This window comes from Trachurus trachurus (assembly GCF_905171665.1).
Source record: "Trachurus trachurus genome assembly, chromosome: 14".
In the NCBI taxonomy this organism is placed as follows: domain Eukaryota; kingdom Metazoa; phylum Chordata; class Actinopteri; order Carangiformes; family Carangidae; genus Trachurus; species Trachurus trachurus.
Genome location: NC_139903.1, coordinates 21,852,249 through 22,352,520, shown reverse-complemented (window position 1 = coordinate 22,352,520; position 500,272 = coordinate 21,852,249). Strand labels below are relative to the sequence as shown.

The 500,272-nt window shown below is 41.0% G+C and overlaps 1 protein-coding gene across 1 annotated transcript; it reads left to right on the top strand.

Moving 5' to 3' along the window:
- The first annotated feature begins 115,292 nt into the window (after positions 1-115,292).
- cadm1a (cell adhesion molecule 1a) lies at positions 115,293-473,431 on the top strand. The gene is made up of 9 exons (XM_083986794.1): positions 115,293-115,548; positions 390,528-390,674; positions 403,892-404,044; positions 405,663-405,800; positions 412,255-412,413; positions 418,547-418,643; positions 424,363-424,535; positions 468,689-468,817; positions 473,264-473,431. Exons 1-9 carry the CDS (start codon positions 115,476-115,478, stop codon positions 473,380-473,382), a joined length of 1,188 nt encoding a protein of 395 aa, XP_083842920.1. The 5' UTR covers positions 115,293-115,475; the 3' UTR covers positions 473,383-473,431.
- The last annotated feature ends 26,841 nt before the right edge of the window (positions 473,432-500,272 follow it).

Below are 500,272 nucleotides of genomic sequence, written 5' to 3'. Positions count from 1 at the left end.
TGTTCACATTAACTAGTCAATATTTTTTTCTGGCTGCTGTTTGGTGCATAACAGGTGGTATATAATCAGTTTTGTAGCGTTTTAGCTGAAAACAGCTGCCTACTGCTGCTGAAAAATGAAGTTTAGTCTCCAGCCCAAATTCAACACAAAATTTGTCAAAACCAGTTACAGCTGTAAAAGAAAATACCACACAACTCTTTTTGTGTGCTTGTCTACTATAATGTGGTTGCAAACTGTTCTTCAGCTGACCATGTCTTGCAATCATACCAACTGCCAGCAATTTGCTCTCTTGGAAAAAACACTATTGGAAAAGAAATCTATACAATGTACTTGGCAGTCTGCAAAAAAATGTGCCATGATGGTAACATATGTCAGTGTCACCACAAACCTAGCTACTAATTAAAGAAAGGGACGCAGTGTTTCCCATTAATTATTACCCAGACTGAATTACATAGACTGCCATGGTCTAATTTGTCCCGCCACAGTTTCATAATGAACCCAAAATATTTTCTCACAACATGATGGTAAAGTTACAAGAGGAAGCAGTCAACCAGAGAAGAGTAGGCTACTGTCACTGTTAGCAGCTAACAGTACTTTAAGAAATACACTGGTGTGCACATCTCTCAGTAGGTACTCGGTTCAAGTGATTCAGAATGATCAAGCCTGACACCAGCCTCTCCTGAAGGCTGAAACTTCTTACAGTGCAGCCTTTTGAAAAGAAAGGTACAGCCTCACAGCCAGTATGGTTAGGTGAAATAATTAAAATCGACCCAACTCTACATTCTGCATGTTAGAGTTGCATAGACAGACTTAAAATACATCAAAAACTTATTTTGAAGCATTAAGTGGGTTGCACTCTGGACTGAACACAATCAAATTCAGCTGCTCAACGTAGGTTGCTGCTTTGCCATTTCCTGTCTGCCATTTGGCTCAGAGAAAACGCCTGAGAAGCTTGTTGTGGGAATGGCAAAATACAGCGAATTATACGTCAGTTTTAATCTCTTAGCAACCAGGAGCACCATTTCCATTCTTTGCATTTTGTAAGAAAACGTTCCCAGTTTCTACCACTGAAAGTGAACCGAGAGCAACATTTCAATACAAATATGAAAAGAGGTTGTTTTCCCAGTAGCAGTCATTCCTTCCCTCTCCACCAGTGTGCTCTTTCCTGCCCTGCACACCTGTGGCACCCTCCCTCATTAGCCGTCCCCACTGCCTGCCTTACCAGCTGCACCTCATTAACTCATTATCAGATCTGCCAGGTATAAAGCCATTGTTTAGAGCCCAAACCTGTGGTTGCTCTGAGAAGTCATATGCTCTCATAAACATTACTGCGCCATCATCAGAAGCTATGGTGCAATTCATTGTCAACAATGAATCTGCAGATAGACTCAGTGTCAGTGTTATGCATTTTATATGTGGCAATCAACTGTGAAAGTAGCCAGTACATAATGAAATATTAATTATAAAAAGGTCATGAATTTTGACTAGTTCAAATAAAAACACTCAGACAAAAATCTGAAACCGAGAACCTTGGGGCAAGTTTCTGTTGTGTCATGCAACACAGAGCATCATGTGTAGCGCTTGGTGTTCAGCTTTTTACACAGCTAGTTAATTCAGCATAGCATGTAGCTATAGGTTCAATGATATCAGTGGATATATTCCATAGTGTCAAACACTGACCCACAAGGCTTGAGAGGTATTTAAAAGCATAAGGTAGTCCCCTTAAGTTGGTGCTATCATGTATCCAACTCAGCTACTGGGATTCCAGTTTTAAAAAATAAAAATAAAACATCCGTGGAAATCTCAGTATCATCCATTTGTATGACTCTAAACTGTCAGCAAATACACTGGTTAGCAATGTTCATTCATTTTATGGTGGCTGCCTGCATCCATTTTTCATTGTCCTTTAGCCCTGTTTTTTGTCTACATACTCCTGAGAAAAATATATGCCTTGGGCCTATGGCAGTCACACTGCAGCTGGCCACAGCTGAACCTTACTGGGGTTTGACAGTTTTTGTTTTGCTGAGAACAGCTGGCTGCTGCTGGAAACAGGGTTTTAGGTTAAAGATTGTGATTGTTTTCCATTTAAAGAAAAAGTCGAATTACCTAGTTTAAAAATTGTATGTACTCCTCTCTCGTTGAAAAATCCAAATTCCTAATGCAGAACTCTTCCTTCAGCAGATGAAAATATCCCAACATCCAACCTGACCATACATCATCCTACACAGTGAAGGTCAAACATCTGGGGGAGGTAGTAACCAGAAGAACATTTGAGTGGAAAACTTCAGCTTTCTGAGTGATTATAGTTCCAAAGACCAGAAATAATACAAAGCTTTAAACATAGACATTTCAGTCATTTTGTGGGATAATATGGGTGAAACAAGAATTCCAAGCATTGCCTCAGTTTTACGTGGATTCTAGTATGAGGGGGCTTTAACCAATAAACATTGCTGATTCTTTTCACTGTGAGGTATAAACCTGTGCTGGAGCCCGGAGGAAATCCGGCTCATCATATGGGCACAGAGAGTCTCAAATCCACAGCCTAATTAGTGCACTTCCTCTGGAAATAGGACATCCTCTGCAGTGTGATACCAAAGTCTCCTTGAACTAAAAAGTGCACAGTTTATCTCTACTTTAAAAATCCCCCAAAGAAGACTCAAAACAGCTGTGGATTATTTCACACCATTATTTGCATTAGGTCTGTTAACATCAAAGAAGATGAAAAAATAATTAAACAATGCAAAGTCTTACATATAATGGGACACTAATGTTGCGTTCACATGGAGTCCGGTAAATGGCAGACGGTAAACAGCAAATGCCGCTGGACGGAACGGTAAAAACAAACAAACCGTCGGACGGCACGGCACAACGCGTCACCATGTTGCTGTGGCAACGTCAACACACTCACGCGTCAAGTTCGGTTGAGTTTACCGTCGCGGCAGACGGCAAAAGTTAAAATATTTGAACTCAGGACGGCATTGCCATTTGCCGTTGCCGGCAACAGTATTTTTTGCCGGCCTCCCCCAAGTTTTACCGTCGTTCTCTCGTCCACTAACATGGAGTCTGGCATGCCTTCTGCCGTTTACCGGACTCCATGTGAACGCAGCATAAACCATACCTGAGCCAGCCCAGATCAAAAGATTTTGGGGCTGAATCAAAGTTACTGTCCATGTCCTTAGGCTCTTGATACTGTGTCTTTTAGTCAGGTAAGGCCAATGACTCTGTGTGGAGATAGCAAACAAAATTTAACACTTAAAACATATTGGTGGCATTTGTAGCTTTTGAACAGCAAGGGTGTACAATCTAAAAGTGTGAAAAGATCTGGTTAACGAGGCATTGTCCAGGTGCTAGCAAAAATCTAATAGAACTAATCTGAGAGTTATTTCAATATTTAACAGAGAACCAGTGGAGTGAAGGACTGGTGATGTGACAACATGGTAGCAACAACAAGAGCCAAAAGAGCCACCACTGACTTGTGTCAGCATGGAGAAAGTTCCAGTCAGAGGGGAAATGCAATCAAGTTCACTTTGATTTTGGCAAGGGGTTTGACTGCTTGGCAGTATCAATAGTGAGGTCACATTAAAAAACAACAACAAGAAGATTCCTGGTAGCAGAGTTTAATTATGTACCATTAAGTGCCAGGAATATTCTCCTGAGATTTTTAGAAGAGAACCTGGTGAGTCACATATTTGATTTTTGTCAACCAACAAATACCTTCTTTATTAGCCCTATGAGCAAAACACAAGATACACATACCTAGAGTGACTATTTGACTTTATGCTATGTATTGTGTTTTTGTATTTTGTGTTCTTCTTACTTTTAGCTCTAATGACTGCACCAGATGTAGCAGTGTCCCATGTTCCATGTCCCTTTCTGAATGTGATGAATCACTGCCCAATCGTTTTAAAAATCCACCATTACAACCAGGAAAAAGATTATACAATTTAATTAGGAACATAACAATAGGAGCAATTACAAGTAACTGATGACATTTTAAAAGCTTATCACTGTGACACAATTAACACCTATTTAGTCAAAATGATGAAAGAACTCTAGAAGCACCCATAACAATGTTATGGCAGCTCTGTCATCTGATAGCAGTTCAAAAACATAGTCTGCTCCTCCTTGGGTGACCTGGATCATGTTTATAATGTAAACAAAGATGTTAGTCATCTAAAACTGTACACAATAAAGGATTTACATATTGATGATCAAGCCTCCTCATTTAGAGAAAATGTCACCAATTAGAGGAAATGCTCCCTGCCATAGCTGAGATTGAAAAGGTGGACTTGAGAACATGTCCTCATGAAGCACACACTGAGTTTTAACTTTACCTGCGAGCCAGTACGGCTCTACTAAATCAGTGTGCACTGTGGATAATGGTGATATGGCTCCAAAAAAAAAAAAAAAAAGATTTGTCTTTGTTGCAAAGATTAGAGAAGACATGGGGACCTAAAGCTGCAGCTGGATCAGGTCATCTAAGTGATTTAGCATCAGCTCTCAAAGGTATTCAGGGAGACATTTGGTGGATGTGCTTAACTGAGGAGTCAGTAGTGCATAGCTTCCAATTGTGGGATTATGGCCTGAAATGTTAAACTAATTATAGTAATATATAGTCATGGTTCAGCATACAAATGTTTTCAAGTTTCTCATAATGTGGCACACACACACACTTACTCTACATGGTTTCACACATGCTGAACAGGTGTCAATGTGGATGATGATACAGTATGTGCCAGGGATCATCATCCCTGGCACATGGGACCATCACTCATGTCACACCCAGCAGATTACAAATGGTCTCCTCTCTGCAGTATCTTTCAAGCCAGTGTTTTTCAAACCCCAAATTTTGCTTTTTGAAACCACTACTGAGTCAGGTTAGGTCAGATGTTGAAACAATGTATGATGGCTACCTACAATCAATTATAAGTCTTTTAATACCATCATTTAGTCTTCACTTTGCATAGATTACATCATATACAGCAGAAAATAAGTTAAAGGGATAGTTCAACATTTTTGCAAAATGGCCCATTGCCATAATCCCTGTAGTCATAGCAGATGGTTCGTTACCTTTAATTGTCGGTGTACGATATTTTTAGAACGGCCGAGCCGAGCTGCGAGCTACTCAGAGCTACAGTATGCTATGGAGACTAATGGGATTTCTTGGTTTCCATCATCAAACTCATTAAATACACAATCCAAAAAATCCAAAACGTTTTTGTGAACAAGTTGTGACCTGCACATTCACCACGCTATGAGATAATAACGGAACGTTACGAGACAGAGTTGTTTTCAAGGTAAATTCATGCAAAAGCTGACGTGCGTTCCTGTCAGGAGCAGTTTTCCGCCAAGCAGTCTCGAAAACAACTCTGTCTGGTAACGTAACGTTCCGTTATCATCTCATAACGTGGTGAATGTGCAGGTCACATCTTGTCCACAGCAGCGTATTGGAGTTGTTGGATTGTGTATTTGATTAGTTTGATGAGGGAAACCAAGAAATCCCATTAGCCTCCGTAGCGTAGCTCTGAGCAGCTCACAGCTCCAGTGTCTCCCGATCGATCGTCCGGGGGGGGGATCCGTATAAGTTTCATTTTTACCACGCAGTGCTGTTATGCATGCGCGCTTCTCTGTGCTGTGTGTGTGTGTGAGAGAGGATGCCACTACGGAGCAGCGCTATGCGGAGATGAATGAACGGAACGATTGTCCGACCGGGTGGGGGGGTATCGCTAGTATAGATTTTTTTTTTTTTTTGAAGACGTTAGCTTAGGCAGCAGCCCTTCGTTGTTAAGGCGGCCGCCTTAACAGGAAAGCGCTGCGGGAAACCCTGCAGCTCTGCTTGGCCGTTCTACAAAATAGCTCACACTGACAAATAAAGCTAACAAACCTACTCCTATGACTATAGGGATTATGGCAATGGGCCGATTTACCAAAATGTTGAATTATCCCTTTAAAATTTGGACAAATTAGTCTTCATTTGTGTAAAGTTGAGGTTAGTGATTAAAGCAGCCCATTGTGTTAAGCATGTAAGTGTTTCAAAGTTCACATTGAAGAATATTCTCTTTGCTCTTTAAATAATTTCATATATTTATTGTGTGCTTTCACACTCCTCAGAGGATAAGCCAGCTTCATGTTTGACACAAAAGAGCTTGCACTTAGTGCCACCATCGGAATAAAAAGGTGATGACCATTTTTTACCGTTTGAATGTTCAGTCTTAAAGAAACTACTTTTACTTATATTTAAAAAAACCTGTCTGTACTAATTTCTTATGTATTGCTGAGAGGTCAGATGTGCATGCACACTGCCTTTTCAGTCTGGAAAGGTTATTTAAAAAAAAAAAAAAACACACACACACACTGTACAAAGCTCACCAGCAGACACTGAAAAGTTTCTCCCCATGGGTGCCTTTCCCTGCCTGTTCCTGCAATTCTGAATAAGTGCCCTTTTAAAGTCTACCTTAGCATTTCTTTTTATCAAAGAGTTCACAACGGAAAGACAGATAACATCAAGAACAGAAGGATGCAACAAGCAGCAAAGGTTCTAGGCTCACAGACCCTGCACCCTGCCTTCGTGCCTGTACATACGGTAAAAAAAGGACTCCACCAGCATCCCTTTTACTAAAATAGACAATAGATGAGATGATACTGATTCTTTTCTCCTGTGCCATGTAAAACAAGGTAATATGAGATACAGAATGAAAACTAATTTCATATGCTTTTACCGTCACTACAACTGCACTGATGTGGTTCATCAATAATGACATCAAAAAAACTATGGTGTTAGAATCGTAATGCTAACAGCAAGAGACAACTGTATTATTGATTGACACACAGAAAAAAAGCTAATCCACAGGAGGTGAAAGGAGAGTTTCTATGTGAGCATGCTTGATTTGGTTAGAGGTGATTAATATATGCAAAAACTAAGATGGATAAAGAGGACTGTCGAGGAAAATAGAAGGCAAGTCTGGCACAGAGACGAGAACAAATCCAAGACTTACATATATGCAAGAAATGCTACTCTGCAACAGCACATTACAATGTAATTTACATAGTAGATGAATTCTCTGAGCCTTTAGTTTAAGCAATTTGAGAACACTGTGCTTACTAAGCAGAAACTGTAAGAGGCATCTGACAGATGTCCCCCTACTGTTAAAATGGGAAGATGACAATATAATGGGCCGGTAGTCTCAGATGGGGATGTTTTCTCATCTTTGTATAGTAGTTAAATACATAATCAATATGTATGAAGTTCATTATTGACTTGTTTGATATTGTTTAAACATCAAGAGTATGCCAGGCAAAACAAATAAGCAATCATATGATCCTCAAGGATCTTAGTGTTGGAGAGATGTTAGCAACCTCTGCCTTTGATGTCTCATTGGTAATAATTGCCTGGCTTCTTTGTCTCATTTGTTTCTTTTGCTTTGGAGTTTGTGTTTTCACAGACACTGTCATGAATAATCCAAACAGCTAAATGTTCTCATTTCTCCCTGTCCTTAGTCTCAAGCTGTATTGTGACAAGAGGTTTTGCAAAGAGAGCCACTGCTACCAACATCTTTATAATCTTTAAGGGAATATTATGACACTAAAATACTGTTTCTTCTTCTTCAGATAACGTCTTAACTATTGTATTTGTCATTTTGATTCTTATTGTAGAATGAATAGAACTGCATAGTATCTACACAATGCTGTCCTCATCCACATCCATTTTGTAGCACATTGTGGCTCTGCTTCTCAGTCTTTTATCACATTTGATCTTGAAATAAAGGACTCACTTTGTATGTGTTTCCGGAACTGTTATACTGTACTAAAAGACAATCTTAGCATTTCTTTTTATCCATAGTTGTGGTGGAAAGCTATTGTTTTACACCTGTGTTAAGTCACATGGATGATGCTCTCAGACACAATTGCTTTATCATCAGAAGCTTGGAGTACGATTCATCTAGTCTTGGTGGCTATGACGATCTCTGCAACAGTACAGCTGTACAATTAATACATTTGTGAAGCTGGCCTTTTCTTTTCAGTGATAATGTGGAAATGTTCAACAAAAATTCTAAGTGACAAAAGAGCCAAATGTTAAGTAAAGCTGACTGCCAAATATGTTGGCCGATATATTTGTACTTTCTCCAAGATTTGGAATCACACGGTCGCCTCACACAACTTGGGTTGCACTTGTTCTTCTGTAATATGACATAACACTGTAGGCATGCCTTCTGTCATCACACTGAATTCACGTTCCTGCTGTGTTCTGGTCAAACTTTACCAAAACTTTTAAGATTGAATCGTTTTATGTGCAGTTAATCCGTATTCCACTGTCAATTGTAAACACAAATGAAACGTCTGATGAACTGATCTCATTGTTTGTAGTTCATATAAAACGCACATTAAGTACTCAAATTAATCATCTTATCTGCCAATTGAGGGAAAAAACGTCCACACTGCCTACATCCACCAATGTTTTTTTGCATGCAAATACTGCCTTGTAACACCAATTGGAGCAGCTACATTTATTCGCATATATCCTCTCAGGGAAAGCGGGGCCATGTTGGCATTTTTCAGGTTGTGCAGTCTCAGTAATGTTAGTTTTGTTGATGGCATGTGGATACAAAGAGGAAAACATTGCTTTTCACTTGGACAAAAGAGAGGGCAAGGTTGTTAGACACAGTCAACACGGAAGCTTTGGTTCTCTCAGTTCTTCAAGGGTCGGCGCAGTAAAAACCATTTGCTGTTATGACACAAGTGAACATGTCAGAGTTAACCACAGTTTAATTAAAGGTGAAATCTCTATGCCAATTTACCTCCGAGATATTTTTTTTGGAATGCAGCACATTGACTAAAATGACCAGATTTCAGCCCAAAAAAAGTAGATATAAATACTGGCTCAAACATTTGTACAGCTGCTTTTTTAAGAGAATATTTTCACTGATGAATGTAGCTTTGGAAATGCGGGGATGTGTGTTTACAGTATACAAGTTCAAGTTCAGAAAGATTTAAAAAGAAAAAAAATGGGAAAAAAATTTGCAACCTAAGCCTTAGATGCAGAAACTGAAGAAGCATCAAACAACCGTGCAGCATGGCAGGCGAGTAAGTGATGAAATTCATAGTGTTGTTGATTCCATCCATGCTCACCCTGCAGCTTCCTCCAGAGCTGCAGGGGAATCACTGCCTGCAGCTGCAGCTTGTCAGCAGGCTGTCATGGAGGCTTAATGTGAGTCAGTATCTTACTGTGCCCAAACTTCAAAATAACCCCTCTCCTTCACTCCATCTCTGCCTCCGCCTGTTTTAGTTCCACTCCACCGAATGGCTGGCAGTCCCCTGGTCCAATGTGCCCTCTATCATGTAGGCACTGGGCCAAGATGCAGACACGTTGAGAGACGTCTCTCAAGGTACTGATCTGAGTCGGACTGACAAGGGCGTCCAGGTTATTTACAAGAAAAGATATTGCTATTCAGTTTCCTGGTGTCAGTCTCCATGGGACATTTATAGCTTTCTATGGCTGTGTTTACTTTCTCTTCAGGAGTTGATGGCAGCCCAGAGAGAAGGTTAAAGTATGTGTTCCTGTCTGCATGTCACTCTGTCTTAAGTGGTTAACTTGTGCCCTTGCTGTCAGAAAGTTACAGATTTGTTTCTCAGACTTCGTTTACATTTCACCTACTCCCCACAAAGACAGCAGGCTCTCACTGTCACAGGAAAAATTGTGATCGATGCCACTGTGTACACACTAATTTACTTTTTACTACTACTCACCAATTTAATTGATGAAATCTCAGCAACATCAACGGTAGTCAGAAGACACAAGGAACCCGAGCAGTCAGACGATCACAACAAACTTCCTGGTCTGACCTGGAAGAGAAAAATAAAGGCAAATGGAAAAATGACCTCTCAGACTTTTAGCTGTGTAAACATCAGCCACAGTTAAGACCATCTTCATCTTCCTGGTTCAACTTTTACCAGACTAACCATGATTGTATACAGATGTATCTCCAAGTAACATTTTGAAAATCTGTAAATTGTTAACAGCAGTCTAATGGATAAATGGCACTGAATTTAATTAAGTAATGGAGAAAAGTTTTGGTACAGTATTGAACAATTGATTTTTGCTGTTTTTCTTAATTTTTCTAAGCAAGTGGTTTCTAATTATTGACAATTTAGTTGGCAGTGGCACATGTTCCATTTGAGCTTGATTTAAACATATGATCACAGGACTATATCACAATACTGTTTGCTGCGTTGTCAAAATTTTTTTGAAAGGACATTTCTCAAACCAGGCTGTAATGACAGCGTTCGCCAGGGACTATTCTGCAGTGCCCTGTGGATGGCAATGGTCAAAGTCATCATTAAAGTATTTAATGACAGTCCTCAGGAAACCATTATCATTTGGGGAGTCATTCATTAAAAATTAATCTTTTCCTTCAACCCCTTATTATCCCCACCAAGGTTCATTATGGTGTTGGGTAGCACTGGGAGCTGGCCCAAACCTCAGCGTCTATTGGAAGGAGAGGGGCTGACCTGATGAGATATGAGATGCGCCTGTACAAACTGAAGAGAAGCTGAGGTCAGGACTTACGTTACCCATTTGCAACAAAGCTTTCTTCATTTTGGTGCTTAAAGAAAGGACCAAGGAGATCCAGCAATATGTCCTAACAGTAACATGGTTCTTCTCTTCATAAATGCTGTCCACTCCCTTTACGTTCTCTGTGGCTACTCATATGAAAAGGGAAAGCACAAACTGTATTAAAAAAAAAAATTAAAAAACAAGTTTTGATCCAGGTAGTTTGAACCCTCTGTCCTATTAATTTATGTTTTTCTATGGCAGCTACAGGTTAACATGTTCATAACTCTTAACATATTTCATATTATAACTAAAATCTTTCCTGTGGTTCAAATTAAGGCATATTCATTATTTAAGAATTAATAAAAAGAAGACATAGTTTAAGACTTCTAAAAATTGCTTTTTAAAACTGTATATGGCCAGTATTTGTTTTGCTCTACTCTGCAATAGTTTCTTGAAAAATGCTCATGTTCACCATCTCTACAGGGATGCTGGTGGAAACGGTGAGTGTTTTGATAACCAACAGGTATACTTGCCAAAACCCGAACAATGAAACCCCACTTTGAAAAAGATGACATCACCACTGAATCATTATTGTGATAACAGGCTTAAAGAAGAACTGTTGTCTTCAGATAATGACAGAAAAGATAATAAGGAGAAAAAAAAAAATCACCATCAAGATTAAAACAATTTGCTGTCGTGGTCTAGGCAACTACAGCTTGTTTTGACAAGTACAACTCCTTAGAAACAGACTATTTGTTCACTAATCAAATAACGTCTGAAATAGGAATGTGCTGATAGAAGCAGAGTGTGATTTCAACCTTTAAAAACTCTTGATCAGATAATGCGATTGCTGAATCACAGATTCTAAACACCTATTCTTCTGACTTATTGTAAAGAAATCCATGTGCACAAGACACAAGGCACAATATTATTTTCACATCTTAGGGCTGCAGTCACACAAGCATGGTTTACATTTCATTTTGCTAGACCGTTTGTTTTTCCAGGCTTATAACACCATTGGACCCCATTTGCAATATCTCAGCAAGATACAGGATTGAGAGAGACAATGGGGAGTATTGAGACTGTGGGAGTAAATATTGCAACGTTGGCTTGAATGTTTAAGGCACAATTTCCCTCTCACCATAAAGCAAAACGATAAGCAATGGCATCCAGTGAAAGAATTCGTAAACAAAAAACTATCAACTCTCAACTGTCTTCTACTTGAATTGAATTATTGAGTTGACAGCTGTGTCAGACATAAACTAATGAATCTTTCAAGTCTCAGTGATTCAGTTTTTGAAGTGATTACCACTGGATGCTCATCTCTGACTCCTCAGTGACACTGGTGACAAATACACCATTACTACAGGAGCTTTATGAATTTCATTTAGATAAGTGAGTTGTGCTTTTGTCTCCACTTGAATATTATTTTGCCGGTTCAAAAAGGGATCATTTCGGTCCACAAATGAATATTAACATTGTGTGCTGTGATACACTTCACCACCAATATTTTTGAAAATATGAGAATTTCATCCCAGCATTTCTCAGGAAGATGGTGCCCACAATGTCATCGGTGACTTCAATGTGCTTCGGAAATTGAATAAAAAGAGCAAGGCAACAAATGCTTGGAATCTGACTGAGAACCACTGCAGAACAAAGTCACGATTGACTGCACAGGGTGTTATCTGAAATACCTGGGTAGTAGGCTTGAATTGTATTAAAGGACAATTCCAGAAAAATTTAACCTGGAGTTATAGTTTCCTAATATTTTAGGTCTAAAAGAATGACTGAGATTTTCTTTGTGATTGCTCCTGTTATGCAGTAATTCTGTTTGTCACCGCATCGCCACAGCAGCGTATAATGGGAGCTGATGGATCTTAGGTTATCTTAGGCTATTATTAACATCAGATGGCTATAACATACACTGAGGGGTTTGTTTACTTCAAGAAAGCGGACATGTTTGTAAACGTAGCTGTAATACAAAGTCTCGCGCGAGTCAAGTTGACGCACTCAGTAAGTTTAGTCCTGTTTCCTTTATCAACAAAGGAATAATAACTCGGAGGCACATTGTTTTCGTTGGCGTTGTCTGTGAAAAAAATTGCGGTTTTGTGGGATATGAATAGCCTAACCAGCCCAAGATCCGTCAGCTCCCATTATACGCTGCTGTGGCGATGCAGGGACAGACAGAACTACTGCATAAAAGGAGCAATTAAAAAGAAAATATTCACATTCATTCTTTTAGACCTAAAATATTAGGAAACTACAGCCCCAGGTTGAATTTGTCTAGAAATGGCCTTTAATGTACATCAATATCTTATTGTGTTTGGACAAAAACATTTGTGGTCACCATTGGCAGTTTACCCCACCGGCATTAAACTTTTCCAATCAACTCTCCTCCATAAAGTTACAGATACAGCACCAGCCTTTACCTTCGTGCACTGTGAGGCTACCATTACAGAAGTTTCCTGTATAGCCTACAGTATGTGTTTTTTCTTACCTAATTACAAGAACTGATAAGTGTCAAACTGATGGTTTTCATGTAGGATTTTTTTGTTGTTCTTGTTGTTCTTAAACAAATCAATACCTCAACTGGTATGAAGGGTGGAGTGTCGTGACTGACAGAAGCAGCACAGGCAGGATGGTGCAGTAAAGTAGCTTAACTACAGACAGATGGATAAACAGACATGCGAGTTGCTGAGCAGGCAGTCAAACCAGCAGGAACAGACAACAGGTAACAAAACTCTGATAGCTGGTGTGAAAAAAGCACCAAAAAACAAGAAGCAGGTTTAGAAGAAGAAGAAGATTTACAGTACAGAGGAACTGTTGTTGACAGTGGCAGGTATAAATAGAAGCTTGGGTGACAAGGTTGAGGCTCCAGTGGGAGTGGGTCGAGAAGCACAGGTGCCTGAACAGAGAAAAAGAGGAGCAAATGGAAACAGGGACAGAAAGTCCAGGGCCATCTGGTGGAGATATGGAAAATATCAGGTCTGGGGAAATGATGAGACAAAACAGGGAGTTAAAGTTAAAAGGGAAACTGAGAAACTGGTTAGTCAAAATGAGAAAGTTGTGCACTACAAAAACACATTTCCTTTTCTCAATTAATACTTCACCATTGTGTAGGTAATTTCAAGCGACAATAAATAATGTCTGCATTTAACTGAAGATTTTGGTGCCTTTATTTTATCCCATTATTTCCTTCTTCTTTTTTTTTACACTGTCCTTTGTGTTGTTACCCCTTTAGTCTTTTTTTTTTTAATCATTTCAGTCAGTACCCTGTGCCAATCAAAATAACACAGATGCTCACTTCCAGTTTCTGTGCTGGTAGTTTACCTACAGAGTCCAGTGAGACAATATAAACATCAACTCTGAGCTGTTATTATTGTAACTGTTGATTTATCCTGCACATAAATAAACACCTCCTCTATCCCTAGCCTCACACTCACAGGGCCCCTCTCCTGCTGTAGCTTTTTGACTGGCACTAATGCAAATAAGAAATGACAACAGTCAAGAGAGGCAAGCCAGTCCTTCCCTTTCTCTCCCATTGTTTAGGCAGTGGAGCGTCACTATGTTGCAGGTCAAAGTTTAATCATATGAACTCTGTGTAATACAGAGGAGATGGGAGGAATTTGTGACAGGAACTGAGTGCATCTAACCTCTTTCTAATCATATGAAATGGGGGTGATTTTCACTGTGACAGTAGCCGTACAAGATTAATCTAAACAACCAGAGCCAGTATTAGGAGCTCCTTCGATAAGGTAAGAAAGGAGGAATTTTACTGCACAATGTTGTTGTTCTATTAGGAAAATGATTTAACTTCCATTTCTTGAATACCTGTCACATACAAATCACATCTGTGCCACATGCTTTCAGCAATTACAGCATCCTGTGTTGCTAGGCAGTAAACTGTGTAAAACAAATAAGAGAATAACGCAATCCCACTGATTCAATACTGTTCAATTTAGCAGATAACCAGTATTCCCCATTAGACTTGCAATTTGCAACTGAATCAATTGGACTAAATAAAATTGCCTTCAGCAGTTTGAGGGTATACTCAAGCTGATTTTCACTTTTTATAACTTTTTCCATTTCACCTTTTTTTTTTTTTTTTTTTTTTAGATAACCATTAGAAATGGGGGCTATGTGATTTAAAGGGTATACCAGATATGCATTCCTCAAGATTAGCCCATATTCTCCTTAAGTGACCCTCAAATGTAATTTAGACCACAGGAAAGATTAAACAGTAAGAACAAATAAGGAATAATTTATTTTCTAAATCAACTACAAAATAATCAAATTTATTTTTCTGCAAATTGATACTTAAGGGAAGATATGGAAATAAAACAGAGAGAAAAAAGAAAAAGAATAGAGGGTTAGGGTTGAGAAGATTAAGGAGGAATAGAAACACAAAGTTCTCAAATAAAATTACCACTCTAATATTTCATGAGAACATATCAGAACTTTATCATTTTTTTATACTTTGTGTTGTAATTATAGCCTACATTAATTGACAGTACATCAGCTAAATTCCTGACTGCTATTTAGTGAAATCTCCTCTAGGTGGTGGTGTAGGATAAGGAGTGGTCTGCCATTGCTCTGTATGCAATGAGAATTTAAAACATTTCTCTCTTTATCTTCTTTCTGAGGAAACCTCTTTTTTTTTTTAATATGGTATTATGTCTCTGGTATTATGCCCCACAGCTCTCCGTTACAACAGTGAGACAGTAAGTAGATAAATAATGTCCCTTTCAGGTGATAGAGCATTATTACATTTACCAAACATCCTTGCTGCCTTAGTTATCACAAAAGAAAAGCATAATGCTCTTCTGAAAAAGAATTCGTAGCAGCAGTCTACAGCTGTAATGGCCTCCAAAGTTCTGTTAACACAAGACTTTGCTACCTGGCTGCAGAGATTTTCTCCCACAGGGTCTCTGCAGGTTTCACCAGCTCAAATTTAAGACTTTTTAAGACCTTTTTAAGACCATTATGGATGAAATTTAAGACCTATCATGACAAATAAAAAACGTACAAAAGAAATGCGGAGTCACAAAACTAGAAATTGATTGCAATATATAAGTTGCGTGTTAGGCTTGTTTGTAGTTGAAAATACATTCAATAAAGCACAATGAAGTGTCGCAGGAGCATCTAAAGTAAACTATTTGGGGGCACAAAAAGAAATTGGGGAGTGAAATTAAAAATGTTTATGTAACACATTATTTATTTAATTCACTGGCAACCAACAGGCTGATGGCTTTAAACCTTGAATAATGTTAAGGGTCACACGTGACCCATTTTTACATTGGAGAACAGTAAAAACACCAACACTTCCCCTTTGGCCTGAAATGTGATGACTTCTAAATGTGACCCAGAATAGACAAACATGGAAATATTTCAACTTCTTTGATCAACAGACACGAGCCACAACCTGTTCTGTATTATGACCAACACAATACTTGACACATGAAGTAAATAAATTGGCTTTTGGTCACCCCTATATATTATGGTATTAAATAATGCTTGAATAAATGTGTACTACCGTATTTTCCGGACTATATGTCGCACCTGAGTATTAGTCGCATCTGCCTAAAAATATGTCATGAAGAGGAAAAAAACATATATAAGTCGCACCGGTTTATAAGTCGCATTTATTTTTCAAACATTTAATTAATAGCCGGGTGTCATATAATGACCAGGCTTTGTTTAAAGGCCGGCACCTATAGCGCGCGCTGCTGTTATGCATGCGCGTTTCTCTGTGGTGTGTAACCTATGTGTGTGTGAGGATGCGGAGATGAATGAAGGCGATCGTCCCAAGGGGGAGGGGGGGGGGTGGGGGGCGGCGGCGGTGGTGAATATCGCTCCTTTTTTTTTTTTTTTTTTTTTACACGTTAGTTTAGGCGGCAGCGCTGGAAACCCTGTGATCAGAAACTCTTTGTGGACTGTCTGTGAAGACGGACGGGAGTGAAGCCGACCTCTCCGGCTTGCACTGTCGGACCTGGCTCTCTGCTCCGTGTCCGGAGCCCAGTCGGGACCGGAGAAGAGACCGAAGACTGACCGCAGAATACGCTGTGAAAATACTCTGAATTGACGGAGTGAAGCGCTACGGCGCAACGGAGACAGGTCAGACAGCGCAGCGAGGAGAACAGCACATGAGGAAGATGAAGATGAGCCACTGAATGAGGAGGGATTTAGAAATAAAAGCCGTGGTTCCCTCTTGTGGTCATAGCGTAGGTTTTTTTTTAAAATATATAAGTCGCTTCTGAATATAGGTCGCATGGCCAGCCAAACTAGAAAAAAAACGCGACTTATAGTCCGGAAAATACGGTACATCTTTTTTATTTAAAAATGCTCGCCCATGCTGGGCATAAGAAAATTTAAGACCTGTCTAAAATTATTTAAGACTTGAACACAATAATTCAACAAATTTAAGACATTTTAAGGCCTAAAATTTAGATTTTCAAATTTTAGACTTTTTTAGACTTTTTAAGACCCCGCGGATACCCTGTCCCATTCAATCTCTGGAGCAGAGAGGTTGCCTACTGGTGGGCTATAAAGGCTGCATTGCAGTCTGCAGGCAAACTGTGTCTCACAGTTACTGCTTGTGGTCAAGATCACAATGTTTCCACATCAAAACTGACACAGGTGCATTCAATTGCAAACATATAGGCTAGGCCTTCATTTCCATCATCAGAATAACTTTCACTGCCAAGTACCATCTCACCCACATGGAATATGACTACAATAAACACAAAATCAATAAAGAGGGATAAAACACAAGAAGGAGGTATACAGTAAAATAAGCTGCTAAAATCACATACTGTTTTTGAAGGTTCATGAGATGTGAAATTACAGTACCACCAGGGCTGCCCTATCTCAGGGTAAAACAATTGCCACCCTCAAACCCTCAGCTCGTCCACAAGCTAGAAACAGTATTTAACCATAGAGTTAGCCTACCGGTACTTACTTTTGGAGAAGAAAAGCCATTTCCGAGTCCAGCTGGGGACCTCTGGCAGCTAGTGGGGTGCTCCATCCATCCCTCCATCATCCATAGGTTACTGCCGAGCTGTTGTGGTTCAACGGTCGCTGGGAATGGTGCATGGGACTTGTACCAGAGGAATGAATGACGCCGAAGGAGCAGGTGAAAACTTTTTCTGAAGTTTCTGGTGGAACATTTGAAGTAGTACTAGACATTAACACTCTTAACTCTGTCTGTGTTTGAGCCTATTTTGGAGCAACAACATGTTTCTTCAGTTAGCCTAATTAATCTCACCTGTGTCTGTTTCGCCGTTGACTTTACCGCGCGCGGCCGGTGTTGTGCCAGAATTTGATTGCTGCCAGAAACTGATTTCCGGTCCGCGGGAGCGGGAACAGTCAAGTTTCAAATACCGGCCAGCTACGCTAATGCTAACTGTCACATCGTACATCCATGCATCGTACCCGAGCGGGTTTGAGCTATGCGCTTGAGCCTGAGTCCAGCTCTTATCTGAATCTTTCGGATACACACCTAGCAGTGAGGGAAAGTAAATATGCTGGGGCCGCTGCCGTCAGCACACAGATCTCAGCTTGCCCCATAATACATCCATGGCTTGCCCTGATAGCGTGGCTCAGCGGCTAACACCATAGCTAACACTAGACTCTGGAAAAGAGAGTAACGACACGCATTGGTTGAATGGAAGCGCCTCCTGATGGAGGAATATGGGTATTGCAAAAGCGCCCAAGAACTGACATCTCTGCATTGTTGGTGAATGAGCAAGTGTGGTATTTTCAATAATTTAAGGACATTTATAGATCACCCATGTTAATAGCATCATTGAGGATCCTTTACAGATACATATTAACACATAGGAGAGTAAAAAAAAAAAAAAAAAAAAAAAAATAGTTGTCTACATTAATGTTTCAATCTACATTTTGTAATAAACAAATTATAAGTTTAATTTGATATGACCAAGACATCTAAAAACAAAAACACGGCCGTTTTCATCAATTTACAAGCAAGTGGGCAACACACATACATTGGAGTGAATGAATTTTCTGGGTGCTTTTGCAATACCCATATCCTGCCACTCGGGGCGCAAAACCCTTACCACGGGAGTCAATGGTGGTGTCCTTACTCTCTTTTCCAGTGCTCTAGCCGCCAGGGGGCGCTAGGGGGGCCTCAGAAACTGTGAGGAAAGATAAGAAAAAAAAGCAAAAAAAATTTTTTAATCATTGTTATAAAATATAATTTATAATAATATATTCCAAAATGTTATTTGCCATGCTCATCTTTCTGACTGCCTGCCAGTCAAAATATCATTCACGACCCCATAATCTTGTGTAGACCAGGGGTTTGGCCTGTTACCAAGCTGCTCTGCCCATGGCTCTGCTCAGCTAGCTAGCGCCAAATGGACAAAAAGTAGGGAGGTTAAGCCCAAAAAATAGGCCTTTGACTTCAAGTCATGATGCAAAGGTCCCCTTTGGCATGGAAGTACCTTAGGCTCATACAAATAAATCTATCCTAAGACACAAGTGAGATCACACTTTGTATCCAAAATAAACACGTTTTTAAAATGCCTTTTTTTAATTGAGAGTTTTGAAAAAAAAAAAAGATTCTGCAGCAGCGCTTCGGTAGGCGGGAACACAGATCGGCGATTAACGGGCAGTGGACAAACAGACCCCCGCCCCCCCCCCCCCCCCCGAGCTGTTCTCTATCACGCTCCCCATTTAGTCTACTTGCCAACAATGAGTACCCGGAAATGTTGAGTACCCCAAAGTTTTATGTTGGAAATATATAGTATGGGTCCCCAGTATTCAGAAACTGCCGGATGCTAACTTATATATATTGGGCAATTAGCACAATTGACATAATTAGCATAAATTTGCATAATTGCCTATATGGGCAATATTTCAACAAAATTGACTTGGCTGATCTGGGCAATATTGGAGTGGTTTTAGGGGTTATTGATGATGCTGAATCCATTTCTGACATTTTCAAAATTCAAAATGGCTGTCTAAACTGGAAGGGACCAGATTGAAATCCATCAAAATCGGCCCACTGGCGGTTAAAATCTGGTCACTTCCGGTTTAGACAGCCATTTTGAATTTTGGAAATGTCAGAAATGGATTCAGCATCATCAATAACCCCTAAAACCTCTCCAATATTGCCCAGATCAGCCAAGTCAATTTTGTTGAAATATTGCCCATATAGGCAATTATGCTAATTTATGCTAATTATGCCAGTTATGCTAATTGCCCAATATATATAAGTTAGCATCCGGCAGTTTCTGAATACTGGGGACCCATACTATATATTTCTAACATAAAACTTTGGGGTACTCAACATTTCCGGGTTCACAATGGGGCCCTATGGGCTGGCAAGTAGACTAATTGGACAGTGACCCTGCGTCGGACGGATTCATTTGCATAAAGTTGAGCTGCGGTCAACTTTTGGACGCGCCGCAACTGCTCGAACGGACGCGCCGCCTACCCAGAATGCTTTGCGGGCGCGTCATTAAAGGACAATTCCAGGCGAATTCAACTCGGGGGTGTATTTTCCTATCATTTTAGGTCTAAAAGAAGGAATCTGAAGATTTTCAGTTTAATTGCTCCTGTTTAGCGGTAGTTGCGTCTGTCCGCGCGTCGCCACGGCAGCAATGAATGGGAGTGGATGTAAGTTCCGCTGTTTAGGCTGTTTACAGCCCTCAAAGCCGCAATTTTTTTCCACAGACAGCGTCAGATGGCTACTCAAACATGCACCGAGAAGTTTATTTACTTCAAGCAAGCGACATGTTTGTAAAACTAGATCTAATTCAAAGTCTCCCGGAGTCTCGCGCGAGACCCAGTTGCCGTGCGCGGTGCATTCGGGCACAGTGGGAAAAGCTACCGTTTGTGTCATAAACACAGGAATATCAACTCTTTACTTGCTTCAAGTAAAAAAAACTTTTCGGCGCATGTTTGAGTAGCCACCTGACGCTGTCTGTGGAAAAAAATGTACACTTGAAGCAAGTAAAGAGTTGATATTCCTGTGTTTATGACACAAACGATAGCTCCCACTGCGCCTGAACACACCGCGCACTGCAACTTCGGGCTCGCGCGAGACTCCGGGAGACTTTGAATTAAATCTAGTTTTACAAACATGTCGGCTTGCTTGAAGTAAATAAACTTCTCGGTGCATGTTTGAGTCGCCATCTGACGCTGTCTGTGGAAAAACATTGCGGCTTTGAGGGCTGTAAAGCCTAAACAGCGGAACTTACATCCACTCCCATTCATTGCTGCCGTGGCGACGCAGGGACAGACGCAACTACCGCTAAACAGGAGCAATTAAACTGAAAATCTTCAGATTCCTTCTTTTAGACCTAAAATGGTAGGAAAATACACCCCCGAGTTGAATTCGCCTGGAATTGTCCTTTAACGGTTTGACGCGTACCATAGAAAATGAACAGGCAGCCGCATCGCGGCAGACGCAACGAACGCCAGTGGATCCCAGGCGTGAAGCGTCTGGAGCGGCGCGAATGAAGCGGCGCGTCTGAAGCGTCTGGAGCGGCACGAATAAAGATGAAAATATTGAACTTTTCAGGCGGCATCGCGCCGTGACATCCAATCAGCGACGAGTTCAAGCCGACGACGTCACTTCTCTGTACGGTTGTTTACACTCAGAACAATGTATATGAGCTGTGTGTGGGCACCGCTGCCGTCTTCTACACAGAGTGAACAAAAAAAAAAAAAACACACACACACACTCAGTGAACCCAGACACGACGGCGGGTGGTTTTCCGGTGTTTCTGAGACTTGTACAGCAAGTACAGTGCAGCAACGGTGGTGATATCAGCCACGATCGACGTGGAAAGAGAGCGGGTTGAGATCACCGGTTTTCAAATTAACGGGCGGAGCGTCTAGCGCGAATGACGCAAATGATCCAAAATGACCAAGCGGCGCAAATGAAGTGTCTGGCGCGATTGTATTCGCGTCTATCGCGTCCGGTGTGAACGCCACTTTAAAGTACGTAAGTGGAATATTTGTGTCAATATAAGTCTTAAATAGTTATATCTTCCGACGGCAATCACTTACATAGAGTGTTTGGTCCGAAACACGGGTCATTCAGTCACTCTGCTCTGCTGTAAGCCGAGGAGAAAACTTTTATTTTATTTCCTTGTATCCTACAAGCTTTATCCAATGAGGAGAGAGAACGGCATGAAGGGCTGTGTGTGCAGCCAAGGGATGCGCGTGAATGTGGTGACGTAGGGACAAGGACCAATAGATCCATGACGAGGGCGGGGGCTGCTACCTCAATCGGCTGACAAGAAGTTAGCCAAAACGGCCGGATCGCTTACTTCTGCTTTAAACCCTAAAACTCTAAAATTAAGCACTGTACAGAAATTAGTCTTTTTGCATGTTTTTATCAATACATTTCGAACACTTTATATTTTGAAACAAAACTCCAATTTCACTTTAAAGTTGAAAAGCGCAGCTTCTGTGGCTCTACGGCTGCCTTCATCAGGCTCAAACAGATATTATGCCACAGCTTACATGTGAGACAATAACACATATTTTTAACAGTGCCTCATGTATTGAACAGGGATATTTTGCCCAAAAATGACTTTATATTACAAGATTTGACCTCAACCAGTACTTTTTACCACTTGAAAAATGCGTAAAGGGGCATTACAATGTAAAAATCAGGCTATTTGGCCTGCCAAAAACTGATGCTAAATCTTGCTAAGTGATATAAAGTCATTTTGGGGCAGAAAAAAAGAAACCCTCTCGATGCCAAATATCTTTATTAGCATTTAATATGTTAGGGTGAAAATTGTCTTAACATTGAATGTTTGCCTTTTACTAACTGAAGTTGATATTGTGCCTTACTGATTAATAAATAAAACAGAACACCAATGTTTTACTGACTGATGAGATAAAGCTGAACCTGTGTCTCTACACTGGAGACTGCAAAGCTGCACACAGTTACCTCATCAGCACTGACACTGAACACATATTCTCCACCTTGACATTACTGATCAACACTGAATATATCTCACTGATGATTGTTTTATTAGACTGAGCACTTACTCATTTTACCAAATTAAACAAGTGTATCCTGCGTGGTGTGAAACATTTGCCTTTATGTACCTGTTTATGCATTCACTTTAAGTAGTAGGAAGTTTAGTCTCATGTTTTAACTAACCTATTGGGCCCTAGTTTGCTGGCGCAGCGCAGGTGGCGCAAGGTAGTGCAGCCGGTCTAATGCAAGTTTCGACCAGCGCAGCCTAGCGCAAAGTCAGATTGGGAGATTTGTAGATCGCGCTGCGCTGAGATAGGCGTGGCCGCGCAGCAGGGGGAGGCGTCACAGATTCAGCTTGGTGCAGTGGAAGTTTTGTGCGAAAATGTCTCGCCGAGGTTGCGCTGAAAGCTCGCCACCTCCAACCAGGTCTATTCTCAGCGCAGGGCGAAGCGCAGCAGGTGCAGTGGAAGTTTGACTGACTGACGTGCAGTGCACACACGTCACCAAGACCTCACAGGCAGATCTCCACAGTTCCAGACACATTTCAATGCAATAAATATCCACAATAACCACTATTTAATGCAACTAATGGAATCAACACGTGAATTTATATCTATATAGATTGTCCCGTCACATCTGACGTCAGATCAAAGCAGAGATCAAAGGCTGTCGGCGCGTAAAGGAAACTCCACCTGAATTAACACAGCAGGGACGAACTGGCACTGAAAAGCAGCTGTGGATGTCCCAAAAGCAGGACTGAGGGTGGACTGCATGTCGCTGCCGTGTTGAGATACCACTCTGCCCTTGTGATGATCGCTTTATTTATTTATTTACTTATTAATTCATTAGCGCATCAGGCAGCCGTAATGAAAAACAAAACACAAATCTTCATCTCTCTTAGTCCACCACAGCCTCGGTATCAGTATATAGCCTACTACAGTATGCATCTCTATCACAGAAAAAAAAGAGAAAAAAAGAGACGGACAGAGAGAGAGAGAGAGAGAGAGAGAGAGAGGAGGACAGAGAGAGAGAGAGAGAGAGAGAGAGAGCGTCCTTTACGCTGATTTCATCCGTTACGCATGGTGTTTGTTTATGTTGTGATTACACCTCTCATCTTGCTTCACAGGGTTTGAATAAATGTGAGTTTCTTTATTAGTTTATTAGTTGTTGTTTCTTTCATTGGGCAGGGGTTCTCAGTGTATCAGATCAAACCTGATTAAGGATATTTGTATTATTATTAGTAAACTCATTGTTGGTCACTATGAGCTCGGACCTCCGGGGAAACAGCTGTTTCCTCAGGGGAGAGGTTCGGCCTCTGGCGTCGCTGTCTCCTCCGTCCAGTCCAAGTATAAAATGACAAACTTGCAGCGCGCATCGCCCTCCGCGCAGTTAAAGGTGAGGAGAGGAGCTCATTTGATTGGTGAAGATCTGACTCGGCTGTGTCAAACCCACTCCACGCCTTTCTCTCCTCCTCCTGTCTCCCTCCCGCCCTCTCTCCTCCCTCTTCGCCGTTTGCGCCGGTGGGAGGGACGAGGGGAGGGGTTGCGCTGGTCTAAGTCTGACTGCGCGGCCCACCAATCTTGCGAAATGGACCTGGACCACACCCCGTTGGCGTGGCGAAGCTGCGCTGAGCTTAGACTTCGCTCGGTCTAAGAAACTAGGGCCCATTGTGTCTTATATTTTTGACTAACCCCCTGAGTTTAAAGCAAACCATATAGATTTGTGTTCAGCTTAATTCATAATGCAATGAGTACCAGTAACCTGTTTGATCATTCAGAGGCAAAGTTGAGAGCACACAGAGCCACAGTGAAATCAAAACATCTCCAAGGCCGAAGGGAGGAGAGGATGAGAGGCCTGTGGCCGGCTGAATGAAGCATTGTGAGGAAGAGTTTTAATGATCTGTATTATCTGCCCTGACCCCTCAGACACCTGGGTGGAAAGTTATGTCAGTGTAGGGAGGGTTTGTTGTGTTTCAGGCCCAGAGGTTCGTGTGCTGGGAAGATGGGACCAGCCTGTGCCAGCAAGAGGGCACCAACGAAGGGAGGGCTAAGTCTAAACCACAGCCACTCCCCACCTGTTTCTGACCAATAAGAGTTAATTACACACACATAGTGCAAAGTTATTAAAATTAATGTAACGCCTTTGTCTTGGCCAGATGCAAATTGCAGAAGACAGAGAATTCTCGCTCTCTTGGGATGGTGGTTGCAGCTAACTGCTTGCAGACTGCGATTTCCTGAACAGGAGAGTTTCTTGTATCTGATTCCTTTGATGATCCAATTTAATAAATAGTTAACCGGAACGTCGTTGTTTGTCCTCTCTTGGAATAAACGAACACGCAATGTCAGTTTTCCTGTTTTTTCAACCTGACAAATACAAGCCAGATATAAATCAACTATCCAACAATGATAGGCATATGGCTACTGGACATATAGGCTATCAAACACAGATAAAAATAACATCTTGATGATCATATTCAATACACTATTGTCATTATCGGATCATTATAGGCCCCCTAGTGATGCGATCATTCAATGATCACTTCAATACCACTTGATTGGCCTATGTTCTAAACAGCCGACATGCACCACCGCCAAATCTAAGAATATGTGTTATTGTCTTACATACAAGTTGTGGCATACTGGCTGTTTGAGCCTGATGAAGGCAGCCACAGAGCTACACAAGCTGCGCTTTTCAACTTTAACAGACTGTGCACACTCCCGCGGACCGGAAATCAGTTTTTGGCAACAATCAACTTCTGGCATTCTAAGCTACGGTACGAGACAGTTTTCATTTGTATGTGGTTGTGATTAGACTTAAGTAAATACGTATGTATTTATGAAAGCAATTTGATTTTTGCTAATAAAAAGCCAAATAAGTTACATACTGTCCCTTTAAAGGTCTAGAGGAGCAGCGAAGCAACAGTATAAGAAAGAATAGGCTACAGGCCAAAACAGAAATGAAATAGGAAATTGATTTGAATAGGCCTACTACATCAATAACTTTCTTAAAGGGACTATGAGGAGTTTCAGAAAGCAAAATGTTTTCACACTACATTTCCCATGAGCCTCCACGCACACGGTGAAATTCGTTGATGCAAGACAGACTAAAGCGAAAACATTTGCCAAGAATGCTTTCATTAATTAAGAACAAAAGTCGGAGGTTCAAAGACAATCAGATACCGTTGTAGTTCCGACCATAAACAATGCCAACTAAGAAAACGCCACCGGTCAAATTAACCAAAAAAAAAAACCCCAGAAGACAAGAATCACCAGCCATAATGCCAAATTTCCACTGCATGGGTCTCACACAGTGTCAGCTGGTCTGTGTCAGATCACCTGCTGAAGGAGAGAAGAGAACAAAACATACAAACTCAGAGCATACCAACACACCTACGAGACTTTACAAGAGACAAACATTTTACACACGAGTGACAGTCTACTCTAAGCACCAAAAATACCAAAGATAAAATCACAATAACAATTATGACCACAAAAATGATAACTGTACATACAAATACTTAATTACAGTATGTTGTTATGCCTTCATTGTGCATTCATTGCAGTGGCTTTGGTTTTGCACTAGGTGGAGCTGCAGTATAATTCTTTATGTTGCAGCTTCAAAGTCCCTGCACTGACTCTGAGGCACCTCAATTAAACAGGGGTGTCAGCTGTGTGAAATTGGTCTCTTTAAAAAAAAAAAAACAGATATTGAGTAGGTGGTTTGTGTTTGATCATTTGGATTTAATTCTGCAGTTAATGAGTCAATTATGTTTGCAATAGATACATCTTGCATCATCAGACTGATAATGTTGCCCACCATATGTGTTGTTGACTCATAGTTTTAGGTCATCCATTGTGAAATTAATTTGGACTGAGATTTCAGGGTTAGGGTTAGAGAAAATTAGAGTTGCACTTTGCTGAGTTAAGTGTGAAATTTGCTGATATCCTACTAAAAAGATTTCAGATGGGAAAAGAAACAGCTGTCAGACATTTAGACAGATTGGAGACACAGTGTCCCTTGTATCTGTCAATCAAACACAGACCTGGTTCTTCTGCTGAGAGGTCATGATGAAAGGTGAACTGCTGCTTCAGTCTCACGTTTTCTTTGTATTTCGCTGTACCTCCTGAGACCCAGGAAAAAAACGTTTTTTGATTTTGATTTTTTTTTACATAAATTAAAGCAGATATCAGTGGAATGTTTTTGTTAATATAAGTCCTAAATAGTCCTATTTTCCGTCAGCAATCACTTACATGAAGTATTTCAGCCTAAACACGAGTCTCTCCGTCACTCTGCTCTGCTGTAACCCGAGGAGAAAATTTTCCTTGTGGGATACAAGTGTTATCCAATGAGGAGAGAGAACGGCATGAAGGGCTGTGTGTGCAGCCAAGGGATGCGCGTGAATGTAGTGATGTAGCACGAGGACCAATTGATGCCTGACAAGGGCGGGGGCTGCTAACTCATGGTGCGTTCAAAGAAACTCGTACTTTGTGTTTTTCCTTCCTGTGAAGTCATACCAGTTCGATCTGGTACGAGTTCACGGGTCGGAAGTTACGAGTGGCCGTTATAGGGAACTTTCACAGACAACAGGATGGTAAAAACACGAGCTACGGGTTACCTGGAACGCTACCAAGTCGTAGTTGTGACTTGAAGCTGTAACTTACGGTTTCAAAAGCCTGCCTTGAACGCAGAATTAGCCGAAACGGCCGTGAAGCTGATATCTGCTTTAAGTGTTGGGATGGTAAAGAACAAATTGCAAAGAAAAAAATCTGAAATTTTTATTTTATTTTAATTTTATAACTTGTGCACTGTAGTGTACAACAGGACTATATTGTTCTCAAACGTGTAATATTTTGATGCTTATAATGTACATGGAAAGACTAGAATTATCATGTAAAATACAGTAATATATTATAAAAACTAATTATAGGGTTTTCATTCTTTTTCATCAACTACACTATTTATCTTTGTGATTTCATCATTCAAGATGGTATTCCATTGACCATTCAGACGTTTTAGAGCAAAAGACATACAGGTTGCATCTTATGCTATTTTGATTAATGCCTCAACAAAAGGCTTGTTGTCCATCCATGAACAGTTTTCATTGCTTAATCATTATTTAGAGTCAAGAACAAAATCAAGGTACCTGTTTTCTGGAGTATATTTCCATGGGCATTCATTTTGCACTGATTTAAAACCTCAAAACCCTATGTTTTGGTTTCGGCCCATAGAAACCAATGGTGCACCACGTCAGCTCTTTGTCTTGATCTCCCTCATCTGGCTCTTCCTCATCTGAACTTTTACACTCTCCTACAGGGTCATCATCTTACCATGGACTCTTATCCTCTGATAAATCAATTTCTGAATCCCCCTCAACTATTTAAGAATATAAGAATTTACTCAGCCTCTGTCAATGAGCTGTTCCCAAAGAAATGTGACGGAAACACAAGTACAGAGTCCCGATGTCCACTACAGTGTACATTAGTAAAATTTGCTTTTTTTCATATGAAAAGTAAACAATTCAGTTCTGAAAATTTACTTCAGTGTTGCTGAGATGTTTATTTATAATAAACAATCAACATATAGGACTCAAAATACTTTATTTTTAAAAGAAATGCACAGGAAGTTTGGAAGGTCACACCCCCCCACACAAGATATCATTGTAAAGGGCCAGTTGTCCTCTGTAGTGAACAACAGGACTTAATAAAGTGACATGTTTAGTATGAGAGAGATGGGTTTGAATATGATGTGCACTACAGTGTACAAAAATGCATTGCCGGGTCTCAGGAGGATCTTCCTTCGATTCTAACCAGTCTTCCTGTCTGGAGCTTGTTGTTCACCAGACATTGTGTTTGGAGTTCTGCCCATACAGTTCAGGTTGTGCCTCATCAGACCAGAAAATATTTTTCCTCACTTGCTCTCAGAGTCCTTTAAATGCCATTTGGCAAATACCAAGCAGCCTGTCAGATACCTTTTACTCAAAGTGGCTTCTGTCTAACCACTCTAAAAGGCCTGATTGATGGAGTGCTGCTGACATTGTCATCCTTCCTCGATCTCCTTAGATGAAGCTGTGTTAGAGTGACCATTGGCAGATTCCAGTTTTTGATCTTTGAATAATTTTGATGGACAAAAAAATCAATTTTATCAATTTGAAATTAAATCTGCAACATAGTAAAGTGTGCAAGAACCGAGGGGGTCTGAATATTTTATGAAGCTACCAGAAATAGCCTTATAGCATATGTACAACATCTGAAGATGGAAAAGAAAAAAAACTATGTGAAACACCAAAATACAGTCCACTAACTGGAGAAGGCACTAATGTAATCGTCCAAATGAGAGATGCTTGGCTAGAAGATCAATAGAGAAAAGACCCACAGTCTCCTCCTTGGAGACACAGACTGGAAGCTAAGATAAAAAGTTTGGTGAAGATGAGCTGCGCCTGTGCAGAATCAATCACTGCTGATTTTCTCATAACATGCACTGACTTGACTCGCTGTGCAGATATGAGCAATGATAGCATCAGCTGCAGTTTTCAGTCATATGCCCCTGTTGCTCTCCACTGACTGTAAGAGTTGAATGCATGATGGGAAATTACTTGCTGATGATACATAGTGCTCAGTGGCTGAGAACAGTAACAATACTGTAACTCTACAACTCTATCAAACATAGAGTAGCAGAGAATATTCATTTTGGAAAAGGTTGAAAATAATTTAAGCCAATGTGAAATCAGCATTCTCATACTCCCTCACACCGCATATATCATTTCCAAAAACTTAATATCAGTTTTATAATAATGTCTTGGGAATTTGCTTCCCTGAAATCTACATCTAGTAATAGGATACAATCTACTGTAATATACCCACATACAATCTTTAAAAGACAATATATGCATAGGACCTAGACTACATTGTGTCTTCTTGTCATTTGTCACGTATCTGTACATTATCAACACATCCAAGAACATTCACTGAGTAAGGTACCTGCAGGAGTTAAGAATTGCTTTTACAGTTACTGTAGGTGTCTCATTACATCTTCTGATACATGAGGTACCTGCAGTGGCTCACTAGCAAACCTGAAAGGTTACAATATCCAGTCAGAGTAAGAGACAGCCCAAGCTCAATCAATGTGTCTGTGAGCAAAGGAAGATACTTCAGGGTGTGAGTAAAGCAGAAAAGTGTGATACAATAATGAATGAACATCAGTGACTGATGTCTGCCTCCACAGACAAAAGCTACTCAGCTACAAGACAGCAAGTAAGACATGCAGGAATCAGCTCCTTACCTGTAGGAACCCCTTTTTGCTGAAATGCTTCTAGAACATTATTTATCAAGTTTATTCCAAACCCATGTCCTCCTATGGACCAGTGTTTGTCCATCTGTACTCCAGTTCCTGTGCTTGGAAGTTGATCATCTTCTATCAGGATCCATCAGGAACAATTTACCACGGTCCAATGAAATGGTTCAAAGGCACCACAAGACAGCATCTAGGGAATATCAACAGGAATCTACATGTAGGGGAGATTAACATCTAGATGATTTGATGATTTCCATCCCTAGAATGTGTCTGGATTTGCTCCTCTAATTAAACATGAAATATGAAATGACTCTTCCATATTTGCTGGGCATATGCTCTGTCCACATCCTATAAACTTATTTAAAGTAAGCCATCATACCATATATCTAAAACACTTTTTTTTTCTCCACAGTTTCCCCTGGTGACAGCAGCTTTGGTTGCCAGTTTAGCCATAAGTACCCAGCCATGTCATCTTGGAAGGAAGGGTCTTGTGCTGGATGTCTGTATTTAAGTAAAGAGATGTTTTCCTCCTCATCAGGTTGACAGCTCTACTCAACCGCTGCCTCCACCTTGATCTTCAATAACACCTCTGAATGACAGAGGATGAGTTGAAACAATCTTCCTGGCAATTTCACTAAGATGTTTGTTCCTTGGAGTAGGGCAGATTGTTAGGATCTTCCCTACAATCAGGTGAATCAGTCTTTGTTGTCCTGTTGGCTTCTCGTTTTTGAGCTTCCTTAGCAATCTCTGACCACGTTTTACTTCAGGAGATCTCAAAACTCAAGTGTTGGTCGTTGTCCATTGGAGTGTGTCAATGAGAATTTGAAGGTGCACTTGGGATTGAGGTAGAGAACAGAGAATTGTTTGCATTGTGTTCACCTGGAGAAGGACACACAAAAGTATACAAATATTGATGCTTCAATATTGATTATTATTAGCCATAAATGTGTGTTTACAACAGACACAATATTGTTAATAGAGATTAACTTGCTTTTCTAATGACCCTTCAAAAACCTTATTAAACATGGTCACGTCACAGAGCTGGACGGTGGAATTCTCTGTTTGGGCCTTCACAAGTACCAGCAATTAGTGTTTATCAGGGTATCACATCCCATTAATGGAAAACAGTTCTTTAAGGAGTACTCACTGTAGCATCCAACCTCTTGTTAAAGCCCCTATCTGTTAACTGCGTAGCATATAATGGCCACATAGATGTGGAGAAACTGGAGCAGCAGAAAGTGTGCTCAGTCCCAATGCATGTGCATTTCCTCTGGAGCTAAGGATTGTGGATCTTATTCAATCAATTTGTTTTTTAAACCCTGAGAGGTGAGAGGCTTTTGAATCATGCAAACTACGAGGGTGGCCGACACTAACGTGGCAGAACTACTCACGATGATGAATTGCATTCCTGTGTAAGAGTTTACATCTCTGCAGGCAGAAGGAATGGATGGGGTGGAATAGGAATCTAATATTTCCTTAATATTTTATAACACTAAGTAAAACCACAGAGGAACAACACATTATCATTAGTTTCAATGAGGAAATGTTGCTCTGCAGAAAAAAAGAAAAGAAATTTTTTTTTACCTGCCCTTGAACTTCCAGAAGTTCGAGGTAAATAAGTCCCTCATCACATCAATCAACCTCAGTCATCTTTTCGTAGTGCTTTGAAGTAACCTGCTGGTCGGCTTGTTAATCTCAGCCTGTCTCACAACTTCTTAAAGGAAAGATTGGTTATCGCTCTATTCCTGTTCTTCTTTCATCCCAGCATTCACACATAAAATTATTTTACACATATATCAAATGCACACACATACACATACATGCAGGTCGATCTTAACTGACTTCCTCACCCATGCAGGCTGCCAGGCCTCCCGTCCTGCTCCCTTGGGGTTAATTATGTTCACTTTACCAGCCGTGACTCACTTTCTATCTGCCTGAAAAGCTTGCAGACTACTACAAGCCCCGGCATCGCTGCTGTTATCGCTAACAAGTAGCCCCTCCATGCAGTCTCTGTTCACATGTGATATATCGCAGCCATGTCAAGGATGGCTAATTAAAACGACTGACTGTGCACAACCATAGCTGTGAAGCAGGTAGTGGAGTGGACCAGACACCATGAGGATGTTGCTGTGCTCGTGGTCAAACTCAGACTGACACATTCTCCTGCAATATGTTGTCTTGCTTTCGCTATCCACTTAGTGTGTGCGAGTGTGTCTCGAAATGAGTGCTTGCTGCCTGTCTCCTCTGTCTATTACAAAGTTAAGCATTGAGAATTGAGATTCCATGTTTTCTTTAGCCACCCCCCCGCAACCCTCCCTTCTTTGTTACCCCCCAATCCTGTCAGTATCCCCTCTTCCCTCATGACTGCGGTAGCACAGAAGTGTTATTCCACATCAATTATACAGGACATGCACCAGAAATTCAGTTCCATAACAGAAGCCATAGACAGATAGTCTTCTTTCTTCTTGAAAAATGCATTCCCTCTTATTTGAACCTCGGTTATAACCATTGATGTCTCCAGAATTCCATAATTACTTGACTCTCCAAAAAACTAACTCAAAAACTAATGATGGCACATCATTTCAGCACTCACGCTGCACTGAAACATGCCATTATAGAGTCACCCATAAACCATACAGTAAAACTGATTTTGGAAAACATCATCATTAGCTCAGAATGAGATTTGCCATGGGTCTTAGAACTCAACACACTGTAACATTACAGGAAATGGGAATGTCCTCACCAATCTGACAACACAATCAAGCAACACACAAAAATATAGCACAAATACAGAAAACATCAGCAAATACTGAATACCAAATTGCAATAACAGCATAAAAGACATCTGGTTGCTTTTCAGATGGAGCAGATGTAGGCTGTACTCTTGATAATATTTATCGCAGAGAGGCAGAAACCTTAAACAGATCACAGTGCTAAAGAGACAGAGAGTAGGGAGAAAGGATTCCAATTTAGGAAGTTTTAACACCAACAATAATAATGATAACAATACTGGTAATCATAACAATAACAACAATAACAACAGTGGTAGCAGCAGGATCATGGGAATGGTAGGTGCTATCACAAATCCAGTCTCTATAGACAGGCTGAATACCTGCAGAGAGCAACAGGAGGGGAGGAGGCAGACAGAGAGGCACACATGGGCACACCTTATATGCTTGAGGGAGCAAGGTAAACAAACAGAGTTAGAGAGATGCAGTGGTTTTCAGAAAGTTTACAGTAATCTCATCTGCAGCACAACATGAAGCATACTACGTGTCCTGGATTTACCCGATTCATCTAGATTGAACCCAAAAGCTTGAAATCATAAAAGAATAGGGAGCTAACTGAAGGTTAAGATGAGTTATAAGTTTGGTCCTCAAGGGAGTCAGGTAGTCTGATGTGTGGAAGAGGGGGGTTGGTCCAGGGAAAGTGGGCCCAATAGGACAGGGCTCTACAGCCTGTATATGTCTTTTGAACAGACGGGAATCCAAACTTATGAAAGCACACAGGAAATATGAGGTTTAAGAAGATTAGACAGGTATGGGGAAGCAAGGCCATTTGGAGAAGCAAGAAAACCTACCCACAACTGGCACAGTCATAGAGTCAAACACAAATACATGCATCCTCGCAGCACAGAAACTCAGATGACAGAAGACTCTTTTTACTCATGCACAGAATGAGCACATTTAAATGAAAGGCACCGTCTGTCTTTTAGGTAGTTCTCATGATACATTTGGCATTTGCTGATGAAGGCTGAACATGGATAAAGATTTTAAAAAAAAGAATAGAAAGAAAGAAAAAAAGGGTTGTTTATTAATTCAGTTTTTTAAATGTGGACAGCCAGGCTTTCACCTCTGATTACATACAGTATGTTCCCAGTGTGTATTGTTACCTTTACCTCAGTCCAGATTTGAACCTTTTCTTGTCTATTCTTGCAGTTGCACCTTCAGAAATGTTTTTGTCTCTTTGAGACTGTTGTAAATATAACAGCACTGCTTTTGCAAATACTGAGAGTGTGTGTTACTGGTTGGTGAGAATAAGTGAGACAGGTTTTACAGACACCCTCAGATAGCTGTCAGTTAAGTCCACAGTGGTCCATTCGGCTGATTCAGCAACACAATAGCTGCTGGCTGTAACCATCATAGTGACAGAGTGGCTCTAAAATTACTCTGACATCACAAAAAAAAACATCAGATACACTGGCATGGCCACACATTCATTATCAGTACCATGGGTAATTGTATTACATGGCTATCTCAACAACCAGTTTAGCCGTCCCGCTTCTTTATTTGGCACAAGATTCTATATCATTATGCCATTATACCATTGCTCAGTACATTTTGTAACCCAACATAAACTCCACACAAAAGAGGGTGATATAAGCACAAAAGTTGACATTGAGGTTGTGTCCCACCACCGGAGACAGCTGTTGCAGAGTGAATGAATGACAATGGATGTTGAATTTACAACATTTCTTCTAATCTGTTGTAACAACTTCTAATGCTAACGTGGGCTAGCCATAGCAAACATAAAAAGCTATTTAAGGGTGTACAGAAAAGAAAAATGAATTAGATTCCACTCTGGGTCATAAAATTTGTGTAACAACTCATCTATCAGACGATGTAGCCCAAACTTTATGCAAAATTCTATTTTCGAGTAAATCCAGGATGAAAGTGGGGTCGTTTTTTTTTTCGCATTGGATAATGCAGGCACACAAATTATGCGCCACGCTGCTCACGATTCATTAGCCACTGATATTGGATCCGTCATCCGTCAATCAAACATCTGAGACACACACACACACACACACACACACACCGAGCTCGGTCTCGCCCTAAACATTGTATATCCCGCCCACTCGATAACGACCAATCAAATTTGTTTTCCTTACTCGGGTAAACTCATGCAGCAACTCGTAGAAGGAGGCGCAACAAACAGGACAAACGGCCATTTCTGAACACCTTTAAATAATAACCAAAACAAGAAAATAATAACACTGTTTAAAGACTAGGACTAATTTTCTCATTTTATCATTACATATTAAATTCCATAACGCTTGAGCTAGACTGACTGGACCTTAGGTTTGTGCCCACAGGCTACTTATGACTTCCACAACAATCCGCCACTTAGGCCTACTCTTGTTGGGTATTTAAGGACAAGGCTCAAGGCTTGTGTTTTGCTCAAATTAGAGTAGAGATGATGAGGACACTGCGTATATCTCTGACAAATTAATGTTGTGGTGTGGTTAGTATGAAAATGCAGGATTTTCTAGTAATTAGTCCACAGAACAGACAGAACATTGATGCTGGACAATTCTGTAAAACCCACATGGATTGCGCCCAGTTATGATGTTGCAACACTGTCAGCTCAGTAATAAGGTAAAAAGGAAAGACTATTAGAGGATAATTCTATTAAATGATGTGTGGAAAAAAAAGTATTTTAAATGACATTGTAAACTAATCTGTGGCATTTCTTTGAAAGACAAAATTCCTTAAAACCTAAAGTGGTTGCTTTTTCTCCAAGGGGAACATAAAAGCTTGATAAGGTACAATGTAATATGAGAATTAAGAGCGTTTTCATTGCTTTTAGCTAATCTGCAGTTTTCCCAGTACTTAATCATTATTTCATGTTGAAAATATTAAGCTGAAACAAATATAAATCCTAGAAACAAATGTCAGTCAATGGTCTGTGCACTGCACCGTCCCCCTGAGGAACCTGTATTGCTATTTTCAGTCCTCATATACATTACATTGGCTACTAATAAATAAACAAAACTGTCTGTGATGCTTCACCCTCAGCCAGTATTGTGCAGATAAAATGTCCATAGAAAATTGTGCTGAATAATCCACTTTTTTCTTTTTTTTGCTGTCTCTCTTTGTGGGCTCACTATGTCCCAAACTTTCAGATTTTTGCAAACATAAATTTACATTGTAAGTACAACTTTTACCTGCAAATGTTATATTCTGTACAGTGTGTTGTCCTTGTCTTGCAGATGACTGCCAAACAACAGAGACACCAGCCCAGTATACCTCTATTCATTTGATAGGACCATCACTTTTCATCAATATGTTTCAGTGTAGCTCCCATTCTCAAGCTGATGAAATTCTTGTATGACAAGACTACATTCCCTGGTGGTTGCCAATAGCCTGAATTCATTTAAATATACAGTCAGTTTAACAATTGTTGTTTGTCAAACTTTATCTTTAACGTCCTTGTGGCTCTGAATGCTGTTATCTAGGGAAAGGGAAAACACATTATTCTCAAACATGGTCAAGGTAAAACCATCTCCCAGGAGCTTGATGTTTCTAAAGTTGTAAATATTTTTAAGAAGTTTGAGGTTCAGGGGAGTGCATCCAACCTCCCTTGACATGGCCACCATGGGGAAAATAAACATACTGACCGGACTGAAGAGAGGGATAGTTTAAGTGGTAGAGAAAGAAGCAAGGAAACACCACAAGACACAGGCTGACCTCCAAGATCAAGGTACAATGGTGTCTGGTTACACCATACACTTTCAGAATGAGAGTGGGGTCCATGTATGAGGACCCAGGAAGACCCCAATTTTTTCAGGGAAAACATGAAAAAACTGACTAGAGTTTGCTAAAAATGCATGTTGACAAGAGAATATCCCATGGAAACTGAGGAAACAAAGGGGACCTTTCTGGTTGAGATAACAGCACTATGTTCACTGAATAAAAAACTTAAAGGTCCTATATTTCACTCCTTTTCAGTGTTTTATCTAAAGAATGGACATCCCAAAAACTTTTTGATGTATTTTTACATCTCCTTTCTGGCACCTATCTCTGGAGCTCTATCAAAAATAGTGCATTTTTTATCCATTTCAATAATATTAATTAGCCCCTCTTCTGATTGGCTGACTGTTTTCTGAGTGACACATCGCCAGGTCAACCTACCAAAGCTTGGTAAAAAAAAAAAAAAAAAAAAATTAAGGCCAAACCCTGAATTCGAGATGGCAGGGGAAAACCAACCTGGAAAAAAAAGTGAAAACGCTGCACACTCAACTCCAAGTGCAGAACTTTTTTTCTTCTTCTTTTTAACGACATTTCGGCATACGGCCTTTGTCAAGTCTAACAGCAAGAGGAGTGGCTTATGGAGCCTTCTGTGTCCAGTGCGAACAGTGTGCATCTGATGCTAATATCTCAACAATCGAGGGCTAATACATAAACAAATTCCCTAAATACTTTACATTGATACATTTCCCTTTTATCTAAGTTGCCTGCTCCATCACCAACACCTCCAAAAGTTAACATGCAGTGTTCGATGATCATACATCACATATGCCTATTTATATATGCCTCACTGCACACCTTCTATTTCCTAACTGCACTTCCTCTTTTATAGGCCAGTGTATCAGACACTAGTCCGTACATTTCTCAATTTAGTCTTGTTACTGTTATTACTATTGTTGGTTTTAACAATCATTACTTCTAAAGCAAGCAAACACTTATTTCATATAACAAACCTCTGCCTTCTTAGTATGATTACATTGATTTTGAGATCCCAGGCCTCTTATAACAGCATGAACTGGACTTTTAGTCACTTGACACCAGCTTGTCAGATATTTCACATCCCAGTGCAAACTGGAAGCAAGCATCGGTCGCCTCGCCTCCACATTACTACTACTCCACAATAGTTCTGGTATATTTTATCAAAAGAAGTAAAAATATATAAATCAATAAAATGGATGAATAAAAAAACACCACTGTTCTGTATGAACATGCAGAAAACATCAGCTACATTCCATTTGGGATTACAGTTTGTGAAAGCTATAGATCTTACATGGAAAATCATAAACACATGTATTCAATACAATACAATATTAACCAGTGGTACATAAACCAACAAGCACAGTTGGTCTGTTCTGGTAGGCGTTTATTTCACAAATTAAAGTTTCATCCTCCAAAGATTACAAATGCTCACCACAAGTTTCAACACACTTATCAAGAGGAAACTTTGACCAAATGGTGAAGCTAGACAGAGGTCAGAGAAATCATCAGGAATTATCCACTGAGGACTGAGAACACCTACACTTCTCACAAGCCCTCCCCTCCCTCACTGTTGACTGAGAGTGCCCGCATCAAGTGTCAGCTCAGCTCACAACTTTACTTCCTTGTCAAAGCTTCACTATGTAAACCACAGAAATAATCAGATAAAGCTGTTGCAGATGCACTTGCTGAAATATTAACCTCTTCTACAAAGATCATATTATGCTACATTTTGCACTGAACTGTACAGAACTCACCTGTGATATAGGCATATGTTTAAAATAGCCGTAGTGACTGAAAATTATTCATAATCACCAGAACTCTCAGCTCTGCATTTGGTCCAAAAATCTGTATTTTTCTGTGGGTTCCATATAATTGAAGGTGACAATGGTGAGCAATTACACTATCCTTCCTTGCATGACATCTTTATTTGCATCTCACCAGGCTCTGAGTTATTTGCTAGTTCTTTCGACAAACCAGTGTCCTCTGAGGGAGGGCCTACTACTGACAGACATGGAGAAGCAACTGTTTTGGTATTTGTCCCTTCTATGCACAATTTCTCCTGACAAAGATGGAAAGAATTCTCTAATATGTTACCCCCATAGCTCCGAAATCTGCTCAGACTGTGGACTGTTGTTTTGCTGTGTTTCACCTTTGGTACTGTCATCCTAGGTCATAGAACGAGAGACCAGGACAGATGGCCGAACCAAACACCTGCCTTGTCTGTCTTTACAGCAACTTTCCTTTTCTAAACAGTCTCCATCAATGGCTTCCAGATGGTTCCTCTCTGTAACAAACACTCATCACGGCCTCAGAAACTTGTGGGTCACATTACTGACAGTGAGTTGTCTTTGTATAGCCTACAGTGTTGACCTCCTATTTAGTCAAAACTTTTGATCAAGTAAAATAGACCAAGATCCCAGGACACATCAGAAACAGTCAACCCTTCTGGGATCATTCAAATTACAAAGTCAGTATCTAAATTGAGGTTATCTTAAATTATACCCATGATGCCTCTTACTGTCAGTTCATAATATAATTTCATGTCCTCGGCTGTGAAGACTTTCTCTGGTGGGACTATAAATTACTGGCCTATGTCTACTTGCATTTTCCATTCCCCGACATCCAATAACTGCTCTTCCTTGTGCCTACTCACTAATAAATCTTTACTTGTTACTTGACTTGTTAACCATCACACAGGGAGCCAATTTGATACACAGAGCCCTTATTTGCAGCTAAGTATATTGTACTTGAACAAGAGTACCTTTGACACATTATGTATGAGCTTTTCTGAATTCATACAGTCTGTGGTGCCTGGCAGATGTGCATCGTTGCATTGCTGAAAACTGGGGGGTTTCTTTCTGTGAAGCTCCCTTCTTTAGACTTTTTAGTCCTATTTAATCATAACCTCACATGATGTCAGATTTTCTACACTGATTCTTTCTCACTGCTATTTTTAAAATTATTATTATTATTATTATTTAAGCAGTGTTGATTCCCAGTCCCTCCATTCCCAAGCCTAAAGCAATGTCACTCAGGGCTTCTGCCCACAGATCCCCCCCCCCCCCCCCCCCCCTGCCCTCCAGAACCTGTATGTCTTCTTCTTCTTCTTCTTCTTCTTCTTCTTCTTCTTCTTCTTCTTCTTCTTCTTCTTCTTCTTCTTCTTCTTCTTCTTACTAGCAGGAATTCTTACATGATGCAAGCTGTGTTTACTTACTTCTTGCTGGACTTCATCAAACTGACCTGACTGACCCCCTGAGAAGTATTGATCACCTCTGAGTCTTTGCATCCCTCTATCAGAAATCTCTTCTTAACCTGGTGTGTTCCTGAGCCCGAGGGGGCAATGCAACCACAGGCAAGGTCAAGTGCTGGACTGAAGGTGGAGAATGATGAGGGCATGTCTGGATTATCAACAGGGCACAGTAGGGCCTGTGAAGTATCCCCCACCGCACCTATGTGAACTCCCTGTTCATGTGTGAATAAAATGGAATTAAGAAGAACTTTGGCAGTGAGGGCGGACCATATGATGTGCTTGTCTTGGCCTTGAGCAGAAATACAGAAATAGAGTTTCCTGTTCTTCGTTGCCTTTAAGGTAAGCACTCATATCAAATGGTCAAAGGTTAGATTTTACATGTCAAAGTTCACCAAAGTTGTCGAAAGCTTTGTGTCTTTTTGGAGAAGAGGACACAAAAACAGCAGCAATGTGTCTGAGTTCTTGTGTTGATCTCAGAAATGAATAAAGTTGGTGTGCCATTTAGCTGACTTGGTAGAGCTGCTGCCCCATGTCATAAGTCATAATGTTACAGGTCTCATGTGTTATGTTTGTATTATGTATGTGCCCTGTTGGTGTCTTCTGTTTTCCCTCAGGTTCTCTGAAGTCCTGGTGCCACCTGGGATCACATGACCTCAGGTTTAAAAAGGGCAAGCCACACCTCCTCCTGTCTCTCTCTCACTCCTAACGGCTGCAGGCCATGCTGCAGCACTCCAGGCTGTTCATCCCTTTGCTTCGTTTTCTTATTGTTATCTCACCTAATAAACGTGTCTTGTACTCAGTTTTTGGTCCCACTGTTTTCATTGTATTGCTTCCCATGAGCCTGGGTTGTAACACATATTTAAATAAATAAACAGTAAGTTGATTAAAGCAACAGGTGTCCAGTTAAGTGTTGGCTTTAGCCTCTGCTTTTGACATCAGCTTCTCTGGCTTGTTCAGATAAAACCAGTCCACTCAGCCTCTTCGAAGTTTTTCACACACTGAACAGAATGAGCTCTGCAGTCACAAGAGGGACCAACAGTCAGAATACGGCAGAGGGGTGGCGAACACCTCACTGAAGGTGGAGGTTACAGCTTGATAGGTCCACTTGAGCATTTTAGCAATTAGCCTTTAGCCAGACCCATCATGCACCTGTTGACGCAACCTTGCAGGTGTGTTTGATTTGGGTCACACTGCATAATCACCAGCTGTTGCATTCAATCAGTGATTAATTAAAGTAGATGTACATGAGAAGAGGTAATGTTAATCTTAACCACGGCCCCATAATGACACCATTCTTTATTTTATTGCAGTTGTGCGTGTTTTGTATCATTAGTATTCACTAACTGCTGGGCCTGGTCCAGGTGTGAAATACCCACTGACTCTCGGTCAGTGAACGTAAACGTTTAAATGTGTTTTTGGACAGTGAGCTGAGAGCTTTATTTCCTCCCTGACATGGAGCTGTGCCCTCCAGCAGCTGCACACCATGATGCCATAGACTAGTGCCGACATGTTCAAGCATTTTTCTTTTTTCACTAAATATGTCGGTGCAGGTGCTGGAGGGAGGAAATATCACTAAACTTTGTATCGCCAGCAGCAGCTTCTCCTGTTGTGGCAGTTGACTTGGCTCCTTTCATCTGTTCCATTCTCACATACAGTATTTATCATCATTGTGTAACTTTACACTGTTGCAGCTTTTACCCAAAAGTGTACAAAAATGTCTTTATTGCAGAAACAGGAGGAATTCAAACTTGTTGCTTCTTCCTCTTCTTGATATTTTCCATCCGGTTTGCAAGATTACAGTTACATTAACAGTGAACTTTTTCATTTTTTTTCCCTCATATGTTTCCACAGCCAGTGCAAAACAATTGTGTCACTTTACAACAGGATCACAGGAGCGCTTCTGGTGTCCCTCAAACCACCAGTGCTCTTGCAAAGGGTAACAGATCAGAAAGAAAAAAGTGCAGGCACTCAAGTGGGTTTGAAAAAGTTAAAAATCCTTTATTTTTGTGGGTAAAATTTAAAAAAAACCTCAGCTTGCGCCTTTTGTCTTCATACACTCTGAGGAAGGTGTTTAAAAAAAAAAAAATTTACCCATTAAAATAAAAGGTTTTAACTTTTTCAAACCCACCTGAGTGCCTGCACTTTTTTCTTTCCAATTGTGTCACTTTGTTTCACCCCTTGAGTTGTTCCTTCATTCCTGCTTCGTGTCACATTGAAACATCAGTGTCTGTCAACACCCCCATTCACATCTGTTTTTTTTATTACGACTATTGTCTGCTGTGAGTGTACTTCACTGTATCATGTTGTTGTAGTGTGGACATGTTACATATTCAATATACTGAATTAGAGTGAGACTCACACACCTGTGGCTCATCCATTCATCAGTCGTCCTTCCTGCCTCAGATGCAACCACTGGCTCAAAGCTTAATGCTGTCCTCGTGATTTATTCAGACTCGACATCACGCAAATAGCAACAACTTGAAACTGATTTCAGATAGGGGTTACCTATTGCAGCAGCTAGAACTTTATAAATTGGACTTCATGTACTTTATCCCATGCTCTTGTATTAAATCTCCAGACATGTGCATTTCAGCGCTACAATTTCCACCACAGTGGAGACTGTTCCAAATTTAGCATCAGGCTTGTTCAGTGATGATTAGATTATGAATAGACAAAGAATAAATGTATGAGGAAGACAACACTCATCAGGCCCTATGAGGGATATTATTTGCATTTTATTTGTCCCTGAGAGACACTTTCTATAGCACTTGTGGAGTTGACATGGGCCTGAATAAATAGATGATGATAATGATGTACCCTATTAGTCCTCCTTGTTCAGATATATTGCACATTGAATTATATTCAATACCAGATGCTAAAGGTGGATGTCTGCTTCCACAAGCATTACGTGATGCTTCAATCTTGTTGTTCAGGAAAGTACATTTGGTCTTTTCTCACCAACCAAGATCATGTGGACGCAGTATTTGCACCTCAGTGAGCACCAGGTTGAATTTGCATATTTTAAAAGTGGCAATCAATAGCTTTTATAGGCAGTAGTTCCAATGCTTTTGTAATGATAATCACCCTAAGTGACAAATGTGGGTGGGTTTGTCACCATGGGGGCTTCACATGTCTCATTGAGAAAAAGTTATTTTCTTTGAAAATGAAAGTTGAGTGTGCAGGAAAAATAAGAAAAGAAGATTTCCATATAATTAGTGTGAAAAAAATTATGTGACAATTCCTTTTACTAACGCGATAAAACACTTCAAGGACTTGTTCTGAAGTCTGACTGAAATTCCTTTTCATATAGACTTTCCTTTGCGCTTATCCACACATTCTTATTTGGGTATCACATACTATAGGCATGAAGCAGGTTAGTACTGAGATGTGGGTCCAATGATGTTTGGAAGAACCCCATTAGGTTTAAAGTGTTTTTACAGTTGCAGAAGATATTGAAATTGATAGCTTTCTCCCATGAGTGAGACATGCCAATGTCAGTCATGCATTGAGGCCAAGGTATCTGCAAAAAGAGCTGATTCTTTTCCCCAGAGTTGGAATGGGGCCTGAGATGAATACATGTTGCAATTGGCTGTCGCTCAAATTCTCCAGTTGCAGGGAAAAGACTTTTTTCAGGATCTCAGAGTCAGTTTTCCTTTGCAGAATGTCAAAAGACCCAGCATGGATAATAATCCTCATATTACTTGGATGTGTAGAGAGGATAACTGGCAACAGCTCTGTTAGCTCCCTGACAGATGTGTCAGCCATAGTCAGATTTTCAGACTTTGCCATTCTCATATACTTGGTTATAGAGTCCCCAATCATAATAATGTCTGGCAGCTCAGGGGTGGAGTTAGCAGGGTTTCCTAGCCTTCAGGCTAGCAGTGGTTTTGGTTGGCCTCAGTGTTGTGTGATTAGCTCCCCCCCTGGTTCAGAGTTAGTATTATAACAAATTTTATTTGGAGTCAGTGGATTGTGCTTTGGTGCTCTTATCTGATTTATCTCTAAGGCCTGGTTGTAGGATAAGAGTTAGGGTTGGGTAAGGTTAGGATTTTAGAGGTCATGATTTTGCCCACCAATGTTTTTTGTCTTAGTTGCACCAGTCAAGAAGTCTAGACTGCCTGAGGACATCATTTTTCTTTCTGTCTGTCAGGGAATGGGTGGTGGTTGAGAGGGTTCCTGATGTGATTGTTGATGAACAGAGTATGGCTTAGCTGGTTTGCTCTTATTTGATTCCTGTCTAGGCCCTGGTTGTGGGGTTAGAGTTAGGGAGCGAGTGTTGTGCCAGTATGAGGTGTCAGGTGTCAGACTGCAGTTTATTAGCTTATTTTGCCAACACAATATTCTCATCTTGGTTTACAGCATACTTCCTTGTGAAGATATTGTGGAAACAGTTGAGTGTATCAAATGTAGTGTGCATGTCCATCAGTGAAGGTAGGCATCACAGGAATAAGTGGAGAAGGTGTCATGGCGGAGCGGTAGGGATTCATGGCAGTAATGAGGGAAGCCAGAAAATCCTTTTCACAAATATCCTAGAAATCCTGCTAAGTCCCTTTCTTTTGCAGGAGTGCATCCTTAAAGACCCCCTCCGATGGAAATCATGTTTTTTGTGCTTTTCACATGTTCCTGTGGCGTTTTCCTGATGTTAGAGGACATATCAGCAGAAAGGTAAGTGCAGTATTTCTGCCTTCAAATTGCTGTGAACCAACGGCAGACGCAAACTGGCAGTTTCAAGCAGACCCCAGGGCGGGGCAATAGTGCTTACAAGCTCCCGCCCCGCTCTGCATCTGGCTCTAAGGCCGCGTTCAGACTGCCAGGCAAAATCTGATCCAGATCATCACACACAGTGCTACTATAGCCATGATTGAAAGTTTGTTGTGACGCCTCCCCGATGGCATATGAACTCATGCAGGGTCGTGATCGGTCACGATCAATAATTGGTCGATGTGATACTGTTGTCAGTCTCCTGACCACAACACGGAAAGAATTCATACCACTGTGATTGTTCAATCTGTCATGGTGACCATCGTGAAATGCAAAAAAATCATCATGCAGTCTGAAGTCGGCCTTAGACTGATTGAACATCTAGAGCCAGAGCCTTTGAGACAGAAGGAGTCAGCACTTACCACCTTAATATCTCCTCTGGAACACTTAACTATAAAGGCAGCAACTTTTAAAATGCTCTCGACTTCAGAGATCAATATCTATGAGGTAATGGAGTTCTTGTTTCCCCATGAATCACAAATACATATGGAGAGAATAATTCCACACAAATTACATTTAGCAAAAAATATAAGCAAAATTCTCACTGACAGTTTCATTTATTTGTCCTACAGTATAGCCTATATAATTTGCAATAATACACACAACATCCAATAATGTGCCACAGAATCAGTTTGTATTTTGTGGTGTGCAGATCTCAACTTAAACATTTCCTGTACAAGTAGGTCAAATCTGAGCTTATGAGCCGCTCCGTCTCCATTCTGCTGATGAGCGTGTCAGCCTGTATGCATGCGGTGAGATACAACCTGTCTGGTTCAAAGAGAGCAAGGAACCTTGAAAGAACACCACCTGTAGTATGTGAAGATGATCAATAAATGGGAAGAGAGATGTCACAGCAAACATATCTAATACAAGTCAGAGGTATCGCGTGCAGTGTTTACCATCTTCTGTGCCGCTATAACAAGAGATATCTTTGTTGTATGTGGATGTAGGCTTAGCTTCTTTGTTGGATGTGTTTAGTACATGGAGTTAGTGATCCTGCTGCCATGGATTGAGCCAGTGTAAACAAGTTGCAAAGACAGGTGTGTGTCAGTGATAACACGCATACACACATGGATACAACACAGCTTTTAGTTTTTCTTGAAATAGTAAAAATCCTTTTCAGACCAGTGTTGCAAAGATATGTCATTTCATCCAATGGTTATGTTTAAAAATCAGCTCACCCAAACATATACATGTATAGCCCACCATAATGTTTGCGTCAGTGTTTATAATCTTCAGTTCCACGCTTTGTAATTTTTCCAATCAAACCAAATGCACATTACTGACTTTAATGTGAGTATTTGCATGCACTTCAGTTCCTCCATGTTGGAAATACAACAGTTTATTACACCATCACCCTCATTCCAGGGCACCATAACGTTGAGGACATTTGGCTTCACAGGTGTTTGTGATTACTCAGGTGTGTTTCATTGCTTCATTAGCAGCAACAGCAAGCATAAGAAGCCCTGGCTTTCGACTGTCTTTGGTTGCCATTGTTCTACATGAAGACATGAGCTGTGCTAATGAAAGTCAAAGAAGTCATTATGAAGCTGAAGAACAAGAATAAAACCATTAGTGACATTGGTCAGACTTCAGGATTACTTGAAGAATCAACAGTGTGGAATATCATTAAGAACAAAGAACACAGTGGTGGGCTCATTAATTGCAAGGGACTTCTTCTAGGCCAAGAAAAACCTCCACTGCTGATGATCCTCACTATAGTAAAGGAAAAACCTCAAATGTCTGTGTGACAGATCAGAAACAGTCTTCAGAGGGCTGGATTACAGTTTGTGGTAGAAGTGCCTGCAGACAAAAGGTCTTGAGGACAGATAGGACCAAGATTAACCTATATCACAGACATGGCAGGAGCAGAGTGAGGAGACGAAAAGGAGCTGCCCACAATTCAAAGCACACCTCATCAGTGAAACCTGACCTGGGCATGTATGACAGCCACAGGCACTGGCACACTTCACCCATTGATATAATGACTGCTGAAGGCAGCTGTACAATGAATTCTGAGGTGCAGGAACAAGTTAGACCCAGGACTGTTTTTAGATCAAACTGTATTTTTAATAAAAACAATTAAAATTATAGCTGCTGAAATGGTCGGGGCCGGGCAATTTTAGGCAATATTAGACAATTTGAATGTGAAAGTTCTCAAGCTGTTGCACATATGGTTGATTTGTTATGAATTTTCAAAGTTTTGAAATTTAGAGGCTTGCGGTAACGCCACCATCAGGACTATTGTCTTGGGTTTTCACACTCACATGGTGATGTCTATGAATCACACTGCAAGTAGTTGTTGCATGCATGAGATATGCAACAAATTACACATAAACATGAATGCTTGCTTTAATGTTCACACAATTGTCACATTTAATTAAACACTTTTAACATGGTGAAACCAAAATTCAAGCACATACTTTTGTACACATAGGTACATTGCTTTTGGGTATGAATGATTTGATTTGAAACATTGTAAACCATGGTTGGGAGGGGCATAAACATTGTCCCAAAGACCTTATAATGATGTATAAAACTGTGAAACAAAGATTAAACTTGCCATAACTATGCTAACTATGCATTGTATACATGACTGGCAATTATATCAGATGGTTAAAGGTTATAGGTGGAAGACATACGTCCTGTACTATAAGCATAATACAGCATGTTGATTGTGCCAAGCTGACAAAGATGCTTTAGCACTAACTACCATATCTTTAAATAATTCATGCTGATTCTTTGTGTGTGAGAATAAAAGTTAACAACTCTGAGCTAGCTAAAGATTCTCTCTCCCAGGTAGGAGCCATATAATGAAGGAAACAGCAGTGTACTGAGGTGAAAACAAGGCTATGCTTCCTGAGGAAAGCAGTGAGATAATGAACTCTGGAAAGGTGTGAGAATTTTTGACTAAGAACTACTCATCTTTTTTTTTTGCATCTAGCCATGCTGAACAGCTTTAATCCCCTACTGCCATACAGTAAATCTGTTAGCGTGCACATTGACATTTCAGCCTCCTTTAGTGCATCAGTGAAGAGGGATGGATACAAACAGCTTGGACTAATCCCAATACCCAGGACAACAAAAAATAATTAATTGTGCCTAATTTGCTGCTGTCTAAACAGAGATTGGATTTCGTTTAATGCTAAACAGGCCAGTCCGGGAAATAAACACATTCCTAATTTAAAATGCTCCCCAAAGTGTTTCTCTCTTTTCTCTCCGCTCTCCACAAGAAATATATGCAAATGACAGCATTTAGGTTTCATTCCCTGCACTGAGAGGAAATGGTGGAACATCCCCGTGAGGGTTTCAAGTCTTAAGCAAGCCTGCTTCATTCTTTCTTCAAAGCCCCATCCCTGAGCTACTGCACCCCTCATGAACTTGTTTGGAGGGCTGAGATGTTTGAGCAACTTATGAACTCTGTCACGGATCAGGCTGGACGGTGGCCTGAGCCTCACAATGTTTTCTCTTACATATTTTTTTTCTCTGTCTCTGTTCAGTCAAATGAGAAATTTGCGAGTAAAGCTGGTTGGATGCTGAGAGGCTCAACAAATGCTGCTGCTTCTTGTCTCAAAGTGGGTAAAAAGAAAAAAAGGTGAGAGCTTATGCTGAAACCTTCTGATCAATGTGAAATAAAGACAGACAGATGACTGACAGAAATAGAACATGGATGTCTGTCTTCAGTAGGATCCAGTTTATTTGCATCATTCTCAGATAGGTATATATCATGTAATTTGATTGGCACTTTAAATGGACTATTTTTTCCAGGATCCATTATGATGAAATGTCTCACCAAGAATAGTGGGAACACTGCCACTATAAAAACCATCAGAATGCAAATTGTAAGAAGTGCTACGAGTTACACATTTAAAGGGCCACTCCTCCAATACTAGGTGTGACGATCAATTAAGTAGTGATGGGGAGTGCTACTAAGAGGCCGTCCACACGTATACAGATTTTTTGAATCCGCAAAAGTATTTTATCTAGGGGTTTCAGATTTCCTTAATTTTGCGGGATCGGCCGATTCTTTTATGTGAAACCGATCTTATCTACCTCCGCAAAGGTCTGAAAGTCAGCCACTGTCTTCCTCTGCTCTGCCGTGAGAGAGGGCTGATTGACAGGCCCGCCCATCAGGTCATGTCTGCACCAGGGTTGGTGAATTTGATCAGCCCACAAGCCTCTGTGGCAGGTTAAAAAAAGAAAATCAATATCATGGACATGTATCTATATGGAATGACGGCGCTTGCAAGAGTGAGAGACAATTGTCCGAGTCACCATGTCAGCTGACTGTTTGGTGCGTGTGTGTGTGGCTGCGATGTTTCACTGCCGACTTCCAAGTAGGTAGCTATTGTTGTTGATGTCTGTGCTACCTGGAGCAACAACAACAGTTCTACTGAGAGCTGAGGCTTGAACTACGAAGCAGGATTTGAGATTATCGAGGTAACTTCAGGGTTAACTTTCTGTAGCCTACTACAACGGTGGTTCACTTCTTACATCTCCATGGTAGTATGTTCCAGATTGAGATCACCAGGTAGAAAAGTCATTCTGACATCCCACCATTTAGACATACCACCATTCCGACATACTACTATTCCGACATGCGAACGTCCCCCAAGGCTTTCAATATAAGGAAATGTGCATTACTCAACAGGTGACTCCCTTCTTTAAGACATGCTGATAGAGGAAAACCCGCATGGTTGCGCATAATTACGCAGCAGCGCGCAGACAGGGACTAGTCTGCCTGTCCAGCCTCTACCTGGTCTTTTTCCTAAAGGCAAAAATTGTCGGATTGATGGGACGTTTGATAGAAAATTAAGTGTTGCCATTTAGACAATTAGAGGCCTATGTCGGACTGGTGGGATGTCGGAATGAGGGTTGCCCCCCAGACACTGCGGCAGAATCGCGTCCGTTAAACCGATTGTTATATTTGCACGGCTCCCAGTCAGCGTTCAATCCACTTATAAAGTTTGGAGTTTAAATACAGTGGGGAACTACCCGTCTTTTTCTCTGTTTTTGGTGTTTATGCCAGCGTTACAGCGCCGCACCTGCTCGACACAGGCCTGGAGTATGTACTACAGCGTTTTGAGTCGTTTTCAGTGGATACGTGTGTACGTAGATATTGGAGATATTGGAGTTATGGAGATTATTTTCAAAACAAACAAGAAAAAGATCGTTTTGGATGAAGCTCCGCTCTCGTGTGGATAAGGTCTTAGCCTGTGGGAACAGTTGTATGATGTCTTCTGTGGCTCACCTTCACCTACTGTACTAAACTCTAATTCACTTGTAAAGGAGATACAGCTAGTTTTACACCTTACTTTCTATTCCAAATGTATTCAGCAGGCTAAGGCAGTAAGCTGTTCATGTACAGTGTCTGGAGGTGCCAGCAGAAAGTCAAACTTTCCTTCAGTATTAGGAGATCAAATGTCAAGCTGCCAGATTTTTCACAGAGATTTCTTGGTCACCATGAAACAGACCTTGTGATTAAATGAGATAAAAATACAGAATAAAACTATTTCATTTTGAAAAATGTGTTTCTCCAATCATGTTGGAACACAGCACATTTCCAATGGGCTCCCAGTCGAGCTGTTGCTAACATTTGCTCAGCTTCTTCCTCTGGTAACTTCATCTAGATGAACCAATGTATTGTTTTTTTTTCTTCATCCATTTAAAATATAGTTAAACAGTGTTTAAAAAAATAGTCTTATGGTACCATTTTTACCACTAATGGTAGACAACCACAAAGCTGCACACAAAGGGGATATGGTGCTACTGATAGGCAACCAAATGAAATGAACAGTGGTTCCCAAATCTCAAAAATCTTTGCAGCCCACCTCCACCCACATTAACAATACAGAGGCCAAATAATGCATTTTCAGAGCACTTTTTTAAAATCTTGATTATAATAATTTTCAATATTATTATATATATTCAAAATAAAGATGGCCATATCTGTAAAATGTTAGACTGCCTTAGTAGGGGGCGACCCCCATTCTAAAGGACCACCATTCTGAAGGTGTCAATCCCGGTGTTTTATTTTGAAGGGTCAGGGTTAGGGCCGGATTCTCTTGTGTTTCTTTGTTTGCCTTCTTGTCCGGCTTGATGCGATCGCTTGCTTCATCACCCATTAGCAGTAAAAAACTTAAAATGTATGTGTATTTTTTCCACAAATCCTGCCCCAAGTTCCTTTACTGTAACACAAGAAGTATTAGAAGTTCAAATCTGATTTTGAGGGAAGATTGACAGCCCTACACTGAACTCAGTGATTATTTTTTTTTTTAGGCTTTGAAAATAACTGGAAACATTTGACATGATGTCAGTACACAACTTAGAAAAGAAAAATCACACATTGTAGTCATTTTTTAGGCATTCTAATATGGAAAAGTTGCACATGATTGCTTTAAAGACAAGTCCTTCAGGCATGTCTCTTTACAAAGGGGTACAATACTCCAAAAAGCTTGAGAACCATTTGAAACACTCAGCGACTACTTTGTGTCAAAAATTGCCTACAGACAAAACAGATTAAGCATTAGAGCCTTTATGAACATGTAAGACTTTTTTTTTTTTTTTGCTGATGAAGCTTTAGGAGACTGTTGTAATACAGTCTATTCAAAACCCACTTGAATGTCACCTCTTACTTGTGAACTGCATGTAGAGTGGTGAAATTAGTGTTTGAGTGTGGCAAAAGTTCACAAGCCACAGATCGGCTCATTTAAATTCAGAACCCTGAACCTCACATCCACACACACACTCACAAATACTGTTTCTAATTGGTTAGTTTAACTGACTCCCCGAAGGGCAGTGTAGTGTCATAAAAGGTCCACAACTGGTCAAGCCCACACTACTTATTTCCATGTATCGCAATATTATATAAAGGCTTTTTGCAGATAGAGAGATTTAGGCCCATCCACACAGAAAAACGAACGCCAGGATAGTCAACGTGGTAGCTAATGGTAATCTGGATTATGCAACACTGCCAAGAAATGAACCATGGTTCAGCAGCTTCACTTTAATTTATTGCTACTGTGAGACTACTAGGCTATGTCTGAGGTAATAAAACCAACAGCTGTTCCAGAGGGATAGGTATTCTTATTGGATTTATACCCTTAATAAAGGGGAACCATATAGACCAAATGCTCCCCTTGGATTTGAGACATCTTCAAAGGCACCATTGTTTTGTGTCACAGAGAGTTATGGGTTCCTCCAAATATGCTTAGGTATTATTTATTTGATTTTCAAAACATGAGGGAAACATGTTTGTTTAGTGACAGGATTGTTTCCAACCCAGTGTGACATCGTAATGGCAGTGGTAGTGATTGGTATTCCATGTTTGTTTGCATTATACAGTAGGTTCCCGTTGAAACTTCCAGGTAGTGCTTCTTTTAGTTTCATTCCCCATCCTTCATGTTGTTTTCAACTGAACAAATAGCAACCATCCACTGTAAATAAAGATGGACATAGCCTCTCACCCATTGGTTTCTGTAGAGTGGGTTTGATGCTCATAGTGAGCTGTTCTGCCATTGCCAATTGGCCAGTTTTGCCAATACCTGACTAAAATGGCCTAAGAGGAAGGGCGTATATGTACAGTAACAGACACCTCATGGCATGCTGGTTTGTGGCAAGCAGACACTCTCCTCACTGTCACTCAGGGTTGCACACCCTTAATTATGCAGAATTTGAAGCCTCAATAAAATTTAAATGTGTCACATAAAAATTCACCCACAGTACAGTCATCACGAAGAAGCAAATTAACTGTAGAGACCAAAACTGTTTTTGTACCAGGTTGTAAACATGTGTATTTCTGTTCTCAAGTTGGGTACTTCAACACGGGAGTCTGGGGAATAACGCGCTTTTGGACCCAGCCTCAGGCGGCCATTTGAAGAGGTGCAGTTTTTGGTACTTCCATGTTGGCTTCATTTTTCAGCCTTGGAGGGTGACACTCAACAGCAACCTACAGTGTGAATACAAAACAGTATTTTCCTTTCTGTTAAACCTTGACATATATACAGTAACTGTAAGACTGTTTTCTTTTAGCTGTTTGGGTTATAATTTAGCTCACTAGCTAACTGAAGGAGGGTATTTCCATAGCGGTCTGTGCTAAGCTAAAAACTTTACAACTCATATGATCATACAGGATGTACTAATCCGAGTTATTGACAATAATAGATATTTGTGTTAGTACCTGTGATGTTACCTTTGATGAGAAAGGGTTGAAATACATCAACATTTGATCATCAATGATCTTGTTTCTGTTTCATAGCATTACAGTAGGTTGCATTTATTTTGACTTAAGGTAGCTGCATTACACAGACGTGTCCCCTGCTGCTGGACATTTGGACTGCCATTTGGTTTAATTTGAAATTTCCTGTCTCTGACAGTACGTGTATGTGTGTTTTTTCATGAATATTTTTTCTCCTTCCATTCTGTTTGCTCCCGATGACATTAGCATTACATTTCTCAAATAAAAACGAGGATGTGGAAACTCTGTGTGATCCCCTTCAAGCTCTGAAGGCACCAGCACCGGTTGACTGGGAATTTAGGTGCTTCTTACAGTAATTTGAGAATATTTTATATTTTATTGTCAGATGAAATAAATTAATATACACTGTTCCCATGAAAAGGAATTAATTTAAAGAGCAGAAAGGATTTTAGAAAGTTTTTTATATTTTTTTATGATTAGCAGTGATGAAACACCTTTCTAGGGGGTGTCTAGGGGAAGGCTAACAAAACAGTGTTGTGAGAAAATGAAGTTATGTTCCATGGGGATTAAGCTGACAGATAGCAAAGGTAAAGACTACCTTCCTTTCCAATCTGTCCGTGATATCAGGTTTGATCAGAAATAAGGCAGCAAAAGCCAAGTGCAGAAAAAGAAGAAGCTAGGACAGAGTCAAATACCAACCTGCCACTCAAGATCGAATAGATTTTTAGAGTCTGTAGTGCAAATAATACATTTATAAATGGAAAAACAGAAACTGGGAACAGTCCATCTTCAGAGGACAGGTTCTTTGAAGATGTGCAAGAAAAGTGTTATTGTTCTTTGTGTATCAGTGATACGCTCATGTGAAAGATGCACAGAGGGACACATGTTAACCAAGGGTGAAGGCAGAGGAAAATGACAACATGGTAACAGTGGGCTGTATTTTTTATTCGCCTGAAAAGAGGGAATGAGCTGAGAAAAAGTGACAGTGGCAGTAATTAGGAGAGTTAGTCATGCAAAGGCTGTTAAAGAAAAAGCCAACCCTTAATACTGGTTATGGAATAAAGGGAGCACAAAGATCAGGGAAGTGGATACATGCAGACCCCGTGAGAGAGTTTTAATACCGAGCCTCGTGTCACTTTGGATTTTAATTTTCAGGGATAACAAGGTAGGAAATTGTGGCTGTATTAAGATCAAAAGGAGAGTCTAGCCAAAGATATCGAGTCTCTGCACCTTCCTGTGATAACAGACAATTTACTTTATTGAAGCAGAGGGTGTGAGGGTAGGTTTTATGTGCTCAGGTAGTTTAGGTCCGAGCTGGAATCCAATATTGACTGACCATTTTCTGCTGATGCCCAAATGGTGGCAGCAATGTTACATTCTCAAGGCAGTTTAACTGCAGAGAAACAGTCAGGGGGCCTGGCACTGGTGGAGTCCTGAGCTGCGTTGCCTGTTATAGTAAAGCCTCAGCAGCATCTGTACATTAAATATTCATCGTGAGTACAGTAAGTGACATCACCATATTATTCATACAACCCATGAATACATATAGCAGGTTGACTGCTGTTATTTAGCTGGCAAAACATTTTCATCTGGAGCTTTTCTGTTGCAGCATGTTTGCCAACTGATACCCACAGATAGAGAGAAGAAGGAAACGTGACATGTTTTCAAGTGCACACACACACACACATACGGTCCATGCCTTTACGAGAAATACAGACCTCTTCAACCTGCTACACTGCAGAGCTTGGAGCTTCAGAGCCCCTATTAACACCCTGGTTATTATCAATCTCTTAAATCACTTTTAGGAATATGCACGGTGCTCTGTAAGCGCTATATCAACTCAATTAATGACGGTCTTAAAACTAGATTGTGAAAAGGGGCCTGTCATTGTAACAGGGCAGGACCATGCTGGAGGCTCGCTAGCTCACTTTGACTTGTTTATTTGCTATTTTCTTTCATTTTGACCCCAGTTATCTCTCTCTCTCTATCTCTCCTCTCTGCTCTATTGTGTGTGTGTTGTGACTCATATTACAGTATGTGCATCTTATTCTTCACCGTGTCAAACGTAATAATGGGATAATAGCAAATTTTGTAGTCTATTTTTTGTTTAGTTTGTTTTTTTTCCCTCAAACATCTTTCTAAATAATAGAAGCTTTACAATGTGCAAATACCCTTTCTCATGACCTTTCACCCACATCTCATGGTCTTCCTTGGCTGATGGGGCTTTTGTTGATCGAGTCAATTAATTAGCTTATTTGTTGTTGTGAAACTGGTTTGGTCATGGTGATGTTATTCTTAGATAGTAGAGAGAGAGACAGGAAATGGGAGGCAGAGAGGGGGGAATGACATGCAGGATAGGGCCACTCGATGCAGGATTCGAACCGGTGAGGACTATAGCCTCAACACATGGGGCGGGTGCTCTACCAACTGAGCTAAACACCACTTAGACCACCATTTAGATATACCACCATTCCAACATACCGCTATTCCGAGATGCCATCGTCCCATCATTCCGACAAGGCTTTCAATATAAGGAAATGTGTGTTACTCAACAGGTGACTCCCTCCTACTTATCTGGACTCTCTACTTCTGGACTCTATCTGGCCTGTCTAGCCTCTACCTGGTCTTTTTACTAAACTTAACCAACTCCTTTCATCAGTGCCTAAGCCCAACCAGTGCAAAATCTTTTGGGGAAAAAAATACGCTATTAAAGGAATTGTCGGAAAGGCAGGATACTTAAAAAAAGAAAAAAATACCATCATTCCGACCATAGGAGGCAATAATTGTTGGAATGATGGGACATTTGATAGAAAATTAAGTGTTGCGATTTAGACAATTAGAAGCCTACTGTATGTCGGACTGGTGGGATGGCGGAATGGCGGTTTCCCCCTGTTATATTCTTGATGCGTATACAGGTACGAATTATCTGTACAGATGCTGATGCAGCTGCACAAGAGGAATAGTCACTGGGTTACGGTTGGTTTTAATGGGAGTGTAACTATCAGGAATGCTACTGTATGAACACTGCTGTGCTGACGTGATGAAGCCCTGATACAAAGTGACTGGTAATAAAAGAGGTTGATGAAAATTTCAGATATGACTTTCTTTGACAAAGTACAATTTTTACTGGCGAGAGCTGGTAAAGACACAGCAGGTGGCTGAATGAAGCTCATATGTCCATACTTTATACTCTCGACAACCCATCGCTTACATTCACATTATTCACAATCAACTTATTTCTCTCTACTACAGTGCCAGAAACATAAAAGGCCATCTTTTATTACTAAAGTCCTCTTTTCTTCAGAGAGGCAGTGACTTCCAACATGTCCCTCTGTAGAGTTAGTTCCAAGAATAAAAGTTGCACTTAAAACGAATCAATTTCATAGCACACTAACTGAAAGAAACAACAAAATAAAAGCACTCATTACATGGTCATCCAGTCATGTGGTCTGCCTTATAAAGCATGACCGCGTGGTCTTCAGTTTGTTGGCAAAGAAAGAGAGACTGCTGCAGATCTAGATAAATGGACGCCAATGACGCCAACTCGCCAGTGGTCAGCCGTTTGAAGCAAATTGATCATAAGCCAAATGATCTCAGGCCGTCACCATGCGGTAGGCATGGAACTCCTTAGATGTGCGGGTGAATGGAGTAATAATTTAGCAACAGTTTAACAAGCAAGGAACTAAAGACATAACTTTTTATGGGTAAATATACACATAGTAAGGTTAGTTGCATTTTTGATATTATAAGACATGTTGAAGAGAGATGTACACAACTGGTATGAAATATACTGTATATGAGAGGCTGATATTTGGGCAGAGATTTATCTTGTTACACTCATTCTCCACATTTGTTGCAACTTAATGTGCTTTGCTTGACAGTTTATGAGGCAAACATTAAGAAAAATACAAATTCATTTAAATAATCAATACATTTTTTAGTTTTCATCCACAACAAGACGTGAGATTGTTTGTTTGTGAAAGAGGTTCTTTTTCCAACCTCTTAAATTACCTCTTATACAGTATAGTAGTAAGTAAATATCACAACTTGCCATGCATAGACAATGGACCTCAATTGTCATGGTTACCATAATAAGCATGGGACTGTACAGAAATACGGATTATTCATTGTCATGGTTACTAAAATGACGATAATGGCCTCTTTAGGTCAAGGCACGAATACAACTTCATAAGTTTGGCCACGATAGTACTTGGTTAGGTTTAGAAAATGATAATGATTTCACATGAACAAAGCTACTTTGCTGCATGAAGCTCCTGTGTTTGATTGACCATCCATCAATCCCAGCCACTTAGGTGGACTTGGGTGCTCTCTATACTGTAGTGTAGACCATATCCCTGCACTTCTCCCTCTGCTCCTGTCATAATTACTGTGGCCACTAGGCGTCGACTTAAAACAAAACATAACGTATAGGCAGGGGTGCACATAACTGGTACGTAGGTAGTGTACGCGTGCGCGACAAAAATGAGGAAAGCGTAAAGTGTCTCACCACGCGCCTTTGCGTACCTGGCAGTCCCTAAAAATAAAAAAGGACAGTGCTGTGCTCTCCAGGCAGCTCGAGCCATCAGAGGAAAGCTCTGCTCATCAATTGTCCTCTGAATAGATAGATGATCGGGTTGCCGATCGGCACAAGCCTAGTCACAGACCTATAATAATAATTTATAATAGCAATAATAATTTTGTTGATAGAGCACCTTTCAAAACAGGGTTACAATGTGCTAATCAATGAATATAATTAGAATACATTACAATAAAATAACATTAAAATACAGGACTAAAAACTAAAAAACTAAAAGAGTCACAACCAGGTATTTCTGGGTTTGTCATTTACTGAAGAGCAGTTAGACAGGAATGTTTTCTGATGTGTTTCTTCACTAAAATTAAAAGCTGATCGAACAAACATCTCTGACTCAAAGGAAGTTGCACTTTTCCAGGCATTTATGCACAGAGCCATATTTACACTTTTGATATGATGTGCACTGAAAGAAAATAATGAAACCTGGTTCCAGTTTCTAAATGCACTATATAGCAATTTTGTAATATTAATAAAGGAAAAGGTTTGACCTTGAGCGAGTACTCACCATTACAATAGCATTTATCACTGTTATTCTCGCACTCATAACTCACATTGCATTTGATTAATTGTTACATTCCAACCAGCACATTGTGCTACTGCATTGATTTCATTGCATTTGGTTTTGATAAAGAAAAAAAATGCTGCAGATACATGTTTGATCAAGAGGGTCAGAGAGGAACTCTTGTTTGTAGAACCCCAGTGATGGAGAGATCCCCTGATAGGCCAGCGTAGTTCAATAGCAAAGCAAGTGAAGCCACTCTTCAAACATGCTCTGCCTGACTGGATGTGTTGGAATCCCTGTGCTGTAGTTTTGCGGTCTGACAGATTGCTTTCTTTTCTACAGAGCAATTGATTTTCCTAAGTCTCTATCTGGTCTTCATTCCAGCTCTGCTTGAACTGAATGTTGAACTTGACAGTATTCACTCTTTCTGCAAGTTCAGAAACTGTTGTGTTGTGTCATGTTGACATCCAGAGCTATAAATATGTTGAACTATCACTGGATGGAGAGTAAAGTTAAGTTACAGTGTAGAAAGTTAATTTTAACCTCAGGGCACTTAACTTCAGTTATCTGAAGTTAGTAAAGTTGTTCGATGAATTGCCTTCTTTCCTAGCCACACAAATACAGTAAATATGAATAAATAATATAGCTAAATGAACACATACGTACACTAAAATAACCCCAACCTCTGTGTATATGACATGCAAATCAGTGACTTTACAGGCTGAAATACTGTAGAAACATCACACACACAAGAATATACAATCTAATGAGCACAGTTAAGGAGGTGTCCATTTACTTGCTTGCAGAGCTTTCAGCTGCCTCTCACTGTCTTCACCGCCTGATTGGAGCTGGCTCAGGTGGTAAACACAGGCTGTTTTAAACATCTGAGCGGCACATTGCTGCTGACAGTCTCGTAAATACAGCTCAAGATGTTCTGCTTTGGGACCGTGAAAGTCCTCCTCTGGTGGAGTAGTTTCGCTGATTTGCACTAACTTGCCGCCAACAGTGTTTAAACACTGCAATATGTGTGTTTGGTAAGAAGGAAAAACTTCCAGAATTGGGCAACAACACAGTGCTAAAGCAGTGAGTGAGAGACTGTATGGTCTCAGGCAAGGCTGCTGCATAATGGAAATTCAACTAGATGTTTATACAATCAATGACAGTATCTTTCCCTTCACAGTTAATATGGACTCATTTTGGAGGATATGAAGTTTCTTCAGGAAGGGAGACTATCTTTACACCTCAATGATCCACAGCTCTCTCTCTTTGTTTCTTCAGCTGATTATAGCTGATTTCTCTAATCAATCATGTTTTGCCACAGTCTCAATCAGCCCATCATGGGTGGGCATGGTTGGAAAAGATCAGTCCTGCCATTTTGGCCCAGACTGGCCCATCATGTTTGCTCATTTTTCTCACCTGGCTCATTAGCTTTGCAGACTCCAGTGTCACCAATACAGATACAATTGTATAACCCAATGGGATATGCCGATGGGCCAGCCCACGTCGGCCCACCGGGACAGTGGCCGGTATGCCAGATGGCCGGTCCAGCCTTGCAGCCAATCAAGTCATTTCTGCCAAACTTTAAATCTGTCTTCATATTGTCATGTCTGGTTAGGCTCCAGATCTCCTGCATGCTCTTCATTTCATCATCACCACCAGTGTCTGGACCCTGGGGCACAATCTGTAGTATATACAACAGTAGACATCTGGATAGCTGCCACCAGATAAAATAACGTTTTGGCTGATCTGACCCTATAAATTGAAAATTTGAGGAGGGTTCAGTAGCTAAAACCTGTTTTAGTCAGTAAATAAGCAAATAGTCTTTGGTCTTCTCATAGAAGCACTCTGTCTCCGTGGCTCTGTGGCTGTGTTCCTGCTCCTGGATGAAAGACACTGGACCTGAGTGGGGTCTTAGCTGTGTATAATGTTTTGTATAATATTTAACAACATACTGCAGTGGAGCAGAGCTGATCCACTCCCAGTCGTAATGAAAGATTATATTTCATTACAATACTTGTTTTTACTTCTCTCAGCAGAAGCTCTCTTGAAGTAATGAAGCAAAAATAGCAAGCAAAGTAGGATTTTAAAATTTAAAATAACCATCTTATTCCCTGCTGTACAAACATCATTTAATCTTTGGTCTGTTTTAACACTGTTAAGGATTAGGAAGTAGGAAAAAAAAACATGGAAACACTTAGCAGGAACATATGATGTGCAGACTGAAATTATTAATTTGCAAGATGTTGAAATGTCATTCACCATCAAAATCTCATTCATTTTAAGCAGCTCTTTATTTTCCTTGCTATTTCTGTTGACTGACTCGCCTTTAGCATCCCAACACATTGCATGGCAGACTTGCAGCTATGGACCGCATGGCTATTTGCAGGTGGCAGATAAACCAAGAGCCATAAATCAAACAGCAGTCTGTATACGTGGATATGAAAAGCCTTTTGCAGTGAATGACAATGGTTTCACTGTTAAAGCTAAAGAAAGAAATGAAAGTTAAATTACACTGAAATCCTGCACTCAGTTTGTTTTATATGAAAAAAAAGAAATTTAGCACTTTTCTCTTTCCATATAGTCCCCCCTCATTTTTACCTCAGGGTTATATTTTCATGAATTAGCATTTGCCAGTTTGGTGGTAAAGGCATTAAGTGAGCTGGAACGCAAGGGCATTAATTAAGCATTAAAGGCTTGACTTGTATAATAACAAGAATTTCCTGGTTTAGAGCAGCCATTCCTCTGTCTGTTATGCCAGTATCATGGATAACTGCAGACACTCAGGCCGCCACCACAACGATTCTCCTAATTAACGTAATTGGCGAAGTGATTATCATCACCTCATGAACACTTTGGTTAATATAATGATGGGTGTTTGAGCAGTGGTGGTTCCTAACTCTGAATTCGGGTAGTGTTCTTATATTCTCTGTCTCACTTCACTTCAGACATCAGGCTTTTTCAAAACGCAAGTCATTTAAGTCAGCCACGAGATCGAAATCATAATTTCAAAGTAAAATCCCACAGACGTCATCTTAAACATTCATAAGAGTCGTGACGAAACAGAATCCGAGCGCAGACGTGATGCCACATTCATGTCATATGGGATGCCTGATAGAGATCAGACTCCCATGTTATCAGCTTGTGACGGTTCACATGATCAAGATGATTGCATGATTATAGTTGGTCATGTGAGGGTGAAAAAATCTGTATTACGACAAGATAAGAGGATGTTCATGAAATTAAATTGAGCCAAAGTGCGGCATCTGTGGCACTTTGGTTCTTCCATGAGAGAATGCCAAGATTCCCAGGCATGATAACAACTTAGATCTCATTCTTACAATAACTGACATAAATGACATGAATACCCTAGCACACAATCCAATGTACACTGTGCATATTTGGCCATAATATTGTATGTTTCTGCAGATTAGCCTTGGTGATTTATGTGAGGCAGCTGAAATAGTTGGTAAAGATATGCAAAGATGCTCATTAGTTAATCTGGAGGAGGATGCAAACAGCAGTCTCCCATGCATACAGTGGGTTGAATGTGTTCTACACCCATGCACCATCCTGCCCTTCACACCCTTGCTCTCTGCTTCTCTAAATAAAAAAGAGACTTTTTCTAGCAGACATACTGAAAATAAATCATGATGTGTGGAAGAGTCCAACATGAATGTAATTCCTCGAATACTGTGCTGCAGAATGAGCTCTGTCTGTCAAAGGCACATATTATATCCATGAGCAATTAAACCTTGCAGACATTATGCCCTCATGAGATGCACAAGCTTGCTTTTACATGTATCATGCTCTCACAAACATAAGCATACATTATGAGTGATAAATACCAACAAAAGACAGCACATTTACTCACAATGATTTACAGCAACCTTGCCACTGCAGGCAAAATCTGCATGATGGATTGCTGATGGTCAGATCTGATTCTCTATCTGGTCTCCGCAGGAACCGCTCTCTCGCTGTTTCTGTCCCTCCCTTTGCCACCGTCCCCGGGGAGAAAGCATGGGTGTTTTTTCAAGCTTTGCCTTTGTTTACCTGGTTCTTTGTTCTGAGCTGTCACATTATCTCTCTAAGTGACGACAAAGCCTCCCTGTGGGCTCATAATGAGGAAGTAGCGGTGGCCCACAGCCTTGCTTCTCTACATTGGGGGGTATCACTGTATGTAAGGGCATGCCATTGTTCAAATGTAGGCTTTGGCACTTGACAGATTAGTTTTTTTTTATTCTAGCCTCTATGATAACTGTCTGCATTTATTTAAAAGAGAGTACATCTGTTTTTCTCTGCACAGGAACCAGCACTGGATCTCATCTGTGAGTGCAGACACATGGAATACAGTTATTGCTTATTATTGACAGACACTTTTTTTTTTTTTTTTTTTTACAATATCAATGAAATATGAAGGATTAGAAGGGTTAGGGGGTGAAAAAAAGTGAAAAACCCGAACCTATCAAACACTGTCCTGACATTAAAAAAGTTGAACTATCATGATTCTCTCCACATGAAATCGAAAGCAGAGCCCGGTAGAAATATTGACTTCCACCCCGTGGTGCTTTCACAGTGTTCCCATCTCAAAGCTAAAGTTCACACACAGACCCCTGTGATGTTCGTCTGTTCAATCAAATTTGTGAATATCAACAGATTTCTCAGAGCAGACGGGGCAGGATGAAATCTGAAAAGCTCTGATAAAATCAAGATATAAAAACCTGAGTAGCACATCCTGACAAACATGCTGCATCTATTAGGTGTAATTAGGTATGAAACAGCTGTAAATGAATGAATTCACCTCCCTGTGAAAACTCTTTTTATCGACACACATCCCTCAGTATACTGACTCTGTTGATCTGGATTATGTCATGAGACATTTATCTGCTTACATTTCAATTTCTACCTTTTATGCAGTTGAATATTTGGCCCATAAAGCCGTATCCTGACTCGTAGCTGTCCCTGTGACTTACTTGTTCTTACATTTTTATTGCTCTCCTGCCCCTGCAACAGATGTTTAGAAACATTTCACAGTAGAAGAGCTGCTCCAGAACCAGAGACCAGCTCGCATTTCTGATGTAATTAGCTTGTATGAGGACAGTTGAGTTGCCATGTTTAAAAAGACAACCCATTCTTTTCTCTCTGGAGACCGACACACTCATCTCTGTGAACACAGTTCTAACAATATAGGATGATTATAAATACATTCACTTCTTTTATCAGGATGATTCATCTAGCTGTTTAGCAAATCCCAGAGAGCTGTTGAATAGGTTGCCTAAGTGTTATTGTGCACAAATTACACCTGCACTGAAGGTCACTTCCGTCTGTACAGCTGCTTACATCTGAACCACTTCTGGTTTTCATTGGAATCCTTTGAATACCTCCTTAATTTGATTTTGTTTTGGATTCACTTTTTTTGATAACTTTTGAGGACATGATTAAATACAGAAGTTCTACATGTGTGTTCAAAATTAGGGTTGTACATTTTTCGGTAATTCCAGCAGGTGCTGGTGCTTGCCACTTGACAAGAGCTTCAGCTATTATTTCTTTTTTTTTAAACACATGTCCTGAAGGCTGCAGTGAATTATCTGAAAGTGAGGAGATGGGCTGGGTCTAGCTGGTTATATAAATGTGCAAACTTCAGCTGAAGATAAGATCCCATTTGATGCTGGACCAAAGACGTTCTGTAACAGGTGACAAATGGCATTTCTAAGGTTGATATTTGAAGAAAAACAATGGCTTATTACTACTGAATCTTAATTTCTATAGTCTTGGCCACTGGTTCTGTCTATTATGATAGCAATGTTTTGAAGATGTAAATGTAATGTGACAAGCTGCAGGTTTGGGTTAGGGCTAAACCCAACCTTAAACCCACCTTATTTTGAAGAGAAAACTAAGCAAAATGAATTAATCCAAAGATTAGATTTAAAATCTAGTTTCCTGGTTCACCTTCAGCCTCTGATTGAAGTGGTAGCTAATCTGGCTTGCTTGCAACCTTTTTTCACTGTCTGTGTTGAGACCCTGACAGGAAGTAGATCACCATGAGGAGCAGTCCTATGAATTATGTGCCTACAAAATGAAGGAAGATTCCCCCAGAGTCGAGACACTGGTGGTGGTGATGAGGAATGGAGCTTGAGGCTGCAAATGTCCTCATGAGAGGGAAACTTCTGATTGGATGGTCTGATTGGAGAGGGCCATGCATACACAGCTGAGAGGGTAAAGGGGTGGAGGTGGGTCATACAACTCCTAGTACTGAGATGATGGCCAAGTGACAGCAGAGGGAGAGAATACTTTTTTAAGTTTGACAGCTTGGAGGTGATTGGCTTATGGTGAGCGTGTCAGGCTGTGATTGGATGGAGACAGGAATGACTTAGTGGAGCTCAGAGATAGAGGGAACTGAGCTTGTGACTTAGAAAGCACAAGCAGATAGGCTTCCCATTTGAACTTTGGCTAAGCCTCATAAACCGCGGTTTTCCTTTGAGTCTTCAGGCCTGGTGTACAGTACGGACCACTGGGGACATCAAACATGCCTCGAGCTGCTATACTTTGTCAGAAATGCAACACAAGAATCCTGCACTGATAGAGCTGAATCCCTCAGTAATGATGACAAAAACTGCCTAGAGAGACATTTACAGAATATTCATGTGTTCTATTCTAGTCTGTTCATGCAAAAGTCCCTGTCATAAGTTGTGTTAAAACAGGATCTGTTATAATGATAATCAAACAAGGATTATAACTAAAAAAACAACAACTCCAAAAGCTTGCTCCGAAGATGTGCTGCAATGACAATGGAAACACTTGGTTTCTTTCCATTGCTACAGAATCATCTCAGAAAATTACTTGGCATTCACTGCTGTTAGGACTTATACATAGTCAACATTTTCAGATCCTATTCCTCCTCCTTCCTCAATCCTACAACAATGCTATGAGACTCCCTTTTTGCCCTTGAAGCTTCCAGACTACTTCTCTGCATCCACAGACCTGCAGGATGTTGCCATTGTTCCTCGCAGTCTCTCTTTAATAGCTCTACCCCCATTAGCTTTACTTTCATATCCATTTCTTCCCCCCACAGCGCATGAAACCTTGTTGACAGCATGGCAATAGACCTTTCAGTTTCCTATAATTAATGTTATGTTCCATCATTAAAAATGATCTGTAATAATAACTTAGTTAATTGGTCCACTGACAAACCATACTGAAATATAATGATATAATATAAGACTGTCTTTCTGGAAGAGAAACAGTTGATAGGTCATCTATCCAAGCACCACATTATGGCTGTTACTTCAAAGATACTTTCTATTGTCAAGTAACCTTAGTCAAGAACCTATGGTAGGAGTGAGGGAGAAATTTACGTGATACAGAATATTGATTAACGCTCTGTCAGTGTAAGTGTAAGGAGGTTGGGGTGGAAGGATGGGTCAACAGAAACTTTTATATTGTTATTTGTTTCCCATGTGAAGACAATGCCCAATATTACTCTTTTATTCATGACCATTTTATAACCTTTAGCATCGTAACCATGGCAATGAACCCCTTTTATGCATGTTTTTTTGTCCCTAAACCAAACCAAGCACCAACCACTCTGCAGCCTTAACCATGGTAAAATGTGGGATGCAATCTGATTGAGCTTTGACCCATGAAGTAGTGAGACTCGCCAATGTCCAGCTAATTTTGTGTTGAAGATTACACAGAACTGATCCTGTAGTTCTGCTGAGCTGACAATGCTGCTTTGTTGCGAGGCTACATACCAGGTGCCAGGATACTCCTGGCATCTGATAAGCCTTCATGGTTCATGATTCATATTTAACCTTCACATCAGTAGCCTGTAGTGATGCACCCATGCCCATGCAACCAATTGCTAGAGAGTCACTGTTGGTACAAACACAACCTAATGTGCCTAAGAAACTGTGGTTATATTTTTCTATTCTATTTCCTTCATGCCATTCTTAAGTCTTTCTGTTTGCCTAATTAATTTCAGAAATGAATTAACAATAGGCTTATGTATTAAAGGACGCTGTCTGTTATTGTACTGTAAAGACAAAACATATTTTGCCTGCTTGGATAAATCCAGTTAATGGCAGTGTCTAAACTGTGACTTGACAGAAAAGAAGAGTTTAATGGCTGAAATTGGCTGTTACACACCTGCTCATTTGTTCTAAGACTTGTACAATTGTGCATACACAATAAACACTGTCAGGAAAACACAGCTGGACAAGTTTAATATTTACATTCTGTCAGTTCTCAATTAGCTGTAACTGGTGTTACCAAGAACAATCTACATTTACTGTGAAACATTTTGTACTAGGGTGAGCTTAGTGGCCCCTCCTATGGCAGTGCAGAGCACTGTGCCCTGACATGTTGTTCAATGTTCTCATATGATTTCAATTTGATTCTGAACCTATACATGTATGTGACTGTGATGTCAGGGTAAGAGTCTGATGTGATGAGTCACAGTACTCACTTGTTTCTTGGAAGCGGCTAATTAGCAAAGTGAAGTTTTCCTGCTGATTTGCTTTAAGCGAAATTACTCATGATCTTCCCAGTTGGAAATACATTTTCTAATCATTCTCATACCTGCGTATTAATGGTATGAGAGGACCCGGAGCTCATCCAAGCATGCACTGAGTAAAAGACAGACAGCATGAATAAGTTGCTAGTTCTGATTGCAAGTCGAACACATAACACATGGAACGTTACGAGTTGTTTTTGAGGTAAATTCATGCCAAACCAAATAGCTTGCACTGACAATTAAAGGTAACAAACCTATACTCCTAATAGGGATTATGGCAATGGGCCAATTTGCCAAAATGTTGAACTATCCCTGTAAATTTCTGGAATGTTTCCATGTTCTAATTAATTCTTAAATCTAATATAATTATGGTTTGGTTTTGAACTTCTTCTTTTTTTACTTTATCAGTTTTCATTTTATTCTGTTGAATCCTTAACCCCAAGTGATACAAAGCTGCTACCTTGGTGTACAAATGGTCTATACAGAAACCCTGACTTGACTTGATTAGTCTTGACAAGTTTTTCAACATTTCACTTTCTCCACCATTTAACAAATTGACAAATGGATGACGAATACTCCCTGCTCACACCAGCATCTTGGTTGTGGCATCGTGACCAACACATTTTTTCATTAAGGTAATACACAAGCTTGAGACGCCACACTTGCCCAACAGTAAATGTTAATAAAGCTGTATATATGTGCATTTCAATTGGAAACCCTGATTCAAAATTCAGTGGAAGCAACATGACTCAAAGTGTGTGAAAGTTGCTTTGGCTCAGACTGATTATTCTTTACAGGCTTGACGCTTTGATCTTTTCACTTATCACATTATTGATATTAAACATATTCATACAGGACACGAGGGGTCAATGAATGACTTAATGTGTAGGAACAATGATGTGAATCACAGTCTATGACCCTGAGAGTCACCAGACTCTCATGTTTCTGCGAGCAGAAACACATTAGACATGTTAGACCACCAATATCCAAGCTGTCAAGCTTTATCCATGTAACTGTGTCTACTACAAATTACATTTATATACAGCAAAAATGTTTTTTTGGAACCATAATTGTGAACATGCATCACCAATCATAATATCTGTTTTTGTCATGAAACATCCCCTATAGTGACTACAGCATTACTAAACGTGTTTTTTCTTCTTCTCAATGCTCATGTTCCATGTTTAGACCCTCAGAGCTTGATTAAGGAGAGATGCTGTTCTGACTTAATTCAGGAAAAGTCAACCTCCTATGAATTATGCTTCCATTGATATACATCGCATTTAATTTGTTTAAAAATAATATTGCTTCTGAACATAATCCAACCAGAGATTATGTCTCCGACCAAATGTATTTGCTGTTGCAGTTAAGTTATATCAAAGGAGACAGAGTTGATGAATATGCTTTAGTTTTTTATATATACGTATATACTGTACTGTATATTTAAATATCTGCCACAACAACTTAGCCACAGATGTATTTATTGATTATTATCTAAATGTCACCTGTTTTACCATCAAAGTCTCTACACCCCATGGTACACCCACACACTTTGATAAGACTCCTCTATCTCAGGTCAAACTATGTTTCAGGCTCAACCTCTTTCTGCTGGTTCCTCAGCTTGAACAAAAGGATTAATACAAACAAGCAGCAGACAAACTGCTTTCGTCTTTCCAAAAAGGTTCATGTACTGTAATGATCAGTATCTGTACAAATAAGTCATTAAGAAGCACTATCACTACACTTGTTTGTGTGTGTCATTTTTGGCAGTTTCATTTCTTGAGACCTCTCCAGTCTCTGGGTGAGGAAGGCAGTGTAGCTGCTTCAGTGGAGAACCCTGCCACCAAACTGCTCCAATAATTTACTTCCATCTTATTTCTGGCTCTGTTTCTTATGTCATTAAATCTTTTCCTACACTAGACTGCTGTTTGAGTGGGGCCAGAGCAACCTTTCGTTGCCTCCTCCAAAGATAATTCACCATCATCTGACTCATTTTCTGTGCAATCACTTTCCCCTACCTCAGTTCTGCACTTTGGTGCGGCCCCATTCAAGGAAGAATGTAGAGATGTAACAGTCGAAAAAACCCTAAAACACACACAAACACACACACATGCACGCACACACACACACACACACACACACACACACACACACACTGGTTCGATCCCTGGACTGGCAGGATTAAACCTGGGTGGGAAAAGTGAAAGAGCAGCACTTATCTAAACCCCATCAACACCACTGTGGTGCCCTTAAGCAAGGCCCCTAACCCCAGCTGCTCCAGCGGAGCTGCTCAGTGGCCAGCAGTTCACACTGTGGTTGTAGTGGGCAGCTTCCAGGTGTGAATGTGTGTAGCTGTGTGAATGCAGTCTGTATGTTCATGTAAAAGAAATAACATCACACATCTTTTACACCTTTATGTTTAATTACCCTCACCCTCTCGCCGACAACTGGCAGATATATTGATGTGCAGCAATCATGGTCACGTGTTGTGATCATCATTTCCAGTGCCCATGGGCAGCACATGACACTCTGCTGTCAAAATTCACACACTACATCAGTGAGTATGCTATATATATTTGATGTGCTTGTGTTATGTGTGCACTGAGTCTCTGAACGTGAGAGTCATGATAAATTTGATAATAAAAAATAAATACACCTCACTACAAAGTAATGATATGATGTGTGCTGAGCATTAGAACATTAAATCAATATTTATGTACACCATTCAATTAAAGGGAGTTGTAAGAATATTAAAGACACCTATGGGTAAAGATATTGCTGAATTAATTAAGATATGCAATTCATAGTTCTTTATTGGCCCTGTGAGTTTAACAGTAAAACAGAGGTTTTGCCAGGAAATGGAAATTACCCAATGCACCCAGCATGAAAAGGCAAGCAGAATGAGATCCCTGAAACAATAATGTTTATTTTATTAGCTTTTTCATGTCATTAAAAGTAATTTCTCAGCAAAATTAATGTGTTGAATGCAGTATTTTCACATCGGTGTGATATTGTTATATTAATTTTGATAGTGCAGTAATTATTGTAAACAATGGGCCAATCACCGCCAGAAACAACAGCTTCAAAAGGACGGTCTAATTATTTTCAGAACAAAGAATTCCATCTTCGCTATTCCTGATCGCAAATCTTTGCAGACAAGGCAGCCCCACAATAAAGTTGGAAACGAAACTTTATTTCAGACGTGTCAGACCTCGAAAGACGAGTTCAGCCGAGGTTTGCGCCGCACAGATATCTTGTTTAACTTAAAGCTTTTAACCCCACCAAGAGACTCACCATGAATGTAAAGATGAAACTCTGTGCAAAGATGAATTGCAAATGATTCTACAAGTACCTGGTAATATATGTTTTGTGGCCTGCAGGCACTGACTGCTCATCAAAGATACAAGGCCTAAAGCACAGTTGTTATTGACGGATTGCATTTTTTGAGGAAAAGAAAAACACGCACACATCAAAGTGTGGTTAGAGAGTGAGGGCACTGACAGGAAAGAGTTGGGCGATCTTGACATTTTCAGATCGCCCTAATCACCCCCTAGGTGCCGATACACGATGTTATCTCGTGGAGGGGGGGCGGGGGGGTTGCTTTGCTTTGCTGCTTCGCTCACATCACATCAGCTGAGCCAAAGCACAATGGACGTGGCACTGCACAGCTGTGTCGTGTGTGTATTGCCCCCACAGCTACGACTCAGTTTAGGTACTTTTCCATTGCAGTACAGTACTTTATAGTTCCTCCTCAACATGGACGGGGTCATCACATCATCGCCACATCTTCTCGCTCTCTTTTTTCAATCCTCTCGTCAGCTCCAAACTCACTCGTCTGCACCGTGATTACGGACCATGGTGTGACATTCAACACAGCAGTCACTCGTGACGGAATAACAACAGTCTCAATACAGATCAGTGAGCGCTGCTACCGGTGTGTTTTTAAAATTAGCGGGTTTGATTCTCATGTTGGACTCGTGAAACATGCCCTCTGGCTGGATTTTCTGTTCGTGCCTGTACAAACATTGTGGCGCAAGATGGCAACACTCTCTATAGCAATACCCTTGCTATAAAAGAATAATTGTAAGGTTGCAAAATCCAAACAAGTTTTATTTACAGTAATAGTGATTATACACTTGTACAAATATATTCATGGCTCATGGGTAGTATATTCAGATTTTGCAAATAAACCTTGACAAATATTACAGACTGGGCCTTAAAGCAATTAACATCCATGCTCCACAGACTGTTTAAAAAATTCCGAGCAGACCCAGTTGATCCTGATTTTTTATGTCAATATGAAAGATTAAAAGATCTAAGTGAATTTGAAAGGAGGTTCATTGGATGCTAGCGTGAATAGGACCAATGACCAAAGTGACATCTGCATTTAGCTCTATGTGAAAGATGTCAGTAAATAGAGTTGACACATTAATGACCATGATGCACATGCATTAGGGCGACACATGAGTAAAAGAAGATAGACATTCCTCAGGTGGTTTAGATTGGCAAATGGCTGCGGTTATTGAATTAATACCTGCCAGGGCAAAAGTTCTTATATCTCTGCATTTCTTCACGTCTGGGTCATTCCAGCAAACTGTAGAAGTTTTTCAGGCGTGTTAAAAGTCCTTTAAAGGGATAGTTCAACATTTTTGAAAATTGGCCCATCGCCATGATCCCCCTAGTAATAGCAGTAGGTTCGTTACCTTTAATTGTTGGTCCAAGCTGCTTTTAGATCGGGGGAGAAGAATACCGAGCGGCGCAGCTACACTACGGAGGCTAATGGAATTTCTTGGTTTTGCTCATCAAACTCAGCAAATACACAACCAAAAAACTCAAAAACGCTGTGGTGGACAAGTTGTGACCTGCACATTTACCACGCTATGAGATAATAGCGGAAAGTTGAGAGAAGTGAAGCAAATACTCGGAACTACTTTCTTCAGTGAACCACTGGTCGGAGGGACACAGTGTGCGCACCTCAGCCAGTGCCGTAGTATACGGACGTATCTGCAGTAAACAGGCGCTTTTGAAATCACTCCGCCGAGCAGCCGTCTAGAGTGTAAAGTCCGACTTTGCCTCTAAAACAACTCCATCTCGCAACTTTCCGCTATTATCTCATAGCGTGGTGAATGTGCAGGTCACAACTTGTCCACCACAGCGTTTTTGAGTTTTTTGGTTGTGTATTTGCTGAGTTTGATGAGCAAAACCAAGAAATTCCATTAGCCTCCGTAGTGTAGCTGCGCCGCTCGGTATTCTTCTCCCCCGATCTAAAAGCAGCTTGGACCAACAATTAAAGGTAACGAACCTACTGCTATTACTAGGGGGATCATGGCGATGGGCCAATTTTCAAAAATGTTGAACTATCCCTTTAAGCGCCGTTAAGTGCGCTGCACGTCTCTCCTCTGGTGCACTCCTGACCTCTCCAGTACCTGGCTGCTCAGCTCTGGGACCGGGACTGAGAGACGTCACCGCTGCCTTCACTCCGTCTTTGATCCCTCTGGTCAGGGCGTTTAGACCCGAGTGTCCCACCTAAGCTCTGTGCCGTAGTTACACCTCCAGCTCAATGAATGACAGAAGGTATCTCAGTTACGTGTTACAGTGAGCTGCACCTGCTGCCCAACACTGATCAGAGCAGCTTGTTTGCCGAGGTTACTAGCAGCACGCAATTTGGCCCCTTATCTGGGATGTTAGTAGATCCAGCCTAAGAGTGTGGCACAGCCCTGAACTGACTTTGACGTCTGCAGTGAGGACAGAGCTAGATGGCAGCTTTTTCCAGGACAGTGCCCATCCGTAGTTCTCAAGGGGTCACTGCCTATGAAAATGATGTGATTCATGTGCTGTGTTCTTTGCATTCATCAGGACCCTCTCCCCAGCACTTCTTCACTTCCCTTCATCTCCACATTCCCCCTCTCAAACCTACCCTCTCCCCTAACCTATTCCTGTTGTTCACCTTTTCCTCATCTCCAGCCACCTCCCACACCTGAACCCGGCTCCCTCGTCACCCAAGCCACTATTTAAACCTCCCATTTCCACTGTTCTTTGTTGGATCATCTGCTTATATTCCTGTGGTTTTCCCCTGTGTTCCTGCTACCAGCGAGTATTATCCTCTTACCACTCTACCTGCCTGTGTTCCTGCCTTTCTGCTTGTCAACCCATCTGCCTGTAAGCCTTGTTTTTCATCATTAAAGTATCTTCTCTGAATCCGCCTGCCTTTGAGTCTGCGTTTGGGTCCTTTCTGCCTCTGCTGCTTTCATCAGCCGTGACAAAATGAGGGAATAGCTTTTGCAAAAATGGTGTTCATCCCTCCTCTATTTATGCCTAGGTGCACTGAAGCTACTCTGGAGGCACGTGGTGGCCCAGCTCTTTTATACATAATGTTGGTTTCTCCTTTGTCACCTGTCAGTAGCATTGCTGTCTATATTAAAGTACCTCCCACCCTTTTCACATGTGATTTCCATCTGCAGTTTGACTACAACTGAGTTCTTAGAATTCACCAAAGAAGTGGAGGGAGAGAGTGAGATATGAGACAGATATCAGTCATTCAAGAGGAAGTATGAAAGGGCCGTTATTAGTGACAAACACCGGGAGTCATCGCTCCATGCTCTTATCAACCCACATCCATATGTACAGTAGCAGCTGTTAACACCAAAAAACCTGCTATATGCTAATGCCTAGCAACAAATGGCAGTGACAAGCTCAGGAGCCTGATATTTCTTTGAGGAATTGGTGGAGACCAAACCGGAGCTACAAATATATGTATTCTTGTAGCTAATGGCTACAAAGGCAAATCCAAATGTTGCTCCAAGAATGGAAAATGGCCAATGAATCCCAGCTCCTCTAGGATCCCACAAACCCAACGTTTGCTTTGTGCTTTTGGTCAGTTTGTGTACATTTAATTAATTCTAACTTTGCTTGTGAATTTGCTCAACTAAAGCACAATATCAACTGACATGATAAGGGCTGTAAGGTGGACCCGGCTCTATTACCTATAACCCAGGCTCTGCATAGAGAATAGGCAGAACCAGGGATTCATGGTTCCAGCAGCTCATTTGTGCCTAAGGCCCCAAATGTTTGGCATCATATATAAAATTTTAAGTCGATAAGGTGGCAATACATCATATGTTGTTTGTTCTGCCACAGCAACGTGGCTGAAATATTAAGTGCGTGTAAAGTATCATTATTAAAAAATTCTACCCTGCTGATTAATTAATTTCTATGCATGTTTAAATCTACAGAGTGCAGCTGACATTCACTATTAATCTTAAAATTCACATTGCCTGTGTGGAACAGGTGTTGAATAAATAAATGAGAGGGTAAAGGAAAATAAAAGAGCAACACATGTAACAGTCACAGCCAATCTTACTAAAACCATCTCATGTCCAGTGTGGTTCAGAACTGCATTATTGTTCCTGTGAGTTCTCTGCATCGCATGGCATGGTGACCTCATGATTTATTAGAGTTGCCTGAAAATACGAACACAGCATCTGAAAATAGCATTGCAGAAATTAACATTTTTTTTATCGCCACCAGTAGCTTCTTGACAACACAGCGCACGGACAGTACGGCCTGTCCATTCAGAGGCACTTTGAAGTCATTTCCGTATGAGGCTACTGAATGAGAGGCATTCATAAATATAAATGCTTATTTTATCAAACTAATGCATATCAAACCAGTGTTATAGTCTGCTGTGCTATAACAAAGAGGGCTGACTTGTTCATTTCATTTTATGGGCACTCAGTTCAACAGCTGAAATTAAAAAATATCTTCACAGCAGCTATCCATGTGTCTCTTTTCAAACCACTCCCACCAGCAGTAAAACTCTCCTGAGAAATAGTTTTGTGAAGGTTGGATTTTATGGGGATCCTCTGTCACTCAACTAACTGTTTTTCCCCCTATATGTGTTGCCCTAAACAGCCTGGACCAGATGAGTCATTATTACACCATTTAGCAGGCAGCCAACAGTAAGAAACCCCAAGCTAAAAAAAGAAAGGGGGGGGGTTCTTTGCCTGAATACAAACATACCACCGGGATGAAATTTGAAGTAACGCAACATCAACCACAATTACATAATATGACTACAGCTATTTGATATTAGTGTGTGACTTGGAGGAAGAAGGCTGAAATGTCCTGAAATGTCCTTCCAAATGTACGTGCATGGATTCAGAGCAGCAGTGAATGCAAGTCCATTGTAAGAGCAGATTTGATGTTGATTGTTGTGTGGGTCACGGTCTAATTGTCATTGGTGGGACAGCCTATATATGGTAGGAACCTTTGGGGGCGCATCAGGTGTTTCCAACCGGAACAGGAAAAACAGTTTTTGACCGCTGTGCAGCATCACGGTGCTCCGTGCGGGTGTGTGTGTGAGATGTGTGATTTAAGCATAATGATGTCAAATAAATGGACTTGTTTGCATCTGAACACGAAAACAACTGGACTCTCATTCATCAGTCATGGTAAAGTAAAGCGCGTCAATTAGGTTTCCTGTTGAAATGCCTCAGTGGCTTAAAGCATTGGCTTAGCTTCTACAATCAAAGTCAAAAACTGTTGAATGGTCGACAACAATAACTGGAGTTTCAAGTTGGACTTTTGTCGCGTATTGGTGTTAAACGCGAAGAAAAAGTTTGAAGTTGGACTTTGCTGCGTCTGGTGGTGGTCGCGAGGAAAAGTGAGCCACGGCGCAGGCTTTGTGTGGCAATCGGCGCATCAGCTGAGAATCAGCTGAGCGTCAGCTGTTCACCTGCCGACTGGACACGCCGGTGAGGAGAGGACCGCGAGGAGGAGCGGGCGAGGAGACGCCGGTGGAGGCAGGATCGTGAGGAGCGAGTGAGCAGAGGCCAGTGAGGAGGCGTCGGGAGGACAAAGCCAGCCGGAGCGAGTGAGCAGAGGCCGGCGAGGAGGCGTCAGGAGGAGAGAGCCACGAGGAGGACGCCGGGAGGAGAGACGCCGGTGAGAACACCGAAAGAGCTTCACATGGCCACAGCCTGCAGAAATAGGTAAGGTAGCGCTACCACAAATAAAAGATGGCCATCTAAAACAAATACAAGTGTGCACACGTATGCGCGTAATTCCAATGCATTGGTTGCTGAAGTGGAAAAACATTTGACTGGGGTTGATTAGCATGTTGTGGACTGTCGGACTTTAAATGAGTGACTTGGGGACTAATGTGGAGGCATCGTCGGGTGTCTGTGCGCCAGTTGCTGCCGGCAAACTGGACTCCGTGGCCGCCGGCAGTAGCGACACACGGACAAGCCAACGAGTGGCCAAACTTTCCTTTAAGGGACTCGCAGACAAACTCGACCGACTACAAAATGCTAGAAAGAATAAACTAAACAAAGCAAGTGCTTTAAGGAAATCAATACAAGAGTCTATGCAAAGCATTAAAGTGTCTGAAGTAAAAAATGATCTACATGGGTTTATTGAACTGTGTGATGAAATAAGATGTTTGCATGATTCGTTGATGATTTTGTTGCCACAGGAGGAAAAAGAAAGGCATGAAACATGGTTCAAGGCTAAAATTATGCTTAATGATGAATTTGTTGATGAAGTTGAAATGTGGGTGAAATCAAATGAAAAACATGTGTCTGAAACTCATGGTGATAAAGGTGTTGAAAATGATGATATAAATCCAAACGACAGTGTTTCCAATGTGGGTAAAAATTCAAACAAAAGTGTCACAAGCCACAGGTCAAGCACTGCTTCCTCTGTAAAAATAAAAGCAACAGCAGAAAAAGCTGCAGTCATGGCTCGAATGGCAGCCTTAAAGGAACGTCATGCACTGGAGGAACAGGAGCAAAAAATAAAAAGGAAAAAGGAACAGCTCGACTTGGAGACACAACTTGCTGCATCTGATGCTATGTTGGCAGTTTTTCAAGACATGGATGGACAAAGGCTCTCTCAGGCACAAACGGATGGTATGAACTCTTATTTTGAAAGGGAAAAAAGGAAACTGGCACGACAAACACTCAACCCATTGGCCAAAGAGTATGAGCCTGGAGCCTGCAAAACACAAAAGCAAGTGGATTGGTCAATGCAACAAAATCAAAGGCACTCAATGAACATGCAAACAAAATACAACAAAAAAATGTCATCTGTGGAAACATCACAAGGTTTGCTGCATGATCAAACAACTGCTTGGGTGACGCAAAACAGGAGACAACACTTGAATCATGGACAAAATGATCAGACTCCACTTGGTGATATTGTGAGTATTATGTGCAAGCAAAATGAAATCACAGCCTCTTTGGTGAACCAACAACGCCTGCTTTCTCTGCCACCACGAGACATACCTGTCTTTGAGGGAGATCCCTTTCAATACAAAGCCTTCATAAAATCATTTGAACAAGGTGTGGAGGACAAAGCAAGTAAGGCTGACTGCTTGTACTACTTGGAACAGTTCACCAGAGGGCAACCAAGGGAACTGGTGCAAAGTTGTCAACATATGGATCCTGAACGTGGCTTCATTGTGGCTAAAGCTTTGCTGCAGGAACATTTTGGTAATGACTACAAGATTGCAAATGCATATATTGAAAGGGCGTTAACCTGGCCAGCAATAAAGTCAGAGGATGTTAAATCTTTGCAAGCCTATGGTCTGTTTCTACGTGGGTGCTGTAATGTGATGGAGGAGCTTCCTCATATGCAGGAAATGGACATGCCAAGTAATATGAAAACAGTGGTTTGCAAATTGCCATATAAATATCGTGAAAGGTGGAGAGCTGTTGCCCACGATATAATGGAAAAATACAATCAAAGGGCACATTTTGCTGATGTTGTTTCATTTTTGGAGAAGCAAGTGAGGATCCTTTCTGATCCAATTTTTGGAAACATTGAACCACCTGTACCCCAGAATGTAACTGCTCCAAAACCCTGTAACAAATTCAAAATGCAAACAAAGTCATTCAGAGGGAAAGAAAGTAGTTTTGCTACTACCGTTACGCCTGTCAGCTCATCTGAAGAAAATGCTCACACAAGCAATGCAAAGAGACAGGACCTTTTGTATTGTTCTTGCTGTTCACGTGCTCACCTCTTGGAGAAATGTCAACAGTTCCAACGTAAAAGGCACAGAGAAAAGATCCGGTTCATAAAGGAAAAGGGAATATGCTTTGGTTGTTTAAAGCTTGGACACATAAGCCGTGACTGTAAGAAACGCTTGGTCTGTGAGGTTTGTGATCAACAACATCCCACTGCACTCCATATCCCAAAGACCAATGTTGATTTGCAACGCACATGGGAACCACGTGAAGAAAATCCATCAACTTCTTCCCAGGTATGTGGACGTACAGGGGCCGGTACTGACCGTTGCATTCTCTCCATCGTCCCAGTGCAGGTCAAATCTACAAAAGGAAATGAAATAATTCAGACATATGCATTCTTGGATCCTGGGAGCACAGCAACATTTTGCTCTGAACACCTTATGCAGCGATTGAACATCACAGGAAAAAGAACAAATTTTCTTTTGAAAACGATGGGACAGGAAAAGGTTGTTCCCACTTTTGCTGTGTCTGGAATGGAGGTTGCAGATCTTGCAGGAAAAAGTTTTTATCCTTTGCCTGAAGTTCTCACCCAGAGGGAAATGCCAGTCACTCCAGACAACATTGTCACTGCTGCTGATTTGGAAAGGTGGCCTTATTTGTCCAAGGTTCACATCTCTTCCATAAAGGCCAACGTGGACCTATTGATAGGAACCAATGTTCCCAGGTTACTGGAACCATGGGAAGTGGTGAACAGTTGTGAATCCGGTCCATATGCTATAAGAACAGTATTGGGCTGGGTAATTAATGGGCCTCTAAATGGAAACTGCAGTAATGATGAAAAGAAGCTTTCCTCTGTTGTGGTGAATCGAATTTCAGTGTCTAATTTGGAAATCATGCTGAACAATCAGTATATGCATGATTTTAATGAACGGCCTTCAGAAGACAAAGAGATGTCTAGAGAAGACATAAAGTTTATGGAGATTATGGATTCCTCTGCAGTTCTACAGGAAGAGAGATACTGCCTGAAGTTGCCCTTCAAGAGACCGGATGCTCACCTGCCAAACAGCTTTAAAGTAGCAAAGCAAAGGATACTTGGACTCAGGAAAAGGTTTATGAGCAACCCAGAGTTTCACAGAGAATATTCAAGTTGTCTACATGATGTCATTGAGAAGGGCTATGCAGAAAATGTGCCTCTGGAACAGTCACAAGGCAGACCAGGAAAAGTGTGGTATATACCCCACCACGGGGTCCATCATCCTAAAAAGGGTTCTCTTCGAGTGGTGTTTGATGGTGGAGCCACGTACCAAGGCACATCATTGAACAATGAACTGTTGCAAGGGCCAAACCTTACCAGTTCACTGCTTGGAGTCCTCACTCGCTTCAGACAGGAACCTGTGGCATGTATGGGTGACATCCAGGCAATGTTTTATCAGGTGAAGGTGGCAGAAGAGGACAGAGACTTTCTGCGCTTTCTCTGGTGGCCGGAGGGAGACCTCAGTAAAGAACTGGCAGTCTACAGGATGACAGTGCACATGTTTGGGGCCGTGTCCTCACCCAGTTGCGCTAGCTACGCGCTAAGGAAAACTGCTGATGATAATAGATCTGATTTTCCTGCAGAAACTGTTCAAGCTGTTAAACAAAACTTTTACGTGGATGACTGTTTGCTGAGTTTGAGCTCTGAAGAGGCAGCAAAGAAACGAGTCAAAGAGCTCAGTGCTCTCTGTAAGAGAGGTGGATTTGTCTTGGAGAAGTGGGTGAGTAACAGCCGCTCAGTCCTGCAGAGCATTGCTGAAGATCAGAGGGCAAAGGATCTAAAAGAGCTGGACCTGGACAGAGACAAACTGCCCATTGAGAGAGCTTTGGGTCTGCTCTGGTGTGTCGAGTCAGACTCATTTAAGTTCAAGTTGGAGGTCAAACAGCAGTCTCTGACCCGACGAGGGATGTTGTCTACAACCAGCTCTGTATATGATCCTCTGGGTTTTTTGTCGCCAGTCACTCTGTCTGCTAAGATGTTACAGCAGGAGCTTTGCAGAAGAAATTGCGGATGGGATGATGCAATACCACCTGACATCTTGCAGCAATGGGAGGTGTGGTTACAGGAGGTCACACTATTGTCATCATTCAAAGCTGAACGCTGTTTAAAGCCGGAAAACTTTGGTGACCCCATAGCCAGCCAACTGCATCATTTTGCAGATGCCAGCAAAGATGGCTACGGCACTGTAAGTTACATCAGGCTTAAGAACTTCAGAGGTGAGCATCATGTTACATTCCTTTTGGGCAAAGCCAGAGTCACACCTTTAAAGGCTGTAACAATCCCAAGATTGGAATTGACCGCTGCCGTCCTAGCTGCCAGAGTGGATTCCATGCTAAAGGCCGAGCTTCAAATCCAGCTGGATGAGTCTGTGTTTTGGACGGACAGCACGTCAGTATTGAAGTACATCAGTAATGAAGATCGACGGTTCCACACGTTTGTGGCAAATAGAATCTCAGCCATACGAGAAATCTCAAGCCCTGCTCAATGGAGGCACATTGGCACCAAAGAAAATCCGGCCGATGCTGCATCGCGGGGGATGAAAGTGTCAGAGTTTCTAAAAAATCAAAGCTGGCTGGAGGGACCAAGCTTTCTCAGGAAGTCTGAGGCAGAGTGGCCAGTAAGTAATCATGATGTCAGGGTGGATTCTGATGATCCAGAGGTCAAGAAGGAGGCCTGTGTGAATGTCACTGTTCATGATGCACTGAATGCCACCGACCATCTCGTAAGTTACTTTTCATGTTGGAGAAGACTTAAAGTGGCAGTGGCTTGGTTCCTGAGGTTGAAAGGTCGTCTGTTTGACCTCAGTCATCAGCGAAAGGCCTCTGGACCACAGATTGGTCGTGTGGGAGGAAAAGAGGCTACTGTTAAGCAGCGCAGCAGTGTCCTGACACCACAGGATTTGGAGGAGGCTGAATTAGCTGTCGTTCGCTACTGTCAGCAGCAAAGGTTTGCAACTGAAATTTCCTCATTGATGTCTGAGAAGCGCACAGTCAGCAGACAAAGTTCCATCTACAAGTTGGATCCCATTTTGGAAAATGGACTGATAAGAGTGGGAGGGAGATTGAGCAAAGGAGCGATGCCGTCAGAGGAAAAACATCCCCTCATCCTTTCTAAGGAGCAGCATATCTCCAAGCTTCTTCTCAGGAACATGCACCAACTGCTGGGACACAGTGGGCGAAACCATACACTATCTACACTCAGGAGGAAGTACTGGATAACTAACGCCAATGCGGCTGTGAGGAAGATCATCTCCCAGTGCAGCTATTGCAGACGCCTTAATGGCAGGGCCATGGAACAGAAGATGGCGGATCTTCCTAAGGAGAGAATTGTCCCAGATCTGCCTCCGTTCACAAACGTCGGAGTTGATTATTTTGGACCTGTGGGGATAAAGAGAGGGAGAGCAACATGCAAGAGGTATGGAGTGTTGTTTACCTGTATGGCCAGCCGAGCAGTTCATCTAGAGGTGGCAAACTCCTTGGAAACAGACGCTTGCATTAATGCAATACGACGCTTTATCAGCAGGAGAGGTCAAGTCATTCACATCAGATCGGACAATGGAACAAATTTTATTGGAGCTGAGAGAGAACTACGTGAGGCTGTTGGTGAGCTGAATCATGAGCGCATTCAAGGAGCTTTAATTTCAGCAGGAGTGAAGTGGAGTTTCAATCCCCCAGCCGGGTCTCATCACGGCGGAGTTTGGGAGCGCATGATACGCATGGTCAGGCGTGTTCTCAACTCAGTGTTACACCAGCAGACACTTGATGATGACGGGCTTCACACAGTCATGTGTGAGGTTGAAGCTATTCTTAATGATCGTCCTATTACACAGCTGTCTGACGACCCAAATGACTTGGAAGCGCTCACTCCCAACCATCTTCTTCTTCTGAAAGGGAAACCAGCCTTACCACCAGGACTCTTCAAATCGTCTGACATGTATGTGAAGCGGCGCTGGAGACAAGCTCAGTACATTTCAGATTTGTTTTGGAAGCGTTGGATCCGGGAATATCTGCCCCTACTGCAAGAAAGACAGAAGTGGAATCAGAAGAAACAAAGTCTGGCTGTTGGAGATGTTGTTGTCATTATGGATCCCTCAGCCCCTCGTGGTTCCTGGCTTCTTGGAAAAGTGTTGGAGATTTTCCCTGATGCAAAAGGCATGGTGCGTTCAGTGAAGCTACAGACTAAAAATAGTGTTATCGTGAGACCTGTGACCAAACTTTGCCTGGTACAAGAAGTGTAAATTTTGCATTTTCAGATACTCATGTTCTGCTCTTATGAATATTGTCTGTATTGAATTGCCATGTCTGCCGGCCATGACAATTAGGGGCCGGAATGTAAGAGCAGATTTGATGTTGATTGTTGTGTGGGTCACGGTCTAATTGTCATTGGTGGGACAGCCTATATATGGTAGGAACCTTTGGGGGCGCATCAGGTGTTTCCAACCGGAACAGGAAAAACAGTTTTTGACCGCTGTGCAGCATCACGGTGCTCCGTGCGGGTGTGTGTGTGAGATGTGTGATTTAAGCATAATGATGTCAAATAAATGGACTTGTTTGCATCTGAACACGAAAACAACTGGACTCTCATTCATCAGTCAAGATAAAGTAAAGCGCGTCAATTAGGTTTCCTGTTGAAATGCCTCAGTGGCTTAAAGCATTGGCTTAGCTTCTACATCCATAGAAATGCATCTATTCATTAATCCTGTTCATTTTTTAAGTGTAGGAAAATATCAAACTCCTGGGAATCCTATTGATTTTACTTAGAAAGAAAAACAGAAAAAGGAAAAAGAAGACATTGTTAGAGACACCAAAGCTGTTCATGCATGTTTTCTGAGCCCAATCAAACTAAAGCGCAATTGTGAATTCTTATCATTATAGCCCATGGGGGAAGCTTGGATGGGTGGGGGTGCAGTCTTGGATGGTGCATGTATATTATCATACGCCTGTTAGCTCTCTAAGAATTGTAGATTACAATCATTTCAGATTGTAAGCATTTTGGATTTGAGAATAAATATGTGCAGCAAGAATAAGTGATTTGCTTCTGTGTTTCATGCTTTGGTCTACGGTTATATCATTACCAGCTACTAAAAATAAATGCAGAAAGTGAATATGTTGTGATATCTGTGTAGATAAGCAATAACTGGTGAGCCAGTTTAAGGACATATTTTGCTCATATTCTGCAGTGTTCACCATCGAGCGCAGCGATTTCTAAATGGAGCAGTCTCTCCTCTGTCTTTTCAAATTCTCTCTGCTGCATAATGTTATAGCAGAGATACGACAGCACAGCTCCATTTGCTTCTTCAGAGGGAACTACATCAGTCTTCTGTTGATGCCTCTGCAAGGATTAGAACTGAGGGAACAATTTCCCCAAAAGGACTCATGCTGTTTTCCCACAAGAAAGATAATGGATGCATGCAAAACGTCAGGAATATTTAATTCTTCCTGCAGACAACTGTGCTGTTTCCAAACAGCCACACAGCCAGTTGTGCTTGTAGCCTGGGACAGGTGGTGCTTCCTTTGGAGTTTGACTGCCACATCACTGAACTGAAGCACTTAGTGTAATCCTACCTTTTTTTTTTTTTTTTTTTTTTTTTTACTTTTTGTTGTTGTTTTTTCTGTCATACTCCTGTGAATTCAGTCTCACAAATGGATTTGTCCCACAGAGATCACTCCATGTAGACTCAGACTCAGGTGTTTCCAGTTTATTTCTCATCTCAGCATGATCAGTAAAGCCTGGAGATCAGCTGGCTCTAGCGTTTGTCTTATTGATCACTGAAGTACTGTTCTGAATAATATGACAATTAGTAGTTCAATGGCTGTAATTCTTAAAGGTTAACAAAGTATTTGAGAATGTAAAATATAAATATATCTATACATTCTTCTCAAAGGTGCTCTTCATGTTGCAGCAACATTGCAGTCAGTCATGGTTCTCCATTGCATAACTCCCTGCTGCTATCTCCCTGGAATGAGGGAGGGAGCCCCCTCTCGTTCTCTGCAGTAGCTTTGTTGCTCCAGGAACCAGCAACAGGCAGGAGTCAATCCAGACGCTGCAGCACAGGTGCTTTAAAGTTGTGAACAAACCCACCATGGCACCAAATCCCCTTCGCAGTGGGAGCTTCTTTCTGAGTGCTTTTCAGTCTTCACTTTGGGTGTTGGACTTCAAAATGCAGAAATCCTCATGAGGATCAAACTCACAACCTTAAACCTTTTAGGTAGTCCTCTAACATCATAGGTGTTCATTCAACTTCACACAACTTCCTCATTTCCCACAGCTGTTGAATGTTTACTTGTAAATTTACAGCCTTGTTATGAGCTATTATTTTAAATCTGTCCCCGAGCAGCCTCAAGATACTATGTCGGAACTGGCTCCGAATAGAACTGTGACATACCAACGCCGTACCCTAAAAAACCTGTGGCCCCAAAATGCCAGAGTTGTTTTATGATTTAATACAAGTTGTTTAAATAAGACTTGTTTCTATTACTTTCTGTTTCTAACCTAAACATAGTCTTCTTCTACCTGGTTCCTGCTGCGGGCACTGGCCATAACGTGATGTAAACAAAAATAAATCCACGTCATCATTTTCTTGTTTAGATGATTCATGTACTGTAATCCTTCTTCTTAGCCATTGCTAACACTAATCCACCGGCCAGTAGAACATATTTTCACTTGTTTAATTAATGTTATAATTTTGGAGTTTCCACTGTGCTTTGCAGAGCATACCTGTAACAACACGCTATGGCAACTCGATTGCTGTGACCGTCAATTGCCGGGTCCTCTCGGGTACTATACAGTACAACTCGGCCTTTCACTATCAGAGCCCCGAGCCCCGAGACAATTTCTCCCGGTTCCGACCTGAATGGACCCAAGAGCCGAGCCGGGTCGAGTTGGAACCTCAGGTTTTGGGCTGTCAGGTTTTTCCGAAGACCTCTACCATAGACACCACCACTGTAGGCTATGGAAGTTCCCTCTTTTATAAGTAGACAGGTCAGAATTTTAAGACAGGTTCACAGTTATTATAAAAGAAAACCTTACAATATAACCAATGTTAGCATTAACAGCTGTTATCTTACCAGTCCAGTGAACACAATGCCAGTTCAGTTTAACTTAAATCCCTCACTGGCCAAGAGCTGTCTCCAGTGGACTTCAGCACTGCTTTTGTTTGGCTTCTTCTTCTATCACTTCTCGTCTTCAACTGTAGTGTACATGCTTACCAGCTGGCTCCGGTCTAGTTGGTGTTTCTTGTTGTTCTCCAACACTGATTTACTGTGGTGTCAGCCCTGAACAGGTGGTGCTGCTCCACTTGTATTGTAAATGTCAAGATGGCTGAAACTCATAGCAAAACTGGTAATGAAGTAGTTAGCCATGCTGTCAGTAATGGTGTGCTGAAGCACATGGACATGTATGCACTCCATATGTGTTTTAGTAGGATTTAGTAGGAGCACCTTTGTACTTTATGAATAATGGTGTGAGCTTCCTGCAGCTCTGTAGAGAAGGACTGTCTCTTCTGTATGAATGCTAACTGTTAGCAAACTGATGAAACAGCTGAAACCCCACAAAGCAATCCAACCCACTAACAAGCACCAACTGAGCTCCTCTCTTAGAAACATGTCTTGGAAGGAAAGCCCCAGCAGCTGACTGCATGATGAGCTGCTGCCTTAATGCTGGCGCTAATTACACGCAGATTGCGAGCGCAAATTCAATGAAAGGACCTGTGAAAATCTGCCCTGCGCTTTCACATATGCAAAACTGGCCTCATGTGTAATGGAGATAGTACAGTACTGTGGGGAGCACACAGTAGCTACTGTACTATCTCTCTCTCTCTCTGCAGGTCAGCAGAACTGCAGTGCAGCATGCCAAATTGGGAGAAAAACTATGGGAGATAAGAAACATAAACATATGGGCTCAATCTTTGAAGCAGGTTGCTCCTCTAGATGCACCTCATGTAGTCATGTCACAGCAGGTGTTTGATGATTGACAACATGGAAAACTCTTTGAATCTAATGATTTAATCTACCTGTGGTACGCTCTCTACTTTGCACCAACATGCACCAACCTTCAACCTTTTACAATTCCACATGGATGTCATCCTGCCAGTCGTGTAGGGAGCTAGACTGCTGGCTCTTGAAATCACCACCCTGTCTTGTTGTCAACCTCGCTGAAAATGTCAACCTCCAGTTCAGCTTCCACAGAATGGGTGATGCAACAACACTTCTGGGCATTTGGACCACTCTTGACTAAATTGGGATTGTGAATTTTGACAGCGCTTGAGCTACGGCCGGTGACATTTCACAAGTCCGCAACAACAAGCATGGACAGATTGAGAGACCTTCTGCCTTGCTATCACATTCATAATGGAGCCCATCAATCCATTGTTACTGTATGCATTTGTAAATCTGCAAGTGAACTCGCAAGATGAAGGTGTCACAAGAAATTAATGTTTGCCCGTTACACTTCATTAATATCTGTGTGGAAATGTGTCCTCTAGATTTGAACCATTTAAACTATTAAAGAGCAGAGGGCAGCTTCACCACAGCACCCAAGGTCTAACTCTGTGCTGCTAGTGGCAATGGCAGGAGAGTTACTAAAGACTCAGCTTTTGTCGCTGCTCTAGCCAATGTTGGTGTTCTCTCACTGTTTGAGTTTGTTTAGCTCGAGCACATTTTGAATTGTATCAAATTATCCAAGGTCCATTCACACTGTCAGATCATCCTTGGGTCACTTTTCTTTGGAAATTAATTTATGCATTTCTTGTCGAGTTAGGTTTTGTGTAACTCTTCTTGCAGATGAACCTATAGATATGTAAAAGATAAAAGATTCTGCCTCTTTTTGAATCTGTAGCCTTTGGACATAAATGACATACCCAAACTGAGAAGTACTTGAATATCTCTACTATTGAATTATTTGGTGTGGGTACAACACATATTCCAAGCTTATGAATGACAGAGACAACCCCTGACCTGTTTGGGAGCTGCACTCTCAGTTGTTGCTCTGGGTTGCTATTCGCTTCCATCACAAGGTGTTTTCATATAGTAGATATGCTGTTTCCTTATTCATGCAGCACCATTAGTCTATGTCTTTATGAATATATCTGCTTGTATTAGGCTTCAGTTGACAATGACAAGAATCCGACCACCGCAAAATCTCTCTCTACATCACTGAAATATCTGTAATAATACATAAAATGAATGTCTTTTGGGGTGATTCCTACACAAATTAGTGGAGAATTTGTAAAAACTCCACTCTAGATCAACAAGATCTACACAGTACTCAGGTTCAAGGCCATATCTGAGGCCGCATTGCTAACCTGTGAGCCACTGTACCAGTGTCCTGTGTGATCCAGAAATGATTTACACTTGCACTCCTGCATAACACCCGACAACTTAATAGAAATTCTCCTCACAGTAACCCACACTTTAGCCTGTAGCTTTAAAGCCTCTCAATCCCACTGCTCTCTGAGGGTTAAAACACCTTGTACACCAGTGTAACAAATCACTGTTGATATTTATATTGTACATCTCACTTGATATTCAGTAACATAGAGTTGAATTTGTGAGAGTAATAGGGATGAGGGACTCCAGGATGGTGCAGTAATGCAGCAGTTACAACATTACGCACACAAATAATGGCTGTAGTCATTATGACTGCCGGTAACGTAATTTTTATTTTTTCCTCTGATGAATGTCTTTAAGGCCATAATTGCATTGGATGTAGTTATTAGGGTTATTATTTGAAGTAATTTCTATATAAATTACAACATGAACAGTCAAATCTGCAATCTACTTTAAAATGATCAGAAATGCAAAGTGAGAGTGAACTGAAAGACTTTCTGTTCTTCAGGCGGTCCACTAGCTCAATAAATCTAATATCAAACTTCTATTATTCTAATTTAATACTCTATTTGAATGGGACCTCAGGACATCCCATGATTTTTAATAACTGCAGAGATTGAGAGTGATATTAATGCTCTTTGAATTTTCCATATCTCTTCTGCAGTAAGTCAAAATTAAATGGACACTTTGCAAATGCTCAACCTGGATCCTTTTGTTCTAATGGGTCCATATTACATTTCAGAACTTAACAACTAAGCTGCTACCAAAAATGTGTTTTACAGTAAACAATCATTGGCTGGATTATCTTCAGGAGCAGTATTTATTTTTTATTTTTTTGGAATGAAGTGCTTCATTTCTATACAGCAGTGTATTCACATCCAGAGGCCCTTAGGTACTTAGTTGAGGTTGGAGAGAGATCATGGTTTTGGTTAAATCCATGTAAATAGTATAAACCCTTTTTCATTGTCAAGAAATACTGGCTCTACTGCCACTTTTATTTGCTGTAGCCAAGCTGCAACTCTTTATTTAGAAAAATGGCCTTGCTATTGGCTTGCAGTTTGGTATAGAATAATCAAATGACAGATACCAACATAATGAGGCAATGAGGACATAAACATCTGGTACAGTGTAATAATAACCTGTTCTTTTGTATTTAAATGAGTTAAATCATAAAACCAATCTACATCTACTATATATACAATCCGTATGCTCAGTGAGTTTATTTATGTCAACCTGCCTCCATAGGAACAGTGATTACATAACCTCAGAAAATGAAAAACTTACACATCATAGGTGTACTGTGGTATCCCTGCTTATTAGATACCTGTAGGAACTATTCCTGAAGAGATTAAGTTGAGAAATGCCAAGATACCAAAGAGAGAGAGACAGGATTAAAATAAGGGATAGACTTGGAAAAGTAGCTACGCTGGCAGGTGCTGAATGTGCGAATGTGTGTGTAAAGCACTATAATCTGTTTTCTTCTAGGTTCTTTCTTGGCCAGAAAAAAAATTGGACTGACAGTAGACAAAAAGTTCTGCTTTGTAGTGAGAGGCTGTCTCCTGGAACTCATAACAGTCACCGAACTCTTGAAGTCTCATTTTGAGTCTCTCCAATGTTTTTGCATTTCCGTCTATCCCAATAAGGACCTGCATGGAGACTGCACCCTGCCAAACTGCAGAGCATGTGGTTGATGTCAAGGAGACTTTCTTCAGAGGTCTTACTTATTGCTCCTGCCTCTCAAAAAGATTGAGTGGCTTTTCAATAAACTTTCACATTTCCCTGATGGTAAAGGACCAGAAAATTTTAGATTATTAAACCCAATCAATCAAAAAAAAAAAGAATAGAAAGGAAAGGAAAAAAGAAATAAAAACTAAAAATCAACATACAGTAGTTTGGTCACGATGAGAAGATTGCATTTGATGTAATTCTGACTTTTTGTCAAAATGTTACAATCGTGTGGTTTTCTTTTGCACTTTTCTGTATTCATGTATGGTTTCCTTGAATGTTAGAAAATTTGCTATTATATTATTGTTGTTTTTTTTTGCCAATAATCTCCTAATGATCTCTGTCTCAGTGTGCCACTGCTTGCCATGCATTTTTTTTTTATCTGCTGCGCACCACAATCAGACATTTGAAGTTCTTTTTTTTTTTTTTTGGCTTTCAGCAAATTACATTTCTCCCTATACAGCCTTTTTTTTTTTTTTTTGAAGATTTCCAGCCTGAAATGACAACACCAATGTTTTTTGTAATAAAACATGGTAAATTGAGTGTACTTCCCCAGTCTTATTGACCCCTCAAAGTGCTTTACACCAGCTACATTCACACATTTTAATTTCTACCACATGCACGCACTCACAGGCCAACGTTAAGTCAGGGGCAATTTTGGATTCAGTTTCGTGCCTTAGGATACTTCAACATGTGGACTGGAGAGCCAGGAATCAAACCACCAACCCTCTGATTAGTGGACGACCTGCTGTACCTCCTGAGGCACAGGCGCCATTATACTGCACTTATACTGTACCATGAGCTGGAAAACTAACATGTCACTGCAGCAGTGCATGTGCTTCTTCCTCTGAAGCTTTGGAATTACTTCTAACTTCCCTGCTCTGAGCATGAATCAGAGCTGTAGATTTGACTCTTGGACTTTCATTTCAATTCATTAAAAAAAAGGGGGGAAAAAAGGAGACTTGACTTCCTTGAGACTCGATTCCCCGTAGACTGACAGCAAAAACATTCAAGGCTCAAGATTTGATCTGGTAAACACTTTGGAGCAGGAAATAGAGAAATAAATAAATATGACAGCATAAGACCGGCCTTGAACAGACACACAGCTTGAATACTTAATTATTCAAATTGTGCATTCAAAGGAATTCCTCTAACATTGTGTCTACACAGAGCACATAGTGCACAAATGTGAGTGGCACATTAACAGGATGGTCTGTGTTGACAGCTTGGTTAAAAAAAAAAAAAAAAATCTTTATTACTGTTACAGATTCAGAGAAAATGGCTTCATTTAAACCACAACATTTTGACTTGAAAAACTTGACCTGGACTTTCTCTTTACAGCTTGAGACTCGACTTGAGACTTGGGAATCTGATGTGGACTTGGAAAGCTTGGTACACTTTATGATGTATTTCCTCACAGCTAAACCAATTGGCTCTACTCCATTCACACAGTATTCTCCTGTTTCTCTCCATTATCTATAGAGAGAAACATGAAACAGTCTCTCGGTTCTGGATCACATTAGTTAATCAACTAGGCCTTAAACATCCTCTCCTCTCGCACCAAACAATCACTGATCTCTATCTCCTTTCTCAGTTCAATTAGCTGCACCTGTAGCACTCAGCTTCCATCTGACTGATGCCTCCAGCATCCAGGCTCCATTTACAGTCAAAGTGATGATAGTCAAGAGGATTTTAAATATCATTCCCAAAATTATAGACACCAGTTTCTGGCTTTCTCTATAGATCACAATGGATCGACTGGAATATGACTACAAATGGTACTACAGTAGACCAAACAGTGTACAGAGAACGAATTTCTGTCATAAACCACTGCCATCGTACAGACAGCTCAAAAGTGAGACGGTAACAAGGGAAAGTCAGTCCAGAAGTTTCAATGTTTGAAAGTGGAGAGCAAGTCCTCCTCCTGAGGTATAGCTGTGGCCTTACCACAGTCCCGAATGCACAGTGTAATGACCACAGATAGGTTAGCCAGTGCAGCAAGCAGGGTCTGGCAAGCATGATGAAACCGGAGCAATGCCCTGCTTCCAGCATATGATCAATGACAAGAAAGTATCAGTATGTCAGCGAAGGACTGCACAGCATGCCAAAGGAGGACACGCGCTCCCAGAGGACCTTGCACAGGCCTGCACGATTCAGTCGAGACAGAAGAGGTTAACCACGCTCTGTTCCGCATAAGGAGACAACTCGCGGTGTCATTTGTCAAATTCATGTTCTCCTCCACTCTTCATGCGGTTAGCCCCCTTAGCGGTCGGACAATCTGGGTGTTATGGGGCTATATTTCCAGGGTGATGCACAAATGCGATGTTGAGACAGTTGCAGATATTGAGTTTCAAATAAATGTATCTCATGGTTTGTTTCATAGTGACAGTACAATTAACAGGATTAGATTCCACCTTTTAAAATCAAAAGGATATGTTCCACACAGACTTTATAGCTGCAGCTAATTTTCAACTCCTGTCCCTCGGCGGGCTTTTAAATTGATTATCCAATCTAAAATTAAATGACATAATCTGAAATGGATCCTCAATTTAAAGGACACAAATAAATGTTATCAAATTGCCTCTGTGACACAAAACCACATTGTTATCGCAAGTGCTGTTCCTTTCTTTTTCAGGATAAAGGTTTGTTTTGTCTGTTATACATTCAACATCTTTTTAGAAACATCATGACTGTCTGGCATAAAAAAGAAAGGAAAGAAATGTAATTCTTTTCTCTATAAGAAGGCAAAATGTTGATTCAAAAAAGCATGTGACCATGTACTGCTTTCTTTGATATTTATGAGGCAGTACCTCTCTTGAGTAGCTGTTTTCCTTTTCTATGATTTGATATTACTTTCTCAACAATAAAAAGAGAAACTACAAAAGATATAATGTTGGAGCCAAGTATTAATCTTTTATTTTTAATTATCCAACATCCAGAATTCACAGGAAAATCCCAATTTTGTAATCATTGTAGTAATTGGGATTGCAGGACCCTCCTCAAATTTAATTGATAAAAGGTCAACCCAAATAGGAAAACAACTAACCCTTTTACCAATAGTAAATCAGGGGTAGTCCAGGGTAAACAAATGAACTAATGAGCTGTAATTCCAAGGATACACTCTTAATAGTGTCACCAGGAGAGGCCAGACTGGGCCCGGCTAATTGGCACCGAAGTTCAAAGTTGCACAATAAAGGCAAGGCTCGGTAACATATGCAACAGTTAATAGGGTTTAGCATGAGAAATAACGGCGGTGGTGAGCTCATGAGGGGGGCAATTATGACAAAGCTGTGCACATCCTAGATAACCGTCCGCCTGACTCAATCTGGCTAAGCCCCTAGGGAGGTGGTTCGCAGCAGCTCCAGGGGCTGCAGAAACTAACAAGAGGAGGAGGATGGAGAGAACAATTCCACATAAACAAGCGTCTAACAAGCTCTGTGCACAACAATATTGAGCGTGTGTAATGTAAAGCCATCTGGAATACAGAGGAAACACACACTGCACCAAGGCATCTCCACATGCTGAACTCAGACACATAACACACACAAGCTTCACAGAAAAAACATGTTATATTTATATCCATTTGCATATATGGTCCATGTTGAAAATTATTTAAAAAATATTCAAATCAAGATCAGTTAGAACCAAAACAAGGAACAAAGGTGGGTAAATCCGCTTTAGCTTCTAAATCCGAGCTGAGATGACATCATAATGACATCATCAGCGGTTATTTTCAGTTATCACAAACTTGATGACAGACCCACTGTGAAGTAATGATTGGTTTATACTGTTTGTACACCAGTTTTTGCTCAGAATGACCGTGTGAGAATGAAATGTACTTATTCAAATGTCCTTGAATCTGCCAACAACTTCATTACAGTGTCTGCATATAAATGCCCATTGCAGAGGTTTCAAGTTAACATCTCGCCTGTCATCACACCCAACAAGAATGTTGAACACAAAGTCACATAATAATACCACATAATATACCTTAGTGGTAATGTGCATAATAGACCTTTTACACTGATGTTCTTTTGCAAGAAGCTTGCATACTTGCTCTGTCACAACTTGACATTACACAAATGAAGGTTTTAACGGGAGATTATACATAGTGAAATTGATGTGACACAGCTGCATAGTTTCACTGTGGACGACTCCTGACTCTGTTGGCCTTGTTGAATAAACAGTCAAATTGCTGACTGAAAATGAGAGGCCTTCTTGAATGTTTAAATGAAAATCCAAGGTATCATCTCTTATCTGTCTGCTGGGCTGCACGGCAAATATACCTCTCCCTCCTGCTCATGCAACATGATTGTCAGCTGTGTTTAGTACTTGGGGATAACAGTATAGTAAAGAAGTTCTCTGCGGATATAACTGTGTGAATTAGAGTCTCCATTCTTCCTCGTAACAAGTTACATCTCATTTTTTAAACAATCACAATTACTCCAAAGCTGTTCAAATAAGGTAAACATGTAGTTCAGCTAAAAATCCTGCATAGTTCCTCTTTAAAGTAGCAACTCCCCCGATCACAGGGGCCCAATTGTTAACTTTGTGGCCCAATTGTTAAAAAACACGTGCTAAAGTGTCCTCTTGGGAGCCAAAACGCATACTAAAGTGCCCTGTTCAGTGGCAAGGACACGCTGTTTGTGCCCTTTTTTTCTTTTTGCCCCTGCCCTTCAAAAAGTCTGTGCACGCCACTGGTTGTCAACATCCATTACAGCTTCTATACCGACCTTATTTGAGGAATCTGAGCTGTCATTCATGCTTTTGAAGTAATAATTCAGTAAAACTTAAAAGAAATGTATGTCCAAGTTTCTGTCACTTGCTAAGGGGACAATGGTGATTCATCAACTTGGCTGTTCATGGCAGCTGTGAAATGAAAGTTTTTTTCTTTTATGGAATAGTATTTGCGTTCTATACAATACATTTCTAATAGCTTCAGGCAAAATCATTTTATAAACCATTCATTCTTTTTATGTGTGTAAATGAACAAAAAAAAACAGCTACTTTGGCTGAGGATGGTAGAAAGAGTCCGCATACACTGTGCATGTATTTTGGTCAGGATCAACCCTGCTGAGTGAATGCAACATTTCTTTTTCTTTTCTTTTTTTTCACAAAGAGGGGACACCCATGGGAAAATGGCAGAGTCTGAAACCTGTATAATACGCTCTCTGTACAGTTTTGAATAAAATCAATGCTATAATGGTATTCTTTTATTTTCAGGAAATGAAGACAGGTTTTGGTGGATTGACAGGCTATTGTTTAAGTTAAGAGAAAACACACTGAATCCAAATCTCATCACACATGATTCAGAAAAAGAAAGAAGTAAGTTAGAGAATCTTTCTACCGAAGGAGATGAACACGACACTCTAATGTGTAAGCCTGACTTTGAATTAAGAAAAGCATAGAGCTCACGTTAAAATGCCTTTAAATTTAGTGCCAACCTCTCACTGCAACATCATCACTGGATTAAAGCACATTAAGGTTGTCCTACAAAATATGCTGTTAGGTGCTTCTATTTTTGACTGGGTTCTCGTGTATAATGGCGCTGAGTACATGGATGTGCAATTTATGTAAAAAACACATTAGCCTGTCAAATTACGTGAAATGTAATTTGTCTCCTATCAGCTTTTTCTTTTATCAGCTTCATTTGTTGTACAGAGAATATAATGCCTCAAGGGGACTTAGCCAAAGCTATACTGACAAGGACACACAGCATACGGTGTAGAGTAGTTAGGCCTATATGGCTTAGGCAACACTAAATAGGCATTCATTATAATCACATTAATCTAGTAAATTCAGTCTCTGGTATATTTGTAGGGTTTCAAAAAATATGGTGTTAAAGAGATGGATGGATCATGGCTTGGTTAGGTTTAGGTACAACAACTCATTGGTTAGGTTTGGGAAACAATTGTGATTTGGGTAAAAAAAAAAAGTGCTTCCTTAAATCATCTCTACTGTCATTTCAATAATGACAAAATGATCGCTCCTACTTTAACTCTTTCACTGCCAAAGACGAGTTATCTCGTCTTAGCGAATCCAAGCGTAGTCTGCCAAAGACGAGATAACTCGTCTTAGCGTTTTTTTAATGGCAACGCCATGTTGAATGTCTTGCCCTACTCCTCTGTGAAGATCAGACTTGTATCATCAAAATAAAGTGCAGAAAAACACATTTGGATTGAAAGATATAAAAAATATAGCGTGTTTTTCCCCCCTCACGGAGCAGAGCGGGTGTCTGACTGCAGCGGCGCCGCTCCGTGACACTCTGGCCGCCGGTGAGAGCTTAGGGGGCGGCGGCGGGGCTCATGGCGGCTCGGCAGCTCGTCGAAGCTCCGTGATACAAAGCACAAACGTTAGTAACAACAACCCCGTTGATCGCTTGTCGTTAGTCGTCAAGAGTGTTTGGAAAGTCGCCAGATTTTGCGAGAAATCACTCAGATAGCAGCTTGAAAATCCCGCGATCTAGTGTGGATGAGGAGCGGACGGCGCCGGCGAACATGAAGAGAGCTGAAGGTGGTGGGAGTGTCTGTTGTGAGCGTCAGCGTACTGTCTGTGGCTGGGAGTTCAGGGGGCACGTCAGCCAGAGCTGTAGGCTGTGTGTGTAGATGTGTGTGTGAGACAGAGAGAGTGAGACAGCTGCCCGCTGACCAGAGGAAGCTGGATCTGATGTAAAGTGCCGTGTTTCGGCTACAAAAACCTGTCGAACTGATCCGCACACGCGCGCACACACACACACACACACACACACGCACGCACACACACACACACACGTATGCACACGCACACGTCACGTAGGCTACGCACACACACTAAAAAAAAGGAAAGAAAAAGTTGTAACTCAAAGAAAAGAAGGAAAAAAGGCTGCAGTAGTGTGTGTCAGTAGCTAAATGTTTTGTCTTTTGTCATCAAAAGTCATTTGTCAGTGTTGATTTTGTTTTTGTTTACAAGAGAACAACTGTACAGATGCTGAGGCATCACTAAAGCAAAATATAAAGGAGCCAATTGTACTGGTTCACCTGAAAATGACAGCCGACACAAAAACCTCTTTTTCTCAAGATTTTGGTGCCAAAATGGCATTTTGGGCTAAACTAACCTATATTCAACCACCAATTCCACAAGACTGGAACAAGATAGAAACAAACAGTTTTTTTTTGCTGGAAAGTAGAGACCCTCATCTTTCCTTTGATGGGTTGAATGTGTATGTAGTAACAGTACATAATATATGGTGGGTCTACGGAAATCAGTCAAAAAGCTGGAAAATGCCTGGCAAGCTGGAGGAAGCTGCTGTGAGAACGGCTGGCAGTCAAAGAGTTAAATGGGAATCATAGCCTACTGCTTTTTCCTTTGTTCATACCATACCATGACTACTGCCTGACTCCACCTGATAACAAAATGTGCCTAACTTGCTGTAAAAGTGACCCATGGTCTTGTTCTTTTTTTCTGTAAGATTACGGTGGCCGTGAGGGGCCAGGACGCTGCAAACTCCACAACACAACACTTTAAGGAAAAACGCGTTGCAAATGTCACAACACAACACATTAAAGAAAAACGCGCTGCAAACTCCACAACACAACACATTAAGGAAAAACGCGCTGCAAACTCCACAACACAACACATTAAGAAAAACGCGTTGTAAACTCCACAACACAACACATTAAGAAAAATGCATTGCAAATGTCACAACACAACACATTAAGAAAAACGCGCTGTAAAGTCCACAACGCAACAGAAGTGTTTTCCAGGGGGACCATAATCAGAGATGGACCCACATCATGTTGCTGGTCTGAATGTTCAAACCAATCTGTATTAGGACCATAGAGGACGAGTTTTTTTCAAAGAGGTAAGTGTTCTTTTAACAGACTTGTCAATACCACAGTGGCTGTGCATCACTTTCAAGTGTCCCTTGGAAACACATCCGTTGTGTTGTGACATTTGCAGCGCGTTTTTCCTTAAAGTGTTGTGTTGTGGAGTTTGCAGCGTCCTGGCCCCTCACGGCCACCGTATAAGATGCTTCTATATGTCCTTTCTGAGGTTAGGGACAAGCAGTGTGGTTTTCAGGATGGGGGATAGTTTCACTATTGGCTTAAAATTAGAAACCTGCTGCCTGCTGGTCTGCACTGCCAAGTATACCTCTCCCTCCATCTCCTGCATCACAATTGGCAGCTGTTTTAAAAGTTGAGCTTAGTGGGGACACTTAAAAGATAAATTAAAAGGCTCACGTCCAAGTCATGAGTTGCTGATGTTAGGGTCAAATTAGTTGTTTTTTGGATTTGTCAAGTCATCACAATTATAACTTGAATTTGAGTTCAAGGTATTCTCTGGTAAAACGACTGGAAATAATTGCTCACAACCAAGTTCCTGGACTGCTATTGTTATTGTTGTTGAACTGCTGGCTTCAATTCGGATGAACTAGGTTTTAGATCCATACCCATTAGGGACTAAAAGAAGACCTCCTTGGCAGAGGTAGTAAACATTTTCACCTCTCGTGGAAATGTGGTGTTATATCAACCAGCTCATGAGCTCCAGCTGGTATCATGTAAGCCTTCAGTTAGCTGCCAGATACACTAAGACTTCTCATCCTTTTTTGTTATTCCACACAATTAGGCTATTGGCCTCAGTCCTTTCAAAACCTGGCAATGATACCTGCGTATAAACCCACCACTGTGTGCAATGAATATGAGTACACAGATGTGTAAGAGAGGCACACATACAGATTAAGTGGTATTACAGTACAAACTGACAATGTAATACTGTATTGTGCAGTTTGCTCTATGGGAAAACACAGCACCACTTGCGATGAGCCACATACATTGGGAAAAAAACCAAACCAAAACACTGACTGTAATTAATGGCAACAAGATAACAACATTGTTGCTTAATGTGGTGAGTTTTCCAGCCACCTGGCCTTTATTTTTTCCAGTGTGACCAGATATAAATCAGACTTCTAACCATGGTTGAATTAACACTCTAGAGGGCCCTGGGGAACAAATATGATGCAGAGCTCCATTGACTCCCTGTATGTAGAAAATTGTTTATGATTTTGATTACAGATATGCAGAAATCTACACAATGTAAATTTTGACACATGTCTCCTATAGATGTGGACTAATTGTGGATCAAATTACTAAAAATGTATTATCACAAGGGCTCCTCTTGACAGTCTGGGGCCGTGGAGCAGTCACCTCCCGTGCCTGGCTGCTCCAGCTGTGATGCCAAACTCAACTTGCTTCTGTTTCCGACTTCCTTCCACTCCAAAGTGCAGGGGACTGTAGCAGAGATATTGATATGCAAATGAGTATTTGATGTCATTTTGCAACTTTTAGTGCCTCTCTGAGAATCCAGTATATACTTTCATTCAAAGAAAGGAGGTAGCACCAGCAGCATGCTAATGGAAATCTGCATCTCCATCTCCATGATTCTCTATGTTGACTGCTGAAATGCTACAACCCATACATTCACCTCTGTAATCTCTGTCTCCCCTGGCACACATTATTAAGTGTCATTTTATTCGCAATGTCAGCTCCAGCGTTACATATGGAAAATGGGGGAAACATTTACTGGAACCTATTCCAAAGACAAGAACTGTCTGTTCAAAAGCACAGCTGCCAACTGACAGGCTGTCATGGTTGTGTGTTTCACCGTTCTCCAGAACTAGTACTCGAGGTGTACTGTATGGTTATTGAAGGGGACATCAGATGGTGAATTTCACTTTCTGGGATGCATGGTAATGTGGGAGTTAGTAACATAAACTGAGCATCTCCGTTTGATGTGTGACTCACTCCATTGTGCTTGATGCAAAGTTGTTAAACATTCAGGGGTAAACTCTCTTTCCAAGCTTCATTGCGTCTCTAGAGTGACAGAAAAACATACATGTATGATATGGACCTATAACACCTGAACACAGCACTTCCTGACATTGTCTTTCTCTGGTTTCTCTTCACCAGTTTGGCAACTTCACTTTGAGAACTAAAGTAAGACTGTTACAAATATGACAAGTACTGTAGTAAACTATGTTTCAGATTCAAACGCACAAATCTGCACAACCCCATGCTCAAACATGGAACAAGATCAAACCATGGAGATGATCTTTCTTCTGGAAGTTGTTTAACTTTCTCACAATCTAGGCACACACACACACACACAAAGACAAATCAGAGACTTTTAATTTAGTCTTCTTTGCATGTTTCAATAAAATAACACAAGAAACTAGTTCATCTCACGCAAGAATTTAATTCTAGCCCTTTGTCGAGTGAAGATGAGAAAAATCCAATTCGGAGCATTAGCGATCCATGTTGTCCTTGATTGCTCCCACTCCGCAGATAAAAGCTTGCACTTATTGATAAATCCTTCAGATTTCAGCCAACGTGATTTATTTTTTTTTAAGTTGTTTTGTTAATTTGAATCTCTGCAGAGTAATGCCCGAACGCCATGGAGATGAGAGAACATGGATACCCCACAATCAAAATGTAAATAAAACAATAAAAATTAAATAAACAGTATGTTGTGTTTACTTAAAATCAAACAATCCCTGTTTTGCACACAACTGCACAGTACCTAAGGCAAATCAATAAGAAAGCTGAGCGATTTCATTAAGTGAAGAGCCCTTGTGGTGACTTTGGAGCGCTGCACTGATCCAACAACCTGTCAGGGCCTTGTAGTCGATTACAGCAGGGATTTCAGAACATTATTATGGGTTCAGGGGTCAAATTGTACTCTCCTGATCCTGCCTGTTGGGACTTGCTTTAATCTGGAAGCAGTTTTGAGCTGATTGCATTCCTCCTCATTTATTTTGCACACCACATGAGATTTGGAGTGCTGAGTGGTGTCAGTGATGACAGAGCTGTTTATTAGACAGTTTTAAAAGGTGTGGATAACTATTGTTCAGCTTGTCTCAATGCATATCTTGAAAAGATTCACAGTGTTTAAAAAGGGCTATTTATGAAGATGTGTCTGGTCCATGAAATATACAATTAAGTAACGGTTTTGACAGAGTCGATCATTCTGATCAATATCAACACATTTTTCAATACTTACTGCATCATTGCCTGGGCTTATGCCCCATTTCAACATACCTGTACCTTAGGAGGTGGAGCTGGTTGTCCCCTAAACCAGGATGACCAGTGGTTTGATCCCTGGCTCCTGCTTTGCATGTCTAAGTGTCTTTGTGCAAGATACTGAATCCCAAACTGCCCTTGATGGCTGATCCATCAGCGCATGAGTGTATGTGTGTGTGTGAAGGAGTGATTGTGACATGTAATGTAAAGAGCTTTAAGTGGTTGAGAAGACCAGGGAAGAGCTATTGAAGTGCAGTCCATTTACCTTATAACACATATATCTCATATAAGTGAGAACCAAGTTCTGCAAACATTTAAAAAGTTCCTCAGTTCACTAGCCATGATCTAGCCATTTGTCACTAGTTTCATGATGCAAGATAAGATAAGAAAAACATTATTGTCTGTTTGTAAGGACATTTGTGTTGCACAGTAGCTCAACCACTGTTTTTGCTACATGCTACACACGCTGATCAGTCTGCACCTATAAATGCTTTTAAAAGTAGCAAAAATAACAATAAATGATAACAAATGAATGAACTACATCAACTTTCATGTTGAAATGTGGTTTGATAAAAAAAAAAAAAAGAAGAAGAAGTAGGTCCTAAGGTGTGATATGTAAGACAGACTTTTGGTCAAGACAGAAAGAGTTATAATCTGTACCTGGTTGATTTGACTTGCATTTGTGTCAAAATGGTGCTTAAAGGTCACATTTTATATGGTGAGATTTCCTTGTTAGGGCCATGGGGCAATTGTCACTGCACCAAGCTGAATCTGTCGACACCTCCCCCTGCTGCGCTGCCACACCCATCTCGCCGCACCTCAGCCTACCAAATTACCAAATTTGCTGCGCATGGTGTTGCGCCGGACAAAATTACCACTGCACCGGTTGCGCCACCCTGCATTGTGCCACAAAATTAGAGCCCAACATCTGAGCTGGCTTACTGATCTGTTACGAGAGCTCCAGAGAGAAGCCTGAGAGAGGAAATGTTAAACTACATTGAGTTTGTTTTCGCCTCTGAAATCCACAAAAAGCAATACTTAAAAGAAAACATGGGAAAAATAATATGGGACCTTTAAGTGTTAACCCTGATAATCCCTTTTCACCTCTGGAAACCAACATAATATTAAGTGATATCATTTTCATTTTGCACAGACAAAAAAGCAAACAAAAAAATGGCTCCATTATCTCTTCACCGAGTAAAACAATGCCAAGATGATGATGTGACACTGCATCAAGACTTTTCCAGTGCAGCTACAGTTCAGCTGTGGCAAACATCAAAGGCTGAGGTCATGCTCGAATGTCAGGCCCTCAGTATCAAAGAGTTATAACTTCTTTTTAGATTCAAAATTTTGCACCCACATTATCTGAGGGTGGATTTTTCTTTTAAGTGCCTCAGTTCAGTTGGCAGCAGGTGTGTCATCTGCAGTTACAGAGTTCGGGAGGGAAGCTACACACCACTAAACATTTAAAAAGACAAAAAGAGGCAGAATATCATTTCATGGCACTTATTCACCCCTGCTTTGCTCCTCATGAAGTTTGACAGACGTAAAAGGCTGCCCAATGATTCAATAGCACGTATCAAGTGCCATCATTTTCTTTTCAAACTAAAGCAAAGGAATATGTGCCTATAGTGATTTAATACAGTGATGATTTGAAGAAACGGTGTGAAAAAATGAAAACGAAGGTGAATATTAATGTGAAAAGGTGCCTGTAAAGAACTCACTGAACACCCATGCCCTTGCCAAATTTCTAACCATTCTGAGAAGGTTAAAGAGCTCACATCTGTCAATCAATACATGAACACGATTGTGGTCACAACCACTCCTCTCACTTGGGCTTCAAGCTAGCGTTAGCAAATGGAGAATGTCGGTATGACAGGCTCACTGGAGAGCAAGCTCCTGATTCCTGCATGAGCTGCGACAGCGAACACAACGAGGATGTGAGTGGAGTGCTGGGTGGAGAGTGTAAAAACACAGAGGGAGGAAAGAGATGGGGGGTCATGGTGGGTCTCATGGTGGCAATAGCTTGATTTTTAGGGCTTGTTGTAGCTTTAACCCTTGGATGCATGAGCAACCAATACCTACACTCTTCCATGAGTGGGGTCAAGGTATCAGGTATCAAAAAATGTCAAAATTCATTGTTTGTGTGTCCGTCTGTTGGATGAACAGAGAACATTCAGTAGATCTGGGGACCACTATCCACACATATGTAAACACACAAACATCTTCTCTCTTCTCTTCTCTCATCTCTCACTGTGTGTGCAGCAGGATCATTTGTCGGGCAAGGCCCTCAGTAATCCTAGCTGGCCTCCTATAGAGGCCATGATACTTCAGATGAGAAAACATAAAAAGGACAATGTTTGAATGGCACACAAAAATACTCTAGAAATCAATACGTAGCCATGAAGTAAATGTCTCTGCATTTATATGTAGGTAAACACACACACACACACACACACACACACCGTATACATACATCACATCAATAATCAATACGGCGCCGACCACATCGATTGTGACTGGTTGAAAAAATTCCAAACGGCTGATCACAGAATCATAGGCGGACCAGCCAGACCCTTCTTCTCTGGAGGAGGGTCTGGCGAGCGAGACTGACAGTCAATGTTGATAAGAATCAATGGTTCCTTGGAGATTCCATAGGAAATGCTTGGGGTCATTTTTGACCCCGCTTATGGAAGAGTGGGGTAGTGATACAAAAAATGCAATTTTTTAAATTAATGAAATCTTTTTTAAAAAATACAAATGGCCTCATGTCACAAACATGTTTTATGAGGAATACCTGGAATATGAAAATATAAATACTTTTAATTTCAAAGATTTTGAAGAATAACAACCCCTGGGGTCATTGTTGACCCCACTTATGCATCTAAGGGTTAATGCATTGTACTGAGGCGGAAAACGGAAAGATGTCTTCACAGTACAGTGCATTACTTGAAATGATCTCTATCTTTAGTGCTTAACTTCTATCGCCCCCTAGAGGATTTCTGTGTGGTTACAATGATACGGCCGGCACTTCAATATGGCGTATGGCCTGGTGTAACCCGCCCCTCCCCTCCCCACCGATACCGTTTGTCACTCTCTTTCTTTGCCAACAGACCTTCTGCCAAACGGGAAGGCTTTTTCTTTTTAGTAGGATCCACTTCTGAACCTCTTGGTCGCTTCTTCGGGTTCTCCGCGATGTTGCTTCTAGCAGTGCTTTCCTCCCTCCTCCCTTCTTGTTGTCAGGTAAAACCGAGTAGAACGCGTTATGCTGCGTTCCAGGCAGGCTTTTGAACCCGTAACTTACGACTTCAAGTCACGACTTACGACTTTGTAGCGTTCCAGGCAACCCGTAACTTGTGTTTTTCCGACCTGTTACCCGTGAAAGTGCACTATAACGGCCGTCAAACTCATAACTTCCAACCCGTGAACTTGTACCAGATAGAGCTGGAGTTCACTGAGGTCGGAAAAACACGAGTTACGGGTTGCCTGGAACGCACTGTGCGCCAGCGTGGGAATGTTGCCAAGACACCAAATACAAAAAGAGCAAATACTGAAAAATACCGCGAGGTGTTAGAGGAGCCGAACAGCTTAATCAGCGTTGTATCATCTCCTCTTGTAGTGGCTTGGGTGAAACAGATATTTACAGACACATAGAAGTTACACGCTATAGCTTTAATGGCTCTAGCTTCAATGTTTTACACTTTCACTTGTCAGTGCAGGAATGTGAGAAGAAATTGTTAAAGGCTTCATCATCAATTCAGTCCATACAGGGACAGTGAACAATTAAAAAAGCCTAGAAAAGGAAAATGGATGACTATACTGCCTCTGTTTATTTCTCCAAAACAATTAGAATTGAGTCACTGAAACAGGCAGACACAGCCTCCAACTAATGAAAACAGCTTATCACATCTGTTGTAAATGGTTGTTTGGGCTAATTATGTTGCCAAGAAGCTACATAACCTACTTAGCTAAACTACTGTGCACTTTCATATTCAGATTATTCATGAACATAATGGGGAAGGTGCACTTACTAGCTTTTTTTTTTTGGTCTGAAACCCACTCGTGCACAACTCAATTTTGACTCCAACCACCACTTAGAACATAAAAGATCAGCGACGAGGCCCCTCCCACACAGATCAGAGTGTTTCATCAACGGGCATGAGGAGGAGGATAGATAAGGCGAGATACAGCAGGTACAAAAGGAGTCCATGATGAGAATCTGCCCCCCACTTAAGACTGGGGAGGACACAGTGAAATAAAAGAGGACTGTAAGTAATGCATTAAATTGCACCTCTCCCATGCAGTATCTGACAATCATGAGCCTGATATCACCTAAATTACTGTACACAAGCAGAGACAATGGAGCTTCTGTCTGTATCAGACCAAGCCTGAGCTGATGTGGTCGTCTGGATCTGCTGCACACACATATATACAAATGCCTGAAGCCATGACAACATTGACCCCTATTCTCAAGATAACCATTATTGATACATTAGAATGAGTAATTTCAGCCTGATTATCTCATTATTGAGAAAACAGCCTTGTGTTGTCTGGAAACAACAGGTCACTAATCTTGTTATAATCACAAAACAAAAAGTCAATGTTGAGATAAAAGGATTAAAAAGGAAAATAATTGCAACCATCGTCATTCTTGTCTTTCATAATCCAGCCTCCTCTGCCATGATTATCAATTTTTTTTTAATTCTCACCTGAAAGTCTGCTCATCCTGTGTTTGAGCAGCATGAGGGACAATGAGCCAAAGCTACAAATGATTATCCCTAAATGTTACTGACCCAGGTTTTAATTAGGGATTTAATATAATTATAGAGCGTTGAACATTTTTGTTTTAGATCAACACAATGAGCTGAAAACCGGATTGAAATATTAAATAAATATTACCAAACAGGTTGTGAGCAACATGGTGTGAGTTCTAAAAATGCCAGTGCAGCGCAAGTGCACTTGCCATTGGAACAACAAGCACAGCTCTAATGGACAAATTTCAAACTTACCAGGTGCTCCAGTTTTACTTATTTTTATTCCATATCTTGTATTTTCTGTTTCAGTCTGCATTTTAGACTGAAAGATGTGTAAAAATACACTTTTTTAAGAGCAGCAAAATATAGTTCTTAACTTTTTTCATTAAGACCAATAAAATGATTAATCTTAGCGGTCACTATGTAACTATTAAAAAAATACAAAACAGATAAATTAATGAAATGAATACCATCAGATTTCACCTTCCACGTTACTTGGTGAAAGAATGAACGAACAGATGCATGAATGAATTGATGGGGTTGTGTTTTTTTTTTTTTTATCTCATTGAAAACAATACTGGTTTTAATTCAGTGCATCTTCTTCTTATCCCCCCTGAAAATCCAGACAATGAATCTAATCAAATTTCTAATCATGTCCCCTGTCAGTTCTTGCATCAAGAGCTCTGAGTTATGCCAACCCGAAATGGTTTAAAAAGCAGACAGAAATTATTTTAACAGAAGAAAGAGGTGTGCAGCTAAAACCTCTTTGGCAATTTTTTTTCTTTTTGGGGGATGGGGGTGGTGGTGATCGTGCCCTTTTTACCCTTTTCCCAAGAGTGTGTGCATGCAATTACTTGAAACACTGTGAAATCTCCACGAAAAACATAACCTACATATCACCCTGGATGAAACAAAGCCAAAGGATAAATTTTCATAAAAAGCCTAACTGAGCCTGAGGGATTCAACTCACATTTAGTTGACTACCATGAATAATTACCATGTAGAGAAAACAGCATTTGTGTATGTTTTCTTTCTTTCTTTCTTTTTTTAATTTAAATAATGTCTCTATGAGTTTAACATAATTTCTTTAAACATTAATATCAAGAAATTGATATATACACCCTACCTACCCCACCCCCAAAATAAACATCTACAAATAACTAAACAGAAGATAACAATACCACTTGCACTGGGCTTAGCGAAAATGTCTATTGAAGCTATGCTTTCAGTCATATCAGTAGGTACACTGGCATACAACATAATGATGAAGGAGGAGAGTGGTGGTGCTTTGAACACCATGAACTTCACACCACCCCTGGCTCTTTTCAGGGGGAGGTGACTATTGCTTGGCTTGTCAGCCTCCAATCCTGCCAAGCTCTCGACAGACCAAAGGTATGGACGGTTCACAAACAGAATTTTTAAATCTGGCCTGCATCAAAGCCCTGAATAGGAAATCACAATCAACTGGAGAGAATGTCAATGAACTGCATAATCCGCGGCTACTGGAGGAGACAACATTTAGAAGGTTTGGGAAAAACAAGGCTGTAATTTTTTAAGCATGATATGTCATGATGCTGAATGCAGTTTAATAAAGTAAATCAATTTCAAATATAGATTTCAAATCCTTTATCAACTACAGGATTAGATCAAAAACTAAATATGTTTTAAATAAAGGATACATCAAAATAAAATGTTCTTTTACAGCAGGCCCCATCTGGCTTCTCTTTAATTGTTAAAATTAAAATGCTCCCTCATTCTAAACAAAAACACTTATCTGAGTCATGCATTGAGGCGCTGAAGTGATAGACACGCTCTGGTTCAGGTGAGCCCTGAACCATCCCTTAGTTACGCTGCTAGGCCGCGGCCTCTGGGAGACTCCCCCGACACATCGCACACATCTCTCTTCTGTCTTCCTCTGTCTTCTCCTCTCTTTCTCTTCTTATATCACATGACTGCATGTCATTAACTGTGTGTCTCTCCCCTGTAGTCTGTACTTTTCCTCCCCGTCCTCATTCTGCAGGTGTCTCTGACGCCTGAGCTGCAGGATCCAGATCTGCCACTGCTACTCATTACTCATCATCATCATCATGGTGGGTTACTCTCTATAATATTGTAAGGTCTTGACCTTACTCTGTAAAGTGTATTGAGATAATGATTAGGAGCTATAGAACTAAAATTGAAAATAAAAATTGAATAGCAATAACAGTTTTTTTTGTCTAGAGAACTGAGATCTAATGAGAATATAAATCAGTTTCCAATAAATGAGGAAAAAGTGTTGGATTACAGGGTTATAAATGTGTACTGAGGCTTTGCCACAGCCTCTGCAGGAAGCCCATTTCTTCTTCTCAGTCTAATTCTTTCCTCCAGTTGGATCAATTACTTGTCCTGCAATCAATGAACTGCATTAACTCCTTGAATTATTGTTAATCTTCAGTTTTGGTTTATATTTTTGAGCAACAAATTTTGTATGTTTCACTCTACCACTCCCCTCTCTCCTCCTGTCTCACAGCAATGCCATTGCCAATGTTATAATTAGTTGTGCTGCGGTATGCCATTTACATAAAGGTACACAATTACCTGTTCTCTGTCAGATTAAACACACACTATAGACGCCTCTGTCTCAGCTTGCAGCTTCCAGATAATGCAGCTGCAATATCAACTTAAAAAAAAAACAAAAAAAAACAGTAGCTGTGCCTTCAGTGTGATTAAAGCCTATAATGCAAGTTTCCTCAAAAGCAAGTGCCAACTTAGACCCCCTCTTCAATGTTTGTGCTTAAAAATAAGCACAAACATGTTCTCCTGCTGCAAATTGTCAACAAATCTGTGTTGGGTAACTGACTCTTGTGTGGAAGATAATACAGTTGCCTGTGAAAATAGACCAGTAAAAATAGATTTTTGCATTCTGTGCAGCAGTGCTGCATCGCACCTTCACAAATGGAGCAGGCTCAGCGGAGCAGATTTTGTTGATCACAATGGCAGCATACCCCATTACTTTAAGTACTACAATCTACAATGCTGACAGCTGTAACAGGGTGCTATGTGCACCTTTGTGTGCGCTGGGTTACTTCAGTATAGGAAAGTATGAGAGTACTACTGTGGCTTGGAAACATCTTTTTTTCAGAGGTCTTTAGCTCTCACCATCTGTGCAAACCTAGACTTGCATTGAATTGCCTAATAGCCCCCTCACAACCTTTGTGTGGCAAAGCCCAAGGGACAGCATTACTGAACACTATTCACTAAACATAGATCTCTATCTGTCAGTACTTTAGTTTCAGCATTGGGTATGCAAATAATAAATTTGCTCGAACTAATCAATTGTTATTGTGTATAGATACAAAATAAATGATGGGAAAATGCAGCCTCTAGGGGGGCACAAGCCAGTGTCCTTTTTATGCCGGTCCCAAGCCCAGATAAAAGCAGAGGTTTGTGGCAGGAAGGGCATCCGATGTAAAACCTATGCCAAATTGAAGATGCGACTCTCAAGAGACAATGGGCCTCATTCACGAACCGTTCTTAAGAACAAATTTGTTCTTAACTCCTACTTACGAAGTTTTTACGAAGATTGTGGCATTCATGAATGTTTTCTTATCCAGAATTTGTTCTTAACTAAGAACAAAATCTACGAACAGTCAGGAGTATACTTACGCACTTTAAAGTGCTGAGACTTCTGCAATAATAACCGATTATAGCGTTTTCTTTTGTTCTGCAGTTGTATGATATTATATGATTTGAATAAGAATTATTTTCTTATCTTTTATGATGTTTTTAATAATATATTAATAATAATAATGACAAATCATTGCAGTTTCTTAAAAAAACATTATAGACACTTAATTCATATCAATTTTTTTTTTCTCTTTTTTTTTTTGGGGGGGGGGGGGGGGGGGGGGGGGGGTAAATGTGTTGTTTGTTGTTGTTGTGCGCAACATACAGCTGCCGATATGATTTTTTTCCCCTAATGGCGGGCTGCAACAGTGCACTTAATGTAAGTGTTCACACTACACACAACTGTTTTTTTTTAATATGTGATAATATGATGATATTTATGATGGCACACGTGAGAGTGTGGTCACTCTGATAACAACCAAAGAGCTGCATCCACTGCTGACGCTACTAAATATAACTAAATATAAATACAAAAATATAAACTAAATATAAGCCTTTTGTTTGTTTCTTTGTTTCATTTCTGCCGCAGTAGCGCCACTTCACTACTTAAGTTCTTTTAACGTTTGGAGTCTGGTGCTCCCTCCCAGATTTTCATTTGAGCATTTCAACTTTCTTTCTCACTTCATCTTCTCTGCTCAGTGCCTGTGGGTTCTGTGTGCACACGGCCCTGCAGTCTCATGCCCTTTTACGGGCATTGATGGGGCGGTTACCTATGCTAATCCTATGTTAATTAGACTCACCTGGCACACGCCCTCAATTTACGAGGAGATGGCATAAGAACACAGCTGCGAACAATTCTGAGGCTAACGAACGCGTTGATGAATCTGACGTAGGGTTTTCTTAAGGAACTTCTTAAGAACAAGTTAAGAAAGAATCTAAGAAGATTCTTAAGAAGATATTGGTGAATGAGGCCCATTAACCTTATACCGGATCAGTCGAAGCCCAGGTTAACAACAACCGCCATCAGTGCTGTAGTTCTACACAGGGTGCCGGTTGTCCTGTTTTTTTTTTGTGTGCTGTCTAACTGGACACTGCAAACTGAATTGCCCTATTTGGGATAAAAATAAAGTTGTTTGATTGGAAGTTGGACTACTATTTATAGGGTTAGATGGAGTCAGATGATTCGCTGTGGTGACCCCTTAGGGAACAACTGAAAGGAAAAGAAGAAGAAGTTATGTCTTTAGAACACCTTTCTCTTTCTGTCATCTCACTGCTCCCAACCTCCCCCATCACACCTTTTTTTTCAAGACGAGGCGGAGGGGAGAGAGGGGGTTTCTTTCTGCAAAACCATGTCATCGATCTCAATTCAAACCCCTGCTCATTATTTTGTGCTTAACCCCCATTTCCTCTCACCCATCAACCTCACACATCACCTTGTTCCTGGATGTTCATTTAACACCCCACCACCTGTCATTACCTCACTCAGAAATTCAAAACTGTGCATATACAATGGGGCACATTCTTTACAGGTGAAAGTAATTCTATTTATAAATGTGTGGGTTTGTAAACTGCCACATTTATCACAATGACTGTAAAATGTTGAGCGCAAAGAGCTTTGCAAGAAAGAAATGAACAGGTTTGATTTTTCAGATTTGGTATGAGAATAAGACTGTTACACATCTGAATGAGTGTTCACACTTCAAGTCTGAAGTGAGCATTGAGATGTGTGGCATGGATTGACACCCAGATTAAAGCTGTAATGTGATCTTCGTGATTGAATAACTATCACTCGCGTGTCAGAATATTACCACAAATAAAAATGTTACCTTTCATGGTTTCAAATTCAACCCACACCTCACTTTAAAGTGTGCCAGTGAAATCATCAAGGGCTCACATCATAAAATTTATCCACTCTCATCATCCATCATGTAATCCCTCTTGGCCTCAGATCACTGGACTGTGGTTACCTCACTGTCCAGAGAATCACAAAATCTGCAGCCGGCAGAGTGTTTTCCTTCTCCAGAATCAACCAGCCCCTCTTGCGATAAAGGGAGCAGTGACTGTGAAAACCTTCAAATTGAAACTCATAGCCTATCTATTCTCATTGTCACATGACCGAAATTAGCACCGTCTAGTTTTCTGGCAGCACTGTCTACTCCTACCTCAGATTAGACAGTTGCAATGCACAAACAGCTCCGGAGGAATCCAGTGCTACCTCGTCCATTCCTGATTCCTGCACCACCACACTCAGTCACTCTGCTATCTGTGTGACTGTCCATTTGGCTCACTGCTCACTTTATGTGCTGTTTCTAACTGGAAGTGGATCAAGGTCATGATGCTGGTGAGCCCTTCTCTGTACCAGTGTCCATTTCACCCTCTCCGTTCCATCGGCCATGTAGCTGACCTACCAGGGTCAGCTGTAGGGTTCTTCTTTAACTTGACTTGCTAAACGTTTCGTCTTTACCTGACTTGAGAGCAGTTGTGAGCAGTGAGGCCAGTAGGTGGCAATGTCACAGTTGGTCATGCCAAGCATTGATGTTCATCCAACTCTTTGATCTGCAGCAAGATATCCAGACAGCTACTTGTCAGGTTGCCATGGGATCTGGTATATATAGGCCCAAGTGGATGTATGTTATGATTGAGTCAAAGAGCTCATTAGCTACTTACTGATGAGATTAACAGGCTCTTTGTGTGCCCCATATTTGAACTGATAAATGAACTAATCAACTAATCTTTTATATATATTTTTAGATAGTTAGAAGCAATAATATAATAAAAAAAAGTATATACAGTAAAAACATTAAATATCATTTTTCAGCATTGACACATGGTCCTTGAGATGAGGCTGATAGCAGTAAATAGGCAGTATATTTCTCGTAAAGCATTTGATAAGCAGATGTTTGTGTGGTGGGGAGCAGCTTGTGCAAATCCAGCTTCTCTGGGGTTTTCAACCAGTACACAGTTTGAGCCTAAATTGCACTCGCCTGACTTAGCGGGGCCACCATCAGTCTGGAGAGGTACATTAGTCATCCCGTCCAGTAGCCTACAAAGCTCCATCCAGAATTTCCTCCCCACTGTAAACTAAAACAACCAGGCCATCTAATATCTGGGCCCCACAGTGGTCAGGCCCCTGCTAAATGACAGTATGCAGGTGTTGGCTCAGCTGACTACATATTCTTCCATGAATACCTTTTTAAAAAACAGATATAATTGCTTTTCTATTTATAAAACAAAATTGCTCTGTCATTGAGATCTTAATTTTGTATCTTTCTGGGGGTCTCTGTGCTTGGAATCACTATGATAATGTAAGTCTTGGCCAGTCATGATTTATGAATTTTGTTTGTCTTTACCTAAACAATGTATGTAGCTGAAAATCATACTAACCAAACTTCACTGTAATCTTTTCACCATTGTATACACTTCCATCTGAACATATTATTGGATCTAGTAACTGACTGAACTGAACTTAGACAACAGCTCCTACTATGGTCATGAAAAACCCAAAGCAAACCTTTGGTGATCCTGGGAATAAAAATTCCTTTGCAACAGGGGTATGCCCCAGAGGGAAAAGTCAACATAAACACAGAATGTAAAAGAATTCATGCTTATACTACAGTCTGTGTTTCAGTTCCACAGCAAGAGGAGGTTCAGTGGATTATATACTGTACATACAAGCGTTCAGTTACCTACAGTATCTACTGGTCATTAAGTTACATATCAAAACATGTTGTGAGACACAGTATGCTATGTCATCAACTCAAGAACACATATTAAGATTACGTATTAAAACATCATTAAGACTCACCCCCTGTGATGATAAATTCCCATTTGAGACAGCTTGTACAGTATATAATGTTGTTTTGATCTCTCAACTCCTTTTGGGACCAATCAGTCAAGAGTTGACTGTGAGATGCAGCAATAAAATGATATATAGGTTCATATACCGTCACTTCAAAACCAGATTAGTCTTGTGTTTATAGTTGGGTCGCGACTGCAATAAATAAGGCCACTAGGAACAAATTACTTAATTATATGGGTACATAAACTGAAAACACACTCTATTATTATCGTTTTTGGTCATTCTTCCAGTACATTTCCACAAAATATCTGTTTCACATCCTAATCTTGCATTCATTCTACATGCAACATACAGTACTAAGACGATTTGAGATGGATATACTCTCAATATCTGTTGATGTAAAATAAGCTCACCAAACAGTATCTTATTCAGAAAAATATCTGAAAAATGTGGGGAAGAATGTGATCTCAGTTGCTTTGACTATGTCATGACTATTGCTGACAGATGGACTGATTTGAGTATTTCTGAAAAGCCTCATCTCCTGGGATTTTCTCTAGTCTTTGGAGTTCATTGAGTATGGTGCAGAAAAGAAAACATCAAGAGCAGCGAGTAGCTCTGTGGAAAGAAACACACTATTGATGAGAAATGTCAGAGGACAATGGCCAGACTGGTTGGACGTAAACAACAAGGCTAAGGTAACTCAGATAACCACTCTTTACGACTGTGGTGGGTAGAACATGTTAAACCACGAGGCAGATGAGGTACAACAGCAGAAGACACATCAGACTTCACTCTTGTCAGCCAAGAACAGAAACCCGAGGCTGCAGTGGGAACAGTTTCATCACCACCAGACAGTTCAGGACTAGAAAAAACATAGCTTGGTTGGATGAATGATTTCTGCTGAGGCACGCAGATGGTAGGGTCAGAATTTGGCATCAATCCATGGACCTAAAGTTCCTTGTGCCAACAATCCAGTGTAGTGGTGGTAGTGTAATGGTGTGGGAAATGATTTCTTGGCATGTTTAATACAAATCAATCACCCAATGAATGCCACAGCTATCTGAATGTTTTTGCTGACCATGTGCATCCCTTTATGGCCACAATTTAACATCTTGCAATGGCTTCTGTCAGCAGGATAATGCACCATGTCACAAAACAAAAAGTCCTTGACCAACAGCTACAACTGTATAGCTGGTGGCAATAGCTGCTTGTTGGGTTACAGAAGCAAACTGGTACAAGCCAAAGGGTTAGAACAAGAAGGAACTTCATAAAGCCTTTGTTATAACTATCTTCTTATGGGAACAGAGAGGTCTTTGCACTGGTCATGCCAGCTATGACCTGCCTGATTTGACACTTTATGGTCTTGTGGGTGGGAAGTTGCAGAGACTGGGTGATTCCAAACAAGTTATGAGGCTGTGAGGATGAACTGTGAATGTCTCTTTCCTCAAGGTCTCCAACTCCCTCCTGCCCACTGGGTGCAGTGGGGGACAGGCAGTGCCAATGTGTCCATACAGGAGGCCCAGATGTGGAGGTCGTGTGACTGGCCACACTTGGAACAGAGACCAAGACTGTGTTAGGCCAGGGATTTTATTTTGCTATGAACCGACATAATACATATTAAAATATTTTTTACGTTGCACAATAGACTTTTATGTGCATCACACATTGCTCTTTGTATGTTATTGCTGTTATGGGAACAGCTTGGGTACATCCAAAATAGAGGTGCAGCTTGAATGTTTTTCTTCTGCATGCACCAGGGGGTACATGCTCCAGGGGTCAAGGAGCCTGAGCAGGCCATGTTTGAAAAGCTTTCATGGCAGCAACCAAAGAAGCTACTGGTGCACACCAGTAATGGAGGAAGCTGTTGAGCTGAAGAAAGACCCCTTACAGGGTTAGTTGGCTCAGGGGACTCCCAGCAGACACAGACAGTGACTGCAGCTTCTATGGGGACGAGAAGCTCCAACTGTCAGGGTATCACACTGCTCAGCCTCCGTTGAAAAGCTTATTTCTAGGTGCTGGTGTGCAAGCTGTTGCTGACTGAGTTCTAAGATTCAGGAAGAACAATGTTGTTAAGCCCTAGTTGTGGAAGAGTGGATTAGCTCTTTAAGGATGGTGGGAAGGTAATGGAAATTTGCCGTTTGTCTTGTTACCATGCTCCTGGGTTATTTTGTAGGACCTACTGTGGTTGTTTGGGATCAGGGGTTGCGGTGCCAGGGTTACATCCTGATTATGTTCAAGGTACGAGGTGGTGTGCTAAGTGTTCAGCATGGGGGTCTCAGGATGATGCATACAGATGCCTACTGTGCTGATTCAGAGCTGAATATAAAGTGCAGGGCTGAGAATCAGCCATCTGAAAAATCATTAGTTTACTTTATTCATGTTGGAAATGAGTCACTCTCATAAGTGAAGCTGTTGAAGTATCCCTGGGTCTTGTTCATGAATGGATCTAAGAGGAAACACAAAATTAACAGCAGATTGGTTCTAAATTATCAGTGATGTTCAAATGATGTGCAAGAGGGACCTTTCTTTCTTTTGACTCTCACCTATGTTCACAACACAAAAGATATTTAAATGTGTGTTCAGTCTATGTTATATGACATTAAATTGAATTTATGCAGGTTTGGATAAACACATCTCTTCCCAAGGTTGTAACCTATTTCAAACATGATGAATAAGCTCTATATTTATGTGTTAATTTTAATGGCACTCAGTGAAAAAGAACTGATTATGTTTACTAATTATCTTTTGTCTCTTTGTTCTATTTCTATTAATGTGGGCAGATATAGATCCATCACATCTGTGCACCACATCGCTTTGTGTTTGAAATTATAAAGGTTAAAATGATAAGAGTTCAAGATAAAAAGAATTCCATCATGTCTAGTTATGTTTAGATGCCACATCTGAGAGTAGCAGTGCCCTGCCTGTCTGGATGTTTCAACCAGTGGCCTAAGAACTCCATCTTTGTATTTCTAAATACACTTTAATGGATCAGATGTGTGTGTGTGATGTATTACCTGGACCGCTTCTCTTGTTGTGTGGATGTTTTAGTGATTTAGAAATGCCTCACCCTCTATATCAGCTTGGAAAATGTGCCTAGTATTTCATTTTTCATAAGTGAGAGTCATCATCACAGCTTGGGAACCCCATTATATTTCATAATGCTTTTTTTTTTTTTGCAAGGACTAAAAATTTGATATTTTCCCACTATTGGGAATTAACGTCTCATAGGTTCATCTTTTCAAAACCTGTAACTTGTTCTACTTCCTGTTTGACCAGCGAGGAAGTTTTGGATGTACTATAAAAGCAACAGAGACAAACTCTGTCATTTTGATGCACTGTTTGGTAGGCGACTGCAGATGGGACAGACAGCAAATGAAGAAGTGGCACTAATAGGCTATTGATTTTCTTCCGGGGAGTGAACAAGACCGGCACCACCAGACCAGCTCCATCCGCGTGACCAACTCTCCAGGTCGGCTGCCCCGGGGGAGGCATCGCTCTTTCTTTCTCTCCTCCTCCATCAAACCACATTGCTCCATGCATCAGAAGTGCAGGTGAAGAATCACCTGGCAGGGTGGTGGGTGGGGGCCTTTGGGAGTGTGTGTGTGTGTGTGTGTGTGTGTGTGTGTGGGGGGGGGGGGGGTATAAGATATAGCATAGTAGCCTAGAGAAAGGGGAATAATTAATCAGTGCAGAGTTTTGAAAATAGAACAAGAAAATGCTTTTAAAGTTTTATCAAAATGTGTCCCAGGACGTCCCCATCCATTGCACACTCACTACTACACTACACTACACACACGCACACACACACACAACATCCTCGCCACTCCTGCAGCACAACACAGCTTTAAATATACTAAGCGCGCTGCTGAGTTTTTTTCTCCCCTATTAGCTTCAAGTGAATTCAAAGAGGTGAAACACTAGAGATTTTTTATTAGTCGGAGCAGGATTTATCAAAACTGCGAATTAAACGAATATGATAAATAGTACCCTCCCTCCCTTGCATCTCATTAAGTGAGTCCCGTTGTAGCTGCTATAGGTGAAGCTGCCTCTCTCTGCCATACTGAAGCAGGTGTCCAACATGGCGAACGCTCGCAGTGGCTCTCTCGCGACTATTCTCTTTTTATTCTTGTTTCAAGCGGCTCTTCAAAAAGGTAGGACTTTTCCCTATATGTTAAGACGGAATACACACTTTGCTCTGTGCATTACATGTAGGCTATGTAGACGCCGGTGTGTGTGTGTGAATGTGTGTTTATCAGTGTGCTGGGGAGAAATGTTTTAACGTGCGCGGCAGAGCATTAGGATGGATGATGTTGTTCAGCAAGTAGGAAAAAGCTAACTGTCGGTAAAGTTGAGATAGTGAATGGTAAACGGCAGATTTATGTTTCTGCCCCGTGTGTGTTAACGGGCGTTACAGATACGCTGCCTGAGAATACATGAGTTTTGTCAGCTCACAATTGTAAATGGCTTTGTCACTACACAGCTGGCAACTCTTAAATGTTGCCAATTTCGGTTGTGTTAAAGCGGATAGTGTGGTTTTCTGTGGTCCACGGGGACACGGAGAGACACGGTGGACACGCTTAGGGAGATGTTTGTGTGGTCGGGCTGCTAACTTGGTTACTTTTGTGGCGTGTTGTTTCGAAACGGAGCCAGGACTGCTGTAAATCTCGGGAAACAGCGGTGCGTTAAATTGGAATGCAGCCCTGACAGCGTGCGGGTCGAGGAAACGCTACAGCGAACCCGCTTCAAGACTATGTAAATGTAACATGGCATTACAAAGTCGAAAATGTAGTAGAACATAACTGGGGAGCTACCGGCGAGACTGTGCCACTGTTTAAATTCGGCGCAAGGATAACACACCAGTAAGCAGTTATCCCTCATTAAACCTCAGTTTTTGAGAATCCGTCCGCCGCCACATTTCATTAGGAAGCCCTGAGAGACGCGGGCGAAGCCGTTGTAAAAGTTGAAATGTCAGTATTTAAAAGACTGCACGGTGTTCTGGATGTATGCCGAAGTGAAACACATTACACGCTCATTCGCGTCATGTGTCCAGTTGCCTTATGATACACATATTTACTCGGTGGTAGACGGGGAAAGATTAAATTGCGTGAGTTTCCAATTGCGCTCCGGGCGGTGTTTTCATAATATCGTGACTGGATATGCAGTAGCATCATTCAACATCAAAGGTTAGCAAGGGTGTAATAATGTGAGTCAGATGGTTTCAAGAAGCGGATAGGTTACACATGAAGAAATAATACAAAAAAAAAAAAGCTGGTGAGGGTGAAAACTGCGACACTATTTTTCTACGCGTTTGGCTCAGAAACAGCCTGGTGATGTTGTTGTGAGTGGTGTTGGTTGAGTTGGCGGGCTGCGGAACAAGCACACACGCTTATTTAGCACACCGAGACGGAATAAAGTGCCCCGTTACATATTGTCAGTGGTGCGCTCTTTGTTCAGCCGGGAACCGCTGAGAAATGCTCTTTCGTTTCGGGGGTTATTTATCTTTGCGCACTGATACGATAAGGACGTATAGAAATAGGGTCCTAGTCGGGGGGCAGTGCTGCACCCCCCCCCCTCCACGGCACGCACATGCTGCTAGACACTGGAGATGCTTTCAGTTAGCTTCCACAATTATATAACTGGTTAAACTACAGGTTTGAGATTGTTTTTATATATTTTTTCATCACTCTTGCTGCGCCGCCTCTTTCTCTTGTTGTAGCAGAGAAGTCGGCGCCGTCATGAACGATTGCAAACTTCAAGTTATTCAGTGCAAAGCTGCTCATCGCAAGAATATAAACCTTTTTTGTGCTGAGTTTGAGCTTCTAATGGTGAGAATGACAGGGAGGCAGATGTCGACGTTTGTCACATTGTGGATTATCCACCAGGCTTAATCCATTATAACGTTTTATCCATTAAAATGGACGCTCTGTCTGATAATGTTTTTTGTTGTTGTTTTTTTTGTTTCTTTCTTCGCCTTTATGCGTCAAGTCAGTTGAAGTGTCCTGTAAAGCATCGCAAACTAAACAAGGCTCTGCTGCTCTATGGACACTGGACAGTGCTTTACCTTGCATGGAAATGGCTCCACTGATTTTAAACAAAGCTCTGGGTGCTTGCACAAAGCATATCAATTATTCACCTCTAGCGCATAGTAGGCTCACATTGTGCTAAGCATTGCTTATTTGTATTTCCCTCCATACAAATAAATGGAAGTTGGTGCTATCAGGGTGAAAATTGCTGTGCAGTCAGGAGAGAAGGGAGCATTAATTAATTTCACCCCAACTGTAAGTTCCATTTTGGCAGACAGACTCGGCTCATACTGTCGTCAAATCACACAAGTGCTCCAAATTAAATGGATTTATGAGAAAGCATTCACAGTTCACTGCCTTTGACTGCCATCACTCTTGTTTCAGAGGGCTCAGGGTGGATATAGTGCACCTCCAGAGATAACGTTCATCCCTTGGAAATAAGGCAATAAGTGATGTGTGTTTTTTTTTTTTGTGTGTGTTAGTCTTTGGTACATGCAAATGACTCAAACAGGAAGTAGTAAATTATCATGCATAAGGTATGAGTTGTGCTCATTGTACTTCATCTGCACCTTTTTATTTAGTGAAAGAGAAATTGGTTGTGATGGCATTGACATGACAAGCTCTATTTTTAGGCCACAGAGGAATCAAAAGTCACGTTTCATTGTGGTAATTGGATACAAAAGAACATTATTATCTAGGTGTCAAGATAAATACACGAAGGAATGCTGTGGTATATTGCATTTATTTTTGTATCTTTATTTGGCGCCTATTAAAAATTGGCTTTGCTTGTGACATTGATGTGTTGCATTTAGACACTCTGCCTATTCTGTAATGAATTCTTGATTTATAGAGCTGCATGTTAAGTTTTTAATTAAACTTAATTTACTGTTGCTCTCTTAAACAGTGACGGCATTTTAATATTTAATGTTCAGTATATTGTTTGAGAAGATGGAAGAAATGAGTGATAATGATGCTGCTGTGAATTGATTTAAAATGCTACATATCCTGTGGTAAATTTACTCATGGTGGTATGTCATTTAGTCATCATCATACACTCACTCTGTGGTTTTGTATCGCAATATTTAGTAAGTGGAATACAGATTATGCACTTAGCGCACCGGAGGCGTGGCTCTTTACAGGTGTTATTACAGAGTGCTAGCACAGCATGGTCTGACCACAAGCTTGCTGAGACTTGAAATCTTGGTTGGGCAATCTATCAGGTATAGTGCGAAGCCTTCATATTTCTGATGTTATGTAATGGTATTCTAGTGCAGGTGAGAAAGTGTTTATGTGTGCGCCTGCAGGAAAAAAATGTTAACATGACATGACAGGTTGATAAATGTAGGTATGGTAAGTGTATAGATGACTTAAACATTGTCAGTTGTTTTTTTTTTTTTTAACATGCTTCCTATGCGTTTGGATGCTAGGATGCTGATTTATGTTTATTATCAATGTTTCATGTTGCATTGGATTAAAGCATCTCACATCTGTTGCATACAGATTTAGGCTTTGCCAGAGGAACCAACATATTTCTCACTGAAAGACATTATGAAACTTTATCTTGCTTGTCCTCTGCATGCAAATGATAGTCATGCTGTCCTCAGACAATGAACAGGAGTAAGTAGATCCCATTGGAACTTATTACTTTGTAGTGGCTCAGCATGTGTTGAGTTAATCCATCTGTTTTTTTCTGGCAGCGTTGTTGCACCAAAGCCTAAATTAACCCGTAGCTGGAAACATTTTGTACATTATTGGCTTGAGTTTACAGGCTGCACTGACATTCTTTGCAGCCTGAAGGTGATGACTGGATGGAGGATTATTCTAAACTCTGTCAATATCAGGGATGTCATGTGATATGAATTAGAAAAAAGCAATTTGACGGCAAATCTATGGTGGTGAACCTGGAGAAATATTTTTTTCAGTGTGCATTTTACCTTCAATATATAATAGATCTTTGATGCCATTGTTTTCATCCACCCCTTACCATGTGACAGCTCATTTAAGATCTGATCTCCACGCTTCTCCCTCGCCACCTTTGTGCTTGTTGTTGTGCTCTTCACTTGAGATTTGTTGTTGCCCTCAGAAACTGCATTCAATCTGGCCACAGTGTTTTTCAGGAAGTGACACTTTTCTATGAAGTCTCCACTCCATGGGGTCTTGAAGGCAAGAAAATGAGAAGCACGACTTTCAGCTGTAAACATCAGCTTTGTTTACCAGATATTGAGCAAGCTAGTCTCGTATCACTGTAGATAACAACCGCTTCACTTCTGATCTCAAGTAAAAATATTGTGCGTCCACATTTGAACAAAATGCATAGTAGCACTATCGAAAATACAGTGACTACTAGAGGTCGACCGATAGTGGATTTTTAAATTCCGATATAATAACGATAGTTTGGAGCAGGAAAAAGCCGATAGCCGATTAATCGGCCGATATCCCCCCCCCCCCCCCCCCCCCCCCACGAATTTTTTTTTTTATATATATATATATTAATTAATTTTTTTTAATTTAATTTTTTTTTTTTTTTTATAATAATATATAGCTATTAGCTAGTGTAAAACTAAAGGATGTGGGACACTAAATCATCCCTGGACCCTGTGAGTGACGAACAGCCGAACTCCACACGAGTTTGTTTACATCAGAACAGCTGTAGTGAGGACGTGACGCTGCAGGAGAGGAGACTGTAACTAAACAGGACAGGTTAGCTCGTGGTGTGGTTACGCCGTACATTAACAGGTGACTGTTTCACTACAATCAGCCTACTGTGTGGAAAACCCATAGACTGTAAAAAGAAAAACCACGCTGTAATGTTCGTGATCGAGTTGAACGAGTGTGTTTGGAGCTGACGGGAGGAGAGAAAAAAGAGAGCGAGACGCGCGAGACGCGCGAGACGCACGTAGCGGCCGTGATATGACGACACCGTCCCCGCGGAGGAGGAACTCGCTGTTATGGAACAGGACCTAGACCAAGTCGAGTAGAGCCCATAGAGCCCAACTTTGTAGTGTAAAGAGCCATTATTGTGCGTCTGCCCCAACTCTGAAGCTGTAGCGGCGCTCTCTCTTCCTTCTTCCTGTCGCTCTCTAGCTGTCCTTTCAAAATAAAAGCACAAAAAGCCGGAGGGGGGAAAAAAAAAAAAACACTGACTCGTGAGCTGGTGGCGGTGACATATTTAGCGTGGCAGCCGCCACCACATTATCTATGCAGGAACCCTTATATGATTAAGAGAAAATACTACAGTGTTCAGCCCCTCCACCTGCCGCCTCTCTCTTACGCACCGCACCTTCCCTCACCTGGGTCACTTCTCCGCTGCTGCTGCTGCTGCACTCGCCCTGTCTCTCTCTCTCCCCTGCTCTGTGTGTGTGTGAAGAGCAGCCCCGCCCCTCAGTGATCAGAGAGACAGAGAGCGGCAGGGAAGAAGCAGTTTATGGCGCTGTGGAAAAAACTGCAGCCATCGGCCACTATCGGAGCCAAGTTCCGCTGATTCCGATAGTTTGTAAAATGTCCTATCGGCGCCGATTAATCGGCCAAAACGATTAATCGGTCGACCTCTAGTGACTACACGGCATTCCCACATAAAATTGCATAAAATTTCAAGTGGCTAAAAGGATTTTTCAAATTAATTGTCCCATCGGGAGAAACATACCAATTTTGGTGCTTGTATTCTCACTTGAAAGACTATTACAGTTATCTGCTGTGCTAACAGTGTTGTTGACTGAAGGAGCTGATATGCAGCAGGCTTTATAATGTCATACCTGTTGTATAATTGATCAACATTTCCGTCATCTTTCCTGTGTGAAGCCCTGAAGCTGAAATTATTCTAATTAAGACTGACGCTAATACTTTTATTTACAAAATTCGTTTGATAAATAATGAAACTAAATCTTAAGAGTTCATTATCAAGTTGCTTGTTTTGTTAGATCATCACCCGAAACCTAACCACGATTTTTGGATCAACACTGAACGAGACCAGAGTGAAGCAGGAAATCCTTACATCACTGATTAGATTCAACCTGGACCGGTACTTCATTAAGTCGACATTCTATTAATAGCGTACTTATTAAATTAGTCATTTATGCCTCTCTTGGTAGTATAATGTGAAATGAAACAATTACACGTTGAGTATATTCATGCATTGCTTCATTTTAATAGGAAGTGCTTTAGTGCCATTGTCCAGTAGCTACTCCTGCCTGTTCAGAGATGGTTGTAGCATTAGCTGCCTGGAGAGTGCACCCTTATGAATGCCGTATGTGAACCAGTCCTGTTTTTGTTAATGAAATTGAGAGATTCATTCTCTTTTTCTTTTGAAACAGACCCTGCTTTATTCAGCATTTACTTTAGACCTCATTTAATCACTATTTTCTGCCACAAATCACAGTCATCTGATTTCTAAAGAGTCTCTGTTACATGACAGTTAGAATAGATGATGTATATTGTGTTAATGAGCTCTACTAGTGCTCATTTGGCTGCAGTTTTAGTGTCCTCTAATGATGGACGTGCTGCTTCCAGACAAATAACCAACTTAAAAGTTTATTTCCTTCCTTTGAAAACTGTTTGACATGGAAATTGCCACTTTCAATTTTTACCTTTAAGTGGCACAAAACATTGATGGACAGCTTGAGTTCCAAAGAGAACCTCTATCAGAGGGAGGCGAGCTGCGGTGCAGCGTGGTTTGGCTCGGAGTCAAGCCAGTAGGAGCCCTGCTGATGGAAAACAGGTGTGGGAATGGACTTGTTCTCCGTCTGTACCCCACAGCAGTCTCCCTACTTGTAATGAAGAACAATGGCTATGTTCCTGAAGGGAGGGGACCCCAAGTGACCCTCCCCCTGCCCCTCCTCCTCTGCCCCCCCAGTCTACAGTTAGTCTGCTGGCAGACCAACAGATGACGGGGCTGGGTTGCATCTGGCCTCTGTGCACTTAGTGTAATCAAAGAGAAAAAAAAGGTTTATGGCCTACTTGTTAGTGAGCCGCCGACTGATGGGATGTCAAGTAAGCATGCTCGGATTCCAAATCTCTTGGGGGTTGGTGGGGGGGAGGGGTTGCGCTGGTGGGCGTGGGCAGCAATCTGCTGTTGTGAAAGCAGCCCACTGACGGAGGTATCAAATTAGATGGTTCTGTTCTGTGGAACAAGTGAAATGAGTCAAATTCAGCAGACATTTGAATATTTATGATATTTACGTAACGGTGATGCACAAAAGGCCGCTGAGGTGAATGCAAATATTTTCTGAACATCACTCGTAGGAGTCCCGTCCGACTGAGTCCTCAAGCTCCTCGCACTGAAAACAAATGCTGACGAGCTTAAGAAATCAGAAAATCACTAGAGAAAGAGTGAGGATGAGAGTCTACGGAGCTGAAGCATTACAAGGCTGTGATGCATTTAGTCAGGGATTAAAGTGGAAATGTCATGTACACACTACTTTTTCACTTTATGTCACAACCAGCTTTACTTGCTAATTCCAGTTTAAAGGAGAGCACTACCAACATTACCACGAAAGATGTATTTAGTTGTTATGGTTGCTGCTACCCAGGCGGTGAAAACATTTGTACAATGTCTTTGCCTTGCCTCGGCCGGAAGGCCACAGATTTATAACAGACTGCCTGTGGGACATGGAGCTTTACCCATACTAAAGACTGAAAGTCTGGGTATCTCCGCCTGTACTCTCACTGAGTGTTGTGGTTTTTAGTTTCCCAAACCGAAGAAAAGAAACAAAGTGTTTTTTTTCTTTTCATGTACTAGTTTACGTGCACAAGATTCATTTCAGCTTAGTGGGAGGGTCTGCTGTCATTTATGGCCATATTTCTCTTTCATCAGCTTTCTCTTTTACTGTGTTTGTGTCTTAGCCCCTCCCCCCACACACACAGCAGAGACAGGTTGATAACTTGTTACGTTCAGTAGAAGCTTTGGCTTTCTAACAAATATTACATAATTGCCTCTAAAACCACAGACAGACAGACAGACAGACGTCTGACAGTCAGGCCAAGATATCAGGGTGGTGAGGATGCAAGCAGCTCTGCTGCTGATGGCAGGGAAGCCAGTCCCGAGAGCACCAGCAGTACTCCTGCTGTTACAGCTACAAAGAGAAGCCGACATCAGGGTAAAAAATTGGCATTTCATCGGCAGGCTGTCAACTGGAAACACGCTGTAGCATCTACAGAAAGATCCATCTTAACTGAAAAGTGTTTTCACTCTCTCACAGAGAAACAATGACACAGAAACTCTGGCCTTTTATTGTGAAGCACAAGAAGGAGACCTGGCAACATTAGGGCACAGCCTCGGGCAGGTGGATCTGCCTCGTGCATCTGACACATGGAATCTGTCCTGACCAAACACTGACAGCTGGGATAACACCCAAACAGACAGACAGACACACGGACACACAAACATACACACACAATCACATTTGAGGACAAGACTGGGTCAAAACCTAGTATAGCTGGACCACAGATGCTGCTCAGTATGGGAAATTGAGGGCGTGGTTGAAAACGCCTCTCTCCTCCTCTCTGTGCTCGCAGACAGTATTTTTAATAAAACTGAATTCCCAGTAAAGCTGCTCTCATTTACATGTTTTTCCGTGTCTGGTGTCAGACAACGGAACATGTTTAATACAGTGAGTGAAACATGGCCCACTAAGACTACATGTTAACCAGCACTCACTTCCAAGCCTTTTTTCAAGCTGCTGCTCTGCACTGCCGAAATCCTGATTTTATAACCACATACCGTATACTGCTGGCTGAATGCATGCTTGATTAAACTGTTTTGCAGTTGTTTGTAACAGTCCCCATGCCATAAATTCTTAATACTGGCCTGTATTTACATCAACAGCACAGAGAATCAGGTCCTTATTTGGAGCGGGGTTACATTGGAGACAGGGTTTTGTTTCCTCTTTCCATTGTTTCTTGGTTAATGCAAACAAATCCTCCATGTTTACCCGTTAACTCTACAGTCACGTCCTTCTTATTATCATACTTGGTTTCGTAGTTTTTTTTAAATTTTTTTTTATATGGAAATACTATTTCCACTTTGCTGCTAAAAGTCATGCCCAATGGGCATAATCCCTCCCTTTTTTGATAGCCTTTTAATGTGAAATGTGCAGGAAATGTTGAGTTTCATTAATGGTAGCAATAAAAGAAATGGGAGAGCGCAAGAGACTGGAAATAATAAGTGAATAAAACCAGTTATGCAGGCTCAAAAAGCATCAGAATGATCTTGAGTGATCGTAATGTTTATTATCCTTTTTAACACTCACTCGTTTAGGAATGATAATATCTTGATCAATAAATATCCTACTGTCAACAATAATGAAAGGTGTCAATCAAAGTGAATCTGAGTAAACAGTTGGACACTTTCATTGACACATATGTAATTTATCTATTTTTTCCAATATATTTCTGCGGCTCACTTCATGATTCAAATTGACCAGTAATTTCAGACATAATGCGTAGGGTCAGTCCAAGGACAATAGAGGACTTTTGACAGTAGGAAAATGGTGCTACGTCTAATACTTGCATGTGGTTGACTAATCAAATCTGAGATCCCCAGTGAGCCATTGTCAGTCACAGCAAGAAATGTTTTCCATTCCGGTTTTTGAATTTACAAAGGACAACAAGTGGCCTTTGATTGCTCCTTTCCTCCCAGTTTGAGGCCTTCATCATCTTTCTCCGCTTTGGAGTCACAGGGAGGCATCGCTTGCTGTAATTGGGCCCATTTTGCCTGCATTCATAGATACAATGCTGAGTTCAACAATGAATGAATAAGGAATCAATGCATATCATTTGTGCTTTCAACCAAATAAACAATACAGCTGGTGTTCCGTTGTAATCATCGGAGTGGAAATGAATGCCCTTCTGAATACAATACAGGTATGCATTAGCCATCGGAGCACAGTAGGCTTGAGTGATTTGGGTTCTCCCATCTTTCATTTTACATAACACTCCCGCTTGTATTACATTTCAGTGAATTTGCTCCTGATGAGACCCTTCAGGCTGTTACACTGTCTACCGTGGAACCAGGATCACGTCTCACCCGCTGTGCTCAGTTCCTGTCCTTTGTCTCATCCATTGTAACTCTGTCTTGACTTTTTGTGCGTCTTTATGTTAAAACAATAACTTGAAATGATAGGTGCACATTTAGTTTGTTTATCTCCCCAAATAAAAATAATCAGGACCTGGGAACAACAATATTTACTGTAAGTAGGACAAACCAATCCCTGCTTGCCATCAGCCTCTGATCTGACAGAGTTTGAATCCAGTTCACTGTGTGTGTCCTCTTGTGATTTTTTTTTTTTACTTTGGAGAAAGAAATGCACTTGCATACAAAGATATTGAGTATTTAAATACATAAAAGAAACTCACTGAGTCTTACAACTGAAGGAGGCAGTTTTTTCTTCTTACCATCACAGAGGTAAGCAGCCAAAGAAAAGCACTGATACATGGAGTTGTTCTAATATAACTACAGCGCAGAACATGCATAATTCAGCTGCCTTGTGTTGTGATCTGGTTTTACATCGTGACCATGAAATTTTTTTTTTTTTTTTTTTTTCCCTGGCCCTATCTCTAGCTCTCACGTCGCTGTGGGCACTCAGGGAGAAATCACATCCTGCGGGAGGTACTTCACCAAAGGGAGTGAAAGCAAAGTGCCTGCTCACCTTGCTCCCACACAACTTTATTGTATGGACAACACTTGGAACCCAAGGCCTCCTTGCCAGGTCGTGGCTCTTTGTTGTATGACCTCAGGGTTAGCTGTTATGCTCAGATTTTTGTCCATCCATCCATTACAATTTTTTTTTTTGTGTGTGGGCATTTTGATTTCACCAAGAGTTTTCCCATGCCCAGCTCTTAATAAGTAATGTTTGTACTTTTCATCCGAGTACCCACTGACAGTGGACCAAATCCAGTGTAGCCAAAAGAATCTGTGCTGTGTAGGAGGTGAAAGACTTTCAGTGAAATGTAGGACATCACTAACTGAACTTGAAATAACTGAGGCAGACCGAGACAAAATGTCTAGAGCTGACAGTGCAAGTGAAAAAAAATCATTAAAGAATAATGAAGTGAAGATGACAAATTGATGCTATCTGCCTGGTTTAAAAAAAAAAGAGAAGAGGACAGCAGTATGTTTATGTGTAATGGGTTTACCTGCTCCCCACAACCCCCCCCGCCCCCCACCTTACACGCTCAAGTTAAGCAGTGAATCCAACTTTAAATGAGCTAAAAGGTTCGGTTGGAACATCAATAAGCAGCTCTGTATTTTCTGGTTTACTCTGAGTTGTTTAAAACACCATGGGCAGGGTATGTGTCTCTGACTGAAAATAGAAATGAAAGGAAATGTTTGAACCTGGCCGGTTTTCCAAAGCGGTTCCTGCTGCTTTGAAGTGTGTAGTATTTGTTGGGCTTCACTTGGCTGTCAGATTAATACCTTCTCGACTGAAAATGAAAATGGGTGAAGGAGCAGTTAATCCGCATAAGAATATTTTTTTTGAGGATGAGAAGCCGCGAGTCTAGCAAACTGTCTGCGTATTGATTGGTTGTCTGGCGTTGCAGAGTTGACCTGACATCCCAGGATCATCTAAACTCTCTCTACGTTGCTGATTGCTGAGAGTCTTGTCTTATCTCAACATTTCTCCTTTGGGTTGTCGGTTATGATGACAGAATACCTGCAAAAATAGCAGCGTCTGTAAAGTTGAAAAAAGAGAAAAGTTTCCTTCAGAATCTGTGCATTTGAGGGGCTTCTGACCTTTTTCAAAGTGTTGCCTTGAGCAGCTGTGGCTGTTATCCATTCATAATTGATCGGTGATGAAATTGTGTTTACTGAAGAGGATGTAAATGTTGTCAGCCACACCTACGTGCAGAGCTTCGCAAGTGTTGATATATTAAAGCTAAAGTGTAATATTACGCAGTTATCAAAAGACATTTATATCCATCCGTATAAGCACATGAAGGGGCGCGACGCATGCAGCCAGGGAAAGAGAGGCGAGATTTGGCGAATTGTACAGCGGGGATTACGCCACATAATTTCTAGGGCTGCCCCCGACCAAAGATTTTGTTGGTCGACCAGTAGTCGTCACTTATGGCGATTAGTCGACTAATCGACCCCCCACCTTGAGGGGGGGAAAAAAATTAAAAAAAACAAAAAAAAAATTTTTTTTTTTTTTTTTTAATAATTTTTTTTTTTTTGTGCCCGCGGTCAGGTTGAGAATTAATTAATTAATGCTCGTGACTCCGGCCGTGTTGGGTCCGAGATTCAACAACAAGCCGGTCGTGTTTCACCGTTATTACCGGCAGAATGCCTGTTTATCACCAATAAACACAGTAGATGAGGAGGGTAAAAAGTTACTGAGCTCAGGCTGTGTGACGGGGGGGTGGGGGTCCGCGGCGTGGAGCGGTGCGGGCATAGTATATGTCTATGGGTGTGGGCATAGACTGTCTATGGGTGCGGGTCTCTGACTGCAGCGGGGACCATCATGGATCCGCTCCGTGACACTGACCGCCGGTGAGCGCTGTGGGACGGGACCGGGGCTCAGACAGCACCGCTAAGGTTGAAAACAGCGGTGATACGAGAGAGACTGCCGTGCCTTGTAAAAAAAAAAAAAAAAAAAAAGTGTCACGTAACGACTTCCTGTATCTGGCCCTTCAAAATAAAAGCCCCATAACCTTTCCTATACAGTTCAGTCATTGATGTTGGCTTAATTTTGACAAGACACGGCTCCAAATGTTTTTTTTTTTTTTCCTGCGACCAATCGACCAATGAAATTGTGGTCGGCTAATGATTTTTTGGTCGACCAGTGCTTGGTCGACTATTTGGGGGCAGCCCTAATAATTTCACACTTTTGCACTCGCTTGCACCAAAAGGTGATGGCGAATAGGCGAGTTCAAATCCTGTCTCGTGCCTCATATCTGAGCCAAGTGCAAAAATTGGCACACACCTCACCTCTCCCCCTAGTCTTTCCACTGACATACACAAAGCATATGAAGTATACCAAGGCCTTTATTTTGAAATTTAAATTCATCTTTCCAATTAGAAAGTGTGAAACTACATCAGCATGATCTTAAATCACCTCCAGAAGGTGTTTTCCTTTTAGTTCCTCAGTGCATGGCAGTGTTCATGATTCTATTTACAACAGGTACTGCAAGTATTTCCCCTCTAAGAAATAAGAAAATATTTGTATTTGAATTTCTCTGTAATTTATGGTTATAAGAAGATCTGACTTGACATTAGTTAAATAATTTACAAAGTTGCACCAGAGTCTACACCTCTTGTGATACATCATCACATTATCTTTTTAATACATTTTCAAACATGATTAACCACAAGCTGAATGGACCTGGTCAGTTTACATACAATGACTTATGCAGCTCATGATCTATGCTCGTGTCCTGTCACACCGGACTCTCAAGACGATGCGTTCGCTCACCGCTGCCTACATAACCGCTCAGGATGTCACTCCACATCCTCCGTGTCAACTCTGACCTGTGGAACAATGCCAGCGGAGGATAGCGTTTTTCTCGACATACATCATATTACCTCCCACACCAGAGCGATTGGCCTGTAATTGAAGCTTAGACAGCTCTATTAGTGCTTTTTGAAAGCCGTATAACAGTGTAATACTTCACATGGAAGGTCTTTTTTTCCCCCTCCCAGACATAAGCTTCTATTAAGTGAGACCAGCTCATGTACCAAGTTCATACTGAAAGTCCTAGGGAATCTGAAGACTGAATCTTAACAAGTAGACTACAGCTCAATAACTTAATGTCTTTTGAATTGATGTAAGACCAGATTTGACCAACTTTTGGGGCTCAGATAGTTCCTCCCTTTTTGACATTGTTTCACTGTTCATTAAAGGGATAGTTCAACATTTTGGCAAATTGGCCCATTGCCATAATCGCTATAGTCATAGCAGTAGGTTTGTTACCTTTAATTGTCGGTGTAAGCTATTTTTAGAACGGCGGAGCGAACCGGCAGGCAATTTCTTGGTTTCCCTCATCAAATACACAACCCAACAACTCCAAAACGCTGTCGTGGACAAGTTGTGAGCTGTACAATCACCACGCTATGAGATAATAACGGAACGTTACGAGACGGAGCCGTTTAAGAGGTAAATTCATGCAAAACCGCTGATGCGCGTTGCGTTCAGGGACAGTTTTTCAGCAAGCAGACTCTTTATTTACCTTGAAAACGGCTCTGTTTCGTAACGTTCCATTATTATCTCATAGCGTGGTGAATGTGCAGGTCACAACTTGTCCACGAAAGCGTTTTGGAGTCTTGGGATTTTGTATTTGATGAGTTTGATGAGGGAAACCAAGAAATTCCATTAGCCTCAATAGCGTAGCTCTGAGCAGCCTGCTGCTTCGCTCCGCCGTTCTAAAAATAGCTTACACCTACAAATAAAGGTAACGAACCTACTGCTAAGGCTATAGCGATTATGGCAATGGGCCAATTTGCCAAAATGTTGAACTATCCCTTTAACGTTGCTGTCTTGTCCTTCCCACGTAGTTACTGTATCACTCCACCTATGAATACCAGTTTAGTCGCCCACCTTCGACCACATCAGCAACATTCAGCAACCTTACTCTGTCGGTGCAACACCACTCCAGCATGGGTGCAGCCTGGCTACACGGGTGCCAGCTGTGAGGGTCAGGCCGAATAAAATCCATTCAGCAGTTTCAGCAGCTTTTTGATCCTTGACATCTAATCTTTATTTGTTGACGTGTGCCAATGTGTAACAATAGACTGGTGCACAGTTGCAATGCATCCAGGTGAATACAATTGCTGTATCTGTGTGACAGGGATGAATTAATTGGTTATCAGCTGGTGGTAAATGTTTTCCATCAGAAGTTTGAAAGAAAACAGCTTTTAATTTGTAAATACATTCTTTGATCAGTTGATCAGTTGATGGGGGGTGTGTGTGTATATATATATGTATATATATGTATATATATATATATATATATATATATATAGCTTTGTGTGAAGCAGCATATCAGACAGTAGAAATCGATTCATTGCATCCTCTGTCATCCACAGATGGTGCCCCTTCAATCTCCTCTCCATTTTGTCACGCTAATGTGCTGAAAGATGACAAGGGTGGGTCATTTCAGAGCAAAAATAGCGAAAGGCAGAGCGTAGCGGCCATGTCAGTTTGCCTTCTATTTTGTCACACTAATGTTTTGGGGAGGAAAAAATGACAACTGCGGTTCATTTCAGAGGAGAAATGACAAAGGTGGAAGCCTGTGACTACATGTCCAAGCGCTGCTGAATTTTCTTAAGATCTGATCTCCTCCTGTGATGGACCGCTGACCTCTCGGGTTGTTTCCTTGCCTTCGCGCCTTTTCCCAGTGCATGCTGGGAGAGGTTCCACCTAACGCCCTCAGATTGCTGCGGTAGGCTTTACAGATGTGTTGTATTTTCTGTAGTAAATTGTTCTACTCCTATTTCTTTTCAAACCTCCATTTTTTTCCTTGCCACTCAGAGTATCAGAAAATTCAAGTACTGACCTGTGGCTTTATTCTTCTTGATACTTTCTCATTAAACTAAAACTTCAGCCTCTTTTTATTCATTTGAAAGCTGATTTAACAGTTTAGAACATCTGTTTAAAATGAGTCTGAGGTTTTAGATGGTGAAACTTACAAATTGGCTCAAGCAGTTGCATCAAAAACGCTCATGGGCACATTTGCAGTTTGTCTATGTGATGGCTTTCTTAGCTTTACAGATTCTGTTTTGTTTCGACATCTTGGCGGATTGAACACTTGAACTGTAGCTCTTTCCCAAAGAGACTGCTCCAATCAAACCCCCAAAACCTCTTGATTCGGCCCTGACCTCAGTTTATGTAGCCGCCCAATATATTTTTTTTACTGAAATATGAGCTGCATAACACATTAATGAATGCTGATTAATTCATTTTGTCAGCTCTTATAAAATAGGCATGGACTGGCATCAAACTGGCAGTGGCATATTCATTCAAAATGCAGAACAATTCAGTGTTCCCCTAGAAATCCTGTGTGGATTCAAGACAGGTTCTCCTGACATGACTTTATGAATATAAAAAGAACCTCATACTCTGTTGGTCAACCAGAAGTCAAAACTTCGTTGTGTTGTCTACAAATTCTGATATTCCTCACTGGTCACATTAGTCAAATGGAGAACGCCTGCTATGCTGCACAGACTGAAGCTGCTGAGGCAAGAACCAGTGTTTTGCAAAAGCTGACGCAGCCTTTTCACGTATGATTTTGAGTTTGTGCCAGCACGTAATTTACCATGGCTTATAGACTGACAATGTGTTTCCCACTGAAATTAATGAGCGGTTGGAACAATTGGACTTTATTTAATGGAAGTATGGATCGAGGGGAGGCAGCTTAGGGGAATTAAAGAGGGGTAGCTTCGTCAGTGCTCTATATTTAGGCACTAAATGTTGACCTTCAACATTAGACTTTTAAAGGTGGCTGTCTAGGCAGATATACAGTGATCAGCCATAACATCAACACAGGTGACCGTCCTAAGTGTTGTGACCTGTTTTGGGAGTTGACACTAAACTTCTGTGGCTTCACAGAGAACACACAGATCACACTCAATATTAAAACCAGAGGATCCCACTTCAGGTAAAGATAAGGTTAATTTTTCAAATGTGTTTTTTATGGACAATTTTCCTGTAAGCTGACTTCCACACTTTCAAATCTATGAGTTAAAGCAGAAGTAAGCGGAATGTTTGTGTTAATATAAGTCTTAAATAGTTATATCTTCCGACAGCAATCACTTACAAAGAGTGTTTGGTCCGAAACACGGGTCTGTCAGTCACTCTGCTCTGCTGTAAGCCGAGGAGAAAACTTTCCTTGTATCCTACAACCTTTATCCAATGAGGAGAGAGAGAACGGCATAAAGGGGCGGTCCTCTCGTGTGTGCAGCCAAGGGATGCGCGTGAATGTGGTGACGTAGGGACGAGGGCGGGGACTGCTAACTCCATCGGCTGACCAGAAGTTAGCCAAAACGACCGGATCGCTTACTTCTGTTTTAATGTTGTAACCATTGAAAACTTTTTAAGGTTATCTTAAATTTTCTATTTATTTTGAAGATTCTAGGGTCTTAGCAGGACAGGTGTTGGAACACATGACCTTGCTCAGTATTACTAAAATCCTGCCCTGGTTCTACCAGGCTGTATCATATACTTAGACTATGAACTGATTTCAGTGTATTTCAGTTGTTTTTAAGTTTGGCTACTTCCAAGGTGATCTAATGACTAGTAAAAGCTTTAGTGTTTTTGTAGTAAACTTTTTATGTGTGTGGAGAGAGAACCTTGAAGTTTGAATGACTAGACTTTCGTGTTGTGGAAATAAAATAAAGAGTAGTGTGTCAGAAATATTAACTGAATGAAAAAAATTGTTTTTTAAACATTTTGTTTCGATTTTGTAGTTTCGGAGGAGGTTTGTGTTTCAGAAGCCTCGGTATAGCCCGGAGTGCTGTCCTGCTGTGGAAATAAAGACTGTCAGTGGCAGGACTTCATATGGTGAAAGTTAACTGTAAAAAGAGTTGGTGAGATGGAGTGATTATATTCACAGCAGTCAAATCAGGTTCAGATTTTCACATCAGCGGCTCTGACACGCCTCTGTGGTCACTGCGCTCCCGCTGATATCATATCTCAAAGTACTTCAGAGAGAAGATAACCAGTTAACAAAACACCACAAGGGCCAATAAAGGATGTTGACGTACAACAAAAGGCAAACAATTATTCAAACACAGTCTTCACAATGATCTTCCTTTTCATTTCCACAGAAAATTAATCACTGGCAATCAAATAATTAATTTTTTTTTTTACTTTTTTTCCCTTCAAATTGTTTGAAAACCAGCTAATTAAACAGACATTTGTAATTTATTTTTTGGCATCTTATAGACAAAAGAATCTGTAAATAAATAAATACCCTTGACTAATGTTTTGCAATTCCTCTATTGTGTGAATTATGTTGTTCTGACAGTATTCAAGAGGAGAGGCAGTAAAGGAAATATTTTAGAGTGTTATGAATTAAATATTACATTTTTAAAACTTTTATCATTCCATGACCAAACTGAATCCATCAAACTAACCATCTGACTTCACAACTGCTCTTGACTGTGTCAGTATCTTTTAAGTTTCTCGTCCTTCTGTATATTTTGATGATGGATGCCGGTATTCATACTCGAGAGGACGGATGACGGCGTAAATTGTTGTCCCTCTACCTCAGCTCAGTCCCACATTGCAGATTTCCTCCTGAAGTTTTTGTTTTATTGAAGTTCCTGCATGTATGGCAGTACAATCAGGCCCCCCTCAGAAACAAGGGGATTATGGGGCACGCTAGGGCTGGGCGATATGGACCAAAAGTCATATCCCGATATATTTTGTCTGAATATCGATATACGATATATATCCCGATATTTTTTTAAGTTAAAGCCAAATATGACAAGTCACAGGTAGTTTCTTCATCTGGTTCATGAATAAATGTTCAGTTGCTCAAATAACAAAATATAAACATAAATACTGCCTGAAAAGAGTACCTTTTTTTAAATCAAAGTAATGGAGTAATGGATTTTAGAAGGCGTGATTCCATAAGGCCTCTTCTAAGATCAATGTTAAAAGTTGGCTGGAAATTTGAAAATATTGTCATTATCATGTATACCATAATTTATTATAAGACATTTCTGTAACATAAACACCAGCTATAGCAGAGTCTTATAGAAAGGCACTCTTGAAATAAAAAAACTATCAATTGTCTGCACTAAAAACTAAAAAACAACAACTGCCTTGTGTCTCTGTTATTTCTCAGAGATTTTTTTTTTTTTAAACCTGGAGTCACGTGACGTGCCCCACGTCTTTTCCGGTCAGTCGTCATGGAAACGTCACGTGACACTCATGGACCCACGGTTTGGACCAGAGTGAAAACAAACGTGTGTAAACCATGGATGTATTATATTATCATAGATCCATGGGGTAAACGCGAACCTTACGAGCTGAATCTGGTGAAAGCACCGCGGCTCACAGAGGTCTGGAGCTCTGACGCTGCTGCAGGGGACGGCGTGCTAACGGCTAACGGCTAATAACAGCTAACGGCTAATAACAGCTAACGGCTAACAGCCGTGCTACAGCAGCTGACTGAGCCTCTAGAGCCGCGGCTCGGCTCGTTAACGGCAACGAGGTCGACGTGGACTCGGTGCGTTCCTTTGGTCAGCTGGTGAAGCAGCGGTCTGATAAGCATGAATAAAATAGTTAGAGGAGGGACGGAGCGGAGCACGGCGAGCAGTGCAGGGAGCTCCAGATCAGCAGCCTGAATGGAGCAAGGATCACAGCGCAAATTTGAACTATATCGATATATGCGATATGGTCAAATTCCATATCCCATTAAAAAATATATCGATATATTTTTTATATCGATATATCGCCCAGCCCTAGGGCACGCAGTCTTTGAGAATAATCAGTCAGGCCTGTGGAGAGGCAGCCTGGTAATTTCCCCCAACTTTCACTGCCATCGGAGCAACCGTGTTCCTGCATGGAATAAATAGTGCATCAGTTGGCTTCGCTTCTTCCTGCTGTTTTGAATACCTCTGTGTGCATGTGTATGCATCACCTGCAGCCATTAGTGACAGAAAGGTAGTGATGGGGACTAGAAGCCGTCGGAGCGGGTGCTTTTCATGTTATAGAAAGTTACAATGTATCTGATTTGAATAAATGGGGGAACATATGGTACAACATGCTAGAAGTGGCTGCCTTAGATAAAATGAAAATGAAATGTAAGTGACTACAAAAATAGAAAGGCAGATGTAGGCTATATGTTTTGGGTGAGGGTGCAGTCCCAGTGGTATTAACCTTTTCAGTATTCATAGTTATATAACACTGCTCGTTCCGTTTGGTATGCAAACGTTAATTCATGTGTGAAGCATATTCCTTGGCCGGCTTCTTTTAGAAACCGTCTTTTTTTTTTAAGGTTCCTCTTTATTTTTGGATCGTTCCCAGGGTGCCCTTTAGTCGGTACATTTAAAGAAAGATCAGATAGATTATGTGCGATCTGACCTCTCCGAACCTCCACTAACAGCTGCAAAAACCTCTGACCTCATGCGATCTGCTTATATGATGGCAAAATCTATTACAGAGCCACAGTCAAACATTCAGTGTGAAGTCCCACTGCTTCCATATTTAGATGCTTTGAGCAGCTTTGGATAACACATCCTGCTTTGTGCCCAATGACGATCGGGTCGTCCTCTCCACTCCCCAGGTTGAAATTAATCTATCGCTAATATGCTCCCTACCGTTGTGAGCTGATACTATTTTAAGGTCTGTTAGATGGTGCTGTGTCTCATCGCAATAATGCACTACAGACCTATCAGTTAAAAAGGAAAGTTCTTCATTAAATATGCATACATGTCTTATTGGTTAATATTTAACAGCCAAAAGGAGAAAGGGAAAAGAAAAGATGCTGGAGCAAATTTGTAGATTATTTGAAGTAAAAACCTTCCCTTTATGCAATATCCTACTGATTCTCTGTCAAACCATACAAAGTAAATACAGAAATATGTATACATTGCATCCATATGATTGCTGAACAAGTCATTTCAGCACCACAGGCACTAATGTGCTCCTGTAACAGCTGTCACTCTTCTGCAAAAGGCTTCCTGCAATATTTTTTAACCTGGCTGCAGGGATTTGTTTCCAATTCGACCACAAAAGCTTTGTAGAAGTCGGTCACTGATGTTGGGCGATAAGGCCCGGGCCTGCTGTCATCACTGCTCTAGTTCATCAGAGTGTTAGGTACAGCCGAGCCACACGGCTTAAAATATCCAAAATGTCCTTTTTGTTTTGCTGTTGCAGTGAGTGAAGATTTTGCTCAGCGGAAGCTTAAGGGGCCCAGACAATGATGAATGGTAAACCACTGCTAAACTGCTGTATGCTGACTGCTGTGTTGTCCATATGGTGTAGAAGATTTCAGGTCACACACATGTTATATTTTGTGATTCCAACTTTATGGACATTTTTCCTTTTGTGTAATTTTGTATTTAGCACCAACTTACTTAATATTGATCCCCATCAAGTGTAATGAGCTGCACTGCCTCAACTTAAATAGTTTTATAGTTGCCTTCTTTTCCATCCTCTCCTGAGATTTAAGAATTAATGAACCAAACTAAATCCTTGTAGATTTTTAAATAAACCTTTGCAAAGATGCTCATTTGGATTGCACTGACAAAACAAAAGGAGGGGAAGACCTCTGTGTGCGTCCTACACTGATGCCAAACAAAGCTGACCTTTTCTCCCAGTCACATAAAATTGCTCTCATTTGCCCAAGCAGCAAAATGAACCTCCTGCCTCCCTCTTTGCACTTAGCCTTCATCAAATATTCATCATTTCCAAGACATTGTGGCTTCATTCACACTATGGTAAACTTATCCCATCCGACAGAAATACAGCCTGAACTGTGATGCTTAGCACTTGCTTTTTTTTCTCCCCACTCAGCCCAAATGGAGTGCTATGTACACATTCATTAGCATGATGCTGCTCTCTCTCTCATCTAGTGTCTGCTTTCAGAATGCTACTTATGAGCCTATTAAAAGACATTAACTCAAGCTTGTAATTTAATGGAAGTAAAGTCTTCATGAGATAGGTGAGGAATAAAAAGCACAAAATAGTACTAGCAATAATCATAATTTAGATAAAATGCACCACATGCAGCTCAGAGACTTGGCGCATTCGCTTTGATTACAAAGCACTTTTTCCTATCGGGGAAATCTACATGACACTGAGTGAGGATGAACCCACTCCGTCTGTGTACACAAAAGTATTTGATGGCAACTGCAAGCATCCTCCCTAAACCCCCACTGTGGGAGGCCGTGTATGTGATATCGAACACGCTTCACAATACTGTGCAGAAGCAGCAGCGAATGGATTCCTCTGACATGGTTGTATTTTTGTGCTGCGCACCAGGCCTCGGCTCAGGCAGGATACAGCATCTCCACAGAGCAGTTGGAGTACCACACTGTTTCAAGAGATTAGAGGTTGGTCAGCCCGAGGAAACCAAATCGATGCGTCCTCTCAGGGAAAGGATTGACCACGCATTGATCCAGACCTAACGGGAGCCGGAGACGCGCCCAAAGCAGAAGGCCGATGATAACGCTATACCCACCTCACAGCTTGATTTCTAAATCGCGGGAAACCAAGGTGGTATTTATGTGCTCGTCGGAAGCGATCATTATGTGCGGTCTTGAACAAAATTACTCACAATGAGAAGCACAACAAAATGCAGCAGTGGCCTGCAGTGCGCGCCTCCTGCGAACCTTTGAAAAGGTGGAAAACCAGTGGCCATGAACACCGTGTCCCTGTTTAAAATAACACAATGCAGACCATGTGGTTGTGGAATTTTTCATTCTTCAATATCTGGTTGCATGATAGTCAAATGTCAGACTTAGATTAAGGCCGTACAGGTGAGATTGATCTGTAGAACGTGAATCTTAAACATTATAGTAGCAGCACTTTTTAATGAAAATTCAACATTTGTGGGCTTTATCAGGGGGTCGTAAGTGGGATTATAGAGTCACTTTGGCTTGTCGTATTCAGGTAGGTGATGAGGCTGCTGCACTTCCTGCAGATGTTTCACATTAAAAGCCTATCAGGAGAGTAGGCATAGATTGTGCCCTTTGTAGCCACTAGAAATGTTTTGTTTTAAAACACGTGCAAGTTTGATGAGTTTTATGAATATGGAAATAACACAGAATTAATTATTGAATGAAAACAATACTGCACTTAAAATACAAACTCAGAGGTGGAGTGAGGAGTGTATCATGGCTTCAGTGTATCACTGGCTTTAATGTTGTGGAAATGTACATCATCCAAAATGTATGAAAACAACAGGTAAATACAGAAGTTCAGTTTGCACAATTGGCACAAAAGGCAGTCAAAACCAAATGCAAATATGAGCAGATCAAAAACAAGAAATGAAAAAAATTCCATTCCATCTTTAGGTGTGAACATGGATCATGTTTGTGCACATACTCTGAAAATTGCAGTGTGTGTTTTTTTTAAAGGTAGGGAACAAATAATAGAAGAAAAAGATGGGGTGTATCCAAAGGTAATGCTCATTCCCATTCCCCTGTTGTCTGCCCCCACTGAGGGACTGAACTATATCCATCCCAAGGAATGAAAGGTGGATGTGGTGGTTGTCATAGCATACACTACACACTCAGTGGAATCTCATTTACCGCCCTTGACTTCTGTATTGATGACATCCACATGATGACGGTTTGTTTCCCCACTGAAAACCATGGATCTCATTGAATATATGGAGCAACTCTAAACACATTCTTCATTTCAGTCCTGTCTATGTTAAAACAGTCACAAAAAAACCTTTTTTTTTACTCGGTAGGTCCTACCACACTTTTACTTTAGTTTAATCACGTTTCACAGATCTGCTGCGACTGAAAAAACATCTTGATAGTGCGATGCTAGATTCCAGTGACTTATAAATAGTCAAGTATGGTACATGGGAAGGCCTACTTTGTCAGAAGCTGCAGTGTTTGTCTCAGTAAACAGAGAAACAAATGATGTGGGAAGTAAAAGAGAAATGTGAAAGGAGTGAGCACATCCCCAAATCTCCAAGGAAACAAAAGCCAACCAAACAACAACAAAACAACACTGTGCATGCGAAACAGGGTATCACAACCTATCCACCCGAAGATGAAACACGGACTTGAGGGTGAATGTGTAAGCTTTTGTTGGTTGTGTTTTTTTCCCCCCTAAAAGAATATTTTTTATGTTGCCCCATATTGTTAACAAGTAACTATGCAGCTGAAAGTGCAGCTTCTGCATGACCAACAGGTCAGTGTGTCACCCAACCTCCAGCAGCACCTACATACAAAGTATTTCTGTGAAGCAATTTGCATCCACTCAAAAATTGTTCACAAAGAAGATAAAAACTAAAAAAACAGAGTCACTGAATATGATCTAAGCTTCTTTAGAATCTGCTGTTATCAATCTTGGCAATAGGGAGAGACTTTCACTGCTCTCTAAGAAGAGCTGTGTTTCTAGGACTTCACTTCCTCCGTTGCTCCCATCATAATTACCGCAGCCTTTAGAGGTCACCTAGACTGGAGCTGTGATGGAGTAAATGCACCAGAATTCAATGAAATTCTTCACTGATCTAAGTTTTGACAGATACGCTCGGCTCCTAAAGAGAGAATATTGAAACTCTAAAGGTTTTCCAGTCGCTGCAACATTCCTGCCTCCTTTCACATTGTCTTTCCTCTCACTTCTCAGAGGCAATAAAGCTGCTCTTATTGGCTGTCTTTCTCAGGAGTGTAATCTCACCCAGGTTGAGCAGCATTTAATTGCTATTCGTATTCTCCTGTTATCTTCCATAGGAAGGAAGAATTTAAATGCCCGACAGACAAAATTAGGATTCTGTTATGTGGAAATTTATCCTGTAGTATAGCTGCTGCCCTCGTAATTAGCCCTGCCAATGACAACTGCAAGCTTATTGCAAAACAAACCCAAAGGCTGGATGCTATTGTGTGATGTGGATTGGATTGTTTTGGTCTGACACTTACCTATTCTCTTCGCAACCCGCATTATTACCGAGACTTTGAACGCCGACCTTGTCCACCGGTTCAAACATTGAAGACGGCAGTTCATTGAATTCAGCTCAATAGTTCCTCTACGGCCTGTCTCTGTCTGTTTAACAGAACCAATTAAACCCTTAATTCTCGCCGCAGCTCTGATCTAGCGATAATGACCGGGGAAGAATGGGAAGCATGCGTCTAATTTTTTTTGAGGTGAATCACGGGTACAAGTCAAGGGTGGCTTTTTCCAGCTTTTGAGGGTTTTTTTTCTCATTCAGTACGGGGAGAATCTGGGGCTGCAGAGTTTTGACGGGACCCTTTCTCATCTCCGTGGCTTTGTCGAGTCTAGTTCATTTCAGCCTATTCAGGTGGGTCGCATTGTGCGCTGCCTCTCTGCCCATGCATTTCATTTGCCAGGCCTTTTGTTTTGAATCCTGCCGGAGATGAACCGGAGGCACTGGGTTGGAGCTAAGGCAGGGATTAGGACCACTCGTTTCACGCTTTCCTGGAGGTGGGCTAACTTCGAAAATGTCAAGGAGGGTGAGGTGATACAGCTCTATTTGAGCCGTTGCTGTAGTCGCATCACAGCGGAGATGTGTAGTTGGGACCGACTAGATCATGCTTTATTCAGCATCTGTCACCCTTTTTTTTTTTATTTATTTATTTTTTTTTTACAATGTCTACACATTCATATACAAAGAATTGTTTTAAGACACTCAATCATGTCCTGAAATCATGCTAAAACCATGGGCCATTAATCTGCTGCTTTAACAACCTCCAGTCCTGTAGGAGGGATTTCCACCAGATTTTGCAGCTCGACCGCAGGGATTTGCTGCCGTTCAGCTGCAGGAACACCTGTGAGGTCGGCCGCTGATGGCCGATAAGAACTGGCTCACAGAGGGGCCGCAGTGGGCTTAGGTCAAGGCCAGTCGGTTTCTCTGTGTGGATGTGGCTTTGAGTGTAAGAAACTTTGTCATGTCTAAACAGGCCTTCTTCAAACATGGATTAAATCCACACAGCACAGTGGTAATATCTGTACCTGGTGGAAAATTGGTCATTAAAAACCATTAAGCCGTTAAAGTAACTCTCTCTACAAATTGCAGCCTTCCTTTAGCTTTCTAGTTTGAGAAAACTTCAGAAACTCAAAACCTTGCCTAATTTGCCCAGAAATCTATTTTGTCAAAAATTCAAAAATGAATAAATTTAACTGTCAGATATTCACAGACACTGCCTCCTCCCAAACCGGGCTCATCTGCTGAGTAGTTGTAGTTCTGAGCAAATATTCATTCAATTTCACATTCATCCACCATGTTGCATTTGCATCACCTTTTGTTTCCTTATTATCCCATTCTCTCCACCAGAAAAAAGAAATCCAAACAACAAATCAAAATAGGAGCCGAAAACTCTCATTTGTTAATCAAACTTGGGACAAGAGGTAATTAATTCCTTGGAATCAGTCAATTAATTTGCATAATAAGAGGTACCATAATTATGACTTCTGCTACTCAAGCCCAAAATTGTAATTAGAGATTTAGTCTGCATTACAGCAGAAAAGCCTGTTTTTTGGGAGCTGGTTCAGAGAGGAGATTGAGCTTCCGTAGCTCTGGGATGAAAACACTAGCAGAGCTGCATCAGAATAAAAGCTTTTCCTCCACAGCTCTCCTTTTGCTCGGCCCTGAGGGGAAGTGCTGGGAGGACTGATCTTCTAATCTGTAAAGAACCAAGACCTCAGCTTTCAGGGGCCCCCGACTCTCTCAAGTCAGCGAGGGCCCCCGCTCCTTGTCTTTTCTCCCCAGCTTATTTCTTTCCATTTCCATTTGCAAGGAAATCCATAATTTCTACAGTCCCTCCCGCTGCCGCGAAGAAACGGATGGAGCTGGAAGATGAAGGGTTGCATTAGTGTGTTGATATTAGCCCGCTGCTGCATGCTCATTCAGCTGTGGGGCCTTGAGAGCGCGGAGGGGAGGAAAAAAGGGAAATGCAAAACATAAAATGAAATACGGGAGGAAATGTCACTGGGTGTCTTTGGAGGACTGAGATCGATGCCAGCTAATCATCCACTTTACTTTGCTATATAAGGTCAATTAAAGGACTCCAGTCATTTGGAGGATATATGATGCTGTGTCACAAAGCAAACAACGGGGGCTTTCAGCCTTGTGTTGGTGCTCTCTACAGCATTATGAGGCATTCTTGGCCTTTACAGTACGTGTAGCATGGGGCTCGGGAGGTTTTTGCATATTTAGTAAGTGCAGGAGAATCAGGTCTGTGCCGTAAATCAAGATGAAGCATCATAAAGTTTGTGGTATGAACACAAAGACTTGGTCTTGATGTGGTTGAATATCCTTAAAACTTTATGTAGTGTGGTTCATTTTCTACATGTGCTGTCACCCTTATTATAATGATGTGTCGGCACATGCACGCCACGTTTCACTGTTTCACATTATTAGGAAACTGTAAAGAGTTCATTGTCCATCAACAAGAAGCTGTCAAGACGGAGAACTACACAGATTGTGCCTATCTATGCATTTCTCTCATTCGTTCCCCAGCATGCATCTCTGTTCTACTGTGACAGTGCTGTGATGAGTCCTAATTAGATCAGTTACGACCTGTAGAAAAGGCGATTCCCAAGTGTTTGTTTGCACGTTACAAGTACAGTCAATCTCAAGAGCCGACATTCAAATCCCAGTTCAGGATGAGCTATTCCCTGCTGGGTTTTGGGTCCAGTCGACTCGTGTGTTACAGTATCCACCAACGTTAGTGCCATGAAAACAAACACCGGTGGAACACTAGTCAACCAGGATTTGTTCTGAGTGTCTTTTTTATTTGATGATCATACTAGTTTTAATATCCAAAGAAAATCCAGGAGCATGTTTCCAGTCTCATCTTGCACTTGAATCTCCATCTTTGTCGCATTGCACTAGCAAACTGGTGGCCACTGTTTTCACTGAAGTCTTTAATTGACACAGTCTGACATTTCTATCTCTGACTCGAGTAGACTGGCGTCAGCTGTAGTACTTCAACTTTGTGCTTTGGGGGCGGATCAAGTCTCTCATGTCATAAGGCTCAACTCTGCGTGGAGACGCTGAGGTTACAGCTGAATAGCAAGTGTTTATTTATTTTTCTCAAGTTTAGTCTATTTGAAGATTAATGTTTAAGCTCTCTCGGCTTTGTCAAAGTGCGCACATGCATGGCTAAGCACATAAGAAACCTTTGCACTTGTGTGAGTCTGACATATTCCTACCACATCTACTTAAGCGCTGCGCAGGGAGGGGGACAAAATAGGAAGTAAGTGACAAGTGACAGAGTAATAGTTTATTTTCCCAGGCAGGCGTCCTTCTCTTCCTTTCACCTGTGTATCAGTTTTATTATAAAGAGTAAATATGGACCTGCTTTAATTATGCTTAAGAGACCAACTTGACATGAGGCTAATGTTCTGCAGCCACATCCATTCAAATGTCAGTCCCACTGATCTGGACGTCCTTCAGCTTAGCCCACTTCCAGCCCACTTTGGAAACGGGGGATTTGTTCGTGTTTTGTGCGAATGTGACGTTAACCCAATATGGCCGTGTCATAAATAGGGCAAACGCCTCTCCAACCATCGCGCGGAATATTCATGAAGTCGACATGGCAGCAAATTGAAGGAAGGCTGTTGTAAAACGTGGTGACAGTAGCTGCGGGCCCAGGGCTGTCGCTCCCTGCCAGGGTGCCAGGCACTGAGCTGAATGTGGCGCAGGCTTCCTCTGATACTATTAGCTCAACGGTGGGAACAGCTGGAGTTACATAACAGATCCTTTTGCATTCAGTTTGCTCAGAGGGAGAAAAAGCTGTGGGTGAGAGTGGATGCAGAGATGCCATTTTGCATCTGTGTGCATGTGTGTGCATGCTTTATGTCTAAATATGTCCATTAAAATAAAAAAATAAAAAAACAGCACACTGCCTGGACGTGCTGTGATGCCGTGCCAGCGTTTGTGTTAGCGGGCTTCTGTGCGTTTGATGTGTCGTTCAGTCAGTGATTGTATATGTGCGGGAATGTGCGCCAGTGCTCCCAGGGGCTGACGAGAACCTGGACTAATTCAAGCATGCAACCTCTCCGAGCAGCCCACCCCCACCCCGTCATCAGTTTGTGTCCTGTTCTTACATGGTCGCAACTGTGAACTGGGAGGCAGGCCAGGCTTGGCAAACCAGACTCTCACTGAGAATAGACCAATCTGGGATTTCTGGTATTGATACAGATTACTCAGATTTAAATCTTTCAGTAAACCATGGAAAGGTTCGCCCTTGGCACAAACCAATGCACATTCTATACTGCTGCTTTCTAATAAATGTAGGTTTGCATAATGTAGTTATTATTGATGCTATAAAAACAGCCTCATTTCCTGTAAAAAGACAGGAGGTGAGAATGGGCTGTTGCTCACATGTCACAGATTCAAGTGCTGGGGAAGTAAAAAAAAAAAAGAATGTCTTGGTGGCGAACTTGAAGTCTAAAAATCTTTGTTTTTTTACATCTTAAAACATACTTTATAAAAATAAATGATACAAGTTAGTCTACATAAAAATAGATTGTATTTAATTTACAAAGAACTGATACCAATAACAACTGAGTATGTAAATTGGAAAGTATGCAGAGATATTGTGTCAAAATGGTAATTAGAACAATAGTAGAATTTAGTTTCTATATTATATTTTGTCGTGTTCTCTCTTTTTTCTCTCTTTAAAAACAAAACAAAAGCAAAAACGCTCAGAACTCCAGGTAAACCAGAGACTTGTTGTCGGTAATTTTCAAATCTAATGGCATTTTTTTTTTCAAACTGCACTTTCTTTCTTTTGTCTGAAGGTCAAAGACAGTAGCAGATGCCAAAGGTAATGAACCATGAGAACCCTGAAATGCTACAAAATCAGCTTGAGCATCAAAGGCAAAGAATAGGCTTCAGCAGTACTGCATGAGCACCTCCAGAGACACACCAAGTGACAACTGCCTCAGAAATCAAGTGTGTTCGAGTGCATGCGTGTCGTGTGGGTGTTCAGTGGCTTGTCTGACAGACAGATGTTTTAAACCTTAAAATAAGTTTTTCATTGGTCCCGTCCATTTGCTTTGTTCGCCGAGATGAATCAACATCCCACAGGCCTCGCTCTGATGTGGCGAATGAAAAGCAGTCCTGTAACAGGGTCAGAGAAAGAGGTTTGCTGATGGCCTTGGCTGTCAAAAGGAAGTTAGAAATGTGTGCTGTTGTGTTGGAGACACACGTGTTCACCCTCCTCTGTCGCCCGGAGAGGGGGACCTTGGCCATTCAGCCAGTCGTGCAAAGGAACGCCCACTGCTTTTCCAACTTTGAGCTTCTATCCTCGCAGCCCGAGTAGCTTCATTCATTTATCCGTCAACAAAGATGTTTAGTGAGGGAGAAGGGTAGCACAGGTCAAGGTGCAAAGCCCACCTGACCGTCTTGAAAAGAACCATGGCTTGTTGCCCCTGGCAACAGTAAGTTTTATTTTTTTTCTTACTGTACCGTCCTTGTCTTGAAAGCAAAAAGAGGGTGTTATTCTGCAAGGCTTGGTGCACTTTGGTGCATAAGAGTATTGGAACGGTAATAAATGAGATTCACACAAACTCAGGCAAGTAGAGGGCGAGGCAGGCAGGGCAGTGAGGAGATACAGTTTGATGACACACAAAAAAATGAGTTTAATCACAATTCAAATCAACAATGGGGCAAACACAAGCAGCAGAGGAGAACCGAGTCGAACCACAGCAAACGACGAGGCAGGTCACCGCTGAGCAACAACAGGTATCACGTGGATGACTGACAAACAGCATGAGAAAACACAAGTGAGACCTAGTTTAAAGGGAATAAAAAGCAGTGAAACAGCACGATGACTGTCAGGGTAGTTATTAAATTGGAGAGCAACAGCATGCATCTGGATTAATGTCTCTGATGGCAGCCTCAAAAACAGGAACAGATTAATTTGTCCAGTTGGAGTCTTATGCAACTCATTCCAGTCTCAGTCCATTGAAGTGGAATGAGAAAACAGCCCAGGGGAGCACTGGGCTTTTGAGGACTTTATATATAACAGACAGCCTGGATGTGAATCTGTTCACATAGGATTTATTTATGTTGTCATTATTGGTTGATCTTAATTATTGTAAAGCCATAATGAAGGCAAACAGATGCCAGGCACACCCAGATTTAGCAGATTTATACCCTAAGACGTCCTTTAGATTGCATTTGGCTCTTGCATATTGGTTTATTGTCAGATGTGGTAATGTGTGCTGCATTAACAAAGCAGACAACAGAGTACAGTGAATGGAAAGTAGGAAGAATAATAAATGAATAAACATGAAAAAATGAGGTAGCCCATAAATGTCGACATATGAGTGACATATAATGGTAAGCAGATTTATTTAATACAACATTATGATGAGTGTAATATAATAGATTCTAACCTGACAACTAGGCAAAGATATAGAGTACTAAAATTCATTTTGTACACAACGCATTGTACGTGTAATTACAACAGCCGCGATCACATGTGTATGAAAAGATTATACACAGGAAATCGTACTGTTAAATTTTGCGTTCTTATAATTAATTCACCTTTTTTTCATGTGAGCTACAGAAGATGTGGTATATTCAGTTATCTTGTGCCCTCTGGTCATAATCAATGAATATGCCGTGAAAAAATTGGCTTTAAAATATGTAAGACAATTTGCATTTATTTTGCAGCAGGAATGTTTCAGCACAGGCCAAACCAGGTTGTGATATAGTTCACCTTGTTTGCACTCTTACAGATTTCTCCAATGTTTCTCCATGGAAGCCAAAACTGGTAGTTGACGAACCTGAACGGGAAGTTTGTGCCCCACCAGCATAAAACACCAGCCAGCTCTGTAAAACAGTGGTTGTGAATCAAAAACCAGCTATAAAAACTCCCTTTTCTGTGTTTTTTCTTCAGTCATTTATTTGGCAGGCGCTAAGTGCCTTTTTTTCTTTCTTTTTTTCAAAATGAGGTTTTTGATAATGCATATCTTCACGAAAGCACATCTGCTGCCATGTTATTAGCTCCAACTGAAGAAAATCCACCACTCTCGTCTGCTGACCTGCTAATGGATTTCTGCTACTCTTGTACGTGCTATTTAGAAGCGACTGAACAATTTGCGGGTTGTAAATGACATGTTAATGTAAAAGAGCGAGAAACGAGAGGGCTCTGACTCGCCTGGAAAGCGTGACATCGGACAGAACAGTGGGTACCTGCTGGATGATGAGCCCAAGCTGACAACGAAACGTAACAAAAACCTGTGATTTTCAGCCTTTTTCAACAGTAAAACGTCGGATCAAGGATACTGAGAAACTGAGCAGACAAAAGTGTCAATAAAAAAAGTACAACTACAAGTTATAGCTTGTTCCCAGAGGCTGTAGTTGTCAACACAATAGGGAATAGTCTGTTTTTGCATTTCCTTCAGACTGTCAACACAGACTGTTCCTTTTGACCCCTGTACTTCCATAACACAATACTGATTCTTTACACATCTTTAAACATCTCTAGCAATCTTTCCCTTACCTCAACAAAGTATTTATTCCAACACAAACCATGATCTCTGCTCTAAACTACCTTTTTTTGAGCCAAATCCAAACCAAACTTTTAACAATGGCGGCTTTCTGAATCAGTTATGTAACAGCTCATAAACTAATACAAGTTGTGTTTAAGGCCATTTTAAGTGTTGGTTCATTTGGAGCACTTTCTGCTTTAGGGTGGTACTTGTAGAAAGAGCATCTATTGATCCTTTGGGGCATCATTGACATTCTCAGTGAAAAGATTTACATAAGTCCAGTCATTCAAATGATTAGCTTTTTAGAGTCTGGTCTGGTATCTCCTCTGTGCAAAGAGTGTCAGACAGACGAGCCAAAATCTACAACGTTCAGATAAAAATGCCAATCATCTGCCAAAATTAATTATTGGCTATTATGTTTTTTCCCCCAGACATTCCTTAAGATCTGTCAAAGCATTTATGCCTTTTTATACATATTTTTTATGCTAATATTATTGTGGCATACGTGTTGTTTGTGATGCACCAGAGTGTCACTGTGACGTTGCTTCCCCTCGACTTCTCTTTCAGGCTGCCCAAACTTTTGCAGGGGTCAGATCACTCAGAGGATAGCTGTTCCTCAAATTATCCAGATGCTACTTTTAGTGCAGCCTGATTTCAGTTTGTGTCAATGATAAAGCAATCTGTGGGTTTTGAAAGCCGGGTCCGCTGCCAGGCAGCATCTTTGCGGTAAAGCAGCTTGGCTGAACCAAGGTTTGGGCCGGAAACTGGTGGGAGGTATTTTTAAATTTCCAGCTTTCCTGCTTTTTAAAGGATCCTACTGGAGGGCAGGTTTAGGCTGATTTACAAATGGCCTATATGTCACTTTAACATTGATCTTAGTAAATTCCATTCAGTAAGGTGGTTCTGCGCTGTCAAGTGAGATTGAGACCCCAGGACTTTGCCCCCACAGAGACTGGACACTTTAACAACTTACAAATAAACTATAAACACAGAAGACATACGGTAAAAACATGATTGTGCGTGATGCAGCAAAATGTATTACTGCAGCAAAATGTATTACTCTATCTTACCAAATACCTATCTCACCAAATATAAAAATAAATATAAATAAAATAAATATACATGTGACCACAGTCAATGCTCTAATGCAGAATGAACTGTTTGCGTCTATGTTGCCATTATTAATTATGACAGTAAAGAAGGAGGTGTTGATGTATGTAGAGTCTCCATTAAAAGGTTCAGTTATTTTATCCACAAACCATAGTCACATTTTCTGAGTGTAGGGAAATGCAACCTATTTTTATATCACTTAGCTTTATCGATTTTTTTAATGTTGGACATAACTTTCCCATGGTCATTTGTGGATAAAGGGGGTTGAGCTTTAACTAGAAACATATCCAAACTAGAGCAATTAGAACTCATGGCACCGATATAATGATACATGAAAAAGTTACATATACAGACATATATCAGTGTGTTTTAAAAGAGTACTTGCATACTTGTTAACCATTAGAGATAAAAGAGGAGGTTATGAGCTATGTGAGAGGAAAGTTAATTACCCCAAAGGCTTAAAGATCGCCCATAAAGACTTTCCAATGTCTCGCAATATGATGCTTCAGTTGTAATAGGCTGAGCTTAAACATCTTACTTTGATGAGTTCTTAGGGGCAGTGCTTTAGGAGAAAGGGCAGGAATACAAATCTGGTAGTACAGGCATGTCTTTGTGGATTATGCTGATGACCTATACATTTATTTTAGATGGAGGACTGTTTGCGCCAAGAGGTTGAACACTTAATGTACCTTTTGGTGCTGCCAGTGTTTGAAATGGACAATATGAACTAGTTTTAGGGCTTTGAAAGTTTAAAGTTGATTTTAATAGCTGACTTGAATGAAGCCAGGACTGCCTGGAGACTTAGCAGTCAAACTCCACTGTCAAACTAAGCCAGACTTAAACATACATTATTGATAAAGAGCTAAACTATGCAGCACCACCAGTGTGGTCTTTTTCTTTTAATTTAACAACAGAATTAAGAATAGCAAGTGCAAAATGCATCTTTAACGGTGCTGATCGAGTTCATCAGAGCTTTACAGGAGGTAAGTCGGAACCCTCACTGTGCAATAATCATAAAGCAGTTCAGAAATCAATTAAGTCAGGGCCAAGGACAGCTTTTGAAGCAAACCTCTGAGTGACTTGGCTATTATACCTGAGATGTGATAAGCCTTATGGTATTTCTCCCCTTTTCTTTTGTATAATCCCATCATGTGCAAGTGTGTAATCTCGCAATCTTTGCAAGGGTTCAGTGCACCTGTAAACACAATTAAGATGTTTTCACAGGAAACAGGATTATGCATTTGTGTGATTGAAAGTCATAAATCACCTTGTAATATCCCTGTCAGTGTAAACTGAAGTAAATGGTTTGTAATTGGTGTTTTTATGGCCCAGTCTTCTGCTGCCAAAAGTGCAGGAGCAGATTAAATTTTGAGAGTATGATTTGGAAACAATAAGCCATAATTAGGAGAATGTCATTAGGCATTAGCGTACATTTATGGAGCGAATAATAGCCAGATATGAAATTTCTGTCAGTGGTGCATTTTTTAAAAGGGTAAACTCTGCGTAAATCACTTAGTAAGATAACAACTGTAATAACAACAGTGTAATGTGCACTATAGAGGAAAATATACAAAATTACATCTAGGTTGATTGATAAAGACTGCAGGATATCCAGTACATACACTGTATACAGAGCTGCAGCTCTCCTATAGGTTTAAATGTGATTCTTATGAATATTTCTCCATCAAGGTTGCATCAGGTCTAAAGGGGTATGTCACACATTTTTCAATTATCTTTTTCATTGTATTAAAGTATGTAAGATTTCAAAGTAATCTTGCTCCATAAGGAATAATATAGAGCTGTATTATGTGCCATTTGTCAAGGTTTTGTGAACTGAAGTCAGGCTTGAGTGGATCATATTTCCTGCCTGCTGTAGGAAGCACTAACGCTGTGTTTCGCATCATAAAGGAGTTACTGTAATTACCAGTTTCCAACTTCCAGAAGCAGTCGACGCCAAAATCCATTTTGTAATTACGACTGGGTAAAGACATTTTCTTAAAAACACTGATCAATGTGCTGTTGTAATTGTACTTAATACTTACATGTCTGAAAAAGCAGACGCATGTAGATGTCTCAGGTCAGCCAAACTCACCTCAAACTCATCACAGCCGTCTGATGTGAACCCAGCATGACTCCTTTGATATTAGTGCGTGCACATTCTCGTCTACAAATGTTCTAGTTGACCACATTAATAAGAAGAAGGCGAGTGCCAGGGCAGCCTTGTGACTGGATGTTGCAGTACGTTGATAGTGAGCATCTCAAGGGGAAATAATGCAGCTTATCCATCCTGTGGAGGCAATAATGAAATGTGGGAGAATGGAAAGAAAAAAAGAAAAACACTGGTGAGAAGGACACCTGAGGAGAAGGAAGGAGGAGGAGGTGTAGCGGAAAGGTCTGGGGGGGGTCGAGGTTCGTGCATTGTTTCTAAGTATGCTCCAGTTCCAGCTGTCATCCCAGCTCTTTGTTAAGGCCTGAGCACGGGGGATATGTGGCTCCAGGGCACTGTTGCTAGAAGCTGGGAAGTCAAGGGTCAGCGGATTTTCCAAACCACCGCTTTACAGTACCGCCATTCAGGAATGACGACAAAAAAAGAAGAAAATTCCTCCACTGTACCCATTCAACAGGCGTGGAGCACAGTTTGGGCTGTCACACTCAGGCACTGCTGATGGGCCAACACGATGGGTGAACGAGTCCCAAGCCTTTTTGCATGGACGATTTCATTTGGGTTGTCTGTTTTGGAACTTTGGCCGTCATTTCCACTCATGATAATAAGATCATACTCGCGGAGTTAATTACTGAGATGAGCAAACATCTCTACAAAAGTATGAAATGTTTGACCAACATCTACGGCACCTTCCTGCATCATCAAACACTCTGATGTCTTCAAATATGGCAGAAACAAATGATGGTCCCTAAAAGCAATTAATCTCCTTGGCACTTTTGATAAACAACCCAGCGTTACACACAATTATACTTTTCCCCCAGTTTCACACTGAGTGCAGCTTGAGAATGAAGTTCTCCGTGCGTGTGCAAACAAAAGCGGCGGCTTGTTTATGACTAAGCAGAGTGGTCTGAATGAAAGAGCAACAGGAAATCTGTCTGAGAATCCATCATTGTTATCAGGCGGGCTGAAAGATTGTAGTTAGTTCTAACAATCGGACTTGCAGACTTGATCGCCCACTGTTACCCTGTAACCACAATCATGTTGACAATAGCCTTTTTAAGAAATCCATCATTGTCAGTGTTTGAGCTCAGTTCTGGATGAAATGCTCAGAAGCCTGTTTTTGTTGGGCTGAAGTGAGGGAGCCTCCTCTGTATGCAGCAAGGAAGGTGTTCAGAAAAATACACCGAAAAACACTTTTTTTGTGTGTGGGGTCCACTTCAGAAGTTTTTTGCAACAGATTTAATTAGAGTGGCTATAGGATGACTTTATTGAAGCTCTCTCGCTTGTGAAACAGCAGAAAAGATTTTGGGGGTATTTTAACCTGATCTGACAACCGGAGCAGAATTCCCCCCCCCCCCTTTTTAAATACATTCTTCGGAGGCTCAAATTTGAAGCTGTCAAGCATGACTTGAGCAGGCCAAAGCCCTCTGTAGATGGAAATGGTATTATGATACACAGTCATTACCCCATAAACATGACAGTAATCTTCTTTGTCTCCCCCCCGAGGTGCTGTCTGCTGAGTCATACAACTGTCACCATTATTCCAAGGGTCATATAAGTGGAGATGCAGCAGACTCACTCTTTGCAGGAATGCCCTGTTGCCCTGTCAATTGCATGTAGCATGTATGTTTGTTGGCTCCTTGTACATGTAAGCTTGTTTTGCAGCAGAATGATTTTTAACACCAGTGCTGGTTTTCCCACAACGGCAACAAATACTGGTGTTAGCAACTTTCAAATGACTTCCCTCAGGCTACACTGAACAGATGCTATGGTGCAGAGCAGTTTTGCTTTACAGTCATATTTTGATGTTTTATGCAGAAACATGCACTTCAACCAGGCAAAAAAGCAAACAAACAAAGCACAGCCATTCACATTCTAATATCTTGTAAAATAAATAAGAAATATGTGACAAATAACATGGCTAAAGTGTGTGTGTGTGTGTGTTGTAATCAAAAGGAATACAGGCCATGTAAACATTTCAATTTCCCCCCACACACTCGACAAATGCAGGACAGATGAGGTTTAAAGCTGAACACACAACCTCCACGATTTCACTGATATCAAGATTTTCACCGTCATCTCTGCTTCTGTATAAGCTGTTTTCTTTTTTCTTCTTCCATCTACATCATATTTGCTTTTACAACCATTGATCATCAGATGTTAATACCACGATCCCCGTTAAATCCCCTCATTGCTCTGATGAGGGACTGTAGAAAAAACATTCATGAGTAAAATTGGGGCTTGTGGTGCGTGACAGACTGGGTTGTAGGAGCTAAAATTTACATCAAGGGATCCTGCTGTATTGATATTAAAGGGATAGTTCAACATTTTTGCAAATTGGCCCATTGCCATAATCCCTATAGTTTTAGGAGTAGGTTTGTTACCTTTAATTGTCGGTGTAAGCTATTTTTAGAACGGCGGAGCAGAGCCGCGAGCTGCTCAGAGCTACGCTACGGAGATCTAATGGGATTTCTTGGTTTCCCTCCTCAAACTCATAAAATACACAATCCAACAACCCCAAAACGCTCTCGTGGTCAAGTTGTGACCTGCACATTCACCACGCTATGAGATAATAACGGAATGTTACGAGGCGGCGTTGTTTTCAAGGTAAATTCATACAAAACCGCTGATGCTTGTTCCTGTGGGGGGGCAGTTTTTCTGCAAGCAGTCTCTGCATTTGCCTTGAAAACAACTGTGACGTGGAACACAACAATGTCCTGCCATGCTGGCTCTCCCTCTTACGCAGATGTCAACCTGGCTCTTTGTAATACCTCCACTTCAAGCTTATTGCCCACTCACTTCACTGTTCATACCACCTTACCGTTCTATATAAAGAGGTGTGGAGGTGTACCTTGAACAGGCTTCATGAAAGGGACTCAGATTAGTTGTCATATGAGAACCGAAATGATTATTGCTGCATTTATTGTCATCAAGGTCGATTTCTTTCTGACAGTTACATTCATACCAGCTTTTTGGTTGATTCAGCCCTGGATGGATGCGATTTGATTGATTGAAATCTTTATTGTCCCCGAGGGGGCAATTAGGTTTACAGCAGCCGCTAGCACAATCAAACACAAAGGATAAAACACTGAAAGAGATAGTAAAATAAGAATGAATATAAAAATACAATCAACACATAAATGTCATCAAGAATTTAACATAATGTTTATCTACAGCTGATTTAACTGTTTTACAGCTGATGGAAAGAATGATCTCAGATATCTGTTGGGCCTTGTCTTCCTAGAGAAGGCCAACCTCCTTTCTGATGGCAACAGCCTTAACTCTACATTAAGTTTAGAGGATACTGAAGGTCTGCCAGGATGGCTTGAGCCCTTCGAATTCTCGTAACTGTTGTAGATTATTAATTGATATTCGTGGTATGATTGAAGTTTGGTCCCTCAGAGATCTTTAATGTCAGTAATTCAATAGTTTTGCTTTATTGTCCAGCCCTGCTAGACACCATTATAGTTAAAACGGCAGAAAGTGCTTTGGCTCTCAACCAGGAAGACAAAGGAAACATATCGAGTGTGTAATGGTTCCATCAGATTCCATCAGACGTTCCTGACTGCTTCTTGTCTCGGAGCTTGTTGTCCCCCCTCGGTTTTTTTGTCCTCAATGATTCTTGGACAGGAAGGGTTTTATGGGTTGGTCCACTACAGCGTGTGAGGCCAAGGTTATGGCGGGGGCCAGTTGTGTCGGCTCTCTTCATCTTGCTCTTCAGCCGCTCCTGTTCCTACCCAGACCGACCCCGCTGCTACATCCAGACACTCAGACTGTCTCAGTGCCTGTCGCAGTGCTTCACTCTACTATTAACGGTCTGATTGCTGTCTTGTTTCGTTTGCTTGGCCAAGTACGTTATTTCCAAAAAGAGCCCGCCCTCACCGCTGACCTTTCCATTTGCAGAAACAGAGCAATCATTCACAAATCACACTACTGAGTGTAAAATATCCAAACTGTTTGATATTGCGGTCCTAATGAAATGACTCACACTTCTTTGCTGCAATTATAGGAAAAGGTCAGTGCCATAACTGATGTTGAGCTTCAGCATGATTGTCCTACTTCACATTATCCAGTGTTTGGCCCATAAAATATCAGTATAGGCCATATTGTATGACATTTTGCTTGTACGTTTTTTTCCCCCTTCCTTCCTTTCTTCACCCTATCGGAAATAACTAATTTGTGGTGCATGTTCAGTTTGGAGTTTACTTTGAAATGAGTATTTTATGGTACATTTGGTTCAGTTATAATTCAGACATTTATGAGTTTGAGGGATATTAGTGGGCCTCAGACCGTGACTGGGAAAATTACCCTTACTTGTAATTATGTATTTCTTTGCCAATGTGGCCCATGAAATCAAGGAAAAGAGGGTAGTAGGAAAAATAAATTACATTTTGCATTAGCCTTTTTGTACGGAGGTCTGTACTGTCTAGGGTTGTTTGATTTCTCACACAATGCCCGTAATAAGATTCTGATCACATTACACCAATGAGAAAAGTCACAATTCCTTCTGCCGATACTCCAAATATCTGCATCAGTTAAAATAATGTGATCTAATTCTAGCCACTGCTTGTATGTGTATATACATGCAGTACAGTGGGCAGCTATTGAAATGTGGCCAAGTTTTCTGTCGATGTGGATGGCCTTCTTCAATATGATTGTTTACCTTTTTCGGTATCACAGCTTTCTGCATTCACAGCAGCTACCTGTTGGGTTTGTTTGGCCGCCCAGCGGTGACCAGTCTGGACACGTGACGTCAATGCATAACACCAATGATGGCTGTCAGTCACACCGTGGAGATAAACAACCTAGCATCACTTGCACAGACTGAAAGCAAACTGAGAACATTTTTCCTCCTCTGTATCATTATGATATTGACCCATAGACCCTGGAGTCTGGCGTCCTGATGAACCACGATCTTTCAATTTCTATTTCTGCACATGTCGAACAAAGAAGATGCAACATGTTGGATTCATCAGAGTAACAGCGTTCAAAGGCTGATTGCTTCGAGTGATCTGAGCTGAGCAACTGGTGGGGGGAAAAAAAAAATCTTGTAACTAATGACCGTCAACTATGTTGTCTACAAAGGCAGAAATTTGTCTTTAGCTGACCACGATAATAAGTGGGCACAGAAACATACTGTTGAGTAATACATAGAAAGAGATGGAAATGAATAATTGGAGTAAACAGCAGGAGTTAAATAAGAGAGAGAAAAAAAACATCTGAATGTATATAATGTTGTGTAACTACTGTATGAGTGCTGTATTCAACCTCTGGAAAGCAGACTGGCTTTAATTCTTAAGTCTTAAAGTGAGTGAATAAAGAATGAAACGCATGAATTGGCCAGTCTCACTCGCTTTTGGTAGTCTTTTTCCCCCCACTCCAGATAATACTCCCTAAATGCAGGGTTACTGTAACTAAACAAAGTATTGTGACATCATCTTCGACATGAGTCACACAGTGGAGAACATTAATGAAATGTCAGTGTCTTCTCTGTTTTTGCTGTTTGGTGTGTATATATAAGTATAGCAGAATAATTCATAGAAACGTACAGTTTCATTAGCATTAACAGGCTACGGAGAGTAGTGTACAGATTGCTTGGCAGATGGCCAGTGTTGGCCTCATTCAGAACATCCTGTCCATCACAATGATGACGCAGTAGCGATGATCAGTCTCCAGTGTTTTCACATCAGCTTTTGTTGTAAAGCCAAGATAGAATGAGTGGAGTGGTTAAACCAGCCACCTAACAGTGTAAAACCCCTTGATAATATATCTTTAAGAAGACCCTGTCACTTTAAATATGTCCAACACAATATTCAAACACTGTCATATCCTCAATATTAGCGCTGCATACATTTCCAGTGTTCCTGTCCCTCAGCCTTGCCACACTTCACCGACAACACGTGGCTCCCCATTAACTCCTCATTAACAACACGGTGCGCGTGAGGCCTCTTTCAACTCGGCCACATGTTAGTTAACATGTGCCAGTCACGATACAAGTTTTGATAGTGAGTAGTGAAAGTGCCGGTGGCCTAAACATCTTTAAAGTAGGTTCACAGTCACTTGAACATTCTGCAGGCAGAAGCTCCAGCTCCACTTTCATAAATATTCAACGGAGGCATCTAAGATGAGTGGCGGCTCATTCAGTATTTAGTCATGCCAAATGTTAATACATGAGATGTTTATACAAAGAGAGATGCAGGTCATAATTGTCAAGTCTTGGGATGTTTTCATCCTAACAGGACAAGTTTAGTTTCAGTAATTATTACTGCTGTTATCATTAGGCATAGTAATGGTAGCAAGGGAAGTGTTGTCAGCATTTTTTTTCTTTTCTAAAGGTTATTTCTGCTTTAAATGAGCAAAGAAACCCACTCAGAGCTGAGCTACTTTTTTTTTTTTCATGGTTAACATTCACAGCTACACTTTGCCCACTGTAGCTTAAAATGCCACCCTTCCCTTTTGGGTCACAGGGGCAACGAATAGTATGAATGCAACTTCTTTTTGTACTTATTTTGCACATGTCACAAATATAGTTACACATGTATTATTGCCCACCTCCTGATATGAACTCACTGCCAGAGATGTTTCATAAATAATTCTAATCATATTGCTCACCTTTAGGTAATTGAGGTGAGGCATTTTTAAAACGGATTAATTTTGAAATGACTCAAAGCCTGACAACACTGAACCCCATAAAACATCAGTTCGCCCAAATTATGAATACAATATTTCCGTCTTACCTCTGGTGGTATCCAGTCGGATCGTTTTGGTTTTTTACTTGAGCCACTCTTGAGGTTTCTGCTTTTTACCTCCAGCACAGAAGAAGAAGAAGAAAGAAAATGACTGTGATTTAATATGCGCTGATCAGAGTTATGAAAAGAATTCAACAGAAACACATTCTTTGAGAAACTGTGCTGTCATTACTTTGGATAATCCTCAGACTTTACTGTCAGCTGTTTTCAAACGGGCCTATTTCTTGAAGGAGAAAACAGTTCCAATGAAAACCGACATCGAGATTTTTATCCGGAGTAACTGGGACGCTGACACATGAACAGTTGAATCTGTTAAATGTTGAAGTGGCAGCAGAAATCTCATAGATGGATGTATCCAGACCTAGAAAAAGAAAGTCGAAATCTGCACACCCATCTGCATGACTAGATACCGCTCGGTATATAATTGAAGAATCTGTGTGAGCCAACATTTGATTTTAGCCGTTTGAGTTTCAGATGATATATAAGCTCCAACACATGGGCTTGTCTGATGTTTCCAATGGAGAAGTAGAGGAGTGAAAGGACCCTTCAGTGCTGTAACTGTAGCTTTGTCAGGTCTTGTCTTGCTTGGTGACAGAATGTATTTGCATAGTCGCCAGGGCCGGGTTCTGCATGTGTTTCGAGGCGGTGTGACAAAGTGAGGATGACGCTCAGCTGTGTTGTTCGCAGTCACACAGAGGTGTTGCAGCGATTGGCGTCTGGCTGCGAAAGCTTCTCCGCGCGGCGCACGGGGATAATTATGATGAAATGATTGACGTTTCACCTGAGCGGGACGTGGGCTGCCGGCGTGTTCCCGTTCGCCACCGGCTCTGTTTAAGTGTCAGCCGGTTGGAGGATTGCTGAGAGATGACGTTAATGGATGCTGCAGAGGCAGAGGCAAACTTGACAGATGTTGATGTTCAAGCTGTCCATGAAGTAGCTTTGCCTTATCATCTACCACCTGTAGGCTCTCAGAGGAGACACTAAGGGCTGTGTGCGTGCGTGTGTGCGTGTGTGTGTGTGTGTGTGTGTGTGTGTAGGACTCAATTATATGTTAAGATGTCTCTGCTGCCCTTTGGGAAATGGAAGTGAAAAATGATTTATGTTGCACAGGAAAGTTTGATGTTTGGGAGGTGCATGTTATTCATCTGATAGGCTATCTCCCAAATAGAGATGATGATCAACCTGTGTTTGTAAGCATCATACTGGAGAGGGAGATTAATAGTTTAGACATTGAAATGTTTTAATATATAGTGAAAAACTTGCAGTCCAACCAATCTAGTTTGTTCGATCCCTTGGTTATTAGCAGCTATGATAACATATATCAAAATATTTAAATTCTGGATACTCTCAGAGGCATCCTCTCCACAGTTGCTCCTTATTGTCAAATGTAATCTTCCGCATTGTTAAGTGCTACTATGCGGTGGACATTTTTTATGAGCACATGCCGGACCGGGCGGCAGCAGGAAAGAAGCTTCCTAGCGTGGATGTAAAATTAAACTCCCAGGGCAAAAACAGGCCGCATTCTTACTCGTGGAATTAATATTTCATTTGAAGCCATCAGCAGTATATTGGGAATAGTTCTCCAAAATAATTGCAAGGGAAAAGGCAGAGGGTGGGGAAGGGTGCTTCTATTTAAGGCAGTATAAACATGACCCTGTTGGAGGATGAGGCTACTTCAGGAAGGAGGTTCCCAGGCGATGAGTCTCCCTCCCTGGGGATTACATTCCACTGTTGGTCCACCGCCACATACAGATGCATTACAATCCTTAAGAAGTAAATATGTTTCCTGATTATTTACTTGTGGTATGCCATCATGTTAATCCACTATCATAAATAAGAAAGCCGCCGATCAGCAAAGCGGCTAGCATAACGAGCGAAGTGAAACTCTTGTTGATTTTTACACATCAAACCTGACTCGAGGAGTCATGGGTGGTGCTACTCCTGCTGTGAAAATGTTTGTAGCACGTCTCATGTGTCTCATGTGTCTCATGAGAAGCTTCGAGTCAGTGACAATGACCCCTGATGATGTCACCAGGGTTTTCCCAGCTGTAAGGAGACACATTGATACGTAACAAAGTCTGTTCACGCAATCAGGGGGAGGGTAGAGAGTCTCTAACAAAACGTGCTATTGCATTATGGGAAATGCAGGATGTTTTGGAGCTTGACTCTGAAATACACTTCCCCCGCACTTGGTAAAAAAAATACAATATTAAATCACGAGAGTATATTCAAACGCCCGCTCCCACTGTTACTTAAAGATTGATGATCTCCATATGTATGCAAAAACTGGAAATGCAGGAGTTCATCTTGGTTGAGAACTGTTGAGATCATGAGTTTGATCCTTCACGCCCTTGAACACAAGAAAACTAAACCTAATCAGCAGATTGCCATGAAATCTGTTGAGCGCATTTCTACTCCCAAGGGTGCAAACCATCTGCATGTTATTGTCCCCATGGTCCTTTAGTATCAGCCACAGTATCAACTCCTAATAACAAAATGTGATAGAGCTCAGTGTTTGGGAGGTAAGAATGGGATAGTAATGATGATAATGGTAATGGTAATGACAGTCCTTTTAAAAATAATAATAATAGGTGTGGCCTTTCCATAATTTAGGATAAAATGTTTCAAATGTTGGGATGATTAATGACTCCATTTGAGTCACAAAGTGAAGTGCATCTTGCGTACAGTGCGGCCGTTTTTTGTGAGGACGTCGCATGCAACGTGTCCATAGTCTCCGAAAAAGCTCTTCTTTTTCTTCTCCTTAAATTGCAGTGGCATTTTTGACAGCAATTATTTCCAAGCAGCGCACCATAAAATTACCATTAAAATTGCTTCAAATGATGTGACACACTTTTCTGTTGGGTTTGATTCTTTTTAGAAAATGTCCTCGGATTTGATGGTGCTTTTACTTCACTTGAATAAATAATGAAAGTCTTCCTTCCATTTGACAAAGTAGACAGGAAATGAACCCCAACGAACAGTGACAAGCACGCAGAAGACACAACCAACATCTGCTCATTGATGTACCTTTTTTTTAAAGACATGTTTGAATTATTTAACATTTCTTTAGTGTTTGCGTATTATTTATCAAATCAGCTTTTTAATGAGGTGTGCGTTCTTTTATCACTGGTATGCTTGTGTTTACATCATTTCTATAACCGCTGCAAAGGAGAACCACCTTGTTCCCACTTAAAATAGAAAGAGAAGAGAAAAAAAAGACGGTAGAGATGGCTGCGCTGTTTTTAATATCCAAACTTACCGTTTTCTCAAAGGCACATTTTAGTCAGAATGATATGTGTGGATTAGTGGAAACTTAGCAGACTGCATGAGAATGTTCTGCCATGGGGAAAGACATTTCTTTGCATTGAGGGATTAGTGTGCTGCGTGCCTCAATCACTCACACATTGTCAGGATAAATATTCCCTGTTTCTGTAGGCCAGGCAAGCGTCTGGAATCAGTGCTTCACTTTTTTCTTCCTTTTTTTTTGTGTGCCATGCCCGAGGTACTGCTGGGTCTTGTACCAAGTCATTACCGTAACACGGCGGGGGAAAAGTTATGCATAGAGACGACTTCCTGAGAGCACTCACTGAGCCTACCGGACAAAGCCACTAGTGTGAGGGTTATTTCAGGTCGTTTGCTTTGCCTGTTTAGCATGGGAATCGTCACTTGAGCTTACTTTAACCGACTTAATTACCCTGACACCCTCCAGTCCCCCTGAATTTATCATCTTCATCCAAGTCCAGGGAGTGCAACTAAAGCAATAACATCACTTGGGCCAAACCAATAGCTTATTGATTGGCACCCTATATAGTAAGGGACATGTTTCTGCTGTAATGGAGTGGGACAATAGAGTTTGTCAGAGAAGGCAGAGTTACCTCGTGCTTTTCTCTTCCTTGCCGCTTTTAAATTTCCAAGCTTAAGTTAATGAGAGGCAAAGGTTCCCCGTCGCACATTTCTAATTGCCCTCATGTCGGCATGCAAAATGGCCGAGAGCAGCAATTTAGTGGGTAAATCAACATAAGAAGGAAACTGGTCAAGGACTGCCAAGCCACAGAGGCCCACCAACTGCGAGCTTGATCATTAGTTGGCGACTTTTGATGACCTGGCATCTAGACGATTACAAATGGATTGTACGAGGAGGAGTTCTGGTACGACCCGCAGCAACGGCCCAGTCCAGGCGCAATTGACGAACTGTGTGGATTGCACTTTCTTTTTTGGTCCAATCTAGTATTCATTTATTCACTGATAAACATCACCCAAATATGTCTGGATAGTGGTCAGAAGTTTGTGCTGTTTGCTTTGACTTCGGCTGGCATTTACACTTCAACCACAAGTGCTGCTCAACCATTATTCAAGTACAGAAAAACATGTTAATCATTTGAATTCCATTACAGTGAAAATAACTGAAATCAGAATATTCATGGGGCTGATGCTGATTAATGTCCATTGGTCCTGTGTTTGGTTGAACCATCAGTAATATGATAAACATACAGTTAAGCTAATGAATTCTGTGGTCAGTTAATTTTACTTTGAAACAGTCTGGTTTGATATCACTTGTTGGTCAGTTGTGATACCGGTTGAAATTGTGTTATAGAATGAGATCCTTCCAATATTGAGTATACTACATGAATATCATTGAGGATGACAAAAACTGGACTGAGTGTATATTTTTGTGTCATTTTGTTGAGATATCGTCAAAGCTGCAAAAAGTTGACTTATATTTATAAGTCTTATATTGGCTTTATCTCTGTGGGTGTAGTTGCGACGACGTAGAAGTCTCATACACATGTAAAAATTAAATAATCAAGTCATATTGCTTCCTCATTGTACAAACCAAATAGGATGTTGAGCAGCAGCATGAGCTCCATCTGTTTCTATACAGGATGTGTCCATGCACAGTGTTGTGTGAAGGTCACTGTTGTTTTGCCAGCGCTCGGTCTAATATACATAGAGTCAGTAGTAGTTAAACATGTAAAACAGAAGGACGTACACTTGAAGCATAAAGTATGGGTGGTATTTACATGTAAATAAACAAGAGCTGTTAAGCAGCCTGAGTCAACAGCTGGATTGTTTTATGGAACAACAGCATTTCTATTTTTTTAAGTTTGCATAGTGTATCCAGCAACTGATTGTTTTACTTTGTGTGTACATGAGTAGTTGTGTATGTGTGTGGGCACTTTTCTTTTCTTTTCTTTTTTTTTTTTTTACCCTTCTTAGCTTTTTACAGCATCCTGTTTGAATTTGTAATTCCCTTTGTGAACATGATAATCTCGCCTTTTTTAACAATACATAATCTTTTTACAGATGCATTTAGATGTGTGACTCCTTTTTTGTATGTTGGGTTGAACACAGCATGTAATAAAGATGCTGATCGCAAGACTGAATGCCTGCACTTGTTAACTGCCACTGTTGTAATAAAGCTGCTATGAGCCCTTTCCTGCCGTGAAATTTTTATACTTCTATGCTATAACTGCCAGCTAACTATGCACCGCAAAATTAAGTGAAATGAAACACAATCAAATTTGCACAGCTGGCAGAGGGGACGGAAGAATAGGATTGTCACATTGTTGGCACGGTAAAATGGCACCCAAAAAAATGAAAGCAGCTTGTTCCTTTTTTGTTTTTTAAGTGGGATCATGCTTGGCAGAACTGTAGTGTCAGTCAGCTCTCAGTTCAGGCTTCTGGTAGGCAATTTTAAGGATAAGGCTGGTGATATTCTGCATTTTTCTCATTGTCAACAAATCCCTTCATTATGATGTACAAGCTGTAGTTTACTCCCTTTTTTCAATCAATCTAACAAATACCAAGCTGCTACTTTAAATACCAAACCCGTCTTCTGAAAATGACACATACAGTGGGGTCCCAAAGTGAATAGCAGTGAATTTAAGTGGAAAGTGGTGTTTTTTAATTTTTTAATCCATTGTATTTTTTGCTTTGTATTGAAACAGGCAGTGTTGATTCATATAAAGGGAACAGCCATCAGATGAGCATTTCTTAGTAGAATCTACAGTTTTTTTTTTGCAAAATTCTCAAGGAACCTGAAATGATCTTCAAGCTGTTGGATGAACTGTTCTTCTAGTAGATGTGAAACCAGTCGGGCACTCTCTGGGCTCAAATTTCAAACTTATTCTTCCCAACAATTAATCTGTGCTACACATTCTAATGAGCAGTAAAATATTTTTCTAAGTCTTAAATAGTAGCTGATGAAAATGACCAGTCACTACTCGTAATTGATGTTCAATTCTCAGGTTTGGCTGGGACTCAACCAAACCACAAAGGCAGATGTGAAAGTTGCCCACAGCACGTTAAAATGAGCTAAGGAACAAAGAGGAGAGATATGGCGATGTCTTGGCAGGCAATGGTGTGGGAGGAGACAGATTGCTAACGCACTTCTGGAAGTTTACAAAAGCCTGAAAAAGCCCTGCATGTGCGTGTTCTTGTCTTAATGCAGATTTGGACCAGCTTCTGCATTTCTTACAGAGGGTGATGGAGGCTTGTAGTGATTGTCGATGGGAAGATCCAGGGAAAGTATCCTTGTATCACAAGTCTGCCTTTGAATGGCATGAGCTGTTATCCATAAATTGAGAAGACAGAATATGCATAATGCGGTGTATTGTCAGTGAGGCACATTCATTTAGCGACACGGCGTAGCAACAATAGCCCGAACAACTCGAATTCAGACATTAGCACATCGGCAAACAATGGGCTTGTTGAGAAAAGGTAATGGAGCTTGCAAAACTGCACAAAGGATCGAGATAAAGTGGCACCGCAGTTAAAATGCAAAAGCGTCAGAGCCACCAGTGACAGAAGACATCCGGTAGCACAGAAAGACTGGAAACAATGTTCAGATGTTCCGCTGTGGTGGCAAAGGAAAACAGGTATTTATTATGAAAAGTTTAAGGGAAAAAAGTGTTAATTTAAAGCTTCATTAATTAGTCGAGCCAAAACACTGACATGTAACTTCTTAATGAATTTGTTAGTGCATATAAACAATTGGCAATTTACCTCAAAACCTGATCATTTTATATCCAATCATAACTCTTCTTTTGCGGAAAGAAAATCAGGTTCCACGGCTGAATGCTCCTCTACGTTCAGCTAATAGCTAACTGTGCTGCCTGCCATACATAGCTGGGCTTTTAGAGAACAGTGGTTTTAATGGAGCTGCTGGAAACCACGTTGATGGACACATAGATTATGGGCTTGACTAAAGCAATGACCTAAAATGCGCTGTCAGAGCTGTCAGTGGTGGAGAATGGAAACATTATGCTTTGATAACAGAGAAATTTGATTGTGTATTGCACTTTGAGGTTGGGTTGAATTTGGGAGGTGGATGGAAAAGAAATTGGTGGGCGAAACTCAATACAGTATACTATCATGATATTTTCTGCGCCAATATTGTGTAGATTCTTTGTAGAGGGTTCAACCTTAATCAAATACTAAATAAAGATTTTGGTGCTGGACTAGATTACTGTTTGACTGTATTGGTCCATCTGTGACGATGATCCATGATCGAATGAAAATGATTTAAGTGAGATTAACATTGAACTCATCAAAAGGATGTTGACAAAGTTTTACTTCTTAGACATAATTAGCGGTAGCAAAAAAGTAATAAGTAGCAATGTATCACAAGATGTTCATCCTTTGTTTAGGCTTTACGTACTCTGACCTTATGGGCTGGGACAGTGAATCTTGTGCCTACCATGTAGGCTACTGTACCTACCTCGCTTCATGCCCTCAGTCTGTAATTCAGGTTTTCTGTGTTAATTTGTTGACTTAAAGCCAAGGCAAAGATTAAAACTCCCCTGGAGTCACAGAAGATACTATTCAAGAGTTTTCACAGTTCTGAGTGGTGCTCCACATCACTAACTAGAAGGTCAGTCAGAGAGGGCAGACCTCTGCCAAGGCCAGTGTCAAACTGCATACTCCACCAGACTTCAGAGGAGAAATTAACATTCAGAGTAAATTATACGAATCTGCCCCTAAAACTTAATGGCCTCTTCTCTGACCCATGGTCTAGCCCTCCACCAGATTTGGTGCAAATTGGCTCTGCACTTGGAAAAGGTACAGTTGAAAACATAATCTTTTTGGCAGATGTCATAAATTAACCTTGACGCTGCATCTGTTCATGTCACTAATTGGAAATAAAACAGTCATTTTCATCAGACCGAAGACATAGCTGGAGTTTACAGGTATTTTTTTTTTTTTTTACAAATCTTGGTTTTAGTAATTTCAGTGTGATTTTATGCCAAAAAGAAAACCAACTGCATCACTTGAATATTTCCAGACTGATTTTTGCCAGTCATCTACTTGTAATTTGTAGCCTACCGTGATTCTGCTGAGTGCTACAGATCTCCCAGAACTAAACCTTCATCAACACAAAATGCAATGGGGGAAAAAAAGAAGTAAAAAAAAAAAAAGATGGCACATCAGCACAAATACTGAGCTGAAGCTGGGAACAAAACAGAATCACCACAGACCTGAATACTTTTCAAGAAATGAATGCAAAATGAAAGACAATTCTTGCAAATTATGCAAATGATACCTCATTTAAAACCAGCATGGCATTCCATCACAGGAAGAAGAAACAAAAATGGATTTCAATGACAGTAAAAGTGGATGTGTGCAATAACACCGGGCTGTTAAATCCATCCACTATTCCATTTCTGCCATTTGGTCCAGGGACTTGCACTGAAGCAGTCGCTCATGCATGTCTGCCCTAACACATCATTGCAGATCAAAGCATAGCTGGGTTATGTAAAGCTGAAGGGGCTAATAGAGTGACCACATCCAATACAAAATGTATTACTGTGCATTTGCCGCTGACAGGGATTGATGGGATACATTACCCAGAGAAACTAGGGGGTTTCTGCAACACATGCATACTTACTTCACCCCAGTCTCACTGCTGGAGACTTTTCCTGTGCTGTTTGAGCGCAGAGAGTGTACCGACCTTTTCCTGTTGTCAAGCTCAAAGTAGAGGCACTTGTGATTGTATTGCAGTTCATATTGGATCTTTTACCAAATGGATACATTCACCACCATTGAAATCTCAAACTTCCAAAGCCTACTACATTTCCAAGATGATAAACTAAATCTCAACCTTGAAAATCAGACTGACTTGCCATTTTATATCAGTACTAACTGTCATATCTGCCATTCTATCCAAGTCAGTCTCAGTTTATACAGAAGTCAACTTAATGCCAACCAAGAGCTGTGTTGATTTAAGAACTCTCCTGTAATTCATTTTAACGTGACGGTCTGTACGGTTGCATCAATCTCTTTCATGCCTGTCACCTTTTGCGATATTTTATTACTATTACATTCTTTTTTATGGAAAATCTGTGTAGGAAAATTATGCCCCCATTTTTAATCCTACCCACAAAGCTCTGATTTGTGGGGGAAGGAGCTGTCAGTGAGCTCAGCTTCAGATCTATTCGAATTACTGAACAAATCGGGGATGTGGGCAACGATTCAGGCTCCTGGAACCACAGTATCTTCACGCCCAATCACTACAAGGGTAGATAATAATGGAAAGATCCAAAATCATTTCCCCTCATTAGATCAGTATTTGACTTTGACTATGTATTTTTTTTAATCAATTTGCACCAATTTCCTCTTATTCACCTGTCCCATACATCATGGACAGTGTGTTATTTAAAATCTTTAAATAACCTGTTCTTCCTACTTCCCCTGTCCCTGAAAAATGTGATAAGTCTTGCCTCCCTCCCTCTGTGTCAGGCAGGTAAAGGGAGCATCATCACTACAGCTCAGCCAGTTATCAGACTTGACACTGGCAGTTTGGACAAGGAGCAGAGGACATTATGGATTAGCTCACATTTTATAGCACGCTGTCAGAGTAGAAAGCTTCGAGTTGTAGTCCAACCGCTGAAGGAATGCGACAAAGAGTGGCAGTCGGCGGTGATAAAACCCGGAGCCACGGGGAGTCATCGAGTGAAAAAGTATTTGTGCCCCAGTTGCCCACTGATGCCAGCAGAGACTGAGTCACTGTGCTGCAGTGGCTTTCACCTTGGACCGTGTTGGCTGGAGTGCGGCGCCGATGCCAACCGCCGAGTTACGCCGGGATGTGTGACAGCGGGGTCACGGAAGCTGTCCTCAGTCATTAACCGACCGATATAGCAATTGGCAGCAATTATACAGTAATGGGATCATACAGTAGGATAGAATAGTTGACTATTACAGACAAGTGACAGAGGACACACCTGAACAAAATGGTAGAGAAACATTAAACCTCCTGTTCAGGGCACGAGGGGATGTGAAGGAGGAGGCGGCGGGAGGTGGGGGTGGGGGTGGTTGGGGGGGGGGGGGGGGGCGCAGAATTTTTCCGCTGCCTTCACAGTCACCAGATCCCAACCTAATTAAACGCCTGCGTGGGTCACGACTGAACATAAAGCATGCCGCATCTCTTTTGTGCAGCAGCTACTGCATGTGGAAGCTCAGCTGAGGTGAGCGGCCCCCTCCTTTGAAATTAACTGATTTGTGGTCAAAGTGTTCACTGACTTAGATAGATAGAGCTTTTCACCGCCATCATTAAAAAAAAAAAAAAAACCTAGAATAAAAGTGAATGTTTCAGCACTATAGAGTTTGGAGCTCTCATACTGTAGATCTGGAGCTGTTATGGAGGATTGTGGAGGCCCAACTCCTTTTATTATGTTTCATTTTTATTTTCAGAACTGCTGTTATTGTATCAGCACAATGCACCATCATCATGTGTGTTTGTGATGTCTAAAAACTGCATGTGTGTGTGTGTGTGTGTGTGTGTGTGTGGGGGGGGGGGGGCAGTTGGTATCTGGTATTTAGCAGTTCTAACACATGGATGTTAATTGTTTTCCTGTCCCCTACTAATTGCACAAAAACCTGGCTATTATTCAGTCGCTGTGCGATGTAATGGCACACGCAGTGCCTGATGTTTTTGGCAGGTACTCAGAAATGTTTGCTTTCACCAGGACATGATAGGAAGCTTATGCTAACAGCCAGCTAAACACACCCACTCCCCGAAGCTCAGCTGGTTTTAAGGGCTGACTGTTTTCATGCTTCATCTGATTCTACCCTACCTCCCATTAGGCTTGTCAAACCTCATGGGATGTGTTGGATGCTAGAAAATAAAAGTGGCTGTGCCTTTGTTAAAATAATGAGGTGTTAAGATTTTATTGGTGAATACTCCTAGCAGATACCCACTTTTCTAGGAATATGAATGGCACAACTTTTCCGAGGGATTGATACTGAAAGCTTTGTGGAGAAGCTCCTCAAGAAAGCCGTTTTTCTGTTTCTCCGGGGTTTGCAGGATGCTGTGCCTCGAGTCACTTTCGCAAAACAGTGAAGGTTCTGTCAAACCATCTGTTAGACCCTTGACTCAGCAGTGAATCACGGGATAATTGGTGTTTGATCTGACCTTTGAGTTTGACCAGTGACTGCAAGACCCAATGTTAACAACTTTTTGCCTCACGTTGGAATTAAGAAGCCTTTTATCCTGCCAATGCTACGTAGTGAGGTTGTCAGGAGCTGTTGTCAAATTAAAATGTCCTCAATACTCTATTGGAGTTCATCAATTTTACTAAAACTATGATCTCAACTGAAGGGAAGCCAGCAAGGCAGACGGGCTGTGAATCATACCGAGCTACATCGCCTCCAGGATAACGTGAGTCGGAACCCCGAGGTAGAAGACTTGCACTGTCAAGCTGTGTCCACTGCTCACAAGAGCTACTTTGAGTTGAAATTGAAAGCGTCAAGTTTTTCTCCTAAGAAAAATCAACAATGCCTCTGGTGGTTTAGACAAAAGCATTGTCGCAGCAGCTGGATTACAAATACACAGCTGTTTATTATTATTTTTTTTATTATTTTGCAAGGCAAAAAAGGCAAAAAAAAAAAAAAAAGGTAGCGAAAGCTGTCAGATGTTCTGTAGCTTCAGGAGGACAACACTCCATTCACAACGAAGCCTGTGATGTGAATTGTTCATGAAGTTTGAGGTGTGCAGTTGGATACATAAGCATTTATCTGTAAAATTGCATCCTTAAATTCTAATGGATTTAACCGTAGGTACAAAAATGTCATCTTTCAATACTATATAAAAAAGAAGAGAAGAAAATACCAGTAATATTAGTATAATATTTAGTGTCTTATGCAAATCAGAGTAGTATTGCGAGTAACCAAGTTAATTTTCGTTTGACAGCCCTAGTATAAATACCAAGAACACTGGCTGCATTGCAAAGGATCTTGCTGATGCCTCCTTTTCCAGATTGCTCAGCAGCTTCTTCAGTTTGCAGTGTGGGACCAGAGAAGTAACAAGGAGAGTGGGCTCCCTCATGATCAATTACTGCACTTGTCAAACTCGCAACACCACCAACTTCTTCCCACTGACCTTTCACCCTGGAACATCAGCTCTCATCCTCATTTTTTGCTTTGCCAGCAGTGTAGCAGAGTTCCATGGGAGCTGCTGTTGTGCACGTCGGCCCACCCAAAGCCCATTTATCTTTGAATGGAATGGAATAAAATACTACTAATGGTAAAAAAGACAAAACAATATTTAATATTTATTCATCTCGCCGTTAAAAGCCCATGTTCAAGCTGATGTTCCGTTGCCTAACATTCACCATCATAATCCTCCCTTTGAGTTCTCTACAGGTGATTAGATTGTGAACCAATAGGATTAATGGCTCAATCTATAAAGATAAGACCAAGGTTTTGAAAAAAAAAAAATCCTTTAAAACTCTGCAGCACTGCTGTCCTTGCCTTTTTAAGTGTTCCAGGTACTTAAAAATTAAAGCTGTCAGAATGAAAACATAATTTGTTTGACCTCTTGTTTGCATTCAGGTTTTCCACTGGCTTTCTTCAAGGCCTGTGATTATTGGTTTGGTTTTTCTTAAAAAAAAATAACATTAATCATGCTTGTCTTCAAAGCGCCCCCTCAGAGTGCGGTTTAATCGAACCTCTACCTTTTAATCATCATCGTTCTCGTTAGTTAAAACTATCGCTTGTACACTTTTTTATTCAGGCGGCCTTAATTATTGTTGCTCCGTAGCTTTTTCGAAGGCAAACTATATGTGGCAGGCCTCAACAAAGATGGATGAGTTCATTTATCAAGCCTCATGTTTTGCTAACACTGTGTGGCCAAGTGCCCACCAGCCCACGTAGAGTCTCCAGGTCAGTTTAACCTTGAGCACAGGGGGTGTAGCTGTACTGTAAGCAGCTGTAACCCTGCCAAGAGGCAGGGGCACCTTTCACTGGCTGCACTACAATGAGCAGTCATTGTCTGTGAGATCCAATTGTTTTTAAATGGAAATGTCCTTCGCTGGAAAGCTATAGCTCGGGTCTTTTTTTTTTTTTTTTTTTAGAAGTGGCAGCTAAATAATCTTTACACCACAGCAAACAGGGCACAGCTCTCACTTGTACTGTGCCACTGGAGCTAGATTAGTGGTCTTAATCTGAACAACACATCTGTGGACCACATCAAAGGAGCTTTCCTGTTGTCCAGCTACCCACAGAGCCCGAGGGCAACGATGTTACTTCATCTGTGGGTCCTTCGCCCATCCATCATCGTGATTTAGAGCACGATATCTGATTTATCTAGGGGTCGGTTTTCATAGAAATGTGTGGATAACTGCGGTTTCCAGAGGACGTTGACCCTCTGACCTTTCCTTTAGAGCGATCATCAGGCCAAAATATCAACTCGGCATAATAAAAAGAAAAAAGTGGTGCTGTGATAATTTTCCAGAGTTTTAAACTTGGCATCGTGGACGGTGTTTCATCTTGTCATTGGGACCTGTGGCAACACACCTATACACCAACGCTTTTTCACGTCTTTTATCTTTTATCACGGCACCATTTTGGGTCTGAGCACCCACAAAAGAAAACTAAGCATCTCCAGTGCATTCAATGCTCTTATTATGGGGTGTGATGAATTTTGTGGAAGGAACACTGAAAGTAGTTGAAATTGCTCCTATAAAACTAGCATTGCATAGATGGAGCTTAACAAAAAGGCATCATTAAAAGCCATAAACTTTTATAGTATGGTTAACGGTTATTTTGGGGTTCTCTAAATTACACATGGAAATGACTAAATCCATCTTAACCATTATACTGTCACAGTCTCTTTGTAAGGTTGTGTAGAGACAGAACATGTTCCTTCAACAAGGCATTAATCATGAGGTTAGTAGGAGTGCGGGAAGAGGAATAAATCAAAGACTGCTTTGGTCCCTGCCCTCAAGTTTGGCACCAAAACAAGACCTACTCATCACACAGCGCTGCGACTTTTAGCCCACAGGCATGGTCGTGACATTTCTCAGTTTTAAGATACAGAGAGAAAAATGCTAATGAAGTGGCTGGATGGAAAATGTCAGTTTTTTAAGGAAATACCGCTCTGTGTTTTGCGGCCTGTGCTTATGCGTGCCTTCGTGTCATGTTGGAGAAGCAGAAAAGTGACTATGGGCTGAATTTTTACTTTTTTTTTTCTTTTTTCTTCTTCCTCTCACCCCTCAGGGGCCACGGCAGAAACGCAGAGCCACAACAATGGCTGACTCTTCCTGCCTGGAAAGAGATGGGGTGGGGGGGTTAGGATGGCTGGAGAGGGAGGGAGGGAGGGTGGGGAGTGGTGGGGGGCGTTGGAAGGGGTGCTGGAGGGGTTTATCTTAGTCATGGTAATTGGTTTGCTGGTGTGGAAGTAGGATCATTCGAGAAAACCTCATTCAGTCTGACTCCCTCCCATTTATCTGTCTGGAAGGCTGCAGGGAGAAAGGGGAGAAGGGGGGAGAGAGAGAGAGGGAGAGAGAGAGTGAAGGACTGCTGCTGCAGAGGTATTTTCATACAATGGCTGGAGAAAGTGAATGACTATGTCTGAAGGCTCAATCTGATGCCAGCCTGAAATGAAGGATACTTTTTTTTTGCATTCTGCCAAATACTGCTTACTCCATACCCCGCGGCATCCCCCCACCCCATCCCATGATGCCCTGATGCACCTGCTTGCGTGCTCATGTAAAAGGAGGAAAGGTACGACTCCACTGTGACAGGGCGGGAGTGCCATCGCAAAAATCATTTCTCAGTTTCAGATTAGATTAATGATGGCGGAAATTGAACTGCTCTTTTTGGCCCTGCATTGTCTCTAAGCAAAGCCACTGATTCCCAAAGTGCGGTAATGCATATCCAAAGCTTATCAGTACAGTTTTTATTTTTTTTTATTAATCGGCAGTGAGGCCGATGGAGAGGTCTCTGTGGGAGCTCTGGCTTGAAAGCCTCGTATCCATGTGGTGTTTAACATGCCTGTCCTATAGCACTGTTGCTACGGCAGCAGGGCCCAGCTGCACAGATATCTATCACATGCCATCAACAGTTGGCTGTTTTCATACGTCCCTAGTGGTAGTGACTGAGCACTGACGCCACCAACAGAGCTGCTGCTGCTGCAGTTCCTATTATCACCACTAGGTGTTATTCAGTTCTACCTAAAAGGATAAAAACACACCGCCTCCACACAGTGCAGGTCAAACCTGCCATCCCTATTATTTTCTATGTACAGCCCTCACACTGGCGGTAGCTAGGTAGATGCCAGTGTTGAGACTTCACATCCATGTTCTACTATTTCCAACCTAACCGTCCCTGAAAAACCATTTTCTTTCTCCCAGAGAAAGGGCTGTTTTGCAGCAGCTCAACAGCCCTCTCCTCACCTCTTGCTGTCTCTGCAACTGTCTTTTGTGTGTGTACAATGACTGAGGAGAGACTGCTTGTTGATTTTAAGTTCATGTCTGCACATTGTCCCACTCTGTGTGTGGTCATGGTCATGTTGCTGCACTGCAGCACAATGCTTCTTGTTGGAGTAGGGAACATTTTATGATGCTGATGTCCCACTTTTTGTTCTCCAAATACAATATCTTTATTTTTTTTCTCCCACAACTTTTGTTTTCAATACAAAACTGCATCGAACGTGGCTCACTGTTAGTTTTAGAATGTTTTCTCCTCAATAGAATATACTTAATTTTCTGGTGAATGCCTCCCCGTGGCTCTATCAAGATGGGCACTTAGCAATCATTAATAATTTAGTTACAAATAAGGTGACCCAGGACACAGCAGTCACACAATATTGACTTCTTTTTACTTCTGTTATAACTATCTGCTGCTAAATAGAGTTTGCAGTATTGTGTTAGTTATGAACACAGTTATGCTGTGAGGGAAATGAGTATGAGCATGCTTTTACTGGCATGTATAATTCTATCCACCCTTAAAGAGAATTAATCCTATAATTTTATTTGCAAGTAGCAGATTTAGTTGAATGTAGTCAATAGGACTTTATGGCACTGACTATTTACTGGCATTTACCAACCCACTGGTGCTTTAGACACAGGTTACTATACATACTAGCTCCACTTCAATGAATTTTGTCTGTGCAATTGAGACTTTAATACATCTGCTTAGGTCTAAGTGGATAGTAATGCACAATTTCCATACTGGTTGCTTAACATGTGTAATTAAAGCTGTAGAAATAAATGATAAAGACAGATTCTGGATCACCACAGTAGTTTGGAGAATCACGGGCGACAACTCTTGACAGTTTACAAAATTGGAGCAGTCAGGTTGGAAACAAGCTGACGCTGGTGGTTCCAGTGCTGGTTTGGTGCTGGTTGCTGGAGCCAGTGCTTAACTGGTTCAACTCTGGTGCCTCCAAAGAACCTGTTTGCTTTTCCACTGGTTAGGAGCCAAGTCAGAACCACGCTCCCCATCCAGGAGCTGCTCCTCCTGTCTGCTACAGTTATAAACAGACCTGAAAATTAAAACCCAGTCCCACCCGTGGGTGTTGAACACGGACCCGACGTGGTCCATCTAATTAGCGATAACTCTCAGTCTAAACCTGGCTTTTAAAAAAAGGAAAAATGAAGCCGTCTTCTTCGTTATCGCAACAACTGGCAACTACATTTTGATGGCGATGTAGTCGTAAACGTATAACACATATCGATAATGTCTCTGTATATCTTCACGCTGGTCTTGTTGCTCAGGTAACCCCACCCCCAGCCCCTAGAGGAACCGGTTCTTAGCTGTAGCCCAGCAAAGAGTTGGTGCACTGGCTCTGAACCAGCACTGGAACCAGCTCGGTGGAAAAGGGGCCTAATTGTTTAAGAAGACTGTGCCCACAACTTGGTCGAGGTTGAACCGAGTTGAACCGTGATGGATGTCTGAATTGGAGAGTCGGTGTAGTAATTTTACCTTTTCACCTTTTCCTCTCTCCTCCAAATAAGACGGGCCGAGCTGGAGGTTCGTTTAAAACTTCCCCGGCTCTGTGACCCGCATCGACTTGTACGAGATTTATTTATGTAGTCACAAGTTAAATGGTTAAAAGAAGTACCGGCTTCCTGATTCAAACACTGCGTGGTGTGTACTGTGGTGGTGTTGAGCCTCCTCTCAGATTCACCTCCAATAACCAGGACTTATTTACTGAGAGAAATGTACCGAGACCTCCCAAGTCTTTAACGCGGTGACCCAGTTTCACAGGTGATCTGATATGAACCTCTGACCCACTCTCCCCACTGTGTTCAATTTGTCGATGTTGCCATCTTTCGACTTGTAGCTCACCTCGCAATGTTCTCTTTCTGCTCTCTCTGTCTTTTCACTGGACCTGTTTGATCTATTTATCCATGTGTCTCTCAGTCATTGTTAAATTTGTGCTGTTTGAACAGAGCGGGGGGATTTCCAAACAAAACAGTAATGAGTCTTGTGAGGGTCACTGCACATAAATGAAAGATATTGGAAGGGAAAGGGGGGAAGTCACCTCTGGGCTTTGTGTCTACAGTTGTTGCCTGTACCATGCCAGTTGCCAGGGTGACAACTAGACTCCCGCAGCGATGCATCATCAAGCCTAAAAGGGATTGTGATGGAGAAGGGAGATATTACAGTGGCAAATTTATTCATTTTTTACCAGCTGCTACAATGGGGCTGGTATTATTTTCACCTACTGAGCTTCTGTGTGTGAGTGTGATGGCGGAATGTGGTCCTGGAGACACCTTCTGTGGTGGGAACTACCACAGAGACAGTTCTGAGTACCTTGGCAAGGCTTTGTATTTCTGCCGGTGGACACATTTAGACGGTGTGATCTTGTCAGAATTGTTTAGGATACAGTCGTGGAAATTCACAGGTGCATAGCTGAGACCAAAATGAAAGCTGTTTTGGAAAATGGGTGTGGTCTGACCCATGAGGGGTATTGTAATCAGTAGTAATTACTGAGCAATGTCAGGAATGTTAGCTGCTACCATGAGATGGTCCCTAATTTTTCCCTTTTTGCCACTTTCTATGAAGATACAACAGCTCGTGTACAGGTGATCAACACCAACAGCATCAAGCTAATAATACAAATCATTCCCATGTTCTAAACATTATTTTTTCTCCTGTTACTGTATATAGTATATAGGCGGAGTCTGAAGGATGATGGTATAGATCTATCCACACTTTATCTAGGGCCTGGGGCGTGTTTAATCTTTGACCAACTGTATTTAATGCAGCAATATTCCAATTATACATTAGAAATATCACAATCTAAAGGGCGTAAGGCCATGACATGCATAGATTATTCCCCCTCGGAAGGTGGCTTGGACCTTTTTCTTTTAATATATATTTTTTTTGTCCCATGACTTTTATAATCTTCCATAGTGACATAAATGACCTTTTCCTTCAATGGTCCCATCACAGCTGAGTAAGAACTCGGTCAACTATCCTGGTGGAATAAATGACTTAATGCCTCAACAGATTAGCAAGACACAGAAGATAGTTAAAAGGTGTCTCATCAACATATGGTGTGCTCCAAGGCAGGTTGTCCTGTCTCAAAAACAACTCATTTGATGAAATAGGCTGTGCAGTAAAAAAAAAAAATCTATATCACCTCTACATCATTGCCTTTGCTGAGATTGGTATTGTTATTGATCACTATTAACACCCAGCAGGTGGAAAAATGATGTTAATTGTTATCGTCATCTGTTGTTTTTCTTTTATTCATATATTTTGCTGTGGTGGAAATTTGAGCCTTTAGGGATGCTGGCAGGGCTGTAGATTATTGATGTTTGAGGTGTGTTTTTTTTTTTAGTTTTTTTTAGTTTTGTAGTATTTCATTCAGTATGACTTGGAAATGTTTCCTGCAGGGAAAAAAAAGCAAAACATCCAGATGCAGAGACAAACGTTTTTTATTAAAGAGCAAATTGAGTGATTGAAAGAGCCCATCTCTGAGTGGAAAAAGCTGTCGTGGAGCTGTGCAGGTAAACACCCAAAAGCCATACATTATGCATTGCATTGTGGAGTATGCATGGCTGCCCGGGCCTCCACTCACGCAGATTTTGATGCATCAGCAACACTGCCTCCTGCTCGCTCTTACTCTTGTCCATCACCCCTGCTATTCATAGAGCCGATTAATGATTTATTGAATAACAAATCGTGAGTAATGGGACCCTAATCCGTCATCCTCCTGCCATAATGCTCGTGGCTAAAAAGATGCTTTTCTTTATTTAATTTTCAAGATTTCCAAATTGAATTTCACAATTTCTAATGGGTTAATTAAATTCTGTTCCTAGGGAGTGAGGGCGGGTGGAGGTGAGCTAACCGCTGTGAACTTCCACTCACCTTTCCACAATGGTGAACACAAACCACTTTCCCTATATTGTGATGGCATCCCTGTTCAGTGCAGCTGTACAGTATGTCTCTTACTTGAATTGCTATCATTCAGTTTTCTGTTGTTGATGTTTTTTTGTTTTTTTTTACCATGACACGGTAAAACATGGACCTGATGTTTTAGAGAGCTGCAGAGGAGTGAAGGCTTCTGCTGTTAATAATGGCAGACAGATTAAACCGCTTTTTATTTCTCGCATTCTTGGATTAATCCATAAAACCAGATGGCCTCTGAGGAGTTATTGTGTGTGCAGTGAGGAAAAGCAATATCATTCATATTATTTTTAATTGATACCCCAAGGGCACTTGATGATTTGAAAAAGAAAAGCTCTAAACTATTACTGCGCACCAACATTTTTGAAGCTAATTTTAAATAATCGTGCTTTCTTTTTTTTTTGTTATTGTAATGAAACCATCTTAAGGCTCGGTATATTCTTAACATACACTGGGCATAAATTGCTGCTACAGTGTGAAAGTCAGTGTGTGAGATAGGAGACCGTCATCTTCACCTTTCTCCATAAGGCATCTCACTTGCACTGCAGATGCAAATCAGCTCTTCTGTGCAGATGTTCTTCACTCTAGCAGTCAGAGAGACGTCCCCCACCACCATAGTGAGAAACGATATTAAAAATACATACAAAAGGGAAAACACTCCCTTCAAAAAAAAAAAAAAAATCTTACAAGATCCCAAAAAGAGTCTCATGTTTTATTTATCCAGTTTAACTGTTTCGGCTACTTGGATAAAGTAAAGGTGGAGGTGGGGGGTGCTTCATTCTCCAAAAACATGGCACCCTGGTGTTTATAAAAGGCAAAGGAAATGTGATCAGGGGTAAAAAATAAATGAAAATGCAATGCAATATCATGGTGTGTTTGATGGTCAAGTGATTAGAGTGCTGTCTCTGCTTTCCTGACGATCTTCACTGTCCAATCAAATAAGGCACAAAAAAAGGGTGCAAAATCACACCTATCCCTTTAAGTATATCTGCTGCTACATCCCATAAACAGCAACTCTGTCCTTGCATTATGAAACCGCATATGGCATCAATATTTCAACATACAGTACTCAACAAAAAGTTAGGGATGTTTCAGAATGCACCTAAAATGCACTATAACCTTTACAGGTGAACTTAATTTAACCTTTTCTAAACTTTTGAATGTACATGTTCAATGTTTCAGTACTTAATGAATAACATGCTGTTCTCTAACAAGGTGATTAACCACAAAAATCACAAGCACCATCTGATATAGTGGTTCAATTGTCATTGAATTGTATACAGTCCTCTTCTTTCTCCCTCTCCTCTCCACAGTGTTCAAATTTTGACATCATGAGACCAAGACAACACTTTGATCAAATTGATCAAGTTATTGGGACATTGAGATTTTTGTTGTGCTATAGCCACCACTGTCCTGTCTTTGTTTGAGATGAAGAAATTACCATTGCATCCTTGTATTTAAAAGACCTGCTTTCATGATAGAATATCAGTGTAGCATGAACTTTTTTATAGGATATCCTTGTCAAACATCCCTAACTTTTTGTGAGTAGTGTAGTATGCTGGGGCAATGCACCATAAACAGGCAAACTGTTGCCGTCTGTGGGATTTAGACAGTTGTTGGAGCTGGTGTGGTGTAGAAACAGATGGCTTCCACTGGCCAATACTTCTGGCTAATATCTGGGATATTCTGGTTTTAAATTCACTCTGAGTTTATGAGCAAAAAAAAAGGAGTTGATCTACTTCTGTTGGCACAGCAGCTGATATTGTTGCCCTTGTGGTCAGACACACACACGCCAAGTTTGATGACAACCTGATAACCCAATGTGCTCTGCAACTGCCACAACAGGTGTGCAGCACAGCATGCATGTTAAAAAAAAAACTAAGTTGATGTGCACCGGGCTGAAAATGCTAAATGCTGATTACTTTTCTATGTAGTTTACTCTCATGTCTTCAGCCTCAGAGTGGAAGAGTCCGACCGCCCCGAGGTTTTAAGGAGTGCGCAGATGGTTATGAGACTCATGCTTGCTGTAATCCCCAGGTTATGGAACATAGTTATGTGATTAATTAATAAGCTCCACCAGGCTGAAGGTATGCTGTGGACGTGAGCCAGGAAAATGGTCCTAACTCCCCCACTCCCAGCGGGAGTGTTCCAAGGTGGCCGGAAAAGTGTGTAGGAGAGGCGGAAAACCCACAAACGCGGCATCAAAGTGTGCGTCACTGCGAAATGACGCCCTTATTAAGACATCGTGCATCTGAATAAATGATTCATGCGTGTGCAGGGAAGTCTAACTCTGAAGATGTGCCCTGCATAAAACCATCCTTGCTACTGATTCAGTCTGCAGGAGCTTGGCACTTAGAGTGTTGGCTTTCAGGAAACAGGACAGCATCCAAATTCCCCCTCAGCTTTGTGAGACACGCACAAAAGATTTTCTTTCTTTTTATTTTTTATTTTTTTACAGCATACACTAAGATATGTGTGCTAGAGAAATCTGGAGCAACTTTTATCCCGTACCGTTTACAACAATACAGTATGTCACTGAGCAATTCTATTCCCCATACAGTGGCAGAGGCATCGGGAAGATTTTACGATTTCAAACTGTGACATTGTTTTAATTTCATTTTCAACTCAATTCTTAATCATAATGCGGCTTCTTTTTTAATACAGATGATTATGTAAGATTTTCATTCATGCATTAAAATAATTAAACTCCTCTTGTAACCCACAAAATAAGTCAACTGTGTGTTCAGCATCCCATGAAATACAGGATTTCAGAAGCCTGAATACACATTTCCCACATCAGGGCTGATCAGACACATCCAGTGCTTTCGAGGCTTTTGATTTGTCACATCACTTTACATTTAATGTTCAGACTTTATGTTTCCTAAAAATCATTTTCAACACATTTTGACTGATGATGCATTTTCTATTATATGCATTATGCTATATAAGCATTTTTTAAAAATGACATGCATTTTTATTTTGTACAAACATTAATTTACATACTACAGTTATAATTTCTTATCTACAATCCATATCTTACATCATATTATTATGACTGCTACTGCTGTTCTAGTACATCAGAATAGTGGTTTACTTATTTTCCTCTGTGGGAGTTTTGCATTGGCTTGTACTTCTGTCTTCAGTCTAAAGATCCTCTCTACAAAACTTGAGTTAAACTATGAGAATTTTTCAGTGTGGTTCTCCATGTGTTTGCCTGCTGGCATGCACTGAGAAGAGAGCTACTGTTTGGGGAGACCAACATACTAACATTTCCAAGAACGAGCATGAGAAATGAGATGCAGCCGAGCGGCCACCATTCCTCAGTAATTAACATGTTTATTCATGTCGAGGCTGCTGCCTTGAAATGGTAACCTTTACCGTTTTCTCTGAACTCCCAACCATTTGACTTCAAAGTTTCAAATAATTAGGCAGATTGCGGCCCCACAGACGTGTAAGCTCGTTACGCCTGATAACAAGAAAACATATCTGGTGATGGTGCATTCTGCATGAAAGAAGAATTGCGCTCACGAACTCCACCGAGCGGTAGGCTACCTCCCAAAACCCACCGATACCAGCTGCTACCTGGACCCGCAGCCTGTGTGCTTGTGCGTTAGATCTATACACAAATACTTAACATAACCTCCATCTCTTAATTAGTTCTTGGAGTTTAAACAGCAAGGATTTCAATTCTTTTGTGCAGTGTTTGAAGTAAGTGAACGTCTTCATTTGTTCAAACTACAATTTCTACTATTATACCTGTATATCTCATCTGAAAGGCCGCATTAAGAGACAGGATCAAGTGAGAAGTAGAGCACCAGAGCCTCCCTGCTGCTTCCCATTGCTTCATCTCTTCCCAGGAATCACATCCCGTAGTCGTTGTCGTAGTCGTCGTCGTCTTCGTCTCAATTCAGTTAATTGCAACCACTCTGTATAACGGTTATTCACTGTCTCACAAAAGGTGATTGAAGTAGTGGAACAGTAGACGGCACAGGAGGAAAAGTTCAGAGCCTGAACAGCGTTAAAACACAAGAGACAGACACATAGTTGCACTGTGGGACTCCCTCCTTCATTACAATGAACAAGACCGGCGTTATTTAATCCGAAACAGCTCCGTGGCTGTGTGTGTGTGTGTGATCTCGAGGGGTAACTCCATGATGGGCAGATGTGCTTCGGTGTTTACACTGTTTTGACGAGCCGGGAGGAGCGCGAACGCCGTGTTGCCGTACATTCCCGCAGCTTGACACACTTGTTATCTCCAGAAAAATCAGAACACCAGTAGAAATTAAAGTTTTTGCATCATTACCAGAGGTTGAAGGGATCCGCATCGCTGGAAAGAGGTCGTTTGATTCTGTCTGGTGTTGAGAGTTTCATAAATTTAGATTGGATCTGAGCTGCCATGTTGTGTGTTTGTAAGTGTGTGTGTATGTGTGTATTTTTGCCGTACTGGATCTAAAGTTTTAGCACAATCAAAGGTGCGTCTTGCTGCACCAGAGGCTGCATTGATACATCCACTGACCCGTGCAGCGAGGTGACGCTCGGGTCAAAGCATCAGCTCGGCTTTGAAACCACACAATGAAATATATGATTCAAGTTTCTGGAGATACACCACCCTACACACTCTTCACTTCAGAGCCTTCAAAGACAATACATATCAGGTCTGAGTTCAGGTGGGAGAGAGAGAGAGAGGACCACTGGGATAGCTCAACCAGATCTCATACCTACCTGATATAACTCTGAGGATTCAGCCTTCTCTTTGTTGACTCGTGAGCGCACTTTATCCACCTTGACATCCTGTCAAAGTCGTATTTCTATTTCCATTTCTCGCCGGTAGCTGAGTAAAGTTGCTCGGGGAGAGAGCTATTGTCCATAAAGTTACTCGAGAGGGCCACCCTGTTGAGGTTGGTTTTTCCACACCCTCGGTTGCAGCTTAAGTGCTATGCGTAAATTAAATGGGCCCCAGAACAGGTTTGAGTAAAAGGATGGGAATTTTAAACATTCTCTTTAATTGTGTTTTATGAGCCACGACAGATTCTCCTAACAACAATTGCACTCAGCAGATAATGATGGCTTAAATATATACTCAACTGGGGCCTCGTAATTAAATGATTTGAGGGGGTATGCAGTGAGCTGTGATTGTGTGCCAGTAACTGTTTTGTTTCTGATTATGCTAATACTGGGCATATGGAGCATACAAGAATTTTCTCCTAGTTTTGCCCGGGTGTAGAGAGGCAAAAGAAGCGACATTGCTCCCATTCATGGTGGTAATGGAGGGGTCCTTGCTTGACTAAGGCTCCAAAGCAGCATGGCATTTGAATTGTTTTGGTTACTTGAACTTTAAGAGGGATTTGGCATGCATGCTCATTCAATGAATAAAAAATGATGCGAAGTAAGTGTGTAGAGGAAGCCGAGGGAGCAGCATCCTGCGACGCCGTGTTTACTCGCTCATCAGAATTTCACCAGAGTCATTTTGATCTTGGAGCGTCATTGTCTGGAATATTCAGCACGAGACCGTGAAATCTGCCGCGTTTTGCCTCCTGTCGTCACACAGCCGGCCAGGTTGAACATTAGGTGCTGCATCCTAAATGTTTGATTCCTTGGGGAATGCTTGCTGCTGCTGGTGTGTGGCGCTCAAGAGATGATTTGGTTTAGGGAGAGCTGATGCGAGATCTGCTGAGATTCTCACGTGCAAAGCTGGTTGAGAGCTTGAATGCAGGCAAGGGTGTTAAACCTTGATCCTCTCCGCCGTTGACCTTGATCACTGCACAATCACGTGGAGGAACAAAAAAAGTTCCATTGTTGGTTCAGAGAATCTTGCACATGTGTTATTATGTGTCTCAACTTGCATAGTAAAAGCCAGAGAGATAAATAAGCTCTTGTCATGATTGCTTGACTCTCTTTCTCTTTTTTGGAGTGGTTTCCCTGAAGGTTCTGTTTGATTGTCTTCTTACAAACTCCCTTGTGGAGGACTTCACCCCATTCTCCCTCTCCTGCTTCTGACAGACATTGGACATGTGGCACTTTTTTAAATGAAAAAAAAAAAAATCATCCCTCCTCTTGAGTGAGATCAAATCACAGTGAGACTGGTGCACACAGATCATCCCTCAGAGTTGGTGAAACACAGAGGCTTTTACTCCAAGCAAGCCAAGTGAATTCACAGAGGACCCTAAAAGCCATGTAGCCTGTCAGGCTGTATTTATAGAATGTCCCCTAGGCAGCCATGTCCTGATTCTGGGAAAACACAATATAATATTTATATAGTGTGAGGAGAACAATGTGGGGATCAGGCTTTATGTGGGCGCAGATGTAGACGGTCCATCTATAAATCACACAGTGGTTGTTATGAACCCTTGATAAAAAGATGTTTGTGGAGAGCAGCGGGATGATATAATGTCGTTCTAATTAGAGCAGTCCGAGGCCTCGTCATCACGTCTTCAGTTTGGTTCAGTTTGGCGTTGAATTACAGCCTTGTCTCTCTGGTGGGGGGGACACGCCAACCTGTAGCACAATTATCACATTTAGTGGCATCGATCGAAATGAAGTCTCTGCAATGACAAAATACTGGAAATAATGGGTGTCGGGACTGAAACCAATAATATCCTCTCTTCCATTACATCAAGACGTACGATTTAATTGGAAGTGTCACGCTGGCGTTACAAAGTATAAAATATTGATATCACATTTTTGTGTCACTCCTCAGAGATGTGTTTTTTGTTTACCTCACCAGCTGCTGTTACCAAACAGTCTAAAGCCCCGCGGGCTTTCTTTCCATGCGGCTTGTGTTTAGCATAATAGGCACAGTAGTGCACTGCCCCAGCGTTTTGCCTCTGTCAGCCCTATTAATCGGAAGTCAAATCACTTCCATTAGATTTCTGGGGGTAAAGCATTTGGCTGGTGGGATTTGCTGAAGCAGGACAGAGGGAGGAAAAAGACAGGAGAGCGAGGGGGGAAAGATAGAAAGAGGAGCACAAGGCAGAGAGAGAATGGCTGCTGCTGATAAGCTGCAGGCAAGAAATACGCAAACCACCGCAGTATATGAGAATGATGAATCAGGGATAATAGTCACCCTGCAGTGAATGTTGTCATCATGGGACATTTTCTTCAGAGACAACATTTACCTGTCACAGCATCTGCGTTCAGAGGAGCAATAATGGGCTTTGTTCCCAGGCTTCAAGGTGCAGCCGGGGTGAGAGGGTGGGGGATGAGTGGGGTGGGGGGTATTGAAGGGGTATGGAGTTTTATAGGAAGAGCGGCCTTGGGGGATGAATTCACTTTCACTGATTTGTGCAGATTGTGCTAAATGGGCCAGGTAATAATTGCTGGCAAAAGTAAAGAGGTCATTCCCCCACTGCATTCACTGAAGTTTGTTTTCTCTGATCTTTATTGCTGGACAGCTGCAAATGCAACATGCTGACAGCCATTGGATAAAAAAAACAAAAAACTGCATTTGCCTGTAGATATTTACTTCCTGTTTGAGTATTTTCTTGTTTTCCTCAAGAGGAATTGAAGATATTTTCTATCTAAGCAATGAGCATTCACCATCACGTCCTCCTGCTTGTACCCACCCTCCAATCTGACCCATAGGAGCGGACAAATTGCAGAATAACCATCTGTGTCGCCCTAGTAACAATAATACGACCCCCTAGGAGTGCACTTGGGTCAGACATGTGGTTGTGGAGCTGTCACGGTTTAGTTTGGTTAAGGTTAGTGGACTGTCGTTGTCATGGATACAATAATAAACATGCAGTTAAGGTCAGTGGTGTGATAAATGACAGATAGGCTGATTTAAAACTTTCCCCATAGGAAATAAACTGTTCCCATATATCCATCTATCCACCCACACCTCCATTTAACATGGACTACACTATGTCACCTGTCTCTTCATTAGCCAACAGTAAAACACAACAATCAGTCATACAGTTCAATAAAAACCACTATGGTCATATCTTATGAGTCATATCATTGCCAGTAATGCATAATCATTATTAAGTACAATATGATGGACCTTTAAAGAGCCTGTGCATGAGTAAATACAACTTTATAGCTCATAAAAAAAGTTTCTATATCTGTTAAATACGGGTTCAGTTGAGCCATTTTCTGATATATCACAGCTATACGCTGCATGCAATACATCAAAGTGTTTTTATATCACCAGACTCCATATGAAATCTTTTGTAGTGGCGTTTTAAAGCTCCTTTTAACTCTGCCTGTCACAACCCGAGTTTGAGGCTGTTGGTTTGCCTTTGCTCGGCTTTTACCGTTTCTGTGTGGATTTTTTAGTTTAGGGCCCCCCACCCCGGTTGCACATTAGAGAGAGCCGACGGCCCTTGTTGTGAGATTCTGAGCCATACCGAAATCCACGGATCCCCCTGCTAGCCAGCGGGAGTCCCCTATCGCCCTGCTGGTTTTCTAAAAAATCCCGTGTTACCAGGTCAACGTGACTGACACCAAAGCGATTGGTCATAGCGGTCGTTCTGGGGGGGGGGGCGGTGAGGCGGGGGAGTTGGAGCATCCTGACCTCACACTGCGAGGCTCTAGAGCTCCAGCTGGCATCCGAAGAGAAGAGAGCTTAAGTCTTATTAGAGCGGGTATTACATCCAAACACAGACACGCCACTTATTAAGACAACACTATCTGGGGAACAAAACAAGAGATTAAAGACCCATCCCATTATACTGTAGGTCACGGAGGGCTCCTTGGCACTCATGTAATCTGGAAACAATCGCCCATGGTTGACGAACCAACGGGGAGCCCGAAAACATTTTGTTCTTTTTTTCCTCACTGGGATGTTTCCTCCTGAAGTGAGTCCACCTCCAACTGTTGAGGCATCACAGCAGTCGATTCACCTGCTACAAAGTTCCCAGAAGAGCAGACCTTGTGGCCCAGGTGCATGGATCGTAGAAACAAAAAGTTTTTCCTCCATGCTTTATAAGTCATTACCACAGAGCAAGCCTAACAGATTTCCTCGGCGGTACGCTCCTGTATTGCACACCAGCACATAGGAATCACTGGCTGTTTTGATTTCTTGCCTTTTTGCCTCTCGACACAGCTGATGGCCTCTCTTCCAGTGTGGGTAATAAGAGCCGAATGCATTAACCTTGTTTTCATTTACACCCTGTGGATACAGCATGGGCTCACCAAGTTGGAAATTCTTCTTCTTCTTTTTTTTTTTGGCAGCTCACTTTATCATTGCTGGCACTTTTTTTTTCTTTCTTCCTTTTTGTTAAATCTGGAGACCTCTATGTGACCTCTCTTCTCTGGTCCTGGGGGACTTCTCCTGGAGGTGACTCCAGCCTCTGCTGTTGGATTGAGGATTTCTCAGCCCTGGATCCATGCCTCAGGCTGCCATGTTCATTGCTTAAAGGCCTACCAAGCTGCAGCTGCCAATAAAAAGCCTGGATGGGGTTTTGATTCTGAGTGGCTCCAGCTCAAATGTGTCAATTTGTTGACACTACAAAGGGTTGATTTTCACTGTTAGGCACGGCTAAGGAAATCCAAGTCTCTGAGGCACACTTGAAAAAATGGCTACACATGAGATTTTCACTGAACAGACAGGAGTGGAACAGACGAGCCAAGTGTGAGGTGACTTCAGAGACTGGAAAAACAAATAATGCTACTTACAAACTGAAGCAGCGTGAAAGATTTACTTTGTCACCCCCCCCCCCCCCCCCCATTTTAAGTGGAATTTAAATACAGCAACACGTACTCATTCTGCTCTCAGGACATTTCCCTCACAACTCTGGGAAAATAAAAGCTAAACCAAACTCAATTAACACAAATTCACACATTTTCCTGTCAAGATAATGAAATCTCATGTATATCTACAGAGGTTAGCACAGTGTCACTACATGAAGTCAGCCTTTTCAAGGTAATTGAGTTCATAAAATTTAATGGAGGGTATTACTGTTCATGCCTAAATAATTTCCTCAGTAAAACCCCCCACTGGGTTTCCTTTTATAGCTTCCCAGCTTCCATATCTCCCATTCTGCTTATATACTATTTGCATTAGTCTGACTTTTTTTTTTTTTTTGAAATTCATATTGGAGTGCTCTATAGATAACATACTGTACAGCCAAAGCTGTTTCATTAACAGTGAGCACACACAGACTGCCATTGCTACACCGCTGCCCTGTTTCCATCCCGCTCAGCATTGCCTTTTGCATTTCAATACACAGTGGGACGAGAAGCACAGTTGGCACTCTCAAACCCGATCTTGCTTTTAATGTGCACAAGCTATTAATCAGCAGCTTTATTCTAGGCCGTGGGGTTTATGAGATACAGTGTTACTGGGACTGTAGGTTGCCCTGCATATTTCTTCGGCCCCATCACATTGTACCAGCTGTTTCATGCCACTGGGGGAACTTTGAGGAACCAGTAAAACCTGTAGACCCCATTGCCCGTCACACACAAGGGCCAGACAACACTCAGTCGTTTTTTATTGCCTGTAGAGCAAGGGCAGTTATGTCTCATCTGCTAAGATAAATGTGTACAGTGGATCTGTTTGTTTTTAATTTGGGGACCTCACATCTGTGAAAAGGTCACCCGAGCGAGATTAATAGGCAAGTTAATCAGTTAGCTTTGATGCTAGTGCTTTGTATAGAGCCTGTACAGTAAGGCTGCGGACGAGGAACCTGTTTGATAGTTAGCTTTTAATTTGATTGGCTCGCTGCCTGCCTGTGTGCTAGGACTCAGAAGGGACAGAGTTTAGGAACAGTAAAAGCATTCAAATTCATATTTAATTTTAAAGGGTTTAAAAGTTTATAATTAAAAAAGTTGCCAGGAAAAGATGATGATAACTGTAATTGAAAGTTAAGAAGTGCTGCCAATTAAGAATGGTGCTTTTGTCCTAGCCCTCTTTATGATGCTCTCTAGAAAGAATTAATGCAGTAGCGACTTTTAGGCATCGGCCTCATCTCTTCACATTACAGTGTGTGCATTTCAGTCATAATGATGAGAACAGCAGATATCTCCTGGATAGCGTGAGGTAACCTCTTGCCTCATTGGTTTTTATCAACTTTATCTCTTAATTCCCCAGTGGATTTGTCCATGAACTCTTTTCATCTCATTATAATGTTGTAAAATATATATTTTAAATTACTGCAAAGTCTCTTTCCAACAGTGTATATATATATGGACTTCATGGATATAAGAGAGGCAGTAATACGCACAAACAGGAGAAAAGCTTCATGTTTAGAAGTGAATGCATAGTAGTGACTGACTCCTCTGGTTAATGGTACATAATATGATGTGTAATGTGCCTGTAAGGCGCAGCAATAAGCTTTTGTGCCTCAAAAGCACATGGCTATGATTCGTTTTACTTTGCGAGTCTGCACAAATAGAGAGGAGTCTTGGCTGTGTTTAAGCACTAAATGCATTTTAAATCAAGCTGAGTGTCAATATTTTAAGTGGCTGACTGATTAAGTAAATAACTTGAGTACTTAGCATTTTCTATCTGGCATTTCTCTTAATAATGCAAGAGCTCTGTAACTCCATTCAATTTGCTTGCATTGCGTCTGAAATATCAAATTTCTCTCGACTCGTCTGCTAATGAAGCATACCAGTAAATACAAAGGGGGAGGCGGTGGAACACTGTTTGCAATAGCATGAAAGAATAATTTCAGGTACAAGTTGCTTACAGAGCAGTTTGGACGAGGAATGCTGAGATCTTGGTTTAGAAATTGGCCAAAGTTGTAATGCTATTCTGTTTTGTTTTGTTTATTTATTACATAGAAGGAGTAAAAATGGCTTTGTTTTTTGAATCCGTGTTTATTGAGATGTAGCTGCGTTGGGGACCTTGCAGAATATTGCACATGTATTATCTTGTAGAATGGTCAGTCAGGAGATGCCAGCATGCCTTTGCAACTTATATATCAAAGCAGAGAGGGGCTGTATGAGCAGTCTGGATGAATCACACCAGCCTCCATGTAAATAGATATTATGGTACGAATGGGTATTAACTTATTCTGCTTTGAACCATCCTCCTGCATTTCAAATTTCATGTATGGAGAATAAAAGTGGACAACCTGTGCTTTAAACTATAACACAAATATAAAATTGGAATATAAATAAACAAGTGTGTTAGGGTTATCCTTGTATCTCAAATAAATGTCACTTTCCAATCTCTGTAGTAAGTACACACTGCACTGACATGGTTATCAATCCCTCAAAAAAAAAGGCTGTGTACACAGGGTTTTCAGTGAATTATTTACAACATGCAGAAAGCCTGGTATAGCCCTTTAAAAGCTAAATTGCCCTGCACAATAATTGGCCTACAAGTAGCTCATTTGTGGTGCACTGTTTATCATAAGAGGACTGACAAATTAAAATATTACCTCATTAAGTGAACGAGATATCACCCGCATGTTCTTTCGTCGTCATTTTGTGCATCTGTTGGGCAAGCTCGCTCAGCCTGACATGGAAATACACTGCGGAGCGACTCGGAGAGTCACAGGTGTACCGGGCACAACACACGACCGACCGCGGCCGACTGCAGGCCCGTGCCAGTGATTTGTCCCGTGTCCACTGCAAACTAACCTCTCATGACCCTGGGAGAGGGCCACAGCAGGAGTCAGCAGACGGGCTCTCTCTCAGGGAGCTCCAAGAGGTCACGGGGGCATCGCTCCAAAACTTTGGCAAGGGTGTCCTCCCATCTGTTGAGAAAGTAAGTGCTTTCCAATGATTGGCCATGCAGTTGACTGGGGCGACACGGCTGTGGGTAGGCGGAGATAGACGGAGAGCTCCCTGCCAACAGCTGCATCCCTGCAGGGACCACTGTTTGGGGTTTCCATCCTTCCATCCTTTCCCCTAACTGCTTTATTTAAGCCATGCCCTGAGTCACAGCAGCTAATATTTACCACACATATATACTGTATATGTGTGGTAAATATTATAAGTATGCACGGGCATTTTTTAGAACAGCACACTCACATTACATAAGGATGAAGACAAAGTGAAAGTACCAGTGCAATATAAGCATAGGAAAGAGATTGATATAAATTCACAAAATGAAATGGACACTTTTGTGTTATATCCACTGACAGAATTTTCCATCACCAGCATTAGATGTGTGTGTGTGTGTGTCCTCCGAGACCCATGTTTAAACGTCAACAGTTTTCAGGTGAAAGAGCAACTGAAGGCTGAATTATTGTCTCACATGGAGCTAAAGGTGTCAGCTGAACCTGGGAAAATAACGGGGCGAAGGTGTGATGGAGTCAGATTTAGTTGGTGACACACTGGCTTAAAGTTCAAAGCGAGGTTAAAATGTCAGGAAAGGATAATGTCAGGATCCGGCTGCTGGAACGTGAAAAGCATCAAAGCTAATTGTGCTAATTTCCGTCTCCTGCTCTGAACCCAGTGTGTGTCTATTCGTTGTTGAGGGTTTCTACCCAAAGTGGACATGCAGGCCCAGAAAAATCCATAAAAGGTGGTGCTTGTCGGATCAAATGCCAAAACCACCTTCAGGTGAGACAGAACATGGGATCTACAGGGGAGCTGGTGCAGCATCAGCACTAATTTAAACGCCGTGCTGGACTTAAAAAGTGAAGCGATCTATGTTCCAGGCTCAGTGCCTCGGAGAGGAGCTTCCTTCTCAGGGTCAGCTGATCTTCACTGGTGTGTGTAGCGTGAGGAGCTCTGACAGGAAGGAGCTCGGTGAGGAATCGCTGCTCCTCCGCCTTGACGGCGGCCAGCTGAGATTGCCTCTGCTGTTTTTGTGCCGCCTATTACCGGTGAATCACACGAGGTGACCTTTTCCATGGAAAAGCAGTGTGGTACAAGCTCTTACATGTTTTTAAGAATGTGTCCGAACCATTTTAGTCCCTTCAAAAATCACTTGTGAAATGTGAACATGAGGGTAGCTTTTACGTACACTGCAGAAATATTCAGCCGAGTGTAACCATACATGTCCTGCCAACTTGTTCTGGCAAATCCCAACCTTCTCCTGGGTTAAGTCTCTCAGCAGTCTCGAAGAACCCACAAGCCACGCGGCTGCCAGCAAGATAGATGGCCACACAAACGATTAACCATGTTTTACGCTCGCTTGAATTAGATGGTATTCCTGTCAGAGGAGCGAGCTGAGATGGGAGGATTAGGATGCAGTCTTTTTTTTTCGTCTTGTTTTTTTTTTCACCACGGTGTCGCCTCTGTTGTCTGTTCCCGTTTTTGTTCCGTTCAAAGACAAAACACACAAACTCATACATACACAGCCCTCCTACTTGTTGTTACCGATCACAGTGTGAAGATCGCATGCTTGGTAGAACAGCAACTCTCGTTCCGAGTCTGCGCCAAATCTGTAAATAAAAATGGCATAAAAAAACACAACATCAATACATGTTGAAGAACAGTCCCAGAAACAGAGCCATCATAAAAGCTGTAGCATTTCAGCTGTTGCAGCCCCCCTCCTTCGCCTCATTTTCATATTTCCCCATGCCTTCAGTGGTAAATGGGTTTCCTACAGTCTACTGATATTTTCTAAACTGATACATTTTGAAAAAAAACAAACTCTTCCTCTCTTTCTTCAGCCTCTTTCAATGGATACTGACCACAGTTGTGCTGAGGAAACCATCCAACTACCCGCTGCATAGTGTAATAGTGAATTCATGTTTAATTATAAAGTGCACACCATCATATCTACAGTATAGATCAGCTGTCCATTAATCATCCAGCGAGGAAATGTGGTTGTTTTATCACGCCTCTTACATCAGCAATTTCATTGTGTTGCTCACAGGAAGAAAAAAAAAGTTGTACATTAGATCAGTGGTGCTGATAGTTTAGTCATGCATTTCATGTATATGTGGATGAAGTGCTAAAGAGATGTGAAACAGCCGAGAGACCTCAGATGACAGTGTTCACAGTTCTCAGAATAAATTTCACAAAAAAGTTCACAAGTTTGCTTCCAATTCTCTCTCCTTACCCATACTTTTTTTTTTTTTTTTTTTTTTTAAATCCATCGACATTCATATTTTCTGAGGTGTTTAATGAATATATGCAACCCGCATACAGAATAGGGTGAACAGCATACATATCTAAATGAAAGAAGAAACTAGGTCAGAACTGGGTAGATGGATGGTGGTGCTTGATGGTAAGCGTGGCCTGGAAATAAAGATGGACGTAGCCTGTGTGACATCACTCATAATGAAGAGCAGATCTGAAGCTGGAATTGGGGCTGCCCCGCCGTTGTCATCTTGGCAGCGCCTGACTCCCCCGACAAATCCAACAATAGACCCTTTAACAGCAGCCGTTTTAACGTGTCGTTGCAGGATAAACACAGGTGTACCTAATAACATTAATTGTGGTTGTATTCAATTCAGGTGTGTCACAGAGGACCCTGGCCCTGGAACACCATCATTAATGTTATTAATTACACCTGTGTTTACCCTGCAATGACATGTCAATATGTAATAACGGTCTATAGGCAAAGAGGAGGGGCTAGTGTGGAGTCCAGACCTTCGGGGCAAAGTGGTTTGTACCAGAACTTTGATCCTTAAACATTTTACATACATGTCCAAAGTAGTCTAGTTTTTTAGTATTATGGTGAGGCCGTCTGCTGGTAACATGTTGCTTTTGGTGTGAATTTTATTTGAAAGTCTGGGATCTGGTTGTGGTTTTTAGACAGTGTGCATGTGTTCGTTTGTGATTGGCAAATACCTCCTGGAATTTACAGTCAGCTGTTTTGTTTTGTTTTGTTTTGTTTACAAACCAAGATCCACTTGTTAACTGACAGAATTTGAGTTTTCTCCTGTCTTCCCTCTTCTACCTGCTGAGTTCTTGCCAAAAACCTTGAAATGTTTCATCCTCCAAAAAACCACAGCAGCAATCACCACAAGCGGTGGTACGAGTACGTGAGCAGCGGTTGGTTGTTGAGTTTCGTAACATGAAGCTGAACAACATCTCGCTCTTGTTGTTCAATCAGCCATGTAAACTGACGTGTGGGTCTGTGTATGATTGCATTGTTTCATGCAAGAGCAACAGTAAACAGCTTCCTTTTTTTTTCAGTGAGGCCCACACTGTTTACGCCTCATCTCCAGTGTTCATGGCTTAATAATCTAAATTAATTTTCTTAGGCATCAAAAATATCTTGTTTTTAAGTTGTTGAATATTGATATTGTTTCTTTAAGGCACAGTTAAGTTGTATATTCTTCGATGTATCATTCCTGGAAGGTGGTTTTTTTTTTCAACAAGACATTGCAAGTTTCTGCAGTACTAGCAGTCCATGAACGTTTGTGCCCCTTAAGGGATCTTGTTAGAAAATCCCCTTTTCCCTCAACAAATTATTTATCTAATATGTGTCTGTGTTTTATTAATGTTTTGTTGTGCTTAAATCTTCATCTATATAGCTGATGATTTACGTGCTGTTGTCTTTCTCTCTCTCTCTCGTAGGTAAGTGTGCTTTGGTTTTCCTCTTCTTCCAACCTGAAACAAGCACCTCTCACCCCACCCGTCAGAGACTGCCCCCTGGAGATAGCGGGTGCCAAGGTGATTCATCAGTAGCAGTGCTGGTTAAAAATATTCTTCCTCCTCCTTTTCCTTCTGCTCCGCTTCCCTCTGAGTGTCAGAGGAAATGAAGCCAGCGCCTGCTCACCCCTAAACAAGCCTGGAACGGGAGGCTCTGTAAGCTTGTATCATTTAAATGTCGCCTAACTCCTTCCAGGCATGGAATATGTGTTCGGGTTGGTGTAAAACGTGATGAAGAGGGCTGAATGATGTCAAGGCAACAGGGGGAATGGGTGTGTGCCTGTAACTGTGCTGGATGGACGCAGTGAAAGGACAAAAGTGGTCTTTAGAGGGTGGCAGCATGTTGTCTTTGTGCTAAACGCTGTCTTTTCCAGTTCAGCTCCTGCTGAGGACTGATTAGTAGGTTGTGAGTTTGCCCTTGCCTTGCATTGATGCGCAGAACCAATTAATCATTGTTCTTTATCTAGACCTTTATTCATTTGGGTCGTTGACGAGGTATGTTGTTGACCTTGTGCTTTTGTGTGGTTTTTTTTCTTTTCTTTTTTTTTTTGTCGCTGTCTTTTTCCGATGTACCTTTCCAAGTCAGATACTCATTAAGCAGAGGAGGAAAATGAGCCAGCAGAAAATGTGATCGTTCTATTAAAGGTCCAAAAGTTTACACAAGTCGGGGGGGAGGAGGAAACCTGACCTTGACAGGGGACGATAAATAATTATCATTACAATGTCTCTGATACAGTTTTGCTTCTTGTGATTATCCCTCCCCCCTTGTCCTTCCTGCTGATATTGGCCTGAAGTACATTTTATCTTCACCTTCCAGGCGGACCAGATTAATCCAGTGAAATGTGTTTTAGCTAAGTCAGTGCACTAAATGGGGAGAGGAGGGAACCCAGTAGTTCACTGTCTCGTGAATTACAATGAGTTTGGCTCCTTTTTCAAAAACGGGAGAATGGTGTTTATGCTGTAAAGATCAATCACTTCATAGAGCATTGTTTGGGTTTTAACTTTTGAGGACCTTGTTGGCTTTGGGGATGACGAATTTTTCAGCAATGCTCCCGTGGACCCGACATCCAACTGATGCAATGAGACTGCAATTGTTTTTGCTTTTGAACAGTGGTTTCTCAGATCGCCGGAGTTGCCTTGCTGTGTCTTTACTGCAGTGGCTCTGCTGCGAATCTGTTCTCCGCTGCTCCAGACTGTGGCTTTTTTTTTTTTTTTATTGGGAGATTTTGGGCTGTGTGAAACGCAGCAAATTAACCAAGGCCTGCGAAGGTTAAATGCTGCTTCTAGGGACTTTGTGCATGCGAATGGGCTGCGCCACATCATTTGCAGCTCCCTTCCAGCCTTTCATCTTGTCAATAACGGCTGTCCACATCACAGCCCATTCATGCTTCTATGTGAAACAGTGTCCTTTGTAATGACATCACATTACGCAGGACATAGTCATTTTTGGCAGCAAAACAAGAGTCCAGAATTCATTTTCACGCCGCCCATTGTCATGTTTCTTTGCATGTTCATACTGCGAGTGAATGGAGCTTTGTTCGCATCCGTACAGATGACCTCTCGTTTTTTGTCCTCTCATTTGTCCTCAGTACACTGGCTCAATGGGCTGTAGTGTTCACTCTGATATGGAGACAGCTTGGCCCCTAAAGGCCACAGGACTCCCAGATGATGGAGTGGATGAGACATCTGCTGTGGAAGTACAGATGGTAGCCTTGGGTACACTGTACCCTGTTGAATCTGAAAAATATGATTTCAACCTAAGTAAGCTGTATTGACTGAGACGTGTCCCGCGGTAGTCCTCAGGTTGCCGGTGCAGGCAGTGGGTGGTAGATTGATTACTGTACAGTACAGTACAGTATTCCTACAGGAGAGGAGTCACCTTTAATTCTTCCACTAAACCAGCTAGGCAGTATGTTTTTGCAAGGAGCTACAGGTGCAGAAGAACATCTGTGCATGTGCAGCGATTACTTAATGACAGATTGTATAGACTGATGTATGGGGAATATTTTTTATGTTCGTTGTGTACAGCAAGATTTTCGTTCTGTCAATTTTTTAATTTACTAAGTAATCTATAGCAAGTGATGGATCACAAGCTGTTGTTGACGTCATTCATATTGACGTATGAGCACTCCAGAAACTTGCTGACTACATATACTGTGTCATTTGTTTTGGTGGCTAAACAGCTCAATAGGAAGGTGACCTCATGATGCTTAATGCCAGCTGCAAAGCGGTGATTGGTTCATTCCCATTCTCTCACCAATGGCCAAATCTTTGGACAGTGATTAAGGGCTACGGAACCAGGCCACCACTGCTTATCTTGTAATTGTTAAATAGCTTCCTTGACTACTTGCACGTTATCCAGAGAAGCTGAGTTTGGTTTTACTCTTTGAGACGTAATTAGCAAGGTATCTGAATAACTACTGGCCAGAACACCACACCATTCAGTTTAAATGTGTATTCATTGTCCCCAAGTGAACCCAACTGAGCTCATGATCAACTGCTCCCTAATGTAAATCCCTGTGTGTTTGTTGTCTTACATTGGGACCATGACAATCAGACATTAACAAAGATACTGGAAGTGTCTCTCAAAGTGAAGCATTGGATGCATCTCTGAATCACTTGGCAATGTTTGGTGTAGAGCTTCCCCCTCCAAAGACCATCCTAGTCGAGCACTAGTCAAAAATGTGCCAGATTACAGAGACATACTGTACAATGCCAATAATGAGCCTTTTACAAGTGCTTGCTCAAAACCAGCAGGGAGAACGTCAGGGTGCAGCATGCTATGTGGCTAACGTCAGGCTGTGAGAGCTGTGCTGTTTGAGGTCGACGAAGGAAAGGTGAATGCCTGCGTTGTATCTCAATTTGTGCAGCCTCTCGAAAGGATCCCACACTTAGAGTTTCCTGCTCGACATCCCAGTGTGCAATTACTGACTGAGCTGTGTTTACAGGTTTTGATAATTGAGGTAGTGCGTCACTTAGGGGCTGCTGTAATGCAGGAGTGGTTGTTGACACCCAAGTTGTGACGCATTGTATAAAAAGATAAAGAAGTTGTTACTGCTGTTTATTGAACTATAGGTTTAATATTTTATTTCTAAGCTAATTATAGTTTTTTTGTGACCAACTGACCAATCAAAACTTGATCTCTTGTTATCAGCTAGGTTTCTGGTAGATTTCTGGTAGACTATCACAGAGCAGCATTAATATGGAGCTTCTCTGCTTCTGCAATTTGCTTCATGTTTGGTACCAACCCACCTTCAGAGTGGTAAAAATTTGCCTGTGTGCAATTTGCATTATTCAATATATTTGGATTGGATTTTTATCAAGACCTGTTGACAAAATAAATCAGTCTTGCAGAAAATAATTACCTCACAAATTCTAATCATTCAAATAAATATAAACAGATGCGTCTGATTTCAAATTCAAATTACTCCAAAAAAACTCCACTCACTCCTCAGTCATGCAAAATGCCCCACGGATGCACTGTTATTTTCTTGAAAACAATTGCTTTGAGAAAGGCTCCCCCGGCCTCGCCAGGCTGTCCACTGTTCTCCTTGTGCGTTGTGTGGAAGGTGAGTTGTGTGCCAGGCCATCAAACACTGCTTGTCCATTCTCCCTTTGTACCACGTCTGGCTGGTGTCCTCCCACTACTGCTGCTTCGTGTTTGGAAGGGCCAGCAGGGCCAGCATGGAGAAGGGAAGGAGGGCCGTCTGTGCCCAGCCTGGCCACCTGGCTGCCCAGAGGGGAAGGGGGTGTGGAGGGCGGTGGAGCAGAGGAAGCGGGTCAGCGGGAAAAAGAGACATTTCCCCTCCTCTTTCTCTTTCTAGTTTTCTCTCCGGGCCTTCTGTTCTCGCATCCGCTTCTTTCTTCTTTTCTTCGTTTTTTATTCTTTCACACTTTGTCCCCCTCTCCTCCTTCAAGTTCAGCTCTCATTGGTGTTGCTGCTCTGATTTTCATTACCTCTGCGGTCCTCAAGGGCCCAATTCTTGTCGAGTCTGTGAAACCGAGTTAAAGCAACAAGCTGTCAAACCTCATTACAGTAAAAATCATTTTGGAAAAAAAATCACGTTAGTTCCTTCACCGATTGAAATCCCTTTCAAACCTTCTCATCACAGGAAATATGTTAACCCGCTAACATTTATGTGCTTCCATGCACATATAACCAGTAAATCCAGTTAGTAATCCACATTTTCTCCACAGATGAGAGATGAAATAGATTCAGCTGCAGAGCTGAGAGACCATTTTAATGTCGTGTGGCTGGTTGCTTGGTTGGTGCGTGGTCCTGTTCCTGTTTTTTTTCCTTTTCTTTTCTTTTTTTCTGCTATGGCTGTTTTTTTTTCTTTTCTTTTCTTTTTTTCTGCCATGGCTACCTGGCTGTTACTCACCTGTTCCGTTCTCTGCCGTCCTCCTGCCACAGCCTCCGCTTCCCGTCTGCTCTCTGCGGTAGATGGGCTGTGGCTGCCCATGCCAGACTGGAAACTGCGGGGCATTACCTATGGTTCACCTAGGTGAACAACTGACCAATAGAAGTACGGTCCAGCAGCATGGAACAACACTGAAAAACAAAAAACAAAATTACACTAAAATACCAAAGGAAAAACATCTTCAATCATTAATGGGTAAATATTTAAATTGAACAAAAAATACACAGCTACAATGCATTTAGTATATATTCAATTAAACTATTTACAGTTAAAAAGCCCAACTGGCATCAGCATCAGGGATGTGTCTGTGTGTACTTCAGGAACAGTCTGTCCCCAGGCTGATGCCTTTGAGCATAGTACGCAGTGTAGTTTCCAGGAACAGTTTCCATCTCTGACAGTGACCGTCCTTCACCACACACTGCAGTAAACCTGACACCGAGCTGAACCCAGACATGAATTTGTTTGTGTTTTGCTCTTTTGGAACATTTTCATGAGCAGCCTCTGACTTAAAATGCTCCCAACAGGTTGAAACTATTTCAAACATGAGCTTGTGTTTTCACACCAAAAGAAGTCAATTACAGCTCATATCAGTTTTTATTTTATTATTTATTTTAAATATTAAATGTCTGATAGCGGTTTTACACCAGATTTAACAAGTTCTTGCGAGAGTCCTCTTTATCACCATGCATTAAATATGTGTAGCATACTTGTGACCACTTAACATGCATGTCATTACTTGAAACTACTTCCCATTCAGAGGACTTTTGCTCCTTAATTATTTTTAAGCTCTTCTGGAGGAGCTGACACATGGTCCAGAGGTCAAACTGTGAGGCCAGGTGAAACTAAACTCACCATATTGCAGTCTCCTCTGCCTCCTCCTTCCTCTGCCTCTCCCCTTGGGCTGATAATAGAGATTTGGGACTCCCCTGCTGCTCGAGCCACCTGTGATATTATCTGCAAGCTCTACCCAGCAAGGTGGGACTTTTAGCCCTCGCTATGGGACAGAGGAATTAGAATTAACTTTCCGGCTAAGTGGATCGGATGTCTGGATCTGAAGGATGAGCAGACGGTATTAAATTGAAATTGTTGCCTCTTTAGGAGGGGGGCACAGGAGAAACATATGCATGCTGACGCTCTTTGCTAAGGGGAAGTGGTTCTTTTAAGAGACAAATTATTTAAAGCCCTTTGGTTTTGAATTTAAAACAACTTATAGTTCTTCTCATGAACTCCTATAGGGCTTATTATAGTAACATGAATTACCATTATAGTTCTGTCGGAGCTGAATAAAATGGATCCAGTTAGAGGAGAATAAGAAAATACAAACTCTTCCATGATGCCACAAAGCCCTTGAAATAGAAGCATAACACACAATATTGTAATTTGTAAACTGTGTTTTAGTGGCCACAGGCAATGTCTGCTGTTCCCATAAATGTGGCATTTTGCAAGGGTAAGGGTTGGTTTTGTGGATATACTGATGATTTTTGCCTTTAAGAACTAAGAATATTCACATTTTATTATATAAAATACAAAAATGTGTTGACATTTAAAGACCAGACAGCAGCTACGTATATCGCATCAGTTTGTCAAAAACTCGGTGTCTGTGATTGATAATCCTTTGCATTGTTTCATATTGAGTGCAGTGACTCAGCAGTAGAGTTGCCATCTTTGTAGCTACAGATTATATTGTAACTGTAGTAAACTGTCTAAGAGGAAAAACAGTTTCCATGCCAGGTCTGGGGAAAAAAAATCTTTTCATTCTCCTTTTTCCTTTTCTTGGTGCACATTGTGTCATTAACGGTCTAGTCTGTAATGGAGATGATTATATTTTAATATCACCCTGTCTTTGTGAGGCTACAGTTGGGTGGTGAGCTTCATTGCCTAGTGGGTTTGGGGTGTTATCATGATGTTTTTACTCTCATTGTTGCTGCTAACTAAAAGAAAACTGACGTTCACCTAAATGTCTTACTATATTCATTGTTTGTCAGCTCAGCCTTTGGTGATGACTCAGGCGATTCATCAGACAAGATGTAGACTGTAGACTGTGGCTCCACAAATGAGGCCAAATTCAATTGCCTGGGCCTTGATCTGATTATGTTATTTAAGAGGCAGCAATTTCATTGGTAACACATTCCTTTTTGAGAAACAAAGAAAAAAAACCAACAAGTACAAATACACCTACAACAGCTCAGAAGTGCAGCTTTGATTGGCATGAAATACAAATATTAAAGTCTGCAGAGTTTCATGCAAATATGTAACATGCAAATTTATCCCTGATGTGTAAATGTGAGGTGACTCAGAGTGCAAACTGAACATGGTGACTTTGTTTCATTCAGTCATGCCTGTTTTTCAGGTTAAAATGTCAAAATGGCTGTATTTACCTTCACTTAACTTTGAAAAAATAGACAAAAAAAAAAAAAAACACTCAAAAAGTTTTCCACTTTTATGTAAAAATCTAGATAAACTCTCCATCCTCTTGCTGATGAACCTTGTGACAGAGGAGCTTCTGTCAAGTTCTTAGTGTCACATTAATTTTAAGGTACGGAGTCTTGGCTTGGTTTTTCCATGTTATGCCCTCAAACAGTACAAGATCTGTCACTTTCTCTTCATGCTGCTGTAAAACTGGAACAAAAATCTCTAAACCTCCATCAAAGACATCACAGAGAAACCCAAATATCAAGCACATGGGAGAATACAGAATCTAGCCCCTGAAAATAAGAGTCCTAGTGCTGAAATTCAAACAGAAGTTCTCTAAAGTCATTTATACATGCACAAAGAAAATTACTATTTGAGATTATTTTAGATCAAATGACCAGGCTTTTCTTCCTCCTCCTCAAATGAGCCCTGTAGAATTGTAATGGATTTTGAAAACTGCTTGGAAATTGCTTGCCGACTATTCCACACAACATATAAGCTAATCACATAGGCTTTATGGGTAATTTTATGGAAACATCCTTGGGTGCACCTGTTAAATGGGCCTTATCATTAAGTATGTATGTGAAGTGCATGGGGGGGAGATTTAAACGCTGTGTTTGTTATTTTGTTCAGATTCCTCCTGTTACAGTCACTCTACAATGTTCCTGTTTATGAAAACCAGGTGATTAGTAGAGAATCATCTTAAATATGGGAATTGTGATGGAGCGTTCTGATAAAATAATTACACAAGTGGGGAATTTCTGATGTTTTCACTCATGCTGTAATGATGAGTATGCAGCCCTCCGTGTTAACAGTCTGATTTAATTACACGTGGCCGGGGCACTGGAGAAACTTTTTGCTGAAATGACACTGCACCCCACCCCCCCCCCCCCCCAAAAAAAAAAAAAAAAAAAAAAAAACCACATGAGAAGCCAGGGACCATTTAACTAATGAGGTGAATTCACAATTGCATCATCCATCACTTCACGCTCAACCACATCCCCTCAAGCCCCTCACCCCCACAGCCACCATTGTCACGCTCATTCAGCAAGTGCAGGTTTTTTATTTTTACATTGACGACATCAGGCTGAAGAGTATGTACAACAACCCAGTAGATCAACCAATGCTTTTTATACAAGCCTCCTTTTCATGATAAGGCACCATGATGCACTGTACCAATACCTAATATTTAGCCACCAGAGGGTCAGGAACGTGCTCTACTATCTCAGTTATTGGTAGGCTATAGCTGGTTAAAAAAACAACAGCCCTGCAATAAATCCTTCCTCTAATGAAGGAGGCAATGTTCCGTCATAGAGAGGTGCTACAGTAATTTCCCTATGTGGCTATTTTGGAGGATGTTGTTTGTTGTGCTGTATTATGTCATTGTAGGGAGGTGTTCCTGTTATTAGCAGTCCGAGTTAGCTGCATTAAGTCGGTATCTTCCAAAGATCATGCTGTAATCCCCATTAGGGTCTGTTACAGGGCTGTCCCAGTTGATTGGCTGCCAGTCAATATTGGCCGATTTTCATTAAAAATGCTGTTGGTAGATCAAAATGAATGCGGCTATACACAGACCTCCTTAAAACCAATCACTTGCGGTCATTACACTGGTCTTCATGATATGCTATCTGCAATGCATCCAGATCACACTCATAGATGATTGGTATCAATGTTTCTAAGTGTGAAAGTGTTATAACCACAAAAATAGATAAATATTAAATCTTTTATTTACCTACAGTGGATTTCAGTGTACTTGTATAAAAATATACTTTATTTTCAAAATATGAAATAAAAACAGATTTTTTTGCTGTATTTCCTTTTTTAAATTTTATTGCATTTTGGCAATACTGAGCTGGACTTCTCCTAAAAACACCACTTTTTTCTGAATTATGTATGACAAATTATGAAAAATTTGTCAATAAACATAGTGTTGCATTGCAAAACTGAATTACATTTATTTCACATTTGAGTCCAGATTTATTTCCCTGTGTATATAGTCAGATTTTTATGAAAAAATACTGGTTGGACCACTTGACATGGGGTTGGATCACGTCATTGACCCCTATAGTCTTCTACATAGAGCTCCTTGGATTATGTAGGGTGTAGTCCATGAGATTGATGCGTGAGCGACTTCAGACACAACCATAGTCATCTGCATTAAAATCCCACAGTGCTATAAAAAGGACTTTTATTCAGCTTCTGTTGTGAATTGGTGCCACACAAATGAAAACGGTCTTAACTGGGGAAAAAGTGAGAGAACAAAAACAGTTTAGTTGTAAAGGAATGATTAGGAAAGGTCAACAAAACAAGCAAAATGATGATTTCAACATCGCCTCCACTTGGTCCCTGGAGAGTTTGTACATGTAAATTGTAAAACCTGTACAGAAATACCACAAGCCATTTGACTTCACTGCTCTAGCTGCATGCGTGAGAGGTTTCTAACTCACCATGTCTTACCATGATATTTTTGATCAGCTCAGAGCCGGGTTTGAGAATCTTCATTGTAATGCGTTTAAAAAGGTTCTCCAAGCACTTACTTTGCACAGATGACTATTCTCAATGTTACACAGTGTTCCCGGTGGGGTACAGCAAGTCTGCTGATAGAATCTCTTTGATCAGGCTTCTTTTACTTTGCGTTTCCCATTGTCACCTCCGTAAATGCTGCAGAGTAAGTAGCTTCCTACAAGCATTCGGCCATCACAGTGGAACAGTTTGAGTGGCACCAGTCAGACACACATTTTCTTTATTTATATAATTTCTCTTTAACCCAAAAAAGAAAATAAAAAATCATAATCACACATCAATTACAAAGCTGAAAGTACCATGTTTATTTCATTCATCTTGGTCTTTCATCCTGGCTTTTCGGGAAAATTAAGGTACAATTCAACTCTTTCCAAGTATGCTGCTGTTTTTGGTTATTCACAAGTTTGTTTGTTTTTTCTCTCGTCAATTGATTATAGGTATTTTTTAAACTATGAAGACTACTGTAGGTGTTAGTTTTACAGAGTCTTTTTCACCATTCACCATTTTTGAGACTGGGTATTGACACTAATTTGGCCACTGAAATAGAAAGAAAAGCAGAGCAGCGTAACAGGTTTTTGAAGGAGCCTTGACTTACAGTTAATAACTCCATGTAGTCAAACTGGCTGATTATTTGAAGTGTGCAGTTTACTTGTCAGGCTGCATAATCTTAGGACATTACACTCTTCAGAATCAAACGGTTAACTTTCTCTTTGCCGTTGTGTGAATTTCACTAAATACAGCTTTGATATATTTTATACTCCACATGTACAAATAGGCCATTAGCTGAAGCACTGTCCTCATGTTGTGCCCAGCCATCTGACAGTGCAGATTTATTTTTCAGAGGATCAACTTTCTACAGGTCCAGCTCCTTCTACAAGGTCCTTACAAAGACTTTCTATCTAGATAATAAACATATAGTTATCACAGATTTTCGGACCTGATCTCAACGTAGGGATCCAGAGTCCGACATAGGAGTTTTCCTCCCATGCCGAGACATAGGCTGGATATCTCACCGCAACCAAATTGGCTGTTTGTCTCGTCGCACCCTCGCTTACAGCACACCGGTGGCAAATGTAGCGAACTGGACGGCACATTTCACCCCCCCATGGCAGCAGTATTGATGTACTGGAATGAGGGATCTGGGATAAACAGGGGAAGAGCTCAAACTGCCACAAGACCACGGCTGACCTTGCACTAAGTCATTCTTACATCCTCTAACAGCCTGTCTGGGCCTCTAAATAGCTGCTGCACCACAAAGCTCCACCATGGCATTGATTTAATTGCCTATCAATGATCCTTTTTCACAAGCTGTGACGTTGTTCGCCGGTTTTAATCTTTATGCTTGCACTTATCTCCCTAGATTAAACACCTCTCGGTCTGTATTGACACTAGGGCCCGTTGAGGGACGATGGTTACCTGGGGAGGCAGGAAGTCCGTGGTTATTAAATATCACTCCATCCTAGCCTGCCTCCTGGTTGTTTATCTTTCATTATGCTGGATTTTTATTAAAAAATGCTTATGGAAATCTCTCCGAGGTCTGGCCTCTTTCTGGCCTCTCCTCTGGGACTCTAGATGAGGAGGAGCATTTCATTTGCTGTGTTCTCACAAGCAAGGCTGGTGGCACTGGCCAGTGCTTGTTATTAGCAATCCTAATGACTTCTAAATTTGATATAAGACCTCTTGCCAAAGCTTCCTGGTTGGTGGCTCGGTGCCTCTCTCCTGAGAGACAAACTACTGCCTCCTGCTCCTTTGATTAAACTTTCATATGGCAGTGAACTGCACCATCCACCAGGGACTGAGACAGCGGCTCCATCTCCCTGCCATTGTTTACCCAAGTGAAAGAGGAGAGGATATCTGATGTGCACCAAATGAGACTGCTGAAGGAAAAAGCGGATTTCTTAGTGGAGTCTCCGCAACAAATGCAACTACACAATGGTTTGTCTTGGGTAAGCAGCACAGTGTTTGCCCAGTCTTTATAAAATGGGTTTGGCTGGAGCTATAGCTGTTACACGGTTACAGACTATCTCTCCTCTGCTGCAGTAATTCCTGTGGGATTTGGTATTTGACTTTTTAATAGACATTTCTCGCTTTTACTGACACATCCTTCGGTTAGTTTCATCCCTCGTAACTGCTTTCATTGACATCGTTGATTACCAGCGCATCTCCAAATTATTATCTGCATGCATAGGTTTAGGTGCTGTCTGGACCATAACGCAAAGTGTCACTCAGGCCTAATTTACTACCTGCAGTAGTTTTAAGGGCACACGTTGCACCTATTGATTGTTCCAGACCAACACATGTTAGAACCACATATTGTTTGTTGGGCTTTCTGTAGCCGTTCCCGCACCGCCATTATCTGGCTATATTGACGGCCTGTCAAGCCACTAGCAATAGAGGGTGTATGCTAGGTACTAAATGGCTGAGGTGAAGGCAGACTGTGATGGTGACTAAGCTCCCACTTAGGGCTCTTTTCCCACTGCCTAATAGAGTGCTGCCAAAGTTGAGGGCTGTTACAATGGAAGCTCATTTATCTGAAAGTCAGGCTTCCAAACAGCTGTTGAAGCAAATGGGTAAAAGAAAAAGAAAAAAAGATTAGCAGCAAGTTTAACTCGGTGCTCAAGTTTTACATGTATGTTTTTTATGTTAAATTTTATTTCACTTTTTTATATGCTCCAGGTTTTTTTTTGTGTGTGTTGGGACAAACAAACAAAAAATCATGCAGAGGTACCCTAGACCAGGTCAGGTAGATACCATAACTCTTAAATTCTGCTGCATGTTCTGGTTTTATTTGTGCAGGTTTTGTTTGTTTGTGGAAATGGAGCTGAATGAAAGAAAACAGTTCAGTTCAACCATACATGTATTGTACTGTACTGACCACTGTACTGTATCGATTATTCGGTAACCGAATATATTCGGCCGAATATTGCAAAAAAAGCAACATTCGGCCTTCGGTGGAATGAGCGCAAAGCAAGGCCGAATATTAAAAAAAAAAAAAAAAAAAAGTCTGATAAATACGCGATCGCGCGACGATGGAAACGGCAGCTTAAACCCCATGGAGCTTTATTAGTAGGTGACTCCTACTGCTGGAAAAACAACGGCAACAAGAGCAGTGGGGGGAAAGCTGCACAGCGACCGCGCGCACCGTTGCACGTCGCTCCAAGAGCCCGGTGCCGGTGCGTCCTGTCTGCGGCGGAGACACGGCCACTGAGAGGACTGAGTGAGGGGACCGTTCCCGTAGCAACGCACCTTTTAATTAATCATTTAAAAACCAAACAACAACATGCTGAGTAGGCTACGAAAGGGAGAGACGGCTGCAGCAGTTAAAACCAAAGTTCCTCGTCCCAGCATGTCGCCAACTCCGTCCGTGGCCGACGTCTTTTAAAACAGAGTTTCCCAACCTTGGGGTCGGGACCCCATGTGGGGTCGCCTGAAATTCAAATGAGGTCGCCTGAAATGTCTAGCAGCCTAATTGATGAATTAAAAAAAATCTGACCAAGAAAGGATAGGAACCACTGTTTTAAAAGACACTTGGGTTTTTTTGATGAGCAACGGCAACTGGAATATTCAAAAACTGTCAGAATAGTCAATGAACATTTACTTTCTTTGAAAATTAAGTTAAAAAAAAAAATTTATTTAAAAACTTTATAACCACTTTCAGTATTCGGTATTATTCGGTTATTCGGCCAAGCGTTTTGATTTTATTCGGTATTCGGCTTCGGCCAAAAAAATGCCATTCGGTGCACCCCTAATGTATATAGATGTTGCACTTGAATATCTGTTTTTGTCAAATAAAAATGAACTCCATCAGTGCATCAGGGTGGAGGCCCAGAAACCAAACCCCACCAAACAAACCAGAACTATTTTCACGGCGAGAAAACACTAAAGGGACAAATGCGATTTCTCATCAATTGTCCACTGTAATCTGTAACTCCAGGCTTGTTGTTATCTTGTTGAGTTTATCACCCGGTGGGAAAATTTTGGCATCTCAACCATGAGGCTTTTATAGTGGAGTGGTGAGATGGAAACCACTTTGAGTGAAACACATATGACTCAGAGTGCTTTAATTGCCGAATGGCATTTAGAATTGAATGCGAGGGGGAAACGAATGACGCCAAATACAGAGTGGACCTTAAAGGGATAGTTCAACATTTTGGCAAATTGGCCCATTGCCATAATTCCTATAGTCATAGCAGTTTCGTTACCTTTATTTGTTGGTGCGAGCTATTTTTAGAACCGCCGAGCTGAGCTTAGCCGCGAGCTGCTCAGAGCTGTGCTACGGAGACGGAGTTGTTTTCAAGGCAAATGCAGAGACTGCTTGCCGAAGAACTGCCCTCGACGGCAATGTGCATCAGTGGTTTTGCATTAATTTACCTCGAAAACAACTCTGTCTCATAACGTTCCGTTATTATCTCATAGCGTGGTGAATGTGCAGGTCACAACTTATCCACGAGAGTGTTTCGGAGTTGTTGGATTGTGTATTTTATGAGATTGATGAGGGAAACCAAGAAATCCCATTAGCCACCGTAGCATAGTTCTGAGAAGCTCATGGCTCTGCGCCGCTGTTCTAAAAATAGCTTACACCGACAAATAAAGGTAACAAACCTACTGCTATGGCTATAGCGATTATGGCAATGGGCCAATTTGCCAAAATGTTGAACTATCCCTTTAAAGAAAACCTTCCTAAGCACACGGGCCAAGACTGTGGCATGGGTTCACATTTAAGCACTACGGTGACCCGAAGCACATGGATACTATAACACCGGAGCACCGAGTGGCTTCAGAACAAGACTCTGACGGCCCTTGAGTGACCCAGTAAAAGCCAAGACTTAAACCACATAGAACATCTTGGGGAGGACCTGAAGATGGCTGTTCACAGAGGCTCCTCATCCGATCTGACACAGTTTGAGATGATCCTCCAGGAAGAATGGGATAAACTGCAGAAATCCAGGCGTGTAGAGCTTATAGAGACTTGTCCAGGAAGACTTGAGGCTGTAATTGCAGGCGAAGGTGCTTCTGCAAAGAGTTTGTTGACCTTCATGACTTGGTTTGTGTGCTCACAAACACCTTAGATGCATCAGTTTTTTTGTCTTTGGCTAGTGGATTAAATTTACCACAGTTGGAAACCAATCACGTTTTTGACACGTTAGGAATAAACACAATGTGCAATTGGGACTCTCACAGCAAAGGGTCTTACAGTACCACTTTTGTGAAAGATGGATGTCAGTTTTTGATGCATTTTATATGTTGACAAAACATTCAAACATCACATTGTCACTTCCTCACTGTGGGTCGATGGCTGGGGCAAAAATAATCATTTTATCCATTTACAACTGAAGCCAGAAAGTCAGGGCCTCTGTGTGTGAATGTTAAATTCAACAGGCAAAATATGCACCAGCTTTATCGATGCATGGGTGACACACATGGCTCCCTGCTTGTCAGAACCACACTGCGTTATTTCTTCACACAAAGACACGCACGCGCTCGGGGGCTCCAAGTTCATGCATCAGTCGGTCTATTAAGGGCTCTCAGGGCTCTATAATGACCCATTGTTCGGGGATTGAGGGTCACTGATGGCCAGGGCTGATAGTGTCTGAACCTTGTCTCCCTGGGTGAACTGAAAGTCTTGATTTACATCAGGCTCATCCCTGCCGGCACCTCTGTCTTGACACTGGTGACAAAAGAGCGATGCACATGCTGATTCTTCGCCCAAAGACTGATTGATCTCTTTCGACCCAGATATCAGCAGAAGAGAGACATTATTACCTTTGTTCAGGAGCGCAGTGGCACATTTCAAAGAGGCACTGTGGAGGGTGAACTAAGTCACAGGGAGTGTGTACGTATGTGTATGTGTATGTGTGTGCCTTTGACTAAGCCTTTTGATAACTGCTCCTTCACAGTGGCAGTTTAGAAAGAAAAGGTGAGCCATGTAGACATAAAACCTACACAAATCTGATTCCGATTTTAAGGGGGAATAAGCTGCTATGACACATGAATGTTAATCCTGGAAGATACACTTCTGTTCCCTTCTGATTCATGTGTCCTTATGATTTTCTCTCTCCCGCGCTGTTCCTTCTTTGGTGGTTTTGATTTGTTCTCTGAAGAAGACGGCCCAAATTCATTTTGGTGAAAGTTCTCATCAAAAGTACGCACTCTCCTTTCTAACCAAACACTGCAGAGGCTGATTTCAGCTGATTTAGGCTGTCTCTGTGAGTGAAAGTGTCTTAATCAATGAAGTCAGGTGCTATAATTATTCACTGCAGTGAAAACCTGCTAGTATTTTAGTCCTGATGAAGCACAGAGGAGTCCCCCCCCCCCCCCCCCCACCAGAACAAAAAGACTGCAGCGCAACGAAGCTCTAAGAAGGCAAATATAAAAGAGAAAAGGGTCAGAGCTGCACTCTAAACATCGAAAAGCTCTCATCCAAAAGCAAAGTAAGGGATCACCACGATGTCGAGGCTGATTCATTATTGATAGGATTATGGCACAGTAAAAAGGCCTTAGGCCCATTTCCCCCTCGCCAGCCCCAGGAGACAGCTCCCATTTTGGGGGTAATGTGAAAATGTTGCTGACATTGAGTGATGGACTTTAAAACACACTCACTGCGCAGCGCTGGGCACCATCAGCTCAACCCATCACCTCTGTTTATATTGTTTTGGAAGGGCGGGGTAATTAATAGCCACTAAAGGGTTGCAGGCTGACTGGAGCCAGGTTTTAACTCTAATTTGGCACATGAGGAAAAAATAATAAGATCACAGAAAGTAACAAATACAATCTCTGTATGCTGTTAATGAAAATTTACTGAAATTGCAATTTGCCTGCACATTCACTCTGTGAAGTTCAAAAGGAAAACATCACATTTCTGTGGAAGTGAATGGTGTAATTTGCACACACTTTCCCTGCAGTTCTCACTGATGAGATGAAGGAAATGAGAGGACAGGAAGCTACAGTTGAGCAAATGAGATGCACCCCCAAGGGAATCGGCGTCAGGCACACTTCACAGCAGGGATCCGGAGGAGTCGAAGTTAGGGTATTACATTTTAATGTTCACTTGTGTGACGTTCAGCTCCATTATTCAAAAACAACAGCTCCTGCAAATGTTTGAATTAGTATGTTTCATTTGATAACACTCATTGAAATTATTAGAAGAAACAACAAATGGAAAGGTTAGTGTAACATTTTTCAGGCGCACAGAAAAGCAAATAGCTCTTGAGTGTACAGTACATTATGTCAGAGGAGGAAGTTGAGTGGAAGCTCCTGCTCCTGGTTGCTAGGAAGATGATGAATAATTTGAATGAACGTGCTGGCATAGATTTATGCTGACATTGCTCTAATACAGGAATGATGCTGCAAGTCAGATTGATCTACTCCAGGAAAAACACCTTCAATATCTTTTTGTTTTGGAAACAGGTCTCTCCTGGACTTAATTATTATAATGAAAATGTTTTTTGCCTTGAAAAGAAAAGAACAGATGGCAGACTGCCTCTTTTATTTGTGAGCAAAGTCTTGGGAGGGCTGGTTGGTGTGTGGGGGATGTTTGGCAGTTATGTTGTATGGTGTTGAAGTGAAGCCTATGGTAATTGTTGGCCAGCTACTTTTTATTTTTATTTTTGATTTACTAAGCGCTATGCAGGAGGTGCAGCAGTCATTCACTATGCAATCATTCACAAATGACTCCCAGTCATGTTGGAATGCAAAGTTAACAGAATAACATTCACAGACCTTTCAAAAAAAATATCTGGAAGGGAAGAGAGCAGTAGACTTTTATTGGTCCTCCTTTAGGTTGGAAAACAGTTTGAGGTTGTATTGATCATGTCTAAGGCACATCTTTTGGCTCCAAGTAATACTCCAAGTAAAAAAAAAACAATTATCCCCCTAGGTTTAAAAGTGCAAGTCATCAGAAAAAAAAGTTCTTCTCACAGTTTCTAAGCCTTGGTTTCAGATTCTGTGAAAATGATTTAAAGGTCAGTATGCCAGACCAGAGGTGTGGCAGATTAGGTTGGAAGAAAACAACCCTAGCTGTTGTGGTTATGTTAGTTGTAGTTGGTCTTGTTGAGGCTGTAAGGCCAACACCCCCCCCAGTGAGTTCCATCAATCATTCAAGGTTTTTTTTTATATAGCTCAAGTCAACCTGCGAGTCGCAAGAAGAGTCAAAGTCAGAAGAAGGAGAAGAGTCCATAGAAGAAGAAAACACTAAAATAATGATTTAAGTAGTTACAATAGTACAACATAAATAGAAATGAAAAAAAAAGAGTTGTGACAATAAAAAGATAAGAGGTCAAAGATGGATAGAAACAATACAATATAACACAAATAAGTATAAACACTAAAATGCAGCTGCAAAGGTAAATGATCAAGGAATGAACATAATTAGTCCAATTCATAGTCAGTGACATTTATTTTGCTTTCAAATTTCATGGCAATCACTTAAATTGTGAATAGCTAAAAACACACATTTATTTTGTCTGCTGATTAATTTGATGAACTCTAAGTTGACTTTATCTTATGTAACTGTTAATTGTTTACTTTGGTTAGTCTGTGTTTTGGTCTTCGTCAATCGATTCCATCATGAAATGGCATAAACATGACATTTTGAATCGGATGAAGGACATACTGTATGGACCTCTTGCATCACATCATCAAGTTTTTCACTGTTACAGAAAAAGCTCCCCACATGACTTTGACTCATACTTTGGACTCTGCTCTTGCATTGTGGAAAGCTGGAGTCGGTGAGAATTTATTCTTCTCTGTAGTTTTTCTCCCCGTTTCAGAATCTCCACCTGCGTAACACGGGCAGGGCCGACCTTCGTGATGAAATCAAAGGTAGATGTAAAAAGGCGTAGCCCTCATTTTCTGGCACAGTCACATCACGTTGGGATTTCATTCCTCACTGGAAAGCTGTGACTGTCCACAAAGGCAAATATTTATCTTCTGTTTCTGACACATCATGTAGTCCCCCCCCACCCACCACCCACCCACCCACCCACCCACAGTGGCTTCCTCTCGGTCCACAACCTGGCATGAAAATTTGATGTTCCTACAGTATGTAGAGCAGAAAGGGAAATCTGTTACCGGACGGGTGAAACGGCGCACGTCGACCTCCGCCAACTTCTTTCTTTCCTTCTCTTGTTAAAGCATAATACATTTCGCTGTCATCTCGAAAAAGCCGCAGCATGGTTATCTCTCACACTGAGAGAGGATTTAAAGGCAGAGTTTTGTTGGACATATTGAGCTTTCCATGTTTCACAAAGAAATATTGCCAGATTTTTTTTTTTTTCTTTAAGTGCTGCCTCAAGCCATGTTTCACCACAGCGCTTTTCTCTTTAACTACGAGAGCTGGCTGTCAGAGAGCTCATTTAAGGCTACTGTATGTCCTCCTCCATCTCCTCCAGACAGGACGGGTATCCTTTAAATTCATCGTATTGTTCCCCCTACACTACATGTATTACCTGTCTAGACATCTCCCGTCTTCTGAGATGTTCCACCAGCAAAAAGCGTAATGCAGTCAGCTGTGCGAGACGGCGAGGCAGAACAAGACATGTCATTTGGACTACACGTCGATGCAAAAGCCATTTTTGTCCTGTTTTTCCACATAAATCATAACATCCCTGGCAACCTATTTCACTCACTACAGTATCTAAGGAGCCGTTTAGTCACAGCTCAGTAATAACTGCATACTCACAAGCTATCATGTGTACAGCCTGTGTGTGTGTGTGTGTGTGTGTGTGTGTGTGTGTGTGTGTGTGTGTGTGTGTGTGTGTGTGTGTGTGTGTGTGTGTGTGTGTGTGTGTGTGTGTGTGTGTGTGTGTGTGTGTGTGTGTGTGTGTGTGTGGGGAAGCATCTGTGTGTTTTTTGCCCATTATTTCAGCCGGTGATGAATCTCATCTCCCGACCATCTTCCCTGTCTAATAAATCTTCCTCTGGCTGCGTAAAGATGATTGATGGGCGAGGCAGTTAAGACACACACGTTGGTAGCATAAAGACTGGAGTGCTGCAAACAGACGGGGCAATAATGGCAGCTTTGTGCTTGACATTACGCCTGACTGTTGCAGACTGTTGTCTTAATTGCTCTCTTAGAGGTGTTTCACAGCAGGAGAGACTGACTTGGTGAGGAGTTGTGTCTGCTTGTCACATAATAGAATCCAGACCATGTATCTGCAATGGGGACAGACAGATGGCTCAGCTGACCTTTAAATCTAGCTTTCAGGTAGGGATGGGAATTGACTCAGATATATATATATAGTATCATAACCCACAACAGTAAGATAATTACACATCTAAAGCTCAGAGGGAGTAAAGGTTTGAGCGGTGGACAGTCTCTAATACAGTATGTCCCCAGCTTATCAGACATGTTCCTGATACAAAATAACCGTCTACCTGATCACATGAATGTGAATATTTAATGGGGCAGGGCTAGCCGGGGAGTGTGGCATGAGCTGGTCCGCTGTGTTGGACAGCTACGGCAACCACAACACAGACAAAACACATTACAACATGTTTGTATGGCAAGCCAGCTTGAACAAACAACATTAGAGTTGAGTTAGTCACTGTTTGACCCATGTCACTATATAGTGTTTAATTCAAGGAGACTCTATTCACATGGAAAACATTTACACTCAAACATTTACTGTCAAGCAAGCAAAAAACACAGAACTACTACTACTAATACAAAGTCAAAATTATTTTACTGTAATGCCTTATGTGAATTTTTGAATGAACAATTTATTAGTGCCTTATCAAACTTTGTCTGATTGGATTTTTAAAAGAGTCAGTCTTTGAAAATAACTGATCTGAGGTCAGTGCTTTTCTTATGTAAATATTATTACACATATGATCAGACAGACAAACACACTCCTCAAGCCACAGAACAAGGCTCATATCAAACCTGTCTGTTTGTCCATGTGGTTGCTGTTCCAAGCTGTCCACCATGGTGGACTGGCTTAACGCATGTGTTACACACCTCCGGAGCAGATAGCGATCCAAATCGGGCAGTAACAGGGGTGTGCCATGGAGAGGTTGTTAAATTCAAACCTCAGCATGTGTAACTAGGACACAGTCAATTGACTGTATTGAAAAACATCCAGACACCTTGGTTCTGTCAAAGCGCGGCACTGTTGAGTAGCTGTTCACAGGTACTTTCTATGTGTACTTTGTGTTAGTAATAAAAGCTGACAGGTATCCTGGTTGTATAAGATGCTGCCCTTTGTCTTGAACCAGATTGAACTTGGACTTTCTCTCACAGTGATGGGTTCACTGAACGTATGAAACTGGTGTTACATTATGCACACCTTGCTAAGATTGCTCCAGACCTCTGGCCTTATGTAAAATTCATACGCGGACCTGCTAATAAAGTAGTTTGAGTGCCCTTGGTGCAGCTAATTGAGAATTTTGAAACAGCGGCGGAGGCTGTTGTTGACAGAGACCTGTCGCTGCGGTGCGTTCAAGTGCAACTTTTCACACGAGATGTGAGGCGATGAGGGACGTTTGATCAGTGGGCCTTTGTCGCAGATGCTCCTTTAAGGTAAGCTCGGTACGTCAGGACTGTCACTTTAGAAGACGTGCAGTCTTTGCTCAGGTTTCAGTGGTTTGTCTTCTTCTAAGGGACTGGAGATAAATTTGGACATTTTTTCCCTCTAACTTCCTACTTTAGAGCCACTCTCTTACCATCCTTTCCTAAACCCAGTCATATCATATGACATATAAATGCTCCTATATTAAAAAGACCACATTTATATATTTCATGACATCCATTTTTTCCCAGCTTGTTCATTCACACATGTTCCCTTTTCAGCATGCCTCACGAAGCATTAAGAGACTGACAGATGTTTAAATTTGGTAAAGTGAGGTTTGATTCTACATGAATACTGATGTGCTGCCATCACCATGGAAACTTATTTAAGTTTTCCCTCCTCTGTTTGTCATTTTTCATTTTACATTTTTTTTTTGTTTGCTGTCATGTCATTGCGAAATGAGCTAATTACAGCAAAGGATGGAAGTGGCACTGTGAGAGATGGCAGGGGGTCTCAGATGATGGCTGATGGATTAACATGCCTGTTTACTTTAGATTCAGAAGTGTTCATTTATTAATTCCTTGTGTATTGCTGTGGACTGCAAGTCTCTGACAGTGATGTAGAAAGCATCAGCCGCACAGACACTTTTCCTTTCTGTCTTTCAACAAACGCTCCATGAATTGGTACGGCACGTTAAGCAGATGGCTCTCACTCCTTCTCCAGCTCCGTTTCAAGTAGCACAAATACAACCACCTACATAACAAATGCACTTTTTAAACTCAAGAACCTCAATGCTCTTAATGTACTTTCCCTTAAACAAACTTAAGTAAACATCAAACCCAATGGTGACTGGCTCGCAGAGAAATATCTCTGACCCCAATTATTGCAAGCATATTCAGAAGTGCAGATGGTTGAGTGTACTTCTGAATATGCAACAGTTGGATTTTTCCATTGATTCAGCATAGCATCTTCTGCACTCTATCTATAGCAAGACCCTGGCCAAAACAACAACAACACTGCAGTCTTGGAGTTAAATTGGTGTTATAACTGAGCTGTTCTTTAAAAACAATCAATATTAGCTTCTCACATTGTCCACTCTATAATGACGCGGAGTCATCATGGAGAGGTTCCTTGGAGAAGCCGTGTTGAAATTATATGCGCAAATCACAAGGTCAGTAGCATGTCAGACAGTTATATTGCCAGGAGTTGAGCGGGAGTTATGTGAGAATGAGTGCATATTGCAAAAATAATGGGCGGAAGCTGTCGGATATCTCAAGAGGGAAGCCGTACAAACACATCACGCAATTGTATGCACCTAGAGGCTCTTTTTATCTAATTCTATGGATGGAATTGCTATCATATCAGTGGAGATAACAAGAGCCATGCCATTTTGTTAGTTTTCTTTCTTTTTGAGATTTCATTTCTCGACCAATTTTCCTTGACCTCAATGGAAAATGTAATTAATTCAAAATAAACATGTAAGGGACAATAGATATGAGAAGTATGATGCTAAAAGAAACAGATAGAACTTGCACTACATTTTTTTCTTTTTAAAACCAATTTCATACAGCACATGGACAATTAATCCTCCATTACTAATGCTACAAACAAAACAACATATGAAACAGCCTGCTTTATCCACAAGCACTATCCCCTCTCCTTCTCGTACATGGTGGTGTATGTCCTATGCTAGAGGAGATATGTGAGGAAACAATGAAGTTCCCTTCCTCAGCATTTAGACAGTCCAGAAAGCTTTTATCCTGGCTGCCACTGAGATACTTTCATGTCATTTCCCTGAGTTAAAAAACTTCCTGAGGGGGAAAAAAGGACCCATATAGTAATTTTCACTAGTTGAAAGAGTCACCTTGAGAGCTGGTTGGGCAGTGACAGCATCAGCTCTGTAGGGGTGTCTTCAATCTGAGGAAGAAAATCCCAATTTGTTGGATGGAAGCTGAGGTGGGACAAACAGGCCATAATTTAACAATCCATGCCCATTGGTCAAATGAACACCCTGCCAAAATTTTCATTTAAGCCTTAACACTTCTTTAATAAAAGAATGATTCTCACTATCACTAATATGACACATGAGACAGATTACTGACTACTGAGCCCATTGTTTACACAAGTAAATTCCTAAAGGGATTACATAGTAGTCATTCTACACATTTGAGTATAAACGCTTCAGAAATTTGTTGGCATATAAACTGATGCTGTGTTTATGAAACATGGGCACCAGCAAAATGTATCTTTGCAAAAACAAACATATCTATGGGATTCATCTACGTTTTTAATGAATGAATTGAAAATACATGACACAAAATACTCAGGTTTTCTAAGCCGTACCACCACCATACTGAACTGTATTGACTTTGCACAGGAGTGCTTTCTGTTGTCCAGATCTTTCAGATCCCATTTACAAGATGAGCGAGATGAGGTGCTCAGGAAGTCACCGTCGGTTAATAAAATGTGACCCAGGAGAGTCGACATTGCCTGCAGTTTCCCCAGCAGGGTTGCTTCAGAACTACAGCAAGGGCATTACTCTTTAATGCCCGCGTTGAATAACCATGGCCTGGCTAATTTATAGAGGCTTCTAAAAGGTCAAGCAATAGGGCAGGAGTACATATTGCTGCAGGTTATTGCCAATACTGCTAAATTGCAAATGCTCTTCCCACTCATGAGGTAGAGCCCATGTTTGCTCTCTGTATAAATCAAAACCCAATCAATCGACTGTACAGTAATGTCTGTATTTTAGTGAGATATTGACAGTTTTATCGAGTGTCATCATTAGCCTTTGCATTTGTGCGGTTGGTCAGACATTTTATCATCGGCAGCTTTTCTTACCCTGCTCCGTGCACATTTGTACTCACTTCTCCGTTTATAGTATTTGATTTAAAATTCCTTTGGTCCCATTGAGGATTTTTACCAAGCTTGCACATGCTCTGCCTTGGAGGGACTGTGCCAAGAATGAGCTTGGCCAAACATCTTTTGACTGAGACCACATTTTGTTCACCACCCCTTGTTTCCCTTCATAGCATTAATTTGTTTCAGATAATTTCACAGTCTGCGTTAGTGCAACTGGGAGCAGAAAAGCACAGGCTTTGCTGTAAATCCCGACCACAAGAGGATTTGTTTACCTCGAATTCTTAGTAACAGCTCAGCTGACTCTGCTGCCTTTCTTCTTTTGGCCCCGACACTCATTTTGTCAGAGGGTGCTTGAGCAAGCAGGGCCACAAAGAGTCACGAGTCACGTTTGGCTTTGGAGATAACCCCAAAAAGCATTTTAGCGAGTGACACGTGTCTGTGGGTAATGTGCCTTTAAAGCTGCATGCCAGGGCTTTATACTGTATCTAATATATAAATGAATAAATGAATCGAGTGTCTTATCCCTGTGTCCAAACGTTGAAACAGTGACACTGATACTGACATTATCGAAGGAGTGCAAAAGAGCACGGTCACATATTTCTAGATCATCCTATCATCATATGATTATGTTGAATTTTGACCCTTTTAGGCTGCTGTTGCTGGGCTGGAGAGGTTATCCCTCCATCTCCACATGGATTCCAACCCTGTTTTATTTATGTGTGATGGAACAGTGATGGTAGTGGTTAAAGATGCAATGGCTCCATCACAGGCTAGGGAGACTTGATGGGTTATTCTGTCCCGTTCTAATCTAAATGAACATAAAGCCTTTTAATGATATTCAATACACCTTTACACGGTTTCATGTTTTATTATAAAGCACTAAAGAATATCCGGCGTGGCTCCACAGTTTCTTCACCCTCTCTGGTTTGTCATAGATCATTTCCTTGAAATTATGTCTGCTGGTATCACATGTATCTCCTCCCTCTGAAGTGAATCCCTGTGACACCGAAAATGCTGTCTCACTGACAGGATCTCAACTCCTGCCATCCCATTACATTTCAAGCACTCAAAGGGAACATAAAAATGAATAAATTGTCTTTGCATCGAGCATCCGCAGTCTCAGACCTTCTCCTTATCCACTCACGTGTCTTGATTTGATCAGACGGGTTCCTGGATTATCAGCTTGGGTTGTTTCAGGGACTTGTCCAGCCAATTCAGATGGGCTGGCTAGCCTACCTGGAGGCAATCTGCTACTTTATAAATATCCTGCCAATGGTTCTGGGCAGCTATCATATCTCCACTGGCTACTTGTCAGCAGTGAGAAATCCTCGGTCTAGGGATTCTTGACATACAAACTCTATAAAGAGCTGCACACCCAGATTCTAAAACCATAATAATACCCAAACTATACATCAAAGGCTCTAATGGAGGCTGTGATTCACATTTGAATGGTTCAAAGAGACGGAGGGTCACTGTCAGAATCGAGGCACAACTGCGATCTAAAGAGCCTTTACAGGGGTTAGAATTACCCCGTCTAATAATAACAACAGTAAAGTCCAGGCTAAGCACAGTTTATGGATGATTATAATGGTTGTTTCCTCTGTTGTTATCACTGATTGTAAAACACCAAGCTGCCTTCAGGAACTTGATGAGCACAAGCTGGGTGGCGTCTGCAAAATCAGCATAAAAGCTAAAGAGTGAGTGTGTAATAAAGCTTGTTGACAATACTACACTCGCTTTGATGAACCTAATATCTAATACTTGATACAGTAATGCTTTCCAACACTGTAGGCAACAATCCAGACAGGTACAGTAGCCCCCCTCTTCAAGGGTCTATTATGGGCTGTTTGAGAGTGCTTTTGCAGAAAGAGAGTAGCACAACAAGGTAAACCTACCCACCTTCTCTGATGGAAAGTCTTACGGCTGAAATACACTGGGAACGGCCGCGACGCGAAACCCGCTGCAGCTCGCGCCCATTTAGTCAATGGAAGCTCCTCCACCAGCCATGTGAGCGACGTGCACTCAGCTGCCGTCGCGCGGCGTCTCTCTTCTTTTTCGCGTCGGGTCTATTTTATTTCCTCGTCGCGTGGCTACGCGGCCCTCCAACAGGTCGAAAACTACAGAGAACTGTGTATAAAACAAAAATATTACATTTAAAAGTGATTAAAATAAATGTCTCATGTACCAGAGGCAAGGCCAGTAGCAGTGCAACATTATGGGGTTTGTTTTGTTACATTGTGGATCCACGGTCGTGTAGTTAAACAGTTAATTGATACTATTTAATATAGTCTGCACTTGCAAACCCTACATAGTCAGCAAATTACCTGTGAAAAAGGTACTGTCAATCCATTTTAACAGGAAGGATGTAAAAATGTGTTGAGATTCATAAAGTGCACTCATTTACTGTAGGCTTGACAAGGTGAAGCTGACAGCTGCAACAACAAACACAGTGAAACCGTGTCGCGTCCGTGCCTGGTGTAGCAGTTTAAAAAAAACTCCGCTCTGCCCCGCTTACGTATCACGTCGCGGCCGTTCCCAGTGTACTCCTGGCGTTAGACGTAGCTCAGTTCTTTGGCAGCGGCAGTAAAAATGTAACATCAGCAGCAGGCTTGAGGAAAACCAAAAAAATTCATGGGAAAATCATTGTTAAATAACAACACACCTTTATTGTCTGTTTCTGTCGAACAACAAGCTCTGCAATCATCACATTTCTACATCATGCATAAAACAGCTCAAACACTTGTGTGTATGTGTATATGTATATAAATATAAAAAGCTTTACAATAAATAAAGCTTTACAATAAATAAATTGAATAACACGCAAGGCATATAAAGAAGCACAATGCAATGTCTTGTACAAAAGCCAGTTTATGTTATGAGGCGAGCTGAACTCAGAAATGCACATTTCACATGAATTACTCAGGTTTTGGTGTTTAATTAAACAGACAGTGCAGCAGTGGAGATTGTGCTGAATCGCTGCCATCTGTAGGGAATAATACAAAACCTTGAGCAAGCACTGAACCTTGGTGACTTTGGCTGTTTGTGATCAGGATATGAATGAACTATTTCAATTCTCTTGTCCACACAAAGTAGTGTGCAAACCATTTTCTAAGTAATTAGAATAAATAGAACAATAAGTTTAAAGTGAATTCCCCTGCAGAGGAGCCTTGGGACATGTTTTGTTCTCAGCCAGGATGCAGCCATGACACTGAGTCACTTAGTGAGATTTGTCGTGGTGTGGCAGTAGGGAATGTTAGTAGTACTGTATGTGTATGTGTGTATTTCAGTAATTCAGTGAGTAAATTTCTGCGTTGTGTTATTCTATTCTTCCTGCAGCTATCTGCACCTCCACAGCCCTTCATGTGTCAGCAACTCCCAGTAACACACACATAGTAAGGCGCGTCAAGGTGCAGTGCTCACGGACTTCACACACTACCACTGCTGACAAAAGACACTTTTTTTTTTAAATCCTTGGAAAACATTGGTCAAAAAATTGAAGGATTTCTAAGTGCTGTGTTGATGTAATGTTTTGAAATCTACAAGATAAGTTGTTAGAAAATGAAACCTAGAACTGTTGGAGGTCAGTAAAGCAGCAGCTGCAGAGAAAACCGTCAAACAATCAGTGCGTGGCCATGCATTCTGTAATACTATACTCATAAGTGGCTAAATCTTAATGTGATGTTAGAACTTGGTGTCTTCATTTGGTCCCTTATCCCATAAAATCAGAGATGTACTGTACACCCCATGAAGAAAAATCCTGACATAATACGAGTTGGTTGTAATTTCTGAATCCCGTTCGCGCTCGGCAAAGCAGCTGCTGAGGTCTTGTAAACAACGTCTTGGATGTGAAATCGCTCAAAAATAGTCAACAATGGTGGATCTGCAAAAAAACAAAAAAACAAAACACGAGCACAGATAAAATGTGGTAAAATGTGCCTCGGTAATTGTTTTTTGAATCTGAGTGCTGAGATGAATTCGATTTGCTGCAAATGTCAAGCGTTAATTTGGCAAAGATTCTGGAGGCTACCTTTGTAAAAGCTAGCACCCCCCCTGAAACTGCACACAGAGACACAAAGTGCCATCAAGTTTGTGCGTCTCTGTAAAAGTATAGTCACAGTCCCTGATTTGAGTAAAATGAAGCTCTCCCAAAGTCCCCTGAAGCCAAATTCTCACTTTAAAGCTTTTCATGGTAGATGTTTCATTCACTAAAATGAGGTACCATTACCATGCTCTCTGGTTGCATTCATTAGCGTACTGATCATAATGAAAACGATAACAAGCAAGAGATGAAAGGACTGGATTTTTACTCCCCGCCGTCAGTCCCACAAATTAGGCATCGGCAAGAAACAAAACATCTCTCTGTGTTGTTGTGTGTGTTGCGCATAATGCAGATAATGACACAGGGATGGTTCCGTCTTTCTGAGTTTCTGCTGAAGCCACTGTCAGGAAGGGAACAACAAAAAGGAAGAGATAAAAATTGGGGAATCTGACCTTTGGTTGAAGCGCTTGCTGTCGCCTCACATGGATACACCATTTGTATCTCTGGCGGAATTCAGTTCCCTTCTGTTGCCCTGCTGAGAATAAATGAAGCTTCTTCAGGACCCTTGCTGCGTCTCTGGAACTGACTGGAACACTCTGAAACACTAAAATTGGCACGAGTCCCTCCGCACTAAGCACACCACACATTAGGCAAGCACTATTTCAGCCAGCCAAGTCCATTTGGTTAATGGCAGATTTTCACCCACAACCTTTTTTTATCCCTAAATGCTCTAGCAGGAGCGTTCAGTGGCATGGGGATAATTATTTCTTCTCTCTCAGGTGACTGCCACCAGATTTAAACAACCTTAAAAAAAAAGAGAGACATATTTTCTCCCGTACTCGTTATGATCTTTTTCTTTTCTTTTTTGGATGAATAACCAGATTTGGACCTTGATGTTTGATACAATCTGTCCTCGTCTCTGCCATGTGTTGAGTCATGCTTTCTCTCTGGTTTATTGAAATACATCGCTTAATTGATGGATCATATGAAAATATGTTGATCTCTATGAGAGTCACATTTAGATTATGCAGCGACAAAACTACAAACTGCACGGATAAATAATGAATGAAGTGATTTATTTTTTAAATTAATTGTTTAATTGCACCTTTTGCTCCCAATTATGTCACATTGCATTTACTCCCGCGGTGTTGACGCCTTTTGAATTTGCGGCAGCTCGTGTTACATTTACCAGCTACAAGTCCAGCTACAAGTTGACTTTGACTACCTGCTGAAAAGTGAACCGGAGCGGTTTTTTCTTTTAAAGGGTAAGAGCTGCTTGGCTCGTGATTCCAACCTTGCGGATGGACATACCGAGTCTGACAGGACAGCCAATTTGGATGTTTTTTGGCCGAAGGAGCAGAGAACTGTGGGTATCCTTCTGCTCATCACCGGCGACGCTGCCTGTCAACACGTGTCCATCAAGTGCAGCCCTGTTGTCACATTCTGCAGCTTTCATTTCGGAGTGTGCTGAATCACCGGCATTCTGACAGCTGGTACTTGTGTAATCTCTGTATCCTCTCTATCAAATGACACTTGGCCTATTTGCTGCTCTTCTCACATCCCCTCTATATGGCCAATCATCAAATAACTGAATATTTGATTGGTTGATGAAGTGCTCCAAAATATCTTGTTTGGCTGCTCTGAATTATTGCATTTTCTTCTGCCAAATAGTTTTAGTGAAAAAAAAACAAAAAAACAGTATCAAATTATCTCAAATTAGTTCCTGGCAGCCCGGCTTTTTAACTCTGTCTTTAAATTGGTCTTTAAATTGTCATTATTGCTAAACAAATCAGGCTTTTTAATTAAGACGACTAACATGTTTGTAGCAGCCAACAAGTTGAATAAATTACCACCTTCAAACTTGCTCCAGCTTTAATGTCAACAGATTTAATAGGAGCTGATAGTCATTGCTTACTACTAGCCAACACAATTGCTGTGATATTAATACAGTCCCTTGCAGATATTATGGTCTGCAAGAATGAATATATCAGTTCAGTGATAGTTCAGGTGTCTCTTTTCTTGGTGTTTCTGCTTTTACTTTGATAGCAACAATAGAGAGAGGAGAGGAGGAGGGCAGGGGTGAAATGCACCAAAAGGACTCGGCTCTAGCAGGTGAGCCACCAGCAACATTTCCTATTAATTATATTACACCCATCCAAAGTAATGCAAGTTTAAAAAAAAAAAAATGCTATTCCTTTATTCAATCTCCTGATCGTAAATTCAGCCTTCAAGCCGGCGGCAGCTTGTAGCTGAGGTGTCAGTTGAGTAGTTCTTCTGTCAGTTGAAAAGTAAAAAAAAAAAAAAGTTGGTGTGAGTTGGCAAGTCGCTGCTGGAAGCAGGTGAAGTGTCAGCTGAAGTGTAAGCGGTGAAGGGAGTTGAAGTTTCGGCTGCCACATCGGCGCTGGCAGTAGTAAAATGTCACTGTCATCATTATTGTCATCATTATCATCTTCTCCACAGAGCATCTTTATTCATAATATGTCATATGTATAAAAGAAAAACCAGTGTTTGGGTCGAGGATAAGAAAGAGGAAAATAAGAATGTGTCAAACATGGTGTGTGGCGGCATCGCCAGTGGTCAGATCCTGATTCCCTGATTGAGATGTTGTCTCACAAAATATACAAACACATAAAGGCTATGGCACAATTCCTGTACACACATACAGAGAGGTCTATTCTCTATTAGTTATTTTTCCTTCTGTTTGCCAGAGTGTTGGGAAAATTGGGGAGAGAGAGAGAGAGAGAAAGAGGATGACTCACAGTCAGGGGCCACAGGCTGGACTATCTTGTGCCACTGGGTTAAAGACTAAAAGCCCAAATGGCCTGCACTATACCAGGTGAGACACTGCAGTGCCCTCCCAGAGATACACTGTATTGCTTACTGTCTCACAGTTTATCCAGTACTTTTTCTTCACTTATGGTTTAATTTTTTTTCTTACGGCCGAGTACATTTAATGTACATTCTCTGTCTTGCTACAGCCCCATTTTATTGTTGTAGTCTGCTAATGGGTAACAAAAGAAGTATCCATGCTGAACTTCATAACATCATTACCCAATTCTGATGTTTCATGTTTTTTCAAATGGAGGCCAAGCCACCGTTTCTGTCCCTGTGCTGAACATCTAAACATTTAAATAGTAGGGCAAGGTAAGGTCACTGCCTTCCATCCCACGTCTCTGTTGATTTATTTATTCTTCAAAACAGAATAGCAAGGCTTTTATTTTGAACATATTGTGGCAAAAATCGTTATGCGCATGTAATGGATTTCTGCCGTGACAAATGTGGTTTATTAAATATGTAACTTTCAAATCAAACACTGTACTTTGTCTTTCATTAATCTGGCTAATGTGAAATCAAAAGTGGCTGATGATATATGTTATTTATATTTGCTTCTAACGTGACTTCATTTATGACAAAGCTCTGATCTGGTGTAGCAGGCGGAGGTTGTGGGAGGTTTGTTTCCACTGATGAGTTCATTCAGACGTGGCGCTTTAACATGTGATCTGTTTCAGTCATGCAAATGTCAGCTGTCTGTTTTCATGTTCACCTGTCTGGCTTGTAAACTAAACGACAACGAGTGTATGTTACTTTGGATGTAGCTCATTAGATGTCGTGAAGAGCCGGTCTGGAGGAGGAGGAGGAGGAGGAGGAGGAGGAGGGGCATGAATCACAGCTTATATAAAGGATTGAGTTCAGGGGTAAGTCTCTGCCTACCTGCAGCAGACCCCGGGGCTCTGGGCCTCAGTGGAAGGTCTCAGAATGATACGTAACAGGCAGATGCTTAAGGCTACAATAAATCAGAACTGGGTGGACTTGGAGTTTTTACACGAGTGAGAATTCGAGGAAGTCGGCTGATTAGCAGGCAGATTTAGGGATATGAATATTCACAGCAGATTTGATTCAAGTGATGTGATTATTTCTGTTGCCATGGCAAAAAAACAAAAAAAAAGCCTCAAATATTTCAGTCTTAACATCATCTCTTGGAACTTAAGGTCTAAGTTTCAAGTGGAGTATCAAGTATTACCACATCTTTGGGTGAAAATTGTTTAAATGTCACGTTGGTTTAACTTTGATTTGTCGCAATAGACTCCAGACTTTTTACTCTGATGCGTCTCAAATGGCTTCAGATTTGGACGCGGCCCAGCTCTGGTGGGGGGGACAGACTGTCAATTATCCCCTAAGCCCTGCAGCTAGCCGACAAAAATACACAAAACCAAACTGTCCTGTGACATTTCTCCTCTTCATGTTGAAGAAATCAGTGAGAGTTACATAAGTCCACCCGTGATCCATGTAGGCCATGTTTATGCTGTCAGCTGTCAGTTTACCAACTCCACCCTGCATCTCCACTTCTATCATTCTCTTTTAAGTGTCGACAACACAGCTGTCTCCCCTTTTATCTGTTTATCTGTTGATTCTCTTTTTTCTATCTCAAGCACTCGCTGTTCTCCTCTCTTATCTCTGGTTTGTCTCCCTTGAGTGTCTGTCTTTGCCCACTTTCTCCTTCATACCTGGCCTTTGTTTGCAGTTTGCAAGTCGCCTTCTTCAGCGGCAGCTTAAAGAACGATATTTTTGGACATTTTAAAGCATTTAAAAAAAAAAAAACTGATATATATCGTTTTCTGTTGCGCTGTATTAAAACTCTCATATTGTAGCTGTAAATGTCACACTGCACGTCAGTGTGTTTGTGTTATGCTGCTCCATCTGATTCATGCTCTAGGGATATATCCCTACCTGTGAGACGTCATTGTCTCTTAGTGATGGGTCAAACGCAGCCTCTCTACAGGGAGCGTGCAGCTCCCTCAATCTCTATTTTTCTCAATTAGCAGCCAGCGGAGGCCCCTGCCACTCCAGTAAACAGCAGCTCCCATCAGATGATAAACTCTTTAGCTATTCACAGGACAAAGCCCCGCTTGTCTCATTCCAGTGACTGTAAACTTAAATTAAAAGTAATGAGGTAATTTAAGCCATTAAGGGACACAGGAAAAGAATAATCCTAGATACTCCGATTGAAAGAAAGTACTCTGATGAGAAAGTGAGTCGTTCGAGAGCAGATTTTATATCCTATTTTTATTGCAATTGGATTTCATCACTGCAGTGATGAAATCTCATCGAGATTGTCCTCCGGTGATGTTTCAGTGATCTAGCACCTGACCAGATGCAGCTGTACAGGTAGAGGGAAACAAAAAAAGTTTTCCTCCCTTTGATTTCTCTCAGTGCAGTAAAACAGATTAAAGGAAACAGCCGCAAACCTGTCACCTAGGAGATGTGTTTCTACACCTGAACTGCAACAGGAAGTAGTTTTCATCTGGGCCAGATGGTTCTTTTTCTTGAAGGAGCTATTTGAAAGTTTCTTTTTATATTTATTGCTTCTTAGCTTTAGCATTAACAAATGTCTTGTCTGTAACAGTCGAGAAGAAACGGTGTGAGCTTTATTATATTATTTATATGAACTCTTTTCTCTATTGTCTTTTCTTCTACTGAAGTTAGCATGCTAACCAGCTAACCAGCCAACCCCCGACCTGTCTCTCCATTTTCCGTTAGTGACCCACTTAACCTCTTGTCTTGAAAATGCACCAATGGCTCAATCTCATGGCAACAATCACTACCACCTGCTCCTGGCAGGAAACCATTTTAGCAACAAAGAAAAATGTTTAAATTGCCTCGAGGAAATATTATAACTTTGGTCAAATGTAAAATAAGCATGTTAAAGACTTTTTGTATGAAAAAAAACCCTGACATTTTCATCCACTAAGTGCTGGAAGTGCTTTAAGATAATCATACACTAGGGTAAGAATGATGTAGTCTCTACAAATGGATATTGTAGTTAGTTCAGCTTCCCCCATGCAGTTTAGTGCTTTGTACAAGGGCAAGGTGACAGTCCAACTGGGTTAACTTCACCTTTTTATTAATTCACTGAATTCTGACTTATAACACGGCTTTAACACCAGAATATTACAGTTTTATCCAACCTCGAGTTTGAAATGATTGGGGTGAAACTGAATGTAATTCTGAAGTGGAAATTACGCCCCTGATCAAGATGTAGAGAAGAGAGTTGAGTCCAGAGCCAGCACCCACAGTCCTGTCAGTAAAACCTTGATACAGCACCATACACCGCACCGCCTGCTTCTTGACCTCCTTTCAACACAAAGAGCCCGAAGGTGAATTAAAGAGAAGCTTTTCAGCCCAGAATTGTTTCAAGACTTTTTCACACTGGGGCGAAATCAAAGTGAAGCAGACAATTCCCTGATGTGACAATGGGGTCATTGCTGCCATTTGGATTAGATACAATAACCATTTTTCTCCACGGGTCTCCAACTCTCCCCCCATCCTTCATCCCTAAACCATTACCATCAAGTATGGTGCAGCACTCGAGGAAATTCTACCATTTGTCAGGGGAGGTTTCGTCTTCCGTTATCTGCTCGCCCATCTATTATGTCAAATGCTATGGTGAGCTGATGGAGGTCTGGCTCCAGAGCTGACAAAGCGGAGATTAGCACACCCACACTTCCTGTCACTCCCGACCTCTGGGCATCAAGGCTGCCTCGCATGTAAGAGCACGAAAGTGGTGGAGGAAACGCTGAGAGACAGAGCAAGCCAAAGTAAAATCCTCCCATGATGCTTAGGGCTCCTTGCTCTCCCAGGAGCAGCAAACTGTACATGCCAAGACGTCAATCGATGAACTTTGATGAAAAACAATTTGAGCTAAGAACAAAATGGAAGGAGTATGATACAGCTAACGCACACTGCCCGCGCCCACTCGCACAGCACAGCACCTGCATAAATATGTCTGTTAAATCAGGACACACGAGGAGGCTTCTTTACAATTACCTCTGTTCAGCAGATATGAGTATTATCTGATTCTATGGAGAGGAATTGTTACCTCCTAAGTACCTTCATCGCAAATGCCAGACATCAGGTTCAGAATCATGTACAAATTATTAAGATGGTGATGATGAAAATAGCTTTCTGTTGTAGAAAGTACATGGCTGTTCTCGAGGTAATAACGGACGAATGGAACTTTCTTTGAGAGATACAAGTGCAGGGCGGGTGGACAGATTTCCTCCTCCTGATAACCGTCGAGCTAATTCTAATGTAAATGTCAGTCCACTGGGCCGGCGTCAGGATCGAGGCTGAACTCTGATGTTATTTACCAAAGGCTCTGTCGTCCACCGCCTAGTTATCTCCTTATAGTGCCTCTCTGTTTTCAGTGCCATTAAATATCAACATTAAGTAGAGCTTATTAGCCCATCATGTGTCCTTTGGCTTTAACACACAAGTTCCATAAGGACAAAAAGTGAGTCGTGAGGCAGGTCTGTGAGGTCCTCTCCGATGGTGGTAATGGAGAATAACAGATTTTATTTCAAGCCAAGTGACAAAATGCAGCGAAAATAGTTTCACCCACTGAAAATATAAATTGGATTTTGTTTGTGTAAAATAACAGCAGAGTCATATCTCAGGCAGCTCGGTGTATTCAATTTCGGCCCTGCAGCTTGTACAATTTACGATATTGCCAATGACATTATGCACCAATTAATACAATGTGGAGACACCTTTTGGGATAACGTGGATAATCACCAAATGGGTTGTCTGGAGGTATATAAATTGCCACATGCTGACGTACGAGTCTGTCCTCCTGTTTAAAAAGACGAACCCGCAGGTCGGCTCGGCGAGATGGTTATTACAACCAAAAGTTGTGAGCTGACCTCTCGCAGCTGTAGTAATTATTATGGGAGAAAATGAGGCAGCCAGGTGGCGTAGAGAGAAAGCTGGGTTGGATGCATGGGTTGACATAAGGTAGGAGTTTGATATGAGAGACCGCTGTTTGACGGCAAAGTCATTATTGTTTCTTTGAATACAACCCTTCCACACCCTAAACCACTTTTTTTTTTAAATCACTGTAACCATGACAACAAGGGCCAGCTAGCCCCTCAAGAAGTAGCCTACTTATTTCAATTCGAACCACAGGCTTTTCCGGAAATGACTTCTAAAAGCTTAATCAAGTGTTGACAACGGAACCGTCATAAACATGGTCTGGTCCCCCTGCTGTCATAGAGCTGCCTTGTCAGCAGTGTTTCTATGGGTTGGATCAGAAGGGTATAGGGACAAACAACCAGTCTGTTTGTTCCTGTTGGATGTATTGTAGGAGCACATGTTCATGTGAGTCACAGCCTTTATTGGACTCAGAGTGTTCAGGGTCACACCGAGGTGAAACTACTCAGCAATGATGAGTATGGAGCCGTGATGGTATGAGAAAGAAATTCAGAACATGAGAAGAAAGTTGTTACATAAAGATGTTACAAAATAAAAAGTCAGAATATTGTGAGAATGATATTTTGTGTTCTTTAAGTCACTGAAGTTATACTTTAGTGGATGTTTCACATTCACTGATACTTCATCTTCTGGTACATTAGAATCATATCAAACTCCAAATTGCCCCTTAATGTATCATAAGTGTGTGGATGTACGTGCATAGTAGAAGGCGCTGTGTGAGTACGAGTGTGTGTGTGAATGGATGGACATAGTTTCCATCGGGAGGTGCTTTAAATGGTCAATAAGAACAAAAAGGTGTAGTCCAGTGACTAACAGTATCAGCATGTTGCATCTTTACTGCTTTGTAATGATGAACAGTGTGTGTAACACTTGTGTTGTGTGGGATTTATGGGCTGTTGCACTGTTTTTAAGGCTGGTATAAGATCAACATGTCTCAACATTAATTTGAGAGGGAGAAGCAGGCAGAATGGCTGCTTTTGGTTTATTTGACTTTTTTTCTCTAATGCTATCAGGCAGGTTCTGTTGAATTGCCTAAATTTGAACACATCCGTATTTATGAGTCGCCAGTAAAAGCTCTGGGCTGCCAGCGACTGCAGCGAACCTCGCGCTGTAAATCATGTTTTAATCTGCATCACAGTAACAAAGTAACTGGACAAGCGGAGAGTGAACGGTGTAGAGCAACGGATGCTTTGAGCTTCACCACCCAACCATATTTCTTATTTTATTTGCAGGTTTTACTTACTTATTTATTTATTTATTTATTTTTCTTGCTAAATCCTGACAGTGATCTTAACAGTTGGCAGCTCATGTGGAATTCACACCCACCTTTTGCTTTGGTTTCACCGCGTGCACTGTTTTTCCAGCAATTCTATCCGCTTGTGATGATACTCGCAGTCATGTTTGTAACAATACATCACCTCGCTTTCATGTGAGGCGTTGTGTGGCGTTTCCGCTCTCCTCCGGCATGAAATAAGCATTAAAGTAGCGGGAGCCTCTGAATGTTTATGCCAAGAACAAAGTCGACTTCTTGTGGTATGCAAACTCTGGAGATTTGTGCGTTTCGCGAACGCAGGAGTGGTGTTATCAGCGCATGATGCCCAGCCTCTTTGCCCGCACTAGTTTTGATGTTATTACTCTATTACCTCCACTGAGGTGGTTATGTTTTCACCCGTGTCTGTTTACTTGTCAGTGGGATTATGCAAAAAGGACTGAGCTGATTTGCACTGGACTCGGTGCAACACGGTGGGGCACAGGCCAGGAATGAGCCCATTAAAATTTGGGCCAGATTCAGATTCTATAATATGATTTATTTTGGTTCCCCAAAGTCTTGTATGTGGTTTGTTTGGTATGTTGTTTGACATTGGCCCTGGTGGAGGTCTGCACTGAGTCACCTCCTCGTTGTTATTTGGTTTTTATGAAGACTAGAAATACTTGAACCACAATCATCACTCTTATTCGGCAAAAAGGAAAAAAGAAATCTCCATGGAGATTAATGTGGCAGTCACTTATTTGAGTTCTATGTCGCTCCCAAGTGAAAGTTTGTCACGTTTTTAATTGCGGCAGTCAATAACGACACAGCCCAGTTAATTGGTTTAGGTGTTTTACAAGTGATCAGACATCAAAGTGTCCATTAAAACCTGGCAATGTTTCATTAATTAGGTGTAGAAGCATATTAATGACTTTATTTTATTAAGTAGCATGTCCCACAGAGTAGATGTATTTTGGAGGATGTACATTTTCCATAGAAGCGGTTAAAGAGACAAAGTCTTAACATGCACCAATGTGTTTTTTCTGGAGAATTTCACATGCATTAATTTGTTAACTTTATTACTTTTATTAACTGCAATTTAGTCTCCAGCGTGATGTGCACCTGCTGATGGATCGTTGGCCACACGGGTGAAAAAAAACAATTTTCATGAAACCTGTTGTCTTTCCTGGTAAATGTCCCACTGGTTCACAGAATATCTCAAAACGGATATTAATGGGGTTTATTCCTGTGTTAAGTGTCAACATGCTGTTTGTCTCCATCTTGCCCGTTTTATAAGTGTGTGCGATACACTAAACACCGAGCTTTTAGGGGCTCCAGTAGGCTCCAGGCTGTAATCTTGTTTCCTCACAGAATCGTCATGCTAACGAAGTGTTGACTCCACCGGAGGAGAATCATTACAGACTTCACAATAATGCATTTTCAATCCGGTGCCGTGCTTTACTTTCTCTTCAAATTGAGTAGTTTTGGTTGCTATTAAAGTTGTTTGTAAAGTGCTGCACAGTCTGAGAGAGTATTGATGGACAAATTTCCATTATTCAGAGGAAGAGCTGAAGTCCAGTTGACTTGCATGGGAGCAGTTTATCAGACGTGTCGTTAATATACTGGAAAGTTTCGAAGTCTTTTTTGCACTTCTAGCTGAATTTGGATAAAAGAGGGAATTAAAATTAGAATGTGATTATTAAACAACACTTTTTCTCATCCAACTCTTGTGTCATGTTGTTCAGTGATTTTCATGCCTTCTGGCTCCGTTCCGGAGCTATTTTCACAGAGCGGCTCCATTACTGAAGCTTATAGGGAGAATATATGACACAACAAGTCATGCAATCACAGTAAAACCGTGCTCTCCAGCCATAATTCATTATGGCCGGGTCATTATCATGCTATTAGATTAAAAATTCATTTGTGGTTTGGCTTTCAAGACTAAATTGCAAATGTTTACAATCGACATCACTTCCAAGACCTATCACTCCTCCTCACCATCCAGAGCTAAATTTCACTCCTGTGATGATGGCCATCTGGTCGGGCCCGAACTTGGGAATGTGTTCAACACTGCAAGCCTGTGTTGAAATGGAACCATAGACTTTTAGAAACACTGTTGTCCACACTTTGTACTCTGGCTTCTTATTTTCTCAGCGTTTGGTTGTCAGTCTTACTCCTACCACAGAAACGCAGGAGTCGTATGGTAGTTGCCTTTTGGCAGTGAGGTTAATCAAAGAGGGGCTTTGTGGTGGCAGCAGTCCTTTTGGTACTGAGGAGGAGCCAAAAGCTGCTTCTGTGGCAGCAGTTGCTGGATCCTCCAAAGTGGGTCAGACTGAGTGGCACACAGAAATTTATATTTAATGTTCCCTGTGGGACTGACGCTTTAGACCATGAATAATTCTTCATAGACAATGGCAGTCTTAGTTGTATGCTCCCATACGCACACTGAACTGTGTGATGTGTCCATGGCCGGCGATTACGTACTCAGAAACTGAGAGTGCTGGCTGATCACGATATAGATACAACTAGAGAAAACAGTGATGTGCTCTTTGTGGTTACTGTACTGCAGCTCCCTCTTTGTAACAGCATGCGTGCACTTGTCTGTGTTAACCAGTTTACGAGGGCGTCTGTGCCTGCATCAGAAAAATGTGAGCGTGCCTGTATCTTGTCTGGACATTTCACGCCAACCTCAATTGTGTGCTAAGCGTTACTGCACAGTTGGTGTGGATCCGTTGGCTTGTGTCAGTGTGTGAAAGTGGCACCGCTTTGTGAGCTCGGTGCATGAAAGTGGCGTTGCCTCATCAGTCAATAGCATGAATTATGTATGGCAGGAGAAGGTGAAAGCCATGTTCTGCATCATCTGCGGGCTGTTGAGCAAATTAACATTTGGACAGCCATTTGCTGGCTTTAGGAGGGGTTCGGCCCGTATTTAATGGCTTGCTTACAGTTCAGAAATAAATCTCCTAGTCATTTTTTTAACAGGTTTCCTCTCTTGCAAATCATTTGTGACTGAAGCGGCGCCACTTTTAAGGAGCGGCCTAGAAGGTGTTTGCAGCGGAAAAGGGCAGATGGAAATGATCTTAATTGGCTAGCTTCACGTCAGGTCTAATCAGGACCGCTGTTCTGTCATCCAAATCCTTCAAAGATTGTTTCTTTGAAACACAGGCATTCAGCCTGACATGTTCATTTCCCCCCCGAAGGCAATATTATTCAGGGTTTTCCCTTAAGCCTCATTTGCATAGGACTAGTCCTGCCTGGGCTCCACCTGTGATGTGATAAATTTGCAGAGGTTGTCTGCATTATTAATCCTGTGGAAATCAGGCATATAATATGTGTTTCATAAAAATAAAAAAAATCCATGTAAAATAACCATATTTTACCAAACACACAGCTCATCTGGTATGCTGAGGTCCTAACACACAGTGAGAGAGATGATTAAAGTTCATCTATATAAACATCTGTACATTCTGTTGGACTATTTTCTTCCCCTTCTCTCTCAGCTGTCATCTTCCTAAGCAGTTTTCATCTCAAGTATCATGTTTTTACTGCTTTATTTCCCGTTGGTCTAAATAAAGGCAACACTGAGAGAGTTGTTAACGTTACCTCTGTGCAGCTCTGTTGCAAAGCCAAAGGTGCCCTCTAAGTTGGTGTAGTCATTCAATTTACCCTTCATGTTTTCCACTGATTCTTAGTGCAACCTTCAGATGGGAATAAAGAAATGAAGAATAAAAAAAACATCCCAGAGCCATGACCCATGACTGATTTTAAAAGTTGGCTACAGGCAGCACACCAAACCTTTTCTTTGTAGAAAAAAAAAAAGAAATGGGATAGTTGAAGGGAAGCAGCTTGCTTCCAGACCTTTCAGTATTTCTCCCAGTAGGCCGGAGTCTGGTCTTTAGTTATGCTCAGATGTTCTTTCTCCAGTGCTTCTATCCCAGCGTCTCCAGCGTCTATCAGTCTTGATTCAGGAGAGAGGGCGGGATCTTTTGGAATAAATGGAGCCCAGTAATAACCGGCTGTGCATCCCCTGCCTGACTAAAACATCTCACACCCATTCCCATGACTTTCTCCATTAGTGGCCCTCAGGAGCAGCCTCAGCTGCCTCTCTTCATTATCTCCTGTCACTGTTATATTATATAGGTATTTAATATTCTCAAGGCACATTTTAAGCCAATATATTTTTCTAATCACTTTCATGAAGAATAGTTGGACATAAATAGGCGAGGGATTTTTTTTTTCTAGTGTTGATTTAGTAATTTCACACTTTAAATTCATATTTTTTCAAGCATTTTGACTCACGACTCTAGAAGCTAACATTAGCATAATGCTGCACCTCCATCAGCATACAATAACAATCATGTTATGTAATGCACGCACACACACAGACACACACACTGCTAATCTCAAATAACACATCAGTGCCACAGTATGCCCTCACCCTTACAAACCTGTCTATTGTGTTTGCATAAAACGAAATTAGCAAATCCATGAATTGCGGTCACATGAGGTTTTTCTATTGAGATCATCAGTAATTCACCGATGACACTTTTCACTTTCCTGATTGTTCTTTGATATCGTTTAGCGCTCACAGTTATTGTGGAAAAGAGATGTCAGATATCCCCCTCAACGCCTCGCATGCAAACTATTTGTAGATACTTCTACTCACAGACGATCTCCTTAATGCCTCATATGCATGTATTTCAGTGGATGCTAGCTACAGCACTCAACATCAGGGGGCCTGAAGGGGGCTTTGGGGCAACATCAGTGTGCTGTATAGTGTTTGTATGGGAGCTTTAAGGGTGTTTATAGTTATTACACACTGCACTCATATGAGGGGCCATCAGGGGCCCCTTTTCTGTGCTTGCAGGGGCCCTAAACATTTGCCTAGTTTTCCTTTCCTGATGGTGCGCCGGTGGGCACAGAACTCTGCCGTGCATTTTCAGGCTAAATGTGGTGGTGGTGTAATGGACAGTGGAATATTGAAAGGTGCTGTTTTTGTGTCTTCTTTTTTTATACATGAAGGAGCACAAAATATGAGAAACAACAACAGGAAAAAAAAGCTGTCAAAAAGAAAAAGAAAAAAGATGTCTGATGCAACACCACCACAACCTACAGCCTCTGCCTCAACCTCAGTACCAAAGGGATGAATCAACAGCTCTCTGTCAGAAGTTTCACAAATATAAAATTTATTACAGGAATTCTGTATTGGGTAGCATTGCAGTCTACAAGAAGATCTGTTTTTTTCTGGTCCCTCACATCAAATGTGGAGGAAATCTTTGATTTTGTTGACAAAACTTTGCCTGCAAACATAAAGATTATGGCAGGAGGAAAAAAAATGGGGAGAACAAGGTTAGATGCTGAGCTTGAAACCTCAGTGAAACCCACTGTATAACCTCATCAAGCCATCAAATAATTCTCTTTTTATACAAAGTTATACAGTGTTCCCAACAAAAAACTGAATCACATTGCATCAAATAAACACAAAGTCTTAAAGAGACTACATCAGCTAAGGTGTTTCTTTGAAATATGTTGCCTGGTGTAAGGTATTGAAATAGTTTTTTGAATTAGTTAAAGCACACTACTGTGTACACACACTGATCTTTGAAGGTTAAGTTGTGCACTCGCAACCTTCAACCTAGTGTGCCTCTCTGTGTCAACATTACATACATCGTACTGTGCCATTTGTAAAGTTTTGGCAAGAGTTTGCAGGCTACACTGCAGCACTTGTATTGCACATCTTTTTTTGGAGGCCATTTGCTCTTTACTGAAGCTTTGAAGTAATGTTTTGGCTTTGAACACCCAAGCCTCAGGGAAATCACAGCTTTTCACAAATATCAGGTTCACAGGTTCAGATCCACGGGAGCTCTGATCCAAGTTGTGGACTGGAGTTGTTGAAAATTCTGCACTAATGCCAGTTGCAGTTAATATTTGTTGTGAACCATTTGCTCTGACCACAGCGTACACCTCAATCTGGCCTTTGTGTCCTCTTCCATTAGTGGAAATTCACTCGGAGGAAGTGAATCTCAGGATGTGTATCTCTATATAGTGTTTTTTTGGTGTTGTGGAATCCATCACACCGACCGCCCACCTGCTGATTTTAAACAGTATTTGGATGTGAAAATAGCGCCATAAGCTTTTTTAATTAGTCAACCTTCCTTTTCCTCTTTCCGCACTGACAGCGTAATCCATGTTTCTGTCTCTTTACCCTCTGATTCACTTACATTGTGGCGTGTTCAAGCAGGTAACTGATTCAGCTTGTTTATTTTAGGAGGGAACTTTATCGTCTTTGCAGCTACAGAAATGAGGAAACATGACCTATCCTCCCGCTTTATTATTATCACTTTTGAATTACTCAGGTCTCTCCGAGCAGCCCTTTTTTTCCCGTTCAAAACCTAATTTGGTCCTTAATAATGGAGATAATGAGAATAATATTTCTAAAATGCACCCAGCATCTGTTACAAGAACATAGGAAAATGTAGATTTTTATTACGCTTAATAGAAACCGACAAGAAGATCTGATACATTTCTGCCTCATGGTTCATACATTTTTGTATAATTTCTGACTTGTATTACCTTCTTAAGATCCTGTAGAGAGTGTATTATGCTCCAGAGAAGAATAATGAGATTCCAATACTTGGTGCTGCAAGACGCAAAGAAGTTGCTCTTTGCATATGCTCTTGAATGTATGACTATTTTGGAAACTTGCCAGTGATATTTTATTTCCATACATACTATATCGAACACAAGCGCGTAACCGTTCCCTTGAAATCTCCCATTTCACAATGGTGAAATGAGCTCTCTATAATTACTTGCTGGTTGATGAAGCTTATTAAAATATCAAAGAGAACAATATCAAAAAATGTTCAGCGCCATTTGATGAGGAAATGATTTGTATGTTTTTGTCAGAGTTTTTGCGCTCATGATGCCAGACGTAGGCTTTGTGTAGCATATTGAGGAGTGGCTTTAGGGCTATATGGGAGATATATTTGTAGTATGTTATATTATACTATGTCTACATCATTTTTAAAAAAGATAAGTGAAAAAAATGTGAGGCTGCTGAGTGTAAATCACTGTTGTAATGCTGTAATTTGAATAACCCTCCCCCTCTCTCTCTCTGTTTTCCCCTAGGTAAGCACTTTCTTTGCTCTCTGTTGGTAGTGGTGATGGAGGAGGGATTGACCGAGCGTGCATCCTGTTGCTGTCAGCCCTGGTGAAGGTTTCATGCAGCTGAAATGTGAGGCAAGAGTGATTAAGGTGATGCATTGAGCCAGTGTGCCCATAACAGAGATGCTTCTAGCTCCCGTTCTGGCAAAGTCAGCAGCATAAACACAATGGAGCAAATCCCACCCCCATCTCACACTCAAACAACTGTACCCAGGAGGCCGGTGGTATAGACACAGAAGAACAGGTAGGAGAAAAGGCCTGAGCCTTGTTTTGTTGGATCAGCGGTGCACAGAGCTGTCTGACCTGCCATAGTGACTAGGGTTTACAAATGCATCCCAGAATCAGGTTCTTGATGATAAATTAGGTTGAGAATCCCTTTGTACCTGGTGTTATTGCTTTCCAGCATCAAAGTAGTGGTGTTAGGAAAAAAATAGCTTCAGGCCCAGTTACATTTTTTCAACTGTATCCCATGGTCTTTTTTAATTGAAGGAGTTGTGATTGGATTGGTTACCACTTTCCACCAACATAACAGCACCTTTTATAACATGACTGATGTTTCACAAGGATGTATCTCCATGACAGTGATGTAAACTCCCTCTCCCACCAAAGACGGTGAGATATGGTTGAAAGCAATAGATGATTATCTGCTAATTTATTTATGTTTGTGTTGAGTAATGCATGGGTGCGATATAGTGGAGCCATACATTAATTTTTATTAAAGTGATGTGTCATTGTCGGGTTATACGGAGCAGGCTCCATATACACTTGAACTGGAAAGTACGCTTGAGGAAAACACTGCTGTCGTCCTTGAGCTGTACAAGATGCTATTGTAGTGCTCGCTTTAACAGCTGGTATTATTACACATGTGGTTTTGCAGAGTCCAAGGTGTTGACCACGAGCAGTTCAGACCCCTGTTACACTGGTCTCCAGTTACTGTATGCAGCACTGGTGGTCATCATTCACCCCGATGTCTCATTGTCCAGCTTTTATCTTTTCCTTGATTTAACTGCATCTGTCTGTCTTTAGTCTGTCGGAGTCTCACTCTCACAAGTCATCAAAATACCAAACAGCCTTAAGCAGAGCTGCCAACCATGCACTTGATTGGCTTCACACGCTCTCACGCCACACCTCCGATTTCTCACGCACACGTGATGCTCCTGGTGTATAGGCTCTTATCCCCTTGTTGATTGGACGGCTGCTGAAGCACATAGCCCCAAAGCCTGTGAGTAGCTACTAGCCAATCAACAGTAGGCTGGAAGATGACGTTCCGCAACCTCACAACAGCTCGTTACTAGACCATGTTTCATACACTCCAGCCATTCTTGCCATTACAATGATAGGAACCCCAGCCAGTACTTAATGTGCTTTTTTATTTGGAGCAAATGTTGTCTTTTGCATTCATTTTTATTCATTACATGTTAAAATCATAAGATTTTCCTGGGAGGAATCTCACTCCAGCCAGGGACCAAAAGTTGGCAGCCCTGCTTAAGTGAGGCAAAAAAAAAAAAATATAGAAATACCTCCTCAATAGTACAACACCTCTGCCATTGATGAAATAGGACATGAGGCTTGTTTGAAACAGTTTATTCATAGGTGTATCTCTCGCTCTGCCTTCGGCTTATGTTGTTTGGATACATGAAAACAACAGCTTTTGAATCTCGGTTTGCCAAATTACCACCGACAGCAGTTACAGAATGAAGGCCACGGTGGTCACCCACGAAACTGGAGAAATGTTTATAGCCAGTGGTTACTCCTGTTTTGAAAGCTGAGCACGATATAAACAAAAAGAAACCTGTTGTCTGGACTGACGGCTCTTGTCATGTTGGACAACAGCACTCGCACGTTACTCAATAGTTGAGAAGTTGATATGTTTTGACACTGTGCTCTGCCGGAATCTCTAATCTGTTGGCCTAACAAGCTGCCAAAGCTTAGACAAATGAGCCACTTTGAAAAGTGACATCTTCACTCTAATTTACATGTAATTGGGCAATACAACTCAAGTACTCAATTATATTCTGTGTACTTACTTTTAAAGGAAGTTTAAGGCTTCTGAGCAAATATACATTAGCTTTTTGTTGTTGTTGTTGTGGTTGTTTTTTTTTTCGATATAGCCATAGCGGTAGCGTTGACAGCTGTTTACTTATACCAGTCTTGTCAAGTGCTAATACTGCTTTTACGAGACAACAGATTATAATACAGCCTGAGCAGTGCAGTGACTCAGTATTTGAAAATGATGAGACAGTCGGCTCAGGTTGGTAGCTACAGTAGTTAGCACCTCAAGTTCAGTATTAGAACAGAAGTGACAGAAATAGGAGACGGTTGGTTTCCACCACTAGAAAAAGCTCTTTTTGAAAAATGGAATGATGCTGATGTTCAACTTGCAATGTTTATTCTGATCAATAATTTAATTTTGGCTATGTAGCAATAACAACACATACTGAATGCTCCTTTAAACAAAAGTAATTAGTGCATAAATGTATATATTTTCAACCATGAATCAATATACCTCTGATGCACAATGTGGGATCGACTCAAAATCACACTGTTGGTACATATCACCAGTGTAACGGTGTGTCTCACTGATGTATTTTTAATGGGCTGGTTTTTGGACAGTGGTGGAGCTTTATGGCACAAAGAGATGAAGTGTATCAGGCTTTGGCTACACTGGCAATACTTGTTAGAGGGATGAATTTATCTTCAGTTTCAGTCTTGCTTTCAGCCTTGCTCGCCTTTTTCAAGTAGCAGTGAGTGAGCAGTCTTATGTATGCTCACTTGCATGCCGTTCCAGTAAAGAAATATGCACAGTCACATTTGATGCATCTGTAGGGGAGACAGTCAGCTCAATATAATCATCCTGAGTGCACTGCTTCATTTTGCTGCAGAATAGGACAGTCGGCTTTCCATTTCAAGCCTTCCCCCTTTGATAGAACACACAGCACTTCTCATATGGGCCTACAGGCTGCTAGCATGCGTAATTTGTGAAGTGGGATGGACATGGTTGGATGTGCCCAACCAAGCATTTTTACAGTACAAATCTGTTATCAGGGAATGCACCATCTATCACTGCTGTTTTCTGAGATATTCAAATAAATGTATTTATCAAAGGATTTACGGTATTTTAAAATACAATTCATATAGATAAAGAAATGAAAATAAGGTTAATAAAGAGAAAGAGAAGTAAACAGAGCATCTAGTCATTCCTCTGTTTACGTTTAAAGGACAATTCCAGGCGAATTCAACTCTGGGGTGTATTTACCTATCATTTTAGGTCTAAAAGAATGAATCTGAAGATTTTCAGTTTAATTGCTCCTGTTTAGCGGTAGTTGCATCTGTCCCCGCATCCCCACGGCAGCAATGAATGGGAGTGGATGTAAGTTCCGCTGTTTAGGCTGTTTCCAGCCCTCAAAGCCGCAATTTTTTTCCACAGACAGCGTCAGATGGCTACTCAAACATGCACCGAGAAGTTTATTTACTTCAAGCAAGCCGGCATGTTTGTAAAACTAGATCTAATTCAAAGTCTCCCGGAGTCTCGCGCGAGCCCGAAGTTGCAGTGCTGGTGTATTCAGGCGCAGTAGGAGCTCCCGCTTGTGTCATAAACACAGGAATATCAACTCTTTACTTGCTTGAAGTGTACATTTTTTTCCACAGACAGCGTCAGGTGGCTACTCAAACATGCGCCGAGAAGTTTTTTTTACTTGAAGCAAGTCAAGAGTTGATATTCCTGTGTTTATGACACAAACGGTAGCTTTTCCCACTGCGCCTGAATACACCAGCACGGCAACTGGGTCTCGCGCGAGACTCCGGGAGACTTTGAATTAGATCTAGTTTTACAAACATGCCGGCTTGCTTGAAGTAAATAAACTTCTCGGTGCATGTTTGAGTAGCCATCTGACGCTGTCTGTGGAAAAAAATTGCGGCTTTGAGGGCTGGAAACAGCCTAAACAGCGGAACTTACATCCACTCCCATTCATTGCTGCCGTGGGGATGCGGGGACAGATGCAACTACCGCTAAACAGGAGCAATTAAACTGAAAATCTTCAGATTCATTCTTTTAGACCTAAAATGATAGGTAAATACACCCCAGAGTTGAATTCGCCTGGAATTGTCCTTTAAGCCTAAAGCCCCATGCAGACAATTCCGAGTGAAAAGACAGTGATAGATCTGCCTGGGTTCACGTTGAATTAACTTGAACCCCGTGTTCCATCACTCATCCCTGTGCTGAGATGTCTGGTTACCGCTTCCTTGACATTTTAACAACGTAATGTGGCAGCGCTGCAGCTCAGACTGAGGTCTCCGTATATTTGTTTTGATTTTTGTATGTTAAATGTTACGGTGGATGGATTGCTCCTTTTTTTTGAAGCAACGACACAGCGACAGAACTGACCGACAAAACCAGTGTCAACAATGTGAAGGGACCGAATCATATTCATAGTGTTCAACAGCATCAGTGTTCCTACCGTAAATACACAGTTGGTCCCTTCATTTGACCATCTTTACCTCCAATACCTAGTCTTACTGCAGCCCACAGCCTCTTAATATATTTGTATTTAAAATAAACAACAACTTATTTTCTCTCCATGTCATTTTGGCTGTTTCAAATAACAATACTGCAGAGAAAGTAGAGGATCAATCCATTTATCAGCTTGACAGTTTACTGACACAAAGTAATTATACTGTTGTTTCCCAAATAAACTGAAAATGATACAGTCATAGTTAATTTTTCAGTCCAGTTGGTTTCTCAGTTGTCAACAAATAAACTTGGCCCCAAACAAACCGGTGGCAGCTAAAGAAATGGTCTGTTGAATATTTACTGAGCAACACAGGGCCTACTCAATTGTTCCTTACATTCACAAGCTGGACGTGGGCATCCTGAATTAGGCCTCATTCTTGCGACATGGACAACATTTTCTCTCTTCAGCCACATGATGAGCTTTCGATTTTGATTGCTGAGTCATTGATGAAGCCAGTGGAGCTCTCGTACTTCTCATTGGCCTCATTGGCAGCTCGTCGTAGCACCAGCTGATGAAAGTGCCAAACCTCTGACTGCTGATTGTGCTGTTAGATTAGACAGTCTGGGCTCTCAAAGCTGCTTGAATGCACAAATCCCCTCTGTAGCCGCACTTATGAATTTGACTGTACCATACATGTGTCATCACTTGTTGAACCTACAACCTCACGCAAGAGCTCTAAGCTCATTTGCATGTATTGTTAGGCATACATTGAACCCAATCTACCTCAGTCCTTGCAGCTGTGGTGGAGTGGGAAATAATCTGCTCTCTTCCTCCCTCTATCACTGCCTGAATAAGAAACTGTCAGGACAAATGGACAGATTCACAGCACAAGAACAGAGATTACTGATTCCTCTAACTCGAACTGTCAGTTTTTTCGAGAAAAGTGTGTTTTATCTTGAGGAAAGGAAAACAAAAGCGAAACAATCCCACATCCAAATCCATTAAAGGAGTGGCATATTCAATTATGCAAGATGGTTCAAAGTGATTACATTGCTCTATCCAAGTAGAATACAACTGTCTACTATGTGAGGCCAATAAAAAAAAAGCCTTCAGGAGAGGTCGGGGCAAACCGACTGAGAGCAGTAAACAGAGAAAGACAGTGGCATTTCAGTGGGAATTCTTCCCCTATGGCTTCCTGTTTTTAGACGCAGGGGTGATCAAATAAATACAGAAATGTCAAGATATCCACTTATCTCCCACTTCACCAAATCCGAGGCAGGTTCAGAAGTTTAGTGACCGATCTCTGACCTTTCCATGCATTTCCTCAACTGAGCAACCGGCAACTAACACAAAAGAACAAAATGTGTAGAATATATTCTTGTACCATGCAGAGGTTATGGCATAGGGAAAAAAACAGGCATGCTATTTTGACACTTACTTAACATAAATTATTAAAGTCACAGTTATTGATTTGCACTTGCTCTAATTACCGCCATTGTGGTACACAGCTTGGTGGGAATGACCTAACTCACTGTAAAAGATTCATGTAGCGGCTTTTCAGGTAAAGATGTGGTGCAGACAGAAAAAAGAAAATCAGATTACGACTCAGCATGACTCGAAATGTCAAGTTCAATATATGAAAGGAAATAACTCAAAGACCAAAGGCAAGTGGCTCTGCAGGGTTTTTTTTATGCAGCTACATACAGTATTTGACAGACTATTTCAGCATGGACCAAAGTGGTGGACTGACTTCACCGTTAGTGACCACTAATACTGATTGATTATTGATTGAACCTGATATTTATAAGGAAACGTGTGCATTTTCACTTCCAATCTCTTTTTCTATACCTTTTTTTTTGCATAGTTGTCTTTCAGTAACACACATGCCCACACATTGTAGTCATTCAAAGCTCCAAAGTCAATCTCCTGCCATACCCCCCCCCCCCCCCCCCCCCCCCCCAACCTCTCCCTCCCCTCACCATCTCTTCACTCAGGCCTCAGAGGTTCAACATAAAAGATAAAACGGGAACCTCATCATCTGGAGGTTCTGTGCAGACAGGACACAGAGGGCCGATTCCCCTAAGTGAATTTAGGGATAAACCAATTTTGTATTCACATAATTTAACATGACATTGACATTGTTAGAAAGAATAGACAATTGTTAACATTAGACGCCCTGTGTGCGCTGTTACCACCAGTGTCTGTTCAGTTTTCTAGAGGTGGATATCTGCTGTGAAGGAAAGTTGGATAAAAAAGCTTTGCAGCCCTCACAATTAAAAGCGTGTCAGTCTTACCATTAAAACAGGTTTTAAGTAAAGTTGTCGAATTTAAAGGCACTCTCTTAGCACAAAGAAAGATACAGTATAATGGCCAGTAACCAGGGCGCATGCGACTCTCTGACCTCCACCTGCAGTGGCACCATCAGGCCACATGTTCAATTTGTACACAGTGATGTCTGCTCTGATTCAGATGCAGCTCTGCGGCCAGTGTGTAGCTCCTGGAGCAGTAAAAAATTTTAATGGTCTTCCTCAAACATATTTAATAACAGGGGATCAAACCCAGCCCCTCTGGTCACTGCTAACACCAGGTCACCTCCTGCCCCCATTCATTATCGTTAATTGAGGCCCGCTTCTTTTTAATTTGTCGAGGCTATCACCTTTTAAGTGCTCGTTCGCTTTTCATAATGTTTCTGATCTTTGTGTTGCTGTGAAAGCCAAAAAGTGAAGTGAATCATGTCTCTTTGGGGAAGAAAGAAATCTGAAAGGAGGTTTTCCATGTTTAGTTGTGTTTATTTGATCAAAAGTCAAATTCTGGCCCAATGGAAATGAACTTGTGTGAACTCTAGTCTTTGTATACGACATTTCATCCTGTACTTTTAGAGGATGTTTGTCAAAATTTCCTTCTAATTAAAAAAAAAAATGTCTCTCAGTTAATGCCACAATTAGATATCTGCTGCTCTAACAACCACTGCACCTGAGTGTTTACTGTCTGTACTGGATCAGAAGTGAGTCATGTCTCTGTCCCCACTGTGCAACTACGTAAACTGCCAGTGAAAGGGCTTACTTGTTTAATCTTATGAAAAACATTGTTATATAATGGCATAAAAACATTTTGATTCTTTTCAAAGCTCTATCCAGCAAAACTTCCGATGCATTTTCAGGAAGTTTACTGGGAAATCATATTTTATTCCCAACGCACCACAGGAGATTCGTGGCTTTCTTCTTGAGTTTAAGGTCTAATTTTAAAGTTTTAGTGAAACTCTTCCTCTTTCTACATTTCATTGTAGTTTATCTGAGGATATTAAAGCTCTGAGAAACTATGTGAAGATTTTACTGGAGTTGTTTTCAAGCCCACACCCTTGAGACAACATTGCAGTAGACCAAAGACAAGTATTTTCAGAAGTGTTTAGATTACCAGTGTTGTTGCTGCTGCTCTTATACAACAGTGAGTCTTCATGTTGCCCACAAAACAGAATTAATGGGGTGTAGCTTTGGCTTGTCCGTACAGCTATCAGCATTTTACCTCATTTATTTGTGCAGATTTCAGTTCCACTGGAATCCATGTTCCTCCATGTGTTACACTTTTCTTTTTGGCCCTATTTATAGTCTGCACCTGAGTTTAGGAACATTTCTGCCGGGTGTCACATCGCCACCAGTTCAGTCCTGTTGTGTCTGTCAAAGAGCTGCTTACATTTCCATTCGGGGCTCTGAGCAAATTATGGAGTTGAAGCCAAGGTTGAAGTTGATTCATATTTTTCATCTCTGGAGATAATTTGCGAGTGTGTGTTGGAGAAATGCAGAGAGAATAAGTGAGCAAAGCAACACTTGTCCAAGACCAAAGATTTTTTATCTTCTAATCAGATCCCAAGCAGGGGAATCGGTTTGGGGATACCAATTAGCATCTTGGCTCAAGCAGATCTCTGCAGCTCTGGGTCTCTCTGAGCTCTCAGGTTATCCCCCCCCCACCCTGTTTTTTATTTATTTATTTTTTTTATATTTTTTTGTGGCAGTGCAGCCTGTGGTGGTGTGTTCATTTGGAAGTCAATTATGAATTACTCACATGGGGTGTTTTACTCTAGAACAACATTTTCCAAACATTTAGGGGGTTTGGTTGGGTTTCGTAACCGGAGCTCATCGCCACCCCATTGATCGTCAAGTTGATGCGATGGTGTTGCAAGTGGTTGCAAGGTCCCCGTTGAGCTCGGATGCGCGGTGCAGCCAGCGGGATCCTAGAGGAGATGAAATACCATCAGAGATACAGTATGTAGGAGTCTTAATTAAGTCAGTCTTCTCTGATTGTGAGCTTTTAAAGCATGCCTATCTCGAGCCGGCCTGCTTAATTGGATGTGTGTGCGTGTGTGCTTTAGTGTATGCCTTCTCAGTACGTGGGTGAGCCTCTTTGGAAATGTGCATGTCCGTATCACAGTCATTATATGTGTAAACAGGAGCTCAGTTGGGAACGTGTTGCATAGCACAAACCACTGGCATGTTTACTCAGGCTCGCTTTTTCCTTTTTTTTTTTTCCAGCACCGGCTCTTTTTTCCCTCATTCTTCCTATCAGCATGGTTGTCTGCTTCGCAACTTCACTGACTTAGATGACTTGGGTGTGTAGGTGGCGGCTCACTTCACAGACTTCACACACAAACACACACTCTTTAATCTCCCGTTTACCCATTCCTTGTTAGGCAGATCAGCCACAATGTGCTGCTCTTTTCAATCAATGTGTGCCAAAGGCAGTGAATCGGGGATTAAGGTGCAGCATGGCACTCCATTTTGCATGCCCCTGGCCCTTCATCTCATCAAGGTGCGCAACAGAAAACCCAAGCAGCTGTGCAGCTATGTCGCCCCCCCCCCCAACCCTCCCACACTTTAATCATCGGCGGTGACCTCGCTCATCACCGCCAGAGTAAAAAACAATTTAGCCTTTGCCTCACTCCCTTTCACAACTCCCTGCTAGTTTTATTTATTGGCTCTTGTCCCACCGCTTAAATTTCTTTATCAATCAAACAAGGCCATCAAGAAGAGTGGCTGCTACTTGGATAAGACCCCCACCACCACCACCACCACCATCACCACCATCCAGGACTGTTGATAAGGGATACTTAACCAGTGAGGAGGCTCGTAATGGGGGATGAAGTTGTGCGGTGAACTCTCCTGGGAACCAGTGTTCATCTGATTTTGGTTGAAGTGAGTGAGAGGGACCGTTTGGTTATTTGAGGCGGTCTTGTGATGCTACCTGCTGTAGACTTGGAGGAGGCTGGAGCGTGCCACACCAGGAGAGGGGTGTGTTAGATGTGCAGCAGGGCCAGCAGAGGAAAGACGCACAAAAAATATTTTTTTGGAAAGGAAAGACACACACAAAATATTTCTTTGGAAAGGAAAGACACACAAAAAAATGGCCACTGAAATAATCTGCTACTTGTTTAAATGTTCACTTCATAAATATTATTTTTAGTGCTTTATCTTGCCATCAAAGATGATTAAATTAGATTAGATAGATACTGTATTGATGCTGAGAGACAGAAAAAAAAAACCTGACACAAGTTGTCTGTCACTTCCAACAACCAGCTGCCTCTGTCAAGTTTAAAGCTATGCAAAACATAGAAAAGCTGAAAATTTTATCTATCCAGAATAAATTACACTATAGACTTTGGAAAAATAAGAAAATTTAAAACAATTAAAATGCATAAATCATTTTGGCGAGAAAGAGCAGAAAAGCTGCCTCTGTGAAAAACACAGTGAACAATTAAATAAAATATTTCAGATGCGTCAGATTGCACAAAGAATAAACACGCATCACAACAGCATTTTTCTTGACAACTTAACTCCTGTATTCCTTCACACAAATGCACATATGGTGAGCGTTGTGAATCAGAAAGAGCTGGATATGTTCTGAATGAAGCGGGTTTATTGGATTGTAAAGTATCTAAAACTGTTTTTTTTTCTGCACATGGCTCTGCCTCTGTGTCAGTGCTCACTGCCACCTCTCAAAACTGGCAACACACTGATGTAGATCTATTGCAGGTAACGCACCAGCTACTGTATGCATGACCGCCTCACACAACCCCTCATGAAAAATCCCAAACAATCCCTTTAAATCGGATTTTAGGGTCAGTTTTTTGTGCCTCAGGAAATTCAGTAAATTGCCTGTATGATATGTGTGACTTTAGAGACAGTTGCATTAAATTGTTTCCTGCAGTATGGCACAAACACACGGACACGCACGCAGCACAGCTCTGTTCAGAAAACAGCTGCGTGTTTCTGGGCCACTTCAGGCTTTGATGGTGCACTGTATTTATGTCTTATTCAGCTGATACCCAACTAAGAACAGACGACGTGCAGCTGGAAAGATCTCAACGCAGAAAACTGCAGAAATCACACAAACGCTGCCAAATTTACAACTTTGGAGATAAAAAGTTAAGGTTTTGCCGCCAGAATAAAGAAAAAAAAAGAAAAGGCGAGGGCCTTCTCAACAGTCGATAATCAAGTCATCACAAGGCAGCAGAATAAAGAATTCAGCTGTAATGGAGCTGGATAGAAAGCAACAGATCTGATGCTACACCTTTCAGTCTGGCTGGGTTTTAGGTAGCTGCAGTCGACATCAGAAACAAGCCTGCGCAGGTTTATATTTATCCTCTTGGAACAGAAAAACCTGTGCTGTGTTAAGCAGTCTCATTTGTTCTCTTGTTTCATATCTTTTCACTCCTCGGTCTCCGTGTGAGTTGGAAATCGATTTGTTCCACTGTCATGACGGAAGTCACAGTTTCCTTAACGCTGCTCCGAGGAGGTCTGATTGCCCAGGTTTCCCAAGTGAAGCAACACGAGAGCGTCTTACCTCATGATCTCTCGGCAGATGGGCTCAGTCCTTCACTGAAGACGTGTCAATTTCATATCTGTGAGTGTTTATACCTGCATTTCCTGTAGCCGAGCCTCCACCTGGCTACAGCTCAACACCTGCCTCTTCTGTCTCCATAAGTTGTCTTTGCGTTGTGTCTTTTAACTTGATAAAGGTGATGACATAGGTGCACACTCTGGGACAGTCTCTACTCGGGTGTTCATGGTGTTGGAAGAGCAGATTTGTTTTAGTGGCTTTATGAACAGCTAACTAATTAACATGGAGGTTTTATTAAGACGTCCTTGTGATGTTTGGAGTCAGTCACAGATGATTTATCCACTGTGTCAAAGTCAATAGAATGAATTAGCAGATCATCTCATTCAATGCCATTCGCTCCTCTCTGCTAAATGAGCATACCTGATGGGATGTCGCTTTTGTCTTTCAAGTGTTTCATATATCAATGACCCCAGAGGTAACTGATAAGGCCATCGATATAGATGAAGTTGAAGTATCTGTTTTTATGTGGGTCTCATTGCATTGCGTCTCATTCATTTCTGATTCTTTCTTGCAATAATAGTAAATTAGTGAGGGTGGATCAGCTGTTTTTAGGACGATTACAACATCTGGATGGGAGAGAGCACGTTGCTGTTTACAGTGGACATATCCTGCACAAATTCATGACTGACATTGCTTTCGAAGATGCCAATTCATAAGTTTCCTTAATTCCTCTGCACCTGCACACCGTCTTTGTGTATAGTTACACAAGGGACAGTCACGGTACATGTGCCTACTGTTTGCACTATAGTCTTTAAGAACAAACCCACAGCCCCTTGTGCACTATTTTTTGTTTATTTCCTCTACTAGGAATTTCCATTCTCTTAAAATGTATTCAATTCTTACAGTTAAAACTCGATTGCAAAGGGAGAATTTCCTCAGCCAAGCCTGTATCTATTTAAAAGGCTTTATTTTCCATCTATGAACCCGGAGAACATTCATGGATGACATAACATAATATCAGCTGTAAACTGGAGTAGTGTACGTACAGTGGATCAGGGGGATTGGAATAAACTGAATATCATACATTTACTACAGAGTAAATATACCAGAGGGAGGATTTTTAGATCCTGCGAGTCAGTATGAAGTGTTTCTACACCTGCTGCAACAAGCAGTGTTTCAACTTGCCCTCTGGAGACAATATTTTGACCTAAGTGCCTTTAGTTTCTGCTGCAGGGTCCAAAAATTGGAGTTGAAGTAGCTGCAGGCAGAGGTTTTGGAAGATGCTTTTTTTTTTCTTTCTTAAAAAAAAAAAAAAAAAAAAGCCAATAGGGTTTATTATGTTTTCTGTGCCTATAGCAGGGTAGATTTAGCCAATCCCTAGACATCTCTGTTTCCTCTCTGTACCCACAGCTGTCATGCAGAATATCTTATCACATCGGCTGAATGTGGGTGGGTTGCTCTGTCACCTCTCCTCTTCGCGTGTATGCCTGTCTGTGTGCGTGTGTGTGTGATGCTAACATGAGAAATGTGGCTTGTGGTTAAAGGGCCAGTAGAATAATCGCTCTGGCACCTGCTCAGTGCTCCTGTGTGTTGTTAAACCTACCGCTACTCACAAAGTCAAATACAAGACAAGCCTAATGGCTCCCCAATGCTTGTCTTTATAAATGATGGTGTTAACTACAACTCTCTTAACACTTAAGTACTTTGTAGATCAAATATAATACATATTCCTGTGGTTTGTGCCTCCCATTAAAGGTGTCAAGTTCAACTCTTCAGTTCTTAAGTCCCTGTTGCTTATTTGTTAAAAAAAAACAGCTCTTACATCCATTTTCCATTACCTTGATGTAAGAAACTGCTTTACCAGTATGTTTCACTTTTTCTCTCCTAAGTGAAATAAATTGTCAAAGCAGGTGCCCCGAAGTAGGAAGTCAGTTTCCATCAGACTTTTTTTTTATTTTTTATTTTTTTACCAAAGTTAGCATGCTACCCTGCTAACCAATACCAGAGCAGCTCGTCTTGGCATTTTCCGAAACCGAGTCACTGCCGTGTGCTGATAAAGTAAGACTGTACAGTGTCCTCGTTTCTTGTTAACACAACAATGGCTTAAAACGTAAAACTTACTGGAATTGGAAAATAAACAGCTGTGAGTGCTAACGTTGACTATGAAGCACGAACAAAACAAGTACATACAAACAAGAGCATGCAAGACCTAGAGATTTAAATAAATAAAACCTTTGCCTGTTATTGCATGGCTTTATTTTGCTCACACAATATGTTCATGTCAAATACTTGACCAATGTTTTTTGTTTTGTTTAATGTACTTTGTCGCACCGCAAAAACACAGGAATGCTGCATTCATTACCATCCTAGTCTGTGTGCATACTGTAGTTTGAGAGGAGATGCTGTGATGATTCCACTCATCAAAAATAATTTTAGCGAATGTTGGAAAGAAAAGATTAGAGAGATTGGCTCCACAGCAGAATGTGATTAATTTATAATGCATCAGCAAGGAAACCAGTCTGAGCAGGTCCCCACGTGTGAGCGGCGGTGTAAGGCGTTTGGAGGTTAACACAAGTGGGGTTCGAGGGCTACATGAGATGGAAGCAGCTGAGACAGTGTGACATTAGTCAGTGATTCTGGTCCCTGCGGCAGGTGAGCTGAAAGGGAGACGGATGAAAGCTCAAGCTGCAGATGAAAAAAGCCGAGGCTGATGCATCTTGTAGGATATTAAAGTACATCCCACATGGGATTGATTGGCTGATTGGTCTAAGGTTTTATGCTTCAGATAAAAATAAATAAATAAATAAATAAATTTGGCATTTCCTCACAGAAAAAAATAAAGGCTCTATGCTACAGTTACAGTTGGCTTAGACCAGTGCACTGAAAGACTTAATCAATATTTTTTTGTTTTGACAGCCTCATTCACTGCACTGAGCAGCAATAAAAAAAAAACACATTTGATAATTTGGAGGTGTTTCTAATTTTCACTTGTTAATCTCTTCCATTCAGATCACATTGATTGATCAAGGTGTTGTTTGTATTGATTGGTATTGGATACTTCGACCCTCATGTTCCTTAAAGGGATAGTTCACCCAAAATTCAAATGTCACTGAAGAAGTTTTGAAGAGTCATTTGTGCCTTTTTGGAGTTACGGGGGGCTCCGCGCAGCACTGCATTGCCATATGACGGTGGCGAACGGGGCTTGCTTTTCTTCGTCCAAAAAGACACACCAAAAAACATCCAAATACCTCCATAGTGCTCGTCTGTAATGTCCCTCTTGTATTGAATAAAATTAAAATAAGACTTACTAAATAAGTCTATATTTTAAGCTTGTTTGTAGCGGAAGCTCCCAGTGTCTCAGTTCATGGCTCTGCCTGTATCACAGATGGCTCTGAAACTTCTCTCAACCCTTAGTCGACATGAGGGTGAGTATACAAATATATAAATCAGTCTCAGCAGTGCTTGGTTACATTGCAGACAGGAACTGAAAATAGGTAATGCCTCATCATTTTCCATTATTTCTCAATGGGTAAATAAATAGAGCTTTAAAAAAAAAAAGCTAACATTGCTTTGTCTAGTGGATAACAATATACAGTGATTGTTGAAAGGTGACAGAGTGCACACACCAGTCACCAGCATGAAAATTGGGCCCGCCACACACCCATTCACCACCCTGCCCTTCACATCCCTAATTTCCAGCTTGCTAACTAATGGGCGCACTACTTCCTGCAGCGGTAATGAATGTGGGCATTGAACACAAATTGCACGCTGCGAAATCATGCGAAGTGAACATAACTCTCAGAATGATTGAGTCGCCGCGAGACGACTCAGGACATCCATTGTTGTGCTCTGTATTTTCTTCTCAGTCTCTCTCAGCAGCAGGTAATGCAACATTTACAATGATAGTGGAAATTCTTCTCATGTTCAAAGTGCATCCCGTATCATTGTGCCCATTAGGTAGATGTTACGCACCCCACACATTCCGTGTTCCTGTGTTTTTTTGCATCTCTGGTATGAGAGCAAAGGCGTTGCTTATGACGGCAAAATGATCCACACTCTTTTCTTTTTCCTCTGTGTGACGGAGTCGGTGCATAGCATGAGGAGAGTAAGATACAGGTATGGAGCCAAACACTGTTTGTATTATCTGAGTTGTATTTTCTTTGCTCCTGCTTTGAATGATACTGAATGAATGGTCAAAGGACAGGAATGGATTTTTTTTTTTGTTATCTCCAGCCAGTTCTCATCAGCAGCCCTTTACTGTTTGAAGGTTTTCCTCAATTGACATGAACACACATCATTTTAGATATTTACCAATAGTGGGGTTTTGCGCTGGGCTGGAGAACAATCTCAGATCGGGTCTCCTCTGATGTCTTGCACAGTGACAGAAGATGGATGCCTGATGTTCAGTGTTCAGTTGTTATCTCGTTCCCCAAACCTGCTGCACTACTTTTAATAGTTCAGCTCAGAGCTGCAAAGGAATCTGGTTTATAAGGATTCAGCCCATTTCCTGACATGCTGTGAAGGAATAGATAAGAGTGGTAGGAACGTGGCCTGAGTTAAATAAATAAACAGATCATGCACCAAATAATTAACCTCTCAGGGTCTTTGACATGTTCTGAAAATGCTGGAGGGGTGGGGGGTTGGCTGTGTGGAGGAAATAGAGCTGGGCTATATTCCTCTGAAGCTCCTACTGTATGTTTCTCCAAGGTTAACCTGGCTGTTCAGAGGGGACTTCATCAAGCTCCGTTTTCTGGCCGTGATTTCTGTGGTTTTCCTTTTGATAATGTATATAATTATAGGCTAATTATTGTGGTCAGCTTTCTACTTTCTACAAACACAATCAAAGGCCAGTGAAAACAACAGGAAAAGCTTGAGTTGGCATCATTAAGAAGGAATTGTTAGACTTCTAAAACATGGCATGTCAAATGTTTATGATTGTGTTTACATGACAACCTGTTGAGGTGTGGTGGTGTGAGAAAGTTTGTGTGGCCAAGAAAAGACAAAAATAACTGTGGGGGTATACAAAAACAGGAATGTGTTTTGAGGAATGACAGGAAGCATAGGAGTCTCCACCTTGTCATTTGGGAAGGTACAGTGGAGAGCTATGATGGATGATGATACGAGTACAAGTGTTATTTCTGGACTTTTGAGAAAAAATAAAATAAAATCCAAGTTCAATTTCCAGTCTCATCTGTGAGACAACCTCTGTAAGCTACAACAAAAACAGTACCAGAAAGTCCACATAGTTTCTGGATTATAGTTCAAGGGCTTCAAATGATCACTGTTTTCCCCTAAATTATTCTTCTCACATATATCATTAATTGTCTTTAAATCTGTTGGAAATGATGTAGAACAGAAAAAGTACAATACTTCACAACAGAGAAGTTGGTTGGTAATTATGTTTGGTAATTTCAACTGTCAGTCAGTTTTGATTCATGTCTTTTACCCCCTTTTTTCAACAAATTGTTTCAGCAGTAAAGCCGTTATAATAATGACATTCTAAATTTGACGAAGCACCAACAGTTTTTGAGGTTTTGTAATTAATTTTCCTACTAACCAACTAAGAGATGACTACATTGTACTATCATGGTCACAGTATTAAATACAAATAGTAACAGTGCTACAGTAATATACATGCAGCTCAGTAGGCTACTTGGGCATCATTTTCTATAGTTCCTATTCAATCCAGGTCCCACTCAAAGAATGTAGTTAAAGAGTGAAGCCACAACACTTAACTGTAAATCCTGTACAGAGTCAGAAGGATTTTGTCAAATCCGGGGCAGTTATTTCACATTATTTTTTAATATATCACTAATTAGCACAGGCTGTGATTTTTTTTGGGTAGCTAGCTGTTTTCTCATGGAGAACTAACAGAGTAATGAAAATCAGAAGTTCTAAGCCTCTTATATCTCCTTTTTACTCCAAGTCCTCCTTCAGCCCTTAAATTGCCATCATTTGACAAAGTAATCAACATTGTTTTAATTAAGTTGTCGAACTTGCCCACATACATTTCTCTCTCTCTCTCCCTCTCTCCCACCACAATATGCCTGACATCATCACATCCTGACTCGTTCGCTCCATCTACAGCAGCAGACTCACAAAGAGTAACAAAGTAGCTTCTAATTGAAACTATGCAAATGTTCTCAAATGTGTAAAAAAATATAACATTTCTGGTGACAGGCTGAGGCTACATCTGAGATTCTCCATGTTTGAGTGAGGGAGGGAAATGAAGTAAGACCACTGGTTAAATGAATGTTGAGCTTTTTCCATTAGCTTTTGTGCTATAAAATAATTTGAGGTGAACAGTTTCTATTAAATCACTAGAGGTCTTTCTTTATTTACCACAACTAAGTTCATGTCTTGTGCTGTTTGGTAGTATCTGGTCCCATATGCAGTAGCAGTAGTAGACTTGGTGCTGTCCATGGTGCTGTACAACAGTAAGTCCTGCAGCAGCAGACATTTACAAATGAAAAATATTATACATAATATCATATTATATAATACATGGCCTATACAATATAAAACGGAATATATTTTCACATGTGTCCCTTGGATGATTTAGTTCTATGTATTAGTTTTTCCCATTTTCTTCTTCAAGACAATGAATACAGTAAGTGAGAGGTGTAGTTCCTCTTGTGTGTCGTATAGTGGGGAGTCATCATATGCAGGTATTTAATTTGTTATCTGCGCCTCTGTGAACACTTGAACTCTGGAGTATTAGATGACAGAATATTCATATTTACCACAGAGTAAAGACTCAATTCAATTTTTGAGTGCCTCCCTGCATACATTTACATTTCATCTCAGAAAAAATGAAAGTGGCTGACACTTGTGGACTCCATAAGGCGCTTTATGTAGCTTTTGTATATTTCGCCATTTCTCCCCCCTCCCCCACCCCCCAACATAATAGCACCTCTTCCCAAATTCCACCCTGACTGACTGAGATTTTGGCACGTGGTCTTTCTAAGTCTTTGAGAGCTCAGAGCTTGTCTCGATGCCAAATTGCCTTGAGGGCCTTATGTGCTTTTCTTGTGTGTTGTACTTCCATGTTGCTTAAGTTTAAAATCCTGTTGACTCTCATAGAGGGAATAACAAACAAGTCTTACCTTGTATTAATTAAAAGTTAGAGTCACAGAAGCAAACAAGTACAGCAACATAAGTATGAGTATATGTGATAGAAGTTTATGTGGAGTGCACATAAAACCTGTGGGCCTTCGTTCAGTTCCACATAGAGCCTCTGTTCATTCAGTACACTCGTCAGATGTAAGCTTATACTATGAGGTACAGTAAAACATAAACATTGGTATGATTTCACATAGCTCACACAGGGTTTGCTACAGCTCACTGTATAATATAGTAAAACAAACATATTTTCAGCATGGTGGAGCCCAAAATCATTTGTTTTTGAAGCCGGTTTACCACAGAGAGTGTCCTTGCATGTTTGCTCATGACTACGGATGGAGTGGCGCACATCACTTTGTTTAGTTAGGGAGTTGGAAGTAGGAAATTGATCAGTAATACGGGAATGGGCTTTTCTCTCTCTCTCCTTGGGGAGTTCACCGAAGGAACAGAGCATGCTGCCTCATACGCCGTGGAGAATTAAATGTCCGCGTGTTGCGTGTTATCAGATACACAATTAGGAATTACTCAGGGAAGTGTTCCTAATGCATACAGATTCCGTCTTTTTTTCCATCAATGTTTTTTCTGTCAATAAAATGGAAAATGGAGAAAGTGACTCCATGACAAACTGCTATATTAAATGAAGTGCATATCGCTTCCACATTGTGAACTATGAGTTTTTTTTTGTTAATAACTAACTAACTAACTTACACCCATGACCCCATCCTTTATATTTGCTGCAGGATCATTCCATCCTCCAAATGGAGAACACCTTTAATGACACTGCTTTCTAAAGTCTGAATAGACCTCCCACACATAATTAGCCTGTTGCCCTTGCTTTTAGTTTTGTACTTTTACCTCTCAGGAAAAAATAGCTGAAGAAATGAGGAGTAATATTAAATGTAAAAAAAAAAAAAGACAGCTTACAGACAAGCTTACAGTCATTTAAAGAAGACATTCAGAATCAGATAATGTTGATATGTAAACATCAACCTTGCTCTACTAAGGAGCCATTATTACTTCATGGATTTGTATGTGTTTTTTCCCACCAAATGTTTCCCTGAATTAAGTGCCTTCAATTCCTCAACACATGGGGCAGGTGCTCTACCAACTGAGCTAAACACCGCCCCCTAAATATGACACTTAAGATGGTTAGGTTATCACTTATGGATATTTTAGGAAAACTGTTTAAAATCTGTTGTCAGTTGACTTTTTTGCCAACAGACTTTAGATACATTTATAAAAAAATATTTCCCCATTATGCTAAACTGGGTGGCATTTCATCACAGTTTAAACATATAGGCACAGTTACACACACAGACCCATATTCCAAATGTCTTACTACCCTACCACACACTGCCACACATGATGTTAAAAAGAATTAATAATCCACAGATTTCTTTTCCTTGATACTGATCACCTTACATAAGGTTCAAACTGAATTTAGACCTCCCACTGTTCCCTATTAACAGAAGTGCTGCCAACAAGAACGTACAAATAAATTAGCAAATAAAGCTGGAAAATGGGAATCTGGTTAGAAGGGGGTCTCACAGGCCAATTCCTCTTTGGATTAACTCACTGACTTTTAGATCTCTGTTTTGGATATCTCCCTAATGTTGAGATCAGGGAATTAAGATGTCATGCCTCCTCCCACACAGCCCGCATCACCACATACAGAGTTGAATGTCATTCAGAAGAAGCGGAGCGAGTGTCAAAATCCCTGACCCAGATTCACTGCTCTGCTCCTATCTCTCTTCTCCATCCAAGCTGCGCTCTTGTGCGCAAGTGCACGTATGCATTTTCAATAATTTATATTTGGCTAACATGTGCTGCTCTATTAAAATGTCACATAGGCATGAAACACCAGCTTGCATATGACAAACAACTTAGCAAGAAGCATTCTGGATGATGAATACTGTGCTACACTCTGTAATAAGTTGATTGCTTCTATTTTCTTTAATTTTGCCCTTTTCAGTTTCTGTTTCATTAACAGTGCTCTGACTAATTATTTTAACATTTGACAACTATTGTTTATAAATACACAGTGAAATGAATTCAGCTTCTGGTTTGGGAACAACTAGATATACTTTCATTATTGCGTTCAGAATAATAATGGCACTCTTAACAAAAGATTCACAAGTGCTGAATACATTTCTTAATTGTTAATGCATTAAATTAAAATCACATTTACCTATTGTGATATTTTACTGCCATGTTTGTTTGAAAATGAATTGTAGCATATTTCATAATTGCCCAATAATCTGAAATGTCTATATGTCAGACTCAATGTCTTGCTGTTACACTCCCTCTCTCCATTAATGGGCTAGGAGAGGTTGTCACAACAGGCCAGCTTTAAACTCCTAATAAAACAGAAATGTAAAACCTATTCAGTGTAAAACCGCTCCAATCAAACTCAGCCGTTTAACTCTAGAGTCTTGTGCATTCCTTTGCGGTTTCCTCATGCTGCTGCCCGTCAGGAGGAGCAACACTGACGGCTCCATTTTCACCACGTTCCTCTGCCTGCTCCTTCCTAAGCACCTTGATTAGTAAAGACAACATTTGTCCTCTCTCAGGATGCTGAACTTGTGAGGCGAGGGCATGTGGGTTCTTGTACATGCTCGCTTCGGGTCATTGACGGATCAAAGACGAGTGCACAGTCACTTAAGGGGAGCTGTGTTTTGTGTTGTCCGGAATTAGGATCAGGACCGAGAAGCAAATAAACAGTTATTAAGGAGCATTTAAAAATATATTCCTCTTCTACCAGTCAACTGGTTGAAAGTGCAGCATCTGTAGAGCTTATCTCCTGCTACAAGTTGCCAGTGCAGATACTCATCAGCAACTTATCTTACGCTTGCAGACGCATTATGGTCATATGTGCTATGGGGCAGTAAAGACTTTGCCGAGTTCCCCATAAAAGCTGAGGCATTGGTGTGGACTGAGCCAAGTGCAGACTGTGGCGAGTGATATGGTAATCACAGCCTCTGTGGGTTTTGGATCATGGTCAACATGACTGGAGATCAAACAGAGGCAGAAAAACAGCCCTGAAGCTCTTTAGACCTCAGCCTTCTGTTTCATTGTGTCATGTAGACCTAGATTCTACCTTGTATCAACAATCAAACTGTTCCTCGTCTGGGTAAAGAAAAACACATGTCAATGATTTGGTCTAATCAGATTGTTGCAACATATGAATGCAATCTGTACAATCTGGTGATATTGTAAAGAAATAAATCCTCCCAACATATTGACCAGTCCCCAAATCCCATACATTCCTTGCTATATCAAGTTTTCTGTTCAAATGTGATCGACGATTGTAGAGCAGTTCAGCTTCAGAAAAAAATCTGTTGACTCCTAGGAGCTGCAAGACAGGGGCCATATGATGGAGCCGACAGCTGAGCTAGCACTACGTCAAGCAAGCTTCTCCACCACCACTGATGAACTTCCTACGATAAATGTAATGTTAGCCTTGCTCATTTCACGCATTGCTTCATTTGACCTTCGACACTTCCATATTTGTCCAGCAGCTCTCCCTGCTTAATTAGTATATCCAGATCCAATCACAATGCTGGCAGACTTGAGATAACGAGAACTCTTATTAATACCAGGCGTAAATGCAAAGGTCCAATGATTAGATTTCATTATCAAGATAACATTTCGTGGTACTACAAGGTGGAAATGGAGTCATAATGACTCCAGTTACACTTAGTCAGTACATGCGCGTTGGGCAGATCAGATAGCCATCCAATCTTAAAAACAAAGTATCCAAGAAGCATTTAAGGACAACTCTTGTATTGCATATAATGTAGAAAAACCAAGACCAAATGCATCAGTTTTGTGACCTTGCCAACAGAGATGTAATTAACCAACCTACAACATCATTAAAAAAGTTTATAAACTGGTTTGAATGATGCAGCTGATTCATATGTATATGTTAAGTGTAAAAAAATGTGTATTAACTGCATCTTTATTTTATCTAAACTCAAGGCACTAATGTTAAATATAAGTAGGGGCAATACCAGGTCTCATCTGTAAGACTCAAGACTGATAATTGAAGCCTGGTAATTTTGTTATTGTCAAACACAAGGTCAGAAACAGTAGCTGCAAAAGTCGCTGAATGAGAACCAATGTTCTCAGAAGACAACCCAGGGTGGTTTTGGCTGTTTGGCAGCAACATTTTTCAGCCAAACAAGCCTCCCCCTTCATAGCTCAGCTGCTGATCTGTCAAAATTACTTCACGTAGACAAGGCCCCAAGTGACTCCCTACTGTCAAGCCAAATCCTGTACCTTCACCTTTGCGGAGTGCAAACGGGAATGTACTGTAAGAGCTCAAGGCTCAACAGCTTTGTTACCAAGGAAACTTCTGTGGAATTTCAGCTCCCAGCTGTCCATAGGGACACAGAGCCTTACTTCACAATCCTGCCATTGACAGAGCTATGGAGAAATAGATGGAGACGACCAACAATGTCCCCTGAATTCTTGTGTCCAATTGAAAATGGCTTTCATGTTGAGTGTGGCAGCAAAGGACCAGAGGCAACAAAAGGTCCGCCTCGCTGGTTTATCTTTCAGTCCTTCAGTGCAGTGGATGTTCCTCTTCATGTAATATAAGCATAGATGGCACTGTAGCAATGAGGCAACGGCAATCAGACTCTCATTCACTCTTTACAAATGAAAGAACAGCTGACCTTTACTTTGTTCAAGATACATAGTTCCACTTGAAAAGCATTCATACTGTAGATCATGGCTTCCAATTATTGAAGGCATGTTATCTCAAGAGCACAACTTACTAAATGTTCTTGTTATTCTGAGATATCAAGTTATCTTGTAATCTCTAAATCATCTCATCAAGGTCCTTGCTGATACTTTTAAAATGCCTGTTATCCTGAGATAAGGGTTCAATTATAGTGTTATCTGGGAATATCAAACATTGTTTTGTTGTGATTGTGGCATTAATGTCATGCTATCTTGGCATTACAAGCATTAAAGGGTAGTAGTTGTCCATCATGGAGTCCTCGTGGGCAGTCTGGGTCACCACCTTTTTGAATCTATAGATAAATACTTTCAGAAAAAGTCACAAATGATGGAAAAGGGTGCGACTGCTAAACCAATGCAGTGGGAATTCCAGTGATAATTACGAGTTTTAATCTTCAGTGCGGGCTTAGCATTGCTATCCGTACCTTTCAGTGTAGGGATGTTTACTTATTTTCTCACAGTTATCAACCTCCCACTGTCCCTGCTACTATAGTGTTTCCCATCGACTCTCAGTGCCCCTCCCCCCCTGGTCTAGAAAACTTCCTCTCAGACAGGACAAACAGGAGATCTGATTATGGATGCTAAACACAATTAACATCAACAAAAATAGGTGCCTGCTGTTAAACTCAAAGGAGGCCTGTTTGCTCTTTGCTCATCTCTGGAGTCTCTGCAGGGCTTTTCCCACCATGGTAGGGCACAAAAAAAAACCCAATGCAGCACCATTACATCTTATAACAGTTTCGGATGATCTTATAATGTGTATGAATTGCACTCATCTTCTCCTCCGCATGTCGAATTGGTTGGAAGGAGCCAGTGTGAATGTAAAACCCGGGCAGTGGGGGCTGTAATGAATGGAGCTTTAGAGTTTTTCACAATCCAACTTTCTCATTACCCAGACCTTCACCTCTTTCCAGCTGACTGACAGTGTCTTGCGCCCTTAATTCTGACAATGGTTCGGCATCACTTGATGTGATGGAGCCTCCAGGCAAATGATGGCACTCCTCCTGTGCCTACATTCATTAAGACTCCCGGAGGAAAAAGGCAGCTCAAGGTAGCCTTAACTGGAACGTGTTTTTTTCCCCCTGCGCATTATGTTGAGCACTAACCTTTTCAGCTGAAACAAACAAATCACTGAGTGCAAGTGCTAACAGGGTATACTTGCCTGCTGGCGAATGTGTTTGCATGTGTTGTTTGGTAAGTGCAAGAGAAAAAAAAGGGAGTGAGGTTTGTTGGGGAGTGGACGACTGGGAGGAAGATGACATGACTGAAGACAAGCATTTATAGCTAACTTTGTTATCTCCGGCGAGGCAGTGTATCAGGCTGTCTCCTCTCTGCGAGGCAGAGATGGAGTGCTCGGAGGGGGAAAAAAAATAGGATGATCTCTAGAAGTAGCTAGCGTTTCATCGCTGAGGCACAAAGGTGAAGGCAATATCTGAGTTTATTGGACAGTTTTCCCCGTGTTTTGTTTTCGCTGCAACAGTCTGTGAGGGACGTTAATCAGTCCTTTTTAGGAACACATGACATGAGCTGCATTTGTTTGCAGATGCGGAGAGGGAGAGTGAGGCTCCTCTGAATCTGTCCAATTTGGTCTGTCTACAGACAAGCCATCAAAAAGCGCCCACTTCTAGGTGTCTCATTCTGTCTAAGGAAAAAAGAAAGAAAGGCAGAGAGATGGAGCCAAACTCATGTAAGAGCTGTGAATGTTGACTCAAAAGTTTTCAGAAATGACGTCTTATGGGATTGCAAAGTGAACAAGCCAGATGTTGTCTTGAGGTTTGTTGACATCAGCAGAGAAGATGCTCTCTAGACTGGCAAGTGGAGGGAGGCTACAGACACTGGAGACAATCTCAGCTAACATTTTGGCAAGAGTGGGTTACACCCTGGACAGGTTACACCTTTGGGCACCTCTTAAGAGTTGCAAATTTTAGTTGCCAAAATTACCTGCTTTACCTGTCTTTGCATTGTTGGAGGAAGCCGGAGAACCTGGGGAGAGCCCACACATGGAGAACATGCAAACTCCACACAGAGAGGCCCCAGGCCCTTCACAGCAATTGGCCAAATACATGCTGATAATCATAATAATGCTTTTGGATTTTATTCGATTTGCTGGTGCCTTCAGGGAAGGTCAAGAGTCATCAGAATCTTTGGTATTGTGGACACCATTCCCATTACCAAACATGAGGTCCCTGCTGAATGTGGTTATTTTACCCATGACCAGTCACCCTCTAAACCTAACCAAAATAGAAGAAAAACCAGTGCCTGATCTTGAAATTAAATCATTTTTGTATTGGTCAAAAAACATTAATATTAGAGGCATCACATGAGAAAACTCATTTAAATTATGTTTTAATTTGACACACAACTTACTTACTTGTGTATTGAAGGAAACATGTTGGGACAAGCAGCACATTAAAAAGAGACTAATCAATATCACCCCAGGCCACGCCACAGCGGCCTTAAAAAGTGTTCTCTCTGTAACCCACGTCAGAATTTCCAGCTATCCAAAAAAATCAACTCTGTGCATTTGAAGAACATCTCCTCCCATGAGAGTTCCCCGTAGCTTTAGATCTTCTAGTTGTGAACTTAATGAAGTTAGCTTCAGCAGGAAGCCGCACTTTATGCTTTAATGTTGCCTGTCTTGAGAGTGACTCAGTACATTTACTCATTTTAGGGTCTATTTGTGTATTCCCTTTAATGATCCCTCGCCTTACACTCGTCTCCTGTGTCTCGCAGCCATGAACATTTCTGCTTGCTCACCTTCACCCATCCACTGGCCAGCCACTACTTTCCATGGCTGAATCAGATAGCACATTAAGGGGTGGCCCCCTTTCCTAATTATGGTTTCTATTTACAGTATAATTACAGTAATATCTTGCTGCCATAATGCAATAAACTGGGAGATAAGCCTGTGGATATCGAGCTGTAGAGAGGATCACTAGATCACCATTTGAAAACCTAATTGTGTTCTGTGCAGTGGAGGCTTTTTAAACTGCATTTAAAAAGCTAATCAAATCAAGGATTTGTCCAAAAAGGCATCTGGTAAGACAGCTTTTTATAGAGGCCTTTGCACAGCTTGTCTCTAATCTGAAAATGAAATTTACTTTCAGCAGTCTGTTATCTTCTCTGACTGTTGTGCATCAATGGTCTTGTCCTCGTTCCAAATGAAATTGTTTTCTCATGCCTGTGATATCAGTAATCTTGTGTATTAAATTGTAAATGTAAACAAAAAGAAGAAGAAGGAGGAAAACAAAGACAAAGAGAATGATTCAGCTTGAAGAATATCCTGGCAGATGTGACAGTGAACGGGGGGCAAGGATGTGATGGTGACTGCTGCCTCTCCTTTGCAGTGTGGTTAGTACAGGAAGAGATGTGCCGCTCTTAGCATAACAGATCATGCATATAATCTGAGATTGAAGAAGCCTCTCAATCTGTTCTCATCATCAGAAAAATGGAAAGTTGATTCAAGGACATGAAGACAACAGACATTACTTAATTGCCTGGTTTAAAATAACAGACATTTTATTAATTAAATGAATCTCTTTTTTTCTCATTAAAGCTGCTTCTGCAAAATGTATTTAAAAATGTAAGACCAGTTTCTTCACTATCCATGTGTCTCTGGCTCACATGGGTACTGAGGATGTGTGTGGCTTTTTTGGGGATCATCTCTCACATTATATTTACTTGCCATGATTTTGATAATCACCTGATCTGGCATCAAACACATCAGGCTGAATATAGATTCAAGGTGTGTCACATCTACAGCATCCCTCATGTTACTACCTTGAAATCTGACTTTCTCCTTAAGTGGCTTCTTTAATTGACCTCGGAGGAAATGTGGTCAGCATTAACAGTCCAGTGCATGATATGCTAATCTTTTCTCTCCTGTTAACATGCTGCTGTTTCCTTACTGTTGCTACTGCATATGTTGAAATCCAGTATGACCCTGCATCTCCCCTCAGGTTTGCTGTTAGTGCATATATGGAAAACCTTAGTTGTTTATCTGCTGGCTAGTGTCAGAGCTACATGTCTATACTGTATTTACTATAATGTGTATATGTAGAATGAAGACTATATTCCCATATGCAAGGAGAGGGCTTTATCTATTTGTTTCCCTCATTCTTCTTTGTGGCACTTGTTTCTTGAGGCTTCTGAAAGCAGGTTTTTGAGGGATAAAATCAAATCTCAAGAAATTTGAAACCAGCACAAGAAATACTCTATCTTCCAGAGAGATTGTGACACATTGTGAATGTATTATCCAAATAACAGAAATTATTTTTTGGCATTTAAAAATGACTACAAATCTGAAGAAATAACTCAATTATCCACTCAGATTTGTCCACCACTCTTTATCCACAGCTAAGAACTGTAATCTGTAATACTTCAGCACTTTCTGTTGATTTGGTGCTGTTTCAAAAAGAAAACAAAAGCTTTTCTTTGCAAAAACTTCTCTTGACCATGTTTGATTCCATTTTCACACAGTTTTCCAGCTCCTGTACATTTATTTAATTTTAAAATATCAGCAGTGTCCAACCAAAACTTGTTGAACAGGATATTAGTGGGCAAAGTCACAATGGCAGTGAGTAATCTAAAGAATCACACTGAGTAATCCACTGCAGAGGATGATGAGGTGTTTTGAGTGAATGGCAGTGCTGTGTCATAGACCTGAGTCAGTGCTGAGAAAGTAAGTGGCTGAGTACCATCTAACAGGTGACAGCAAGCAAAATAAAGCAGCTATTTCTAGATGTAACAAGTTCACATCACTTCTGTACGGGTTGTGGAGCTACATTCAGAGATAGACAGAGGAGCAGAGAAGTGCAGTAAGAGGAGGTTGATGGCAGCACTGGTCCAGGAAAAAAAAAAGATACAAAATAAAAATTTGAAATTTAAGTTGTAAATTTTCATATGCATCAGATTTGAAGATATTTCCAGGCGTATCTTGAGTGAGGTCAGGTCACAAAGAGTGAATACACAGATACAAGATTGATTGGATTAATCAGATTATTGAGAGCAGATGTGACACTAAATTGCATGACAAATGCTTCTCTACAGTGCTGTATGTTACGTTTAATTAATTTAGACAGAGACTTTGTCCCAATGTCATGAAAATGAAAGTTTGTTTTTCATAGCACAGTTTCATCTATGGGCCTCAGTGCCTTAAGAGCTGCAATCAGCCACTGTATTAAACATAACCATACTAAGCAATGCAACAATAGAAAGTAGTAGTACTGTAATTGTATGTAAGTGCAAGGGCAATGCAAAACCAAATATGAAATCTTCAGCAAAATGCACAAAGTTTTGAAATATTACACTTTAATATTTAACATTGCTTCTCCTCAAAACTCTTGGACCTCCTGTCTGTCGACAGTTTTCAGTGGAGCTACTTTTTTTATCCAAGGTAAAACCCAGTTAAAAGTAAAGTATCTATGTGTTTCCAGAGAATAATACGGAGATCAAATACCACACAGGCGTTTCTAAATCACTGCACAGTTTCAAATGCACAGGAGGTACAGCCATCTCAGCAGCCCAAGCACAAGTCAAGGCTGGGGATTGCAAAGCTCTGAAATTTGCCTTCATTTACATAGCCCTCCACCCGCCGTGTTCAATGCTGCATTTTCCGATCTGTAATTTCAAGGTTGGACTGTCTGGAGAGGCACATGCCATAAAAGTCAATTAAACATCACTAGACAGTGTTTCAGTGAAGGATTAAATCTTATATGATGTGAAGAGCACTAATGAACAATCAACTATGGAGCTACCATGAAATACCCAGACAGATTTTTAACTATCTCTCGGCCACCACGCTCCATTCTTGGATTTGCAACGGTGTGGAGGCGGCGATGCGGCTCTGTTGTGCGCAGTTGAATTTGGATGTCTGGGACTAACTAACAACATATAAAGCCAGCCGACATTTAAATGAAAAAACAGGGCAACTTTTGAAGACAAGAGTAGAAACAAAAACACGCACATCCCAAAAAACATGAGGCTAGGTGCAGGTCCACAAAGGGAGACACAGGTGAAGAAAAAAGGAGACTGCACACTAGTTTAGCTCCCGTGACAGTTTTAATGTCACACACCAAGTAACGTTTCAGGCGTCTCAGCCCTTCATCAGACAGGAATTTGGAAGAATTTGGATGAGAAAAGAACCGACTGCATCAAACCATCATACATTTAATCTGTTTATGAAGTTAACCATCAACCTGGTGAACAGGTCAATATTAACTGGACTTCCAATCCCTCACATCAATGGTTTCTCCATGTACCAATCCCATCCCCATGCTGTTGAAGATGAAGCCAAATCTGAAAAAAGCCACTGATAGGTTTAAGGAAGTAAGAGCTAAGCCTCTAATGCACAACATTCTTCAGCTAAGAGTCCAGGTACTTGTGTTAGCCTACTATGCGGCCCCAGGTATTAACAGCATAAAATGACCTTTGGTTTAATGCATACACCTCGAGCTTTCCATAGAAATTGCTTTTCATTAAAGACACAGAAACTTTCAGAAAGTGTTTTTCTTTCTCCTTATTAAGGGAACGCAACAGAAGGTCCCTGATTGTGAGAAACCTGGTTTAAGTTTAATCCCTGACTGTTAAAGTAAAACAGGACCAAAGCTTTGCAAATGCACAGCGAAGAAGAACAAAAAAAACACCCACTTCATCAAGTCACTTCATCAAGTCACTTAATCTCATAAAAAGCCTCCAAGACTGTTCATACACCACGGAGAGAAAAAGAAAATGGAGTTAATCCCACTTGTTCCGAGAATCAAGACGGTTGGCCTTTATTTATTCTACCAAGAAGAACTAAATCAAATAAATGATATTGAGCGGTGAGGATATTTTTGAGATGTATTTATAAGAAAATGATTTTAAGCCTCAGGGACTCGTGACTAAACTCCTGCCAAACACATCTAAAATAGGACAGGAGCACTCACACACTTTCATTTAGAGCAGAAATCAAAGCTGGACCCTTGAATTAATTAGGAAACGCAGGGAGGTGAATTCAGTAAGTGAGTCAAAGCACTGTTGAGTTGTCTGCCCATCTTTGTAATGAAGTAAGCAAGGTGGCCCTGATTGAAATAGGAGCCCAGGAAATGACAGCTTCGGCAAATCACACAGCATCAGCCCTGTACCAATTTTCCCTAGAGGAAAATTGACAGTTGCCAAAGTGGCCATTATTCTCCAGCAATCAGTCTTTGTAAAACTGCTGACACCAGGTTAAAATTACCTTTTATTCAGAGCGACGGCTCTGCTGCTGCATGACACACCGCCATTGTCCCCACAGATAACACCTTATCCATCTCAACATAGCGATTAAACCCCAGATGTGGACATAGGTTGACGCAGCTCGGTATCATTTCTGAAGGTGGCGTGGACTCGCAGCCGATCACACAGGAGGGAAATGATTCAAGTTGGTTGTTTTCATATGAGCGGAACAGTCTCAGTGGCAGGGAAAAAAAACTTTGCATTCATTGACTGGGGGGCAGCGCTCGCCCTCAGGCTGTGCACTCTTTTCTCGGGTATCTTGGGTGCACATCCTCAAACTGTCAAGCTGTCATGTTTAAGAGGATGAATGCCAAGGGTCTGCGTTAGGCGTTTCAAATGAAACCGGGGGGTTTATCGTTGTGGCGAGTGGTGTAATTTTTTCATTTGACTTAGGAAATGGACAAACAAACAATACAAAAACAATTCATTTATATTTATCTGTCAGCGGGCAACGTGCTGTAATAAATCCAAATAATTATTGACGGCGTGTTCACATTTCATTCAGCCGGCACAGTAACTAAGATACTGTAGCTTTCGGGCATCCCATTCCTCCCAGTGTAAGATAACGGCATAGCGCCATTAGATTAGAGCTCCATCTCTTTATTGACAGTGTCAGCACAGATGCAACAAGACTCCGGCAATTATGTGTGTACTGGTGCTGATATATGCATTGATATAAGGGATTATGTTGGGCTAAAGTGAAGGTACAAGATACTAATGAGGTGAGCTCATGCAGAGAAATCCAATATCATCAGGGCCATGTGCACTCTAGTAAACTCTGGGGAGTAGGGCATGTGCATTTTAACCATTTTTGGCAAGTTTTTTTTGCAGATAAGTAAATTAACAACAGATCCACATTATGTTGATGTAAAAAAAAAAATAGACAATTCCAAACAATTCCACTTCTGGATTTGATGTGGCAGATTAGTGGTAAATTTAATTTCTAGGAGATGGGGTTGGATGTGTGCTTTTCTTATGATTCACAATCACATAATTTCACTAGATAATGCATCTTAAATGGGTTTGAGACCTGCAGAGCGTAATCTCCACTATCATCTTTGTTGTTGAACTCCAGGTTAATTAGGCAGAGCATCGACTGTATTTATTGCCGTGTGTCCTGCACCATTTCCTGTAGCTGGTTCTTGGGCAGCAGGTTAGTGCAGAACTGTGGAGATGTGTCTCTCAGTGTTGGACTCACTGGCTCCAACCATTTAGCAGTGGCCTCACACTGTTTCATCTCTTTATGGCACTGTTGGTCTTTGACAGAAAGACTTTTAGCCCTCGCTGAACTGCTCACTTATTTGTCAGTAAATACAGCCATATTTCTTAGGGGTGTAACGGTACACACGGTCATGGTTCGGTATGGGTTCGGTACAACAGAAGCTAATTGAATGTAAAACTAAAAACCATTTTCTGTTATAAAAGTAAAAGTTTGGTCCTGTCTGTGTTCATGTCAAGAGGCTTAAAAGCAGCGGGGATAAGTTGTTGCACACAACTTGTCTTTTTCCTTGCACCAGTGATTGACATACTATATCTGTGTGATGCCGTCTCACCGCACATCCGTGAAATATCGCCGACCAGTTGACCAGTCGAGAGCCGTTGCTGTTGTGTTTCACTGAGAAGCCACACGGTGACATGAATGAGGCTGGTGGCTCCTCTAACTTCACACTCTCATCACTTCTCTTCTTCGTCTGTTATGACAGTTGCTGGCAGCTTTTAGGCTCATTACCACCACCTACATGGGAGTGAGGACTCAACTTTTTTTTTTTTACTTCTTTTTTTAATATTCACTCAGACATATTCAGCGTAGGACTGTGTGCACCGAACTGTGACCCCCGTACCATGACGGCACGGGATGAATAAAAACACCGTTACACCCCTAATATTTAGTTCTAAGACATTTCAACAAGCGACTGATGCTGTGCCTTTTTTCTTTGACAGAAAGGTTGGGATTAGATGAAATATATTTCATTTAATTATGATTAAATGAAATATAGGCTATCTTTTTTTTTGTGATGTGAATATCTTTTAATTATCAACTGTTGTCTGCAGAAGCTGGTGGTGGGAGTTTCCCTTTTTATGCATCATTGCACTGAACTGAATCTGAAAAAATCTACTTTGATAAAGCCAATTAAGTAGTTATCGTAGAAAGTATTACAGTACATAAATCTGCTGTCGTGACACTGGCCACATCTTTCCTCCACAGTAAAGTTCTTGCTTGGCTTTAATGTGACTATAAACTGAAACCAGGAAAGCAAAATGAGCTCTGATCTGTGGACTGGAGACTCCTCCCACTGCTTGTGCAGGACAAAGTTTGCCCAAATAGTGGATTTTTACATTTTTTTTATAATTATTTGTTATCTAGCACTATCAAGTTAGTTGACAAGTAACACTCTTACACCACACCATTCACTTCAAATTGCTGTCAGTAGCCTACATTTTACACCAACCATCAGTTTGGGTTTTTTTCTTTTGGTGAAAGATTAGGCCTACATCTATTTACAAAGTCCTCTGATCCCGCTTTTCCTTATTATCATCATGTCCAAGTGAAACTCCAGGAGGTTTGGTTTGTGTCTAAACTATTTGTGATAAAAAAATGTTGTTTTTTTCCCCTTTAGCCTATTTACTACAAGTCATGCATATGTATCATTGTAACACTGCCTGTGTCCAGGATTTTACAATATGTTCTCTAACTGCACAGGTTGCCATAGGTTACCACTGAATTCACTATGATAGAGTCAAGACCCAGAGCCGCTGGGGAGTAAAAAAAAAAGAAAAAACTGTTTCCACAAAGTTATAATGTGTTAAGAGCAAAGTAGTGTTATGAGGAATAAGTGATAACACAATCACAAGAAACCAGAAAACTCCTGTTTAGTGTGTTTTTTTTTTACCAGAGTAAAAAATAGGTCATTATATTTCCATGAAAATTGTGATGGTTTATAATAAGAATAAAAAGTGGAATTGATCAGACCCTCCAGACTTCTCAGTCTTTCACCACAACAGATAATTAAAGCAGAAGTTCCGGTCATTTTTTCTAATGCTGCGTTCCAGGCAGGCTTTTGAAACCGTAAATTACAGCTTCAAGTCACAACTTACGACATTGTAGCGTTCCAGGCAACCCACTCGTGTTTTTCCGACCTGTTTTACCTGTGAAAGTCACTATAACGGCCACTCGTAACTTCCGACCTGTGAAGTCGTACCAGATCGAACTGGTACGACTTTACAGGTCGGAAAAACACGAGTTACGGGCTGCCTTGAACGCACCATAACAGTCCTCGTCCCTACGTCACCACATTCACGCGCATCCCTTGGCTGCACACACAGCCCTTCATGCCGTTCTCTCTCCTCATTGGATAAAAATTGTAGGATACGAGAAAAGTTTTCTCCTCGGCTCAGAGCAGAGCAGAGTGACTGACAGACCCGTGTTTCGGTCCAAACACTCTATGTAAGTGATTGCTGTCGGAAGATATAACTATTTAAGACTTATATTAACACAAAAATATCGCTTACTTCTGCTTTAAGTCAACACTAAAATAGTAAAGGAATAGTTGGACATTTTGACCTTGTAGTAAGTAATATTAGAGCAGAATATACAGAACCAATGTAAGCACAGCTCATTAAGGCTACAATTGACAAATTACTAATACTACAGGGAGTTGGAGGGACACACAACATTCATAGCCTATATAAATCATGCTCAGGTGAAATCTTGAAATCACATCATTCATTTCTATTTCAACATTCACTCAAAGTCCAAAGTGATGTCACAGATTTGTGGAACCCTGGTTTGGCTGCTGCTGGCCCTCGTCCTCTCTGCCATCCCAGCTGGATGTACTGTCCAGTGAAAAGACACAGTGACTGCAGTGTGAGGCTTGTACAGTGGCATCACCGGGTATTTTTAGCAATGTTGACTGAAAGCCGGGGCCATTGCACTTTATCCCCAGTCGTGTCCCCGGGGGGAGGAGGAGGAGGAGGAGTGAGAGGAGGCTGCAACTCCTGTTTCTCCCCGGCAGCTCCCATGCACCTTCCCACCACCAAGCAAAAACTGGCTGTGTGTGTTTGTGTGTGTGTGGGCAGCGACAGGATGACAGCGCTCTAGGGATGGAAGGTGGGACCAGGGATGGCCCGTTGGCTCGGCTAGCCAATTAGCACTCAGCGATCGGACCTATGAAACACGCTCAGAAAAAGAAAAGAGTTTAAAAAAACAGTGAAAACACACTCTTCAGAGGGTGGGTGGCAAGTGGAGGAGCAGTCTGTCAATTAGCGCTAAAAGCCTGGATGTTAGCGTGTGTCCATATGCTTTCTGGAGTGTCTTTTTCAGCACTCTGTTCTCCACTGGGAGTTGCTGCATCATTTATCTTCCGATTGATTCTCATATTCTTCCTTTCAGCCCCGTCTCTTTGCCCCTCGGTGCCCTCTTGCTCTTCGTCCGGTGCCATATTTTCCTCATATTTACTTAGCTCTGACACATCCCCTCCTACTTATAGATTTGATGTCACTCCCGTGGTCCTGCTTTGCCAGTCCAACTAGGTCTCTTCGCTCTTCCCACTCTCCCGTGTCTCAGCGTGTAGGGGCCAGCCTTCACCGTGTGGGGCTTCATTAGGTCTGTCTGGACAGCTCTCACTTTGGTAATGAGATTCCATTATTGGACCAAACTGAGAGATCCCAGCAGTGTGTGTCTCTCCTGTCTCTTCTATCTTATCTGTGGTCAGCCTCCCTCCCTGTCCCCGTGCCTGCTCCATATGCTGTGACTCAGCATGCGCGTGCTGCAGCTGCCTTTGCAACTGCATGACAGAATAGTAAACCTTTAATCAAATGCACAAGGTTCTCTTTGCATAATACTACGCTCTTCCGTTCTTTCTTTCTTACTCCCATTACCTCTGTGCGGAAATGTGCAAGAGGAGGCACTTTAGCTGGAGGCGTTGTAGCATTAGCAGTCCATTTGCTGAGTTTTGTCTTTTTGTTTGTGATGCTTAATGATGCTTAATCAATTATAAACCATATTACTCTCTTGCAGAAAGTGTTTTCGTTTTATTTTTCTGCAGCACTTACCTCAGAAGGGGACACGGGCTCGCGGGGCGGGACTAGGAGTCCAGATTCAGCATTTGGCTCCGAGCTGAAGTTGTAATTGTTTTCACTCGCTGACCGGTCTTGTTTGTTGTCCTCGTACCTTTAGTACAAAATAGGCGTTTTGCTTGATTAAAAACTCCTATATTCATCATACCAGACGGTCACAGGAGGTCACTTGTTCAACCAACTGTGCTGCTTTTATTGGCGAGGACAGTCTGCCTCAGTTAGGTGCCCTTTCCCTCCGCTGGCTGCTCACGCTTTTTACTTTGGAGTCAGAGAGCTCTCCTGATTAATCACTTAAAAAAACTCCCCTCCTGCTGATAACTAATTACAATGTGCATACTGACTGGCCAACGTGATCCCAGCTCAAGGCATAAGTCAAATCAATGCTCCCACTGTTAATTTATCTCTCGCCTGACAACCCAATAGGCTCGTCAGAGTGAGCCGGCTAATGAGGACTTCCTAAAGGTTAAGTAAACACAGAGGATTTAGAAGGGCGAGGGCACACCAGTAACTAAGTAGTCCAGCCTTACTGCTTCCAAGATGGCGGAATGACGGGAATCTGTTATCCGCGGGCTACCTGCAGGGCCTCTCTCCTCTTGACAGAATCACATCACTGGTGTGGGATCAGACTGAAGAGGAGAGGATGATGTCACTGGTCATTGTTTTTTTTCCCAGTAGTTTTGATGTCACTCCTGACAAGACTCCACAAGTTTGAGGTCAGAATATCACATAGCCTACTATGACTCAGTATTTACAGAACAGCATCTCTGCTTTTGGCCTTACCTTTAAAAGGATAGTTCAACATTTTTGGCAAATTCACCTATTATCATAACCCCTATAGTCATAGCAGTAGGTTCATTACCTTTAAACTGTATATTTGATGAGTTTGATGAGGGACAGGGGACCTGTGCCGTTCACCTCCATTGTGTTTACTGAGCAGCTTGCGTCTCTTCCCCGTCTCGAAACAACATGAACCGAAAATTAAAGGTAATGAACCAACTCCTATGACTATAGGGATTATGGCAATAGGCAAATTTTCTAAAATGTTGAACTATCCCTTTAAATGAACTGGTTTTTATATTTTGGCTGATTACGTGATGAGTTATTGCATCATTGCCAAATATTAACGATTAGATTGGTTGCAATATAATAAACCAGAGTCATCTACAGCTCATATTCTTAAAGGGATAGTTCAACATTTTGGCAAATTGGCCCATTGCCATAATCCCTATCGTCATAGCAGTAGGTTCGTTACCTTTATTTGTCGGTGTAAGCTATTTTTAGAACGGAGGAGCGGAGCGGCAGGCTGTTCAGAGCTACACTATGGAGGCTAATGGAATTTCTTGGTTTCCCTCATCAAACTCATCAAATACAAAATCCCAAAACTCCAAAACGCTTTCGTGGACAAGTTGTGAGCTGCACAATCACCACGCTATGAGATAATAATAGAACGTTACGAGACAGAGTTGTTTTAGAGGTAAATTCATGCAAAACCGCTGATGCGCGTTGCGTTCAGGGACAGTTTTTCAGCAAGCAGACTCTGTATTTACCTCGAAAACGGCTCCGTTTTGTAACGTTCCATTATTATCTCATAGCGTGGTGATTGTGCAGGTCACAACTTGTCCACGAAAGCGTTTTGGAGTTTTGGGATTTTGTGTTTGATGAGTTTGATGAGGGAAACCAAGAAATTCCATTAGCCTCCATAGCGTAGCTCTGAACAGCCTGCCGCTCCGCTCCTCCGTTCTAAAAATAGCTTACACCGACAAATAAAGGTAACGAACCTACTGCTATGACTAATAGCGATTATGGCAATGGGCCAATTTGCCAAAATGTTGAACTATCCCTTTAAGACTTGTGAGATGACAGTGTTCGCGCAATACAGTATTTCAGGGAAGGTCAATCATTGTGACTTCATAGTGAAGAGTAGTAATGGCCTGGTATCCCTTGTAAAATAACTTTTTAATTGGCTCTGTTTCAGGTTTTGGTTCAGGTTTGTAGCAAAGAGCAACAAAAATGGCTCCTCAGACTTTGATCAAAGGAGAAAGTCAAAGAGAAAAGAGCTCAACAGAAGCCATTTAGCCTGATTACAGTATACTGACACTATCATAAGGCAGGGACTCCTCAGCTCTGCTTGTGCATTCTCCTCAGAGCAGCACTGGATGAATTTCCTACTTGCTTGGCCTTGTCAGGTTATTGTTTTGTTGCTCAGCCAAAATAATATTCTCTCTTTTCTTTGACTTACAAATATGAACGGAGGTGCATTTCGCGAAACAGGGGGGGAAAGAGAAGTTTTCAACTGGAATTATATTATACTCGAATTTGAATAGCATGAGTGAGTGAATGATATAAACTGTATTATGCTGGGCACCCTGCTTACTTTCTCATGAATAAATAACAAATGATCGTAAATCGGTGGATGGAGACAACAACTCTATTACCATTTTCTTGGCACCATCCGATATGTGGGGAGCAGAAATGAGAAGTGAATTGCTGCATTATGCACCCAATTTTCTATACGGCTCCTGGCTTTCTTCTCCAGATATTTGGTGAGTGGTTTGTATGGAAATGATGAGTTCCCACGTCAGAAAGCAGAAACATGCTCATAAGTAGGCCAAAACAAAGTTCAAGTGAATCAGTTGTTGTTTAAAACGTCTTTTTTTAGTATCATCCAGCCGCTGTCGTGCTGCACACCTTTCATCTGAGTCTTTAAAAATTCCTTTCAGCCTTTTTTTTTCCCACTACCACCTTTTTTATAACCTTGTGGAACCTGTTCTGGAGTTCAAAATAACAATGTCGTGGCCATGCTGTCTTCTGTTTCCCCTCATGCTGTTGCTTTCATTGTTTATTTAGTCATTGTCAGACAGTTTTCCAGCTAATCCCCCCAACATCCCCGGCAGGGAATTCAGAGGGGCAGCCAGGCCTACATCACACTCCAAACCCAACACAGAGCTGCAGCCTACAGGGTCACAGGTGGAGCTCCTGCTCCTTGATGTTTGTGTCCGTGCTCCCCAGTCAGAACCCAAATCCATTCTCCTCACATACAGAAAAACAAAAGTCAAAACTGACAGGGCTTGACATTTTTTTTCCACAAGAACAAACAAGCATGTACTGGTGAGGAGGATTTTATATGTTATTTTTACACTTTTAACATTATATTAGACATACAGTACAAATTAGTCAGTAACCCTTCCCAAGCTTTTCTTTGCTTCCCACGTTTATGATTAAGTTCTTAGCAATAAAAACTAAACATACAAAAGTATATTAAAAATGTGTTTTTTAAGTATAATGAGTCACTGCCATACATCTTAACAGTTTGTATGGTTAACACCCACACGATCAATGTTATTTTTATTTTATTTTATGATGAATAGAATTAACAACAACTGCAACTCCAACTCCAATCAGTGTTAAGTTAAGTTTTGGCAAAAACAACAACCTGGTTAAAGTCAGACAAAGATTGTGGTCATGGTTTAATTAGGAATTAATTACCAATTAATTTACCTCAGTATCAGAAAGTCAAATGCTTTGTATAGTTTTTTAATTCTCATATGTTGGGCATTGTTTCCACCCACACATGAACACATCATCAGGAAACATCAGCGTAGGTCAGTAAGTTCTCCCTCCTTTAAATTCCACATACGACTCAGCATACTGTGTTGGAGTGTGAGTACCTGCTGTCCTGTGTTTGTGCTTTGTGGCCTCAATCAGTCTACTGTGAAATGACATTAGCATTGTGTGTGTGTGGTTTGTTAAGTCAGACATCTATATGGGGAGCACATAGGTTAGCGGTTACGCATTCAGTTGTGATAGGGAGCTGGGGGACAGCATTATGTTGAACCTTAGGTCCTCATGAATGTAGTAAAGCAAGGAGGTGTGTGTTTGTGTGTATTTGTGTATGAATGAGCGTGTGAGTGTGTGTCATGCACCCATGCCATGATGGATGAAGGTAGGCCTCATTCCACACACCCTGACACCGTCCCATCTGCTCCCTCTTTCTTCCATCCATACCTTGCTTTTAGCCTCTGCCCTCCACCCCCCACCCGCATGGCTCAACAAATAGTCCCTGTCACCTCCTCCAACTGTAACAAACGAGAGATGAGCAAACACGGACATTAATTAAGAAGCATGGCTTTCCCGAGGAGGAGATCACAGTTGTTTATTCATACGTTCAGTCACTGAAATACTTTATTCATTTGTTTCTATTTATTCAGTTGTGGGCGCTCAGCTCTCCGCCACACAACAGACACACAGTAACACAACCCTAATATTAGTTTGACTTTGGCTGAAAACAAACAGCAGCTCAAAAGCTAGTAAATAATTTGATAGAAAATTTACATGTGACCTCTTTGGAAAACCTCCACTAGAAAAAAAAAATCCCCTTTATCCTCTATGAAAATGCATGTGGTGGATAGCTGTACAGATAGATTGTGAGATTGTGAGACATTTGGAAAGGATCCTACCTACCTAAAGCTATAACTATATCCCACCTATTCTATGTGCTGGGCTAATTTCAGTGTTGCACTAACCAGATGAGCACCCAGAGAGCACAGACCTCCCCCAAGGCCAGTGTCAAATAGAGCAGGCCAAACCAAACTTCAGAGGAAAAATATAAATGAAATGATCCAGATCTGCCCCGAAATGTAATGGGGTGTTTCCTGGCCCCGTCCCTCCTCTGAGTTTGGTACAAGAGGTTCAATAGTTTTTGTGCACTCCTGCTGATAAATAAATAGACCGGGGTGAAAACATTATAACCTCCCTGCCGAAGATAAATCACCAAGTGTTCTCATCAGAATCAAGAGCAAAGAATAAATAGGAGTGAAGATTGGTCAAATCAGTTTATTTTTGTAATTAGATTTAGAAGAACCTGGTTGATCTTATTCATATGTGTTGTCGCTTTGTTAGAATTAGCATATACAATTAGAAAGTTCAGATGAGGTCACAAGATGATTAATTAGAAAGTTCCTCCTAAGTCTGTCTTCCTTAGTCTGCTTTTTTTTTTTTTTGAGAAAATATAATTAAAATTAAAGACTCAAAAGTTTATAGGTGAAACGTGTCTTTAGTGATATTGCTAAAAATGATTACCAATTGATTTAATCATAAAATAAATTTAAGCTGTCGAATAAATGTAATGAAATAAAGATGCAATCAGTTTGGAGTTAGTGTATAAAGACTCAGGAAATAGAAATACTCAAAGTACAAATACCTTTAAATACAGCACATAAATAAATATATTTTGTTAATGTCAACCACTGTCTTATGAGCACTAACTTGAGAAGCTGCGACTGGAACACCATTCAGGAAATAGTGCAATAACAAACCACTCTTAAATAGTCTGATTCTTCATCAGTAACACTGAGTTCAAGTCTTTGGCTTATGTTTCTATGATTTCAGTAAGCAGCGTGTTGTTTATTACCACTGTATATAATGTCCATTTCATGCTTCAGAATCATTTGTATAATAATTTTCAAGTGTGTCCTTGATAGAATGGCTCGTTCAGAATAATTGCAGCAGAAGAAACGGCACATTTGTTAACATACAGTACAGTGCATGCGCCTTATAGACAGACTGATGCAAGAATCTGGGTATCACAGTATCACAGCAGCTGCAGTTGTATCCAAGCAACATGTGATGGTGATTGTGTACGTTGGGGTTCCTCCCTGTGATGGTTGAGAATCACATTATATTTTTTATTACTGATGGTCTTTCTTATGCGACGGTACATCATCAGTACTTTGCGGAAGCAAACCCCAGGTCATTAGCTCAGAACTGACTTCGTACTTTGTTTACTTCAAATTGCATTTCTTCCTTGGGGGGAATTGGGACTGGGACATAATTTTCTTGCATTGTGACTTCAGATCTTTAGGGCCACCAACCAATGTGCCGTCAAAGCTTTGAAAAACAGAGCAGGGGGCGGAGAGCAAGTGTTTTTGTGGTAGACTTCATTGTTGATTTCACCGACTTAATGATGACTTCTTCCCAGCTGCCTCCCACACATGCAAAACCTCTGCTGGTGTATATTTTATCATCTCCCGGAGTTACAGTAGCGCACCAGACTGACTGAGCAGTGGGAAGTAGCTGTGTCTCCGCTCTGCTCTCAGCCATGTGCCAAAAGTAATCGACTGGAGGGTCTTATTCCTCAAAGCTGTAATGTACATTTTGACATCATAATAACAATGAGTAAGTACAATATGGCTTCGGTTCCTGGCATGGTTATACCTTCTGCTTAATTTGCCTGGTTCTCCATGGAATCCAGGGTGTCTTGATGTAACAGTCCTATCATGTTTACTTGTATTTTGGAGCGCTCCCAGAGCTTGGACGGGCATGAAACGCATCTGATAGAATAATCACGAAGTAAAGTTAAAGGTACAAACATGACAGTCTTTAGAAGTTAACTTTGATTCCCATGGAGCTCCGGATGAAATTCTGCAGTTATTAGCAGCAGTCGAGCTGCTGGGGAAGGGGTGATTAGCAAGAATGGTGGACATGAAAGAAGCAGATAAACATGTTGTGTAAACTTAAACCAGATCACAGTCTGAATCTTAACCAAGAGCTGTTGGAAGAAAAAGTCACAAAAATCCAATAATGTTCCACAAGTGGACATTGTAATGATATTTAAAAAAAAACAAGAACTTGTGAACATATTTAATTGACATCTATCTGTAACATATGCATTGTTGCAGATGTACGGGTTGTGTAGGGTAGTTGTAGGATTGGGAGTTTCAGATAGGGATTTCAAACTGGCAGAGCTCCATGCAGGTTCTGGTTCCTGAACCCAATTTTGAACTGGCCAGCACGTTCAGACCAGAAATATAAGATTTGAAACCTGAAAAGTCAGTTCTCAAAGGAACAAAAAGAAGAAAAAAAAAAGGTTCTTCCTTGCAAACCGTGACATCATCAGTGGGCGTGTCGTATTCTAGGCTGTGAAGACGAGCAGAAAGGATGTTTGGTTGTGATTTGAGCATCTACAGAATTACAAGAAAAGCTAGAAAGCAGAACAAGAAAGAGCAAGTTGTATGAATATCCTTTTGGGGCTTAATAAAGTAAAGTCATTCTTATCTTTGAACTTGGAGAAGAGATGGCCAAGGCTTAGTTCACATGAAGGCAGACCAAATAATTAATAAACTTAAAAAAAAACTGAAGAGGGATTACAGAGACAGCAAAAAAAAAAAAATGTTGCCACTGTTGTGTTTACTTCCGCCTGAGTAATGCAGAGTAACGTACGCCCACGTGTGAACGCAGACTGGTTCACCGGAAAGCACCAAGGTTCTGAGACTCCAGAACAGAGAGAGAGCCAGAACGGAAACCGGAACCAGAACCGTGTCCGTCTGAAAGCACCCAGAGTGTAGGCCTACAGTTCTGTGCCATCAGTGACTGTGATGTTCAACTCTTCCACATGTTGAAGCAGACAGGTTTGAGGCGATTAAGTAGCTTTCCGTTTGATATTGTACGACCTGGGTCTTGTCCAGCTGATGGGCATCTGAGTTACAGACAGGCAGTTATGGCACAGAGGGAATAGAGTGAATGGCTCCCTGGCTCTTTATCTATGCAACTGCTAATATAATCAGGCTGTGATGAACAGAAGGTGAATGAGGTGCTCTGATCAGAGGTGGGCTCTTCAAACACTAAACCAATCAAATCACAGTTACATTTTTGCTGTCCTGATTTTGTAGTGGCATCTTGTCTGTGTGATTGATGATAGTTTGAATCTGAGTAAATAATACACTCACTGATTTTATCCAGAGAATGGAATGGTGCAGATTCTTTAGGAGAAAGCTGACAGAGTTGTGTTTTTCCCAGTGGTATACAGTATACTGTAGATGCATCTGTTTTGGATGCTGTGCAGGTTCGGATTTGTAATAAAAAGCACAAACTCACAAGAAATTCTACTGAAATTGATTGAAGAGAGAGAGAGAGAGAGAAAGAGAGAGTGATGAGCATGGCTGCAGCGGCGAGAGGGTTATAACTGCTTAGAAGAGGCTGAGCCAGAGAGAGAGTACAGCTGCCTGCCCTCGCTCCCAGCTGCACATTCCTCCATGCTTGGTTGGCTCAGCTAAGAGTAGTCAAGTGCAATGGAAACCCCAGACGATGCCGAGGCTCCATTCTCACCTCACCGAACCCGCCGCACTTCCAATTCCCAGCTGGTCCCTGACCAACCTGCTGGCCCCGCTGCTCCTCCTCTTCCCTCCTTCCTCTTTTCTAACACCTTGGCAGCCTCATCCCACTGTCACTGCGGAGGTTTATGCTACTTTTTCTTTTTATTACTGCACAGGTTGTGGGAGGAAGGAAGCTTGCCCACTGGCCCATGTCAGGTTGTACTCAAACCTATCTGAAACAAAGAGGGGGCTCAGTGTAGCGTGAGTTCAGGCCGGGGTGCCTAAAAAGCACAGGCTCGCAAAGAAATAACGTGGAAAATATCGTCTTGCAAACACAGAGGAATCAGAGCTACATGATATACCGTACAGCCTTTGACCGGCAGATCTGCAGTTGGTTGGTGTGTTAAACCCATAGAGGCCTGTTAGAGGCTCATAGAAAACATAATCATTAATATTAATTCAGCCTCAAAGACTGAAAACAAAGGAGATGGGTTTTTTATGTGTATGTTTGTTTCTTTGTCATGAGCCTTTTTAGAGATGGTGTTCTTGAACGTGTGACATCTTTGCTGCAGGTTGAATTTCTAAACGCTCTACTGTGCATCATGTGTGTTTATTTCATGCTACGGTATAGAAAATCCTTTTGATTTAGCTCTTTGGTGGAAGTCTAGTGTAGGACTGTGTGTAGTCGTGAATCACCGATGTCTGCCAGTCCAGTTTAGTTTGATAAAATAAGGAACATGTTATTCATTTATTTATCTTGCCGACAAGTTGGCGGTGGTCATGTCAGATGCGTCCTGTGGAGGAGTGAGCGGTATCCCTGTGGACTGCAACTTTTTTTTTTTTTTTGAAAATCCTGGAGTACATTTCATTAGCCGTTTTGCCTTAAAGTGTGTTTACATCTGTGCATAACTGCATCTCAGTGGGCGTATAAAAAAGCACCTGGAGACAAAGCAGTTACTCAGGCAGAAAAAACAAAATAAAACTGTGCATTTGGGAGAAAAACAATTTCCACTTGCTGTTGAGGGAAGGAATAATTCATGGATGCCAGGCAGCAAAAGAAAAAAAAAAGAAAAAAAAACATATTTAACAAATGACTTCATACGAGCAATGGAAAATAAAGAAACAAGCGCAGGCAAGAAACAGATGATACAGATGTTCTACCCTGATCTTTCATCGGGGTCTGGACAACCCATACATCTCAGGGACGCTGCATGGCCATTAGTTATTCTGCTGTGGTGCATACAAACATTTAAACACATTGAGCACAAGCAGGGAGGAAACTGCTGCTCAGTTTTAACCTCCATAGAAAAGCCACAAATAAAGTCCAGGAGCCAGATGCTTAGACCTCTGAGTCACTTCATTACAAAGACAGGAATAAATTGCCCATTCCTCTTGTTGAATTTGTAAAGTTTCACGTGCATAGTTTGGTTTTAAACATATTTTATAATGTAGGTTCTAATAACTTTTTTGTATACTGCGGATAACATCGTCACATGGTTACTGCCGTACTGTTTTTGCTTCATAAACCTGATTTCTCATCAACTGATCACATGGAAACATTCATCTGCAACAGATCTTGATTTAAAGGTGTGAACTCAGCTCTTGAATCTAAAAACTTTAAACTCACAATGACTTGATATTCAGCACAAGTTCAGAAAAAAGTTGTCTTTTACGTGCCATTCTACCATGGATGATCGCCTGTAGCATCTATGTTGTTGGCATGGCAACATTTTAAAGTTCAGTGGTGAATTATTTAATTGTGTCACCAAAATAACCATGATACTTTAGACTGAGACTTAATAACAAAGACAGGAGTCTGTGTGTAGAATGGCTTCTTTGTCCCTACATATCAGATGAGCAACGACAATGTTTCTGTGGTTTGATCAAGTCCGAGACATTAGAGATTTTTATTTTGAAGAAAAGTTCTTCAAAATAAAAGGTTAAATGAGAGGAAATGCAGCGTTGCCTCAAATATGAGGAAAACATAATGACAAGAACTTTTGATTAATTCTTTTTGTAGAGATGTAGAGAAATGTAGAGATGTGGCTTTGATTTCCAGTCATGTCTGAATGAAATTATACACAATTAGTGAAAGTGGTTTACGACTACGTTTGTTTCTCACCTTATTATTTTTTTTTCCATTTCCATTTTATTTTCCACTTAGCTGACTCCAGAAAACTCGGTATGCACACGGTGTGCAGTAGATTTCAGTCTTACAGTCTGTTTTTTATAAATACCAGTTTCTGTGTGGGGAACGCTGTCATTTCTATTATTTATAGGTCTGGCTCCAGATGTTCTACACAGCAGCAACTACCTGTGCTACTGTGAGCTGAAGGTGTGTTTTCTCACAAAATAAAGAGAAGATCTCCCCAGTAATGCAGTGGATCGGTGAGATTAGCCGCAAAAAAAAAAGCAACAGTCCTGAGTTCAGCCTTCAGTGTTTTTCTGCAGCAAACACTGTGGCGCTGCAAACCAAGCTGCACCCAGTGGAACAGCTCTCCTGGGCTCTCACATAAAAGACCACAGCAGCTGTTCCACCATTTTGCAGCTTAACAGCTCGCAATGTTCTCCGGTACCCTCCACCTCTCTCCCATTCTCATACCCCTCTCCGTCTCTCTCTCTCACCTGAGGGTGTGATTAGCCGAGTCGATTAGTGCGCACTAATCAGGCTAACACACAGACTGACAGATGTAGAATGCCAAAAATGACTTTTTTTTTTCTACTAACTTTTTCTTTCCCCAAGTGATTTCCTTAAATTAGCGAAGGGCGTCTCACCACAATTCATCATCAGTGTAATTGTTGCTCTGCGTGTGTGTGTGTGTGTTGTACCTACTGCATTATAGAGGCAGCCCTGCGCCTGTACAGCTTCCTTTGAAATAAACAAACCTTTATGTTGTTGCCTAGCTTCTGCAGCTTTTAATGTTATTTCAGTCAAAAGCAGACAATCCAACAGGAAAGACATTTCTGTGTGGAACTGATTAAATGCTGGTTTTGTTTACCATGGTAGCAACAGCCAGGAAACAGAGGAGAGCAGCTATAGCATCACTGTGCCCAAAGTGAGAAAAGGAAAAAGTGGCGGCACTAAAACTCACAGATAAACACATTCTGTCACGTTTGTTGAACCCGTGCTAAAACAAAAAAGTCAATCTACAGGTTTGTTGTTATAGCAATGTTGCCAGGTTAACTATAATTGGTATTTAATAGCACCTCCTCAAACCTGTTCTCACCAACTTTATCTGGCAACCCACAGTATAGCTGGAAAGGAATGTGCTGGATAAACTGTTGATCAAGAAATAGTTGCACCTCTAAACGGCCCAGAAAATGTTTTTACATCTGTGTAGGAGTTAAACAAATGAGACACAGCATTTGAAACGCGCTCCGTCGTGATGTATATTCTCATATTACCTTTTCCCTACACACGTAATGTACAGCGATGTTGCCTTTTCATTTGTTTAATGTGTGGAACGGCGGTTGCCAGAAATACGCAACTGCAGAGCGACATGGGTGGGCAGAGGTTGCACATGTCTGTGTCATATGTGTCGTACTCTTTCTTCTTTTCTTTCACCCACAGTGAATGTGGCAGGGATGATGATCATGGTGCGAAGGCTGCATGTTGTAAAGAAAAAAAACAAAAACAACAAGATAAAAGATTCAAACAAAAGAAAGAAAAAGCAGGTGGCGACTTGATTATATTTTCCTCCACTTCCATCACCCTTAATCATATCTTCTCTTTATTGATACACTGGCAAGAACAAGAAGTAAAAGCAGACCACCCCCTCAACCCTTTCTCCTCCGCCCGGTGTCTTTTATTTGAAAAGTCTCTCTCCAACACCCTCAACAGTTTCTTCCCGTCATTAATATGCCACCTTTTCCACCTCAGCCGAGTATAAAAGCTTTCATTTTCATTTCATTTATTATGTGCAAATTCAAATTGTGCATAAAAAAAAATCACTGGATGGAAACCAATTTAATGCGAGCTGCTGCGTCGCTGGCAGTGAGATAGCAAGTGGTACATGACAGCATCAATAGACGGCTTTTTTTTTTTTTTTTTTTTTCAAAAAGCACAGTCCGGGTTATGTGTAAAAGAGAGCGGATTGTGTCATGTTGTTTGAGCGTAGTTTGCATGACTTGTTGCTGCGGCGCGGCAGGTTCCATATTCATTAAGTAATAATGTAGAGCTACGCTTCTGTGGCCTCACAGGATGTTTCTTCATGATTAACACTGGAAGTAAATCCCACTTACTTTGCACGTGTAGAGCTTCCATTTTCACCGGAGATTGCGGGGAGGATCCGACACATAGCTTCCTAATCACGTGACCGTGACCTCCCCATCGTAACAAAGGCCTCGTTGCGATGAAGTTGTGCGGATAACTAAACATAATGTCGCTCAAATTTAGCTCGGTGGGTATTTAAAAAGAAACGGACCAAATATCCGTGAATTTATCATCTTTTAAAATGGATCTTTGCCTCAGAACTTTGTTACTTCAAAGTTGAAGAGGCAGATGTTTAATTTGGCCTTGAGAGTTTTGTGCTTTGTGGGGAGTTAATGCTTAAATGTGTTCTTGCAAAGCCATGTAATCCTTTATGTGATCAGGAAGGCATGAGGTTTGAGGGTTGGGGGAAATGATGTGGATTGGGTAATCCCCCAAGGTCTTACTGCACTTGGAAAACGAGAGACATCCCCTATGGTCTTTGCATGTGGTTAAATAATGATGTCTTCTCTGCACATCGCTCTGCTTCGCTCCTCATGAATTAATAAATATATGGAAACTATGCTTTATGTGAAAAGTTAGCATCAGCCAGGAGCCTTGAAAGGAGACATTTTTAAACATGAGGCAGTCGTCCAGTATGAAATTTTGACAACGGTAATACTGCATTTGTTCTGCTGTAATACATGTAACATACATCTAACTGAAACGCTGGTATTTGATTAGCAGAGTGCAGTCACTCAGCAGCTCACAGTAGGAAACCTTATTTTGCAGTTTGCATTGCTTTGAGCGAAAGCACTGACTGAGAGATGACTATGGTAATTTTGGACTAACATGACTTTATTATATATCAAAAGCTGCTCCGATTCTGTTTGACTTGAAGTTGAAATGATAGCTGGACTTTGCTTCCACTTCAGAGCAACCACAAAGGACTAAAGGCGCTCACAGCAACCCCTCGAGGCTGCCATGTTTATTCCAGCCCCGGCGGATGTATTGATTATTTTTCTGTTCTTCTGTAATTATCAGTACTGAGGCTTAAAATGTGAAACATGACCTCTGGATGTCCCTTGAGAAGATGATGTGGCATCACCAGATTACCAAGGGGATCTCTCTGAGGGGGAAATTACCAAGCATCCTCCAATTTCACCCAAAATCTAACAGTTGTTCAACCATTGTGCATGTGCAGGAAACAGAATTTGTAATGAGGTCTCGTGTAGTGAAGAAAATGGAATGAGAACCTCGCGGGAGCGCAGGGGGAGGTCAGTAAATGCCATGGTAACCTGGTTAATAAAATAAATGTTTGATATTACAAGGGAAAACACTGGCCTCAGGGTCACAGAGCAGGGATAGGTGGGAGAGGCCACTACAGAAATTCAAATGGTAATCCAACAATTTGTTTGGCGATAACTCGTTTTTGACCAAAAGGAAACATTTGACCCAAAGCCCCAAACATGAAGTTGTGAAAATCACCAAGGAATCGTCAACTGTGGATATAGTATATTATATTTTATATATAATATTTTTGTTGTGGCGTTATCTGCACCTGGACACATGTGTCAAATATTCAGAGTGACTGAACCGTGAAGACAGAGCTGCTTCACCATGGATCTATATTAGTATCTCTTTTACAGTGATGGTTTATGGTGCTGCGACTGCATGTCTTAGAGCCGCTCTTAATTGATTTTTCCACGACTTCCTCCGAGTTGAGCACACCTGCAGGAGCACGGGAAGGTAACTGTGGCAAGTACATCTGTGGGTTCACACACTTCAAAGACAATAACTGCACAAAGAAGCAGAGCTGCTGTTGTTATCATTAAACAAGGTGTGTATCGCCCAGTCCTCTGAATCGTTTGAGCCCGCCTGAGTTTTTACTGTGACAAAGGGGAGGTCCAGATGACTGACCGGGCTGCCACACTGCGCGTCTCTCCGTCCTGACAGATAAAGACGTTGGTTGTGCCTTGTCGCTGTGTTGCACCGCAACAAAACAATTTGCCTTGGCTTAAGGTCTGCAGCTTTTGTCATTTTATAACACATGGGCGGGAAAGATGGGAGTAGCTGTCTGACAGCTGTAGACTTTCTGCTAACAGTGGTGCTCCCCTTCAACAAGTTTCTTTTAAGATGAAAGCCCTGCATGCTTTTATCCCACTTCCATATTTGATATACAGGCAGGGGTTGTGGCTCTGTTCTTGTCTCAAAGTGATGTTGTGTCATTTGATCTTGGCAGATGGGAAGACATCTGAGGCCTGATTGGGTTAAAAAAGCAGTGACGAGCACAGTTTGACACTGTGTTAAAGTATGTGCCATCCCGCTTTGAAGAGACAATTAACATGGGAGCCAATTGCTGTTGCCTTTTTTGTCTTCTCGGTCCTGTCACAACAGTGGCCTGACATCTTTTTGTAGTGTAGTGCTCAATTAGCATTACCCTGGCTTGAGAAATGGTGTAAAAGATCTGGATTCTGTACCAGTCTGTCAGACACCTCAAAGGCTGCGGTTTAGGTCGCTAAGATGATGATGTAAATGGTAGACAATATGAAACATTCTTTGGAAAAACTTCAGCCAAATCTACTCTTTTCTCATCCAAGCCAAATAACAATTAACCTCATGACTTGCTGCTAAATTGGTACAAAGCAGAAATGGATGGGTGAATCATTTTGTCCCTGAAGCCAGAGGTAGCTTCAGTGACACGAGAGGAAAGTAGGGTAAAGTTGAGAACATGGAATCTAAAAAGGAGGCCATTTTCTATTCTCCCCCTTAATTAGCTCATGGCCACATATCCACCCTCACCTAAAAGTTTCTAAATCTGTGGATTGGCCTCATTAGAGGAGTGTAGCTCTGCAGTGTGGGATGTGTGATCAATAGCCCAAACTGAGAGTAGCCCCATGCTGATCACTTGCTAAATCCCACTTCTGATAGGAGTTGTTGTTCGGCACCAGCAGAGCTAACTCAGTTGATTAAATATCCACCTCCCTACCCTCCTTTTTCCTCCCATCTCTGCAGGCCTGAGTGATTGTATAAGATGGGAAGGAAGGCTTATGGAGGGAGAGAGGAGGGGGGAGAGAGAGAGACTGATGGAGGAATGAAGGGAGGGCAGTAAAGAGGAAAGATCAATTGTGGATTTAGCTGAGAGCACAACCTTGGCAAGTGCATGCAACCCACAGCAGATAATATGATTATCTTGGGAGGGAAAAAAACCCAAAACAAAACAAAGAACCCCACCTCACTGCATTATGCAAAGGAAGATGTAAGAGGAGTCGTGTCTTCCAATGCAGGCCTTAATTCAACAATATTTACTGGATGCCATGTTCTTTTTTTTTTTATCTCTGCCACCAGCTTAAGAAATATTAATAAATAAATCAGAAACTAATACCATGGTCCAGGGTGTATTATATTGTGGGGATGACAAGAAGCTCACTAATGCAGTGGAACTGTGCATTATTTGTCAGTGGGAGTGAAAAATATGAGGAGGTGGCACATCAATCAAGGTTGCCATTTCAACATGGCGGTATTGAACAGTGTGGATTAGCCACCCATTGTGAGGAATCAGTGAGGGACAAATAAATGCATGATGTTTTTTTTTGTTTTTTTTTTCCTTTTTCATCCATCGTCCAGCTGTCACCGTGTGCCTCAAAGTAATTATCAGCTGATGAATGGGAGATTGTTCTACCAGTGTTCTCTCTGGTAGATGCCCACAAGTCCGGTTTCAAAGGGAAGCGAGGAGCTTTCAAGACAAAAGCAGACGAGATACAAACTGTATGTGCCCTTCTGTGAATTTAGTCACTCTCATAGCATTGTTATTCCCCCGTATGCCATTGTTGAGGAATGTCTACGTACAAGATGATTGCTGGCCCACAATTTCAGAGGAACCACCTCTGAACCTCAGTATTGATGAAAGCCAGCAAACCAAAACATCACCAAAGGGGATTGCTACTTTTACAGAGGGCAAGTGTCTTTATGATGCCTCATGTAAGACATACCATAACAAGATGGGAACACCAACACAACCAGCTGACATTGATCGTCCTCCATGTTTGTTTTTCTTCTAGAGTCAAGTTGGATCACAAAGCTTAATGTGAAAACTCGTGTCTTGGGGATCGTCTATGTGAAATCGTTATGGGCTCACAGGCCGGACTAATTGTCTAGTGTGTGCATTTGGAAGACTATTATGTTAGAATGAGTAGAAACTGTCCACGTCTATTGTTTCTCATAAAATTTGTTCAGATTCGAAAAAAATATAATGTGTAGCCAGCCTAGGATTTTTATCAGACTTGTCGGTTTTGCATCTGGAAATGCTGGTTGTATTTTAAGGAACCTCCATGGTTTACAACAAGTGCAAGGAAACACTGGGTAAGGTTAGGTTGATTGCTCAAAACTGAACCAAACTACAAAGTTCTTAGAAGTTACTTTAATGTTTAATGAAACCTAAGCCGTAAAACACCAAGAACATCTGTAGGATTTATTCTTTCAAATCTTGATCCTGCACTATCTAACATGCCTAAAAATGGGCGTAAAAGGAAATGAAGGTAGTGGACATAAACTACAGGCTTTGCAGTGCTGGCATCATAGTGTCAACAGTAAATGTGCTGATGTTCTTTTCTAAGATGTTTTGCAGCTGTACCATAATTATCTCACCTTTGATACTGAGAGAGTACAGTCATTATCTACATGACTGTCAGAGATAGGAAGCCGGGAAAACAACAACACAGGTTATTTTAACCGTCTGACCAGACGACCTGTGCTTTTGTTTTTCATAGCGTTAGCCGCCTGACTCTGGAACTGTGACCCACATTCCTCTGGGAATTTAATCCCACAAAATCCCACCCAAACTGGGCTCCAGACAGTATTTTTTAAAAACATCATAAATCCCTCTTAATGCTCGAGGTGATTTGTTCTCAAGCCGCAAGTCTTGTTTTTGCCGTTTTGGCCATAATTCTTATTCTTCAATCATCATTTTTGCTTTCCAACATCATTAAGATGTGGTAACTATGGTGCAGCCAGAACAACAGAGTGGACTCAAAAAGTGCTGCTGACATGAGGCTTTATGTAACTGGATTGGTTTGAACAAATCCATTGTCAGGAACAAAGACAACTATTTGTAGAAAGGTGGATGATGATGACTCAACCAAACCCTGCTTTTGGCGATGAGTCTTTATGTAATGATGCTGTCAATAGGTCAGATGAGAAATCACATATGGGCTTTTTTGGAAGGGCAAGGTTAGTAGGCAAGGCAAGTAGAACATCAGAGGCTTGGTAAACCTGGGGACTTAGAGCTCACCTGAGGCTTCTGCAGTTCTGCTGCTTTAAATGTTGCTGTACAGCTCTGTCCCAACACCCTGCATCCTTCTCGGTGACATTGGTGAGGAAAATGCTGGAGAGCTTCCAAAAATCAAAGTTTGATCCGATCATTGAAAGCCTTGGCCTTTTTCTTTAACAGCCCTTGCCCCCTTGCTACAAGAGGTAGATGTTTCCGGTTACCAAATATCACCAGTCTTGCTGAGGGCGCGTAGGTGAGAAGAGAATATAGACTTCTGTCTGGACACGTTGTCTCCAGCTTGGTCTCGGGCTGTCTCTCTTTCTCTCACGTAGAGGAAATGGAAGCTGCTCGCTGGAGATAAGCCTCTCCTCGCCTGTGAATTGCAGCTGCCACTGTCAATATGCAGCGGCATTTCGGTATCCATTTCTGCGTGTCTTGTCATTGGCAGAAGTGACAGGTGGATTGGATGGAAGACCTGCGAGCTGGGACGGGTCACCGGCTTGGGCATCTGACGCCTGGAAAAGCTGGTGTCAGCCCCGCCGGCCATTGGCATTCAGCACAGCTCAATGTGCATCGAAAATGGGCCTGTGAAGTGAGACAAGGCTGAATGCATGTATTTCCTCCCAGAATCCACTGAATGCAATGTGAGGATGAAAGAATGTGCTTGGAGGTTTGAATGGGAAACACGGCCTAAGGTTGTTTCTTGTATCCTCCTCAGGGTACCATTATACACTATCAGCATGTGAGGCCTAATCAACAGTTGACAATGACACATAGATTTGCTGTTACTATTACAATTAACGTCAAATGTGAAAGGATGCTGAAAATTGTGAAAATGGAAATTGTCCCTAATGGCAGGAATCTCCTTGAGGCCTCTTGTCAAAATCAACTTTTATAAAATTGACCATTATGAAAATGACGGGAAAAAATTTCCATTTCATTTTCATTAGTAATGGGCTGAAATCAGGACATGATCCAAATTCAAATGCAGAAGCCCTTTTTGCAATTTCTTTTGTGAGGTTTGGCTTGCATATTGTCTGCCAATTTCAAAATTAAAAGTTCATTCTGACCTTGAGTTTCATTATCATTATGGCTTTGTCACACTTTAGGACTGTATTTTAGTCTGAATAGTGTGTCAGTTTTTTCATCATTACCATACACAAGAAAAATGGAATTTCAATGAGATTGTATTTCAGGTAGGCTACAGCAATCTTTGGATATATATAATGAAATGGACAAATGAAAAAACCAAACAAATACAAAACAATACATTATGCATCTGTGCTAAACGTGAAGCTGTCAAATGACTATGTATCATTTGAACACTGCTCTGTGTTAAAATATGGTAGAAAAGTGTTTGATAAATGAGGCCCATTTTATTTAAACAGAACACCTACTAGGCGACAGCCAATTACCCTTGTGGGCCAGCAGGCAGGAATTTGGTCCTCAATACGTTTTGACAGCAAGGTGCTATATCATAGTTAGCCCCGCAGACACACTCGTCAGCCTCATACTTGATCCTGAACACAAAAGCTGTCAGCCAGGTCAGAGGCTCGGGTGGGGGGGTTTGGGAGTGAGGTGGGGGCTGACATTGTCTGCAAAAACACAGCCATATCATCCAACAAATGGAATACGAGTTTGATGTTGTGGTGTGGTAGTGCTGGTGATGGTGGGGGTTTATGTGTGGGTATGGGGGGAGTGGGGGGGTGGAAACACTTTGTGCCTGTGTTGTGCACTGACATTATGATGCTCACATGGGCAGGGTGACAGAACCCAGGCTACTGAAGAATGCAGCAGCCCTGAGAAAATAACACTGCGTAGATAGCACTATGCCGCCACCAATATTTTACAACAAAAAAAAAAGCTGAAATGGCATTTTTTAAGAAATAGTCCACCACTGTAGTTATGCTTCTTTGCAGCAGAGCCCAGATTCAGATATGAATACTGCTGTAGTTTCATCCCCATGTGTCCAGTCTTTCAGGGACAATGTGACCTCATTTTTTTTTTACCTGATACCAACATGTGACTGATTATCTTATCATACATTGTTATAGATGCTAACGGGTACGTCGCCTTTGGGGCCTTGATAAAAGGTGCAATATTTATCATAATCTGAAACCTTTTTCTTTGTGATGAACATGATGAGGGATGTACTATAGTGGCTATAAACCCGTGTCACAGTTTTAGTTCCTCAAGCTCAGCTTCTCATACTGCTGCTCCCCTCCCCCTCCTCCTCCCCCTTGTGTTCCTCGACCTCTCATGGTTCGTCCACTGCTCCTTCCACCACTTCATCTTCACTGTCTCTCCGACTGGGCCGGCCGGGCTGTGAATTTATCATTGTCAGTTAAACAGTGAGTGAAGAAAGCAACCCCTATCCACCGATTGCCTGATGCATGATCAGACTGCAAGGTAAACCTCCCCAATCCATGCAGGGTTGGCAATATGTCAACAACCGCCCTGTGCTCAGCTCAGATTTATTCAAGCTAGCGTTAACTCGCCGTGAGGGGGAGAGTTAAAACTTGGTAGTTGGATGATCATATCTTGATAATGTACCTGTAATGGTGCGGTATATGGGGCACTTTTATTGCAGTGTATAAATATTTCATCCCCTAATGATCTTTATACGCAGCCCCCCCCTCCCCCTTCCCTCCATGCTGTACCTTTGCTCTACTGGAGCCATAAACTGGTCTGCTCCATAAGGCATCTGATGCAAACTAGCTGCGGCAGTCCGGCTTGAGGTCAGCCAAGGAGACCAACTGCCTGTGGCAGAGGGAACAGAACAACTGTTCATGTGGAAAGCATGTAACAGTGTGTCTATGTGCATCGGTAGGGCGCCATCCATACACACTCAGGTTAAATCAAAGCGACAGGTGCATCATGGGCACCATGATTCCCCTGTTACTTCCTGTATACACGAGTACTGTTGTCATTGTGACCAATTATAGTAAACCTCCCAGTATATCCTGAGGTGGTTCCTGTTGTGGATTATTATAAAACGTGTTTATTGTTGGTTGTTATTTAGTGTGTACATGTACTGCTCCATAAAGCAGCTACAAGGAATTCTAGATTACAGTCAAACAGTGATTAATATGATCGTATTTGTTTTTACATGAAGCTCAGCAGAGGCTGATGGGAATGATTAAGGAGTAGATATGGTCATTAACTGGCCTGGGGTCAGTTTCACAGATGCAATACATGACTTTGGCTCAGCTCTAACCAAGAGTCAAACTTCAGATAATCACAAATTAATCAGTTGCACAAAGCTGGCTAGTGTTTGGCTATTTTAACTAAAAACAACACATCTGTATTTGTTCTCTGGGAGACTTCAGCATGGCTTAAATTTTGGAGAATTTAAACTAAGACTGTAAAAATACAATAATCTTAAAACAGAATTAGCTGAGAAGCTGTGTCTCCATAATTCAGAGGGACACGGTGCTAACTCATCAGCCAGGCTCAGGATGGTTGTATTAGGCCAAACAGCAACATGACGGTGTCCTCACTGCTGCATGTTTCTAATAGGCTGCCAGCTGTTCCCCAAACTTTTCCTTCTAATTGCTCACTGCACAGCACAGTGAGAGAACCATAGTCTTGTTTTCCACTTCTTGTTGTTTCAAACAACCAATCAGCAGGTGTCACTTGCTGTTACCATGGAAACATGGCTGTTGGTTCATCTATTGTGAGGGGGGTGGGTGTCAGTTATTAAAGTTCATCCTCTGGAGAATAGGATCAAACAGTGAAGATATTTCACTTTGAAACAACAATGTGAGCCTGTTGGAGGCATCAGTGCATTTAGTAGATGTTAAGATATCATTTCATATTATTGAGTCTAGCTGTTTATCTTTTCACTTTCTGAACCAAAAACTACACTATTAAAGTAAGTGAAGTTAATATACCTGAGCCACAGTACTGGTGATTTCAACAAATCCCAAATTACCCCTAGAAACCACTGATTATTTGTCGCTTAAGAATTAGTTTGATGCATTCGTTTGTATCCCTTGCTCCTTTTGTGTTTGTTTCTCTGGCATGGCGACTCTGAACACAGCAGTGAAACCTCCCAAGACTTAATGAGGGAAAACAGGTAAATTCAGAAAGTCCTGCTGTGGAAAAGAAGCAACCTAAAATCAGTAATTAAGATGACTCACACAGAGACCTTTTTTTTTCAACCCAGGTATTAAAATTAGTTAAAATCCCCAACAGTATAAATATCCTCTTGATCCAAATTTTTAGGCTTTATTGGAGATTTCTGGACATGTATAACCTGCTGCATGCTTTGACTTCTATGCACAGTTTTACCTTCACACACACCAGTCAGCGTAATACTGGTTAGGATTGTGGGGGGTATTGACTGTATTGATCCCCGGACATCATCAAACTTTTATTTTGTATATTGTGGATACAAATTGAGGTTTTTGGTGCTAAATACTGGAGTACCTTTGTGCTCAATCCCATTTTGCAAGAATAGAAATAATTCAAGTGAGATAAATCGACTGAGAACATTTTATCAGATGAAACAGACGTGTCCCTTTTGGGATATAATTTGCAGTTCCTTAAGGTAATGAATTGCAATTACAGAACGTTTAAAATGGCAACAATATCATATTATAGCTTAAGTATCATGAGAGTATTTTATCATTGGGGCCTCTTTGTAGCACAGTATCTGTGTTTATAAGTTCTCTACAGTCTACATTGTCATCGTGGTGGTCATAAAATACTGTCATCCTGCTCTCACATCGCCCTGTTTATCTTGTCGATGAGGTTTTGTGTTGTGTTTAGGCCATACTGGGACAACTCCAAAAATATAATTATGCTCCTCCAGCTCCATTCTGCACACATTTAACTTGTTGTAGCTCCCACAATGAAAGTGATTGGGTTTTACTTTGAAAAGAAATCAACCTTAAAAAGCTCATAACAGGCAGGTTCTCTGCAACTGATTACTGTACTGTTCTCTCCGGCAGTTTGGCTTCATTAATTACCTTGATCTGCGGATGTTGGTTGATTTTCTAATATGATGACACATATTAGCAATTCATGACACCAGGTGGGAGATAACAACAAAACAAAAAGGAGGAAATTGGATGAAGATAGGTTCCCTCACAGTGTGAATATTTTCTGTTGAAAGGAGCCTTTTTTTGTTTGTTTTAATCAGGTTTTGGGTTCAACTGTTGCAGATTTTGTTGGCCCACACATGTTTGTGTTTGTTCAACACTGGTGGCACTGGCAAATATTAGCCACATACAGGTGTACTGATGACAATGTGAGACACACAAAGACACTTTGTATCAAAACCTTCCATGGAAAATGAGCAGAACCACTGAGAGGCATTTGTTCTCTCAAGCCGAGGAAGAAAAACAACAAGCCTTTAAATAGCACAAAATGTCAAAGGGAACCGCGAACAAGTGCTTAACTTTGTGTGTTTTAAAATGACAGGTGACATTTTATTACCGCAACTATCTCTCCTTCTGTTTAACTCCCGGCTCATTTCAAAAAGCCACAAGTCTGTGACAGTGTCAAGAAATAAAATGAAATCTGGGTCACATTGGGAGACATTTGACTTTGGAGCACACTTTGCTCCATCGTCGCACCGTTGTTGTTTTTTGTCCCCACTTTTCGTTTCATTTCCGATGACCTTTCTCCTCAAAGGTTCTCATAGCTCTCCACTATTTGCCTGTTGCTGTACAATCACACACATACACAACTAAATGAGATGAGTTTTGTGCTGTTTCCATGGGGATTTGGTAGCGAGCACATTGAAGAAAAAAACAACTTTAGTCTTCCGTTGAATTTTCAAATTTTCTCATGCATACGATTTTAAACCCTCATGTTGGCTTGATTGTAATACACAATCTCCTCATCAGCACAAACAACATGTACTATTTAATTACATGTTTAAATGCAGCTGATCAGCGAAAAATCTGAAACTAACTTTATTTTAATATGAATATTGACTTTTTCAATTACTGAGATTGATGGATTGAAGCTCCAGCATCCAGACAGTCAACAGATGGGAGAAGTAGAGGTAGAATGCAAAGCAGGATCCACTGTACATTTGCTAAGACGGTCGGGGGGGCAGAAGAAGTACAGGTGAAAGACATCATAATCCTTACTGGAGCTGTCACCGTGACACCTTTCATCCTCACTCCGACGTCTCATGCGATGCGAGCGATCACAGACACGGGCTAAGCAACGCTGCCAACACGTATTTAAGGCTACCTTCTAAAGCCCGTGGCAGGCACATACATATTTTAAGGCTAATCTCAAGACAGCTAATTAATATCTTCATTAGTATGCATACATGTCTGTGAGCATGCATAGAGGGAGGGGCGGGCGGAGAGGGGTGGAGGGGACGGGGGGGGAGCATGACACATTCCATTTTGAGCCTGTAAATTCCCGCGCCCGCTCATCAGCACCGAAACTAGAAATTGGACCATGCGGTATTAAAAAGTGTGATGGGTTCATATATCATAGCTTCAACATGGTGATTAAGTATCTTATCTAACAGCAAAAGAAAATTTATGAGTGCTTCCTTAATCAGTGCGTGCGACACCGAGATAGCGACACCAGCGGATGATGTGGTGAAGAGGGGCTTTGAAAGGCGCTGGGTGATGGGGTGTGGTGGTGGTGGTGGTGGGGGTTATACTGTAGGGGCTTGGATTAAAGTAGGTCTTAGAGTCATCCTGGGATCATTCAGACTCCATTACCACAGCTATTAAATATACATCTTCTGTGTTTTGGTGTGGTGTAAATATACGTAGAAGCCTAAGCTTTTTGTTTCATGTGGAAGTTGGAACCCAAGGGGGCAAGAAGTTGTTGGAATTAACACCTTCATGGGTCCGGATTACAGTATGTAACTGGGTTTGTACTGTAAGTGGCTTCTTATGTTGCTACATGTATGATCTGTGAGTGCTGACACTTCCATTTTCACTATATCGTATGAGTCTCAGATCCAAGTGTCAGCGTGTATGTAAGAAAAGAAGTTAATTGTTTCTTTCGACTGTGTCATCTCGCATACAGTAGTTGCCACGGTCACGTTTTATGTACCCTCAGGTCTGATCGTGCCCCTTTTTTGTTCTAAATGAATTTATCCACTTTTATGGACTTTAAAGACCTGTGGTGGGAACTGTAAACCATACTTCACAGCTTCTACAAGAATAAAAATCACCGGAGCCTATCCCATTTTAGAGGAAGTGTAAACAGGGAAAAGGGGAGCCGAGGATGTCTGTACCTACGTCCAAAAAATTGTCGAGGCTTAGGTGCATTAAGGCGGCGCTCTGGTCCCCTCGCTGCCATTTGATGATTGTTGGAGGGCCCATGGTGACCAATTTCCTCTGATTGTCCCAGATACATTCTCTGGCGTTACCTCCGTGCAAGCAGAAGCGCCGAAGGTCTGAGCGGATTTCGTTTGAGCGCTGTGAAAACAAGCCCTGAGCTTTTTTTTTCTTTTTTTTTTCTCCCTTCTTTTTCTTCTTTTCTGTGGAGCTTCAAGTCCGGACTTTGGAAATCAGCAGATGTAATCATAACACATTTAGCAGTGTCAGTAGTGGTGGTATAGGACCCGGAAAAATGAGAACATGTTATCTCAACTGCTATTGTTGTGTCAGCACAGAGACAGGAAGGAGGAATGGTTTGACATGAGGTTTTATATAGAAACTAAAAACTGTCTTGCTAAATTAAATCAGCACCCTGACCTGGAGTCTGTCAAGAGCATGCGACGGCACATTTCTGAAGTACCTGTATTTTAGTGTGTGTTTCCATTGTACGCTGCTCTACTATTCCACTACACTTTATTTCAGAGGGAATTATAGTACTTTCTACTCCACCCACTTATTTGTCAGTTTTAGTTTCTACTGACTTTTAAGTTGGAGAACTCACACAACGGATAAAATAACAGGCTTTTAAAATACAGCACATTGTTAAAGATTAAATCAGTGGTTTCAGGGTCACATTTCAGATGTCTGCCAGAGAGTGGGTTTTTTTTCTCCTCCTTTTAAATCTCTCACATGATTTAATTTCAGTAAATGTCGAAATGATTCAATATCCCACCACACACTGATTTCAGAACTGTTTTTTTTTCTTCTGTCTTCTCCCATTAATCATTACACAACCCCCATCCACGTTCATCCATTGTCTCTCTATATAAGACCGTATATAACATGTCAAAGAAAACAGAAAAAAGCCGTGAAATATGGAATTCACCTCTCACATATGCCTGTAGGTTATGATGTTCAAACTCTGTAAAAACAAGTGATAGAGAAAGAAAAGGACAACAGGATATTTTTGGGTATGTAGCACCATCGCAGGTGAAACAGATCCTGAGGCACCTGTTGGAATTTTCCCTGCACTTGAATAAGTTGTCATGACTGAATTCTCCTGCTGTTGCGAGAAGCGGAGCTAAAGTAGTGAAAAATATAACAGTGTGGCTCCACGGGCCTGATGTAATTCACAGGTATAAGTGGAATCTCCACAGCTCCAATAATCATTCAGGAGCCTGCAATGCTACCTTTTCTGCTTTATTTGAAGGTTAAAAACATATATAATTAAAAACTACTGGATCCCTGGAAATTGTAGTTCTCAGATAACTGCTGTATAATTAAATCATAGCCTTTCTCAGATTGATTGCATGGTCCTCGCTGAGCTTCAGTTCTCTCAGAAACAGCTAAGACGCTAAACTGCCATATTGAGTACAACTAAACTTAACCCCCTCTTTTTTTTTTCCTGCTGCAAAGTCTGCGCTCAGAGTCTTGCCAAGACATGGAGTAATCCTATTTTTGGCTTGTGCTTTTCTATGAAAGCACGCATTCAGGAAGTCGGCGCATGCAGACACATGCGTGTTGTCAGTTTGAAGGTGTTCATCAGATTTTTTACATCCCTCCCTTATCCTGTCACATAAGCCTCACAAAATACAGCTCTTTCTCGCTGTGTCTGTCTCTTCAACCCTCAAACCCCCCCCCAAAAAAAACCCCACCAACCCCATCACCCCTTAAAATAAAGACACAACAGCAACCTGGCGAGTGGCAATGGTAATCCAGCAGCCTGGCAACAGACATGAATCACGAGAGGTTTCCAAGAGAGCCTTGAGCTGTCAAAGAATGGAGGCAGTCAGGCTGCGGAGATCTGCCTTCTCATTCATTTCAATTAAGGTAGCAGGGAAATATTAAACTGTGCGGTAACAGGTCGGTAGAACTACCGCAGAATTGTTGCCTCGTTTTGTCTTGTGTTTGATTTTTTTTAGTTTTTTTCCTTGTTATTTATTTGCTTAAAAAAAAAACCGCCCTCCGTGTTTACTTTATGTGTGATGATGTATAATTGGGACAGATACAGCCTGGTGTAGCGTGGAATGAGGTGCTTTAGCAGCTTCATAAACCACAAGGTTCACCATTAGCACACCGTGTCAGATGAGGAAATAAATGGAGTCAGCTTGAAGCCTGACACACACCTGTTCCCAGCTGTAACCACACATGTTTGCCTGTCATCTACAATGAATTTCAAAGCTGTTATTCCAGCACTGTCACACTCCTGATAGGAATGCAATTCTCACACTTTTTTTTAAAGCTTGACATGTGGCCCTGTCAGACGGAAAACATCTTTAAGACATCTTTACAAAGTCCCTCCTCCGCCTCTTTTTGACTTTGAGCTTTTTGTTCTTCCTCACTTTTTTTTTCTTGTCACTGCTCTGTGTAACTCTGTCAAGTGTACTCTCTCAGTGACACATTATATGGGGACACTGACAAATGTGGAGGCAGATAGAGAATCAGCCTGCTTAATGTTTCTGCTCGACTGAACGGATCGCTGCTTTGTTTAAAAGCCTCCACTTCTCACATGCCCTTCCCTTTACCACTAATATGTTCCCTGCTCCCATTCAGAATAACCAGCGTAGTAAACATACCATTGTTTCCCATACACAGGCTCAACTTGGGCGGCTTGGCCAGGTATTAAGACTCAGCCAGCAAGTTAAAATCAGTTTGAACTCATGTAAATCTTACATTACAGCGGCTCATTTAACTCTTGTCAAATTTACACCTGTCCCTTAATAGCGTATATTGATCGCCTGCATGTGAGGCATTTCGGAAAACTCTGTAAATTGTAGCACATAATGATTGCCTTCATATGAGGCGTTTAGAGGACACCCATAAATTGCAAGTACAATAAACAACAGTGTTAAACTCTCCCCCTAACTGCGTGAGCCGCTGCATGCACACTGGTCTCACGCTGCACCACCCGCCACCACAAGTGAATTCTCAACCTGTGGGAAACACTGCAAATGTAGACCACTGCCGCTCCATGTGTTGCACTTTTAATATCTCATGTCAGTCGGGATCAGAGGGAGACTCGCCCGTCAGGATAAGATGGAGTTAATAGCATTTATCCGATCGTGGTGAGAGCTGGACTTCAGATCCATGTGGAGCCTTTTTTGTTGGTATCATAGTGAAATGAAAAGATGTATGAATCAAGCTGGGAGCAGGCATATTACAAAAAAAGAGAAATAAACACAAGGTTGCAAATCCCAAGTTCAAGGTACGGGTGGGAGGAAAATCGATACACCATGGTATCACAACATGACATTGTATTGATTATGGAACAAAATATTGATCATTTATTACATAAAATGCAAATAGGAATTTGAGTTTTTCAGTACTAGAAAATACCAGGGTATGTGTTCGCCTGTTTTCTTGTCAGTGCCATTTTCCCAGAATTAAAATGGTTAAAGTGAGATGAACAGACTGAGAACTTATCCTATTTGATAAAAACAGATGGTGTTCTTGCAGTTTTTGAGATAATTGGAAGTAAGGTAAATAGCAATGTATGATATGTTATTGCCATACCCAGGATATTTCAACAATGTTTAAAATTGCTATATCACATTGTGACTCAAGTATAATGACATCATATCATGTCATGAGGTCCCTGCTGATTCCCTTACTTCAGAGCTAAAGATGATGTCTTTAGAAGTTGTGTCCAACAGTCCAACATTTAAAAAAAAAAAACTGAAAAAATAATAATAGTTAAAAAAAAAAAAAAAAAAACATCTCAAAATGTGAAAAGTCTCATCCTGAAACAAATACACTTTCTTCTCAAATTTAAATGATTGCGTCATAACCTCACAAATCACCTCTGGGCTCATCTGACAACACTAAAGATGATGGTAGCTCCTTTCTGTTGCCCACCAAGGGTATATAACAAGAGTGAAAATGGACTCAAAAAGCAAAAATACACATGTAGTCCATTAAGTGTGTGAAACATAAATGAAGGCGTGGGCTGGTGTGGTAACGGATGTGTTTGCTAAATCTGTAAAGTATCTGTTAAATGCAGCTGAGACACATACAGTGAGAACAGATGTTGTAGGGTCACTGCATGATTTGAACCACCTCATTCCCAGCAGAACCAACAGTTTCATTGAGAAAAAAAAAGCCATGTTCATTCACTGACTGTCCATAAACCAAGTAGCAAGTTCACCAAGTGCTACTCATCAGGATTTTGGCTAAGTGGTGTAAGTAAAATGGACTTGGATGCATTTCAAGCATCTTAAAGACATCTCGCACCAGGCATTATCCAAAGCAGAGCATTGTTGCTCAGATTGATGAATGTGCTTGTCCTCCCTGGTTCCCGTGCAATAAAAAAAACTACTTGCAGGGACATTCAACTTGCCTCATATGGGTAATCCATCACAGCAAAGAGCATGTCTTCCTTTGTTCTGGTAAACGCTGGATTGTAGTGGTGTGGTCATGCGTTAGAAAACGTAGATTGTTTTGTGTTGAAGGTGGAAAAAAGATCCTCCATACAGGAGATACCACATTTCAGGTAGCGGCAGTGGTTTGAAGCAATTTACAGAGCCAGTGGGTGTGGGCGTGATCGCTTCTTCAAGACATAATATTTGAATTTGTACCAAATATTGCTCATTTATGTTGATATCTGCGAGTTTAATATCTGATCAAACCAGAGGAGAGATGTTGTGAGATTGTGCCAGAGTTTTCTCCTGAGCTGTGGGTCTAAAAACTGTGTTTTTAATGTCAGGTTCCTAAAAATGGCATTGATATTATATTTTTCACTATGAAGCATCATGCATTGAATTGACTGAACCCTGCTGCTGATCTCCTCCTAAAGGGGCGGGGATGAGGCGGAGACACCCATGTGATGCAGATACAGAAAATAATCGGAAATAAGCAGTCTCGCTTCTCTACCGTCTTCCCAGACAAAGACAAATCTTTCTCCCCATAATTTTAAAGAATATTGCAAGGTTAGGCTAACCTTGGACTTACCTCCTCCACCTGCAGCAGGAGGTAACGTGGTCTTTATTAGTTGAGGGAAGGATAAAAGACCAGATGCAGAACTTTCAAAGTCCAGACTTTTTTCTAGTTAACATAGTGAAGCAATCCTCCCTATTTTGCCTGTTAGTGGCCATTCTCTCCAGAAGAACCATCTGTCCTCTCTGAAGTCGCTGTACTGTGACCTTTTGGGAATGTCACAGGCCAGCATTTGAACTGTGGGGTGTTTGGATCTCAAGCAGATTTAAGAGGATCAAGCAGCCACATGTTGGAGTTGTTTTGAGGACATGAATCGTATGCAGCTGATTATAGTGTTATTCATTCCCACCGACTGCAACGCATTGAAAATAAGACGACTCATAACGGCTTGGTAAACACACAAAGTCATCTCAAGGACTTTAAAAAGTAAACCCTTAAAAAGTTGAATTTTCCCACTTATTTTTACTGAGACAAACTCAATTTTTACTTTTTAAACTTTGTGTCTCTGTTTTGTGTTCATTCTGGATTCTAATCGTTTCCTTGGGGGAAGTGGAAGGTTCATTACAGCTCTCATTTTCTTAGCTCTCATCACCTTTTTCTGTTGGTTATGATAACATTGTTCTCCCCGGTGTTACATTTGTGACAACTCTAACCTTGAATGCTAATTCAAAACCGTGACTTTAATTGCACCCCTACCTGTCAGCCGCCGCTCCCTTCCTTTCTCTTCGGTATGAGTCAGGCTAGCTAGCGGTGTGAACATGCTGAAAGAAAACATTCTCCCTTTCCTCCCTGCGAACCACCCGAGCTGTTCTGCTACCAACCCTTCTCACACATTCACAGTAATTACCTTCCCATGATTTTTGCTTTGTGATTCTTGTCTTGTCAATATTGAAGCCGAAATCCATTATTTAACATTCTCTCTCCCCGTTTCTCTCTTTCTTCTCTCCTTTTTAGGTGAGTGTCAGTCAACATGTGGATTATTCCATTCAGCCGTGAACTGCTGACTCCCTCTGCATTGCCTTTTCCTCGCACACCGTTGTATGATTCTGCCATCAGGTTTGAAATGGTTCCCCCCACCCACCCACCTCCCTTTTCCCTTTCTCACTGTGAGTCGCTGTGATTATGATCAAAGAGAAAAGGCAGTGTGCCCAGAGAGACGAGCTTCATGCAGTGGAGTACCATGGCAGTCTCTCTTTGGCAGCTCTGGTTGCTGTTGGCTTGAGCCATATGGAGATAAAAGTAATGTCACCGTTGACTGAGGGCTTTGGTCTTTGTCAGGCTTTCATGGTGTTCATTATCTTGGCTTGACTCGATCTCTGCTAACTCTGTTAGCTTCCAGGGAACTGAGCGGATGCTGTGTTTAGGAAACCTTTATTTTTCTTTCTTTGGATTCACTTGTTATTCAGCGGTGTGTTCTTCAACCTCTACAGTAGTGTTTACTGCAGTGTGTGTGGGCTGTTTACTGATTGTTGCTGACTGCTGACCTTCTTCAAACTATTTAAATAAGTGATGATGGATTATGTGCGAGCAGAATGAGCAGCTTGACACTGTTGTGACAAGTAGCAAGTGTTTATCCGTGGGTAAAGCCAAATATCAGTTTGCACAACACATAATGTCACCTGAGTTGTTTTTATGACCTATGAGCTAATGCTAAGATTACTGAAGCAGTGTGACTGTTGTGGCGAAGAAACAAATGGCAACGTGAGACTGTCTAAACACAATAACTCCACATGTCACACTTATACATTGTACAATGTGACAAAACTATACAGTAGGTCTATCAACACAGTCTATCAACCTTCCAGGTATTCCATCATTAAGAAAATATATATTTCTACAATATGTTTATGTAGAAAGGAGAAGGGGAAATGTATTGATGAGCTCACTTTGCTAAATTGGAGAAAATATTAGAAATAAATGATGAATTATGATACATTTTTATTTTATTTTTTATTTTTTTACTCTTCATGATAGGAAGATCATTAGATGCTCATCAGTAGTGTGTGACATGTGTGCCATGTCTGCATGCTATGAAGGGTCCTAATGGAAAAAGTAATTTTGATTTGATCTGATTTGATTTAATTGAATAGTGTGGCAAATTATGGTGCAAGAATATATCTGGTCTGGTGTATGACTGGAGCAGAAAACTACAGTCATAAATAGGATCTTTTGTGCTTTATCTGCATGTAGACACATATGACCAAAGTACATAGTAGACAGGGATGCATACGTCCTCTGCAGTTATAAAATCTGTATTTACACTACAGATCCTCCCCATATTTAATGCACATGGCTTGATTACATTTTGGATTACCTTGCTACATAAATTAGGGTATTAATGAGGAAATTGACAGGTCATACTGTAAACAGCTCAGCTGCCTCATCCCAGAAATGCTACATAATTAAATTAATGTTACATGGTTCTGGGAATAAATTAAGAGTGAGATGATTTTTATCTAAAGTAACATGTAGACATAATATACATGCACAAGTTTCATAGGATTTTATGAAATTAAATTAAATGAATCTTGATCATCTTGTTGTGGATCTTCCTGGTTGCTACAGTGTAAATCCTTACATTTTCCATGATCTGCCACTGAAATGTCCAGGTACAAGTAAGAAGTGTATACTGGTGTGAGTGGTCTACTGGAAGCATCTTATGCCAATTAGAGGATTGACCTCAACCTCATTTTCCTTCAGCACCAGCATGGTGGAAACAAACCCATATGGCATCAGTGAGAGTGACAGGAATCATTAGTATATGGTTCTCTCCAAAACTGTTGCATTGTGGGGGTTAATCAACTTGGAAGCCTACAGGAGCTACTTAAATCTCACCAACTAGCAGATGTAATGGGAGGTTTGCATGAGAGGCCTCCATGACGCATTGATAGCAGGATTTGCAGAAGCAATTCTGAAACAATAGGATCTGATATATTGGCATAATATGTTTTTTTTTTCTCTTTCTCTTCGGTTCTAGTGGGTAAAACCAGTCTCTCCAGGAACATGAACATACACACACACACACACACACAAACTCCAGTGGTCATTAAAAGCTCACATCACCAGGAGCATATCCCTGGCAACACCTGCCAAAGCCATTATCTGCCACCCTGTACTAGACGAACGCTTTGGCATACATCTGAGCAATTAGGCCAGATTATTGGCAACCTTCCTTGGCCTTGCCCCATTATCAAGACCACTAATTACTAGCAGTGTTCAGTGCTTTCTCTCTCTCTCTCTCTCTCTCTCACTCGGCAGGCAGTGGAAGGCAGAGTGGAAAAAGATTGGGTGGGGAGAAAAAAAAAGCAGTGGAATAGAAGAGAGACCAAAATAGATGGATGACCAAAGGTGTAGGGGCGTCATTAGAGAGAAGCAGGAGAGGGGATGTGGCAGCTCGGTGACGCCTTCTGTTTCGCGACACCTGTACGTTTAAGTGTGTAAGTATTTGTGAGGTTGCCCCCACGGGAAATATTTTGTCAGAAGAAGCCGTTTCAATGTGTCATCAGCGGAGTGATTGAAGTCTTTTCAAGGAGTAATAATAGCTGATGACTCGTGTTGGTGAGGTTCAGCCCTCGTCTGTTGGTTTCGGCAGAGTGGAAAATCACGCCCGCTGGGCAATCGCAGCTTTAATGGAGAATGGCACACAAACAAGGGACATATGGACGACTCGCACATGCACGCGCACGCTCAGATGGGCTCACACCCCTGGTGCGCACACGCAGAGACACACATGTGTATAGTATATAAGAAGCCTGTGACTCCAAGTGTATTCTCTCGTAGTGTGATTTGGCACGATTTCACAGCAATTGGCTTTTTCTTCTCTCTCGCACTCTCTCTCTCTCTCTCTCTCTCTTAAAAAAAACCATTGTAATAGCGCTGCTTTGAATCTAAGAAAAAGCAATCACTGCTCATTATCTACACACTGAAAAAGTATGTCAACATAACACAGCTTATATGGAGGACTGACTTCATAAAAAAGCCTTTTCCAAAAGCAACAATTTTACACTTACATAAAGGTCAACAAGTGATTATGTCTTTTTTATTAATAAAATATGTCAATTATTCTTGTTAACATTTAATCACAATGTGTGAGTGTTATACTTTGGTACTTTTACCTTGAGTTTAATGTGTAGCCTGTAGTGTTCCCCTGTGTCTTTTGAATAAAGGTCACTTTGGTGTAAATGTTGCGACACGTTGCAGTAGCTGATAACTAATAAGATGAATGTGTATTTGCAGAGCAGTGGTAGCAGCGCGTGCCTCCTCTTCATGCATTCAGTTTGGCCTTGATGTTACTGCAGTCGTAGGGACTTTAAATTCTTGAATGTAGCTTTGAATTGCGCTATTTCTGTTTCCGTTTCTCGTTGTGTAACGGCTATGCGGCAGCAAAACTTTCTGCCAATGAATACACATACAAACGCACACTCCATTTTACTACGCCTGATCGTGTCTCGAAAATCCCTCCATCTCTACTCTTGGTCAGTGGTTTGGAGTTATGGCAACAGCATCAGCGAGCGCTAATTCGCTCCATAACAAAATCAGTGAGTTGATCTTTACTAAAAAAAATGGATTCTGACAAATGAGATCTAATCAGAATATTGGCTTGATTATATACCCATGTGCTGCTCGTCTCTTAATACCCTGCAGCCCTTGTCCTTTCCTCTTACTCCCACACACACACACACACACACACACACACACACACACACACACACAGGTTTGCTTTTATCCTCTCCATACATCTGTCTTGTCCCAGTGAAAAACTAAAGGTTAGTAAAGGTCTGGGAGATGTTCCGAGGAGGAGAAACCCAAATGCTAAGAGTGTGGTCAGTGGAGATATCGCCGCAGACCTCGGCTCCGGCTAACACTACCATCACCAAAGGTCAGATATCAGAGATAACTTTTTTTTTTCTCCCGGGCTGCAGAGGGGCTAAACTGCAGCAGCTGTGACAGACAGGCGAGCAGCAACTGTTCTGTGGATGTGTGGCACTCTGTGGCGGCTGCATCAAGGAGTCAGTGGATTATAAACTTCATTTAGAGGCATTTTCCTTCCTCACTACCAATCTCTTTGTCTCCTCCACCATCAGCCTCTCTTTTTACCCTTCCTATTTTCCCTCCATGGAGTCTGCTCCGCTTCTGCAGCAGACCATGCACAGCGTGAAGCCTGGGGGGGAATGGAAATGGAGGCTTATTAATTCTCCCTGGTGGCTGAAGGACCAGCAGTCCTGGCCGTGTCAGAGGACTCTGGAAAGGAGAGCCGGGGAAGGCGGCCGCTTGTCTTAGGGTGATTTCATAGCAAGCATGTTTGGAGAGGTTTATTGAACTCTGAAGGGTTTATTCCTTTAATTTGTTTCATTTGGGCAAGAGAGAGCAATGCCATTTGAAACAAATAACCACACAGAGACTGCTGGAAATGCAGGGCTCAGTTCTCCTCCAAGCAAAGCTGCAGCTCGGTTTATTAGAAGGGAGAATGTAATCGGTTCAGCAACAGGAAACAACCCCAAACACATGCTTTTATTGGTGTAAGGGGACGGATGGAGTCAAAGGAGCCAAAATAAAACCAGTGCAGCAAAGCTTTTCCCCCCTTTATGGTTCAGATCCAAAACAATGAACTGTGCGTGGGGACTGTAGTCGTGGTGTGGTGGAGGTGAGGAAAAACAAAGGAGACAGGGTGGGAAACTGTCAACTGGGAGCTGGAAACCTGTAAATTATTTGAGAGATTATTAGAGACTGATCTGATCCATTGATAGAGTGCATAGAGTTTGTGGTGGGTGGGCCTAGTGATCTACAAGCTTTTGGATTACTTTGAAATATCATAAAGGCATATTCTTTTCCAGCTTTGCACTTAGTATTCAGCAATTCACATCACACACACTGAGATTTACAAGCATAAGAGGGCTGTGGAGAAAGTGTGGGATATTCAAAAAAACACAAATAATCCTCACGACATCAAATACACCAAGTTTAGTTCATATTGTGAAGCATATAAGAAAAAACACACTGCTTTCCTTAAAATACCAGATTGTTGTTTTGATTTATTTTCTGTCTCTTTGCATGTTTTTCACAGGCAAGCTTTATATACATTACCTTTTTTTTTTAAAGCTCACACAAGTGTTTTCCTCCCTTCAAGGCTTCAACCTTTTCTTTTTATCACAAGTATAGTAAATATTTGCTCAGTTGTCATGGGGATAGCATTGGATATATGTATCTATCTCTATCTATAGCTTCTCTAAATTATCTACATGACAACTGATCAGGCTCCATTCACGGAGGAAACCTGTGATGCAATTGAAAATATAAGCAGTTGACTTGAACAACGACACTGATGCATTAAAAAACATGGGGGAAAAAACCGTCAACACACAGCCATCTGTACTGTAGTTATACACATGGGCCTAACCCCCTAGAATAAGTTGGATTAATGTGTATTCTCCCCATACACATAACACACATACAGTATGACTGCTGATAGTCTTGGCAAAAGAAAAAAAAACCCTGAAAGCTCCATTAGGTGCTTGTGATTAAGTTGTATAGTGTTGTGTATTTGGTGACATGGCTCATGTTGTTGAGTCGTTGTTGTTTGTCGTCATAGGAGAGTAATTCACTTACATTAACAGTTTAATCACAGTTTTCTTCATCCGTAGTGTTGCTAATAGTTACATCACTGCTCGCATGTAGTCGTCACCCGTGTACAGTGTATGCTGGGTGAAGGCTGTCATGTTGAGGAGGCGTCCCAAAGGTGTGCTTTGATTTAAAAGACAATTGCGTGGGATTTCTTTCTCGCAAGATTCACTGGGCTCTGCTCAAAATGGTATGTGACCACTGACAACACTTTGTCACGCGCCTTCAGCACAATGAAAGCATCACTGATGAAGAGCTCCTCTTCATGAGAGCAGAAACACTCGAGACACTTGAGGGGAAGTTCACGCCCGAAAAAGTTCAAGAAACACGGGGGCCTTTCATCTTCCTCGAGAGCCGTGTGTCAAATTGGAATCCCCCCCCCCCCCCCCCCCCCCCCCACCCCACCCGCTGTGATCCCGCACCTTTTTCCATCGAAGGAGGTTGAAAAATGGCCGGGCAGGAGCGCATTCCAACACTTGGTTTGCATCTGCCATTCCCTTTTAAAAACGACCACATGGTGCAGCGACAAAAAGGCACTTTAATAGGCCTCAGATGAATTATCTATAACTATGACTGAATAAATCTTTAATCGCCGTAATGAACTTTTAGAGTATGGATTCAAAAAGCCATTTAGCTGATAAATGACCCATGGAGGGCTCTGATACCGGGATAAATCAAATGAGGCCGGGGTCCTCACTTTACTTTCTTATTTATTTATTTTAACCAAAGACCAGCTGATTTGAATAAGTGACTGCGGAGCGCGGCGGCTCAGAACATCATCAGCAGGAGAAAAAGCTTGTTGTGACTGTACCACGAAACACGTTCAATCATCTCCTCCTCCTCTCACAATAAAGAACCACAGCAGGGGTTAGCTTGCCTTCTAGCATCTTAGCAAGCCTCCTCTCTTTTTCCCTGAGTTATGCTCATACAGCTGGACCCGTCGCCCCGTTGAGCCTTGATGTCAGTGGGCAGAGACCCCTCCTCATCTTATATAGATTCATCTGCTGCTCATTCTGCTTAGCTTTCCAAAATAACAGCCTGAGGTCAAGCACTTCATCTAGGGTTTTTTTTCCTCCTTAAGGTCGACTAGGCCTCTGCCGGCATGTCATGTTTAATACTTCCAGCCATTAATTGCTAGTATTCGTCACCATGCCTTCAATGTACACAAGAAAATATGAGACCCTCCTGTTTCTGTCCATGTCAGCAGTTTTGTCCGCACGTCTATGTGTCTCTGTGTGTGAGTGTGTGTGCCATATTTAGAGCTGCGCTCATATCTCAGACAGGAGGGGGGGAAGTGAGATTGTCTTTTTTACCTGTATATATTATGTTTGTCATCTTGATTTATAGCTTGACAAAAAGCACATCTATCCACATGCAGGCGTCGCTGCTCTTGCAGTGCATGACAACTGGCCATCGGTCCTGCCCCCCCCCCCCCCCCCCCCCCCCCCCCCCCCTCCACACACACACACACACACACACACACACACACACACCCAGCCACCCAGCCACTTTTTTTTTCTTTCTTTTTTTTTCCTTTCTTTTTTTGCACAGCTGCAATATGCCAGCAAATGAGCCACAAGATGAGAGCAGGACTTCATGAGTATAAGAGGCAGTGGGGCCAATATTTGCCACCGTGCACCATCAGCCGCAGTCGCTTTTGTCGCAAAACGCATGTGTTGTATTCACAGCAGCACAGCCTCACATGTACGGTGGCACATGTCACATGCTTCTGAGGGTTATCTTCCGACGTGTAAGCGCAGCACAAACCTATTTGTGTTCACCTGAAACATCCGCATAGTTCATTTAACAGATCCTGAATACATGTTAGCGTCTCTGGAGCTGTAAACAAGTTTGAAATACGGAGCACCTCTGAACAAGCAACACATTTCTGGCCATTGCTCAGCATCGCTATCAATTACTATTTTTATGAAGATGAATTGCTTTCATTCTCAACAGAAGCTCTCCCCCTTTTATGTAGAAATGTGAAGCATCTGATGCACAGGCGGTGCACTCCCCTCATTTAAGCTTTAGCTCTGCAGAGCATTTGTTTAAGATGAGATCACAAAGCCCTGAAATGTAACATGTAATGCTCCTCAGAGTTTAGCTTTTTTCCCTGTGAGACAGTCACTTTGGAGATTTCCACCCACTAGTCTGCAAGAAATCCAACATCTTTTTTTTTTTTTTTCGCTTGCCAAGCCTGGTACATGAGAGCCGGTTGGATCAACAAGCGTTCACAAACATCCCAAATCCTGTTAAATTACAATCTAAAAACCTGTCAAAACCTGGAGAGTTAAGTGTTGAGTATTTCTGTTCTCCACAGTTGGATTTGAAACGAGCAATTTGATCTATATTTGGGCCTGTCTCGGTTTTTTGGTTATTGCTGCCACCCACTATCAGAGGCGTTCCCTTTATATTGAGGAGGGGACATTAGATATTCAAAGTACACTGCTGTTTGCTGACAAGGTGGTGCAACCTTCTCTGCAGGGGCTGAGAGGTTCTCAGCTTTGACAATTACTTGGCTCAAAGTGACTGAGAACAACAACGACTGAGATGAAGCAGAGCCAATAACATTCAGCGGGGAACCCGTTAAAACAGCGGTGCCAATTCCCTTTACTAAGGAGCTGTCATCTTGCCAAATGATGCACGTCACTGGGTTTCACTTCCCCTTTTTTTGTCCCTGATGCTGCTTTACAGAGTTGTTTCTGCATTTGAAAGCCTACTTATTACAATCTTTGAACTCTTGCGGATTTTTTTTTTTTCCTCTACTGTTAGAGATGACTCTGACAGCTTCCTCCACACTTGGGGAATGTAGTATTTTGTCTGGGAGAGAGATTCATGAGAAATACAGTGTCAAGTCAGCTTCTGCGACGCATGGCAGCCATGGAAATCTGGGCTGTATCCAGAGAGCTTTGGAGGAAATCCTTGTTTATGGTTAAGTGTCCGAATGACTCCTGTCCTGACTGGCGACGTGACGATGCAGAACAAAACCTGCGGGCGACCGGTGTCTAAAACACCTGAACACAACATGGCATACATCACAGCCACCAGGGACTGTGATATAGTATTTCTAAAGAATGATTTAGCCTTCTCTGATCCGTGTGACAGGGATGCCTATCTGGAATCAAAGGGAGTAACGGTGTGGATATGTACGACCCTGGCAGCACCACTCTTGGTATACATTTATATCTTGAGTTCTGCAGTGTTGAGCGGTAGAGCATTATTTTTCACATAATTGAAGAAGTAGAGGTAGGTACAGCATTGTCAAGGCATTCTCGAAAATCAATTTCTATCAGCTTTTATCACATCTTGTCTTTGTATCAAGTCAAGTCCCAACTCAGCAAAGCATAAAAATGTTGTTTTTCTCTTTTCTGTTCTTTTCATTTCCCTTTACTATTAACTGAAGAATATAATCAACAACAAAACCCTTTTTTACAGAAATATCAAGGATAGTTAGTGCCTCTTCTGGTGCTTAAATATCATTGTTACAGTTAATAGCATTTTTTGAGAATATGTTTATAGGATATACATTATTATTTGATAAAAGGGCACTGCAGACCCAAACAGGTAAACAAATGTCTGTTCTTGTGCTAAAAACCCTGTCAAACTGTGTATGTTCATGTGATTAAAAGTAGGTTACCATGCAGCAGTTATGTCACCGCCATCAAAAAGCACTTGGACGCTGAATCGCAATAACGCTCTGTGTCCCCGTGTGCAGTGGGGTTCAGCTAGCTCGCGTATTGAAGGTTGAACACGTGCTTAATGTTATATTAATTATAGGGCATCAATGCCCCATATTATTTCAGCAGAGGGAGGATTGCTAATCGAGTTTGTGTGAGCCCCTTCATTCATATTCCTCGTCCTTTGCCATTGTGATTTTCGCTCAGACTATTGAATGGGAAATTAGCACAGGATACTACTTACAGATCCAATAAACATTTAGCACAAATTGGTCTCATTATATAAGATGGCTTTGAGGCCCTAGTCTGCCTCACATGCTCTTGTAAATTAAAAAGAAGGGATAAAAAGCCAGTCACGGCTCTGAATGACACCTCCCTGCCCACCTTTTTAATATTCAGCCTATCTACACATAACAGATACTTATAAAGCCATTGCTCCTTCACATGCTTCAGTGTCAGATTGCAGCGCTGGGCTTCATCATAATGCAGCAACGTTGATGGTGGAACAGTCAGCCATTATCTGTCCCCTGAGCAGGTCGGTTAGCTGGCTGGCTGGCAGGCTGGGTGGAGGTGTATTAACAAGGCCACTTGTTTATTTTTTATTTTTTTATTTTTTTATCTGTCTGACGCCGCCGCCTCTGTACGGACGCTCGTTTATTATTTATAGGCCTGCTTTGGAGGCGTGTAAAAGGTAGACTCATGTGCATCCATCCATCAGGCTGCTGTGTCTAAAGCAGGTATACATGTGCAAACAAATATTAACATGGAAACACGACGGTGCTGATGTAGTCCCCGCTCATTTCGACATGCCACAAACACACACACATACACACACACACACACACACACACACACACACACACACACACACACACACACACACACACACACACACACACAGCACAGCACATTGGACATGCTGCTGACATGGCCTTAGCAAAGATTAGCCAGGATTAGATTGGATCTGCAGCAGAACTGAATAAATAATTGAAAATATAGTCTGCTCATAGAAAAAAGAGCTTTAGGCAGCTCAGTCATGATTTAAACAGAACTTTAGGCAAAATAATGAGAGCATGTGGATATTTATTACATATATTGTGGGTTTGAATGTAACATGAAAACCTTGGTCTGTCATTTGTATTTCTTTGTTATGTATATTTGAATATCGGTATGTTAACAATATGTACTATACATTTCCATCAAGGACAATTATTTGACACTTCTCTCTCACGGATAATATTACCTATTGTTTAAAACACGGCCCTGGAGAGTTCTCAGTTGTGATTGCTCAGAAGGTGTGTGTTATTTTCAGACAAATCCTCATTACTGTCTAATTTAATCTGCTTCCTCATGGGAGACTGCTCTTTTTAGCTGTTATTAGACTACAGCTTCACCCTCCACACACACACACACACACACACACACACACCCCAACCCCTTGTTGGATGAAATTTATTTATTCATTATTTATTTTCCCTCAAATTTCATGAAAAACACAATGAAAAGTATTTTCTTTTCTTTTCTTTTGAGGAACATGAATTATTATGATATAATTAGAGCAATCAGTCTGCACAGTTATTGAAGAATAATGCCCGACACAAAGCCTCGCGTTAACCACTTGAACACGTCCCTGCCTCTGTGAAATTACACCGATAACTACTATGCAACAACGAATATGTTTTGAAGGAAAAACAAGTTGTGTGTTTATTTTTATATATTTGACCAGACCCAAACTTACGAACATAGAAATTACAGTAGATGTTAGAGAGTTCAATTTTAGCTGTATATGGACATGAATGTTCAACATGCTTACATAAAGTCTTATGCATGGGATTTTAAATACAAATACCATAAGAATCTAAAATCTTGACTGGAAAAAAAAATGCTGCTCCAACATGCCAGTCATAAATTGAATCTGAAATACAATGAATACTGTAAAGTAACAGCTTTATGCGTCGCTCTAATGCCGCTGTGATTACAATCGATGCCAGACGTGGTTTTTTAAAAAAGGACGTGCTTAAGAGAGGAACAGTCATGTAAATCTGTGGAGACAAATGAGGATGTTCGTTGGCCTCAGTGCTGAGATGGAGATGCTGTCACTGTGTGGGAGTTGATTAGTTACTGTCTTGTCACAGTTAGCTCCCTCCCCACACACACACACACACAAAAGTCAAGACCGTGCAGTCTAATATTATGCATCTTCTAAATGGGAGACACTCTCATGTGCAAATTCAAACCTCGATCAGAACTGTTGGACCTTCCATGTTGTAAACACACATCCCTACCACCCAACAGATGTAAGGACACAAAGCCCCACGGATACGCACACACACACACGCGCACACACACACAGGCAGTAAAAGAGCCCATTGCTTCAGACTTGCTCACTGGCCTGTGGTTGATGTGACACATCCTCGGCCCCTGCAGTGATGCTCAGAGATGAGCCACAATGGTGGGAGTGACACATGCATGTCACACACACAGACTCACACTCACACACACTCACAGTCACACTAAACATGGATCAGGTGACCTATGCCTTGCAGACTTCAACCATGCTCGCTGGCCCTTGGATGATGAGTGGCAGGCAGCTCCTCTCTCTCACTGCCTCGTCCTCTCTTGTCTTCCCCCTCTCTTCCTTTCCGTCCTTGCAGGAATTTGTTTCAGGCCCATAGAGAGGGAGGATTTTACCTATTTTTAACAAAACCATGGCCCAGGTATTTTAAATTGTTGCAATTTTCAAAACACATTTTCTACCTTGTGTTCCTCTTCGGTTGTCTGGAGAACCTGCAAAAAGCAAGGTAGTGTAATTGCTGAAGGAAAGAAACATAGTCTTTTTCTTTCAGGCTTCCCTTGAAGTAGGCAGTCGTTTTTTTTTTGGCCCATAGAGGCAATGTGCTCCTTAAAGTAGATTATTAGTATGTGTGTTGTTCTACATGTGTAGGCCTGTTGGCACCGTTTTCCCTGCACTCTGCAGATGGACTACTAAGAAAAGGACTTGTGTGCTAATCGAATCAAATACTGAAAACAGAGCATTAACATATGAAAACACAACATTAACATCTCCTCACCTCATGATGTTTTCATAACAGCAAACAATTACCTACTAATTACCTACTTGCACACAGAGCAGCATTCATTCTCAGCCATCTTTCTGTCCACTCAGAGATTGCATGTCGTTAGCTTTGTTTTGTCTCCACCGTGTCCGTGTGTTTTTAGTGTGTGATTCAGTTTGTTGTTCCTCTACAACTTACTTTGGCTTTACAAGTTTTACACATTGTGAGATCTGTTGTTGTTGTCACACACGGTGAAGGGCCACGGTGCCTGTCACTGAGGCATGCTGAGTGTGTGTGGGTGGCTGCGTTTGTGCTGTTGTGTGCAAGTTTCGATCACTGCACAATTACATGTTGATCGAATATTGGTTGATTGTTTTAGCTCTAAACCAGATTTGGATCAGAATTTGAGCAATATTGTAAACTAATCTTGCACTTTCAGGCGATATTATCTATATTATCATTTTGTTTCAAACTGGTTTTACTGTTAAGATAATCTTTATCCCTGTTAAGCACATTGAATGACATATTGATGTACTGTATAAATATTTTTGCCTTTCCTTGCTTTGCCTGTGATGACATTACATGTTGCATTTAAAGCTGTTTTAAACATTTGCATCAGTGCACCTTGGCATGATTGACATTTGACTCATGCCACTTATTTTTGCAAGCGTGGCAGGAATTACAGAAATTGCTATGTTTGTAACGGTTTATTTATCCATGTGAATAACCTCCCCTGTTTATTGATGAACATTGTTTTCCACTTAGAGAGCAACATTACTAGATTTCAATTCTGATGCAAGTTTTGCATGGGAGTCGGGCTTCAGCAGCAGAAATGGAGACTGTTATGACAGCGTTTGGTGCTGGAGTTTGTCTGACACAGAATATTGCAAGCAGTGAAATGTTATTTGTATGTGTTAACGGTGTTAAAAAAAATGAATCTAATGCTTTAAAATTACTCTTTTTGTCTTTAGCCATTGGCGCAGTCTGTGGTGGGAATAACCAAAATTCCAGGTGTTAAGTGTCAAACGACTGAGCCACACCAGGCATATTTTTGGGGCATAATGTGAATCTTAGCCCAGGGGCTAAGTGCTGTGTAAAAAGCTTTATTGACTCATTAAATCATTAGCCTAATCATTGGCTATATTCTAGTTCATTAGAGAAAGCGCTGATTTACTACCTTTACTCTGAGACAAAGGAATATAATAAGTTAATGAGTCAATACAGCGAGTCAGTGCAGTGACAAATTGAATGCTGCTGTCTTGCTCTCGTTTTTACTTCCAGTGCACAGGATGAGCTGCCGCATTGTCACCGTTAGAGAGATTTAGATTTGAAATGAGACCATAATTTAGGCGACGGTGTGAGCATTCATTTTCCTCAGCGGTTCGGAAATTTAGGGCAAGAAGGGGCTTTGTTCAGAGGTAAACAAACAGAACAAGAGCTGCATTGTGTATCATCACATTTATATTTAATCCATAATCCACAGAGCTTTGCATGACTAGGAAGGTTATAGGGAGCCTGTTACATCCTGTGTACAGCACCATGCTGACTTGTGCCTTGGCTTAACTTTTCCTTGTGCATCGCCGTGTTTACGTAGTGTTGACAAGCTGGATTGGCAACAGGTCAACAAAAGTAATGGGACTCTGTTGCTGTTCCATCCAGCAGGGCGGGCAGGTGAAAGGGAAAGGTGTAGGAGGTGTGATGGTTCTTACAAAGAACAGAAAGAGCTGTTTACCTGCAACACCTTCCTGTGCACTGAAAAAAAAAAAGTTTAAACAAATTTATTGTCTTCACTTGTTGAACTATAAAGCCCCCTGCATGTCATTTCCCCTTAATGTGAAATGGCATCCGCAGGAAGTAATCCTAATCAGCCGATCTTTTCATTTAAATGCTTTGCAGTGAAGTTGAAGCTCATGAGTGGCGACTGACTGAGTGACTCCAGGTTTGAACACGTCAGGGTTCATAACAGCCATAATTGACATGTCACATCTTGTGTTTACCAGAGTGTCGCCTTGGTAACGTATGCAAGGAAATAACGGCATTTGCCTCAATTAGCATACTAAGAGTGTTGAGGAGGAGGAGGAGGGGGGGAAAAAAAGGAACCATGTGAAGCAGCCTATTTCTCCATCACATTTGTTTACTGCTAATGCCCCTGGTCCTTCCTAAATAGACATATCCTTGTTCCAAGGCCCCTTTGAAAAATGACTCTATTATGAAGAAGTCATGCAGCCAAAATAGCCTTTGGTCCAACAAAACTCCCTGATTTATCATCACCCAATTATAGCGCTGAGAAGGTGAAGCACACTCCACACACATGCGCTCGTCCCATCCATACTTGATAGGGCGAGGATGTAAAGTCAGACGCTGTAGGTTTCCCTGCCGCACGATAAATCTGAAGGCCAACAGATGCACTAAATCCTCCACATCAGAAGGCTCAGTCCTTTATTGAAGCTTTGTTACTGTCCTGATTAACTGCCCCAACAGATTCACAGATCAAACCTCTCATTGGGGGTTTTTACGATGACCCTCCATCATCGAAGACCTCACTCCGTCTATCGCGGCTCGTGTCACTCTCAGAGAGACAAGAGAGGGGACGGGCTTATTATTCCCCAACGTGTTGAACTGCTCCTTTTCAACACAACAGATCCTTCCTCCCTCCTCCATCCACCGCTGCGTGTGCACCAGAGCCACTACACCTGCGAGGTCGGGGCATACAGAGGCGCCGTGTGTACACTTTACACAACACGTCTGTAAATATATTCAGCGAAACTTTTCGGCATTACACACGCGTCCACGTCGCCAAAGCAGAAATGTAAACATCACGGGCAAACAGGAGCAGAATCCTCAATGGAGGACACAGAGTGAAATCTGTAGGCAGTTCACAACCAGATGAATATTTTACATTACATTGTTATTTATAACCTTATGTTAACTGGTAAATATTGAAATATTTTAATTTATGAAAACCTGTCAGCATCTCTTTCCTTCTCTCTCCCTCTGACCTGAAATGTGCAGGTTGTGTGTATGTGTGTTTATGAGTGATCTGGGTGGTGCACATGTACACACATACAATATGTACACACACACATACAGTTCAGACTCAGTGAGTCACGATTGCTGAGGCAGAGGAGGTTTGTTGCTTCTCCATTTATCCCTATTTTCATTCTGTCATAACTCGCACACGCACACACACACACACATGCATGCAAAGAACTCCTTTGCATCGACTTTTTCTCCCTCCTCCTTCTCGCTTCACTTTCATTCGTATCTCAATATTTTTCTCTCTCTCACTTCTCCTCAGTGTATCACCTCACGTCTCCCAGCCGGCTGCTTCTCTGTCTGTCGACCAGCCATGTCTGGTCTCCTCTTCTCTCCCAGCGGGCTTCTCATTGGGAGGCCAGCAACCCTGGCAGAGCCTGCCACAAAAACACTCCTGCCTGCACGTCTATGTTTACATCCTCAGCCAAAAGAAACTACTGTAGCTCTGCATGAAACATGGCTGCGAATCCTAAATTTTTGAATCAATTAAAAAAAGAATCAATACATTTTTTTTTTTTTAGAATAATTTAAAATAAAGTGAGGTGCGGCTAAATTACTAATACTAAACAATCTTTTCTTTGTCTCTTTTTAATGGTAGTACTGTTTTCGTTCATTCATACTCTTTGGTAGGGTTATTTTGCCATTCGATATAAAGCTGCCGTCAGTGAAACTCATCACTTCTGTGCATTTCAAATTAAAGATATGTATGGTGTATGTGTTACGTTAAAGGTAGGGTTGGACATTCTGGAAAAACGGTTCTATCAGGCCACACTTTGAAAATACACAAGTCAAAAGTCCCAGCCCCTTTCCTCAGACTTCTCTCTGAAGCCACGCCTTCACCTTTCCGTGGACGTAGGTGAAGACACCCAATGCTCATTGCCAGGTCTACATTGCCACCCATCAGACTGGAGTGTGGCTTTTCCACGGACGTAGGTGAAGACTCTGATTGTGCACGCGAGAGGAGGGAGAGAGGGAAAGAGGGAGAGAGACGCAGCTTGATTAGGTGTAGGCAGAATTAGACATGAATTCATCTGATTGGTTTTTCCTTTTCGGAGCGAAAAGCATGGATTGGTCAGAGTTTAGTCAGTCCTGCAGCTGCCACAGAGGTCTGATTATTTTCGTTCCATTTTCTGAATACATAATGTATTGACTACACTCAGGATAGAAGGACCATTTCACCCAGTATTACAAAGGATTACCAACTACAACTTTACATTTGCAGTAGTTTTAACAACCATAACAGAAATTGTAAAGTAGAAGCAATAGAACATAGTTACACCATTGAAACCAAACTTCAGACACAACACAGAAATGTTTACATGTGAAATTTCTTCTTCTCCCCCCCCTCCTTTCTCCTCCTCTGTTGGCTGGACACCCGCCTCACTCTGCAGGCTCTCAGAAACCATCCTTGCCATTCTTATCTCTCTCTTTCCCTCTGTCTCTCTCCCCCTCTCTCTCTCTCTCTTCTTGCTTTCTGTGTGTGTTTTACTGTGTCTCTCTCTCATCTGTCCCAGATTAAAGGCTCGTCTCCACTCCAGAATCCTGCCAACCTACAGCCTGTTGATAGGCTTGGAACAGGGTCACAGCACTGATCTTGTCCAAGAGGCTGCCTTTGAAGCAGGCTGGGACACATACATAGACAGGCGCGCACACACATATACACACGCACACACACTTACTTGCACAAGCCATTGCTCTCCCTCTTCCTCTCTCCATGCTGTGATGAAGTGGCCAGGGTGTGACCGTCTCCTGCTCTCTTCTAACGCCTTTTTTTAATGAAGTTGGCTAATACACAGGCATGGATAGTAGAATTGAGGAACCGAGTCCAAGGTTGCTTTCCAGCCAATATGTTGGAAGTGTAACTCCATCCATTCTGGAAGTTAATCAACTCATCTTTGTGCAGGAGCAAGGTTTACTAAGGACACAGAGAATAAAGGTGGGATCCATGACAGAGAAAACATTGCGCGTATGATTTTGGGAAACAGTTTGTTGTCTGAAGTAGTTGCGTTTCAAAGAAGCCCAGCCCCGGTAATTGCGATGTTATTTTTGTCTCATTTGATCGCTGTGCTGCGGATCTGTTTGAGGTGCTTGTTAACTCTGGAATTGGGCGGGGAAAAAAAAAAAAATCGTTCTTCTCATTGTCCAACCTCACTAACATCAAAAAAGTTTTTCAGAGCACCTTGAAAACTTGGAGCGGTGGTCGGCCACGTCGCTGCCACATTATCCACTGATAATTAATTCCAGGAAGTGTGAAGTGTGTCACGCTAAAAAGCAGGGTGCCGTTTGATATTCATGAAGTGTCTTCCTGTTTCAAATGTCCCCTCCGGTGTTAGCGTGACAAAATGCAGTTCTGTTCAATCCTGGGCCTCCCGCAGATCTTAACTGGAGACTCATCACTCATTTCCAGTGTGCACATGGAGAAGGGGAGGGTTCGGCCTGGTGTGCAAGGCCATTTGTGCATCAAGGTGAGGGATTGCAATCTGGCAGGCATTTTGCTCCTCAGGGCCAAGCCTGACTGACCATTACTGTCCTATGATACTTAGTCTCTCATTGGCCGTAGAGAATCATGTGCACAGATGAGACTCCAGGGAAGGTTTTGTCTCTCTCTTCCCTCATTTGATGTTTACAGTCTATTGCTATTTGATTCAAGGAAGCTGATTTTATGTAAAATCCCATGATGTCATATTGAAAAGGAGGAAAAACGGGTAAAAATCTTTGTAATTTTTTATATAAACCTAAATAAAACTCTCATTGGGCAAAAACAAGCCAACACAATATAGAATTCTTCAGTCCCAGTCTTATGTAAGCCCACCTTAAAGCTCCAAATCCTTGGGTTTTTCTGAGCACTGCAGCTTTTCATGAAAAGAGCAAACCTCAATAATAAAACCAAATAAATAAAAACACTCAGTATCACAAAAAGATCCAATAACCATCCAGTAGTATCAAAAGCAGCCACACATTGTGAATACAATATAGTAATAGTTATTACAAAAAAACTAATAATAAAAATATAAAATACAAATGTACATGTATGAAACCAAATATGTTGAGATGGATATTGATTGGTACTTGTTCTGTAGACTGTACAGTCTGTCGTGGCCCTGATGTGTATTTTAGAGACAGATACGGTGCCTGTATGTGTTGCCATAGCAGAGGAAATCAAAGATGACTGAGCAACATTTAACTCTTGACAACAGCTACTTAAATCCTTCAACTACCGAGGTGGCTGCGATATGACTCCGACTAAGAAGCTAATATGTGCCAGAGAGACGGTTTAACTTCAGATGAGAAGTTTGTATAAAGTTGCCTGTTACTTCAGCACCATGGACAGCTCCGTGGTTTCAACAACACACAGCACAGTGAGTTAGAGCATGGCAGTTTGTGCTGATATGTCTGTGAATAAACCAGAAAAAAACCATCCAAATTAGCATGTACCTTTAACAAATATACTCATAATCCATAAAACTGCCAACAGTGTAATATAATATAAACAAAGTGACAGTTCAAAATGACAAAAAGATACACATTCTTAACTGTATTGCAAGGTGGAGTCAACTAGTCCTTTTCCTGTAGAAGAGATTTGGGATGTAGCAAGTTTAATTGCATCTGCAGAAGCTGTACATTGTGCACTGAAGATGACTTTCACTGCTAAATGGATAGAAAATGCATTTTTCTCCCAGCAAAAGCTCTCGACAGGTATCTGTCAGCTAAAATAACACCTCTCCATCTTGTTTTCAGAAATCTTTGTCCTGGAAATGGATGGAATACAACTAAAAACCTGTGATCAAGCAAGTTCAACAATGCAAAAAAAAGTCTGTTTGCAGCCACAAAGGCTCAGTATTATATTTGGTATTGACTAATAGTGGGAGACTGCAACAGAAACACTCCCCTTTTTGTCTCCTGCTGCACAATAAGTAAGACATTTTACTTTATCATTTCCTTTCCTCTGGATAAGATCTGCTGAAGCTGGCAGATGTGTTGTTTATGGATAAGACCAGATCCCTTCATCACAAATTTACTGACAATAATACTCAAATATTGTTTGTTTGGTGTGTGCTGTAGAGGCAGCAGTGGTATCAAATTAAATATTGATGCTAGGCCTTTCTGTGATAATCCATCAGGAAGGAGAAACTGTGAAGAAAGTCTTTTGTCACTGCTAAAATCCAGTGTGTTGCTGACTTTTAGAGAACCCGCACCTGGAACTGGGCGACCTGTTTCAAAGGCCCAGGGTCTGGATCTCTGTGTTTCAGAGGTGGGAAAGGAAGGAAGGGAAAGGAAAACAAACACAAATCATCCAAAAAACAAATGCAATACATCTCTCACAGCAGATTTTAAACTACTTAAATACCAAGTCTGCTTCCTAAACTTATATATTATTTTGTGTGTGTGCGTGCGTGTGCATGTGCTTCAGCATATCCACCTCTGCAGTGAGTAAATGCCCTTGACAGCGAAAGCTGTTCAGGAATGCTGAACAGCGATGCTTGTTACCAACCATTTTCTCCCTGCAATCATTTAATGATTGCCAGTGAAAGAACACAAATCACATGCATACAATAGGTAGTGGTTACTGTGTGTGTGTGTGTGTGTGTAAGGCTGGATAGATGAAGAATAAAACATTGTAGGTAAGGCAGAGCTTCATGTATTTATAAAGTCAGTGTAGGGTTGGTTGTTGTTCAGAACCTCACGATTCGATTTAGATTCTTTAGGTTGCAATTCAATTCAATATTGATTTAAATGCTTCGATATCGATTCAGCGCAGTGTTTCCCATTAATTAAGGAGATAATGGAGGCACGCCACAGTCTCTCACAGTAAAAACATATATTATGTATTTTTTAACAGCATCACCATCTCTCATCACTGGACTCACTCTTGAGCGCGGGCCTGCACATACAAACGCATGCATGCACACTAACGTGCACATGGACAGGTCGCACTGAAATCCTAATAAACACTGAATGCGCTAAAGTGCAGTAATTATACAGTGTTTAAATTACCCCGGGATCATCATCAGTTATAAAATAGTGCAACCATAGTTAAGCTGAGAAAGTGCCATTGTTTCTGAGACTACATAGTACGTTTTTGTCTGACATAAACATAAAGAGCGGTCCCTCCGGCCTCTGGCTAGACGTGACATAGCCCATCGGCACATCGCCCTTTGACCCGTCTGACCAGGCGTCTGGCGAGGGACAGTGGGCCGTGGAAGGCAAAAGCTTGCTTGAATCGATTCAGAGGATTCATTGAATTTTTTTTTTACCCAACCCTCGTGTATGATAACATTATGTAATATTTGTAGAAAAGCTTAATACATTTACACAGGTGAAATAGGATCTGAAAGCCAGAGGTCACTTTCCACCAGGATTTTGACCTTGTGTCCATCTGGTATCAACACACAACATATGTCTTGTATGTTGTGATATGTTGTGTAGGTAATGACCTCTGATCGCTGAGCTGTGCATTAACAACCTGGTTGTAGCAAGTGTTGCGCCTCTGGTTTCAATGAGGGCATCTGTTGGCTGTTGGCTGGATAGCAGCTTTCTAAACAGGCTAACATTGGTCAGAAGGTATTCAGTGCCAGCAGTCAAAGCACATGGCTCACATGCCCATCGTTCTACACATTGTAACAGTCCCTCCAAATGATTTCATTCCATTGTGTGCTGAGCCTGTAAAGCACCTTGGCTATAGGAAGCTTTCCCCCAGTGGCACAAATGCTGTGGTTTTCTAGTGTAGGCGGATGTAATGCAGGATTGTTTCTATGGTTATTCAAGTATTAATGCAGGATCTGCATTACTGTGCTTTGGGGAACATGGGACTCATGGGGCCCTCGGGGGGGGAGGGGACTCTTGGCTGCTTTGCCTCATTGATCGTACAACCTTGTAGTAAAAAATGGTCAAAGTGTTTCTTAGTAAAGAGAAAAATAAAATTGAAATGAATACAGTTAATGAAAAAACAACGTTCTATATTAGATTAAGTTTCATTATCATTATGCAACATGAGATTGTGCTCGTTTACACACCAAAAGGTTATATAATGTGGATGAATAAATAATCAAGTCATTAATATAAAACTGTTTTGATGGTGAGGAGGATTAATTCAGTTGTCTGAGAAAAGAAACTGATGTGGAATCTGGTGGACTGTGCACGCTATACACCAAGGTTGTGATGTTTCTGTAAAAGTGAACAAGAACCCGGCACAGGAATTTCTTACATTCACTGAGCAGGGAGGAGAGAGAGGAAAAAAAAGAAAAAGAAAAGTGTACACCGGCGTGAAGTATGCATGAGGAGTGCACATCCTGACAGCATGTTCTTCCTTTATAAATACCAGTATTCAAACATGCGAGGTGAGGAGCGGAGATAGGGCACGTTGGGGCAGCGCTGAGATGACAGCTGAAAACAGCTGAGAACGGTCCAGATTTTACATGTGACAGCAACAAGGTGATAGGTTGGCAGGGGTCACGGTGAAATCAGATTGGATGAGGCAAATCACAGACACCCCACAAAGTTACCTGACACATTAAGTTAACAACACAGAAGACGCACATTAATAAAGAGGTGAGCACGAGCTGTGGAAGTGGAAATCTCTGATCCAAAATCTGCTAAGCCTCATTTGGCAGTTTTCCTATTCCCATAAGTAAGCATAAGTGGCATTAAAAATGTATTAAAAGGTTTAATTTGATGCAACTTGAAGACTCCTTGTTATCTTTGCTATATATTTCTATTAATACATGTGCTCATTACATGTGCCAGGCAGATCCTTGTGGGAGCAGAAATGGGGGCTGGAGGGGGTTTACTGTATTTCACTCCAAATCCAAGTTAAATACAGAGTATAGCACCCTCTGCAGCTAACAAGACTCTCCAGCCCTCGCCCCGTGGATCTATAGAGAGAACGTCTGCGGCTCAGCAGTAGTCAAAAGCAGCGACAAGCGCGCCTGACAATGTTTCAGCTCGCGGCGCCTGCTGCTGTGGGTCGGCCGACGCGGTGAGCGGCGCCATAAATGTCACTCTATCTTTGATGGGCCCCTCCAGTGGATCGATGCCAATATGTAGCATAGTACCTCCCTCCAGCCACCTAACCCCCATCTATTCATCCATCCATCCGCTCATTCTTTCAGCCATCTATCCATCCTCCCCCTCTTCATCCAATCCTCCCTCCCTCTCCCTCTCTCTCTCCTTCTCCTTTTATCTTTGTCATCTCGATCCTTTTCCTCAGCAGCCAAGTCAACTCCTCTGCAGCCGTCGCTGTTGATCGTGCATATCGAGCCTGTAATGTTCACAATGTGCTTTTCTTTCTTCAAAAGATAACTGCCAGTGTTTCTTTCTATATATATTCATAGTATATATAACTATAACATTTACATGTGTTCTGTACTGACAGATTCTCACTTGTGTGTCCATAGAAGCAGGTCCAAATCTCCAGATGTATTTATAAAAATAAATATCAATAAATATTCATCACAGCCTTTCATCCTCGTTCCCAAGTTAGCTGTCTGATCTCCCATGTCCTGAATTTCTGTCTTAAAGAGACGCAACACTCAAATAGTTAATGAAATATATTATATGACTTGATCCGTTCTCTGCCCACAAGAAATCAAGAAAAACCCTGTAGACTACAAAATAAAAGAAGTAAACCTGCGGAATTAGTGATATGGACTTGGTCTACAGCCTCAGTGCTAGTTCATTGAGTCAAAAGTGGAAGCATCCTTTCTGTGGAGGTGGACAGTTGATGTTGTCCTGGAGGAATGTTTATGTGCAGATTTTTTTTAGGGTCAGGTTTGTTTTTATATCACTATGTAGTGTTAGTGTGTTGAAGGTTCGTTCACTGTGCAGGATTTTCTGCCATACGCGTGCGTCGGCTCAATCTTCTCCATCACCGGCGAGGTACAGTGCTGAAAATTATAGACAGCCAGGGCGCTTGGGTAGGTTGACCTCCCAGCATGAATGTTGAGAGGCTGCGTGTCTTTGTTTTGTGCTAGGGAAAAAAAAAAAAAACACAGGAGGGCTGGTGGTGAGAGGGAAAAGAAAGACTACAGTATACCAGAATAGACCCACCACTAGCACAAAATCAATGCTATCCAATACTTGATCAGAGAGGCTATTCTGACACAAATGCTAAGTAAGCACTCTGAGACCAGGAGGCCAGCTGAATAACTGAAGAGTTGTGGGCGGTGTTTGAGAGGTGTCACATCAGTCTGGGTGGTGGCAAATCATTCAATAAATATTGTAAAACATAATGTATGAGATATATTTGAAATAAGGCCTTTGAAAAAGGCTTAAACTGTAAAAAAAGATAACCACGCTCTAGTAATCAGAAGGGAGGCTCTTAAATAAACGACTGATTGGGGTGATTGGTTGCCCTAATTCATCTCTGGGAATATTAAAAAACAAATATACGCAAATCAGCAGAGAAGTGGATATCTAATTTGATTACAAATTATGTTTAATCATTTCACTGCTCGTGTCTGTTTCTCCAAATGTATGTAGATTTTTAGAGTGGTTTGAAGGTCGGGTCAGGTGGTTGTCGTCGTCCGATCAGTATCATGACATGTCCAGTGGAAGGAAAAACACATCCCACATCTGCTCATGTTGTCCTTCACCTTGCTTGTTTGGAGGAATAACCTCCATACAGAAATACAGTGTGACAGAATTCCCCCTGCAAATGCCCACCGAGTCTAATTTTGAACTGAGTGGCAGAATTGGGACAAGTGTGTGTCCTCGTCTCCTTTTGTCTGCGATGCCCATCTTCCTCACGTCACCCGCTATGAATCACTTCCTGTCCAGACATTCGGCCTTTCTTCTATTTTGACTGCCAGTGAGGACTTGGAACTGTGTTGGGGTGTAATGACAAGGTCTGCTTTGAACAGGAAAGTCTGTAATTGATTAAAATGAACAGGAAGCGATTAAGTAGCAGCCACAATAAGAGCGGGGTCATAGTCTCCTAATGCACGGCAATGGAGCTACGGTACTTTTCCTTCATTCCTGCAGCGGGTGGAAAGATAGACCCATCTTATATGAAAGAAGATACGCTGTGGGTGCCACAGCAAGGACCGTGCCCCGCTGTGGGAGTCGGTGTGTGGCCGCACCAGAGGAGCTGATTTCTTTTCATCCAGTGGAGTTAATGGAAAGATTCAGGAGGAATTAGAAGTTATAATTCTTAACATTTCTGTGACATTAAAAGCTACTTGATAGGATTCATGGCCAGCACTTCTTCAGCGATAATCATTTAGTGTGTGTGCATTCATAGTGTCTGTCCATCAAAAGCTAGGACCAATGCACGTGCGTGTACTTAAGCCCAGGCTGTTTGTAATTTAATTAGACAAAAAACGTCCTTGTTTACTGATCACTCTCCTACAACCAAATTAGATGTGATGACTCCTCACAGACCATGTTTTATCCGAGTGTAAGCCGATGAACTAATTGCTCTTCTACTGCAGTTCTGACAGATTAGCCGCTCAGAGGGCAGACGTCCCTTCACATGAAATAACTATGCACATGAAACACGTACTGACATCCTATTGTTTAGTCTTTACCATTTGTCTCTGTTGTCTTCCCCTGCTACATTCATTTTTTCCCCAGCATGCGTCCAGATGAGGAAATCTTCAATGTTTCGTTAACCCATTTCTTGGCCCTGGGGTTTCTTTGGATTTCAGAATGAATGCAACAAGACAAACTTTTAAATTATTAAATCCACTGTTTGTTATATTGGGCTCTGTTGTCTTATCAACACAGATACGTACAAAGCTGTGAATTTGGGGAAGGAGTAAATACAGTAAAAGGCAGCTGAATGAACCATGGAACGGTCTTGGATCATAATGTAAACGTCTTTCCAGTTTTTTTCTTACACTTTCAGCATCCATTACTATCAGCAATTCCCATTTTGTCAAACCTAGCTGATGTTTAATAATATTATTTTATTGTGAAGGTTCCTTACTAAACTCTCTGTTGTCTTTACTTGAAGGCCTTTTCAGTGGAGGTCATAGACAAGTGTTAAAGGAAGGAAACCACTCACTTTCATCCATATACTCCTAGTTAGTCTTAAGCTGGGGACACACTATGCGTTTTTCTGCCCAATTTTACCCATGATTCACAGTCGGGTCTAGTCTGCACCAGTCGTCACTAGTTGGCGACAGTCGGCATGGCGAGTCGTCGCAGAAATCTGTTAGTGTGTGATGGGGAACAGACTGAAATCGGCAGGTGTGTGAGGAGAACAGACGCCGCCCGACTTCAGTCGCAACAATTCAAATATGTTTGATTTTTTTGAGCCGATTCTAGACGCAGTCGGGTAGAGTCTACTGGTTCCCGACCCAACCACAAACACGTCGCCTACAGCCAATGAAAAAGAGGAAGTGGGATAAATGAAATAGCGTATGAACTACATGTCGGCTCCTCCACAACTTGATCCATACAGGTTTTTTTCTTTGTAATGTATTTCTCACAGCAAATAGCTGCGCAAACAACAACAGCAGCAGCAAGCAGCCGTATGTCGTCCATGTTTGTTGACACTTGTTTACACAGGTGTGTTGACATGGTTGCCTTGCAGCCACGTTCACATTCAACTTAACTCAACCAAAGATACTTCATATACTTTCTAAACCGTCTTTGACTCAACTTAACCGCATTTGTGGACTGTCACTCCCGCAAGAGTTTTTTTGCGAGAGTTTGGTGCGTTCAGGTGCCTTCAGGTGGTTTGACAAATCGCGTAATCTGTGCTTCCTCATCTGGCGAAGTCGTTAAGTGTGTGATCCCGGTCGTCATAAAAATCTGCTGAAGCCGGTCGGTTAGTGTGAACTCAAAGTCTTTTCTAAATCAGCAACGACTGTGAAAATCGCGTAGTGTGTCTCCAGCTTTAGACACTGGACGGAGTGGTCCAGGCCTGAGTGTCCGGCGGAAGAATCCATTGATGGATTGGTTGGCAGGTGGTTTTACTTCCCTACAGATAAGAGATAAAAGCCCAGCCTTGTTTTGGTGAAACCTATTGCTCTCAGGGCCATGTCCCAAAAACACTTTTCCATTTTTATTTTTTATTTATTGCACAACGCTTCAGTGCAGGGGAGTGACAAAGCTTCCTACAGCAGAATCCACTGCATTGAACATCACTCTAAAAATGGTTCAGTTATTCACTATAAAATGTGTGGATTAGGATGTAGGGAGGGTTGTGGGGTGCGATAAGCAGTGCAGCAGCCGCAGGTAAATCAATACTCTCAAAAGAATCCTGGATCTTACCAGCTTCTTTGAGCATTTGGATCAATTACAGTCCTATTTTATTCATCTCGTTTCACTTTGTTTGTCATCCTTCCCTACATTTTTACGTTTTGATCCTCCTCCGTACTCTCTCAGGGCCAAAATCTCTAATTCTTTCTTAATAATCAATACTTGCTGTACAGAAAATGAATGATGAACTCTGAGACTTCCCCATGAGTCCTCTAATAATCTTCTCCAAACTTTTAATGAGCCAAAACAACCTTTGTCTATGTCATGATGTGCTGTATAGCTAAAGGTGTTCATTATTTCCCTCCCAGGATTTCTGCTGGTTTTCACTTTCAGCATCATTTCACGCATATTTTGTACTACATGATTAGGGCTGGTAAAAAGAAGGACATTAAAGTTATGTGTTAAATGTATTCCCATATTGCTTCATACTGACAATACCAACATTGTGACACCTTGAAATAAATGAGGAAGCTGTGTTTTTGATTTTCATTTCCATCGGAGGACATGGAGTGATAATACAGATACATGGAATAAAGTTGCCTTGACCTGATCATGTAAGAATGAGACAAACTACATGAGTCACATAATACACACTTTCTGCCTTGAGAGTGGCATTGGCAGCCTGAAAAACATACAAAGTACAGTTGAATGTAAAATGAACCCTGAATCAATGGATGAAGTTTTTCTACACCGTTGGTTCATTAATGTATGATCCTAATGCATCGCTGGGTAAAATCGCTCTTCAGGCTCTATTGTCATGGATGACTGTAGTAGTGGTAGTCTAAGTATAAAAACTAAAGAGTGCCCACAGAGCTGCTCTGAATGTACAAGGACGCTCACACTTATTTTTTCAAATTTATTTTTCAAGTGCGGTGCTTTGGCTCTTTTATGGTCAGTATACTATTTGTCTTGATTGTTGAAATCTGAACAGATTCAGTGGAGTATTACAAAAAAATGTAATATGCGGTTAATTTAAAAGGTCTGACGGTTTTGGGCCAAGCCAATTCACATTATTGACCGACTTGCTTAAGTGGCATGAGATTTTTTAGCAGCAGTTTGTCATAGAGTTTTTCTTCTGCAGTTCCAAGTTGCATGTGGAATAAAACACATGAGCATGGCAACAAGCTTATGAATCTGATTTTCAATGGAGAGAATATTTAAAATAGATTAAACATTTAAGAGCCTCATATATGGAATTTCCCTAGACTTGATTAAACTAAGCATGAATGGTGTTTCCATGGTATCTTTATCATGTTCTCACTCTTTTGTGAGAATCAGTTTGTTATATATTTAGTCATCTATCTCGCAACAGCCGTTATTACAAAGATTGTTTTCTAAATAAATATAGAAATATTGTACAGTATATAGTATTTCTTCTCCATCGCCTTTTTTCTTGTCTAATAAGTTTTAAAGTTTTTGCAAGTGAGCACATGCTTTCTTTTCTGCTGTGCTATATTGAGAATACACAGAGTGGACCTCATGAGACTGGCCAACACTGCTGGATTATGACCAAAGGTGGAAAACAGTGCTATCTATTGTGCCTTTTTTCTGCTGCAGAGGCAGAGTTATCTCTTATCTCGGAGCCATCTCATGATTCGTTGTCTCGCATATCTTTCAAAGCTTTACAAGGAACAACAGTGATGACCTCTCTACCTTCGCACACATCTGAAGACTGTGCCGGTGAAAGATAATGCTCCGGTTCCCGACGCTCGGGAAACTTTCACGAAGAATTGACCTGCTCAGAACAAATAGCAGAGCCTGACGCCTTCTGTGTCTTCACCCGCCGCACGCTATCTCGCGCCTGTCAAGATAACATGCAGATGTCTCGCCTGACAAATCATCACATTATAGCTGAATCCAAATCTCCAGCAGGCCTTAATGAAGAGGGACATCAGTTTTGTTCTTTGCCGCTGAAGGGAAGCTCAGGTCGCCGTGGTTGCCAAAATGAGTGGGGTTTTTCATTCACAGATCAATGGCCTTTCACAAATCAATGGCCTCGCTCCTTTGAGGTCTCACTGTCTATAAAATCCTGCACTATTGTATCTGCTCTTGGCTGGATGTCGAACCTAGATAAGAATAAAGGCCTGATTTTTCATCCTCAGTCTTCAGTGTTGCTGTGTTCTGTATCTCGCAACAATACTCCTTTGATACAATGTCTTATTTGACTTTTTTTTTTCTTTAATATTATAACAAAGCACAATACTAGAGCATGTGCAGAACCCAGCAATCCTACTCAGCCAGGTATGAGACTGAGATAGTAGGGTTTTCCTTTTTTTTGAGATTTCAAGAATTTACATATAAAATGAAAAACCAGCAGCACCATGAATGTGAACAATAGATCTCTGAGGCAGTTCCCTTTTTTTTCTTTTGCTATTTAAACCAGGAGGTACATATGGATGATTTTGAATTACTCCATGAACTAGTGTTTTAGCATATTTGCTGTAAGGAAAAAAATAACACAGAATGAATAAGATTTGCTCCGATGATGATTTTTTTTCTTAGACAGACGTACAGTAGGCTACACATCCTTACAATATTACTGACTTTTTCTGTCGTATTGTTCCATTGATTAAAATGAAAATGTGCTGCACTCACATTGGGATACACAAATCAATAACCACCATCAAACAGAAAAAGTTGTTAAGCGAAATAGCCCCTTCCATATTGAAAATGATATGTATATGTTAATATGTTGCCCCTGTAATAAATGCAATCAGCCTCGCCTCAGCACAAACCTACTCAGCCTTGTGTGAGTGATTTAAACAATTGATGATTCTTGGCAGCAACAGCGGCTGTAGAGTTATGATCAATCTCACTTGTGCACTCGCCCGGTGACCCAGTACTCTCCAATAGTCTTTAAAATCCCAGTTACTCACCCAATGCAACTGCACCCTGCTATTCTCTGTTCTCCTTGCTGTCCAAGCACTTTTCCACCAGCACGACCGACAGCTCAGCCTTTCTATCCTTACTCCAAACACTGCCATTCTTTTTTCTGTTTTTTTTATTTATTTTGATTTTCTTTTTCTACATGTCTTTGTAGATTGTTGCCCTCCACATTTGGAACTGGCCAGACAAAGCCCTTGGTCATGCTGTGTCATTATCGTGTCAGGACTGCTCTCACTTGTTCACAACGGCCACCAACAGGGCCCAGCATTCATCCATAACCCCCAGCCACAATTCTTCATTATCCCCCACTGCAACCAACCAAACCTTCAAAAACTCGCTTTGACTGGCTTTCCCTTTCATCACCAAGCCGACAGAGCTTGTTGTCGACTACATAGACGCGGACATAAGAGAATTTCTGATGTCAGCTTTGACGGCTGCAATTGACTGCGATTTTAAATTTAGATCTATGATGTGAGACAATTTTTCTCCCCGGTTGTCTTTTTTTTTTTTTTTTACTTTACTTATCTTTAGATAATCCAGTTGCCTTAATAGAGGACATGGTGCGAAGTGAGTCATAACCACCATAACAATTGCCAAAGCTGCGAATAAAATAACATGCATGCTGAATCATGAGCTTTATATTAGTGTTAAGGGCAAGGATAGGTGCCTACAAGGTCTCCATAACGATAGCAGTGCAAGAATGTGTGTGTGTAGGCGGCGGGTGTGCTGGCAGATCGGCACTGTGTGATGATGGTCAGATATGTGGGTGTGGGGAGGTCATGCTGACTGCTGATTACCCAGATGGCCTGCTCTGCCATATGTGTATGCGATTGACAAATGCCACATTCATCATGGCACTTTTCCTTCTAACACATCCCCGGTGATGTGATGTGATGATGGTGTTTTGGAAGCCATTATGGTTAATTTTACTGGTTTTATTGGATCTTGTCTATTAGGTTTGTCCCCTGGTGTAATACATCTTCATAAAAGGGGATGTGGGGGGACTGTCTCTGTTCTGGCACCTGTCTTGTCTCAGTGGCATCTCTACTGTCATTTCTCATGGCAATCAGCCAATTAGATAATGACATACATGTACAATTTTTTTCATGTTCATGTTTTAAGGGTATTGGTAGAGTGAAGCTCATGGATCGTGCTCAATTGACATGATTCAATGCCATCTTCTTGATGATACCTCTGTAGACCATCAATGGTCTACCATGGCAACCTGACCAGTAGGTTCCACCGTTATCTTGCTTTGACCCAAGGTATTCGTCAGATGGATGTACAGAAAGGAAAAGTCCACCAACCCTAGAGCTTAACTAGACAATCAATAGAGAGATGTGGTTAAATCTTTGGTCATCAGTCCAAAAGAATGGACCACGATCACACTGTCCGTTAGACATTAAAGGGATAGTTGAAAGACAGTCCAGTTCATTGTAGTGTTGGCACTTATATTTTTGCTGTATTTTCAAGTATAAGAGCTGTGCAGATGGATGAAGTGTCTCTGCTCTATTGCGCTTTTTTCTATTTACATTTCATTGATAAGATTCACTAATTGCACAATGTAACGAAAACTCTTCATGCCTCATGTCATGAACATGGTCCAACCGTCCCAGTGGATCCATGTTTGTTTGAAATTAGCAAATCCTGGCGCATGCTCTCAAAACCTTGTATGGTACCAACTGTCTGTTTGGTCAATTTCATAAAGACATGTGCGTGACATCAAAGAGGAGCATGCTGCGTTCCACTGCTTTGATATTCAGCAGAGTTACAGATCGTCATCTGGGCATCAGGGATGTCACGCTGTGCTGACTCACTCAGACACTAAGTGTTAAAGACCTAAAGTTATGCTGGACAACTTTTAATGTTGGCGGAGGCTTCTCTTTAATACTAATGCAGACCAAGGGCTGGACCCTCAGGAAGACTGTGAGATGCAGGTGAAGTCTGAAGGGACAAAGCCTAAAATAAAATAACAACAAGATGTCAAAGAAATGCTCCTCACCTAAAACCCATTCTTATTTAATTTATGTGCATGGTCACTGTCTTGTTCTGTATCTATTGAACAGGACATACTGTAGTGAAAACTAAATGTGTCATCACTCACATATTTTTGTATTCAAGTTGCAGAAAGAAATGGATTTGTACCTTGAATACAGTACATGCAGTATTATGATTACCTTGTGTTTTCCTCAATGATACAATTAAAACAGTTGTTAAAAAATGAAGGGTAATGGCTCTGTCTGTTTTTTTCAAGTCAGGCGTATAGCCCAAACCCCCAAATTTACACCTGCTTCTATAAATATGGGTGACATCTTCTAATCTCACCTCATAATTTCTTGCTGGAGAATCTGCCCTGTTGCTTTAAATTGGGATAGTGGCTGAACACTGTGTTAGCCAGAGGGGGGGCAGACCAGAGCCAACAAAGCTCATTAGCCTTTAGTGGAGCTGATTAAATGCATTCATTCAAATGCATTGACTTAATATCTAATTAGTGTTGGGACAGATTCAGGTTGTCAGCAAAATGGCAAGTACATGTCCCCACCAACTCTTCCAGTGGCGGTGCTCCTGCACATGACTAATGGCAGCCTCAGCTGCGCACAACCTGTCAATTCATCAGACTTTGCAGAAACCATTTGTTTGTGTTTGGGTAAAAGCATACACAAAATAATTAATCCAGCCCTATAAAATGCCAAAAGTTATTTAGAGACCTGTGTTAGACTGTGCCCTGTTATGTCATCAAGTGAACAGCTGAGCTGTAGTGGTAGATTTCTCCGGTGTTGTAAATATTGCTGTTATGGACAATCGGACATGGCCTCTGTTAATTAAGTCTCCCCGCTAAAATATGTAGAATTAACAGTGAATGGCAGCCCTAATCTCATGCATATTCACTCTCTCAGACACAGACTCTCACACTCACACACAAGTTTGCAGATGTTAGACTAAGTTGTCAGTGAGAGGACTGAGGATTTAGCCTACTTTTCCTCACAGTACAACTGGAAGGATGTTGATGGATTTACATGCCTGCACATAAGCCTCTAGGGGGAGATCCCGTTTGATGTAAGAGTTCCCTTAACAAGCATGGCTTCGCGTATTAGCTAGTTATCTTTGTGTAAAAGCTAGTGGTGTGGGAAGGCAATGCGTGTGTGTGTGTGTGTGTGTTTATCAGTGTACTGCATGAAGGCTGTGACATGTCACATTCATTTACAGCTGACTGCTCTGTTGTCCACGAAGAAGCCATGACACATGACGTCTGTGTCGAAGGCTATCCAGAGATCATGTGACATTGACAAAACCTGTGCAACATGCGGTCACATGATTTATGATACATCTCCGCAGAAAGATCTTGTGGAAGATGGTTGGCTTCCAGCTGCCCCGGGGAGTTGAGCGTGGCGGGAGAGCCCAGATGGCAGCGAGTGGTGGCGGTTTTTGAACTTTAAAGATTCCACTTCTCAGAAATCATACGACGTGACGACAGTAAATTGCACGTATCACCTTCTGTTTCTCTCTCCAACTTCTCACTCAGACCATCTGTGATTGCTTTACACTGAACGAGAGCAAAGAGAGTCTTGATTCCAGATACAACCCCACTCTGATATTCTTACAGCTGTTAAATATAAATGATTTTTTGGTGGCTGAATGGAAGCCAGGAGGAGTTTTGTATTGATGGATCATTTACCCTTTGGTGTGAAAACACACTCAATCTGTCTCACTAATTCAGCTTTGATTATAATAAGCTTTAATTTAGATATGGATCACATGTCTCCTTGAGTACCTGTCTACGGTCTTCATGTCCATTATCACAACTGTGAGTCTTACACAAATGTCCACTCCTCTAATGACTGGATAGAAGTGTTTTGTTATGTCTTCTGCTTTTGGTCACTCTATGTGAGGTGGTGTCGTCTAGTATTGACTCAGTGGGCTGTTCAAAGTCAGTATAACCTCGACAACACTTTGGAAGATTTCAAGACTAAATGTCTCGTAAACCAGTCTGAAGTTTCTTTATCTTGGATCGTTGAGTTTTCCGGTTCCAATCTGGCATCGCTTACCATCCTTTGTCTGACCTATGAACTGTACTGAACAAAATGACAGATTCAACTCTGATATTTCGAAGCGGTAATGGTACAGAAGATGATGTATCAAAAGGTGGGAACTTGAAACAAAATGTCTTCCCTCACCAGATGGCTTCTGTTTTCTCTGTTTTTTTTTTTCCCCTCGGCACTCTGAACCCAAACACCTCCCAGCAGACCATGATCTCCTTGTGACCTCCCCACTTTTCTGTTATGTATTTACTCCTGTGTGCTTTATAGGCTGCAAACTGTTGATTCCACCTTTTCTTCCTGTAACGTGCTCTCTCCACCAGCAAACTAATTTCCTTCTTGATAAGCTATCAGGTCAGCAGCATTGCCTCAGAGCAGCCTCGTATCTATAGCATCAGGCCATTACACAGCAGGGAGCAAAGAACAAACGCAACATGAGACTCACCCACATATAGCAACGCTGCCTTCAGAATGCTCCCCATCTGTTCTTTTCTACTAATATGATATGTTCAGACAGATGAATATAGAATAATCAGGCTTTATCCTGAAAGCTGCATTGGTGTTTCCTCCTTCCTTTTGTCAAACACTAACAAGTAAGAATAAACTATAGATTCAAGCTGAAGGCTCTGGTTCTAACTGCATATGAATGAGCATTACAGAACATGGACAGACTGTGTGGCTCAGTCCTATCTGTGACAAAGAGTCTTCATGTGTCAGTTTGTATTGTGCATCAGGGGTAAAATCATTGTCACACTGCAGCTCACTGTCTCCTCATGCAGCCGTTCATCCGTACACACCGTACTTTAACATTCAGACGCTCAATTCTGCCGGTGAGTCATGACAAATATGATCTAGGAGCCACCCTGAGTCCAGCCTCGTATTTGCATATTTCTCAACACCTGGTATGATCTCTATCTCGGCACGGTGATGTTTGTTATTGGAGAGTAAACCCTCTGGTATTTCTGCGGCATTTTCCTAATCTTCCGAGTCAGGTGGGGGGTCTCAGAAGCTTTGCACATGACAGGAAGAGGATTCTCTCACCCCATGTGTCCCAACCTGTGTGAAAAAAAAAAACACACGATATCACTTTGAGCCTCAAACGCAGATTATTCCCAAAGCAAAACACCATTTTTTCTAAAGGGGTGAGATACCGTCATCCGACCCCGAAGTCACAAATATATATAATAGATATTTATATATTTTTTAATTTGTGTGCAATTTATTTTCCTGATCTTACAAGATCCAGATCCAGATTATGTGTATGCAAGTTATTATCTTGTCCACTCAAGATAATAATTTGGGTATACAAGTCGTTATCTTGTGATAATAACTTTTGAGCACTCAATAATTTGTGCATACAAGATAACTTGTCTGCATTTGTCACACAAGATAGGGATCTTGATAATTTGTGTCCACAAGCTATCATCATCATTTGAGGACTCTGTTGGCTCTGTAGCAGTTGCATTTGTTGTTGTTTGAGGATTTAAAAAAAAAATACTATTACGAGGAAACAATACCTACATGAAGACAAATTGAAAGTGGAAAACATCTGTTGTTTTATTGACAAATGGTGAAACAGTCACCCCACAATGGCATATCCTGTATATCTTGAATACAATATGAAAAAAAAATCTCAGTTTTTTTTCAGTTTTTCTGCCACAACCATGGCAAACTAGGTGAAAATAGTGCTGGATGTGATTATCTGGCGTGCGCTGGATCGTCACAGGAAGCAGCGACTGAGCCCTGCCTCTGATTTTTTGTTTTTGTTTTCCAGAGGAATGAGGAGAAGCAGACACAGAGCTGGAGAAAGATGTGGCACCAAATACGATTGTTGCCCTCCATCACCGGTGGGACCCGGCTGTTAGATTGGCGTGCCACCCAGCCTCTGCCGAGTGCTCAGTCATTCGCCATATCCAAATAGTGCGACGATACTGCCTCTCTCTACAATCTGCTTTTGATGGATAAACACAATGTCATCGTGTAAACACATCCTTCTCCTCCTTTGCATTTCAAAGCTCAGAGCAATACATCTCTTTAGCCTTCCCATGTTAGAGGGGCTCTCTGCTCACCTTTGATTTGTGGCCATGTTGTTCTCTTTGACCTGTCACACGGAAGCAGTTGGAATGACTGATTGAACTTTGAAAGACTGATGTTCGTGTCAGTGTGGCCAAATCAGGGCCATGCCAGAGGAAGTATCACGGCTAACGGGGACCGGAGAGAGAAGCCAGCCGCGTGTTCACTGAACTCTTATTTGGTAGACAAATGTCTGGAGGCATGCCAATTTCTGAATAATTTTATTTTGCAGAAAATGAAGAAACTGCAACAGAATAAATAGCACATTTTGCGTGCACTCGTCTGCAATCTTTCCTGTGATTTAGTCTCAAATTACAGTATTGGTTTGGTGCCAGCCAGGGCTTAGAAGGAGAACGCTCCTCTCCAGAGCAGGGCTCTCCCTGAGAGCCAACATTTCACTTCCCCCCCCCCTCCTCCATTAGGGAGCATATTAGAATGGAGGTACGGGCCTTGCCATTTTAACATTAATAAGCCAGTTTTATAAACCCACAGTGGTTTGCCTGTGAAGAACTTTCTGAAAGCCCACCCCCCTTCGTTCCCTGTCTCTCTTGTCGTTTATCAAGCTGCACCAGAGGCCTGTTTGGCTTAATAAGTCTGTTTGTCTTTGCACTCGCAGGTTTTGCTCCCCCTCAGCAGACCACCACAGCAGAGGTGGGAAAGAATACCTTAGGGGTCGTAGCTTTAATTAGACTCCACTGGAGAACCTGTGTGAGTCAGCTGTGCTGGATTTCTATGTTTGATTGCATTTGATTGCATGTTATTAGCTTTTCACCAGCAGGTTTTGTAAAGCCACTATGAGCAAAAAAATCTAAACTTCTTTTCAAGTTCAGTGTAATTTACCAGTTGGATTTCATCACACTCACACTATGGCTGTGTGACAGCTTCCTTCAAGGGTCACTGATTTGAAGGAAGAAGGTGACTCCACAGAGGGTTATCCATACTGTGTTTAGAAGTTACAGCCTGTGTGCAGTGGACTTTACAACGCTGAGAACTGCAAAGGTTACAGCAGTTATTAAAACAAATGTTGCATTTCCTCGTCAGGGGGAAAAAATATATGTCACAAGTGAGATACACACAGCAGCAGATGTGTTTCCTTGGAAAACCACTTAGTGGGATAAATGCAATTTTCAGAGGAGAGGGTTTACAAAGCAGGTGTAACATATCCAGGATAGGTTTTAGCTATCTGGATTAACTAAACCAGACTGACTGAAATATTTCACATTTACAGTATTGATCACAATCTATGTTCTACATTTGTTCGGTATATTAAGTGTGATTTACATAAACGTGTAGCTTGTTGTTATTGATCGTATCACTAAATTATGAACTATTCCGCTCCCATCAGTATCTTGTAGAAACACTAAATCAGAATCCTAGTGATCTGATTGGTCCTTGCTTTGGCTGTTCACAGGTTTTGATCTGATCCTCTCAAGTTAACCTACTCTACAGCAGGTTAAAAGTTCAGGGTCAGTTACCATGGTGATTTATCCTGCTAAGAAGTGAGCCACCATCGCAGGCCTGAAAAGAGTTAAACCTGTACTCAGAGATATCACTCAAAATATGATAGATGGTGTTAGTTTTCACTGTTTTTTATGGGTTTATCCATTTGAAAAACAGACTTTGGATATCAGCATCATCTTAGCGCACCATGTGCTTTGTTTTTTTTTTCTTCATCCTTCAGCAGCCTCCAGGATGTGTCCCCCTCAAATTGTGTCTATAATCTTCCTGTTATTTATCCTGCATTTCTGCCTTTGGTGGGTTTTGATCAATAGTCTTCTTGTGAAGTGCTCGTGTGTGGATGTAACAGATCCAAGCCTATTTATGTTTACTAAGATAAGTATTGACTCTGGCCATGGGGTGGCTTCACTCTCTCCTTCCTCTCCCTCATACAAACTCTCTCCATGTTTACTCTTTCCAAATAATTCTAGCCTTTCTGTGTCTCCACAGCTATTTTGCTCTTCCATTCAGACGCGGCAAAAGTTTGGCGGTAATTGTGAGCGATGAATGTGAATGCTAATTGGAAAATATGAAAAGCACACCATGCACCATCCATTTGTCTGGAGAAATTACACAGTATCTGATTGTATACTACTGTAGATCATGCTTCACTCTTTAAGCAATGCTCTCAAATCTGTCGGCAGAGGACTGGGTAGAAGGGCAGCTTCCACCAGGTCCATATAGTCACTGGAAGATTGATTGATTGATTGATTGATTGATTGATTGATTGATTGATTGATTGATTGATTGATTGATTGATTGATTGATTGATTGATTGATTGATTGATTGATTGATTGATTGATTGATTGATTGATTGATTGATTGATTGATTGATTGACTGGCAGCGAAAACCTGATCCAGCATTACTGGAGAGGTTTAATTGTCACAAGTGGTCACAAATGATCCATGCTGCTCTGTGTATATCAAGTCTCTGTTTCAGTCTGTGTCATACCTATTTGAATTTGCAGTCCTGTAATGTAGTGGTATATGAACCAAACCCTAACCAAGTATTTGTGTGTACCTAAACCTTTGCCTCGTCATATATCATTTGTGAACCATGGAAATGATGTCATCCTCCTATTATTTACGTAAAATTCACTCTGTAGGAGCTCTGTCTTTCGAGAGGGTAGAACCGTAAAGCGAGAGCACATGAAAAATAAGTTGGGAGAATTTGCATATACATGAAACCGCTCTGAGGAGTTATTGTACAATTAACACTGCCTAGTTAAATTAAAAAGGAGCCAACATAAAAGATGCTGTGATTACCTGTAGCCCTCTTCTTTGTGTCTCGTTATGGCAAGATGTATGCAGCTCATGTAGCCTTTATTGTATTACTATTCTATGCTGCAGTGTTAAGTTGTCTCGGAAATCTTTATAAAGTCAGTGTAGATTGTTGCATGGCCGTATAATGCACAGTTTATGGGCTAGTACGCAGGTTAGTAATGGGGGGATGGAAGCGGTGGGCATCCACAATCCTGCTCAGGGCTGCAAAGAGGATTAGGGAGGCCCTGCAGCGACCACATCTTCGCCAGTGTTTCATTTAGACAAAAGGTCAAATTTAAGGCATCACACCTGAGGGGCCAGGCTATTCTTATCTTTGTGTTGCCTCACCCTGTTTTTAATGCCGATAACAGTTTATTTTTTATAACCACGTATCCTCTACTGCTGCTTTAAAGTCCATACACAGAGGGTAACACCTGCGTACCATAATTATACAAAGACGGTGTCTATTTCAGAGCACGGTAGACATGTTCAAAGTATTATAACCACACCTCATGTATCAAAGCACCAGAGTCTCACACCTCCAAAAATGTACTCAATCACCTCACCCAGTTTCACTGAGTTGGATATTAGAGCATCTTCTGGCACACAGAGGTCAAAGAGGGCAGCTGAAATTGAAAACTTAAGCTCCACTTGGACTGAATAGTACAGAGTAATTGTTTCTTGGCTGAACACGTGGAGAGGTCTAGGAGGATCCTGAACCTGAGACACAGAAAGCAAGCTTAATTGTCATCCTACTCTTACCCATTTCACCTTTATTTAACCAACCAATTTAACTTGGAATAGTCAGATACACTGTCTACACAGTAATTGGTCTAATCAAGCTTCATTCTTACATCATCCAAATTACCCGAGGTGCAGTATCTCTGATCTGTCAATGGCGATACTTTAATGACCACTTTCCTGAAGCATGTTCACTCAGTGGTTTAAGCTAACTGTTACAGTCATGGAAAATAAAACTCATTATTTTTAAGTGTGTTGAAACGTGCTCTGCCTCCTGACGATAAGCGTCATACTGTAAAATGAAGCTTGCTAATTTTTGAAGGTGCATTCCCATTTCCTATCCCCACCTTCTTTGCCATGATCTCTTCATGGTTAGCTAATGTGTTTGGTGCAACTCAAAGGAGCTGTGTTGTGTTTTCCCATTTGGTCCAGCTCCTTTATGGTGGCGTAGAAGCTGTCAATCAAAATCTGGTGCCAAACAACCACTCCAAAATATCTTGGAAGGGACGGTCTTGATTGGCTGCCAGACTTTGCTGCCTTGTTGCTGTTTATTTAAAGGCAAAAAGTCCAACCAAAGCATGAGATTTTACCAAAACTATTGATTTTAAGTGAACCATGTGTTTAAGTGAACCATATTCATCAGCATTAGACAGCTTTCTCCTGATGCAGAAAGTATAACAGTTGAGTCTGAGATATGAGCTCCAAGCTCTCGCAGATTTTGTGGCGTGACCTGCACAGTCATATTATTACCATACAGTAACTGGCTGGATTTCTCTATTTATAACCAAGCCTATTCTTTCTGAAACTTGCCACTTTAGTCTGAGCTTCTCTCTGGGCCCAGACATTTTCTCCAATTGTCAAATGGGTCATCTGAAATAGTTTTCTGCTGACATGAAAACAAAAGTTATTTCCCTTGTGTCTAGCCTCAAGCACAGACATGGCTATCGTGAGCGGGCCAGATTACAGGTTTCAAGGAAAAATGTAAAAGTCAAAAAGTCTTGTGTCTTCCATCTAACTGTCTTTACTGCTGGCACATGTTGGCCTGTGAGACAGCATGTTATTTCTGTATTTCAGGCAGCGCCGCATCAGGAGATGTCTTTGGCAATGGGAGAAAGTGAGATTGCTGGCAGGTAGCTCTCCAAGGGGGGGGCAATGGATGTCGCATTTCTTGCAAATAAGCCCCTTCAGACTGAAGAAGTTTAAGAAGAGGCGGCTTTTGGGATCTCACGTTTACATTCGCATCAGCCGTTGACACAGGTTGTTGGAAAACAGATGGGGTAATGGAGTGAACAGGAGTTAGCACATGTCTTTGGGGCAGTTGGCTATTGTGCTGTCAGTCTTCATGGCCCCGGTCAATAAGGCAGATGGTCAGTCAAAAATAAAGCCCAGCTGCTCAATTCACATGAAGAAGAAAAGTTTGAAAATCTTAGAACATGTGGAATAAATTATTAGTTAACCTATATTATATAGGTTAACTTGTGTCATGGATGAGGCTGTATTTCATTGCACAATCCAGTATTGTGCACTGGCAATGAAGCAAAAATGTTGAACAAAATAAAAGCAGCACAGTCTAGCAGAGAACAGTCCTTAAACTCCCAATAGCGACTACTATGTCATAGAGAACATAACCTTTAAGATATGACCAAGTTATCATGCATCACCAAAATCTGCAGAATCCAATTTATAAGATTATTTGGTTAGTTCCTTAAGGATAATTCCCTAATTCATTCTGCAAATTTAACAACCGTATACTTTCTATGCAAGTGTCTGCAAATATTTTCTGATCTGACACCTTTGTGGCAGGACAACATCATTTGGCCATGCATTCAAAAACCAGTGAGGAATGTAAAATTAATTCATGGTAGTGTTGCCATGGCATCACTGAAGGTTTGGTAAGGTTTTAGGCTTGTTTTGTGCAAACATAGTTGAATTTGGAAATTATGGGATTAAATTAGGAATTTGTTAAAGCTAGGGGTCCTCCTGGTACTGTAGGAAGTAGGCTACATATCAAACACAAGTTTTCTGTGCTACAGTCCAACATAGGTGTTGTGTGTTGTACTCACTGAACACACTCAACTTCAGTCCTTATTGTGTAGCTCATCTTTGGTTGCAGCAGTTATTTCACCGACTTAGCAGTGTGATGCAGTGTAGATGGGCGCACCATCATATTTACTGTGTCATTAGCTCTTTAGTGGGTAAAGTGTTCACTATGCTCAGTATAATGTAGCCTGCATTGAGACACCTCTCAAGCTCTCAGCTGATAATAATGCAAAACATCCAAAAGGACAAATGGAGTGTCTGCACATCGCTGCTGAAATCTCAGCCGTCATTATTTGTGTGTGGTGGTGTTTTCAGAGCATCTCTGTCTTGCCGTGTCTGCAAACATAAGGTTCCCCCAAACGGCCTTGACTGTCATTTCATGCTTTGCCAGTTGAATGGTAGTGATTGGTACAATGTGCTTGTGCACCAAACCTCCTGCATTTTACACAGCTGCCAAACAAATTGAACTGGGGGTATAGCAAATGTATCCATCAGAACAGCCCCCTCTTTTTTTTAGCCCCAAGCCATGGCTGATTGATAGCTTTGATAGCTGTAGAAGCAGGATTGTGTTTTGGTTTGTTTTATTTATTTATTTGGAGTGTGTGAGCACTCACTTTGGCCGATGGACATGAAACAGATAAAAATGGAGGGTGAAAATGTGAAATGACAATTGTAATGCCTTCTTCTTATCGCCACAGCATGGAGGCCAGGAAACAGATGTGACAGGTGTCAGATTGAGACCTAAAGGAAGCCACTGAAATGGCAGCTAAACAGGGGGAGGTGTGTGTGTGTGTGTGATTCACCTTGGGGAGGATTCAACCCAGAGAAGACAATCATGTGATCGGCTACAAAGGTTGTGAAGCAGAAGCCACTAAACCTCATATTCTCGGCTTTGTGATGTTAATACAACCTATATTATTCTCAAATTGTTCTCAAGAGGCTGGAATGGTTGTTCATGGTAGGAATAATAGACCACTTACGCATGAACTCATAGGGTCTATTGTGATATATGACGAAATGATGTTGGTTTTGTTGGTGGTCATTTTCTGAGAGTATGAGCTCTTTCAATACCAGTTGGACAGCAATCAATCAGAGATATTGATTTTGGAGAGATTCCTGCTGTCATGTTGGATTAATATGGATTAGTCACACTGTGCATCTGAACACCGTAGTTAGTCAGTCGGCTGGTTCAGTGTGCTGAATTAAAAAAGGGTTTAATAGGCATTTTGTGCCACCATCATCAGTGTACTGAATTTGCTTTGATGCCTTCATCCGGCTTTGCCGTTCTGATTTAGGGCTCATGATGCTGTGTGACATGCATGATAATATTATTAAACAATATAAGTCGCCAAACATGTTTGTGTGTTTGTGCTTGTGGGCTGTCAGCACGAAGGAAGTTGTCATCTTAATGCTTTTCGCATAATGTTGTGAGGTCTATATGACTAATGTTGACTGACGTGCATTGAAAGGATTGTGTGTGGACTATAAATACATTAATTTCACATGAAGATAAAAAAACACATTCACTGAAGACCTGCACGTTTTGACGTCGCCCTGAAGCAAGCTGTCAATCTGTGGTTGCACCTTCTCTTAGAGCATAATGATTCTTTTGTATCATTGTATGTTGCTCAGTCTTTTTACTCTGCCTCTATACTGTTGTGTGATTTCGAGTCCAGGGGCCCGTTGTTCGAAAGTAGAATAAAGATATCCAGGATAAGTGGAAAAGCCAGGTTGGACAAAGTCTCATAAATCCATCCTGGCTTAATTGGTTGTTGGAACGCCGAGCCAGGCTGAGAAGGAGCAGCTTTGTCAAGCCAGGTGTAACTAATTCTCTCGTCAGTAGACCACAGAGATTGATCACAGATTCACCGATGAGAGGACAGGTGTGGCCACTTTCCTCCAATCAACAGCGGATCTTGACGTAAGGTGACACACCTCTTAGAAAAAAAAAAAAAAAAGCACCACTGCTGTCGTAAAGCTCAGAGAGAGTGCAGCGGACAACTGCGGACTGATTGAATGTGGAAGTAGCCTAATCCAAAATTATAATCACAATTTAAGTTCCTTTCACAAATTAACAGCTGTGCACTTTGCCTTAATGATGAGTAGTGGAAGTTGATACATTGCACTCATCTCTTATCATCTAAAGTAAAGTTCATACAGCACAAATAGAAGTGGCCAAAAGTGCAACAGGTGAAAATTAATTAAATATAAGAACATTATGCAGTCTGATGCTTCAATAAATTGCCGATAACAATGTTCAAATGAGGTGTATAAATTATTTGGAAGGTGCCTGCTCAAACAATTGTATTCTTGTTTTCTTCCCTCAACCAATATTCGGCCAATATACTGTATTTTGTAACATATTTTATAATAATAAAAATAAATCTATTGCTAATTTTGCTTTTTTTTTTTTTTTTTACTAGTGGTCATAGAAAATATCATAGATGGGTCACAGATATCGAAAATAGTTTGTATTGTCTCAAGAACAGTGTGCACAATTCTGTGCTACAGATTTCACAAACCGTCAGACATCTTTATGCCCTGCATTTGAAGAAACAGGCAGCGCTGGCAGATGCAATGATTCAGTGTGAGAAGCAAATGAATAGCCCTAATTATGAAAAAAAGAAAAGAAAAAAAACCTAATAAATATTGTAAATGTTTCATGTTATTTGATTATTGTAAATGTATTTAGTTTGTTTAGAAATCAGGCCAATATGTAGGGTACATAAGAACATGGAATAACTGTATAAAACATTGATTTCTGATCAGAGTGACTGCTGACTTCACAGATAAAGACAACAGAATCAACTTAGCCTGGCTGTTAGCCTGGTCTGGAGCAGGCTAGCTGCAGAGAATAAATCACCATAGTAACTTGACCAGGATAAAGGTATCCAGCTTTCGAACAACCGAGTTGAGGCTAAATTCAGACAGGATAACCAACATATCCTGGCTTAATCCCTTATCTAGGTTTCGAACAACAGGCCCCAGGAGAGGAGTATTAGAGATGAGTTCAGGCGACCTGATAGTTCCTCAATATCCTCTTGGATGACAGTCTTCCTATTGAAGTCTATATCTTCATCATTTAGATTTTCCATACTGTAGGTCTACTGTGTTGTTGTCAATTCATCAGTGCTTATACTGCATCTTCTCACTGAATGAGAATATTCTCACATATATCAGCTTGGATACATACGCCTATAGCACATTATACTGTACAACACACCTACACACAACCACACATGCACCCTCAAATTCATACACCCACACCTTTTTCTCTCTTCTCTCTCACTTTTCTTTTACTATTTTCACCTTACATTATGATACCGAGGTTGACTCTGTCTTATAATTCTGTATAATTGTTTTTTCACGTATCTTCATCATCTTCACTCAGTGTGGTGGTAATGACGTAACTATTACAACAGCTCTGGGTTGGCTGCGGGGGGTCTTTGGGGTGGGTATGGGCACTGTCTCCCCGGCTGGCTCTCTGGCATCATGGCAAGGCTCCAGTAGGGGCGGGGTTGGGGTTGGCAGGGTCTACCCTCCTTCCTCTTAATAAATAGCAAACACAGAAACAAAGACAACAAAGAATGTCTCGCTTCAGTGCACAGACCCCCTCCCAAATGGTCTGGCAGCAGTCCAAAGCAGAACAACACACAAGGCCTGCAATGAGCCAGTGTCCTCCTCAGGGCTTGGGTGTGGCTCAGAGCTAGACAACTACAAATTAAAGCTTGGTTCATATGGCATTATATTGCACAGTATATAATATATTATATGTATTAGTCTTATAATCAGACAGAATCTACTACACCCTATCTTTAATATCACAACTTAATATCCACACTATTTACCCATTGCTCCCACTACACCTGTAATACCTGTATTCCTTTATACCAGAAGATACATATCACTGCTTTTCATACAAACATCCAAACACACACTCACATTACCCACACAGCCAATTTAATCCAATCTAATCTAATCTCCACTCCCTGACTTTTATCACATCACCACATCATGGTAACTGCTTTATTTTATTGACTCCATTTGTCTGTCATGTCTATAATATTTATATTCCAGTCATCATTTGTCTTCTATGGCACATTCTTTGGTCTGCCATGCTACAAAACGTTTGATTGTTTATAAGTAGATATTTAGTTGACATCTTGAACTGTCATTGAAGCTTTTGAGTGATAGAGTGATTTTTTCCCCCCAAGCGTCTCCTTGTTGACTGCTCCCTCCCGTACCCACTTATCGCACAAAACCACAATGCAAATGCCTCCCCAGGCACTGCTCTGCTCTTATTTTGGGTGATTTGTTTTAAATGTGCATATTTGCCTTGAGCAGTCTTGGATGTCTCATAATGTAGATTTTCAAATAAACCCAATCGCTCAACAAGGACAGTAATGTTAAAATGTAATAAATGAACAACTTTACTCGAATCAACAGTGAGCTAACCACGGAGGTCGTATCTAATTACAGCAGTCAACTCCTGTTTCTTTTCTCCTTAAACAAAAGAAGCAGGAATCATATGGTTTTTATCACTTCCTGGAATCTTAATACCTTTGTAAGTAGGGCTTTAAACCCAAAGCTGTTGGATATTGACTTTCTCCTTTAATCTGTTCTCTAATGAAACCAAGGCCTTTGAATAGATTCACACAAAAAATATATACAGGGTTATGTTTTATTTTTATTTTTTCTTCCTCAACACACAAACACACCTAATAGTGCACAGTATCTACCAACACCCTTCAGGCTTTCTTGATGCAACTGCCTCTGGGCTGCAAAAATGTGTGACAGGCTCTGGAATGGGTTTGAGTGGTAAATTGAATTATAGGATGCAGAATATGCCAGAATGGCAGGTGTACAGCAGTCTCTGTGTGGACAGCCTCGATTGGCAGCCTCTGTGACAGCCAGTGTTGCTCATTCTGGCTGCTGCTCCTCACTAAGTGCCTACAGTCAACATCTCTGTCACCGGTCTATGTGATCAGCATGAGCAAAAAATAAATTACCGGACAGCCGGATAAACTCAGCCAGACACACACTTACAGTTCTAATTGACTTATACTGAAAAGCTATACTGATGACCGGCCCAACACAAGCACTACAAGCCGCACAGTTAACAAGTTAGCAGAAATCTATTTATTTCATATGAAGGTGAAACATCTGGTCATCTCTGCCAGTGAGTCCGCAGTTAACAACTTGTCAGCAGAGAGTGGGCTACAACTTATTTGATGGGACTTTTTCAGTAGCGTTATACTGCAAATTAAAAATCAATGCTTGACCACAGCCACTCAAGCCTTTTTATTATTATTTCTGTCGCATTTATTTGAGAGAGTATTGATTGTACAGCAATTGTGTTTTGTTTTTTGGGTTTGTTTTTTTTTAATCATAAACCTGGATCCAAACCTCTGAATGGCAGCCAATCTTGTTTTGAATGAAATAGGACTGGTGCTGTGGTCATGGATGGCAGTTTAAAAAAATGTTAGCATTGTAAGAGTGATTGGCTGAGAAACAGCTACTATAGCCATGCAGAAATAAAAAAGAAAAAGGATAGATACAAGTTACACATATAATAGATAAATAGTCATATTGAGTTCTTCAAACCCAAGGGAATGACAGGCTGGCATGCATGAGCACCTCAGCATACATCAGGCCCCATAGATCTTAGATGTTATAGATTCATGGTGGCATAAATCTATAGCACCATATCTGAGGCAAGCGCATTTAATTGATTGTGTGCTTCTCTGTTCAAACTGGCTGCAAAAAAAAAACTCAATAAAAACACATTAAGACAATTTTAACTTGCTAAACCCTTTAAAACCATCAAACCTTGTTAATGTAGACATAGTGCTGATTAGCATGCCACAGCAATGGGGGGATAAACAGTCTACCATGAATAAACACTAAACTTTCTCTAAATGCAGTTGAGATTAATTGCACGCAGGCTCTGAACTGACTGACGAGCACCGACGTGCCCTTGAGACCACCGAGAACACTTAGAACGGAGATTAATCAACAAAGCCGATGTTAACGTGAAGAGACAGCGTGTGGAAGTTCTGTGATGAAAAAAATAACACTTGTGCTGTAATGACTGTTAGCGTATGGAGTACTGTAAAGGCTGGGAGTTACTGGTGCAAAATGTATATGGCTTGGGTGGGTCTGGAGGGTTTCCAACTGGGACAAACGCAGCCGTGACTCAGTGTGAAGTCCTGCATACATGCATTATAATACATCCATGCAAGTATATTCCAGCTGTGATTATCACTTTGCTTATGTCCCCTGGAAACGCTACTTGTTGTCGTCTGTGCTACTCAAATTGATGAAGCTGCTTTCTGAATTTGCTCATGTATTTGTATGTGTTTTCCTAAAGGGATAGTTCAACATTTTGGCAAATTGCCATAATCGCTATAGTTTTAGCAGTAGGTTTGTTACCTTTAATTGTCAGTGCAAGCTATTTTTAGAAGCGGCGAGCTGCTCAGAGTTAAACTATGGAGGCTAATGGGATTTCTTGGTTTCCCTCATCAAACTCATCAAATACACAATCCAACAACTCCAAAACGCTCTTGTGGACAAGTTATGACCTGCACATTCACCACGGTATGAGATAGTAACGGAACGTTATGAGACGGAGTCGTTTTAGAGTTAAATTCATGCAAAACCGCTGATGCGCGTTGCCTTCAGGGACAGTTTTTCAGCAAGCATTCTCTGTATTTACCTCGAAAACAACTCTGTCTCGTAACGTTCCGTTATTATCTCATACCGTGGTGAATGTGCAGGTCACAACTTGTCCACGAGAGTGTTTTGGAGTTGTTGGATTGTGTATTTGATGCGTTTGGTAAACCAAGAAATCCCATGAGCCTCCGTAGCGTAGCTCTGAGCAGCTCTTGGCTGCGCTCGGCCGTTCTAAAAATAGCTTGCACCGACAAATAAAGGTAACGAACCTACTGCTATAACTATAGCGATTATGGCAATGGGCCAATTTGCCAAAATGTTGAACTATCCCTTTAAGCTGCAGTGCAGTGCATAAAGCTCTAATGGCCACAGTACCCCAGGCCAAGGAAAAGGGGGATAATATACATTCACTCGTAAATTAGAGACTACGTCGTCTACTGTTCAACTCTGCCTGGGTACCAAATGCAATTGAGGACGCAGGCGTATTGATCCCACACCAGAGAGCAGAGAAGTCAGAGATGGACCCAACATTAATGAGTTTGTTTTGTATCTGGCCCAAGAGTTTCAATTGGCACTACCCTGTAGTTCTTTTTCAGCTGTTTTGGGAATTTCTGAAGACCTGAACAGAATGGAGCAGTGTCTTCAAATGCTCTTAGTACTTAGAAAAAAAATAGCTACAATATACTGCTAAATCACCCATGTTGAGACCAAGTAGTCAGACGTGTAATATTATTGCCATTCCTAACAGCCCAAGACAAATCAGGTCTCTGTAGCATCATGGGAAGTGCGGTTGAAGGATGAAGCATGTCCTATCAAACTATACTCGCTGTGTGCTCCCTTCATCTGCTACAATTTATTGCACCATAGATCCCCAGCTAATTTATCACAGACCATCATGTGACTGTGTTGGCTCATCATTGCAGTCCAAGCATACCCTCGCCATATTGTATGAAGTAGGCCGTTATATGCTTAGGGAATTCTCTCAATCCGCTTACCAGAGGTCTGTACCAGTTAAGTTATCCTCAGTGTGGAGCATATGCCGGCACTTTCCTCCTGTGATGCTGCAGTGTGAGAGCCACATCTGGCAGTGCAGTCATCTCGACAGTAATTTGCCTTGCAATATGGTGTTCAAGGGTTGGTTAAGACCATGTCGTATTATTATTTTCTTTGACACTCCACTCTCATTGTTATCTGGCCTCATTTTCATTTGGCTGCCAGTTTGGAAAACGTTAAGATTTCAGTCATTTTACCACTATAGAATAAAAACTTAACTTTTCGATCGGTTCTGTTGCAACACTAAGGGGCAATAAGTGTAACTGAGAGAGGAACTAGAAAGTGTTCCAGGTTTTTTTTCTTTTTTCTTTTGGTTCAAAGCTATATACTCTATGCCAGGAGGTGCCACAAGGCAAAATGTCAATGAGCTAATTAGCCTTACTCAAAGTAGGGATACAGATATCGCTTCTCTTCAAAGAGACGTTGGATTCTGAAGACCCAACCATTCAACTGTCCTACTTTTTGGCCAGCCAGGTTGGAAGAGATATCATAGTGATCACCATCCCCAAATATTAAAGATTAGTGCTCCAGTTTCTGGGTTCAGTATCCCAAGTTTCTTTGAGCTTCTTGATGAAGTAAGTTCACAGTTAACGCAGGTGAAAAGGATGTGTGTGTGTGGGCGGTCAGTTGATTTGAGCTGTTGCCACATGTGAGGGATTTCTTATTCTTGGTTATCCCTCTCTGTTCCCGCCACTGTGGGTGATGTGAGGTGTCTCCCGATGAAGTTCTTTAATTAGCTCGCAAAAATAATTCTTCCTCTGCGTTTTGATTGTCAGTGTTTCGCGGCTCAGCTGCAGATAACTCACTGTGTCATTTTGAGGGACCAGATGATGCAGACGACCTTTTCTTCCTAATCACTGCTTTGTAGCTGAATGTCATAAGCTTAATTTGAACATGAGGGAGGCCACTTAACAGCAAAAGCTGACAATTAAAGATTCAATTTTGGAGCAGCTCCAACTCCCTCAACTCAAGATACAGTGTCTCAGGTATTGTCTGGACAAGGTTTGGGCCACAGGATGAATGATTTATGGATTGATGATTGACTAAGTCTAAACCCAAAACGGCCAAAGAGGTGGCAGTTTGCAGCAAGCATACGCTTACCCACCTGTCACTTGGCATGACGTCAATTCTGCACTCGAAGCCTTATGAAAATTTAAATGGGTGAGTTATATAAAAATTGACCTTCCCTATATTTGGGATAATGATGGAGGAAATAAGCTACAAAAAAACACTTTGTGCCATGGGTGTTCACAAGTTTTTTGCTGCTGTAAAAATGGGAACTTTAAAGGGGAACCATGCAAGTCCAGCCACTTTGTTTGCTGTTTTGCTAACCCCCCTCCCTCCCCATGCCCTCCCCTACCTGGCCATATGCACTGGTTTCAACGAAGCTGAAGAAAAGGTAATCCGTGGAGCGGTAGATAATGTTATATCATATATGTGTTACGATTTGTATATTTGTGTAGTCTTAACATAAACAAGAGATTACGGGTTATGTGTCATAGCTGGGACACTGCTGTGGAGGTGCTGATCTTGCATGGTTGGTTTTCAGCCAAGAGATGTTAGGTGGAAGGCAGAGAGGCTCCATTTACCCAATAACCATCATAATTACCCTAAAGCTGTTTAATAAATTAATAATTTAAACTTAATAAAGGTAAGAAATCTTGCATAGTTCCTCTTTATGTAACTATCAAAGTTTTTAGGGACTGAATCGATTGTGGAGCCAGTCTACAAGGCAATTCAAAGAACTGCATTTTTTAACATCTCGGTGTGACTGGATTTTTCAACCTACCACTTGATATCAAAGCTGGTTTCATTTGGGGCTCAGAGTTGTGTGTGGTTGGTTGCAGATGTATTGAAAGGTAATGGACCCACAAAATGTTCAGGAATGGTCAGAAATGAGGAGGGCAAGCTAGCAGCGACATGTGATCACACATGCCCCTCGTTCAATATCTCCTTCATGGAACACTTACTTACAAAATCACACATAAGAAAAAGTTACATTCACTGTAAGAAGCACACTGTTAGAAAATGTAACATGGTTTCTTCATTCAAGAGGGCTTCCTGCTTGGATGTACATATAAGATGCCAATGCAAAATCTACTCTCAGATTGCTTCATAATTTATTTATACTGTAAAAAATAACCCACATTTAACAGCATGTTTTTGAATGTGTGCTAGTTTTTTTTTCTGTTTGAATGGCTAGCATTGGCATTTAAGACCGGGAATACACCACAGACTCTTGTTCAGCAGTTTTTTGTGGGGGGTTTTTGGTCCATATTGTGCAGACTTTTACAGTAAAAGAGAAATGATAATGACTCTTCAGTGACTTCCTGGTGAGTCACTGGTCTAAGATGTATGCTGTGTAATTGGGTTGTCCTAAATTCAGCTTTGGCTGAAGACTTTTATCTTACGTCATCTACTGCTTTCTCTTCCTGGGTATTGTCAGCCAAGGAAAAATACTAAAAACCCTCTTTGGTGAAAAGTAGGTGTTGGGTTCATCCATTCTTGATTAATATATTAAAATATAATTTGCTGACCTTTGACATATGTACAGTAGTCACTGACACCTATTTGGGAACCAGATGTTTGCTCTGGCAAAAAGAAGAGGTCAGGATATTGCCTCAGCTGAACTTGTTAAAGCAGTTGGCTGTTTTTTTATTTTATTTTATTTTATTTTATTTATTTTTTTTCCGGGGTGGTTTTACAGTGTCCCCTCCCCCTGTAGTCTTGGGAATTGCTGCCACCTTCAAGTGCAGCAAATCCTCAGACGTAAGTGTGTTAAGCCCTGTGTGCTTTGCCGAGGGTGGAAATGAAGACAGGCTACCCCTATGAAGAATGATGGCTCCTTCAAGAGGCAGCTGTCCTATTTTAAGCGGGCAACACTCACCACAATGTGCTCTGTGACTCTGCCTTTTTCTGTGGCTCTATTTTTCTTTTGTTCTTCTTTTCTCTTTCCCTCTATCTCCATCTCTGGCATGGCGAGAAAGGACCTTTGAGACTGGGGTAAATAAAAGTCACAGGAAGTGAGCAGAACCTCAAAGTCTGTGAGAAGATTATGTGTAGTCCCCCTCAAACATCTTCAAGGATGGAAATGTTATTGATGCATGTTAAGTCCTCTGGGGGTTTCACTCAAAGGACATTTGGGGCCTTTCATCCCTGACATGAAGGTGGAGGGAAACATTATTGAAGCTCTGCAACATGACAGAGGTTTCTCCTTTCAGTGGAAGGCTTGAAAGGGAAGAGTCGTCTTTCTCCACCCTTTGAGTGAGAAGCCTCATAATTGGCTGAAATAGCTGCTCTTTTCTTCATGGCTGGTTCTTGAGGTAATTGGTATTTATGAAGTATTTATGGCCCTTCTTTGCTAGGGTAAGCTCCACACAGAACAGGACATGTACTTTTTTGGACTGAAGAGAAGCTTTTCCTCGACTTTTGTTTTCTCTGGAAGAAAAGTGCCTCGTTTTGTTTCGCCTCTTTTACATATTCATAAATTCTGCAGAGCTAGGCATTGTTGCACTTACGTAATGGCCTAAGTAGAACCAAGGGGCTGTTTTACCACTGTGTGATTGCAGCCTGGGCTGCCTCCCCTTCTGCAGTGGTGACTGGTGGGATATAGACACCTCTGCTAATAAAGGCATTCTTATCTTGAAATTAAACCATATAGTCAATAAAAAACAAATTAACTGCTGTTTATGAAGCAGTACAATAAGGATTCCTATATCCAATACATTTGCTGCTGTTGTCTGATGAGTCAAGTCTTCTTCTTTTTTGCCACAGTAGCAGTATGGCTCTGGGCATGGCAACGTCAGTCAGTTGGATCAACCACTTTATTCTACATTGAAATATCTCAATAACTGCTGGTTGGATTGTCATTTATGCTCAACAGCGAATGATTTGTCTTGATGTTGGTGATTCATTGTCTTTCGTTTTCACCGTACAAGTACACTTGTAGTTTTAGGCAAACTGGATTGAGAAATGTTGGACAGACTGTCAGAAAACTTTTTTCTTTTTTGAACTGACTTTTCATCTAGTGCCATCAAACCTTGACAGTTCTGGTTGGGAGTAAAAATTTTGGATGGATTTTGTTTAAATTTAGTTGGAATATTATTGTCTTTTACACATTTGGCATATACTTAAATCCAAACAATTTACAAGTGAGGGACACCACTAAAGGTAAGGTTCAGGGCACGTTGGCATAAGAATAAAGTACTCTTTGTTCAATAAGTGCAAAGAGATCTGGAAAATAACTGTCAGGCTGTTAGAGGAGAGGTGGTGCTCTCAGGAGAGATGAGTCTTCAAGAGATTTCTGAAGAAAGAGAGGGACGCCACTGCTCTGATTCCATTTGGAATGACAAACTACAGTACACCGATTGCTAGGAACAAACTTTGGACTTATATCAATTTGCTTTTAGCCTGAGAGATATACACTCAGAGCTTCTGGCATGATAGCAGACTCTTAGTCTTGGTTTTCCAGAAACCTGCTTAGATGTGGTTTACTCTTAGAACAATATGACAACAAAGGCAATGCACACAATGAGAAATGAAATCATCCCATCTTTGTCTGCGGGTGGTGGGAACAAAATGGTGTGTACTTTGTGAGCTGTGTGTTTCTCTTGTCCTGGCACCCATACAGTTTGGGCTTATCATCCTGCTTTCCTTGCATTTTTTTTCTGTTTATCCTACTGTACAGCTATATCCACATTCTGAGTGACTGAGCTAATTGTTCCTGCTCATGCATTCTCTGCAGATTCAATTATACGCCACTCTGGGCATCCTGAAAAAAAAATGAGGGTGGGAAAGGAGGGATGTGAGAGAGAAAGTGTGGGAGAGTAAGAAAAAATGAAAAAGCAAAGAGGGGCTTGAGAAGGTCATTGATAAGAGATGGGAAAGTTGAGAGAGAGAGAAAAAAAGGGAGGATGGGAGCTGAGAAGCAGAGGTAGGAGGGATCAAATTAGAGAGGGGAGTAAGAGCAGTCCCTTGAGTCATATATATATGTAAGGGGAAAAGCAGCTCACTGGAGTGTACACTGTAATGGCACCCCTCTGTATAATGATTGGCGCTGACCTCCCAAATAAGAGGATTAGTTTGTGCCTGAGCTGGCCAGAAATAATGGACCTCACCTTAGCTTAGTCGCAGTTTGACACAGCAGAAAATAGGTTAGGAAATAAGAATACCTCAGCAGCAGAACGCTCGCCCAAACCTCATTCATCTGCATCACGATTGTGTCAAATTGGAGATGCAGTCCTGTATATCTGGCAGGTTCATGAACAGATGGCATAAACATACTTTCCCACGTGGACTCATAAAATACTGTAGTAGACATCATGGAAATAAGGTGCTGCCGACTGTAACATGTTGGAGTAAGTAATTTACCCCACCCACCCCACCCCGCCCACCCCGGCAACGAGCAGTGCAATGAGTTACTGTCTCTGTTATTTACATGCTAGGTTGTCCACGGGAAATGAGCTCTTGTTATTGTAGCTTTCGGTCAGACAGTGACAGGGCACAGTCTTCTGCGCGGCAGAATATTGTGGCTCAGCGGCGAATGTTGTGGCTAATGTCTGACTGCAGGGCACACTCTCCTTTTGTGTGCTCTGAACCAGCAGGATTAAAGCATCCATCTTGCTCTCCTGCTTCCCCTAATGGTATTAGGAAAAGGGTGGATAGGTTTCTGTATTCCGTTAAGGAATATCTGATATGGGGCCTGGCTGATTCAATTAAGTAAAAAGCAAGGTGGGAGCGAATGAGTACTGGTGTAATAGCCTCTAAGCCGCATCGCTCAAAGTGGGGCATTTTAATCTGGAAAACACCTGCATTACCACCCCACCTACAAAAAAATAAAAAATAAATAAAATCACATATATTATACCCTAATTACCAAAGGACTGGAAAGGGTGTGCAATCTCTATCTCAGTATAGGTCTTGGTCATTCAGCGATGCCAATAACAACTTCAAATGGACACAAAAGGGCATGCTGGCAGGATGGACTGTAACTCTAGCGACCAGTGGTAAAAATTGGAAGTAAGCTAGTTGCTTAGTAGGTATTTATTGCTCATTTCAAGCTGTTATATAAATCAAATGCCCACAACTAAGCTGGTTGCCATGGTTAAGGCTTCTTTTTTGAAAGAAAAAAAAATCTATAAACCATTAAATATGATGGTGGTTTGCTGTGGTGAACAACAAGGATAGTTGTTAGTACACGTGGATTTTGCAAGGTAGAAAGCTACATTTCACAAATGGACACAGCATCTAAATTATTACAGTATCAAATAAATTCTGATTGCTGAACCGTCCTGAACATTGTGTATGGACCAGCCATGTATAATCTGATAAACGACTGGCTAATTTTCTAAATTAGCATTTGAAAACCTCACTTAGAGGTGAAGAAGCACCATACATTGCACATGTCAATCATTTGTCTTCCCTGTTCTGAGTCATAAGGACAATTATCTATTCAATATCAAACCGCTCAAGTCTTTACTCTAAATAGCATTAGTCTCGGTCACATTCATTTTGAAAAATGTAAATGGGGTTCCCTGTCATTTACAACTTGTCCAAACAATGCTTCAAAAACTTTCTTACATAACAGCCTACCATATGGTGGCATATCAGAAACATATGAAGCTGAGACTGTTCAGACTGTTTTTCACATTTGCAGTTCACAAGGTGTGAATTATATCCATGTGAAGTGAATATATTCATTCTTATATCTTGATACGGCTACAAAATAATAAAGCAGGAAAAATATGTTTTTGTCTGTGTTTTTGTTTTGTATGTTTTTTTTCACAGAGTGGGAACTGACAGTGTTTATGAGCTCCACACTCCTCAGTTGCTGTGAAAATCAGTGTTATGTCTGAGGCTACTTTATCACACTCTGTCTAAATACATAGGGTATGAGCAGCTTAACACCCGAAACTGGATTTTTTCCCCCAACCGACAAATATCAGAGATATCTATGTTCTCCATACCAAAACTCCTGACCCTTACACTTCGTCATCCATTGTCCATAATTGACGTTGCTCTTTCCTCCCTGCGAGGTTAGTTGTTTTACAGGCATGACCAGTTGCTGTTGTGTTCAATAAGGAGCCTTAAATTAGATTGATAGTATTTTGACCAACAGAGAGAATTTACCTTATGTCCTCAGCTCTGCTACACACGAATGACTCCAAATAGATTTCTAATGCATTACGTGTATGACTTTCATAGTGTGTGTTGGGGGCAGAAAACCCAAATCGGTTTCTTGACTTCTTCCACTTCATACAGTTGAGTGGTCAGGTTATCACACTGCTGTTTGGTATCTTCACACCACCAAGTCCCAATGCTGTCTGGAGCCATTGGGTTTCCATTACCACAAATCCATTCCACTCATTTAAAATTAATGGCTGTGGACCTTCCTTGACCCCAGAGATAAGCCAGGCCAAGTCTTTTTCTTTAGAATACCTTGAGGATTAGGTTTTCGTCTCCTTATTAATCCATCACTCAGCAGATGTTGCTTTGGCATGTGCTATTTTTGTTGTTACGGTAAATTCATGGTTTTATTTATGTTTAACAATTGCTCAGTTATACTTGACCAGAAACAAAATACAAACAGTTCAAGTGCAATAGCCCTCTACAGCCACTTGACCTTGTTTTAATGGAGATCAGTACTTCAGCTTTTTATTAACTTAATTATTTGATGTTCTTTCAGACTGTACATTCAGTTTGTGTCAAATCTGAATTCTTTATACACAAAGTCTAATATTTTGTTCACTTTGAGACAAGTAGTGAAACACCAAAAATTACAATTAAAAGTGATAATACAGGAGGATCTTAGTAATGCATCAAACTAAAGTAAGGAAAGATTTTGGTGGCTCTCCTCTATATCAGTGATAGTCTTGTATACATCAAAATATCTAAATTAAAACATCAAATCTCTCTATTTTTGCTTTTATTTACCACTATTTAATGATGTGGTAGTATTATACATGTTTTTATTGGTAATGTCAACCAATGGCTCTGTCGCCCTCAGCCTAAACACCAACAGCTTCACCTGACAGTGTAATCCCACTGACTTTGATTGCTGCCTGACTGTCAGTGTTGGTGCTGGTTTGTGAATCTGTCGGCCTCCTGGGATTTTCAACAGTCTCCAGAGCTTTTACTCAGAATGGTACAGAAAACAAACAAAAAAAAAACCACCATTCTGCAAGCAGTAGTTCTGTGTGGACATAAATGCCTTGCTGATGAGAGAGGTCAGAGGAAAATGGCCGGACTGATTGGAGCTGACAGAAAGGCTCCAGTAACTCAGATAACGTTACAACGGTTGCAAGCCTTACCATCAGTCTCTCATGGTTTGAATGTGACTGTCTATTTGAGAATTGTTGTTGATCATGTGCGCCCCAGTCAACAGTTGTCTCTGGATTCTCAATCGACCAGGTGATGGTTCCCCAAGAAGAGCTGGATCCTGGGCAATTTGACTTGTTAATAGGTACATAAGGCTTTTAACCCCTCATCCAATAGGCTTCTTCAGCTCTGGCTGACATGTGGGAAGTCTCAGGTGTTTAACCTCTGTGAGGTTGTTATCAAGGCCATTGATGTTGCTTGATTCGTTAGTGCTTCTGGCCTTTGTAACAACAGTCATGAGAGATGAGAGCCGTAGGTGTCACATAAGGCCAAGTGTGGATGATTGTTAACTCTCCTGGGAAGGGTTGTAACGACGGCAATGCAGGTGGGAGATAAGTGGTAGAAGGCAGTAGACCTCCTCCACTGTCGAGGGATGATTTTTCACTGTAACAAAGATGGCTTCCTCCACTCCTATTTCTAACCACATGTGCTCCCTGACCAAAATATACACAGTGTTGTTGGCTTCTATCTCAGGTTGTAAGAGAGTGCTGCTGAGCCTTGATCGTTGTGTTGAGCTCCTTCGTTGTGAGTTAAGTTTCACCAGTTCTCCAACCTCATTGGACTGGATTGGTTTTCTACTAGTTTCTACTCGAGTGTGTTTTTGGGTTTGAAAAAAATATATATAACACCACAACACTAGATCTGGATCCAGGTATGTGGTAGAGTGGGAGATTCGCTCTGTGAATGTGCAAGCTGGCAAATCTGCAAAGATGCAGGATTATCAACATGGATCAAAGCAACGTTCCCAACGCCTTGAGGAATCCATACCACAATGAATTCAGTTTGAGAGCACAGGGAGTACCTGCAGTATTAGTATTGTGCTCATGATAAAGTGCTTGGTGAGTGAATATGTTTATATCCTCACCATTATGGCAGCCGGATGGACATTTAGACAATAGCAGCTCTCTTGGCATGAAATTACCCACATGTGAGCGCCAACATTTGTCTTACATTTTCAGTTCTAAGTGTACACAATCTACCAGATGGTACTGTAAACACACTCTGCAGAATGTACAATTTCACTCATAAAAGGGCCCTTTGATGCATGATGTTACACTCTTATAAGCTGAGCTGCATTACTTTTGCTCATTTTTCCAGCTCCTCTTATCCACCATGAAAATGCAGGCCTATCTGTTCAAAGTCATGAGATGCACAAGGCAGCGTATTCATCCACCACCCATGACTTGCTGAATGGCGAGAAGGGGCGAGGATTGGGGGTGGGGGGTGTTGGGGACATTACCCTGGGCTCATTTTTTCTTCCCCGCACCCTGAGGACATAGCCATTGGTGGTAGAGGGAGGGAGGTTTCTCAGCCTTATCAGCAGGACAGCACCCAGCACTCTAATCGCTGGGTCCCAGAGACAGCCGGAGGTAAAGGGAGAGTGGATGAGTGAGCAACATCCAAGGAGATGAAAAAAAAGGAGGTAGGAGAGAAGGAGGAAAAAGCAGTGTTTACATCTCTTAGGTTACATCAAATGACAGCTGCTTTACAGTTCAGTGCATAACTGAGTAGAAATCCTTTCGGTGAGAAGAGACAAGCCTAGATTCTGTCCCATGGCACGTTGTTGATGAAATATAAAGACGGTTCCATCAAGTATCTTAGCAACAAGAGCAGGTGCAATCTTGAAAGCATCCCGAGGAAGAGGCTACAGGCAACAGCTCTGAAAAGATGGGGGTGGCCTGAGTCAAGGTCAATTAACCGAATTCATTATTAAAACTTACTTTGACTGAACCTGATTACCGTTTCCATTAACTTCCATTCTTTCAGCCGTGGCTGTGCTGTAATCTTAGGTAGGTCATACAAATTCAGCAAACAAATGCAAGAGCAAAGCACAGTGTCACAGTTTGCATTGTATCTTCTGCTACCATCTGAATATTTGTACATCATTGTGCTCGCTGCCAACTCTTGTCAAGATATTGTCTTGGCTTGTGGTGGGAAAGGATAACACAAGGTTGTTTGGGTGAATCTGCAACATTGGCAATGCATTATTGTACCCAGTAGTGTAGTAATCATTTGCTCCAAAAGTATGTATATGCACAATCATTTGAAAAGGAGCAGTAATATGTATATCGTGTGAGTGTTTTTAATATCAGAATTCAGTCCATAACATTTAAGTCAAAGTTAGGTTGCTCCTCACTTTGTTAAGATAAGGTGACATGTTATGTGTCCAGTGTGGTAAAGTTTTCAGAAGCATTGTGGCCATGGTTAAAAAACAACAATATAAAATTAAAAAAAACTCATCTATCATCAGTAGGAAACAGGAAAGGAACAGCAGTGTCCCCCTCTAAAAGTCCAACTTTTTGCTGCTGTGACCTCCTCTCTGTGAGGACTTTGTCATTCTATAATAACGTTATCAGACCCTTTCTCGGAGGTGAATCTCCAGAATAGAAAGTCAGACAGAGGCCAAAGAGAGCGGAGTAGATTTGATTGCGTTCATGCGGACATGCTGAGATTAAAAATCTGTTTGCCACAAAATATTAGGCTCATATTCTATCAAAAAGCATTAACGCCGCCAGAGTCAAGGTACGATTGTAACCTCATTCGATGGAGCACATAGTGTTCCATTCTCCACACTTGATTTCATGCTGCTGCTGGTTTAAAAGAAAGACAATAGGATTGGTGCTATTGATAATTAGTTTTTAATGTGCCACACTCATCATGTCCAATTTCATGCCCCTTAGGCAGCTGATCACAGATTTAATCAACACATTATTCCTTGCTATACTTAAACTGACTGCAGGGAGGGCTTCTCTGTACTGCGTGTGTGTGTTGGTGTTGGTAGGGAGTGTGAAGGGGACAGAGTGTTAGCTTGTGTTTGTGTGATCGAGGAGCGAGGGAGAGAGGTTGTCAGCATGTGCATCCATCCCAGCAACGTCCCTCTTTGATAGACATTGAATGTGTGTTCCAGGCCATTAACCAAAGGCTACGTTTGAAGACGACTCGCTTGGAAGCGTTTGGTTGTGCTGCGTCGAAGGAAGCCATTGTTGTTATTGTGTTTCTGGCAAAGAGGACGGTGTCCAGGCTTCACTCACCTGATGAATACAGATGAAAGCAGGGCTGTTGTGCTTTCCATTGGTCGGACCATAGAAACCATCAGAACCACCGTATTACTACTACATAGTGTTTTCTTTTTAGTTATTCTGACCAGTGTGTTTGTGTGTTCATGGCTCAAAGCTCAACATTCACAGCTACTCTTCAGACTTTGGTGTAAGTTGGACTTTTAAGGTCCCAAATAATTGCTACCTTAGTCAAAATGTGCTTTTGACCTTTGGATAAATGCAATGCATGGATTATATGCAAACTATTATTATTAAAATATAATCATGAAACACATCACCCCTGTATCGGGAACTAGTGTCTTTCCTGCCTTTTTTGCCTTTGCTTTTAGTTGTTGTAAGATTTATCTCTTTTTTGGAATATATCATGGCAGTAACTCAAGACATGGCTTACAGAATAAATCTGGTTTACAACAACCTCAATCATATTTTCGTAGTTTCCATACATCTATCTGAATATCTCTGATAATGGACATGACATTTTGTCTGGATGAATATCAGCAAGTCTCAAAACAAAACCATTCAGACCATCTGCCAAGCTGTAAACAAGCCTATAGTTTATTTGGAAGTAAAAACCAAATGTCTGTGCACCACAAAGTGTCTTGAATAATAACTCAATCCCCAGGAAGACTGTGCACCGTGGGTCTAATTCAAACCAGTAACTTGGCCTGTAAACTGTGATGGATGTTTACAACAGCCAGCCTGGGTAATAACTTGAAACCTGTTGGCTAACACTGGGCCCTGCATGTCTTATCTGACTTCTACTTTGCAATGTCTCTCTGATACATTTTATTGTTTTTATTTATGCTTGTGATGTTTAAAATGTGTTCTTATCATGAATTCTAATCCATCTCTTGTTTTGGGCTTTTAAATAGTTCCGACAAAAATGTTTTGCCTCCAATCGTTGCATTTTTGTGCATGACTGCCGACCATTTTGCACTCCACATCGGCCCCGGCCACTTCTGACTACAAAGAGACTCTGTCGGGCTAGAAGAGTAAATATAGAGAAAGAGGAAGAGGCAGGAAATCAGACAAGTGGAGCCAGAAAAAGTAGTGGCAGTGTTTTTCTTGAGCTACTTAGTTCCTTGGCTGTGAGTCAAATGCAGAGAGAGACATTGGGAGGTAGTGGAGGCCTTCATTAAATGCAGCTCAGGCTCTGGTGAAACCCTGGTTAATGTCCCTATCATCTCTGGAGTGGTCCAGCTCTCTGTCCAAATGACTCATGTTTAATGCATCTCTGCAGTCCTTGTCACTTAACCTCACCTCTGGAGGTTGTGGGTCGGGGTGGGATAGCAAAGGCTCCCACAAGACCCATAAGGGGCAAAGCGACGGTGCAGTTATTCTTCACCCGCTCTCCATTTACTTACCACGGGGAGAGCTGCACCACGGCTCGCCTATTGCTGTGTAATGTCACACAGGCAACCCCCCCACCCGCCCTCCCTTGCAGCATCACATTGCATGAACCTGAAGTGGAGGGTGGCCTGCGTTGACTGTGTGTCTCTCTGAAGCACTTTGTTGCTCTGACTTCCTGTGTGCCATGGCTGAATGCTTAAGCAGGGAACCGGGTGATGCTATGCTGGGAGACTTTATAACTCAGCAGTTTACTGTTCTGGCGAGCACTTGGGTTCGTACCCTTGGTAAAAGCCCTTCAGGTGAGACCGAAGGCTGTCAAACTCCATCAGCCGCTGTCAAACAGGCTGAATATTTTGTTGGAACTGACAGGTTGTGCCAAAGATTTTCTAAGATTGTGCTCAGATTGCATCAATTTGAATTAGTTATGCTCTTTAAACACTAAGCAGTTTGGGAATTAATGCAGTAGCTTGGAAAACGAAACGTAATGTCTATTTACGTCGTGGTTTTGACGACGCATTAACGGTTCGCTTGAAGCACGGCAAGGCCTTTAAGCTCGCAGATATACATGTCCAGGGGATTTAGGAAAAGCAAATGAGCAGCGATTCAGTGAGATACGTCTTTACCACAAACGAAGCTGTGTAACAGGATATAAAAGAGAAGAAATTCTTCCCTTTGTTGCACTTGATCTTCACGCTTCATTTTCCTCTGATTTTCCCAGCTTACATGCAAAAGACTGCCTCCCTCTCACTCCTCCACTCCCTCACTTACACACACCCACTCTGTCTCTGCCTCTCTTTCTTGTGCCGGATAATGGTAATTAGAATATCACCATGATTGAAATTTGGCAAAAGTTGAAGAGGAAATCCTGATGCTTACTTGGCTGTAAAATGTTCCTCAACGATGGCGGCCCGAACGGGATGCCAGGCTGTATTCCGAGGGCCAAACGCATGCACTTTCCCAGCGATGTTGGATTTTATACAGATGTCCCAGTTGAGACCGACTCATCCAGTTTTAGCCAGTTTCCACTCGTTTATTTGTGTCTTTTTTCAGATTTATGGAATGAGAATCTAAACCCAACCATGCACCACACAATTTACAGCATAACCTGTTGAATTACAGCAACAGAATGTTACATGGGCTCTTACAACAAACTGCATTGTACCATGTCATTGATTATCACCTATTTCTGTCCAATAAATTGTGGGATTGGATGTTATTCTGTCCTGTAAATAAGCAGAACTTCACAAGATAAAAAAGAGCCAGTGTGTTTTACCTCTATTCATTATGAAATTTAAAACTGACTAATTGTGTGGGTGTGTGGGTGTGCACAAAGTGTCAGCCTCCTCCTTATTGCAGAATAATGTTTTGATGTCAGCTTTAAAAATTAACCTTTTTTTAAAGCCAATCTAATTTGCCTTTTGTAAGTTAAAATCTTAAAATGGCTGCTACTGGAATCTTTCTGTTTGAAGATGGGGACAGCATGAATATGTTTCCTTTGCTTTCCTCTGTCTACTTTACAAGCATGCACCTCTATGCACTGCAGAAATGCATGGGGACCATTAAATTTAAATGGGGCTTTGAATGTTAACCACCCTCTGTTTTTTTTCCCTTTCTCCTTCCTGCCCTTCCCACCTGTCCTCCTCTTCCGACACAGGAGCTGCACAGTACCCAGGTAAGCTTTCCCCACGTCTCCTCCTTCTCCTCACCTCATCCTCTCTCCATATTCCAGCTTTTTCCAGCGTCCGTCTCTTTTTCTAGACATGCGTCCTCTCAGCGTGTTTGTGTGTAGCCTGTGACTAATCCGCAATCTCTTCTCCATCTCAGTTTCACTCCTCCTCTCTCACATTTAGATTTCTGTCTGCCTCACTCTTGTATTCTCCACAGTCCATTTCTTCTTGATCTCATGCTGCTGTCATTGCCGCTGACTGATGCATCTTGCCGCCATTCTGAACATGGCCTAGCTGTAGCATCTGTGGTGTACACTGCAGTTAACCAGATAGCACAGAGACTGAACTCAATGATCTGAGGAGTTTTATTCAAAACAGCGTTTTTCTCAAAATAACAAAAACTTTTAACAAAACCCTCCGTAAGCAGTAATAATGGGCTTTGTGTTCTTTTGCACATACGCTGTGTCCAAGTTCTTAGCTCGGGCTGAATCTGTTTTGCAGCTTTGTTGCTACTGATTCAGATGTTTGATCAGATCAGTTCCAGTATTTATTCCTCTGTATTCCTTTTCGCTTGTGCATCATTTTCAGTTTATTTAACTCTGAGTCTCTACAGATATTAATGCTGCCCTTCACATCAAGATCTGCAGGTTTGTAGTCAAACTCAGTCATCTTGCATGTACTGTACCAAGCTATCGTCGCTAAACGAGCACTTTGAGGAATGGCGAGGATGTGGCTGCTGACAACAACCAAGGGCAGGGTGTGTTTGGACTGGCAGCAGTGTTGTTAATGCAGTTGTAGAAATGTGACAGGGCTCCTGTCAAAGTGCTAAAGGGTCAAAAAAAACAAAAAAAACATGCACATGCAAAAAAAAAAAAAAAAAATCCTGGCAGCAGTTCTGTCTGAATGTTGTCCAAGAGTAAGTACATGTTTGATCTTTCTTTCTTTTGCAGCCTGTGGTGTCTCTTGCAACAAAACATACAGTAACTTCCCCGCTTCTCTGTCTATTAAAATCACTTCATATGCATTACATATATTGTACAAACCATGCATAAATTATCATAATATCCAGTAACCCCCACTTAGCTATTCTTTTGTTCTATATTTACATGTATGTACTTTTTTTTTGTTTACATGGTCATAATGGGCCTCCACAGACAAGAAAAAAAAAGTGTGCTGTAAATCAAGTCATGTTGCTTTTTTAAATGCCTTCACTCCCCCTCTCCCCTGTCTCTCCTCTACCAAGCCTTTTAATCCAATTAGCAGTGCCAGCGACAGTTATTTATATGTACATGAATTAGAATTGAACAGCAAGACATCCTCTCTTGGGGCTGATTGGACGGAGCCCTGTTCTCGGTCACAGACCTACGCTGCTGCCACCAAGCAGCGGTGGTGGCTGCAGGGGCAACGGCCAACATGCGCCGTCAATGCAATCATCACCTCCATCTGATATCAATGTAAATATGAAAGCAGAGCCCACCTCCGCTCTGCAGTGAAATACTTAGACCATAATGTTTCATATTCCTAGTGTTTTACTTTTTTTTTAAACTGTCAACACTAAAGAAATGTTGAACTGATCCAAATTGGGACACTCTAACAAGCTGTCTTCTCGGTGTGCAGGCCCATTGTCGATATATGTTTCTGTTGCATTGCGTTGCGTTGCACTGAAATACTTCCAAATGAGCGTGTAAGCTGCCAAATCAAGCTCTCATACCCTTTTGAACTATTTGCCAGTGATTGCAGTATTTCACAGAAGCAGAGGAAAAAGTCATGTCACAACGCTGGCAGCACAACCCACAAAAGAAGCTTTAAAATACAATATTTTTTAAAATGAATTTTCAGAATTATTCAAAAGTTGGATTCATTATCGATGCCTTTTTTAGTCCGGTCAGGCAGTGTTTCATTTTTACAGTTTGTTAGTCTGCAGAGTCACTTTAATTATACACTTACAGTTACTTGTGAGGCAATTAAAGAAGTGAAAGTTGCCTTCTGTTGGCTTCAATAAATAGAAATCAACTCCAGAGTTCCATTCTGATTGCCCTTTATTTATTCTCACTTCTGAATAAGAGCCAGTGTTCTCCAAATTTACAATACATATAAATCTAATCAAATGAATAGAAACATGATTGAGAGGTAAAAAATAAAACAAAACATGAAAGCACAACAAAAAAACAGTTTGTTGTGTTCTTGTGTTGCATGTCCAGACTCAGACAAAACACCAATTTAATGTAAATAAGACTGAACATTTACTATAACTATTATAGGCAAGCTGATGAAAACAGACATTATATTAAGCAACGCAAAAACAATCAGCATCTTTGTGACATAATACATTGTACAGAGTTGTAAAAAACCTCACCTTTAGTGCTGGACATAAAAAGGGTAATGGCAATGCTATGGTGTTATAGTTTACTAATAAATAAATAATGCGGTTTTCACTGTGTAAATAGTAAAATTCAAGAAAACCCTAATTAAAAATGTTTTAATAAATTGTTATAGTATTGCCTTCATGTTGCTTCCTTATGGATGACTTAGATGTGAACAACATGACGTATTTCTTTAGAGCAGGAAGTGACAAAACTGGTCATAACCGGACAGGAAGTAACAATCAACAAAATACTTAAACATATGATTTTACAGCAGAACAGAACTTTCAAACAATAACCACTATTTATTTTAAGAACGCATGGATGGCATTGGTTATAAACTTCACTCTTTATTAATGAAGCAAATAAAAAAGGTATTTACAGTTATTAATAACAACATGGATGCAAATGAAAGAAAAATAGCATTAGAAAATGTTTAAGCCGGAGCATGACTGCAGAGGAGTTGCAGTGCCGAGCAAGGCTTCTCAAGTCTGTGGAGCTCTGCTGGAGGGATGAACACCATTCCTCTGACAGACTCAGCCATATTTCTTGTTTAGTTGATTGGTGGTGGAGAGCTGTTTTTTAATCCGACATCTGAGGGAAATAGCCAATCATAAAGTTCTGAAGAGCTGCTTTCCCCAAACAAGCAATTTAAATATGTCACTTCAGGCAACTGATTAACAAACAAACATGCACTACATTCAATTAAATCATTATTATTAACTCGGGATTCAGGAAACTTCTATTCCAGCTGAGAATGATGATTTAGAAATATACTGCATCCTTACAAGGGAACACTAAAGGAAACATTTCTGAGCATTGGCCATATTTGGTCCAGAAAGGAAACAAAACATTTCCTGTTGTCAAAGGTCACAGTGCTTCCTTATATGACCTGCCACAACGGACAAGACTTCTCTTTTCCTGCGTGGGTGACTCATGCAGGCTCTATATGCCAATCAATAGAATGGAAGGCATGAGGGGATGGAGGTGGGCTGAAGGACGCAGCAGTTAAACACTGAGAGTCTTATCCATGTGTGCACAGAGAGGCTCTTTAAACACACAGAGACACATGCGTGTGTGTGTAGTCGCACACATTCACACATGCAGAGTACAGCTCAGATTAATGACTGCATCAGTCACATGCATACAGTGTTTGCTTGTCATTCCTGTATGCTTTTCTTTTATAACACAGGTTCAATTTCCCAAGCTACTGAAGCTCAAACAGCATTTCTTCAGAATATGTATTCAGCAAGGTCATCTCTCACAGTGCCAGGCAAATTTCCCACCCACAGGATGTGTCTTTGCTATTGCAATGTCAATAGTCCCCCAGTCCAATGCATTGCAATCTACATTTGTCAATACATGAGCTGCTTTTAGCCAAACTGTGAGCAGAGGATACATCTGGTTCACTGAATAGACCTTTTTTTTTTTAGGAACCTGTTGACTAAGATGTAAAGCTTATTCAACCTTTCAACTGGTGAAATGAATAAAATCATAATGTATGTTTAAAAAAAAAAAGTGGTTTGCCAGTTTCCAGCTTATTAAATAGTATTTCATTCATACAAATTCTACCACTACTTATTGATTTACAACAAGAGGGAAGTTGTGGAAGTGAAGTTAAGACAATGAAAAAAAAATGTGGATGATGCGGCAACTGCACACGATTTAAAAAATGATTATATAAATTTGAGGTTAAAGGGAGCAGAAAGGTTGTACTAGCTGTCCTTACACAGACAACTCAGTGAACGCTTCATCTGCTTTATATGAACTAATTCTAAATATAAATATATAAAGTTGTTGATGTGTGTTGACATGTTGACTCTAGTACTTAAACTGTACCCAGGCAGTAAAGATGGAACTTTCACAAACAGCCCATAAATTATTATTTTCTTTCTTCCCTGTGAGGCTAAGTCATATTCAAGAGCAGTTTTCAATTGCAAAATCAAAACACATCATGTATTTGAGTATTTTTGACAGTTGGAATAGTGTAAGTGGGATTGATGGAAAGTACAATGCCTCTTTTCACATTAATAGAGGAACATTTACCCACTTTAGCTCATTTTTGTATTTGGCTCTTGGACAACAACATTTATGAAAGCACAGAACAAGATAAAGCAGCTTCTGGATGCAGACAACTATTGTCAGTGGGATCAGTGCATTGTTGGTTTTTGGTCCTATGATGGGATTTGTCAGTGGTGAAGTGGGCATACTCTTAATTCAAGCCCCATTTTAAAAAAATCTATTTAAAAGCAGGCCTCCAGTGAGGGACAAATGCCCTGTGTTATAAACAGTGACATGTAGGCGAGGACCACTCTTGCAAATTTAGTTCACCCAGAAGTGGGCCAGGCATGTTTGTCACATTGTCACTTAACTTCTGCAGCTTGACCTCGGGGAGAAAAGCTCATTATGAAATTAACATTAGCAACAGCTCACAAAAGTATGCCGTTACTCTTCCTTATTTAATTTTTTTTCCATCCACATGTGAGAGTTGGACGGCCATTCTTTCACTTTCTCTGGGCCAAGGTTTTTGTTTCGTGAATAGAATTGCAGCAGATTTAGATTTAGTAGACAATGTAGACATTTTCAATAAAGTATATTTTCATTCCTGATTGGCTCATCTTGATATTGTTACCCTTAACCTAACCAATCAAAAGGAAAATTTGAGGGCGTAACCTATATATCTGCCTATACCCCTATTACACCACTGGGATTTTTAGACAATAAGAAACTTAAAGAACATCAGAAGTAGAAGAAGAAAAAAAACTGGTTAAATAGGACTACTGTACAATTAAAAGTAATCTGATTGAAGGAAATCTGTTTTATTGTATCTTCTATGAAAAGACAGACTCTTCGGGTTTCCACAGACAGTCCCCTCATTTATCACAGGTTATAAATGTCTTTGGGCTATATTAGCCTAGATCTTACTGCATTCAATCCTACAGTACAGCACGGCCGCCACTTGTTTCCACTGGAAAATTACCCCTGCGCATTTGCATTCATATAAGAAGTCCATTATATTATCCATGACAGCACACAGCATGGCCTAAGATGCTAACACCTTCTTATTGCATCTCCTTCACTGTTCTGCTTTATAGGCAGAGTGTGTGATCAGTTATACTGAGAGTGTGTTAAAATCTAAATGGTTGAACTTTGACCACAGACACGTCTTTATCATTAAGGAAAATGGCATAGCTGTTACAACCATGTTGTGTTCTAATTAATCTATCAAAATGACATGGTCTTTTTAAAGGAACTTTAACTATATTCTTGACTTTTTTTTTTTTTTTTTTTACAAGCAAATAGTCTTTTCCTCTAGTTCCTCACGATCACCACCTCATTTTACCAATATGATATTCACTGATGGGAAGAGGTTGTGGAAATATGCTCCTGTAACAAGCTTACTTACTTTCTTATTTTTAACTGGCATTCATACTTATGTAGCAATATTGTTTACAACATGTCAACATGGTAATTAAGCGTTGTGTTGATAGTTGTCAGCGTCTCGCTTCTTAGAGTGCAAATGTGCAACAAGAGAGACTAAATATGATTTTTCATCTCAGGCAATGGTTGCATCAAATCAAGGAGGAAGGATTAATTATGAATCAAATCAGGTTCAATGGGTTTATACTGCAATCATGATTTTGTATCATTCAACTTCAGCTTGATATTTACATTGTAGGGTGGGATTAGATATTCATTCTTTGATTAACAAACGTAATAATATGTCATTTGTCAACAGAGGGCCACATTCATCATATGATTCAATTATTTGTCTTAATTGAATCATCATAACAGTGTGCAGCCGTCACTTGGCAGTGTAGTTATACCTATTCTGCAGAAAGAGTTAACTGCAGGATGACTCTCCATCTCATGAAGTTTAGTGACAAAAAAAAACTCTCACTGAGAATGATCCAGCCTGTCTAAAAGAATTTTGTCTCCAGAATTTCTTCAAAACAGAGAATCAGTTGAAAAGGAAACTTCATTTTAGTACTTGAATAAAGAGCTTGAGGTTATTGTGGCAAAGTTGCATCATTAAGATCAGTGCGGTGGGGGCTCCACAGTGAAGTTTCAAGAGCTATTTGTTTCCTAATGAAGGAAGTGGAACAAGTGCATCGGAAACTTCAAAAGAAACATAAGTCTCAGTAAATGCACAAAAAAAAGAAGCTGCCTGCCAGGAAGTAGAGAGAGAGACCATATTTCTGCTTTCTGCTGTATATTATATGCACCACGCCATTGTTTTCTTAGAATCAATATTTTTTAATATTAACACTTAAAGCAGAAGTGAGTGATCCGGTCGTTTTCGCTAATGCTGCGTTCCAGGCAGGCTTTTGAAATCATAAATTACAGCTTCAAGTCACAACTTACGACTTTGTAGCGTTCCAGGCAACCCACTCGTGTTTTTCCGACCTGTTTTACCGGTGAAAGTCACTATAACGGCCACTCGTAACTTCCGACCCGTGAACTCGTACCAGTACGTCTTTTTGTACAGTCTATGTACCAGATCGAACTGGTACGACTTCACAGGTCGGAAAAAAACGAGTTTCCTTGAACGCACCATAACAGTCCTCGTCCCTACGTCGCCACATTCACGGCGTTCCTTGGCTGCACACACAGCCCTGCGTGCCGTTCTCTCTCCTCATTGGATAAAAACTGTAGGATACGATAAATGTTTTCTCCTCGACTCAGAGCAAAGCAGAGTGACTGACAGACCCGTGTTTCGGTCCAAACACTCTATGTAAGTGATTGCTGTCGGAAGATATAACTATTTAAGACTTATATTAACACAAATATGTCACTTACTTCTGCTTTAATACAATAATGACATGTGTGCCTCATAGCACCGACCCTGCAAAGAATTGCCACCAATTTTTCGCAGCTCCGTCTGATTTCTGTCTCTTTCAGCTCATATTTGGGTGTCACCGCTGTGAAAGTGTGAAATTTACTGTGAAATTCCTAAGTGGACATTTTGATAAGAAGAAAAATGTTCAACAACCAAGCATGTAGCATCTTCTCCTGGCCAATTGTTTGTTCACCGAACGACACAGCTCTTTTGATTTTCGCTTAAATAGTTGATAAATCTGATTTACAGAGATGAAGAAGCCTCTGCAATTCTTGGTAAATGACAACAATGTAAATCAACATAGCATTTTAGCCATATTGTTGTCTAGATAAATGTTGTTGTTTTGTGGACCAACAACATTCCCGCTCACATTTTCCTACTCCATTATCAACATTAACATCTCCAGAGACTGCTAAATGTCAGTTTTCAGTGTTACGTTTTTTCTTACCATTGTGTTTGGAAATATGACAAACAGCTCAACGGTGTCTCACAGATATACATTTCTCTCACACAAAGGCTACTGCCATGTGCTCTGTCTGTGACAATGTGAGTCTTTTATCAAGAATGGTTTTGAATTATTTTGTCTTTTGCCCACTGCTCTTCCTGTATTTTCAAGTGGAGCTGCCGTCACTGAGCAGAAGCAACAAAGGTCACTAATGCCTCCTTTCAGACTGGCTGGGATACTTTGGCTGAGTCGTGCCCATGAGCGACTGCAATCAAAGCTATGATTCATGCATAGCTGGGGGTATACATACCCAGCAACAGGCTGGATGTGCTGCAGGTTTCCTAGTTTATAGAAAAAAACATCTGTTGCCTGTAACTTATCACCTAACGAGTTCATTTGGTTTCTTCTTTTATGATTCCTCTCTAAATTTAAAACCAATCCACTGCAATAAAAATGGCACTAAATTACATCTCTATAGTAAAGGGGGTAATAGCATTTGATTGCTATGTGAAAAAAATGGTTTAAATTTGTAGCAGCAGCTGGAAAGTGTGTAGTAGTGGAGGGAAACTTTGAAAACATACAACCTTGTATGTTACACAGGAGCTGCAGAGGAGAGGAGAGAGTGAAAATGGCTATGATCTGTCGACTTGGGCCATCCTCAAAAGTCCCTCTTCTCTCATGATATATACAATATCGCTGCTATCTCAAATTACTGGCAGCCTCCTTTTGCGTCATCCAAACTGGCATGCAGTGAACTTGAAAACAACTTTGGTCCATAGCATTTCTGATATCATTCAGCCAGCTGGAGACAGTTTGTCTCCCTGCTGTTAGCTTCAGACCAGAGCCACAGTCATGCCTACACACTGCTCAGTCTCCAGTCTGCTGTGAATTTAAGGTTCAGTCAGGCTACAAACGTCTTTGTCCATATATGCTGGTCTAATCTCACTGACTTTAAAGCAGCTATTTGAAGGTTTGCCTTTGGCTGTATAACCAGCATTAGCATTAGCAGCTTGACCTAGTCTGATCATGAGCTCTAGCTAGCGTTGCATTTACTCGGTATTGGAAAGTGACTAGATGGGTCATATCAGTGTTTGCTGGTAAGCATGCTATATGTTGACTCCCACTGCTGGAGTTATCAATATTAACACTATTCATTTATATATACAAAGCTTCTAAAAAGCTAGAAACTAGAGTTCACTTTTAACTCCCAAAATCTTATCAGTTTGTCCTCATGTCAGAGTTCCCTAAAATTCCTTTAAATATTGCATTCAAAAGGCCAGAACTGCATCTTATGAGGTCACCACAAGATTGACCTTTGACCCCCAAGCTAATGTCAATGTCCAGACTGAAGAGTTTCCTTCCATTTTTGTTTCTATATCCTTCGCACAATAATGGGATGTACATACAGGTGCACAAAAAGCCTTCAGCTGTTGCTGTCACCGAGACACAATAGTTTTATAACCAGTAAAGATAAATAAAAAATGACAGCCAACTTTGCCAACAATGAGAGGTAACTTTCATTTTTGTCACTTCACTTGAGTGATATTAAACGTATGTACTTGATGAGTGAATAGAAGCCCATCAGTGATATTTTTTGCATCATGAGCCTCTTTAGAGTACTGGTTATTTGACAGATGGATTGCAGAGGTGCTGCACATCCCTTAGACCGACACCTTTGTCATCAGTTGTTTGTCACTTGTCGTGGCGCCCGAAGAGTAAACCTGTTTCGCCCAGCGTGTGTCAGGAGATGATGGTGTGATATCCTCTTTCTGCTTCCTCGCGCACTTCTGCAGCTGCCTGACTCAACATAATATCCACACGAGTTGCTACACATTAAAAATGGTTGAGTCAGGATGCACAGTAGCCCTACAGCACAAGCTGTTTTTCCACCTGCACTCTCCTCTTCTTGTTTTGGAGGTGACTTATACGATAGTTTCACCTGTAAACACTGCACTGAGAAAAAAGCATCAGATGTGAGGAATCTTATGAGTTAATGCCCCTTCCATAATTTGACTCATATTATTTTACATGTAAGATGATGAAGAGGGAATTTGTGAATTGAACGTCTGGTTTATGGCAGAAATAATATACAAAACAGCACCATTACTGAGAGGACCTGTGTTGTCAGTGGTCACGCTCATAACTCCATGGGAAATCGCTTATATGAATATTACAGTTTTTATTTTGAAGGAGTGAATTTTAATGTAAAGGGGTAGGTGTAAATGTACACAAGATTGCTTGCCAATACAGAGCAACAAGTCAGTGTTTCACCTTATGATGTAACAACAATAATGGTAAAAGTGATAATAATTAGTATAATAACAAAAACAAATCCCCTTTTTTAGAGTGTGTTGAGAAGAAGGAAACTGATTTGTCTAATATGCAGCTTTTAAGGCCTGTGAGCTAATCCAAGATTACTAGGGTTTCTCTTGCAGTATGAAAGATAATGTACAGTTAAATGTCATAATCTTGGTTTATGAAGAACTCACAAAAAACTAAAATAATTGAAACCAGTTTTTATTTTAATAACGGAATATAACTGTCGTCATTTGAATTATTTCACTGGCAGGCTTGTGAACCTCCTATTACTGTATGATTCCAGATATAATATATTAAATTTCATGCGTCTTACATAAACCAAGAGCTGAAGTGAATCATTTAAATCACAATTTTGCCTTTTAAAGTAAATAGAAATGTGTCTGCTCCCCGCCCCAAAAAAACAAAAAAAACCGACACCCCAACCTGCCCCACCCTTGTCGACGTGTCCCGCTATCTCAGCAGTGCCGACAGAAACGATTAACAAAGCCACAAAATTAAAACCCAAATTGCAACACATGTGATTTGTCCTTTAAACATGTCGCAGCAATTGTTTTATTCATTAAGCAAAAGCTCACAAAATATTCAACAGTTGAAGACACATTGATGTTCAAAGGAGACACTAATGAATCTGGATATGACAGAGGACAGAAGGATGCTGCGGTGCCCTCTACCTCCCTCCCTGAATCTCTAATTCTGTGTCTCCTTCACTGCCCCGTTCGACCCTGCGAAAGGCTCTGAGCTTACTTTTGTTTATCTGGCAGGGGATGGAGAAGCCCCCGCCCCCCTACCCACACCCCTTCACCATTCTCCCGCTCTGTCTTTCTTCCCTGAAAGATATTTCCAAATGAGTGAGCCCAGACCACAGCTGCCTCTCTGACGCATTAATCACTTGGCTGCCGCCCCCTCCATGCCTACATGCACACACACGCTCTTGTGCTCACACATACACACACACACACACACACACACTCATGCACGCGCTCATGGATAACCTGGTTTGGCTCGCACAGAAGTAAAGTCATGTAGCGCGCCACCATGTAATGTAAGCACGTGTCAATGCGCACAACTTGAGCACGTAGATGGGAAACACACTGGGATGATACACACAAACACACAAAGCATCCACCCACCACTCAAGTGATCTTGACTCTTTATACTACACCAACTCCCTCTCTCTCCATCCAGCCATGGCTCCCACATGACCCTCCATTTTCCTCATCATTAGCGACACCAACCAGCAGCCACGTTCCATCCATCCCTCCCTCCTACCCCTCCTGCCTCCCTCGCTGCTTCTCTGTTTACTTCTTGATTTCTTTATTTGAATCCAGCACAGCGCCTCCCCTCCTGCTCCTCTGTGTAAAGAGGGGCATGAAAAGCAGGAGGAAGAGAGAGGAAGAGAGGGGAGGAAAGCCTGTTTTGGATGTTAATTTGTAGGAAATCATATGTAAAGTGATGCACCTGGTTTATGTAACTGCCCTGTAGGAGATGAGTGGTGGATGTTACACATCCTGACAGTGGAGCTTGATGAGGCCAAGTCATCAGTGGTTACACTAATACAAGCTCCTGTTCGTTATAGGAATATAATTATTTTTGGACTGAAACTACAAACCAAACCTTTTGTAATGGTGCAAAAACTTTTCAAACTTCTCAGAAACACCCACAGCTGCGCTGATAAATATTCATTTTTTGTATTAACAGTGGGTCAGATGACTTTGTGTAATGGGATAGGTGTACCCCCTCAGCTCCACCGTGCTTTTTAGCCTGTTTTTCCAGGCAACAAACTTTGCTCTTAGCTTCTTTTTCAGTTGCAGCAGGATGCTGTAAAAAAAAAAAAGCTCTGTCAAACCCATAATAAGCTACCTGCCCAATTCAGAAAAAAAAAGACTTACAAGGTTAGCAAACAGCAGGTTGAGAAATTCAAACATTCAGTTGCTAAAGAGCCAGTATTGTTGGAGAGGTGTGTGTCCCTTTGTTGACATTTCAGCCATTAAATTGACTTGGACTTAAATTTACAATAGTGTAAGATACTGTATCTATTTCTTTGTTTATTTGTGTGAGACTAAAATCTATTTTCATCGCAATTAAGAACAATTTCTTATTTACAAATGCAGCCTGAAAGCCAAAGGGAGTGAAAAATTGGCCTCACATAAACAGATGGGTGACAAATTGTCAAAAAAGAAAAAAAGCTGACAAAGGATGACAAAGCCAATCCCATCCAAAGGGAATGAGTTAATGGTTTCATGAGTGTGAAAACTATGTGAATCATGTGTTATGGCCCAAACAGCCATCAGGTCTCAACATTAATGAACTCTTAGAACAGGTTTTTGACTGATGGGTTGGACATCACTCTCCACCACCATCATGAAAACACCAAATATCTTTTGGGAAAATGGTAGTCATCATCCAGTATCGAGTCAGTGTCAAGGAGCACTGGAGCCTTTCTGGCTACACTTACTGGCCCTACAACATGTGTGTTTTTTCCATTTCAATTGGGTCACCTCTGTCACATTCCAATACCAACGTGAAGTTATATTTGAAATTAAGCCACTTTCTCTCAAGTATCTGCTAAAATGATCATGACATTTCCCTACTGTATCAAGAGACTTCTTGCAAAGCTATCTGTGCTGCAGTTGTGCGTTCAGTATTTCAAACATGCGCTCTTGATGTTAAGTGGCCTTTGGTGAGTCAAAGAGCATGTAAATTAATCTGCAAATGCAGCTGAAGCAGCATCAGTTTGTATTTCATGGAAAACTGAACACGCTAAATAACATCAGTTAATTGCAGCTGCAATAGAAATCATCTATCATCATTACCTATACAAGCTTTGTAATTTCATTGGAGCTCACTACAGGGCCCAACAGTCACTCAGTTTATTTTATAGTTTGTGTTTGGGTTACTTTCTATTTTGTCATTAGGAACTTGGGATGGATGTCTGTAGTTTCTCTTTTTTTTTTTTTTGAGGACACTCACAGACCAAAGCTTCACATTGACCCACTAACATTTTCAGTGAATTGTATGGATGACACTAGAGTATTCAATGACCTCTAGGCTTTTATTTAGTGTTAGATAAATCTTCTTCTTTCAAAAACATTGTTTGCTGATCTTTAAGAAATTTACAGAGCATGTTCATATCCAGTTTTTCCAACATTCCATGCAGTTCTGCACATTATTGGCTGTTTCTTGTTGGAGAAATCATTGGCCAATCTAAGCTTTAAATCCAGATAGAACATATTGCTGTACCAGATACAGAAAAAAAGCTGCAACCGTACTAAATATAACAAGTGTGAATAAGTTTGATGCAGCTTCGCAGGTTGTACATTGACTTACAGAGATGAGAACTTGTATCACACGCATTGACATATTTCATGATCTTCATGAAAGACAGAGAGTGCTCCAAGCAACTGCTGTTGAAGACTCTGGTTGAATCAAAGTGGCATTGACAGAAAGGTTGCTCAGTATTAGAGTGAAACAAACCAGCACCCTTCTCTTATAGAAACTGACTGCCATAAAGGTGACGTTAACCTGGTTATGAATAAATTATCTTGGTTATTTCTAGTGACACAAAAGTCAGATTTTTATACATTTCTTATGTGATTCTGTTCATCTGATTCATCACATATAGAGAATATTGCAGCCATATAGGGCGCCCTATGGACCTCATCCTCAGCTTCTAGTGCTTAATGGCATCTGTATTGTTGACCTCTGAAAATCAGTTTAGTGACATGTTTGCAGCGGCACTCAGTGATCTGTTTGGCAGCAGCTGTTGCATATTCATCAATAATTACTTCATAATGACCCTCTTTTTTTTCTCTCTCCCAGAGACGCTTATTTACATCATAGTAACACTGGACTAAACTACGTATACATTTTGACGCTGGCATTGCAGCTTCCATTAGCTAATGAGATTATTTCCATGAAGCACCAGCGCCTGTAGCGAATGTTTGTACAACTTGCGCTATCTGCTTTTAAATAGCTGCAAAGTCTGGTGGACAAAATTGGCCTCAGATAACACAACACATCGTCAGACAGCAGCTGGACATGTGCTTTTTTTTGGCATATTATCATAATCAAACCACAATATAGCAGTGTACATAGAGCTGCTGTTAAATACTACACAGAGATATTTATTTTATTTTGATTTATTTACTGGCATTGTTGATTTTTTTTTCTCTGCGCTGAGATAAAGGATTCCCCCCCCCCCCCCCTGTGCAGCGTACAGCAGCAGTGGTAGCACAAAAGCCACTTACATGCTCGCTGCAAGCATGTAACACCCTACAAGGCTCTTCACACCCCATTCTTACATAATGTGTCACAAATCCACTGTTCCACCAAGCATCAGTGGGAGAGGTACTATAGAGTGTGTGTATGTGTGTGTGTGTGTGTGTGGTAGGGGAAGGGCTGGAGGAGCGTAGCTGTGAAAAACATTCGGTATAATAGCTGACGCTTTAATTAATGTTACATACAAACATGCAGTGTCATTGTATTCATAGTCGAGTGAACTGAAAAGCTTTAGCTGTGGCAAGGTCAATCAGGCACAACTACTACTGAATGGATTGCCACAGAATTCTGTATAATTCCACAGGATAATTTGTAATAACTTTATTGATCCCCTGACTTTTCAAACAGTACCATCACCTGGGCAACATTTCAATTTGTCCAGTACTTTGCTACTTTTGTTGTTTGTGTTCATGGAATGTGTCAAAGTGGTTTTATTAAAGCCTTATATTAGTTTCCATATATATAACTGCCTTAGTGGTTGCGCATCGCGATCTCTGGGCTCTGTGTGTTTCTCTGACACTTTAAAGCAAAGCAATTTATTAGCAATTCAGTCAGATGCATTATCTTACATTTGAATGAGTCTCAAAGGGGATTTCTGCTATCACCAGATTTAGCTTTGGTCTATTATGGATTACATGGCTGAATAATGCAATGTCAGACTGGAGAGCAGGATATTGGCACAGACTGAAGGTGTCTAGTGGTTGATATTTATATATCTTATATTGCTTGACATGTATTATTAGTTATAGTGGAGTCAGGCAAAAGAAAGTTGTTATTTTCCACCCTATGAGTCTCACAGGCATCTTATAATTATACATAATAAATCATCATTTGCATTTTAGTTGAATAAGTCCACATGTATTATTAGGAAATCTTCATAATTACATCTGTTTTCTTACTATAGCAAGACACTTTGATGTTATATTAATGCATTAGTGTCTCTAACTGAGGAACCCAGATATACTTAAGTGGGCGTTGGAAAAAGTTTTTCAAAAACTAATGTTACACATTGCAACAAACGTTTTAAAATCTTGCTGCCATACGAGTGTGAAAATATCCAATCACCTCTGGAATGGCCCTATTGATGTGAGGATTAATTTGCTTCTCTCTGCGTTATGCATTATTCAAGAAAAAAAGAAAAGAAAAAAAGATTGCAAAATAGCAGTTGTTTATTTCCAGTTCATGACAAAACGCTTCACAGTTATCTCATGATGCATTGTTCTGTGCCACCCACCGGGGCTCTATGAAACCATTCACTCTTCAGCAACACTCATAAACACAGGAACACCAGACATCAATAATAAAACAATACAAATTTGCGAGCACCTCTGTAGTTACTCAACAAACTGCATAAATCTTTAACAGGTGAATGCTGTAAAGGTACAGGCGTGTGATGGAAAACAGATAAAAGTGCTGCATAGATCTCTTCAGTCTTGCAATAAGATGCAGTGTCTTTTCTCCAGACTATGATCGGATCTTTTTTTTTTCAACACACATAATTGTCATTTCCACTTATCTTGATGGAATGTCCTTTACACCCTTCTCGTACGCTTTTTGCCTATGTTAACACAAGGCAGTGATCGGCAGCAGTCTACTCGAGCCACCGTCAATATTGCCATGTCATTGTAGAGTCTGATCACTAAACTGACCAATGGGATCATCCTCACCATAAACTCTGTCCGTCATATCATTGAACTTCTCTGTCAAGGCCAACACACAGATTAACCGAACTGCCTCCTTCAAATCCTCACCAAAAGGGATTCCGCTGTTTGAAGTGGTCAGGCCATACAAGGATCTTGACCTTTTCTCGGCTGCCTCTAGCTGTCAGTCGGTCGCACTAACACAGCATTCACCCGGCGAGCAGCCTGCTGGAAGGGCTCGTTCTGTTCACACAGATTGCGGTTGAAATGAAGCTCTGCATCCAATTCTGTAGTCGCCTTAAGCATCAAATACATTTTTGAAAAGCAAAGTCGCAACTTCACTGCCCTGCTGCTGCATTTTGTCATCTTTATATACGCTGCTTCATCAGGAAGGAAGATCAAGATTCCATTTGCAAGTGAGACCTTAGTTGAGAACAATGAAATAAATACCAAAAGGAAATATTAGAATAATAAATTCATTGTTCATTTCATGGAACATTTTTGTAATGTCACACGATGTTAAAACATTAAGTAATGTAGATATTTCTGGTTCACTATGGCTTTTTTCTTCATTCAAGTCTTCAGGTTATAATATCGTTTTAACTTACAAAAATACTTTCTGAGCTCTACCACTCAGACTTCTAAAAAGTAAGGGAGCTCAAAGCAGTTGCTTGCGGTTAAAGGAAGATCATGGTCTTGGTTGAAAATTTTAACAAGTCAACAGTCGACTCAAAAGAAGGAGGTAGGAGGTGTTTACTTTTTTATTATTCAACTAAAACCACCATTCTTCTCTAAGTTTGCCAAGGTCCAGCACTTTGTACGCCCACAACCACTCCAAACTTCTCCATACGGATATTTAGCCCATCAGTTCAGCCAAACCACCTTATGTGGAAGTAAAACTAGGGCTTGGCATCAAACATAAATGCTACCGATTTATGTGGTTAGGTTCCAGTGAGAACCAAAAAATGCCTTGTCTTTATACCTAAGGTGTAAATGAATAAATCTCACCATCAGCCCTCTCAGACTTGTGCTGGTGATTTGAACAAACACATCTGAGTGTGAAAAGACACAGATAAATCAACAAATCAACTCCTTACAGACGGCACGGGGACATACAATCACAGATATGCTCACACACATCAGAGAAAACATGCAATCAGACATGACTGGCTGCAATCACACAGTGGCAGACACACACACACACACACACACATATATATATATTTTTTATAAAATGTTCCGTTTTATCACCAGGAGCCAAAAAAACAAACACGTTCCTCGAAATGTCAAAGGGAAATTAATCTCTCTCAGTTGGCTGTGGTGATCAGAGACATCAGAGAGCAGCGTGGCACACCAGTGTCAAGTACATAAATTAAGAAAATGCACCATACTGTACAGGATTACTGTATGTTGCGTCATGTTTCTGATGAAGACAGCATATGAATAAATACATGTTTAACAGTAGATCTAATAAAAAATTCAATACCAGCGCTATTACTACTAATAACACCACAGGGAGAGCTGGGGTATGAAAAAAGATTCATTGACAGACTGATGTTTGGATTAATATTTAATATTTTCAGCAACCTACTGTATTATCCTGCAGTCACATGCGTAAGTGGGGGACAATGCGCAGAATAAAATCTAGCAAACAAAGAACACATTCAAGATAATGCTGCAGTGCAGTTATATGTCAGTATTATAGTGGGTTTGTTTGCCTGACATGGTGGCCTTCTAAATATGTATAGTGTGTATTTTCTTCCTGAATCAAATAGAAACATGCAGCTGTTAGCTCAGGCAAAATGGAACATGGCATTTTTTTCTCCCCCTTCAATCTCAGTCTTAGTGAATGTGGGCCTCAGGCAAGCTTTGCACAGTGCAGTGGAGTGTCATTGTCTGACAACTTTAATCTAGGATTGGCTGCCTCAACTTTTTGACATGGATGGCCAAGGGCTGAAATCTTGCCCCCGTCCATCGCCATGGGCCAAGAATGTTACCGGCCAGTGCTGCATTGGGGGAAAAAAGCTGGAAATATCAGAGGTACATGGCACTGAATAAATCTTAAAAGTTACACCTTGACAAATATATCCTTATCTATTTTTGTATTATGTATTTCCCTTTATGTGCCCATGGTGTCACAATGCCTAGTATTTGCCTCACGTTGTTGGACACCCCACCACCTCCCTTAACTGAACTATAGCTACATAATTTTGTAAATTTCAAGAACAGGAAATGAACAAAACACTTCATTAAATCAGCAGAAAATAATTATCTAAAAAAACAAAAAATAATAAAAGAACAGAAAGAAATGGATTTGATTATGAATTAATTAGACATCACAAAGTGAATTTAATGCCAGTTTCTTGTTAAGATTTTCAGAAGATGGCAATTTCTTGATAATGCACAACGATGTCTGAATGATGTTATAAATATCTTCACTGCACCATCTGAGTCCATGTGAAGGTTTTTACTATAAACCAACAATGGATTATAGTTGAAGGTAACATAAACAATGGGATATGGAAATCGGCATCACTGGCCATGAAAGCAGAGTGTTATGTCAAGGTCCTGTATGTACATAAAGAAAGGACTAATATACAAAGTGAATACATAACCCCCCCGCCCCATGTCCCATGTCAATCAACTGCCTGCTGACTAACAATCCCTGCAAACAGCCACAGTACCACTGCATGTGATGATCATGTTACGGGCAAATAATAATAATTTTCCAACTCAATCAATCCTCTACGTTGACTGTCAATTTCAAAGCTGAATTTTTATCATTTCATCATCGAACTACCAGTCTCCAGTCAAGTTAGTTTATTTTATCAACAAATAAAACTGTGCAGCATTTTTTTGTGGATTTTGACTGTGTAGCCAGAGAATATCAGGCCAATAAAGCAGTGATTTATTCATTTTCCTGACCGCACAGTGGAGAGTTTGCTGGTCGAGATTGATGCAGATTGATGGTAGTACTCCCAGTTTCCAGGCAGTATGGCTCATATTGCTTCAGAGATTACAAAGATGTGCACTTCAAAGCCTTGCTGAGAGACTGACTTAGATATACTTTCCATGGTGGGTTGCTCTGACTGTTTGGTATTGATACTGTATATACATATTTAGATATACTTCCCATGGTGGGTTGCTCTGACTGTTTGGTTTTGATATATATATTTGATATACTACTTTACTCGGCTGTTTGCTCAGCCTTGTATTAGACCGTTGGTCTCTTCATCTGTCCAGTGGGCAGATGGATGCTGATGGTGCCTTTTGTATTTGTGTGTTAATGCACAACCTCATGTCTGATGGAAAGAGGCAAATTAAGTGATACATTTAAACATTAGGAGGAAATGTATTCAGTGCTGCACAGACTAGCAATTATATATTACTCCCACCATCTCTGATGTACCATTATCATAATATCTATTTCAATTAGGAGAGTTTGTCTTCGACTGGAGGACTGTCAGCAGTAACTAAAAGCTTCAATGTGGGACTTTTGTTGGAAGGAAGTGTATCGTTAGTCCTGTCATCCTGCCCCTGAGTCGCTAACCTTGATGCTCCTACACTTGTCACACTGTCTGTCTCTCTGAGTTGCATCTTTACAGCCTTCACAGATACCGGCACAAAGCACAAAGTGAATACAGCCAATCTGCACTTAAAAACGTCAACACAGAGCTCCAACTGTGCATTTCCACACAAAGGGAAAAAGAGAAAAGACGTGTCTATAAGTTTTCTCCTGAGGACTAGATATTTATTCTGGTCATGAGTCATATTTCTGGGTCGCATCCAAACATCTGTTTTGTTTGTTTTTTTTACTCAGATGTTCGACTGGTTATTTCTTTACGGCGTTTAGGATTTTAGACAAAAACCTACATTGAGAAAAACTCTATTAATGTAGCAAGGACACTTTTTATTTTCTATTCTTCTCCTGTTACCACACCTTGATGTCATGTAGGTACACAGAGAAATATATTTTCAGTACAAACACAGAACATGGAAAATAAAATAAAATACATCAATTTTCCTGGAACCTGCAATCCCATGAGCCGGCTTTAGCATCACATATCCAACTGTACCATAACCACCTAATGGCAGGGCTTCCGACATATCGATAATTGCACAAAACAACATGCTCTGTTTGATCAAAGTCAATCATTTGTCAGTTTGATTGCCTTCAAAAATGTCTGTCTACACTTTCATGTTGGTAAATGGGGAAACAACCAACATCAACACCCGACCAGTGAAGGCATCCATCCGTATGTCATCATCAATAGACAACAATTAGTACAAAGTTTGATGGGTAATAAAGCTTCTGCCCTTCTTCTTGCTCTTCACACTGGCCCTCTGGCACCATTCCCACCCTTTGAGACATTGATGCGAAAAGAGACTTTGAAATGTTAAAGGACGGGGAGAAAAAAAGCGCCTCATGTTACAGATTCCAACAACCTTCACCCACCATCATGTCAGATGTGCTTCTCCGTAGCACCTCTCACAGTGTCTTCTGAGACCACAGCACACTCTTGTTGTTGGCCATTAATTAGTGTTGCCCCCCCACCCCTCCTTTCCTGCCTCTCCATACCATCTTCCAGCATGTCAGAGTTGTTTATTTAGCACAACAGGAACAATTAAGCAGCTGACAAGGCAGCCGCCATTTGAAGTCCTCTCTACTACCGTCACTGGCTTGAAACACGACTTAGCAGACACCTTGTGGCCCCCTGTTGCTGCCTTGTAACCTTCAGTGAATGCCTTGAAATGCATTTTGTAGTATGTTAGCGTATTATCATAACCAGATGCCCACCCTACCGCCCACCTCTGCACATCTTTGAAAAATGAGGTTCAGTCTTGAATATTAAAGAGAGCGAGGTTCATTTATTTAGGGCCGCATTTGGGCCACCAAGGGATGCTGATTTGAATCTCTTTGTTAAGCTGTCTATCCTTATCTGTCAGCATCAGAGGATGCAATTTCTCTCTTCCCACCTCATCCTCCTTGTCTCCTAAATGGCAGGGATATTTAGAGGTGCTTGACAACTGAGGCATGCAAATTAGCAGTTGATGTTTCCTGTGTTCTCTCCATTTCTTTCGCTTCTCACCCCACATCTCCACCCCTGAGTTGGTCCTTTTAGCCTCTCTGTGAAAATGTATTTGTGATGCTATTTTCATAACGATGTAGGAGGAAGGTATAAACGTAATTACAAAGACTTTATCCACGAGTTTTCTTCTCTGTCGACAGCAGTTGAAAGCTTGGCAAAGCACCATCTGTAAGATCTGGTGTATTTGAGAGGAGTAATATTAACAGTTCACACTTAATAAAAGGGCCCTGCATCTTGTTGTGAAAGAAAAATGTAATTTCAGTGTACTGTGAGCAACACTCATTTAAAATAAGACATAATTTCAATGATTGTAAAAGTCGTTTCAACCTTATCAGTAAGTTGTAGAGTCGTATTGAACCACCTGTTTAGCTGTCACATTTATTGTGTGTGATGATGGTGCAATGTAATCCGTATCCAAATTAAACTGATCAAAAGCAGCGTTGGGCAGCAGACTGAATTGGCTGGCTGTTCTATCTGCAGAGAGCATCAAAGAGCAGAGCTGGGTACATAATATCCGCCTCAGATTACACAATATCTGGCTGAAAAATCGCCTGATCTGATGCACGTGGGGCGTCGGTAATGAAAACAAGAGTCAGGCTCAACAATTTGTTATTTCGTCATGTAGAGTGAGTCAGTCATATTTCATATCTGGATAAATTCCTGCCCGCTCTTGCCTGGTTTTGAAAGTGTGTAGTTTTTATGTGCTTGCCGGCTAATCTCAGAGGTCCAGCTCCAGCTCTGCTTTTCTGCGGACGTCGCGCAGTCATCAAAAAGCACAAGGCAACATTGGTCGGTTTGATTTGCTCAGCGGGCGGTCTGACATCAATTCATCATCATCATCAGACCATCTGGAAAGACACAAATACATCACGGACAGAGTTTAGGGAGTTTTGCACAATGCAAGGCTTTTCAAGTCATTTCAGCTGGCTGAATAATTGCCTTTATCAAAAGGATCTCTGATTGGCTGCTGCGCCGTCTGATGCGGTTTTTATGGCGGCTTGCTGCTGAGTTTGTTTTTGATAAGATGTAGGGAAGCTGTTGGGCAGAACAGGCACATTAGCACACACCTGTGTTGCACGCTCCTGCTTCACTTTTTGTTTTCTTTCTTCTAGTTTTGTCGTTTCTCTGTCGTGTGCTTCACAGCACTGTTCCTCCGATAGTGACACAAGTAGCGTAAACATTTCAAATATAGCTAGTTGATTTCCTACAGTGAATTGGTGATTTGATTTTGTGTCTGTTTGTGTTTGTCCATGTAGCCTAGAGCGTGTATGTGTGTGTGCATGTGTGTTTGTGGAAATTTACTCCATGTGTGTGTGAGAGAGTAGAAATCTTGCGCTGGGGACCTGAAATAACTATCAGCCACGACTGGCGAGCTGCCAAGCGTTGCTTTTGTAGCAATAATTTAAAATAAACCAAAGCCACTCAAGCTTTACCATCAGCCCCAACTATGGATGCAACCCCAAAGCAAAGTCTGCAACGTTATTACTGTAGTTTTTCAAATCAAAGTAGCAGAAAGCTGGGAAGAATCCATTTTTCATTCTTCAGGCAGGGATATTGTTTGTGAAACAAGGAAGTGCAACAATCTAAGTGGCGGCTGATGACAGATGATGACTGTGACCAATTTTTCCTCAGCCCACAGGCTTGTTGAGCAGTTTCCCCGGTTACTTGGTTCTATTTATTCCAGTGGACACACATTAAGGGCTTCTGGTCCGTTGTCTGTTACATATATCATCCCATTAGATGTTATGTTACACTGAAACTCATACTTAATAAAGCAGAATCAGATGGTGCTGATGTTCTTCATGTTGTTGCAGAAAAAAACGAGTAAAAATATGTTATGACCACATTTCCGCTGTGTTAGCTGAATGTGACATTTTGGGAAGTTTCTAAACAGGACAAATTTCAATGTAAATAGTATCTATCCAAATGGTTGAATTATACTGAGGATTTTTGTTTGTTTGTTTATTTACTTGAATGAATGTGTCAGAAAGAAGTCATTGTTTTTTCTTGAATCATTGAGGTTTTTTCTTGTGTATCTCAGATTTGAAATATATAACTTGTTATCATGAAGACAGATCTTTACTGGATGCTCTGTTTTCTCACAACTCCCTTGTGTCATTTCTATTGTGCATTACTTATTTTTATTAAGCATTTTTTATTCCAGTTGTATTTTTCCAGTTAGTATTCATTCAATTAATCAACTATTGCACTCTGTTTTGCTTGTCTGGTGTTTTTAAAGGAAAACGTTATTTTAATTTTATGTTTAGTACTCTGAATTTCCATCACTGCGCCTCCTGGGTTATACCATTTACACTGAAAAAGGCCCTTCCCATGATCCCTAGGTGTTTCGCTTCACATGCACAATGCACCAATAGTAATTAATGTGTCCTTGTGTTTGTCCTGTCCTGTCCTGTCCAGTGGTGAGTCAGAACCTGGTGACAGACAATGTGTCCGTGGTGGAGGGAGAGATGGCGATCATCAGCTGTCGGGTGAAGGACAACGACGACTCCGTTATCCAGCTGCTTAACCCCAACAGGCAGACAATTTACTTCAGAGACATGAGGCGTGAGTATTATACAACATTACTGTCATCTTTTAATTAAGTTGTGTTCTCTTGGACTTGCGTGTGCTTTGTTAAGTGAGTGGATTTGCTTTGTTTTGATGGGAGGAAAACTCAGCTGACATGTCAGAAGGACGCAAAAAAAAACAGGCTTCAACCACTGACAGCCATTTATATACATGTTTTATTCAAAGCTGTCACTAAAGCAGCCAATTTCCATCTCAATTGTAAGTTTTGCCGTCTTTGCAGTGCAGCCGTGTAACTTACCCAAGAGAGTCCACTGTGGAACAAAATGACACAGCAACATGAGCTCAACAACAGGCTGATGGGGCTGTTGAGGCTTTGTTTCCCATAACTAGCTTCGATTTGGACTCGGTTTGCTTGTTTATTTAAGCCACCCAATGTCTGAATACAGGGTTGGGACTTGGGGTTTGTTTCCTTATCAATTTCAGGATATTAGAGGGATATACAAATAAAAGGTTTAGGCTTAATATGTCTAAGTCAATGTGTAAATGCTTTTGTAATAGGAATAAAAAGAGGAACGTTTCTCATAACAAAATTATTCCAACTTTACGGCTAACTGTGTATATAACAGGGCAATTATATGGAAGCCCTACAGTGCGCAGGCATCATTTTCTTGAGAGTCTGTATGTACTATCTGCCTAGGGCTTTTGTACAATTGACAGTTGAGTCCAGCTTTTGCTCTTATGAGAAATCCCTGATTACCTCACTGCAGGTCTTTTGTAGTACAGCTTCACTTATTTACAGTGAGAACAAACCTTGTGTTTTTATAGGTCATGCATTGTGTGACTTAGTGAATGAAACGCATTGTATCAGTGTCTACAGAAAGTGGGCTGTAGCTGGTAGCTGACAGTCTGCTGAGAGTGAGAGACAGACAGGGATCTTTCAGCTCTGCCGCGTCTTAATGTGACTGATATCAAATGGGTTTAATTATAGTCCAAAGCAGTTTGATGTGATCAGATGACATGGAAGTCAATCTTAGTGATGAATTTATTTATCACACTTTCACTGGTGCATTTTACTGAACAGCTGTGAAATTAGACAGACATTCGACATCACTTACGTTTGGTAAAGTTTAGTCAAATCAGAATTGGGAGGGGGGCTGATTAATGGGGCAGAGATCCAAAAAAATGTTTAGACCTAGTTCAACCAGGCATGTGAATGGGGCCAGCAGTAAAGTTGTATAACATTAATTAACATTCGCTTACATTACTTGCACTTCCAGAGAGCTGCATTAAGTTTGACCCACATGTCTGCAGCAGGATTAACACAGAATGAGGTTAATACAACCCACCAAACATGTTTGGCTTTCAGTGTGTCTGCTTTAATAACATCAACTCAGATCCCCAAACATTTAATGACCTGTTGTGTTGGTTCTTATCCTGCCCAATTATCATGCTGGACGTGCTCTGTTCTTCCAGGGTTTCACTTTCTTTAATTAAGATTTTCCAAGCCCTTGTGTGCATAATGTTGACCTCAGTATAACATACTGTTGATCTCTTTAACTATATGAGATTAACATATATATTATATATTATACAAGTCCAACATGTGCAGATATTGTTAGGGGGAAAGCATCTGCTTATTTAAGTGTAGTGTTTGTATTGCTGTCAGCAGTTTGCAGAGTTCTCATAGTTCCCTGACTCCCAAAATGTATGTTCATATTCAAATGAGTTGCATGAATAACTTGATTCCAGCTCATAACTACAGCCTGGTTTAAGTGTTCATGGTTATCTCCAGGCGGCTGAAAGGAATCGATGAAGTTTCTTTCCACCGTTTTGGTATTCACATCGAAACTGCAAAATTTCTCTGACCTTAACCAGAACTAACAACCTGTGTAACCGTGGAGACTACAGTCTCAGTTGTCAGTGAGTAACATTAATTAAAGTATGATGTATGATGTCACACTTCTTGGTTGTTGCCAGTCAATTTAATCCTGACTGCAGTTATGGCTCCTCCGAGATGAATTTGGCAAAGCAAAGCCAGATATTATCATACCTTGTAGGAGACAGGTTTGGAAATACTGTCATCTACAAACAGAGATGACTATTGGGAGTCTGGGGGTTTAGAGCAGAGAGATTTCACTTTTGTGTTTAAACTTTATGCCTCCATGTTCATGATTCTGTCAATCCATCCCACTCCCGTGAATGCAGTATCTCAGTAACACCTTCAGGGAACTTCTCCAAATTTGGCACAAATATTAGAAAAAGATTAACTGATTAGAATTTGGTGAGAAAAGGTCAAAGCTCAGAGTTCTGGTGAATGGGATTTATTAAGAAGGCACAGAGGGGATTTCACAATGTCTGGCAGAAACGTTTATTTGGACTCCAGGATGATAAATTTGGAAGTTCGATATTCAAAGGTCACCGTGGCCTCACAAGACATGTTTTTGGCCACAACTGATGAGGTCACATGGGCTAAGTTTGACAGAATGTACCACAAATGTCTAATAGGATTAAACGAATAGATGTGATTCAGTATCCAAATCGACAAAGGTCATCTCCATTGTGACATCATAATGTTCAACACAAGCACTCCGGGCCATTATTAAACGCTATAACTCAGGAAGTGGAGACTGCGACCATATTTCGTGCAACTTGTCTGGTTGGCAGAGACATCCAGCCACCAGGTAGTAATTCTTCTTCGTTTTAGTGTGTTTTTTAATCACTTCTTGAAACACTGCAATCAAACTATCAAACTCCAACAGTGCTTGTTGTCTTGGCGTGTTAATCAAAGGAAGGTAACGTGTCAGACAACAAAACATTACTGAACAAAAATCAGGGGCTTCACCACTGATGTGCAGTTATTTTAGCTCCTGTTTGCTCCCAGTGCTCCGTCTGCCTGACCCACACCAAGCATGTGTGTTTGTTTGAGTATGTGTATCTAACCCTGCTCCCACACACTGGCACCAAACACAGATGCAGTCTCCAACAACTAATGGGAAAACAGAGAGTGAGAGGACGAGTTTGAACAGAGCAAGGAATAATCAGAGTTTCTTTCAGATTATAATGAAATTGTATATATTACATCACACATGACTCCAACATCACTTGAAATTCTCAAAAGTAAAACTTTTTTTGTGATAATTAGAATGAATAGTTAATGAAATTCCCTAATTCTTACATAACTGCTTTTACTTGAGCAATAATACATTAATACCAAGATTTAAATACGTCCATGGGCTTTATTGTGGGAGTCATCTGAGTGATGTTGCCGGGCTAACAGGAGCCACAAGCACAAAAATTATCATAATACTCTCAACATGTTGCACGGAGTGAGAACACCCTCTGAAAAAGCACTTTGTCAGACAAGTTTCTTAAGATAGAAAACTTGAAAAAAAAAATAGTATTGAAAATACAAATACAGTACAATAGGCAGCCAGGGCTTTTACAGCTCCAGGATACAATGGCCCAGCACCGCATCACACACTGCGACTTGGTGAAAACAGTGGAGCATTTAGCATCTAAAGAGGCAGAGATTTCTGCCAGCAGTTGGTAGAGAAAAGGAAACTTTGCACTGGAATTTTCTCAGATGGGCAGAAACACAGCTTTAAATAATGCTAATGCATCCTGTCTGAGAGTTGCCAACATGTTTACCATGAGAGCTGTAAAATCACTGCTGCAGCTATTACACCATTAAGCATTGGTATATCAGCAGAAATATCACTATGTTTAATTTTTAGAAAAACTAGAGCTGTCAAAGTTAAAGTCAAAGCATTAATACAAATTCCTTGCCACTATTTCTTTTTTTGACGTGATATTAACATTGTTACTGGTTCTATTGGCCTTTGGCCCAAGCCATAGTTTGAATCAGTTGCCAGAAATGGTTGCAGGCCAAACTGTCTCTGCTGACCTTTAAAGGTTTCTGGATAATATTAGTCATTGTTTTTGGTTAATGTAAATAAAGTTACATTTACAGAAAGCAGCATATTTGTTCATCATTTTTTTTAACACTTAATAATATCCCTTTAAGGTATATTTTGAGCAAATGAAAAAAGTACACTTAATTTGCAATGTATCTTGATTGTATCTGGACTCCCATGTAATTAATTGTGATTAAATATTTGAATAGATCAACAACTCTAACATAAACCCTTGTTGAAATGTCCAACGTTTAATTTCACACCTTCTTTTAATGCAGACTGCTCTGTTACCTGCTGTTCAGTTACAGTACATTTATAATATATTTCAACCTATGTCCTGAATTATGGTTCAGACATGAGCATGAATGCGCCCTGAATGCACTTATGATTTAGTGTTCTTATATTCTGGTCCTCAGCAACTCCCCTGTGAGGTGAGTGTCAGGCACTCATTCACACTCGCCCCCCTGTCCTTATGTCAGAGCAAACACACCTTCTACATACTATACAAGGGCATCCTTCTGTAAGAGGACTTGGTATTTATCTTGGTATTTATCTGCTGTTGTGCCGAGCTGCGGTGAACCGACTCCCACAAGCTGGCTGTCAAGGGCAAGGTGTTCTTCTTTGACGGAGGGCTCCTTGATCTCCTGTGATCCCTCCCAGGCATCTTTGCCGCAGCTGCACTGCTTCATTATGACATGGCCTCCACCCGGCAGCCTCCAAACAGCATTGCTCCCTTCAAAAATATCGCATCTGCCATCTCTGTCTGAATCCACAGTGGTGGATTATGTTTGTGAGTGTGAGATGGAGAGTGCGGGAGGGTAAGGAGACAGAAAGGAAGGAGTGCTTTGAAACTGGATGCAGTTACATGCACAGAGCAGCCGGACCATTGTCCATCCCACCGTTATGCTTCATGTCCACCAAGAGTGGTTCTAAAGCATTCTGTGAAAGTGGTTTATTCACTTTAGTAAGGATTTATTCAAGTTTAAAAGCCTGTGAGATGGATGAGATGGATGTGTTGCACTATTTCACTTTAACTTTGTTTCCAATATGTGTTAAAAAAACATGGGTCTGTACATTTCCCTTAATGCAACTAGGTAGTGTCTTTAATTTAGCTCTGCCATCCTCTAAACACATTGACTCACCACTCAGCTGTGGAGTTATACCTTACAACTTGAGCTTGTGGTCTCCTAAGTGCCTCTGTCGTTCCAAAGCCCAGGCTGCGATGACTCCTGATGACATAATCAGAGGCTAATTTCCCAGACTTACCAGACAAAGCTCCTCCAGAGCCGCAGACGATCAGATACAAGTGTTTCCACAGGCTGAGTATTGCTCGCTGCGATGAGTAAACTGATGTGTGTAAAGTTGGTGGAGTGTTTGGACTGCTCTGGTGCTGTTAGACACAGCTTTAATGACCGGCCTTCCTCCACACTGACTTACATAAACACTATTGTATGTCCCACTCAAAAAGTAGTTTGAGCCATTTTCACCTCAGCTACAGCTACAGAAGTTTATTTATGTGAAAACTCCTGTATGCATGACGCTTTTGTACAGCTTGGTGATTTCCCTATTGTTAGAAACCAGAGTATACAGATGGTGATGTGTGATGTCTCAGTAACACAATAATCTGTTTAATACGTAAATGTTGTTCCCTCAAGAGGCAGAGGTAGTAAACACCAAGCCATAAGGTTGTAGCTCAAACTGCCATACAGTATTTTATAGGGAAATACATCACCTTAATGTATCTACCCCACATGTCATATCCGTGAGAGTTATGCTTTTTTATTTCATTATTCGTTAGCTAACATTATACACAGGAAGTTATGTATTTGTCAAGTGTTTTTAAATGCATACAGACAGATGTTGAATCATTTTCTAAATGGTGATAATTGGAATGTTAATAAAATAATTAGCAATATTAAACATCAAGGCCAACCTTGCCAATATAAGCTAATATTATTATATTACTATATTATCCAGGTTAAGCGAGTGTTCTTTGACCAATTAAACTGCTTGTATAGCCTCTAACACTTAATATGATTTGTTTGGCCTTGTAAGATAAATAAGGTTGATGGACAAAGATTACACACCCCCCACTACTGCTGCAGTCTTTATGCTTGATATCTTAGATCTTTGGCTCAGAAAGATAAAGCATGCTTTGTTTTGTCTGCTTTGTCTTTTTTCCGCCTAATTCCTTTGCGATGTTCTTGCTGTGTACAGGGGAGCACAAGCACATACTTCTGACATCATTCACCGCTTCTCCAAATACACACCTCCATGGTCACCTGTATGAGAAGGTTAAGAATAGCACATGAGCCCTCAAACAAAAACGGTGCCCTTTTTGTCTTGTGGAGGAGGGGAAGAGTAGCAGCTTCTTTAGCAGTGGGTGATCTGGTTACTGAAGGCCAGCGAGGTAAAAAGCTTTTTTGTCCAAACAACTTAATGAGTATGCTTGGAGGGAACAAAATATATCTAGACACACACATGAAGGGCCACGAATAGTGGGTTATATTAATTATATTAATTATAAATCATAATGGACCAGAAAAGACTGCCTCATTGGGAATGAATAGGAACTGTCAGCATGTGGGCTGGCAGAAGTGTCCCTGTACATCCTTAAAACCAAGAATGCCATGTTTTACACCCATGGCCACAATGCTGATGCTAAGAACCATGTCTTTGATTCTTGAATCAGAAATGATTTCATCATTTGTATGTGACCAGGATTTACAACATGAACTTACAACAAAAAGAAGTGAAATCATCTTCACACTGGGAATGGGTCTAGCATGTTAATGTCAAATGGAAACAGAAGGACAGGGTTTAAATGGGAACTGTCATCTCACTCTGGGCTTTGGATTTCATATTGTGCATCTGTATTTAGACCTGAGAAATATTTCACTTATGTTGGCTCTCAGAACTTCATATGTTGTTGTCTTATCATGATGTTAGGGCTAATATGGTGCCACGCTGTTTCCTAGGCAGCCAACATTGCTTTGAGGTTTGTGGTAAATGCAAATCCAATATTCAGTGGTTTTTGTTTATTGTAAAAAAATATATATATAATAATAATCATAATAATAATAATACAGCTGGATATAGATTCAGTGTGGAAACAAACCAAGATCACAAAATATAAAAACTCTTACTGGCAGATGAAAGAAAAGTGTTACCATGGTATCATGTGAGGATCATTTCAACAGAAAATTACAATAAAGCAACACATGTAGAAAACTACTAAAATGCTACCAATGACAAAGATATTACCTAGCAAAACTATACAATTGTGAGTGATGACATCTCCTCTACCATCTTAAAGAGGCCTATTTGTATGTTTTGTTGTTGCAACTTTCGCATTAACTGCTGGTTACCTGGTTAATTATAATTCGAGCTATGAGATTCACCCCTGGGCCAGGGTTAGCTGGTTATCATGCTAACTTCTGTTGAAGAGCAGAGGTGGATAGCAAGCAACTGCTAATGTGATGATTAGCTATGTAGGAGTAGCCAAACTTACAAAAAAAAACCTTTAACCAAGTCATATATTAATAAAAATGTACTCATAAATGTTACATTGCAGTAACCATCAATTATGCCAAAGATCCAGCTTAGGAGCAGAAAGAATGATGAGTATGTCAGTTTCAGGTGAAGAAAATCCAATGCAAAATAGAGATAATACTACTGTATGGAAGATGGCAGCTATTTTATTCCAATCAGCTGGACCCACATGAGTTTTAACAACAATTGAAGCAAAGCTAAATGTTCCTGTATTCGGGATAGGTTGCGACTAGACAGTCATTTGGAAGCCTGGACTTCACCTAGAGTGGGGAGGAGGTTGGTTGTAAGAGTGTAATTACCCCCGCCCCACCCTATCTTATCCACTCTGACACCCAATAATAAAACTTTGATGCGCTCCTCTCAAAAAGTAGCAGCAGCCACTAATCACAATTGATTGCAGCCACTTAGGCGAGGCACACTCATCATCTCCTGCTCCCTCTGAATAGGAGTCATCCTCGGCTGAGGTTGGAGAAGAAAAAAAAACTTTAAATGAAACACAGAGAGAGAATGAAGATGAATCAAGAGAGGGAAAAGAAAAAGCAAGATCAGTTAAACTCATGAAGTCAGCAGAGGTGAAAAGGGGGGAGAAGGCCATTGAAAGATGCATTGATCTCTGCTCTCTTATGTTTTTGTTTTAAGTTTATTTTCAATCCAAGTCGCTAAAGACAATTTTACCTTTACTGTCAGCTACATTTCAATGTGGAGATTGTGGCAGGGTGATGAATGATACCTTTTTTGTTTTGTTTTCACGTAATGCTTTGAGACACAATATGCCCTTTCTGATTCCCCCTGTATTTGAATGTACTTTTTTTTCTCATAACTATCAAAACATGGTATGTGTATTTTTACCACTCAATGTGACCATCTCTTGGCCAAAATCCCCGCAAGTATGTAACATAGGAAGTTAATCCTGCTAAAAAGATGGATCCTCAATCCTCATCATAAATTCTCATTGTCATTATAACACCCCTGGTCATTCGGTTAAACACTGAAAATGACCCTTTTGTTCTGAAAGGTAACCTCTGGTACAAGTGTCTGTTGTGGCTGTGAGACATTGTGCTTCCTTGATCCCTCCTGTCTACATGTCCTAGTGTCCTTGAGCAAGATACTGAACCTCAAATTGTAACCAATGAGTAGGCCAGTGCCTCGCATGGCGGCTCTGCAGCGATCAGTGTGTGTGTGTGCGTGGGTGAATGAGAGGCATTTGAAAGCACTTTGTCCTTCTCAGATTGGAAAGTGCCATCTCCACGCAGTCCATTTAGTATTAAAATTGTAAGTGCTGACTGGTAATATGAGATGGGCTATGGTTCCATGCCTATGGGGTCTAGTGCAATCATCAAAGAATGGGCTTTTATTTTCTCAAATCTATCTTGATACATTGAAATAGTCACTGGCACAATACATAGTTACACTGTAAAAAAAAAAGAAAGAAAAAAAACCACGAACCACTATACTCACAATGTGAAACACACACACACAAATACAACTGTTGTTTAACACAAAGATGGAATTTCACAATAAATAGACTGTTATTATGACAGGAAGATACTGACTCATACTCTTTTAGTCACCGGTCCATTTACCAATAATCCACACATTTAGTTTATGCTTCACTATTAACTGCTCATCGTTGGCAATGGGCTCATTTTCCTCTGCTGAGCTTTCTACTAGTTTGTCTCTATTTGGAGCCGAGACCACAGCACATTCAAAGCGCTATAAACATAAATGCATGGAGTGCTCAGTGCGTACGCATTCATTTAAAGCTGGCGTACTGTTTGATAGCAGTAATCAGCATGACCGGTGACACCGCACTTGAATAGGTAGAGCAAAAGTTGGACTTTCGCTCAGTCAGCTACCTCCCAGAGTCTCCTTGGCTGCACTTCAGAACAGCACAGATCCACTGTACTGTCTTATCACTGCTTTTAATATAGCCTCAACACCATCAGCTCCAAAGGAAAAATTAAAAAAAAAAAAAAAAAAAAGGAAAGATCAGATAATTTACAGCCTTTGAGAGTTTGGACAGACTTCCCTTATCTAAAGACCTGACTATCAATTGCCTTTGTCAGGAATCCGTGATGTCCTTCTCATGGTATCAGATAGAACAAGGGAAGAAGACCAGGGCGAAAAGAGCACAAAGATAAAGGTCACCTTCTTTTTTTTGTCCAAAGTACTGAAAAAAAACAAGGAGTGAAATATGTATTTCAATAAAAGGACTGTCTGCAGCGTTGCCTGGATCACCTTCTCCTTGCCAGAACTGCACCTTTTTTTTTTCCTGAAATGGACTGCGCGACTGTGTTCAACCCCGCTGTGTTAACCAGGCTGTTCCCCATCATCTGTCCTTGTATCTCCCTGAGCCTACTGTATTGTTGTCCCAATCCTTTAGCTCTGGGAGCTGTGTCCTTGCCACAGTGTCTCAGTTTTTCTTTTCAACATGTATTAGAAAGTATTTATTTATTCAGCTCATGCTTATACCACAATGCCTTATTTAGAAGTGGCACATAAGAGGATTATGAGATCTTGGAGAAATGCTTTTGTGAAATGGATTATATCTGATTGGCAAGTATTTCTCAAATTGTTGTCACCAAGTATTTCTTACAAATTCGAGTGGATGTTCCCAGGTACACAGTATGAGTTGTTTGGGGTCTTTCACAACCAAGACCTGATATTCACTACAGGATTATAGTGGCTTGTACATCTGTACCTCTGTGGAAATGGTTTTATTGATGGCTTGTTAAGTAGTTGCAGCATATGACATATTTGAACTGTAAACTGCATCATGTGAACAGGATTGATGCTCCTGTACAGGTTAACAGCTGACTATGTTGTTTGCACAGTCCATGGCTCTTATTTCCAAAATTGCTACAGTTGATCAAATAAATCTGTTTTCAAATTAGCATACTTTTGTTCAATCGTCACTAAACACATCGTGTTTATTGCTCCTAAAGGCAGTTGCCTCATCTTTTGTGTTGACTGAAAGTGATGTGAGCATGATGCATAACACATACATGAGCAGCAAATTTCAAATTCAATTTGAATTTCAAAATTCCAATCAAAGCAAGACCTTAAGCACTCACATCATCTGCACAGCACTGTATTGCGCTGATTTCTCTGAGAAGGAGGATACAGAGCAAAACTGAAGCACCTCTACTCAACCATAATGAAGTGAGTCTGAATGTTATAGTTCCCTCTGGAGTCATCAAACCTCAAACTTACCAGCTTCCTTGGGAAGAGCTGAAAAAAGAAAAAGAGGAAACACTCTGTAATGTAGGATTTTCTCAGAGGAGATGAAAGGATTTCTGATCATTAATGACAAATCTGGTCCAAACCCTCTCTGATCCCAACTAGACTATTGTTGCCAACCACGTAAGATAATGTCCACAAAATAAAATATCTTGAAAGGATCAATATAACAGAACCTGCTATTTATTTCAAACATTTCCAGGTCTGCATTGTCCACTTTCATGCTGATGACACCTTTATTTTTTTGACATCTCCTTCACCACATTCAGGACCTATGCGGGTCACTGTCTGCTTTTTTGGCGACCTCCATACCCCCTTGATTAATTTAAACCTCGTTCTCAAGTCCTTGAGGACCAAATCAGTGCATTTCACAAGAGCACAGATCTTTTGATGTTGTCACAGTCATTGCATGTCCTCAGTGGAAAGCTAATTGAAACAGTAGAGCATTATAAATAATTCCATTAGAAATAATTCTACTTGGATACTGGAGTAACAGAGTCAGCTTCCCCTTTAATAACAGAAATAAAAACATTATATCTATGTTACAATTTACATCTATAGTTGCCCATGCTAAGCCAGTGGCTGCTATTTACCACAGTGCCCTTAGAATACTTCTCGGTTTAGAGCAGCTCTGCCTCTTAAAATGACTGAATGCCTTCTTCAGTGGATCTGTGTACCACTGCATCAGTATGTTCAAATCTGGAAACATTTAATTCAATTAAATCATTAGGATTAGACACTGACCTCTCATTCTAATGAGGCCTAACAAGGCTTTTGAATGAGCTACACTAATTAGGGGCATATTATTCATGTGCCACAAAAAGGGCTTCATTGTGCTTAGATAAAAGAAACTAATAGGTGCATTTTTTTTTCTCACTCTCTTTTCTTTTGCGACGGGTGGGCCAAAAAAAGGAGTGTAGATGTGTGCAGATAGAATATTTTGGTGCAGATTTCTTTCCATTAATGTGATGACAAAGGGCCTCATTTCCAGTGAGCCTTATGGTGTCACTTAAAATGTGTCTGATGTTCTTGTTTAATGATGCACAAAATCAATTGTGGTCATTAGTATTCTTGTTTCTCCCTGGCAGTCTCTCCTCTCTTCTCCTTTTCTGACTCAGTCACTCACGCCGTGTCTATCTCCCCAGCATTAAAGGGAAGCACTGTATGCTACAGCAACATCATCATCACGTTCATCATCTGTGAAATCATAACCTAGCCCAGTGGTTATTCTGTTAATCTGCTATTCTGTTTAGGTTTGTTTTGAGGTTTTTCTGTGTTTAACGCTTTGAGGAAGAAAAAAAAAACATTGTCGTGCAAAAGAACGAGCAGAGTGTGCAGGGTGCAAAGAGCCCTGGAGTTTCTGTCAGTCAGAGAGGTGAATATATCAGCATATCGAGTAGGGGTGGGGTAGGAGGGGGTGGGTCGGTGGAGAGAGTAGGCTTTCATCTTAACCACATGTTGTCATTCTACATTACAGCTGATAGAGTGTGCTTAGGTAGGTGGGCAAACAAGGTTGAGCAAGATGAAAGTAGCTGCAGATGAGGCTACAGATGAGGAAGAGATGGGATTTATGGATTTTCCCCCAGTTCCTCTTGTAGGCCAGCTAAAGGACAGCCAAGGTTGAGACCTCTGTTAATACAAATCATGTTGTTAGCACATGCTCTTTCTGTATCAAACTACTTCCAACACAAGAGAGGGTGCTTTAATTTCTCTCCTTTGTCTTTTCTTGCTTGCTCACTGCGTTACAGCACTTCACTTTGTGATTGATTGTTGACTAATTAGATTGAGGTATGTGTTTTCTCTCGCTCTCACTCTCTCTCTGGAATGTTCTTTGAAGCACGCTTGAAGTTGTGATGCACTTGAAGAAAAAATGACCAGCGGCATATTTGTCCATAAAACATATGAAAAAAAATTAATATTTCTTTTTGCACAATCCCGCCTACACCCAGAAAAAGCAGGCCTGCTGCTGGATGGCTCTGGGGTTCAGGCTGATGATTCTGTGAAAACGTAATAAGACTCTACTGCTGCTGGATGTAAAAAAAAAACAAAAAAAAACACACAAGATCTCTTATCATTATTTGTTAAAAGTAACAACAGAAAAGATATATATTATTATTTTAGATGGTTCCTGTTTTTACATTCCTCAAGGGTTTTTCTGCAGCATAATAAACAGCTACATTATGAGAAGATGTGAAATAACCTTAACCATTTCCTTTTTGTGTCAGACTTTTGTTTTTACAGATCGTAGTGATTATCTGATGAATTGATAACCCAATCAACAGAACAAAAATTACAATTAAATTATTAGTCTTCTGGATTTTGGATTTGACATCACTCTGGGCTGCAGGAAACTGTATAGAACAATGAAAACTTAAATAAAAGTTTTGGTTTCATTTTCAAATCTGCCAGAGTCAGTGAGAATTACATGCATGGACTCATTACATCACTATCTTCTGACACATGCTGTTACGAATGAACTATGTTTGCCTCCTTTATGTGCGGACATGCTGTATAAATTTTGTTTCCGTGTGTCTGTTTCCTCCTCAGCACTCAAAGACGCTCGCTTTCAGCTGGTGAACTTCTCAGACAACGAGCTGCGGGTGTCGCTGTCTAATGTCTCGCTGTCAGACGAGGGTCGATATGTTTGCCAACTCTACACGGACCCCCCGCAGGAAGCCTACGCTGACATCACCGTGCTAAGTACAACAGCGAAAACACACTCACACACAAGCATACTGGTACACACAAACATTCACTGGTAGCACTGACGATAAGTCAACTTTTCCACTGTGCATGACAGCAGACAGTCACATGATGAGTTGACAGCAGCTACAGTGAAGCCAGGAAATACAGTGTCACGTATTTTATATTATGCTAATTCAGTGTGTGTAAACAAGCTCAGGCTGCAAGTATGGGAGGCCGGATAGGTCATAATTCATATTTCGACTTATATTACATGTTCATGAAGCAAAACAGAACACTGCCAGGACACACACATCATAAATTGTGTGTGTGTGGGTTTTATGTATAGATCTTTTTTTTTTTCAACTTCTCAGTTGCCTTTGTGTATGTCTATGTGTGGGTAGTTTAAGTTGTGCAGAAGTAGGTTTTTCCTGTGTATGCAGTTTCAGTACTTCTAGTATTGAATGTGATGCAACATGAATAAGTTCAGTTTTAAAAAATGTTGAAAATGTCTATTTTCCAGAGCAAGAACATTGAGTTGCACATGAAATCATGACGTTTATGATGTGAAATAGAATATGCCATGGCCGAGTCCTAGAGAGGACTGTAAGTAACCAAACCATGCATTCATTATTTAGATGGCGAGATTGCCTGCACAACGTCCTACAGCTTATGACCCTTTTACATAAGTGCTAATGAGATTACATTGTTCGTGAATGAACAGAATGAAACTCAGCTCAGAGTGTCATCAGATGATGAAAGAAGTTTTTAAGTTCATTGACTTTCATGGTGACTAAGAAGGTCGGCTGTCACAAACCTTCCTTCAGTGACAAGCTCATCAAAGAGCAGCATCACCATGCTCTAAATGTCTCAACATTCAAAAGCCAAAGCTGTCGGTTCAGGAAGGAAAATACATAGACTGTGTTTTATGTTCTCTTTAATCAATGTGGATGAAATGCCTCAATAAATGGTAAGATTAGCAGGAGTATGAGTAGATCCAACATTATTAACGTCTCACTGGGACATCAGTTAACAACTAATCAATCATCATCTTTTTTGTTTTTTTTCGTCCTCCAGCTACTTGATTGCTTTTTTTGAATGTTCTATTATAGACCTCAGTGCAGAGTGCTAAGATATGAAAGCTGATAAGCTGCAACAAGAATATCTTTGCTTTGTATATTTCAACAATTTTTTGGGGGGCTGTGGCAAGACTTTTACATGTATATTTGTTTATTTATCTTTTCAACTGTGGTTCAACATGCTGATATCATAACTGTATGAAATCAGTGTGAGCTTGTCTTTTACACCCTTTACCTTTTACTTATCTTATTACTCCTTTTGGTCTTTAATATGGACAACACCAAAGGGGGTTATTGCACATATTTCACATGCATACAGTATATGCAAATTTAATAGATATAATAGATATTGGCATTAGATAACTGATTTGCACAGGATGCATTCACTATTAAGCTAATTTCAGTGAAAAATGTTGTGTATCTTTCTAATTGACATTAAACCTTTCTAAGTCTATTCTTTATGCCATGTTTTCTCAGCCTGTAGAGCTGAGGGTAGAGACAGACTACTGTATAATTCTCCAGTGTTTACAGAGTTTGGTTTGTGTGCCCTGTTGCAGTTCCTCCGGGTAACCCCATCATCGAGGCCCGGGATGAGGTCCTGAGTGAGGGCAACGAGACAGAGATGACCTGCACCGCCATGAGCAGTAAGCCTGCTGCCACCATCAGATGGATGAAGGGAGATAAGGAGCTTCCAGGTAGGGGGTCTCCACACACAAAGAGATAAACCACAATCATCACTCCAGACATTTTCTGTCTTAACACGCTTTTGTAATGCAGAAAATCAGAGCCTTTTTCTGAGCCTTTCGTTCCTTTTCTAATATTCACTCATCTATGTACTTTTTGTGAACAAACAATATCTGTGCTTGACACAAAAAACATTGTGTTCCATGAACCAGAGTAAAAAGACCACGACGCGTCGCCTCTCAAAAGAAACTAGACTCTTCCTGCCTCCGCTCTTTCCCTCGCTTTGACTAAACATGGAACATGAAAACAACAGAGGGAAAACAATAGTCTTTCAAATATTGTGATAGTTGATGCTGCTGATACACACTTCTGTCTGTATGCTCATCTAAATGTAATTTTCTCTCAGAAGTCACAGTGAATCTCTAATGTTATTCATCAGTATATGCCCCCGTCTGCTTATTTAAGATGGAGAAGTCAGACCGCAAAACCCCAAGAACATCCAATAGAGAGGAAACAGGGACTTGTGACAAAAACTGATGACATACATTCAAAAAGTTAAAGGAGCTATTAGTAGGTTTTGCTATTGCTGCATAGCCATGTGAGCAATAACAGCTGTTTACTCATCAGCGTAGAAGAAACATTGTGAGTTTGTCTTCCTAATGTCTTTATCATATCTTTTCTTCCGCTGAAGTTACCGTCACTGTGGCCTCTAATCTGCCCTGAAGACTTTGCGCTGCTTTGAAATCAAATTATAACCTCTTGTTTTGTAAACACGAAGATGCTCTTTTCATGGGACAGTCACCACCACCTGCTCCCAGAAATAAACCACATTTGGCAGCAGAGAAAAAATAAATGAGCAACACTTTTAATTGCCTTTTACCATGACGAAGATGAGAAAAAAAGACCAAAAAAATCAGAAATCCTTATATTTGCAGTGGTCTCTCTGATCTGTCTTCCCATATGCCTTGGACTGTGCCCAATAATAATTATTTAACATCAGAAAAAATGTCCTCTTTGCATATTTGAATTGTTTTAGGTGAGATCAAGACCAAACTGCTCAGAGCTACTAAAGCTATGGAAGTGGTTGTTTGAATATGATTTAAGGGGACATGGACTTTTGATCTCAAGATTGTGACTATGATAAAAAGTTCAGAAATAGCTGACAATTGCTGTTGTTTTGTTTCCCAACTATAATGGCTCTACCAAGAAGACAAAATGTCCTGTGGAGCAGTCACAGCGCCAGCCTTAAACACCACAAGCTCGGCCAACCGTTTTTAACAATCTGCTGTGGGTAAAGACACATTACAGCTACTTGTTGTTTCATGTGAAGTTTACTAATAACTGTGGAAAAACATAGTTGATTTCGGCCTAAAAGATTATAATGACAGTATGAATAAAAATAGTTTTTTTTTTTTTTAGTTTCAGTCCAACTCTCTGTTCAAATATTTGTATCTGCCAACATGTAACAAAGTTTTTTTACTCTGCAGCCATAATTCTACCCTCTGCGTGCGTGGGTGTATCTTTTAGCTCTTGTGACATGTATACGAATTAACTTGTTTTTTCTTGGTTGGTTTCTTACAATTCTGCACATTCTCCCTGTATTTAACACTTCTATCAATGCTATAGCTTTTTTAATTGAGCTCTGATGCCACTTTGAATAGTTTCCATTAAAGTGATGTTGCCGTGCAGTAGCCAGAGTCTGTTGGCACTGTGACAACTTTCATGCCTTTATCAAAGGTAGCTGAGCTTTAGAAGTCTGAGCAGAGCTCAGGGGTGAACAGGCCTCCTGCCAGGCAGCTCCACCTCAGAGCCCAGACAGCAAGCTTTGTAAAGACTTTGAAACAAAGGTCCTAATCAGAAGCTGTGTAGAAGGCCCTGAGCAGTTTCACCTCTACACCACAGCCCATTAAACTCTTAGTGGTCAGCTAAAATCTGAGAATGCTCCTATGTTTCAAGGTCAGGGCTTGGCTTAGAACTATCTGGTAATGTCACAAAAATAGTTGACACTCAAGTAAATCTTAAAGCATTTCTACTGACCTGTATTTACAGGAAACTATTGGCAATGTTTAGGTTGTAAGTATTAGGAGAAAATCTAAATCTATGGAAACTACATACTCAAGATGGTGATCTAGCCTGGTTTTCAAGAAACCTGTTAATGCAGAAAGCTGACTGTTACCTAGCTGCATACAAACACACTGCCTAATGGTGTGCTGTAAGTGGTGCACTTGTTTTTTTGTAAATGGGGGTGAAGTGGAGCTCATAACCTCTGTAACCAACATGATTTATATAACGCTAAATGCCCCTCAACCCCCACGCCCGTGCTGTTTTCCCACACTTGGTAAGAATGGATTGCCATTTACTAAAAACAGGATCTGCACTCTCAGAAGTTCTACAGTTGATGGACGTGTTTTTTTTTTGCCATAACACAAAACTCAGGAGTATTTAATGGCTCACCTGACACAACACTGCAGTTGGAGCATGCCATTTGCTTTTGTCCATTAGTTTTTATTTTTTATTCGTTACCATTGGTGAACAGGCACTAGCAGCTGGAATAATGGTGCAGACTTCAGGTTTATTGGCTATAACGTAGCAGTTGGCGTAGTAGTAAGTCTTAATGTTAACTCAGCGTCAGATATCTCTATAACTTGTTTGGTTGACACTGCAGCGGTGTTGTCAAAGTGGAGGCTGGTTTTGCTCTGCTGATGCTGAAAATATGAAAGACAAAGGAGTGCATGCACAGGAAAGATTGGAGAAAAAAGAATAGCTGAGGGTGTTGGAGTCCTGACACCAGGGCAGAATTACTTAAACCGCCATCGGCTGTGACGCCTTGCCTGGAAGACTTATTTCTAATTAAACGTCCAGAGAATTTCACTTAATTACCTTAAGGGATCATCAGGATCTCTTAAATATCATTTAAAGGTTACACTTGTCATGCTTGCCAATGTAAATCCAACTATCTCTTCCAATATGCACACACACACATATTATCTAACTATTATTCCCTCTCCTTTTATTTTCTCTTATCCTGTTTTTCAGTGATTTATTAACATATGCCCCAACACTGATATCTCCGGCTCTTAAGCTTACACTGCAGTGAAAGTTATGTAGAGAAAAAAAAGGGAGAGCAGGATCCAACGGTGCAGGTCACTGCTTTCTGTTCTGTTACGATGAAAGAAAAGGAAGACAGAGAGAGAAAAGAAGAAAGCCAGGAGGTAGGGCACTTCATTGACTGACAGGAACCAGAACAGCCATTAGCCTCAGGTCTTATGAGACAACCACAGGGTGATTTCAATTACCCTGCTCTACCCCAGCAGGAAGACTCTACAAATGGATAAAAGAATATTTTTTGGGCAAAGTGATAGAAGTGGAGAGACGTATATTTTATTTAACCAGACATTACTCCCTCTTCCTGTTCCAGGAGAAGGTGGTTAAATGATAACGGAAGTGAAATGTGGAGGAGACACCAGAGAAAAGGGCCGCCTGAGGTTGTGTGTTGGCATCTGAACGACACTTTAAGTGCCCCCTCAGGTTTTATTTGACCTTCCGCTGCCTCTCAGTCACAATCATCTCAACCACAAAGTTAATGTTCTGGGTGCTTCACACAACGCAATGTTTTCGAACAGAGAGGCTATCACTGATCCTTCGTCAATACTCACTTCACTTTTAAAAGGGCTCTTCTAACTCTGCTCCACTAATGTCACCTGAAAGATCATCAGGCACAACTAAAACAAGAGCACCAGAGTGAGCAGTTGGATGCATTTAACCGCTTTTTCAGCAAGGACAAAATATATGCATGAAAGTTTTCTATGCTCACTTTAACTTTGATGTGTAGATTTGCATCAGCACTCAATAATAAACTGTCTGATCAATTTTGGCCTTTATATATTAAAAGAAAACCTTTTATAAAGTCTCTGCTTTCAAAATAAGAGCCACGGTCGGTTTGCAGAATCAGCCTAGTGTGACGCTGCCTGTGTGCAGGGAGGGGGGGTGGGGGTGGGGGTGGGGGGCATAACACAGGAAAACAATGGGCACAGGTGTTTTTGATGTGTGTTGCCCTCAAGAGTGACATTGTCTCTACTTCAGCAGATTAATATTTGATGCTGCACAACTGGAGTACTATCAGATGTCTGTCTTGACTACTCTGTCTCCGCTGCCTTTCCCAAGGAATGGGCAGCAGTCAGTGCTTGTGCCTCACAGTGCACAGCGGGGTTCATTTATTGTATCTCTACTTTGCACAAATGGTTGCTGGGTTAGTCGCTGCTCTTAGACAAGGGGGGAAAAGTTCAATAATGCAGGCAAGAGGAAAATGAGCAACAGGCTCAGAAGCCTTTAAGCAGCTTCTTCTTTTTTCTTTTTTTTGTAATGACAAACGGTAGAATTTGCAAAAGGACAGGAAAGTTAAAGATGGAGGCTCATTAATTATCTCACCCAATTTACCAATTTAACTATACAGTATTTTTACATCCATCTGTGCTCACCATGGTAGTTTATAGCTAAGTATTTTTACTGTGCAATGATGTCTTGAGGTGTAAAAGCAGGAGATCCAGAAACCTGAGACTTGCATAAAGACGTCTCTTCACTGCCGCCTCATGCATCTCAGAAGACATTTTGATTTGAGCAGACCCCCTTCAGGTTCCCGTTTCAGGCCCTTGCATGTATCTGAAGCCTCTAGTGGTATTTATTCATGACAACCTGTTCCTTTACACAAGGCACATCACACACGTTTGCTTCCCCAGCATCCAAAGAGACAGCTGTCACCACGGTGACGGTATCACCACTGTGGCTGAGCTGCAGTATGTGTGCTTGGTAGATATTTTACACCTAAAATATGAACTGATGGATGCAACACTGTTCACATTAAGACAGATTTTTCTCCTGTTCCAACATTTTATCTTTGCAAACACTTTTTCTTTTTTTTGCTTTGCCTTTTTTTGCTTTTTTATTTGTTTTATTGATGGGACGCAAACACAATCGTGCAGCAGACTGTTAGGAAGTAGGACAAAGGGATAAAAATAATCAATCTCTCTTTGCGATGCTGCCCGCGGTACTGTCTGCAGCTATCCCTCTTATTTTGTATGACTGTGATGAGGTACCCTCCTCATTGCATTTGAGAACATATTGTCTGATATTACGGAGCAGCCAATAATCAGAGGAGACTAACTTTGCAGGTTGCATAAAAGATGGCTACACAATAAATCTGGCTTTGCAAAGCCTAATGAGTGATTCATAGTTGCACAGTCTGCCCTAACAGCAGACAATTTTTAGCTGATTCACCTTCTTTGACCACTCTCAAGGACACTCTTACATGCACTCATCTTATTTTGCGGGGGCAGTGGGAGAAAGATGTTCTCCTTACCACCAAGAACAATGGTTGTCTTTGTCAAGCCTAATAATTTTTAAAGCTTTTTTTTTCTTTTCCAGCTTGAGTGCAAAGGTTTCATCATTGTTATTTTCTTAACTACAACTTAGTTATCTGAACCCTCTGCACGGCAAGTTGTTCGCAAAGTGCTCCCGGAGGAACAAGAGATGCATAAAATTAAGTGTCAACACAAGTCAAGAAGAAATTCAAAATATTAACTGATAATATTTTTGAAAAGCTTTTTAGAATAAAAGCATTGGGGTTTGAATTATTTTCTTTGCAAAGTCTGTCTAAATCTCCACAGCTCAGTTTTCATTATCTGACTTAAGTGGAGAAAATATACACAGAAAATAAAACTAAGCCCTGAAGCAGGGAGACAACCCAACCCACAATCCGTGTGGAGTCATTTAAACGACCAGGAAAACAGGCAGTGCTGTGTTTAGTTTAAACAAAATAAACTTTCTTTTTTTATCCATGAAACTCTCAAGGTCTAACTTCTGAAATTAGACTGTGAAGATCAAGTTGCAGGAACTACATGAGGTCTGGTGGTGCAGTGACAAAAGGTGTCACCACTCACCAAGGTTGGATCTGGGGCCATATCCACAGGCTGGATGAGGTTTTCCCCAGTTGCTCCAGGTTTCTCTCCCAGTCAGAAGGATGTCTTAAGATGTTAGGTCAATATAAGGGGCTGCAGATTGTCAGTATGTGTGAGTGGCTGGTCCGGCTATCGCAGGGTTGACACTTAGAGACAAACCCTGGTGACCCTGCAAAGGATAATTAACGATGGATGTAATGTTTTTAGAACAAGGTTGCACAGGTGAAGTAAAAGCCTTGACGTGTTTAATGAGTTCAACTTTGGAGAACTTTGAACAAGATATACTACTCGGAAAATTTGAAAAAAAAAAATCCTGCTTTTGCTGTTTTTAGTCTTTGCATCACTAAACATCAAAGTTAGTGACTGAAGATGAAGGTTTAGACTGGAGACCACAGTGAGCGAAGTGGACTCTCTGTACCAGTGTGAGGCTCATTCATATTTCAGCTGAAAACCCAGAATGCACCTGCACCGTTGTGTCTACAGTAAGTTTGCTGTTCTTTGTTCCCCACAGCCAAGCCCAAAGTTGAGCTGACCTACGACAAGATGTACACGGTCACCAGCCGCCTGACGTTCACCGTGAGCAAGGACGACGACGGCATACCTGTGGTTTGCATTGTAGACCACCCCGCAGTCAAGGACTTCCAAGCACAAAAATACCTGGAGGTGCAGTGTAAGTACTTCTGCTTGGCAACGAATTATAAATGATAAATCAGCATAGATATTTAAATAACATTATGCACCTTTTTTTCTTTTTTTTCTTCTTTTTTTTCCAAGTGTCTCATCAGCTTAACTCAATAAATTGGACTGCAGCAGAGAGGAGCGTACCATCCTCATTAATTAAATGGCATAAGTTTGCTACTTTTTCTCCTAACTAAAACTTAAGTGTGTGACATGTATGGCAGTGTCACTGAAGGGAAATCATCTTCATGCACAGGTTATGATGAATAAGAGGAGAAAATTGGACTGCAATGGAGTAGCCTGTTCCATCTCCGCTAATTAAATGACATAAATATTCCACATTTTCCCTCCGCTGAAACTTCGGTGCCTGTCATTGTCATTAGAGAGAAAGATTCCCAGTGCGCAATGAATAAAAAGTGGGAATAAATAAAAGAGCACAGTGATGAACATCTTGCGACGATACAAACCAGCATCAGGTATTTTATTACCTTTGTATTTCTGTCACAAAGAATAATGATTTTTTTGTCTTTATTCAATTTTGTCATCACTCTGAAGAATTACAAACAGACTTGTTGTTGTAGTTGACTTCATATTAAAAGATATCTTTTATTTCACTGTCTTCATATTCACAGTTTGACTTAATCTGTCATTTGGGGCCATTTTTGGGGGGTAGAGATTTGTTAAAGCACTGCAGTTCAGTTTCACGTTAACAATTTCAGAAATCCAATGAACACATAAGCAAACTGCAGACACACACTGCCTAATGCACTGTACACTAGTCTTTTTACTAATTAATGTTTCTGCAACCAGTTTGTGTTGAGACACAGCATAAAGGTCAAGGGTCAAAATCAATCAAACAGTGTGGTTACATTTGGCTTTTTTCTCTCCAAAGTAAGGGAATGTCGATGTGCACCATCCGCTGTTAGCATGTACTGTAAACACCATAGGCTTGCAGATATGCTAATCAAAAAAAGACCTGCAAAAAGGATGCACGCATGTGTAGCAGATGCATCCGTAAACCCGTTACCAATAACAATATCTCAATCATGATGTTCAAATGTCAAAGGTACTCTGTAATAATTTGGTTTCCAGGGCACAAGCCGAAAAAGAACGCAAATTAGTACTGTTTGTAGAGTAAATAACAAAGTGAGAAGCACATCAACACAAAGGAATTAAATGTCAAATGTAAAACACCTAAAGTCGACTAAACACAAATACATCTGATGAAAAACGGTGTTTGTTGAAGTGCCTTTGGCAGATTATAGGTGGAGAAGAGTGCAGAATGCAAATATAAAAAACAGATCAAATTGATGTATTTCATGCCTCTGTAACCTTATGCCTTCGGCCTCTGGCATGTCCTAGCATTCTGTTAAAAAAACAAAAGCTCTTCTGTTGCTATCTGACCTTTCCCTGGGAGAGCGAGAACAGGAGATCAGCTCATCTACAGAGGCACCATGGCATTTTGTTGGCCTCTGATTGCAGGGAGCTCACATGGACCACCCGCCTCTGTGACTCACTGCTTCATGCCGGGGCTTCTGCTGTCATGCTCTGTGCATACTGTAATGGGCAACAAACAGGCATAGCCAGTCCTGCAGTCCACCTTCCCTTTGATCTCTCTGCCATACGGTTTAATATTACATTTGGAGCGTGTTGGCTGTAGAGTATTATGGCTTGTGTGGAACACATCTACAAATGTGATAGACGATGGTTTCAGAAATCTGTTCTTTGACTTTTCTTCTGCTTGATTTTATAAATATGTGGAAACCAGTTGTTTATTTCCAAAGGAATTTCATTTCCCTGTACACCGACTAAAGACTAGCAAATAATTGGATTCAAATAGCTGGATGTGAACTAAGTACTAGGGATGTCACAGTACACAAAAGCCACAATTCAGTATGTGCTTCAATTTTAGGGCTTCAGATCAGTTTTGGTATAGAAGGGAAAACGAAACAAACTTAAAGGTTGTATAGCTTATTTTAGAACGTTTAGATAATAATCGGTTAGTACTATCTTAGAAAATACAGATCGAAGGAGTTATTTACAGTAAGTGTTGCTATTTCTACATCACTAGCCTTAGCATTAGCTGATACTTGCCTAAAAGAAATAAAGCGAGTGTACTCACGAAGAGCTGTCTCCAGCTGGAAAGCAAACCAACTTAGTAGATGCAAACATTTGCTGCACTCCAATAGCAAAACTTAGAAATAGCTCCTTCAAACTTGTCACAGATTACATGCCATATACCTGCAGCCCTGATATTCACTTATTTGTGTGATACATCCAAAGTGTCTTGTTTCCAAAGACTTGTCGTCTTTGTAGTCTTGTAGACTTGTAGTCATTATCTAAATAACATGAAATGGCTCCTCCAGCTCTGGTTTTTAATTTCCAGTCACTGTGTGATTTATACTTCATTGGTAACTTCACTAGCATGGTTTAACTAACAGATAATAAGTGTCCCATTGTCACATCTGTCTGAGTACAACACTCTCACTTTAGTATTTATGTTTCACACATGCAAGAATGTAGACCTAGTGTAATAAAGACCGTTATTGTTTGGCTTTTTATGTCATACTGAAGTGGATGGTTTGGTCCAAATGACATCATCCCCATCATCAAATTCTCCAAGAATCCAGTCACAAATCTGGTCCTTCTGAGGAAATTATAAATGACGGGACCTTTAAAATAAAGAATGCTTTTTCTATTTCTGTAGAGGCACAAATGTTTGATTACAGATTACTGAGGTAGATGAGCTGATTTACACAGAATCACTCACTGTATGGGCAATTTGTGAGTGGAATAGAGTGGATTGTTTTGCAAGGAATAGCTTAGAAAGGTTCGTTGTCAGGGGACAGCATAATTAAATAAACCTGTAATGTTTATGTGCATAAGCAAAGTAAGTTGTTTTGCTGCGTTGCCTGGTTGTTTACTCTTAAGGTCAGCTGGCTGTGGAGAGATGGATAGTGCCGTCTTGAGTGCTTATGAGGTGAGGCAAACAATAAAGCAGATAATTCCATTGGCATAATAATAACGGTCCTCTTGCATAAAGCAGACACTATTTCATTCCCATTGAGGTGGCTGTATCCAGATCTGGCAAGGCAGTGTGTGTTTTCCCATCTAGGAGAGACAAGAAAGCCACGCCATAACTACTTGAGACTATAAAAACAACCTACAGATGCCGGGCGTCCTTCATATTTATGGCTCCAAGATGACAAGGTCAAATGACGTTGTTAGTGAGGAGAAAAAAAAGTTGCAGGATGCCATGTAATGCCTGGAGTGGAAACAAAACCAAAGGGTTGCTGTCTAAACCCTTGCATGCCCACTGAGCAGAAGACTTGGCTTTTCGCCGATGTGCTGTCCATCACCCAGGCTGAGAGCCGACCGCTGACAGGGGTGTGATTTAGACAGATGGATGGCCAGACATGTGTTGTTTGTTGCAGAGAAGGTCGGACAGCAGTGTGGAACTTAACCGCCGGCTTTGAAATCATAACTCAGGCCCGATCCCTCTATGTGCAGGCTGATTAAAAATGCAGCACCAAATCATGCATTTAGGCCATAAAAGGGGGGAAAGGATAAAAATAATTCATATCACAATCGCAAAACTGTAATTACACCATTGTGACTCAAGGAGCAATCTGGTGTGAGGCAACTCAGCTGTGGAAGTATTTATGGGAAGCCCCTCATGTAGGAAGACCTAGGGTAAACAAGCTAGGACACGGTGTGCTGAAGCACTGCCAGTATTTTACACTGCTGCTGCAACAAACCTTGGTTTTAGCATTAAATACAGAACACTTCTTATTTAAAATGAATACCATAGGTTGATACAAAAGGACCTAATTCATACATCAGTTGCAGTGAGACACTTCATTTTGTGGAATTGTACCTGTTATTATTAAGCCTCCGCGTTGTTTCAGTGTTATAAGTCAGAGCAGGATTCCTGTTGCATTTGTTCTGCCTCTGTGTTACTTCAATAGCAACGCTGAAATCACTCCCGAAACCAGATGATGGATTGAATAAAACATTAGATTTTTGTCCAGAGTAAAGGATCATCGCTCACACCAAGACGAAAATAGGCTTTGATAACACCAGCAACAGTCAATGGACTGGGAACAATAGAAACTCCACGGCTGCAAAGAGTAGCACAGCAGTGACTGTCAAAGCACTCCCCTGATTTGTCAAAACATTCTCCCATTTTCTCTCCAGCTGCCTCAGCTCCTCGGCACTCTCTTCTGTTTTGTGTTGCAACTTTATCAGGTAACACCTTTGGATGGACCTACTCAGGCCTTGTGGTCCTGCGCTCCACCATATCTATTATTTCCCAAAGCTTTGGCTTGTGTTTTTGGTGTTAGGTTGATTTTAAATTCCATCAATAATATGCCCAAGGTAGAACCAACCCAGCTGCAGAGTGATCTTGTGCTGTGGAGGAACGGGTTGAAGTTAAGGCAACAGCACAAGTCAAATATAAAGGAAAAATACTAGAATGTGTTTTATTTATTACTTAATATATAAAATATCATGTCAAGTCCAATCCACCTCAACCGAGCAAAGTTTCAGTGGAAACACCTACACAGGTCATGGTTGTTCTTATTGCTTCATTTATTGTTGCTTTTAATCCTTTAAGTGCATATTATGCTTTTAAATCTTTTCCCCTTTGTGCATATTTAAGGGTCTTGAAAGTTACAAGGTCACCCCAAAGAGAGTTACTCTCTCTTACTGAAGTGCCAGCAATTCCTCATTTGTGTACCAGGCCTCTTTTCTGTAACTTATCCACATCACTACATTTGCATAATGCCCGCCCACTAGCTAGTTTACCACGCCTCAAACAAACAGCAGCAAGCAACATTAGATTTGGTCTTTCCGGACAGCGGATGTTTTCCACTTCAGATGGCACACATGACCCTCAACAGGGAAATATAGAAAATAATTAGGTCACACAATAACCAGATAATACCTTGCAGAGACCTCCAGCTGTGATCTCTCTGTCTGGATATTTGTGCTTACCACTCTTTTATTCCAGGTCTGATTCAGTATATACAATAATCTCAGATCAATTTTAATATGTTACTTAGTTTTAGTTACTAGTTACTCAATTTAACATTTGCCTTCAGACCCTCCGTTCTGCTAAGAGGATGAGGCGGTGCTCACAAACGCTGGGTGTGCCGACCCTCAGCAGGCATCCAGAAGTCAGTCCAATCATAAGAAAGTGGGCCTTGTCAGCAGCCTCGAGCTAATACTGCCTGTTTCAGTCAGAGGCTCAACTGAGGGGCTGCATAACAGGCTGCTTTAGATAAATGATTTTTTTTTCCTTTTTTGATCTATGAATCATGCAAAACTACTCCAGTGGAGTCTCCGAATAAAAACGTAGAGCTGGAAATGAGCATCATATGTCCTCTTTAAATCTACAGGGAGTATTTCTGTGATGATGGTGAGCAATTTACTGTGTATTCTCCAGGCAAAGGAAAATAGTGGAAGCTGATAGAAAAACAGTCATAGATTAGAAAATGCCATTGCCCAGATTAGCCCGTGGAATGATAAAAGCTGGAACCAAATGTAACATTGGCACAAGTACAGAGGAGTCGTACAGTGGGGAAATTGACTTTATTTATATGAATATAGACACTATGAGACATTTTAGCCACCAAAACTGATGGTAGTTTGCCTGCAGGAACAACACTTTATGGATGCAAACTCCTGTGTTCACATCCAGCAGCACAACCTCCATATTTTTATACCGTCTGCTGCAGAACCTCTGAGGATTTGTTGAGCTAAACACAGAGGAAAAGTCGGCTAAATTCAAGTTTTATCAGTGAATATACTCGTTGTTTTTCCATGTGGACATAATTTGCAGGAGACTAGTTTGTGTTAGAACAGCAGGAGTGAACAGCATTTAAACGTGTTTTACAGTTTTTGCAATGAATGTAATTCCACTGACTCCTCAAAGGCAATTTGGGATCCAAAAAGTATTACGAATTTACTACAATACAAGTCTGGAATTTATAAAAAAAATTTAAAATAAAACGAAAAAAAGATTCAGAAAGCAGAGGTAGAATAAAGTTAGAAGATTCTTTGTCATTTGTGTTGTCCCAGCATTTAATTTTCTGTCTCTCTCCCTCTCTCTCTAATCCCCTCAGACAAACCGGAGGTAAAGATTGTGGTGGAATTTCCTCAGGGTCTGACCAGGGAAGGAGAGAACCTGGAACTGACGTGTCAGGCCAAAGGCAAACCCCAGTACGAGACACACACACACACACACACGCACACTTTAACCAATTAAAAATAGCTATAGGCTGGGAAGCCGAACCTACCAGCTCAGAGATTCAGGCTTATGTATTCATGCACATACCTTGATGTTTTCCTCGGTCTGTGCATGAGTTTCACTGCTGTGATGAGTGGAGCTACAGGTAAGTGACGAATTACAGGAACAGACAGGAAAAGAATGAACAAATGCATGCACTTGTTAATTTCCATACAGTGAACGAGTGGCTCAGTAAATGGATTGATCACATTGACCAGCAGCAAGTAGTGTAGGGTTATATCGAAAATAATCTGCATACAATGCATGCAACTAAATTCTCAACAATTTGGCTTCAGATTGGCATTTGAACAATGCAATAAAACCTAGAGATCTATTCCCAAATTCAATGAAAGGATGGAGTTGTCAAAAAGTGTCTCCTTGTTCTAATTTAATTTCCAAATAGATCTCAGCATTGTACACAGGACAGAAATGTAATGTTATTTGCAAAATGAAAAGTGGCAGAGTCAGTCAATATGTATGTACGGCATATAATAGTGATGGAAATATGGATATGAGAATAGAATATAAAGGCAAATATTAAAGCACATATAAGTACATATTGATATTCACAATAACACGGCAGAAATTTCAGTTCAGGCTGAACCACCCTATCCTTGGGTTACACTCTACCTTTCAAGTTGAAGAAGCAAATAAGTCCTCCAGTCTGCAGTGAATAGATATTAGACCCTGAAATAAAAAGAAAGTGCAGTAAAACAGAGGGGAAATAGAAACTGACTGCTCATCTTGACAACCGCAGAAGCAGCTACAGTTTAATTTATGTAAAAAATGCAAGGTTAACTTATGGGAGTGCTCAAGCTGAACAGAGCTTCAGAAAAAAAGACTCTACTTTGTCGTTCACATTCCTCATAATGTCAGTGCCGTCAACATCGTCTGACAACTGTGAGAAGTTTTTATCCTATTTTTATGAGAAACAAATCATATCGCACCGCTGATCTCCCAGCTTGTCTGAGAGAATCTGTAACCTCTCATCTAAAGGAAAAGAATATTAACTCAGTATACTGTACTGTATATCAGTGTATTGAGTGAGACTATAGTTGAAAGCTACTGTATCCTCTGTACTTTCAAGTTCCTCTTCAAGTTCAACTTACTGTTAATTCATGATCTTTACTGTGTTATTCTGTTGTCGCTTTTATTATTATTATAAAACATCTATATACAGTATATTTATAGTCTTGTAATATTACTGAACAGTAACAGGCCAGGCCCAAGTTTTCACCAATCTGGTTTTGGCATGAGCTGTTGAAACTCAGTTTAAATCATGAATTCATTACATATACAACAAATTATGACACTGTAGAATATCTCTTTAAACAAGGTGACAACAAAAAGATGAAGTTGAATACATAATAACAATTTGTGGCACAGTTTTAACATCAAGGCATCTTGAATAATCTCAGGAGTCCCTCAGGGTGCTGTTAGAAAATAAAAGACTATAGTTTCCATTTCTCAGCTACCTCCTCACAAATCCAACCCTTTAGTGGGGAACACGCCGCCTGTGTTACATGAGCCAGGCGGTTCACATTGCTGAGCTGCTGTAGAGAGTCATGGCTGCGTCTCTGCAGCTGCAGCTCTATCTCTACATAGAGTTCTCAGGTTACTGGAATGATGGATTTCTTTTCATTATTAATTCATTCCTGATTTGTTTTTGACAGAAAATGTCACTATAATACCTCTGTCCCCACATGCAGCTTTACCCATGGAAATGCTTACAGTATAGCTGAATATATTTGATATATTTTATGTCTGTGTCATATTAAGATTCAGCCAAGACATATGTAACATTGAAGTGAATGAGACATCAGCTAGTCTTTTTCATGTTGGTTTTAGCAGGGAAACGCATGCAGTTCATGTGAAAAATAGACAAGTGATTGAATCTCTAGCAGTTGTGATGTGTGTGTGCACTGTAAATGTTAACATGTGCGCTGAAATGAAAACCAAAATGTTCTGCAGCTGCCACACACACACACACACACAAAACGCAACCAGTATTTCCTGGTTTTAAGTTTGATGAAGATGACGATGTCTCATCCAGAATATGCCGAGCTAGTGTAAGAAATGGTACATGTGAACATGAGATAGACTCTCATTCCCCATAGCCTGCCCATTCATAACCTGGGAGAGGGCGAACAACTGGGTCAGATTTGATTATTGCCGTATTTGCAATGGAAATTTTCTCTAGGAACATGAATTATCGGCACTGTGTGGAAGAGGAGGCCAAATCTGGCCCATGAAGCTGAAGTGGTTGTGCTCACCAATGGCTCTACAGAACTTATCTCCTCACTGAGGGCAGAGATCACTTCTAATTAGGAGATGACATTCGGCTGATGGATAACAGGGCTGCCTCGATACAAGTGCATGTTGTAGAGAGTAAAACTATGTCCACAGCTGTGAATAATGTTACAGAGAGACCCGAGGCCAGACAATTCTAAAGGACCATTGCTGGATACATAATCATGTAATTGAATGCCTGCTATTTTCTTTTTCAGGACTTTCAAAATGAATATTTGAAACCAGCCTGTAATTATGAAATACATCAGAATTACTGTGTGATATTTTGTGCAGGTGTTTAATTACCACTGCTTTAAAGGTGGAGGGCAGAGCAGAGGGGTGCATTAATAAGAGCGATGTGGATCTTAATATCCAGCATGTACAATTTTCGAAGGACGGCGGGTGAATGGGCATGAATAGGGTGTTTTTGTACTAATAGTCTGCAGGTATCTGTGCAGACGTTGTGAGACTGAGGAGTATGTTGATTGACTAGAAGCACTGGATGTGAACAAATTAAGTCAATTTTCTGATTAAAGTTAAAAGATTGTTTGCGGAACACCAAGCTGAGCATTGAGAACCGACCCCGGGTCATTTTCTTTCTATTGCATCAACAATAAAGTTATTAAGGGCATTTATCTTTGTTAATCAGTTATTTGAAATGTCTGGCATCTGAGCATCTGAAAGCTGTTGCCTGTCGCTCATTAAGCTATTATTCCACATGTATCATCTGTAAACACAGGTGCTGGTTTGTTTAGATGACAGGTCTTTACTAAATGAGATGTAATGGAGTGCAAATGAAGCCATTAGAACCAGCAGGGTGAGAGAACTTCAGGCAGGAGACCTGCCGAACTACCCAAACATCAATACAGTGCCGGAGATGTAGGTATCAATCACAGTGTGTTGACAAGGCCGTTCAAATTTGAACAGAACAAACTAATCATGAGATGAAGCTGGGGTTATGAATATTACATCAGAAATTGTAATGTGACCAACTCAAGGCTTTTTTCTCCTTGTGTAAATCCAAATATGGAGAGTTGCAATGGATTTTAATGGCAACCGCAATATTTCCCATAGTGCTTTATTGTATATCTAACCACAGATGGAGGTCAGAGTAGAAAACCCAGGCTCCGATGTGACAGTTGTGGGCCGTGTACAGTGGCTGTCCTCCCCAGCCCTCCTCCCCGTGATAGCGTAGTAGTGGTTCATTCATTCAGAAAGCGTTGCCTTTGCGGACAGCTATTACTTTTGTCACCGCAATGTGACCAGGAACAGTTCAGTAGTATGTAAACAGAAAGTCTGGGAGACAAGGCTGCTCAGAGCCGCCGTCTTCAAGCCCACAGTGTCGAAAGGTATTTGAAATTCAAGACAGGTTTTTTCAGGGAAGTGTTCCGTTAAGGGGATTAGTGGCATAAATGATTAATGATGATTAGTGGTTATTATTGAAATTTTAATTGAATTGTAATTGCAAAGTTGAAATTTTGTCCTGTCGAGGCCTTGAGTGTGACTGTGTGCTCCTGCCAACGAGTTTTGTCTGAGCAGGCGGAACCTGCTCAGTAAACATCATCCATTGTGTGTGAATTGTGGTTTTGCATCTGCACAGATTACTGTTATTTTGTTTTGTTTTGTTTCCCATCAGTCACTTATTTACCTGAGCTGTTGTGCGCGCCGACAGTCACCTTCACATTTCCCTGTGCAGCGAATTCTGTGCCGATTTCAGTAATGGATGAGGTCACAGGTGTTGCATTTACCGGTCAGTTTAGTTCTGGACTGTGCAGGTGGAGAGAGGGGAGGGGCTGTTAAAAGCTCAACCACGGCAGGATTCTGACTTGGTGTCAAACTTTCTGAAGGTTTAAAACTATTTATAACTCTCTGAAGGGTACAAATATAAGAACATGCAAAGACTCACACACACACACACACAAAACCAAACACCATGTACTTCTGAGTTCCTCTCCCCGCCAGCCCCCCGACAGTTTTCATACTTGGCATAGAGACAAGCGCACTAGCCGTAGTCATTTTATAAAGATGAAAACACAATCAATACAGTGAGCCGGGAATTGGAAGTCATTTTCATTAGAGCTGCTGAGAGTTGTGCAGTCATTACCAGCAGATAGCACAGGGGGCCCCGTCTGCAGGCAGCCATTTGTATTCTAGACGCCTGCCCTTCTTCTCTCCTTGCAGCCCCATCTTACCTCTTTCGTTTATCTCTGTCTATCTTCCTCCTCCAGATTCACTTTTCCCTTCTCACAACATCCTATCCACCTATAGAAACTCTTTTTTTTCTAGCTCATGTCTCTCATGCCATCTTAGGAAAGGACCTATTTATTATTTATTTACATTTCATTTCATCTGGAGAAAGGCTGTAATAGACACGGCACTCTCTTTTTCAAGCAGTCCACCACAGCCATTAAACACACTTGTGGTTTGTTTGTTTGTCGTTTTTTTTTTTTTTTTTTTTTTTTGCTATTGAGCTCCAGCTGTTATTTCATATTTTCTCTTCCTGGATTTTTCGCCTCATCTTTTTTTTTCCTTCTCTTTTTTCCGCCCTGCTGTCCTATTTGCTTGCTCCCTCCACACCAAATGCTTTAAAATGGAGGGAAACAAGTTAAAACACCACAACAAAATGCAACAAGAGAGACCATCAGCACACGCTCAGGGGAAATAACAGTAGCTGGCAGTGGCCATTGGAAGTTGCAGCAGAAAAATAGAGGTGTTTTGTCTTTTTCTTTTCTCCTCACCCCCTGTGACTCTGGGCGCTCTGAGCTCATTGTCATAAAAATGGAATCTGTCACCCCACTATAAACCTCAGTCAAGGTACAAAAACGAACAAATACAGACACTTGGTAGGCGCCCACCTACACAGCAACACTCATAAGTATACAAGCATGGAAAGCCTGTAATTTTGAGACAAAGCTGCCATACAGTTATTGTTGCTTTTAACTCTCCACAAAGGGAAGGGTGTTATTTTATTGTGTCATGTTTTTTTCATGTGCTAGCTCTCTTTGATTAGCCTTTTTCCCAAGTAAACAGCTGCGAAAACTAGAAAGAAAGGAGATTATTTTTTTGGGGGGGATGAAGGTCAGGCAATCGTTTTTGGAGCTCTAGTTAACAAATGTTGAAATGTGTCATGTAATAGAAATTCAAATAAGATGTTCTATGTATTAATAGAATAGTCCACTATATCAATTAGGGGACTATTCTTTTAATATGGTGTGGTATTAGAGGTAGTCTACCAAACTAAGTAAGAAAAAAAAAAAAAGATCCATATTTTGTTAATGTCATCTAATGTTTCATTCAACCACATCCACTCTCCTTCTCTTTCTCCATGAAATCTAACTGGTGTTCTGGTTTACCACTTTTCAGGCCACAACGGGTGAACTGGGTGAAGGTGGAAGATGATGTGCCATCTCATGCCGTCATTACCGGTGGTGATCTTTACATCGAAAACCTAAACAAGTCCTACAACGGCACCTACCGCTGTGTTGCAGCCAATTCATTGGGGGAGTCCTATGATGACTACACCCTCTTTGTCTTTGGTACGACACTTACACTCTACTGTCTCTCTCTGCATCTGTATCTCTATCCTATCCCCTTTTTACACTTTTTACACGTTTCTTCTTTCCTCCAGATGCACACTCATCTTCTACATCTATGGTCTCTTCCTCTTACACAGTTCATGTCTGAATATTGCAGTCTTATACATCTCTAACCCACCGCCCATGTGTACACGTTTAAACCATTGACTGATCACACGTTTCATCTCAGTTCACTTTTTATGCACGGAGCAGGAAGTCCAAGTATGTTATGCAGTCAGTAACACCGTGGAAGATTGTCCCGTGAACCTTAACACCAGAATCATTTAAATGTAGACTGATGAGAGATTTACAAGACTGGCGAGTTGTTAGCACTGGCACTCATTGCTTGCACCGGCAGCATACTAAAGACTCCATAATCCAACGTATGCAGACTGACTTTTAAATCAGGACTCAGTTTCAGTGAAGGTGCAGTGTACTCTTAATCCCTCCCGGCTTCCAGCTGCACTGTGGATGTGGACACGACCAAAAGCTTGTTGTCACGCTCTGTCCACTTTGTTTCTTTGACATTTCTACTATCATGTAGCTTGATTTGGAAAAATGAGGCCCAAATATTTAAAGAAAATACAATGCCACTCATTGTATTTTCTTAAAGTATTTGGGCCTAATTTTGTTTAGATTATATAATGAAATATGATAAAAGCTCAGAAATATGACATTTAATTTTTTTGTGAGATCTCTAGGGGGCAGGTTGTGCTCTTGGATACATGACCTCTAAAATAGTGGATGTAACTCTGAACTTAATAATCTAAGGCCTTGTTCACACTGCCATTCCAAATCAAATGTTTTATCACATCCAGATTGCATCTAGTTTGATTTGTTGACAATCTTAACAGCCAAAAACCACATGAGATCCGATTTTTACACAATGGGGACGTATTTTTTGTGCGAATAAGTCGCGTGGCAAATTTTTATTTTCAAACCCTGGTTTTCATCATGAGGCCTTCCATACTGACCGCAGATGTTACGCGTCAAAAATGCGAGTGCATCTCCAAATCGGAGTGCGGTCAATTTTTCTAAACTTTCGCCCGGCGAATAAACGCATCAACCAATCATGTGGCGCAAAAAGGAGGTACGTCACAACACCATGACAACAATGTAAACAACCTGTGTCTCTCACCATCTCCTTTTATACTATACAGTCTATGTTCACCACCTTGTCCTGTTTGACAAGGGACACAAACTTTACAGAGACAACGAAATGAAGGACGATGTGTGGTGAAACATCTCCGAACAGCTTGGCTGTCAGGACAGTGATCAGATAGTGAGCTGCTGTGTGGGATATAGTAAAGTTGGTAACAAGACGACAGTGGCACAGCAGGTGTTGAATAGGCTACGTGAGGGATAATGAATGAGTTGTTATGTTAAACGGATTTAAGGAACGACATGGAGGCGAAGAACCACCTGACGCAAAGTGAAACTTTGGTTTATAATTGTCGCATCTGTCGCATAATTGCATCACTGCTGGTGTGAATGGTTTTAATGCAAAAGATTCACCCCTGAATTTTTCGCAAATTTGTGTCTTTTATTTGTCACATCCCCAGGTTGTAAAGGCCTTTAAACCACATACTGAGGTGGTTTCACATGCAAATCTGAATGGATTTGTACACGTCCGTTGCAATGTGAACGGCTCCCTTGCTCAAATAGGATTTCTGTGTCACTCACAGCGTCACACGAACAAAAACAACGACGACATTGCATTGTCCAACGTCCCCACCGCGCAATTCCACTGCACACCCCGTTCCACCGTCATTGCAGTGGTGATGGCCGCACGAAAGGCACCACAACACATCAGTTGCCTCGGTTGCTGTCGCTTCCTTGCAATTAGCAGACTATTTGTGCTGCAGCTCCACATGAGTTGGGACAGAAACAAGCACAGTGTACTGTCGTCAGTTTGCGAATCGGATCTGATCACTTAATATGTAATGTGGACTGTCGGTCAGTAAAATCAGTTTTTGATCAAATTTGCACAAAAAAAAATTGGATTTGGGCTGCAGTCTAAACAAGGCCTTTGTGGTTGTTGTGTTAGTAAACTGGTTGACATCAGTTCCACTGAGTCATTGAACTTTGTTTTGAATGCAGAGATTTAATAGTTGAGGTTCTATTGCTAATGTTAAATCCAAGTTAAATCAATATTGTATTAATGCCCAAATTACAAATCGTAGATCTGTATGAAGGAGCTTTACAATCAATACACAATATAACTTACAATACCTTCTGCCCTTATACCCCTGATTCAGGTAAGGATGGACCCCAATATGTGTTTAACTCAAGTATACTTTTCTTCGTTTTATTTTTACTTTTGCATGGACAAAACCAGAAATCCAACAGGTGATTAATATACAACAGAAGAGTGAATGTATTTGGTGCGTTGGTGCTTCCTCCTCTATAAATCTGGACGAATCCTTTAACCTGCATCTGCTGTCTTCTTTCTTTCTTTCTGTAGCTTCCATACTGACCCAGCATCCTCCTCTCTCTCTCTATGGAATCCTCTCATCCTCATAAGCATTATCTCAACATGCCTTTTTACTGTTGATACCAATAACATTTTCTCCCCGAGCAGGGCATTAGACTCTAATGCGCTCATTTTCTCTGGCCAAAATTACTTGACAATCACTTTTGGTAGACCCTGAGCCCGCTGAGAAATTATTTTGCTGCTATTGTCAGAGGGAATTAGCACAGTGAAAAGAGTACTTTTTGTGTAGGGGTAGGAAAAGGGGCACGCTCAATGCCTAACGGACACCAGCTGAATGGATGTTATTTACAGCAGAGGGACTTGATGTGCTAATGATGAGTGCAATAAAATGAGGTTCCGTCGCAGATCAGGAAACAGTTTACTGCCACCTGCTATATTACAGCTGTTAGTTTAAACTAACAGCCCCAGTGTCGATGTCTCTGTGTTTGTATCCTGGTTCGATCTTTGGAGGAAACACGCATTTGATATGAAGACACATCACAGTATTAGATAAAGAGAAAAAATTATAGGCCCGACAAAAAAACACATCTTTCTGCTGCTACAGTAGTTACTCTCTAATCTAATGTTAAGTAATGTTGAATAGTACTTGTTGCATATCGATGATCTTTACTTGAGAAAGGTATTGATGATGAATACCTGAAAGTATAATCATGTTAGAAACCAGCAGTGTTTGCAAGGGGCTTTCAGATTAATAATTATTGGTTATATAAAGTCTGATCTGTCTGATCCTTTGTTAATTTTAAACCATTGTGCTCGGTGTAAAAGCCAGCTGTAGAAATTTCTCCACTGAGACATTTTGCAGGCAGACTGATCCTGTAAAGTGCTGCTGACAGCTACAATTGTACTTCAGTGTTTTGTTCGTGCCGGGATTGAAGAGAGGCTGTCCAAATCCTGTCCAAACCGTCCTGTCACAACAGGACCACACTGACAACCTCTCTCCACAGACATTAGACAAAATAGCCTCAGGACAATACATATAATATTTTAGGAAACCAGGAAAACTATGATGGTGGCAATATTTGATAATACAGAGCACCGACCCAGTTGTGATGATATGTGTATAACAAAAAGATGTTGGATTTTGACTTCAGTTGGTCTGACATCCCAACTTATGTTCTTTACTGTAAATTGATCAATGTTTTCCCCTGAAATTTTGGCCACGTTATTATTTCAAGTTAATATTTATATTATTACACTTACAACAATAGCTAGTCAACATATTTGCCATGATACACAATGGCTTCCACTATATACTTAGGGGAAGTCTTTGAACATGCCTTAAATTCAAAGTGTATATGTCCCAGACATGGTTGAGAACTGGGTACCAGACTATAATGGCTCCTGCCATTTCCTTTTAAAGTTGTTTGTCTGTATGAGCCCACTAATTGTTCTCTTCTGATTTTTAATCAATGTATTTGCAACATGTGCAGCTCACTGTAAATTAAGGGAGATTTTTAGATGCAATATTGTGGTTTGCCACTGGAGTGAAATGACAACAAGGGTGCCATGAAACACACACCCTCTGGGACACATTTGCTGTTACCACAAGTATCCAGAGGTGTCACCAAATAAACAGGGACAGAAATATGATGAAATACAAGCTAAGATTAAAGATAACTGGAGCGTAATTCATGAGGGAATGGATGGAAGTTATGGTGAGAAAAAGGTGTGTGTGTGTGTGTGTGTGTGTGTGTGTGTGTGTGTGTGTCTGCTGTTTTGAATCAGATCAATTACACCACACATTGAAACATCAATCAGAGACAGTCCTTTGACTTGGAGATCTCATTGCTCACAGTTGCGTGATCTACAAAGTACAACATTCGTTGACGTATGAATTTTCTGGTAGCAGTGCTGCTTTTTCTCTCCCTGAACAACATGATGTGGGCTCCAGTTTGCCCCCCTCTCATTCACCCACACATCCCCCCATGGTGAGAGAAACACAAAGATAAACACGGTAATGCAACACACGGGCAACTAAAAGCCTTGCACCAAAAAAAAAAAAAAAAGAAAAAGAAAAAATACAAAAAACAAAAAACAAAAACACAGCCGCCATTAAAACCACAGAGGACCTCCATCCTTTTAGAGCCAGTCTTTTGATGACTTTGATGTGTCCGTGGCCCCCACACTACTAATGTCTACTGTAATTCAACCTTCGCCTAGCTAATGGGAAGACAGGATGTTGTGGCTGTGCTGTCAGAAGCTGGGTCTCGTATTATGTTCCAGATCCCCCTCTGCTACACACACGCGCACACACACACAGCACCTCCTGCTCTGCCACTGCCATGAATGCACCTCTGCAGCGGACCCTTTACCTAAACAGAAGCTGTAAGTAGGGTGCGTATCTGGAAACAGACACACTCCCTGGAAAGAATATCAGACAAGCAGCAGGGGAGTGGGTCTGTACGTGTATACAGTGGTGATATAAAAGATTTGGTTCCTTTTGTTTGGGCTGGACTAAACAGCCAGATCATGACTACCTGAGAACCACGGCCCTGGGCTCACTCCAGCCAGACTCTGTTGGGGATCTCGAGTCTCACTTGCCTCTGTAAAAGTTATAATGTCCAATTCAAAGCAACAATCACAGAGCAAGGAGTATTTTTTTCAAACCTGATTGCTGAAGAGGGCCACAATCGCAGAGTCATTTTTAAAACCATGAATTCTGTGATCGGTCCCCCCGCCTCGCTGGCCGGTTGAATCCACCTCAGAGAGATGTGAAGGATTTCTAAATTACTTTTAAAATAAAATGGTGGAGCTGCAGCCGCACTTTAATAGAGCTTCATGTTGACTCCTGCCCAACCTCACCATTAACCCATTTCCATGAAATCTCTCTGTCAACCCTGGAACACACTGTTGCACTTTCAAAATCTTCTGCCTGTCCTCCAGACTCCATACTCACATGGTTTTAAAAAGCTGTATTTCAGACAGATGCTGCAGATATTTGAGCTCTTAATTCCTCCACCACTGGTATTTTTCCTTCCAATTTGAAACATCTCACTGTTAACCCCCTTTTTAAGACACCTTCTCTACAAGCCTATGTTTTCAGTAACCTATGGCCAAGCTGTCATATTTATCATAGATCTCCAACGGTATGATTTGAAGTATAAATTAAATTAAACTTCAATCATCCTGCTCTCAACACAGCTCTCAGACTGTCAGAGTATGTAAACCTGCTGTTTGCAGCCAACAGTGGCCTTGTAAAAATGTAATTGTAAAATGTAAAATGGAATTTTCCAAGAACTGAGCTCAGCCTTTGATACAGTAAAACATAATAGTTTAATGAGCCATTATTGGCACCAAGGATATGGCCCAGAATTGGCTTCTTTTACCTCCTCCTCCTCTTGCACTCTATGTTTTATAGGGTACGCAAATCATCTATTTTAGGTTTCCTCTTACTTACCATATACATTCTACCCCCGGGGCAACTTTAGCACAGCCGTGGCATTGCTTTCCATTGCTACGCAGATGACACCCAGCTAAATGTCCCCATGAAATCTGGTACCACACATGTATCATGTGCTATGTCCTGCCTCGCTGAAATTAAAAATTGGATGTCTGAAAAGTTCCTGCAGCAGAATGACTCCAAATCAGAGGTAATTATAATTACCCCCTGTGGCCTTAGCAGGAGCAGCAGTAATAATCTCTCCTCTAGTCTGGGTGCCGTATCAAATAATGTTTGGGAAGAGACCTTCAACCTGGGTGTTATTTTTGATTCAAAATTCTCCTTTGATGCCCAAGTGACTAAGGTGGTGCAGTTCTGCTTTGCCCATTTCTTTTCCTCTGCAGATTTAGAGAAAGTCACCCTTGCTTTTATCTCTTCCAGATGCAACGACTGCAATGCACTCTGTTGTGGTATCAGCGGGCAAAACATCCAAAGACCACAGTTGATAAAAACACTGCTGCTAGGCTGTTAACACATACTAAGAGAGCCACGCTGCATCAGTTCTTGCTGGCCCTTACCAGCTTCCTGTGAGTTTTAGAATTGATTTTAAGATTTTATTCTTGTTTTTAAGGTCTATAATGGTCTGGCTCCTGCCTACATCTGCGGTCTGCTAACTCCCCATGAGCCTGATCGCTGCCAGAGTTCCTCTGGCAGGATTCTGCTAATGGTTCCTAAATCCCAATATGTCACCAAAGTTGACCAGGGCCTTCAGCTGTGGGACTCCCTGCCAAGAGATATCAGGCTGACAAACTCAGTGTCCTCCTTTAAATCTCTTCCCAAAACTCACTTTTATCACCCTGGCCTTCTTACAGTAGTTGATGATATTTGTTGTTATTTTATGATTTTATCTAGTCATCTCTTAAGTTTTGGCTCTTTGTTTTGATTGTAAATTTTAGACTAGGCTATTTATGTCATATAAATAGTAAGCTATTCATGTTATATAGTAAGGTTTTACAGTGTACATGTACTCCCAGCAGCTACCATGAAAAAGAACTTTCAACTTCTAATTTGAAAAAAATGAAATAAATCGTCACAATATCCACACAAGTTCCCAAACTGTACATTGGAGCCCTGTAACTTAATGATAAAGTCTGCATGGCGCCTCCACAGCCAACAACCACCCTGCTTGACAGCCAAAACAAATGCAGCCACGGCCAGCATCTTTCCTAATACATCTGATTCCCGACTATTGTAACCCTAAGTGATGAAGAGCACCATGAGCCCAGCTGACATTAACAATGTTAGCAGCAAAAAAAATGCAGGCTGTACTGCTCTAACTCTCACTGCTGCTCTTACTTCACAGGGTAAGAAAACACAACCATCAGGGTTTTCCTCTCACTGTGGAGTGAGACCCAGCACCGAGGGGTTTTAAGTTGTTTACAGGCTGCCGTTTACCCAATAACTGAGTTCTCCTCGTCCCCGCTCCTTCACCATCCCAGGCTTTTATTGCACACTAACAGCATGTCTAGTGACCCTGTTGCTCTCAGTCATCTCCCTACTTACTTTACACTTCTTCTCCATTAAAACACATGGGAGTTACTTCAGAAATCACTGTTGGCTCTTAAAGTGAAATCCAACTTGTCTTCCGGGGGTGTGAAGAGTCTTGAAATGTCCCATTTGCAAGTGCTCTAACTTTGCTGAAATTGCACTTAAGTGGAGGTGAAATTGCTGGTGTATAATGTTATGAGGAGGAAAAGTAATTCATCACTTCCAAAACAAATTTGTACGGTGGTTTTGAATGAATCCTGTCTGTCTGTTATTAAGACATTTTAAACATTTGGATTGGTCTGCAGATGTACCTTTGCCATATATTAATTTATAACATTACATAGGTAATACTGGGCATGTATAACACAGTTAATTAATATAATTTTTTTTCACTCAACTGCTAAGTTATATTATGCTATATATATAAATAAATCCCTAGTGATTTGACCGATCTGTTACTTGATATTAAATAAATATTTATATAAATTCATTTATCTATGAATTTGTATATGTTATATATCAATATCTATCATCTACTCCAGCCCGCTTTTGTTTACTGAAGATTAAATTATTGTCATTTAGTTGAACAAAATTTGAACTGTGATTTCTTATAGGCTGTGTGTTTTTGCCGTATATGAACTCCTCTGTGCTAGTGTTTTTTTCTGTTACAGTTTCATGGTGGAGTGGTTACTGCCATGGTGTAAATTTACAGTCTCTCTCATGCTCTCATGCACATGCTCACGTGGAGCTCTTTTACTCACCAGGTTTAGCAGGAATGATTCCTGTCAGGCTGTGTCTCTGCACTTCCTGCAATCCTGCTCCGTTCGTTCAGACTAGAAACACTGATTCATAAGCCTCATCAGTAAACAAGGCCCAGTGACTCAGCGGGAGGAAAAACACATTCTGCCTGTCACATTTGAAAGTCAATGAGCTCCAGTCTTCATAGATGCATTGCACTGGCTATCCTAAAAAAATGGTGGGGGGTGGGGAGGGGGTACAGTCAGACTGTATCACCAGTCTTTCTTTTAATCTTTTTTTCCTAAATTGTTAAGATTTTAATGAGTTGTTGACACTGATGATCCCAAACATCTGCTGGACCTTCACAGTTCAAGACGGGATAAAACCAATTAGACTGCACCACCCCCGAGCTGGAGTTTGTTGGCTCCCAAGCATGTGTGAAACTCATCAGCTCAGGCTTCATCTGCCAGCTGACTTTCCCAATGGATCATTTCGCTGCGCCTTTGTCTCCACATTGGTCTGTACAGCCTTTTATATTGTCAAGGTTGTCTTTAAAAGAACGGGATTGTTGTTGGATTAAAAACATACTGTACATCAACAGAATATGAATACCAATCCAGATCACCTGAAGGCCATGATTTGCATTTCTAAATTCGCTTCAGGCAGAGTTCTGAGGGGCTACATATTCTCTGCCTTGTATTTGAATTACCTGATTCATTTTTCTTCATAAAAATAGCTAAGCTAAACTAATAACGGTGAACAGACTTTTGTGAAACAACTTCTGTACCTTTAGGGAAGACACAACAAACACTGGGGTGAATTTTATTACTCTTTAATGTAACTTTGAGATGGATGCATCTTAAATTTACTCTTATTTCATATAGAAAATATACAAATATGTTTGGTGTATATTCACTCCTTAAGTAATTCAAATTTGCATCAAGATTTGTGCTTTGAATGTGTTGTCAGCAGTTTGTTGCTCGTGGCAGTTAAACTTCAGGTTATGAGAGGTGCAGGATCATTTTGTATTCTTCCCTTTATCAACAGATCCCATAAAAAAAAAACATTGTGTTGGTTCAGTCTCGTCTGTGTATGAATTTTTAAAAACAGGACACAGCTGTGTTGTTAAATATTTAATGTACAATCAGTCATTTTAAAGGATAACTGGCCACTGTAGTTAAGCAAATAATACTTGAACAGTGGTAAACAGTTAATTTATTTGGAACTATTTTCAGTCACAGATTAATGAACTTTCAATAGAATGTGGAGAATTTCTGGCAATGGCGCGGAGAGCTCAACCTAAGAAACTCTAATCCGAAGTTAGAGAAGAAAATCAACACATACAAAAAAATCACAACACATGCAGATAAACATGTTTATTTGCATGTCTTTTTGTGTTTTCTTAAGTTGCAATGCGTTGAGTTCTGCTACAGCAGGAGTGAGATCTAACAGGCTTTGGTGACACAGATAATATTTGTCAACAGGATAAAATCATTGCTGTTTGGCTCATTTCATGAGTTTTGTTGACGGTTACAAACAGTGCTTTAAGTGGGAAAAAACAAGTGCCGGTACTCCCCTTTTCAGCTGTTGGCTGGTAAATTAGGCGGTGGGCGGTCGATACCAGCACATCATTAAGTGACAGGCTACTTTACATTCAAATATGATGTTGATTAAAAAAAGAAAAACGTTCAATTGAACTTTCCAGAAAGATTTTTAAAAAGTATTTTCTTGTTAAAATCCATCTGTGAATAATGTATGACGACAAATGAATCAGTATTTGTTATTTTAAGTTTACCCACTTCATAAAGTGTCTCTATCCTTCCCTAATTGCTGTCCTAAATTATTGCCAAATTAAAATTTTCACTAAAATCAAGAAGTTTTTGTGATTTGTGGCCAAATAAACAGCCTCCACAGACAGCTGTCATTGTTCTAACAAGCTGACAGCAACAGTTTCACAGTGTTTCTCAGTAAGAGCTTTCATTTTACTCTGCTCTTGTTAACGAGTAGTGTTAAGCATTTTGGGAAATATGACTCACATTTAGGCATGTTGAATACAGTAAGTGGAAGGCTACTTATTGGTAGGCTACCACTGGAAAGTCATGTAAATGGCTTTACACTGTAACTCACGAAGGTTTTAGTCGCTCCACATTCACATCTCGTCTGGACACATGGAGTTATACTATGACGAGGCAGCGGCGTGCGCTCCGTACGTGCATGTGAGAGAGTCATGGATGAGAGAGCGCACAGCGCGGCAGCCCCGCCCCTCAGTGAGAGACAGAGGAGCAGCGGAGAACAGAGCAGGGCAACAGAACCGTGGCGCTCAGGGTGAAAGAGGCATCACTATCACAAATCGGTCAGAGAGAATGAGAACAGGACAGAGTATGTCCAGACTCCCGGTACTCCCCGGTACGCCGTAAAAAGTCCCGGTACGCCGGGGGTTAAAATCTAGAAGTGCCGGTACTCCGTACCGGTGAGTACCGGCCCACTTAAAGCACTGGAAAGACACGTAACTATCAGTTTCTCTTCAGTCTGTATAGCTTCCTGTCCACAGTGGTTTGTTCCAGCTGGTATAGTCAAGCTTCAGCTATGCCATTAAATTTTTTTTTTATAAATTCATTATGCAAATAAATGCATTTAATTTCATGTGACATACTGTAAAGTACTTGGGAAAAAAAACAAAAAAACATTTAAGTCCCATTCTGGCAGTGTCCCTCTACCATAAAAACACACTGGCATTAATGCTAAGTACTTGAAACCAGGCCCAGCAAATATCATTCAAAGGCGGAGCCTCTGTGGCAGATTTCAAGACCTGCTGTTCGCAGAAGCACTCTCGTAACTCTGCAGTCTTTACGTTCAGCTGAAAAAAACTGAACCAAAAAGGTGAAGTTCTGATTCATAAAACTGAATTAACAGACGTGAGATTAAGTCACTGATATGTAAATGCTGATATAAAAGGCTGGAAGGCGGTTAGCACTGTCGTTACAGCAACACAGGTCTGGGTTCGAACCCCGGTCTAGCCATGTTCTCCATGTGGGTTCCCTCTGAATTCTTCTGTTCCAAAAACATGCAGGTTCAGTTGACCAGCGGCTCTAAAGTGCCTGTAAATGTGAGAATTGTTTGTCTCTATAATATATGTCAGCACCGCGATGGGCTGAGCCCCGCCCTCACCCAGTGTCAGCTGGAATTGGCTTCAGCCACAGATGTTTATATGGTGACATGCACCTTTTATAGACAAGGGAAGTGATAGCTGCTGCAATTTTGTCAACCCTGTTAATTGAGTAAAATAGACTTTGTTTGATAAAATAAAATGGCCGAGCTTGCTGTGTGAAAATTTAACACAGATACAAAATTGTCTTTGCAGCTAGTTAAAAAAAAATCAGCACCTCTTCTGTCTCCTTGAATTCCATCTCCTCCTCGCTTTGTGTCCGCACACATTTCCTTCCCTCACCTTCTTATAACACCTTATTTCATTAAAAGTGTCGAGTAGCCGCTCTCCTTATCGACAGCCAGAAATTACTTATTTTTTTCAGCACCTTTTAATAACCCCAACATGTTTTTCAGTCCATTCTCGGGCAATCAGAGAAGCATGGGAGGTTTCTAACCAAGCAGCACTGCCAGCGGCTTCGTATCAGTGCAGCCCTGCCACTTCAACAAGGAAAATGTCACTTTTGATATCTCCCCCTGGTCATTGTCAGGGTGGGGAGTCTAACCCGACTAATGAAGTAAAAAGGGAAAAGCTGTGGGAGGAAAAATGGACCCAGCTTGATGCTTTTCATTTATTTTTCATGTGTATATTATTTCCTTCCCGCTATTTTTGTGTGCACTGCTATTTATTGTATCATTCTGTTTGAGTGTATACATCAGATTTTCTTTTTTGTCATTGTTGTTGTTGTTGCCATTATCTGCTCCAACTTTGTACTCATCCCCTTGGAGATATTAAAAATGCACAGGCACGCTTGTTTGTCAAGATAGCTCACTTGCATAACAATGACAGCGCAAGTACAACGGCAGCACGTGTTACTCATTAGACATTTAATCACTTCTAACAACCATGTGCTCGCTGGCGTTGTCAGTATTTCGTGTCATGGTATGTAGCCTGTGAATAGACATAAAAGAAAAAGAGTTCCCAACAAGAGCTCTGATCAGCTCAAGTCGATCTGAGACAAGACAATGTGTTGCAGTGTCACCGCTGTGTGTGTACAGTGCGGTTAATGCGCTGCCATCGGGCTAGTTCATCAAAAAGTCTGCAGCAGACCTTTAACTCGCACACAAACACACACACACACACACACACAGTGACACGTGGTGAGCTACTGGTCATACATCAAGCGGCGATACCATCATTTCACAGTGACTTTACTTTATCTTCATGGCTTTTATACTCATTTGTCCACCCCCCCTCCTCCCCCCTCCCCTTTTATTTGTCATGTATTTGTCCTCTCATCCAGATGCTCCCACCACCACCCCTATACCCACCACAGCCACCACCACCACAACCACCATCACCACCACCATCTCCTACCCTGAAGCCAATCAAGGTACAGTATCGCCCTCGCACAACCTGTTTATCTGTGTGTACGTGTGTTTGTGTGTGTGTCTCTGTGTGTGTGTGTGTTCCCTCACTCACTGTGCAGCCCTGAATCACTCCATATCTCCATCTTCATGACACGGTGGCAATCATATTCGCAAGTGTGTTTTTTTTTTTTTTTTACCCTTGAGTTGAGGTCACTCAGTTTGCCATCCACCTCCTCGTAAAAGCTTTCTGAGTTAACTCTAAATGCTGTCATCATTTAACAGGCAACAGTGAACACTTGAGACCATAGCAACTGTCCAAACTCTTGAGTGAAAGCTGGAATCCAAATAATGGCAGAGCGTGAGACAGTATGTTTGCTGATGGAGATTGAGATGCAGAAAGCTCAGGAAAAGCTATAGGGAGTGGATATTGTGTGGAGATATTTTGTCACAAAAGTGTTATCAACGTCAAAAACAAACGTAAAAACTCAAAAATATTGCAACATTTGTCACAGACTCAAGCAAGGATGAGCTAAGGTAGGCTAACTGTGTCCTTTGTACTTATTGCAAAGACTTGATATTAATATGAATGTCTCCAAAAACATACTTATACAAGTGTTAAACTATTCATTTAAGCAAAAATCAAACATCCACGGGGAGGCAGAGTAAGTACCACCAGACATTATTGCACTGGTCTGTATTTGAATCCAGAGGCCTGGGTCCTTTGCTGCATCCCAACCCACTTCCCCCTTTCCAACCTTCTCACAGTCCTATTAAACACAAGAATGGCCATAAGTTCATTGCAAAGCAGTTATCATTCATGTGGTCTACAGTTTAAACTTCATCTGTGAGTGCACCTGAATCTTTTTTCTCCATTTTTAACATTTTCATGTTCAGCAATTTCAAGCCTTCAAATCATCTTGCATCATGATCCACCTACACAAATCAGATGCAGAAAGATTCTGTAAAGACTTTGTGGAAATTTATACAAACTCATCCGTCATTGTCAGGAATTATTAATTAATTACAGCGACTCCACAGCACAAAATCATAAGCCTGCACAAGTTTCTCTGTTCTTCTAATGTATGTGTACATGTGTGTGTGGGTGTGTGAGGACGACTGGTAGGCCGAGGCTTAGTGCCCGTTTGTCTGTTTGTCAGAGCAACCTGTTGGCCGCCAACACTGTTTATCCACCGCTTTGTTCCCAAATATCTTTTCACAGCAGGGTTTCAAAAACAGGCCTGGTGCACAATAATATTTCGTACAAAGATTTGTGTGCTCCCTGCTACTCTGACCACTATTCCTCAACACAATAAGTACATTAATTACAGGTATGAATAGCAGCGTGACAATGAAGTGTGACATTACCTGAACTGAAATGATGAGAAAACCTAAAGCAAATAAAAAAGACTGCAGATGATGAAATATGGATAATAGATGCTCTGTGATAATTGTGCGAGTCTGATAACTGTTCTTCTGCAGGCGGAAGAAATGGCTTTCATATGAACCACATCTGTTATTCATAGAAAAAAAAAGCATTTGAAATCATAGGTGGGTTATGGGACAAGGGCAGCAGTAGGGGTTAATAATAACTGAACATGAGCTCTTGAAAATTAGGCCCTTTAGAAATAAACAAATTTTATCTCACTCTTCCAGCAACAGAACTCGGGGGTATTGTGAGTGTAAATCTCCGAAGGGCGCAGATAGAAAACATCACTTTATGCCTCGACTCAGAAATCAGCCCGAGCTCCAAATGCAATCAAAGCCTCTCTGACAGGCTGCTCAATGGGAACAAATCTCACGAGGCTGGCAGAAATCACAGGCATTGTGCTTGATTATGCCATCTGATTGGATTAAAGAGAATACCTATCTATGCTGGCTGATTGATAGCTCCTTTGCCTCGGAGTCCGCACCGGCCCGTTCTGATTATAGCTATCCTGACTAATGCAAAATGATCACACTTATTTCTAATGTGCCTGCTGAAAATAATAGAGGCACCTTATAGCTAAATAATAATACTAATGACTCATATTTTATAAAGAACACTTGTGAATTTGTGTGAACAAATAAAAGAAAAAGCGAGGCTTCACAATTATCTTTAAGAATAAGATGCAACTTCTCAGTTCAACTGGAAACACTGGTTTTAGCTGCTGCCAGCTTAGCCAATGATTGTTAGATATTACTGTGTAACTTGCATTACTAGTACATCAATATTTCAGTAGGGTCAATACTAAAGTAACACACGAAGTGAACACAGCATACTTCACCGGGAGACATGCTTATTGTTTCCAGTAGTGGTCCTGCTTGGATCATTTCCTCTACACTGTATATTGTTTTACAGTGGTGTGGTGTTTATCTGCTGTTGTGGAAAATGTTAGTGTAATACAATAAATATAGATATATTTCACACTCTCAGTCAGGCTGCCTAATGATAGTTTCTTTAAAGAGAACGACCCGCGAGAATATTTGGAAATAAAGGGGAATTCAGTGCACCATTATCCTTTAATTGCCACTGGTGTCCACAGCATCTGCTGCAAAGCCAAAAGTTTTGCCGTTGCATTGTAGCAGTCAAAGCGGATTATGTAAAAGAATGACATCAGTTACCATCTGTCAGTTTTTGAATTAGCAGAAAACAATGTGAATTCAGTGCCTGTAACTGTCTGTTGTGCAGCATAATGTTATATTGCGGTCTCTATATTTAGACAACAGAGGAAGGAACAGAAAGTGAGCAATAATGTACGAGGTACATTTTTGAAATGCAGCAAATGAGGCAAGAGACGTAAACAGTGAGTTTTCCTCTGCAATGAGAAACATTCAGACATGACTGATGGTTGTGTGGCTCTCTGTGATATCATTAATTGCTCAGTAAGTACACTATTATCATAACCAATAGAAATGATGGCTAAAATGATTATTCTGCCAAGTCGATATAAAATATTAAACATGGACGTCCATCCTTGACCTTGGGAACATTTCCTGACAAAATAATTTGAAGTCCTACTCCACCTTTTCATCACAGTCTTTCTAAGAAATGCAGGTGTCTCACACGACCCACATGTGGAACCTCAATCACAGGAGAACAGGCTGTCTCTTGTGATTATATATAATACTAGCTCTGCTGTCTCCTGAAGACCACCTGCACATTTCATTTTCTAGTAAGATTAGAATAATTCAATAGAAGTAAATCATGACCTGAAAAAAAAATACAGAAGGATTATAATATATGACAATTTCTGCGGTTACTAAAAATATCTACATTATATTGGCAAGTTATTTCAGTCCCCTATGAACAGGACTTATGTGGGCTCCACCTGATAAAGCAAACCCCACGTCCTCACTGCCAATATGTTCAGATTGAAACAACCCACTTACAGTTTCTGCCAGATGTCCTCTCTTTGCTTTCAACTATCAGGGGCATTCCATTATTACTGTGTATATAGATTGAAGGCAGCAGGCTCATATGGCCATAATACGCTCTGCCATTTGATTTCATTTACCCACAGTGTGCCACACAGATCAGAAACTCTTTGCCAAATGAATCTATCAGAGTGGGCCCGAGTATTTTTTTTCTTTTTTTTTTTATCAATTTCCCATTAGAGAGACAGAATAGAGCACTTTAAAAAATCTATTAGAGCTCCAACACATGGCTCTTAAGTGCTTGGCAGGGGTTTGGAAAGTGACATGGGGAAATGACTAAATTGCTATTTTCACCACTAAATAAATTTGCGGTGACCATCTCCAGTAATTAGGACATATGATTAATTTCTATTTACAGTCACCTGGCATGTTTATATTTCTCCAAACACCCTTTATCAAACGAAATATTACTTTTCTCCTCTCTAGTGTCTTCTATTTTCTCTCCCATGTGTTTAGCTGCCCATATTCTTTCTTTTTTTGCCATTTCTCTGTCAGGGTGGAAAGACACATTTTCCTTGAAAAGCAACATTTTGTGCTGCACTCTCTCCTCAGGGGCAACAGCCTATTATCTTTTTAGTGGTAGTCAGGGCCAAGAGGTCTTTTGTAAAAACACAAACTGACCCTAAACTCACAGCTATCTTGGAGGAAAGTCAACATTCATCCTCCCTCAAACACTGCACTGTCCATAGTCACATTGCCACACTCTCCCCTATTTCAACTTAATATGAATTATCATCAAATTCAACACTGCCAAATGAAAACAAAAATAGATAACCTTGTGCAGATAAAACAATCAGGTGTCAGGCCAGCTTCATGTTAAATTGATGAAAGCCCATAAAAAGTATTGACCACCAACTAATTTAACCCACACTATAGACAGAAGAACTAAACAGGGAAGGGAGGCGAAAGAAATATCCATTAAATCTGACAGCATCTTAAATTATATAACCACCATCTAGTGAAGGGACTTATAGAATTTAATAGATTTAGAAGGGTCTAACACATGCACACATTGTGCTGCATAATGTGTGGTATTGTTCCCACTTTGCTCTGTTTGGTTCCTTGTCCGTTCAGAAATTGGAGCCAGCCAGCTATAACTAATTTGATTAAGGTCGATAGCAACACAATAAGTGCCCTCATGTGACTTACAGCCCTAAGAGAGCATCAATGATATTATTACACTCCACATCATGGAAAACACTAGTCTGGAGCCCAACACATCTTCTTAATGTGGAAGTATATTGTCTTGTGGCGGTATTACCGCACTGCACAATGGCCAAAAGGAGATGAAACTCATAAAGCAGGGCCAGGAGGTAATCAGCTATAGCACACAATATGTTAAAAGTACCACCAGTAAAGACACTTGGTATTTACACAAATACTAATATTTACACTACATCACAGCTTGTCTAGACAGCATAGAGTGCAAAAAACAATAACAAATGAATGTGAGGTTTCATCTCTTGGTTCAGCCAAATAAAACAGTCCTTGGTTTGCACACTTTATAAAAGACAGTGTATTATATATGTCATACTGTGAGTTGTTTATTGTGTCAGCAAGCTGTCATTTGCTAATTAGCATTCAACACCATAGAACACTAAGTGCAGCTGAACCTGTTTAAAATGCCATTGGTTTTGCATTAGTCATAAACCAAAGTATGAGACAAATTTTAATGTCAGTGTGTCATCAAAGTTATTTCATCGGACAGAAGGTCAGGTCTACAGAGATAACCAAAGTCTAAAGGATTCATCTGTGCAGAACCTCTTCAATTCATCCAACCATCACAAAAGTGTTTCACTTTAAATAATCAAGTAACATTGACATCCAGTTGATCAGCTATCCCTTGCATAAATGATAAATATTTAGTTTTTCCTTTTCAGATACTGTCCTCCAGTACAGAAAACGATAGGTAGCCTATTATGTAAAGTGACGCTTTGTTGCTAGGTTACATCAGTTTAATTGTTTATTAAGGATCCCCATTAGCTGGTACCTTGGTAGCCAGCTCGTCTTCCTGGGGTCCAGTGGCTGTAGTAATTATGACAGGAGCAGAGGGAGCGGTCTGGTGACGTAGTATAAAGAGAAAGTCATGTCAGCAAAACACAGGTAGGAACTAGTGAGTGAACCATGTTGGATTTCCGAGTGAAACCAGCTGTTTATGATGTTTCTCTTACCCATGTCCGTTTGACAGAGCCTTGTTATCACTGCAGCCATGACAATGACAGAAATCCCAGTGTTGAGGAAATACTTATTTTAAGCCAAAATAAACCACAATGTTTCCCTCAACCTAACCAATCCATGACCGTTTATTACTGTAACCATAGCAACCAAGTTTCAGTTCGCCTGCCTGCCATCATAGGAGCACCATTTCAGGAGACAATCCTATATAGGACGTCTAACAGTAAACAACAATCTGTTTATTCATGTTGGTTTCTCACCAACACTCAGCAATTCTTACAAGGAGAAATCTATTGTCAGAAAGAAAGAGATCCCAGCTTCTCCATCAGCAGAGCTCTGTGGGGGACGGAAAAAATTCTCGGAAATGTCGGAAATCACAAACTAAAGAGCAGAGAAGGCAGGTCAGAAAGAGTGGATCCAACAAAAAAAAAAGTAATCTAGCAGCCAGCGGGGACACCCAGCAGTCTGTTGGCATTTTCAGTACCGCAGGGTTCCACCTAATGCATTTCTGCCAATATAATTATGATTGACATGCAGTTATCTCTGCATGTTGAGCTGGATGTCATGTCACAGCGAGTCTCCAAAGGGCTCATTGGAAGCGTGGTAACTAGTCATGGAGCTGTGTCCACATCATATCCGTGAATGTCAAGCAAGGACACTTCCCATGTGCCTGACCTGTGAAGTTAGAGATGGTGAACGAGGAGGAGGAGGCTGCTCAGAAATGTACAGGCAATCACTCAGCAGCAGACATATTGAATGGTCCCACATGGCCACACGGGCCACCCACAGTGTAATGAGGGTTAGCAGGCCATGCTGCCTTTGTGTTGACTGAGGCTTGCAGGGAGGACAGAGGCGCCATTCATCATTTTTATGCCGATGAACACTGCTACATTAGCATCTTCAAGCGGTGGTCTTTGACAAAACACGCTGTTGTTTTCTTCGCAGATGATGTTGCTTTGCTTCATGGCTAGATCACAGATGTGGTTTCTGACTGTTTGGTTGAAAATTGTTAAATTCCATGAAAATACAAAGCCTCCAGTAATATGCCGGCCCTTTCACAGTCTATGTTCTTGTCTGGACTTCCTCATACAGCCAAGTAGAATTAGATAAAGATGTAATAATGGAGATGAGCAGAAGCAGTATGTTTGATTTTGATATGTGTACAGAGTTCTCAGGTGTTATCACCAATAACAATACTGTGCAGCAAAAACTGTTAACAGAAAATCAGTCCTCGCTCTTCATATCAGCAGTGATACAGAACAAGTACAAAACAAGCCACAGTAAATCAATACAAAAATGTCAAGAGCTCTGTTCGGTCTTAAGCAATGTCAGCCTAATTAATATGCAACTGTAAATATCACGCATTATTGACAACCAGCTTCCTTTCTGCTACATTAAAGCCAGATCAGGTGAATTGGCATCTCATTTCATTTATCTCGTAATTATCGTTGAAAGCAATGTAATTCTACTGATCTGTAAAAAATGTCACCATCAAATCTTTATTTCTCATCACATCAACAACAATACAGAACTTAATGAGAACTAAACATGTTGCCTCAGGAGGAGGTCTATTGCTTGCAGTTATTGATGCTCTGAGATGAACTTGGTTGAAGTTGCTGAGGTGATCTTAGCTTGTTTAAAATGAACTTGGCCTGTGATGCCACAAAGTCAGTGGGTATGACCAAATTTCACTTGTGAACTCAGCTATCTCACTCTGCAACAGCACACTACAACAAACTCTTGCCTCTAACTGTATTTTTATTAAGGGATACTTTATCCAAATATATTAAGAAACTGTCTAATGACCAGCCCGTGGTGTTATTTAGCACTGACTTGTCTCAGTGACTTAAGGACCTTGTGGAGAAATCCTAAGGGGTTTCAGAAATCCAAAGACGGACCTGATACCGTCTCACCTTGTGAGATTGTTCCCTGCACCATGAGCCTGTGGCGGTGGAGCGGAGTTGTGGCATTGGCCCGCTGCTCCCCGAACAATTAAAAAGTAGTACTGAGCGCCGGCCTCTCCTTCTCTAAGACAAATATCTGTCTGTGTCCGGACAGCTTACAGGCAGAGACAGAAGGCCGAGGAGGCGCAGAGCACACTGACGTACATTAAGCCTCTCATAACTGAATAACACAATACAAGAGTCCTGCTCCAACATGACTTCCTACTGTGTGTTTTTCATTCCAGATATAACATAACAAATGTTATTTTCATCATTTCAAATTCATTTCAGAGCTTTTACTGTGTTCAGGGCTTGACACTTTAATGCAGACATGCCATAATAATTACTTAGAGAGACATGTTGTCAAACATTCTTTGTGGATTTGCATCTCCCTCTGAAGTGTTTTTAGCATACAGCTTCAGTCACTTCAAGATTATGTACCCACTGCTTTGCTTTGCACTTCATATTTCCATTTTAAAAATGGATATGAATTAACTACAAATAATGAAGCTCTATAAATAATTATCCTGTGTTGTGGTACCTATATAAAAGTGTTTGTATGACGTTATCTACACCAGCCGACCCATTGTACAACATTAAGGGGTACTCACCAAACTAAGGTAAAGTCTAAAATAAAATTTCAAATTAAAAGTCTTCAAAAAGTCATGAATTAAAGCGGTAAGTCTCCTCCAACCATTCGGATGGGTGTCTCATTCCACCAAAATCATCTCAACACTTTGTTGAAACTTTACTTGAGCTGTTGCCGCACAAGACGTTGAGTTAGTCAAGTGTTTTCATACTCTGTTAAATAAGGACACAATGATTTCCTCTTGATACTTTGTCTTTTCTCCACACCAAAGCTGCCAGCACTACTTGATAATAGCTTCATCCATATCTCCGTCAGTAGCCACGCTCCCCTGTGAATGGACCGTCCACTGTGTGCAGGAGAAAGTATATATGTGTGTGTGTGTTTGTGCGTGTGTGTGTGTGCGTGCGTGCGTGTGCGCAAGCTTTTGTTTATCTCTGCACTGCCTTTGGTTCCCTTTGATTTCCCTTAAGCCTTATGTCTTTTGTCATGTTCTGGTCTTCTGAATGCTTGCTTATGGGTGTCATTTGTTTTCTCCCCCTGCCCCACTCCCTCCCTGCCTCCTTCCCCCATTTCTCCTTTATTTGCATGCTGTTCCTCCTGTTCCACACCTCCCTCCACAACTGCCATGTCCTCTCCTTGTGCTCAGACACTGCGCCCAGCACTGAACCTGCAGCTCATGGTTGGTATCTCTACTTTCCTTTTTATGTCTCCCTTTTTTTAAAGTGTATCCTGTCTCTGCAGCATGCCTACTTTTATTGTTGCACAGTAGACGTTATTGTTTCAGGCTGCCCAGTCTGGAAATGTGTGCTGTGTCCCTTGTATCAGTCATTTATTGATCATTCTGCTGATATGTCTTTTGATGCCACTCAGCAGCTTGTCAGGCTATACTTTATTTTATTCTATACTTATTAATTGTGCCACAGAGATGTTTGTACCACTGAACTGAACCGAGCAAAGCATAAACACCTTCTTTTTTTTCCTTCCCCAAAAATTCAGCTCGATGGAACTGCGCTTCTGAAATGGTTACTCCAACTAACCAATTACTCTGTTTCCCTGAAGGTGCCACAGAGGAATAAAACCCACTCTGAGGCCAGGACTGATTATATCGACAGCATGAAATGATTTTGTGCGGAGGCAAAAATAGACTTCATCTACTCGTTTTCATTAATTTGAATGAAGACGATACACATCATTTTCTCATTTTGCCTAATTTACATCTTCGTTTTTTATTTATTTATTATTATTATTTTGTAGTCTCCTAATTTGTGGGAGCAAATTCATGAACGCATGATCACAAGCTTTCTAAAAAGCTCCGTTTTGCTCCATCGAGAAATATCGAACTGACTTCTCTCACTTGTCATAATGATCAAATTAGGGGTCCGCAGAGCAAACAAAAAGAGCCACGATTTCTCATTAACCCTGTGTTTGTGGTGATTTACTCAGGCAAAATTGTATATGAATCGTATTACAAGACAAACACATTACTGTAATCAAATTAACACAAACCAAGAGGGTTTGGGACTCGGGGGCAAATGCCTCCTTTACCGGTTGTTAACTTTCCTCAGTATACAGCACTTACATTATATTATTTTTTAGTAGCGTCTTTACATTGGAGGGTTTATTTCGATCTGAACAGAAGACAGGGCCAGATGGACTCAGAGGTTGTGTAGTGTGAGGTGTAAAGAATATAACTGCCTTCATTAGAAGCTGTCATCTCCAACACCTGTCAGCTGGATAAGATGAATTAATTAGATAGATAGATAGATAGATAGATAGATAGATAGATAGATAGATAGATAGATAGATAGATAGATAGATAGATAGATAGATAGATAGATAGATAGATAGATAGATAGATAGATAGATGGATGGATGGATGGATGGATGGATGGATGGATAGATAGATAGATAGTCTTCAGACTGGCAAAGCTACCACCATTGGAGGTTTTTACGGTGCACTGTGTTCAGTCTCTAGACTGTCAGTGTTGCATGTGACGTGGCTGCAGTTGGATCTGTGATGAGTGAAGAGCGTTCCCACGGTGAATGTCAATGTCAAAAGACCTTTGTATGTTGATGATGCTTCACTGCCGTAATTATTATGGCTGTGCGGGTTGCCAGTATGATTTGCAGTTGATGATTATATGAAAGTGAAAACAGAGATATCCCCTCACTAGGCTGTGGGTTGGTATCACACATTAGACATGACCTTTTCTGTCCATTCCCAATGCAATATCATAGATGATTTAATTGGATTTCTTTTTTTGCATCAAACCAATTGTATTAGTTTTTAATTGAAAGCAGAAAAGGAGCAAGAACAAACCACATCCAAATATCATTATGAAATCTCTCAGTTACTTGTCTGAAGTGGTCTACTAAGAGTTTAAAGTGCCAGGTTGCTTCAGACTATTTAATCAAAAGCACATTTGCCTCTATAAAGCTTTAATATAGTAAATCTGTCATGATACCTAAAATATTTTCTAATCAGTGCATGCATGAATTTATTTAGTGGTCATCAGGGTGTTGAACAGATCGAGGCGATCCTAGTGGGACATCAGGCAGCTGAAGTGCCTGCTGACATGGTGTTGACACTTCTGCAGCAGTATGGAGGTTCCCCCCCTTCATAAATGAGGTTGGCAGCTTGTGTTGGCCACGGCACAGATGCTTTATTCTTCTTTTTGTGAGATGCGTTTATGAGTTTTTGAATGGTTGCCCCAGATGTTGCATCTCAGCCCATAATCACCTTTTAAATGTTAGTAATTGACTGCAGAGATGCATCATGAATGTGATATTTATGTTTACTGGGAGTTTTATGAGATGGTGCTTTGGATGAAATGCAATGAACAGCAGCAGGACAGGACCAAATGATACGGAGCGGCATGAAGCATCTTAATAGTCTCCTTAAAAACGCACCAAATCATAGCAAACGCTATCTCAAGGCACTTAACCTGGTAAGAAACCTCACAATATCGCAGAGAGAAACCCAACAGTTCCCGCAAGGAGCAAGCACTTGGCGACAGTGGGGAGGAAAATCTTCCTTTTAACAGAACTGGGCGACCATCTGTCTTGATGGCAAAGAGGGGATGGGGGTCAGGAGAGAGAGAGAGAGAGAGAGAGAGAGAGAGAGAGAGAGAGAGAGAGAGAGAGAGAGAGAGAGAGAGAGAGAGAGAGAGAGAGAGAGAGAGAGAGAGAGAGAGAGAGAGAGAGAGAGAGAGAGAGAGAGAGAGAGAGAGAGACCAGGAACAGCTGTATGTACTGCTGGTTGTTGATATAGTGAAAATAATACTTGTAATTCCCAGAGATGATGGTGTTATCAATAATAATCATTATAAAATTCAGATGAGGGATGCAGAAAGAGGATGGAGAGACAGAGGTAAACCAAATTCCATACAGATCCAAATGATATGATTATGCAATGTGAAATAATCATACAGAATGAATGTGGGTTCAACGTGCGGCTAATGGCTTCTTGCTTACACGTCTTCTCTCAAGGATACTGTATATCCAGAGCTCTCAAATAAAATTGCAGCCAAGTGTGCGAATGTGAGAGTTACCTTCACACTGCACCTGGAGATTTACTGTACGTCCGACCTGTACCGTATGGAGCTTTACGGTGAAGTTTCAGTTCATTGTTTAGCTGTCTGGCCCGCAATTTATACGATTTAGCTTCACTCTCGTTGCTGTCATAGCAGAACTGTCGGCAGCTGCTTACAGAGAGAAAGCTCCTAAAGAAAAAAAAGCTTCCTGTACACTCCCTGCTCTGCACAAAACAACAGGCAGACACAGTTTGAGATGAGCTGTGAACATAGTGAGGCATTTAGCAGCTAAAGAGCCAGATGTTTCCCTCAGGGGTTGGTAGGGACCAAAAACAAGAACTAAAAAGGCAGCGACTATTAGGCCTAGGTTCAGCAGGTGGTCAGAGACTCCACTCTAAATGAACGATAATGATGCAGCACAACTGCTGGAAGTGTAAATAAGCAACTGTTTGTTATCAAGTTCATTACATTAACTAAAAAAAGAGGATAATATGCCAGTGTTGTGCTTACAACTTCTTAACACTTGCTCTTTAATAGATGTTTTTCACAACCTGTCATTGTCTCTTCCTGTCTGTTTACACTAGTGACTAAATGAGCAGGTATCAAACCTACACCACTTCACTGCTTCATATCTCAGCATTCAAAGCCTACTGTATTCTCATTTATCAGTCTGATTTGTTAAAATGGATATTCAGTCCAGGATTTCTGCCTCATGAAATATTTGAAAAGGGCAAAGGAAGCAGGGCTAAAACCAGATGAGTGGATTTGCATGGTGGATTGACAGAGGTGGGATTTCATTAATATGCGCGTGCTATTTTGGTGAATATACATTAGTGGAAGGTTCAGGTGTTGTATTGAATATTTAAATATAATTAACATTCATTTATTCCATGAGGCTTATGCTGGTGTGAAACTGACTTTTCAGTGGAAATATCAGGCACTTTGTTATTTGTAGTTGACAAACTGCGAAATTATTATTTTTTCTCTCTTTCCTACCCAACAACACTGTCTTCATGTTGATCTAAAATACAAGCTCCCAACATATTGATCATCCTTTTCTATATTAAATTAATCTTGTTTGTTTTTCCTTGAAGGTGAAAACTACAGCAATGCAGCTGCTACTGTCAAAACAAATAAAAACAGGATGTTATCTTATTTAAGAATAACCAAGGTCAGTATTTAGACACAAATGTAATTAAACACAGGTGAAATGTAAGTCTTATTCATATTAGTCTTTTTAATTGAGATTCAGTTTCTCTCTCTCTTTGCAAAATGAACGCCACACATCAAATCCTCTGTTCTCTTTCAAACTTAAAGCAAAAACCCAAGCTTTGACACACCTCATACAAAAAATAGTATACCAAACTTATAATTATCCTAACCCTAAACCCTAACCTAAGTTTTATATATGCTTAAGACATCACTGTTGGTGTTTCACTGTAATAAACACAAACCTGACAGGATACACACAGCACACAGTCCTGAGTAAAGCTCCTGAATACTAAATATAGACCCTATAGACTCATAAATGAATCACTTTGTAATGACTTGAATTTCAAGCCCAGAATCAATGGGTATTGACACTGATGAATCAGTGACTGGTAATACAATGATTGTAACATCAACAACATCTCTCCCCGGAGACAGAGAGTTACAGCAGGCAGACGACAGTGAAGAAAGTTATGAAATTAGAGAATGAACTGAGGAAGCTGTACAGAAGCCTAACAATACATTTATAACTGATTAATTTTCTTATCAAGAGGCCACATTTCCCACAGCCCCGATACCATGGAAACACAGCAGCAGCTAATGATAATAATAACAGATAAGTTTGATTAAAGCCAGTCAATAGGTTGCATTAACAGTCGTCAATATTATTAACAGCTCTGACTAACTGGCACACTTAATCAAAATAATCAAGGAGCGGCTGTGACTCAGGAAGTGGAGGGGGGCCGTCCACCTGTGTGTGTGTGCGTGTGTGCGAATTTGGAGGCAAACAGCAATGTGCTTTGTATAAAACAGAATACAAATTCAGCCATTTACCAAAATAGTCTATTGTCAGTGTTAGCCGTAGCTGAAGCCAGGTGAACCCCTGCCCTGACCATGAATATGTTTACAGTACATGCAGGTTACTGCAGAAAGGCAGGGAATCAGAGAGTGCACGTGTACACAGTTATTTGCTTTCTGCACGCACAGCTGAGAGCTCCGATTTTAGCAGTATTAATTATATTTAAGCGCTGATATGCTTTTGTTATTGTTAATAAATCACTTGAAATAAAAAACAAAAAAAAACAAAACCAACAGTGAATTGATCCAGCTCTAAGTACCGCCTGTGTAGCTAAATTGTGAAAAAGCCTATTCCTGTGTGCCACAGCCCTCCTTTGTTGCTAAAAACCTATTAAAAACACAATGATGTGCCACACTGTTGCACTGGGTGACATGTTCCTTCATTACCACAAACACGGGTATTAAGTGTCTGACTTGAGAGCAGCAGTAGGCCTACATCATTTTCTTTTTTTTTCCTCATGAATGGGAAATCTGCATGTGGCACAAACAAGGAACAAACAGATGCAAACTTTGGAGAGCGGCTTCAAAGCAAAAAGAGTTCTGTGACTTCTGTGCATTGTGGAGACAATCTTAGATTGTGCAGACATTAAGTACATGTAAATGCTGTCTTTGAAAGGGAAAAAATAAAAAAAATATTTGCACAAACTTCATCTGCTGATGCCCTTTGTCCCCTCAGCATTTTAGCCCCAGGCATCATTTAAAATAAATACTGCTTTCTCTCTTGGTCTAACCCCCAAACCACCCTCAGCTTAAGTCTAACTTATTGTCAACATCACTAAGTGTGCAACTTGTAATTTTAAACAATTATTTGTGATCATTTTTAGCTTAATCAATTCAGAAAGCTAAGTGCACTTTCATTTAGTGCCCCCTTCAAGTGTCATTTAAAATTATAATTATTAATTTGGGTGTCAACAGGGCTATCTCCAAAAATCCAAATTTATTTTAAAAATGCAAATTCATGTCTGTATTTCCGTGCCCAGTGAGTGCCACCAAGTCAGAGCCTGTTAGACTGACCGCCAGGCTCCCGATACGCTCTCAAAATGTTGTTGCCATAGTGATGCGCCGCTTGTCGTGACTAAAAGAGAGAGGAAGCTGAGACGCTATTGAGCTCGAAGGTTCTTCTCCAGATTGTCCATTTCCCTCTAAAATGGGCCAGGTACAGGGGAAGAGCCACGGAGGGCAGAAGGGAACAAATTAACCATGCAGTAGAGGAGAGGAGAGGCTCTGAGATGAGCTGCCAGTGGACTGGAGAAGAGGGTGCTGACACAATTTGTTCTTATAAATTAAGCTCCGGCTCTGATGCTGAAATGAAAGAGACCCAGAAACTGTAAAAACTCAGCCATAATGACTGATTTTATTATGCATGTGGATAAACACCACTGCACTTCTGGCTCTTGGAAGCTCTTGTGGTACAAAGTCATTTGCAGCCTGTGAGACCCGCGGAGTTAAAGGCGTTCATGCAAAACAAAAACTATAAAAAAGAAAAAGAGTCACATACAGTAAATGCAACAGAATTATAGAATAGAAGAGAAGACTGGAGTTGTCTCAGTTCAATATGAGGGAAACAGCTACTGTAACAAGCTGATTACAAAGACTTACTTATTAGACTTATAATAATTATCACATCACAAATTTGTACCAGCACAGGCTCCATCAGAGGAAAATTAAAAACAATCACTTATGTGTTAGTCAAGTTTGCAGCTCATGTGTCTTGAGGACATTGGAGTACATGCCATCTGTATTTTTTGGGAATGAAAGAGGAAAAACTACAATTAAAACTAAAATGATATATGGTGAGGCATTTCCCTCTCCAAGAAGCTAAAAAAATTGAATGTTTGGCATATTATGGTCAAATAAAGATGATAGCTAACTTGTGAGCAAACTATTTGCACATCCAACAGACAGTGGACATTGTAAGCAAATGTCAGCCTCCAAAACATTATAGCTCTCATGAGAAAAAAAATGTATTGTTTGACCAGAATTTTGTGATTCAGCCAAAACAAGAAATCTCAGGACTATTAGACGACACTAAAATACCTGTATATCAGTGCAGCACTGTATTTTGTACTGAAGTAAAGTGTTGAAAGAGTTAAAACAATGCACTGAGGCTATTTCATTAGAAAGGAAACATCAATGTGTGAAAAGAAATCAGATATTATGGGGTATATATAAACTTTTTATCACTCTCAGGTGGGTGGCATTGTGCCTAATCCTCGCCAACATACTGCACCATTCAGGCAACTGTATATAACTGTGCACCTTGTTTGCACCAACATAAATCAAACTCTAACTCTGGAACATTTCAAAGTTAAAAATACCAGACAAGCCAGTGAAAAAAATGCTTCCACTGGGATTTATTACTTCTTTTGTGTTTCTGAGCGGGAGCTATTCCACCACCGACCACTATTTTTGTCACTTTTGTTCAGCTGCATTGTGAGAAAGTAGCGCTCATCAACACCACACTCAATAATCAGGGCCCTGCTTTGTGGAGGATTTTCTCCTGTCATCATGTAACCTGCATGTGGTAAATCAACTCCCTGCCAGTGCCAGCATTTTGGTGGCGGATGCTCAAACAGCATTTGTTCCTCTCATCTCGCTTCCGTCTTCTCACTCTTAATAAAAGGGCACAGTGGTGGAAGGTGTCAGTCGCTTCAGCTGATGGCTAGCTGCACTGACTAATTTTCCATCCAGAGAGAGAGAGCGCACATCTGGAAAGGACACACCTGCCAACGCGGCTGTCAGCAAGTGTGCGAAAGTGGTGGGATAATTGAGGCGCGCTCTGAGATGTAGTAGTGGAGAGGCATACAGCAGTTTAATGGCAACGTTGCTCACAGTGGGACTATGGGAGGTGAAGCACAGGACGTTTCTCTTTAATCCAAGGACTAAGCTGACACATTTGGATGTCATTAAAAAGACAAGGCATTCATTAAATGATAAGGACACAATGTGCCAAATTGCCATCAGGCAACTTTGTCAAGTATTTTGTTAATGGAGAAGTTTATCTCTGTTGTGTTTTTGATGTGTGGGTTTGCCTGGACCTTTGTGAATATGGAAACCCTGTAGAAAGACATGTTTTCTTTTGTTTTTTGACAATTTGGTGAAATTTAAAACACTTGTCTTTTGAGTAGAAGACAGTTGTTGTAGACTTCAGAGTCTGCGGTGCACAGGTGATCTTGGGTTGACTGACTATCAAAGTAACAGATGGTGCTGCCAACTTCACCGGCTACATGACATATTGGTAGGTTAAAAGGACATAGCTGCGTGCTCTTGACAGCCACAACACGAGTTTGATGATTGTGTGCACACAAACGAATTTGTTGGTTTGATGGTGATGATGAGAGGGTTTTGGCCTCGGTTAAACCTCTGTATACCTCAGCCTGTTGAGATGTCATATCTCTGTAATATCTGCAAACACAGAACATAAGTAGCAAGTTCTCTGATTTGTGCTGAGGATGAACATCCACAGATCTGTTTATAAATCATTTGCCTTTGAACTGAAGATCCTGCTCTGTCATTAAATTCAGCATCAAAAGTAGCTGGTTGTCAGTAGTTGGTTCCAGTGATAACAGGAGCTGCCAACAGCTAATTCAGCATGATGTTTTTCTACAGTAGAGAGTCACCAAACTTCAAGGAAATATACATTTAAAAACCAGCGGAATATTCTCTTTATGTTCCCAAAGCATACTGGGAATGAATGAGATTAAGTAAAAGAAGAATAATGGCAATGACAAAATCTTTTCTGTTTTACACCATGTGATTTTTTACTTTATTAATGTCCCATTAACATGTTATGTCCTTGGACCACTGACACTTCTGTCTATTTGTACTTAGATATTAGTTGTGTTTTTAAACCTCGTCCTTGCCCCTTTTCAGCTGGATTGTCTCGAGTCCCCCTGCAACGCTAAAGAAGGACTAGATTTATGGCTAATGAATAAATGACCGGATGAAATGCTGCAGCTAAATAACCCCAAGCTATTTAAAGTTGCGTAAATCTCCTGCTATTCAAGATGTCCTTCATATTTTTTTCAAAATGGACAATAGGCAAGCTAGAAAACATGGAGTGTTGCGCTATAGACCTGTAAAAGTGGAGAAAACAGGGATTTTTCCTTCAATGCCTTTTTAGCCTTTACACAAAAGCAGTATTTCATTGGTCTCCACATGTTAACAAATACGTGGAATGACTGAAATGTGTTTTTCTGAAAAGAAAAGTTGATGAATTCTCTTAAGAGGGCAGAGGAGTCACTGAGGTGGCAACTTAGTCACTGCAGAAATTCAACGAAGTGGAGTTTCCGACTTGTTTTCCACATCCACTCTTCACTCACTCATGATTCAGAGTGAGAGGAGGCCGGATTCTCGCCTTTAGGAGAAAAAGGAAGGTTTAGCGCAGAAAAGAGCTCTTTGCTACAGGAGGTCCATTAAGATGTATGTGTGTGTTTTATGTGTGCGCACAGGGATGGATGTGTTTGTATTAGAGGCTGGCAACTACTGTGGCTTGAGCCCACCTTTGGGGCTGTTTTCAAATGAGGCACATATGCTGCATTAATTAGTTTCAGACTCACAACCGAAGATGACAGGTGACAAACAGGGGTGCCCCCCACCCAAAATAAACTCTTTCTCCTCTCATAACTCACCACCTGCTGAAAGTTAAGTGAACCTCTCAGCTTCCACCTGGCTTTGCACATGATGAAATCAACAGGCAAGTGATGAAATATCAGGGAAGTGAAATCTTATTTTTTTTCCCTCACCTGTGACATCGATTTGATGCTCTTAATCAGTCTGACGGACAGATACACACTGGTGAGAAGGGGCATACCTTCAGTGTAAATAACTCTGGCTGTTGACTGATTTCAACCCTCATACGTTTGATGTAGTGATACAGTTGACAGAGTAGATGTACCGTAGATGTCAGGAGCAGCGCTTTAAACGCAGAGTAAAGAAATAACATCACATTTATACAGCATTTCAACAATCCTCAAATCAAAATATGTTAAGATTGTGCCATACAGTATTATGTACTTGTTGAAATATACTGTAGATGAAATGCTTACTATGTCACACAATGCAAATTTCCACTTTTTAATAGTCCCATTTGGAAATGTTTGTGATATCTCTATGTATTTATTTAAACACTTTTAACATCCCTGTTTGTGTAGAGCCAGCAGATGCACACAAACCAGTGAAACAGTTTCACATTAACCCAAGCTGTCAATCATCCCCATCTGTCGCCCAGCTCTGCTACCTGCTGAAATGATAACACCTGCACGATCAGAGCAGCCTCTCTGCTGTCACATTATCTCTCACAAGCCCTTCTTACACCCCCTGCCAGAACAATTAAGCATATTACCTACAGTAATTACATATAACGTGACAATAAACAGAAGTGCTATTGCCCACAAGAAATCAATTATATTGATTGAATGTGTTAGTAATCTGCCTTAAATTAGTTAATACTGACAGACGCATTCACAGAACTCAAGACTCATTCATTTATAGTAACTTGAATAACAAACCTATTAACTGTTTTTGAGCCATTAGCTTTCAAAAGCTGTCAAAATATTCTGTTTGAGTAAACGCTAATTTTCTTTTCTTTCTTTCTTTTTTTTTAAATATGAATATTGTCTTTTTTCACATTATGCTTCCATAAACTGCGGAATGTGGAATGCATCAGAATGTGGATGTGGTACAGCACGTGTTCGTACGTGAATCTAAAACCACATCTACATCTATTATCAGTATATTGTACAGTCTGTAGGCTATCTGGACTTTTTTCTAGCTGGATATGGAAGAAAAAAAAAATAAATTCAGTAAATCTCAGTTTGTACCAAACGTCTGCGCCCATGCTAGCAGCTTGGTGAGGCTGTACTTTGATGTACAAGGGAGCTTTGAGCTAAATGCTAACACCTACATCCTAACATGCCCACAATGGCAATGTGAACATGCCAATGATTAACTGGCCTAATGTTCATCATTTTCAGCTGAGGCCAATGGGAAAGTTATTAGCATTGTGTGTAACTGACTAAAACTTAGCAATGAAAACTTTGTATTATGACCTGATGGTGGCAATAGAGGCAAAGCTAAGAGACCACCAAAGCTGTTACAGATCATTCAGGAGGGATCTTCACTGTCTGCACCAAATATCATGGCAATCAGTCCCACAGTTGCTTAGATGTTTCATAAAAATGTCAACCTCATAGTGGCACTGAAAGAAAGGTCAGTGGGGCACCAAAATCATTGGGACACATCCTCAGGAGACCATAAACGTCTGTGCTAAATTTCATATAACAGTCAGATGTGGCACAACTGTTGATTAGCTGATTATCATCCACCCAGTCTCAATTACTGTTTTACATTTAATGTAACTTAAAACCAGTTAGTAAAGAGCCAAACTCCCTGTCATTTGCACAGCGTGGCAGTTCCTTGGCAGTATCCCTCATCCTTTCCTTTGACCTGAGCCTGCAGCAGACCTCAAGTCTGCCAGCTTCACCTGCTTAATATGTGTATTGTGAACCGATCGCAATACAGGCAGAATAGAGATAACAGGAACACGCATTAACACCAGCTGTAAGCAGGCTGATGAGCTTAAAGGCAGGAATTACTCCGCACACATTTCAGTTGTAATTTGAACTACACTGAAACGTGGTGCAAGGCGGCATCCCAGGACACGTGACCTGCATCGTCCTTGTTTTTGAATGCTCCTATTACGATTTGCATTTTGGCTCTGTGTTGCCATGACAGCAACAAAGTCTTGCAACTTTCAGCGGAGACGGTTGTACTTTTAGCGCGGCCAGGACAAAGTTGGCACGAAGGATGACAGGACAGGGAAATGACAAGACAAAACAGCTTTATTTGGCGATATGGGCAACGTGCTGACAAACTGAACAGGCTTCCAAAAGAGATAATAAAAAAAACAGATGTGAGAGGAAACTGCATTGATAATTATTAAATCTTGTGTCGCCTGTTTTTCCCTCTCCTCCTTCCTAATTTGTACTCTCAGCTCCACCGGCTCCCTCAAGGCTTTGGTCATTTTCTTGTAGCATTTTCTTTACTGTTCCCATTGGCTCTCACTTTGAGTGCTGGCAAAGACAGTGAGAGTGAATGTTTTCCCAGATTGATTCCACAAAGATACAACCAGGGATTTGTCATTGAACAGATATTTCTGTCAAAAATCACACAAAAAATACCCTCGGTATTTTGTGTAAATGAGACAAACACAGTCCTGGATTTCCATTGTCATTGGCTTCTCTCCCTTTTAGTGGCACTGATACAACCTCTGGCTATAATGTGAGTGCTATATGGAATAGAGCAGATTTTCTCTCTTCTCTTTTTTTTCCCCTGACACCATCCATGCATGTAAGCTGGTCTGAATTTCCTTTGAGGTAAGGCATGGATTAGAGGCCCACACCATGCACTCAGCCTTGCTAAAGGATCTTATTATCACCGTCAGTGTTGCTACACCTGATACAGATTGTGCCACAACACTGCGTCTCAAAGACGGCCAAAATAGCATGACAAAGCAGGCGTACAGGGATAACAGCTAAAATATTCTGCTGGGCTTCCATCTTCACATAATGACAGATTTCTGTTTTTCTCCTCTGCATTTATTACTGTACGCAGCTGCGGTGCTGTGAGTGTCAAATTAAGAAATTAGGAACATGTCCACACTGATTCGGACACATTTGGAAGGACGACTTTAAACACACAGTTACTTTAATTCAAGTAGCCAAGTAACTGTGATTAAACCATTATATGGAATTTCAATTACAATGGTCCTTCTGAGACTTCCTGACAGTGTTTATACACTTGCTTGTTTTCTCTAGTGGCAGCCAGTCATTATATACACTCTATATGAGTGCATTAACCGGGGTAGGCATTGCGCTAAGAGAGTTGCACAGGAGAATACATCTGCACTTCTTTGCAGAAGACAGGATATGCAGTGACAGTCATTTGCTCTGCTTGGTTCTAATATAGTAGACTCCTTTAGACTCTTCATTTGCTCAAAAGGTCATTCTTGTCAAGATGATTTGCAGTGGGTCAGTCGAGCAAATTTGCATGTTAAAGTTCACCAATGTTCAACTCTACATGACTTAACTTTGACTTTGGAGTCGGGCTTGATTATCTCGTTCGGCTGCAGTGTGGTCCACAGTGCCATGCCTCTGCTCACACTGGATGAATTGTCCTGAACTTTGGTACAGACATTCAAGGTCCCCACCAGGATGAATTGCAATAGCTTTAGTGATCCCCGGAGTGCCATTATTGGGTCAGCATTGCAGGTCAGTTGGTTTATGAACGTGTATTTTAGCATTGTAATTTTTTTAGCCTGTTAGTGTAATGTCATTAGTGTTTAGCTTCAGACTCTAGAAGCACAAATATACTTTCAACATCTGTTGACATGCACATGTGGTACTACTACTGGGATCTGCATTGGTCCGTGTAGGTCAGGTGTTTCATGTAACCACGCACAGTGACAAATTTTGGGCTGCACACAGATGTCTACACATCTGGATAGACATAGTAAGATCATGATTTTTACTTAGACTTGACCCTTACAGACATGTGAATGTGGAGATATGAGGACGATTAGTAAACGTGGCAAGTGGTTGAGAGGGAAAGTGACATTTAAGGGATCGAGCAAATTGCTTCAATCACATAAATGCATCTAGAGAGTTGCCCTAGAGGTGACAAAAGAGGTGACAAAATTAACACTTGAATATCCCCTACAACCCGTCGTGTTGTCTGCATTTTCTGTAAATGGGAGCAGTGTAGAGAAAAAAGCTGAAGCTGCAAATAATCACAACAATCCTTATGTGTGTTGTTTTATGGTAATAGGTAGACTTACTGAGGTGCGCTACAGTGGTAAAGGTTCGTGTAAACAGCTCATCTCAGAGTACGACCTTGACCAGAGGATGTACTATGGTCTGTTTACTGCATGTATGTAAATGTGGCCATTGTCTCTGGCTTCTTTTCCAGGATTAGCCCCTCATTTGCCTGGCACAGTTCCTTCACCCAGGGCTGTCTGCTGTGTACACAGATCTACACAAAGCCCCTGATGTCATTTCACTGATAGTATTCTGTCTCAAAACATCAGGATGCACAGTTGCTTCTGTTGTTGTTGTTATCAATGTGCCAAGCGCAGAGGAGACACAGGAGTTGACTCTGGGAGTCCATTTTTACCAGAACCTTACATTTCTGTGACTTTGACCTTAACAATATTCTTCACTTTGGACTGAAAAAAAAAACACTTTTACTTTGTTTTGCTTCTTGATGATAAGTAATGTCATGACATTTCCCTCATAATGAACATATCACTCCGTCAGTTGTTTTGACCTTATCTCTGTTAAGGGCAAGAGATTACATTTTCTAATAGGGAATTCTCAGATATCTGGTGTCTGGTGTCATTCAGCATGAACACACACATGCAAACCAGGCTTCTGACCACCTTTCACAACCATGAGCATAAATCCAGGGGAGTTTTTCAGCTGTTGCTGAAATGACCGAGGCTGGAGGCAGCTCGGTGACAGCGGGGTGGGAGGAGAGTGTCAGAGGAGGGGTGGGGGTTTGATAATCACGCATGAGAGAAGAAAGGGCAGTCTGGTGGATGGAGAGAAGCTCCACTGGGCTTCGCTTCTTTTTTTTTTCTTTCTTTCTTTTTTTTCCAAACGCTGTCCACATTAACAGGACTGATGTGCATCTCTACAACAAGCTGCAAACTCATTTGGCCTTGGGAGCCATAGAGAGTCCTCTGTGTGTTAGGATAAGTCACTCCTGAGACCACTAAAAGCCATTATTAGAAGGTGTTTATCGAGCTAGCTGTGGCCTAGATACAGCTTAATATCCTGAGAACAGTTATATCCCATAATTATATTACATTTTGGATGAAGACCGGCCTTGATTAGATAAATGATGAATGGCTCCATCAAAAGAGAGAAAAAAAACAAGATGCAAGGTTTCCCTGGCGATAACACTCCATTGGCTTATTTTTGCAAGGAGCTGGAACATTTGCTTTTCTTCTCGTGACTATGTTGTTATATTGTTTGGCATCAAAAAATCAAATTCATTATGCAGACAAAGGTTTATATTACACAAGGGATATCACGGGAAAAAAATAATGTACGCACCTTTATCAGGTGGAGACTAGACACTATTCAATCCAATTTCTGAGATTACCCAAGTGTCATCTTGAGCTGCGCTTGAGCTTGCTATTTTTAAAAGAAGCAAATTCTTGTAGCAGAAAGTGAGTTCAAATTACATACGAGGGATGTGTTAATTACAATTGTCATTTATGTGTGAAAGAAAAGTTGAAGAAAGAGAAAAGATTTCAGATTCATGATGAACTGAAGTTCCACTGTTTTGGCTAATTTAATTACAGCACAGAGTTAGGGCCTGACTCAGTGTTTCTTGGCAACACGGCCAAGACACTTTGTCTTCTGCTGAATTTAAAACAACGTGACTTTAAAAAAGTAGAAAAGAAATGTATCCTGCCTTTTACTACTCAAAGTTTTCAGTGTTGTTTTGCTCTTCTTGGTGGCAGCAGAGATCCTGTCTTAAAGTGGCTAATGATAAAAATCTTTAGAATAGTAATGATATGTAGAGCTTTACACAAGGAAGCAATGTAAAACAAAAGTTAAACAGAGTTAAGGCCAGTTATTTGATCGGTTATTTCCAACTAACTCTGACAGTTCAGGTAATCCAATCCATCATCCAGCCAATCACGTTCAAGTGAGTATGGAGAGTTAAAAAGCAGAACCAGGTAAAACCCTGAAGCTAATGTCTGTACAGGGCAGAGAGTTCACTACATAAAGCAGAGCGCCTGGCCACCCTGGTTATGCAGTGTGAACTCTGTAGCATGTTGCAGTAGCAGTACTCTGACTGTGAACTGCGCTGCTACTTCAAAGTAACACCTCCAGTGCCAAGCCTGTCGCAGAACATCAAGTGACACCTCCATTCACACACACAGAGAGAGAGAGAGAGAGAGAGAGAGAGAGAGAGAGAGAGAGAGAGAGAGAGAGAGAGAGAGAGAGAGAGAGAGAGAGAGAGAGAGAGAGAGAGAGAAGTGGTCAAGGTGCAGCAGATGTGATAATAGAAAAGTGTCATATTCTGATGTGTCAATGTGAATCAACCTGACACAGAAAACAATGGATGCATGTGTTTTAAATCGAGACGCACACTGCCACAATCTCTGTCATAAACAGCAGAGCCACAACCTCTGGTTTAGCCTTTATATTCTTTGCTATAAGCATCCTATGTTCACAGTGGCGTTCCCAAAGATCTCTTGCCAGTGAAACAGTTTTGGAAAAAAAAATATGATGCTGTCTGTAGAAGATGTTTCTCCAGAGTGTCCTTGTGGTGCATAAACCATTTTTTCCTCAAGTCATGTGGAAATAAGGCAGGATGTGTTATATGAAAAACATGTAACTGAAGTAGTTTCACTGGCTTGGTGGTTTGTACTGTTGCAATCCAGTTTTTCTGTCATGGAAAGGAGAGAAAAAGTATCTTGGAAAACACTGTGTTGTCCTGGAAAATCTTAAGTTATGCAATGCTGCGAACACACCTTAGTCATACAGTATCACCTGTTTGCAAGTTGGATGATTTACAATTTAAGTGGCTGAAAGCTCATTGATCATATGAATAATGTTTACACATTTTAAATTGAATAATCTCTAAAAACATGAAAAAAACTGTTGAAAAATTCCTTCAGTTGTTTTTTTTACATTTTAAGGCCCATCACTGTGAGGCGCCAATTTTATGTTGCTTACATTGGATCATTTTGTTTACTTGTGTGCAATCTCAGTTTGATTCTGTGCTGACGGATTACATCTAAACTGGACTGAAGTAGCTGCTTAGCAACAAAAAAAAAATTAAGAGTGAGGAAAGTGTTCTCCCCCCCCCCCCCCCCCCCCCCCCATCAAACAAAAAAGAAAAAATGAGCTTCCCCTGCTTTCAGTTCAGTCCTTGGATGTTCCATCATTATTATTAAATCAAAGTGCTCCGTGAAAGCATTATCCGACCTCTGTATTGTTGTGAGTTTGGATCATTCTTGAGTTTTTGAAGTGGGCCATGAATTTGGAAGCACTTAGTTAGCATGAAAAAGTTCCTGGAAACCGATCTCTAGAGAAGAGTGAGAAACCTGCACAAGACATTTTAACAACTTCCACACAATGAATCTTCTCACTTTGTTAACACTGAACAACAGGAATGCAGGAATCGTCATAGTCAAGTTGCGCATTTAAAGGAAAGGCCAAGGTTGTTCAGCAGTGATGCTCTTGGTAACAACCCAGAGTCAACATCTATTCTCATGACACATTACACATTACCCTCCTCATATGTAAATGAAAAATGTATCTCCTGCCGTGATCGTAATGGAGCCCAGCATCAATTTTACACATAAAGCAACACAGAATGACCTTGATGCTATCAGGGCTCTTGGCCTGGCGTGGATTATGATGGAGAGATGCTGTAGGTTCCATTATGGGCAATGGAGGATCTATTGATTTCTTTGGAGCTTCACCCACACTGGGGGGACTCAAAGTCAGGCTATCGCAGCCTCTATCACATCAATTTTGGTTGCAATCCTGAATGTTTTTGACCCTGTTTGAGCTGCTTTAACGAAAATCAAAAGTAGTGAGGTCATTAAATCACAGAGGACACATTTCAGAATCAGCGATTAGGCTGGTAAAACTCAGATATCATATCACTGAAGAAGTCAAAATTTTATGACGTTGGTTTTTAATCATCTCCTTTCAAAGTTTATTGACCCCTTCGCTGCGTCTTTCTCGCTCAGTGTCTTTTAATGGCCCTGCCGTCTTTATAAACTCACACTTTTTGACGAAAAAAGACACAATAAATCTCAGGCCGAGGTGCTCTGTATGTAAGCAGCATAGTGCGCTACCCAAGAGGCAAAAGATATAACTGACATTTTTAAATAGGTTCAATGAATAGGTTCATTGGGACTTTAATTACATTCACTCTTTAACCGAGAGTGTTGTGGGCAATGGAAGTAGATCTTGACAAGCCAATGTGCTCTTATGACACCCCACCCACATAGCACTGCTGTATTCCTGATTGCCCCTCTATCTGCAGGCAGCACGGGCATGCCACTGGAATCACTAATGCTTAATTAGCAGATTAGAAGATCCAATTAGGAGATCTCCTCTGTCTCAAATCAAGCCTCTGTCAACATGTCTTATGAAAATGAGATACTCCACATTCCCACTTAAGGTAGGCCTTTCTCCAACCCCCACACCTGCCAGAATGACCACACTCTTGATTGACTGTTGCCTGCATTGTTTAGCCCTGTGGACACCTTGTTTGTTTGAAGCCTGTTCTTGATTTATCATTTATATTTCAGGCACATTTCAAAGAGAGACTGAGTTATTTGTTGGTGCTGAGATCCAAGTCCACACAGCAAAACAACGTAATATGAAAACATATAGTTTTGTTTCTGCATCTTCAGGGCTTTGTACAGGAGCGGGGGGCCAACAACAGACAGAAAAACATAATGGCATTAAAAGAGAAAGCCAAGTCAAGTCTTGAATTTACAATTAGGGAATTTAGGTTTTCAAACTTGTGTGAGGGTGGTGCAGTGACCTGGGGCCTTTCAAGGTGGAGTTTGGATGTCCTTCCTGTGCCTTCGTGGGTTCTCTGTGGGTTCTCCAACTTCCTCCCACAGTCCAAAGATATGAGCATTAGGTTAACTGGCTAAAGTGCCCAAAGGTGTAAATGTGAACATGTGAAGTTGTCTCTATAAATCAGGTCTGTGATAGACTGCCAACCTGTCCAGGGTGCCGTGCTGTATGTCAGCTGAGATAGGCTTCAGGCTCCTGTGGCCCTTCATGGATAAGCGGTTAGCAAATGGATAGATGGTTGGAGGGATGGATCTTTCAGCCAACCTTGCTTGATTTATTTCAGATCCCAATTAAGTATTTAAGTTCAAATCTGTCATTCAGTACATGTCCCATACATTACCATTTCCGTTAAGCTCTAACAGCTCTAACGCTCTGTTTTGGTCTCCTCCAACATCTCTTCAGCTGCATGGAGCTCAGCCTCCACCAGCTAGATGTTAATGTTACATATCAGCTGTGTGGTGCTCAGTCTTTGTTGTAATACAGCTGCTTCACTGCTGATGGAAACAGTGTTGATGAGAGTGAACACTCAATGACAAAATTATGTTTAAAAGGCTGGAGATCTGTGGGATGTAGTTTAAGGTTAGGCACTATGAGTATCAAGAAGAAGGACAGCTGTCACCTAATATTATACATGTCCATGGTGGTTACATGTAAATCTGGGCTTCAGGTGCGTGTTCAGGCACTTCCTCTGTTTTTCCTCCTGTATTGTAATTAAGAGCTGCAGTCGGAGGGAATGGTTTGATGTGGATCTCGTAGGTGCTTTTCATCCACAACAGAAATGACTTTTGAGGACACACAATGACTGAAATTGCCTGGGATGTGCACTCCTTTGATTGCTAAAACAATGACCCATGCAATTTGAAGTTTGACTCGCCATGTGAGATAATAAGACAAATGTACTGAATTTCACTAGGTGACAGTAATTGCTCATAAGTGATACTCAGTGATATGACATGCAAATTGCTTTCTATGGTATCATTGGCACTGAGTGCTTCCACAGACTGACAGCAACACCCAGACACTTCTTTGGCCTCACAAACAGGGCTCGTTAAATATGGAACCATTTCTCAGATTCTTCCTTTTCTCTCTCTCTGGTAACGACAGAAATTGTTTTTGCTTTGTCATTCCACCAAGAACTCTTTAATGCCGCTACACCAGAAAAAGTTCGAGAGGCAGCAAACATCCAGAGCTTTGTGATCACTTCAGTTTTTAAATCAAATACATCTTTAAGAAGATTTTGTTGCAATCAGACCCAGATGAGAGGGGAGGGGGGCGGTGAGTCGAGAGAGCGTGGCTGGCAATGCATGATCAGTAATGACAAAACACACGAGCACAGCTAAATCCATGAAACATCACACAACAGAATCCTCCCGCGACAACAATGAATATGAATTCCTTTTGTTTTGTTTATAGGTAGAGCACATTAGGTGCTGTTAGGATTTCATGAGCTTTTTTTCTTTTTGCATAAGAGCAAAGAGCTTCTCTCTGTTTTCTTGTTTTCTTTGTTCTCTGTCAAGTTTGGGAAACAAGAGACAAACTATTTGTTTCTTGAACATTTCATACTGCACTTTTCCCGACATGTGGATCATTGTTACATTATGTCCTAATTGGGCACAGACTAAGTGCTGCAAAATGAAATGACAAAACATACACATTTACAAACTGTCAGCTCTAATAAAGAGAAAACAGCAAGTGTAGGATTCATTAACACCCACAGATTAGATCTGTGCTTCGACTACAGTTTCATTATAAAGGGGCGGTGGTCAAAGCTATAAATACAAGAGCCACACTGTATTACATCAGAATCACCCTTTAAAGTACAATTTCCGTAGGCTATTTCTGTGCCCTCTGTGTGATCAATCATGTCATCTGACAGTCACCATCAGCCACCAGGTAGCCGTGAAATGAAATCCCTGACATTCATGATCCCCAGAGGAGATTTCCTTCTAGATTTTGTTGACCTTCTTCTTCTCTTTTTTGTCTCTCTCCTCCCTGCTGTCAAATATCTCGATGGAAATTGTGGCACTTTGGTATTTCAAAAACTTCTTCCAACTTTATTTTAAAATTCTAGTGGAGATCTCAAAGTTTCCAGAAATATCACTTGTGTCAGGTTGAATTTCGGTGAAATGGGTTTAAAATGATCCACAGTGTAGAATATTTCTTCTTGATGGGATGGTGCAGTCAAGTGTAAGCATCATATAACTCCAATGAAGAGAACAAGCTGTCAGACATAAGGGTTTCTAATCTTAAGGCAACCAGGGGTGAAAAAAATGGTTTCCATGGAGATAGCTGTGGATACCTTGCTGTCTTCAAAATAATAGGTAGCTTCTGATGACCCCTGAACCTTCCCTCTAGCACCACCAACAGGCCAGACTTGTCATTTATAGTTTATACTTTACACAGGTGAATCCTCCCGATATGTAGCAACATGTGATATAATGAAAATGGTTGTGGAGACTTAAATCAGGAAAGTCTAATATACACAACCAAGGATGATTTCCTGCAACCGTTCAACCTACCCCCACCTCCCTGACAACACTATACACACACACACTTTCCCACTTCCCCCAAAGCCAAAGACCACATTAACATCGTAATAGGAAAGTGTGTTAAAGCACAGCTTTAGCAGCCTGACAAGAGCGAATTGGATGTCAGAACGATTCCTGCTCAGTTTAATTGAATCTGCCCAACACTAAAAAAGAAAATCTCAAGTCAAAATAACCTATTAGATCTATCAGGTAATGTTTTGTTGGGTTTGACAGGTAGCGCCGCGCTGCCCCCACTGCCACCTTTACTCCAACATGCCTGCAGGTTGGGTAATGCAGGGGAATGCAGAGGTGGGCGGTAGGTGATGTTATCCATGGTGTTTCTCTCCCTCTGTTTCCTGTTATTCGTTAATAAATTGTGGCTTGCGCTCGCTTGCTTCCTGGAGCTCACTCAGCAAATCCCTTGAGTGTGGAACAAGGCTGGAGAAGCCTATGGAGGGGTTTTAGCAAGTTACGGCAGGTAATGGATGCTAGAGGCTGAAGGTCTGTTCCACGTGAAGTGATTGCTAAGAGTGGGTTCTTGTACAGTGTCCTGGCTTCACATTTTATCTGGCATTCCCTGTTCACTGCAAAATAAGTCTTTAGAAAGAGGCATTAGCTCAGAAGTGAAGGTTAAGTGTTTAGTGTAATGGTATCCAAATAAGCTAAAAGCACAAAATGAATCTGTAATGCATAGCCGAGTTTATGTTTGGCACAAAAGTGCTTTGTAGATGCAGAATTAACTTTAGGTTACACTTCGATGCAACATTTATGTGAATCATCCTCTCTCCACCACCACCAGCTGCTCCCATTCACTCTGCTGTAGCATAGTGGAGCTATGGTGAGAATGTTTCTCTTTTATAACAACAAGGAACAATCGAATCAATAACTGGACAGTTCAGTTCAGTTCCTACAGTTGACAGCATTCCAGCCAAGATCTTCAGGCCACATGTGTTAGAGTTTGAAGACATGTCACACTACTCTAAGGTTTTCAGGACTTGTGTAAAGAGGTTCTGTTTTAGTCTGGACAAGCAAAGACAAGAGGCCTTTAGAAAATATGTTGTAGACACCCACAATCAATCAAGATCATGAATTTAACCTTTTAATTAAGAAAATAAGCAATTAGCAGAACTGAAGTGAAGTCAGAAGTTAACAAATAACCTTCTCAGTGGGAGATTTGTGGCTTGGTATGTCATGATATTTAAATTCAGGCACAATGTTGGAAACAGAAGCTAAAACAGGATTTGTGTATGAAAAACAGTCTTATTGAAATGTTTTCACAATGAAGGACAGATGTAATATTTTCTGTTTTCACCATGAACTTGATGTCCCTAATGTTCCCGTCTAGATTTGTTATTGAGTAATATTCAGTGTATGAGTGATAATTTGCATTTAAGATGTTTCATCCTCATCCAATTGAAGGAGAATGCACCGGAGAACAGCACAAACATTCATGATAACAGACTGGGCAGCTCTGGATTTTATGCTGCAGCTCGTCGCATTTACCTGTCCGACGGCTCCACAGTGGATGTTGTCTGTCCACACTGAGTTTTTCTTTTCTTTTGCTTTCAGATTCTCGAGCTGGAGAGGGAGCACCCAGAACAGTGGACCACGCCGTGATTGGAGGAGTGGTGGCCGTGGTCGTCTTTGCCATGCTCTGTCTACTCATCGTCCTGGGGCGCTACTTCGCAAGACACAAAGGTGAGAGGCACCAGCAAACTAACGCATTTATGTTTTTTACTGATGTTTTTTACTATGGTACTACATCATGAATGAAATAATCAAATATAATACTCTGGATAGGACACTGAGTGATGGATTGCACATCAGGTCATCTAGTCAGCAGCTAAAGTAAATGAATGAACTATCAACTAGAGTGCCAAAGACAATTTATAAATACTGTATATAAAACATTGTGTAATAATAATATGTATGTTTTAATGCAGTGCCTATTAATAACATTTCTTATTAGCTTATTGTTTCCTCTAAAATAATCTAAAGCATAAGGTCTATGAGGTGAGGTGCAGCCTCTTTACTTTATTACTGTGAAAACCTCTCTTTACATTCTTGGATGGATGCTATCCAAATAATGGAAAGATGGCAATTAGGGCTACGGGTTACTGATGGTGAGTAAAATCACATTTTTCATGCTGAGTAGTACAACGCATCTCGTATGCTGCCCTCATAACACAGAAATAATTATAATCTATAATGAATTTTACACTATAATCTTTCTTATGCAGGAGGAAATGGAATAGGATACATTAGTCCCTTTAGAAAGGAAATACTGTAAATGAGCCGATGTAAAAGTCTATGTTCTTATTTTAGGGTGATGCTGCAGCTCAGTGTTCCCTTTGATTTTTGTTCAGAAGCTGAATGTTAGTGATTTGTGTTGTCTGCTGATGGATCTCATCGGGGAACATGGTTCATGATATTGGCAGTATTTTATAGGAGTGGTGCACAGTGGACCCACACAGTTAGGTTTACTTGAAATCAACCTTACCCTCTCAGTCTGTTGGCTCGGTTTGTTCAGCTTGCATCGCCGCCGTCTGTCAGCGGCCACTCGGACCTGCCGATAAAGTTTAGCCGTTCTGCCGTCAAACTAATGGTCTGGATCTTTTTTGTCTGTTTTGTCTCTGGCAGTGTAGAGGCAGCCCCACCTCTGTCCAGTGGTCTGAACCTGATCCACTCCACAGTCTGGCCTGTGTTTAAAAACACACAAGATTTATTAGGGCCCGGTGATTCAGGGTTTAGCAGGATAACAAACAAAGCTCCACAGAGCATGGTCTCGCCGCACAGACCCAGATCTCTATGGGAACCCAACAAGTCCAGATATATGAAATTATTCTAAAATGATCTTTTGAATCTTTACAAAGACAATAATATCTGCAGGGTACCAGAATAAATCTGTTATTAAACCAACAAGACCAGGTCAAAACCCGCTATAGCTGCACCATATTTGTATTCTGCCTGGTGTCGGCCAGTGTCAGCCTCTCATCTATTCACTTCTCTCCTACTCTGTGCTCACATACACAGTTTTCTGATACAGCTGAATTCCCAATAAAACTGCTCTCATTTACATGGTTTTCTCTTTCTGTTGTCAGACAGTAGAAGTGGGAAACAGTAAATGAGGCACAGTCAATTATTTACCAGCAGCCACAGACCCTAATTGCTGCTCTGCTCTGCTAAAGTACTGATTTTATAGCTACAGCATCATATGACAAAATCACTCATGTAGGTTAGAGAGAAAGAGCTACAGTATATTGTGATTTCAGGTAAATGTCTTCCAATGGCAGCTGTTTGTCCAAGAAGTAACTAAAGCCCCTGTACGGAGCTTTTAACTGGATACACAAAAGTCTCTGGTTTCTGCTGATGTGTCTCTGTTACCTACAACAGCAAATGAGCCCGTCAGTGTGAAGATACGCTATTTCTAAGTAGTCTAATTCTATACCTCTGGAAGGCATGGCCGGGTCGGACCACTGACGAAACGATACGAATAGATACATTACGCTGCAAAAAAAAAAAAAAAAAAAGCAAGTCCCGTCTTTCCGACGTTTCCAAAACAAATCTACACGCGCCGGCCAGACAAACGTCTTCATGACAGTGGGAAATGCAGTCTTCATTCCCCCGCTTTCGTCCACAGGGGCTGCCAAAATCAACACTAAATGAAAAGTCTGTACAGGGGCTTTAAACTTAACTTCATCAGTCAGTCAGTCAGTCAGTCAGTCAGTCAGTCAGCGACACTGCTCCGGTTCAGACAAAACTTGATTCTCTTAATCCTAATAAACAATAAACATGCATGTTATGTTACATTAAAGCAGAAGTAAGGGGAATTTTTGTGTTAATATAAGTCTTAAATAGTTATATCTTCTGACGGCAATCACTTACATAGAGTGTTTGGTCTGAAACACGGGCCTGTCAGTCACTCTGCTCTGCTGTAAACCGAGGAGAAAACTTTCCTTGTATCCTACAAGTTTTATCCAATGAGGAGAGAGAACGGCAAGAAGGGCTGTGTGTGCAGCCAAGGGATGCTAACTCCATCGGCTGACAAGAAGTTATGGTGCGTTCAAGGCAACCCGTAACTCGCGTTTTTCCGACCTGTGAAGTCGTACCAGTTCGATCTGGTACGAGTTCACGGGTCGGAAAAACACGAGTGGCCGTTAAAGTGCACTTTCACAGGCAACAGGTCGGAAAAACACGAGTTACGGGTTGCCTGGAACACTACAAAGTCGTAAGTTGTGACTTGAAGCTGTAACTTACGGTTTCAAAAGCCTGCCTGGAACACAGCATTAGCCAAAACGACCGGATCTCTTACTTCTGCTTTAATTTCATAATTAAACATTCAACTTAAATATTCAAGTGTTTAACAAAGTCATCTGAACTTGTAAGGTCAGCGACAGTAAACCCAAACACCCTGCGTCCTGCTGACTGATTCTTTTATGATTTATTAACTGTGAAGGCCACAGCTGCCATCACACTGTCTACAAGGAAAGCCAGGCAAACTAAAGGATGACTGTATTTTACGACAAATGGGACCTTATTATTGGAGATGTAACATCATGAACAGTATTAATATTTTTTTTTACAGTCAATTAACGCTTAGAGCATGATATGTGGGGATGTTGCTTAAAGGAAGTGTGAGCAATCGCATGATGAGACAGAAGTTATTTTGGAAGAGAAACAAAGGTGAATGGCAAAAATGACTACTCTCTCTGTCTGTTCTTATCATCTATTACAGTTTACAGACTTTATGTTTCAATCTGGTCCCAACACACTCTGTGAAGTTTTGCACACACACAGTTTGCCTGTGCAATGAGGCATCGCTAAAGACTTGTGCCCTCTGCTTCAAAAAAGACGATTTATTTACAATCAAGCTGCACTTCTTACAACTCCGATCATCTGACTGCCACATCCCCCTGGATTTCAGCAATAACTTAACTTTAATACAAAAGTATTGAATATGATATAAATGATGGGTAGGACTATAATAACACAAGCTATAATAAACAATAATAGTCCTTTAATGTTTCATTCTCATATGTCATTTTATCCTGTTAGGCTGTTCACATTATGTTTTCAATATCAGCAGTAAGATGCAAGTAAACAACTAAAATGGAGGCACTGTAAGTGATGGCATTGTGTGTGTGCGTAAGCTGTTTACAGGCTAAAGTGCAATGTCACTTGTGAATATTAAAGAAAGAATAATGAGGAGGCCAAAGTGTGATTCGTGGCTACATCTCTGCAGAGAAACATTGAGATCTGAGACTGCAGTTTGATGGGGTCAGTTCAGAAAAAAAATATATACTGTATATATTATGTTGGATTCCAGGATATAAACAACTTTTAACTACTTCTGCTGGAAACTCTCCAGAACAATTACTCAATGAAACACTTACCTGAAACAACCCACAGCCTTGAGAATGAGCATAAGAGTGTGGCTGCATTAACTCATGACGGGGGTGGATCACTGCATAATTGTGATATGAGTGTTAGAACCGACTGCATTGCCGAAAGTCAGATACAATAAGTAGTAGATATAGAGAGAGTGGCCGCCCAAATGGCAGTAAAAATAAAATGTTTGACTTTAAATTAGGAGAACGAAACAAAAGAAGCTTTTTCTGACATTCAGTCTTAACGTGTCACACATTGTGTTACAGCACCACTGAAAACCTATCAACTCAGGCAGCATTGGTGCTTTTATTTTTTATTTTCTACATGTGGAATTGCCCTTTCCTATTCGTTCTGGAATATTGCCTTCGTTATCAAACCCTACTGTGATAGGATATGAATAAATCTTCTAAATTAGGTTTGAAGTGGCTTGCTTCTCTTTTTTTTTTCAATATTTTTTTTTTTCGGCTGAACTTGACAAGGTTAATTTGAAGGTTTGAGCCATGCTCTTCACCACACTCAAGATTATTTCAAAAACCCTGATTTTCATGTGCCAATCTCGTCTGAAAGAGAAAGGGAATGATGTGTAATCTGAATATTACAGCTTGCTGGTGTTGGGTTTGTGAAAATGACCACATGGTGATAGATTTGCATAATTAGGTGCTGTGAGACGTAAGGGCACATTTTAATCTTTTGTATCATCTGAGCGGCAGGCTATTACCCAGTCCGTGACCCTGTCCTTCATCCCCTCCTCCTCAGGTACCTACTTCACACACGAAGCCAAAGGAGCAGACGACGCAGCGGACGCAGATACAGCCATCATCAACGCAGAGGGTGGCCACACCAACTCAGACGAAAAGAAGGAGTACTACATCTAATCAAAACAGGACCCCTCACTCTAGTGTCCTCCTTGGGACACAGCGCTGGTTTTAGGGGCCGGGAGATGGGTCAGAGGGGAGGGGGCGGGCTGATGGAGAGGGATTGGAGTCGGTTCAGGATCAATTTAGAGAGTAGAGGGGTCAAGGAGCAGAGGAGAAATTGGTTTTTAAAGGAAGGCCTGGTTTTAAGCCGTTGTTTAGTCTAGTCTGCAGATGTAGATGGAATGTTTTGTGTGTAAAAAAAAATCAAACAAAAAAAATCAAAATGAAGGAAAAAAAAAAGGAGAAAAATGGGAGGGTTGGGGGTTTTCGGTAAAACTCAAGACAGGGGGACGGGTTGGGGGTGGGAGGGTGTGCCAGAAATCACTGTAGAGAGCTTCACCATTCGACACCTCCCTAACTGCTGGTACGAATTTTATTTAGTTCAGCCATTTGCAGAAAATTCTGTGCCTTGTTCTGACTTTTTTTCGTTCTACCCATACTTTGGATTTGTGTTGATCCTCATTTGCATAACCTCTTTGCTCCCCTTCTCCCGTTTCATCTCTCCCACTTGTAATTATCAATGTGCTGTTGGCTTTTGTATGAGGGTAAAATTACACAGCCACTTTATTCATTTTCCTAAATGTATCTGCTCACACGCACCCCCTCCTACATAACAAAAACTCTATCCACTATACTGTGATTTTGTCTCAAGCCATTACTTTCCTCTCGCTTTTTTTTTCTCCTTCCCCCAAAGTTTTGACAGCTCCAAAAATGCATGGAATGCTTTACATATCATTGTACAAAGGACATAAATGAGAGACAGGTTGGATATACTGTATACGCCCTCCATGCCCCTCTCCAATCACATTCAAAACATAATCAATCAAAATGAAGGCAGCAAAGGATCATTTTATTGGGCCAAGTCAGCTTTTAAATTCATTGAAGCAGCCTCATTTTGTTCTCCAGAGCAGATACACTGCTGCATCTTAAACAATTACTTTTCTTAGCAAGAAGAAGTAGTGCTTTTTTTTTGTCACTGCGCTGCCATTTCATTATGGTAATTTCTTCCTCTGTTCAGTATTATTTTTATTTTTATTTGGCTGAACAGTAGCCCTGTTTTCCCCACTAGCTTTTATTGAGTTGTAATGATGAGATTCAATTGATTTCCATCTGTTTCCGCTCTTGAATATAGTTTCTTCCAAATAGGAAAGTAAGAAAATGTTAATTGTTTTTTTTTGTTTGTTTGTTTTTCTCAGTTAAGATGTTTCACTGATGAAAGGCTGTTAAAAAACATTGGGATTGATATTTGATATTGGCCAAACAGCAGTCAGAAGAATACTGTACATAACATCACTGAAAAGAGGAACAGCCTTAACCAAACTCCAAACCGAATCACATTCAAATTGTTACTTTTAAGAAGCTGCACAAAAACATAAAGGCCATGGCAGTCCAGGTCCTCCCATTAGGTTCATGTTATTTCATAGAAACACAATCCAGTGTAAATCAAGCCAACGGAATCACAACTGTATTGTACACTAATCCTTACTATGAGATATTTTTTACAACTTACTAGAATTACAATGGAGTACCTTTGTGGATTTTATTGTATCACGGTCATTGTGAGTTTTGTCAAATTGTAAAACGAGCAAATGTTCGGGAAAGTAAATGTCTTCAAACTGTAACGCTAAGAGAGACAGGACAGTCTTTCCGCCCTCATCACACCTTCTGAATATATCCTATGGTTTTTGCTTTGGTGCAGCAGGTTGAGTGCTTAAACATTTGATATTTTTTGCATGTGTGTATGCGCTAACAAACAAAAAAGAAGAAGAAGAAGAAAAAAAAAGCCGATTCCATCTGCTTCTCTATCTTTGCTTTACATATCACCTGCCAAAACTGAATGAGGATCTGTTTTGTGGTGCCAGCTGGGGAGCACTGGGGAATGCCAAAAGTAATTAATTGTTTGTAACAGAACTTAATACACAACAAGTCGTGCTCCATGGTGGTAATCCATGGTTTGCATCGATGCCCAGGCCCCTTAACATGGCAATGACGGTCTATTGATGGCATTATTTGTCATTATTATGTGTTCACACAGCAAGCAGCTCACTTAATGAGTCTTTACTTTATCTGTGCACGTTTAACATTCAAACAAGCAAAGCATGAATAGTTCACGACTTTGTGTATCATATTAAATTATTCTTAACAGTTTATCAACACAAACTTATCAACCCCAACAGTGGCTGCAAGTGTATTTATTTTAAGGCACTTATTCCTGTGGTTTTTCAAATTAAACTTGCACTGAAGTAGCAACTGGACAAACAAAATTGGAACAAAAAAATGGGGGAATGAATCTCCAAAGTTGGTTCTTTTATTAAGATATCATTTGATTTTACATTACTGATGAAGATATAAAAAAAATACATTTTACACAATCACAATGACTTTTATGATCATTAACATTTCATTTAAATATGACATTTCATATTCAGTGACTATGTAGTCAATTGACTTAAATGTTACAGAGGCGTAATAAGTGCCATGTTTCAGCTAAGTCATGGAATTTCAGCTGATGTAAATAAATAAAACAAAAGCCAATGAGTAAATCGATCCACCCATTTGACAACAGAAAATGTGGCCTAAGGAAACACTGAAAATACAGAAAACAATTGTATGACTCAGCACTGCCATTATAGTTTATAGCCATTACCCCTCCCTCAGGCTGTGATGCCCTGGAGCTGCTCTACTACTGTAACAATATTCTGTCTCAAACTTCATAAATTTACAGCAGAGCCCGCGTAGAGGTGATAAACCAGTGTAATTAGCTTGTTTACTTGCTACTACTGCCACTTATGTTTAGTTTCTATGCACATCTGTGCATGTGTATATTAATGCCAGATCTCAAAAGAATAGAAGCTGAGACAGGACCAAGATATTAAAATGTAATTATTTTATTATTAGTAATGTTATTATTATTATCTTCCTAAATAATAATATTTAATACATATTTTGTATTAAATATATTTACATATTTATAGATTCTGGTAAACTGATACATGATAATGGACTGTATCATTAAGTATGTAATTTTTAATTAATATTGAAAGGTTAATAATTTATTATTTTCATGTCATTATTTTCTTATTATGAAATCGCTCATTGTCCTCTGTGCTCTAAAACTTTTGGCCTCGCCCATTTAATGACATAATTCTTAGTCCTTCACAATCAGGAAGCATTGTTTGGATTAAACAATGGATTGACTCTCCCAGCTGCTTGTGGCAGTGTTCCTGTATTTGCTTGTGTATGCTGCATTTCCAGCTTTGCCTTCTATGTTGTCATATTGGATTATGTGTGTTTTCAATGAATGCAACACATTTGTCAGAGTGGTACAGATATTTTCTTCATTGGCTGGTGTTTTAAATATTTGCTAGTTTTTCCTGAAGGATCACTGCTTTGCACTCTCCTCATGACTGTAGTAGTGAGAGATTTCACCTGATTTCATGCTGAAAATGTCACTGAACACCACCTTTACACTCAACCCTGTTTGGGAAAATTAATGGATTCTCTGGACCTTAATGGAGCTGCTTGCCATGTGTACACTCAGATCTGAAATCCAGTACTTTATTGCCATGTTAAAGCATTTGATTGGATTTTGTGAGTGAGCAACACATTCAATGTGATAGCTTTAATATATCATGGTCATGCATGAAGACAGCATTAAGTCTTTCCATATTGAGAATGTGGGTTTACGGTTGTCCAAGGCATTTGAGAAGGTTCCTGTGTAATGCATTGTGCAAATTTTCACTTTCCTTGAGCATATCACATCTGCGCAATTTTTAAAGTCATTCAGTATTTTATTTTTTTTCTGCCATTATGAAAGGCAGCAGGTGGGCTTCGCGGAGCTGTTGACATATTTTTTAAAGCTTTTCCATTTGTGTGTGGCAGTTGTAGGAGGGAGTTACAGGAGGGATGTTGAAGACAAAGATCAAAGATGCTGTGTCCAACTCTCTCCAACTGTTTTCTTCTGTTCAAACTTGAGTTAATTTAAAACTTCTGTACTCAGAAAGGAATTACCACTAAGTTAACACTGTATGCTGATGACACTGTTTTGTGTTTGTTACGTGGATGGGTGGGGGTGGGGGAGGGTATTGATTAGGTTAGATGTTTTACGGTCTGGTGTCTGCTAAAACTGTTAACTGACTTGTTCTCGTTGCTTTATGAAATCACAGAGCAGATGTCACTTCATCTGTAAGACTGAGATTGTGTGATTTGTATTTTACAGTGAGCACTATTTCGCTTCAGTGACATGTGGCAGCCTCCATTTAAATCAGACGTCAAAACATGTACTTGCCAATAAAGGAATAGAAGTGAATATTGTCCTCTCCCTTAAGGCTGATGCGTTAATATTTCATTTGTGACTATTATACCTTTTTGGGGGGGTTGGAATGGCATGAGTTTTGATCCAATTTTTTTCCCCAATTTCTGTTTAATCCAATTCCCAATCTAAATATTAACTACAAAACTTACTGAAATGCATTTGAAAATGATTGATTATTCAAACCTGGTGTGGGAATAACAGAATGATATTTAAGGTTATTGCATTTACATTTAATTTCTATTGAATGCCCAGTAAAGTAAAAACAAAAGTGAATTCTGGTTTTACAGTGTAACTGATGTAATTTTCTCCACGTTAAATTCTTTTGACAATGTCCTGTCTCAGGTTCATGCACTGCGGACTGATGTGACTGCATCTCAGGTAGAATGCAAAGTTAAGGCCCCACCTATCAGTGACATAAAAGCAAGTACAATACATTCTCATTAAATCAAAGTGCAACACATAACTTTAGATCAAAATTGGTGAGATATTTTGCATATATGTTGTACATGTTTTCTGTGTTTTTCTTAATATTTGGTGCACTGTAAAAGATGTGTTAAGTATTGCTTTGTGTTGACATAGGTCATAAAGAGTACACTGTTTATTGGAATGAAGCAGGATCAGAAACTTGTTGTGGCTGTACTACTGTCACTTTCGACACACCACCGCCTTTAGAAAACTCGTTTGATTCCCAAAAAGGTTTTGATTGTTTCACCAGTCATTGTTTTAGATTGATTCTTTTTGTCTCTCTGCTGTTCTTGGGAAATGTTAATGTGTGTTATTGGAGAAAAGGAGTTCCACATTCCCATACATATTTTGTATTGGTTCATAAATAGACATTTTTACAAAACAATGAAGAGTTCTTGTCTTAATAAAAAAGAAAAGATATTAATGTCCAAAATAATCAGTGTTGTTATTGTTTTTTTTTCTACTTCAAATGTTAACAGGTGAAGGTGAAGCATCACAGGAAAACGAGGACTGTTGACATACTGCAGCTAATATTGTTTTGTTTTTCTTCTTCAGGACTGTTTGCAGGTGACAAAGCCTGACGGTCTGACAGTCTGAACAATTGCTTCAGACATAGACAAAATCCTTTTGATGAACTGCATATGGTGTTTTTTTCAAAATGCAGTCAATGGTCAAAATATAAATTTGGCAGTTTCTGGAGTTAACATCACAAAGTCTTTCAAATCTGACCCAAGCTTATTTTTCTATACAATCAATCTTCAACAGCAAGAAATTGCAACGATTACATAATTTTCCTTGAACATAACGAAAATTATGTTGTCAATGTCAATGTTTGGCAATTAACGTATCAATACGCTTAACATACATTATCAATACAAATGATGTACTTGCTTCTTGCCAAACATCATTATTACACTTTTTTATGACTATGTTGAGGCACTCACAGAACTTGGTCAAAGTGGAAAAACCTTTTGCTTTTTAACATAAGGAAACCATTACTTTGTTGGATCAGCATTAATATTTGCCATTCAGGCGTTGTTGTCATGACTTCATACAACAAAACAAAAAAAATCACTCAGAAGGGAGTGGTTGGGTGACAATAACAATCAATTTCATCTGCCTGAGGAGCATAGACGTAGGTTGTACTTAATGAAATTCTTTATGGGCAGCAGCAGCAATTGCAGCAAGTGATTGTATCTGTTTCAGCGTAGCTTTCAGTTGAGCAATGTGGCAGCAAAAGAGCAGAGCACTGACAGTTTAAGTACAGCACCATAATGCAAAGAGTGCATTGAATGTGTCGACGTGAGAGGAATATTTACAAGAGCGCAGCAGCAGACGAGGGCTGACTGATTGGAGTTGCGCACAACTGGAGGAGGTTTTAAGGATCAAAACTCATCATGGAGACAATTTTTTTTAATGCCTCACAAATCCACCATCACCTATACAAGTTCAGCTTGGATTAACTGTGTTTCTTTAATTAGTCAAATGAGACAAAGTAATGTCAGTCAACAAGCAAGCTGGAATATACAGTCAGATGCAAATGTTTGGGCGCCCATAGGCAAATCACATAAGTAGATTTCCACAACCCCTGTGTCTAATGAGTTTTTCTTTAAATTGTTTATACATTTTTTATTCCATGAACTTTCACAGTAATTGTGAAAATGTCTGGGTGCCCTACTGCCTATGAAACACTCCAAACATCATTAACTTGTTAGGCTTTAATTTAGAAGTCAGCTGATTATAATTGCGGAGCTCAATAAATAGTGTCTCTTTAAACCTCAACAACCTTGAGTTCCTGCAAGAAAAGTGATTGAGGGTCTGAAAATACAGTTAACTGACACCCAGAAAAAGACTGTAAAGAGTTATCCCAGATTGTGATTTCTAACATCCAAGATGTCATTAGGAATATGAAGGTCCAGCATTTTACTAAGCTACCTACTATAGTAAACCCCCCCTCTGGAAGGGTCAGGACAAGTACGGCAGATACAACTCAAGTCTCTTTTTACGTTTTATTGCACACACACACACAATAAACATTCACACACATTTAGTTAGCCTGCCTGCTACAGCTACACTAGTCTACTGACTAATTGGTTAACTAGGTTGTAAACCTGCAATGCAAACACATACATTATACAATTATTCATGTTACATTAATTTTTGTTTTGCAATACTAACAATGCTTGTTTCTCATCACTCACCGACAAGACATACCAGTCCTGACTCCTGACGATCAAAGGAGAAAACGAAAAAAAAAAAAAGATCAGACAACTGCGCCCTGCAGCAAACCGCGCATGCTCCACCTACACAGCCCGGAGGTCAAGAAAACCTCCAGGCTGCTGGAAAGTTCTACAATTAAGAAATGGCAGATAGAGGGAAAGAGTGGAAGAGTGGAAAATTCACATTGGATGCTAATGTTCTGCAGTCAGTCAACAAAGTGAATCTGAAAAGAGGCTGGATTCTGCAATAGAACGATGATCCAAAACTTAAAATCCTCAATGAACCACTTCAAGAGCATCTGCGCTGCTTTTGTGTTTGATCCTGGCTTACTGAATCATGCATCAGTTGAAGAAAACAAAAAGAGACATAAAGCACGCAGATTATCACAATTGACAGGCGGCATTGGTCGGATTAGGACATCCCAACAAGCCTTACTTCCAAGTGAAAAAATGAAATGTGTGCTGGGTAGAAATCATAATTCTGAAACATGCAGTTTTGCAAAATTTAAAAGAATATGTCTGTAAACTAATGTGCCCCCTCAGTGTAGATGGTTGGACTATTGGTCCACTTAAACATTACTGAAGATCTTGCAAAGATGGACATGTTAATCTGAACATGTCTCTACCGTGACAGTGGAGCACTGACCTACTGTAGGAGGGTGTCCAAACTTTTGCACATGCCACAATTACTGCTTAATTATCTTCCCTGTTCTGCAAGTTCTTTGCTGCCTCATTATGGTGCACATACAGACTGGCAGGATTGGAAGAACATTTTCATCAGGTCATGTTCTGCATATGATCAAGGAGGTTATGCTTGCAGGTTTAAGAAGACATTTATAAACATGATTCAAACCAGATTTGACGGGTTGGCAATCAATCACATCAATCGAAGCCACACATAAAACCCAGAGCTGAGCCGCTGAAACAAGCACCACTGGAACATAAAGGTGGAACTGTTTTACATTTTTAACACCATTAAGAATGGATCCATTGGCACCAATACAAGGGCAGCTCCTCTTTTTTCCATCTGGCAAATGCCAATGTCATGAAATCTTTATCACATGCATAAACCAGTGAGAAGGCGCAGTATAAAACAGGCGCTCTTAATTGACACAAACACAGAGTAATACCTCGCAGGAGCTGCGTGAATGCTTAAATAAATTCGACAAGGTTTACACTCTGAAAATCAATCTCCTCTTCCCTGCTTGATGAGTGCGGTGAACCTTTTTGACTAACATCTTAAATAAATGGAGATAGTGTTATTGATTCGGGCATAGTAGATGGAATTGACGCGAGGTGAGCTATCCGTCATAGAGAAATGTAATTCTCCATACATATTTAATGTTCATGAGTCAGGCTTTACTTTAGACATTAACACACCTACAATATTCAGTATTCAGTGGATGACTTGAGTGGAGGAAGATATTATCTTTTTAATTACATTTTCACCTCAGGCTCTCATTATACCTCAAGTGCTGTACATAATGAGCCAACATCTTAAATAAGTAAAGGTGATACTGCTATTGATTAGAAAGTGAGGGCCCGAGGCAAGCTATCAGTCATAGAAAATGTACTTCTGACTTCATGTTTAATGTGCGCGCCAGTTGGTCTCTTATAGACTCATTAGTCAGTATCCTCAAATAGCTTAAACAGAGAGAAATCATATTCATTACACTTTAACTGACTCCGTAACAGCAAATGGCTGCACTTAATAAAGCCGGAGTGTGTGTCCTTGGTGCTGCTGTTTTGTCTATAGTAATGGAAAGGTCACCAATGGAGTCTTGCCGTGACGCTTTCACCTAGTTGAGCTCGGAAGGTTAAAGCCGCGATTGTGCTGAAAATGAATAGTGCTATTACTTACCCATTAAATGCACAGGCACCACGTTATTGTTTGACTCCAGTGTATTTGAGAGTGATCTAATGGACACCGTTAAAAAGTATCCTTGGATTGCTTATTTAGCTCCTGCTGAGAGAACATGACCAGGCTCCGCTGAAGAAAAACCTTCCACGGCCTCGAATCGGCAGCTGAACCAGAGGTGATTATGGACGATTTATTGATTGTGAGATTTGTAAAAGTCTTAGTGGTGATGTTGACCCTGAAGCTCGACCGATGGAGGAAGAGTGGGCAACAATTAAACTACTTGCATCTCTCTGCAGGCTTCTTTACATCTATTTTCCCTCATTTTATCTCTTAAGTGTCTCTTTGCTGTGCTTTAACTGACTTAACCACAGCTTCACATGAGGCCATTGACCCCAATGAATCCTGAGCCTGTAGCCTGGATCCCTGTTCACTAGTCCGCCCTTGGGTCAGAGGTACGTTCAAGCTGCTGCTCATCCAAGCTGTTGCATTCAGTCTTGTACAACAGCACAAGCACTCAACATAAGGCCAATATCTCAGAGCAGATGATCGATTATGTAGCTTTTGCTGTGTTTTAACAAGCTTTTAACGAGGAACTAACAGGCTGTGTGTCGCGGATGAGGTGACGATGGTGCTCTCAGCCGCTCCGATCTGTTGATTCTGTGTCAGATCAACACATGTACAGAGCGGCTCAAGTTGGAAAACACATGTGAAGGATTAAAGACACCTGTCAGTGTTTGTTTGACTGGATGTAACAGTTAAATGTCAGTATGTGGCAGGTGGCGGAGCACTCTAAGTCTGCACACGCTCAGCAAAAGGAGAGAGATCATGTAAAGATATCTTCAACCTACTTTGTAAGGTGAACATGTGTATATTATTTACTGAAATCACCATAGCAACCAAAAATGTCATTTGAGGGTATGAAGCAGTATTCATTTTTGCTCCCAGTCCTCTGATGAACACTTTCAGTCAATTTGTTATTGTTAGCTTTACTCTATGCTCGTCACTGTATTTTATGTGATACCATGGTTACAAGTGTTCTCATCCATCACAAGTTTGGGAGTCAGGCCCCACCCCCCTCCTCCCATCTACCTCGTTCCATCAGACTCTAATGGTTTTACAGCCTGTAGCAGCTTAGTTAATGCACAGACATGAGAGTGGTATTGATCAGAACTAAAAGACATGAGACATTTCCCCCCAAAATGTCAAACTATCTGTATCAAATCTGTAACCATGTCCACGAAACACAAATTCCCACTTCTGTCACTGACACTGGAAGAAAAAAAAGAAAAGAAAACACATTTGATATCAGACTTGATATCTGTCACAAAGGCGGGTGCTTGTATTTTGTTAAAGCATGGCTTCCATTCATCTCCTCTTTGAGCTGTTGTCATTGTTGTTTGTGAAATCGTAGCCGCAGCCACTTACCGGTTAAAACAGCACCTAGACATTTGTTTGTTTGACTCCAGCAGAAAATTGCTCCATGCCATTCAGCATTTGTTATGATTGTTTTGTTTTCTACAACAATTTGTGCTCAGTGGATCAATTTGACTTTCTCTATGTTGGTTTTATTTTATATTATCATAATTCGCAACCAAAAAGCTGAGTGGGAGTCTCTTTGTGCTGTTTTTTTTTCTTGTCTGTTATATATTTAATTTTTCTTGACCTTAGTTTTTACTTCTCTTTATGCAATTGGTTTTACTTGTTTCATTAACCTAATAATGTAATGTTAAGTCAAAAGAGCATGATTTGGCTTTATTCTCCAGATCTGCACATTACTCACAAATATGGAAGGAAACCACAAAAGACAAATACAACAAGTAAATCTAAATAGCATATAGCACAAATGGTGTTCAGTATGCAGCAGTTAATTCACACCACAGGTTCATCAGACAACAATTTCAGATCTTGCAGGGTAGCTTGACCCCTGACCCTGGTGATTTGTGTGATGTCACTTCCTCTCTGGATGCAGTGTCACCTTCCTGCGGTTGGCTGCTGTGTTCACTGCAGGCTCAGCGTCTGGTGTAATGGAGTGTTTGTGTCCCTCTTTCCTGATCTGGTAAGATCATATGAACATGTGGAAGTGCACAGAGTCTCCTGGTTCTTGTGCTGATAGATATTTTTTGTCTGTTTGTGGCTGTTAGGTAGGATGCATCTGAGCCTTAAGGGAAGTCGGACACATGTTTCTCCTGCAGTAGACTGACTCAGGTAAATATTCTCTCACCAGCTCTCGCTGCTTCAGACTTTTCTCTCCAGCAGTGCATTGCTCTTTGAGTTGACATGGTTAAAGCATCAAACTTAATCAGAAAGCTTTGAAATCACTTTAGCTGTAGCAGGTGTAAAGTAATTGCTGGAATCCAAGAGCATGGTCACATTTCCACAACAAAATCCCATAGAGCACAAAGCACAAGCAGCGAGACCATCAGACTGGTTATAAATGGGTCACCGGGTTTTACAGATTATAAAAATCACTTTATATTGAGGTAAAGCACCTTTTTTCTTTTTCTGCAGGCAAACCCGGACGTGCACAACTACAGCAAGCACAGGTAGGTCAAAAGCTTCTAAGAAGTCCACTCACATTGGATAGTAATTTATCCGTTCACATGGTTGGTCTGATCATCTGACTGACTCTTGCCAAATTGGGTCTACTTCATTTTAAACCACCACTGAGGCGTAGCAGCACAGTTGGGTTTAACCACCCTGCAGCACACACACGCCTCCATGAAGCTACAAATTCACTATTAATTGACGATGTCGGAGAAGTGTCATTTTATGAGGCTTGAATTAGCCGTGGTGTGGAGATTGCATGATATTGCAAGGTGCACCCAATGTCTTCTCCCCCTCTTCTATAAGGGCAGCTAAAGTGTGGGTGGAGGCACAGAGACAAAATGGTTCAGTACATCTTACAATTGAATGCAATTACTATGTGTTAGATTGTCCATACAGATTGTACATGTGCTAAGCCTCTGAACATCTAAATAAAGCCAGTGGGTCTTGGTTCACTGCTCAGGTCGCTGCGGCGGACATAGGCGGCAGTTAAGTCCTTGTCTTGTGTGTTGGTGCTGCCTTTGTGGCACATAAGGTCTTGCCGTCTTTAATCCATGTTTTCTTTGTGTTTTATTTTTTTCTTCTTTTGTTTTTCGCCTGTGGGTTTAATATGACCCTGTGAAGGATGGCGTGCCTCCTCACAGGAAGTTTGTCAGCTTGCTCAGTGCGTACGGTTGCGGGGCAGTGAGTGATATGACCAAGCTGAACAGAGGACGTTGAGAGCTGCTGCAGGCGAACCGAAGTGAAGCCCAAGGCCATGTTTATGATGCTGGAGTTGAAGAGCACGCTCATTGTCTGAGCGTTAGTTGTCGGCAGGTTGTCCTGTGGGGGGTGGGGGGGCGTTGAGTGCTGTATCTCAGATATCTGTTGTCCAAATTGATTGAAGAGGAATCTTATTTTGGCAGATGGAATCGCACCGAGAGCACAGCAACACCATTACAACACAGTCAACAACTGCAGCTCTGATGAGCAAAGATTTATTACTGCCCTTTTGTTCAACTACATACACTCGCACAACAATTCAAATGTCCATATTCATGTGCATGCATGATGTTTTTTTCTATCTCTTTTTTTTCCCAATTCTTCAGTATATTTATTAATATTCCCTTTTGCTCTAGCTGCTGAACACAGCTTATTTTCAGTTTTGGACCCCCCATCCCTTTGCTTTGTTTTGTTTTGTTGCCTTCCAGAAACAGTGGCACCACGCCAAACAAGTAAATTTAAAAAATAAATAATATAAGTAATAATATGCTGCAAATATATAACAGATATTTAGCTTTAATTAAAAGCAAAGGTTGAGCTGTTTATCTTCCTATGAGAGTTTTATTTAAATAATGCATGTTAGATGTACTGTTGCCCTCTTTTTTTTCTTGTTTTCCAGTTTTCAACACAGTTTTCTTAGTTTTTCCTTTTTTTCCTCACAGATCAGGTTTCAGGTTCGTCCTCCTAAAAAGGGCATATTCAGAATAGATTTTCCAGAACTTACTGCTTTAACTTAGTCTGCAGAAGTATAAGACCTTTTTATTCATAGGGCCAGAAATTTTAACCTCTGGAGAATTCTGTTAACCAAACACGTCTGTGCATGACATTCTGACTTTCTTTATAGTATTTTATCCGATGAAGGACAAAAAGGGGGGGGGGGGGGGGGGGGGGGGGGGAGAAAAAGAGGTTGCAGATTTTGGAAGCTGTGCACAGAATTGGACTTGTTTTGTGCTGCAGTCTTATCTTTTGAGAAATGCAAATATTGTTCAGATGTTGCAACCCCACTTCTGCCAGTTAGACCTCCATGAAAAGCGCCTCCTCTCCTTCTGTGACTTGCAACAGATTGAAACTGTGAAACAGGTGCTAGAGTGCCTTTTTGTGGCCTGGTTAGGAAGTGCACAGAATCCTTCACACAGAGAATACTGTATCGGAGGGATCGCAGTGACAAAAAACATTGATCGTATCGACATTGAAGACAATGAATATGGTGTGTGAGAGACAAACTGCAGGAGACTTATTCGCCCTCACTGTCTCTGCACTTTCCACTTTAAAATGCATGGATGGAGACTTTAAGTAGACCTCCAGCCACAAAGTCCACATCGATCGCCCTGTGATCAAGCGCTTTATTCAGCGCTGAATGTTTCTTTTGTTTGCTTGTTAGGTGACTGATAGCTTCTATCAATGCCACTCAAAAAGCAGAACCTCTGTGAGATAATTGCCCGCCCTGTAAATGATTGTAATTTGAGTTGAACATTACTAATTACTGTCACTAAATGTAAAGATTTTCATTAGCCTGGCTGTAATTAAGCATTTTGAAGGATTTAGCCTCTTTTTTATTGACATGTAACACAATACATGAGAATCCTGAATATCAACTTAATGGATCTTATTAGCCATGTCCTCTAGACGAAGGTGATTTAATCAAAGCAGACTTGATTTATATACCCTGCCCCTTCTTTTCTTCCTCCACCTCTCTTCCCCCCCTCCTCTCCTCTCTCTCTCTGTTTCTTGCGCTCTCTCTCACACCGAGGCAGCTGGGGATTCATTTGTCTTGCTGATTAATGATGAGAACCATATCCTCCACAACACCAGTAAATTAAAAGAGATTGGGGACAGAGAGAAAGAACATCAAGGTCCATTCATCCCAATCAAATTTCACAGTAGGTCCAATTCATCCTAAGCTTTATTTGTATTGTCTGCTATACAAACACAAAAAAGCACTAGTCATTCACTTTCTCCTCCCAGACCCTCTCTGGCAGTCTGGGGATTTCATCTGGCTACTTTCCAGTTGCATGCTCATTTTTCCAGCCTTCAGGATACAACCATAGCCACTGCTTCGGTGCTATGAAAGCCACATTTCTGTGTCTGGCTTTAATTGTTCATCGCTGCAGCTACAGCTCACTGTTAGCAGCATTATCCCTGTGTGTGTGTAGTCTTTATATTTTTCAGTGTTTGTTACAAAATACAGTCACAGAAGACCTTTATATGACCCAGTGAGGTGCATGTTATTCTGTGTAAAGTTTGAAAGAGTTGTTTACTAGAAGAGCGGAATAATATAAGTCTTTATAGTACCAGGCTTTTAAAAAGGGTCTACAGCCATGCTTTGAGGTGAACGCATCGCTCAAGCACCAAAAGATTTCCTTCAATGGCCACTCGAAGCCAGCTGTATAGGTGACTCAATCCCCATAGACTCCCATGTTGAAATGTCCAACTTTAGAGTACAAATAAACATGTTTACAGCTTGGTAAACAAAAGTTTAGGTCTCCATAATCAATTTCGTCCTTCATGGTAACTGTACAGGTGAGTTCCTTTTGGACTTGTTTTGTGAAGGCTTAAAGTTCTGCATAATGGAGTGACTGCATGCTAGCGTAATGTTTTCAGTTGTGCACTGATGTCCACATGTGTCGTCTTTCCCTGTGTTTGGGATTAGACCAGAGTTGGGCACTTATTGCCAAGATGGTGCCTGCAGAGCAGCCCAGCCTGTGTCCATCAAGTCAATGTTATAGGTAGGCTATAGCAGTACTTACTCACTTGAATATGACATTTCCTGGCAATGCATCTAATTGGCTGTAGAAATATCCGCTGCTAATTAAAACAGGTGCTAATGAAAGAAATTAATAAATAAATGAAAGTCATTCAGACAAATGTGACTCAGACCGACGCAGATTCATCACCATTCGTAGCAGATAAGCAGCTTGAGCTTGTCAGATGACGTGTTTAATTTGCTCATATATAGTGGACCCCTCTATACATTATATTTATAGTCCTCAAGACACACCAGATTCAGCTACCAGCTCATACAAAACTCAATCAGCTGAAAAATCCCCATTTCATTTTTATACATTTTTCCTGTTGTGTATCATACACAAGCAAAGACCCCATGCAATAATCAATTTTAATCTGTAATGACATCATTTTTATGTTCCGAGTTACATCTAGGGTTTATGTACATGGACTATCAACTGTTCATAATCTGTTTTTGTACTATTGTTGTAATGTTTTGACATGGCTTTTATATCATTTCCTTCCCCACTGTATCATATTACTGCAGCTGTTGCAACAAACCATTTCCCAACATTAGGAATCAATAGCTTTATTGCATTTGTTTGGCTACTGACTTCTCCTTCTACTTCTCCCAGCAGGGCTGTGCAGTGAGTGGACACTATTTCTATGTTGTTCAGGGATTTAAAACAGGCCCATAAATATATTTTTTTCTTTTCCTTCAACAGTTATTCCCAAATTTTGGCAGCTTCCCCAAAATGCATAAGACATTTCAAAAGACAGGTGTCCAGAGGAAATAGAGAGGAGGCATTCAAGTCACATCTCTCAAATTAACGCTGCTTCCCTCTGTTCTGAAGTCAAGTAGATTCCACCTTTTTCTGCCTTGTTCGTTGTTCTGTCTGTTTTACCTGGTGCTGCCTGCCTTCAAAGTCACCGAAGCCTCGTTGTGGTTCAAAAGCTGAGGAGTTAGATGGAGGAGTTTACAGTTTGAAACTGTGCAGCTCTACTGAGGAAGCAGCAGGAATGAGCATTAGATGGTCTCTGAGGTTAATAACCCACTGACACCCACCAATCCACTGATCTCAGAAAAAAAATGCAGTAATTACAAAAGGCAAGGATGTTAATAAAAAATCAGAAGCGTCTTCTAGCTCTATACATGCATGACCGGAAGTTTGATTTGGCACCGTCACAGCACCCTGCTCAGGACCCGAGCTCCACATCTAATAATGTGGTGCTCTTTATGCCCTTTTGTATGGAGGACCACATGGGACACATCAATTAAAAAGAGGAATTTCAAAATTTTTCAAACATCGTGTTTTAAATGACTGTTTTAAGGTTGCTTTTTCAAATCCTTTTTGAAATTCCTCTTTTTAATTGATGTGTCCTCTGTGGTCCTCCATAATTTTGTATCTTTTGTGAAGGACAGCAAACATCTTCCCTGAAAGTATAACAACCTCACAGCACTACAGGGAAAGGGAAGCAACAAAACAATTACAATTCACCCTGAAGGAAACCTCAATGTCTGCATCAAAATTTACAGCACCTCATCTAATAGCTGTCAGGACATTTCACTAGATGTCAGACCGTCAACCAGCTGGTGGCGTTAGAGGTGATCACAGTCTGTGGAACTCATCCAGTGGGAATGATCACATTTCTCTGCAAGGTATTTAATAATACAGTCCAGACCAACATTAATATTGACATTGCTAAAAAGCCATGTCACTGATGCTGAGTCACAGTTGACGTTAACGTGACCAATACCCACATCAATAAATATTAAAAGGATCAATTTGGAATTTTTTCTACATAATCCATCTGTAACAGTCACATTCTGACATCCATCAGACTGAAATTTTACACCTGATGATGCGGTCACAGCCCAGTCAGTCAATTCGGATTTAATATAGCGGCAAATTACAACAGAAGTTATCTCAAGGTACTTTTCACATGGAGCAAGTCTTGGCTGTGCTCTTCTTATATTATTAAATAAATACGAAATAAGACTGAAACTGCTAATTGACCTGTAGCTGCATCATCAGTATTCAGTTTGTGCAATTTAAATACATTTAATCAGTCATAAACTTTTAGGTGCATTTCACGTCATATAGTCATATATAGTCGTAGTCATTTTTTGTGTGTGTAAGGGTTTTCAATATTTGTATTAAGCTGCATGTGTTCTTCACAATCAGTTTCTTCTTCTTTTTTGAAGATCTTTGCAGAGGTAGAGAGAAGGATTTTCCTAAAAATAAAATATAGACAAAAGACAAAAGAAATCCTGCTTTATCATCACCTATGGGCTGTATGCCCTGCCTGTATTTTGATGTTTTGGTGTAGTCAGGATGTTTCTGGTTGAGGAGTCGGTGTGTTTTCCCCAGCCAATGACAGAGCGCAGGTGAAGTTGGGCTTGCATAAAGATTTCCACCAAGATAGCTACTGGACACCGTCAAACAGGAGAAATGGCGGATACACACTTACTAGCGAGGAAAAGGAAATACAGTCCAAATGAAGTGCTGGAGCGTGAGCGGGCTATGCCACGATGTGTAAGAGGGCGGACAGAACTTTGAAGGCCGAAGCAGAGAAGGGTTCCATGTGAACAAATGGGTCAGTCCTCGCGACTGCTCGCGTGCACAGTTGATACCGAGAGGAGGGGTCCAATTTGAATGTTTGAACAAACCTATACAGACTCTACCTTTAATTTACGTCTCATCCTTTAACCAACAGTTTTATCCATTCAGCCAGTGAGCTGTCAGTTTGTTTGCAGGGTTCACCGGTGAAGGATTTATCAGGCACACACTCATTGTATTCGCTCAACAAATACACTTTCAGTCATTTTTTCATCTCAGCTCCTTTGTCTACCCTCTGCTACTTTGGGACCTTTGCGCGCATCACCTTTTCATTGTTTGGACGTTGATCTGACCTCTCTCTGCCTCCATTTTCTTTTTTCGCTGGAAGAAATGTGCAAGATGTCAAGGAGGAAGAAGGGAACATTTTATATTGACTGTGTTGAATGAGAATGGCCATTCAGCTGAAGCTTGAGGAAGTTCTTTTAGTGTAAAAGGGCATCTCTGCTGCACTTCCTGCTAACCCAGGGTCATTGTGAGAAGGCAACACAATGTTGAATAGGCCAGCGGTGAAATAACATCCTTTGATGCTTCTACTGACAACCAGAGTGAAAACTCCTCCGTCTGTGACATACAATCATAACTAGTACTATGTATTTACATCTGTTTTTTTTTTATTATATTGTACGTCATCACGTGCATTTGTTGGAAGAATAATCACTTTAAATAATTAAAAGTTTTAGCCAGACTAGATCCTACTTTACTTTTACCTCTGAAAGAAGAACAAAACCACTATTGTGCATGTTTTCACATGTTCACAGCATATTGTGTGAGTAATGAGTTTCCCCTCATGCCACATACAGTAGACATACAGTACAGTTCATTACCCACTGTCCCAGAATGTGTTGCCCACTCCCATGAGTCATTGCAGTGACTCAGCAGTAACTGTGACTTATGCCATGCTGAGTCGGTGTGAGCTGCTCCAGGGGATTGTTTCGCACAAATCTATGTGACCACTGTGACAAGTTTGTGTAGTTGATAACTACAGTGGGTGTGCAGGGGAACAAGGGTTTCTGTGGCCCTCTGGGATTCATTCAGTGCTTCATAGTTGTACATATAGACACAACCCCCCTCAAATGTAAACTGTCATGGTGCATCATAGAACCTGGCTATTGTGTAGAAAGAAAGAAAGAGTCGGTGTACTATTTCTGTGCTTTGTTAAATCTTATTATATTGATTGTTAAATCTTATATTGAATTAAAGGGACAGTAGCATAGCACCAATCAAATGTTGATCATGCTCAAAAAAGCTATCCAGCTGGTCAGCCACTAGGGTTGAGTTGTGAAAATAAGGGACACTCGCCCAAATGTTGACGGGGGGGGGGGGGGGGGGGGGGGGACCATATAGGTGACCATATATGTGATTGAATATAGGTGAACATATAGGTGATTATACAGGTGCACATATTCTGACCATATCCTATGTGATTATATAGGTGAACATATATGTGATTATATAGGTGCACATATAGGTGATTATATAGGTGAACATATGTGATTATATACAGTAGGTGCACATATAGGTGAACATATAAGTGATTATATAGGTGCCCATAATCGTTGGTACTTTTTGATGATACTTTCCACCATTGACACTGGCACCTTCTTGTATCCTTTTCCTTCTTTTTTGGCATTTCCAATGTGTCCTCACTGAGCTCTCTGGTCTTTGCCATAGCAAGTCTTGCGTTGACATGAAAATGACTGAAATATCCCAAGCAAGTCAACTTTTACAGTCAGAAAACTGGTCAAAACTCCCAGAAACATTGAAATTAATTGTTAACACTTTAGATCCTTAAAGAGAACAGTTTGTTCGAACATCCTACAGCCACTCATTTATCTCATAGATTGAACCTCTGTCTGAGTCATCAAGCTGTACATTGAGACAAAGGTACAGTATATAACCGAGACATGTTATTATAATAAACCAAACATCATGATAAAACACTTTACTTTCTGCTGCACTATGGTGTCATTGGTGTCAGAACTAATTCCTGGTTCTGGTCTTGCCCCTTGCTGTCGGAAGATATAACTATTTAAGACTTATGTTAACACTAACATTCCGCTTACTTGTAACATCCATCTGTCCTGTTCTGGTGAATATCTCAGTAACCCTTTGAGGGATTTCTCCAAATTTTGCACATTGGAGTTGATGTAATTTTGCTGCTCAGGGGTTAAAGGTCACTGTCACTCTGATCTCAGAAAACAAATTTTTTCATGTGCTAAATCTGATCTCAAATGGTCCTTTTATCAAATCTCTTCAAAGAGTCTGGACAGACAAACTGCAGCTCGCCTGTTTGGCGGAGGGGATACAACCATGGGGTGGTAATTCTAGTTGGACATAGCCTCAGCTGAGCAACTGGTGTCTGGCTTATGTTGCCACAGCAGTATACCATCAATTCATACCAAGAGCAGAAATGTAATGAGTGAATCATTCATTATCAGATGTGCTCTCATTTGGTATCTGCTTCAAGCTTACTATCGCAGCCAGAAACACTAATACCACAGATGATGGCGCAGCACTCAAAGCTCAGCAGTACAACAACAGGGTGTCAGGGTTGCAAGCTCTACAAACATTGGCTTATTCCTACCCGTAGAACACACACACGGTAACACACACACACACAGGCAGACACACACACCCTCACCATCACCGCCATCGTTGCTGCCTCCAGCATGTGCTATTTTGCCAACTGCAACCCTGGGCAAGATAATAAGATGGCTAGCAGACAATTTGTCAATATTTCTGTCTTGGCTCAGAGTGCGCCTGGCCGGCTGCTTACTGATAGATGTGTTGACTGATTTTTTTTTTCTTTCTTTTTTCTTTTTTCTTTTTTTCCACCGGAGCGCTGCCCTGGTTTGCCAGACTACGTGAGAGCAAGTAGAGGCAAGTGTACTGGGAGGAGAGAAGGACTCACTAATGCAAAGTAGTTCATTAAAATCAAGCACAAAGCATCTATCAGGGGGGAGGGATGCAGCTAATCAGTGCCTGTGGTTAGTCCAGCAATATGTAAAAAGGAGACAGTACACTCTTCAGCTGTGATCTTGTCAGGGGAGCAGCGGACTTGGTTGATGCTGAGGAGGCCGTGCAGATGATTGATTTTCCAGAAGGATGCTTTGAAACTTTGCTCATGGTCTGCCTTCTGATTAACATACACAGCATTATTCATGTCATGAATATACAAGGAGGCGAGGAACAAATAAATACTGACATGCATTCAAGAGCTGATAAATATTGAATGGAGCACACATGGCTTCAGATTTTACCATTTCGTAATTTGAACATTCATGCTGTGAGGCCCCTAGCCAAGGTCTAATCTTGGCTTTAAACAGGTTGAGCAGCCAAGTGAGGAGATCAAAACTTCTTCACAAACATCATATTTTTACTTTAGTTAGGTGTCATGAATACAGGATTTCCTTTTCTGTTGGAATCATTGGAAGTTTTTTTTTTGTTTCTGTGTAAATTTCTATGCTTCAAATAGAAATTGTGATGCCATAATGCTATTTTTTTTAGCAAAGACATCAGCAGCTGGTGGTATTTGTCACCTGACACGAGCTTTGGCCATAACTACATTCACAAGAATTGGTTACTGTATAATACTGCCTCTGACTCCGGCCTTTAGTGTGTTCATGATAAATACTGTACATAATTTGTGCTTTAATGATTTACATTTTGAATAACTTCAATTAATATGAGATGAGCAGTGATCTTCCTCTCTATGTTTAGAAATCCAGCAAAATATTGCTACATACAGTGCATTTACAGTAGAAAACAGTACAGGTTACAGAAAATCAATACTATTTCTTAGGCTCTTTATATTGGCATACCTAGGCATCCATACATTGACTAGTACTTTTTCCTTTATGGAGCATCTTTTGTGTGCTGTTGATGCCAAATGATGTGCATCATTCTTTGAGCATGTTGCAGTTAATAACTGACTTGTCGGCAGTATATGGACTAAATATAGACCACAGGGAGAAAATATAATTTAGTTTACTGAAAAAGTAAAAGAAAAGTCAAGTCAGCATGTAATTGAGTCTGAACCGAAATAGATTTGAAAACAAGAAAGTTCTGAGACCAGAAAAAGTTGCATCTAAGACCAGAATCCTGCTCTGACTCTAACTCCAGAGAGAATCTAAAAGTAAAAGTGCTTCCTGCACTTCCCTAGGTGTCTTGTATATGCATCACAGGGGTTATTAGCCCAAAGTCTGGGGTTGTTGCCTTTGAATCATTTAAGGGTCAGTGTTTGAAGCTCCTTGATATAATGATCCTTGGCAACTCAGAGAGTTCAAAGTAAATTGGCAAGGTTAAAAAAGGCTTTTCTGCCACTGAACAAAATAGAGAAATCAGCCAGCTATGTTTAATAGAATTTTCATCAGTGCTCAACCAGTCTCTCAAATGGGTTATATAAGATAATGGCTGCACGGGTTCATTACCTCCTTGTCAAATTAAATTTCTTTTTCTCCTCCAGGCAGATTGGATAGTGATTACAGATCTAACCAAGAGAAGGCTCTAACTTTCACTCTGTAAAACTGGGACAGGGCCACAATGATAGCAAAATTAGTCTATTTCATCTAAAGACCTTTGTTGTAAGCTGACCCATTCACATCACAAAGAGAAGGGGTGTTTAATGTGCTACCACTGTGCCTTGCCTTTGTTTGCAGTTATTCACTTTCTTTGTGTTTCTCTTGTACTTCTTAAGTGAAGTGTCTTCTGTGAAAACGTGTATGCCAACAAATGGCCTTTTACTTTAAATAAAAAAAAATAAAAAAAATCAGCATTTGAGACGTTGCTGCAGGGCTTAATGGATTCCTCCTCATTGTTTTGCTTGAAGGAAAAATATGTTAAATGCTTAAATGCTTTTTGATTTAACCTTTATTTAACAAGTAAGCTCCAATGAGATTAAGAAACTGTTTTTAAAAGTGGACCTGGCTACGGCGGGACTGTACAAATTAACTAAATTAAAACTAATTTCAAATGAAGTTGATTTCAGCTTCATAACAGTGCAATCATGTGCTTATTATTGAGGACACTGAGGTCATGACCTCAGTTTTTTTTTTCTACTGTTGATCTTTGAATTAAAAAAAAAAAAAAAAGTAATGTTTTCCAGAAACATATTTCTTGAAATAATGTGGGCAGAAGTATTTCTTTACAATTGTATCACATTTAATCCCAGAACAGCAAAGCACCACTTTTTTTTGTTACCATAGCAAGTAACATGTTGTTTTTGACCAAGTGCAGTGAAAATTAACCTACTGGAATATAAAAACTGATTGAAACAAAATCATAATCAAGACCTCAAAGAGATCACTTGTATGTGTTAGGCTAATTGAAGTTTAACTAATCTAACTGAAGTTTTCATATTGCCTTGATAGAACTTCTTGTTGAATTAAAGAAGGCATTGCTACGTAGCTAACGTTAGCATTAACAGCTGTAAGCTTACAGTACTGGTCTCGACAAAGCTTTACAGTATAAATTCAGCAACAAACTTAATTTCTTTCCACACTGAGACCTCGATTAATTGGAAGGGCACCAGTTGACTCTTGTACTTATCATGACTTTTCTGAGGCCAGCCCATGAAGCTTGTCATCCAAAAGCGACACACTGAGCTTCCAATCCAATCTGACTAAGCTGTTCAATACCCATATCACAACCTTTTGTCTTGTAAACGCGGTGGTGGCTGAAGGTTTTGTTAGGTGACCAAAACCTGACCAATGGACCATCGGCTCTACCTGCTACAGTAGCAGCAAGTCAGAGAAAACGTATTTGTCTCTTTAACAAGAATAGTTTATTGAGCCCCTGCAGTGTATTCCATGCTATGAGTGAATACACAAAAACACTTACTGACATTTTTTAACTGTTATTGGCCAATGTTGAACAACTGTACAGTACAATAATTTAGAGTTAACATTTCAGTCCATAAATTTTGGTTCTAACATGTAGGCTACTGACCACTAGTTGCAGCTAACACACACACACAGCCTAAATTACATTGAGAAATGCAACATAAGGGAATCAACCAATAGAAAAGCCAAACAAAGTAAATTGTAGTTAGGCTATATTGCAGTAGAAAACATAAAAAAATGCCTCAAATGACTCGCAGGCTGAGAGGATTCCTCATGTCACATACATGCTTTTTTCATCTACATACAGTACCACTGTTACAGTACGCCCCAGAATTTTGTTGGCCCGGAGGGGCATAACAATGGACCCCACCAATGACCCCAAACCAAACACAAAGACGCTAACTTAAAGCAGAAGTAAGTGATATATTTGTGTTAATATAAGTCTTAAATAGTTATATCTTCCGACAGCAATCACTTACATAGAGTGTTTGGACCGAAACACGGGTCTGTCAGTCACTCTGCTCTGCTCTGAGCCGAGGAGAAAACATTTATCGTATCCTACAGTTTTTATCCAATGAGGAGAGAGAACGGCATGCAGGGCTGTGTGTGCAGCCAAGGGACGCCGTGAATGTGGCGACGTAGGGACAAGGACTGTTATGGTGCGTTCAAGGCAGCCCGTAACTCGTGTTTTTCCGACCTGTGAAGTTGTACCAGTTCGATCTGGTACGAGTTCACGGGTCGGAAGTTACGAGTGGCCGTTATAGTGCACTTTCACCGGTAAAACAGGTCGGAAAAACACGAGTGGGTTGCCTGGAACGCTACAAAGTCGTAAGTTGTGAAGCTGTAATTTACGGTTTCAAAAGCCTGCCTGGAACGCAGCATTAGCCAAAACGACCGGATCGCTTACTTCTGATTTAACTAAAAGAGGATTTAATCCACAACATAAAGGTACAAACAAGATAAACATAAGCTAACACAAACAAAAGCCATGATGGGAGGCAGGCAAGCCCAGCAGTCCCCAGCACTGCCCCCGCTTCCAGTGTCAGCTGCAGGGTATTTAGCTCAGTGGAGGTGAGCCTCGTTTCGCTGATTGGGACCTGGGTGGAGCTGTGGGGGAACAAGGAGGGGGAGAGAAAGACACAGACACACAAGGCCGAACCCCTTCCGGCCGCAACAACCACCCAGTAGTTGTCTAATTTCTCCCTGAGACAGCTGTGGTCCAGAAGGCAGATGTTGTCCATTAAAGGCATTAAATTACTGTTTTGAGTACACTTGGAGTGACTACTTAATTTAATTACTCTTTGGTTGTTTGCCAATTTTGGATGCATTTAGAATATGATTGTTAAAAATAAAGAAGAGGGAAAGAGAGAGAGAGATGTCAATCACTCAGGTCAGGCAGTGGTGCCTGAAGTGTGTGGAGAAAATCTGCTCAGAATTGGTGTACAGTGTGGATTGGGACACAGCTAATGAGTTTGCAGCCTCACCAGCAGCTTTGTTAGGCTGCTCTTAGGCACAGCGAGTGGTGCTTTGAGCTAAATTCTTAAAAAAAAAAAAAAAAAAGGAAACCTAAAGGATTATAACTTTACTGCCCTAGTCCTAGTTTTCAAATTGAATGCAGATAATAAAAGAAAGTGTGAGAATTACTTTAGCGGACCTTAATCTTTGATAACATACTGACCTTGTGTCAGCTGAGACCACAAAAGGTGGTTTTCATTTTCTATGAAAGCATTGTTCTTTCCGGTACCATTTAAATTTCTATTTGAAAGCAAATCTGAAAAGTAATAAAATGCTGAGGTCTGAAGCACCTTTCTTGACAAAAGGAAGGGAGAGAAAAAACAGGTTTTTATTGCCTTTTTTTAATTTATTTATTACCTTGGATTGAAAATAATAGCCAGCATGTTTTGGCCGCGGACTGGCCTTCAACACTGGGGGAACACTAAACAAAGTGAACAAAGCAGCTCAAAAGCGTGAGAGAACCACCTCCAAAAAGGCATTTTCTTTTGCCCCTCTGTGAGGAAGAATTACATCAGACTGTACCTGTCAGGATGAGCAGGATCTACAAACAGACGGCTTCAAAGGGATGGAGGTGCCACCTGTGTCATGAATGAACTTTAATCATCAGAGTGGAATGGGTGGAGCATGTTGTGCCCAGAAGGCAATTTGCATTTTAATATGGTTTAAGTTGTTTGATTTAGCAGTGTGTGGATGTTTTTGACCGGCCAAATCTCATCACTGCAAATAATGGCTCACTGAGGAGCTCACTAACTAAAGGCAGTGTAGAAAATATTCAACAATACTGATGAGGGTCAGATGAATTGTGGGAGCCCATGAAAAGAGACCGTTTCTGAATAATTACTCTTGTTGTGAAACCTTTTCTTGTTTCCTTGCATGACACTGAAATACAGGAAACCTGAAACCATTCACTGTTTCTGAAAAGAGAACAAGGCAATGTCCATCTTGATCGTCAGTCACCTAGCAACAGTGATCGTACAACTTGAACTGCTTGAATACCAAGCATATTGTGCTCTTGACTTCTCATGTTGAAAACACAAGCACACAAGTTTCATTTGAAGGCAGTATTATTCATGTAGGGAGCATGTTACACCAGTAATATAGTTTGTTACTGCTGCCTGTAAGAAAATGAACAGTCTCACTCTTGTCTTTATTGAAAGATGAATGCCAATTTATCTCTTGCTTAATTGTCATGAATAGTTACCTTGTTGAATTTATTCATTTTTGTAGCTGTAGACGTGTTAGAGTAAAAGTATTCTTGCTTGTAATTGAAAGACTTTTTTTTTCATCATTCAGTATCTTTCTGTGTAACCACTGGTGTTGCTCTGTTGGGTCAGGTCGGGATTCTTGAAAGGAGGCAGGAAGATGAGATCTGAAGTCAAAAGTAAGTCCAAGCTTTTGTCATCGTGTCAAGTGTTTTGAGTCCCAGAGAAGTGAATCTTGAGAGCTGTTGGTGTAGTAGATTTTAGAGAAATAAAGTGTTCCTAAAGTTTGTATTTATTACTTTATTTGAATTAACTTTTGTAACATTTAAATTAAAGCTGTGTGAAGTAAAGTCACAATTCTAGCTGTGGGGTTGCTTTTTCCATTTCCTTATCTCACTAGTTTGCTGTTCTCAAGCACCACTGGGTATTGAATCAACATTCAACAGATGGACAGAGGGGGCTGTGAGTAGAAGTAGAAATTACATATTTCGCTTTTTCTTTTTCTTTTCCTTTTTTTTCTCCTTTTTTTTTGTTCTGTTGTGTTCAATCGTTTAGTGCCACTTTTTATGTGGGCTTAGTTCATGTTTTTTTCTAAGCTATGCACAGTTTGTTACAGTGCCTTTTGACTATCCTCAGTTCTCAGCCCTCAGGTTGATACATGGGCACAGTTTTGGTCTCAGTATTTGGAGGGACACAACAAAACCACCTTTAATGCTATTAAATGACAGGTTTACTACCAACATATCACTTACTGTGCATTTGAATACAAACTTTAGACAA

Coding starts and splice junctions, on each gene's coding strand:
- cadm1a (XM_083986794.1), top strand. CDS start 115,476: ATGGCGAACGCTCGCAGTGGCTCTCTCGCGACTATTCTCTTTTTATTC. Junction 412,414..418,546: donor AAAATACCTGGAGGTGCAGT/GTAAGTACTTCT, acceptor TAATCCCCTCAG/ACAAACCGGAGGTAAAGATT. Junction 468,818..473,263: donor CTACTTCGCAAGACACAAAG/GTGAGAGGCACC, acceptor CCTCCTCCTCAG/GTACCTACTTCACACACGAA.